The sequence below is a fragment of the Scophthalmus maximus genome, chromosome 19, assembly GCF_022379125.1.
Source record: "Scophthalmus maximus strain ysfricsl-2021 chromosome 19, ASM2237912v1, whole genome shotgun sequence".
NCBI classification, from domain to species: Eukaryota; Metazoa; Chordata; class Actinopteri; order Pleuronectiformes; family Scophthalmidae; genus Scophthalmus; species Scophthalmus maximus.
Window position 1 is genome coordinate 15,067,394 of NC_061533.1, and position 515,107 is coordinate 15,582,500.

General features: G+C 43.7%; 12 protein-coding genes and 2 long non-coding RNA genes across 33 annotated transcripts in view; 7 read left to right on the top strand and 7 right to left on the bottom strand.

Annotated features, from left to right (window-relative positions):
- The window catches only part of mef2cb (myocyte enhancer factor 2cb), a 197,335-nt gene extending 157,522 nt beyond the window's left edge, over window positions 1–39,813 (bottom strand). Inside the window, exons 1-2 of the mRNA XM_047328995.1 lie at window positions 39,697–39,813; window positions 15,285–15,401 (exon numbers count right to left, since the gene is read on the bottom strand). The gene's annotated coding sequence lies outside the window, so the exon portion shown is untranslated. The remainder of the gene's footprint in view (window positions 1–15,284; window positions 15,402–39,696) is intronic.
- On the top strand, window positions 2,747–4,838 carry LOC118313594. The gene is made up of 2 exons (XR_004794489.2): window positions 2,747–2,789; window positions 3,782–4,838. It is a non-coding gene; the product is annotated as an uncharacterized LOC118313594 (long non-coding RNA).
- Window positions 39,814–47,664: 7,851 nt separating the features above from the next.
- si:dkey-40c11.2 (drebrin-like protein A) lies at window positions 47,665–76,439 on the bottom strand. Its single transcript, XM_035638742.2, has 16 exons — window positions 76,038–76,439; window positions 59,375–59,430; window positions 59,086–59,198; window positions 58,157–58,231; window positions 53,458–53,601; window positions 53,156–53,233; window positions 52,859–53,010; window positions 52,704–52,758; window positions 51,901–51,975; window positions 51,645–51,753; window positions 50,957–51,496; window positions 49,983–50,426; window positions 49,715–49,813; window positions 49,464–49,597; window positions 48,922–48,973; window positions 47,665–48,806 (listed from the first exon to the last, which is right to left on the bottom strand). Exons 1-16 carry the CDS (start codon window positions 76,127–76,129, stop codon window positions 48,670–48,672), a joined length of 2,355 nt encoding a protein of 784 aa, XP_035494635.2. The 5' UTR covers window positions 76,130–76,439; the 3' UTR covers window positions 47,665–48,669.
- A 6,944-nt stretch (window positions 76,440–83,383) lies between these two features.
- rhobtb4 (Rho related BTB domain containing 4) lies at window positions 83,384–121,374 on the bottom strand. 5 transcript variants are annotated; one of them, XM_035638739.2, is made up of 12 exons: window positions 121,248–121,374; window positions 120,288–120,425; window positions 100,022–100,223; window positions 99,392–99,495; window positions 95,985–96,170; window positions 94,890–95,709; window positions 94,564–94,783; window positions 93,623–93,741; window positions 90,062–90,212; window positions 89,737–89,825; window positions 89,489–89,594; window positions 83,384–88,918 (listed from the first exon to the last, which is right to left on the bottom strand). In XM_035638739.2, exons 3-12 carry the CDS (start codon window positions 100,211–100,213, stop codon window positions 88,740–88,742), a joined length of 2,166 nt encoding a protein of 721 aa, XP_035494632.1. In that variant the 5' UTR covers window positions 100,214–100,223; window positions 120,288–120,425; window positions 121,248–121,374; the 3' UTR covers window positions 83,384–88,739. The 5 variants fall into 5 exon arrangements, with proteins under 5 accessions (XP_035494632.1, XP_035494628.1, XP_035494631.1 ...); XM_035638735.2 differs by lacking the exons at window positions 120,288–120,425; window positions 121,248–121,374 and adding an exon at window positions 106,359–106,508; XM_035638738.2 differs by lacking the exons at window positions 120,288–120,425; window positions 121,248–121,374 and adding an exon at window positions 106,172–106,303.
- Window positions 121,375–133,061: 11,687 nt separating this feature from the next.
- Window positions 133,062–137,700, bottom strand: wdr54 (WD repeat domain 54). 2 transcript variants are annotated; one of them, XM_035639627.2, is made up of 10 exons: window positions 137,476–137,589; window positions 136,460–136,567; window positions 136,111–136,173; window positions 135,926–135,992; window positions 135,407–135,463; window positions 135,178–135,305; window positions 134,814–134,914; window positions 134,338–134,500; window positions 133,659–133,733; window positions 133,062–133,511 (listed from the first exon to the last, which is right to left on the bottom strand). In XM_035639627.2, exons 2-10 carry the CDS (start codon window positions 136,505–136,507, stop codon window positions 133,380–133,382), a joined length of 834 nt encoding a protein of 277 aa, XP_035495520.1. In that variant the 5' UTR covers window positions 136,508–136,567; window positions 137,476–137,589; the 3' UTR covers window positions 133,062–133,379. The 2 variants fall into 2 exon arrangements, with proteins under 2 accessions (XP_035495520.1, XP_035495517.1); XM_035639624.2 differs by lacking the exon at window positions 136,460–136,567 and having other exon boundaries at window positions 137,476–137,700.
- On the top strand, window positions 137,597–141,103 carry LOC118313785 (uncharacterized protein C2orf81 homolog). 6 transcript variants are annotated; one of them, XM_035639620.2, is made up of 5 exons: window positions 137,598–137,735; window positions 138,720–138,832; window positions 139,476–139,701; window positions 139,857–140,057; window positions 140,156–141,103. In XM_035639620.2, exons 3-5 carry the CDS (start codon window positions 139,546–139,548, stop codon window positions 141,011–141,013), a joined length of 1,215 nt encoding a protein of 404 aa, XP_035495513.2. In that variant the 5' UTR covers window positions 137,598–137,735; window positions 138,720–138,832; window positions 139,476–139,545; the 3' UTR covers window positions 141,014–141,103. The 6 variants fall into 6 exon arrangements, with proteins under 6 accessions (XP_035495510.2, XP_035495513.2, XP_035495514.2 ...); XM_035639617.2 differs by lacking the exon at window positions 138,720–138,832 and having other exon boundaries at window positions 137,597–137,735; XM_035639621.2 differs by lacking the exons at window positions 137,598–137,735; window positions 138,720–138,832 and adding an exon at window positions 138,039–138,179.
- Window positions 141,104–142,010: 907 nt separating this feature from the next.
- On the top strand, window positions 142,011–156,100 carry nol6 (nucleolar protein 6 (RNA-associated)). Its single transcript, XM_035639615.2, has 26 exons — window positions 142,011–142,209; window positions 142,499–142,699; window positions 142,812–142,928; window positions 143,041–143,220; window positions 143,349–143,517; window positions 143,666–143,794; window positions 143,930–144,093; window positions 144,211–144,331; window positions 144,792–144,850; window positions 144,959–145,060; window positions 145,158–145,273; window positions 145,394–145,571; window positions 145,775–145,897; window positions 146,260–146,408; window positions 149,375–149,450; window positions 149,841–149,981; window positions 150,101–150,218; window positions 151,241–151,395; window positions 151,571–151,734; window positions 151,888–152,040; window positions 152,166–152,263; window positions 152,436–152,560; window positions 154,383–154,472; window positions 154,603–154,803; window positions 155,501–155,602; window positions 155,711–156,100. The coding sequence occupies exons 1-26, from the start codon at window positions 142,171–142,173 to the stop codon at window positions 155,858–155,860; spliced, it is 3,420 nt and encodes a 1,139-aa protein (XP_035495508.2). The 5' UTR covers window positions 142,011–142,170; the 3' UTR covers window positions 155,861–156,100.
- LOC118313784 (E3 SUMO-protein ligase ZBED1-like) lies at window positions 146,402–149,397 on the bottom strand. Its single transcript, XM_035639616.2, has 2 exons — window positions 147,600–149,397; window positions 146,402–147,527 (listed from the first exon to the last, which is right to left on the bottom strand). The coding sequence occupies exons 1-2, from the start codon at window positions 149,100–149,102 to the stop codon at window positions 146,979–146,981; spliced, it is 2,052 nt and encodes a 683-aa protein (XP_035495509.2). The 5' UTR covers window positions 149,103–149,397; the 3' UTR covers window positions 146,402–146,978.
- A 4,147-nt stretch (window positions 156,101–160,247) lies between the features above and the next one.
- Window positions 160,248–166,132, top strand: LOC118314480 (aquaporin-3). Its single transcript, XM_035640964.2, has 6 exons — window positions 160,248–160,449; window positions 163,865–163,991; window positions 164,159–164,296; window positions 164,429–164,544; window positions 164,650–164,867; window positions 164,990–166,132. Exons 1-6 carry the CDS (start codon window positions 160,342–160,344, stop codon window positions 165,177–165,179), a joined length of 897 nt encoding a protein of 298 aa, XP_035496857.1. The 5' UTR covers window positions 160,248–160,341; the 3' UTR covers window positions 165,180–166,132.
- Window positions 166,133–173,250: 7,118 nt separating this feature from the next.
- On the bottom strand, window positions 173,251–178,470 carry si:dkey-245n4.2. 2 transcript variants are annotated; one of them, XM_035641050.2, is made up of 6 exons: window positions 178,328–178,470; window positions 177,061–177,464; window positions 176,720–176,870; window positions 175,774–175,893; window positions 175,322–175,412; window positions 173,251–174,782 (listed from the first exon to the last, which is right to left on the bottom strand). In XM_035641050.2, exons 1-6 carry the CDS (start codon window positions 178,377–178,379, stop codon window positions 174,584–174,586), a joined length of 1,017 nt encoding a protein of 338 aa, XP_035496943.1. In that variant the 5' UTR covers window positions 178,380–178,470; the 3' UTR covers window positions 173,251–174,583. The 2 variants fall into 2 exon arrangements, with proteins under 2 accessions (XP_035496943.1, XP_035496942.1); XM_035641049.2 differs by having other exon boundaries at window positions 176,720–176,873.
- A 2,245-nt stretch (window positions 178,471–180,715) lies between these two features.
- Window positions 180,716–185,720, bottom strand: si:dkey-172m14.1 (uncharacterized protein LOC567451 homolog). The gene is made up of 6 exons (XM_035638905.2): window positions 185,232–185,720; window positions 184,658–184,715; window positions 184,371–184,518; window positions 183,853–183,949; window positions 182,623–182,879; window positions 180,716–182,475 (listed from the first exon to the last, which is right to left on the bottom strand). The coding sequence occupies exons 1-6, from the start codon at window positions 185,485–185,487 to the stop codon at window positions 181,873–181,875; spliced, it is 1,419 nt and encodes a 472-aa protein (XP_035494798.1). The 5' UTR covers window positions 185,488–185,720; the 3' UTR covers window positions 180,716–181,872.
- A 178-nt stretch (window positions 185,721–185,898) lies between these two features.
- LOC118313456 (ultraviolet-B receptor UVR8-like) lies at window positions 185,899–487,376 on the top strand. Of its 8 annotated transcripts, XM_047329105.1 has the most exons (16): window positions 185,901–186,138; window positions 186,948–187,111; window positions 190,386–190,569; window positions 235,889–235,931; window positions 237,517–237,751; window positions 263,830–263,942; window positions 299,660–299,784; window positions 301,640–301,783; window positions 460,123–460,160; window positions 465,308–465,428; window positions 467,991–468,103; window positions 468,614–468,662; window positions 472,865–472,977; window positions 474,816–475,220; window positions 475,651–475,952; window positions 487,113–487,376. In XM_047329105.1, the coding sequence occupies exons 2-16, from the start codon at window positions 187,010–187,012 to the stop codon at window positions 487,162–487,164; spliced, it is 2,139 nt and encodes a 712-aa protein (XP_047185061.1). In that variant the 5' UTR covers window positions 185,901–186,138; window positions 186,948–187,009; the 3' UTR covers window positions 487,165–487,376. The 8 variants fall into 8 exon arrangements, 7 of the variants coding, with proteins under 7 accessions (XP_047185064.1, XP_047185062.1, XP_047185063.1 ...); XR_007030162.1 differs by lacking the exons at window positions 475,651–475,952; window positions 487,113–487,376 and adding an exon at window positions 474,196–474,329 and having other exon boundaries at window positions 185,899–186,138; window positions 474,816–474,894; XM_047329108.1 differs by lacking the exons at window positions 475,651–475,952; window positions 487,113–487,376 and adding an exon at window positions 474,265–474,329 and having other exon boundaries at window positions 185,899–186,138; window positions 474,816–474,950.
- A 7,231-nt stretch (window positions 487,377–494,607) lies between these two features.
- nr2f1a (nuclear receptor subfamily 2, group F, member 1a) lies at window positions 494,608–503,408 on the top strand. Of its 2 annotated transcripts, none has more exons than XM_035638907.2 (3): window positions 494,608–496,148; window positions 497,588–498,112; window positions 502,175–503,408. In XM_035638907.2, the coding sequence occupies exons 1-3, from the start codon at window positions 495,716–495,718 to the stop codon at window positions 502,447–502,449; spliced, it is 1,233 nt and encodes a 410-aa protein (XP_035494800.1). In that variant the 5' UTR covers window positions 494,608–495,715; the 3' UTR covers window positions 502,450–503,408. The 2 variants fall into 2 exon arrangements, with proteins under 2 accessions (XP_035494800.1, XP_035494799.1); XM_035638906.2 differs by having other exon boundaries at window positions 494,622–496,148; window positions 497,585–498,112.
- Window positions 503,409–508,011: 4,603 nt separating this feature from the next.
- Window positions 508,012–515,107, top strand: part of LOC118314079 — a 24,693-nt gene continuing 17,597 nt past the window's right edge. Inside the window, exon 1 of the long non-coding RNA XR_004794580.2 lies at window positions 508,012–508,455. This is a non-coding gene — a long non-coding RNA (uncharacterized LOC118314079). The remainder of the gene's footprint in view (window positions 508,456–515,107) is intronic.

Below are 515,107 nucleotides of genomic sequence, written 5' to 3' on the forward strand. Positions count from 1 at the left end.
CATGTGTTTAAAGTCCTGTCCTGAAGATTATGAATGCATCTCTTTGAATTGGAAACGTCCTTCATCCCTCGAAAACAGCTGTTGTAAAACCCTCACTAAGGAAACCCAACCGAAACAGTAACCACACTTCCACTTATTAGTTGAAAAGTGTCCGTCCGAATAAATTGTTTCTTTTAATGTTTTTGTCCATGATATTCTAATCAATCATCAAGGGTTTATAGTCTTGGAGATCATCATCTATGAAACATGATATCTGCTTTGGGATTGCACCAAGGACTATCTTTAAAGATAGACAACAAGACAACTCCCAAAAGTGATGCAAAAACACCTGATCGCCCCCTGGTGGCTGGCTGCAGTATGGGTTATACACCCAGCCTCCTCCGTGTTGGAAGATGGGACATGGGCTAAACTAAAAAGACATTCTTAATATTTATATTAATTGGGGCCTAATGTCATGACTGCCAGCCGAAACTGAGTTGCGATTGGTTGAGCACATGTATCTGTGGGACCTTGATACCTCAGCTACACTCCATGATCGCAACTGTGCAGAGTTAAAATTGGTTCCAAATTACATCATCTGCCAAGACGGAAGCGCCCATATCCACGATATTTGGCTTAATTTTTGTACAGCTGGAGGAAGAGGAATTGGACACTTATTTACAGTGTACTGGTTGCCCAAAGTAACTGCCTTATTTTTATTATACAGGCTACCCCTTGGGGACATCATTAGAGAGCACGATGTACTGTTTGTTTCCATATTTATGTTGATGACACACAGCTATACTACATCTTGGTAGTGAACATTAAACACACTGTCACTGTACGTGATTACTGTCACTGAGGTGTACCAGAATTGTCCCATGTCAAAGTATGGTTTGGCAAATAACTTACAATGTTTGACTTTGAACGTAGCGTTTAAAAGGCTGCGTTCAAACATTGAAAGTTCTGAAGGACTCTGGGAGACTCTGGTCAAAGAATATAACATCCATGTTTGCTTGTTATTTTTTATTTTGTTATTTTTCATTGTTTATGGACCTCCCAAATTCCTGATTTCAACAACTAGTGCATAGAGTGTGAATACATGTTCAAATGGGAACATAAAATAGCTGTATTGTGGTATGATGGATTCTTATCAACATCTTTTTTCATCAGAAAGAGAAAATGAGGCAGTGTAGGAGAAAGAATAGTTGATAAGTACATTCACTGCCTGGCTTTTTGAAAAAACCTTTGCTGCTGACACAGGTGAGCACAGACAAGGGAAGTTACATTACACAGATGATTGGATAGTGCGCTAACTGATCACTCGTTCATTTGCACTCTTTCACCCAGGGGTCGGAAGTGTGACAAGAGGCGTTTGTTCATTTTTCCACTGCTGATGTCAGTTGTTTTTTAATAAGCATCACCGGTCTGTAAGTAGTGCAGGTGTGGTTCAGTGAAACGGTAATGCTGAGAATGTGTGAAATTACACTGGCTATGGGGTTAAGATAAGAGGCATCAAATAAGCATGGTAAAAGTTTAGGAAGTTTAGGATTGGCAACTGATATTGAAATTGTTTGCCATTTTCCTATGTCCAATGTTGAGCATTTGATGTATAACAGAAAGTAAACACTGAGTCATAGTTCACATATGAAAAGGTTTTTACAAACAAAGTTTAGACAAAGTAAGACTCAAATCTTGGCATTGAAGGCCCAATCAATCTTTGAGACTAACCTCCCAAGAAAAACGAAATCATCAGTCAAGTGGTCCAAAATGACATATTTATGTTTAAGTAGCAAAGCACACTAGCAGTTGTAAAAGTTATAATTCAAGCCAAGCAGGAAGTTAGATGACCCTGGCAGACAAAGTCTGCTTAGGAAGGGAATCGGGGTGGATAGTCAACAAATCATTTTACCTTTAAGAACTGACAAATGACCAACTGGCCATCTACCCATGATGATGAAGGTGCCCTAACCTTAACAAAGAATTGCCTTTAACACAGACTGCAACAGCTTTGAAAGGCACAGGCAAATGAGGATGTCCTGCAGATAGATCAGATCAGAAAATGCTTGTTGCAACTGATGCCAAGTCCCAAATAAGAGAGGATACATGCTCTCAAAATGAATGCCATTCATTGCAGGATCCATTAAGTGAAATGTCACTTTAATTAGTTTACATTGACCCTCGGTTAATCTGGAGGGGGGTTATCTAATGTGAAATGACACCATCACCAGCTGCCATACATCGTTGACATTTGTCATCCACTCATGCCAATGCAAGATGTATGCAATGTAATTCTTCATCTTGGATGATGCTTCGTGACCTAATGGTCAAGGTGACCTACATGTCCCATGGTTCACATCCAACCTGGGACTTTTGTTGTGTGTATATTAATCACCCTCCCTATCTAATGTATACTATTCAATAAAGGCATCAACTACTAACAAAATATCTTTTGGCCTGGGGATGGTTGACAGCATTTCAAGTCTTTGGCTTAAGTCAAAACACATCATTGGTGTTGACAGTCATAGGCAGTCATTTGCTCAACAACTTCACTGATGAACATTATGGACAGCCTACTTCTTTATGAATGTATAGAGCCTACTTTATAATTTAGCTTTTCCCTTCAGGTGAATACATTTTAACAGAAATAACAATAAGTCACAAGAAGATCAAAGCTATATGCACAGATCCCTTTGATCCAGAGAATAATAGAATTCAGTGAAGACGATGCCAGTGGAGCCCCAGCTTGAGGGGAAAAAAGGTGACAGTTTGGCACCTTTATGTGCTCTCTCCCAATGGCCTGACTGAAGGTGAGACCCAAAGGTGACATTCCCAGATATTGTACGTGTAGAACAATCACATACACATATGGTATGTGTAAATGTGGTAATAGATGCGTTTGATAATTGAAATCACCAGATTTGATTCTAACAAAGCACATTTTCACTTTTTTTTCTGCAGTTCTTGTACCACCAGAGATTTGTCTGATCGGCAGCTGTTAAAGTAGTAGCACTTTGAATGTACATATCATATGACTTCTATATATATATATATAGACCAAATACTGACCAATACCTATGTCCAAATAAGGTATTTTTGGTGACTGACACTTGTATCACTAATGACAGATAATGATAATGATATCTGGTCTGCTAAGCCATTACTGTGGTGGTCATTGTAAAGTAGGTTCTCTACACAGGCCCTTAGTCCACTTGACCACCCAGAGACCTTGCTTTAAACTCCCAGAGAGCCCCTGTTATCCCCTTATCAGCAAGTAGGGACGTACACTCTTGCTTTTAAGAGTTTGATGTCTCGCCAAAGGTAAAAGCTTCAGAAATTTTGATGTCCAAGTATCTTAACAGTGGGTCGCCATTTTGAGAACAAAGATGATGGTTTAACCTTAAGGTGTAATTGTAGAAAAGCAATGACTCTCCTGCTGGCTTTCTTCATTGGTGACTTGCTGGAATATGAAAGGACCCCGTTTAGGTTTTTCCATTTCATAAGCCACAGTTCAATGTAGAGAGGTCTCATTTCAAGGCCTTTTAGGGCCTCATTCATTTTTATGAGTTGTTTTTCTTGTCAGGTCCAATTCTTGTCTCTACAGCTCTGACTCTGAAACTATCAAAAAGTCTTTATTTTCCCTTTTGAATAAGAATCAAAGAACCTCTGGGTGAAGGCTTCAAAGACACCTTACAAAATATTCCTTTGGCGGGTTATTCCTAATGTTTACTTGGCATGAGCCTGTGCCCGGAGGCAGCAGCCCTTATTCCCTCTCTGACACCAGTGCTGTCTCGTGCTACAGGAGGAACCCTCTGTGCCCACAATTAATTTCCGCCAGAGCCATAATATTCCACTGGCGTCTTCAGAAGACTTTTAGTGACATTGAGGTCCATGGTCTCTGAGCCTGATCTTCAATGGACATCTATTCAAGACTTTCCTCCTGCCCACCCAACAATCTACATGCGCAGAGACCTTTCTCTAGAGTTCTCCACCTTCAAAGTTGTTTTGGTTGATTCACTCACAAATGATTAGAGAAACGTTGTTTTTTATGTAATATTACTAATGTAAATGTATGATAAATTCCCAAAATATTTTGCATGTTTTTTCACCAAGATGCTTGATGCTGAAACGTTGAATGAGTTTTGAAAATTTAATCTCAAGAAAATGCATTGTTCAGGTTACTCTGGTGATTTATTTTACTGCTGTCTGGAGTGGAATCGATGTTTAATTTGTTTGATTAATGAATTTTAATAATGAGACATGCTAAAATCTGTAACATATCAAGCTGCTAACGATTAGAGTTTAAGCCTGATGTCCAATCCACTCAAAGCAATTTAAACCTTAATCTCCCTCAGATGGCATTTGACCGAGCACAACAGGCTGAATGTCTGTGCCGCGAAGCAAATATACTGAAAGTTAGTTTTTTTCCTTTGAAATCCCTAAATGAAAGAAACCATAGCCTTTTTCTGAAATAAACATATTTACACATCAGTTCATTTTGCTAAAGGGGGCTTATGGTCTTGTATGTTTGACATTTCAAAGACTAAATAAATACATGTGATCTGATACTAGCTCATTATTTACAGCACATAGGACGTTTCCAAACCCTTGAGATGGACTTTTTCTGGTGTCATAGTTTGTCACAGCACGCACCTAGCCTCCGCCTTCTAATCAAGACTGTGCGGCCATTGTGATATGCTGAAATTTGTAAATGACCTTTATGTGCATGCTATGTAAAGAATGTGAGAATGTTAGCCGTCACTCATTGTGTTCTTTAGACAGCAGACAATGTGCCATGGGTTTAAAACTGCCTCTGAAGTGGGAAGGTTGAGTGTGAATTAAAAAATGCCAAGAAATAACACTAAATGAGAGGCATTCATCCTTCCTGGTGTGTTATAAACCGCCTCTGTGTCAGCAAGAGCATGGATTGTACTAATGTAACAATTCATTTTTGCTACAGTTTTCTCTGCTGCTGACAATGCATCAGCTGTCCGGCAACAGGTAATGCGTTTGAAGAGTGGCATGTGCAAGTCAACCACTTGTGAGGTGATGGAGGGATATTTTGGCTCACCATTCAAAGAGCCCTTTGATCATCCCATTAACCATGTATTCAAAGCAGTGGAATATTTGGTTAGGCTACTGGAGGATTGGGACGTTTTGTGGTCATGATTGCTCGATGCATCAAAAAAGGCCCTAATAATCATAATTGGATTCTAGGTTAAAACATATAATAGTTAATGGTGAGGTAGGAAAGTTCCATATATGTGATGTTTTCCTAAGCCCATACGAACAGAACAGATTCCTTGACAGCGCTCGGTAAGGTACAGTGTTTGTACAGGCCTACAGACAACTTGTCTGTAGCTTCATACACATGCAACAGGCCACTGTGGCAGACAGTCTGGCTGCCCCTAACTCAACAAACATTGTCACAGCAAACAAATCTGTTCCCAATTTTAATGTGATCAAATAAATTATAGAAACATTTTTCACAGGCTATATGCCTTAGCTGAGACATCCAGCCAGCTACTGCCAGGAAGAGAGGCACGCAGCCAAGATATTTCTCCTTCAGGAAAAGCTCTGTGAAGTCATCCTTTCTATCTCTGTGACAGTGAGGGACTGAGAAGTTTAGCTGTCTCTTGAAGCTCCCCAAACAACATTTTGATACAGTTAGGGCAAAGGCAACATGATTATTTTTTGCCGTTTTCCTTCACAGTAAATGTGTTCTGCTGCAGGGGATGGGGGGTAAAACCATGACAAGCTTGTAAGATCCATGACGTGCTTGGGATTCTTTGCCCTTATCACGACGTGAGTCTTTTTTTATTTATTTTTTTTTGGGGGGGGGGGGGGGGGGGGGGGGGGGGGGGCAGGTTTCTCAAGTGTAATGCCCACCCCTCTCATCCTAATCATGCCCTCTGCAGAGAGAGTCTGGCAGACCTCACATCCAGCAAAACCTGTTGATAAGTGGATGGTGCCGTGGCAGGGAAGAGACGGGGAGTCTTGAGATCATTATTGGAGGAGAGAAAGAGAATAAATCAAGTATCGGGATATTCTGGGTTTTATTGACTGTTTGTAAATTGTCTGAGAAAGTTTTGATATATGTTTGCATAAAAACGTATGATGTACTCAATGCCATCTGTAATTTGAATGGGTTTATACATACGCAAAGATTGTTTTCTCACCGTTGACCAGCAATCTGGCCGTGTATGGTCCAGCCATCGGTGATACACTCCCCTGTCCTCACTGTTGCCGCCTACCATGCCCCTTAAAGAGCAAGGGTTCGTGGGAATGGCCAATGGGAAGCACTGTTCAGCTACTTCCCACAGCCAAGGGACAGCTGTAATCCTTTAACCCGTTCCCCCCCATATGAGATTCAAAATACACACACATACACAAACACACACACATACACACACACACACACACACACACACACACACGTATGCACACTAACTTTCTTAAACACAATGGATTTTGTAGGTACACACAAGCACATATACAGAGGCACATTCCACAGTACAGTTCCTCCCAGTCGTGCTGCGATACGGCTACTGAATTGATGGTGTTTCTGCTGCAGTGTCCTAGATTGCCTCTGAACATTCATCACTGGACCCTCCATGGCAAGCTGTGGCCACTGGCCTTCACTCAAACCCCATCCCATAGCGGCAGTGGGGCACTGATAAAACAAACAACACACTGCTGCCTACACAGTGACCCTCTGAGTCTGCATATTAAGACTAACTCTCTACCTCTACCAACCCCCCCCCCACCACCACCACCACCCTTAAATTACTTTTTTCTCATTCACCCTCTGTCTATCCTCCCCTCCAGCCCCAGTAGACCTCCTTCCTGTTTCCTCTCAATCTGCACCTCCTTCAATGCGTTGGCCAACCTCCTCCTCTCTCCACATTTCTTTATGTGTTTCTTTGTGCTGTGTGATGAAGAGGATTTGGGTAGCTACAGTAGCTGAGGGGGCTGGAAAAGGAAGAGAGGGAAAGAAGTGGAAAAAGGAAGATGGCAAGGTGGATATGGAAGGGTGGGAGGATAGGGGGCTCTGAGTATACAGTTCTCAGAGGAGCGAAGTGAAAGCCAAGAGTGTTCTTCTAAGGAAGTGAGTTCAAGATGGATCTCTTTTATTCCAGCCGCGTCATCACTCTGCCTTCTGCTCTCTCGTATAAAGTCTGTACACATTTACACACAGTGCTTTGTCATACGTGCTGTCAAAACCCATGCCTTTCAGCGACATGTTCATGATATAAACCGTCTGAACAATACAATTGAAAAGTTAAATTTGAGGAAATATAGTTTCCACTTCTCATTCCATTATTTTGAGTATATATTTTGGGATAAGCACTTTGCACTTGGTCGTTGCTTGGCTCGAGGAGCAGGCAGCCATGGAAGAGAGAAACCTTTGCAGGCTTGTAGACATACTGTAGACACAGGGGAAAGGTCACATTTTTACAATGAGTAATGTGTGAACACACTACCTAATCATACCCCCCTATTGGACTGGAAGCTTCCATTGCAGCCAATGACACATTACCTGCACTGTACCTGTGTAGTGTACAGTGCATGTTAGCAGTAGAATAATGACTCACTCATTCGTTTCTAGTTTGTTGCTGCTATCACACGTTTGGCCACAAAAGACATTTGTATGTATATTTTTTCCATGTAGAATTCTCATCATTGATTTAGTCTTTATCACTAAAAAGCCAGTATGCAGGTAACACATGACAAAGATTCAAGATTCAGATTTCAATCAATTTAACTGCTGATAAGTGAGCCCAAACAAAAGGTCAAAAATGATCATCAAGCACTTAACGTATCTTCAGAAACACAGGCCTTCACATTGGCTAAGCATGCATTTTTTATTTGATCCAAATAAAGGAGAGGTGCCATCGGCTGCCTCATCACATTACACTTACACACTGCCTTCGCTTGTGCTTTTGATAGTGGGAGAAACAACTGAAGTGCATTTCAAGATAGAGCAAATACCATGTGTTCAAGCAAATGAAATTGAGTTTCTTCGTTCACGTTAACAGCAGCATGTACTGTATTACTGCTTTCAGACTCACTGAAGTCCGGAAATGTTCCTGAAAATGTTCACATATGTTGCTCCAGACATTTTCCAGAAACCTTTGTTGCCAGCCCCCCGGTAAAATTTCCAAAAAATATCAGTGACCCCCTGGACTACACAGCTGGAGAATATCTGGAAAATTCATAACGACCAAGTGGGCGTGCTGATGACTGAGAACAAAACACTGCTTTCCACGGGGCAATTATCATCATGTCCTGCCTTCTGCAGGCTCTATACCCAGACGCCACAGAATGTCCCGGAAATGTTCCTGTTGGTGTGAACGCATCTGACTCGGACAATCTCCTGCTGTGATGTGAACGGCAAAATTTGACCAGAAAAATGGGTCCAGACATTTTCCAGAGTTTATGTCCCAAAACAGCTTATTTAATAGAGGTGTATTGTCTGCATGGGGGTGATATCCCACTGTCGAGGGGTTCTGTTCCAAACTCCTTAAAAAAAAAGGAAGACACAGCAGTAGTGTTACACTTTGTATCTTTCACTTTGCCTGAGTATGAAGTACCAATGTGAAAAATAATTAGGAAAACAAAGCAATCAAACAAAATGAAAAAAGAAATTGACTCGTATTAGTTTCCATTTTCATTTACCCACTCCCTTACAATGATTGGCATGACTAAATTGCCAATGTTGTTGTTTTTTTGTTTTTCTTAACAACCACAGTGTGGCAGCTTCCTTTGAGAATAAGAGAATGAGAACGAGAGAGTTGTTCCACAGCAAGCCTGTTATTGCGTCTGCCTGGTTGAGCATGGAGGCGTTAATGTCTCACTAATCACATTAACGCACAACACTCACCCAGTCATGGGGATGGAACAACATGAATTCTCTACATGGCTTAGGAACCCATCCGCTTTTTTGCTCAAGACAGAAGCATTATAGAGTCAGCAGTTAAAAACAAAGATTCCTTGATGGGATCAGGGGAGCTTTTGAGACGTACTGGTCTCACAGTTAGCTGAAAAGCTTCATCATCTGTTCAATGCTGGAGGAAATTGGAAATGAACGCACAATGCAAGGATATACAACACAAAAACGCGCAGGAGACTGCTTTTGCTGACAGTAAGTCAGGGCCCGATTTTTTAAGTAAGATAGGATCAAATTTTAAAAGAATTGAGAGGCTCAATGTGCGGAGGAGCTTAGCGGCGGATGGCTCTTCGGAGCTACGGCTGTTATAGCCAAAGGAGAAAGGGATTGACGTATTCAAGAACGACACGTTTTGAGGCAAAAATGAAGGCAGACAAGAGGTGGAGAGGGAATGTGCTGGTGTTTACATTCAGTGCTCTGCCATAAACTCTTGAAATATAGCAAAGCAGGGGCGGACTTGATCACAAAACTGTCTGTCTTGGCTTTAATCACCTCTTTCTTGTGCTGTCCACAATGAGTAGGTGATGAAGACATCGTCAATCAAGTAATACACATTATTGAGTCAAATATTGTCAACGTGGTTGACAAACTGTAGACCTCTGAATGTATGTATGAGACAGAATCTCAATAGCATTAGTGTCCACCGACGGGAGCTCAACTGTCACTCTGTGCAATCCTCTTCCTTTTGTTTAACTGGAGGTGGAGATTGGGCCCGTGTTTAGCTCGCACACTCTTTGCCGGCGTCGGTGCCATCTCGGAAGCGGGGCCCTGTCTCTTCTGCCTGCCCACTTCCTAATGTTATTTGGCAGAACAAAAGCTTCAGCGCTCATGCCAACGGTCCCGCCGAAGGAAGTTCTCGGGCACATATGTGAGTTGAGTTGCGGTGGAGGTAATATTACCACTCTCAACAGCCGCTCCTTGTGTCAGGCTGTGGACTCATAGAAGAGGATGTTTGTCATGTTTCTTTTGTTTGCTGTGCATTCTCCTCTCTATATGCTCGCTCCGCTGGTGTCTGGCCTGTCTGTCCTGCTCCTTCTTGGCTTTTTTATTTCACTTTCTGTCTATGGATCCTCACATCCCCCTCATATTCTCAGATTCTTTGCTTGACATCTCGTTTTGAGTTTGTTTCTCTCGCGCTCGCTCCCGTTCCCTCTCTCTCTTTCTCTCTCTCCCTCTCGTCTCTTTGATGCCCTTATGGTTGGTTGAATGACTGAAGCCATAAGGCTGTTCCACCCACACACGTACGCTGAGCTGTCCTGTGCTGCTCTGTTGATTCTCCTGCTCAGCCCTTCTGAAAGAGAAGGCAGTGTGTGACTCACATGCTGAGGTGGGTGGTATGGGCGCAGGTGGGTGGTTAAATAGGCTCACTGTAGCTTCTCCAACGCACTCACTTTCACGAGGGAGATATTCTGATAAGTAGCTACCACACAGCAAATTGGAGACGTGAACAGCTTTCAAATGTGATTTACGGTTCAAAGATCGTCGCTGTTATATCTCTAGGTTGTTTTGGAGACAAACCAAAGCTCTTGATTTGATTTGCCGCGATGACAGTTACTTACTATGAGAGCTCCCTCCGCCGCAGAGTCAAAATGACATTAGCAGATCAGCATTATCATAATCATCCAAACCATGCAGCTCTCTGGGTTATTTTCATATTTTGCCTCATCACAGGAAAGTGTTTTGGAACGGATGTGTATAAATTAAATGTTTGATTTTATTAAATGTTTGAAATCAGTGCGGAGGCTGTAAAGCTATACTTTACAATCTCGCAAACCAATTGCAACACACGCTGGGATTATTAAAATCAAACAAATAGAAAGTAGAGGCGTGATCAGATACAGTCTTGTGGTTGTGTTTGGTTCATAACAAGATTTAGATCTAGACTTTTCTTCAGATAACAGTTAAACATTACCATACGGTACTGAAGTATATCAAATTTAAATCGCGGTAACCTTTAGCTGTAGGCCAATGCTGATTGACAACAAGGCTTTTTCCTCTAAGCGGAGGGGTTTTAAAATTTGCCTTAAGTTATAGATTTAGATTCTCACTTCCACCATGCGTAATTCTCCCTGACAGGCTAAAGTGACTAAGTTACATTGCGTGCACTGGGGGGAACTGCAACTGGCTTATCTTTGAACGTGATTATCTTTATAGAATTTCGGCTGTCTGTAAAGCAGAGTGTGAGTCATAAATCTGAGGGCTATGTAATGTCTCTTTTCTAAACCGCACAACACACAAAGCCTTGGCTGGACACTTTTACAGTAGATTGACAGAGTTATCTTCGCTGAAGCCACAGTAGAAAGATAATGCTTAATGACTTAATAATTCTGGATAAAGATGACAGAATGTACATTTTTGCTATTTAGTATTTTTGCAAATGGCAACATGTAACACAATGTATGCCCTTAACCAAGCACTGTGAATACCTAAACATAACCATTTAACGGTTTAATAATACTGAAAGTGGACATTGTACTGTAAGATAGGTTTTTTTTGCATAACACAAATATGTTGTTTATGAAAATGTATGTAAATTATGAGCATATCCTCATTTCATCAAAATAAAGCGTAATTGGGTCACGACAAAACATATTTGCTATTGATTACTTTTGATTGTCTGGCCGGGAAAATATTCTGTCTATGAGTACATGATGTATCCATGATAATATCCAGACACCTTCTGTAACAAAACGCAACATTGGGTGAACAAAATAAGCATGTAAAGTTACAGAGATAATATCATTATATGATATAAAAACGGTTTAGAGAATTGTAATGTCACGAGAGAGAAAATACACAGAGAATAATGAATCCATTCAAATCCACATCTGATGGACGCGGTGGTGGTGAAGTCAAGCACATGATGGATAGGTTGCACAGAATTTAAAGATCACAGTCTTGCTACTAAATGATGGTATGGATAAAATAAAAAGTGATATATTCCTGCCGTACAAATCACTCACGGTTGTTTCTAATGTAGCTTGTTTTGGTGCAACATGGCTCTCCTTTTCTTCACTGCAGCACCTCGTCTGACGAAGACATCACCGCTTCTGTCTATCTGACGCCCGTAACCATCTGTTGGGAGCCCGCGGTGGAGCCTTGATGGCTGTGCATCTGAGTGGTAATTGAGCCTAAAATGTGCTTAATAACGATTGTCCTGCCTAATATGCCACATCAGGAGCTCAGAGCACCGTGACAACCCCGAGCAGCCGAGACAGGCGGGCAGGCGGAGAGGAGAGATGGGCAGAAACCACATTTCTACTCCTCATTAGCCTCCAATAACTGGGAACAGCCCACATAAATGCATCACCGGGAATCAGGTGAGAAAAAGACAGTAAAATAATAGTTCCTCTGAAGGGCTGTGATACATGTCATGTCCCACTATGTTCTAATGATTTTGTATTTCATTTAGACATTATAAACAGGTCTCGGCTCTGTTAACAGAATGTCTACTCATTAATGTCTTGTTAAATACTAAATACAAAAGGCCTGATTTTTATTAATAGTATTATTATTATTTTACATATCTGCAGCTCAACTAAATGGCCAAGCTTATGTTCCGACCGAGACAAGTGAGATAAGCCCCACTTCTCTAATTGGTAAAATAATGAACCTCCTTTTGAATTTATTGGTCATGTTCAACTTGATCTTGGCTGCTATGGTTAGGAACACATCCCCTGGGAACAAGTTCCCCGTGTGAGCAATGGGTGTAAAATGAGTTGTAGGTATTAATACAGTGTAGTCTGTAATGGGGGTGGAGGGGGGGGCTCTGTTCCCCATGACAGCTGCCCCAGGAGACCACGTGGCAGTAAGAGGTACTTGTCAGCAGCGGGTTAGAAACAAAAAGGCAGGCGTCTTCCGAGTCGGCAGGGGACAGTGTGAGGGATCAGAGGGCGTGATATCCTGCCCAATGCCCCCACTGAGGATCCAGGAAACCCTAACTCCCTGCACCTGTCACGCACCGCAGGGAGGTGGTTTGACGGTGTCACACTTGTAACACAAGAGAACGCCCCTCTCCTGAGGTGCTACGCGTACAGTGATCATCATGGCGTCTGTTTCAGATCTATAATCAGTCGTTCAACTTGACAGAGGTGCTGTGTTTTTGCCTGTATGTTGCATTGTGTGGAAGCTGACACGGGTGCTGGGGATTTTGGAAGGGTAATTGCCTCACAAAGTGAACTGAGTCATGAGGAAATGAGCATCCTCAGAGAAAAATCTGTCTTACAAAGTAACTCATGTACACAACAACGAGAGCCTGCTGGTGAAGCATTACTTATTCCCTCTCAACTTCCTCTGCTATTCATTTCCGAGTCTGTTCGACTAAGAGTGTGTGGGTGCTGCTAACTCACCCAGCCGCATGTGTAACCTGCTCAGCAGTAGCTAAATGTTACTCTGGGGATATGGCTTCATGAGCGCAATACCATGCATCACAGAGACCACATTTAAATACCAAATATTGCCCATTCGTTTCTCCCTCGCCAACCGTGGAGGAGAGCACAGCACTGTGTTTAGCACAGGCCAGGGGGATTTGAGCAGGCAAACAGATGGGACCTGAGAAGAGGTATGGATAAGGTAGAAATACGGGAACGGAATTCCCCTGGGAGCACCCTCCTCATTCTGGCACCCACTTTCATGGTGTGTTTAGTGCTCTACTCTGTATGAATTATGAACAGACTCAGAGACTGATTGTGTAAAGCTCTGAATACAAAGTGTGTTATGTTCTATGTGGTAGCTTTTCCCTGCGCATCAGCTTATTTTAGTGGGTTTTACAGAAGAAGCTTGGCCAGTGATGTTGTTCTTTTTAAAATGAATACAAGTCTAACTGTATATCTCATTGTTGCATATAAATTATTCAGACTGCTTCTATTAAAAAAAAGCAACTTAATTGAAATGCATTAAATGGAGCAATTTGATCTCCACAATGCCTAAGAAATACTACACTAGGTGTACGCAATACAGCAATCAGCACTCTTATTTCAGGATTTCTCTGGGCCGAACAGCACTGACAAAACACATGTAGGAGCAGAGTCGACAAATCTGGAAACAAGATGGGCACTCTGACCTTCCCCTGGCACGCCGCCCACAGCCTGCAAACCCACTCAACATGACGGGTATCAGTGCATCGCCGCTGAAAACGTGGCAGGCATAATTGCGCGTCCTGTCCAAGAGCGAGGAAGATATTCTTGAGGACCTTTTCTCTGTGCATCTCTGCGAGACACGACAGAACAAGAGTGCTCATCCTCATTTGTGGATCAGACCCCAAAGGTCCCTTCCTTACGTCGGAAATGTAATGAGACATTGTTAAACGCAAACGGCTTTTCCCTGAGACTGCAGAACATCTCTACTATTTAATTCTCTTGTCCGGAGTCTGTCGTTTGTGAACAAATGTGACTTTGACACTTAAAATGTCACAAAAATGTAGAAGTGTGATCATGTGCGTGTGTGTGTGTGTTACCCCAGGGAATTGTCAAGCTCTGCAGTCACATTAAGGGGACAAAAAGTGGACAAAATTATCGTAATAAGATTTTTTTCCCATATCACCCAAGCCTAGTTAAGATTAAGGAAAGGGTTAGGGTTTGGTTTGTACTGTAGTATATATGGTCACGGTTAGAGTAAGTCTCCAGGAAATTAATGTAAACCAATGTAATGACCTCTGAAGTCATGGAGACACTGCTGTGTCAGTGTGCCATAAGTGAATATCTAACTATTTCTGTGGAGACAGAAAATAACCCAGCTCCTCTGTTGTCTCGGTTTTGCCGGATGTTAAAGCGGTGCTTAGCACAACCATGGTCACTGTACAGATGCCCTAACATCTACACAGCTTTCCATGCACAAACTCACACAGGTACACACAGACTTACATAGAACCACAATGTTAATCTGTGTCACAATGCCCTCTGAAAAGATTGGGCACCCTTCAAAAATACCCCCGCTACAAAGGACAGTTCATGGCACCGGCACATGTTGTCAGGGCCGAGGTCATGGTGAACTGTGTCACTGTAAGCCCAGGAAACAAATGAGGCGGCTCTATTATGCCAACTCCTGGTTACATGGACACACTTAGGGACACAGTGGCTGTCTGTTCGGAACTCACCCTGGACAGTTGGCAGAGAGTGTGAGAGAGAAAAGGTCCAAGGTTTAGCCCCGTGTCCTCCTTTTAGCCCACTTCAAACTGAACGCATGTCCATCAGCTACCACAACATCTCTGTTTAGCGCTAATGAGACTCTCACTCACGAGTGCGCGCAAGGGGTTTGAGTGACCCTTTGTGAAAGACATCAAGCTATACAGTAATGCTTAGCCTTCACTGGATAATTGCTGCATTCACACAATTCAAACCTTTGTTTTTATACATACATTTTTATATCTGGGCTGTTTTTGGGTAAGATGCAGTTGCTGGGTTGAAGCTGCTTGTCCGTCAATCTCTTGCACACATGCTGCCTGGAATATGATGTCAAGCTGCAGGCCCGGAGCCTACAAGAGAAAAACACCATTGTTGTTCTGTTATCACTTCCACTGCTGAAGAGTTTTACATCTGTATGTTGCTCCTGTATTTACAGAGTGCATCAGCCTACGCAGACCAAGTGTGTTTGCCTAATGGGACTCCAGTAAGAGCAGACATTGGGTGCAAAGGAATGTTGTTTTCCTGCTCAGAGACAAAACTTACTGCCACTGACAAGGGAAGGGATTTAAAAGTCGCACTCTCCTTGGCAACGGCATGCTTTCTCAATCTTGACTATTTAATCACTTTCATCATTGACACGATCAACAAAATTACATCAACAATGCGAACATGTGAATAGGCAGTCCAACATTCACTCCACCGGAATGGGGGATTGCGTGTTAATGTATGAGAACAACATAAAGCCACATTTAGACATGGTACATTGACCAAGTATTTGGTTGCATTTAGTTATTAGCAGGGGCGGAAAGACTGCTGGACTGCATTTTATACTGTTGCTTACAATAATTTTACTCATATAGAAGTAAAATTACTTATGTAATAAATGTAGTATGTCACGTAAAATGTTCTCTGAATAAATGTTACAGCAGTACCGAGACTTAAAAAAAAAAAAATATGGGGGAAGGGTAGGGTTAAAAATGTTATGTTCAAATATTGTCCACCAAATATAGATATATGCTGTACATGTAGGTGACATTTGGTTGCACCAAATAAAACCAATACGTAAATCCAGCGGCAGATCCAGAGGGTGGCAACGTAGATGGGAGCAGATTTTTGTCTTCTTTTTTTAAATTTTAGATATGCATAAAAATGTTATGGGGGGTGTAAAAACTGGTGGACCGGTAGTGAATTTTAGTATTCCTAGTACTCATAGCCGAATTCCAAAGGCATATCAATGAGCCACTTAAATGGCGGGTTATAAAAATTCTTTCAGAATAAAAGCAGCATAAAATGTGGCTATCTATAAACAACACAAACTCTACAGCGGCTGCAGCGGACAAACACAGACAAAACACCACGTTGCTAGACAACACAGTAGTTGCTGGTGCGCTCCTTTGAACAGTGAGTTACAACAACCAGTCATTTGTTGCACACATCTGTCTGTACGTCACTCCGTCAGTCTTGTGCACCGCAGAGTTATCCACAAGCCGCTCTAAATCCAACTTTCTCAATGCAAAACAACCTCAGTCCACTCAGCCTCTCTGTCTCACCGCACGCATCCAAGTTGTCAAAGACACTGAGCTGGATTAGTTCTCACAATGGGAATCATCAAAAAACTGATTAAATAAATGAAATATATAAATAGAAAACTAAAGAGATAGATGGTCCACACTTCACCGACATAGAAGTGAAGGTAGAGGCCGTGGCTGAAGGATCCATCACCAAATTCCTTTAGCTTAGCCCAGGCCCATCTTGCAAAAAGGCCTATTGGTCATGAAACAAGGCAGGTTTTGGTTGCGTTTGATTTGGGACACGTGCTGTGTTTACTGGGTGGTGAATTAATTCCTGTGCATGTGACTTTTTTTTCTATGCCAATGCAATGTTAATCTTAATCACAGTTGCTTCCTGATACAGCGCTAAATTGTATTGCACAGTTAGACTGCTTTCTCACTTAATCTTTTCGTAAACTGAAAACAAAAAATGCATGAAAGATCGGTGTAATTATTAAGAAGCCATTTTTCAACTGTTCATTGCACTATAGTTGCAACGTTTGCAAAATCTCCTCAGGGTTCAAAGAAATGCCTCAGATAACTTTTTTGAATGTGTAAATCAAATGGCTCTAAATCATCTCGATATCAATTCAAACTATGTAATTACACTTTTGGGAAGAACTTAAGAAGAAGAAAAAGAAAAAGAAAGGAAACACTTGGTAAGTGAATAGATAACCCAACATGTAAAGTGCATTTCCAAACGGAGTTGAACACATCATTACAATCATCTGCCCACCCCCTGTCCCTCCTCAGTACTAAATAACTAAATTGATTCCACCAGAAAGCATGCACTTCACCGCTGACACTGTGAGGGGGCTTTGGTCCTGTGGGGATATAAATACCTGCCGAATCATGAAATGCCTGGCACTGAGAGATGGAGGAGAGGCCAATCAGTTGAATAATGGCCGTAGGTTTTACACGGTAGCTGCCAGTTCTGGTTGCCATCAGTAGTAATGTCCACCTTGACAAACCCTAAGTGTGTTTTTTGATCAATGCCGCCTGATGGGAAGGGAAAATCAAGCCCTTAAACGGGCCCTTGGATGCTAAAAGGGGAGAGAGACCTGAGGGACAGGGTACTGAAATGTATGGCGAGAGGTATATTGATGGCTTAATTCCGAGAAGTAGAAGTGTTTGACCCTATAACACGTTCTCCTTTCATAATATGCATGCTCTGTATACCTGTGCATGTATGTTTTTGCGCTGGCAAATATACGTCCCCCAGTGGTGTGCTATATACTGAACATGTAGGCCTGTCGCAATAATTACGTTATTGACTTACTGTACGATACATGAACATGAACCCGATTAGTCCCATTGACCTTGATAATCGCCATTGTGTTTACATGCGTGTTTGTCGACAGCCAGTCACGCTGCTTCGATCCTCTCCTCTGCTCTGTGTCGCAGACGCAGCTCACAAACTGTGGCATGATCATCTGCTTTCAGATCACATTTCTCTCGGCAGCCTTGGTTTCCTCTATGTTAATTTTGCAATTATTGCTGACGCTGCTTCGGAATTTGATTAAATGTCATGTTGTCGCAATGACACGACTCTGCGAGGGGTTTTTATTCTGACATGACAAGACCTAACGTTGGCGTGTCAGTGAAACATGTGCGGTGAACGGTCAAAAGTCTGTCGCACTTCGAATCTGGACAAAGAGCACGACATTGATTTGAAGCAATGCACAGTGTTTGATGTCCTGTGCGAGTACGACTGTGTCAGCCTGCTCATCAGCACAAGCACCTCCAATCTCTTTAAAGAGACACAAGAAAACAAAAATGAGTAATTATGAAAAGCACAGTGAATGACATGTCTTAGTCTCTTTCATAATCACTCATTTTAGTTTTCTTGTCTCTTGAATAAGCCGCGGTTAACTATGCATAAGTACGTCATACAACCCCAATTCAAAATCACTGAACTATCCCTTTAACCTGCAGTTAGATGTTGTGCACATTAGTTATAACATTTTGCCCCTATTGCTGCTTTAATAAAACTGCCCCCACTGCTGAAAAAAAATCCAATAGGAAACTGGCAGCGACACAAATCGTGTAGGAGAAGAGTGCAGTGATTCACACATGCAACGACCAATAGGCCTTTAATAAAAGCTCACATGATTCAGTTGCAAAAAATGACAATAATATTGTTTATCACAATAATTCCAGCCAAAAGTAGTTATCGTGACAGGCCTATGTACACGTAATTAAGATATAGAGTATGTCCAGCCGCACCGTGATGCTTAGAGACAGTTATGGCATTCCAGCTCGTCTCTTAGATCGTGCTTCAGTGGTTGAAAAGTTCATCTCTTCAAATCGGGAGAATACTGAAGAAGTGTCTTGAAGCAGACAACGGGAGCAGAAGAAAGGCAGACAGAGGGAACACACACACAAAAAAGAACTAAGTAGCGGCAAAGTTTCTCTCCTCAGCGAAGAAGACAGCATGTTTCTGTGTCACCGTTTCCCCTTTTCATGGCAAAGGGAGGAGAGCCAAGGTCGAGTGTGTCAGTGTGAGTCAAGCCTGAAAGTGTGAAGACTCCAATTAGACATAGCCTCCGGTCTGACTCCAAAAGACAGGGATAACACACCCCTCCGTGAAAATGTGCCAAACAACGCAGAAACACACACACACACCACACGTCTTCATGTGCCTGTTTTACATGAAATGCATGTTGATACCACAGCTGTTTGCACCCCATCCATCATCTCTAGCAGGCAACAGGCAGAATTATTAACAAGCAAAATCTGTCATGCCCTATTAGCGCAATAAGGAACCTGCTAAGGCAAGTAAACAATTTATTAATGTATGGCTGATGTATCCAATTAGCGTGTGTTTGGAAAAAGACAAATATTTATGATTTCACAGTCTATTTGCACTTAATCGAACATGTTGCTAGTAAAAATATCCCATCATTGATTATTTAAAGATGCTGGGAAGATTTACAAAGTTAATGGGTGGGGCTCTGTTACTCTGAGCATTCTTTGTGAGGATGTGGCATCACCTTTGGTAATTCATGCAGTGAGCTCTAAAAGAGATGAAAATTGAATGGAATCAATATACCTTCCATGAGCATTACTTTTATTTCAGATAAGTAGCATTGGATTTAATTGTCTAGATTTGTTTCTTTGACCAGTGGTGTTTTACAATAAAACATAAAAACACCAAATGAAAATCGGACAGGTGACTGTTATTCCTGTTGTCACGTGTCTCTCAGGACTCTCTTTTAAATAAACAACACAATTATCCTCTTTAGAAATACTGTAACACATGTCAGTCTTACAATTCTCTTTTTAAAAACACTTTAGGACATTTATTAAATAGCATGGGTTCATTTTACAAGGTCTGACTTTGTGTGGTTTAAAGGCAGTACTATACAACAAAGCACAACCCTGAGCAGTGGTTGTTGCCTTAGTGCAATGATCACTATTGAGACAAATGATGTGACTAAAATGATTAAACAACAGGATTTCAGCTAGACCAACAATAATGGATCATGAAACAACTCATTTGAAGGAAACAGACTTTTATGGGTTTTTTTAGAAAACCACTGGCCTTCACAAACATGCTGCTTCACAGCTGGTTTGCCAAACAGTAGTTAATTATCTGACACTTTGCTTTGGAATAAGTAGACGGCCGAACAAAAAGTGATGAAAATGTGCAATGACCCTGAATCAACACGTTATTCGAATGCTGGAGCCTCATAAACCTAACTCACCCAATTGTGGGATAGCACACCACAACAACCCACTATGCGAGGATGACACTTGCCATAAACAATAGAAAGGGTGGCTGTTTGAATTGTTTTCCCTTCCTTTATACTAAAGTCACACTCAAAATCGCAGCCCAATTGAGGGCACTAAAGCGTTTTTATGGTTATGTTTTGGCAAGTCATATCACGTGGTTGAGGCTAGGGAAAGATTCCGGTCTTGATTCAAAATTTAAAACCAACACAAAGCAGAAGATACAACATGATGTTGTTGTTGTTGTTGTTGTTGTTTTTCAATATTTAAGACCACAATCATTCTCTAATGTTTTTAGTAAACCAAACAACCTCACACAAACACAAAACCCCAGGCTCAGAGTCTTTCATTTAGTACACTCCCAATCCAACACATAGAGCAATATTTGATGGTATGGAGAGAAAAAAACTTGTTCGTTATTTGGCAAAACCTTTAAGTCGAATATACACGTAATTTTCAGGAGAAACGTTTGCAGAAACTCTTATCGGAGTAAGAGGACTCTTAAGTAAGACGTGGATCTTTACGTTTAATTATTTCCAACACTTTTAGGTCAATCCCATAATGTATCACTCCCTTGTCTCTGTCATCTCCATTGATGCCTGGCTGCAGCAATGCATCCCCAGCGTGCAGGAAATGCAAGTATCCTTTGTTTTGGATAGAGAAAGAGAGCAGAGATTAAATAGCATAGAGTGTATAGAGTGTGTGTAAAAATACAGACAGAAACCATCACACACAAACGCAGAGCAGATGTCCAGTGTACAGTTTAGACTTAATGAGCCATGAATGATACGAGAGGCAAGTGGAGATGCCTGTTCAGAGAGAGGCTGTGGTTGGGACACATCTGGTACCTGCCCCCCTTCCTACTGCACCTGTGCTTTGGATGCTCTGGGATGGCTGTGAATCAAACTACAATTATGACCTCAACTTTGCCATTTTCTACTCACCTGACGTTTATCTAACGCACTAATACGAGGAATAGACCCGATTTACTGCAGACATGATATAATTGTAATGATAGAAAATCATATAAGTTGCAATGGGGGTTAAAAAAAACACCACAGGGCATCAATCTTGGGCGCTATTGTTTCAAATGTGCCTGAAAAGGTTATCCTCCTTTGGTAAATGGGAAAATATGTAAAAAGAAAGAAAAAATGAAGATAATTCAATTTTAAGCTTTGTTCTTACACTTGCCATATGGGCAGATGTTTGCAAATGCTGCTGACAATTCAAAAAAAGAATGTTTTTTGATCTTTATTCAATTTCTTTCAGTTTTTTTTTATTTTTTAGAATAGAATGTCCCAATGTCCGGGAGGAGCTTAGAGCATGGCTGAGTAAAAACATCTGAATAGTTCACAATGGCTCAGACCTGGAAATGTGTTCCCCCCCCCCCCCCCCCCCATTTACTTAATTTATTGGTCCAACGATGGACAAAGAGAGTTTAATGGTTTTAGTGGAGGGTGATTAGAATATGGGGGGGATGATTATAATAGGGCAGAAAGGGGAATGAGAAAGGGAAGTGAGAGATACTAAGGGTGAATGAAGGATGATGGTGATGCACTGGTGCAAAGCTCTATTAATGAAAGCGCAAGAAGAGAATCTCAGGAAGTAAGCCTGGAAATGGATGACGGTCAGCTGTTTGCCCACCGCTCTACAGCTTGCTCTGTCAGGGGCACAGATGACCCAAAACCAGAAACCCTCCCTGCTGTCATCCACCTCCCGAGACCACCATGGTACTGACCTGATTTACACTCATTGATCTTCTTCCAAGCCCTCAAGTGTGACCTTTCACCACTTCTCTCCACCACACAGTTACAATTTTGAATCAGAAACTTTATTTTAATATATATTAATATTTTCAATTAGTTTGTTAAGGATTTTTTCCCATTAAATAAGTGCATATTTAATTGATGTATCAAAGTGCACATCTATTTACCAAAAAGTCGACAGTATCTCTCTTGGTTCAGCAACAAATCCTGCAAACTCTAAATTCATTCAAGTGAACTTGGTGCGTTGATACTTGTTTGAAAAAGTGAAAAAAAAATAGAATTTCCTATATCCAACAAACCAATTAATATGCGACATTACTATATCAACATATCACAGCGACCTGCAGTATATTTCATCGCCACATCTCTCCGTAAACAAAAAAATTAAGTGTTAAAGAACACTGAGGACGTATACTTTAGCTCAGCTAAAAAAAAATTTAAAAACAGTAACATATTGTATATTGTATTAATTATAAAGTTGTTCTCTGTTTAACATAGCAGTCATTAGTATTATTGTATTGTCATGGCAGCAGCAGCATCCACAGCTGCATCATCATTATCATCAGAGTCACTAATCGCACAATCATTGTCATCATCAGGTGAGTAAACAACTATGCTGGGCACCGCGCAGCAAAAATTCTGCAACTAGGTCTGCCCAGATTGAATGCAGCGCCATCCATCCATCCATCCATCCATCCATCCATCCATACGCGGCTACATCTAGAAAACGTCAAAGAAGTGATCCGAGAGCAGAGATAAGAAATCACTGGAGGCCTCAGACCAGCCTATGTGGTCCCACACTATCCTCCCCTGTCCAGGCAGCATCGCGGAGTTAGACTGAGTGGCCCTGCTCCAGCATGTTGAATAATGAATTAGAGGCTGATATCCTGTGACGGAGACTGGGAGAGAGCACTTCCTCCCTGGGCCAGAGTGGGGCTTGAATACCCGTGAATAATACATGGCCAAAAGTGGGTCTGTTGAAATGACTCAATACGAGGAGTCAAGTGCAAGATTATCTTTCCACGGTTATGAAAATATTGCAGCCTTCGTAACACAATAGGAGAGGTGAGAAGAGGATCATATGAAGCAGGCTCCACGGTTACTGCTCTCTGTGAACAATTTGTATTTAAATTGTTCTGGATACCTTAGCTGCTTTCTGAAATGTCGGCCCAAACGCGTCTCTGTAAGAGCCTTGTTTAGTCGTGTACTGTCGAGATATAATAATATTTTATTGAACCTTACCCAAAAGATCTACTTGGAAACGAAGAATTGTACAGTAGTAGTATTACTTTTCACTGCAAGGGGACTAAGAAGTGTGCCTCTGTTCAGCATGGCATGAATAAATCTGCAGCTCTATGCCCAAACCTTTTTTCCATGTTTCATCATGGGTTTCTGGTTACATGAGTGTGGAAAACTAATAATCACAGCACCTGTCTTTTCAAACAAAAATAAATCTTCCTAGACAGAATTATGATATATTTACTTATCTTTATAAAGTTGTCAATTTACACATTCAAAAATGGATTTTTTCGGCCTCCCACAAGACTAACTGGGGCCCTCCGTCTCTCTCTGGGCCAAGTCAGCCTCCAAGAAAGCTGGAAACCGCAGGCTCTCACTCAGCCCCTGCTCTCCCAGCTAACCGCTAATCCATGTGTTTGATACATTAGACGCTCTGCTTGGCTTTGTTCTGCAGGGATGTGCTGTCCCTTCTCCTGCCAAGTCTCCCCGCTTTCCCTCGACTATCTCTCCTGCCTGTGCTCTCTCTTGCTCGTGCTGCAGTCCAGAGGATTACGCCAGAGTCCGTGGGATTTATCTAATTGTGTTTAATTAGGGCCGGGTCAGGCCAGAGTCACAAGGCTCAGGCTGTTGGATTCGAGGAAGCGGATACTGTGGAGTAACCCCTTCAGATCTGAGTCTGGCAGGTGGGCCTGAGTAAGGTGAGAAAGAGAAAGGGGAGAATGGATAAATGAATAGATTGAGAGTGAGGAGGAAGAGAGAGAGAGAGAGAGGGGGCAGAGGGAGGTGGAAGAGAGGAATCGGTAAGGCGACGACAGTGTCTGTGTTGGATTCCCCCACGGAGAAATCAATTGCCACGCGTCTCACTGTTCCCCAGACCTCTGCTTCTCCATGCTTCGCTCCATGACACCATGCTGCGGGGAGCCGTAACTCACTGTGCCCTTGGTCGGGGCTTAAGCGGATTGTGGGTCAGGAAGTCTTCCCTTTGGCATGATGCACTGTATCTCAGCCGAAATAAATTCTCCACTGAAGAGTATTAACATCAAGCGGCCTCTTGCACTTGCCTGCTGAGGTCTACCGTGGGCTTAGAGGAAGACAAAAGCATGGGGGGGGTGCAGGGAAAGCCCCAATTTCTTTGATTTTCATGACTAAAGACCTCCAAGTCCATCGAGGGCATTTAACACTCATATCTGGGTTGCTTGGATTCTATGTTGTCACAGTGGAGTCCGATCATAATTCACCTACATACGGTGCATAAATCTAATATAGAAAATACCTGTCATCGTTTACGTGGTCCACTACATCACCCAGTGTAAGACTGATGCAAGATGTAACCATAGGAACTGAATCAAGTGCTTAATGACGCTCATCTCTCATCAAAGGAAAAGCACATTCATTTTTTCCCCCCTCCAACAATTCAGTGAAGCTATTGAGTGCAGAACACATTACATGTAAAAATTCAGCAATGCATCAAAGAAAAATGTTTATCCTTGTAAAGGAGCTGTCATGTTAAATCTCCCGAGCATTTTCTCCTGTTACAGACAAAATGAATCTGGTCGCCTCATAATGAGCCCTTATTATGGCATTGTGTTTATGTTGGGCGAAACAAATTGTTATTCCTGAGGGGGGGAAAAAATGTGTATGTAATTTCTGCACCACAGCATTGTCATCAGGAGTTACTGTAAAAGCGGGCAGCCTCTGAAATGTGAGCTGTTGACATACACAGAGAAAAAAAAGAAAAGAAAAAGCAATAGCAAAGCCACACAAAAAATAGGAGTTCTGGGGCCCATAAAGACATGCTGATGGTGCCGCAGTTGTAAATGAAATGTAATGAAAACACTGCTGCCCGCTTTTGTCTTAATTCACTTTGTCACATTGTGATCTAAGACTTTATGAGACATGTGACCCAACTGACAAATTTATAGAGCATTTTTTGTTCTTCCCTCTGTCTGTGCATATGTTTAAATGTGGGAACTGGGTATGCAAATGAGAGTCAGAGGTGGCGTGTTTATTATGTTTAAAATATTGACAGCCATTTTTGAAGCTTAGCTTTTGGAAATTGGATTGCAGGTGTGTTGAAAAAGACCATAAAAAGGGACCAAGATTGTTAGTCTCTACTTAATAGCACATGTCAGTGTCCCTAATTCCATCACAACCCAAATAACAGCCACATACTAACCACATGATATATAACCTTATGATTCCCTCATCTCCAACACAACCAATGTGTTGATTCAGCAAAAGAGACACAGATGGCCAGCGACAGCCAACGCTATCAACCTCAATTGACTCAAAAAGCTCCTATAATTACTCTCACCCTCTTAATCACAATGACCCATAACAGGATCCAGGGCACTTCACTGGGCCCAGAAATGGTTGACTGTACAATTATTCATATCACAGCTGAACAAGATCAACGGATGGAATTGTTGGAAGTGAGTAATTAGAGGGTCAAGCAGCGGTGGCTCTAAATGCCACAAGCTGAGCGATTAAGTAGTGGCCTTGTATCCACGGTAACCTTTCCTGAGGAAAAGTAATATCTGCATAATATGGGTCCATCTGATCAGAGAGGGAGAGGCAAGTGCGACATCTTTGTGATCAAGAGAACATTGTGGAAGATGGGTTTGAACCAAGTTTGATATTATAAATCTTAAATATAATATGAATGATGTGAATTAGTGAAATTAAGTTTAAATATATTGCATATGTACAGGGGCACTGTTTACAAGGTCCCTGGAGTCATACTGTATTCAGTCATAGTCTCTGACAAGTTGAGAGAGCCACTAAGCTTGCTTTATGGAAATGTTGGCGCATGCCTCTGGTTCCTCATATAGGTACTATATGATAGCTTTGTAACTTGTCCTTATGTCAATGTTACTGATAACCAAGAAATAGCTACCGTCACTGCACTAAGCTACCCCCTTTTTTTCTGGACTTCCTTGACACCTGCATGCATCCTATCGTAAAGAAGACATGGGGGAAGCGTCACTACGGGGTTTCATCACATGGAACCAGAGATGGAGAAAAGGAATATAATTTTATTATTCATCACCAGGTTGGCAAGGTGAACTACTGAACACAATATATCCATTTGCATCGTCCTAACAACTCAGTCCTCTGTCATCCCCAGCATTAAGAATTGAGCTCTATGAATCAGCCCTGGCCAGCCACTGTCAAAATCTCTGCATCCTCAAGATAACATTTGATTTGAACTTTTGGAGCAGCCTTAGTGGGGTGAGTTTTGTCTGGACAGCTACTAAATCATCTACTAAAAAAAACATGATTCAATATCTAATCATTTAACTTTTACACAACTGGATGGCTTGATTACATTTGTACTCTGTCATTGGACTTGAGTGTACATTTATATGAAGAAAATCACACTGCACCTTACAGTAATAACCTTACAGCTACAGAAAGTGTGTAATTAGTGAGGTATGTGGGCACGGCTTGGCTGACTGCACTGCCCTTTTCAGTGGTTACATTCAACCAGACACATAGATATGCAAAAAGGTGACATTTGGTTTTACTGTCCACAGGAATTCATCCTATTTATATATGTCAGAAAATAGAAAATGTGATTATCTTCTTCAGGATATGTGTGGCACCGGTTTGAGACCTGTATTTTGTGTAGTTTACCTTCAGTTCCTGATCATATAGAGGACATAATAAGGATTCTAAATGACACAATTAAAGGTTCACCTAAATCCAAATAACCAAAATATCAGGATAGACAGAAAAGAAGAAGAGAGGGAAATCATGCAACAATGCAGCTACTAAAAATTGGATGAAAAGAGTGAAACTGGATGCACTGTTTTTTTCTTTGCACTAGTCACCTTTGTGGGCTGATATTGCAGAGTATGGCTATTGTCCTGACGGCCTGAGGTAAAAGTGGGACACAGCCTGACTTAAATTAGAGGCACAGCAGTTGCATGTGTGCACATAACATTGAGGCTGGTTGCCTAGTCACAGCGGAACACAGCGCTGCATCCTGGTCCCAGAGAGTGGACTGGAGATGCTGAGTCAGCCAAATCCCTCAGCTGCAGGCTGGAATTGGCCCCCAGGAGCACAATGTCTGACCCACATAACTCAACAAGAGGTACAATACAGTGCAAGCATACATGAAGTTTCACAGCACTTCGCTTGCAGTTAAATTAACACTTCTGGCGATGTACTTTCCTAACATTACCTCTTCGATAGGTTCTATAAAGTATTGGCATGCGTTTAATCCTGTTGAATGTTGTTGAAACAAAAGATTTTGAAGCGACTGTGAATTACATGTTTGAATGGGTTGTCCTCGCTTGGCCTATGAACCTCTGAGGGACAAAAAGAGGCAGGAATAATCACAGTGTTGGGGCAACATTTGTGTAGCAGCTTCCAGTTTAGTTAGTGCTCTTCTAGTTGGCACTTTGTTTGCAAAGGAAGTTTCAAAATCCAACATTGGTTATATTCTGCTCAATTGCACACACACACACACACACACACACACACACACACACACACACACACACACACACACACACACACACACACACACACACACACACACACACACACACACACACACACACACACACACACACACACACACACACACACACACACAAAGGGCAGTCAGATGTCTGGTGGCCTGAGGCTAACTTGCCCGTGGCAACAGACCGCGCGACCATTGCCTCCCATTAACCTCCTCCAAAGCGGAGGGGAGAGAACTGCAAACAGACAAGAGCCGAAGACTTTTATATTTAGAGGTGCACTGCTGAGGCTCTGCTAGCTCTCTGTTCCATCTTTGTTCCACCTTGAGAGGCAGCGCTCGCAGGCTATCAGTAACCTGGCAACAGGTTAGGTACTCTTCACTTATTGTGGGCTTTTACACAAAAATAAATATTTTAAAAAACATATTTACCAGTTGAAAAAATTCAGGTGAGCTCCCTGACTCCTCTGGCAAAAGCATTGTCCGAGTGTGTACAGTTGAATTCGCATTGGTTAGGAGAAAGCTGGCAGGTGGGAAACTGGAGGTGAAAGACTCATAACGAAGCCAACCCAGCAGAGAGGCAGGGGGAAGGAAAGAGAAAAAACTTCTTGCAGCTATGAATGTGGCCTGTAATTTTTTTTAAGCTGTGGCCTGGATGAGCAGTTTTACTTAGAGTCGGTTTTCAGATATGTGGCATGTTTGCGCTCCCTCCACCCTCACACACTGTTCTGGTTGAAATACTATTCTCGACATTATTCAAGATCAACATTTGTATGAGAGCGTGCCTCTGTCTGGGATTGAACGGAAGCATTGGTCATTTGTCACGCTGGTAGATAGTCTCACATAGTCAGATATTCTTCCACAGCACCATGTCAGCGCTGGAGAATGATATGGCTGTATCCATCATCACTCTGCTTTAAGGAAAAAAAATGTATATTTCTTTAAACCACCATCCATCTTGGGAGAGGGGGGGCTAATCCCAGGATGCAAGGACGATGCCCATGCCCCTCCACCCTCATTGAAACGATCCAATTCTGCTTTTGGCCTGTTTGTGCTTGTGGTCTTCCATTAAGCATTATTTGTTTAATGTTGCTCTTTAGGACTTTTTCCTTCCTTCCAAATCAATAATTCAAGGTGTTTGGGCAGCGAGTAAACACTAAACAGGATCCTGCTCTATTCAGATGAACATGACCTCCATTACGTTATAATGATGACATGAAGGTCATTGATTTGTGGGGAAACATTAGCGACTGTCAAGCTGATTCATCTGGAGCTCAATTTGATAGGCAACATGGTCAATTCCCTTATATATTTCCTAATCAATACCAGTCTCTATAACCAAAGCTCACTAACCAAATTAAAATCGAGCCCAAGTCTTACAAACTAATGTTCAATTAGCAGATTGAACATACGGTGGGACACTTGCTCGACAAAACCAGACTTTGTAAACACATTTATGGTCATAGGACTTACACCATCACATTTCGTACCCTCAAGGATAAAAGCTTATGTGAGCTTTTCCATGCCAACTTTGATCAGAGCCCCCAAGGAAATGGTCATCTGGACTCTGTAAAGGAAACTTTGTCTTAATTGTTAAAACTAACACTGCGCAACCTGTGCTGTGTTATCCCTGGGATACAGTAGGCACAACGGCAGCTTGCTCCATTTTGTTGTCAAATACAGGAAGGCAGGGCGGAGAAAAACAGCATGAAATCGTATCAGTAGAGGGAGAGAGGACACTTGGTATTATTAATAGTAACAGACCCATGACAGTGAACAGAGAGGAGCCTGTGTGAGCTGCCTTTTATTTCAGCCACCCTTCCATATACCCCACAACTCCCACTTCCCTCCACCCCAGCATCTTATGAAATATGTACAAGGCAAACAGAGGTGGGGTTGATGCGCAGACCTTCCTCCTCTATGACTAACCGCTACACGTCCAGTACCATTACTTATTTATAAGGCATGCCGTGTAAGTGCCAGAGTGGCCTCGCTCGCTTCCCTCCACGCCATAAGGGCACTTTCATAACACCCTGTTTACATTTCAACCACCAAGAGAGGAGTGATAACAAAAAAGGATCTCTAATTAGTTACAGTGTCCAGAGCCTGGTGAGACACAGGCGGCTGTGACGGTTCTGATAAATATTTGTAAGGTTGTAGAACCCATCGGTTTGCGCTGGGTATCATTCCAAGGTTATTAGAGGAGATGAGTTGAACACTTTCCAAACTTTTGCTTATTCAGACTACACAGGGGATGTGTAAAGAAAAAATATGGCTTAGTTCTAAAATGCACATGGTGATTACACTGAAGGACGTAAGTCCTAATATTTTATTTCTTTGAATTACATGCCCTTTTTCTAAACATCTTTTTTGCCTTCTTTTCTGACTCTTCACAGAGGCAACAGAGAACTGTCTCCTGGTGGTAATTTTGTTTGACCTCTGTCATGAAGATGCTGCAGTAAGGTCGCAGATACTTCTCCTCAGAGTTTGCTCCAGAGGAAGTTGTCAATACCCCGGCTACTGTCCAAAACACAAAACAACCATAAAAATCCCAATTTCAACAAGTAACCTCGAGTTAAACGTCCTGTAGTATTAATAAGTAGGCTGGTTGAGACTAACTGATCTAGTAGACAAACTGCATGTCGTTTTTGAAGCCTCTCAAGTCCCGGAGCTCTCTCCACGGACTGAATGCTCGTCTGAAGTCCACTCTTGTTTTATCTCTTTTTCTATCAGTCTCCTTCGTCGCTTGTTTCTTTTTCCTCCGTCAAGGAGACAGGAGAGTCTCTTGTGTGGTGGGGATGTTTTGTCAATTCGGCTGTACCACTGTCTGTCGTTTCCATCACTGCCGACAGACACAGACAGAATGCCATAAATCAAGTCAATATTTTTCCACGAAAAAACTGCATCAACAGTGCTTATAGGGGACCAATATGAGCGCAGATGGTGTCATTTTTCTATTGCCATTACACTGTGCAATCAGTTTTGACATCATAATGACATTGTTAAAATGGGAATAGATAATAGGTGCCTTTTGAAACTTTTTAATGTTACAGGGATACAATATATATTGCCAAGGATTCAATATTAGAACCACTGTGCATTGGTTGAAATATTATTTGAAAATCCATTCATTTAAGTCCATTTGATCATTTTGAACAGACATACACTACACATTGGAAGGAATTATGAACGCCCAATGGCTGGATTGGATTCTCCTGATACACATGGATTGAATGATAATAATTTAAAATCAATTCTGACAACAGTATTATGGGAAAAAATAAATACATTCAGCAAAGCCTCTTGCAGGGTGAGAGTGCTGCAGATTTTCACAGAAACCTCTGTAATGTGGCAGCTTTGAAATTTGAAATTTCCATTGCCACTCGCATAGAAATAAGTGGGAGGATTCATTGTCAGCAAGTAAACAAAGCAGTGTGACAAGCCAATACCCCTCCCCACTGTTTTTGTAACACAATAAAGAATCAGATCAAATCTGGATTAAGAATAAAATGCCTACAGCTTTTTACATGCACCTTCAACTGTATAGATCGCAAGCTTCTCCAAGGTATTAACCAAGGAACACAATCTGGTATATTGTGCTGGATTGTATTATTTACTCTGTGAAAACCATGTGGCTTTCAGACACTTTCTGAAAATCAGGTCATACTCTCTAACATATATCTTATGCTCAGGCTAGAAACTGACATTACTGGTGAAACTGACGAATCACATTGTCACTTTGAAATACAATAGGTTAGAAGAAAGTCTTTAAGAGAAGATGGGAAAATGCAGGCTGATTCGGGATTTGAGATAAAATTGTTCATGATGTATATTCCAAATTACAGTATTCAGATAGGCCCTGTGTACATTTTGAAAGCTAAGCATCGCCCTTCCCTTGCAGCAATATAGGTCATATTTTCCTCCAACTCAGCCTCTTGAGTGTCTCAGCATGAGGCTTGCCCTGCCACCAAACACAGAGATGGCCATACCGCTTGGGACACACACACACACACACACACACACACACACACACACACAGACATTCACACACACATTCCGATAGAAGCAGTGCCAGGCAGACCTCAGACATGTTACCATACTGCACCACTGTCTGGGCCCTCCATTGCCACTGTATCCCCAAACCACTATCCAGTGCCACGCCTCATAGATCCAGCCTCAAGCCAGGCCAGGCCAGGCCAGCCCTGCCCAGCTGTGTGATCCAGCCCAGACCTGGCTGACACAAGTCCACTCTCCCTCTCCACCATCCACTCCATCCCTTTCCACATCACCCACCCACACCCTGATCTCTCTCATCACTTGTCTCTGGATGGATGGGGGTTTGGGATTGACGGCAGACTCTCCGCCTGCCGTCCTTGCCATCGCCATCTGCTTGGTGAGCCCAAGGAAAGCAAGAGGAAGCATTGCGTCTGCCAGCCAGCCAGCTATCCTTGCTGAGGGCCGCTGCGTCCAAAAACGCTGTGCCGTGCCGCGGAACCTTAACTCACTGTCACAGGGCCGTCCAATGTGATTGATCTGGTCCATTTAGTTGGAGCAGCCAAGTCTGGAGGAGGCCTGGTCCTCCTGTAGCCCCTCCAGCCCCGTTCTGCCCACTCTAGTCCTGACATTGCAACCAGCACAACACAAACACTCGAGCCCTGCCAGCTGGCCCACAAGCTTGACATGCTCTGCCTGCTTATCAGTTAACACGCCACGGGGCTAAAACCAGGCTTGCATGGCCTGCAGTTCTTTTGGCTGTCCCATTGAGGAGTAATTGAACGGAGTTGAATCATAGCAAACGTTCAAATTGTGAGATGCTTTTAGTAAATGATACTGTCATTTTGTTGGAAAAGCAGAACCTTTTATTTAGTAACCACAGGATATGTGAGGTTCTGGAAGTTGAGTGCAATTGCTCTGCACTGCCAAATTAATGCTCAAAGAGAAGCTTTTTTATCTGCGCTATAAAATTGAACTGATGCAAAAAGCAGACAGGGGTGTATTTCATATTTCAACAAACCCTCCAGAATATTCTCGATACATTTATTAGCGAGAGATGAAATGTAGTTCAGAGGATATTAAAGGGGTCATCAGTACAAGTTTGTGCAGTTTCATTTTACATCCCCAATATTATTTCCTGTTTGGCATATTTACATATCCCTATCCCTTTTATTGGATGGCTGGTGCTCTGGCTTGGCTCTTTCCAGGGCAGGCATTTCATTGGTGTTTAGTTACTATGAAAATGAGTTTCCCTAGACAGAGAGGTCATGGCCACACTCCTTCATCCAGTTGCTATTTGCGCTCTGTGTGTATTACATCACTTTGAAATCAGCGTAGTCCAAAGCACCAACTTGCTCAATGCTCCCATTTAACAAGCCGAGTGTTAGTTTTTGGGATTCACCAATTGCCTGGCTTTACAGTTTTCCTTTAAATTCCAAACCACATCATATGGAGTTATTATTCTTTTTAGACATATGACTGCTGTGGGGGCATCGATTCTCGGGCTGCTCCATTTCACTATATAAACAGAATGATTGTAGATTCAGACTTAAAAGTCATCTATGGTTAACTTTATTTGTTGATAAAGATGTGATATTAAGCTGAAACAGACATCGCTTTAATGCTTTAATTGTGAGCACCGAGGCGAGGCAAAGATACAGACCTTTTAGTTTCAGGCTAGGATTCAGAAGAGAAAGGGACACTAAGTAAGTACAGCACATACGCTGAGTGAGTTTAACGAATTCAGGAAAGTTGTTAGGAAAGTTGCATGTCCTCTCACTTTAATATTTAACAAGAGAGGAGAGCTTTTTTCTCTAAAACTCTCCACCATCCTTTGGTCACTGGTTTTTTTTTTCTCATTTCGCCATTCCTCTCTCTCTCTCTCTCTCTCTCTCTCTCTCTCTCTCTCTCTCTCTCTCTCTCTCTCTCTCTCCCTCTCTCTCTCTCTCTCTCTCTCTCTCTCTCTCTCTCTCTCTCTCTCTCTCTCTCTCTCTCTCTCTCTCTCTCTCTCTCTCTCTCTCTCTCTCTCTCTCTCTCTCTCTCTCTCTCTCTCTCTCTCATCATACAGAAGACAATCTTTTCCATCAGACAAGGGGTGAAATGAACTACCAAACGCATATATGTGCACACATCACTCAGAAAATGTTATATTTATAATTCCTGCTTAACAATGCACACGAGAACATGAAAGGACATTGTACATATTTCTGTCAGTACTGTAGTTTGTGTACAGTAATTCTACCAGAAATTTGAAAGTCACAATATGGTGTGACGTCCTGAGCAAACTCCCCGTCTGACTGAGGCAGTCGGAGCATTCGTCTGTGAGCTGTCCAAGGAGCACCATGGGAACTCTACTACAGCGGTTGGTTGGAAAGATTGTGGGAGTGCAGTGACAGTTGGGGGACTTTTCTCATGTGAAAGGGGCCCAGTCGCTCCGTAGAAAAACACACCACTACTAACAAAAAGCAGCAGTGACCTGATAATGAGGAACTCTGAGTTTGATCATTTAAAAAAAAAAATAGCGGCAGACATCTTTTTTTTTCTCCCTTCTACACATTTGTGATTGCAGCCAGGTTAATTAAAGAATTCTTTTTTTACTTCCCCAGACTATAATCATGACAGATTTACAAGCAGCAAGGTAATATGATCTCATATTTTTGTTCACTGCTGCAAACCGTGTTGCAAAGTAGTTTTAAGCGTGTCTCCAATGGTGACATCTCATCATGGCACAGTATGAAATGGTCCTGAAGTTGAATGAGACTCAAACAAAAGCGTGAGGGAATTAGTGTATGCGAGGCACATTTCCAGAAAGTGTTTATGTTCTTCTTAAAGCCTTTCTCTGGCAGAAGCGATTACATGAACGTCTCCTACTTATTTGTTTTCATCTGAACATTTGGCTGAGGGGTTTATCCATCTTGACAAGCACATAATATGGCTTTTGGTGCTGTGAGGGAGAAAATGAGAGAGATCGGAGGAGAGAGCGGGGAGAAAACGTGAAAGTTAAAATAGAGACTCTATGGTGGGGTTTTATCACTTTTCTTGCTGTTCCCTTCCTCTCTTTAACAACATGCTTAACTCCCCAAAGATGTGTTGAAAGATCACAATAATCCCCTCGAAATGACATTAGTCCTCACTCTCCTCTTTGAGTAGGTGGAATGTGGCGCAGCCAAATTACTGAAGACACTCTAGGGTGTTGGGAACGATGTGATAAACACACAAAGTTCCCAATGTAATTTGATTAAGCCTAAAAAGTATAAATATGGTGTCTGCTCAGCATTCCATGCTAAGCCAATTAGAAGCTCTACAGTAAATGATTTTTTTGCCTGTATGATAGTTTGACTCGTCTTCCTCAGCAGTCAAAAGGTAAAGTAAACATTTCCTTCACTCTATCCTCTGTTGGTCATTTAAAAAAACGCCGTGAAACCAGACAAGTTATTATTAGAGAGAAATGACTTGCACAGACGATGGTTAGTGTGAATTATCACTCTGGATTACGACACTATCAAAGTCCCATGCCTGTGCTGTGATGCAGTCTATAATGTACCACCTCAGCGAAACCACAGGTCAGACAACAGTGATTTATTTTTCTACGGAGAGGGACTAAAAAAGGAAATGTCATAATTGTGTCTGGTTGAACTGTCCGCATGACACACTGCCTCAATCACTTGGCCACTACTTGAAGCAAACTTCAAAATAGAGCATTACAGAATGTGGACCTCTCCCTCCACCAATGTTGCATTTGAACATTGTGGAAAGAGCCCCAAATTGCTTATTTCTACTCCATCAAATTGCGAGCCTGGGACGCTGGACTTGAGTGCTCTGCCCCTACAATTACTGCCCAGATATGCCACTGACTTTTCAACCAGCTTTTGGTTACAACCGTGTAATACAGGAGTGGAGAAGAGGCGCCTCTATGTTCTTTTGCTCTTTGTGGGGGCATTTATCTCCAAAGTATTGGACTACCCATTTATTTTCTTCGCTTTGATCAGTTCTATCTGTCTATCTATCTCTCTATCTATCTTGCATTAACTTTTGGTGTGCTGGTGCACGCATACGTCTGACAGCGTTGTTGCAGCCCATATAGTTCTGTATGTGTGTGGCTGTCCGTGTGTCGATCCGCTTCCCCCTCGTGTGTGTGAAGTGTTGGATAATTAGCTGCCTTATCAGCCTGGGACACGGGCAGCCTCCTCTCCACTGACAGGTCATGGAGCCCAGGACCAGCGGGAGGTTGGAGACAAGGAGGAGGTGGGATGATAAGGCCACAGGAGGAGAGACAAGGAGGAGAGCGAGACATGTGGGGAGAGGGAGAGGGAGAGGGCGAAGGAGCTGGGGTGGTGGGGGGGAGGGCCAAGAACCGGAAAGAGAGAAATGGGATGAGGAACCAGACAGAGAGATGGAGCAGTTAAAAAAGGGGGAGACAGTTAGGCCCCGCAAGGACAGAGCAGCTGCTCTGGCCTATCAGCTCTTCCGCGAGACCTCGGCACTCATTAGCATAAATTCGAATGACAAATGTGGCCCGCTTTGGCAAAGACTAATTAATTCATGGAGGGGGGAAAACTCACCAGAGTAAGAATTCAAATCTTTCAATGCCACGGGCATGAACAAGTGTTAAGAGGGAGCATGTTGGGGTCCTTTGTGTTTCTGGAATTACCACAGTTGCCTCACATGTCCTGAAAAGGTTATAAAGCCTTGATTTCAGTATCTCAATTGTGTTTGGTGTTTTGTATGTACATTTTTTTTTCAGCATTCAGCCTGAGTGCTCGGTGTTGAGAAGTTTATGAAGGTACATTATGCTTTTGAAATATTCAATATTTACATAGTGTGAGTGGGTGTGATCAGGTTGATTGGACTGATCGGTTGTGTTTGGTATATTTTCTCACACACACACACACACACACACACACACACACACACACACACACACACACACACACACACACACACACACACACACACACACACACACACACACACACACACACACACACACACACACACACACACACACACACACACACACACACACACACGACTTCATGAAGGAACAATGGACTGGGAACGACTGCTTGGCTCTGAAGTGATGGCAGACTGTGGGGCCTTGGAAACACAGGGAAAGGATAAGTGCTCCCCCTTGTGTTGAGCACGCATACTTCTGCTTCCAAACCCGTCTCAGCCTGGTTTCATAAACAATGATCATATCTGTAGGACAGAGAACTCTTGGTCACATTAAAATGATATTGCATTCTGTCACTATGGATACCTGCACAATGTTTTGCACATCACACACAGGCCCTTCGTTCCTCCTTCTTGCATTACATCATTTTATCCGCCATTTGATTGTCTGAAAAAGAGGCAGGGTCTGCCAATGAAATCTCTGTCTCCTCAACTTTTGTTAACAAGGCGATCACTCTCGGGGGATTCGCGCAAACTAAATCAATCCAACATGTTGGCAAGTGACACCGAGTGGCGTGGGGGGGCCTAAATGATCCATTTAAATGAGATTATAGATTAAGTATCTGCTTCATGCCCCAGCTTGTGTTAGCCCTCAATCCTCTTTGTTTTCCACTTTACAGCAGGCCTAACTGGCCAGAACATCTGGCCCTCATCAAGTCCAGGTGTTCCCGCTACAGTGGAAGTGTGTGTGCACGTGTCTGCGACTGTGTGTGTGTGTGTGTGTGTGTGTGTCTGTTGCAAAGTGCCTTCACCGCCTCCTTTCGCTCTAAGTCTGTCTCTCTCTCTCTCTACATCCTCACGTATGCGTCTCTCTCTTTCCTTCTACTCCCTACTCCGAAGCACACCGTGCTAGGCCAGGTGCAACCGTTTTTCCTACCAAATCCCCGGTTAAAGACCCCGCTACGGCTGCCCGAGAGCGAGCGCTCCCTGCTAAACCAGGCTCTTCCTGCACCGTAATTACATCAAAACAGAACATGTTGAGCAGTGTGAGGACTATTTATACGTGCACTCCGAGAGCCAGTTCTCAGCGTCTCTGCTTCCAAGGAACAACCTTCTGCGACTACTGTGTGTGTGTGTGTGTGTGTGTGTGTGTGTGTGTGTGTGTGTGTGTGTGTGTGTGTGTGTGTGTGTGTGTGTGTGTGTGTGTGTGTGTGTGTGTTTGTGTGAGAGAGAGAGACTCGGAGTGAGCGCTGGAGGAGTAAATGGGCGGTGGTTGGCGGATGTAGTGTGATTCTCCTGGTGGCACACAGGGGCCCCTATTGCTGCTGCCCATTACCAATCACGCCAAGACTCCCACACCTGTGAAACGCATTATATCTTGACCAAAACACTGAAACTACGTGGTACTCTATTTTTTTTTTTGGTCTGACAGTGGCAGACAGCTAAAGCGATTTTGAGGCAATGCTATAACCAACTGTTGGTTCAAAAGGGATCATGCAGGAAAAGCCACAACTATTACAGGCCTACTATTCATATCTGTGCACGAGGCCATCAGAATTTCCACACTAGCTCCGTATGTTATATGATTGCTCTCTGGTTTAAACTACAGAATGGTCTTTGTCGGACAGATCTCATAATCGTGCAACGCTCCAGGCTTCAATGGGCAATTACACTGTTGGACCGGTCATTTATTTATTCAATACCATCGCTGCCATGGCAATGACGTTTGTCTCGTTCATTCTAGCATGCAGTTATTTTGCATTCCTCTATTTTCTTTCCCAAATTTCCACATTTGCAGAGACAAAATTTATTAGACATTCTGTTGAAAAAAAGGAAGACACTTCCCCCTCATATGAAGTTTAACCAGCAAGTTGGAAAACCTCTGTGACTCCCTTTCTGTTTTCATGTCCGTCTGTATATGTGCGCAAAGGTTTTAATGCGCAATAAAGAAACTATATTTGAATGGATTGTAAAAATAAATAATAATTTTTAAAAATGTCTTTGCCTATAACAAAACCGTCTAAAAATACTAGTAAGTCACATTCAGCCAGGAGTTGAACCACTAACTTCCTGAACGGTGGACAACCTTCTCTACCTCCTGAGTCGCAGTCGGACACAGTAGAGGTGCAAAAGACACACAGCACGCAACAGGATGCACACAGAGGAGCGAACAAAGAGCAGGATCTCTAGTTTTATGGGCAACGGCATCACAACACCTCAGTATATTGCTTCGGTGTATTGCCGAGCGCTTCACAAGCAAGTAGAACATTTGGCCGTGGCACAATTTGGAGACGTCCCATTGGATGAGGGCTGGAGTTCTGGAATTCCATACAGGTGTTTGAAGAAAAAAAATGAAAAAAGGCATATGGTGACTTCTATAGTTCTTGCGTGCAGTATGCACTGGTTCGTGTTATTCAAATGAGATTATAGGTGAGAACAAATAAATACTACTTTTTTTTTGTTGAGCCATGTGTGAACTGATGTAGTTTAGGTTGTAAACAAGCAAACTCCAAGAAACTGTAATTGTAACTTTGGCCTCACAAGTTCTTTCTGTAATCTTCTGTTATTTCAGCGTGCAAGATGAAATACTCTTTTCCATCTAACTGGGTCCAAATGGTTTTGATTGTGAGCCAGCTGGTGGGGGGGGCGGGGTCACATAATTATGCTACACATGGAGCTATATAGCCATATAGCACTTGCACAGAACGGGGAGAAACTCGGCTACACGCCAATATCAACTATTTCTCACCCACGCCGAACACAATTCAAACACCAAGCAACTACATCGCATAAACACGATAACCGCAGTCTAGCATGTCCAGATATGACGGTCGCGACACGTCATGCTAACACCACAAGCTACATATCAACAAAGCCCAGACTCCACAGATTCAAACAGTCAGTTTCCTAACAAATCTACGACCGACCGTCATCCAACAAGCAGCCGAAGAAGCAAAGGAAAAGTTCGCGTATCACACAGCGACACACATCACTGATGTCTTACCTTGGATGTTTGGTCGCGATCACCTGTGGTCTGGGTCCATGGGTCCGCTTCCGCTAGCTAGCACAAAGACCGCGCCTCGCTTTGAGATGGTACCCCGCCTGTTGCGCCGCTGTTCGCCTCCTGGAGGTTAGCGCACGTTGTGGACAGTGTGATCTGGAGGCTGTCGGTCAACTCTCCGCACTACAAAGATCGTTTATTAGAGACAGATGAGCACCCTTCTTTGTTTAGACACTTGCATGGGACATGTAAGTGAAGTTAAATGAGTTTTGCAGTGAGGAACGTCACGTGGTGACAGCTGTGCCAATTTGGAAAGTCCGTCTGACCATGTCCCTTACTAAAGCCTGTAACTTTGCTTCTTTTTATCAGAATGACACTTGGCACACATAATGTTCAGATGCTGTTCTATGGATTTCGAGAGGAATGGGCTTCATCTGCATTATTACACAGGCGGTGTTTGCTCGGCGAACATGAAATCTTTCATGTATGTCGTGCTCCATCTTCATCGACTCTGACCCAGTAACATCTACACTGATTTGAACACATCAAAAAAAAAAAATCTCACAAGTGTTACCTTCATAAAGATAACAAGATTATTCATATAGATGTTGTAGTTCCATAGATATACTCTTTTCATTTGGGGCATGTCATTTTTCAAGCAGCTTAAATGGTTTATATTGACAGGCTCCACAAGTAAAACAGACAAAAAGAAAAATATGTTATCATATACATTTTCACACTTACACTAAATAAATTATGTCTGCAGAATAAATCTCTGATAGTCATTATGTGGAAATACGGGGCCAGCTGTATATTTTGTAAATATTAACATTACACCAAACTGCATGTGTCATGTGACTTTTTTTTAAAAATTTATTATGATTGCGTAAATACACTTGCCTTAAAAATAAGGCTGTTTTAATTAACTCAAGATGGATAATTGGCGCATTCGTGTCAGCAGAAAAAAAAACCTGACTAAACTAAACAAAAAGAAAACCGAGGCATGAACTGAAGGGTGGATTTAATTTATTTTTGACAAGGATGGTGAAAATATTGAAGCTCAATATTCACTTTACGGAAAAACAGCTCCAAGCTGATAATCTTAGAATAACAAAATTTGGACCTTGGACTAAGGTATGACTGTTGCTGTACCTTGTAGTACCCCGCTGTCGCACTCGGAGCGGAGAGGAAGGGAGTGGAGGAATCATGGGAGGAAATGGTTTCATGGCTGAGCTGACTGTTTGAATTAGTGTATCTGAAATGGGCATCGTCTGCTAGCACTCTGACATGGTGTTGCTCTCGCCTTTGGCATGCATCCATCCCTTCAGACTGACACACGTGCGCACACGCACATGGTCGCACATACAGTCACACTCAGACACATACGCACACAGTGGCACGCGCAGACACACGCAAACACACCGTGCATTTAGCTTGCCTTCCTCCCGACCTCCCCGCTGTGTCTGACACAGCAGCCATGATCCTTTGCCTTACGGGCTGTGAGCTGTCAGAGTGACAGGGCATGAGGATGTTGACATGTGATGCTGCAAGACAGGATCAAATGTGTCATCATCTCCTCGAACAAAGAAACAAAGGGGTGAGAATCTCTTTCCTGTACAATAAGATACTATATGTCAGTAGTACCACAGCCATTTCCTTTTTGTATGTTTCAGCTGTGATTTAGCCTGGTTTATCTACATGCAAATGTGGGGGAGGCTTTGTTTTGACACTGAAACAGCAGTTAAATCATGGCTTATTTCTTGTCATGTGTTATGCTCTTTTTGGATTCCGAATATACAAGGCTGAGACATTCCCTTTAAATGTTATCAGTTTGTCCGTCTTTGTGAACATTACATCATTATTATGTGGCATCGCTTCAAGACAGACAATTTTAAGAGCAAACGCATCTGGACCCATATGTCGGTGAAATCAAAGAAAAACTATACCGCAGATGGGTGAATACATAGAACCAAAGCTCAGTTATTATTTGACCTGATCTGGCGGAGGTGTTTGAATTAGACTGGGGAAAAAACTTGTGAGATCAGTGAAGTAATCCTCTACTCTCCCGTGTCTGACAAGCTGTTGTCAGGTACAGCGCGCACACACAGACACACACACACACACACACACACACACACACACACACACACACACATAAAGCTCTCCAGGTCTCACTAGCTTAGTCCAATCTCTCCTGTGCTGTCCAGGCCTCTGCTGTGCAAGTAGACCACACATCCACACATCAGCCCATTATTGTTCCTTCCACTGTGGTAATGGAAACAGAGTCAATGTGGCACAGAGAGGGAGGAAGTGGTGGCCAAGGGATGTGGGCCCGTGGGCCCTGCATGGCCCCTCTATGGTTGGCATCTCGCTATACACACACACACACACTAATTTACACGCTTATGTACAGTAGTGCACACAAACTATCTTTTCCTCCCTCTCAGGATTTGACACACACATCTACAAGGGAGTTAGGCAAGCCGCACACTGCAGTGAAAACACACACCGCCCCTGCATCTCTTCAAATGGTAGGAAATCCTGGACATGTCAAGCACATTTAGAAAAATACTTGAGGTTTTGGAGAAATTGGGATCACCTCATCTCGGAGTAACGTGATGCTGGTTATATTAAAAAATGAATGGGTGCCCATATGGAAGCCATCGCGGGCCTCGTGCACGCACGTACAAATCAAAGGGGCTTCAGCCCGGCTGGTAATGAGTGTGACCGTGACGTTTTAATGTTGTTATCCTACTGTGTGGCTTAGGTAATGGCTGTATGGGAAGGGAGGCTTCATCCACACACACAGGGGGGTCTGGGCGGTATTGTTACAGCCTAAACACATTTTTTATGGTCTTTTTCGCTTTTGAATTATAGTATCAGCTCTACACATAGCAGGTAGGGTTTAGTGGTTGGTCAGCAAACTAGATTTATTTACTTTAAATGTCTCACAGCAGCCAAACTGACACAGAGGGATCTGTGTGTAGAATAGAATAGAATAGAAGAGAATACAATACAATAGAATACGATAAAATAGAAGTTTTACAGTATTATGGATGCTGCAAATGCCTTGTAGAATCAGAACAGAACAATAAAAATGACTGGGTTTTTTGTGTTTTTCTTTTTCCTTTTATTAACAACTGCTCCAGTGTGGCTTTTACATTTTCTGATCGATCTTTGTGCAAACAGAGACGTTAGATGTTCTGGTATTCAATGTCTTAGAGCTTCCCCTGGTTTGCTGCAAGTGTGTGTGTGTGTGTGTGTGTGTGTGTGTGTGTGTGTGTTTGTGCGTGTGTGTGTTTTTGTGTGTGTGCGTGTGTGTGTGTGTGCGTGTGTGTGTGTGTGTGTGTGTGTGTGTGTGTGCATGTGTTTGTGTGTGTGTGCGTGTGTGTGTGTGTGTGCATGTGTGTGTGTGCGTGTGTTTGTGTGCGTGTGTGTGTGTGTGTGTGTGCATGTGTGTGTGTGCGTGCCCCTGTGCTATCAGTCTTGGTCAGGTCCCTGCCCGGGTGTGTGAAGGTTTGTCTCCCTGTGTTGTTGCAGCCTGTGTAATCATGGTATTAATTATTAGCTGTTTGCTCTCCATCATCCCCCTCCCCTGGGGCAGGCACCATGCCTGGGCTGCCAAGGGCTGGCTCTGGGTGTCTCATCCACTATAAATCTGCATGGTTAACATCACAATCACTGGAACAGCAAGCACCAAGTTGTTGTACATGTCTTATTGCAGGGTGCAACAACAAAACAAGTGAGTTGGCGCAATTTGTATTTGCTTTAAAACATTACCCCTGCCTTTCTTATTATTGTTGCAATGTTTTATTTCCAGCTCCATAAAAATAATGCCATGTGTTTCAAAACTACACCTATTGCCTTAAATAATGTACTTCAGCCAGGAAATAAACAATGTGTCCCTATGGGCCTAGCCTAAATGGTGTGAGAAAAGATGTCTCACATTATCCTGCTTGGTGTCCGCAGGCCAAGCTGTGAATTAGTCTCAACTCTTTCTGATCTCATGCGTGTCCTTTACACACACTGCCACCGGCATATCCCCAGCACTCACTAACACACACAGGCACACAAGCACACAAGAACTCACACACGCACACACACACACGCACGTACACGCACACAGACACACACAGACACAGAGAGAGAGAGAGTTTGGTACATTTTTCTCCCTCAAATGACACCATTGGCATCACTGCTTCAGAGATACTTGTTAAATGAATTCTCTTAAAAAAAGTCACAGCATCTGGCAGTGATTGTGGTGCCACAGGCAGTGTGTGTGTGTGTTCAACCCAGAGAGGGTGCGTGTGTGTGTGTGTGTGTGTGTGTGTGTGTCACAATGGGACAGGGGTTTTCTCCCCTGATGGTCCTTAGGGTAAGAGACAGCTCCCCCCTTGAAGATTTTAACAGAGTTTATGTGTTGACTGGTGACTTCTGAAAGCGCTTTAGTCTTCGGTTTAAGATCATAATTTACTGTGAAAATATTTCTCTTTTTTTACCGTTGCTGTTTATTAAATAAATAGGAAAATGTGCACAGTCACGAGCAATACAAAACGTTTAAAGTAATTTTCTGGATTGAAAGTAATTTAGAAAATCTTAAGATTAAACCATATTATCCATGGCCAATTTCGCTTTAGATGCCGCTCAGTGGTTACCATCGCCTTTGTCACATTTCCCAGTTCTTTCCCATTCAATGACAGACATAAAGACCAGTAGAGATCATTTTAGCAAAACACATTTCATGTGAATGGAAATATAAATGATCCAAATGAGCAAAAATCCAATAAACCTAAATCAGAGATAGATGGAACCACAGCAGAGTTAATAAAAATCACACGGTTTACAGAGAAACAACAGCATTTTATCGTCCAGGATGATGGCTCGAAGATGAGGTGAGAGATTTGGACGCGCCTGTTGCTATATTCAAAGCATGATTTATTTCTTTTTTCATCTTTAGAATCAGGAAAATAGAGCATTTGTACAGCGTCTGTTGCATTAATTAACAACTCCCAATCTCCCCCTGTGGTTTCCAGTCACTTTGAAGATTCCTTCACAATGGACGGAGAGACTTAACCATTCACGAACTGAAGGGGGAAAAAAATCTCTGTGATTGGATCACAATCCCACATGTTGGCTGATTGCAAGTGCAGGAATTGTATCGTAAAAAAGCAAAAACCGCCTCTTGGGAATCACGTCAGGAAAAAAATCCCAGCGTGGAAACGCCGCCAACTAGTCTTCACCAATGACTGGTAAAAAGAGTTTTTTCTTTTTTTTTTCTTGCTTCAAGACAGAGAGATGTTCTAATCCTCTGTTCATTGTTCGGGTTGTGTGGGACTGGACGAGGGAAATAGCTTTTTGATGGCAATGGAGGGGAAAGGGAGCTTTGCCAAAGAGGGCTTCAGAAGTTAATGGGCCGGTTTCTATGCTGACAGTAAAATCTTGGCTGGAGCCATCGGGAGCTTCCGAGGCGCTATCTGCTTCAGCGGTTTTGAAGATTATCTTTAAAGGGAAAACAGAGAAATGACGGTGTCAAGAACAAGAGAGATGTCGAAAAAGCAAAGGTTTAATCAAGACTCGTACGGGATGGAATTATCACCGAGCTAAAGCTGGTTCATGTTGAGGAAGCCCAGTAGTTTAGAGAGATCCTTTGCCTCGAGATCATCTCAGAAGCAAAAAGAAAAGAAAAAAGCACCAGTAGTGGACTCACATTTCGATAGACCAAGGTTAGCGGTGGGTAACGTTTGATTCGGTGAGTGAAACACGCCTGAGGCATCTGTTGCCCCGGCGGAACAAAGAGCCAAAAAGAAAATGAGACCCATTTTCTCAGTGGGTCCTCCCTTGTACTACAGGTGCTAACAAACACTGATCTCTTCTTTCTTTTATTTCAGCAAGGGAGAAGAAAAGCAGGAGCTGCCTTAGTATTTTAAGAATATCACCGGATTCTTCAGCTCTGCCAAATCCTTTCCGAAAGCGGAGCACCGCGGGTACCGCGAGTTCCATTGCACTTTGGAGTGGGGGGAACTCCAACGGGGCGGTGTTTTGGCACAAAAATTGGTAAGGTAACCTAAAGCCTCGTGGAGAGACACGGTGACCCTGTCCTTCATGTTTCCTCCTACAGAACAATGAGGCCCCCCCCCCCAAAAAAAGGCCCATTCACTCACACTTGCACACAGGTGCCTGCAGCTACAGTGAAGGAGGAAGGCTGAACACAGAGTTGTCAGACTGCTGTGGTCGGATTCTTTTTGCCTCCTGTAAACTGACACCTGCACCCAAACACATAATTAATCACACAAAAAGTTGCAGCAAACTATTAGTTCGACAATGACAGGCAGGGGTCGACGAGTTGCACGGAGAAGGAGGTTGCTTCGGATATACAGTAGGGGCTAAGAATAGGGAACGTCTGCGGTTGTGTGAACATACATGTGTGTTTAAATGCCCACACATCAGTGTGTGAGCATGTGTGCGTGTGTGTGTGTGTGTGTGTGTGCGTGTGCCTGAGCTTATCCTCCCCTCACAAAGTATCTCGGGGGTGGGGGGGGGGTTGCCAGGATCTGCTTCAGAGCAGAAACTCAGCCAATAAGCCACAAGCCATCAGCAGCCAGGTCAGATTAGGTTTCCGTCGTTGGCCTTTGTGCTGATAATACCACAATGAGTGGCACTTCCCTACTGCCACTTCACCTCGGCCGTCCCACACTTGTCAGAGCTCAACTGGTCAGATAGGGTCTGTCAGTTAAATAAGAGATAAAGGGAAAGTCAGGAGGGGTGGGAGGGCGGTGGGGGCTCTCTGTGAGTTCAGCACCACGGTCAAAAGGTTTTCTAGTCCTGATGAGGGTCACAGAAGGAAAGAACAGCCCGTAGACAAAAGGGGAAGGGGAGGTTGATTGGCACATTAGCCAGTGTCTCTCCATCAATCTGTTTAATCCGAGGAGACAACAAATCCCTTGAGTCGTGGGGATGACCATGGGAACGGGGGTACGGAAAAACGCCAGAGAAGGGGGGACGCAACTGTCCAGACCAATTTGTGTTCACATTCTCTGTGCACAAATGTCCCCTCTCTCACTCTGTGTTGTTTATCCTTCTCACACACGCACAACTGTAAAACAAAAAAAAACAACGTTGTTGTTGTAATATTGATATTAAAGTTTCCCTTTTTACTGCCTCTCTAAAACTTAAAATTAACCGGGGCCTTTTTTTCCCCATCTCTCAATCATGCTCATTCCAGGTTTTCACAGTCTGCTCCCTTTCCTTCCCCAATTAGTATCTCATAAGAGGCTCATCACCTTTTTCACACATATCACTGATGATTAGCCTTGTGGGATAACCTTGACAGAATAGTCTCCTGGATAGATTTAGTCAGTCTGTCAACAGGCATCAGTTCAAGTGGGATGAGACCGATGTCAAACATTACCTCTCTATTTCAGAACAGAGGCGCATCTGCCAAATGCTGTTATTGAGCTGGCACTACAAGAGCATAACCTTGCCCACCCACCCCACACGCACACACATACCCTCCCCCATAAATATTAAAGGTGTATGGTTAAGAAATATTAATGTCATGTTCAATCAATCATTACCACCCTAGGGGAAAATCCTGTTTGAGGTGTAGCAGCATTAGCAATTTTTAGGTTTGGAAATGTCTGGATATCCCGCTTCTAAAATGTGTGTAACAATGAGCCTCCTCTCTGCCTGTCAAAATATTTTGCCTTTTGTCCTGAGGAATTTGTTCATTTCCATGAGTGGGCCCTCAGTGAGGTTTCCGCTGACAAACTGGAAAAGGCAATGTCTCCACCTATGGGTGCAAATACAGCACCACAGTTCACACAGCGTCCTTCTTCTACCCGATCAATGCATAGGTCAATGAAGCACAGTGACAGAAACGCACGATTGAAGTCAATTTCACTCATAACACGATAAACACTAACGCAATGATGTTGTGTGGTGAATACAAACAAACTTTTCTCAAAGCAGTTATGGAGTTTGTAAAAGCGATATATATTTGTAAGTTTAGAGTAAATACAAAGGTCATACAATCATACAAGCAAACAACATACAAACATACAAGCCAAGTATAGAAAGAGATTGAACAAAAGGAGCTCTTTGATGTTTTTGTTTTTTTATACATTCTTATATACAGTGTGGAGTATTACGATGTGACAGGTGATTTAAACTGGAAAGATTATGTTTCATACCATCTGTGTATGGACACAATCTCTTAAAATCTGAGAAGAATTAGGACGAGAGACAATCACAAAATGTATAGAAGGACATGACCATACCAATCAAATGAAGCCCATGCAAAAGTAATAGAAAAATACAGGTGTCAATACAGTGCCTTTTTCCTTTACATGTTGATCTTTTGTTATGACTGCTGCTCTGGTAATTAACATGTGCTGTGAGACTGTCAGTAACAAATACAGACAAAATAACTGCGGGAGATGATTATAACGCGACATCTGATACACAAGTCATGATTATGTAGCTTGTATGCCAGTCGAGAGCAGTAAATCTTTTTAGCAGTGTAACACAAAGCAAACGGTGAGCAGAAAGGAACGCTTGTTTATACGTGTGGATCGAAAAGAGGACGATACACTATAAAAATCTGTTTGTGTTGCTTACAAGAAAAGCAAGTTTGTGATCATTTGTCATGATGATGTGATCCCTCCCACCAACATTCCTAATGTATCTCAAAGGAAATAAGTTATTTTGGTCCAAGGAAGAAAGAAAAAAAAAGTCTGCTAGTTTATCCGAGAAAATCAGGCTGGCTAGTTTCTGCATACTTCGTTTTCTTAAAAACATTAAAACTTTATCCCTTCTACAGAATAGAGAGTACAAAGTGTAAATGGGATGATTAAGGTGAAAACATGCATTAATGTGAGGGGAGATGGTGTCCCTGAGTGTGTGTGTGTGTGTGTGTGTGTGCGTGTGTGTGTGCGTGCGTGTGCGTGTGTGCGTGTGTGTGTGTGTGTCTCCATCGGTCTATATGGTCTCCACATAATTGGCAGGGAACAGGCCTTGGCGGCCATCTTTGCTCCAACCCCGCCACCAGGCTTTGTCAACCGTTTCCACGTCCCTGATGATGTCACCGGGTTCAAAGGAGATCTCCGATTCGTCCTCTGTGGGAACCACAAGATAACATGGTGAAGACCCAGTAATCACAGAGCAATTACTGTAAGTGGAGGCACTTTTAAGTGCACATGCGTGGCGATTATCCCGCAAATGGCAGCTTACCTGCTTGGTAGTCATACAGAGCTCTGACGCACATTTGTCGCTCGGTTAGGACCTGAGGAAAATGGATTCAGAGAGAGGGCTGTAATGGCCAAACACACATCTTGTTTAACCAGGATGAACTAAAACAACATCCCTGTCACGGGAACTTTCTTTTAAACTATGTTTGTGACCCATTTTCAAAGATCGACATCATCATTAGGAACCAATGGTCTTGCGGCTGGACACCAAAGACAGGGACGGGAGATTTGACAGACTGACACTTTGCTGGTTTCATTTATTGACAATAACATAAATATAGAGTAACACTAGCTTTGTGGTTAAATATTCCTCACCAGTAAGGATAGTCTAAGTCATAAATAGTTATGTAATTTCCTGTAGAAAACTGTTTTTGAATATAAATATTATTGACTTTCGTGTGATTATAATAATACACATGACTCTTAACCTTTCTAAATTAATTACATATTTTACTTGGGAACAGGATTTCATTTGTGGAATAAAATATCTGTGCAACCCACTGTACAAGTCCATGGATACAGTACCTCTAGTCCGTTTTCTGAGATCTCCCGTTCCTTATGCTTGGTGACATCATCCTCCTCTGCCGTGCCGTGATGATCGTAGCACACCACCAGCTCCGGGGAGCTGAGCTCCGTGTCAGACGGACTCAAAGATCGCCCTGAGAAACAGCAGCGTGAAAAGCATTCATCACAGTCAAACCAGCTCAAGAGAAGAATTAATGTCTTAGAGTATTGCATTTATTCTTGTTTTTTTTTTTACTGAATTGTTGCCAAACCTATGCCATTCTGTTTCTGCGTGTCCACTCCGTTTGTAATCCCGTTGGTTGACAGGACGACACTCTCGTGTTGGATTTCTTGACAAACTGGCTCCGCATCTGAATAACATGTGGATGTGTTTTGATTTGTGTACAATTGCGTAAAAAATTCATCTTCATTTAACTGTCTGACGTTCAGAATATGCCCATTGTTTGTGACTGCGTGACAACACAGCTTACAAAATGTGAATCTAGTCAAAATGACAGGACACAAGAACAAGAGGCCGACCTGTGACTGCTGACTCTTGTTCTTTCTCTGAAGGCTCGGCCGGGGCCTGACTGTCCTCTGATTGGTCATCCTCCTCTCCATCAGCTTGCGCCTCATCTTCCTCCTGCACCACCTCCACTGGCTCCTCGTGAGATGCAGACCCAGCTCCTTGTTTCAAACCCTCCTCTTCTCCTTCTTCCTCCTCCTCCTCCTCCTCCACCACCTCCTCCTCCACCTCCTCCTCCTCGTCCTCCTCCTCCTCCTCCTCCTCTTGCTTTCCCATTCCCACCTCCTCCTCCGGCTCCTGCTCTTCTACTTCAGTCTGGACGGGTTCTGTGGTAACAGCACCAGGCTGGGGTTGTGTTTCAGCCTCCTCTTCCTCGTCCTCCTCCACCAGTACAGCCTGTACTTTGTATCCAGTGTCTGAGACCAGCTCAGTGTACACATGAGAGGCTGTGTGGAGGTCTGTTAATTGGAAAATTATATTATTAGAAAAACAAAAAAGAAGAAAACAATGTACATTTGATAAGCTAACATGTCGAAAAAGTGCCAGAGGTTTGTGTATGTAAAAAAGTGTCTGGGTGCACATTTCAGTTAAGCTTGGCATGACTAAGAGTATGTGTGGTTACTTTAGGAATACTTAATTGTCACTGGACTATAAAAATATTCTGTCATTTCTGTATAATAGGGCTCTGATTCATATGTCTTGGCTGCCTTCACCAGTCTGGACGAAGCATATTAGTTTTTGGCAAACGCATCTAAGTCATTTTAGCCTGTAATAAAAATGTTAACCACCATTATTTTATGTCAAATGATTAATGACTTTGGCAAACAAATGAGAAATAAGCAGAGTAATATACTCCTCTTCACACTGACTCACCCTGAATGGGCATTTTGTTGTTTTAAAAATAAACTATTGCCTCTGCAGATTTGCGAGATACGAGAATATTAACGTTGTTTAATCAGATCCAAATATAATACCCTGGGTCACGTACCTGTGTTTGGCTGTGGTCCCTCAGGAAGAGGAGAAGTTGGAGCCTGTGGAAGCAGACCAGGCTCAAAGTTGAAAGTGGCGTCCTCTGGCTGGGTTGGGGTATTTGGGGGTGAGGCAGGCAGGGCCTCTGGACGTGGCTGAGTGGGGTTGTTTTTAACTGAACTGGGGGACAAGGAGGCCAAGAGGCTAGGGGAGGCCGGGGGCGCAGAGGGTTCTGTAGGGGATGGAGCTCTGGGCTCAACGGCGGCCTGAACCTGGTTGTTCGTTTGTGGCACACTGGGCAGGGCTGAGAGTGGAGGGGCAGGGCGAAGAGGCGACATGGGCGGTGACATGGGGGCTCTGGGCCTTTGCGGAGAGGTGACAGGGCGGAAATCAGGGCTTCTGGGGGGAGACGTGGTGTGGTGGACGGGTGAGGGAGGAAACCGGGAAAAGGGTGAGACCAGCGGGGAACTGCGAGGGGAGGATGCGGCGCTCTCCTCTGCCTTTGAGAAAATAAACGCGGTGTCCGTCAGGCTGCGCTGGTATCGCCTGAGTGGTTTGCCTGGGGAGAAAGACAACAGTTTGTGAGTAGTTGAAAAACTGGGAGAGAAACACACATATGACACATCCAAAATGCACAGATCCAGCTGCATGCACTGCAATCTGGGGCTGAGCCTTGAGTTTCAATGAGCTCATCTGGATCCACATACCGGTGCGGGAGGATCCAGGGCTGGTGGGGCTTTGTGATGACGACGACGACAGCTGTCTGAAGAACTCCCGGGGGTTCATGGATCGTTGGGACACTAGCACTGCTGCCTCCTGCAGGTCAACGAATGCACAGTTGGCCAACGTTAGCGGGGGGGTGAAATGATTTCACAGGCTCCCCGGAACATTTGGGTCTTTTGAAGACGTGCGTATATTCGCCGCCGTCGGCTGTAGGTTCATAGAGGCGTGCGATTCACTCACCGCTGCTTTCTCTATGGACTCACTCCTTCTGAGACGAGCCCTCATGTCCTCCTCATGCTCCCTCTTCTGCTGCTCCTGCAAGTACAGAAACACGGTGGCACTCATGTTTCACACTCACACAGGTACTGCTCTTCGTTTAGTATGGAACAATTTGAAATAGTTGAGGGTACGGTCAATTTGCCTACATAAATAATACCTTGCAAAATACCCTGCAAGTACTTAGCGTTCTCACTACCTGTACCCTCACCTCACAAATGTCAACACAAACGCAGGCAGCATGTACAGTAACCAGCAGTAACCGCGCTTTTTAGAGGTGCACAGTAGAAAGTGTTTGTGCCTTCAGAATACGGTACAGTTCTATGTCAAAATGTAAAAAGCAGTCTGCCAAGAGTTCTCATCAATTGTATAGTGCATTATATATCTTCTCATTAACTGAGTTTATAAAATCAGCAGTGGTACACGACGCAACTTTCTGAATGAATTTAAATCAGTCCCCCGTTTTTTCTCTGTTGGTGTAGAAGCCTATCCGTTAGCCTCTGCACATCGATGAGTGTTCGCACGGATCAGAGGGTCATCCGTAATGTCCCCGAGGACGATTCAGGGTTTAGAGTCACACCGTCCGAGGTCAGTCCAGATCTTTCATGGGGGGTAAGTGAGTTCAGGCCAGTCCTACCAAGCTCAAAGGCCACAAGCCGTCAGAGATGATGTGTATTCCGGCACAAGGCAAAGCCCACACACTGTGCATCATTGTGCGTGCAGAAGCTGTGAAAGTTCAATCAGCTTTTATCAATCTCCCTGCTCACCCATTTCGACTTCTCCTTCCTGCGCAGCTCCTCTTCTTGCTCTGCCTGTTTTCTTCTACGAGACAGTAAAGCGAATAAAATATCACAGTGCAATTCATACACAATGCGGCCACTAGAGGGAACTACTGACAGCAGGAAACAGACACTGCTCCAACCTCTGCTCTTCGATCATCTGCAGTTTCTCGTTCATCTTCCTGTCTCTCTCTTCTGCGTCCCTTCTCTCCTTCAGGACTCTTTCTTTTTCGAGGCGCCGTCTCTCCTCGAGGGCCCGTCTCTTCTCCTCGTCTTTCCTCTCTTCCTCTTCGCGCTGACACACGAGTACAGGTAAGTGCAACTAAAACACATATCTCTTTAATATTTTCTCTAAGATAATTGTAATTTTTTATTTTAAGCTGTGGTACATTTTAGCCATTCAAACGTGGCCAAATAGAGTCAAGGCTACTTTGGCAAACCTCTGCACGTGCCCAGAAGGAGTCCCGGTTTATGCGTCTCATCTCCATTGCAGCATTCGTTTTTCTGTAGTTTGTACCCTGTAACAGAAAAAGGACGAATAAAAGGAATAGTAAATATAGACACACAAATTCCCAACCTTTCCATTGCTGCACAAACTGAATAAATACAATGGAGGCAAAAGTGAAACCCTGAGGCCGCTGATCTAGAAGGTGGCCTGCAACACTGCCTCACAAGGAGTAACGTTATAAAGTCTCTGCCTCCATCTAATGGGCAGAGTTGGTGTTGCAAGGAGGAGACTCACCACTATCTCCTCCTTGTCGGCGGACCTGGAGCTCCTCCTCGCCCACTGTGCAGGAGCCTGGGCATGTGCCTTGCCGAGCTCCGCTCTTATCGTCTCCTCCGTCACGTCCTCCACCTTCTCTGCGCTAACGAACACATGCGCTTCCTGAAACATGGAGGGCACCCAGTGAATATAAGGCGGTGACAAGTAGACAAAGACAGATGTGAATTTAATCCACCCTCATATGCTGTTATGTGGCCACTCACACACACAAGCAGACGTGCACGCACGCACGCACGCACGCACACAGAGAAATCCAGAAATCCATACACAAGTACACACATTCCCTCTGGTGGCTTTCTCTTGGTCTGACTTGAAGTTATGCAAACCCTGAGCCAAACAGTTGTGCAACTGCTTCACTTATATGGACCAAGAGAACAAAAACACTCCCTGGTTTTTTAGAGTAGGGAGAGGAATGCATTGGTTTGGATGCTTTATAGATAGCAGAGGGGGAGAGCGGGGGAAAATGAAAAGTTGTGGTTAGTATAGTGAAACTGAGAAAATAGGGTGTGAATGCGTGTGTTTTTGCAGTGAAGGTGGAAAAAAGAGAAAGGACCTCACTTATGCAGCCAGCAGTTGCTCAACAACTGGAAGTCAAGCTTAGGGGAGATTCAGACACGGGAAAAATGACTCTAGAAAATGCAGAGCGAGTTCGACCATCACAAACCAAAACACAAGTGTTCCACTGCTGCCTGTTGGGTCACAACACGGCTCAACCCGTGCCTTGCGTATGCACACGGGCATCTGCATGTGGCCAGGACCTCGGAATAATTTCCACGGAGAGTAACTCGAAGCTCGTTGAAGGAGGGCCAGGTCTGTCAGCCTCCAGCAGGAAACCACAGCTTTATCTGAGTGACAACACTGACACTGACACTGAACAGAGCACTCAGTGTGCCCTATAATACATGTCGGTACAGTGTAAGAATCCATATCGCTCTAGCTGTTACTGCGTACGCACAGACCAGACCAGACAAGCAGCGCACAGTGCTTCCAGGGATGCAGGGGGGAAAGTGAACGGTAAGTGACAGGATCACGGATACACTCCAAAAAAAGCAAGGTGGTTCATATTAAAGCAGGACAAATGGATATGATTATTTATGCACAGTTCAGACAGCTGTGTGCCGGGTCCCAGTAGACTGACCCAACTTACACAATGATAAATAACTCCTCCTTACAAACTTTGCCTACATGCATATCACCTCTCGTTATTAGGGTTAGACTTTCACATTTCAAAAACAAATCTTTTTCTTCATCACCTTGCTTTTTTGCTGTAAAGTTTTTCAGATGGAGTAAAGACCCCACCCTCGTCTCAGTCTGTAACTGTCCTCCTCCCTCTTCTTTTCCCCCTCTGTCAACCCCCGTAACATACGCAACGACTTCACGCGTGCTAAACCGAAAGCTGTTAATTGCTATTGCCAATAGTAAACAGCGACATTTTGGTGTCATAATCACCTCAATCCCATATCTATCTAGTATTTTCATGGGAAGCTCTCAAATTAGCGGCCCAGTAGGATGTGTGCACAACCTCTTGAGGCTTTGTGGCATTGATGACCTCGGCAAGTCGCTGTGGATATGAGGATCCAAAACTCTCCGGGAGGAAGAGGAGCTCAAGGTGATGTGACAGGTTGGGACTTACTTTCTAGCTATAATTGGACTCTATTCTGCACAAACTGTCTCTCTGCTCTGGAACTGCACTGCTTCACAGAGTCTTTCCATCGAGTTGTCCAGTCTGCGAAATGCAGGAGGCGGAGGAGAGGATACCCGAGTGCCCCCAGTTTAATTCTTTTCTCAAATCAATGATTGGATAATTACGGTGAACGTCCCGAATTCTAAAATGCTGTTTGTGACAGGGAAAGTTTGACGTTCCTTTTATTGTGGGGGAAAGAAGGGAAAAAAAAACGAAATAACCCTGAGCAAGCGCAACAGGGTTCTACCCCCTGTGTGTTGGAGCCCTAAAAATACTGTTGCAATAATAATTGCGTATCATGCTCCTGAGAAGTTATGACATTTGCTCTTGTAATGAGAGTTCCTCGTCTGAAATAACAGCGAACACGTGATAACGGGCATGTGGTGGTTGACATGAAACTAAAGCCTTCTCGTCAAGTGTGTGTCAAGAACAGATGACAGATGCGAATGATTCATACGTGCCTCAGGGTTTCAGTGCCTTGACCCCGAAATGTGTTGCTTTATTCCTTATTTTACAATAGAGCTGCTGTTCTCTGTTGCAACTCGAATCTCCTGCTGCACCCGAAGGGACATCCGTCTTTGTTCCAAGCTGTCATGCGGCCACAGAAGATTATTTCTTATAATACATTTGATTAATTAGAGGTGACTTGTAATCAAAAACTTCTTCTTGTGTTTTCATTTCCAAATTCTGCTGCCCTTTCTCAGATCTGCCTGTTTTATCAGATCCTCTCAAATCTCCCACAGTGTTTTGCTCACAGTAAGTTCTGACCTCTAACGCCCCGACACACACGCAGACACAAACAAATACACACAAAAGCCCGTCTGACTCAACCTCAGTCTGCTATTTTTTTCCTCACTGGAGACGCACGAACAATTGTAACATCTGCTCCCTATTCATATTTTAGTTTTCATAACTTCATGCTAGACAGTATGCAACACACCCAAATGTGCTGCCGCGGACTCGCCTTGACAAAACCCCCTCACTGCCAGCTGGGACATGCAGCACGGCGAGCCAGGCGAGAGAGACCAAGTGAAAGAAGAAAGAAAAAAAAGACGAAGAAAGGAAAGAAAGAAATAACAAAAACAAACAAAAAGTGCAAATGCAAAGTCTAAGCGACTGTCTCCCAGGGAACAAAAGCCGTCAAGTATTGAGCCCCCCAGTTCTTATCATCAGGCAGTGTGGCGCATGTGTTCAGGTTATCGCTGCGGTTTAGTTTTTCAGATTTATCACACAGTCAAGTTGGAATTTAGCTGAGAATCAGGATTGATAAAGGCTGTGGTATCTGCTTATTGTCTGCTAAAATGTGGACGAGTAAAATATAACCCCACCTTGAGATATGCAGGGTGAAAATGACCTAAATAATGATATCATATCTACGACCCAGCTATGTTAGCCTCCTTTCCCCCAAAGGCTTTGACGATTGTGTTTACTAAATTCTAAATGAGCACCTCCATAAATCTAAGAGCGTTCATCATAGAGATGGTTTCTTAAGCAACGCTGCAGCTATAAATCGTGAAGCAATTAAACAAAAGAAGGCTTCAACTATCGTTATTATAATCATTACTATGTGCAATTGAGATGTTTCTAAATAAGATACTAAACATGTAGGATATTGTAAGAAAATGCCCGTTGGAAGAAATCCTAGAGGTATGTTGCTGCATTCCTGGGAAACTAACGGTTGATACAAACTGTAAAAAATAACCCAGTTTGAGTCATAATCTTTCAAGAATTTATCACGCACCAACCCCAGATGCTTCAACAGCCAGAGGTATGAGGCAGAGTGTTGTGCCGTTTTACAATCCTCCCTTAATGGGTAAAAAGTCACGTCTGCTGGCAAATTTAGGGTTTTACAAAAGACGGAATAGCACAGTTATGCATCATCATCACCACAATCTTTGGGTCAGGATATTGCTGCAAATGCAATCCATATGCTCGGCCATAATGTCCATTGTGCAAGGTGAGGCAGGTTTGAACTTCTGAGAGATGGAAAATTAAACTTGAAAAAAACACTAATAAAAACTAATTCTTACAGTTTCGGCTCAAATTTCAACTTCAGTTAAAATAAATTGTTTTTGTTTTCATATTTGAAAAGTGGCAGCTCAGCAGATACAATGATGGTGACCATTGGTTATCTGCACTGTCACGCCACACGTCTGGCCGCTGTGTTTGTGTTCGCTGAGGTGAGAGGTCACGCTTCTCCCACAATTCACAGGAGAGACACATTTTCTCCACTCCCCTCCACACTGACCATGAAATCAGTTCCCCACAATTTTTTAAATCTCACATAAAAATATACAAAGGCCAAAGGGTGCTCTCGATCTCACACACACACACACACACACACACACACACGCACACACACACACACACACACACACACACTCGGGGGGGTTCATGGAGCAGCTCACAAAATCCCAGACTCAACGATTACTGTTTAAAAAACAGCCCAAAAAAACACAACAAACATTCCACAGATGCTTCTGCAGTTGACTGGGTGATGCCTTTATATGGAAACTAGTAAACCATAGAGGTCAGCTGAAATTCTCCTCGTCAAGTCGAACCACTGAACAATCAGTGTTTGACATGGCAGATGGACCAATCACACACAGGGACAAGGCACCAAAAGAACAGGAAGTGCACTGAGGACAGGAAACTCTCAAAACAATACAACGTAAACTACTGTGTGTAAATATAGATTTAGAGACGTACAAAGTCTAGAGTCAGAGAATATAGAAACCAGAGCAAGTCAAAAATGTTTACTATGTCGCAGGAATTTGGGAGTTGTATACTTATGCTCCTAGCCTTCCTCAAAATATGTCCAAAGCCAGGATGTTGATATAATTCTCACATTAGAGGGGGGAAAGGAAAACAAAACCAAAGCGTGAAGTGAACGTGAGCACATGTCAGAGGTTAAATGATAGGACAATATAATAACATCATATAATAGGTCGAGCACATCTTGATCTGCTGCACCTTGAAGAAGTTCCGGATGGCTGGAATGTGGCCGGCACATTCTGTCCTTCGGTAGTCAGCGACATTTTGTCCGACCTGCGGACAAACACAGGATGTAGGATCTACATTCAGTTCATACCTCTCTCTGAAAAGAACAACAACAAAAAAAACAGGAGGAAGACAGCCGAAGGAACAATGGGATTCACAATGGCTTCATAGAGACAAATCTCCATTCCATATGATGTCATAATGAAGAACAATTTATGCTGTAATATCAGTTTAATTATCCTTTGTTTTTAGTATAATGTAATATGCAAATGGTTAGTGATAGTGTATGTGCAGTGGATTTATGTGATGTAATGTGATGAGTTTATGTCTATGTTGTGTAAAACATATTTTCAGCCCATCACCAGCAGCGGCCTGTTTAAAACATGGCAACTACTCGCCGTATAATATTATTCTGAGTCACTAACGTTTCCCACCATCGTCCGACGAACGTCAGACATGTTCACATGAGCACGAGCATTTGCATGTTCCGCTTGCCGCTCGTGATTCATAAACTTCTTTTACCAGCATGACGTAATGGCCCTGTCTCACAACATTTTCCCACATGTCCGATGCCAAGTAAGCATCTGTCCAAACTAGAACCATAGAATGTGAATAAGCCAAGGGGTTTCGGATTTTCTCCGGGGCATTTTCACAGGTTGAGGAGTGCACAGATTTATCTGAATGTGACAACTTAATATGTTAAACCCATTATCTTGGAGCCGCTCAATGACTTTGCTCCAGCTGAATGAATCTGTGAGGGCTTGGGTGTGTGTGTGTGTGTGTGTGTGTGTGTGTACCTGCCATATTCGTAAGAATGTGTTTCTATAATTCGTGCTGGTATGTGTGTTATGATAGGCTCCTGCTTACATGAGCTAAGCCCTGTGAGCCTGTCTGCCACTCACCCAGTTGATCAGCGCAATCCGAAGGCCTCCCGTCTCCCCGCTCCCTACCTTGCACAAACCATACTGCGGCTTGGATAAGTGAAACTTCCCCGCCAGCTCTGCCACACCACCCGCTGTTGGAAAGGACACAGATTAAGGGACAAGTTGGGGGGGGAAAAAAGGATACAAAATGCCAAAAGATTCAAATTCCCTTCAGGCCAAAGTGAAGGAGCTGACAGGCGTCATTATTTGTGGCCCTCAGGCATTTAAAATGTTCATGTCTGAGAAAACACATGACGGTGGACCTTACCTCCCGAGTCAGCCAGTTTGAGCTTGTTGGTCACTCCATCATATGCAAATAATGCCCTGTAGACACACGGACACACACGCAGGTCAGCTGCTGAGACATGTGGGTGACAAAGACATGACACATCTGTGCTGTTGAGTTTCCAGTGCTGTGGACTTCACCACTAACAACCACTCGTTTGATTTGTGCATGCCCAAGAGTAATGACAAATCCAGAAACTATCATGAGCGTGATCGTGTGGAAGACTGGTACACCATGTGTCCAGTCTATCATTGTGCACGAGGGACACACAAACACACACACGCACACACAGACACACACACACACACGCACACACACACACAGACACACACACACATACACACACACAGACACACACACAGACACACACACACAGACACACACACAAACACACACACACACAGGCACTTACACATGCAGAGCCAGATGTTTTCTGCAAATGCTATGTCTAAAACATCACAGGCTTCCCTGCAGCGTGCAAAGCATCTCTACAATGCACCATCAAAAATGAATTATCTTCGTCTGTGGCACACTTGTACACGTGTATTTCCTTTCCACCCCGCTTCCTGCCCTTTGTTACCCAGAGGCCTTTACAGCACTTGTGTAAAACACGAAGGCAACCAGCAGCACAATAGCCTTCATTCATGGTGTCCACCTCCTAGTCTGGTGGCTCCTGGAATAAATGCAGCCAGTGCTGTTCACGTCTCCAGGGTTTTTTGACATTTTGCAGGTGAAAACCTGTCCCACCGCACCCTTCAGTCAGTCAAACTGCAGGTCACTGTGGCAACTCATCATGTGTTTGCATGAGACCAGTGCTGAACAAACTAAGTAGTGATTGCTTCGAGATGGATAGTATCAATAGTGTGTTTCAGCTTTGTTGCAGAACAGAGTTTCCAATGAAAAGGGAGGATGAGTTTAATTTGTCAGCTCACTAGCTCAGAATCCAAAACGATACCCATATGCCGTTTATTGTGTGTGGCTGAAGCGAAACCAGGGATTTTAAGAGGTGGCCTGCAGGGAGTTGAATTGTGAAGGCTGTGTGTATGTGCACGCGTATGTTTGTGTCCGACTGTGTGTCTGTGTAAATCTCCCTCTGCAAGGCTCACGGGGGTGTGTCAATAACATCTGGAGCTGGGTAGCAAGCGCGTGAGGCCATGAGCAGCTATTACAAAGGGCCAAAGGTGAACGGTCTGTGTGCGTGTGTGTGTGTGTGTGTGTGTGTGTGTGTGTGTGTGTTTGTGTGAGTGTGGAGGAGGGTCCGTGTGAGAGACAGTGAGCACGAGACAAAGAGACAGAGAGACATTTTAAAACCTTTTTATTTGCGGGCCATCTAACTCGGTTATTTTTCATGATATGACGAGTGTGCCGGTCCAAAGAACAAAGAGCAACAAAAGTCAATCAATGTGTGTGTGTGTGTGTGTGTGTGTGTGTGTGTAAGAGAGTCTGCTGAGCACACAATAACCATATTGTGCTCCCTGTTGAGCAAGCTGCACGCTGGCCCTGCATGTGTGAGGCAGCAGGCGGACCCTTTTTTTTTTATTGTGCTGATGATGCTGTATCAAAAAGGGTTTCTCTTTCGAAATAAGATTGTGTCAGAATATGATGCATGTCATCGAAATAGTATCTAGAGCTCTCCCGCATTGATTAAGCTTTTTGTGTTACCCGCGTCGGTCACATATCTCGTCGTGGATTAGTCTACAAGCACACAATACTTATGGAAACAACACTACCCGCTGCCTCATTAACAACATCCAGAGCTCAGACGCCGAGCCACGTTTACTGATCCTCGGCCCTCAAGAAATTCCTAAAGGTCACCATTCACAAGCAGTCAAGGACGAAGGTCGCTGTGCCTCTGTAGGAGTCTTAATTACATGTGCAAATTCTCCACCCACGGTGAACAGGCTTGCACACGAGGATACACTGCGCTGTGGGAGACTCTTTGTTCTGCCACAGCTTTCACTAAGATGGAGTTTGCAACGATCCTGGTTTCAGACATTTTTCCTCGCCAGGACTTTACTTAATCTGTCTTGGACACTAACAAGGCAAAGGGGTTTGCAAATGCAATGGTTTTACAAAGGCAGCCAAAATGTGAAATGGTCAAAATCTTAGGTATAATTTTTATGAAAGAATAAACCAGGCCAAGAGGTGAACACTGCTATGACTAAAGGTATTTTAAAAATCCATTTGTCTTCCTTGAGAAAGGATACACATCTTTAAAATGCACAGGCAAAATAACATTTATTGAGGGAATGGGGTTAACCTTTTGAACCTTTTCTGAAAGTCTCATTCCACTGAGTGTTCACACCTACAAGAGTTTAATCAAATGATTAACTGCATGGTTGAAACTCAAATGAAATATTCTATTATGTCTTTGGCTGAGTGAACACGTCAAACTATGTAAAACTTCCTCATTGCTGACATAAAATTAATGGATTGTCTTTGACAATGGTTGTCTTTGCATGTTGCACCTTTTTGAATCTGTGCCTGTATACTATACTGCCATGTACTGTAGCAGGGGATTATGTCAACACCAATTATATCTGATTATGAATGATTATCTGAATATGCCGGAAGTGTGGTGCAGTGTGTTTAAGGCTATAATTAAATAGAAGGTAAAGGTTCAAGTATTTATCATGCTGAAATGTTTGGCTTAAACTTGTCATTATGATGATAACATTGATTGCACAGTGTAACGGCCAAACATATTGTTCCCCATATAAGACTAGCTTTGTTCACAAACTAACAGCTGTGAAAGATAAACGAGTGAGCTATTGAAAATGCAAACGTTGAAATATGCATATTAAGGCAAAATGCTCACCGATAAGGATGCTAAGGGATTTGCCAAGGCCTTTTTCACCAACTAAGAGCTGTGAAAGCTGTGAGAGGATGTCACAGACACATGAGAGGTGGTTTGATGTCAATAAATTCATAAACGAGTGAGCTATTGAAAATGCAAACCATTCATTTTTAAAAAGAATGTATATTTTAATTAATTTACTTCACCCCAGTACATCAGAGGAACAAAAGCAGACAGAAGAAGAAGGCGAGTGATAGAAAAAGAGAGCGTGAACCTAGGACAGGCATTCAGTCCATGGATTTGAGAGGCTTCAAAAACAACATGCAGTTTGTCTTCTTTCTACTAGATTAGTTAGTAACTCAACCAGCCTACTTATTAATACTACCCGTGCCACCTACATCCCCTAGGGGCACGAAAGTTGTCTGTTGCCTCTTGAAGACAGTGAGTCTAAAGCAGTATTAAGGTCTCTCTCCTGTAGCTGACCCACGGTGTGTAACAAGCCAGTGGGATGCCCTTCACTCCCTCTTCTTTGTCCGCGCCACTTGATTTGCCTTGTTACTGTAATGCTGTGGTAACATCAGCAGTTTTAGTAGTGGTAAAACTTTCCGCAGCAGAAAGACCCTCGTCCCTTCACACATGTAGATTTCTTGAGAGCTCCACTGGCTGATGAGAAAAACAGACTCGCCTATGTCTGTACTCCAGCCCACCTCCAAAGTCGGCCAACAATGACCTCAACTCTGAGAGAGGGGGAGGCGTGGTGAAGAGAGAAGAGCAGAGAAGAGAAGAGGCCATCATTACGGGGAATGAGGGTATTAAAAAAGGAGGTGGAGGCGCAAAGAGCAGAAGAAACAATGAGGTCATCATCTGAAACATCAGCTCCTTTAAATGAACGGTGAGAATTGAAAATCTGTGCACAGCGAGACACTCTGTGCGGCTTTACAACAAATAAACAGCCGATCATCTCAGAGTATACAAGGACAAAGGCCTCCACACAGTACGTACACACAGGCACACGCACACACACACACACACACACACAAACTGTGATCACATGCACACGAGCACACAACACACCGCGAGCCTGAGCCAGTAACAATAAGGACGGTTTGTTTTGGACCGCCAGAGCTCCTGTAATACCTCCAAACATGCTACGCTCTGCCATCCCAAGATGAACATAACAGAAGCAGATGGCGAGCTGCGCTGGAGAAGGCCTTGCTTTCACTTCAGCATTCGACCGCACCAGGCTCAACTCTGAACCACTAGAGCGTGGTAATGCACGGGGTGTATTTGAACACAACATTGACACGGAAGTAATACGTTTGTTTTGATGCTCTGAGGGAATGAATTTGATTGTAACCTGTGCATTGTTGTCCAAATATGAAAAAAAAAGAAAATAAATTTGGCTCTGTTTCTCTATTTCTTATATTCCTTCTTCACTGTACTGCCCCCCCCCCTCCATATTTGCTGTTGCTATCTCAAAATCATTACTACTAGAAATTCATTTCTGTGACCCCAGCGCATAACTTTCCAGCCTACTTAAGAATCCTGCAGCACACCATGCCCCTGTCACAAGCCGAGGCTGATATCTCATCCTCATCTTTTCTCCCTCGTCTCCACACTTCCTACCCGGCGTCTCTCTGCCAGAAAGATCTTGTGGGCTCATAGGTCATTTATTCATTCCATCTTCGCCAGCGGGGGAGATATGAAAGATTTGTGGTAATGCACGCTGTTGTGATATGATAAACTGTGCGGCACGAGAGAGATGTGAGAAAATGGTTTGAGAGGCTGAGAGCTCTCACCTGGATTCACTGCCCTAGATCTCCATCAGACGATTCTTATGCTTCGTTTTCTCTCCTGCCGTTCCACACACTGCACACACACACACACACATACTCCTGCGGTCCCACCATCTCTCATGTATGAGGTGTTTGTCAAGGCCGGGGATTTTTACAGTGCAGGCTTTTAAACGCTCTAACTTATTGCAGGTCTATATTTTCATATTACACATTCCTCTCCACAAACTTTTTTCTGTTCACTTCATATAAAGCCCCCCCCCCCCCACACTTTGGCTCAAAGCTGACCAAGGTCCCAATTCTATTTTTAGCCTGAGTCTACCTCTCCATCTGTATTGGAGTGGGGAGCTCAGAGACGTCCCCACAGCACACAAAGCTCATTTCCTCTCGCCAAACATGGGCAAAAGAAATCCAGCCAGACTCAGCCGCTGAAAGAGCCACCCCCCACCCCAACCCCCCGTCCGGCATGTTCACCCTCATATTGTGTCCAAGCGGCGACCCCGACGGTACCCGCATTCCTCAGTCTGTCTGGACGGCAGGGACATGTGCAGGAATCGCGGGTTTATGGGCAGATGTTGCGAAGTGTGTGCATAAGAAAACAGAGACTGATAAAGCAATAAAGTCAAAGACCAGACGAGTAGGACAAAAATGAGAAAGGCACGACATTTGTCTGGCTTCTTGAGGCCTACAGGGTGATACTGTGCGCTCGAAGGTGATGAATGAATATTAACATCATGACTGAGAAATGTGGCGGGGTAAACCACAGGCATGTTCACATTGTAATGTGGTGAAAGCCGTTGCTAGGAAGCAAAGAGTTTAATTGGGTTTTATATTGTTCTGGTTGAAAAAAACAAAAAACCTACAGAATTTGGTCATAAAACTGACGGCATAAAGACTGTCCAGCATCAGCCACGATTCCCAGAAAATAATAGTGGAGTCACCAACAACAGAGACATTTAGAACAACAGAGATAAAGGATGTGACGGCATCTCTTGAGAAGCAGGTAGGGAAAGATGAACGTCGCAACCCAAACAGAGAAGGATGCAGGAAGAGACGCTCTTGGTGCTCATGACTTGACCCATAGTTTTTAGTCAGGTGTCCTAGAGCCGTTAAAGGAGGGGACTGAAACATAGAACCAAAGTCTGCCAGAGGACAACTTAAAATCACATGAGTCATCTACATTTTTAATTGGACAGAGAGATGGAATTTACAGTTGGAAAGCAACGCTCGTGTGCTAATAGGGTCACATGGACAGTCATAGAGAAACCAAAGATAGCAGGTAATAATGGGATGTTTATGGGATGGTTTACGGAGGTACATGTAAACAAGCCAAACACTTTGAAGCATTATTGTGGGTTACGAAGGTGAAATATCCGTCTGCTGTCATTTCCAGGGGGAAGACAATACTTAACATGCACAGCCCCACTGTGATGGGGTTAAGGTTTTGCCCCATACGAAGGGTGTAGTGGATGTCAAAATCACATTTCGTGCAAGAATAATAAGCAGTTTATTTAGTTATTTAGTTTTTTTTAAACATTTACATTCAAACTGCAGTGCACCATAGAGTCTGGTCTGTTCTGTGTATATTATTGGGTCACAAGTAAAGGTATAGCTCCGGGAAAGGTCCAGTGTAAACCTCTGGCAGAAAAAGTCTGCATTTGGGTCATTATGTGATGGTAGAGCCGAGCCCAGAAACCTTGATCCAATAACCAAACTGTGCCAAGTCCCAATCAACAGCATTAACAGAGGCCAAGCTGTCAGGATATGCTACTGGATACACACACATAGACTGACGCACACGCGCGCGCTCAGAGCTTGCTTCAGTTAATGCCTCACATTCTGTGAAGCCGGAAATTAGGTTTCATAAATCATAGCGCCATTACTGCAGATAACCGGCTTATATTCTCTCAGAATAAACACTCACTGTGATAAATAAACACTGACACACTTTTCTCATTTTAATAATATGAATGACTCAACATAAGGAACACAAAATAAACTTGATCTTCAACTCTGATCCATCCACCTGCAGTATCCTAACCATAATGGCAAACAGCAACTGCTTATTATTAGAAACCATAATATTATTTTGTATATATTAAAAGGTCTAACAGTATCAATAAAAAAAACAACCAGTCAGTCAAAGGCCAAATCTATAATGACCAATTTCAAACAACAACGCACTGAATAGGACAACTTAAAGGGGCAGTACGTGATTTTGGAGAAAGCTCTCTTCTCTCTTTGTTGTTGTTGATGATTTTTGCTGCACTGAGCGGGCCGCGAACCCCCGGGAGACCGACGCGCTAACCACTACGCCAAAAGCCCTGCGTCCTATATCGCTACCTGCCAGCACTTCTTTCAACGTGTCGGCGAGCGATGTTTACAATGTTTTACCATTTTCTGTGTGTTCAATTTACAGAGCGAGGACTGAGCTGAAAGAAACCCAACAGCCAGCGCACCGTGAGGAAACATTAGCTGATCTTTATGTGTATTGGATTAAGACCGCTTAAGTCACCTGCACTTTGTCACCATGAAAAATCATGTTTAACTCCCTGTAACAGCAGCTGAGCGACCTGTTTGACCCATAAGAGTCCAGATCCACCCTCTGAGAAACACTGACTGTATAATACATGACCGGGTGGAGAACACATCAGACTCCTCTGGAGACTATTACAGGCCACTGAAGCCATTCGGGTTGGAGAGGATGGTAAATGGTGGGAGAAATGACAGAGGCGATTGGAGACTTAAATTATAAGAAAGGATTCAATAAGAAACGTAAGAATTTTTTTTTTTTTTTTAAATAAGTAAAAGAACAGAGGGCGTACAACATCAGTCAGTGGGGGGCTGAGGGGAGAGACTGGATGGAATGTTGAAAGGAGGAGGGACGGGAGGAAAATGCCTGTTCTCAGCACAACACAGAGCCAGGGAAGTTTAGAATATGAGAAACTAAACAAATAAGCAATTAAATCGCTGCCAAGGGCCAGTGACAGAAAACAGCCTTCTCTGTGCTGAGGCCAATGGAAACGGGCGGGGGACGGACAAAGAGAGGACAAAAAGTATGCACACCACTATATAGATGCTGTCAATGCAAAATGTCCTGAGACAACAAACACAGACAGAACACATCATTAGGGCGTTCGGACCAAGGGGCTGACGCGGCTGAACAGCGGTGAACACCCGACCGTCGCGTGATGACATGTCCACAGATAACATGAGTGTGTTAGTGGAGCTGCATGTAGTAAAGCTAACACATTTCTGTCTGGGTCATAGATACCTAACTACGAATTAAGGCAAGTGGGTGTCATGGCGCACGTGTGTGTGTGTGTGTGTGTGTGTGTGTGTGTGTGTGTGTGTGTGTGTGTGTGTGTGTGTGTGTGTTTAAACCTTGGACCGAGTTCCAAGTTACTTGTTTTAAAGAGATTCACAGAAACGGTATCACTCATCCCAAAGCTTTGTGACGCATTTCAGGGGGGAAGCAGTCTAGACCTCCCCTGGTGTGCGTACAACATGCTGGGTGTCTAAAAACGGATAACGCAGAGGATGCAGGTGTATTTGCACTTCAAATTACAGCTCGGTTCATTGTGAAAAATGACCTGGAAGATGACACTTTCTTGATTTACTTTAAAATAATGACAAATTTGCATAGTTGCAACATTAAAGAAGACTTTTTATTTAAGCTGTCTGCATTTAAGACGGACATTCTCTTAAGTTAATTAGGCTCAACGTTAACAGCCTTTACAGTCAATAAATGATAATAATAATGATAATGCATTTTATTTGCATCGCACTTTTCCAGCTTAAGCGCAAAGTGCTTTCCAAAAAAAGAGATTAAAGGTCAGAAGCATAAACCCATGACACCCCTGTTATAGGACATGCACATTTTAGAACCTGACAGCAGATATCAACAGCACTGAGCTCATACATTGAAAATGGAAGTATAATTTTGTTATCTACGGATAAAATGTGTCTACAAGGAAGATTAAAACAGAACTGTGCCGATAGAAGCAGAGTACGAGCTGAGTTTAACAGAAGAAGGGTAAGTAAAGTGTCTGTGTCGTGACGGTGTGTGTTTTAACTGTGATGGGGCACATGGAGACGGTGTGTGAACCAGAGGAGGGGAAATATTCGGGAGCCACTCAAAGACAGGGTTCACACTGGGCAAAAGGATGAAAAGCACCAGGGGATGAAGATACCAGATGAGCAGGCTAAGAGGGGCACATTTGACAACGGCACACAATGGGAAAGTGTAGAGGAGGTTTCCAAGGGGGCACAGGAGTATGTGGTTATTGGGGGCGAGTGTCCCGGTGGAGGTATTACAGGGGAATTGTCGCGGGTCTGTATGGGGTAAATTGTCACGACTACATGGTTTGTTCAGTGAGCTGTGGGGGGAGCGGATGGGAACAGAATTTATTTTCCTGCACTTGACATGGGAAGCGATAAATGGAGGGGAGAGGAGGGGAGAGGAGATAGGCATGATAATCCCCCAAAAATCTTCGACTGGGATCACCCAGGCATTTCCTGTTCATGCACAAATTGCCTCCCATATAACGAGGTCATTAGAAGCATGATGGCATCTTCAACCATTTCCTCCAGGTAAACAAGGCAAACTCTCTCAAGTATCACATGTCCACTCACACCTCATTTGACCCGTCTTCTCTGCAGCCTTTCTCCAAACGCTATGATCTTTTTGTCATTCCTCTTCACCCCTTCACCTGTCCTCTAGTCTTTCCCTTTTCTCCATCCCACCACCCCGCCCATCTTCAATCGTGCCTTTCAACAAACTCTCGCCAAGACCACCCCGCCGAACTTGTCTTCACCCTCGCTCGCAATTACTTCTCTTGTCTCTCACGCGCTCTTCTCATCTCGTTATTCCTCTATATTTCTCACCGAGTGTCCTCGGCCCATTCATTCGGGACCCGTTCCCAGCCCCATCAGTCGCCCTGCACTCATCTCCCCCACATCCCATTCAGTCTCTCTCGACAAACAACCTAGCTTTCCCAGGGTTTGCCAGGACAACGGAGGACCCCCCCCCCCCCCCGACTCTCATCACCCGACCCAATCCTACCACCTTGCGAGTGAGCAAACAACACAGCGGAAAGGAGAAGTGGAGGTCTCAGCCCCGCACCGAGTGTGACTCTGCTGCAAAACGGTAACAGTTGACCCTCTGAATGTCGCGACTGGAAGTGTGGTGATCCTTCGTCGCCATGGCGACGTGGGAGCTATCGCTTAAGCAACTTGTTAGGCAAACACAGCTGACGACACCTCACTGTGTCAGGACAGCTATGGGAGTGAGAGAGGGGGCTCCCTTGATGAATTGTCCCAGTGTCGTCCCGTGTGTATGCGTGAATATATATTTATTTGAAGTTGTCAATGTACGTCTGCACAGTTTCACACACATTCACTCGGGTTCTTTGTTGTTGTCGTTCGGCAGCCCTGAACTAAAGATGCAGGAGAGAAGTGACAGCATTTAAAACACATTCTACCTCTTTTTTTATTTATTTATTTTTTTGGACCAAACGTTTGGTTTATTCCTATAAATAAGGCGAAGCAACTGTCATCTCTCCAATAAGATTATTGATGATTTTGACCTCAATCTAAGAACACCGTGTGTCTGTATTCGTTCTTTAGCGAGGAGGCAGTCGTGTGGGAGCTTGGTTGTGAACGCAACGCCACACAACACTTTCTTTCACGTTCTGCTTTGCATGCTGGGCAACCATGTTAAGACAGGCCGGCCACTCTCACAGCTGCAATACTAACATTTACATGTGATTGCATGCCCAAGGCTCGGGTTCCCAGATTATACATGTGGAATACTCTGCCGCTCAGACACACATAAACACATTTGCAGAAAAATGTGTTTCTGCGATATCATATTGTTGCCCAGATATGCCTTAAAGGTGCCTGTGGACTCACAAGATGCACCGTATACCATCCCCTTGCCAATATTTTGGGCAAATACTTAAACACAGATGTTTTTTTAGACAGCTATCTGACACACCCTTGGAAACGCCGCGCCGCCCGCTGCACTCAAGGCAATTCACCTCGATCCTGCTTCGACTTTTTCGTCATCATGATTTCATACCAACACAGCCAAAGTTGTCCCGCAGAGTGTCTCAGGCTTTATCTTGAGCTGCAAAGGACAACAATAACGTATTTGTTTCGTCCACTGCTGTGGGCATAGAAAGGACCAGTGGAAACAATGCGTGGAAGGGCATCAGGATTAAGGTCAACTGCTCTGAGGCGCTTGAATGAACAAAAGGAGGATTTGATAGAAAAGGGCCTGGTGTGGGGATGACTGGCAAAATACTTTGAGCCTTATTGTTCGCAACAACCTTGATGTAAAACTTTTACTTCAGTAAAAGAAAACCGAGATGCTACCCCGCCGGAGCTCGTTTCAGTTAATAATGTTAAAGTTATTTTGTTTCCAATAGAAAATCGACACCAAGACGGGCAACAGCACTGCAGTGCGAACTGAAGTCGTGAATCATTTATCATCGACCTTCTCCATTTTCTATGGGGCAGTTACGAGTCACACATCAACATGGTGTCAATTTGTGGTCTCGCACCCGACAGTTTGAATGCTAAGGAACCCAATCATACAGAGGCACACACACACACACACACACACATACACACACACACACACACACACACACACACACACACACACACACACACACACACACACACACACACACACACACACACACACAATGTATAACCTTCCGTCTCCTCTCATCATACCTGAGTCCCACTATTATCTCGCAGGTTTGTCTAAGACCCCAGATGAATCTAAACAATGTTTAAAGGGAGTAGTAAACAGTTGTTTAGTGATTACTGCCTGAATAATTCTCTATGTTCACTAAACAGAGATACTTATAACAGCCACCAATGTCATTATCTTCCAACATGCCACCCACAGACTTGCTCAACTCACACAAGCAACTAGGCAAAGCTGCGGGTAGTTTTGCAGGAGGTACAAACTCCACAGTGCTCTGGTCAGCTGCAAAATGTGTATGTTTTTAATAGGACGTATGTTGGTGGTGTGCAACAGCTTTTTAAAAGAAAAACCTTTATAGAATTCAGTATGTCTGTTTCCCTAATGGGACACTTGCATTTGCATTTTTAGGAACTTTTTTCTTCCAGCCCCCCTTGTAAAATGTCCAGACCATTAGCCCATGTGAGAATACCACTGAATGTTCCAGATATGTTCCTAATGTTGTGAACGCGTCTGAACCGGACAATGTCCCGCTGCAGTCTTCATATGTGAACAGCAAACTTGGGGCAAATGTCTGAAAACAGCTCAGTGGCATTTGAATAGTTACTGCGATGCTCAGGTGATGCCCCTGAAGTACATCAGAACTGTGACTGCCAAGTTTTCACAGCAAAGGTAAGTGATAGGATGCATTGGAGATCTATGACAAACAGACAGCCACTGCAAAGTATTGTACAGGAAGGTGAGGTAGAAAGACAGTGTGTGTGTGTGTGTGTGTGTGTGTGTGTGTGAGTGTGTGTGATGGACTATAAACGGACTGTATTTTTATAGTGCTTTCCTAGTCTTATCAACTGCTTAAAGCTTTACAGTTGACATTCGTACACTGCTGGAGGAGCCGTCAGAGGCATTTTAAGGTCAAGTGTCTGGGGGAAGTGGGGATCGAACCACTGACTTCCTGCTTAACGGACGGCCCTCTCTACCCCCTGAGCCGCAGCTGTGGGCTGGCCCAGCGTGTCCCTGTCCTCTGACTTCCCATCTACAGCACAGCGCTATTTATATCGAGGATCGATCGAATGCCCCGTCCTCATTCGGCCTGGTGACGGCACCGTGTGAGGCCTTTGAAGCCTTATCCTGAACAGCCAGAGGAAACCGACCAGACTGCGCGTTCGCCCTCTGTGAGGATATTTTACAGTCAGGCGATCGGTAGGTTTTGTTTTTCGGCGTAGAAAGCTACAACAATCTTTACACCAAGCTAGACGAGGATTACCCAACAGCTCTTGTGTGGAGCGACCAGCATTAATGCTGTTGGGTTGTTTTTTTGGCAGGGGGGTCGTTGTGGATAATTAGGGAACTGAACAAAAAGCAGAACTCATATAGGGAAGTTCAGGCAGTGGGTAACTTCTTGATAACAGACAACTGACAGGTTTACTGCAAAAGAAATGCTGCACACCGACAGTCAACACAGGCAGTGGCACTCGAGGATGCGCATCCACGCACACTTGCCTGCGTAGTGCCTTCTTCTTCCCTCCCATCCTCTCCCCACACCCACAGGTGTATTCCGTCCAGCGTGCAACTCTAGACCCCAGGAGCTCTTTGGCTCTCGGTTAATCATGCATGAGCCTGTTTAGCAAATTTTGGCAGAACAGCAGAAACACAAACAGCACAGGCAGAAATAAAAGGCTGAAATGATGGCCCCTTCATTTATCATCGACAGGAGAGTCCCTTCACAAGAGATCAGAGGCTCGGGCAGGAGAGGATCGTGTGTTGCTGTAATGTACTTCCAACAGACTGCCAAAATCATATGATAAGCTAAATGAAGGTAAAAAAAAAAAAATGAATCCAAACTATCCAAATCTGCACAACTGATGAATTGGGTGGGTTGAATGACATGATGTAGTACAGTAGTGGAGAACTTTTAATGACTGCAAATGAGGAACATATTGGGCTCAATTGAAAAGGTATTACTGAAATAAAGAAGTGGCCTTAGAAATAGATTTCTCCTGAGGTGGGTGTCTGTTTCTAAACAATGCTAAAAATGGGACCGTAATATTTGTCTTTTCCATGACCATTGCGATTCGGATACAGATCACTTTGAAACTTCCCTTCTGCCGACTTCTCAGAAATGATTTCACTTTCAAATTAATGAGGAACTGTTTCAACCAGGTAGAGCAACACCTGGTCTGCTTACAAAAAAAATCAAGTTTTATGAATTTTGTATGTCTCTGTCAATGAATTATATTATTATAATACTTTACATAATAAGGGGGTGGATTTTATTTCTGTAAACAAGGCTACAGTGTGGCACCAGGCTTTCAACCTAGAGTGAATGAAGACAAGATTGATGGTCCTCTGAATACCTCATCTAAACTGAATCACTCCGTGGCCGCAATGAAATCGGATATTTACTTTATGCGTCACCGTGCGACACACAGTATCAAAGTGTGGACGTCTATGAGGAAGGCGTGTACAAAGTCACCGGGGCTCACAGATGTCTAAATGCGGTCCGCACCCAGTTCTGATGGAAAGAGGTCGAACTGTTCCACGGCTCAGCAGGGACTTCTCATACTAAAACAATGTTGTAAACATTTTTTAAGGGGCTAATTTTCTTCCCCTCTTTTACATGCTTTGGCTAGGCTGGTGCTGCAATCTATTTGATACTTGGCAGAAAGACACCTCTGGGGATACATGCCGGTTTGACAAATTGCTCTCATTCATACTGTCTCACTCACGGAGCTGCAAGTGTGTAAAATGTGCAGAACAAACCACAGACAGGCAGCGAGTTTACTGAATTGTGCTGGCACTGAGAGTTGTGCTCTTCTTTTCATAGAAAATTTTTAAAAAGCAAAGAGTCAGATGAGTATTATATATATTATATATATATTATATATTATGATATTTAGCCCACTAGCAACAGTGACTTCACCTAATGTGTGTATTCGACTCATTTGTTTTGTTGTAAACTGGACACGAATCAGGATCAGGATTTCCTGCTGCTAAGAATTAGAAGTATTTCCTGCTCGGAGGATTGGACAGTGTGCTTGGGAACCTGCGTTTTAACTGTTTCTCTTTCTTTCTGTTTCTCAGAGCACACACAAACACAAAACACATGCAGACAGGCAGCACAGGATTCCAGCCGAGAGACTGAGAGGAAGAGAGGGACTCTGTTGTCCTCAGCGGTCTGGGAGACTGAGGAGAGACCTCCAAGGCTGTGTGTTGAGCAGAGCGGTCTGCTGAATGAAGGATGCATTGAAATTGCTCCTCTTTTCTTCAGAGGCTCACCCACAAAGGGTCTGTTTCCCATTCAGGACACAAGGTCATTAGATAATACAAACATGGACCGCAAGGCCACGCAGTGGGGGTGGGAGCGTTCAACAACACAAGCTCCATAGCACCGCTCCACGCAAACTTCTCAACACGCCCCGTCTCACTTCAACCATCTCTGCAAGATGCGTGTGCACAACCAGAAACAAGTACATTCACATGCAAACTTGCATGCATGCATATAAAATCCCTTCAAAACACACACACACACACTCACACACACACACACGGGTCTGTCTCACGGGTGTGACAGTGGGAATCATGACATCATCGTGTCCCCCTCCACCCCTCTTTTCAGTCCCAACACAGTTTTTCAGCCTTCTAGTGGGCTCAATGAATGTGTGTGTGTGTGCGTGTGTGTGTGTGTGTGTGTGTGCGTGTGTGTGTGTGCGCGTGAGTGCGTGTGAGAGTGTGTTACAAGTTGGCAGAGGCACAATCCTGATCTGTTGTTCACTGAAACTAATGCTCTCAAATGAGGAACTGCTGGATCAGTGAAGTGTCGGCACGGAGGTGTTGCCATGGGACAAAGCCTCCACAGCGATATACTGAACATGGAAACTTTTAGAGATTTTTTTTTTCCCAAATGCACGAAAGAGTGGAAACTGAGCGTGTTCTGCCTGGACGGGCGGATTTCTTTCCACCCTGTTCGCGAAAGACGTTATATATCAGCTTGTCAAAGTTAACACATGCTGCTCTGAATCTCATTTCCTCAAGTCGGCGTGCTGTCACGAAAAAGCCAGGAAGAAAGTGGGAGGAAAGTGGGCAGGAAAAAACCTGGTGGCATGGAGACAAATGTGGAGCAGAGGAAGATGAAACGGAGGTGGACAGAATCGCTCCTTCGCGACCACACGTGGAGGCTCGGGTCCTGTTCCGTACACTTCCTGAGTGAGCTGATGTGTGGAAAGAGAGGGGGCATGTACTGAACGTCTAATCCTACTTCGGTATAACCAGTGACAACATGTCTGTAGCTGAAGATTACAAAAAACACACACACGCGCACACGCACACACACACACGCACACACACACACACACACACACACACACACACACACACACGAGAGGGACAAAGAGGACCAGGCAGGCAGACTGAGTTTGTTTGGAAAAGAAGATTTGGGCACCATGGTGACAGATCAGCCACACCCTGTGACAAAAGGACCGAATGTGACAAGTGTCAGGTGCTCAGGAATACATTAAGTGAATCAGTGCAACTTTTCATTCATTTAAATCTCTGTCAAAAGTTTTTTAAAAAATGGAGCCATTCCATGGCAAAAGCAAATTGTGTTTGCTTAAACTTTGAAGTCTGATTTGCTTTCATGTTTCAAGATCACTCTGCACAAGTCTTTATTATGGACACATCTTAGTTACTGCTCAACATCAGTTGAATCTGTATTATTGGTTGAGAGTATAGGCCTATACACACTCGTGCATGCGGCCTGTCTGTCAAATGAAAGAGCCTCTGCCTGAAAGACAACCCGGCGGTCAGAGATCAGAAAGACGATCCTCGGCACAATGAACAGCGAAGTCCTGGAGCCCGAGGCCCCGCGTGAGGTGAGCGGGCCGCCGGCCAGGTGTTGCACTGCGGAGCCACACCAGCCGCCTGGCGTGCGCACTCGCATCAGCTCTCCAAGAGGGGTGGAGTGTGCGTGTGTGTGTGTGTGTGTGTGTGTGTGTCACTAAAACCCAGTTTGCATTGGCCATATTGCTGTTGAGTTGTAAACATCGTCCAGGTTGCGTGCTGGCCACCTCCACATATATCTCATTGGATTGATTAAACGCCAGTCTCTCTTTACGCAACAACAGCCACCCTCGGTCATGCGTAAACAGCCGCGGACCATTGAGTGGAACACGGTGGAGAACCCGAGCGCCACCGACCCTACCTGCCCTGACTACTCTCACACTTTAGCGGACTCTGACACGTAAACAGTTGCAAAACGTAACCGGCCAGGTGACGACGCACACGGACCAGGTTCATGCGGATCCGTGTTGTGTTCAAGAGCGCAGCGGAGGCCGAGTTTACCAGTTGGCGGAGGAGCGGGGGTTGAGGATGTCCTCCTTGGCCGTGAGCAGCGACAGGCTGTAGGTATCGAGGTTGACCGCTCCCGTGCTCATGGTGGCTGCACTTTTCCAGAACCACTCCCGCAGCTTCTCTCTTCGCAGGTCCCGACGGTGTTCGGGCTCGGACTATCAGCTGGAAACAAAAAAAAAGCCACGGCGGGGGGAAAGGCGAGGGGGTGACGAGGAGAGAAAAAAACTGCAGGAAAAGGTCCGCAGGCTCCAGCGGTGTGGGGAGGCGTTCGTGTTCCAACACCGGAGCGAGATCTGTGCAAGGCGCTGCGCACTCACAGCGTGGAGGAGACTGCACACTGCACACACACACACACACACACACACACACACACACACACACTGGTCTTTGTGCAGCGGAGCAGAGTAAAGTTTTCACCAAAAAGCCCCACCTCCCGTTGAGAGAGTGGAAAGCACAATGACTTCACTGGCTGCTGGGCCACTTGGAAGAAAAGCGCAACGCAGCCACTTTACGCAACACGTTCAGATCATTAAAAGAAAGGAAGAAAGAAAGAAAGAAAGAAAGAACATGCATCGTCGTTGTTCTGTCACTCACTGGGACAACGGTCGTCTTCTGCCGGACAACTTGCCGGTTCACAAATCGCCTTACAAGGCAGAGCCCTGGGGAAATTTCACCGCGTCTCCATCATTTCAATCTTAGGGGAGGATCAACGGCCCGGATCAATACAGTAGAATTTCTTTCTTTATTTTTTTGTATGTAAATGTGGGCTAATAAGGATGTTTTCTTTTGAGCAACGAGGCAGAATATGAATTGCTGGTGAGGTTTAAAGGGGCTTCAGGGGCAGTGAGGCAGCCGTGGATCTGTCAGTGTCCCTGTGTGTCCTTTATGTCTCTGAAATGGCCCCCACTGGTCCCCTGGCAGACCCCCACTGGCCCCTGGCAGACTCCAGAGAAGCCATTTACAGTGCAGGCAGTCAAAGAAGGTCCAATTTCATGGGAACTGAGTCGGACGCAGGCTGCACATTTAAAAAAAATAATTAAAAAAAGAGAGAGAGAGCAGGGGAGACTGTTTTAAGAACAGCTGGGGGTCTGTTCAATTGCTGTCCAACAGTGACACACACACCCAAACTGACCACACACACACACACACACACACACACTGCCATGCATTGATGCACGGGGCTGTGAACTCTCCAGAAGTGCAGACACACAGTCATGCACTGGTATTTGACCGTGCGTCAGTGGCATTGGGTTTAGGATCTTGGATTATGGGAATGTTCCTGAGCTCTGTAATTTACTTAGCGGCCAGTCTTAGATAATCCAGGACAGATGTAGAGGATAAAAGTCACAGGTTTTTTTTATTTTCAGATGTGCCAGGCCCAGGCTGGATATGACCTCGTGAAATCCTGATTTCAGATACATTTTTTTCCTCGCATTTGACATACACCACGACACGGTTCTCACTCCTAAAAACTTGGTGAGGAGAAAGTTCACAGTGGCTGAATAATCCTTTGTTAAATGCTGGATTGACACAGTCACCTGACACACTCACCCCTGCTGGAGATAACCCCTCCCAGGCAATAAAGAGTTTCCATCTACAGCTCTGTATTCATTCTTTCTTTGGGTACATTTTTCATTGTTAAGGTTACAGCTGTTTTCCAATCTTGCCAGAGTCAGAGAAATAAGTACTCTCCATCACGGGGGGAAGATAGCTACCTATTCACTTCCTTGTTTTGTTTACGCATTGAGTGATGCAGTTCCTTTGTGCCACAAACCGAGTCATGATTTTTCCTGCCAAAATGCACGAGAATAACACGGTGCTTATAGGGGATCAATATGAGCACGGATGGTGTCGTTTTTCCATCGCCATCACACTGTGCACTCCGTTTTAACATCACAATGAAAAGTTTAGGACAAAAAGGTTGTCCATACGCGCTTTAAGGTTGCAGCTGTCTTCTGATTATGCCAGAGCCCGAGAAATAATTAATAAGTCTTTGCTCCAAGTACAAAGCAGTTTTTTAATAATTCAACACTTTCAGTATTAAGAGAAGCGCAGGCTATTGTAGAGGAAAAACAACATCTCTGGTGTTTAAATGTCTAATGTGCACAGAAGTAGTGAAAACCGTGATAGAAATAAGGCATTATACTTTAGAACCATTAAAGCTACAGAGTGTAATATTTAGAAGAACGTATTCACAGAAATTAATATATATTGTCCATAATTGTTTGCTCATATATGTTTAATCACCTGCAATTCAACTTTGAATGAGTTAAATATAGTAACATTAGGGGGACCCGACCTCAGTGTAAGTCGCCATGTTCGCTACGTCGGGCTGTGCTGCAGAAAACTGACATGGAATTATTGATGGAGTGGATGCTGATTCAGGAAGACGGAAACCGTGGATGTCTTAAGCAGAAGTATTTATTATAAGAGCTCAATATTGAGGAGACTTCCGGTTCGCTACACAGATCAACAGGTTCACAGGATGGCGTCCCAAGACAGTCTGCCCATCTCCGGTCTCTGTAGTATATTTAGCTTTGAGTAATATTGTCATCTGTCCTCTATGACACCAAAATGGAATTAGCGGTGCGCCACCATAAAGTGTCCCCTGTCGGATGCTCAGTTGGCTGCGGTTTGCAACTTTACAACCAGATGCCGCCAAAAAGGGTACAAAAATCCAACACTGGTGCTTTAGGTCTCATTCTATCACTTTTTGTTTGGGAAGTTGAGTTTTCCCTAAAGATCCCCATCCTGAGTGTAAGTTGTGTGAAAAAATGTTGCATTATTTGCACAAGCAAGCATGAAGCTACACACAGACCCTGCTGTTCTGGCCAAAGCTTGCATGCCAGAGGGACAGGGGGCATGACATCCTCATGCCGCTATTATTCTTACAACTTCCTGCTATTAGAGGCTCTCCCCTGCCCTCCCAGCCTCTCGGCCCCGCGCTGTGGATGTGAACTGCAGTGCTGCTATGCTCCACTTCAGAGGACTTTGGCATTTCCTCTGCTGGGGTGCGGTGGCAGCTGTTGTTGAAGATGGGGTCTAAATGTGGGAACGATTGTGTGTCCGGCGGGGATTTGGGCCAGTGTGTGTTTGTGTGTGTGTGTGTGTGTGTGTGTGTTAATGGGGATTTTTTTTTTCATTTACTTCTCTAATTGTTCAGCTTCCTGCCTTCCTGCCACAGACTCATTTTACCGAGTGTGGGTGACAGAGTGTTGAGTGGTCCAGTCACATGCAACATCCTCTCAGAGTCTGTAAGAGTCTCTCAGAGTCTCTCAGGGCACTCTTGAATCCAGAATCCCTTCACAGGCACGTCTCCAGTGATCCACGGGGTCATTGGTGGTCCTCGTGCATGTGTCTGCTCCACACACAAAGCATGTCCCCCTGAAATGACAGAATAAAGCATTTGTGTTATTAAACAAATGTTTTACAAACCCTGCTTTCTTTGGGTGAATCAAAGCCTTCTGGGCCGGTTTATGTGTGCCCAGAGCTGGTGGGCGGTGTTAAAAGGTCAGAGATGTGTTTGGGTTCAGGGGTCACAGCTTGATCTTGGTCCTCCGGCCTTACGCTTCACTAATCGTTGCTCCTCTCTTCACAGTTCGAGAGTCCAGGACCTACGTACTGTATCTCTTCACGTGTTGGGCGTGTGCTGTCATATTTGCGCGTGTCTGAGCAGTTGCAAATGGGTGTAATCTTCCGGTCAAGTTGTCATAAATATTGCCTTCCTATGACGTTATCCCGGTGTCTTGTGAAGTGACTGTTTTCACGGAATGAGCCTGTGGAATGTGTCCAACCGTTTAAGTGTCATTTGCTTGGATTTAGGGGCGACTGAAGTTGAATCCTTGAACTTCGTCGGTGTTTTGTTGTTTTTTTTCTGAGTGGATGGCTTTGAAAGAATGAGCCATTTTTTTCAAAGAAGGAAATCTCTTTTTTTTATGGCATATTTTATGTGTGAAGCTTGGAACAGAAGACAAAAAACTCCATGAGTGCAATGTAACTGACAATCTCGGACAATCCAAAGTGTATCTTTGGTATCTATCGCACTGTGCGCGACACAAAGAACACAACCGAGTAATTCACAAGTCAATTTACAATTGAACTTGTTGTTTCAATGACAGCAAGTCTGTTTCCTCAGCATCCTGACGACACCGCTGCCTCCCCTCCTCCTGTCATCGCGTTACTTAGTGTAGCCCTGCGGAGGAGTGATGTTATTCCTTCCACTCCCGGAGGTAGAAAATGAGGTGGATGTCGGGGAGGCTCACTGGTGGCGGTGATTCAATTCAGTGGAAGTTGGACACAAGTGATAACACCAGTAGTGGACACACATTTAACAGACTGTGGGACCCAGGGACGTACCAGCAGCTGGGGGCCAACAGCACCGCGGTATAGTGAATTGAACTCAATTTAGGTGCCAGACAAACGATAAAAGAGAAGGAAACATCAGCTATATTGTATAAGTTAATGTTGGACACAACATTGGCTAGAAAGAGAAAGAAAATACAGAGAGGGCACATGCACGCATCATAGTCAAACATGCCAGAGAGAGAGAGAGAGAGAGAGAGAGAGAGAGAGAGAGGTGTCTTCCCATCAGGCTTCCAGGTGAGGTCACTCTTCAGATATGTGGCTTCACAACAACCCTGAGATGTCTTTCTCCTGAGCCTCAGCGTGTGCACGCTGTGTGGAATACTTTAAATCACATCTTGCCCCCTTCATAAACAGAAACCGAACAGCACTGAAAAACAGGATTTTCCAAATTGCCGCTGCTTTTTCCTCTCCACTTTCGCTCATTAGTATCGAATGAATCTAAGCTGTTTGATCTCCCCGCTGCTCCGAGGTCGCCTTGCTCCAGTGAATTGTGGCCAACATAAACAATTCGGCAGAGTGATGCAGAAATTTAAAAAAGGGGCCACAAATTGTCTGCTTTCGTATACAAAGTGGCCCGTTAAATTAGACCATGGTGTCATGATGATAAAGTGTTCATAAACTTTGTTTTGAGCGGCCCTGATTTAGAAGTGTGTGTGTGTGTGTGTGTGTGTGTGCGCGTGTGTGTGCGTGTGCATTGCAGACAGTTTTGTTTATGGAGCAGACTTTGGGGAGTTCTGAACCAACATCGTGGTGATGAGACAAGCTCGGAGGAGGGTGAAATACACAGAGGAATGTGCTGTCACTCCTCTACCAATGGGCCTCCTCTGTATCAGTAGCTGGTCCACTTCTTTAAAAAAAAAAGAAGGTCCTTGGCATGTGTGTGTGTGCTTCTCTGTGTTTGTGTGTATTGTAGCTCTGAGGTTCTGAAAAATTGATCAGTTTGTGCCGTGAGCAACTAAAACGTGCTGTTCAGGCTCTGATCAAGTTGTACACAGTTTTTCAAGATGTGAAGCTTCTTCCCACTCCTCACTCCTACTCTTTAAGGCCTCAGCAAGAGGAGAGAGTCCCAAACAGCGTCTGCACGGTCCACGAAGAGCCCCAAAGCCTTCACATTGGGATCAGTGGAAGAAAGTGTTTAGGCGCTGGGTCTCAAATTCAGACCATCTTATCTGCTCCAGAGGGAACCCTGGAAAATGGGAGCCAGATGTGGTGATGTCAGCACGCGCGTCTGTGACTCAAGCTGTGTTCTACGAGGCTGCGGTGCGAGAGCGGGGGCAAGGACGGTGGGAAATTCAAACGCAGCGCACGCATCAAACAGCTGACGCGGCGTAAAGGTCTGTAATCAGTGTTTCAACCAAGGCCCCCTGACCATGGATGATGCTTGGGTCACGTAGGCCAATAAATTCACCAGATAATTAAAGAAAAACTGGTGCACGTCACTGGCTGTTAAGAGGTTGTTGGTAGGCAGCTTTACTGGTGTGTGTTTGTAACACACACACACGCACGTCAATAAAGCATATGGACATATATATACCCCACTACCCGCAACTGCCACCATCCCCCGTCACTCTCCAAAAGTGACCCATCATCATCATCCGCCACATCCCTAACCATCACGTGGCGACACTTGGCCCTCATGCTTCTGTGGCTCTCTGTGACCCCTCGCTAGACTCACTCTATTTAAAGTCCCAGCTCACGGCGTCTTGTTGATCCATGTGTTCAGGGAGCCAACTTGGTCGGTCTTACATCCAGAGTAACGAGGAAGCAATGAGAGGAAATACAAGAGCATATGTATGAGAGAGGGTAAACACTTGGATGTCAATCAAGAGCAGTGAGGATCATGAGAAAAGACAGTTTTGTGGCCCTGAAACAGTAAATATCTATGATCCCTGGCATGTCCTACTGTACAGGGCACCCTTATGATACATATTTTGTTCATTTGAAAAAAATAAAATGTGATTGTTCGTCTGTGCATGTGTGTAGGACACTGAACGAGGGGCCACAAAAGCTTTGCTTTAGACTATAAAACGAGCAGGGCATGTCTGAGGCATGGAATGTTTTGATTAGATTGCAAACATGTTTCTTCTGTAGTTCACACAGTAAAGTTATGCAGTTTTTGTTTTGTCCACTAGGTGGCACAGCTGTATTAAATAAACAGGGGGTGAGAGTTTTGCATGAGACAGAGCTGAGGGAGAGAAAATACATATTTTAAAATGTAATGTAGCACTGTCTGCAATTAAGTGTGTCCATCATTAGATCAATGGCAAAGATAATTTTTGTGGAATACATATTGTTTCATATCCATATCCATATGGTTGTTTTTTTTAATGCTGAACTATCAGTGAATATTTCCCCTCTGATAATATAAACTTTGATATAAACAAATTAAGCCAGTGAAGTGAGTGCAGCAAGAGCTACATTGTAGCTTCCAACCCATCACATCATATACAATAATACAGTCAGATTATATGTTGGTGGTGTGTGTTATGAGGTGAACTCATAAATAAGATGCCCAAACTGAATAAATTGATGGAAAATGATTTAAATAAAACTGTTATGTACATCTGGATGTTAAAAGCTGTTTCTATGCAGCTGAAATCCTCATCACTTATCACAAACAGTTTATGAATTGAAAGATTATGTATTTAGCACTTTTTACCATGAGCCACTGCCCATGTCTTCAGTTGCTATTGGTAATCACCTGTCAAGTGTTGGCTCACATTTTCTGAGACTATGGGTGTTTTTGTTTTTTAAAAACTCATAAAGAGAAATACAGAAGCTATAAATCCCCATTTTGGAAATTTACATTGTCTGGCATCAACAACAGTACAAAGAACAAAGAACTCAGAAATCAGAAGAGGCTGTGAATTACTCAGCAAACACAAAATAACAAATCTGGGACAAGTTCAAAAGATTAACAGTTTTAATAAAATCCATGTCAAACATCAAAATACTGAAATGGCAAAAAAAAAGAAAGAAAAAAAACTTTTATTTATTTTTTTAAAATTTTGTACAAATCACAGTGGTTCAAAAATATTACAAATTTTTAAGTTTCAAAACAGTAGAGCAGCAAAACATTCTGATTGTTATATATTTTCTAGAAAGCCCTTAATAGTTTGTGAGTGTGGTGTGCTCTTTCTTTTGCCTTTTTTTAAAACTGTAATTAACACAATAACATGGAGCAGTTAATATTAATTAATCTCATGTGAGCCAATGGAAACAAAAAGTGCATAACAATACTATACAGTATGAACGACGCACCTCAAAATTGCAGTTGATAGCAGGGGTTAATGTCACCATGTGGGTCTATAGAAACACTCTCCCTGTCCTGGGCCTCTCCGTGCATAAGATCCTATGTATACACCGGCTTAGTAAATACATACAGTGTGGTGAGCATTTATAAGGTGAGAGGTTAATACCATCCGGGACTCAAAGTTACAACACTGTACAGTACAACTATCTTCATTAAAGCATTATATATATGTCGTTGCCACAGCTAATTTCTGCCTCTAGTCCAACCAGTAGTTCACAGATGCTGTTCCCCAAACAGAAATACGCCGACGTCACGCACGAACGCGACAGAGTAAACTGCAGCTAAATCGTGGAAGCAATAGGTCACACTACCGCATTTGGCTTGAAGAGAAAGAGATCATGGGAAAGTGGAAAAGTAATAATATATTTTCATTTATGATCAAGAAAACTGGTAAATACAAAGACTTGGCATACTTATCAAAAAAGTTGTATTAGGCTACATACTAGAAAGTGCAGGCACCTGAAAGAGTGCGAATACATTATTCTTGAAATTGCTGGTGTACTGGGTTTCTTGGTCATTTCATAATTGAAGTCGTCTGCTGCGTGTAGCTTCAGAGCAGGTGATGTAACTGAACTCGTGAAGCTCCGTATCTTACGTGATCGCTGGATGTTATCGCGATGACCCCAATAGCCAGTAACTGCTTTACGCCTCGAAGAAATACACTAAAGAAACATCGGCCCAGATCTACACAAGCTTTAAGATACTGTACATTAAAGAAAGCTGCCTGCTATTAATTCTGTGCTCAGGAGGCTGCGGGTGCAGTGCCGTCGGCCTGTCCAGAGCCAAATGAGTGAGATTTCACTGAAGGCACCGCAAAAAAAGACACCAAAGACTAAAGGAGGGTGTTCTCTCAGTCACTAGGCCTCACTTTAAAGGACGATCAGGCCTGCTAAGAGGGAAGAAGAGCTCCACCTTGAACAACTGTGGAGTGAAAAGGACGTGATGAGGAAATGACTACTGCAACATCCTACATCTGTGACGTGATGTATAGTGGTCGGTGTGGAGCAAACAGTGAAGGCTGAGTAAAGCTTACAGGGTTGTCAACCTCTTCTGACCCGTGACTCAATTTCACAATTCTCTGTTCTCATCTAATAAAGTGTTCAATTCACCCCCCCCCCCCCCCTCCAATTCAGAACATTTCCAATGACCAGAATCCCAAGGTTGAGAAACCCTGCTGTATATACAGTAACCCTACTAACACCAGAAACATGCATCGCCTTATTCCTCTGTCATCTCATGCAGGCTAAACCCCAGACACTAAACTTGGCTTCCAGCCATTTAGGACATTTGTGAAATATGTGTATTATAATACTTAATTTCATTGGAAATCTTGCTCTTTATACTTTTCAGGCGTACACCCTGTACCCAGTATCTTTCAAATCAAAACAATACGTTTGATGGATTGTATTAACTACAGTAAACAGGACGGCTATAACAATGCACAACAGCAACAGATCCTCTTGCGTTCATTCTTTAAAGCGAGGACGTGCCAGTTTATTATTTAAAGTTGTGCGTTTAGTGATGCTACCTTGAGCTGAGCTGAGCTCAACCGACCTGAGCATGAAGCCACACAGCATGAAAAAAGCTACTGTGGGGGATCGGTGCCAACACGATCTTAGGCAAAGAAGCTGGACAAGTCGCGTTCAGCTCTTCGCTATGGGGAAATTTGCAGGGTTTTTTCGAGTGGAAATAATGTGCTACAATCATTAGGCTTAGAAAAACAATCTTACATAAGGAACGATTCATGCTAAGCACAGAAAGGTACAGCAGAAAATAAAAAAAAAAGTGCATTCCAACACCGAGTGTCACTATAATGACAAAGTTAGGCCACCATGCAAATTACCCACATTCCAAATGTGTCTGCACGCCCCCCCCTGCCCCCACCCCCCTTTCCCCAGCGCACAGGCCAGCCAGTGCTCATTAAAAAGCTCTGCTTTCTCAAAGTCAGTGCTATTGAAAGCTACACTGCAGGAATCCACCAGATTCATTTTGATCAGCGCCTCTAAAATCGCCTGGTCGGTGGAGAATCCCGTCCGCGATGCGAGTCCTTCCGCATGCAAATGTAATTATTACCAATCTAGAAAGAGCATACTAATCTCAGGCCATGTGATTAGACCGACCTACTGTACGGCACCCTACCAATTCAAGGACTTTTTTTTTTTCTTCTGCTTACGACCGGCAGTGGGCAGACATCTCGACTCGCCCCATTAGAAAAGGCCCAGGGGTCCAGATAACATTGACAACGGCTCTGTGCTATTCAACAGTCCCAGTGATGCATTTTGTCGTTTGCACCTGTGCCGTTCCTGCTGCCACGTGTCAACGTGTCTTCTGTGAAAAAAAGGTCTATGGCTCAAGTTGGCTGAAACGAAATCGAGAGGGATCACGGCCGAGAGGGCACAAAGCGGCGCCATGATTCACTTTACACTCATGACATTACCATGGCCATTTGCATGCTGCGTCCGTCATGTGAGCAGCTGCAGAACCTGTCCGCAGGTTTGAATTGAGAGGAAGTTGTTAGAATCCCAAACTTCTTTGTAGTTTTGTCCGACTATAAGGCACGTGGACCAAGAGAAGAGGCTTAATGCATCAAGCCAACCATTAATAAGACAGATCTTAAAGCCCCGTTTTCTATGGGGAACTACATGGAGGCCATGGAAATCCATCAAAGACTGCCCCCCCCGCAACTTTCTCCTCTTTATCATTTCTTAGTTACCATATTCCTGCACAGGGATGAATCTAAATATCCACAGAGCCACTCCAACATAAAGGTTGCATGTAATTCCTACTGAGACTCGTGCTCCTCTTTCACTCTTTTTCACAGCGGATCCAGCTCAATTCTCACCTGGGTCTCGTGAGATCCTATCCGATGTCTATTTCAGCAGCTGACAATGACTGTAACACCCCGCCCAGGGAGGACGGCAGAACATGCCACGTCTCACACAATCTATCATCCTCCGTAACCTGTGTGAGGCTGAGGGGCGCAAACCCACAAATAGAACAATGTGCTAATAGAAACTCATTAACACGAGAGTCGCGTTTTTACATTCGGTACTAGAGCCCAAAGAAATTAGCACCCTTAGCTATAGAACTGGATTGGCTTTCAAACGCGGTTGTATATCAAACCATTTGTTATTCGAGACGACACTCACGATTGCAAAATGGAGCTAAAGTAGCATCATTTTCCTGGTTAAGGTCAGGGAAGCAAGGTTGTGAGTGTAAAAGCAGAAAGCTACACATTCGAAAAACCAATGATCTATAATGACCTCTGACAGACTGCTGAGGAAGAAAAACTGTGTCAACTATGAATAACATTATTGAATTTCTGCATGTTCACCACAGGTAAACACTAAAATAACTACACAGACGCTCAAACTGTGAACATTAAAAAAATGTGTTCTTGTGGACACTGTCTTATTGTGTCTTAAGCACCATTTTTAAATTTCAGCAAGAGGAATGGAAGGCAATGTCCAGCAGACGCCACCGCGAGGAGGGATTCAAATTCATAAGTTGTCGTGAGATACTTCCTCCGTCAGCCACGAGCCACTTCCCCTTCTCTCCTCCATCCTCGTGTGCCGATGAGAGGAAGCAGAGGTGAGGAGGACGAGGAAGAAAGGGATTAAAAGAATCGCAGCTTTGTGCATTCATAGTCAGGTGAAAATCAATAGTCAGGTGTTGTTTTTTTAAAAGTGCTAATAACACGGTGCACATGCTTTGATTGGTTGAAGTTATGCTTATGATCGTAACAACTGAAAAATAAACGCAGGCATTAACACTGTTGGCGTGAAGGTTAGTGCCGGGGCCCTGAGCAGTGCTGCCCCCGGTGTCGTAGGGGTGTAAAGGCAGGCTGGCTGAGGTGCTCGAACGCACCCCAGCGGACATGGACGTTAGAAGCTTATTTGTTTAATACTGTATCCATCATTCCCCCATGGCAGAGGGGACTTTAATACCCCCCCCCCACCCCCGTCATTGCTACAGAGTGGTGTCTTGAATGTCTCCGAAGTGCAGCTTGGTGAATCCAACTCATCGAGGAGAGCTTGTGATTTTGTTTTGTGTCAGGTGCGGAGTGCAAGAGGAGGGGGCGGAACATGCAGGGGTGGAGGCCAAACGCCGAGGACCACGTCAGGTCTGGAGGTTAATAGCCATGGTCAAGCCTCCAGACTGGAGCGTCCTAAAGACTGGAGCGTCCTAACGTGCTAACGGATTTATGGTTACCCTTACGCCCCTAAAATCTGGGCTCTAGATTAACAGTCCCATCTTCGCAGGTTTCAATGGCAATCATCAAAGTCCTCCGCACTTCCTGGGAGTGGTGCGCACCATTTACCCCTGATAATAGTGTCCCAGAAGGCGCAACATTTTATAGAAAAAGGTCAAATATCAAAATAACAATGACGTTGCCAGCATCAGTTCCTGGGAATCCAGTGCTGGGTTTTAGAGGGGGTGGACCTGGGGCACGTGTTTGGAGGGGGAAGCTAACAGTCTGTGGAAAATTAAAGGCAGAGGTGAGCTCCCTGAGAGGAGCTGCCATGGTCAATGTGTAATAGTCTTTAAGGTCAATGTGAAGGGTGGCGACTGAGAGAGATAGAGAGCCCTTGCTCCAAGTTCAGTCACTCAAATGCGGGGAGACACGGTGAGCGCTGGTGGAGGGACAGAGCTCTCGTGGGAGGGGCCAGGGGGCTCTCATAGATCGGGGCTGCTGGGAAGCACTCAACTCGGAAGCATCACTCAAACCGCACAAAAACACTCGCACACACGTACACATGCCAACCCTTCAGTTCAGCCCACACTTTTGTCACACAAGCATACCAAAATGCACTCATGAAGTCACCCACAAATATAAAGAGGCACATACATTCCCCCGAACATGCTGACCTTCAGGCATAGTAGCACTGAGAGTCGTGTCTCCACTGGTCGAGGATTCAGAGCTGATCTCCTCCTCTGTACGCTTTGCAAGGGGGTTGGGGGTTCCTGGGTGCGATCACCCGGGTTAGGATGAAAACGTCCGCGGAGGACACCCTTTAGGAGACATGCGAAGAGGAGGACGAGTGCCTCCAGAAACACCAGCCCCGCTTGATGTGCTGCTTGCGCAAGATCTCCTCCTCGTGCTCGCGCTCCTTCTGCGAGCGCAGGTAGCGGTCCTCCTCCTTCAGGAACCACACCGGAGGCCAGCGCTGCTTCTCAAAGTGCCTTTGGTTGTCTGCAGAGGAGGAAAAGAATAGGAAACATTTGAAGACGTTTTTCGGGAATAATTTCACATATGCACGAGAGCAATAGAGGGGTGGATGGAAGAACCAAATATTTTAAAAGAGAACAAATCAACAAAGACAATAATCTTGCACAGTGAGGGATCAAGGAATAATATTACCACTAAAAAGGGACACAAGGAAGCAAACACTACTGTAAGTAAAATGTAAGGGCAATTAAAGATTATTTTACGTTTAAAAAAACCCACGAGATTATATTTCAGCAATGGTTATGGTTTCCCGTGGTCATATTACTATGCTTTATTTGTCAAATTTGGGGATGGATATTACCTTTGTAATATGACGCAAGACACTATTTCTTTTCCCTGTTTTTGATTTTCTTTAAAAACACAGCACATGAGGGGCTTGTGTGTGCTTACAATGTACAACCCATGCTCTAATTCCTTAGTGGTGGGCATATAAGAAAATATTTCTGTTCAAACCAACACTGCAAAGCTAAATTCTTCTGGATGTACAAAAAAAAAGATTCAGATCAGGGCAAAGAGAGGTGCAGGTGTCTGTACCTGGACACATGGACTTCATGTCTTTGGGAAACTTGCGGCAGATGCTATTATAATTAGTGCAGATGTGGTGGAGACACCAGGCTGAAAGTTGCTTGGCATTGTGGAACTGCAAAAAGGACAAACAGAGGAGAAATGAGGAGTCATCATAGCTCTGAAAAAAACATGTATTCATGGTTTTTCCTTTCGCTAAATTAACAATATGCAACTTTTATTATTTAAAGCACAGTGGTAGTTTTGCAGGAACAGACCTGTGCAAGCTCCACGTAAGCCAACACCTGTCCATCAATGTCACCTCCTTTCACTGACAACTGGAGAAGCTCGTCCACAGCGTGCTGTTCTGAAGGTGCACAACATGCACACAGTCGTGTCAATATGTGCCGTTTACATACACCAATGACATGGGCCTGCATTTTCATCGCCAAGCCATAAATGCTTATTCTTTCTGGCAGTCTGAATTAAACTTTAAAATAGCACATTTTGCGACACACTGTCAGTACAAGACATTCAGATGAATAGGTAGCAGGATGTAAGTAGTAAAACCTTCATCAAATTTCTAAGAGGAAGCGTCTTTACCTGTGAGGGCGACAAGGCGCGGCAAGCAGAGGCGGTTGGCCAGAATGATCAGTTCCATGGGCTCCAGACCAGGACAGGGCGTCAGCAGACCACAGTACAGGAACTCCAGCACCCCATGCATACAGGCTGCACTGGTGTTGGGAATGGATACCTAGGAAATGACATCAAGAGGAAATAGGGAAAACATGAGACTGAATATCAACTAAGAAAATGAATGGACTTGTTCAGGATTTGAATTTCATTTCATTACACGAGTTCATGCTACGCCAGGATGCGTCGCATGTGTGTGTCTTCTCCTGCACTTGAACATTTGTGTTGAGCCACAAATTAATGTGTTGGCTGAGTCATACAGTACGTGGCACCATGGCGGGAAATGTGTGGGGTCCTATGAAGACTGATATCAAAGAGAGCATTCCTGTGGGTATTTGGAGGTAAAGGGCAGAGGACATCCTGTTCTCGTCACATTACCTTTGATCTAAGCTCAAATGAAAAAAGCACCGTCTGGGGGCTAGTGATGTGAGCAACGTGGCCAACGCTGAAGATCCCACGGCACAAACTGGCAACCCTATACGCTGAGCAGAGTGAGATGCCAGCGCAGCCTTATTGTGCAGATTCAGACCCTTCACATAAATTTAAACTCTCAGACGGGCTGTATCAATATTCTCCAAGAACATACCATGATGCATCATATTATCATCATTCTTCTCTCGTAATGAGTGGAAATAACCTATGAATATAGGACATACACATGCTGTGTTTAAGATGATGGTTAAACAACAAATGAAACATATGATAGCGGAGCAAATATCCACGATAAAAACAGTCACCTGCCAAAGCATGCAAATGAGCAAGACCCCTTAGTGGGCCCTAATTACTGTAAGTCAAGACCAACGGCGATTCAGCGGCAGGTAATGCGGTTTATTACCCAGAAAGGGCGGAAGAAAGGTAAATGATGACGAGCGCGATGGAATGACCCCTCCGGGGGCTCTCTGTGTGTGCCCACTGAGACACTCTTCAGCCTCCACTACCCCTAACCAATTAGGAGATGTCATGTTGGTGTGACCTCTCATTACGACACCGACAACAAGGGGGGGGGGGGGGGGGGGGGTCTCCGGAGCTTCAAGCCACAGCGGGAGACGGGAAGCATTAATGAGTGGACACGTTCACAGAGTGACAAGACATTTATGGACACAGCTGTAACTGAAATGTTCTCTTTACCTCCCCCCAGTGGTCAACTAGGAGTTTTAGCGTAAGTTGAGTTTATTTGCAAAGAGTAAAAAAAAAAAAAAAACCAGAAGGGAACTGGAATTTAAAAAGGCCACTACCACGGATAAGGAAGTTGAAGGGAGGGCATTAGGAAAATTGAGGCCAATCTTTCCCTACAGGGGAAAAAAAAGTTGGTTTTCTGCAGATAACAATTCCTGTTGACTCCGATGTCTCCTCTTATCTCGAGAGTAAGACAGGAGCTTAACAGGCTCTCACATTTGACAACACACCGCTGTTATGCACACTCACATTGTGAACACAAGACCACAAACACACACACACCTAGAACATAATCCAGGGTGCACCATGACACGCGCAGCCAGTCTTGATTTCTACACCACAGCTTAAACCTTTTGGCCCAGCACCGTTGGTCCAATGAGGTTTTTTTTCACGAGGAGGCTTGTGTAAGAAATGTCTTTAACATTGCTAATGCCAATAATCCTGCAAATGATAATGTTCACACTAAATCTGTGCCCTTATCTTATTGCTGTTCTGGCCGCAATTAGAATAACTGTGTTATCACATAACAGCATGAACGCTGAAATGTGTGAGCCTAAAAATATTGAGAAGTGTGACTTGAGCATGGAAATAGATCGGCACTGGCTCAACACATGCTACTCTCACTCCCTTGTAGAGTTTTCCCACATTTTCATGTAATGGATTTTGAGAATGCATTTGTAATATTATAATTATGATGAAGTTTCCTGTTCATTTCCATAATCCACATTATACTCAAGTCTAAGTTTAAATGGCTCTATGAATATTCCCTCGCAGACGCTGCAGAAGTTGACAGCTGCTCAATATTTACTTTATTCGGCTGCAGCTTGTTCACAAAGTAAATAAAATGTACAACTTTCACATACGTGAAGAACCACCATATCACTATAGATGTGATTCCAGTGGAAGTTGATGGACAATGATATTTAATTATCACCCTAATTTACCAGACTTACCAGCCAGATTTTGTAAATTTCCAACATCATTATCTTCCAATGCTGATTCTCTTTTCGAGTCACTGAATAGAACGAGACAATCTGCTTCAGTTGAAATACCGGTGCTTTAGTTCGCATTGCTGCTCAGAAACATGCATCTCAAGCTTAATTTCCTCCATGAACACATGGATAATAAATCAGCAATCCTGAAAATATGTGTCCACAGAGGAAAGGAGCCACCATCGAAGCAATGCGAAAACAAACACACTTCGTGGACATACAGCATGTAAGTGCTGACATCTCTGTTGGGCAGGGCACCTGCCTTCTGTGCTGTGCCAGCTTCACGGACTGTGTGGAGTAACCATAGACACCGGCAGCCCACCGACAACACTGTGCCCCCTCAGTGATGCTGATGTCCTGTTCTCACCATTGACCACAATAGATGCAATTCACACCCACTCTTGAATAAAATCCAGGTTATCCACGGTGAAAAACAAAAAGTTTTTTATTCTTTCCACGTTCTACGTTAGCTTTCTTTTGATATGCCTTCTGTAACGTTGAGAGTTACACCGAAGGGAAATACACAACAACATTATTCCCTGCCTCTCTCTCTCTTCATCTTTTCATTTCTTTCTCGCTTCCAGTCCTTCTGAGGGCCTGGATCTATGTAACCTAACCAGGCTGACCTTGAAAGTAACAATACCCGAGGGGATCTGGTTCTGCAACACAGTCCGGGAAGGGACATCGACGCAAAGAGACATGAACTTCCTCTCTGGTTCGGCCGGGTCCGGTGCACAGGCTCTAACAACCGGAGGAGTACTGAGTGACCAGAAGCTGAGCCTCAGGTGAGCGCACATCTGAAGTAACCAGACCCGGCACTTAGGGAAGGCCGGCCTCACAACATGTGCTCTTCTGGGCTCACTTGAGGTACTGAGACGAGTTACTGCACAGTCCTCATTGGACTGTCACAATCCTGAACATGCACACACAAATTTTGCAATGTGTCTGGCAGGAGGCCGTCTTTAATAAGCCGGCATGTTAATACTTGTGTCCACATGGTTTGTAATTAAATCTGATAACATGCTATAAACCTTCACATATTAGAAGCACACAGTGACAACACAGACACAAGACCGGGTTTCTATACACTGTCATGAAGAGCTCCATATCCAAAGTAATAAACCCTATGTAAACATTTACCTTTACCTAATTTATTGATTCTTTTATGAGGCATTAGTGCTGTTGTTGACACATGCTCAGGTTGCCCCCGAAGACGGAGTACGCTGTTGTAAATTTCCCAGGATGGCTCTTCAGAACCTTAATGTAACGACCCCAACCCCGTGTCCGGTATGCGTGAGCTCACCTCCTCGACGTAGCTTTCCATGAACGAGCCCCGGAACATGGCAGCCATCCAGTCACAGCTGGAGATGAGCAGGGGCTTGTGGGCCGGGAGGCAGCCATCGTCCAGGCGAAACACCACATCTAAAACCGGGGTGGGAAAAGAGCATTCATCTCGTGGAGTGCCACAGAAGCCCAAGCTACAGAAAGGGGGAAACAAAGACAAGGCAGACGTCCAGACACACGCACAGGCAGACGAGAAGGCCAGACAGAAACACACAAAGACATAGACACAGGTACACAGACAGACAGAGAGATAAATTGACAGAAGGACAGAACGGCTTTTGACACAGAGTAAGGGAAGGAGAGCGGGTCGCGTGGATTCGGTGTTTCTGAACGAAAAAATTCAACTGAATTCAGCCCTAAGGTGGCAACTGGTATAAAGCAGATAACTTCATTTATCAATGGAATTCATTGTATTTCAAAGGAAGATCCCCCCATTGTAATATTCATGAAGACAACAGAGAGAAAGAAGTGAAAGTGAGACAGCAGGTGCTGTTGTAACATGCAAACACAACAGTTAAGGGGGACAGACCAACACCACATCACACAAGAGCAAACATGACAACCAAGCAGACTGAAACAAGAGTCCGTCATCAAGTCCCTTGATGACTTCAAAGAAAACGGATTAACCACAACACATGAAATCTATATTTTATAACAAATATTCAACGGGAAATATACAGAAAAATACACAGTATGTACAGAGATAGAGACAGAAAGATAGTGCTGGAAAACAGCAGAATCTTTCTTTCACAATCTCATCATCAGCCGCTCCCTCTCTCTCTCTCACAAACACACACACACACACGTACAGACGAGCACACATACAACCTGCTGACGCACACATGGAAAACATCCACAATGAAAGGAATCCTACTGAGAGAATATTGAGGTACTGTTTACCCGCAAAGGTCCCTTTGTTGAGACCCTCCTTGATGCGGTTGGCTCTGCGGACGTGAAAGGCCTTGGTGATCTCCTGGTTCATGAAGCTCTCTCTGTTCAGAACGTTGGCCACCATCATCCGCAGGTCGAACACCTCAAGCAGCTCCGCTATGGTGGCCACCTGCATCAGATCGCCGCGGCCCTCATCCAGACTGCCCGTGTACAGGTACTGAAGCACCGCCTGAAATCAGAGTCACCCGAGAGGTCAGACAAACAGCTTTGGAACAACTGCAATGTATGTATGAATATATATGTTTTAGTAATTTAGTTGCTCTTAAGTCCATCACCTTGAATGGCTCTTCCTGAATAAGCGCATCCATGGCTACCACAGTCATAAGACGTGGTCTTCCAGTCATCGGATCATCAACATGCTCCAGACACACACTCAGGAACCCTCTCCCCCATCCGGAAAGGGCTCGCCCGGTACCCCGAGCTCCCAGGGAGTACTGGGCTCGAGAGGGGAGTGCATTATCACTCTGGGAAGTCCTCAAAGAGCCCTGCTGGAGCAGCTGGGGTCGATTCAGGCCACGCACTCCCCCATCAGCCCCGTCTTTGTCAATGTCCAGGCTCTTCGTGCGCCCAGCTTGCTCCTTGGCTCCCCTCCGGCTTTGCTCATCTGCCTCGGCGCACTCCAAGTTCTCCTTATTCTCCTGTTCCTCCCCCCGCGGCGCCATGCACAATCCGCCGAGGTCAAGGGTGAAGAGGTCATAAAACTTGGAGCAGGAAGTGGCCAGATAAACTTTGTGTGCAAATACGCGAGTAATGCCACCCTGCAGAAGGAAAAGAACATCTGCACACAGTGGCTGGCAGAAGAGAGAATCTGGGCCCTCGCCGTCCGTGGGAGGGGGGTCTGGGATGCCCACAATGGGGCGTGGTGGGCGCGGGGGCAGGAAGGGCGCCTGGAGGAGGGGCCTCTGGACCCTTTTCAGGTGGGACTTCCAGAACTGCAGGTGTCGACGGGAGATCAGGGCGGCTCGGATGGCATTGTCAAAAACATCTTTCACTCCGAACTGGGCAACAATGCTGGTCTCAAAGTAGGGTATCCCAAGTTCCTTCGCCACCTCGTGGCCTCTCTCGGGAGGAAGTATATCTGTAGGCTTGATTGGTCTGGAAGAGATAATCGTTAAATGTGTGAAATACAAGCTAGGAAGGAAAAAAGTGGAGTTGTCTTCATCATTTTACCAACATTTACCTACTTTATTGTCAATATACAGAAGATGAAATGATTGTTATGGATGAAATGCAAAGGCACAAAAAAATATATATTCTCCACAACATCGATCAACTCTGTCTCATATGTGGTGATTCAGTTTTTGCTGTTACTCCTTAACACTGATTAACAAAAGCCCCCATGGGGCAGATTCCATCCAAATGTGTCTCACTTGGCCAGGGGGCGTCGTGCACGGTTAACCGCATCCAGGTCGGCGTAGCGCAGATCCAGCTGGCAGCCGACCAGGATGATGGGTGTCCTGGGACAGAAGTGCTTGATCTCCGGGAACCACATGGTGCGAACGTGGCGCAAGGAATTGGGATTGGCCAGAGAGAAGCAGAGCACCACGACATCCGACCTGCGGGAAACAAGGGGGAGATAAAAAAAAAAAGTCTTCTTTTGATGCACTTACAACTGAAGAGATGATTTCTTGTGTCATGGGCAAGGGATGTCTGCAGCGAGAAGACCTACGATAGTTGATGGAGTAAAGACAGAAAAGAAAGAAAGAAAGAAAAGGGGCTCCCCGAACATCTCGTCACTTAATGTTTAAACAGGAATGATACGTGTATGGAAGAAACTTGTTAAGCTGTGCCAAAGCATGGCTGGATCATGGAGAGCGTCCCTGAAATGAGGTGGGTCACTAGACGTATGAGCGTGGGCGGGTCTGTTCAATATGTGTTTATGTGTACGAGTCGAGGCCTCTGGGCTGCTGATCTGCGTTGCCCGTCTCTCGCACGCTCTTACGTAAATGTCCCTAAGCCCTCCAGGGCTACATGGACCACAAAGAGGAGGCTAAGAATAGATCACGACACACGCACAAAAAAAGGCTAATTTCCTCAACCGATGTGTTTGAGCAAACTGTTCTGCGGGGTTGAAATTTCAGTGACATGTTGGCACATGTTGTGTGTTTCATGGTAATGTTTGATAGGGCTCTGTTTCAGTTGGACAAATCATTTGGGGTCAGCACAATGCGGACAGGGCAAAAATCTACAATTCCTAAATTATCTACTTCTTAAAACATCACAACAACACAAGGACTTTTGACCCCAGTAACTTCAGTATTCCATTAACCATCACTTATAACCTGCAGATAATGGAATAAATGATCCTGTTTTTGACATTTACCATACACTATCTATCAGAGGATGTGAGATGCTACACTGAATCTTGATTTTGAGAGCAGCATTACACTTCCCTCTGGCAATGTACCTGTGCTACAGCAAACATGGCCTATTTACTGAGCTACACTGCAATCTACTTGTTCACAAGATAGTGAGCATCCTTGAAGAGGTTATAACAAATACAAAAAAAACCTAACTTGACAATACGTAGCTGAGTGACAAGCTGACTTATACCTAAGGATACAGACAGCACTGAACCAATTGAATAGCTAGAAAATGACTTTTTTTACAGTGTAGACATGGGTCGCATAGTCCATCTTTGCTTCCACTAATGTAATCTCTCAAAAGCTCCAATGCCCAAGGCCATAAAAGACACTGCCAAAGCATTGCATCACAGCTCGCTCACACACGCACGCGCGCGCGCACACGCACACACACACACACACACACACACACACACACACACACACACACACACACACACACACACACACACACACACATGCGCGTGTGCACACAAACAGGAATTCCCATTAGCACTTTGTCAAAGGATCGTTACCATGGCTTAGTCACTTTGAGGTCATGTTATGTGTACGTGCCGTTGCTCTCGTGGCTACATTTAAGCCGTATTGCCAAAGTTTGGGCCAGTGAACCTTGATCGCACTTGCATTGTACAGTATTTGCCATCAACGTTGTAAAGAATGGGGGCGGGACACACTCGCAAAGGCTTGTGAGCCCTTGAAGGCTTTAGAATCTGTCTGAGCGTAGCCTATTTTTCAAATGCCGCTGTTGTGAGGGTGAAGGTGAACTTTACAAAGTATAAACCCAAGGAATCACTGATGCTGCTTAGCGCTGCAGAGCCTCCTCCAGGTTCCACCGGCAGGACAACCAGTTAACCCAGATACTGTATTTATGTGTACGTTGCTCTGTTTGCAATGGAAAACTGCCACAAAGGAGAGGTAAAACAAATGGAGACAATACAGGCAGCTGTGACGAGGCGATCAGTGAAGGCACAGTGGGGCGTGGGAGCTCATGAGACTTTTGTATTAATACACAAGTGACACCATAGAACAGAATTCAAAGTAGTGTCATTTCACTTGTTTGGTTCTGCGTGAGCGCACCCGGAGCATCATGTGAATTGTTAAACAAACACAGAATAGTGAAGGCTTGACGTGTGAACATACACCGATTAGCTGTGACATCAAAATTAGTTACCGCTGTGATCAACAGTTCCACCACAGTGCCTGGTTAATTAGTGATGTGTGTGTGTGTTATGTAAGAAATCACACACACACACACACACACACACACACACACACACACACACACACACACACACACACACACACACACACACACACACACACACACACACACACACACACAATATAGCAATGAATACGTGTCATGCAGGAGCATGCATTCCTCAGTCTGGTACGATAGGCCTCATCAGTCATTAAGTCTGTCACAACAGTACAATAAAATGTAACAATGCATCCCTGAGAGACCAACAACAATGCCTGCAAAGTGCAATATGAGATTGTTTTGCAGTTTAAGTTGAAAAGAAGATAAGAAATTAACCTGAGGTTGGCTCAGGTCAAGTTTGGCTTTTAAGGCTGAGAATGTTTTTCTCGTTAAACAAGGCATGTGACATTCTGGGTCTTGTCTGACAATGTGATGTTTCGAGTTTTGATAGTGTTGGAGTTGAGTAACTGGATAATGAGGGAAATGGGGGAGAGTGGAGGTCAAGTGAGGTAGAGAGGAGTCTGAGGGCAGGTCGGAGGAGGGAGAGGGCTTGGCCCAAAGTTAAGAAGGGGTTGAACAGTCGCAAAGAGGAGGCGGGGGAAAAGGAGGAGGAAGAAGAAGAGGAGGTCCATGCCTGGACTTGCAGGAGGCAGGCAGGCAGAAAACAGCTGAGCTGGCACTGTGTCTTTATCAGCTGACTGCAAGCTGACAAAGCATATAGGGCATGCAGAGAGACACGCAAACACACACAAACACACACGCACAGAAGCAGATCACTGCGTACTGATGTACAGACACTGAGAGAGTGACAGGACACAACAGTGGGCAGGAAATTGGAGCCGGAAACTAAACTACACGCAACCTACGAAAGCACAAATGCCCGGATTCTGCTTTGGCAGTGCTTTCGCACTTTCACATTCACACCCATAAATGAGTTTTGATAGCGGGATGGGGAGTAGGAGGATAGAGCGATGATCCAATCATGTCAGCGAACGAAGGGTGGGACATAAAAGCAAATATAACTTTTGAGTAAGTAAATGTTATGTGGGCGTGACAGACTAGTGCAATTCTCATTGTAAATTAGATTCTCCTGAATTGGCCAACAATGACTTATTAGCTAGTATTAGCTCAAGGAAATTGTGTCAGTGCCTTACAATTTATGTTGTATAAATTGTAATTTAGTGCGTGCGTGCGTGCGTGCGTGCGTGCTCACCTGCCATAGGCAAACCGTCTGTCTTTGTGATGATCCCCGAATGTGTCCCATAGTCTCAGGGACACACTGACCTCATCCACTACATCACGAGATCTCTCTAACACCTGCAACACAGACACATATCCCTGTAATCAAGTCAAAAGGTCTTCCTGCCGCTGTGATGTTTCTGGGGGAATTGAAGGATTACGCAATCAATGAGCTTAGTGGGGAAAAAAAAAAAGTCATAATGTCAAACTTTCTTTAATAAGAAAGTATGTAAGGAGATGATTTTCGCCAGTTACAAATGCACATTAGTGCTGCAAATGACGATTATTTTCATTGCCGATTAATCTGACGAAAAATTGTTCTCGTGACGTTTTGTTTCATCCACACACCAAAGATATTTAGTTCATTGTCATAGTGGAGCAAAGAAAATATAATATTATATATATAATCTTTCATAAAAACTACTTGAGCCGATGATTCGTTTATCAAAATAGTTGGCAATTAATTTCGTAGTCGATTACTAATCAAGTAATCGATTAACTATTAACAAAATTATCCTCAGTACCATTTCCAAAATGTGTACCCAAGTTTGTCTATATGAGGCTCTTTCTCTTTGCCTGTGTGTACATGTATGCGTGTGCCCACCTCCTGGCATACACGGTACTGGTCGATGGCCCACACGGTTGGCACGTGGGTGGCAAGCAGCTGATACTGTGTGAGGGTGGCATTGCAGGCCCGGGCACAGATTAGCCTGGTCTTGCCTACTGCGTTGTCTCCAACCACCACACATTTAATGGTTTCCACATTGGGCCGCTCATAGTCTGTGTCTATATCCATCGAGAGGGCCCTGGAGAATAGGAGAGAGAGAGAAATGGGGTTAATTCAATGGTCGCGAAAAATTAAAATCACATTGATCAAGTATCCCAGGAGGAATGACACTGCATTTCAAGCAGTGAAAATGAACTGGCATCAGGCGCGGTAGGTTTTTAACGGTTGCCCGGTCCAGGCTAGGGAAGCTTTGTTAAGTCTCTAAGCCTCCGTAGGCTATAATGACCAGTGTTCGGGGGCTTCTGCCAAACTCCTCAATGGAACACATGGTTCGCAGGCTGAGGAAAAGAGGGACCGCAGTGCTATTTCTGTAACAACACACACACACACACACACACACACAGACACACTTAAAAAGAAAGAGGGAGCGAGAGAAAGACAAAGAGAGACTCTCCTTGAGCTCACTGTCCCTTTTCTCCTCCTGCTGAAAACTGACGGTAAAATCCTTCATAAAGTCAAATGTGTTCAACTTTGTAGGTCACTCAGCTGCGCGGACTGCTGTGCATCACCTTTTGGGGTAAAACATATTTACTGAAGGTTTGCTCAAAGGAAAAAAAACAACAAAAAACGTGGCTGCATGGTTGTTTGACCACCTGTCAGCCACAGACTGAACCTCAGCACATGACGGAGGTGGTTATGTGCACAGCTCAACTGACTTCCTCTTTTTAAAACCACACAAGCTTATCAGAATCCCCTGTCCATAAACTGCTTACAAACATTTCTGACATGTCAAATCACACGTTAGAACCATTTAACCTGTACCTGTAGTCAGCTAATCAGTCCATCCGTCCTTGCAACTTGTTCAAAGAACCAGCCCAAGGTCCCACAAATAGAGCATCTGAAACATTCATAAAGGCCTTCGCTTGTTATTCCATTCACGTGTGGGCCAGTGCAGCACTCCCATCCAGCACTGACACACACCGGCAGCTAAAAATGGCATCCATTCATCGGACACACGAGCCATGTGTGCGCCCCGGCTATTCAGCCGTGACCTGCTCGCCTGCATCCCCACTCACCTCCAACCTGTTCATCACTTTATACTGCTGCGGTGCACAACCTTCCCCAAGAGAGACACAAGTCATTGATTTTCCTTGTCAGAAACAACATGAAACATCTTAATGTTTCCTGATTTCCTGTCAAAGGACTATGTCAGCAAGTAGAGCACAGCGCAGGGATCCTACCTTTGTCTGTCTGAGCCGAGTCTGTCCAAGAAGCTACTTCCTGAATGGTCCATATGGAACAGAAAGTTCAGAGGAATACTTTTTTTTCTTTCTTTCTTTTTTTGGCCCTTGCCACCTCTCAGGCTACAACACCGTGAGAGACACGTACCACAGATAGAGAAGAAGAGAGATAGAAGAGGCAATAAAAAAGAGCCCCAGCCAACGTGCCTAACGGTCACTGCAGCTGCCAAAGCTGCCGCCCTCTTAGTGCTGTATCAAGAAAAGAAAGAAAAAAGGTTGAAGCCTGACACATTACACAAGTGGAATAAGTGGAAACGGACATGTGAGCAGAAAGAGACAACACAAATGACATACAGACAGAGAGAGAGAGAGAGAGACAGAGAGAGAGGATGCGTAGTATTTTTTAATTCCCAGCGTTTCCAATGCAACAGTAGATAAGCAAAAGGGATTGCAAGAGAGACAAGGCAGGGAGGGGATTATTAGAGTCTTAGAGAGAAAGAGGGCGACTGTCAGCCCAGCATTAGAATCAGTCAGTCATGCCACGGGGGATCAAAAGGACAAGACCAACAATAACCAAAGCTGCACAGGGGAACAGGTTTCTTATCGCCGATGCTTCGCTCTACTCTCAAATGTCTACTATGACAGAGAGAAAGAGATGGAGAACAAAAAAGACCAGGAGGAGAGACCAGAGTTGAGTTTGCGATCCTCTACTGCTGACTGACGGGACTGTGTGACGTGGGCGACATGAGCGCGCGTGCGTAGCACATGCTTGTGCGTGTGGTAATGAGCTTACGGGGCCAGTCTGTGAGGCGTGGAGTGATGCAAGCACTGATGTAACCAGGAGTCGGCCTTGGCGCTGCTGCTGGTGCTGGTGGTGTGGACAGTTTCTCAGGGGGATCCAGAGTCACCGGCCCCCAGATCTCACCCAAGTGAGATTCCGTTCACGGGTCGGTCAATGCGCGTGACACAACCATCGGCTCTCAGGCCACTGCACCTGAGGGACGTGCACCTGCTCCCGTGATTATGCCGAAACTTCACGAGGCTTTCGCGAAAACATTCAGTGATTATTTTTTAATTGCGAGACTGAGGAGGCGAACAGGGGGGCCGGGGGGGACGGTGAGAGCAGCGCAGCTCAGACGAGCGGAAAGAGAAGCCGCAAAAGCTCAGGTTTCCTTTTTAGTCAATGACCCACAGTGAACCGCACACACACACGTCTAGACTTCCTCTGCTGGCCAGTGTCGTCTTCCCAACAGAGCAGCAACGGAGGCTGCGAGGGCAAAGGAATGTTGCAATGTAAAGATAAAATGTGCATGTATTCGTGGCATGGGTGTAGACACGTCCACGGTGGTATGGAACTGTGACATGCCCACTAAACACACAAACACAAAACCTTCTGGTTTACTCCGGAAAGTCATGGACTGACTCAGCATGTGTACGTGTTCGTTCGTTCGTCCGTCCGTTCGTCCGTTTGTTCGTTCGTTCGTTGCAGGAGGAGCAGACAGACAAAGAAACTCATGCATAATTTGAACAGCGTGCGTCTCAATGTGACTTTGCTTTTACGGCCAGAGGGGGTGTCATCAGGAGATGGCTTAAAGCTTCCTTTTTTTCTCATTGCACAGTTCCTGGCATCTCCACCTCTTGTTTTGAATAAAAAAAACAAATTGCTTCCTGTCTAAATCCTTTCACTTATCCGCTCATCTGTCTATGTCTGTTGGGTTTGTTCCTACTACTCCACTCAATTGCACCTTTTGACCCCTTCTGACGAACTCCCTCACTCCCTCTCACTCCTTCTGGATTCATTCTCCAAATCTAATGCTGCCGAGTCCACAGGTATCCCATCCCTCACTTCGCCATTTGTCCGACCTTCTTCTTCTCCCGCCGTTTCTCCTGCATTCAGGAACGTCAGGAACCCTCGGCGCCGTTTATTAGCAGTCACGTATCCATCTATCTATGACCGAACACTTTTATACATGGCAATCCAGAAGCAGAATTCATCAGACAGCCCTCCCACGCCCAGTTCCCTCCCTCCTCTGTGTCCCTCTCTTTGTTACGTAATACCTTCACCGATTCCACTGCCAGCAACGACTCATCCCCAAAAAACACCTCTGTAGCCCTCATCCTCATCCTTTTTTTTTTTTTAACCCAAATGTCATGATGAAGCCGCCTGCCTCTCTACTGCCCCCCACCCAGCCCTTCAAAAATAAAAACAACCCCAATAACCACGCACGTCATACACAGGCCAACACTTGCGCACTCACACGTAGCTATGGGGTTTACACTGTCGCAGGCTTGTCTGCATCGTCAAAGTGTCCATGCGTATTTGTTGGAATGTGTGGTCATGCATGCAACGATTTTTTTATTTTTGGGTGGGGGGGGGGGGGGGGTCAAAAGTCTGTTTTGGAAACATTGACTGCCACAGGCGCAGCTGGCACAGACTGGTTACATAACCCGGTCTGCAGCCTCTGCTTGGCTCCCTGGATGGCTGACAGTAGCGCACACCAGCGCTGACACGCAGTCACACATGCGTGCCTGCACGTACTTGCCTCACCCACCGCAGACGGTGCTGGTGTTGATGCAAGGCCTATGGCGGACGCCGGTGATATGAACCCATCCGTCTCAATTTAATAAGAGGGTCTGCGGCACATCAGCCTGCTTGAGAAAAACGTTCCTCTTCTCTCATCTTGATGCCCTCATTTCCTTCATCCCTCCCCCGTCTTCCAACTCCGCTTCCTGTGTGTCCATACTCTCCACTGGCCATTTCTCTCCGTCTCACTCAGACATGACTATTCTTTCGATTCCTTTGCCACTCATCAATTCATTGACCACTGCAGCAGTCCGTGACTGCACCCTGTTCTAAAACATCCTAACTCACAGGGAAAAATATTCTTACCAAACCGTTATCTTGATATACAAAATGGTTTGATGCTTAATGTTTGACACCATCATTTCAATATGCAACAATGATGACAATTTGTAAATATACATAATGTTCTGACACGGAAAAACTTCCCACACAGTTGACATAAGAGTGATAAAGCTCGTTTTAAAAAAGCCCTAAAGGGCATCTCCTTTGTGAGTGTGACTTTCCTCACCAAAACTCTATGGTACATGTTGTAAGATACAATGCTTTGACTGAAGACGACAATGCATGCGCACACACACACACACACACACACACACACACACACACACACACACACACACACACACACACACACACACACACACACACACACACACACACACACACACACACACACACACACACACACACACACACACACACACATACACACACATACACACACACATAACTGCACGCTCCATTATCCCTGATGCACCTTCCTCTACTAGAGCCTGATACAGGGGTCAGAACATGCTGGCTGACTCTTCCATGTGGGTCAGTGCAGTGCTGCACGGTGTTATCTCAAAGCTGTTGACACGGTCAAAGCGTTGGGCATGGTGCCTAACCAGGACAATAAAGTAGCTCTGTTCCAGATCCATCTGAAGGTAAACACAATGACAGGCCCCGATCACCGGGTCACTAACAGTGGTGGAGGTCTGACAACAAAATAATTCAAGCAACAATTCCAGCTCAAATAGTGTTGTAGCGAAGTCTCAACATCTTGACGTGGAGAGAGAGAATTGCATACAACAAGATACTTCCTTACTTTTAAAATAAATGGTACAATTTAGAACAGTCGGTATTTCCACAGAAGGGTGAGTCAAACAACCACAGGACGGCCGTTAATAGAAATCTTTTCAAGAGAAAAAAAATATTGGCACCCGGCACAAAGACTGCACAATATGGAAGGAGTGCCAAACTGTTTACACAAGCCGCATCCTGCGGATACCACTGATAATGACAAATATGATCAGATAAGAGTCACTTCAGCTAGAATAAGTCTTGCTTTGTTTATTTCCAGGTAAAACGCGCTGAGGCCTCCTCTCACAAACCCTGCAGCTACACACATGCACACACACTAACGCAATCGTCATGACGTCACAAGGATGAGCAGTGTGTGTGTGTGTGTGTGTGTGTGTGTGTGTGTGTGTTAGAGAAAAAACAGTGAGATGTGGTCTTGCAAACACAGATCTTGTGCATGTTATCTATTGTCCCAGTTCTTCTTCCCAGTGGCAGGACAGCAGCATCACTACGTTCATCAATGAAAGGCACCTCCTTCATCGCAGTCATTCATAACCACCTGGCCCATTCATATTTTTTTTTATTATTATACACAAACCGATTCAGCTAAAAACCTGCAATCTGTTGTGCTGTCACCAGCGTCTGAGGAGATTCAAAGGAAGGGATACACACCGCATGCAGCACCCGTGGTCAACGTGTCTTGCACATATCGCTGTTCGGAGCGGGGAGGTGGACATCAGCCTACATCCAAAACGATGCGCTGATCAAAAGTCTTGCGTAATGTGCCAAGCCCATCCGCTGCGCTACAACCGAGGAGTCAAGATGCCACCGGGAGCAGCCGCCCGCGCGGCACGTGCGCGGTCTTAAAAACAATAACAGCAATCTTCCATCGTAACGTCCCTTGCTCAAAATAACCATTTGATACACGCGCTTGGGAGTATGACAGGCCTCCGGGGACTATTATAGGCATAAGAGGGGAGATTAAAAACCCATTAGGCGCAATAAGTACCACGACGTGAAGGCGATGGAGCAGGCGATCGCAGGAGTAAAGGCTATAGTAAACAGTGTGGCTTTTGTGCGCGGCGAGGTCTGAACCTGGAACATGTGACCCAGGAGAACTCGTGCAGGACGCCTGCCTACCTTCCGACGGCTCTGGACTTGACCCACATGCCACTCCGCCGACAGAGACGCGCGCGGAACGAGTGGGTGGTCGCCGTGTTCTTTTGTCAAACTGCAAACGCACCGACCGCGGACGTCGCACAGGACCTCGCCCCCCCCCCCCCCCGTCCGCCCTGTCACATCCTCCTCCCCGGCTTCCTCCCTTTACCTCGAGTCGCTGCAGAACCCGCCGCAAACGGCTGCGTCTGTTTGAAAACCGACCCACGTCTCGGATGACATATGAACATAAATGGCCGTAACATTTATATTTTCTGCTCTGGGCCACCACCCCCCCGCCTTTTGTGTTGTTGTTTCACCAGCTGATTTGGCCAGAGACACGCCCCCGCGACTACGCGTCACGACGCAAGTCGCGCAACTCCTTCTGTGCTGCATTCAGGTGCAGTCAGGGAAAAAAAGAGAAGGAAATAAATGAATACAGTCTTTAACGGCGCCCTTGGGCTATCTCCACTGCAGTCAATACCTCAGCGGCACGACCATGACATCTCTGTGAGTTGGAGTAGATGAGTAAAAGTCAACTTTCTTATTGCATATTCCATTTTGCAGCTGTGTGATTTCTACATGTGAGAAAAGCCATCAAAAACCTGAGGAACCTCAACATAAATGTTCAGACACCAAAAGCTGTTTAACACTCCAGCAGACAGGTATTATTCATGAGAAGTTGCCTTGAGGAGCATTTAAGGACTCGTCAGAGATGAAGGACGCCAGAGCCAATCAAATCCCGCTGGGCCGATTGTAGCCCCCTCCCATTCCCGAGCCCCTCCCGGTCCTGTTAACTCAAAACGTCCGGCAGAGCATGCTGTCTTTTGTTGCTATATCACCACCGACTGCACTGGTTGTAGACTGGACCAAATCACCTTGTTATTACTGAGAGACATTGAATATGATATCTCATATGTTCTTTAAAAAACCAAAATTGATCAAAATCATTATTCAACGTGCAAAATTGCACATTGCACATTAGCTTAATTTCTCTTTTCAACCTTGTCCATACACACCATTCCCTTTCAAAACTTAAAATGCATATAAATAAGGCAATCGTGTCCTTACTACTCACGGGCAATGGAGAGAATTTCTCTTCTATGGTTATTCTGGGTGTTCGGGCATAGCAACTAACTACCACATAGCAACACTTGTGTATTGCCACAAAAGGCAATCCAGGAGCCGAGAAAAAAAAGAGGGCATATCATGGATGGCTGTGGGGGGAAAAAACCCACCGGGCCTTTTCCCCTTTTTCCAAGATCTCATTGTCTGGGAATTCAATTCTGGAATGTTAAGCTGCACCAGAGAAGAAAAATGCTGTCGTGTTGCCAAGACGCTAAAAAAAAAACATATATCTCACTATTTGCCAGTAAGAGGAGTTTTAATTTAAACTTAAATCTTTTTGGAAATGTGATTCAAAAGGCTTTGCCCACATGTTGTTCTGAGTCCACCTGCCTTTCATTGCAACCCCCTCTGCAATTCGAGAAAGGAGGTGAAAGTGGAATTTGTATTAGATTATTTTTATTTTATTCAGCATTTGCATTTCACTTGGGACCCCTTTGCAGTATTTGGTCATGTGGGACAGTCTGATGTACCAGATCACTTTCAGGACGGTGGAAGACTGAAGACAGACATCTGTTGGTGGAACTTGGTACTGATTTGTCACTCTGAAACAAAGGAGGCGCAAACTCTCCCTGCTACATCATGGCACTGCAGCAACAGCTTCCATCTTTGCGATCAAACAGGATCATGTTGCAGCAAACCGCAAATATATTGACCCTCGTGCTGCTCAGTCCTGCAGACTCACGATAAAAAACAATATTCAAAGGGAAAACATGCGCTGAAGCAACACCCTTGACCGCAACTAAATGCACGGGAGTTCAATATGCAACTAGTGGGGATTTTTTTATTTCTTTTTATCTATTTGTCTCATGTTGTCTTGAGGCCCTGAGAAAACACTCCCCCCTGATCTGGCTGGCATGGCCGGAATGAAACAGCATGAAAGAGTGGGGTTGGAATGCTGCTGGAGAAAGCAGGGGTTCAACTGCGCTGGCACTGAGAGCCCTTTGGAAAAGTGGGGAGGTCGCCCCTTTTGTTGGAGAGGTGTACTTGTGGGAGAACTCTCAAGAAGCACAGGCCGGGGAAATGTCTGGCCTTTTCAGCTACAGTAGTACAAAAAAAAGGAAAGAACTAAAGCCTGTGGGGCTTTGTTTACGAGCTTTATCGCTCTTTTATTAACCATGTGGGAAGTTTACTCCCATAGCTTTTAAAGTCGGGAGAATGAGCCGAGAGCATTTCTTAGGCACGACTACTTCAATAAGAAGTGTCCTGCTGGTTGGACAAATACTCCGTTTTGGTCTGCTGTGTATTCAGTGCCATCCAACGTTCGTTTCCAACGATGTACGAGTTCGGTAAATCCCAATTTCTATCCAACATGATTCACTGAACAAGTTTCAATTTCTTGGTTTTATTAAGTTGCAGGCAAGAAAATATTTTAGAACACATTTGAAGGTTTCTGCTTAGATGAAAATATATTTATATTTTTTGTAAATGTGACACCTGCTCTCGCAAAACAACTGCTAGTGTCTCTGTCAAACTCTGCTTGTTCACAGTGTGTTGCAACTGGATTTGGGCTCAGATGGATAAGATTTCAAATGACATCATGAGTTTATTTAATATTAAGCGATGGATATCGAGTATCATTTTTATGGCTGTGGAGCATTTTTCTTTTCATTTTTCTTCCCCCTCATCTCAGTCCCCACTGTCCACCCTTGCACTGACCCTGTTCTCACCCCTACAGCTCGCCTGAATATCCAGCAGGCCCACACACACACCCCCTGCCCCAACACTGTGCTGGAACTGTTCTAAAGCTGTCAAAACACCCAGCTTCTCACACTCCCCATGTCCACAGAGAGTTTGCCCCAAACAAAACACACACAACAAATGTGCTCAGACACACACGCACACACACACACACATACACACACACACACACACACACACACATATGCAACACATGCTCAATGGAAAACAGTCTACATACAACCCTGTGCACCGACACAAGTAGGTCAGAGCTGCAGTGGGTCTATTCCTCCAGCACCATGGAACTGATAACAGAATCAGAGATTAAATTCTACCTCCAAACGGGGGAACAACACAAGAATATCAGTTTGGTCCCCTGGGAGCAAATTCAGAGGTCAAGGGTCAAGAATGAGACTTGAACGACCAGAGGCTAAATTGAAATGGGCTTGTGGGAAACTGTCATTCCTAAACTGACCAGTGGTGTTTAAAAAAAATAATAATCTGAAAATCAAACAAATGCACAAAAATACACATCCATGTCTGAATCTGACTCTTCATTCCCACACTTGTCCCTCTGGCCGTCTCTCTCACAAACTCACACACACACACACACACACACACACACACACACACACGCACACATCTGACATGGACAAGTGACTGAGATGTGTTGCCAGGACTGGCACCCTGGCATGAAACAGAGTGTGTTTTGTAACAGCAGGCTGCAGGCCGTTCTGGCAATGGGTGGTGGGCAGGTCAGCAGAGTGTGAGTTTAGGTGAAAAACATTCAACACTAGATAAGGCCTGAGAGAAGGTGCAGCAGGACGCAGAGCGAGAGCAGGAGCGAGCGATTGCTGAGGTTATTGTTTATTTGCTAAGTGGATCCTACGGTAGAACTGTCTTATCTACAGTCGGTTGGAAAACTACATGTGTGCGACCAGCTGTTATTTCCTCATTATATCCCTAATGAAGACATATCACTCCATCGCTCGCAGCAGAATCAGAAAATCACTATGATGGTGTAAAAAACTGTGGTACAGTAGACAGAAGCTGTTTAATGTATTATATCTTAAATGTAAATCCTTATGGTTTCTGCCTTATTAAAACAGACTCCACTGTGAAAAACATTGCAAGTCCATACTTACACTTTTCAGTTTCGAAATTAACCATTTCGCAATTCCTTTCTGATTTCTGATTTCACCATGTTTGTGCCTCTTTTCAACAAATGGCCATATTATATCAAGAGTCTAATTTAATTGAATTTAATCTAAAGGGAAATATGACCTCAGAAGTTGAGGGGTCGACCCTGTTATCTAAGAGGTCAGATATGCCCTCAAAGCCAATCATAGATTTACAAAATATCAATACAAAGTTATTATTATCTGTACAATATCATATGTATACACTGCTGTCATAAAATTGGAAAAAGTCATGAAGCTTGATCAGGTATGATTAATATTCATTAGCTATTAAACAGTGTCTCTGGGATCCCAAGCAGAAGATTAAGAGGTAAAACACCTTCTGCTGACAGATACTTGTCATTAGCTGTTACTCCTCCATTGCCACAGCATGTGGACTGACAGATAAGGACTATAATACTGATGTATGATCAGGTCAAGTCGGTGCTCTGCGGGCAATGACAGACCATGACGGTGGAAAATGTTGGGAATGTAAAGTGGCTTGAGGTCCAGCAGGCAAATAAGGCTGGACATTGGTGGGAATGGCTAAACAAAAGGGAAGGACTGAGGGCGCCATGGGAGAGGGTAGGGGGGTGGGAGGGTCGGCGGGGATGCTTAACTGCCTGTTGTCTGCCCCAGAATAAACAGACCTGTGATTACGGATATTAATGCCAGCTTAAATGTTTGACCTTCAGGCTCCTTCCGGAGCCTGGGATGAATGCGGAACCGCGCTGCACATTCATCACTGTCCCTAACTAGTCCTATAGTTTCCCTTTGGGTTCAGCGCACTTGATTTTTGAGCATGCAGGTTAAAAATCTCCAAATGCTAAAACATTCCTGTAACTTCATTGACATTTTGTTTGATGAACTGTTTTCTTGTTGGGTTCAAATGCTTGCCTGTAATGTCAAGGCTGTCACAGGAAAGTGCCCCGGGGTAGAAAAAGGTGGACTTGGATGAAAGACAGGGTGGATGTTCTAAATTCCTGAGTGGCATACGTCTTCTGTGATGAAGACAAAGTGTACAGAGCAGAGGTAGTCTGCCTTTGTAGTCAAAATACATTGTGTGCATTCTCACTTGAGAGGGGTGAGGTCGCATGTCTTGCTATTCCCGAGTTCTCATACAGACACACAAAGACAAAAAACTAGATCGAACAAACATAACACAAACTGAAAATCACATGCACATGCATACAAACAAACACCCTCCGCCGGGTAGAGACACAGGTCAGTAGAGGTGCCTCTGAAGCTGTGGCTGTCAAGAGCCAGGGCTAATCTTATTGAGGCTCTCTGCGGCTGCGGGTGAAATCCTTCGAAGTGATAGGTGTCTCTGCCGGAAGATTTGCACTTTTCGAACCTTAACTTATCTTCAGAACCTGCCGTGTGTGTCTTGTGTTGGTGTTCTGTAAAGTTCATATTGTGATACAGGCACCAAGTGTACGGGTTTCACCAAGTGACGACCCACCGCGATGTCACCCTTTGGTTTGTGAAGTGCCGTTTTGATGCCTCGTTGTCGAGCCTTTTGACCTGCACCATCTTAGACGTGTGAGCGGGGGGTGGGTTCTGACTGAGAGCTTGTCCACTGCGCGTCTTGATGCAACCTGCAACCATGTACCGGATGGACAGTATACTTACTGTCAATCACGCTGTATCCACGGTGCTTTGTCGTCTATTTCACTCTAAATGAAACCATCATTTCTGAAATGAACATCATGATGTATCGGAGAAGACTTGAAACTATCGATTGAGAGCATGAACTCCTCCGGAAAATGTTTTCTGATGTTACAAATCAAGTGAGAAGTAGAGTTATTTTCTCACAGACTAAACTAGAAAACTGACTTATTTTTGCAACCAGTGGAGTCGCCATCTGTTGGTCATTCCAAGGAATGCAGCCTCCTCCGCATTGGTAGCGGATCGGTGGATTCACTGGCTGCGCCGGTCTGAGGGCATCATAGCGACGAAGAAGAGCAAGGGGCTAACTGTAGGTCAAGGGCTGCAGATGACGTCAAGGTTGAGTGTGAGGATCAAGTTGAGGAAGGAGACAGAAATACATATGGAAAAGGGGAATGGATTGGGTGAGCAAAGGAAGCACCAGTACCATCAGCAGGTTCTATAGCCTAAGAAGCAGCCCAAGACTAGAACCACAGCAATAAAAGACTGATGGTTTGATGTGATCTCTTGAGAGACTGGTGAGTCCTCTTTATAATCACAATCATTATTCCTGTCATCCAGTGTTGATCTATGCTTAACATTTACCAACATGGATTTCATCATTTGAATATCAATAGGTAATCCCAGTTCACCCGTAAACTCATGTAGCAAATCCCAAAGTTGTTCGTTCAGAGTTCTCCACTTTTCATTAAGATGCTGGAGGATTGCCCCCCCCAAAAAGAAGACAAAAAATCAACTCCTTCTGCTGAAAAGCCTCTTTTGAAACTAGGACCAAAGCTGAGGCTAAGGAATACAACAAACATTTCTTCAATGTCATCATGCCTCGAACAAATTTAACCAGCGTAAGCTGCTGAACATTTTCTCTGTGCCACCTCTGATTGGATTAGAAAAAAACACTTACTCACCAGATAAGAGTCTGACGGGTCCACATCAGTTTGAAATGCGTGTAATCCCCCAGCTATATTCCCTAGAAACCTTTTAATATGTCCTTTAGTAAATCTATCAGCAGACACAATGGTGATCTTATCGTGGACTATCAGCAAAGAGTCTTATACAGCATATTTTGTTCCTGGAGCTGGGTACAAGTAAAAAGGTAATTGGATGGGACATGTTTAACATTTTGCATCCTACCTCTTTTACTGCTAAGGTTCCTATTCTATTATGATTTTTCTTTTCGTGAACACAAATGTTGAATGCTGAAGTGTTTGAAATTGCATGCATAGTTCACCGATGACCTGTTGGGAAACTAAAACATAACTTGTTAAACTTGCCTGTTAGTAGTTGTGGCAAGCCCAAAATTATTTAGGCCATATATTTGCATTGAATATAAGAAAATGCCACCAAACGACAAAAATACAAAATACATTGTAATGATTGCATATAATACTCAGAAATGTCTTTTTAGGGGGGATATATCCCAGCAGACAGGGATTAGCATTATGGCAAACATGCTTTGGAGCACTGTATACTTTAAGGTACATTTAAGAGCAAACCCCATCAGTGGCAGATCAATGGGTTGTCAACCACAGAGCAGTCGAACCAGAGAGTCTTTCCAGTAATGCATGCAATCCATCACTGGACACTGACACCCCGCTGCTACTTGCGGTGATGTTGGGAATGTTTGGTAACCTCCGTGAACCTCGCGCAGGTCGGCAGCCACTCTCACAGTCTGGTGAGGATGTAATCAGAGTACACTTTGGACTGGGGCAGAGCTCGGACAACAGACAGGAAAATACCTTTGAGTGCTCCGTGAGAGAAAATGTTGCACGCATTGTCTGTTTTGCACAGGAAAGGGACACATTGCCTGATTAAATAATGTACAGATGTAAATGAGTCGGAGGGAGATTGTTCAAATAATCTGGAGGATGTAACCAGGGGGACGAGCAAAGGAGACGTGTTGGAGCTGGGAGGACGGGGATGCATTTGGCCTCGGCACAGGTCAGTCAGTCTTCCAGGAACAGCCTGATCAAACAGAGAGCGAAGCCAAGCCAAACACTCCTGGACTTCAGTCTGGCACAGAGAAGCGGCCCCGCGGAGTTCACACTGCACACACCGCTCTCTGTAAAGTACTGTATAGCACTGTAAGTTCCCATGCCTCTTTGGCTCGTCCATTGGGACCAGGTTGCAGGCACCGATCGTGATGAGTTGAACCAAAGAGATTTATTTTCGTGGTTTTATGTCAATGGCTTTTAGAGGCTTAGGAAGATAAGTGTCCAGTAATTGACAAAAGTCTCAAAAAAAATGTGTTATGGAATCTTTTTGTGGGCGGTCCCGCCTCCCAGGATAGGAAGCATAGCTCTATTGGCCTGAAAATCTACAGCCTGAAATGCTTACATCAGCTTATCATAGATACTGCATATATCTGTATTGTCACATATTTAGTTTCGGAAGATAGAAATTTAAGTGCAAATTGTCATCTTTAAATGCTTCTCTGTAAATTATCTAACCTCAAAATTGAAATAAAATTCCAATGATCCTTGACAAATTTGTTGTTGTGTATTAATTTGTTGATTTCAGAATGTATTAACATGGATATCAGATGCTGTCCTCTTTCAACTTCACTCCCGTTTTTTTCTTTTCAATCTGAAATATCTATATTGGTAACAGGCTAATCCAGAACCCCATCTGCCTCTATTCAAAACATGCTGTTCACGCACAGATAGAGAAATAGAGAGGAGCAAACACAGGAGGGAGGGAAGGAACAGGAGTGGGGGGAGAAAAAAAAAATCACAGAAAGACTGATACACACAGGCAGACCAATAAACAACATCACGGAAAGCCGAGGCATAACAGGAAGGGCCTTTAGTCCCGTTTACTTTGAATAGCCTGCGTGTTGTTCATCCTTTTGTGCAGCTCGGTTAGTTCTAGTTCCTCATATTGTATTGCACTTGCACAAATGAAAACAAGCTTGTTGTGAAGGGGAAGACCCTGCGTCTCACAGATGGAACCGAAACAGCGGAGCATTCAGCTCAGTGGCGACGCAGCTTTGCTTTCATTCAGTTGGGCACTGAGTGGATTTGATACAGCAGAGAAGCCGTGTAATCCTTTGGCGAGGCATGAAATCACAAAACTGTCGGGACACACTTTTCACCTGACAACAGCGCCACGTACTGCAAACCGCATGAAGACGTAAAGATGGAGGTGGACCGGACATGCACCTCCAATTGTGGTAATGTGCCTTTAAACAAGACGGCACATGGAAGCAAGCGTGTGCACGCACGCACACACACACACAGATGATACACTGTGCACAGTAGGTATCCTAAAATAGTGTGATGGAAAAATCTATACTGGTGTCCGGTTATTTCCGCACTGCTTGGCGGTGGCCTGGTGATACAACCGGCATACAATAGTCTCTGCACACTGTGACCACATGTCATTCAGCCGAGCCAGGCTACGCAGCACAGCCACACACACATTTAATCATTTGAATAGAGGGGCAAAGGGGCAAAGGGGGTGGTCATTCAGACCAGAGCCACGTTAAGATGAAACATACTCAGACACTGTGGCAATTTGTTCACTTATCTCAAATTGTCCTGTGCAATTTGATCCGGCCTGCCGTACCACTTGTCGCTGCGTCGAGGGCAATTCAACAGAAAACCATAACAGCCCGTAATAGACTCAAGAAGTCAATATTCCCCGCATGACATGACATCTATGTTGAGAAATGCATCAGTATTATAATAGCATGTGATATTAAATAGGAACAATACTGATGATATCGATTGCATGTTTTTGTTATAAATAGAGTGATTTATTCCAGTCAGAGAGAAGAGAAAGAGAGACATAAAAAGGGAGGTTATTTCTTTTTTTTTTGTCGCTGGACTGTATGACGACTTAAAAATGGTCCACCCTTGTATGACAGCAGTGAACAAACCAAACCACATGTAACATGTGGGTGAGTCAATTTCCAGATTTCCATATGGGAGCAAACCACAGACGCTGGAGTCAGACAAACTGGGCCCGGGATGATGACAGAGTTCTCATTTGCAACTCGCTACCCTAGCTATCATTTCTGATTCATCCATTTTGGTGTGTGAGTGCGTGCGTGCGTGCATGTGCGTGTGTGTGTGTGTGAGGGAGAGAGAGAGGGAGATAGAGAGAGAGAGAGGGAGAGAGAGAGAGACAGTCAGTCAGGTTGCATCAGCTTCCTGAAACTGCAAAATGTGTACGTATGATAATGAATGTATGTGAAAGGGAAACAGTTTGACCTCTGGACACGTACGACTCCGTGAGCACAAACAAAATTACAGATTAAAAATCCTGGTGGTTTGGTGAGTGGCTGGGCCAACACTGAAACTGGGCCTGACCCTGATTAGCAAGAAAGGCCCCCTTGGGCGTTTCTCTCACCACAGATTAGTTCAGAGCCTCCAGCTCTTAATAGAGGTTGAGACAGAGACACGCAGACGGGCAGAGAGCGCGCGTGTCTGTCGACGTGCTTTGTGTCTGCACAACGAGCAAACATGGGTTCATTGTGCTCGTCTGTTGGAGTCATTGTGTCTGTGTCTGCGTATGTCTGCTAATGAGTTTGGATGGTTTTTGAATGCACACCCCTGCGATGCTGTGAGGGCGTAGGGGAAGGGGAGTCTCGGAGACATGAGATGCTTTCATGGCTACAACGAAAGCAAATAAATTGCCAAAATGGCAGGAGTTAAGGACACAGGCCAGTCAGAGTGTGTTTAACACCAACGATGGGCTAAAATGAAAAGAGGGCAAATGTCTGCATGACAGGAAGCATACAGTGGCACCTCACAGGGCTTCTTCTTTCTTTTCACCGTCTCCCACGGACGGACAAGAAAGCGAGTGAAAACTGTGAACAAACCCTCCCCCTCTCTCTGTCTCACTCCCTCGCTCGCCCAAACACAGCCAATCACCGATGTTGACGAAGGTGCTAATTGGGGTTTTTCTTTATTCTCACTTAACGAAAAAAGCCGCCGCCGATGAATAGTGTGTGTGTGTGTGTGTGTGTGTGTGTGTGTGTGTGCGTGTGTGTGCGGGCGATGGGATGTGAGTTATTGCTATTAGTGGAAGGCAGGCCGACAAGGCGGGCCGACAAGATGTGGAAACAAACAGGAAGATAAAGAGACAGACGGCCAAGGCTCGCAGGCACAATGAGAGACGCGAGAGATTATCGCTGCATGTGAACGACACAGAAGCCAGACATATGGAGCTTTTTGGAGCCATATACAGACATGGGAAGTGACTGGAGCACAGGTCAGACAAACACAACCCATCCAACTATGCTACACACACACCACATGCTTACCGGCAACTACCAGTATTAAAACCCTCAGGTGACCTCCTATGGCGTGAAAAGCAATCTGTGATTTCAGCGCACCCATTCAAATACCTGGCATTGGCATATTTTCCATCAGTCATATGACTTTGGAGTCCATTTCGCCCGGGCAGATCGACTTCCCACCACCGCAAACGAGAGGAGCAGATGCTACAGCACAACACTCCCAGGGATCAAGTTGCACGCATACAAAAATATGAACGCATAATCACACAGATGCACAGAGAGGGAGAGAGCGATACACAGAAGCACACTTAACACACTTAACATGGAGAGGAGCTACTGTCAAGCAGCCCATCTTTGCAAGGGAAATAAACTGACAGTTGGAAGAAAGAAAATTCAAAGCATGTTTTTTATGAACTATAATCCCAAAGCACTGATCAGAACAAAAAATTAAAAACCATTCTTTCTGCCTAGAAAACCTTTGACCCAGAACTCCGTCTCACTACTCTGTCAACAGTGCTGTGGTGTAACACGCCTCCCTATCGGTGAAGCCACCCTGGGACTCTGGACACAACCGGGAGTCCGACCCCGGCCTCGGCCCAGGCCCAGTGCTGTCTGAGGGACCACGACGTGGCAAGGTCTCCCTTCCTGAAGTGAACTATCTCTTTTATCTCCTCTCACCCTCTTGGTCCCACGCTGCCCTGTCCTGTCCTCACTGACAACACAACACCTTCTAATCGAAGCCTCTCACTCCACACACACACACACACACACACACACACACACACAACCAAACAACTCATTCCATCAGCCATTACCCGTCTGGCCTTGTAAAGATGTGTTTTACTCCCGGTATTAATTTGCATGTGACAAAGAAATGCAGGGCATTAGGAGTATGCACACACACACACAAACACACACACACACACACACACATAAAGAAATGTTCCCTGCATTGGTGTTTGATTTTTCCTCATCCTTATTTTTAAAGTTGAGCAGACCTGAAAATATATGCTGTAATAACAACTGTTTGCTCACTGCTCAGACGAAGTTCAGGCGGATGTTCAAATCAGTTTAGGGGAGAAGAAAAAATACATTTCGTTTGTTCAGCCCAAACTAAGATGAGGGAGTGGACAAAGATTCGAGCTGAGGGTTGCGATTGAGCAACTTGTTCTGCTCTCTGATTTATCGGGTTCTGCGGCCATATGCAATCAGGCGACCGACACGCTCTTCCCCTCGCTTGCGCCCTGTCCCCGTCTCTCCTTCTCCTCCTCACTGCCTCGGCCCACTCTGCTCTGATTTCCCTTCGACCAAGAAACCCCTTTGTGTTCCTCTTCCTCGGGATCCGCACTCCTTCTTTGCTCCCACTTTTCCACTTTCCACTCTCTCGTTGCTTTTCAAGCTCTCTTCTCTTCTCTTGTCTTCTCACAAGGCCTATAACCTCCTTAACTGAGCTCTGCCTTCTTTCTCTTGCATACACATTCTTTGCTCTCTGACACCCTGTGTACAAAAACAACCATAGAGGCAGCCAATGAGAGAGAAACACACTGTACACTTGCCATCAACAGCACAATCCCTTGCTTCTCATCTCTCTTTCTCTCTCTCTCTCTCTCTCTCTCCTAAAACCTACTTAAGAGGACAAGCATCATGTGGTGCTGGTAAGAGAAGAAGATACTGTTGTACAATGACTGTGAGTCTCTGTTAGTTGTTGTTTTTTTTCCGTTTCTGTGCGAAAATGCCTGTGTTGGCGTCCGAGGATGTGTGTGTGTGTGTGTGTGTCTGTGTGTGTGTGTTTGTGTGTGTGTGTGTGTGTGTCTGTGTGTGTGTGTTTGTGTGTGTCTGTGGTATTGCTCAACTCACACAAAGACACAGCTTCTTATATGACTCCCAGCTGTGTGGACTTGGCCCACCAGTCAGCCATCAGCAGCCAGGAATGTTTGGTGTGCAACTATGCTGGAAAGCCCCAGTTACCCACACATGCACGCGCACACACACACGCACACACACACACACACACACACACACGTACACACACACACACACAAACACACACACACATAGACACAAACACACTCCCAGCCACCCCTGGAGAAAACCTAGTCTTCTGAGCACGGGCAGACAGAAGGTTGGGCCCACCCCAAAAGGAAGAATGGTTCAAATTCCACAGCTGATAGAAAAACACAGAGTCGGACAGAGCGGAGGAATTGATGTCAACTGTATCAGACCCCCCCCCCCCAGATGTGCAGTCTACATGTACAGTAACTGCAAGCGGCCGCTGTTTGGCTCTGTACGTTCATGTCACGAGTGACTCCACTGCTGAGCTGTGCCTCACTCACCCATGCAGCAGGTGGTGGAACTACCTGATCCTGAATCTAAGCAAGCATAGAAGTGACCGACTGACTGTTTTCGTTACAATAACACCCGAGACAACCTGATTAATTATAATTATCATGTGTCAATGTCATCTGCCTTGGTTTGTGTCTGTGTATGAAACGTTTGGTTTAATTTGGCTGCCATCGTGACCAGGACTCCCTGGGAGTAGAGATATTTTATCTCAATGGCACGTCCCTGGTTAAGATAAAGGATGAATAAAAAACTCCCACAGGAAATACACTCAGTGTTAGGAAGGCTTTCGTGAGATGATGCATTGTCGTAATTTAAGTATTTTGTCATCACTTCTCGAGATAAAGAGTCATCATACTACATTACTACTTGAGATTTGTATTTTTAATATGCTATATTGCCTTTTTGTAAAATGGAAGTACTGTCATTCCACAAGTCTTTTTGTGAGTATATGCAACTTTTTTAACTTAGTATCTCATTAGGCCTTAAAAATACAACTGCCCCTCTGGAGGAGAAGCCACATGACTATTATCAATGCTGCACACATTTTGTCTTTGGTTGACTTCAAGTGACACACCCACAATAATTCAACTTTTTTCTTCTTCTTCTTTGGTTTCCTTTTTAAACCTGGTGCAAGCGAGTCTCGTCGTAAATCACAATCCAGGCAAACAACCATTTCGCGCAAACTGAGCTGGAAAAAAAGCAGACGTTCCAAACCAGAAGGTTCGAGTTCAGCCCTCAGCATTGTCGACAACAGCCCGAACCAAGTGAACCGTTACGCAACTCTACTTTGTCCAAGTTGGTGCATCGTCGCCCAATTTTGCTACATCACCACAAGTTAAAAACGCAGAGTGACCGCGACTCCTACCTTTCTTCATGCCAGACGTGCACCTCTGGAATCAGTCGGTCTCTCGTCTCCGCTCACGCGTCTCCGCTGCGCTCCTCTCTCCCGGCTCAGTTTATTCTGGGCAGCGCTCGTCGTCCCTCGCTTCTCCTCCCCATTTCACTGCAGGGCACACAAAACACACGCGATCACTCCGGAGCATCGCCTTTCCTCCGGGACGACAACGCTGGGACTTGCGCGTCTTCAAAATTATCGGCTTCGCGTCTGAACGCGCGTATTTGGTGTGGATGTGCCAGAAACTGACAGAGGGAGAGAGAGGGAGGGAGGGAGGGGGGGGGAGAAGCTCTGCCGACTGTGGGCGCCGAGAGACGCCAGGAGGAATGTAATTACACGAGGACTGCTGCATATTGCAGAACCTGCAGACATGCCCTTGTTTACGCGCCCCCGCCTCTATTGTGCTCCGTCTGGGCTGAGGTCCGGCGGCTGTGGTCCTGATGCGAGAGCTTTGTGGGGTTTTCTCCACGTCCCTTTGTTGTTTCTGTCACACCTTACGGCAGGGAACGGGGGGGGGGGGGGCACGTGGAGGGGGGGGGGCCTCGCTTTCACTTTCTTTTGCCTGTCTCTGTTTGTTTTTTAACACAGCATTGCTGTCCGTCACCATCTTTTCTCTCTCTCTCTCTTTTCATTTTTTTTTTTTTACTGGAGATTAAATCGCACGAAGATGTTTTTTTTTTCTCTCTCTCCACGAATTTCGGATCAGATCGCGTGCGTTTCATCCCCATCACATAACACGTCCAATCTCGTCTCTAGTCATTTCTATTTATTTGATCTTTACTCACTATTAACCATGTTGTAGCCTAATAATGATGATAATAATAATAATAATAATAATAATAATAATAATAATAATAATAATAATAATAATAAAGAAGAAGAAGTTCGGTTGTCTTTCTGTTCTACCGCACCCAAGTCCCCAAATCTCACCAAATTCTGTCGCCAGAAGTTCAGTCCTCGCTGGGGAGTGGGCTCTCTCTCTCTCTCCTCTCTTCACCTCTCCGTCGCTCGTTGTCTCTCCCGAAGTGGCGGCGGAGCTCAGTTATGTTTCCCTCCAGTCCAGCCCTCACCGACGGCGCGCCGGGCGCCCTATCACCGAGCGCGGTGACGACAGCCTCGTGGCCAGTCACCAGCGCCACACCCATCCATTCATAAAGTACAGAGCGCGGTGCCAGTGTCCAGCTGTGCGCACAGTGAAAACATCCATCTATTGTCAGGGCAGATGAAATGGCTCTGATGTGCCCGAATGTGTCTCATATTTCTGTTTTCATACAGCCTGTTCCAAATGGGGAAGAGTTTATGATGGCCAAGGTTTTATTATAGCCTCCTGCCTGGCATGTTTTTCTGCAATGTGGGCGAGGATGAAATTTGTTAAACACGTTAGTAGATCCCCCCCAGATATTTGAGCATGCATGTGTTATTAGTGGAAAGGACATATAAGTATAATCCCCCTAAAAGTATTGCCTTTACATATGCGGCAATGTAAAGTACAGGTCAACAAATGAAACTGCATCATAATCGACAACATGTGTAAGATGAACATATTGATCATTGAAGATGGAACAATTCGATTCATGTATTTTGGATTTGGCTCGACAGAAAGCCATTGTCAGATTAACCAATGACTAGAATGATAGTTGGATACTGCCTCATCCACAATACAACGCCTCTTCAAATATTCTAGTATTTCTTAAAATATAAATATTTATATTGATATATGTTGAGATAATGTTAAGATTTACCAGAAAATGCTCATTATTGAACTTGGGGGGGGGGTTCACCTGCTGAACCTGCCCGTTTGCGTATGGTTGTCTAACGTTGCTCACTTTACAGTGTTCATTTAGTCAAATTACTTTTCACGCTTTTGTTCATATCCTTAGAACCACCCGCCCACTTCATTTTTAAAACAGGGTGGATGTTTCCAAGTCTAATAAAACACTATTGTGTTGAACAGTATAGGTCACCTTCCACGGGAGGGATGCTGCCCTATCTGCCATGTGTGTGTGTGTGTGTGTGTGTGTGTTTGTCATGTCTGTGTTATTCAGGGAAAAAAACCCAGAAACTCCTCTGGAACAAATGACTCTTTGTCATCATGGCAAGCAGTGAGATTCACTCTTTCTTCTCTGTGCATCAGTCCACATATCTGAGCCAACAACTCTCCGGACACAGTCCTGCTCCTCCTGAACAACCACATAGCTGATCGTGGCTTGGACAAAACTTGGTGTCATGATTCCTAATTTGGGAACAAACCAACAATACAGCATCCTTCAGTATTTCATTCCTTACACTGTTTCAGTTGTGACCTATCCTGCCAACATTCAAACTGCTTGCGTGAGGAAGCTTAGAAGCTGTTGGTGTCCCCAAGATTTTGCTGACTTTAACTCACTCGTTTATGGAGTTAGAATTTCATAGTATTGAACTTAAGAAACAGGATGTAGATGTCCCAAACAATAAAAAATATAAAAACAGACCCTCCAATTCAGGCGTCAGTGTCGACTTCTATTTCAGCATAAGGCTTCATCAGCTATTTTGAACTTGGCAAAAGCATAAATGTCAGGCAACCGAGGGGGCCATCAGAGGCCCCCTGTCTCTCCCAAGATTCTGTGCGACTCCTGCTCAGCCAAGCATCTGAAACAGCCATTGTCCTGTGAAGGGAACCGAGCAACCTGCCCAGGCTTGCTCCTGTCTCAGCATGCATGCAAGTCCTAGGCAACCGTCCGCTGGCTGCGGCCAGTAGACATGAGACTTTGTACACACAAATGCACACACACACACACACACACACACACACACACACACACCAGTGCAGACTAGTGATCCGGCATCATGCTCAATAAAGCCCATGACATGGATACAACTGAGATGAACTATACTGCTGTGAATGCTAAAGAATATGCCTATTTTCTATTGGACAAACAGAGTTCTGCTGATGAAAGTCATATGACTGTGTGTGTGTGTGTGTGTGTGTGTGTGTGTGTGTGTGTCATTCATTTCACTTCTCTGCTTTTGTTGTAGGCTCGTTGTCCTGTCTCTTCTTCGTGACACACACACTGATGTGCTGAACCTTTATCTCAAAGTGTCTTGTGCAGCACTTTTCATCCCCAATGGCCTCGGCTGCGGCGCCATTGATGCAGCCATATGGGCACAATAGGGGCATAATGGGGGCGTCCACATGGTTTTGCCCCACTCTCTCTTTCGGTCTTTCTCCTCAGGGGGCAAACTGCTGATCCCAGGGGTGTGAAAGGCCTGCATCGGCAAAATGTCCACAAACAAACACAGTTGGCCCATGGATTGCACCCCCCCGACACAGACTGACACACACATACAAATACACATTTGCACGCACGCGCACACACACACACACACACACACAAACAAACAAATAATACACAACCCACACAAAGAACAAGACAATCTTTGTCCCACTCAGATCGATTTCATTCAGCAACTCTGTATCTCCGATGTGGCATTTCAGAGGCCACAATGGCCTGTGACACCAGCCATCGGATGACCACAATGGCACCTAACTTTGGGCGCTGAGTGACCACAATGGGCCTCTCTTTGCCTCGGAGCCTCCGCTATTCTTCTGCCTGATCTCTCGGACAAAGCCGTGTTACAGAAGTACCAATTGAGCTTGAACAATCGCTCACAAAGGAGTCACTGACTTCATGTTTCCAGCCCCTCTTGCCAACTGTGCCACACTCGGGGCAGTGCAGTGTGAAGGGTAAATTTTGGCGGTCTATGCACAGAGAGATTATGACAACTTGACATTGTGGCACAGTTATTGCCTTAAATTGTTTCACGGCTTTTCCGACTAGCAGGAGACAGAACAGGCTCACGTTCAGCTGGAGATGTTATTTAACTGTCCCAAGAAATTGTCGAGGTGGTGTAGTGGTCAGCGCTTTCGCCTCACAGCAAGAAGGTTCCGGATTTGCATTCCAGTTCGAACCTACCGGGGCCTTTTTGTGTGGAGTTTGCATGTTCTCCCCGTGTATGCGTGGGTTCTCTCCAGGTTCTCCGGCTTCCTCCCACAGACCAGAGGCATGCAGGTTGGGGGTTAGGTTAACTGGAGACTCTAAATTGACCGTAGGTGTGAATGGTTGTTCGTCTTTGTATGTTGGCGACCAATCGATTTTATTTGCACATTGATGATCTGCTTGGATGTGAGAAGGGACATTGACATGTAACTTGCACTGCATATTTTTTGATATCTATATAAAAAAACAAAGTAATGACAAAAAAGAAATTTAATTAAATATCCGAGAAAGAAAAAAAACTGGAAATATAATGACTATGAGTCAAAGACAGAGATAGATCAACCATATTCCACCCCTCGATTCTGCTGAGCAAGGTTGTGGAGGGTCACTGGGAATATTACTCAACCACGGGTCCCAAGTCCAATATTCCAGAAATTGGCATTTTGGGAAAAAACCCTCCCCCAGAAGTTTAGAATATTTTCTTTCTAGTACCTAGATTGTTGCCAAGCATTTTTGGGGTTGAGTCAATTTCTGTCATACCTTCTTATGCCATATACTTTACCAATCATGTTCTTGTGTCGTACGTATTAACAGTATTTTGTTCAATTTGATGTGCTGCTCTTTGGCATCTGGCCTGTCTGTTGCAGCCAAGTAAAGCTGCACTTCAACCCTGAACCGATGTGCTTCAAACTAAATTGTATTTGACCTGTCATGACCCCATGGGGGTTTGTGAAGATGACTCCTCCTATTTATGGACATGCACAAATAAAAGACCTAAAAGAAACCATCAGGGGTTCGTGCAATATTTGCTGATGACTGAGGGACCAGGTGTCAGTGTGGACAGAGATCAGAGAGGATGACAAAACCCCTACCATGAGTGAATCCCTCTGTCCCGTCAAGCATCCATCCTCGGGAGGGTGCATCCTTCCCTGGACCGGTACCCACCCGGTCTTGGGCACCTTACCTCCCTGGCCCACTCTCCGGGCTGCTTGTGTCCCTTCCGGGCGTCACTCAGGTGCTATGAATAGACACTGACGTGTGCTCAGCGCTCTCAGCTGGGCATTGGCACGTGTGGCTCATGTCAGAGCGGCCACAGCGCAATGCTCCCGACTGGCGTCACTGCACCGACAGCACATTTGGGTCGCCATGGAAACAGGGACGTGCACAGCTACCTCTGCCCTTACATCCCTCAGTTGTGCTTTCCTGACAATCTCTCTCTCTCTCTCTCTCTCTCTCTCTCTCTCTCTCTCTCTCTCTCCCTCTCTCTCTCTCTCTCTCTCTCCCCTCGGGATTATATGTGTATTTACAAAAGGTCTGGGCCTTCAAGTCTCCTTCAGATAAATGTGTGTGTTTCTGTAATGGTTTACTCACTGGTGAGTCAATGGTCAGAGCATGAGCTGCATAAGGTTTTCCAACGACTTTCGAACTTTCCCTCAAAAACTTCTCTCTCTCGTTTCTTCTCCCTCCGTCCACACAGGCATGCAGCAGTGTGGGAGTGGATGGCCATGTCGGCGTGGTGTGCGGGACACTTTGTTTTTTTTTCCACAGAGGTCCGACGGCTTGACCAGGACAAGCGAGCAGGTTGCGGTGTTTGTTCTTCTGCTCTATTAATCACTGTGTGTTTAATCAAATATCGTTTACCGTGTCCTGGTGGACAGGCGAGAGGCCCAGCTGGGGGAAGGCACTGAGGCCCCGATCACGTGTCTTGAGTGATCTGAGCACTGATCGAATGCGATGTCGTTTTTACCAGCAGGATACATAAATGTACTTCCCGTACGCAGTCTGAAGAAGAAATCAAAAGCATGTTTCAAAAGCTCTCAGACGTTGTGGACGAAGCCAGATAATGCGATTTGAATGAGTGCGAACTTCCTCTTAGGGAGTCAGTTGAGTAGGTGGTAGGTTGTTCCGTGTGAGCCAGGACACATTTGCGTGAACACTGCTAAAAGATGTGGCCACATGTGGCCCAGGTCCCTTCCAAATGTGGTCTGAGCAATTGAATCTCAATGTGTGTTGTACCTTTGGATTGCGATTGGATAGAGCTTTGACCACATGAGGGTAAAGATGTAAATCCGAATGGGATCTGTATAGTTCCCTTAGTGACTTCACACGTCAGAGTGTACGCTCAACAGATATGTCAAATCCATTGTTAGGGATAAAATGTTATACAAATCAGGCTATTCATTTTGGAAAGTTTGCTGGGTATGAAGAAAACTCATTTCTCATTTTGAGAAAACATCCTTTAAATTATCATTAATTGAAATCTACAGATGAAGAGTTCCAGTAAAATATCTAAATGTGTATTTTGGATATTTTCTTTCCGTGAGTCTGACAGAAGACATGTTTTTGAGGGAAAATTAGCCAAAATCTCCATTGTCTCAACTATTTGGCAGTCGAGTCTCGCCCTTAATGCCAGACATTAACCATGGCCAAGTTAAAATGAAAAAAGTCAAACGTTACTCATCAGCTGCATCCTCTTCTTAGTGTAATGATTTTGAAATTCTTATAATCTCCAGAGTGTGTATGACACACACGTCTGCTTTCAGAGTTTGGCTGTTTATCCTCCATATACCATCTTCTTCCAAAGCATCGTGAGTACATTAAAAACTTGAACAAAACCCCTTGTAACATCTCATACCCAAGCTATTCTGAGTGGCTTGGCATTACAAGCAGCGTTGTTGTTATTGTTATTCGTAGAGCCAAGTTCATCTACTGAAACAATGGGGTTATTGACTGTAATTGGTAGAACCCGCCTGAACCAGAGGCGAAACACTCACACTTTGTTTCTTTTTACCGATACATGACACTAGGACGCACAATGGAGTCGTTTATGTCGGTCGTGGAAAGGTTAACTTTACGTCAACTTTGTTCAATGAGGGGAAAAGAAATACATAAAATGACAAAATGAAGTCAGAGGCATTCAGGTAAAACTTACAAATGCTACTTCTAATGGTAAATCGTCTGTATAAGGTTTCCCAACCTTGTTGGTGTGTATGCGTGGGCACACATTTTATGTGTGTGTGTGTGTGTGTGTGTGTGTGTTTGGAGTGCATGTTGAGTGGTAGAACAGCTGTGTGGGGTAAAAAGGGTCAGTGGGTCGCCACACCAGCTCAGCTGTGAAACATGCGAGTGTAAACTTATGCAAATTAAATGTATGTTATCCTATTTAATGTATGTTATGTTTATTGTTGGATTCTATTAAAAAAAAAGTGAAGTGTCTGGGGTTATGGATTATGGAGCGGGTGTAAACAACTCAAACAATGACGAATGAAAAGCGTGCATTTGAGCTAGCGCTTCCCCGACATGATAAAAAAAACGTCAAAGAGTCAATTTAGTATTTTTAGCAGAAACATTTTGTTTCAGTAAAATGTCTCATCCTTGTACTGTCTGTTCACAGACTGAGCTTTGCGGCCATCACCACTAGCACACGCAACAAACGCTCAACAGAAATGATCAATCACAGCAGGTGCTGTGTGAGACCACCCTGTGTGTGGTGGTACTTCTAGGGTTACAATAAAAAAATCAACCAGTCGAATTTTGGTTATGAAAAAAAAAAAAACAACGAAAAGAAATTCTGTGACAGAGTCACCGCTCGAAAACCTCTCTTATTACAAGCTGATGATGATTAATTGACAATTTGTTTCATATCCCCCTTTTCCAGTGGTGTCCGAGATAACATCCGTGCTGCAGTCTCAATTTTTGCCTGGACTTTCTCCATAGCTGCCACTTAGGAATGGTGTGTGCACACTGAGGTGAATGCCAAGTTGGTCCACTTATGAAGCCTGCATTTCTCTCTCTCTCTCTCTCTCTCTCTCTCTCATTCCCTTTCTGACACACACAAAAACATAAACCCTGTGTGCACATGCAGAGAAGAACACAAGAACACACACACAACCCAGTGTGTGATGGAAATCTTTATGTATTTTGATTTCAGGTTGAGTCCCGAAGACACCCATTCATCTCTTTCATATTAACCCTATTAGCAGTCTCATGTCCGCGGCGGCATGACAAGGGTATCCAGGATATTGCTGTTATTATTGCTGTGACTCTATTTTGAGACTCAATAACGCTCTCAACTGAACACGTCGGGAGGTAATGAGAGGGGTGGTTCAGATAAAGAAACAGAGTGGCGGTGAATAGAAAGCAGCCAAACTTGAATCAGGTTCATGATGCAGATGATGGAATTGGCCATCTTTGAGCGTGATCTATTATATTCTTCTGTTTCCATGAGTTGAATATACAATACAAAACACGCCTATGTAGTTTAATATGTGTCACTGGTAAAAAAAAAAGAAAGAAAATGATCCCAGATCATTTGAGTGACTGCCACAGATCATATAATTACAATAAATGCCTTTTTTTAAAACCTTTATTAAACACACACACACACACACACACACACACACACACACACTGACTTATTACTTACTTTTTTATTTATTTTGGAGACTGTCTAGAAGTTGAATCCATCATCATTTGACTGGTGCCATCTGCACATATGGCCACACACACACACACACACACACACATACTGTAGGCTTAAACAGGCACGCATGCACACACACTAAAACACACCAGCGTCAGCACAGCAGGCAACGTCAGCCAATCCAAACAGTGTGCAGTGCTAGGCAACCATGCCATCCCAGTGCAGATGGCAGGGTCTGATCATGTTTATTTTACTCTGACCTAATGCACTTAAGTCCCATCGCCTACCCATGCATTCTAAATGACGTTACTGGGGATGTGCTGGTCATCTGTGTGTGCGCGCGCGTGTGTGTGTGTGTGTCGTATAATGGACCATAGCAAAATGGTCAGTGTCCACTAAACCCTGTGTTCACTGTATTCACATCCAATTTTCCCTTAAACTTAAAATATCAGATAAATCAATCAGCCCTGGAGTCAATCTCTTTTCATTCAAGGCTTAACCTTGCCTGACAGCAGTGATACGTTCCCATCGCAAAAATCCGCCTCGGAGTAGATTATGACACCTCTGGCATCCAGGACAACAGTGGTACAACAGTTTCTCACCTGACTCAAAAAACAAAACTCTCCTTTGTGACCCTGATCAGAATCAATCGACCTTCGTAAGATCAATCAGCCATGCTGTTAAGGGGAGGCAAGACAGGGCGACTACTTCACAGTACATGACAATATGTAACCGTGCATGTTGCCTGAAAAACAACCGAACAAAGTTGTTTGTCATCTCCAACACACGACATAAAGGAGATATTTGTCCCCCCTTCTCTCCAAAACAGGATTCATTACACTATTTTGCGTATTACTTTTGATTTACAGACCCACAAGCAATAAATCTCTGATCAATTTGGAAAGATTAGGGGAATAAGACATCTCTCCGCAGCTCTTAAATGTTACAGCAGTGTGTTTAAGGTCAAAGTAAATAACCAAAAGCACCGTGTTCACACACTCAAGCACAGAGAATTCAAATGAATGAATGTCAAATTTCTTAATGAGTCTTTTTTATGCTTGATTGTTACAATCAAGTCTGACAACATGGCAGTAGCCTTACATTTCTTTAATTCACGTATCCTCTCAGGAGACAGTGAGACAGTCTTTTACTGTATGTTGAGATATTTACCCCAAATCAGAGGCTCACATGGGCAAGAGGGAGGAGCCGTCCTGCCATGACGTGTGGGATGTGGCTTTCCTCTGTGAGGCCTGATGTTGCACAGGGGCAGTGGCTGCCGAGGTGGGTCAGTTGGTTTGGCTTAGCTTTAATCTGGTTTGCAGCAACAAAACCGATCCGCCCTGTTTCCGAACTGTTTGTGTACACCACCATCCATTCTCCACCCTTAACACGCCACCGTCCACATTTTTATGTCACTGGTGTTTGTTTGCAGGACCAGCTGTGCCGTCCAAATTGTCAGGCTCGTCAATCTCCTCGCATTCCAGTTCTCATAATCACCATGATAAATTTGCCAACATTTTACACGCCCTCGCTCATTTCTACCCCGCCTATTACACCTGCCGTCACACCCGTGTACAGTATGTCTGCATCATAATGTGCTGCATGCCATTTGACCGTGTCTAACTACTTTATTAAAAGCTTAAAAGATGACAGTACTGGACCAGTAGCTTTCCAGAGCGAAGATTTCAGTATCATCAATTCAATTAAAAACTTTGTTTGGATGGATAGAAACGGGATCTTTAAAAAAAAATTCAGTAGACAAAATATATGTTGACAGGACAAAAAACTTGACCAAGATTTCACTGCCAGTTCTTGGTGCTTTAAAAAATACAAAGCCAGCTTTTAAGTGCAACAGAAACAATTCAATACCCAGCACTGCATGTACGCATGCAAAGAAATACAACACAAAAAATCCAAATGATATTTGGTGATTAATTGCAAAGGTTTTCTGTTTTTGTTACTTAGTTCCTTCCTTCCTTTGCCCCTCTGCATTTGTCTGCGTTAATGCTACGTTTGCCTAACTGCACATCCATCAGCAGAGGCAGTTCGTCACGTCTGTCGGTTACTACTCGCCTTCTCCTTCTTATTTCTGTGTGTTTAAAATGGAAGATCTATTTATACAGCATGTCTGGGCTCCGGGCTGCTGCGTCAGAGAGCTGGTCTGTCTGTGGCAGCAGGCTGGAGGGGCTTTAGGCTCTCCATCCCCCCCCCGGTGAGGCTCTATCCCCGCAGGCTTAGCCAGACAGGCCTAAAGGCGGCTGCCACGAGGCTAGATGGGCTCGGGATAAATTGCTCTTTGTCGTCCAGAATAATGAGGGAACACACAAACAAACAGCCGCACGGATATTCAGGCTGTGTCACACGAGCGCACACGTGCAGATACGCACCACACCCACAGATACGTAAGGCTGTAGCTGGCCCCGATGGATGAACTTGTATGCCGGCATCCAGGTATGCCCGGCTTGGGTTGTGTGCACTGAGCAAACTTGTTTTGTTGGTTATTCACGTTTACTCATTAGAATGAGAAACTTTGATACATCCCCGGATGTTTTGACAGCTGAATAAAAGGCAGGCGCCTTAATCATCAGATGGCAGCCTCTTAGAAGACTTATTCATTTTATGGTCAGAGTTTTGTCCCTGATTTGAGTAAAGTGTCACATTGGACTTCTGAGGGGGCCTTTCACTGAAGATCTTGCAGGATCTATTTTAGTCTCGTCCCTCTCATTAATAAAAGATCTCAAAGTGCCTACTGGAGCATTTGAATGGGAACACGTGACTCTAATATCGTTATCACTTGACACACATGCAATACCCAGCACACATAAATTCTCGTCCTTATCGGAGGACAGTTCATGTTGAGGTCCGACATCCCCAACGTTGTGTGCTCAGCTGTGTGGAACACCTGAGAGCCGACTATTGACAAGTATTGCAGCAGTCCACAGCGTGAGCGGCCCCGAGGCTGCTCGTGGGACCCAAGTGTCGCAAAGCACTATTGACTGAGTTAACAAGGAGTAGATGACTGCTGTTGTTTGTCCCCGTGTTTTTCTGAGAAATCTGGTGCCTTATTCCCCCTTTTTCTTCCCCCAGCCCTTTATTCAACATGCTTTTTTTTTTTTTTTAACTCTGCACTGCTCATTTGGTGTTCGACTTTTGACCAACCTTTCCCCCCCTCCATACTGTTCCAGATAGTTATGTAATCTCAGAGTCCGTGTCATTTTGGACCTCATATTGACAGCTTTCTCCTCCAATGCTCCTCTCCAGCCAGTGTGGTTAGCCACTCCGTCCCAGGCCACAGAGAGGCATGACACAACATGACAAAATACCAGGAGGAAAACGATTGATTCCATAATGCCTGCGTTCATGTCACTGCGCTGCGTGTTTTGGGATTTACATTTGACCCCGGCAACCGGCGTTAACATGCCTGTCAAGTTGGTACCAACCAAATATAAGTTACATAACCTGCCTACATGTGTGTGGTTTCAAAACAGTCTTGTCAGTTGATGTTATGTGACCAGTGTTGACTGCAAACCAGGAAAGAGTGGAACGTGGGGATTTAATACACGCTTAGACCTACAATGACAAACAGCACACCGCTCCTGGCTGTCCTGACTCTTCTTATCTTGTCAGGACAAGGTGGTGACATTTCAATACCTGGCTGCCTGACTTAAATAAAATAAAAAATGAACTCATGTGATGTACAGGACCAGTTTTTTTTTCCATAGTACAGCTGAGTTGGCAAGATTTGTTTTAAGTAAAGGCATGTTCACTGTGTGTCAACAGATCTTGGAAAAACGGGGGCTCTGTTGTACAGTTTTTTTGTTTTGCATCATGAAATTGGTCAATAGTAGAAACTTTTGTTTGTTTTTTTTCAGTAAAGGCCGCTCTAATTCTTCAGGTCATTTTCAAGGAAACAGTGGGACTTTGTTTCTGCTGTTACTTCACGAAAAGGGACTTAAACTTAGCAAATTTAAATGGCTAAAAAAAGAATATGGAGCAAATAAGCATCAAAGTCACAGTTGGAAAAAAAAAACACACAAATGTAATTGTCTTGGACTTTATGATAAAATAAATAAATACATAGGATGAGATGATGCATAGGATGGCGTCTATGAATCCAATGTGATAAAAAACAAAACGTCCTCTGCAACGTGCCCTTGTTTACTGGTTGACATGAGTGACCTGTGTCCTGAGGTCAGCACACAGCGTCCAACCACAATGTGGAGTTTTTCCTCATGCGTCTTCAGTCCATAACCTTTTAGACAGCTCCACTCTGCCCTCTGGTGAACTTTTTTTGGACTACACGGTTACTGTCCTGCGACAAAATAATTGACCCACAGCCCCATCTACTGTTCTGTTTGTGAAGTGTAACATTAAAAATCTTTCTTTATTGTAAACTTCCACGGGTACAATTGTTTGAAACAATAATTATGTCAGAATAACCAAGTTTTTTTTATTACATTCTTCAGCTACATTCATGTATATTTGTACTTAAAATATGTATAGAAACATTAACATTTTACTTTTGCATTGCTTGTTAAATGCTTACGTCCTTCTAACCCTGGGGGGGGGGGGGACTGCCCTACAAAAGGAGATTATTTTAAACAACCTCTTGCGGAAACCCAAATTCACATTCATACACTTTGCCTCAGAGAAGGCAAGGTCTTACGACTGTGTGTAGCGAATAATCTCACTCAGGTCATAGCCCGTCACTGCGAAAGCATAGCCATCGCTGTCGCAGAACTTGGCGCCACAGATTTGTGTGTCAGTCACACACTCGTTGTGCAAATGGGCAACCTAAGAGGAAATGAGGAAAAAACACAAAGTCAGGGTCTCATTGACAAGAAGATAAAATGTTCAACTGGAGGAAAACTCATGAATTGTAATTTAAATCCGGGATTTATTAAGGAAATAAGCTTTGTATTCAGTTTTAAGACCAGTTACCTCCACACTGTTTGACTCTGGGGTCAAATTCAGGTGCCACACCCTGACTAGAGAATCCTCAGCGGCAGACAGAAGCTGAAGCACACAAGCATAAGGACAATTTAAAATGTTAGATATAGATTCACTGGAGCTAAATGAACATGATGATTTAAGTAATTGTCATATTTGACTAGAAAATCTATAAATCCCTTCTCATTGTTAGTTGTATTCTCCACTCTAAATGACAAATAAGAACAAATGACAGTCTATGCTAGGGCTGCAACTAACGATTATTTTCATCATCGATTAACCTGTTGATTATTTTCTCTGTTAATCGATTAGTTGTTTGGTTCATAAAATTGTGAAAAATGTTATTTGCGTTTCCCCAAACTCCCAAGATGATGTTTTGTTTTGCCGACACACAAAGATATTTAGTTAACTGTCATATTAGAGCAAAGAAACCAAAAAATATTTACGTTTAAGAAGCTGAAATCAGATAATAAAGACTTTTTTTTCATAAAAACTAATTTAACCGATAAATCGATTATCAAAAATAGTTGGCGATTAATTTAGTTATTGATTACTGATCGATTAATCGGTTAACTGTTGCAGCTCTAGTCTTAGACATTCATATTAAGTCTTAGAGGCCAACACAATAAAGTGACATTTCTAGTTCATCCATTTGGTTTGTACAACTCACCAGTCCAGAAAAAGGAGCGATGTCTAGTGAGTATATCCAGCGAGCATGGGCGTTGACCTCGGCGTGCAGGATTCCCGTCACCGCCTCATAGAGACGTATCTGGCCTGTGCCATAACCTGCCACCACTGTACCTTTCCACAGCTTGACAGATGAGCAGCTCATACTGAGAGCAGTGAGGAAGACGGAGGAGCATCGCCATCATGGAACAAACAGAAAAGATAGTGGCAATTAGATTAGAGCAAGCAGGGGGGAAATGAGGAGGAGGCGAAGGACAGTGGAAAAGAAATCAAGACAAATCAAGACAATGAATGAAGATGGGAGACAGATGGAGGGGAAACAAAGATTGGAAAAGACAGTTAAACGTGAGATGATGTCGTTTTAACATAGGTCAGTAATAGTTGGCTGCTATTGAACACTTTTATTTTACATTGTACGCCAAAAATGGCCAATACTATCATAATATGGATAGTACTTACTCAAAGCCATGGATCTTGTTAAGCAGCTGAAATTCCTCCCCAGACTTCCATACACACAGATTGCCCCCGTCATCTGCACTGACCAGATCAGCTATGCACTCCTGAGGAGAGGGGGACAGACACAAAGGGATTCTGTCACAGAAGGACTGTATTATTATTATTTAATGGGGTTTTTTTGCAAGTTATTTTTTCTATTAAAGAAGACAAATTATTCAACAATGAACATAGTAATGGACATTTTCATTTGAAGTGCTGTATCGTGTAAAGTGGAAATTGATTTAGGTAGTCTGATGCATACAAAAGTTAGAGGTATCCTGCATCTACAGAAAGACCAAAGACAAAGTACAGACATGCCACACTGTACCTGGCTGCCGGAGCACTCAGAGGCCATGTCAGTGATAGACTCCGTGTGCTCCTCCAGGACCTCAGACAAGGTTATATTACTGCCTTTACTGGGAACATCAAATACGAGAATTGATCCAGAAGAAACACCTAGGTATGAAGAAGGAGACGAGTATGTTTGCATAGTTTTAACCTGTTTTTTCTATATATGAACCGTAACTGTAAAGAAATATATTTCACTTAGTACTTACCCACACAAATATAACTCTCCCAAACTGCTGATATCCCTCGGGCAAACACAGCCTTATCTGGGGACACAAACAAATGCTGTGAGTGCACTAGATTTGATGTAAAACCTCTAAATGAATACTTTTCCCTCACACAAAAATATGTGCCTGCGCAACTATGCATATATGAGTTTGTGAATGAAAGCGTGAGCAAACAAATCTAGTAGTATCTAATCTAGTAGAGTAAACCTTACAAAGCAGAAAATATTGCTCATGTGTACAACATCGTGACTTCCATTTGTGATTGTGCAAAATATAATAATGTACTGGAGGTGTAGATGCCGGAAGTTTCTAATGTCATTAATATAACCTGGTATTTGTAATTCTGTTTGTGTGGATGAGGATGGATCAATCGCACCAACCTATTTCCAGGAACAACAAAACCTAGTAAATCGTATCATCATTTTCATGCAAATAATTAAGACAGGTTCGTCTTTGAGTATTTGCACGTGTCATAAATCCACGGTTGATATGTTAGTTTACCCGTAGGTGTGTCCGGCGTCTCCAGCGCATGCCAGTACACCATGATGGAGCCATCGGATTCATATATCTAAAACAATGGATGAAAGAAAAGAGCTGCAATAACGTGTACACTAATACTGCCTGCTCCAAAATGTGACAACAGTCACTGACTGCAGAGAAGAGTAGACACACAGACAAAAACTCACCTGGATGCCTTTCTGAGAGGTCACCACCAGCAGGTCACGAGAGGGCAGGACACAAAATGCAGCCTGTTTCAACAATAACAGGATTTATTTATTTTTATCTAAAAGCCAAATGTATATACACCATACCAGTGAAAAAGACAAGAAAACAATGATAAAATTCACCCTTTTATTTTTGGCCCGTAACCTACTAAATTAAATATTTCACATATTTCATAAACTATATTTAAAATGTATTCAGGGTGGTACTTCTTCAGCCAATAGATTTTAAGTGTCTGCAGACGCCTATTGGCCACAAACATAAGTCAATCACTGGCTAAATAATTCATACTGTATGAAAAGTTTTTCTCACTTTAAGTTTAAGTTGTCTGTGTAAATTCCCATTCATCCAGGAGGTCATAGTTAACTAGGAACTGGAGTTGGGTCGAAGATGGTGGTTCAACGCTCGTTGGCTGTCTATCTGATTTGAATACATGCAGTGCAACGTCAAATTAAGAGTGTGAGTAAGGCTTCATCTTATTCTCGTAGTTAAAGGTGTTTCAAGAAGATGCATCCATGCATACATTTAGAGAGAATACGAAGTTTGGTAGAGACCGACGAAAGTGCCCCAATGATCATTCTATGGCTCAATCCCATTTCACGACTTGCCCCTACCCCGTAGCCGTGTAAAGGTAGGGGTGTCTCAATTCCCTCTGGCATCGAGGGGGAGGGCTAAGGCGGAGGGCTAAGGCGGAGGGCTAGGTGGCCCTGCAAACGTAGATTTTCCAGACCCACACTCCAGACGGAGGGCTGCGAGATATGCCTTGCGAATCACGGGCAAGTCGGCTTGGTGAAGTGTCCAAGGCGACCAAAGAAACTCACAAATCTGTATTTTCTCCGTTAGTAATTTACGGCAACCTTTGTTCGTCGTCTCAATGTATCATGGCGCTTTTCTTCATAAAAGCCACACCAAATAAACGCAAGTCGCAAAGCAGCGTTATGCGTTGTATTAGTACCACATATGTATCGTTATCAACTAACGTGATGTGATGTTTCGTAGTTGTAAAACCACGGGGTATTATCAGTGTGATTCACCTGAAAAATGGGAAATGGGATTGGGCCTTCTATCCTGTAGCACGTGGGGGGGGGGGGGGAGACTACCCAGGGCCCAAGGGTGTGTGTGTGTGTGGGGGGGGTTAAGTAATTAGTGTCCTAACATAAGTTAAAAATTGGCTGAATGCATTGGTTGAGAGACTGAACTTTGTATTTTAAAAAATAGTGGAGATTCTCTGAGGGCCCTCGCAACAGGTGGGCCCCCACAGGGACTGCTGATGTGTAGGGCCCAGAATGAGGCGCTTACAGCCCTGCTCCACTGTGGCGTCCACCGACCTGCGTGACGAGCGACGTGCTCGTGGCGACGTTGGGCTCCTTGGACTGCAGCTGGCGGTGGGAGTAGTCCAGGCCGTCCCAGGACGCGCTGACCATGTTCACCACGTTGGCGTGGACCACCGCGAAGTAGGTGAGGCGCCGCGGGGCGATGCGCAGCACGCCCAGGTTGTTGTACAGCGCCGAGGCGCTGTTCTTGGTCTGGATGCTCTTCTCCTTGTGATACATCGGGGCGGCCTTCGGGGTGGCTTGGTGTCAGTGCGGTAAGAACAGGAGGAGGTCCCCACACAGAGAGTCTGGTCAGGGTGAATTGGCCATTCACTTAGAAAAAACACACACACACACACACAGGCACACAGGCGACTATCGTTGCGAGGCGAGGCTTAGCACTAGCATCAAGCTAACTTTACGTGTGTTAGCGAGAGGCTAACGGTTAAAAAAAACGCAGCGTATTATACAGGAGGTGCACGTGCTCTCGCTTCCGGTTAGGGCTATTCCTCCGTTGTCGTTTTTTCGACCATTTCATTAAAAAGACAAACGTAAACGAAGCACTTCTCTTGCTGTGGGCAACCGGATTACCTGCGCGTCCTCCGCAGCCATAGAGACGACGGCCGCCTCTGCGCGCTACGTCACCCTTTGCGTGCTCGGTTGCTGAGCAACCGCAGGCTGTGGCTGCGTAACACAGAGGATCCGAAATAGAGAGCGAGGTAAGAATAGACACTTCTAACGTTGTGACAGCGGTTATTCTGGAAACGTGACCTGTGCAGTATTTCGTTGTTTAAGTGTTGGTAGTAAAGTTTTTGCTTCAATATTGCACTTTTACTGAAACCAGCTGCTCAGTAAAAGTTCATATTTTATTGTCATCTGCAGAGGATCCTTCAGGAATCTACACAATAAATAATCCAGATTAAAGCACACCAATGCCTTGGCACAAGAATGACCATTTCCTTTACTTCAGATGCTCACGCTGGAGAACAACTAAATCCAAATTAAAAAACAATGTTCAAGCATTTTTTCAATGTGTTCAGCGTAAATAAAACGTATACACAAAATGTATTGTTAATCCTTAGCCACGAGCAACATGGTTGAAATGGCTGTTGATTCTCCTAGTGTTCTTCCCTATAGTAAACACGAAGAGAGATATGCTGACAAAAATGATGTGTAGGGGCAGACAGTGCTAATCTTGTTATCAAAAACATTGTGTTTCCTGTGGATTTGTCACAATAAAGGTTTTTTTTTCTAAACAGCTTAAATGTAGAGAAGCCGAACATTCCATTATGATGCAAATGCGATGTCACCCACATTGATGCAATGATCAAAGGATCCCTCCTGTGATCTGTGATCTCATCGCATATAACAGGTAGTTGTAGTAGACACAGAGGCAAGGCGACTTTATTTTTATTAGCACCTGTCATACATCAAGCCAATTCAAAGTGCTTCACAGAAGAATCAAAATAATCCAATAAAGGTACAACAATATTCAATTAATGTGTGAAAGAAATAAAGACAAGACTTGTTCCTCGAGATTTTAAGGGAACGAGTGAGAGATTCATTGTCACTGTACTTGTACAATGAAATTACAAGTTGGACTGTCTTTTGGTTTCAGTTTTTAAGGAATGTAGGCTATGTTTCCTATTATTTCTATCATAAGCGATAACAGATTGTCAATGTCCTGCACTGTCACATTTGATTACATCCACCAGAGTGTGCTAATGTTTACCATATGACATTTCAAAGGAGTATGCCACCAAGTAGACAGATATTGTTGTTATTTTTATCTTTTTTGCCAACTAAAAAATCCTACTCCTTATCATCGTAAAGATATATTTTTTTCGCTTTTCATTCATGCCCCCCCCCATGAATGAAAAGCTTTAATGAGCCCTTCGCAGTTTCACTGTACCGGCCGTGTGTACTTAGACTTGCATGGCTTAATCTTAAAACAAGCATATGCTACTGGCAGGATCAACCAGGTAGCCCTCTGCATTTTTTGTTTGTTGTTTCAGCATTCAAGAAAACCTGGCGAGAGTATCCGCATGTCATCCGTCCCAGTGACCCCCGCTTCCAGCGCAGAAGATGGCACAGAGGGCTGCTATTCCTGGTCGCTTAAATCCCGCCAAATTGATGAACGTTTTAGTCCAGGAGGAAGCAGATGAGACAGTGGGGGAGATTGTGGATGAACAGATGAGCAAGGTCATGGCAGGCTGTTTGACAGTGGACATGGAAAGACAGGTAAAATGAGAAAGTCTATGTTCATTTAATTTTGATTTCGCTTCTGCGTGAAAAGCATCTTTCTGCTAACCACTTTCGACTAAGAGGCCAATTAATTATTTGCTTTTATCCATTTCAACCACACGCCCATGATGTTGCTTGTCTTTGCCCTTAAGCTAGCATCTTTTTCTGCATCTTGGGCTGTGAGCTACCTCACACGGATTCTAGAGCAACAGATCATGTGCCCTGACGAAGGAGAAGGTCCAAGGGAAGCATCTAAAACTGAAGACTCTGAGCCTTTGCCGGCAACTGCCGATGCCTGGGCTCAAGGATGTGCGCCTGCCTCTCCTCAATCCTGCCCCGCTGCGGCACAAAGGGTAGGTTATGTCTCCTCTGCGAGTCCTCACTTCACATTTTAACCAAGAGGTTTTCCATATGTGCAATCTATCAATATCTCTATGTCGATTGTTAACAGGAGGCTGATATTGTTCAGGTCCCAGCACAACCAGAGCCAAGAGTCAACCAGCAATGTAATGGTATAGCCCAGACAGACAGCTCTCTAAAGTCATCTGACAAGGAAACAAGTGGCTGGAGGCCTGTCAATAAAAAGAAATGCAGAGTGCCTTGTCCTCGCTCCACACCAAAAATTGACCTAAAGAAAAGGCAGCAGGTAAATTTACCCCCTAAGCTCATTCCAGGCAAATTGCTGCCAGTCCTGCCATGTCCTGCTATTAAAAAGGATGTGGAGGTAGAAGATAAGAATAGAGTATATTGTCTTTATAACCATATGACTGGACCATTATATCAGCCAAAGGATTATCAACCCATACCAAGACTTGATCCCTCAAGGCTGCCTCGACACTGCATCCTACCTCAGTATGAGATTGTTGACAACAACTACACAAATGCAAATCCCAAAACACTAAGTGGACTATCCAAGATAGAACCAAAATGTAAGCAACGGCCAACTGAGCGGGCCGCAGCTGCACTGACACCACTAACCAGCTCCATGGATTGGCCAGCAAAGTTTCTTAGGAGAAACGAGGAAGAGGTGGCTCTGAAGAAACTGTCTCCCTCTAGACGTGACCAGGAAGGGATGGAGTTCTCTAGGTCTCTGAGGTTAGACACCATGGTTTTGGCAAAGGGTGTTTCTATCTGGGATCCCCGAGCAAATGAAGGTATCCCCCTCAAATTGAACTCTCCTTCCCAGTCTACCAAGCTGGGGCCAATACGAAGTGATACAGCCGTGTCACTCCCGTCACTTGTTCCGCTTTCCGCAGGCGGTCCACCTAAGGTCACCGCCCCATTGTTTCAGTCCAAGAACTCACTGTAAAATTTAGTGACAATATCTGTCTGTAGCTGTATTTAGAACAGAATGGGATGTATTTTAATGAAATAAAAACAAATGACCATTCAAATACAGGAACATGTTTATCGTTCATGTTTTAAAAGACTGTGACTCATGCAATTTTTCGTAACTGGGAGCTACTCTGCATTTAGAAAACTGAGATACACTGTTCATGATTGAATAAATAGTAGCTGATAAATTGAGAATACAAATATATATTGTAATTTTTTTGATACTATATACTTATATATAAAAGCACACATAATAAAGCAAGATAGAGCTGAATACTGTAACTCATAAAAACTACAACACAATGAATCAAGGAAAATATTTGTATATATACACATTGTTTAAATCAGTAGTCTATAACATCAAGCTTAGAATAAATGCTACCTTTATAACGATTGTATTTTTCAGTTTTCTGCTCTAATAGCTCTAGGTGTTGATTCAGCTAAGGTCATTTTAGACGCTGTAGTTTGTGGTGCTGGTAAACTGGCAGGTGTTTGTGGGTTTTTTCTCCACTCCATTTATATCAATGAGGTTAGGCAAAATGCAGTTTAACAGTTTAAAAAAATATATATTAACTATAACCTTAGTGAAGGTCAGCTTTATTGCACAGGAGTGAATTGTATTAGACTGCAATAGCTGGGTTTTCCTAATAAACTGGAAAAGTGTTATATGCACACAACTCTGGACAACACAAAAAAAGCAGCTTGAGCAAATATCTCCTGTGGTGAATTTAATGGGGGGATGCGGCAGCAAAAACATAAATATAATCATATTTTATTTGTTTGTCTATATTTTTAATTGGTGTTTACACCAATCTATGGCTCAGTGTGAATTGCAGAATGCATTAAAGTAAGAAGGACCCGGTTCCCTGGGAACCAATCAAAACGCACCCGGACGAGACGTGTTAACGCAACCGACCTTGCTGAAGCCGACGTAACAGTCGACGAGCAGCGAGCCAATCGGCGCTCGCCGCTGCCGCCTCTGCGCCAATCCGGGCTAATATTTTGCCCGGTAGCATGTTTGGCTAACCCCTTGTGCACATGTGAGATCGTGGAGAAGGGGGAAGCGGTGCGGACCTAAACTTTATCGAGAGACCAGCAGGAGCTGTAATCGGCTTGAAAGACAGATCGGACATGAAGAAGAAGGCGACGGTTGCAGAGGAGCCGGTCGAGGTAAGGAGGGGGCGACACGCCGCATGTTTTTCCACTTAGCTTAGCTACACGGTACCGGTATACGGGTGTTGCTCTCATGCTTTACCTTCACTTTTACTATCACGTTACAATCACAACGCGCGTAGCGACAGAATGTAAATACGTTCGTATGACGAACACAAGCGTTAACGCTCAGTCAACATACCACAGTCGCACCAGTTGTAGCCTCACTCCTAGTAAAATGTATTAACGTGTTAAAAGTTGACTCAAGCTGAGCTGCTGTCGCTGCTACCACGTTGGTACTTTACAGATGGCTCCCTCGGAGGAGGAGGAGGAGGAGGAGGACAGTGAGGCGCCCGTCAAAGCCAAAAGGAGCAAACCCGACGAGGAGGTGGTCTATCAGCCGGTGAAACTGTCTCGAAGTGACCTGTACAGACCGCCCACTGCGGAGGAGCTCAGCCAGCTGAAGGAGACCGAGAGCCTGTTCCACTGCAGCCTGCTGAAAATGCAGGTGAGACCTCTGACCGGAAACGAGGGAGGGGGGGAGAGGGAGGAATCGTCACACCGACGCGAAGAGTTTCACACCACTAAATCTCTTGAACAAATTTGACACCGACTCACAGATGGAGGAGCTGCTGAGGGAGGTCGCCCTGAGTGAGCACAGGAGACAGCAAATAGACTCCTTCACTCAGACGGTCACCGAGCTGCTGCAGGCTGTGCCCGATTCCCCAGAGGTTGAGGTTTGTAGCACTAAATGGGGGGGGGGGGGGGGGGGGTGACAGATCATATAAGCGCCACAAATGCGTACACGGGCACCTGTCAACCGTTAACTCGACATCTCTGTGTGTTCAGGTAAGTGACCTCTCGTGGCTGTCTGGTGCCGTTAAGATCCCTTTCCTCCTCATGCCCAAAGTGACAAAAGGCAAGTTCCACATGGCGCCTCCTGCTTCCGTCGATCTGATAGGAAGCTACCCACTGGGCACCTGCACCAAACCACGCATCGTGGTGGACCTAGCTGTCACAATCCCAGCTGTAAGTCCCCTGCTGCCTCCTTTTTACAAATGTCAAAATACATTGCTTGAAGCCGTGACAGCTGAATGACAGACATTAGATCCTAAGAGACACTGGCGTCTTCTCTCTGCTCGTCTTTCTGTCATCAGGACGTCCTTCACCCAAAAGACATCTTGAACCAGAGGTATCCGAGAAAAAGAGCACTCTACCTGGCAGGCCTGGCCCAGTATCTCGCATCCTCCTCAGACATCGGAGCCATGCGTTATTCCTGTCTCCATGGGAACCGACTCCGACCCGTTCTGCTGCTGACCCCTCCAGGTATTTACCTTTTCATTTATACCATACTAACTTTTTCATTGAATAACAGCAAACTATTTTCTTCACGTGTGCACATTGAACAGTGTCTTTTGATTGTATTGATCGGTTTGTGATCGTGAGACGAGATGTGTTGTGGTGTCCCATTAAGACTCTTCCAGCTTCACCGTGCGCGTTCATGCCTGTCCGCCCCCTGGGTTCTTCAAGCCCAGCCGTTTTCACCCCCAGAGGAATAATATCCGCACAGAGTGGTACACCGGATTGCAGACCTCCCAGTCTGGTAAGGCTTGATCATCCATCCCAATTATCTTCTCACTTCCCATCACTTTTTCTCAAGACAATGATCACATGTGAATCCAGGACCATGTGATGTCAGGGTTAGTCAAACCCAATTTCTTTTTCTTGTTTGTAACAGATAGCAGCGAACCTCCCACTCCGCATTACAACAGCTCCGTTCTGGGGGACTTACTGCCCAGGGCCCACCTCCAGTTTCTTTCTGCTGTCAGCTCCCAGTGCTCGGCCTTTGCCAAAGGGGTCGCTCTGCTCAAAGTCTGGCTTCGTCAAAGAGAGCTCGACCAGGCAAGAAGCTTGCAATGACTTGTTTTTTTGTTGGACAGAGCCTATTTCTTTCTTTTTGATTAGTATTGTGACACTCTTGGTCTCTGACCTCTGTATTGCTCTCCCACTGTCTTACAGGGCACTGGATGTTTTAATGGCTTCCTGGCTTCAATGCTGTTGGCCTATCTGCTGACCACTCACAGGATCAGTAACACCATGACAGCCTATCAGCTGCTTCGAAACAGCTTGAACTTTCTGGGTAAGAATATATTAAATTCACTAAACCAAATCTTTTTCAAATAGGGTAAAACGAAAGACATAGTAGCTGTTTTCAGACATGAAATGCAAGTTTTCCTCTCACATATGACAAACATTTTTGGAACATTGTGTTGCATGTGTGTAGAGCATGCAGGAGGCAGGGCAGGACGCTGCTGCAGAAAGCTGTGTTTTTGTTTACGGTCAGCAACACGCCCACTGGCTGGCTGTGAATTTTCCAGAATTTTTTCCTGCTGTATTCTCACATGGGCCCACTCAGACATTTTCCAGAAATTCTACTAGGGAGCTGGCAGGAAAAGTTCCAAAAAATTGTCCAAAGCAAAATTTACAGAAAATAAACTTTGTCACATACGGCCCGGACTTCAGTGCATGTCTGAAAGCAGTTTATGTCAAACAGTGGTTGAACTTAAAGCAATTTGCTCATCGTTGTTTTGAACCCCCAGCCTCTGCAGACCTGACCGTGAATGGGATCAGCTTAGCCAAAGATCCCGACTCCACAGCGGTGAGTGGTGTTACTCAAATTTAAAACTACAAAACCTGTAAAAATGTAGTTAATTCACACTTCCTAAATTAATCATCATTGTCCTATTGGCCCTTCTTTTCCCTGCAGCCACCTCTCGCTGAGTTCCACAGCGCTTTCCAGGTCGTGTTTGTCGACCCCTCAGGACACCTCAACATGTGTGCTGACATGACCGCTTGTACCTATAAACAGGTAAATACTGCGAAAACCAATGTGTTTTCAAAGATTATCATTTCTTCACTTGGGACATTAAGCAACAGGTTTTGACCATTTTCAAATTGGTTCTCAGCTGCAGCATGAGGCGTCTGTGTCGATGCAGTTCTGGGACAACCCATCAGTGGATGGGTTCCACAGCCTCCTCATGACCCCCAAACCCATGATAAGGACAAGCGACCACGTATTCCAGTATGCAGTCCATCTTGTGTACTACATAGGCAGCTCGGTTTCTCTTTTCTCATTCTGTTTGACTTCCCATCCTCACCCTGTCGGCTCTTCTCATTTGTGCTTTTCTTATCTCCCGCTCAGGTTATGTGAGCTGGTAAAGCTTCAGTCCAGCTGTAAGAAACTGAATCTCCTCAGTGAGCTGATGGACCACAGTGGAAATTATGTCCACGCGGCGCTGCCTTTCATACTGTCACTGCTTCAGCAGGGACTGGGCCAAAGGGTTCACCTCCTCACCCACTCCCTCTCTCCTGACCCCGAGGTGGGAAAGATCTCCATTCAGGGTCTACAAATATATATATGTATTTTTTTGTTTCATTATTAGTCTGAGCTACTATTGATTAAATCTGCACCTAAAACTACAGGTTTTAAGTGTCTTTATATAGGAGAGTCAAACTATCCTTTCAATCTTTAAACCACTGGATTTGTCGAATTTAGTCCATTTATGTTTTTGTTTCATCACAGTGGTCCGTGGAGAGTGAAGCCCCCAAACACAAAGCTCAACCTCCCCTCGCCTTCGGCTTGCTCTTAAGGCAGGAGCTGGCAGCCTCGGTCCTGGAAAGAGGCCCACCTGCAGACAGCCCCAAGGTAACCTCACTCGTCTCTCTTCTGTGTATGCGTGTAGTGTTTCATTCCTTTTTTTCCCCCGTTGGCGTTAAGGTTGTTTTACTATAGTATTAATGAGTTCAACATTTAAAGTGCAACGAGGGAGCAAACTTGTTCTGCTGTTAAATCTAATTCTACTATTAAGAAATAACTGCCCTGTGCACTATGGTTCATATGTTGTGTGGTTATTAATATCTTTAAGTTGTATAATCTAGCCAAATGTATATTCGGTCACAACTCGCTTGCAGCTCTCACGTGGCTGGCATTTGCATTTTTGTCGACTTGTTTCTGTGTCATTTGTGCGTTGCCACGCTCGTGTAACGATTCAACGGTTATCCCGCTAGGCTGCTGAGTTTCGTCAGCTGTGGGGCTCCCGCTCCGAGCTGCGTCGTTTCCAGGACAGCGCCATCACCGAGGCTGTGCTGTGGGACGGAGAGAGCATGTGCCAAAAGCGCCTGGTCCCCAAACAGATCGTCACACACCTACTGAGGCTGTATGTACTTTATCTTGGCACGGCATACTGAGAGACACAACAGCAATCACGTTAATACTGGTTATGGTTTTCTATCTGTATTAATAATACAACTATTCAGTTTACTATCGTGTGACAGATTTTTCTGTTATTTTTCCCATGGTTTTTGAAGATGACAGGATGATTTGTTGATTCTAAAGACATCTACTCAGAATATGTTTGTAACTACATTGTACAAAACACAACAAGTGTGTTAAGGTAAATGAAGCATAAGAACAGCCGGGGTATTTGCTACACTGTTAGCAGCCCCCCGCTAGAGGCTTGGGTTTGCCTGCGCCACTTGTTTACCCAAATATTGCTGACATCCTTTTATCACTGGCTTAGTGTACTTAAGTAATTGACTGCATCTCAGCTGACAGCAACTACTGCGAGAGGAATTTTCTCACTTTTTGTTGCTTGTATCGTCGTTTGCACCAGCAGATACAACATATCAGCAGTGGGGAAATTAGTTGTTGTAGTTATAGCCCAGCCATGTCCCCATTCTATTATTGTATAGGAAGCCAGTTTAAGTCTCTTGAAGGGTTATCGATGTTACACGTTTCTGTTTACAAAGATCATCATGTCAACATGCTCTGGGCTCAGTCTTGTACGCATTGTTGCAAATGCTTGTCCGGCCTCGGACAATAGAGACGGCAGCGACACCCCAGGTATGCACAAATAGTGTCTCGCCAGAGTGGCCAGTTTGGGGAACCTCGGTCCATTCACCCTCCACCAGTCAAGAGGGTTTATGTCCAATGAGGGGGCAATGTCTCTCAGGTAGTAATCCACCTGAGCCTCAGAGTCTGTGGCGTAGGAGGAGCTGTAGTTGTCCCCGAGGAGCAACATCATGGTGTTTTTGGTGTCGCTTCTCATTTGTGAGGGCACGGCCACCTGGCTGACATTGGGCGTGACCGGGGTCTCCTGCTGTTCGTCCTTTGTGCCCACAGTAGTGGTGATCACGTCCAGCTTTGAAACCAGGTCGTGCAGTTTAACCTTTGCAGCCAATCTCCCTGTCGGTGTCAGGAAGCTGAGATGTTTGTGACGCGGGTCCAGCATTGAGGCAACCAGAGCTGGTTTGGAGGCGAGGTCCTTCGAGTCGACCTGTAAACGGTGAAATAACAGTAATAAGGGCTTAGAAGCACAATTTGATACTCTGCGTCAGCGTATGCCTACCTCCATGTGACTTCTTAGTGACGTCTGAACTTTCCGCTTGAACTCGGAGACTTGTTCAACATCGTTCTCCTTTGGCACGAGGTGAGTCTGAATGAGGCTGAACGTGATTGGGTAGATGTTTGAAATGGACACCTCTGTTTCAGCTGATATGACGGTCGTGGCCCATTTCAGCGTTGCCAACACCGGTGTGAAATTCTCAATTATTTGCCAGCAGTCGTCTTCGATCTCAAGGCCGTGCGCCTCCTGTCTGTTGGTGGTTGTGCGGTCGGAGAGCACGGCTTTAATAGCCCACCTTTGCTCGAGCAGCCGTTCGAACATATCGCAGACTGTGTCCCACCTCGCTTTGCTCGACTGGACGAGCTCGTGCTGCGGCAGGCACATCTGCACCTGCTTCTGCCGCAGGGCCTCACTCGCCAGCACGTTGTGACCGAAGTGCTTGGCCAGTTTCCCGGCCGCGGCAATGATGTGGAGTAAGTCCACGCTCAGGCCGTCACTGACCGCCTGCTGCAGGGTGGTTGCAAAGCAAGTGGCACGGTCCCAGGCGACACGGGCGCGCTCGCGGGCCGGCGAGTTGTCCCGCGAGTTGTTATGGACGCACGCAGTCACCTTCCCGGCGATTCCCCACGTCTTCACCGTGCTGAGGAGCCTCTCCGCGACGTCGTCCGCGGCGGGGCGGCTGTCCGACGGCAGCTTGTGCGTCTGCAGCACAGCCGACCTCCCCTGCCAGTCGTCCGTGATGAACGAGCAGGAGACTGTGACGTACCTCTGGAGCGGCTGGGCTGCCCAGAACTCGGCGGTGAGAGCCACTTTCTCCACTCTGCCCAGCTGCAATACGAGCTCCTCCACCTTCTCGTGGAAGTGGCCTTCGATGAGGCGAGCGATGTCGCCGGCCACGGGCATTTTGTAATTGGGGACGGTGTAGGCGAGCAGCTCGCGGAACCCATCGCCGCTCACCACGCCGATGGGAAGCAGGTCCTTCTCGACCATCCTGGAGATGAGCTCGGTCACCTCCGCGTGCGTCGCCAGTGACACGCCGTCGTGGGGCATCGTGTCCGGGTGCTTGTTTTTGATGTGGTACATCATGCTGGTGGTGCTGCTCCTGTACTTCAGTCGGGTGTCGCACAGCGTGCAGTGCACCTCGTCGTCCACTTTGATGAAAATGTCCCACACGGAGCTCCGCTTCAGGCGCTTCCTCTCCCCGTAGTCGCGCTCGTGCAGGCCGGCCGCCGCCGCCGCCGCCGCCGCGCTCGCGCTCGGGGACATGACGGCGACCTGCACGAGGTCCGAGTCCTCCTCGCCGCACTGCGCGGTGCACGTCGCCGGCTTCTCGTCCTCGTCCAGCGGCGCCGCGGACGGATGGTACCTGCCCATGTGGTTCATCATGGAGCTGGTGGCGCCGCCGCAGTACTTGAGCGTCGCGTCGCATTTCGTGCAGCGGACGAAGTTGCCCACTTGCTCGAAGCAGTCCCACACGGAGCTCCGTCTCCTCCCGGTCCGCTTCATGCCTCGCGCAGCCCGCAGTGTTCTGGACGTTAGCAAGCTAGCTAATGCTAGCGCTGACTGTCAACCACCGAAATGATTTTTTGTTGTTGTTGTTGTTGTTGGCGTTTAATAAAGCGAACTTGTGACCCGCTTCGCTTCAGCCTATGTCCTGGCAGCAACATGCCAGTGAGGCGAGCGCATGTGTGGTATTTGTCGAAGCCTAGTTTCTTTTTTAGAAATAACAATAATATATGTGTGTATATATATATACACATATATATATTGTCCATCAGACATGCAGATATCCCCGAATCCTGTGTGCGGTATGTGGGGGCGATGGTGGATGACGTCATCAAGACGGGAAGTGAGGTAACTCGTTGCGATTTCATTTTGATATATTTATGTTTTCACCCTAAATTCAAAACAAAGTATATTTGATTCAGTGAAAACAAATTTTATATATTTTGGGGGTATTTTTTGTCTACTATGGGATATTGTATTGTAAATATTATATTGTATATTTTCTTTGTTAGTTTATTTATTTTCTGAAATGTTGTGGGTTTCCTGTATTCTTGTTAGAGCAGACGTCTAGTGATTGTCTTAAGTAATCAACATGATCTTCTTTATGGCCTCAATCGGTTTTAAATCAGTGCTTGGTGTGTACACAGTGTAGACTGAAAGGAGTGTGTCATTGTTGCAGTTTCATTGCTAAGCAAAATGCACTCTGATTATTTGTGTGTTTTTGTGTGCGCGCTTCAGGTGCCTAGTACTGGAGAGGAGGTGAGTTTACTCGTGGTTCAGGCTTACGATGACCTGAGTAGGAAACTGTGGAAGCTGGAAGGTCTTCCTCTCTCCATCACCGCCGTACAAGGAGCTCACCCCGCACTCAGATACACACAGGTAACGCCTCCTGCTCTCAACAGGGAACTGCTCTTGTTAATGTAATAGTAGGTAGTCGTGAATTGAGAGTAATTCATGGTAAGTTGTATCTGCACTCACATATCTGCTGTGCTTTGCAGGTCTTTCCCCCTCAACCACTGAAGATGGACTATTCCTTCTTTGACAAAGAGAAGACCTCCAGGTCATTGGTGCCAAAGGAAGGCAAACCATGCCCCACATACATCACCCCTATCACAAGTGAGTGCCACATCTACCTTCATGTCATCCTCTCTCTACACCGTCTCTATCAAAAATAATAAAAGGCAGGAATACCAATACAATGTGTCAAACTAGGGGTGTTGAAATTAATCATTTCTACGATGCATCGCGATGCGGACGTGGACAATGCTGTATCGATGCAGTGACCGACCATAATCGATTATAGACTACTGCCGGTGCTGGCCAATAAAGTTTTGGAGTTCAAAATTACTTCCTGGTGGTAGTAGTAAAGCCTGCCAAAGAAATAGCGGACCCAGCTCAGCCAAGAATTGAATTGCTGTAACAGAGCGTTTAATGTTACGCCTGTACTGTATCATTTATACGAAATAACAACACGGAGACCGTAGTATGAACCAGCGTGATCTGAGACGGAACAACAACTTTATTAATCACCTTCAAACACACTACAGCGGATCCGCTCCCTTCTTTCGTTCTGCTTTCATAATAAAAGCCCAACTTAAAATTACTCAGTATTTTGCTGAGGTAACTCAAAAACTCCAAATAAAATGTAATTTAACATAAATAAAATATCTTACACTACGTTGCTGTTTGCGTGTCCTTTTTAAGAGCAGAAGGGAGTTCATATATATCTGAATGCTAGCTATATCGAAAATAGATGATGCATCGCATCGTGATATCGAATCAAATCTAATCAACAGGATAATCGTAATCGAATCGGGAGACCAGTGAAGATTCACACCCCTATGTCACACTACATGTAGGTATTTCTACCAAGTAATTTATGCGGTCTCTGCTACATAGATTGATGCATTATGCATCCATTTTCTCTCTCATGAAACATACTGTTACCTCACTTGATTTCTCTTTCCCTTACATGTGCACTCACTGTATTTTCTTCTCACTATCTGGTGAGATGTCACGCAAAATGACAGAACGACTGAGTTTAAACCCATATAATCTGAGGAGGATAATTACAGCAACTTGACCACAGACATTTTAGCTGCACAAACTCAATGTGTTGGCAACCCTTGCTCTTGCAGTGATTTGTCACATGGAGGGGAGTGGAAAGTGGCCTCACGACCGCCTTGCCATCCGTCATATCCGAGCCGCTTTCCACATCAACCTGGGAGAGTTGCTCAAGAAGCAGCATAATTACACGTGCAGGCCCTGCCCCACACATCTGGATGTCTGGAAGGTGAGTTTGTGTACATGACTCGCATTGTCTGACACCTTGACTTTGAAGATAATGAAGGTTGTGATATGGCTAAGCAAGTTGTTTGCACAGTTTTATTTTCTTTTTGTTTTTCATTTAACCTCACAGTATTCTGTTTCATTTATGCGGTCTCATCTCCTTTTGCTTATGTATCCAGGATGGCTTGGCGTTCCGCATCCAGGTGGCCTATCATCGGGAGCCTCAGGTGCTGAGGGAGAGCGTGAATGCAGAGGGCCTGCTGGTTGTAAGGGACAACGAGGAGGCTCAGGCTCTGGAGATGGCCACAATTCACAAGCCTCTACTTACAAGCACATTGCACGGGTACAACTGAAACACGAAGCAGTGTTGCAGTTATAATCATTGACGACGGTTGTCTTGTGGTCTTGTTTTCACTTTCTCCAACCGCTGACCTACTTTTCTTTCTTCCTATTTCTTCTTCGCTCCATTTGATACATTTCCTGTTTTTGCTGGTAGGCTCCAACAGGAGCACCCGTGTTTTGGGTCAGTGTGTCGCCTGGTCAAACGCTGGCTGGGGGCTCAGCTCTTCAGTGCTGACATTACAGAGGACACAGCGGACCTGCTGGTGGCGTCGCTTTTTCTGCAGCCTGCACCCTTTACATCACCTGGGTAACTACTTCTTTTACTTCCTAAAAATCTCTGCACCACATCAGAGTTATATGTGAACACCTATTTTTTCACCTACCTTTGTTCATTCAGTAGGTCATGTGAGTGAATTTCTCCTCCTCCCTCAGTTCTCCTCAGGTGGGCTTCCTGCGTTTCCTTCATCTGCTCTCCTCCTTTGACTGGAGGAACAACCCACTGATCGTCAACCTCAACAACCAGCTCACAGGCAAGTAGTCGATCTCTCACACGCACACACACACCCCTCTTCTCTCCGTGACACACAAACAAATCCTTCCTGAACTCTTTCTATTTATGCACACGACATACTTTAACATCCTCCTCGTAGTGTTGCTGTTTCACTGCAGTTTGATTGTTGTTCACCTCTTTGTCACGTGCAGCCACCGACTACACAGAAATCAAGAATGACTTCATGGCCTCCAGGGAATCTCTGCCTGTCATGTTTATAGCTACGCCTAAGGACAAAAAACTCTCTATGTGGACCAAGCGAGCGCCCAGTGTACAGGTCAGTGGACATAAATACTTATTATTATAAATACAAGTGCCCAACTCACACAGCATCACATTTAATAGACTAGCACGCAATACTGAATTAAAAAAAAAATTAAATATTACAACTGGTCAGTAACAAGTAAAGACTAAATAACTTTGACGTATTTAAAAAAAAAAAAAAAAAAAGGTCACAAACTTTGTTTCTAAACACACAAAGAGAATCACAAACAACGGTGTAGAAAAGAGTTGCACGTTCTTGGCAGAGAGCAGTCGCAAAGTTTCCCGACCCTGGAGCCTTTCCTCACTGCACACTGGTCTCCTGGATCACACTGTAAAGAAGATATGAAACTGTATTGAAATAAGATATTGATTTGTGATCTTGCGTTTAATGAGTAAACGGTAAAGATGATAAATTGCTCGAAACAGATGTGAATTAATTCCAGATGGACTGATTTATTGCATTACTTACCACAGGCAGATAACCATGCTTTTTTCTCAGAGCTGGAAATTGGTCGTTCTGAAGTCTTTCCAACACCTCATATAAATCATTGATCTGGAAATGCAACAATTTTATGTCTTACTTTAACACATTTTAAAACGTAACCACAACATCAAATAATACACAACATTCTTCACAGTCAATCTCGATAATTATATCGACAGCCTCGTAAGCAAAACTCTTCGATAGCACCCCTCGTGTTTTTGGAGGGACGGTCAGGCAAAGCTCACCAGTTGCTGTTCATTGCCGTTCTCTGCCGTAGTGAAATGAGGTAAATGTTGCTGGATGTGGCTGTGGCTGTTAGAGAGTCCAGCGGCACACAATAGTGTCCAGAAAAGATACACACGGCAGCTTCCCATGGTGCGTAGGTGACCCAGATAAGTTTCCTGCGCTCGCCCACCTCACTCCCCCGACAAGCCCAGCATTGACACGGAGCCTCTCCCAGCATCCTCCTTTTATAACGGTGGCCGAGAGCAGGAACTTTGTCCACTGTGACGTCATCGTGGGCTTCATGTGCCACGTCTAATTAAGATGCTCAGAATGATTTCCATTTTACCTCACGCGGCAGCTCAGGTTGGAGGGAAAAAGCGTTTCTTGTTCAGTTCAAAAATTGCCTTCACAGACGAAACACAGATGAGAGGTGAATGATCCAGGAGCTGTTTTTTTGTTGCCGACTCAATGCCTCTGTGTGACCACTAGGGAGCAGATTGTGATTGAGTGAATCAGAATGGATGTTTGAGTTTCTCTCAGAATTCACAACAGAATCGACAACATGTCAACCGCTGACCAGACCAAAAAAATCCATCTTGATGAATTAACATGGGTCATGATTTGCTGAATCTGTCCAATAGTAGTCAAAAATACAAAACAACTATTGTACTCGGAGGAGTATTTATCATTTGGTTTAAACGCTAAAGTAAATGGATGTGAGGAGGACTGTTGAGTAAGGAGAGTCACTTTAACTATTTTTATTTTTACTTTTATAAGTTGTTTTTTTTAACATTCTCATTACACAAACGTGTTTTGATAATCAAGCTGTTGTCAAGCTTTATAGTTGTGCAGTTATTTGAAAAAATCGAAGTGACTTTTTGCGGTAAGGGTGTGCCTTCATCAGACGGGTTGAAACAAGCACAGCAAGCAGCTCCTTGTAATACTTCAACCTCAGCAGTGGCTTGATATTGCTCCGCATATAATGTCAAAATATTATTTCCTTAAGTGTGCAAAGTTTGGTCATGTTTTATGTTTTCCGGGAAATTGTATTTCACCGATGGCGATGGCCACTTAATTATATGACACCTCAGAATGTCCAAAGCTGCTTTTGCTCGTGTTTTTCCAGATGCTGCAGCGTGCGGTGATGGTGGCCGCAGAGAGCCTCAAGATACTGGAACGTCAGCTGATGGACGGTAGCCAGACACAAGATGTCAGGGTTGGTAGAAAAAAAAGCACTGCAAAGTTCTCATCTGCTCACCGTTCCACTGCATCATAAGCGGTCCGGTGTTCTGAGTGAGTTACGTTTTAATCTATCGGCACTGTGCTAAACTCGTGTGTCTGTGTAGGTGGTCATGCGTCCCCCTCTGGACGCCTACGACGTGTTGATTCACCTGAACCCCAAGCAGGTTCCCCTTCTCGGCCAAGCGGTAGACTGTCCCGCCGTCACCTTCAGCAGGGGCGTGAAGACCGGCAGCGTGGCCCAGTCTGGAGGGGCTCTGCCCGTCATCGACTACAACCCGGTGACGCTCTACCTGGCGGAGCTCAGAGTGAGTCTAATCTGTCCGGGCTGCACTTTGTGTTAATAGAGAGGTTTCGTTTTGATAAAAAATCCTCGTTGATGCAGGATGTGAGGGGGGAAAAAACCTATAGCAGGATTTACGCATTGCAAGTCACATTTGGGTCATTCAAGCCAGAAGAATATTGTATGTGAGGTCCAGCAGCTTCCTGATAATGCAAAAGAATTGCAGAGAAGTAGTTTTGTAATTCTTTACTGTAGGTTTCCTCGAAATATTGTTGACATGTCTCTGAACTTTTCTACTCAACCAGAATTATCCTTGTTCTTCACTTTCTCTATGAACACTTATGACTCTCTTTATCCTCCTCTCTCTCTCTCTCTCTCTCTCTCTCTCTCTCTCTCTCTCTCTTCCTACTCTTCGTCTCCATCTCCCATTAATGTGTCGGGAGGACATGCGCTACATTATGCAGCCAATACATGTGTACTTAATATATACGCACTGTATGAACACGTCTACAACTAGACATTAAAATGGGGTCACAGCAATCAATCAAAGAGCTCTGCATAAGCTTGGCAAACGGAAGTTACATGGAGCGGCTTGTGAAAGAAGTATTTTTTCTTCATTTAAAAATATCCACTTTATAATTTATAGGTTTAGACAACTGCAACAAAATGACTTGTTTCCTGAGCTTCATGCTGCTACATCACTCGACTTAATATATTTTCAGGAGGCGTTCGGAGACCTTGCCCTCTTCTCCTGTGATCCCTACGGTGGAACAGTGATTGCAGTTTTATGGAAGCCAAAGGCTTTTGTCTCAATGCCTTTTAAGGTAAAGGTTAAGTCACTCATGTCATCTATCCGGAAGCATTGATCGAGGAGAAAACCCTGCTGATCATGCAGACCTTATGTTTACTTTTTCCTTCCTTACACATTTCAGACGTCGCAGGTGTCCGCTCGGAGCGTGGAGGTGACTGGGGAGGAAGTAAATACCGTTCCCAATGTGGAAGCGATACTGGAGGACTTCCAGGTCATGGGAAAAGGATTGGTGAAATCAGTGGAAGCAAGGACCGAAAAGTGGATGGTTTAGAAAACACAAACACACACCACTTTCTCCAGATTAATTTTAGCATCTGACATTTTCAGCAGAGAAAGTATATGGATAGTTTTTGTTTTGTTTCTGTTGGTCTCACTCAAATATAACAACTAAAACAATGAATATTAAACATCTTTTACAATTTTATGTACTTATACTGTTGCTGTTGATGATCGGCCATGTTTGTTTTGGTGTAGCTGTTTCAGGCCCAATAAATACAGAACTACTTCCCTTCGTGTGACTTTCAGTATTAATGTGCATTTAAAGAGCAGCATGATTTGTCCTTTTTTTTTTCAAACAAACTCCAGGTTCTCAAATGTGATGGGTTTTTTTCTTTCTTAGTAGATGGAATATATTAGATTTTGATTGTTGGCTGTTGGCCTTCAGCTCTTGGAAATTATAATGGGCCTTTTCTCACTATTTTCTGATACTTAATTGACCAAATCAACCTTCAAGAAGATAAAGTTAAATGAAAATGAAAGCAATGATGAGCTGCAGCTTTTTATGTTCATATTTATATGCATGTCTCTTGAAACTGGTTGTTAGACACTTTACTGTTCATCGTTGCCATCAATGCATTGATGAGGTTTAATATTTTTATATTTCCAAATCCTAAACACATTGCTGACAGTTAAGGAGATTCAACAGGGATGTGATCTTTAAGCAGACCCATGCCAGTTAATTTGGTATGTCAGTTCCAGACACTTGTTGAAAGGTTTATGGAGACCCATGTGTCACGCTGAGTTTCATAACTGAGAAAGTATGAATGGGGCTCAAAGCCACAACTTTAAGTCGGTATTTTAAACAGCTAGATAATTATAATCAATAAAGAAAAACACCAAACCTTCATTGAAGTGCTCAGTTTTGTCATGTGAACATCGTGGTTCAAAAGTATCAGTCAAAAGAATAGGGTCAGGGCATTCACATTTCCACCAGCCCCCTAATATTCACAAAGAAGGGATGGACTGTTAGTGTGTGATAATGCATACTGTACATTAGGCCTGCAACTCCTATTCACAGAGCAGAACCTGTCGTTCTCGCGTGTCTGAAAAACATACCATATATAAATGTACATACCGTACTGAACAAACATTTTAAGGTGCAGCATTCATGGATGATTAATTGCACACTCCAGTGTGATAGTTGTGCTGAAGGATTTATTGACCAAGTTCATTCATTATACCCTAAAAAATTACTGTCAGAAAAAACATGAGATTACTGAAAAGGAAAAATTTTGCGTCAAGATTTTGTTCATATGCCGCTCATGGATGCACAACCAAAACAGAACTAGGCCCAACTGTGGATTATCATGAATGTATTATAAGACCAGGGGCATCGACTCTGCGAGGGTCCGTTTTGGTCAGTGTGATGTAAATATCGTCATCCACCCGTGTCCTTTCACCCCAGAACATGACTATTACAGCAAAATGTCCACTTAAAAAACAAGAGTATAAGTAAAAGCAATGTTTGTCACCTCAACACTGTTAGACACGACAATAAAAAGCGCTGTGTGCCGGTTGATTACTCACACTGAGTGTCACAGCGTTGCACAAGCTGACGTGTTCAGCTGTGTCATGCGATGTGTTTGTGCTTGCGTCTCTGCAGCTGTTGACAAAAATTCTGTTTTGATAATAGGCCGGCATAATTATAGGGAAAGTGGAAATGTAGTAGAGACCGGCAGCAGGCACCATATCCACGGGAGTCACTATCTTTTAACACCTTTCAGTGATTTGCCAAACAATAACCCAGCATTTTACAATTACCAGAAACATGATTGGACAGGAAGATAACAAACCACCCCTGTGCTATATTGTGGTGCATTAGTCATGGATATCATGAAGCGACATGACTGCAGATTTCTCTTTCTCACAGTCTGGACTGACATCACGAGGCGGTTCTTTTTTGCCAGGCCACAAATGCAGTTCATCATGAGAGAGCTTATGGTTCGATTGCAGACCGCGCACATCCAGGCCGTTGACAAATCGCTATGAATGTTTCGCTCTGAAAGTGGCCGATGAACCTGATGATATCTGGCCAGGTGCACCCACCCCTCCCCACCGCCACAATGTCAGCCTGAGAGTTTAAAGAGAGTGGAGATTTTTGTAATGGTAAACTGCCGGAGTGAAGTGTATTCCTTTGTTTTCAGTGTTGTTGCTAACGCCGTCTCTGTTTGGTGTACCAACTGTCTCTCTGTAGAGATAGAAATCTTTCCCATGTCTTCCAGCGCCTGATGGAAAAAACTACTGGCCCTACCACCGGAGACAAACACATCTGGTAGGCACATGATACCTATACCAATCAATCACAATTCAAAAAGAAAAGTAAAAGTGACCAGTGTCATTTCCTAAGCATTTGAAGAAGAAAAAAACGAATAATAAATGTCAACAGAATTTCTTGTCGGCCACCAGCTCTCTTTTCACTTGACCATTCACTGTCCTTTTTTCGGAGCCAAACAATTCCAGGAAAAGTTGTTGAAAACCATATGGCCCCAGACATGCAGCTTCCTGCTGGCCTGCTGCATGGGATTCCTTCTGGCAGCCCAAAGCAGGTCAACTGAGGCAGAAAGACAAAAACTAAATCAAAATGCCGGGTGTGCACAAACGCACCCAAAATGATTGGCAAGGTTCAAATGTTCTTTTTTGACGAGGAGTTTACGCCTTGAGGATGAATACACAGCACAAGATTCAAGGGGGGGAAAGGATCCAGTGAAACGCAGAATACAACTAATAATGTTTACTGTAAAGAGCCGGACAACTGTTTGGGACAGAGGAACATATCTCCGGAACTGCTATCACTGACCGCGGGCGCTGGAATCTCCCAAGGGTAGAGGACAGAGATACAACATGGCGAGGGAGTCAGACGGGGCTGACGACAGAAGTCAGTGCCTTGCACCCACGTTCATGTGGGGAAGTAACTCGCGGCCGACCTGCCGTCACATAACAGTGAGGCTGCCGGCCTGCCACACCGAGCCACAGCCTTTTTTATTGAATGTTGTCCTCCCAACGGAAAGTAGCCGGCATGTACAATCGTCCGTTCACACTGGAAAATGATTCATATTCACTTTGCCTGGGTTTACTTGAATCACATGCGCTCTTTTCCACCTAAATCTCCTTCCTCAGAATGAGATTATCTCCTTCCTCAGAAGCCTTCCCCCTCCGCACTATCACAACTTTCCGTCTTCTACCATCCCTCTCCTGAATCAGTTCGCTGTGGTCCGTTGCGCAACTCTCGTGACGCATGTCTCGTCAAACGCCGGCGTTGTGACTGACGTGACTCAGGTCGCCTCAGGGTCCTTTAGATGACGATGCGTGTATGCTCTCTGCAATTTGATGAACCATTTTTTTGGGTGGGGGGGGGGGGGGGGGGGGGACACGCCCCCCATTGAGAGCACTGTCACTGTGCCACCAAGTGGAAGCATGTACAGGTATGCACACAAAATAGTTTTTTGCAGTCTCATGTGAAGGGGATCCAAGCCGATGATGTGCCCCACTGTCACATTAAAACAGGCATGTGGCCCGAACAACACAAAGGAACTCCAGACCGCGTAGAGAAATGGTACACCGATTCCTCCTGGTACAGGCGTAGCTGTGGGCTTTCAAAAGTGGAAATGTTCTCACACCTCTATTGAAACCAGACAAAGAAGGTACAACATGTGGTGATGAGGTTTCAGACGGCGAACAAAAGAGCGGGTCAGAGAAAACGAGGCGAGGAGACAGAAGGGGAAAAGAGAAGGACGTGTGTGTGTGTGTGTGTGTGTGTGTGTGTGTGTGTGTATGTGTGTGTGTGTGTGTGTGTGTGTGTGTGTATGTATGTGTGTGTGTATGTATGTGTGTGTGTGTGTGTGTGTACGTGTGTGTGTGTGTGTGTATGTATGTGTGTGTGTATGTATGTGTGTGTGTATGTATGTGTGTGTGTGTGTGTGTGTGTGTGTATGTATGTATGTGTGTGTGTGTGTGTGTGTGTGTATGTATGTGTGTGTGTATGTATGTGTGTGTATGTATGTGTGTGTGTGTGTGTGTACGTGTGTGTGTGTGTGTGTATGTATGTGTGTGTGTATGTATGTGTGTGTGTATGTATGTGTGTGTGTATGTATGTGTGTGTGTGTGTGTGTGTGTGTGTTTATGTATGTATGTGTGTATGTGTGTATGTGTGTGTGTATGTATGTGTGTGTGTGTGTGTGTGTGTGTGTGTGTACGTGTGTGTCTGCGTGTGTGTGTGTGTGCGCAGAGAGAGAGCGAGAAAGGGAGAGAGAGTGGACCAGTGAGAAAAACCAGTGTGAATCACACAGTGACTAGCAGGGAGGCGTGGTGCAGAAGGTGGGGCCGAGCTCACTCTTGGCACTAGTCCAGTCCAAGTCCACACGTTGGCTCTATAAGAGGAGGCCGGCCCTCTCAGCCTCACAGCCGCTCAGGAAAGCCTACCTGCCTGCCTTTTGAGTGTCTTCTCACAGTCGCATCAGCCTACAGCCGGAGAACATGGGCAGACAGAAGGTGTATTTGGACAAATTGTCCCGGTTCTTCCAGATCCGTAACCTGTTGCTTCGGCAGGCTCTGGCAGAGTGTCTCGGCACCCTCATCCTTGTGGTAAGTGCCAATGAGTGTGTCTGTGTGTATGTGTGTGTGTGTGTTTGTGAGTGTGTGTGCATCACAAGTTTGTGTACGCATGTGTGAACACTCATCGCATGCTAAAATAGATGTTCAAATAGCTGTCAAGCGGTGCAAAGTCCATGCTTCATGATATACTACATGTTGATACTTAGTGTTTCTAAGTACCATCACTGTTCAGTTTTTTCTATTTCCTTTGGGTGTTGCAATCTGTTCAATGACCCTCCACATGACAGCATTTGTTCTCTATCATTCTTCCATCGGCGCGTTTGAATGAAAAAGAACCTGCATGTCATTTCTAAGCCATACATAGACTTCAAAGGTAAGACTGAGCCACCCTTCTGTGTTGGACAGAGCCAATGCTTGCTTTGGCGTAAAGTGTGTAAATGCGCTTGCTTACATTTGGCAAACTGAGTTCAGAACAAACAGGTGAGTGTCGGGTTCCTCAGGACTGTATGTGCTGTGGGCAGAACCATGTTGACAATCACAGAACAATATTTGCCTGGAGCTTGGACGCAGGATCCCGGATCCATAACCACATGACATTCTCTCATCACATCTCAGGGAGGTGTGTCCGTGTGTGTGTGTGTGTGTGTGTGTATGTGTTTGTGTGTGCGTGTCCGTGTGTGTGAGTGCTTGTGCGTGTGTGCGTGTGCGCATGTTAATCTAAATAGGGATCTGTCTTCTCGTTTTGCCACGGTCATAAAATCTGAACCTGAACATCGTTGTTCACCAGGAGAGACAGACACTTCTTTTGTCCCCTGACGATAATTGGAACCCACAGTGGAGTGGGCTTCCTATTCTGTAGTTGACTGAACAAATAGAGTTATTAGCACAGTATAGAGTTCAGTTAGTCTGCGGCAACCGATTTTTTTTCTTCTTACCCCTGTTTTTTTAGCACGAAATTGGAATTTATATTGTGCTTGAAACACTAGTACAACAACCAGTTTAGTGGGCTGTAAGGGTTTAACACTCACTTCATTGTTCAGCCACTCCCTTTTTTAATCACTCGGTGATTAACGAAGCCGTTTATGAAGGTGCAGAAGCATGCTGCATTTTATTGAAGAGACAGTTTTATTCTGATAAGTAATCCAGGTTAAGGTAGAAAAAAGAAAAATCATAGATAAATGATCATTCATATTTCCAACCAGTGGAGCTTATTGCACGAGCTTTATTTAAAGTGCATTAGATAAAAGGTGATATACCAACGAGTCAATTGAACCGATGTGCAGTGGAAAACTCCTACTACTACTTCATTCGAGTCACCCAACATAATTGTCGCTGGTATTTGTTTCGTATGCATCGTGACGACGGATGGGACAGCGAGGTGTGGCGTAACAAGTTAACAGGTGACACATGTCGATGGCAGCGCTGGGAGGAGTCGGCGGCGGAACAATAGTTGTCACATCACGGACACGTCTGACGTATTCTTCCTTCCCGTGAGAGAGAGGTTACAGAGGTCTGGTCTTCTCTCTCTCCAAGTAAACCTGTCAATACATTTACATGTCATTCAAATGGACACTCTCTACGTAGTGACAGGTGACCTGGAGACAAGGCCGATAATTTGAGGGTGTGTGTATGTGTGGGTGTGCCTCTTTGCAGCCTTGGCACACTGTGAGGAACTTTTTTTTGTGTTCGCTCTATCATTTGCCACGATATTCCTGGATTCAGTTTATACTCAAGACATTTCAAAAATTACAATGCCATATTTGCCTAAGTCCATGTCCCTAACGGTCCCCTTATTGGCAGGTTTGCATTTGGCCATCCTACTGTAACCCTTGCTTCAGCCCCTTCGTTGCACTCTCATAACATGCATTGCATTTTCCACTTCACACCACTGCTCCCTGCTTTGACCCGGAGTGTAGTCGTGAGGAGGACTTCTGTGGCTCCTTGTCCTCAATTTTAGAAAAGATCATGCAGGTAGTGACTAGTTCCAGGCCAGCAGTGGGTTTTTTTTTAGCTTGCTTTTTGGCTTCGGCTCCTTAACAAATGCCAAATATGTGTACTGTAGCTCTGGGAATCTTTTCTTATAAGCTCCCTGACTGGGCTAAAAGCTGGGAGTGTCTACGTGGATGCGTGGCCAGCGGAATCAGGCAGCTGAATGTTGGTCGCGTTGGATGGTGGGGGTGCAGTTACCCAGCCACAACGTTCAGACGGCAACATAGCAAGTTACCGCAGTTCCTCAGCAGAGTGAAAATTCTCACTCAGTGTAATACTAATGGCTCTGAAAGGCAGTGTCAGACTCAGAGGACACCTTGGGAAGTTGGCACGCGGATGGGAATGAGCCATCATTTGCAATCCGATGCCTCTGACATTAGGGAAAAGGCTGGTGGAGGTAAAAGTGTGAAGTAAAAAGTCAAAAGTGTTTGCACTTTGACTCTCACACCGCACGAGCCCATCGTTGCACAACACCGGGGAGATATTCCACACACGCCCCCACAAAAACAAAACAGATAAGCCCAATTCTGGCACGGTGCTGATTGATGTGGCGTTTTTCCCAGCAATGGCCAGTCTCGCGAGGGGTGGGAATGAGTTTAGACTGAGCCCAGTGATGTTGAGCGCGGGATTCCCTCAAACCGACCTCAACATCTGAGTTGTGCGGCCTGATTGAGGAGCATCCTCGTCAGGGGCGTCAGAGAGCAGCAGCCTAACAATGGGCCACACATACTTCTACACACAGAGAGGACACAGGGATACACACACACACACACACATAATCACACATAATCACACAGTGTGGCACCTGTTTGGCCGTACTGTATGAATTCTCAAAAACCTTCTCCTTTTCCCTTTATTGAAAGTGGAACCTGAACTCTTCTCCCCACATAAATCAGCTGAGAAGGTAGCAGTGACAATGCTCAGTCAGTCAAGGTCAACACGGGGACCTTCATGTACGTGTAACACTGTACTCTTGCGCGCCACAGTGAACACAACAGAGTTCATTTGATTCTGAGTGGAGCTCATTTATCAATGGCTTAAAAATCACGTTCCTCGATTTCCATCCTTGGTTTGACCTTGATTAACTGACAAACAACTATATCCATGATTTTTTTTTTTTTTCTACAGAACTGAGGTACTGAATGCAGTTGGTGCTTGTTGTGTAAAAAACTTTGTACCGGTACATTCACACCTATGTCCTGATCAGTACACGTCTCAGGACGTCTTCCTGTTAAAAAGATTGTATTTTTTTTTCCTACAACACAGAACAGGTAACAAGAGAATTAGTAAATGTAAAAAAAAAAATATATACAAAAATTAACAAATATCATCATCATTAGATTATTTGTCACTTCAACAGAAACAACTGATTAGGTTGTTCTGTGCAAAGGGGGGTTAATAAGTACTAAGTTATTGTGTAACCAGTGTTAACTTGTAATTCTTCTGCCCCCACCAGATGTTTGGCTGCGGTGCTGTGGCCCAGCTGGTTTTGAGCGGTGGTTCTCATGGCATGTTCCTCACTGTCAACTTTGCATTCGGCTTTGCTGCCACCTTAGGCATCCTGGTCTGTGGCCAGGTATCAGGTACGCCAAAATAAATATGCCAAAGTGAAATTGAGTAACTTTTTTGGATGGGTGTGTGGAAATCCCTATTTTACCTGGTTCAAAGATCTGTATTGAGTGCAGTCTTCACATCTTCACAGGCTATTATATTATACGTACTGACAAACTCCCACCGTGTACATTCGCAGGTGGCCATCTGAACCCCGCCGTGACCTTTGCCCTCTGTCTTCTCGGAAGAGAGCCCTGGAAAAAATTCCCCATGTACTTCCTCTTTCAGACAATCGGTGCTTTCTTTGGATCGGCCATCATTTTTGGCATGTACTACGGTAAGAGACGTGGAGTCATACTTAAAGCTATTGTCTCGCTACGGTCGTGTATGAGCAGAATCATGCTTTGGGTTTCACAAATTTAAACCAAAAATATGTTGTGCTTTCTTCTCGTTGTTTGCATCCCTTCAGATGCCCTTTGGGATCATCCTGGGAATTTCAATGTGACTGGGCCCAGGTCCACAGCCGGCATCTTCGCCACCTACCCTGGAAAACATCTCACCATTGTCAACGGCTTCTTTGATCAGGTACTCATTTGGAATGTGGAAACGGCTATCATTCAGGAAATTTTCCAATTTGACACGGATCAGGTTTCTCACTCACAATCTCTTCTTACACGTCACCCTCTCCAGATAATTGGCACAGCAGCTCTTATAGTCTGTATCCTGGCTATTGTGGACCCGTACAACAACCCCATACCGCAAGGGCTGGAGGCCTTCACTGTGGGATTTGTGGTTCTGGTCATTGGCCTGTCTATGGGCTTCAACTCAGGTTATGCTGTCAATCCGGCCAGAGACCTCGGACCACGTATTTTCACTGCCATGGCCGGGTGGGGCGTTGAAGTTTTCACGTAAGTGCACAGACATTTCTTTCTTTATAAAATGTTTTTATCCTGTGCCCACAATCCAATGACCCTTGTTCCCCTGGGGGAGATTTTTTGTATCATTCACGCTTTCTTTTGTCACCTCTTAGGGCCAGAAATGGATGGTTCCTGGTGCCCATTTTTGCCCCATTCCTTGGCACCATTATCGGTGTGGTAATCTATCAGATGATGGTTGGCTACCACCAGGAGGGAGAAGTGCGTGACCAGAGCGAGAGGGATGAGCAGGAAAATGTCCGACTCACAAATGTCAACACCAACAACTCCAAAGACGGGCACTGAGTGTGTTAGAGATTAGGCCTCGCGTACTCTAAAAGAAGCATATTTTGTAAATACAGACACACGCCAGCATTTTTTCTTTTACACAACTGTGGAAGCCACAAATGGGCCTGTTTGTTTTTCAACCACGTCTACAGCTGTTGGGACAACTCCCGGGACGGCTGTGTGTACGCGAAAACAGGCCACCCTCATAACTTTATCATGTGATTGTATTTCACTGTAGAGCAATAGTTGTATATGAGGGTAGAGGAAAGAAACGCAACTTTAGTAAACCCAGAATTACATTAATTCTTTTAAGAACACAAACATCTGGATCGTAGTGTCCGTAGCACTCAGATTGAACAGTATTGTATACTTTATATTAAACGTTTTATATCACTTTTTAATATGTGCATCTTTCCCAAACAATTTCAATTCATTTTGTCATTTGCCCAGAGCCGTTAAATGTTGACACTGTCAAGAAATAGGGGAAATGTAAATTTCAAACTTAAAACCCAATCGCTGTGAGAGAAATCTCGTCATCTAAGTGGACTACGTCAACTCTGCTGTTCAGAGCTGAAGGATCTTGGTGAGGATACGTTATTCCTGCATTCTTCACTTTACGACTGCTATTTTAAACAACTATATCAAAGTTGCTGTTTGTTATGTCCTATCCCTTTGCCCTGTGAAAGCCCAAACCAGCAGTTCTGAAACAAGCTGACTAACTACTGTGACATTTCATCAGCTTGCAAACTTGTCGTATAAACTAAATGTCATCGGAAGCGATTGTACCCATTCGACTATCAGGCCCAAAACTCTTGTGTTCACTTAGGCCTGTTGATGCGTTACGCTTGTATGTTGAGTATGACTCCGGGGTTGGCTGCTGAACGGGACTGTGAGCACCTTTATTTTGTTTGTATGTAAGCTGAGGGGAAATGCTTTTGAATGGATAAAATAAAGTTCTGATTTTTATTGTCTGCAGGAATGAGGTTCATATTACTCTCTTGTGACTTGCTTCTGGTTTCTGGGGGAGGCTGTAATCAAATTACACAGGAAAACAATTAAATTAAACTTAATGATGGGTTACACCTCTGTGTAAACAACCCTTTTATTTTACAGAAAAGAAAGTGGGTAATATGCGTGCTTATTCGCTTCTCAACAGATTTAAATAACTGGTTTCTGTACTTTTTTGACGGACACTTGGGTCATAAGATTTTTATCCAAAACTATCGTGTACTTACATGCAAATATATTTAATAAGTTGGAAAAATTGATATAAGAAAATATGGAGAGAAAAAACAACCCAGCATAACACCACATATTTATATTGCTCCACGTTAACTCGCGGTCAAGATAGGGATATTTGTAAATATACTCAAGTGTCTGTTGTGTACATATATTGTTGTGATTCTTGATACGAGCGTGCCAGCAGTTTCCAAAGTCAAGAGCTACGCAGGATGCAGGACTACACTCGGCCGTGCGCTTTAAATAATAATTTCCTCTTCCCAAAAGGAGACCTGCTCCATCATTATGCAGTGCACAGCAGTATTTTACACTGCTATTTCGAGGCTCCACCAGCATGCCTCAGTGTCCACAGACCAGAACTGGGCCACTGTCCTTCAGTGCATGAATTAAATCCGTCCAAGCCCTCGATGCAAGTTCCTTTTGACAAAAAACTCTCGCTCATGAACTAGCCATCAATGAAACACTGAGCCTTTTTCGACATGTTTGGTTTTGCAAGACTGCCTGAACAGTGATACATTTGAAAGAAATATTGCATTTACATATCATGTGCGTTCACACTGTAGAGACTTTAGTCAGATTCAAACCCCTTGCACACATTTGGACCATGTATGGCCAATGTGCACCACCACTCAAGAAATAGAACTGCACGTGAAACAAAAGGAAAAACAAGGCACAGAGGGAAGACAGCGTTGGCGCCATGCACTGGTCAATTGGCTATTGCACCTTGGACGGTTCTTCTCCATCTGCCTCAAGACTGGTCATTTCCCCCTCAGCGTGGAAGGTCTTTGTTACCATGATATTCAAACTAGGAAAAGATCCACACAATGCCACAAGCTGCCGCGTCATATGCCTTCTCAGTCAAAGTAAAGTTCTCGCGTCACGTCTCATCAACCAGATGATGGCTATCAGAAGATATCGCAGATACAGATAGAGAAGGGATACAGAGTACTGGACTCCCCAAACCCACTATAATCCATTGTTTCACGCTTACTCAATAACTGACTAATCAAAGCCAAAGTTGCCCAGGGTTCAGTTTTGAGCTCCCTTGTTTTTCTTTTATACAATACACTAGGCCCCTGCCTCCACAGCCAAAGTTTCACAGTTTGCCGGCGATATTTGCCAATGGTCGAGCTCCAGATGTCCAAAATTAGCAGCAAAAAAACTGATTGTTGAATTAGAAAACTGGTCAAATACACAACCAGTCAAAAGTTTGGAAACGCTTTCTTATTCACTTGAATGCGAAAGCGTGTCCAAACTTGTGACTGGTACTGTATGCGAAGAAAGAACTCAGACCATGCCAAGACAAAAATCCACACCAGCAGCCCAACAGTGTCAAATTAACACTATACAACCAGAACATTCATATCAGCATAGAGGCAACAACATCCTCGGTTTGACGATATATATACAAAATAACACGACTTGAACAGAACACATCAGTAACCTGAAACAAAAGGTCAACAGCAGACTTGAGCATCTCAAAGACTGCTTGCTTAATATATAGTAGTGACTCCAGAGAGATATTATCGATTGTAATAATAATAATCATAATATATTGCATTTTTAAAGCGCTTGATTGTATATACTGAATTGACTATGCAGCTGTAAACATGAAATAGTTTATACTCAAGCAAATGATTTTATTTATTCTAATCATGTTCTAAATTATATTCCTAAAAGTATTAATTGAGAAGTGCATAAAGGTTATTGTATTGACAAGATACTAATATTATATGCTGTGTATGCTTACTCATTAAAATGAAAAAACTCCACTGACTCACCTCTGCAATCCTTAACATAAACCTTCCAGAAAGTTAGGCAAAACTTTGCATTCACACACTGAGCAGGCGAACATGTGACTCATCAGATGGAGCATCACCACCATTCAGCCCATCAGGTGAAGCCCCAGCCAACCATCTGCTAACCTCAGATTAATTGGTTGTTAATTTGGTGGTGACTCTAAGGTGAGGTTAGGTCAACTACATGAGCACACTATTATATTATTTTTTTCATCACAAGACATATCGAGTTTTGCAGTATTGAACAATGTTATCGCACATCACCGGTACATATCATGCAGGCTTACAATATACGCCCTCTTAATGTGCAGTCTTAATGTGTAATCTTCTCACAAATTGTTTCACGCAAAAAGGAAAAACCCGCTGGATTCTGGCAAACCGATGTGAATCAGCAGCTCTGCATAATGGCTTCCAACAGGTCTTAACAGGTCACCTTGCATGTGTGGAGGAGATTACCGGCTAGAGTCCCAATACACTCATACAGTATTGTTGAAACAGACAGGTTCATACAGTTTCTATTGAATCTTGATGACAAATGGAGGTGACTAAGTGAATCATGTTGAATTAGAACGGGAGACTGTGTGTCGCAATCACAAGTTTTTGCCTTTTCGTTTAATAAATCCAATTGCTTGACCACAGAACAGAAAACACACCACCTACAAGGGGCTCTGATAAATATTTAGTTTGGTATTTTCTTTTGGGGGGAGGGGGTGGGGAGCCTGCAACTTTACTGTTTTCATCAACTCTCACTGATCTCATCCGGAGATCCTGGGCCGGAGCAGGCAGTTGGATTTTTAGGGGGGAAAAGTTCACCCCACTGTAAAGTCCAAAATGGCAGCCTGACACAGGAGCTGATGGAGACCAAAAACAGAGCTAAAAGAGAGTGAAGACCTGACTTTGACTGGACTTGGCGAAAACACAACTACAAATGAACATGCGTACCTGCTATCTGTTGACAGCTTTGTTAAATATCAACCAAAAAGGTCATAATGTGTCAGCGTGTCGTACTGTATGCAGCTCGCTTCCTTTTGCCCTCGGGCAGCTAAAATATCTGTTGACACAGGTTTAGGATACACTTAATCTATTCATTGAAATACCCATTTGACTGAAAACATGAGTCAGATTAATGGTAAACTTTATTCACATTTAGTAACCGCTTAAAAATGAGCCACTTCCTTGACAACAGTAGCAAGGACATCCAAAGGAATTGCTCAGGCAATGAGATAAAAGTGTAAGTTTGGGCAAAGGGAAGTGCAGCGAACATGAAAATGCTCGTAATGAAAAGATCACTGGTTCCCCGGAACGAAGGAAATTCCTCAAATCAATCTGGTCAGCAGTCATGTACGGTGTATGCAATGTGCAGTTAATGGAGTAAAACCTGCAAACCACCAGAAACTTCTTTTAAAGAGCTGATTCAAAACAACACCAACTGGCATTATGACTGCGGACATGTGTTTTCTATCTTGGGCTGCCTTTCTAGGCCGCCTGAGGCGCCGATGGAATTCTACCACTGGATCAGGTTTGATGTATTATGGCTCTGTGAGGTACTGTTTCAGCAATGCTTTTGCCCTTTATATTCCCGAAATCATTATTTCGAGGGTCCGTAGGATTCACTTGGCTCCACGTTTAGCAGCCAGCCTTTGGGAAAGTTTGGTGAACTGCAGAAAGTAGGATTTTTAGGCCAGTGATGATCATGCGCACGTACGGAAAATGGGTGAGAAACTCGTGATAAAAATATCTGTCAATGTCATTGCTTGCTTAAGCCAACCAGTTGTAACTGGCCACAAAATACAGCAGAAGGGAACGTTTCTTGTTTGAGCAGGCCACTGGCTTTACAAGGAAAACCAAGGTGTAAAAGATAATAACACTCACGTACACGGGCACATGAGCTTCTAACGTTACGTCTTGTGATAAAGATCCCAAGCAGGATTGATATAAAAAAAAAGGACGCCTTTTTGCCAAGACAGAATGCTTTCATGCTGAAAACAAAATAATGCCCTCAATATATCATCTTACATACCAAGTATATTCCTTTTAACAGGACCTGGTATTGAGTATACCTCTGAGATATCATTTGTATCCCCTGGGCTTGGCTGTTCATGCCAGAGTCTCGTCAAAACATTCTCACCTGCTGGGATTTGAGCATTTTATACCACACTTTAACGGGAAAAACAAGCTGATGGATAAACGGGAAACGTGGATATTAACCTTATATCGTAATGAATAAAGGAAGGAAGGAAGAAAGACTGTATAAGAGGTGAATTGCCTGGGTTAGTTCAAACAACTTTCCCCCTATGTTTTACAGAGCAATAAAACGTATGTCACACTGTTGTCGGCAGTGTCCTGTTCAGACTGGGATGCCGTCTGGACTGTAAGACACAATATGAAACACCGGAGGGGAGAGTTGGTGCACATGTGCGGGCCATGTGTGAGAGCAGCACTGTTTACTGTGGACCTTTTAAAAAGCTGCAACGAATCCGAAGAAGAGACGGCTACGGCAAATTCAATACACCGTGTTGGAGGCCCACGATTGTGCCCGTCTTTTTTACGACTCTTGGAAATTCCATAAGCTGACACACAGATTGACACGAGCAAGCAGATCTGTAGGGCACTTAATTGGAATTTGAATGAACCCTTTGGAAGCCAGCATGTCTAAAATGTAACTGAGAATGTCTACATTTTTCTGCGCTGTTTTCTGACAGCTGCCAGATTTAGCAAAATTAAAATGTACCATCACAGTTACCGCCATTCTTGAATGAAGCATCCGATTGTCAGCAAAGAAAAGAAGTGCAAGTGTAACATGTTTGAGTAGCCTAAAGTTTGTGTTTTGAGTATTGGCTAAAACTGCAAAAAAATGCCAATGTCCCTTGCCGAGTCTATTGGCAACTGAGCCCACACAAACATTTGCGATGATTTACCTTTTGCAAGTTGTAACAGTCCATTAAAGATGCTCAGCAAAACATCTCCTCTCCAACAGAAACATTTCTATCGGCTGCGACCATTAGCCTCGAAGGGACTTTTAACAATTCTTTTAGATTTTTGGTGGATAAATGACTGAGATTTAACAAAACAACAAATGTGCTCACAAGATGGTTGCATGGTTCCCTCTGGAATTTGAAATAAAAATGAAGACTGGCCTTTGTACATTGCTGAGAAGGAAATAGAGGATGGTCATAAAGCTGGGGTCCTTAGAACACATCTGTTTAGTGTTGCCTCTGTTCCTTCCTCGGGTCTTCTCCCCCTTTCATCCAAATCTTCGCTTCCAAAGTGCTGTTCACATCAGTTCGCAGTGCAGAGATTTTTCTGTTCCTGTTTGGTGGCTGGTATTTCCTACAAAAGACACAAGGCACTTCTGTGAAAGGTCACGTGTGAAAGGTGGCCTCGTGGATTCGTCTTCATCTGGTACCTGTTTCATGTGGTATAACTGTGATGCTTAGGGATGAGCAGGATATTACTGGGGTTACTTTTACAGTCAGATGACTCTCCTCCCAACAGCAATACACCCCAGTGGTTGAGTGCTTCTTCCAGGCATGACAGTTTCCCACAAACAAGAAAGATATGGAAGCACAGTTTGGGAGGATTGGGAGGGAAAAAATATATTGTAGTCGATAAAAGCTTCTTTCTCCAAATGTAAGCAGCTTTTTTAAAAAGTCTTAGAATTAATCAGTATCACCTGCTCTATGTTATTTTTCTTTTTTTGTAGTGTTTTGATGGTGCTCTCTCCCAACTATATAGTCAATTATATATAAAATAGAATTTTACAAATGGAAGCAGAACATTTTACAATGGTTTCGTGATCTGAAGAATCCTTTGTAGAGAGAATGTGAAACCAGATAACTACGATCTGCAAAGGTATTGAGAGGAGCCGGGTCAGTCAGTCACACCTATCATTCATACTTCTGTCTTGTTTGCAAAAAGGACGCGTATGCGCACTGACAGGGCAGCCTGTCAGTATTTGGACAGTCACGTTCGGACGTTGTGTTGTTTTGGCTCAGTAACCAGGCACGCCGGATTTTTAAATGAAACAACGACAAAGGGGTGAAAGTGCTGACTTTAAGTTTTAAAGGGTCTCCTTGTGTTCACATGACACAAATTGAATGCGCGCCCTATAGTCCAGTGCGTCGCAGGATGAAAAAGGTATAGTTATGGTTCCTACACTATTCACACCATGTGTAAAGAGCTGTAATTCAGCGCTTCACCTACAAGCCATTGTTTTATTTCAGATTCATTACAAATCCAATGCTGTAGAGGTCAAATATAAAAGATGAACTAATGATATCATGTTTACACAAAGGTTCTAGGCCAGTGTCAGATATTAAACAATTTTCGAGACAGCTTAGCAGTGATTTCTTTGCAGAAAAGAAGAAAGCCTGAAAATAAAAATGTTTTTTTCTCTCTCGCAGGGGCATGTGGATGTGGTTTGGAAGGGCGTAGGATGCCATGTCATTTTCAGGATGCTGTGTTCTGTTCAGTAAACGTTGTGCCCTCTCATTAGTGTAAATGCTACCAGCAGGGTTTCAGCTCTAAGTTAGGTGCTATACTTTCTCTGGGGGGGGGATAAATACAAAAATGTCAATAAAAATCACGTATAACCGACGCAGAAGTACTGATGAAACTGTTTATCATGTTAGTTCTTTTTTTCTGGCAGTGTTTTGTAAAAACAAAGATCTGCTCACTATTGCAAAAATGAAGGAGAGATCAAATTAACCTGCTCAACAACAGTCGCCCCCCCTCGCCCCCCCCAAAAAACAGTAAAACAGCCTTTGATTTTCTGTTGTAAACAGACTCCCCCAGCTGGGAAGTTTCCACGCCACAAGGAAATGCCAAGTTCTCTTGAAGCATCACCATCATCATCATCATCATCATCATCATCATCGTCGTACTGCATCCTTCCAGACTATCTGATGTAATTACTATTAACAGTGACTTTTACCATCACTCAGGATAATATTAGACCAAAGGGGTTTCTGATGAACAGCAAACCCTGGAGAAGAACCCGAAGCTTTCCACAACACGTCACGAAACGCTTCGCAAAAACAAAACACGTCGCATAGATGCAGAATGAAATTTTATTAGTTTATGGTTTTTAAAGGATTTTTAGTTTAAAAAACAAACAACAAATTTAGCACAAATTGGCGGTGCAGCAGGTTGCCACATACGAAAACAAACGAAAAAATCACTGACGGCAGACAAAACACCGAACCTGGCTCTGGAGCTTTCAACCACATCGCACCATCGTCACTGTGAACTCTTTAAGATTGACAAGAACGTCAAAAGATATTGTTTACAACCAGGAGGCGTCTGCTTCTAGAAGATCAGAAAAAGCTTTTCAATTACTGATCAGCCAACTTAAAATGCTAATGAAGACTGTGTAACACAGAAGAAGGCTCCAGAAAAAGCTAGTAATCGGCCATTGAGTGGAGAGGTTGTTTTGTCAAATGCTGATAGGAAGGTCAAGGATAAACTCTCAAAATCAGGTCCATTGTATATAACAAACAGTAAATTGACAATTTAAATCATACAAATGATGATGTAAGGTCAGTATCAAAGCGAAGTGCATTACAAAATGAATAGCACTCAATTTTCCTGTCACACTATCAACCTTTTCTTAGTAAACTAGGTTAACATTTCCTACTGAAACACCTTATATAGCCCAGAGTACAAGGTAAATTATAATACTGAATCATGTGTAGGAAAACAACTTTCACCAAACAGTGTTTCTTGCAACACAACTCCACTACATTACCTTATTAATCCCTATATTAAGCCTCAGCAGCTAAGGTGTGTCAGACCTTAGCTGCTGTTGCTCAGCTATGTTGTGTAGAATCAGACACAACTAGAGATCAGAGATGGACTCCAGATACATTTAAATTCTCTAAAATGAAGCAAAGATGTAAAGGTACACTTGAGCATGACGCTGTCCAACATCGAACTGGGACAACGCGATCAGATACTCAAACAAAGTTTAGTTTCTTACGTATTTATCCAACTAAAGGCCTAAGCTATTGCTTGACGTGTTGAGCCCTCGCGCGGTGCTTAAAGTAGATCTGCAAACAGTGAGATGGAACAGTGGCTGACTGCTCAAACATTTATTCAGTGGGACTCAGTATTTTTGAAAGCTCATAGCCCAGCTCATACTCATTTTTCTCTGTTTTGGCAGCTTCGCAGCAGCTTTTATCTTCCTCTGGCAGATAAGCCTCGCAGAAATGCTCTGTCTTTGAGCCATGGACTTTACTTAGCTCAGTGTCTTTCTGATGCCAACAGTCTGAAGCCTCATTTTGCCTTTTGTTTTTCGGATTTTTCCCCCCCTCTTCGGCCACATTCAGAGAGACAACATGTATATCCCGCACCCACACGTCCAAATCTTCGTACGCAGCACAACCTTCAGGCCTCGTACAGTGGTGTGACAGTGCCGTCCTTCCACTCGATCAGGATCTCCCCCCGTTGAAAAGTGGGGGTGGAGTGGGGGAGGCGCATGGCGTGCTCCGTCAGTGGGGCCCTTTCACTGGGCACGGGGGACCCAGGAACACTCATCTCTGGTCTCACAGTGTACGACTTCAAAACACACACCACCTTCCTCCTTCTGGCACAGCAAGACAGAAGACGGTAGACAGAGGTTGGAGGTATACATCATTTCACTTTGCACCAGAGCACACAACTATTCTTTTAAATTGAGTTTAATACATTTTCTTGTTTCAAAAACCCCAACAAATGAAATGCTGTTGGTCAGGATTAATGGATATGGTTATCCAAAGTGCAGAGCATTGCAATGTGTTTTATTTCATGTTTCCATTTCAATTAACTAATTCCTCTCAAATGTCAAATATGTCAAATGGGCAACCCCGAATTACTAGAGACCAAAGTGATGGTAGACGAAATTACCCAATGTTCCCTGTTGATCAATAAAGTATTTCGCAATCTGATTTTGTGATAATAAAATTTAAAAAAATCCCACACACAATGACACAACAGAAAACAAAAGAATCGAAATCTTACCAGTAAACCTGAGGCTATTCTACCAGATATATGATTGAGTCATATATTATGCAAAACAATAATATTTCCAGTAAATCTACACAAGCAAACCCTCTATTTTGTGTGTGTGTGGTGTTAGGTCCTCACCTGTTGGAGTAAACATTTAGGATAAGAATCACAGTCCCCAGGACCAGAGCCAGAGAGCTTAGCACCAGCATGGTTATCTTCCAGGCCATCCCTGCATGTGCACACACAGCATACATCAACATCTTCACACACAGGCCAAGACAAAACAACACAATTTCACGAAAGCCCCATTTTTATTCTCGTCCGTGCGTTTCTTTAGTTTCTGTCAAGGCTCTGAACCCGCAAATAAAATCCTCCTTTACAGACACAACACAGCACGAGCTTTGCTCAGCTTGTCGTTCACTCACCTCCACCTAGTGGTGGGAAAATGAACTACATTTATACTGAGCGAGGAAATTTGTTCAGGCTTCTGTCAGACTACAGGTACTACTGTAGAATAAAATGTTTCCACCCTTAAAACATAAGATGGACATAAATGGGATATATTCCAAACTGTTTGTTACCAAACTTACCATAGTCCATGCTGAAGAAAATCATAGTGGGATCCGCAGGGGATTTGGTGCTCAGGGGCGAAAGAGTCCCATTGATGACAGGATACGTTTCTGTGACCCCGACGTCCATTTTACCTTCGACTGGAAGTGGGGGGAGAGAGAAACAACTCAACTACAGGCAATGACCACAAGGGAACAAAGTTGATTTCTTTAAAAACAAAAATCACATTTTGTAACTTATCAGCCAGCGAATGAGCAGTAACATGATTTTACAAGCCACTGGGATGTGTGTGTGTGGCTTTCTCCCAGAATGATCTAATCTAATCTAAACTGCAGGCAAGGGCAGACACATGATGCATCTGATGTCAGGCATAGCACATGAGACTTTTCGGTTTTCAACTTTAAGAAGGTTTCAAAACAGCCTTAACAGTGCAAATGAATGGGAATCAGGTATCCAGTGAAGGGCTCCAGGTTGGTGCCTTCAAAGAAAAGACTGCTGAACAGCAGCCTTTTCAATGGAGGAAAAAATGACCATCCTATTCGTGATGACCATGTTTAGCTGTTTATGTTCTTGTTCTGATTTTTTCTTTCCATATAACATAGCATGTTTGAAAGGAAAGCTTGCTTGAAATTAAAGCGTTTCAGTGACAGTGGGTCCATAAAGCCATCACCAAGAAGATCTATAAAAATGGTCCCAGCTTGCAAATGAACAACAACAACAAAATAACCTACTGGGGTTTAATAATACAGAGACAACAAGACACATAGCTACACAGAAACCGATATAAAAGGGTTAACAACAATGTCACGCATTTTCATTGTTGCCGATGTTATTCGTAATGAAGAGGGGCTTCAGATGAGCAAAGCCACTTGCCAGATCTCTAGGGAAACAGGTGTTACTTTTATTAGTGTCTCATACTACAGCAAAACAACATGCAGTGAGCTACTGCTACTTTTAGGTCCTTACATGGTTCAGCCTCTCTGTGTACATCAGAGATGGCACTCGGAGGCTCCAGTGATTTTCCCACATAGAAGTGGGATTGGTCTTGGTGTTGGCTATGTTTGCTATCTTTTCCATTGCACAATGTCTGGTTGTCAAGTGTCCGCCACCTGCTGCCCTGCTTGTAAATGGGGTGAACCAAAAGAACATCAAGCTGGTATAAGATATATATTTTTTAAGACTCAAAAAGACTTTAATAACTACAAGATACAATTCCCTCCCCGTTTTTTTGGATACATTTCAAATAATCTAAATCACGGTTCGATCAGATACGATCTCACACAAAGAAGGGCCTCAGATATCCTTACCTGTTTATGTTCCCGTGAAAGGAAGACCAAAGTGGACTGTGGAGTGGCACTGAGGTGCAGACCCCTCCCCGTCAAAGTGAGGTGGCCCTTCTTGGAACAGGACCACGCCTGACTGCTTGCCTCACTGCCCGCGTCCACTGCTGCCGCTCCGTCACCGGTCTCGGCCCCCTCCGCCCTCGAGAGGCACCGCTGCAGGTGGACACCTTCGTACTGCTCTCCCGATGCAGTCAGACACTCGGCCGTGTGGTGACTGCTGAGGGCCTGGCTGTCCGGCAGCCAACTCCATTCCTGTACGGGTGAATGTGGGCTGCATTCCCCCAGGGACACTCTACCTCCCCAAACTCCTTCCTGCACCTGCAGACATTTGCCTATCAGCTTGTTCTGAATCTTCAAGCCCCATGCCTCTGTGGAGGAACAAGGTAGAAAAGTGGTATGAAATTAATCAAGTTAAATATTCGAACTCTAATTTAGGGTAAATACTAAATAGATATTTTCATTTATAAACATATTTTATATTTTTGCAAACCCAGGCACCTCCTTACAAAGGCGAGAACATGGTTTACACTGTGTTTACAGTGTGTTTATAATATGATGGCTAGTGCTGCAACTGACGATTATTTTCACAATCGATTAATCCGTTGATTATTTTCTCGATTAATCGATTAGTTGTTTGGTCCATAAAATGTCATGAAATGATGAATAATGTCGATCGTGTTTCCCAAACCCCAAGATGATGTTTGTTTGTTTTTTGTCCACGCAACAAAGATATTTACTTCACTGTCACAGAGGAGCAAAGGAACCAGACAATATTCATATTTAAGAGGCTGAAATCAGAGAATTTTGACCTTTTTTTTCTTCATAAAAACTACTTGAAGCGATTAATAGATGATTCAAATAGCTGCCGATCAATTAAGAGGCTGCAGCCTCTCTAATACCGGCTGGGTCTTGGACGAGGACTGTGGTCGCACGCAGAAGAGAATGCCGAACCCAGATTCCATCAATGAAATTGTAATTTCAATCTCTCCTTGCCTCTTGGCAAAATTGCATCTAACAGCATGACTTCAAAACTTGAAAGAGTTAGCGCACCGCGATGCTCAGCTCTCATCGGCCTCCAACTGAAGCAGCAAACAGCGAGTTATCTGCAACTAAATAGATATGGACCAAGAGCACGGAGACCGTTTTCATCGGAGATCAACCCGACCGCGGCCGTGTTTGCAGGCCGACTTGGGTAAAAGGTCAAATCAAAGACTGTCATCCTTGGTCTTACTTGTGAAAACGACGGACACGAGCAGACACACGCGCAGCATCCCCCCTGGCATGATGACGGCGACGGGGATCGTTTGAGTCTTCGGGTGACTGAAGACCTTATCTGCACGAATCTGAGTCAGCGACACGCAACAAGTGCGAGTGGGCGGGGACCAAACGTCACGCAGGCCCCTCCCCCTTCCGTCCATCACATGGACGGAAGGGGGAGGGGCCGTGCGCTCCGTCCAAGGAACTGGGAAACGTGTGGGCTTGATTTGCTGAAAGTCTTTGTATTTATTTATTAATTTTTAAATCTTTGATTTCTTGTTTTTGATAGATTAAAAAAAATAAATCCCCATGAGTATTGGTCCACTTGTTTAAGCCTTTTTGCATATTCTGCTGCTGCCTCTTAATGACTATGGAAAACAGGGGCTTTCACAAGCTACACACAATTCATACACACCCCTTGTTTTACCAGTGTGGCAGGCGAGAACGAATGTGCTCACTACGGGTATACGCTTCGGCTCCATGGACTACCAATTGGATTCAGAGATCATAAATCCGTTACAAGGAGAGAACAGTGTTTTTCCGAGCTGAATGGGATTGCCCCCTCATTACTGTGAGGAATGGGACAGCTTTCGGGGGGCCTGCGGGGTCACATGATGTTTTTCCTCCATCCGGATGCTCCGCGAAGCATGTGGAAGGCCTCGATCAACATAGATATATATTCGGTAGACCTGGAAGGATTCAAACTGTACTCTCAAACAAAATCCCCTGCAACTCTTACTCTTTCTCAGCAACTTTTGAAGTTTTGTTGCCAATCGGAGCCATGTTCATTAGTTTCCACCTTGATCAACTTTCAGCTTGCATTTTAGAAGAACTATAGTCAAGTTAAAGGGGACAAAACAATTTGTTGTCTAGTGAAGCCGCTGGTACGGCATGGCACTGCTTTCTGCTTTGAACTGACAAACCATTTGAATATGTAATCTCCTGTAATAATGTCACCACACAAATAATTGCGTAATGCTTTATTATACTAAATAGCTAGCTATACTAAACAGGAATTATCTGACTTAGCAATGAAACAATGTACAAAACTGCAAATATCTGATATCAGCTGATAATATACTACATTTTATGAATCACTTTGACACTTGGTTATGAGTGAGCTGGAGTGACTTTACCAGGAGAGCAAATCTCTCTGTTGACAGTAGCAGAGATTTTGGCCTGTCCTTCAGAAGAAGATGAAAAGACTGTTTTTAAACTGTATTCTCTAACAAAGCACAAGAATATCTCCCATTTGGCCTGCGACTCTTTCTCTTTCTGTGTTCAACAATTGAGCTTTTGTTTGCCAGTCATATAGAAAAAACAATCAGAATTCATTTATTTCTTGTGCGTTGCCATGAAATAAATAAAGATCTATTAGTAATTGAAATGGAAACATATAGTGCACTATAATGAGCTGAATCTATCTACAATAGAAATTGTCATGGTCCGCCACCGTGTTGGAACTCTTGTGAACTTTGTGAACTCTTTATAGACCTTTGTTTCTTCGTGGACCTTGGTTTCGTGGTTTTCTGTTACTTTACGTTTCTTGTGTTTCCCTGTGATCGTCTGCACCTCTTTATATACAGTCTATGGTCTGCACCTGTTCCTAACCTGTCTCGCCTGTGTATCATTACCTGTGCCCTCGTGTGTATATAGTCTTTGTGCCTGCCTTTGTTCTCGGCGGATCGTCTGTTTATCTCGGCTTAGCCCTGTGTCTGTTTTTCTCTGTGATGCCATGCCATGGGTCACCTCAATGCTTTTTTTGTCCATGTTCCTGTGTTGAAGTTTTGGATCTTCTGAGTTTTGGATTTGGTTTATTTTCCCCCTTAAAAGACTGGAGGTCTCTTTTTATTTCCTTTCATTAAATACCTTTTCCCCCTAACCTGCTCTACCAAACCACAGTACATATTTCTTATTAGTCTTTATAAATCTTTTATTTCGCCTTGATTTCTCCAAGTCCTCATAGAGCTGGAATCAGTTATATTCGTCTCTGCACTCTTCTGTCTATTCCTTAGACAGATACACTGAACGTCCTGACGCCTGTCTACTTTATAAACAGTAAGACACAGTATGTCCCTCTTGGACAAATGTCATGCATGCAATATGCTACACATTCAACTCCACATGTTGTCATACCAATGTTTAGTATGTGTTGATTATTTTGGAGAATTGTAGGTGCTTACCACTGAACCTAGGCCTGGCTCAAACCACACAAACCTATTCTAAAGTAAAAGCAAAATATTGCTTTCCTTTGTGGCCATTGGTTTGAATGATTTGTGATGATTTAATTCTTCCACTCCTGTTTGTGATGTCAATTTATGTGGTAGAAATCATAAATTGAAGAAACTCTAGGCAGGCAAACTTGTAGAGCTGAACAGATATTTATTGTTGTGCCTCTTATGATCAAACAAGGCAACACAATGATACAAAGGCAAACTCATTGTCCAAACCAGTCATGTATAGGCTCACATTCTTTTTACATCATCAGGACTTTGTTTGGCCAGCCATTAACCTTTTCCCAGAACGGTTACACAATTTTTTTTATTTTTTATTCCAGAACACATAGTTGACTTCAGGCCACTTGTCCCTGACAGGTCTTTATTCAAACCCACACAGGAGAAAACACAGACTGTATGTTAGTATTAGAAAAAAAAATCAGGTTCGTTACTTTTTGTGTAAAGACAGACAAAACTCATTCATTAAATTCAACAGACTGTAACCATACATTGTACACAAAAATGGATGTAGTCACCAGGTCCAGAAAAAGGAAGCTATGGCAGAAGTGTCTGAAGCCTGTACACTTTGGAATTTACAACACCGGGCGCCTCCCCGGTTGCAAAAAGGAAGTCAGTTTCTATCGAAATCTATGAGGAAATAACCCTATTCACTTGACTTACAATGTCAGTATACATTTTCCTGAGGAGTTTATGGCTTCAATCTCTAGCTTCAAGTCTTCTTCAAGCATGATGTTGATTTGGTAAATTATAGTCCCATTTAGAGTAAAAGACACGACAAAGCACCGTATACATTGGAGCGTGGTTACAGCATGATTGACAGCTTGGGTGACGTCACGGTGGGTTGCCACTTGAATGTAATGTTGTACACCGTTTCTGTCACGTAGCTTCCATGCTGAATAGTGAGGTAGGGAGAAATATAAGGCTGAAATAAAAGATTGGTTTAGGACACTTAAGTTGAACAAGGCACGTAAAAATACACAGTGTATCAGGTTTGAGTAGTACTAGCAGTTAGCAGCTGAACAAAGCCAATTAGCCACTTGAAAAAAGACCAGACAAAAAGCAAACGCAAAAGTCCTATACTGGTAACTGTTTACATGCAAACAGTGAATACTGTACACAACGCCCTTTTCATTTGAAATTGACACATCAACTCTAACTCTACTTAAGTGCATCACTAATAACTAAGCCATGACTTAGGTGATCTGATTTCACATTGTTCACTAGCTATTGGTATTTTACTAAATAATCAATAAACTGATTCAGTCATTAAGGATTCATTCTATTATTTTGCATCAGAGTTTTCAGAGGCATACGATGGGAAGAGGAGGGAATATGATGGGGGAGGTTCATCCGACTGAGACAGGAAGTCTACGTCCATCACTGGTGCAGATGGCAGCGAGTCGTATGTGGGAGCAGGTGGGAATGTGTTAAAAGATGAAGAAGGGGCAGGACGGATCACTGGGGCAGACGGTGGTGGATGAAATGTTGGGACAGTAGGCGGTGGGTGAAGCACAGCCGTTGATAACGAGGATGAAAACGGCGATCCATACGGAGATTGCTGCTGCGACAGTGGGTTATTGTAGACCCCACTCATGAGCGGTGGGTGAACAGGGTACACGTGTGGTGGACCAGGATACACTGGTGATGGATTCACTTGGTATGCAGGTCCTGGTGCTGAATACCTTTGGGCTCCTGGGTACTCAGAACTGCCTGAACGCAGGGATGCAGGATATGGAGCCAAAGGCACTGCAGGAGGAGGGAAGTCACTGTTACTTGGACCACCGGTAGCACCAGCTGGATAGGGTCCTGCAGCCAAGTCAGGGGGAATAATCACCAGCGGTAACTTGACCTCTGGATCGAAGGAAAAGCTGATGTCCAGATACACCTGAGAAAGAAGAAAAGGCTGTCTCATTAGCACATGATGCGTTACTTTCAAAATAGAATAGCAATTGGAACAACTCAAAATATCTCTATAAACAGGTTTAGCTTACTACATTTTACATTAATGTTTCATTGTTGAAACATTGCATACCTTAAAATAGTATTCCACTGATATTATCTCACAGTTCTGGATTGTCTGCATCTGACTGGGAGGAATCTTGACGGCACACCTGACCTCCTTCTGGGTTTGGGGCTTAATACTGTTCTCAACCACTTTGTGGATAACGTTGCTATCGTGTCTGGTGCTGGTGTCGGCACGGTACAACACTTCCTTGATTAAACTTAATTTGGGCGTCACATCACTGGATGAGGAATTGTTGATTTGTGCAACAATCAGCACTGTTTCACCTATGAGGTAAACAACACAATAGTTAGGATACATTTTCATTCATTTTAATTCAAGTGTCACATTAACGGTGCTAAAGTGCTAAAAGCTACCCCCTTATTACTCTTTGCATATAATTTGAAGTTATTATCTGACCCAAGTTTGTGAATAACACTGTGATGTACAAATACAGTCTTGTGCTGCTTTCAAATGGGGTCGTGTTCACGAGAACAATCCATATGAACGCAGCTCTTGTCATAATCGCACCCTCGTACCTCGTAATTTTCAGAAGGCTCAGGGTTCACAAGTTGTGACGTGTTTGTTACCATTTTCAGAAATCGCAGAGGCCAAGGAAGTTAATTTTTTGTTTTATTAATGGGAATTTAATTGTATAAAGTTCGTTTTCAGAATCTTATAACACATTTGAGGAAAATGTTGATATTCCCACCAGTCTCCTCTTTACCTTCTATCATTATGGCTTTGCATTTCCTGCATTATGTTACACACCTGCTAGCTTGCTAACGATAATGTTAATATAAGCGTCCATGTTGCCTGTGCCAAGAAACTGTGTCCCCATCCACTTGAACGCTAGGCACACCTCAACCACAACCTTCCACATTGTAAACACAAGCTCGGAAGTTCCATTCCAAGGAAGCATTTTTCTTTTAATGACTAAAATCATAACTTAGATCCTAAAATTGAACCAAAAATTCTATCAACTCATTTTTTTATTGGTTGATTTAAACCTTCACAGACCACAGACCAGTTTCAGGGCAGGCTTTATTAGTTTGGCATGTGTTGTTACTGTTCCCATTAATGTTGGGACAGCTGTAAGCAAGTGTCCAGTGATAAGACAAACTTAAACCAGCCTCCACATCCACTAGGCTGGGACAACCATCAAGTAACAAAAATATAATTGCTGTGCAGTATCTGCCTTCAGCAGAAAATGTCCTTCTAATACTTGAAACTACCATGTTTGATGAGGAATATTGTTACCTGGTGCATAAGCTCTTCTGTCAACACTGACATCCATCTGCACATGTCCTTTTGAGAACAGCCCCATCTCTTTGTTGACTGTACCAACTTGACGCGACTAGAATGGAATTAATTGGACAAACAATTACTTTTGATCCATATTCGATTAATAAGACAATACAGTGTATGATTTGCTTCAGTTATAGAGCAGGGCAAGATACCAAGGTCCTCAGAGCCACAACTGAGTACGTCACTGCTGGACGACCATTTGAAATTAACCACATCATCACTATTAATAATGTTGATGGAAACTGTAACACAGCTATTATCCAAGCTAACGGGGATATTGTTTCTGGACAGACACGACATTTGGACTTTTTTTTTGAAAGGCCCTTATGAAGCTTATACCCCCGGATGAGAAGTGCTGCATCAGAGATAATGGCTACTTTACATATACTGTAATGTAGAGTACAGGGATATATGTTCTGTCTTATTACATATCAGAGACGGGTGTATGTATGGATAAATATTTCACCCACCATCAGAGATTGAAGGTTTGGAAAGGCCTTGGATACAAAATTGATCTCCTTATCTACTGTACGGTCCATCCTCCAACTCCTGGCCAGTGCAGCTTCCAGCTTGTAAACAATCTTTCCATGACATCCTCTGAAGGATGAAGGCATACTCCTGCATTGCACAACCAGCAGATTCATGTTAAATCAGTTTATAGAATAGGACGCAGAAGGGCTATATAGTCATGTTTGTTAATATCAGTGCCAGAACAAAACAAACATCTTGTTTGGGTAAATCGTCTCACTGTACTAACCTTGGTGGTATGTTAAAGCTAAATTTATAGACATGTTTCCCTTGAGGAACAGGAGTTTCTGAAAAAAGGACAGGACATTGTTGTTAGGACTGACATTAATCTAACAGTAGCCATTACGAGCCAACTATAAACAGTAAAGAAGTCAGTGTAGAAAGTAACAAAGTGCTTTTACAACTTTAAAATACTTGCACTTCATATCTTTACTTATAATCTTTCTACTCCTTCAATATTGCACAATGTATCCCTACACTAATGTGAATGGTTAGTAACTTAGCTCTCTTATAGAATGTTCTACATACTTCAGTAGCTTCAACCGGAGCAGCTATAACTATGCCGCAGCTTGCACAAAAAGGCCTCGATTATAATATTCGAATTGTACAAGACATATCCTAATTTTCAAATGAGGGAAGGGCCATATTGCACAATTGGGAACTTCACTTTCAGCTGAAATTCCTGACTTTTGAATATGGGAATCAACTCGTTTTTGATGTTGTGGTGAAAAACTGCAGCATGTCAGCTTTAAGAATACGAGTTATTATAAGCACCGTATAACAGCAGCGTGTGTACCGCATACCTTTGGAGTCCGCTGGTATTAGGAACTGCTTCAGTTTAAAATACCTCCTGTGTGCACTGTATGTTCGCTTGTGATCGCCGTTCTTTCTCGTCCAGCGAACATCCGCGTCTCCCTTGACCTTAACGACCAGGCTCTGGACCGATGTTTGCTTCAACAGCACCAGTGTCACTTGTCCAGTTATCGTGTCCCCCTCCGAAAACGTCCCGTGCTCGTTCAGCGCGTCGTAAGTCATCGTCAGGCTCTGAACGGAAGGCATGGTCGCGGACGAGCGTCGGGGAATCAGGGCGGTGTCGGTTAATCGAATGAACGAATCAGTTCAATAACAACAGCAACAACATCAACTGCTTATTCGGAAGTATGCTATTTTGAAATACAAGCGGCCATTGGTCCCGGGTAGTGGGAGGGGACCCGCCCTGGGAGAGTCTCGTTCACAGACCTCTACTGCCATCCGCTGTCCAGGAGAAACCCAGCGCAGACCACCCCGAGCAAAATGTGTGTTTTTCCCCCAACACTAGACAGGAAACCCGCCTCTGATTGGCTCATCCGGCAAAGCTTCCCTAAACCTAACCAATCATCACTCAGGATGCCTACACTTAACCCAATAAGAGGCAGGGTAGGGGCGGGTCTCCCCCCACTTCAGGTAGTTAAACACAAACTCGTGCAAACGCACGATCGTCGAACGAACAGACAAACAAGCAAATAAACAAAAATATATGTCGGGCCATGGTTAGGGCCCCCGTTGACGTCAATCGTAGGACAAACAGTGATGCGGAAATTCATTCATTCACGTTGATTGTCAAACGAAGTTACAAGGTGTGAAGGCGCGACACCGCGTGGCCAAACGGAGCACAGCGACGTGTAAACTCAACACAATGAGGTGTTTATCTCACCAGATATTGAACCAATGGTAAGTAAAACTGCATTATGGTATGCACACAAAACCCCTCAAAACGTCTTGACTTCATTCTGCACATTTTATACCGACTGCGGAAGACTTTTGTGAAGAAGATTGTGGCTGCGCCGCAGGGGGCTGATGCCCGTCTCCTCATTAACTTCACCTGTGCAGATGTGTAAGTCTCATCAGCTAATAATCATTATTTAATGCCAGCCACCTGTTTGTAGTTGCAATCAGCCACAGTATATCTTTTTTTCTCCCTGCTGGTTTTGTTTGGTAACCGAGTAAAATTAGAAATGAAAAACGAATACTTGTGAGCAGTGTGTGTGTGTGTGTGTGGTTAGCAATGAACCCGTTAGCCTCGCAGCGTTGTGGGCGGAAGAAGTATAAGAAACGCACATGCTCTGAAAATGTCAGTGTAGGTGGAATGTTGACATTTATAACTGTAAAGCATTTCCCTGTGTGTGTGTGTGTGTGTGTGTGTGTGTGTGTGTGTGTGTGTGGTAACTAATACAAGTCTGTAGTGATGGGATATAAGAAACTTAGAGTAATGTTCAAAAGACTTAAAAAGACTTGTAGCTGTCTGCAAACTTAATGCTTTTTAGTTGGACAGTGTTTATTACTAAGAGAATATGCATATTGGACAATAAATACACAGACTGCCATTGTCAGTGAGCCTTCTGCTCACTTGCTGTGGTCAAAGTTATTCATGCAACTCAGTAATATCGGGCTAGTGAGTCTTCTCAGAGACCTCCTTGTCGCTCACAAAGCTTGCCCCAGTCTAGATAATGATAAACCAACCTCGGTGTGCTCGTCAACAGAAGGTGCTATGGAGATGGTTACCCTGCCAATGTGTTGAGTGCAACAATGGGAGGAGAAGGAAATGAAGCCAGGGCCAGAAGACAATGAGACCGATGGGAGGACAATGAAGGGAATCAGAGGAAACGTTGAAGAGAGAAGTTCTTGTCCTTTAACATTGGCACAGGTTAGTTCTTAATAGCAGTGTGCTGCCAAGTGTTGGCGTGGTTGTTGTTCCAAACTACTCGTGCCGAGGGAGATTCCTGGTGTATGACTCAATTACCGAGTGGACAAACGGATACAACCTTTGACCAGAAAACATGTTTCTGTGTTAAAATGTGACTGTATTGTTACCTAAAGAAATTATAAGTACTTGTCTAATGTTATTGTGAATTTCAGTGCTCTTTGTCAAATATATGTATTTCCATTGGATACTGTTACTAGCCTTGGTTTATTTCAGTTTTATGATTGAATGGACGTCGTGAACTCCAAAATAAAGCTAAGTATTTTATAAAAAATCTTATTCCCATTCTATGACAGCACACAACCCAAACCTGAAGCTTAGTGAGCTGTCTTGAGGAAAAATGTGTGCAAAATATTTTTTATAAAATCAGTATGAGAAGCAGGTGCAGCAGGTGAGTGTGTCCAGTGGTGGGAGAAACAGCTCCTCCAATTGTCATGACTACGTCTGTGGTGCGTCATGCACTGCACAAGTTGTTAGTCACTTGCCTTTGATTTCTCAATTAAAACAATCTCCAGGATATTGATAGAATAATCCCTATCCAGATGTAGCTCTGAAGCTCTGCCAGGGGTAGCATATATTGTAAAGACTCTTTTTTCTTAATGCACAGAATTTGGTCAAGCGGTCTGACCAGTAAAAATGCTGTTTCAGCTGTTATTGCTTTTACTTTTTGTGCACTGAAATATATAAGGTTTATTTAAAAAAGACCTGGTACACCTCTCCCTGATTAGTGGACATCCCAGTAGGAAGTCATGGCAACTGTGCCAATCAGCTATGAGCAGGAAACGTATGGTAAAAGTATGGCAGAAATATGAAAGTAATTAAAAGTAAGAAAAGTCAGGAAATCAAATCCAGCTCAGGGCCCCTCATTAAGCTAAGGACAGCCCTGCGTACTTTGAAACTGACTCATCTCCATAACACCCGAGATTAAACTGGCTGTTGGGTTGTGCAGTGCCTAAGAACATTTGTCCATTAACAGCAGATGCAGCCTTATAGTCCTTATTGCTGCAGCGCTGCCTATTTTGTTAAGTTCCTTTTCAAATTCCGCAACAAATGGCAGTCAAGACCCAAAGAACCTGGACAGATCTTGATCTTTAGGCATTGAGCTTCAGTAAATGCAGTTTTAAATGAAATATAATGACTGCCTGTAGACTTTGACCCACAGATATCAGTGCAGACTGACACGGGCTCTTGCTTGTTGTGAGGTTTATTTTGTCTGGTCTTCACCAAGTGGAATTATTTTCAGTCAGACTGAGATCAGGGGTTTGACTCAGTCAATCGAGAATAATTGTCATCCTTACCTGGAAAAGCTCCTTCTTGCTTTAGCCATATGTTTAGGATTGTTTTCTTGCTGAAAGGTGGAAATGAGTTTTAAAGCATTTGACTTGTCTGCGGACACAGAATGCTTCTGTAGACCTACAGTATGCATTCATCCTGTTGCCCCCGTCAGCAGTGAAACCACCAATTCCGTTCCACTGGCAGACACACAGTACATGCTCGAGCCATAACAGAACTGTATTTGACACAGAAGGTGGTGTCCTTGTGTCATGTGCTGTTCCTTTTATCTCCACACTTTCCTTTTGCAATAATTTTTGATAAAGGTTTCTTTTTCTTTCTTTTTCTTTTATTACTCCATAGAACTTCCAGTTCCCGAATCCTGCTGGTTTCTCTTTGTACTTTCTGCTTCTCAGTTTTGAGTTGTGCATCTTGTAGTGAATTCTCTTCGGTTGTGGTCATGAAGTCTTCTCTTGTTTGCTGAAGAGGAAAAGTGTCTGGCTGCTGCATCCTAGAGAGGATTCTTGAATTGCTGTGCAGTCACAGACAGGTTTTTCTTCACCATGCAAAAGATTTTCTGCTCATTCACCAAACTACCCAGTGATTCTCAGGCCATCTGTGAGCTTTTATGTGCATGAAATAAAGACACAGCAGCTTCACAAGAAATATTTAGTAGCCAAGACTCTTTTTTTGTTTCGATCCTTAAAATTTGGATATTATATGTTTAAATGACTCAATATCCCGCATGGTTCTTTCTATATTAACGTAAACCTACACAGATGAAGACATGACACTTTAATGTTGTATCCATTATTTTATTTTAAATTGAACGCTCAAAAGCCTTTAGAACAAAACATTTATAACAGTCCCAATACTTCATTTCTGGACTGTAACTATTACACAGTCAACTTGAATTTTTAAATGTTGTTCTGAGATGCACTCTCTGTGAAAGTAAGTACTATTCTAAAAGACTTGTTCTTTTGTAATAGATCTGTTAATGGCAAATACTTAAATCACATCCCTCAGTAGAAGCTCATTAATCTATGCCGTGTATGTGCTCCTAGTTGGATAGGTTGTATCCCTGCATTGGGAGAAAGGGTGCCTTGGTCAAGTCCAGTCTTTATTAAGATTAATGAACAGCTTGACATTTTTAGTCCTCTGTCTGAATCGATAATTTTAATACTCATGAGGGCCAATGGGGATCCAAGCTTGCGGTACACACACTGTGGCCACAGGGCGCATGTTAAATGTCCAAGTGGTAATCAATGCAAAGAAATTAGCTATTGATCTCGTATAGTTTTGTAATAGGTTATCTATTGGTTTGCTCTTTCGTAAAATTCCAATATCAGTCGGATGGAATTGTGCTGGTAATATTGCTATGGGGTGTGTTTATGTTCATGTGTGTGCATGGCTGCACATGCAGCCAGCTTCCATGTTTGTGTTTGCATGTGTGCGCGAAGGGTCACATTCTAATTAGCACAGAGGGCAGATTGTAAATAAACATGTTGAGGAGACTATTGGAGATCTGCATCAGATCCACAGTTCATCACAAATGAGGCCGGGAACTTCAGATGGGCTTTATGCACGCTTAATGCTGTCCAGAAGATCAGTATTCGTGAACAGAAATTTTATGAAATTAAAACATTACCACTATTTGTTCATCACTCTGTATGTTGGACCACATCTTTCATTTTTCAAATAATGCGACTGGAATATCAAAAATGTATTTCATATGTTTATTGGTGTGAGGTGAAAATGAAGGTGATGAAAACTTATACCATATCAATACTCGTTCATGTCAGTAACTGTAGTTCCTATTATTATACATTGATTTTATTTTTATTATTATTCTGTTATCACGCACACGCAGATCTTCTTTATGAACAAGATTAAGTTAAATTAAAGAAAACTACCAAGCAAACTTTTCCTTTGTCCGTGTTCCCAGGACATGCCATGTGAGTTGGACATTGATCTGCTCTGCTGGGGACGTGGGGAGCTTGGCCAGACTGGATGCGGCAGGCCGGTGGACATCGCTCCAGAGAAGGCCCATCTGAGAGAGTTCACAGGGTCCAGGCTGGGCACGGTGAAGCTCCTGGCTTGTGGGTCCAGTCATTCCATTGTGGTCACAGGTACAGTCCACACTTTGCTCTGGTATTTTCTTGCACACTGGGGATGGAATTTACTCTTTTCGAATGAGTTAATGTGTTATCTTTAGTTCGGGTACTAAGTATGGCATGTGTTTTTGGTCCGGTGCAAGATTTATCAGGGACATGCATCTATGGTATCATCTCCTGCAGTACGAAGGATTTAGCAGATTAAAGGAAAAGTAAGTGTATAAGTCTATAAGTGCACCTCCAGACAGAGGTGTGTTTGTATTTGGTAAATGTATTGTAATGTCTGGTAAGGATAAAGATGAAATAACCGGATATTCTTCTAATGTTGATTTTGCTGTTGATTTGTTGAAAGCCATGATTATCCAGTGAGACTTAAGAATGTTTACACAGTGAGCTTAGGGAGACACTGGATCAAAGGAAGTGTGTAAGCAACCAAGCCCATAGCATCCATTAGCAACCACCATACACACTGTCTGTCATTTGATGGACACGTCTGGTTTGCTGGTTTCGAATACATTCAAACGAATTGCGTGTCATGTCAAATTGGTTCGAACTTGATTATTGGAAAGAGTGACAGCCCCTACGATGAGTGTATGGAGTATATCAACCGGAAAACAGAACGAATAGCACAGTAATGGGATATTCTTGATAGGTTTCAAACACTCATAGTGTCATATACGTAAGGTTTACGCATGGCATGAAGTGTCCTCCTCACTGCCCATGAGGTAACACTGGCCTACTTATTTGCCAGTATGATAGAAACACTGATGACAGGAAGAGAGGAGTATCCTTTTGTACATTAGCTGGCAGTAGTCGTAAAACATTAGCCCAGATAAGTCTTATAGATCACCCCAACACTGGGATCCTATACCTCTACCATCATTACAGGGAAAAAGGGTGACATTTTTGATTGATTAAAATGGTGCAGGCTAGCTTAGGCTAAATCATGTTAAGTGATGTGACACTGCAGTTTCACATATCATATTTCTGTCGACAATGATGGCGGAAGGCATTGTCAAGGCATGATATCTGACAACAGCAGACATCTGCAGGGACCAGAGGAGATTTATGGGAGGTTTTAGTGGTCTGAGGGAGATGAGAGAGAGTAAAAAGTGGTCCTTTTTTGTGCATTGTCACTTCCCGAGTGACTGTAAATTTTACTCCAGTGCTGTCGGGAATTGGAGACATTTACACATCTTGACAAATTGCCTGCTGTAAAAGTATTTACTGGTCTTGTCCTCCCTTTATTCTTGGCCAGCTTGCAAACACGTACCCCCCTTGCAGACAGAAATATTTACCCACAGCAAATTTATGTGACACACGTTTATGTGGTGTACCTGAGCTCTAGCCCAAGATATGTCATAACGGTGTCATGTTGAGAGTACTGGTCCGCTGTTAACATTTTAATAGAGGAGGTCTTGAGTAGATCATAATGGTTTTATATCAGCCACATTGTCTCCAATCACTGGCCATTTGGCCCAGTCAGCTCAAGGAAAGGCTTGTTTATGGAAAAATAGCTTTCAAGAGAAATCTATAACACAACTGTGAAGAACAACTGCGTAACCCTCTGACACACTATCTCTATCACACATACAACATCCACAGATTAAGAAAATTGTTGATGATAGATTACCCCCCCCCCCCGCGCCGATTATCACCAACCAACATTCAGTGATCAACCATAATTTTGACTGCCGTTATTTTGTCTATGGCAAATGAACACGTGTGTGAATAGTATGTTGTTTGTGGGTTCACATGTGTGACAATGAATAAATGGTGTCTTTTGACACATTTTTAAGTTATGATAATTTGGTTATTATGGAGCTAAAATGTATAATCAAATTATTTGTAGATTCAGTGCAAATTATATGTTTAATTTTCATTTAGTTACATGGTTGTAGTCCTCAGATATGGGTGGAATGATTACCTTGGAGTAAATTTAGTCCCCTCTGTTTACTTTATTGTCCGTGTTCAAATACTGCTCTACATTTTAGAAGAGCAATACAAATTGGTGCCACTGGGTGGCACTGTGAGACTGCCAATAAGAGTGCAGAAGAGGAGAGTGGCTGGGGGTAGGGGCGAGAAGGGAGGCCCACACTTACCTCACACTCAGACAGAGCTATAATTTACTAATAGTGCGGGAGCCGCCATTGCTGTTATCTTTTAATAGATTTGTACGGGGGAAAGCAGGTGCCTGTTGTTAATGTGTCCAATTGCCCAAGTTGCCTACAGAATTTAGGGCATCCATCACTGTCGTCGGCGGTGACACCCTGTCGTTCTACTTCATGCGGTGGGCCGGTCGGGCTGGGCTGGTAACAGATGAGGCTTCTCTCTCCTCCAGACGCCCACAGTCACACGGAGACGACCGCCATACGTGCTTACACATGCATACACACACAGAAACACACACACACAGCTATACTCCGTTCTTAGAGGGTAAACCAAACTTGTACCCGTTGCAACAGGAAATGCATATAAAAATACATTAAATTAATTTAAAATAAAATATGATTAACTCTTAAATTGTATATCCAAAACTTTAGTGGAATAACTGCTATTTTTGTCAGAGAGGGAGAAAGAAATGTCATTAGAAATTAATCTTAGTAAACTTTCCTCCCATTGCTTTGAGTTCTTGACCTTCCAGCTGCACCCTTGAGCTTAGCCAGGGGCACCACGTTGCTCGCAGGTTTGCCCTCCGCCCTGGAAAACACCCCGTGCAGCTGTGTTTCTTTAGACCCAGGCAGAGAGTTGGAGGGTACAAAGAGGTGCTTGCTAATACCTTGTTACGGCTGTTTCAGTTGCTGGGTCTCACAGAGGTCAGTGTCAGTACCGCTTTCGTTCGAGGCCCTTGATCTGCTGGATGTTGGAGTAAGCCAAGGACTCATGTGCTGCCTGTTTGTGACCTACTCTGATTTTTCTACCGGAGGCTTTGCTCTGAGACCCGTGGACTGTGCTATAAGTCAGATGTATTTGGTCAGAAATGGTTACTTTTGTCTTTGGAATGGTTAACTAAATAATCATTTATACATAATAATGTCTTTAAAGGTTTTAAGAAAAAACCCCATAGTTGTGACAGATGTTTGACAGAACGTCGATATACTATCCGAGAAAAGGACTGACGAAGAACTGTGCTGGGGGGGTTTGTTTTTTTTCTTTTTCCTTTATTCTCCCCCTTTTTTTCCTCACCTCTCTTTCCATATGAGTTATGAACCTTGGTCAGGCCTTGGTGTCAGGTGTTAAACAGCATATGAGGGCTATGACCCAGCTTCCTAACCCTCTCTTCCTCTCTGACATCTCTCTTAACATAAAACAGAGCCCTTATTCTCACTGTAATTGTAACCATCATGTTACTTTTGCACAGTTTTTTCCAATATTTCCTTCTGCATGCTGTTGATAAGCATTGCGCCATTTAGGAGTGAAACATTCCTCAAACTTTCCCCTCACTCCTCAGCTGCGAGCACAGTTTCTTCGTCGACCTAAAACAACTTAACCAAATACTGCCGTGACATCATGCACCTGTCAGTAATAAAGAACTGAAGGCAAGCATTGATACCGCATCTATTCTTTGACTCAATAAATCATAAAGATCCCTCTGCCAACAGGTGGAGGCACATATCTCTGTCTATTCAGTTTAATGATGTCCATTAAAATAGATTACAGCAGACATAGTTTGCTCAGAACTGAAATCCAATACTTTTTTTATTTTTTTTTTAGAAGAAGAAAACAAAAAAATCTCTGAATTAAAAGGGATGGACAGTTGACCTGCCATGTGTCAGGTCCTTATTGGCAGTTACATCTCTAAAGAATCAAAGGTGGGAGGTAGATATAAGCAGAGTGAGGCAGATGAAGACACAGCGACTGTCAATGATGGCAGCAAAAAAAAAAAACTCAAGGTGCACACATGACCTTCCTTTTTGCTGGTCATGGCTAAGTTCTGCCTTGAAGATGGGGTTCATTCAGACTTGAGTGGCTACTTCAGGAAACGAATAATTCACTTGGACTGTCAGGAAACTGTTAATATAGAGACCTATTTTCTCTTTCTTCCTGTCTGTCAAGCCATCTCTACTTGTAGGAAAACGCACTTTTACCTATGTATTTTTATTGTCTTGTTTAATGTTTGTCAAAGGGTGCAATCCTCGGAATAATTCGAGGAAAGTTTTGGCCATCCACCTGCATGACAACTCCAATATGTCTGCTTTGTTCCCAGCACGGAGGGGAGCTTTGGTAATAATTTGCCATTTAGCTGTGTTGATGTTTTTCTACGATTTCCCAGTTGGGAAATGTGAATGAGTGGAAAATAGGGAAAAGGGGGAGAAATAACCCCTGTCCTCGCTTCTCGCCCTCTCTCTCGCTCACTGTTCTTTCTCTCTATCTGTCTATTTTGCTCTCCCCCTTGATCTCTGCTAATTTGGTTGAGCAGGTTGAGCGTTCAGTTTTGCACTCAGTTGCTTTTTAAGGTTAATCGTAGGACAGAAGTGTTTATATTGCTGTAATATGGGCTTAACATTCTCTCAGCGAAGCATGGAGCACTTGAAATATGTAGTTCACTCTCCTGCTGCCCCCACCTCCCCTCCTCTTCCTCTTCTGCCTCCATCCCCAAAAAAAGACAAACCTTATGCAGAACAAAAGATGGGGGAAAGTCTTGCCAATTAGCAGCTAATGAGACAAGCTTGTGAGGATATCCAAATCCTCAACGTGTTAACATTTACGTCCCCTCCCCATCTCGCAAGTCCTTCAACCTGCGGCTCCCCCATCTGCCCTTGCACCGAGCCTCTTGTAAGGCGGTGAGGGCACCTCTGAGGCCCTCTGTGTGATTATTCACACATGGCGGTGGCCCTGGTGCTTTGAGCGGCAAATAAGAGGGGAAGAAAGAAATGCCTTACGTATGGTTAATGTAAAAATGCTACACTGACACATGGCCAAGGCTCTCTTATTTCTAATATAATTTTTCCTTTTTATGTCCATTCCTTCTAAGACACACAAGACCTCTACCCCATCATCTCTCTCTCTCTCCTCTCTCTCTCTCTTTATATATATATATATATATATGTATATGGGTGGGTATATTTGATAATTCAAAAATAATATGCCATGAGAAAAACCAGTCATCCCAGTTTCCTTTGACATGCCCTTATCAGAGAGTTGGAAGTGAAAATAAAATCTGCTTTTGTAATAAAGATCGTTGGACAGCCTTGAAGGATTCGCCCCTACTCCTTTCCGGCCTCATTTTCTCCAGAGCGAGGATGGGGAGTGTGTTTGGAATCTCAGTGGGGAAAAAAATCAAATGCGAGTTGGCCTGGAAGTGTTGCAGTAAACAGCAAGAAAAGGCAAACACAGGCCAGATCAGGGAATATCATGCCGCGTAATGTTTGGACTGAAAAGAAGAAATGTGTAATGGAACAGCACAAATTCCACTCTCCAAAGGGACTGCTAATTGATTCTGTGCTTCATTCTTCGTTTTCTCAGAGCGAAAGAAATGGACATCTCACTTTATTATGAAAACAGAGCAATAGACATCTAAATGGATGCCTCTGCGATTATTGCTGTACACTTCTCACAGCATTTGGCAGCAGATGATTGCTTTATCGCTTTAGTGTTTTTTAAAATTGTGTTGTTTTTTTCCACGAAGGTAGCAGGGAGTAGCAGTTTGAATACAACCTTAACCCTGCCTGAAACAATTAAATGAAAGCAGAGAATTGAAAGAGAGAGGTTTGGGAGCACGACATAATCCAGGGCTCCATTTGATATGTTATTTGTCGGGGGCAGTACATTTGTGCATGTTAACTAACTGTGCCACTGCACTTGGCCTGCTCGTAATAGGGTTCCAGCGCAAACATTTTCTCTCAGGGATTTCTATTATTAATTCTGTCTGAACACATACATAAATGAATAATGAAATAAATAATGAAAACGTTATTACTTTTGGCAGCTGGGTCATTTCTCGTTTCCTGCTTTTTCCTCCGCTTGTTTCCTACTAATTAACTTTCCAAGGAGTTGTCCTCTTTTTCTCGAAATGATTTTCATCAGTGTGGTCGGCAGCTGAAAGTGTGGGGCTACACACTTGTGGAAAGACAACAACCAGAGCAACACACTGGGCCTTTCCCGGTTGCTTTTCGTTTATAAGGAACTAGAATAAATATGTATTTAGTTATTTAAGAAAATACACACAGCTGCCACACAGTTATTGTTTTGTCACAACAGGTGGATAAAATATATCACATGTACCATTAGTAAAGTTGTAACTATGCGATTTAAGTATGAAAAATTTTAAAATAATATGTACCTAACATTCACATTATTTACCGCTGCACCCTAGGACAACGTGTTATGAGCTTAGCTCTTGCAATAAAGTGTGGAACACGAAGCGCCTCCAGCGATATCATGTTTGGCAAATCAAGGTTCCTCTCTCCATTTCCCAGCTCTGCCACCACTCATCTGCCTCCTCTCAGATGCCTGCCCTCTGCCCCGTGCCATGCTGTTAAAGGCTTGTGTGCTGGGACAGAGGCTTGGCGATAAGTAGCCCTCATTTAATATGGATCTTAAAGAGGGCAGTAAAGCTGGAGCCTTGGTAGAAGTCCCCCCACCCCTCTGGCATTACTATATAGATGACCCTCCTCTCTCTCGCTCTCTCCTCATTAGAGTCATTGCAAACTCTTTCAAACTACTCCTTCCTTCTCTGCGTTTTACTGTTAATTAGTTTGCTTTGTAAGGTTAGACGTGCGGACGGAGCAACTTTGGGAGTGTTTGGCCGCCATCTGTGTGCATACGGCTCTAACTATGTACAGATGGTGTGTGCTTACAGACAGGTTGCTTCTTGTGGGAATAAAAAAAAGAACGTGAGCGACGGTTTAGGTTATTTTAACATGATTTATGGCCATTCTCACAGGTAACTTTGAGCTGCAATGGTTGTTAGTCATCTGTCAAAAAAAGATAATTCAAGATAAAAGTAAGTAAGATAAGAAAATATATTTCTTTATTTCCACACACTTGGTGATGGAAAATTTGCGAAATCCTGGAAAAAGTTGTTTTGTTAATTTTCAAACTGTAAAACATGCTGAACCAATTGTGTTGCGGCTACTTCGGAAAGGCACTCATGATTTGACCACGTTAAAATACCATTAGCCACTCAGTGAACCAGGTAAGTAGAGGAAAAAGGCAGAGATTGACAAATAATTGCGTGACAAGGTCACAAAATTAGCAAACATAATCAAATAAGGAGCCGACTGAATTCTTTATGGTTTTGGTTCCCAACACAGACATGTCACATGTAAGTCCCCATTAATTTTCTCATTCTAAAATTTATATTCAATACAAGCTAACTCTGTGTGTTAGAATTGTACAACTGGTGCCGGCTTTCATTAAACCCAGGCTTCAACATCTCATACTACTTTTTAAATAACACAGTACTACAACTTCTTGGTCTGACTGCAAAGGTGCCTCTTGCCTGGTGGGAAACCTGCCCTTGTCAGACCTAGTTCAGTGGCTAATGCTTTCTACTCGGCATTGTGAATAACCCTACCACAATTAAAAAAAGGTTAGCAAAATTATTGTTGGCCCCACGCCACATACTTTATGTTACTTAACGGTGGTCATAGACGGCTTGTAGGCCCACAAGCCCTCAAATTGTGACTTTTTCTATCACTCCAGTTCTCTTAAATTGCCCGGTGTAATTTGCAAATTGGAGGAAAATTAGAGAGAAGGACGTTTTGCTCTAAATGAGGAAACGGAGCACAGACGAGATTCAATTAACATACAGTGCAACACTCTTATTGTGCATTAAGTGAAACCTTTTCTGTATAGTTTTTTTCACAAATACTGCGAGAAGCAAGGACATTTGTTCAACTACATGATTGTTGCAAATAGTTTTGGTTAAAAAATGTGACATGTTGTTGTTGTGTAGCTTTTGCGGTTCAAAATAAGTTTTCACAGTTTTGTAAAACTATTTTCATCAGATTGATCATAGCCAGGACTTTCAGGTAGCACATTTGTAAATCAGTAAACATGTCTGGGAAGAACATGAAAAATCTTGCTCTTAGACAATTAAAGTGAGTCAGAAATGAAAGTGAGAAGAGAACATGTAACCAGACATGAGAAAAAGATGAGCATTTTCATAGTAACTTCACAGTTTTGTCAAACACTGTGGCATAAAGGTTTATTAACGATTATAATTTGCTGTGTTGACACCTTTTTTCGTGATGAAATGGAGTGTTGAGGCCGGGCTGAGAGGTATTGCAGAGCAGTGTCAGCGCTTATGGAGTCAGTTAGAAGAGAATCTGTCATTTCATTAGATTTGCAACAACGTTATCCATTATCATGTACTGATGCATGTAACTTGGTGAGACAGGTCGCAAATAACATATAGACATTTACTCTACTCGCTGCTTTCCATGCACAATTGTTCAAAATACTGTCAAATTAGAAATGTATGATATTCAACATAGCAAGATGCAGCCCATCTCTACAGATGTTCTTTTTTTTTTAAAACAAAAACCTTTTATCAAGATTTGGCATAACACTGCTTACAAATGACTAAAAATGAATAAAATTTTAATATATATAAAAACTAATTTGCTACACAAAATTGTTCAGTGAAAAAAAACGCCTTTCATTTGTTTTTTCATTTTTAAAACCTCAAACCCCCTGCATGAGTGAAGAGGATCCTCTACAAACGTCCACGAAAGCAGCCAAAAAATACGAGAGAAGAAAGATTGCTTTGTTCATTTCTTTTCCGTCCTCTTTCTCTCCTTCCCACTCTCCCCAAGGTTCTATTAGGAAATAGATCCCAGGTGTTCGATAAGCCTGTAGTGGACATGACAGCAGTGCAATCAAGTGTATAAATTTAATTGCAGGCTCATTTTGTGCCGTTTATTAGCCGTTTAGGGGCACATCGCTCCACTTGAACCCTGTTATTGCCAGACAGAACAGCTGTTTGGTTCCTTTTTAACTGTTTGTCTTGTCGCACAAGTACACACCTAAATGCCAAATGCTTATTTAAAGTAGAAATTATATTTCATAATGCATGTAAATACTATACATTTTTACCACGCATATTTTTTAAAAATAAACCTCAAAACATTTGATGAGAGAACTTTTAATTTAATTAGAAAAGGCATGAAAAATAGCTTGTAATATTTGATTTAATGTGAAAAAAAGAATTAAAAAAATTTTGGATAACAGTGAACACAAAGTTGACCACACACACACAAGCACAAAAGGGCTATAGTGAGTTTTTTTGTGCAGCCCTTGTGGCGTTTGCTGAACTGGGTTAGTCTGTCCTTCGTCTTTGCAGTTGGACGGTCACAAACACAAACATGCCTGCAGATGCACCAGCTTCGGTTGAAACCTACTTGTGGCGCGACACCCCATTAATAAAAAAGCCCAAAGAAAGCTGTGTTAATTGTTACCATGCACTCGGCCGGTATTCCTATAAATCACCTGACTAATTGCAACAAATTGTGGGCTGACATTAAGCTATGATTTTCGAACGGGCAAATATTCATCAACATTGCAACTAGCCCCATAAAACACAGAGCTGGCCGTTTCCCAGGCCAAACGCATATCTACCATCTAACTCCCCCATTATTTATGGATCTTTCTTGTCCTCAGCATTTAAGTGCTGCATGGTGAGTGAATGAGACGCCATCTTGTATATTTATTATATCACAGGATAGCCTAAGTAGTGGCAGCCGTTTGACTCGGCGCAGACCTTGTTTTCCACGTTACCCTTGGAGCCTGGCGTGTCGTGCTCACTGCCCTGTATTGATTACTGTGCTGTCTGTCATAACAGACAACCTTGAAGTGTTTCTGTAAATACAAACCTGCATTTGCAGCAATAAAAATATGCTTCATCATTGTATTTCTGACTTCTATTTAATATCACTGTTTTTCCAGTGTTATTCACCAAATGCTCATTACTGCAGTAGTTACTTAGAAAGTGCTTGATTTGTCGCCAGGCAGTCATATGTTGGAGCGTTTAACCTCCATTGCAATGTTTATTTCATGCAGACAAAAGGCTAGTTAAATCTCTTTCTCTACGGTCCGACAGGCACCATAACTGTCACTGGATGATGTATTTCACAGCCCAGTGCATTACTACCACTAATGTTTCACTATCCTGCCAATTCACCCTGGTACTGTTCAAAACACCAACAGCATGGGTCAAAATGGGACTTAATAGGCTGTCCCCCAGGTGTGCATCAGCAGCTAAAGATGTTGGAGCCAAAGGTCAGGATCTGATTTGTTATGTGGGAGTTCATGGGGAATTTTGATGTGCACTGATCAATTCCACACCCCAACATGCACATAAATCAATTCTGCCTCTGGAAAGAAGGTATATGTGGGTGCACACGGTGCATGTGTGGACATGCACACCCACATATGCATGCACAAATGCACTCCTGTCCAGGCTATAGTGCAATTAATCATAAATCTCCTTGAGCATTATGTAAGCATGTTTTTTATTCCCTCCTCTTCCTTTCTTCCCTTTTCCCCTTTGTTTATCCCTCTGTTTTAAATCGCAGAGATCCTATAGCTAGCTTTATAGGCCACAATAGCATGGCACTATCATGGGGGGTGGGGTAGGATGAAGAAGAGAGAGCAGGAAAAAAAAAATTCCCTCCTTTTGACACTGTTAAACATTGACAGGCTTATTACCGTGTTCTCTGATTCAGCTGGATGTGTTCAAGGATCTTCTCAGCGGTGAAAAAGGTCAGCTGCTCTTAGTTGTGCTCAGCTAGAATACTAATACTGTCCTTATTCAAATGATCTGCTCCAGCGCTTATTAAATTGATGGCCCAGGCGCTCTAATTTAATAGTGTTGCCGTCCAGGAGAGGGACACAGCTGCAGTCACCGGTGAATTAGGTGCTTCTGAGGCAAAGTTCAAGCAGGAGCCCCCTTTGCTTTTGGGCTGCATTTTTCCCAGCAAATTAGCAGTCAGTGGCAGTGCACAATTAATTAGCGCAAACCAGGAAAAGCTTGTCATTTTAATAAGGTGTTTTTTTTCCACTCACACCCTCCCACACAGAAATATCTCTCCCTATCTGGCCATACCTCATTTGCCCTGTAGTCCCTCCCTCCTTTTTTTTTTTTTTGTGTCTTTGTCTTTCTCTGGTTTCTATTCCCTCCCCTCTTCCACTCCACTTTACACAAAGTGAATTGATCCATTAAGTGGTGTGTTATTAATATCATTCAATGTATGTCTGGTTAAATGAAAGCCTTGGGTTGGATATTTTCCGTGATGTCAGAGTTTGAGAGCTCTGTCTTGGTTGGCTAGAGCGAGTAAAGATGAGGCCACTTGCTGATTATTTCATCCGATCAATAATTGTGATTAGAGAAGAGATTTAACCGAGGTGGATCGGCAGACTGAAACACAAGCCATTTCCAGGGGCCTGTCTGTGGGAGCTTTTCAGTGCATGGGTCTATATTTACGTACAGCAATGTATTGTCGATCCTGTTTGAGTGCACATGAATTTTATTAAGCAGATTTTTTTTTTTTCAGTCTTGGACTTCACTTTAAGAGGCAATACATTGTATGGGATGTCTTGTCGAATCAAGTGATTCACAAACCCAGCCCAACGATTACACAACCCCCCCCCCCCCTCTGCCCCTTATAATGATCTGAGCTTACATACAGAACATTGTGGCTGTGTTTGTCTTCTACTGAGAGAGGTAGACAGTAAGTGAGAGGCTACACATGCACAATATGTATTTATATTATATAAAATTGATTACTGATTGCAGTACTTTGACACAAAATAGTTTGATTCTTAATAGATATATAGAATACAGTTATTTGTCTTAAACTTTGTGCATAGTAATTAATACGCACAAACACTCGCCCTGTGGTCTGTGTCGGTGTGAGAGAGAAAGAGGGAGTGAGAGCATGCATACATGTATATTGATGGCAAAGGAAATGGAGGGGAACATGACTTTAATGCAACATTTGACCTGCACAATCTCCCTCCCCTATAAGTTAACAGTTTGCGTCATTAGAAGGGGGCTCTCTTTGTTAATGTTTCACTGATTTGGATGTGCAGTAAAATGTTTGATTCAGTTCATGTACAGATGTAAAGCCTTTCTCGAACTGCACAGTGAGATATAGAAATGTCAATTTTGTTGTAAATTGTTCCAATTTATTTGTTGAATTTTTCGCCAAACTAAAGAAAAATCAACAGTACATTATTAGGGTGCCCCTAATAATCAATGTTTAAAAAGTACATAAAGAATTGGTGAAGAAATACATGTTTATGGATGTGTGTTCCTGCATATATTTGTGTCTTAGATGCTGACTCCATTCTTAGTCTAATAATCAAGTCATGGCAAATCAGTTTGTTGATTCAATGAAATCATTGGTCAAATTGTCTCTCCAGGACAATGAGGACACCAAAGCTGTGCAGTTGTGCTTATTATACTTCTTCCTAGGGTACTTGGAGAAGTCTCGACATTAAGACTGGTCAGCTTGTCCCGGACCAGTGGATTTTTTGTAGGGCAGGTGGGAGGAAATGCACTTTAAGTTAAGAGCCATAAACAAAAACTAAGTGCCTCTCAGTCATGGCCATACCCACCACTGAGGTCTGGACCTACAGTAATTTTTCTTGATAGTCCTGAAAAAAATTCCTAGACATTACTCTTCTTAGATAATATTGTACGATAGCTAGAACTGGTTTTCGGCGTCATTCCTTGTGTATGGGTGGCTGGAGTGAGGGATCTTGACCTTACTACAAACTTTTTACTCGACAAAGGGAATCTTTGATTATGTCAACAATCCAAACAGGCAGCTGAATCTGCTAAAGCGTGATACAGGTAACTAGAGGATTTACCAGCTTGTAGTTCAATGCCTTTCATCCCCAGACATAATCTGATGAATAGCTCCTGTATGGTCGTGCTACGTTAAACAGTGACTTTCCGTCATGATCCTGGCTGGTTGTTTTCACTTGAGTGAATTAAAGAGCTAGCTGGCAAGCATTCTAAGGAAAGTCAAATATAGTTTCTTCAATTGTGTAACTGGTTCAATATTTATTTATTTTCATTAAAATATTATCATAGGCTCGTAACATGTTTTTAAAGCCCTTAGAAAGCTCAGGTTTTTGGACATTTGTATTTCCAATATCCTGTATACTTCCATGTACCAATTACCCTGTGATTTTATTGAAATGCATTCAATGTCCAATCATTAGTCAATGTTGTATACACTATAGGAGTCAAATAGAGAACCACCATTGAAGTTATCTCAGTAATTATCATTGTTAAGCATCAGATGGGATCAATGATTAATCTATAGAGGTCATATTGAGAACTTGTCATTAACAGAGAAGTAATGGTGGCAATGACTCATAAAATTGATTAATCGCACACCATTTTTAGAAATTAAGTTCATGAATGTGACTCTGAGCAGCATTTCAGTTTGCCTGCGAAATTACAAAATCAGTGAAATTGTCAAACAACCTACACAATGTTTTACAAAAACCTTTGTAGTTGGTGGCAGAGTAAATAGGTTGGCCGTACAGAGCTGGGAGGAAATTTACTTCACATGTACCCTCACTAGCTTTAAAGGAGCAACATCGACGACACAATGCTTTTGTGCTTATTATGACACAAATCTGTAAAATTCCTTCGATAGTTAAACTTTATTTGTATTCCCTGAAAATCGTCTGATTTGTCAAGATGGCAGTAAAGATATGGCATGGGTTATGAGCCAGACTTTATGTAATTTATCCAGCATGTACAGACGCACACGCACACGCACACGGACGCTCGCTCGGAGCTCCGTACCATTGTCCTGGTTGAAGGCTGAATGCTGAACATATAGTACAGTAGGCTATAAATAAAAGTGGTGCTGCTCTATCAATGCTGACTGATGGAGCTGAGGTCTCTTTACTTACGTGCACACACACACACACACACACACACACACACACACACACACACACACACACACACACACACACACACACACACACACACACACACACACAGGAGCCTGGCCCATTGCCTGGTTGTTTCCCCCTTGAACTAATAGACTGGTGAAACCAGTCAGCAATGTTGTTCTCGGATTGATGTGACCTTGATGCCGTTTAGTGCAGTGATTTGTTTATTGGCACTTGTTTTGATGCATGTGGAAGTAAGCGTTAAATGCCCCACCGCAGACACGCAGAGAGTGAGTGAGGAAGATAAAGATCGGAAAAACAGAGCTAAAAAGATGTAAGGGGAGAAAAAAGTGCGGGAGATGCAGCAGAAGAGCTATACTCTGGGGGCAGATTACATAATACATCATTCACAAAGCATTGTTGCCAATATGTCTTTTATACTCCTTAAATTGCCGTTGCCATCCCAGGGCCCCCTCTGCACTTTGACAAACACATCACAACACACACAAACATATTGTATTCTCTCTCTGTACAGTTTGTGTACAGTTAGTGGAGTCTATCACAGGCCTCCTGGGACGCTACTGTGTGAGGAGAGGAGCTGGTGCAGAGGAATACTGTACAGTATTGATGGAGCTGTGTTTCTGTTAGGCAGTGAAAACAAAGTCTCCCTGATGCACAGTGGAGTGTAGGGGGATCAATAGACGTGGAACTCTTCATTTCCTCAGGCTTCTACTGAAGAAACACTCACTGATGTGTCAGGGCTGCTGCAGTTGTTGCTTTGACACGGAGGAGATACCAAATCATCATCATGCTGTACAATATCAGAGAAGATGGAAACCGACACATTCCCATACATACACTCAGGGGAAAGTGAAAGGTCATTGTTGTGTGTCCATATTGTCGTGTGTGAGAGTAACAAGAAGCAGGCATAAGCTTAGGGGATAGGGTTTAGCCGATGCGGAGGATACAACAAGGCATGAGCCTGAGTGATGGGGAAGCGTTTGGCCACCGCACAGGATGTAATAGACATGTGACTGTGTGCTGGGGAAGGATTTGGCTGGTGCACGGGATGACACAGGGCCAGAGCCTGGGGCAGCCAGAGGGAGTGGAGAGCCCAGCTGTCACCTCAGTCAGCCCCTTCTCTGGGGGCAACTGTCAATCAGCAGCCTCTCATATCGCTCTGTCATTGAAGCTAATTGCTATTGTCAACCCCAGAGACCCAGAGGATGTTAATGCTAGCGCAGTTGCCCTTTTGTAGAGAGAATACTGCCTCCAAACATGAGATTTAAAAAAATGCAGGAAATCCAGAGAAGCGAATCAAAGGTAATTCTGGTGGAGCAGTAATGAGACATTACTCAATCAGGATACGTCCAAAACTCACAAAGCAAAGGCCGGACTATAAGGGAATGTCGTAATGTGGCTGGGAATCATTCAACAACACATAAATATGCATGCACTTACACAGCCTGTCTTGCGTACACATACGTGCACAAGCACACACACTCGCACACAAGCCGGCACACGTATGCACACAGCAATAGACCTAATGAAAATAAGATGGATGCTCTCTGAGAGACTAGAGGCTGTGTTATTAATTGCTGTCTGTCCCCTCCTACTGATAATGATGGGCTGTATCCTGGAGAATTTGCAGGGAATAGATTTTATTTGGATGTATTATTTATTGTCCCTCTCATTGGAGGGGTGGTGTGTTTAGAATAGTGACGGTTTAAATAATGGCCAGTGCGAGATAAGTCCTCATGTTAATTCCTCTTCCTTTTCTGGCACCTTCTTAACCACGCCACCCTCGTTACACAGATTTATCCGCACAGACAGCGAGACTTTCGATGTGATATTTACAGCTTCGCTTTTCACTTCTTAATTTAAAGGCAAATGGCAAAAATGTGTTGTCTGATATGTTGATGGATATTATAAACAGTTCGCACAGATTTGTAATCGCCCGCCAATGCTATTATTGATATTCTAATCCATCACGCCTCACCGCTGTTGCACTAAGCGGCACTACCCTTTCACAAGTGGACACGCAAATTTAGAGCAATTATTACAATAAAGATTACCATTCTGTCTGCATGTAGAGCCATTTGGCAGAAACAAAAGGACCATGTCAAAGAGAAGACAGAAAGGGGGGCAGAAAAAAATCACCCACGTGGGTGCAGGGGAGTTTGAGTGTGCCGTCTCTCCTTTGCTTCTCGTCTCTCACTCTCTCACTCCCTTCATTTGTGGGAGTACAGAGGGACAGCATTATCATAAGATAACACTGCCCCCCTCATCTTCCCTTCACCCTCTCACAACCCATAAATCAGGATGCTGGTGCCATGGTGGCTGGAGGCGTGGTAGCTGTGGTGACATGGAAGATCCTGGTGTGGGTGTGAAATCACTTGACCCCCAGCATTAACCTTTCCGGAGTGAATGGCCGCGGCGGTCCTCAGCAGGCTGGGAACAAAAGGTGCCTGGTATTGATTAAACTTTGCCGTGCACACTTGATATTAAACACTGGCTTAGACGCCTGTGTTCCTTAAACCCCTTTAGCTCAACGCTACTACTGCCTTACTGCATAAAACAAAACAAAAATCTAAAAATACATACGTCTATTGTCCGTATTAATTCTCCCATGACCGAATGGATGACTCTGCAGACACACATAAACTTGTGTAGACAACTGTGGGGCTGGTCATCGCTTTAGGCTGATGTGCCAAAGGTCATGAGGAATGATGGAGCGAGCAGGGAAGGTGTAGGTCTCCGGGGTGATCAGTGTTTTGTCATCTCGAGCAGTGTTTACTTTTTCTCAGCACCGGCTCTCTTCCCTTCATCTCCTCCCCATCGTCCGGATCGATACTGTGCATCCACAAAGGTCTGGGAGAAGGCAAACGAGCATGTGAGTCAGTCAACACTTACCGAGCTAAAGGCAATGGAGTTTGAAATCTCCCAGGCTGCGGTCAGTATCCCATCACCTTTTCTCCCACTTCGTCAGACTTTCTGTAGTCAGGATGTTGCGTGTATATACTGTAGGTGGGCTGGTTCCTGTGTTGACTGTTTAAGTGACTTCCCATTTAGCTATGAAAAACTATACAATATCTGTTCTCTACCAGAGCTATTAAAATGCTTAAGCATATTTTAAATAGAGTTGTTGTTTGAATTTTATCGATTCTTCTGATCAGGTCTGGTTCTTATCCCCAATTTGATTGCAAAATGGTTAAAAAAAGGACATAAAATGTCTATATATCAAAATATCTTTACTCTTTTAACTGTTAACTGAACATTCACAAAGTGAGTAATTTCTACTTACTCGTCTTTACTTCAATAAAAACATATGTATCCACAGACTTGTGCATTTAAAAATGTAAATAATAGATAACGATTAATGTAGAGATGTTAATTAAACTAACTGCTAGTTGTTTTAAAGAGACATGCATCTCTGATTGTTATATTTTACCCATCAAGGACATCGCACACTATCCCCGATATCAACAAACAAACAAGTCGTCCAGAGATAATTTTAACAGTCATAAAACACAAATATAAAGGGGATTTTATGCTCAGGAAAATTAGGAAAAACAATGCTGGCCAAGAATCACACAATTACATTTTAATCAGAAGAAAATTTACAAGGGTGAATGACTAACTGCCATTATTGAACAAATTAGATTGAGCCTGGACCACTGTGTCGCTTTGGCCAAACTGCTTACCTCACCACCAGTGTGGCTGCTGCTACTGCCCCAAAACACCATGAAGGCTAAAATTATACCATGTCAATAAGTAAACAGAAGTGATGGGCAGTAGATTTCAAGTGCTCGCTCTGTCTCTCTCTCTATTGCCCATTCTTTTGCCTTTTTGCTTTAAACAAGAGTAAACAAAAATCACGTGGCTGCTTACTGGTTACATTTAGTCACTTTTTGGTTAATAAAATGAAATCAAACGATCAAAAATTCCATTAATAATGGTTGTTCTCCAAAGCAAACTCGGCCTAGAAAGATTTGACTGCAGCAAGTCATGTAAAAATGCATGTGTGCAAGCATCAGCAGTTCATACACAGGTGAGCTTTGTTGGGGCATAGCGAACCAAAAATATACATTTTTTTCTTTTCTTTTTTTTAAAAACGGAAACCCAGGACTTCGCATTTTAGATTTTGGTTCCCAACTCTGTTTCAAATATAGATATTTAAAATTATTGATTGATGCTCAGCCATTAGACTAAATGACCAAGTGAAACTAACTGATTGCAGAGTCCAAAAATAGCACGGTGAATTGTGCTTGCATAACCTTTTAGAGAGAGCTCTTCATTTGCTCTTTTTTATGAATTTACTTAACTGAAATGCTTTTCATTCAAGTGGCAATTCAATCAAATAAAATAAAGTGACTAGAATAGCACATGCTACTTGTGGTAAGGGGTCTCCTGTAACCTGTCAGAAAAACACAAGAAAGTAACCCATAAATTAGAAAAAAAACACAAAATATAATCATTGTTATGAAAACAGTCAATTTTACTCTATTTTGATAACTGCATACACCAAAAAATAATGAATCTACTGGGAACATACAGATCCGTTAAACGGCTAAATTAAAGTAGTATTGTAGTTTTGTGTTCCAAAATTCTGAGAAAAAACATATTAAGAATTTAATGAAATTATTTTAACCTTATTTAGCCGACTGTGGACTCGAGTGAGGTTTCAAGTAGAAAGTTTCAGATCTATTGCATCTAAGCCACAACACGTCCTATGGTGGGCAGGACTCGGAACAATAAAATGCATTCAGCTCCTCAGACGAGCTTCACCGGCCTTATAGGCGTACTTTCTCTGCCCTTTGATTATAAATGGTCCATCACGGGGCTCTTAGTTCGTTTAGAGGCAGTGGTAACTCTGCCACACACACCTTAACCTCAGAGGCAGGACATGGTCGCTTTTCATAGGGAATGCCAGCATCTGTTCCAGGAAGTGCCTGTCTCGTTCAGGCCTAATTGTCGATCCTCTATGAGAACGCTGGTAAGTGAGAGCAGGAGGGGGGCTGTCACGTTCCCGTCACATCCCAATGGTCCGGTAAATAGAGCGTGTGAGTGTACCCCCTCCCCCCCAACCCCTCCAGTTACTGATGGACGAATAGCCCCCCTCTATCCCTACCCTTCCCTCCTCTCGGTCCTCCCTTTCTCTGGGTCCCCCTGCCTCCCCCTCAACTCCACTCTAGTTTTCTCTCCCCTTATTTATCTCTTCTCTGTCATGTTCGTCATGAGTAGAAAATAATTAATTACTGCACCCAGTGATGATTTATGATATTACTGACATAATTAATGATACACATCAATTTTCCTGCTTAATTGAAGGGGGCTGCGAAGCCCATCCTGGCACCAAGAAAGGCCACTGCCCCGAGAACGTTAAAACACCCTTCCACACTCGTACACCCCACCCTCAGGTTACTCCTCATTCTCTCTTTCTTTTCCTTTTTTTTTCTTGTCCACTTCCCTCACCAGCCTCTCATTCATACTGAAGTGTTACAGTGGCGTTGAGGTTTCATCTCCTAGACCTCTTTAAGCAGAGACGTATAATCCTTTCCATGTGCTGCAAATAAACCTTAAGAGCTGGACAGCAGTTTTCACATGTAGATAGGCATTCATACAAATCTTTGTCTTGGTTCATATGCGAGTGTGTGTGGGTGTGCGGACTCTATAATGGCCACTATGATTGTGTGTAGGTATACAGTGATATATGATTCATGACGATGTGTGTGAGGCATATGTAATTCCAGCTCTACCCTCAGGACTAGAGACAACAAGGTGGTGCATGAATATTTGATTTGCAGGGAGAAGGTATAGGATCTATGCACAGCATTTCAAACAGACAACCGACAATATTCCTCTTGAAAATCTATACACTCAGGTTCACCATCATGCAAATGTGTGTTTTGTTTTAATTGTCTATCCTTTTCATTGCAAAAAAAAAAGAGATCATATTCAACGTTTTTTTTTCAAGAGACAATGCTGCATATGTCCAAGGGAGTCTATATCTCACGTGCGTATAAAATTGGTTGTTTGAAAAAAAAAATTGGAATAGCAGATGAGTTGAGCAATTGTTGGCTATTTCTTGGTTCCATGATAATACAGGGTTTATCTAAAAAAAAGAAGCTTTAAAGCCTTGTTGAGAAAAAAACCTAAGTTTTTCATGACAAATACTCGATGCGCAACAGATTGGGGGAAATAAAATCTGTATTTCACATTTGTGTTTGTGTGAGACAGTAAGTTGGAGAGGGAGACAAACCTCGATACCCGCCCTCAAGATCAGTGAACTCCATTTGAAAGCGTTCTGGTGGCTCCACCAGCCTCCAGCTAAATGTGTGATCAGGTAGTTTCAAAAACTGCCTGACAGTGTCAACACACAGAATGTGGACAGGGTGTGCGAGGGGAGTTGCGGACTCGGATTAGTCACCATAGCAACAGCAAAGTATCCCTGTTTGTAGACAGACAAATTCTGCTACATGTGAAAATGATTGGCAGGTCTATTCCTCCACAGCTGACCCATAGAAATTAGCAAGTAAGCGTTATAATACCCTGCTGCATTGACGGGGTCTCCATACTTTTTAAAGTCCTCTTGTAAGTGCTTCGCTTTTGCATTTGCATAAGAAACATGGCATGCTTATGGGGGGGGGTTTGGGGTTGTTGTGGGGTGCTTTCATATCTTTAGCTTGACGGCTTCTTTGTGATCAAGGGGATTGAGGGGAGAGAGGGTTGCCAGATGAGAATAACTTAATTTCCAAAGCTCCGAGATGAGAGAGGAGAGTTGAGGGTAGAAGTTCACGATGGAGTCTCACTCAGGCAGTAGTGAAGGCAAAAAAAAAGTCTTTGTACGAATGTGTGTGTCTGCGTGTTTATGTGGCAACGAGACGAGAGTCAGTGTGAGAGCCAAATGGTCACAATTATCGACATCAAAACCCCGCTCATATTCGAGATGTTTGAGACCACACATTTTGTGTTTCAATAGCTTTCAACTGGGATCAAAAACTTTAACTTGTAATATAGAACACTTGAGTCTCAGAGAGATGAAATTATATATTCTAAACTCGAATGCCTTTCTGTCCAATCCTTTTAATTTGATTTTTTTCTTTTTATCACCTGATGATAGAGAGTATCAGGTTTTTAATGCGTGGCCACGGAGTTGTGGTGAGTCCAGTGAACTATGAAGTCTAATGCGAATGTCTGCACTGGCTAAAGCTCCCACCTACTGGGAGACGGGAGAGCATACGACCCCCCACAACTTGGAAGTAAACACACGGAAAAATGAGTCAGTAGAATTAAACTTCATGTCAGTAGTGACCATTACCGGCATGGTCTCAAATTAAATGTCTTTTATGTGGGTGTGAGTGACCCTTGATATTAACAAGGGTATTATTATGTATGTTAGGGGCTTTTGTTTCCAAAATGTAATATATATATGTATATATATATATATATATATATATATATATATATATATATATATGATTTTGTTTTTTTTGGTTTGTTAATTTAATATTGTTGAGACTATTGATTGTCATTCTACATCAGATAATAATAAGTTTAAATCAGATAATGTAACATTTATTATTCGGAACGTGTTGAGAATAGTTTAAAAGAAAATAAATGATTCACACACAGTATGTGAGCAAAATCAAAAATGCAATAAACGCGGCGGCTTCGATGAAAGTGTGTTTCCTGCCAGCCAGTATTGATTGGACATGATTTCAATTATTGTTGATCCAATCAAAAGGTCACATAATTAACACTAGGTGGCACCAGTGTTCCACACAATGTTGCATTCACATTGTGAGGATGCCACTGGAAAGGAAATTATGCTCTGATGAATGATGCGATTTTGGCACAACGATGCCTGCCCACAAGTAAGAGGAATTACAAAGTTACCTTACAAATATTTTAATTAATTTCGACAAGCCTTTTAGAATAATTCAACATCACCCTGACTCAGTAAATAAATTTGCTTTGGCAGTACTGCAACTGAATAATTTTCTTTTCAGAAGAAATGCCTGGTGAAGAAGTTGGGGTCAAGGTACATACTAATGAAAACAATCACCAGTTATCAGTCGTTAATACAGTTCTCATAGTGAAGCGACAGAGAAATCAAAGTCAATTAACCAGTCAAGTTTAACTTGGGCTTGAGAATTGATTTTTTCATTTCATGCAGTGATTTATAAATCAGATTGAACAAAAGAAGCATTTGCTTGTTAATTTAATTTTAGGAAATGACAACAATGAAATATTAAATTTTTAAGAGTATTTCAAGAGTATTTCATTTGTTTATTAAGTGCCGATTAAGGTAATTTAGTTTTTTCTCTTTTTTACACAGTCCTTATTTCAGTCTTATCTCACTAATACAAAGACATTTATTTTCTGCAATTTATGTACTAACCAGAGTTTTTAGGCAACAGAATACTTTCCTTTGTTGGTCTTAAGAAGGAATCAGTTAACCTTGACACCTGTTTTTAATAATTGAGAAAACAGAAAAAAATTTAATATGTCAAGGTTTAACTATCAAATTATTTGAAGTTCTGCTGTGGATTTAAGTTTTCAATCTAGTTTTTCAGTTTCTATTTTGCCTTTGAATGAAGTTAAAATCAATCAACATCCTTTGCTTTGCATCATAATTTTATTAGTTAAGCAAAAGAAGTAATAATTTAAATTATTAGTGGGAGTTTTTATGTTCAAGAAAAAACAGCTGCTCAACTTTAATTTTCATTATTTATTGCAGAATAACATCAACACTAATAATTGACACAATTGTCTCTTAGATGTTTTGGCTTGATTGAAAAATTATTATAAAACCCATTTCAAAGGCTTAAACCATTCAAAAAAAATTTAAATTCCCCTTCTAGAATTTGTCAAAATTATGTAAGTAAAATTAGTTGATTTGAAATATATGCCAGACCCCCGTTTCATAGTGATCAGCTTTAAACAAGTCGCACTGTGTTTTCTCAGCCAAGTTTATATCAATGTCAGCATCATCTGAAAGCAGCACTTTCTTCTCCTGGTTCTTTTTGATGCAACATACTCCTGGGGATTCTGCTCTTTTTCTATATGCAGAATTATAGGGAAATAGCCCTAATTAAGCTCTACCCCTTTCTTTTTTAAGCTTTTAAAGCTTCACGTCTTTTTCTCTCTCTCTCGGTCTCTGAGACACACACACACACACACACACACACACACACACACACACACAAACACACAAACACACGTCTAGCTTCCTGAGTAATCATTGTTCAGTGGCTCTGGTCAGCATGTTGTCACCTGTATCCCATTATAAACATTCTCACCTCAGCACACATACACACACACACACACACACACACCTCTAAATCTCTCTTTCTTTCTTTCTTTCTCTCTCTCTCTCTCTCTCTCTCGCTCTCTCACTCACACACACACACACACACTTCCACATACACTCACATGTTACCTTATCCTCCTCTCCACTCACCCGTACTCCTCTCCTTTCCACTATGTGTACCCCACACTTCCACACCTGCTGTGTTACCCTTTTTCCCCCGACCTATGGTTTGGAGCTGCCCCCTTCTTCCCTCTGTGTTTTTTTTGCCTTCTACTGGTGAGACCTTGAGAATCACTATAACACCTTTCTGTGCCATTCTTTTTTTTTTTTTTGCTTTTCATATGCTTTCAATCCTTGACAATCGATGGCGGTATGCATGTGAGGTAGAGTGCGCAGCACAGACAAGACATCTGCGTGAGTGAGGCTCCCTCAGGGGCTCAGGTCATAGGGCATGATAAGCCACACCCTTAACTGCCTCTACCCACACCTACTGGATGCTGATTGGTTTAGGCTGGGGAAGCTCCAAATTGGCTTTACCTCACTCCTCTTTGAACAGAGGAGTATGAATAATGGGACGAATAATCCAACAGAATAAGTTATGAAAGTAATATAATTAAAAAAAACTTAAAGTATTGAGGTAAAGCACTCTTGGTATCCTCGGGCGAAATTGATGATCAGGATTAATCTGGCCATGCGGACAACACTTATTATGAAATTCCAGGGTTTTACAATATAAGCAAAATAAAAAAAAACATTTAGGTCAGAAAAAGTACTTCTAATTTTGAATTAAAAAAATTAAGAAAAAGTTTATGATGAAAACAATGTTGTAAGGTGAAAAAATACAAATCATTCCTCATTTTTTATGAAAGGAGTACATACAATTTCTTCCGTACAGTGTTTTCTCTCTAGTGCAAGGTCATAAAATGCTTTGTGAGGTCAAAAAGGAATAATAGAGTACAGTTGCTGCTCTGGGGGAAATTATGTGTTTTGTTATTTTGCGTTCATTAGAATAACAGTTAATTGAAAATGGTTAAAGTGGAAAGACATGAACTGTTGCTTTATTATATTTGAATTTTGAAATCATTATTTGATTTCCATGACCTACACTCATTTGCACGTAGAATTTTTAGTCAGTTGTTTTTTATAAAATATACATTGGAATCATTTGTCTGCCGTGTGTGTGTGCGTGCGTGCGCGCGCTTGAATACAAACACACTCCTGCATCCATAACGTGGCAGCCCGGCCCATGCCATTGTTGGTTGGGGAGCGGGTGCCCTGTCCCCATCATCTGGTTGTGACACCCGCTCAGTGGGACGTGGCAGCTCCCTTAGAAACCGTCAGAGTTCCAATCATCTACATGCCATAACCTTACGGCCGCCTTTGTCCACACCTCCGCCAAGATTCATTTGTGCCGCCCCAGCAGGTCTGACCGCTGAACAATTCCCGGGCAGAGCAGGAGGGAAATACATTTCACTGATTAAAGGTATCTGGTGACTGTTCTACATGCTGTCAGCACACTGTTAGTGTTCCCCCACCCCCAACAACCCCTTCGCTCTACCACCCTCCCACCTCATGTATGTCATTGCATAGACTTACCCCAGCACTCTTTCTACTTTCTTCTTCTCTCGCCTTATCCTCTGTGTGCATGCCATAATTTCCCTCTCATGGGCACGTCTTAAAAAGTTTTATTTGCACCATGCATGTCATTGTTTATTTTATTCTATTCTTCTATTATTTCTTTTGTCTGCTTTTGTCTTGTGGTTGCGCACCACCGACACCCTCTGTGCTATTCTGGATTTACAAAATAACTTGCAGTGAAACAAATTCTGGTTGGAAAAGTCAGGACAGTTAATGGCGATGACCTGCAGTCAGAGAGGGACGGAGGAGAATGACCACTAATTTTGGGTGGGCAGAGAGAACAAGATGTGTATGCGTTATTATCACTGTGTGTCTCGTCCCAGCGAATGTGTGGCCTGACCTTGGGCTTTTTTGCAGTATCCTTCTGCAGCGGCATCCCGGCCAGCTGTTAAATAAAATGCACGAGGGCACGCACACAGTAAATCAGAAATAGCTGGGCCTCTGTGCACTGTATGTATTTAAGAGTCCCACACTGCAGTAAAGGCCTTGCAACAGGGCGGTGAGGAAGGGTGAGCAGTCCTGTCTAAGACACTCAGTACATCTCCTGACCCTCTTCCTCACTCTGATCAAATATCAGTTGACAAGTTAAAAATGATCTTCTCCTTGCTTTTTTGTGCCTTTTCCCCTTTCTTTGTGTTTTGTCTTTGTTTCTTTCTCTCTGTCTTTGTTGTTTTTTTCTCTCATCTTCTCCACTTCTTCACAACGTACTGCAGAGCTGCATAATGATTGCAAATCTTTTTTTTCTTCTTCTTTTTTTTGTACATGTAGCAATTCTCCAGACCAGCAGGGGACACTGTTACTTGACATGTACTTTGATATGCTTGAACAAATATGTATGCACTATTAATTAAAGTACAAACATTCTCCTCTTTGTTTCCTTATTTGTTGTTGACTTTGTTCGCATGCAAGTTTTAGCCCGTTTCATGTTATTAGTTAGACTGAACTGCCCTGCCTACTTTGGCAGGAAAAGACACAAACACAAAGTGGCCTATAACTTCAAATGACTTGATTGTTCTACTTTCTCCACTAAGTGCTGCAGTATATGGGTCACATGGTTTGGAAGGTGGAGATGGAGGGGGTGTGGGAATTGGCACATCTTTTTTTGAACACTTTGCCCAATTCCAATTCGGGAGTCACCTCCAAACCCTAATTAACAGGGAAAGCCATCAAATCAAACTTTAGCAATCCCCAAGGTGCTGTCGGCAGGCAACTGACAAAGGCGTTCCTCGTGCCATCCTCCTCTGCCACCTTTTGCTCCGCTGTTAACTGTGTGTGTGTGTGTGTGTGTGTGTGTGTGTGTGTGTGTGTGTGTGTGTGTGTGTGTGTGTGTGTGTGTGTGTGTGTGTGTGTGTGTGTGTGTGTGTGTGTGTGTGTGTGTGTGTGTGTGTGTGTGTGTGTGTGTGTGTGTGTGTGAGAGAGAGAGAGTTCAGTGGGAAGACAAGTGCCTCTACTATTATGAATGGCAAAGATGTGGAGACATCAAACCCTCCACAGGCTCATCATCCATCTGTGTATTTGTCTCTGTGCGTCGCTAATTTAAAGTATATGTGTCTGCAGTTTGCGCGTTTGTGCTCTCATGCAGTTTGAGTTTGTGACTGTGTGTCAGAAGCGCGTTTGTATGCGTGTCAGAGGCGACAAGCGAGTGTTGGATGTCAGCAGAGGTGAGGGACTGTGGAATATGGAGAGCAGCAGAGTGGTGCTCTGTGTGACACCAGACCTGTAGACAAGGGTTAAGCAGGGAATAGGGAATAGTCCTGTGGTAATAGCATGGGGGCGGAGGGTTGATGAAGGGTGAACAAAGGTGATGCAGTGTTTCACAGACACGACATCCAGATATGCTTTGTTGGTTCATTTGATAGGATCATGTGAGTGAAGGAGTGTGCCCTCGAGGGAAATTTAATAGCAGTCAACATCAGCCGTACGCTAAGAAAGTAAAAAATAGGGTAAATATACAAGGCGGTGAGAGCAGAATACTTCAGCGGCATGCTGGCATAGCTCGCCGTTTGTAAGTGGCAAAGTATCCCCCGCTCTCTCAAGGCAATAGGCAATACCTAGCTATTCATGATTGGCCTTTATTTCAGTTATCATTCAGCCTGTGTCTAAATTTGAAAGTGTGTACACATAGTAGGGGGCAAACGTCATTAAACGTGAAGACTCAAGGGTCTCTTCTCATAGTCTCAACCACTCTCCTTTCTTCCATTAGATTCATATCTGGTATTTAGCCATGGAGCCACATTATGCTCCCTTTTCTCCAAGTCTAGACAGAAACCAAAGGCAGAGTCTACCTCATGCTACAGACCACAGAGGTGACTTATTCCCATGTGTGAAGCACCATTCTGAAAATCCGACATGAAAATGATGGGCCCTGAACTTCAAATTCAGTGTCGGGGACCCAATGGCATCTAGGAAAGGGTAGCAGGCGAACACTTGACCTTCCATTAATTATCTCCCATGCATAACCACTTGTTAATTACTGGAAGAGCCAAAATGGCTTCCAAAGCTAGTTTGTTAAAGGTCACTTACCACTGGGTAATGAACAGTCTCAGAAGCTCTCGAGTTCGCTGGTCCGCCGCTCTCCTAGACCGTCACAGCCTGCGCATGTATGATGTTGTAACGTACACAGTGGCTTTGAGTGAAAGGATGAGGAGGGAGGCACTTTGTCTCTCGAGCTCCTTTGACCATTGTGAGCATTGTCTGTCAGTCAGTCATTGGGTTGAATATAAATCCCCCAGCCTATTCAACATTCATGCCTAATACTATAGTGTTAAAGAGGAATGAATGTAAGCGTATGAACGTGCGAGATGCCAATTAATAACCTTGTGGTTCATAACATTATCTCACACACACACACACACACACACACACACACACACACACACACACACACACACACACACACACACACACACACACACACACACACACACACACACACACACACACACACACACACACACACACACACACACACACCTCCCTCATCTCATTAGCCTCTGTCCCCGCTCTCTTTATCTTTTCCAACTAGTCTGCATAAGGAGAATATATACATTCTTTGTAGTGACAGTGTTATCAGGCGGGGTCATCTTTCTTGCCTTTTCCGCACAGTATAACGATAAGGACGTGTGTTATTTTAAAGAACCTGTTCAAAGAGAGGAGCGATAATACAGCGATAAAGTGATTAGGCAGAAAGGGTTTTATATGATGCACATTAACAGTTTTGTCCCCTTTCTTGTCTCAGGAATGATTACCTGTAAGTATATCTCCTGCTCTTTATTGCAGCTTATGAAAGCATTTAAATGACAGCCTAGCAACTGGGAGTGAACTCTCTAGGCTTCTTTATGTATTTCAGATTATTCTTGAATGTTTTCAGAGCAGGGTGTTTTTCAGTCAGCCGTTTTGCATGCGGATAGACCGTTCTTTTTTTCTTTGCTCTTTACATTACTGCGGGTCTATTAACCGCACGAGAATTGCACAGTTATATTAGAGTTTGAATCACAGTATGATCCCAGCACAAAGATCCAATCCAGTGTTGTGCTCACTCTCCACCCGATCCATCTCGTGCCCCTTTTGGCTTTGTGTCAGGGTCATACACCGATGCCTTGCATCACCATGTATTTGATTGTTGGTTAGGAAAATGTGCTGGCTCCAACCTTGCAGGGGTCTGTAACCTTTCCAAGCAGTAAACATCAGAGGCATATGCAATCTATGTTCAGCGGTATATTCCCACCTCTTGCATTCTCCACACCGTTTTCCTCTCTCCTTCTCTACTCCTTTTTTAATAGCTCCTGGTATTGTCTTGGTCCTTGCTGACAACAAAGGGGATAAATGCAATGCCTACTGTAAGTCCCTGTGGCTAGGCCTTGGACATGACACGTGTCAGCCTATGATAAATTGGCTGTGTGTCTGTTCAATTTCAAATGCAAAGCTCTAGAGAGAGAGAGAGAGAGAGAGAGAGAGTGTAAGAGTGAAGGAGAAAAGAACATGATGGAGAATGGGGTGAGAGAGAGGGAGAGAGATGCCGGCATATTTCTGGCACGGGGAGAGAAGGATGCCTCAGATGCTGGATGTTAGTGTGTGGGGCACAGATAAGGCATTGCACAAGTTTGAGAGTGGGATGGCCACGTCCCAGGGTTTGGGAGGTGAATGCTTGGCAGCAGGACAGGTGCTAGGGAGGAGGGGGGAGGGGAGAGAGAGAGAGAAAGGGAATCGAGGAATGAAAGATGAGCGAGCCTTTTCATGATGCTGATGAATCACTTTTTGCTGACGTATTCACAAGCGGTGCTAACAAATTTGCGTCCCCCAACTCAACTCGGCCCCCACTTCAGCCTCCGTACGTGTGGCGCTTATTCTTTATTTTTCCATCTATTTATTTCCTTTTGTAGGGTGATTAGGCACAAACAATATACCGTGGGACACAATGATTTTGAAAGTGAAGCAAAAAAAAGAAGAGCACAGTAAAAAAAAAAAAGAAAAAGAAAAAAAAGAAGTTTGCAGTGCTTCCAGGAGATGCCTGGCTAATAATCTGCCTGTGCTAATCAGTGCAGCTGGGCCGGGAGAGTTGGCGCTCTGACACCAGGCAGCCATGCAGCGTTGGGGAAGAGGCAAGGACGTGAGCCAAATCCAGCTTGTATCTCCCAAGCGGAGCTTCACAGGAGGGAGTGGTGGTGGTGGTGGTGGTGGTGGGGGGCTCCTGGGTGAAGAGAAAGGAGAAAGCGGCTTCTATGCTCCGGGATGCCTGCCTGCTTCGCTGCCTGGTGCCTCCATGGGAAACGAGGACAGGATGGCACTTTTCCTTAAACAATTGGCCTGCGAGGTGACAAAGCCGATATTATGGTAATGTCAATCTAATCACAGAGAGAGATATCTCCCGGAAATCCTTGGCAGAGGAGTTGCCTCGTGAATACCTTGGGGTCTCCCCGTGTCTGCCCCCTTCCTAAGCCGCCCCCCTCCCCCTCGGCCCCTCTCACTTTAAAGACAGTCTCTCTGTACGGGATGGCACATTTTTCCCATTGCAGCATAGGATCTTGAATGGTGTGATGCATTGCAAAAATGTCACGCTTTTTTTTTATTAGCACAATGAGTTGATTTCCCTTGGCGTTTAAGGCAACCTGGCAACTTGGCACTGTTCTCTGTGAAGGTTTTTTTTATTTTTTTTAATGACTACCCCTTGAAACAGCTCATTTTAGTCATCCCTGCATTTCTCTGTCTTTCTTTCTCTCCCAAATAGTCCTCTGACTTGACTGCCCGCCTCCGCAGCCATATTGATGCACCATAATATGTAGCATGCGACTCCCCGCCCGTACATGTTGTTTTGACCTTTAAATGTCATTTGCAGGTGTGTCGAGGCGGCTCGCTGCTAATGCACAAATTTGATAAGAAGTTTATCTATCCAGAATCCATGAGGCAAGTGAGAAGGGCCACCGGTGGGATTTGATGACTTCCCAGCCAAATTGACCCTGCAGGAATTGCCAAAAAGTCTTCATGTTATAAACGTCCGCCGGAAAAAAAAGAGAAAGAAAGATGGGGAAGAAGGCAAAAGGAGAACAGAGAGAGAGGTCCAAGGCGCGCAAGACCCTGACTGTGCTGAGCATGGAACTGTTTTTTTTTTCTTTTCTTCCATGTGATCTATCCACGGCTGAACTCTCTGACACCTCATCTGCCGTGCTGACGAGACATTGCCGTGCCTTAATTGAAGTGGGTTTGTCTCGTCCCTGCTCTCCCATGATCCTCTTCTCTATGGGTCAGTGAGAGGTGGGGGGAACCCCCTTGAGTACACGGCATTGGTGGTATTGCTATTTGCCTCCTACCGCCCCACTGAGAGGATGTTAGATTGAAGTTATTTTATGCTTGGCTTACCTCTCTCTTCCACTCTTCTGCATCATATCTTCTGCTCCCTTCTCTTCCTCTGTCTTTTTCCCCCCCTTTCTGCCCTCGCGCTCCCCCGATCCCACCATTCTTAAAACCTTTCATGCAGCAAGAAGGGAGGAAGGCATCCGTAACCGTGTGAAACTACTGTGATTTTTATGGAAGTCCTGCCGTTGAATAGGTACACTATTCCCAGTGGAGCTCAATTCTGTTTGAAATGGCTATCATTTTTTTTATGTCTCAAAATGTGTTTTCAGAATGGGGAAGGATGTGAGGGTGTGAAGTGCCTTCTTTAGTTTACTTTGTTAAGAACAGCTTTGGGAGAGTCACCACAGCGTCCGACCACCATACTGTTGTGTTGTTTTATAGTGTCAAAAGACCTGTGGCATCTTATAGGATTGTCCACCTCCAGTTATGGGTGTTTTTCAAACGAAGTTTCAGACACTGTCGCTTTTTGTTGTTGGATCGCAAAGCGAGTTGTGTGTCGCTTATGAGAGTGTGCAGGCACATGTAGGTTTGAATATCTGTGTGTGGTATCCTGTGCGAATGGGTGGCGCTTAGTGTGTGTGTGTGTGTGTGTGTGTGTGTGTGTGTGTGTGTGTGTGTGTGTGTGTGTGTGTGTGTGTGTGTGTGTGTGTGTGTGTGTGTGTGTGTGTGTGTGTGTGTGTGTGTGTGTGTGTGTGTGTGTGTGTGTGTGTGTGTGTGTGTGTGTGTGTGTGTGTGTTCTGGAGTCAAGCCTGTTTGTAGCTCTAAGTGTTGTGCGCATTAGGGGGATGAGGGTAATGATGTGCGAGGCAGTTGTGTTCTGTGCCAGGGCGACCCTGCGGCTCACACCCCATCCCCAGCCCAATGTGTTTCTGATTCTCTCCATCCCTCATCACCAGTCAGCTTCTTCTGACAGCAACCACATACATATGAAGTTAGCCCACACACACACACACACACACACACACACACACACACACACACACACACACACACACACACACACACACACACACACACTCAGACACACACTCAGACACTTGTATACTGTGTATATTTACTTGCATTTGCGCATATGCCATAAACACAACCCTCACACACACACACCCCACACCTCACTCATAGTCATGACAGAGTGCACATATTTACAGCCACATCAAGATATGCGTACACACACATTTGATTTTTTTTAGGCCACACGTTGGAATGATCATTCACACTACACCTCTTCTTTTTTCTCATGAGCAAGCACAAAGCAGTACTCAACCTCAATCCAAGGGTGAAATGGTAAGGTCAGTGCATAAGTAGGAGTCGGCCATGATTCACCATTTTGAGATGCAAACATGCGGGCAGACAAGCATTCACCCATATAGAGGTATTCCCAAAAAACCTGCCAGAAACATGCGTCTGCATATTGATTCCTCTTTTGTCATTGGGATTAGAAAGATGTTTGATATTCCTTGTATTTTTCCACCTCCCACTGCAGGGGTCTGGCTGGGACATGAAGGCAAATATATGACAGAACCCTCTTCGGCACTGCTTACCTCTTTGGTTCAGTGAAGTAATTGGCCCAGGGTGAACGTACAGGCTTGACACTGGCAGTAATGTATTTGAGAAGATATTGAAAAAGCTGATGAGGGAGACACGAGATGTGTTGTAGAATACAAAAGTTAATAATGGTGGGGATTTTGACGAATGGACCTCTAAATGTATACTGATAACGGTCTAAATTGCATTCTTGTGCTCACAGTTTTCTTGTGTTTTTAATTTATACTTTCTCTCATTGACTATGCAAGGTGCCTCTGCCATAGGAGAGAACAGTTCACTTTGTGTGGAGGATAATGTATGCAGAAGAAGTAGAGTTGTGGTGTGTGTGTGTGTGTGTGTGTGTGTGTGTGTGTGTGTGTGTGTGTGTGTGTGTGTGTGTGTGTGTGTGTGTGTGTGTGTGTGTGTGTGTGTGTGTGTGTGTGTGTGTGTGTGTGTGTGTGTGTGTGTGTGTGTGTGTGTGTGTGTCCACAGAGTTCAGACAACAGTATGAAACCTTGCATTAACTGTCATCACACGGGGACACTGCAAACGTGTCTAAAAGAGTCATGGACTCCACACTCGAACAATGTGCTTTTGAGTACATACATATTGTTTTATTGCTACATATATCACCCCCACACTGAGACATCTGAAAAGAGAGCATGATCTATACCAAAACATTAATCATCATTCATTGTATGTTAATAAATTCAGAATTTCTCCATTTACCATGCGGACGTCCACGCGTGCTGGAAATGCAACCTTTCCAGAGCTCATAAATCACACACACTGAGGCATCTGACAAAGTACCCCAAACACAGGCTGTGGCGCTGCGATCCCTAGGGCACAAACACACGCCATCTAATGTGGTGGATTCGGAGCGGGGACTGGAGCTTTGTGACGACTCTCGCTGATGCTCCGCTGCCAACTCCTACCAATAAGGAGTGTGTTCGCTGCAACCTGGGAAAATAGCAGGCAGAATCAGAGGGGATCGTTGGATGCCACTGGCCTCCTCTGCTGCGGTTTTCCGGTTCAACAGAGAGTCTCCCTCTCTGTCTGTGTTTCTCTCTTGCTACTCTCCTTGTTCCTTTTCTCGCAGTGCCTCCAGGGGTGAAGGCCATGTGCAAACAACAACACTTATACCCAGAGGGCTGGTTTGTGCTGTGTGCTGTGGGGACTCCCCGTCTTTGCCTAATAGGCCCAAACGAAATCTACTTATATATATATTTTTTTTTTATTATTTTTTTCCCAGCAGTTATCCAGAAAAAAACCTGCAGAATTTTAAGTTAAGTTTTTTGCTTGTAATGTGATAGACAATATTCATTTAAGATAACAGATTATTAGAAAAAAAGAATTCAGTGGAATTCATTCGTCCAATCTCTCTCAGTTACACGTGTTGATATATATATATATATATATATATATATATATATATATATATATATATATATATATATATATATATATATATATATATATATATATATTAATTGAAAGACTTTCAGTTGCATAGCTGTGTGAGGGAAGAAGAAGCCATCACACAGTATCAGTGTTACTTTTTGTAACTTTATTTGTGGAGCACTTGTTTTCTGCAGCTGAACTGTAATGTCTTTAAACCATAATCCTAAAACTAAACAATAAATCTATGTTTTTAACATTGCAGATAATAATTTTTGTAGGTTTGTTTAGGACATATTAATCAAACTATTTTAAAGGATTTTACTCAGTCCATACACTTCTCTCTTGTATCCATCACAAGTTGCTCTAATTCTGGTGGTTCAGAGAGATTACCAAAGCCAGAAAGGAATCAGAGCCGATACAATGGCTTTACCTCTCTATTCCAGATTTATCTGTGACCAACTGCAGTAATAACGGAAGCTATTCAGGTCTAAGGCTGTTGACAGATTATTTTTAGCCTGTGTGGAAGGGATCTCCATTGTTTCCTTTTAACACAGAATAATCATCTTTTTACCTTTTAGTAAAGTGGTCACACAATCTCTGCGCCACGTGCACTTGCTTTATGCTTCAGATTAAAAGATTAAAAGCTTTGAGACGAGGAAAAAGACAAAACCGCAGCCCAAACCAAGACCATGATGCCATGTCAAAGAAAGGTTTGAGTCGTCGCTGCAGCTGTGCTGTATACATTATAGAGGAGACCCTCTGTACTGTGATTAGGAAGATAATGTCATCACATGTTAATGACCAGACTGTTTGCACTGTGCAAAGTGAGTGCCCTCTGATATGCAAAGCACTTGCGCCGAGCCTGAAGAGTTTCCTGTCTGTATGAAAACCCAGTGAAAATATAAATGCTAGTCTTGCGCAGTGCAGAACAGACGGCATTATTTATCCAGTTTCCTCCTTTTCTCAGATTTTCCTCTCTTTTACCCCCCTTTGGGTCTCTGGATCCTCTCCCATCTCTCCTCAGTTGCCCGGGCCCATCCCCGGCTCCCCTGAGACGGGAGGACGAGTGGTTATTTCTGACTCTGGAAGATGGTCGTGACTAATTGATTCGACATCTGATGGAACGCGCGTAACGTCTTCTTCTCCCATTGCTCCAGCCTCGCCACTTGCTCAGATGAGCAGGGACCATTAATGTATTGTGCATATATTTATGTACTATACGGCTGTGTTTGATATGAGAAATGTGTTTACGCCAGCGCCGCCTGTGTTCCTTTGTAAACCCCACGTAGTGTTGTCCCTGGTAATCTAAATTATTGCTGGACTATTTGATGTTTTCCTTGGAGAGAAGAGATTCTGTATACCAATGCATTCCCATTGCTCTCATAACAATGGATTATATGGCTAACACTCAAAATACTCCCACTTATTGTATCTGTTAGATCGCTTTGTATTGTTTTTACATGTTTCTGAAATGTTGCACCACATAAACACAATTGATCCCAGAGGTGCTTTACAGTAGGAATGCGTCTAATTCACCTATTGAAGTTGCGTCTTCTCGCGGTTGCTCCTCTCCCCACTGTCTCCTCTTCCTCTGGTCCTCCGTCTTTGTCTTTGTGCCGTGGTTTTGGGCAGAGTCCAGAGAACCAATGAGGCGGTTCTGATGGGCCAAGTCCCGCAGGTCTTGATGCTGCAGCAGGCCACTGTTGATGCCCACTCCAAAATACCTAATTGATCTAATCATTTAGCCGTTGTTCAAAGTAATCAGTCTCTGGTGGGCACACATGGGATAGAACAATGACAAGTGTTTAGTGGCTGCAGGCCGGTTTCCTGTGTCTATCTACAGTGGGCTGGTGTGTGTGTGTGTGTGTGTGTGTGTGTGTGTGTGTGTGTGTGTGTGTGTGTGTGTGTGTGTGTGTGTGTGTGTGTGTGTGTGTGTGTGTGTGTGTGTGTGTGTGTGTGTGTGTGTGTGTGTGTGTGTGTGTGTGTGTGTGTGTGTGTGTGGATCCCTGTTTATGTTCAGTATGTGTCCCCAAGTCACTGGAGTGTCCGTCTGCTGAAATACCTCGGTGAATAAGAAGTTTATGGTTGCTTCTGTTTAGTTTTTTTTGCTCATCCAAAGTTTCTGTTTATGAATTAAATTTTTCATGAAATCTTGATACTTAAGAGTGAAAAAATTCTCATTCAAGCTCACACGGAGACGATAATGTTTTGCATGTAACTTTAATGAACAGTGTAAAGTATATTTCAAAGAAGCACCCTTCATTTACATCCTTTAAAGGTCTGCAAAGCAAGGGCGCAATGGAACTTCCTTTATGAGAAAGACACATTAAGTATATCGTCTGGATGTGGAGAAGGCCACTAGGGAATGATCAAGTGTGCATCCCATCGACCTGCATCCTCTTCCCCATTACCCTGACATTTCATCCCTACATTTAATTCCAGGCCTTTCTAAAGAGCAGGTAATAGTGCAGAGGGGTACAGGGACCCAGAATTAAGCAGTTTTACACCGAAGGGTAATTTGGTGTGATAAATGTGCCGTCGCTGGTAACTAATAATACATATTTTAAGTAGCAGCGGCGCGGCTCTGTGGCCCAGTAAAGGTAGCATCATTATTAATGTGGGAGTCGCTGCGTGTTTTAGTCAGGGTTACGGCACCAAGGTCAGAGCTACGTTTCACTGAATTAAAAGCCATTTTGAGCTATGGCACTCCTAATCAACTTGGACCTAAAGGTGCATAGCTCAGTTATAATGAGGCACCAATGAATTTAAATAAACAGCAAGATCTAGTGATTTATAAAGGCAATGTGCTATCCTTATAGCTCGTTAGCCATGACGGATACTCTTTATTCTCTGGGCCTCTTTACCCACAGGACCCTGAGCTTTTAACCAAGTAATGTCTGCCTCCATTGTCAGCGGATACGCATTTGGAGCAGGACACTTATCCCCTTCATTATGAAAAGTGGAGACACAATACAAGAATAATGGTAATATATGCCATCCAAATAGGTGATTTTTCTCCCTCCCCTTCCTCGGTTTGCCGATGATGTAAAAACTACCCCGGAGTTTTAGGCCCATGAATTCATCATCATATTCTCACAAAGGGTTTTTCATATATCCTAAAAGGAAAGCATAATCCTTGATAGTGGAAATGTTTTGCATTTAAAGGGGGTGCTTTTGGATGAGAGAGAGAGAGAGAGAGAGAGAGAGAGAGAGAGAGAGAGAGAGAGAGAGAGAGAGAGAGAGAGAGAGAGAGAGAGAGAGAGAGAGAGAGAGAGAGAGAGAGAGAGAGAGAGAGAGAGAGAGAGAGAGAGAGAGAGAGAGAGAGAGAGAGAGAGAGAGAGAGAGAGGAAAGTTCTAGTTTTTAGACTGATCACTTATATAAATTATAATATTTTCATGAGTGAAAAGAAACGTTTGCTTATTTCAACTGCTTTACTTTGAAAAAATGGAAACTTTCACAGTCAATGTACCACCATAACTATGCTGATTAGGAACTTTCTAGAATAATGATGTTTGATGCGCAGCCTCTCCATCCCCCACATTTTAAGAATTCATTCTTAAACAGTCCCCAATCAATTGTACTAGCAAGGGGAACATTTTTATTATTTATTTTTTTCCTTTCTTTTTCAATATTGATCTGGCCTGTTGCAATTACAGGTATTGCTTCTGGTTTTGCATATCTCTTAGTCTAATGACCCTGGGAGGATAGTTAGCACTTCAGCTGGGGCCAACCGGGGCAGTGAGGCATGCACATGTAGCCACCGCCCCCCTGCCGCTCCTGTTGGGGCATGCCAGGGCATTAGCCACTTCATCAGGTTCTTTGTTGCCCGCCTCTCTTTTGTGTTGCCCTTCAAGGACGTTGCAATCAAAGCCACGGCTACACCCTCCTCTTTACATCTTTATATGGCTTATTCAGGGAGGGGAGTTTTTGAGAAATCGGTGGATTTGGACAGGCCTTAATTTTTCCCCCCTGCTCTTCGGATTCAGGATGCGTTTCCCTTTCAGCGATTCTAGCTCAAGCAGCTCACTTCATGTGGAGAATGACTGGTTTATACCATTATACATTTAATGCTATCTTCTTGATTAGTTACAGACGTCCTTATAAAAGATTAATTTAAGTTTGAGAACTACTACAAGGTGAAGACTTGGTGGTATTCTACCACTACAATAATAATAAAAGTAATCGGTTCACTTGTGCATGAACAGGTGCCCTATTCTGACATTCACAACACTTTTCATCTATATGGGAATACCTGAGGCCATTCAAAGTTTATTTGGCATCAAATATTTTCAGTTTGTATAAGAAAAAAGATGTTCACTCACCTCACAAATACACTTGTTTGATTTCCCCTGTTAACATAGTGCACAGTGACACCCATAGCTTTCACCATTCAGAGTCTCACTCCGTCAGCCTCTCGCTGTGCTCCGCATTTCAGAGTAATTTTCACTCCTGACACCGCAGCTCTGCCTACCTGCCAATTTCTGTCTCGGTTCCTGAATGGGTGATTTGTAAAGCTGTGTTCACCTCAACACTCGGAAGATTTACTCAGGAGCGAGCTGGCCAGGTGTTTGAGCTGTCAGTTTGCTACGTGTTCACAAACTTGCCGAAGGGAAAGTAATGGCCATCCTCAGCCAACTGAGTTACTCTTGGAATAATGGCGGAATACATATGGTTGTTACCGTTGATTTGTAACTTGTAAATGGACTGCAGTCATATAGCCCTCTTGTAGCCTGTCCACCACTCAAACAACTTTACAATGCACATCTCATTCACCCATTCATGCTCTCGCACACAGGAGTTCAGTGTATTCAATCTAAGTGCACTTTGACACACTCTGAAGGAGCAGGGGATCGAACTTCTGATCACCAGACAATTCCACCACCTCCTTACTGCCTCACATTTGCTTCTCACAATTTTTTTTCTCTCTTTGACTTGTAGCGTGCTGTTGTAACATTTTCTCTGGGTGTCCACAACAGCCTTTAACCAGCCTATTTAACCAGCTCAAAGACCCACTCGACCAAACGTGACCATGATCATTCTGTAAAAAAAGTTTTGTACGCCTAGAAAAGCACAAGATGGCAAGACATAACCAACCAAAAAAACAGGTGGGGCGATGGATACCCCGCACATGCCATACATATACCATTCAGGCAATGATAGAAAAATTAATATCGTAATGTCGTCATTTCATAATGACATCATCACGACCTAATTACACCAAATGTTTTTGAACCAAAGTGGAGTTTTTTTTATTATTTATTGTTGAGTTTTGGTATTAAGTTCTATGTAAAATAATGGATATCCAATTTATTCAGTTAATTTGTGCCACGTCTCAGCTTTTTGGGAAATTTTACATCAACACAGACGGAGCTGTGCTGGAGATGAAGCCCTTTTAAAACAGTGCCGACATTTTAGGCATACAGAAGTGATTGGTGTCTCATGCACAAAAAAATCTTTTATGTTGCTCAAAGTTTCCTGAGAGTTAAATGTTGGGGAGTTGTAGTTGTCTGCTCGGAGGAGCAGTGAAGAAGTATGAACTAATGAGCATAAATCTACTGTTGGACACATTATTGAAAAAAAAAGAGCAGACGTGTACAGGAAATCAAAAAATAAAATGGCAAACAATTGAAGTTTTGTGGATGAGCAGAAAATAATTTGCATGGTGAAGAAAAACCTGTTTATGAATGCACAGCAATTCAAGGAATCCTCTGCAGGATGCAGGCGGACATGTTTACTCGTCAACGATCAAGAGAGAACTTCCCCCACAAGATGCAAACCCCTGGTAAAACTCGGAAACAGAGAGGCCACGCTGCAGACACACAATAAGAAACCAGCAGGATTCTGGAGGTATTACGGATCAACAAGGAACAGCCCACGACCCAAAGATAATTATTATTTATGTACATAAGTAGTATATAATCTGTTATGGCTCGTGTATGTATGGCTGCCAGTGGAACAGGCACACTGGCATTTATTGGGGCTTTCACTTTTGACGAGGGCAACGGGATGAATGCAGAGGTCTGCAGGTTTCCAAATCGTGTTGCAGATTCAGTCAAATGCATCAAAACTGATGGGACAACATTCATCTTTTAGCAGGACAAAGATCCTAAACACAAGTCTTAAACATCAAATAAGTTTCCATGGTAAAGAGGTGAAATATCCTCGACTGGCTGTGTCAATCATCATCAATCTGATCTCAGTCTGACTTAGAAGAGTTCCACTTGGTAAAGACCAGACTAAAAGCAGAGACCCAACAACAAGCAAGAGCTGGAGGTGGCTGCAGTAAAGCTCTGGGAGAGAATCACCTGGGACACATTTGTCTACTGATGTCAAAATATTAAGTATAATGATTGTTTGACCTCATATGCATTTGTCTTATTACCCTTGAACCTCCCAAACATTGAAATTATGTGTTTAAATGTCTATATATCCCAGATGGTTGTGTATTTCGATGTAAACATAATCAAATTCATTATGTGACTTTACTCTGGTGTCCGTAATTAATTTCAAATTGAATATACTATACTAATTTAACATTTATTTCAAATTGAATGATATTGTATGAAGTTAATGTGAGTTGTAAATTCACCTCTTGTAAGCAGAAGGTGGAAGATGACCTTACCAAGGCCTCTCCTGCTGCCTCTGTCTCACTCGGACTCACCCTGGGCTCGGTTAAGGCAACGGGCGGTGCCTGCGTATGAAAGCAGCTTATGAAAGACTACAGATTTTATCTGTGCCATGCAATTTACCATACACTTATTACTACAACAGCTGTTGGCTTAAAAATTGGTCCAGACTTGTGGCAATGGGTTTTCCGCACAAAAGGTAATATTACAGGTCTCATGTTCCTCTTTTATTCAAAAATATATGCCCTAAAAAAAGCTTAGATTTCTATCATGTATGTTCCTCTCTAATTTTTGTGCTCTTGGAATCATTATGACAATTTTGTTGTAAAATCTAAACCTTTTAAAAGAAACCTGGGTTATGACTGTAATCAAACGGGTTGAAGTCCCTTTTTATTTTGCGTATGTTATTTTCGGGCTTGTGCACAAAAAAACGGGTGTGTCTTTGAAGGAGTAGGTGATTAAAATACTAATAACTTTAAATGTCACATGAATGGGTGAAAAGGAATGTGTGAGCTAAAAATGTACCCATTCCTTTATTACCTGTATGCTTCTCAACTTATGTTTTCATACTGGCTACACATCTTGCAGCGTTTTCCTTTTCCCGGTTATGGTCCCTCTTTCCTCTAACCATAGTTTATAAACAAGCTGTAGTTGTTTTTGGGTGTGGAGGTCGCTGATTTGTCTGCCTTTTCCCGTAGGTCATTGAGGTCACCATGGCCCCGGAAGCATTAAGCTTTGAAAATGAGAAGCCCCGCTCCGCTCTCCTGCTGGCGACTGGGAGCACCCATTGCCCGCTCCCGCCCCGATGATTAATGCCACCCCCGTCCAGCCACAAACCTTTCTGCCTCAGATAATGCCAGGCAGCAAGCGCGGCTGACACTTTTAATGTATAATTAAGTAGAAAAAGTCAGCAGTGGCTATGCAAATTTTTTAAAATGATAAATGACGCTGTACAGCAGCAGGGATTGATTTGGTGTAAATGAAACTAATTAAGGAAATGTCAAACATAATTAATAAAACAGGTTTAAGCTGCAAAACATTGTCAATTGAATGAATGAGGAGGCATTGGCTCCCATTGTTCAGGCTTTATTTAGGTCTTGTGTTTAGCTTGTTCCCTGCTCCAGAATGCTCTCTCCCTCCTCACTCCCTCCACCACCAATTCCCTGAGAGGGGGAAAATAAATTTGCTTGTCTCTCCGCTGACTGTAGAAATTAATTGCTGAAATCTTGTCCCATCCAAGTGTTACATTCACACGCAGGACATTAACATAACTAATTTGAAAGAGCTCAAATGACTGCATAATGGAGCTCTGTCACCATGCATGACAGTCGCTGGTCATACCAAATTAGCTTGGTTTTATAATTGAAAAATTTCCCCCCTTTCTTATTTTAACACCATTTCCCTCCTCTTTCTTCGTCCACTTTTTCCTGTTCTTCTTTGCTCCTCGTCCTTCCACGGTATCTTCCCTTTCCTTTCGGTTTTCCTGATAAGAACAAAGGTTTTATAATTTACAAAAAGAGTACTTGACCTATAATTAGAGAAGAGGATGAGGGGAGGGGCGGGGTGCCGAGTGGTGGTGGCAGAGTCAGATCCTTAGTCCTGGTAATGATGCTGGAGACCTTGTGGCCCCCAGGGAAGCAGAAGAATAATGGGATGGGCTATTTTTATGGGGGAGCAAAGCAATGGGTTACCAGCCGCTGGGATGCTGGTGCCTGGGTGTGGTGCAGAGCAGCAGGGGCTAGCAGGGGGCTAGTGGGGGGCAAAGGAGGGCGAACACTCAACCTGCCAGACTGCCAGCTCTCAGCCCTGCCCATCAGTTCTGTACGTCAGGCTGATGCACCGCTGCCGGCCTCCATGCCCCCGCGCCAGCCGCTTCCCTCTGCCGCAGAGACGGAGAGAGAATGGGGTGGGTGAATGAGTGGGGTTGGAGGGGGGTAGAAACATCTGCCACTCTGAGGATAACAGAGGACTCTAAGATACAAGGTGAGGGGGCTAGCACAGTGAAACGATGCATCCGGATAAAAACGACGAAGACTTGGCTCACACGATACTTTCTTTGAACCTGATTGGGTGAAAGTATTTGCATTTGTTAGCCTCCTAATAACAGACTGAAACTAATCCATCCATCCATCGTCTACCGCTTCATCCATTTAAGGGTCACGGTGGGGGGGCTGGAGCCAATCCCAGCTAACATTGGGCGAGAGGCGGGGTACACCCTGGACAGGTTGCCAGCCTATCACAGGGCCACATAAAGAGACGGACAACTATTCACTCTCACATTCACACCGGTCAATTTAAAGTCTCACTTAACCTAATCCCATTCTGGAAGCTGGATAACCCGGAGAGAACCCACGCATACACGGGATGAACATGCAAGGCCCTTGTTGGTTTGAACCGGGATTCGAACCCAGAACCTTCTTGCTGTGAGGCGAAAGTGCTAACCACTAACCACTACACCACCGTGCACTAACCAAAAATTGACAATTTGAAGTCCAGAACTCAGCTGGAGTTTTATATAACCCACCCATTTTGCACTTTTTGTAATCTAAATCAAAATATCTAACACTCAGAATTCTATTACTCTTGTGCACTGTGTTGACCCAAGCCTGCTGCTAACACAGGTACTGTTAATACTGTACTTGTGTGCTGTGTGTTGCAGTAGACATACGGCTGCCAATATTTTTCTGTTTTAGTTATACGCACTCTTAAGCAATGCTATTTATCATACGCCCACATAAAAATTCTCAAGAGATAACGGAGCAAAAACAACAAAAACAAAACTACAAAGTAGGAGAACAAAAACAAAACAAAACAAAAATACAAAACAAGAAAATAAAACTCTGGAACAGTAACCATGTTAATTCCCAATGCATTTCCATGCTCATCTTTATTTCATTATCTATTGAGGACTCTTATGCATGTAAAAGTAAACTTAAAAATCCATTGTTTCTCTGTTTTTTTATGCACGGTACTAACAGCTCTCGCGATCACAGCTCACTGTCAGCCACAGAGCTAAGCAACACTCGGAGCTCTGCTGTTGTATTCAAGGATTCTTGTTTTGAAAGTAGTTTGTGCTTCAGTATTCCTGTCCCAAGCGAAACAGTGCATGGACTGTACATTTTAAGTATGACCTATGGTCCTTCCAGTGAGCTGTATATCTGACTGAAATCAAGGCGTCAATTGACGCGTGTCAGCATGTGAATTTGTCCAGGAGCTGAATTTTCACAGCCTCCTGTGATTATGGTGTGGTCTCGCTCTGTAGAACAGACAATCAAAGTTGCCAACAATCAGTTCTGCATGGCAGTAAAAACAATTACAACTTTACATTCACCAATTACAAAAATAGGGGGCACAAGAGATGTTAAGCCGCAACGCTTCTCTTAATTGCTCAGTAGATTCTGTAAGTACTGTAAATCTTCCCATAGTTAAAATAACATTCACACTACACACGTGGGAACAACAAAATATCACTAAAGAAATTGACTGTAAACCGAGCATATGTGCTAAAATTGCTTGCTTGAAGATCTGTTTGAGTGTGTCAACATTAGTAGATGATTATGAGAATATTATATTATTGATTGATTTTAATAGAATTGAGACCAGAAACATTATTGAAGTGTTGTATTATTGTTCTCATGATAGCAGCAACATCTCCGTATAAGTTCCTTGAAACATACAATACCTCTCAATACTATATATCAGTGACAATGTTTTGAACATTTTCCCTAAAGTTTTCAAATTTGTATTTGTTTTTTTTAACCATTCATGGCATTTCCTCTCACACATTTTGCTGCAACTCTTTCACACAACCCAAATGTTAAAATGCCAAGGGTCACAAGTCAAACATATGCAGCATGGATTACAATTTATTTCCCCGCATTTGCCTGATAATTTTTCTCTTTTGACAAGCTTAGGTAAATCATGTAACGTTCTCTATAATGTATGAGAACTCTGCCGGCTTGATGAGTATAGTCTGTTGCTATTGGCTGTTACCCCTGTGGCGTTCGAGGTCCCATAAGACCAATAAGGCTTGTCTGTGTTCCAACATGACTGGGATCACTGCAGAAACAGGTAGAGGTCCAGGTATTTATAGAAACCATATGCAAATGGATCAGTGCCATGTTGGATTGTTAGTGCAGAGAGGTGACAGTTAAATACATGTACATACAGAGAGAAATATGTAGGCTTGTCCCTCTCTTTTGAGACTAGACTAATCAGTTAGGATGGCCTTCTCTTCTCATTTCATTTGAATATATTCAGCTTGGACTCGTGCTAAGGAAGTGTCTCTGCCCTCCCATGTATATTATCCCTTCCCGCTGAAGGCTCATTATTTTACAGCAGGGTGTGTGAGAGGTGGCCCCAGTCTCTGAACTCTCTGTTGAGGCTGTATTAATCAAACTTCACACAGTGGGGAAGGGTCCACCTACTGACATGGCGCACCGCTCACTCTTCACTTGAGGACAAAAAGGGAAAACATTGCACAATCTGAGCAATTACAGAGAAGCATCTGCAGCTTTTGAAGATTACCACTTTTTTTAAAAGATCTATACAAAAACAAGCGCACACTTTTTAAAAAGAGGTCGTGCTGGCGGCAGCCGTGGCCGGAGGCCCTCAGTCTGTCCGTCCGTTGTCGGTCTCTTCACTGCCATCTCAAGAATGCATTTGGGGCACAAACAAATTTTTGATTCATATGCAGATTATGACGCATTTTTACACAAATGTCTAATCGGATAAAATGATGTAGTGGTGACATTTTATATTCAAAAGGTCAAAGGTCAATTTCACAGCGACGACAATGTTCTGAAAATATATTTAACACCATTTGATGAAATTCATTCATGTCTTCACAATATATTATAGGTATTGATGTAAACTGCAACTTGACTGGTTGGTGGAGGCATTAAACTGCGAGGCGGACCAGTTAAAGTTTGTCTCAAAGATTAGTTGAGATCATCTGGTAGAGCACAATCTATGTATCAAGGCTGAGTGCCATGTGTTTGAATCCGGTGCTGACCCTATGCTGCATGTCTTACCCACAAGGTATATTCCAGAAAAGTTTATCCATTTCAATAAAAATGTCTTATTGTCTTCTCTCCCTTCTCTTCACAGTGGACAACAAGATCTTGGCATGGGGAAATGGCAACAGTGGACAGTAAGTAGATGCCTTCAATAAACTTACAGTAACTCAAGCTAAATTTTCAATTGGTTTAAATTAAATGGTTACGTTTTATATCCAAAGGGTTAAAGATCAAACTCACTCGAACATCATGTGTTCAGCAAAATCACTTGTGATGATACTGCAGTGTCCGTAGAAGCCGTCTTTGGTTGATTTTGCTCTGCTAGAGAGTTAACAGGCTCTTTTGATAATATACTGCACAACCGTATATAAAGCTGCAGAAAGAAGTCAGACGGACGAGCAAACAAACAAACAAACAAACAAGCAAGCAAGCAAGCATAGTTATCAGCACAGTTGTTTTCCTCCTGATGAGCTTCCTTGTTAAAACTTCTCTAGCCAGGAGCTAGTCTGGCCCTAATGACATCTCAGGGCCCGGGGGCTGCAGCGATTCAGCGGCCCACAGGTACTCAAACCGCAGCACAACAGACCTTAGAGAAATACATAAAAGAAACAAAGGCATCACTTCTCACTCTCACCATCTCCTGTTGTCCCTTATTCTTCTTCTCTCGCTCTCTGTCTCTCTCTCTCTCCTCTCATGATGCTTTGACCCCTCTAAGCAGGTCGAGGCTCTAGTGGGGAGCTTATAGTTGGAGGAGCCTATAGTAGGAGCTCCACAACACCCACTTTCAGAGCAAAGGGTGAGCTCTGTTACACAACTGGCACTCTGATATCTGAAAACTCCTCGGCTCTCCTGTGTGTCTCACTGGAGGCGAGAGAGGAGAAGAGTACAGGGGAGATGTGTAAATTTAAACTGGCAAACTTTCTGATGGAAATAGCAGTGACCCCAGAGTGGTCTTGTCTTGAGTTGAAGCATTGTTGTAATCAATACTTGCTCTCGGGGGGGATGGCGGGCGAGGACCTTTCGTTCCCCGTTTGTGGAAATAATGGAGGAGACCGTTTGTTATTTTTCCCAGACATGCCGCAAACTAGCAGATATGGCCGGGGCATTGCAGGTTATGACGCTGGCTCAGGGAAACAAATACAAAGAGGAGCATTTTATCAAGAAGCAAACACAAGAGCTGCGTTTGAAACTGCTGGGAGCTCATGGGTCACGGGGTGCTGGGGCTGCGTTTGACCAGCTCATCTTGAAACGGGGTCTTGGATGTTCTTTGTTCACTCTCACTGGGGACATGGACACAGAAACACAACTCTCAGCTATGTAGGCCTGTGTAAAGTCATTTGTGCAGCTACAAATTGAGTTAGGTTGAGTTATTATTTCTTCCCCTGGAACGAAAACTGACCTCACTGAAATATGCCTCTCAGACATGCTGTATATGTCACTCCGTAGAGAAAACATACCATTAAGACAGCAACACGGTATTGCTGTCACGGTGCAAGCTAAAAGTGATATCCACTGAGATCTCTGGTTACAGTGTTCTGAAAATGACAAATTCATATGTAGATATGAGGGCCTCATTTTTTTTAAGTCAAATGCAGACACATAGAGTATTGACAATATTATGAATTACATTAGATTTGTATTTAACATGAAAAAGGGAATGTTTTTTTTGAACAATAAATATGTAATCGCCCAGCCAAACTTTTTGTCTGCTTTTTCTAGGCTTGGAGACGGAGAGAGGGAAGTAAAGGACCATCCAGTCGAGGTTAAGTTGCCCCAGAAAGTGAAAGTTGGTGGAGGTGGCCTATGTGTGGATGACGTCGACGTCGTCGGTGTGGCCTGTGGAAGCAGACACTCCTTCCTATGGACTCAAAGTGGACATGCCTACAGTTTTGGAAACAACTTTTATGCCCAGCTGGGCTATGACTTCCACAGGGCAGACTTCAAAGAGCACCAGGTATGGGGAATAGGTATAGTGTCTTTACAGTAATGATGAAATCAAAGCTAAATGTATGATTTAAAAACAGGCACCCTCTGAATGTCTTAAACATGACGCACACAACTCTCACAGAAAACTGTGCACTCATCACTTTAAAACCCATCTGATTTTCTAATGCCCCCCATTTAAAACATCTACATAATCTCTGCAGTATAACATCATTAGTTCTTAATTCATTGTTGTGAGAAAGAGAGAGGGGGGGGTCTGATGGAGGCAGGCGAGTGATGGATACCTCAAGGGTCTGGATAGCTCTTCGCTGCTCGTCTCTGTCGCTTGTCCTTACATGGCTTACCATGCAGCAGCATGCTGTTGAACCATACAAATCCTAAATTAAGTGCTGTGGAATTGAAATTGGCTCTCTTGTGAAGTGTTCCACTTGCATTGGAGCTTAATTTTGCCTACTCATATCATTTGATTCAGTCCCTCAGTCCCTCTCTTGCTCACTGCGGCCCATCACTCCCTCTCCGTTCTCATGCAAAATAAGCCCATTTACCACAATGTGACAGTGTCGAGGTGAATGATTGCCACTCAACGCTTGATATATGGATGTGACTCCATGCACATGTGTCGTGGATGTGTTATATCTCCGACAGATTTTCCCAGTCTCTTGCACTTACGTTGGCGCATTGTTATACATTAGGTCTCAGTTGTTTTTTTTATTCCCACACATTGTAATGGATGGATTGAAGAAAAAGTGGAGGAATATTTTTCGTCCACTCTCTCTCACTTGGCCTGAATGTTGTAACCTATTTTCATTGGTTTCTCCTGTGCTGACGTCAGTGTTAGGGATGGGACGATAACACTTTTTCGTGTCCGATCCGATACCAGTCCTGCAACCTTGAGTATCTGGCGATACCAATCCAATACTAATCTGATACAATCTTATCCCCACTCGTAAAATCAAATATTATAATGCATTGTTCAGGATGCGCTTTGCGTAACATAGCCATCTAAAACCTCATACTCAACTGTAAGACAAATAATCAACTCCCCTAGAGGAAGACATACATTGCCAGCAGCATGACTAAGTTATGGAATACTGCTGTTTTATTTCTTGCAGAACTCTTGGTAGAATTTTTAATGGTCAGCACCATTCAAAAAACAAAACAAATTGAAATGTTACTTGTTAATTAAATTATAATAAATTAACATAGAAATATGATGCCGGAATGTCGTTCAAGGGTTAGTAGATATGTAAATAGGCATTTATTTGGTATATTTACGATAATGTATCGGATCTTTTTAAATCATCAGGATACTGTTTTCTTATCATGTTATCTGTAGTTTCCCTGGCCTCGTTCCAGCAGTTACGTAATACTTGCATAGATAGAAATTCCCAGAGGAGAGCCTTTGAGTTAACGTGAGACTGGTCTAATGCTTTCTGGGGGGGGGGGCAGAAAGTACTGGGCCACCTGGCAGCAGTGCGGAGGCCCTTGGGCCAAAGTTCTCACCTCTCCCCTTGCTGATAAAGGCCTTTGGGATCTGCATGACTGCACCCAGCCCTCATCCTCCTGTGAAAGCAACTGATACTGAAGGGGGAAAACGCAGTAGCAGTGGCAAGAGAATAGGACCTAGTGGTATTTGTATCCCTGAGTCAACCTTTCCCATCTCATTCTAGCCATACCAGTGGCCTCTGATTGCCCGAGGTGGAGGCCCAAACCTTGCCCTCCATCCACCCACCTCCATCTTCATTCATCCCTACTGCCTCCTCGTGTGCGTGGGTTTTTTTTTTTTCAGTAGGTCCAGACAAGCTGCTCCACCTCCAGATCTCCCCAGACTGCGAACTATATGATACTGGCTATTGTTGTAAAGAATCTGTAGGTTGGACCTGCCAGCTTCACCCCTCAGGCTCCGTTTCTCCTTACCATCTGAAATGGAGTGGTAGCAGACGGCTGAGATCTGAGAAACACTATATTCTCCTCTTTATTGGCCCGGTGGTAAGGTGTTGGGATTCTGCTCACACCTGTGAGCCCTTTGTCCGGGCCCACTATGGCGTTTCACCTGCAACAGACGAGCTTAGACGGAGCTCCTATTTAACGGTTTGACTGACATGATTTTAATGTGGCACCGTGGGGTTCTGTGTCTGTTAAAGGAAATGAAAGTTAATCTTATTTTTCTCTGTCTCTCTCTCTCTCTCTCTCTCTCTCTCTCTCTCATTAGGACAATGACATTGTCATTTTCTCAGAGTTTTGATGGATGTGTTTGTACTGCACACAGGACGATCCCTCTCGAGTTCTCCGTGTGCTGCCCCATGTAAACATTTTGATTAGAATTAGTCGTCACTGGTGATTGCTTTTGTGGTCGCTTTTGTAGGATCAAGCCAGTATCATATTGCATAGGTCTGTTTGTTTTCGTGTGTATGAATTTTTCTCCCTGTATACATAGCATAGCTCGGTGTCTAAGTAGGTTAACAATGCACCGCCCATTGTCAGCATTTCTTCAGAACTACGCAAAAAAGGGGATGTGGGAGCATGAAAATAAACTCTGTTCCTAAGTGTGACACGTGTGCAGCTTGAGCTTGGCATGGCATCTGTGTTCAGGCTGGCTGAGCACAACTTGTTTGAATGTCATATTTATCCCTGTGTTTTGTCAGAAAATTAACTTGCTGCGAGTTTGCAGCAGAGCCGAGCATATGGCCACCGCTCTCTGGAGATCGCAGCCTAGCGGAGCAGGAGCTCGCCGGTGCCGCTGCCCTGCTCCGGCGGCAGATGCTCCAGGCTTCTCTGCGATTAAGTGGAGATCATCACTGTTTTCTTTGAGCACCGCTGTGCCTTGTACTCCGAAGTGTTCCGTTAATCACTGCCTGCCTCCCTGCTTCTTCTACACAAGCTGCCAATGCACTCGTTCAGTTTGGATCTCCCTCTCAGGCTCCTTAGCAGTGACTCTTTAAATGGAAACACAGAGGTTTGTTTTACCTGCTTGCTTGAGGAATCGTAGAAGCCATAATGTTTTTGCGCACGCATGTTCTTGCGATATGAGATTCCATCTCTGGCCCTCTTCTGCTGTTTTTTCATTTCTAGGCATTTCGGATGTACTGTAAAATAAGTGCCACTTTTTGCGGCACTGAAGGTATTCTGTAGTCTGCGTATGCTGCTGTAGTTTTTATTTCTCCCCAAGCATTAAGATGCTGCCTTGTTTCCACTACAGCCCTTTGAGGGGAATGCCGCCTCACTCGTCTCTTTTTGCAGCGGTGACTCCTTCTTTGTCTTCATGTTATTAGAAAACACTCCCAGTCACATTCACAGTTGTCAAACATTACTCCATTATCTACTGTGTCTTGTGTGTACGGCTATGTTGAGCGCATTCAGTCAGAATGGTATAATGTAAATCCCACCCCAACCCCAGTATCAGGCACATCGCACATCAGTGTGGTGTATATCTCCTACACAAGCAACCTTCCTTTGTTACTGTTAAACATTGTGACACGCTTTAACCCTGATTGATCTTGATCTCCGACACAAATAGTAATGTGATTACAGGCTTTTCTCTGCTCCTCTCTTCACAGAAGTGGAAAATAACATTAGATATCTCCTTTCATGTTAATCGCCTTGGTTGGAAGTATACGTCGGTGCACCAATAGGCCTCAGTAATGCCTCCTTTCTTCTAAAAAAACCCATCCAAAATAACCTATTTGCGGTACACCCACACACACACACTGCTTAGCTCTGTAACACCGTTATTCTGCGCCCATCAAAGCCTGGCTCGCTTGTCCTGGTGCAGCGATCATTTCCCCACAAAAGCAGGATGGCATTACAGTGCTTTTGAAAGCATTTGCATGGCAAAGCAATAATATGCACCTTGTAAATAAAGAACCTGATCCAGGTTGGATTTCCTGGATAAAGCTGTGGGAAATGGATCCCTACACCATCTCGCATCGATGTATACAGACGCCGTTTCCTCATCCTCAAGTAAACTTTGCAGTAACCGTCTGCTTCTTAATCTTGTCTAGATGTTAGACAGACACATGGAGATGTATGTGGTTCTCTCTGCTGCATTGGTTATTTGGCAGACATGCTGATTAGTGCAAGTTAGCTTTTTTTTTTTACATACTCTAATAAAAAGCTGACCCTACTCACAAGTACCAAAATAGTTGTTGCTGTTTTTAATCTACTAAGAAGAAATTGGTTTGCATGGTTGGTAATTTTAGTAAGTTTTGGAAGAGGCTGTTTCATTTCAGGCTTAGTTGAAAGACAGCTGGTTCAGCATTCATCCTACAGTGCAAGGTCATCAACAAAGGACAATGTTCTTTTTTTTGTCATGGATCATATTGTACGAGTACCGTGCTTTTGGACTGCCTGGACCTGCATATTGTTATTCAACACAATAAACGCTTCTCTCGTCTACCCGGGACTAAATCTATTCACAACTGTACAAATTGCTGCCGTGCTTTTTGTCAAGGTACTGCTAATTTTTTAGACGAGGAAATTCCTTGTCAGGAGCAGCCAAGGGAAAAGGTGTCAGTTTGATACCACAAGTACACTAACGGCAGTGCAGGAGCATAAGCGTTTGCTGCGCTTCGGTGACAGTGCGTTTGATTTCAACACTGACCACCGGTGATGCCAACCCTCTAGTCCTCATCTGAGCTGCCTCTTGAGACGCAAGCATAGACGGCCCTCCCCCACATCTCACTCGGGCTGCTGCTGCCGAGAGAGGGTGAAAATAAGTGAATGGCTGCTGGCAGACAATAAAGTCGCTGCATTGCACAGTATATACTGTACTTCTATCACTTGTCTGTTGTTCCACTGCAGTTACAAGTTATGCAGTATGTAGGAACTCCATGTGGGTGTACAGAGACCTAAACTACTATACCCATCTCCCCTAGGGGCCCCTCAAAGGACGCTTGTTCTGTTCCTCCACTCAGGCCCTGGGCTCCCCTGAAAAAACTAGAGGAAGAGACAAGGAAGGGATGGAACAGAGGGATTTAGTCTCAGCCGTGTAGGAAGGCTAACCTGAACCTCTGGAGATCTGCGTCTGTTCATAAGTACCAAGACGAAACCATCTTTCTGACTCTTCACTCTCCCCTTTGACTTGTTCTGGGCAACCGTGTTGGAATTGTTCAGCGTGATGACTTGCTGCACTCAGCGACTCACTACAGGCTGTTTGTGTTTGGCATGTGACGTAGAAAGTTTGAACTTGACATATGCATTATTTTCCCAGTGTGAATGAGAGGTGTTTGTGACCTTGTTTCAGTTTGAATCGCACGCCTTACTGTTTCCTAATGTGCCCCTAGTGTATGTAACCCGAAAGCACATTTATTACACATCAATAAGTCTGTACATTTCCTTCCGGAAAACTAATTCTCATAATAGGATTTTGTCAATGTGATTTGAATAATGATCTCAAAACATCCCATTTTAGGCTACTTAACTAAATAGAATATTACTGATTGCAACATTTATCCATGGTTGGGTTTCTGGTAACCTTCTTTTCTGTTTCTTGCCAACAGCCAATTTTCTCTCAATTAAAGCATGATATTAGCACTCAGTAGGGCATAAACAGAAAGAACCGTACACCACTGAATATCATGCCATGATTATGAATTTATGAGTGGATGTACAGATGGATCCACTTTCTACACTCTTATTAGAGCGCTGATATTTGTGTGTGTGCGTGTACAGTACGTGTGCCTGTGAGAGAGAAAAAAGGGAGCGGAAACCACTGCCTACATGTGCAGCCGTGTGTGTCTGTGTCACTTTGGCTGCTGGAAAAGCTGGAAGTAATCAGCTTCATCCAGTTGAAACCTCTGGAATGGGAGGGCATGGGGGAATGGGAGACAAAAGTCACAGGTATAGTTGGAAGAAAAAGTGTATCATTACATTCAGAGCCAGTCAGTGGTGATGCCAGTTGGCCAAAGTTAGCAGGAAGCTGTCCTAGTAAATGGCAGCAGCTGCTCGCAGTTCGAGAGAGCATGTCCCAGTCAGAGGAGAAAAGCGATGGCATCTACATTAATACTACCTTAATGGCCCATCTGGTGCTCCGTAGGGTCCCTGGCTGCGCCACCGACTCATAGGCGTTTGACAGGCAGTCTCCAGCGCACCAGACGCGCATGGCATGCCAAATGGCGGGGAGACGCCTCTGTGGCGCGCGGATCTGTCAAACTCTGTCTGACGCTGTAGTCACACAGGCAAGCGAAGTTAAGGCAAGTTTTCACACGTGATTGGTTCTTGACATGGATACGGGGGGGGGGGGGGGGGCGGCGGCAGGAGGAGAGTGACTGGCTTGTCTGTCTCTCCTCTGCACCCCCCTTCTCAAACACCCATGCTCCCACTCACAAGACACACACACTTAATCAAACACGGCCTCTCACTTGCTCACACTTGCCCGTGCTAGATGCTAAGTTGCCGTGACCAGATTAAACCTCAATGAGAAAGTCGGGTTAAGATTAGCCAGTGGTGGATTCACTCTGCTCTGATGGCAAATGGAGATAACAAATATTATTTTCGCTGCGAGTCACAGCCTCTCTCTGTAAACAAATACTGGAACAAATTGCTTCATTGGAAGAAATGGTGGAAGGCCTTATCAAAACACCACAGAGGCTTCTGGCTGTAATTGGCATAATTCGTTGACAGTGCAGGCTGCAGTCCATGATGTGGCACAGCGATGCACTTTGTGGGAACTGACTGATCATGGCTTGAGCTCTCGAGATTGCCCTTTCAAATCATCTTTTAACAAGCTGGACACTTTCTTTCTTTTAATCTGTCATATAATCATTTAAAATAATTATGTTTTAAAATAAAATTCTACCTACAGCATGAAGTTTTACCAGTGGACAATCTCTAGGAGCTTGGCCTTTCCACCAGGCCCTGTTGAGTTGCACGCTACTGGCGCAGTCAAGGTTTCTCCCAGAGCAGGTCACATTGTGCAGTACCCCCCAACACAGATCAAAGTCCCAGAAGTACACATCACACTGCGGCTGGGAAACTGCGGCTGCTTTCTGTGTGAGTAAACTACACACAAAAGTACAGCGTACTATTTTTTATTTTTTTTTAATTTAGTACTTCAAAACATTTGCTACCGTTCTTTCTCTCGCACTTTTTTTCTTAAGGACATTTTGAGAGATAGCAGCAGTTCAAAAATGGAACGGAAGGTTCTTTAGAAAATGCATTTCAAATGGCTTATCCAGTAGGTAGCCCCAGAGGACACCTCAGGGATAAACCTTGGCAAGAAAGGAAGATAGAGGGAAAAAAGTGAAATTGGAAAGAAGACACAGCCCTGACTAAAACAGTAGAAATATATGCAGAAAAAGGTATCCTCTTAACCTGCCGACGCCTCTTCAGAGGAATCACAGCGCTCCATATCACTATTCACTTTCTGAACAGTCTGCCGTGTTCTGTGTTTATAGTAAAAGCCCAGATCCGCTGATGTCGCTTGCCCCAGACAGTCTCATATTTAGACAGCCGGTGTAGGTGATTTCTAAATGACTCACGCTACAGTTAGACACTGTCCCAGTTTAGTTTTTGTTGTTTCTTCTTTGGAGCCATCGTTGATTTACTGCATTTTGAGTGAATCAGTGGAATGATGGATTTGTGCTCGATAAAAAAGGGGATTAATGTTTTATTTCAAACTAAACAAAAGACAAAAACAAAGGAAATTGATGTTGGGGAGAGGTCAGCTGGACAGCAGCTGCCAAGTTTTGTGTGTGTGTGTGTGTGTGTGTGTGTGTGTGTGTGTGTGTGTGTGTGTGTGTGTGTGTGTGTGTGTGTGTGTGTGTGTGTGTGTGTGTGTGTGTGTGTGTGTGTGTGTGTGTGTGTGTGTGTGTGTGTGTGTGTGTGTGAGAGAGAGATTTTTAAAACCGGTGTTTATTAAGATTTACCAGAGAACATCACGGTCCTCTACAAATGAAATGAAAAAAAAACCACACAGAGAGAGAGAGAGAGAGAGAGAGAGGTTATGGCAGAAAGGAAAGGCAAGAGGAAGAACGAGTTGGGGGAGGTTGAGGGAAACGAGCACAAGGAACTCTTCAACTTTCACTCTCATTCCCAGATGTGTTGTAGGCAAGACGTAGCCTTTGAAAAGCTTGTGGCAAAATAGGCAAAATATGAATGCAGCCTCTCCACTTTCCCTCCCTCTCATATACGTAGCTGTTTTCTCTCTCTTTATTTTTCTACCTCCTTCTCACTCTCTCCACATCTCCCTCTCTTTATCTTTCTCCCTGGGCATCTCCATTCCTTAGTGGCAAGCCCAGCTCGGGGTGTTCTGTGGTACTGAGAGTGAACCTTCACTGTCTCCTTCAGCAGGCACGCTGTCCCTGCACCACACACACACACACACACACACACACACGTGCTTCCCCTGCTAACTTTGATTTCACATCTGCCGCTTCGACTACATATGTGACAAGGTCAAACTGGATAATTTACAGTTTTACAAAGTAAAATTCATTTGTCAGTTGATGCTGGCATTTCTGAACATTTGCAAATAAGGTTAAACATTTTCTTTCTTTTTCATCACTACCAAAAAAGGACAAGACTCCTTCCCCTACATTGACCACCACTCTTTTTTTGCAATCCATTATTTGGCCACTAGAGGGAGCTTATATTATGCTGTGGTCCCTCATGTCAGGACTCAGTTTCGCAGCGCTGTCTGTCCAGCCTTTTCAAATCTTCCAAATGTTCCCCATTCCGTCCCTAAGAACCAGCAATTGTCCTCTAGTCTCATGTTCCTGACAACTCAGAGATCATAGACAAGCGGTAAAGGCATGAATTTCTGCGTGGAGTGTGGTTTCCTTCAAACAAATGCCATAATTGCTTTTCATACGTGTTTATTGTGTGAACGCAGACATTTTTTTCTAGTCTGAGTGTATGTGTGCATGTGCCAGAGGTGATAATTCTACATTTTGCTTGGAGGCTTGAGTTGGGTTTATAATGACAGTAACAGAGAGCATGTCCAGGCATGCTTTCAATCTGCTCCCCAAATGTAATGAGTTTGGGCATAAGTCTGGTCATCCCAACTTGATCAAAAACCAGAGAAAATCTGCAAATGATTTATCACATCCTGTGGAGATTCATCAGTTACACATGTCAAAATGATGCTGAGCCGAAAATTAAAAGGCGTCTTTCGTCACCATTATTTCCCTAATATAGACAGAAAGTGGGAGCATGAAAGCAATTCAGTCGGGATAGTGGAGAAAAAGAGTTTTATCTGGTTTAATTTAGATCAAATTCCATTTTATTTGATCTTATTCTATCTATTTTATTCAGATCCCCTCCTCAAAAATAATGATGCTGTACAACTACACGTGTATAAGTAATTCTAATAAGAAAAATCACCACCTATTTTTCAAAAGTAGTCCTTCAAAAAAGTACTGCATATTACAAATTCTAACATTTGTCTTCACTTACTCTACTGTTATTAGTTTTTATTTTATTTTACATTCATGGACACGTAAATCGCACAAAAAGAGATACACGTGCACACCCTTTTGCCTTTTATCAACCTGCAGAAGACTAATGCATTTCGCCAGTTAATCAATTTGTCCTTTTTTTCCTGTCTGTGTCCCTTCCTAATATGGGTTGGGTGACATGACAGCATCCGAACTAGAGTCCCAGCGTTGTCCCACCGTGATGTTACACGATCGTCCCTCTCATGTTACTAAGGCGAGCTCGTCTGAGGGGGACTCGCCGTACTCTGCTCCTCTCCTCTCCTCCACTCCTCCTGGCCTTTTCCTGTGACAGGGCTGCCGTTGATACAGATCGGCTGTGACATTTTACATTGTGTTCCCTAATTGCGGCAGCTGATAGTGGGATAGCTCACCATACAGCTGCATATTTCCTCTTTCCTCCTTTCCCCCCACCTTCTTTCTTTTTTTTTGTTGGAGGTGGCTAGCACGGAGAGTAATTGCTCATTGTTCACGTGTTGTCTGACGGTATGCCGTTAGGTGTTTCTCCCCGTTGCACAACTCTATCTGTAGTAGCGCTTAATATGTGAAATCCATTAATTTAACTGAAACTTTGAACAACTGTTTTGGTTGTTAGTCATTTAAAAAATCGAATATGCAGCATTTATTGAAGTGAACCACCTGAATTCATGGGCCGGAGTGATGTCGTCCGTTGCTTCCCCTGCTTTGGTGCTGTGTCCTCGAGTGTCTCACACAGCCTGGGACTCCCGAACGGAGAGCCAGGATAAACCTGTGTGACAGATGCAGCTGTAATTATACAGTTGTTTTAAGACTGTCAGGTTGCAGGGATAAGGGAGCCAGCCATTTGGGAAAGTGAGCGAGGCGGGTGCGGAGTAGGAAAAAGGGGGGAGCGGGGGACGGTTTGATGGACGGACATTGTAACACCAGCATCTGGTGATAGCTGCAGCTGCCGTATCGTTTTCCCACCGCCAGCTTGCCAGCTAAATAAATATTGCCACGATCTGTCTTGTACTAGCAAGTGTAAATTACTTTAACACGTCAATAACTAGTTTACAATGATGTTTTTTCCTGCCATTTCAGAACATTTATTGATTTCACATTGCTGTTAAATGGCATGGGCATTGTTTCCCCTCGCTCTGCACTTTGTTTCTCACATAGACTCCCAGCGAACTTGACAGGAACAGGAGAGGAAAAAAAAAAGGGACAACCTGTATTGATCATGCAGTTACTCTGCGGTTTGCTTCTATAACTAAATAGAAAATTAAATTGTATCATACTGAATAGAGTGCCTGTATAAAAAGCTTTCACAGTACACATGTTTACTGCAGTAGTGTTCTGAAGTTCATATTTGCACCATAGGCAACAAGGAAAACCTGTCTCTGAAATAAACAATGTATCTGTTTTTTTCTTGCTTTAAGTAAAGCTGATTCTAAATATCATATAGGAAAGTAATTGTTGGTGTCAATGTTACCATTATAATTTTCATTATAAGCCATTTCAATATCTTCCTAAGTGAGGGAGAGAGAAGTAATTAGTTAAGAAATTGATTCTGAAAGAAACAATGCTTACATTACACATTTTCTTTGTGGTTTGCGAAAATGGAGAAAGAAATCATAGAATGCACAGTACTGTATGTTTGAGCTTGTGTTTGTGTCGATATGCACATGTGCGCATTGTAAAGTGGGGGCATGCACGTGTGTGCACCCGTGAAGCATCTTCTGCATTACACGTCTATAGTGTGTGTGTCTATTTTCATTCATATGGGTTCCTCCTCCAGAGGACAGATGTTGGGAAACCCACAAAATCAGAGCTGAAGCCGCACTATAATCACCGCGATTTTAATCAAGGTCTCACATTGTGACCCACTTATTTTCTCACAGTGCTGATTGCACTGCAGTGCAGTGACGACTAGCATTACAAAACTGCAGCCTGTGATTAACCTTCACATCATATACATGTCCCCTAACCAGCATACAGCCAATCCTAATCCCAAAATTGCACCCACTCGGACATGGAAAACCTCTCCCTTTGTCAAATTCAAGCATTTTTTCCTTCCTCATCCTCCCATCTTCACGTCAGACGATGATGGTGCCTGTGTCCTGCTAAGGAGCAAATTGATTGTCAGAGCTGAATACTCAGCTGACATATTTCTGTCAGACGGAATATTTTTCTTCAACCATTTGCAGACATTGCGACCAATGTTTTTTCTATTGCGGGTATTCACAAAATACGATGCATATAAAACACACACTCACAATCCTGTTATAGGCTTTTGTGGATGTAAGGAAACCAAACCCTCTCATTCATTTTAACAAGTATTATAATTTCTACATCAGCGATAATAAAGCAGATTGATTTCTCATTCTCGCACTCCAACACCATTTAATTGTGTAGCCAGAAAGCTCCAACTTGGGGTCAGCAGGGCCCTCTCTCATTTACACACGCACACGCACACATCTTTTTTTCCCTTTCTCCCTCCCAGATGCTCTCACTATGCCTTCTCAAAGGGCCCCCCAAAACATGCCCAGACTGGAATTTGCCAAAATATCCTTTCCCCTATCAAACACACACTGTGCCTCATCTCGGTCCCTTCCCACTTACTCCTTGAACATCTTAATTAATACCCCTTAGGAGGCATATCGCCCCGCAGAGCCGCAGCGATTCGCAGTGGTGGTGGATTCTCCCTGTGAACGTTCACCACAGATGCTGTAGTTCTTTTATTTATTAATTTTTTTCAAAACCACATTACTAAACTATCACTTAACTTTCTCTCTGTCCCAATCAACACTAAAAGATTAACTACACCGGTTCATGAGCAGTTGTCAGATATTGTGTGTCTTTGCATTTGAAAGTTGCTCCAGTTTTGAGAGTATTCAGGGATTTATGTGATTTAAAAAAAATATCTTAAGGTTCAATACAGAATGCAAAACCTACTAATGATGAATATATACAGGTAGTGACTCTGAACTATTAACGGTGGCAGACGGAATATCTTTTATGCAAATAGCCTTGCACAAACGTTATAGATAAAACAGTTTTTAATGTTTCTTTGATTGCTGTTTATGAAATGTGACCATGTGTTATTTGATGGCTTGGTATTTTAAAAAGTTGGAACCGCTACAAAGGCAGATGACTTTTATGTTCCATCTGTATGACAGCCATACAACCTTTACTGTACCTGTAGAGCTGCAACAGTCTTTCCTCCCTTGTTTCTCCCCTCTCGCCCTGCCTGTTCCTCCTGTACAATAGCTAATGGATCGTTGTGGTTTCCAGGGTCTGCTCCAGAAATGTTCTCCTGCGGAGATCTCGTAAGAAGTGCCCTCAGCTGGTCCCTCCGTCTGCCATTAGGCCTCTCCACACTTTTTATCCCTAGACCTCCAAGACCTCAAACTGCCAAATGAGTTGAATTATGGCCAGTTATGTGGAGTGGACCCGGCGTCACAGGGGAGAGGCCTGAGTCAGTGGAACTAACCACACTCCTGACCATTAAAAGGCAGCCTGACACTGCCTCTTCATCTTCCCCCCTGCGCTCAAAGGCCGGGATCGCAAACCCATGTATCCCAGAGGAGAGACACAGCACAGTGAAAGCGACCGGTGAGACAGGCAGACAGCCGTCCACTCATTCAGGCAGGCAGGAAAGCAACCACATTAAAATGAAGCTCTTCCTGGACTCTTTTTGTTTTTAAGGTTCTTTTTTCTCACCCTTTTTGCCCTATATTTTGCCCTAAATATTCACCTGCCTTTCATACGTCTCTTCCCTCGGTGTTCTTCAATCACTTTTCTTGCCAGGCCCCCCCCCCCCCCCCCCCCTCCCCCTCCCTCTGCCCTACAGCTATGTGGGTGGGGTTTCAGGGTTATAACTTCACAAGGTTAATTGCAGTCGCTAAAACAAGCGTGGCGACCAGGGCCCCAGCTACTGTATAAAGGAGGTCATCTGACTCAGGCAAGCCTCATGAATGTACTCACAACATCTACACATGGATGCTGACCACAACGGCAGGCACGCACGCACGCACGCACGCACGCACGCACGCACGCACGCACGCACGCACGCACGCACGCACTGAATTTGATCTGTCACAATAACAGGAGCATCATGGCATGATGGATACAGCCCCTTTTTTACCCCCCTCTTCTCTCCCCCCTCTGCTGCTCTCTGGTAATCTTGATGCAGTGTGTAATGTTTGCTGTAGCCAGCGGCTGAAATTGAATGAGTGATACAACCAGAGGTGCTGGGATTACTGTGGGCAGAATTGATGCTATCTGTCCAATGATGTGTTATTTTGTGGAAGTGAGGCAACAAACCGGAGAGAGAAATGGTCGCAGCACTGTGTATGATTTTACAGTTTAAGTGGTGAAAGACAAATAGAATAACAGTGATGTGCTAGCAGGGGTTGTAAATGGTTGAATAATTTTTCCCGATTTCAACATTCATTTATCTTTTCTGCAGTCTTTTTGCTAGGCTGTCTCATGGCAGCTTGAATGCTATTTATCCCTCTCGTCTGCTCACAATTGCAGCATCCGCTAGCTCAGCACCCATCTTTAGAGGTGAGACAGGTTTGCCACCAGTCCCTGCTCCTTTTATAAGGTTGGCTCAGAGAAGGGTCAGAGGTAAACTAATGACACCGCCAATAGATGCTTCCTCCTGGAAGCCTAAGCTCTGGCTGAGCAGGGACTGGGCTTGTGGGAATAAAAGTGTGCTGCTTTGGGACTCGGCAGACTGCACCTGGGTCAGACGTTTTCCATTGAAAAGACAAAATTCAGCTCTTTCTGCCAGTTTGGGGCACAAGCTGAGAGTCCCTGGCTATTGTTGTGGGGTCAGGTTAAAGCCGTCCAGATAGCCAGAGCAGCTGACAGCCATTCATCACAAATTCAGCAACAGTTACGCACTGTATCACTGTAAAGTTGGAGAAAAAATAAATAAATAAATAAATGTCACCTTTCACGGGTGGTGCACCATACATTTTAAATGGTGATAATGTTTTGGATTTTTAGATGTAAACATCGAAAGTGGTCACTCAGGTTATGAATGTATGTTTTTTTTTTCTCCTCTATGAAAATTTGACAGGCAGCAAATTTTTTGTTTTAAGAAACTTCTACAGGACAACACATTGGTCACTCACTTTTGAAATCCAGTATTTGAAACTGTAATTTACAACATGTGCTTATGTGTAATAAAACACATAGGCAGGGAGAGACTATGTGATGTTGGCTTTGCGGGGAAAAATTAAACAAGAAGGGCTATTTTTCTCCCCTATGTAAACAGCTGGCAGCATCCCATGCCTGCACAATTAATGGGCAACTAATTGGCAATAATCATTTTTAAGCAAATTTAGAGTAGGCAGTTGCCCCTGGAACAAACAGCTGCTGGTGGAACCTTCTGGCAGTATAGCGTGGATGTTTTGAGAATGTGACTGATCAGTACTTGAAGAAGGTGGCCGATACACAAACACTTGTATCCTACCATTTGGTAAAAGCTTTTTTTTTTTTTAATCTACATTTATCAACTCCTGTATGTACTGTAGCATATAGGAGTAATGCACAAACACAATCAGCATAAATCAGCCGGCACTGCACTTATTTATAATTACGTATATAGTATGCATGTTTGGATTTAAGTTGTCATATTTCCCATTGTTGTTTCCTCTCATTGTTGTAATTGTCTTTCTCATTGTGACCATTCTCAACTGTTTCTACTTTATTGCAGCTAAGTCCTTTCAGGTCATCAAGATTTCTCACTGGTCTAGTTTTTTTTAATGGCCTTTGAGTGAATCTGTCTGGGGCTACAAGAACATCCACATTACAACATGATCGTTTTAAAACCCAACACTGCTGCACCCTAAAAAAATTAATAGTCTGGAAACGCTGCTCACCCCGTTTTAGTTTTTAAAATAATCTGGAGGGGCAATGACGCAGTCACCTTGCCTTCATAATGGTAACCCTATTGGTTCTCATCAGTCAGGACCAAGGTGCTCTTACTTTTCACCATTGTTTCTCGTTTGTGGTATTTTGTGTGGCTATATAAGTAACCAACTGCAGAGAAGACAATCTGCTTCCTGTTTACACAGTTACACACATGCTCTCAGTGTATATGAATGGTCACATCATATCCTTTTTTTGGTGTGTTAGTATGGACAGGGATTAAAAGTGTTGCGTGGAATGAGTTTTAAAAACGCTGCTTTAAAACAAAAATCATAGTAGTATGGATGTGGCATTGGCTGAGTTGCTTTGAATTTCAAGATGTCATTCTGTATATAAGCATTTTGATGATATGCAGTATCATAGTAGTTCAGAAGTAATCTTTGAACCCTGTACGCACTGAACACACGGTATGAAGATTATTGAACAAGAAGAACTTATAAAAGTGGAACTTCAATTAATGTGGAGTGGAGTATATGTGGTTTAGTTAGTCATTATCTAAAACATTTGCCAAAGAGAGGCGGCAATACATTTTTTACAATGATAATTTTTCTCCATGGTGTCAAGGACTTTTCTAAGCCATATTGTTTTGAACATACTTGTTGAATCATCTATTGAGAGCATTTAATGTCAGACCTCTACAGTGTGAATCTATAGCGCTGGGATTTCATTCAACTTTCATTCAAGGAACCCTGCCAAGGTCAGGATCCAGTAATGAAATACTATGAAGCAGTACAGTATTGGCAGGAAGGACAGTACCAGCTAGCGATAATTGAATTAAACAAAATTGTACTTTGCCACATAACTCATCTGGCCTGAAGTGACTCTAACTGAAAACCAAATAGTTCATTTGATAAAGGTAGTGACAGTCTCTGAGACACTGCCTCTGGGGACTTTCACATAATGCACACATTAATTTACATGATGGAGTCTCCTCTGCTTTAAGCCTTCCCCTTGATGAGAGGTGGAATGAGAGAGGGGAAAGGGGGAGAAAATGAGTGTGTGGGATGCCGAAAAGTAATGTCAAACAACCTGATTGTGAGAAGGGAATGGATTAAAGGCATTGTTTGAGCTGGAGGAGGTGCCTTCCGTACCGCCGGCTGCCATCTTATCTCGCCCCCCCAACAGTGGTTTAATCTGTTGGTCGAGCACGCCTGCAAATAATTTCTATCCGTCAGACAGACAATGGAGCTGCCACCTTGTTGTGCATCATGGATTACTGTACCGTGCATCCTGTCCCGCCCCTACATAGACCCCTTACAAAGGACTTATTTGAATATCCATCCATGGCTAATTTGTATGTGTTGCATGTGGGAACATGCACAAGTAGAAGCTTAAAGCCCCTTCAAAGATACATACAGACTTGTTTTAACATGCATGCTCCTATACATGCAGACACACACACACACACACACACACACACACACGCGCGCACACTTGTGCACGTGCCGCTTATAGGAATTAATTTTGAGGCTACTTGTTCATTTAGTTGATGTTGAAAGTCAGGAATTATTGCTTCCAATCCTTGTGGCTGAAATGTAAACAAACAGAATGGACCAGATTCAATTAACTCTGTCTAACCTAACATATAATTATATGAAAGCACAGAGTAGGGAGTGGGAGATAATGGACTTTTTTTTTACCCTTGAACCTTAACCCCGCTTTTCCCATTTGTTTATCAAATTAATTTAAGCCCGTAGATTTGTTATGCCTGGGCTTAAATACATATAATCACCCATTTTAGCTTCACATTACACTTGTGCTTAAGCTAATTAATCCTCAATGTTTATCGTGCACAAACAGCGATGGCTTTGCATTACACGTCAACAGAAGTCAGGGTCTTTTAACTTTGATCAAAAAATGTTAATTATATAATGCCATCGCAATTTACTCATTGTCCAAACACACCAGGACCTTGTTTTTGCACAAACATTGGTGAATGACATTGAATGACACTGGCCGTATTGATGTCTTATTTATTTCACTTGAAATTGTCTGCAGAAAATTAACAAAGAAAGAAAAGAAATCCACATGATGGTGTTGCTAAATGAAAATTTCTGAGAATCTAGAATCATACCATGAAGAATGACGTGAGATTGTGACAGCTCTTGCTTCATCTCATAGGATGATGTGTTCAACAAAACACTGCCCACATGTTTGCCCTAAACTAAGTAGCCCTTAACTGCTTGGACAGACAGCAGGCTGTTGCACTTTATGTATTTGTTTATTTTCAAGATAAGGGGCCGCTTTTATGGATAAGCAGCTGACGCTCCTGCTCTGTCAAGCTGGGACAGGCCGAGGGAAGATAAAATAGAGTCTGTTAATCTGGTGCTGGTGAACAGAGAGAGCGATGTTATTGACCTACGCTGGCAGCAATGTGTTTCAATTATACACCGCCATCCATTTGTCAGGCTAGCGGAGCGATGGGGGGGACACGGAGTTCAGGCCTGGGTTACAGTCATTCTCCATCACTTATGATGTGTCTTTGGAAAGCACTTTAATTGAATTACCCAATTTATTCTTCAAGCAACAATGCCCTGGCCCAGACCCATGACGTGAGACAATTAGATACAAGTTTGAAATCAGGCAGTTTGCATACTTCATCTTTCCATGGTGTACACAGGGTAGGAGACAGCTAACTTATGGCGACTCTCTCCCTCTCCTCATCCAGAATGAATTCTATTAATGTGAGCGATGCGACTTTATCATGACAGTTTCATCGTACACCTTCTTTGAGCCTGTTTGACGTGTGGCATCATGGAGGCTGTGTGTAAATGGCACTGCCTATGTGTTGCTGTCCACCCATGTGCATGTAATGTGTTGGACTGCAACTGGTAATTTGTCAACAAAAACTCCCGGTGTTTTGACCAAGTGGGCAATTGAGATTTAAATGTGTTGTACTGTATAGTATCTAAAAGATAACTTCAGTTGATGTACAAGCAGTTTACTTTGGACTATTGCCGGAACTTTATGGGATTGTTGCTAATTCATACAACATGAAATACACTCTGCATAAAAACTAGTGGCCTTTTAGTTTCACATCCAAAAATATGTATTTTTAGTTTAAAAAAACGATGACAAAAAACTGCATGTTCGAGGGACATTGTCAAAACCAGGGTGCACTGGTTTAGGGGAGTTCCCCCCTTGTTTAACTACAATCTTTCAAGCAGATTTCCTTGAATATTTTCCCCGTTATTTGCAAATTGCGCCTGGTTGGGTGTGATTAATTCTAATCAAGTTCAATTTATTCTGGTAGAGCAGCTGGAAGAGGCCTAAGTGTTGTTTGTGTTCTATCTGTGAGCTGTTTGACAAGATGGCTGGGCTGTCTATCACGTCAGGCCCCGGTTCCAGGTGTGGGGTAGGTGCTTGTGTCAGATGCACACTGGCCTACTTGCACTCTGGCCCCAACACCTGGCTCTTCACCAATCGGATTGTCAGTTCATCCATTTTCCCCGAGACAACAAGTCCCGCTGTCTGCTCCTGCTATCTGTGTCTAATCAACAGTGTTGCTCCTCCAGTATCTCCGCAGCTCATCTTGTTAAGGGCGAAGAATAGTGGATACAAATGTACTCTCTATAAGCATGTAATGTACACCAATTATGCTAATTTGCAGTCTTGCAGATGGTCCAGTGTTGATTGCAGCTCTAGGATCAGGAGCGGCCGTCTGAAATTTGAACGTGGGAGTCACGTGACACTCATTACTGCACAACCTCAACCAAATATCCCTTTGTCACTCGTCATCCATCTGTGCTCGCTGTCTTTGACAGATAAGACTATGCAGAACTCTGGGCTGCTAAAGACTTGCACAAGTAACAAAGAAACACTATCCATAGTTTTAATTGGTCACTCCCCGGTGAAGCTGAATTTGAGTGTGTACCGAGACAATCGGCATCACAAGTCATCTAAAATGGCAATGACTTCGAGAGAGAGAGGGGGGAAATAATGTTCTCCAGTCATTCAATGTCCTAATACATAAGAACACAACACATTCCGAACAATGAGAGTGAATAGAATCATCGAGATGTGTGCTCTTCATTTTTTTTATGTGTCATTTCCCCTTGACAGTCAACCTCTTGGGTACATGGATAGCTATCCGCTCCAAGGGCCGGAGAATCCGCTCCAAATGCCAGTCCTCTATGGGAACTGTGACATTCCAAGTGTGCCAAGGTGTGCCGTGTGTTCGGCAAGCATGTGCAGTCAGCTGTAAATTCATCATCGTCATCAGCCACGATGCTCTTTGTTCCAGCTGCTGAGGCGATTACTTTGGCCCCGTCTTCTTTTTCGACCAATGCGAGAGTGAACCCATGCCGATGTTCGAATCAATTGAGTCCTTTCAGAGAGCTGTGGCCATTGAACTCTGGAGACAGAATATAGCCTTAAGTTGTGCGACCTTTGTGGCAGGGGTTTCCTGCTAGGCATGATTCCTGTTTAGTGAATAAGTGGGGCAATTATGGTGTGGTTTGGGCTGTGCAGCAAATGTCACCAGCAGATAAACAGTAGGAACAACTCTTCCGTAAAGGCCTGATTTATCCACCCTGGACCCCCTGTAGCCTGCAGATGAATTAGGTGCACTTGGGTGTAAAAAACAAACAAACAAGCTTCTCCCGATTTCACTGGAGTTCAAGGATGCATATAATTGGAGAAAGAGTAGTTAGTGGATAAGGCTCCGGGTTAAATCTTACTTTGTCACACGCCAAATCTCTCATGTCTAAAAGGCAGCCACTAGTTTGATCTCTGGATCGAGTGTGAACTATATGCTGTGACATTGCAGAGCTTCAAATATTTCATCAAAGTTATTCCAAGAACTGCAACACAGGTTAAAAAAATCGCTCATATTCAAGGTTTAATACGTTGCTGTTAAGGAGTGTGAATGTTAAATTTCCCCTCTCTGAATCCCCTCTTGTGAGTCGCTGATTGGTGGAAGAAACCACATCCACATTGCAGTCCATTAAAGAGAACCCACTCACGCGTGACTGTAGGGCGGCCTTTATAACATCATGAGCCTGGGGAAATGGGAGAGCTCGCGAGCGTCATTCCATTACCTGCTGAAATGGATGCCCCTGTATCTCCTCCTTGATTAGCTTTGTCTCGAATAACAATGATAGCTTTAAGTGTGTCTAATTGAGGCCGGGCTCGCCCTCCCTCTCGGTGTGAAAGTGCTTACTCATTTTGTCTGTCCTTTTAATAATTACATTATCATTTTACGCCCCTGCTGGTTCCTTGGGAAAGAGGGCTGGCGCTTGTGTTGAAGTGAAAGCTCATTATTGGAGCTGAATTATGTGCAGTTTATTGATCCCCATGGTGGATTATGGTGCTCTGAGTTAGTCTAGACAGAATAGTTAGCCAGATGACAGAGAGGAAACATAGAGGCCTCTCGGGATAGATCCCTGGGCTCAGTTAGCAATTAATGCCTGCCAGGTAATGGAATTTAAGTTTACACTAAATCCACCAATGCCTTGACATTTGAAGTGCCTTATAAAAAAACATTAGCCTAATGAGACGGTCGAGAGCAGCAGGGGGATTCTTTTACACACTGTTTCTCTTTCATACTTTTCTCCCCTCGATTGGCTTCTTCATCTTATCTCATCCCACGAAATGCCCCTCTGTCAAAACGCCCTTCTGATACTATAATTACTCAACACTAAGGATTCACACTGGAATGAATGAGTGCATGGTGATGCTTTGCGGATGTGTGTTTTCCTTTCTTGATTGATTAACAAGTTTGATTGATTGACTTTGGACGGCTCAATTTCCCAGACGGAATTTGCTAATCTCCATCTCGGGTTTGGTTAGGGTGCACAACAAGTGGGGGGGAAAGGCCAAAGTGCTGAGTAAGAATCCAAGCGGGACATTCATCTCTTTAAAGCCCAGGGTCCGTTTGGAAGCTATCCATCATGATCGTGATCAACACAACACATTACCAGCGGCATCACGCTCCTTGCTGTCCACAGCCCGCAGGAGTTTGACTTTCAGTGGACATGTCTGGACCTTAGTCACAAGGAGGGGATGGAGCTTGTTTTTTATAAACACCCGAGTTTGGGCTGGTATTCATCTGTTTGATACTAATACCTGAATACCTACTAATACCTTCTTTTTTTTTCAATATCTTAAACCTTTAATTATAAGTGTGGTGAAAGTGAACCAAAAGAAGTTGTGGGCCTGACAGATTATGAGTGAGTTGAAACATTTTATAAAACTCTGTACAACTGAGTGGAGCTGCAGACTCCGGTGATCATTCTCTGTTGGTCATTTGATGCGTTGTGATGGTAAAAATAAAACTTGAAGAAGTATCAAAATATCAAAGTTCTCAAATGTTAAACAAAACAGTAGTTTCAATATCCAGCCTTAGACTGAGTGTCTGGGAGAATAGTTGCCCAGTTGCTTTTTAATGCCTCGATCCGGCAACAGCTGGATGCATTATTTTGTTTTAGTTCTCAGTCCATCCGTCCCATTCTCGTGGATGTGATGTCAAACATCAATTTCACTGTGACCCCAAATTCGTCGCATTCTTGTGAACGTGACACACCGCAAACTCTTTGAGGGAATTTCCTTGAATCTGACACAAACTTTCACTTGGACTCAAGGATGAACTTGTTAATATTTGGAGGGTCAAAGGCCACAAAAGTTGACCTCACAAAACATGTTTTTGGCCATATCTCAAGAATCAATACGCTAATTATGATGAAATACTCAATCCCTTTAAAGTCTTTACTACATACAGTATATTATGAGTCTGGACAGACATCGATGTAAACTGCAACTTGACTGGTTGGCAGAGACGAGGCCACAAGGCAATAATTCAAATTTATTATTGATGTTTAGTTGTATAGGGACAAGTATATAGCAATGCCACATACTACAGCATTATGGCCTCAACTAATTGCCAGTGCCTATTAGATTTATCAGTCAATAAAATCCATGTCCATCTTCTTGGCTGAAAAAAAAACCATGTTCACTTATATTTGTTGGTGCTCAGGACACACACACACACACACACACACACACACACACACACACACACACACACACAAACAGTAGAAACATACACACTCATAACTGGGGCAGCCTGCCAGTTGCTAAACTCCACATTAAATGATGGCCTTAATGAAAAATGCTGGATAGCCATGGCAGTGCTCTGCACCTGTTAAAGCAGACTTTTACATCCCGGGCGCGAGACAGGGAGCCAACAACTTTACCTCATAATAAGGCCAATATCTAGCTCAAAGCCCGTCTGGGCCTTTTGTGTGGTTTACCATGTCCTTGCCTCGTAAGCCTTGATAATGTTAGTAAATACATACAGGGGCATGGATAAACTGGCTGTAATCCACACTACCCCTAGATGGAAGAGTGAGGCAGCGCTACTGGGGGAGAGGGAGATGGAGCGAGGGGAGGGGAGAGCAGCGGCTGATTAGACTGGTTTTACTGTTCCTCCGCCGACCTAGAAAAACACAGCAGTCATGACCTTGCATAGCAGAGCCCTTATATATCTAATGATCTCTGAGTACCTTAATGATACAATGTGTTCTCTCTCCCACTCTTTCCCTCCATTTTGCCCATCCTTCTTTCATGCCGCTCTCTCCCTGTTTTTCCTCTTCTTTTTCCACACAAGCTTGTGCACGCACACGCACACACACACAAAGTACACAGCCTTGAAAAACCCAGTCAGCAGTTTGGCCTAGGAGTCTAGCAAATGAGCTGTCCTATTGAAATAGAAAGGAGAGTGCTCTGTGCTGCAGAAAATGCTGCTATAGCAAGCCTCACAGAAGAGGGACGGGGCGGGGGAATTACTTGTTCGGACAAAGAAACATGAGAATGTCCTTTCACTACAAATGTACCAATTTACATTTAGACGGAGCAGATTACATCCATTTCCACCATACTTTATTTCTCTCTACTCTTCTTTTTTGTTTAATCACCTCCATATCTCATTTCATTGTCATTCCAAAAAAAAAAAAGAAGTATTTTTCTCATTGATTCAGCCTTCCTTCTCCCAGGTTACTCCATCGGTTCGAACACTCAGTGCGGTTGGACTCCTGCAGTTTAATGGCGACGGCACTGTTATACAACTCACATCGATCGCATCAAAGATGACTAACCAACCATAGGACCCTCTTACGTTCTCAAAGCACAGAGCTGAACACTTTGTAATCCTCCTTTCACCAAGAGAAGTATATTTTTCTACACACGATGGGTCTGCGGTGATTGGACTCACCAATAGGGCAGTCTGATGCATCAAAATCGTAATTTTATCATGAATTAAAGAAAAAACTGAAAGTAAAAACATGTTTTTTAAGTCTTCATTAAGCTTTTCAGTTCCCGGCCATTTTGTCAATGTGTAGAAAACAGCTTCTCCTGGCTTAAGTCATTCATTCTTGTGACTAATTCCCTCTCTTTGGCCACTTAAAGCATAAACCTCCATTTAGTCCTGGTATTCCCTCCTCTGGCTCTATCTGCCCACAGTAATTAAGATTCCATTCTGCTCTGAATAGGAACGTCAAGATGGAGGGTTATCACTGGGCTTCTGTAGGCTCAACCAATGAAACACCTTTAGTGACCTCTCTGATCCCCCCCCCCCCCCTTTCAATATCCCTCTCCCCCCTCATGGCCGTCTTGTTGTGTGGTCTCCTCTCTTCAGCTCTCTCATTACTCTCTGTGTGAAGGCGTGGGAGGTGGGTGGCAGTGGAAGAGCGGGGTAGTTGCAGAGGAGGGCTTCTGTCCCTGGATGAGTGAGTGTGGATAAGAAGTTGTTTGAATTCATAATTGTGCTCTTGTGAAGGGGGAGATTTGTAAAGCAAGGCTGGGTTCATTGTGTGGCAGTGCGAGTCCAGCGGAGGGTGTGAGACGCTCAAAGCTAATGTAATCTACGCTATTAGAGAGGGTTAATTAGCTGCTGAACTGGAGCCTGAAGAGCAGGCAGAGCACGAGAGACACCGAGAGGGAGAGAGAGGGCGGGCGGTGGGGATAGAGAGGTCTTCAGGGAGTCATTAGAGACTGCTTGTTGTAATACAGCCACACAGTCAATAAGGCTACTCTGAGGAGTGGAAGAAAGGCAAAGAAAGACACGGATGGATGAGTTCACGCTGCGGAAAAATGTCTGGATGTCAGCAGCTCTGCCATGGCACATATGTTGAGAAGCCAGAGATTAATTGTATGGCTTCATTTTCACCCTCTCTCTTTTAGCCACATAAGGGCTATTTTAGTTTTTACCCTGATTGAATCTCTTCTTTTTTTTCTTTTTTTCTTACAGCGATTCATACTTTTGTTATGAAGGACTACCCTGAAAAATTGATAGGAAATTTGTTAAAAAAAAAACCCTCTTGCCAGCACTGTGTTGAACTTCATTATTAGATCCAACTGGGTGTGAAACTTCATGGATTTCACCTCATGTAGTTAGTTATTCATGTTCAAGTTCTCACTTTATTTCATTTATTTCATGTTGTGCAACAAGCAAAAGAAGAAATTATTGAGCTAATCGACTGATGGCGGTGAAATTGACGATCTTGTCAGAATGTGCTGTGGTTCAGTGATGACCCTTCATCTTTAGGTAATTGTGAAACGACCCTAAGTGTCATGTTCAACCTGAACCTTCTTTATGGCTTGCTACAATTAAGTAAAGTTAAGAACTTAGAAACATGGATCTCCTTAAAATGGAATGAATGTAAACCAAGTATAGAAAACAAAAATCTATTTGTTATTAAAACCTGCTTTCTTTGACTCAAGCCTGTTTGTGGTTTGCATTGTAGTGCACGCAAAGATGATATCTAACGTTCGTGTATTATCTTGACTACTCATCATACTATTATACTTGATTCTCTCTGCATTGCTGTAGAAAAGGCCTGAATAACTTCTCAGTATTCTTTTCATCTTTATTTTTTTTAGTAGGTGGAAATCTGAGGCTTAAATGGGTCCGGTGAAGGTCTGCCGGCCCCTTGCGAGCAGTCTATTTGTATTTATCACTGTGGTCTCTAGGAGTCCATCCTTTACTTGCCGTTGGTCTCTTGTCGCTCTGAGCAAAACTTCACTTAAGATGTGTAGTTAGTGCCCGTTCCCTTGGCATTTTAATGCAGATTAATTACTTTCCATGGCCCCAGCAATCCATTTTTGTTTGTTTCGTTGATGTTTTTAGCTTTTTCTTGACCTTGGGGTGAAGAAAGAGAGAAAGAAAGAGAGAGAGAGAGAGAGAGAGAGAAAAAAAAACCCTCACCAGTAGACGTATACCCTCAATTTAATAGCAGAGTGAGGTGTTTCTCCAGCATCATCAGATCAATGGAGAGTAAATAGCCCACACTTCTTGTTTCACAGTGCAGTATTGATCTTTTCCTCAGCCTCAGCTTCCCTTACCCCGGCATCTCGTGTCTTTCAACCCCTGGGACTGTGCTGATTGCCATAGATTGGACAAGCTAACAAGCGCATGATGAGGAACCAGGCTTCCTTTTCTTCTCATAGGCTGTTTCATTTTTTTTCTTCTTTTGTGGCACTGGCATGAACACACAGAAAGACAGACATACACACAAGGACTTAAAAACATCAGATCTACGCAGCTCGGTGCCATAAAGGAGTATGGTTTTTCTTTCTTGTTCCCTCTGTTGTTCACCTCGTTATGTCTTCATCCACACTGAGAGGATCTACTGTAGCTCTGCCTGTCTTTGGGATGTTTGCCAGGCTGATGGAGTACAGCAACTTAACTACAGAGAAATTCATATATAAAGTGTAATTCTTCACCTCACTGGGAACTTTATTACTTTTTATTTTTTTACAGCTGGCACCGCGTTTGTTCCAGAGTCTTCCATCATCCCTGAAAATATCTCAAGTGGCCTGCGGAGAGCGACATACTCTGTTTGCCCTGGAGGACGGCAGTGTGGCGGCATGTGGGTAAGTTCAGTGTCAACGCTGCAGACAGTTTGCCAAAGTCCAAACCTGTGGGGGATAGGAGGAGAGATGAGGAGGTAAACCCCTCCCCACACATCCCAGCCCCTCTGATGTTACTGCATAGGCAAATTAGGGCCAGGGGAAAGATCGAAGGGTTTGTGTGCTTGTGTGTTGGGTACATTGATGAGGAATCATTGGGTGTTTAAACTTTGCTTTGTGCGTGTGTATTTGTTTGCATATGTGTGTGGGCATATGCTTGTGTTTTGTGTCTCTATATTTCTGCTTGGCGTGCAACGTTGTAATAAATCTTGTTGAGTGTGGGTAAGAGAGGCGCATGTGCTGCTGGGTGGTTCAGAATCAATATGAAGTGTGTTTATTGAATCCAATAGTTGTGTTTGTGGAGAGGGGGAATAAACCAGCTGGAATAAGTGATCAGATTTGCTTTTAAGGCTCATTACCAGCCTGTTGGGCATATAGATCTGCTTTTAAACAGCACTGTGGGTTGGACAAGTTCATGCTTGAGCACAGCCAACATGATAAACATGCATATCTCAACATCATATTTTATCATCCACTTTTTTTCTTCTTCTGTAGAATCTTTTAAATGACTTTTCATCTGCAAGCAGTTTTGTTTTCATTGGTTTCATAAGAGTGGAGGCTAAAATTATCTTAAATTGGTTTTGTATTAATTCATACATTTTCCCTTTAAAGGCTGATAATTAGGCTAGCATAATTGAAATTATATTTTGTTATTAATTATTTTCAGAGACAAATTGTTCAAGTGTCCCTGTTTGTTGTGGTAATGTTAATCCTCTTACTTTAAAAGTAAAGATTTAAGTATAAACAATATAAATTCATATTCAATATGAGACTTTTAGGTTAAGAGAATCAGTATTTAGTATACTACGTGTAATTCCTATGACAAACTAGATTATAGCCACCATAATTGAGATGAGTGTGCTTGTGTGCATCGGGCTGTGAATTATTCAGAAAATATGTGATAATATCTGACTTACATTTATACACCAGTGAAATACTTGATAGTGTATATTAAGAAACATGCTTTGCACAAGCAGCAGAAAATGCAACCTCACCACAACGCTATGATGTAGTGTTGATTCCCAGCATCCTATCTTTGAGTTATATCTCTAAAGATCAGTCGGTGGTGTGATGAGTCGTGCCTATTTCTGAGGGCTATTAAAATGTTTTTCAAATATAGATTAAAAGAGCTGTTGGGAAGAGTGGAAAAGTCCCCGTCAGGCTGGGCCTTCGCTGCCATTAAACTAAGAATGAGGTAGCAGGCTAATACAAAGAGTCATAGCATTAATAGGCAATGATGCATATTTTGTATTATATATATGGTTTTGTTTTGTTGGATAGTGAGAGAGGAGGGGAATAATGCTCCAAGTGGTTGGGAGTTGAACCAGCAACCTCCTGCTTAAGGGCATGTTTGCCTGAGTGGTGTGGGCCTTTTTAATCTTAAAGTTTGTTCCGTTTGTTCATTCTTCTTTTTTTTTCCACTCTTCCAAATTCAAAATTAAACATCAAACATTCCCACTAAAGCAATTAATACCTAAGATAAATCACCTTTACCTGTCCTAAATTATGATCTATTCACCCTTGACTCACCCCTACCCCCAGCTGACCCACCTAGACACACACACACACACACACACACACACACAGACACACACACACACACAAAGGCTTGCACGCACACACACAATTCTCCCCCATTCCTCCACTCTTCTTGGCTCCCTGTGTTTGCATGTGATATTTTAGGTGACTCTGGGAGGGATGACAGTTCTAACTAGGCCTATTAGGTAACCCTCAGGGTGCCCTCAACACTGATTTGAGCACCATTAATTTTCTATTATGGAGTGCTAAAGATGTGCCCCTGCACAGTCATTCACCTGGCTTATTGAGTCTCGCACACACCAATTGTGGACTTTTCCAGGGTGGTGTTGCTGAAGGTTTAGTGCGACCCTCTGGGGAGCTAATTTATTATTTGCAGATATTGATCTGGCAGTGTAGGCCAGCCAAGCCGTGGCCGATGTTGACTCTGCTCTGGCCTGTGGCGACTTTAACCCTTTCTCTCCTGAAGTAAATTCACAATAGATGGATGGTCAGTGGCAGCTAAAGCACTGCTATTAGTGGTTGTTCCAATTCCTTCATCCATTCAGTGGTTTGTTTATTTAAATGAGGAACTGATGGAATAAGGACAGGATAGATTTTTATCATTCTGGATATATAGACCTCTTTTTATTCTTTTATAAACACTTGCACACAATAACACACACCCACACACACACGCACACAAGCTGTCTCGCCTGTCCGAGGGAAATAAAATCACAGTTAAGAGGAAGGAAAACAAATTTAGAAGGTCATCCAAAACATTTATCAAGCTGTGTGTGTCTGGTGGGTAAATAACAGAGGGACAGCAAAGGGCATGACTCTTAAACCACCAGATAACCACAGCAGATCATCACACACAGTCTCAAGATTCACTGCCGGAGGACGGATATTTCTCAGAGGGTTGCCTTCAGAGCATTTGCTAATATTCTCTCTCCTGTATTGCTATTTTATTTTCAACATAAAACGGGAGTTATTACAACATACACCCATGTGACTGAAATGAAAGCTATCATGGAGAAAAAGAGAGGAAAAAAGAGAAGCCACACAGGCATCTCTGATAAAATGACATCTTTGATAAAGTGGAAAGTAATGCATGTACCCAATATTGAAAAGGAAAACCAACATTGAAGAGGGAACCCCTCTCCCCCTAAACTCTGATCTTAAACAACTTTTACAGACATCTTATCTAATTGTACCGCTCTAATTTAAGCCATATTCTATCAGAGTCTTGCAGCATTGGGCTATTTATTAAGACGCACTGTCTAAACATCTTCAGTATACTACATCAAAAATGGTTCTGCTCAATTCAATGTTTTAATGTTATAAAGATTAAGTTGCGCTACAAACAAGTTTCACAGAGAGAGGAAGGGGGGAGGGCAACATGGACGTTACATTAAATAAACTGTTGTGTGGTTTGTGTATGAAGTATGAATATGCCTATAGGGAGATTGTCTACTGATGTTCTTATTCTGCTGTGTGAACCTGTTCTCCAGCATTGGCAGTAGTCACGCACGCACGCACGGACGCACACACGCACACACACACACACACACACACACACACACACACACACACACACACACACGCATGTGCACACACACGTTGATGCCCAGGGACCAATAAGTTGCTTCCCACAGGCCTCCTCAAGGCCTTTCTACAACCTCAGCCTCAGCTTGGCCTATCTCAACCCTAATTGGTATTTAATGCTCTCGCTGAACCTTAGAGGTCAAACAGCAGTGTGTGTTTGTGTGTGTGCGAGTGTTAATGTTTGTGTAAGGGTGCTGAGCCAAGTATGTCACAGGGGGTATTACCAAGAAAGGCCAAAGAGGAAAGCTACAGATTGCACGACTATGGGGGTGTCCTGTGATGGTTGCTGGGGAGCCTGAATAGAGGGTGAATCATGATAGATGTCCAGAGAGGAATTACGGGGGATAATAGTCCACCGTTTTCCTTCATACTGGTTGTTATGATAGCATTTTACCTGATCTTTATGGCCTGGAACATAAAATAAAGGTCAAGAAATTTCCCAGGGATGAAAGTGCCTCCAACCCATCCAGATTTGTCCATACTCCCTCTGTAAAGACGATTTCATGGTTGACAAGCCTGTCTCTTGTTGAATTTGGCGTAGCCTCAGAAGTTGGCCCATATTCATCTTCCATATTCATGTGAGTCACTGAGACTGAGGTGGAGGTCAGGGAGAAGACATCGCTGATGAGGAAACATGGTGTAGTGGATTTTCCACTGTTTTGCTGCATGGTCTCTGTTAATGCTGTTATGAAAGAGTGGGCAGTCTGCCCGTGGAGCCCTGATGGGGAGGAAGACAGAGGGAGGAAGCCACCCCACGCTCCCTTTGTCTCGTTCCATGCCACTTCCAAAACTCAATTGTCTGCCTTCTGCCAGAGACCACAGTATGTGGAGAAGCTCAATGCAGCTGTCTACACTCGGGGAGAGGAGAGGGAAGGAAAAGGGAAGAAAAGAAGATGACAAATAAAGATGGAGGTGGGCTTAAATACATGAAATGAGGACGAGTAAGATATTACCCATCATCCCCTATTTTGTGATGTCTGGCATATCATTCAGTGTTTTCATCGACCAGATCAGGAGGCTATTATGAGACATCATAGGGTGGAGTTGTTTTTTATGCTATGTCTTCAAATATGTAATTATTAGACTGGTTTGATAGTAAGAAGCACGCCTTGATTGACCAGAAAGAAACTTTTTTTACCCTGTTTCAAAAGAAAAAAAAGAAGAAAAACAGTACATGCTCTTGGTTTATCTTTTTTTTTTATTGGCTATACATCCATTACAGAGCTCTGGAACCTGTGCCATTACAAATTGCTCTATATGTAAAAGGAGTAAATGTGGTTCTAAAGCAATACAGTTGTCAATAAGCATCAAGCAGCTGCTACTGATGTGCCTGCTGTCTCATAAGTAATCAGGGCCAATCTGCTTTAGCAGAAAATGGCCATACACAGCGCAGCATTGATGGAAATGTCTAATTTCAACTTCATGGTGCCTTGAGAAGGCAAAGCAAATCAGCAAATGCTCATGTGTTTGACAGCAGAAGCGTGGAAATACTATGACAACTAGTTGGATTCGGTGAGCTGAGTGCCAGCACTTTGCATTAAGTTACACAAAACACTAATTGGATGCTACCTGGCTCTACATCACTAGCAGTTCTGAACAGCATCCGGATCTGGCTCTGACAAACAGCGGGCTCTCTGGTGTTGCTGGCTGATTGCTCCTAGCAAAGGGAAAACTGAAGCGATGATGAGAAAAAAAGAAGAAAAAAATCCCTTCTCTTCTCTCGCACAAGCCCTTGGCCCTGTTGGCACTGTGCTGGCTTTTTGATTTTTCCTAATGTCCCTGAAATTGATTTTCAGCCATGATTGCATTGCCTCTCTGAGGATAATCAAAGATTTTGAATAATTGCTGCAGTATGACTGCTCAACGGGGAATAACAAGAATAGTGGCTACTTCCCCTTGCTGTCATCCATAGAATAATTTTAGCCGAGCACTACAGCATGACTTCACAACATACCTTTCAAATGGTTCCCAGTTGTAAGCATGACACCATTTGTTTCACTGGATGAAAACTCTTGCCGAGATTTGATCATGACAAGACCATGATGTCACAGCTTCGGAAATCTGTCTGGTTTTGTTTTGTCACTTAACAGGTATTATTCAGGTAGCTTATATGTAATCACTCATTATTTTGTCTTTTGGCTTTGAGGGAAGAAGGAAAGAAGCAAAACACCAAGAAATAAATGACTTCCCTTATCCTGTCTGATTCCCACACAGTTGGAAAGAAAAACTTGACGTCCTCCGAATCCCTGCTACACGAGCCTGACAACACATTAGCTCTCAGTAACATTTCCCCTGCATAATCTTGCTGTCATTGATTTAAAAACATCCCGGGGAAGTCGTCTTGTGCTGTTTCTCCTGGCTGCCTTGTGCAAAAGAGACATCACCATCCTGGAGCCACCCTTTTGTGCCACATTGAACGATGGTCTCTCGTTTAACGTGGGAATGTAACCAGTGGTTGCGAGGCGAGAAGCAAAGTGATTGGAGGGGGAGGGAAGATTAATAAGCTGCACAGGGCAGTTATGACTTACATTGTTTCACACATGCCCCGTAGAGGTGTGCCTCCCAAAATGCATCATTGTATAAAATATTGACCTAAAGCTTATCATTACTCTTTCTCCCCTGCGCTTGCTTTGCTCTCGGAAGGAGACCTTCTGAATTGCTAAACAGCAATAAACTATTCTCACCCTTTTTCGAATTTCCTTTAAACCGCACGCACCTTAGACAAAAAGTAAACTGTATCCTGTATGATTTGCTACAATAGTCCTAAAATCCTGTCATGTACTGAGAGAAACAGGAGCACAGGCGGAGGCCACGTTTGTCTGGGGCCAACACTTAATAAAAGTGTCTTTCTTCTTGCTAGCCAAGAGGAATCTGTCCCTGACAACAGAGCCAGACAAATAAGAGACCTCTGACAGTGTAGTAGGAGGCTGGAGGTTGGAGTGGGATGCAACCTTGAGGAATAAACTGCACGACCCCAGCAACTTGTTTACTTTCTTCAGGGGGGGGGGGCTATTGTTACTGGAAATGATTATGGCTGGAATGTAATTCCTGCGAACGTCATGCTACAAATGGCAGTTCTCAGTATTTGGTTATATGGATTCATTTTACTGAGATACAAAAAAAGTCTGAACCCACTTTACACAATAACCTTGAGCAGTGGCTGACACTGCTTAGTAACACATGATCAAGAGTTAATAAAATTTGCTTATCCGCTAGTTCTTTTTGTGGAAAATGAATCGAGGCTTGGCCTGGACATCGAACATCATCAGAGGGCAAATTAATTCCCAAGTTTAGCAAGGTGGCTGTCCACCAACTTAAGCCCAGCAGAGGGTGGGTGATACATCAAAGTACAGAATGTCTTCAAACGGATGATTCAAACAAGGAAAATACGAAAAGAATTGCTCAAAAATCACCTTGGAAACTAACACCAGCCAATCAAGTTGCAGGAAAAATGGTCACAATCTATTTGTTTGTGTGCTATGTTTTAAACAATGGCCAATGTTTTCTAAGGACATCATGATGTCAGGGTAAAGTTGACATTTTGAGTATAAAATCTCATCACTTTCTCATGTAAACCAATTAGACATATGTCCCCAAGAGAATTAAATAAATGGCACATTTATTCTACAGCTATGGCCAACAATGTTTTTCTTGACTCAACTATGACTCCAAGTGAAAGTTTGTGCCCGGTGTAATGTTTTTCCTTCCAGTCATTCCTGATTAATCGCGTTCAGAAGAATGGGATGGATGTGAGGTCGCAGTGTCCTTGATCTTTAGCAACCAAAAACTAATCAATTCATTTTTTTTGTCCAATGGAATGTTTGTCAGATTTGCAGAAAATTGTCTTGAGGGGTTCTTAAGATGAAATGGGCCGGGTGGACTGACAAACTTACAGTGGCTGTCGCCAAGCAGAGTCATAATAAATCAGGAAACTATTTTCTACATTTTAGGACTTAATTTTCTCTGTGGCAGCAAACCCTGCTCAATTGATCCAGAGAAAAGTCCAGCAGGCTACTCTTTTTCTCTAAGTCAAGATAACACACATTACACATGCACATAACTCAGGAATTTTATCTGCTAATTTAAAATAAAAAAATCATACAAATGTCTGATGATGACAAATGAAGTGATGACATATTAGATCCAAAAAGTTCAAAGGTCACCTCGCCTGTTACATCATAGTGTTCTGCAAACACACTTTTCAGGCCATTATTCAAAGTCATTACAATAGATGAACTGATTGTTACACTGTCCTAAAAATCATGTTTTTAAGTGTAGCATTAAAAAGCTAGTCACAAATGCCATGCATAAAAAATTGACAAATAGAAAATAACATACATTAACATTCTTGTGCAGGTTGATCTGTCCAAGCATAATTCTCTTTTTTTTTAAGTGGGTAAAGAAGAAGACAGCCAAAGTGAGAGCATTGATGGAATACTGGAAACATGGATTATTTAGATTAATAGATTAAGGAATAACATTTTGGCAAGTCAAATCTTATCAGCAAACAAAAGTCACTGTTTCTTTAAGGTAACGTGAGGTAAAAATCAATTGTATTAATCTACTGTACCATATTCACCACCACCTTTTGGATGCAGTCATGGATGAGAAAATAATAATTTGCACAACAATTTTTTTTAAAGTGCTAATGTCACGTCTGTATGAAGAATGAAGTGTATTCCAATTAGTCAAATGGCAATGTTTGATGTTATCTAAAATTAGCTTTCATGTGAGATTTTCTACCCTTGTTTTTTCCGTTACTAGCTGGAGGCATGGCTTTGTTCTCCTTTTCGATTTAATTTGCTGCCAACCTGTTTTATTTATTTCTGCAGTTGCAGAAAATACCTTTTGACCTTGATGATTACAAAAAAAGTAAGTGAATTGAAAAGCCATAGATACCTGGAATTCAGTGTACTGGTGCCGCAAGGTTATTCATCTTCCTACCTTGGTATGGTTTCAGTTTTGCAATGGTCAGATTTTCGTTCGCGCTTTGTTGTTTTCATTATCTTAAGAGGGCAGAGGAGAGCCTTTTAGCCAGCGACCTTATAAACTTCCATTTCCAACACGGTGTGCCAGCACATAGACATACCCACACACACTACACCATCTGTGATAGAGATGTGCCCCCTCCAAACACACGTAAACACACACTCATATTGAAGGCGACCTGCACAGCATGTGCGAGAAGTGACATTTGACAAAAAAAAAAGTGACAAAAGTGCGACATTTCATGCTAAGGAGAAACAAAAATGCTGCATTTCAGCTTCTAATAACTCAACTGTTAATTTAGATTTTTTTTATTCTGGGGAGCCATTTATTGAAGTTTAAAAAAGTGACATTGCCTTGTCAATTGGGGACATTCTCCCAGGCAATGTCATGGATTTTTTTACAGGTTTATTTATTTATTTATTTATTTTTGGAGAAGACAGAATCCATTGAATTTCTTTGGAAAAAGAAAAAAAAAATAGCCCCTGCTATGATGCATATGCATCAGTGTTGCTTTTTAATGGCACTCCACCTTCCAAATGAATAGAAAGACAATGTATACACATATATAAATTAAAAAGTGTGTCCAGTTCTCGTACCTCATTTTACAACTCATTGCCCTCTTTCCTCTTTGCCTCCACAATCCGTGACTTTCACACACACACACACACACACACACACACACACACACACACACACACACACACACACACACACACACTGTAAGCCGTATCACTTTTGACACCTATAAAATATGGAACTAATGATGTCTACAGTGGATGAATGGCTGAATGAACCTGCCATAGGGCTATATAGTACCGTGTTCACCACGGGGTCACTCATTCGATTCAGGGGCTGCTAGGTAGTGATCAGAAATCATTTCCATCTAATGGTGGACAAGGGAAGGCGAAACCTGGATAACGGCATGTCAATGGTCCCTGGGCTCCTGGTTCCCTTCATAATACAGAATAAAACATTAAACCCACAACTGCTTCCAACACATGCTGCTGTGGTGTACACATCCCTGGGAGGGCATTTAGTGGTGGTTGTAGTCTTCGTGTATGAGTTTGTGTTCCCATAATAAAGCAGAGTTAATCTTTTGCTTTTTATATCGTTGACAGATCATTCAATCGTGTGTTTATGGCTGCACTGCACCTCAATCTTTGTCTTTTGTACTGTTAGCAACCATTTCTGTCTGCTGCCGTGTTTTATTACTCTTGCCACTGAGCAAAGATGTCAACACTTTAAGATTACTCTCTGCAGTGGGCTCACAGATACCTGTGAAAATATTTTTGCCGTCACATCACATTCCCTCCACTATGTGGGTTTATACTCGATCACCAAAATTCTTCATCTGAGGAAAATCACGTTTTTTTCTCCTGGAAATAACTGTTAAAAATAAAACACACAAAAATTACATTTTCAAGCTTTTGACACAACGTTTATACGAAGATCAATATAAATAAAAACAGTATTTTATTAGTGTGTATGTTCAAAACTGATACTTGCATATTATCTACTTATTTTGTTGATTGTGAATTTTGAATGATTAACAGTTACAACAACTCATTTGTAACAAGAGATTGAAAAAAAGAAATCACTTGTGCATGCAGTAAACTGAGCTGCGTTAAACGTTTGTAAAGTGTGGTGAACAAAATAGAGCAAATTTGACTTTTGGGTGACAAATAAAAAAGTGTTTTAAGAGTTTTTCCAGTGTTTCTGTGTTTTCTCTGCTGCCATTTGAAGCTCAGAGAGGCACGGGCGGGGCTGGAGTATGTAAGGCTGGAGAGCAGGGAGCATGGGGCAGTGTGTAGGCCGAGGCTCAGCATCTGCCAGCCCAGACTGTCCGTGGCTTGTTCCTTTTCCAGCACATTCTTACGTAATTATCTGTGATAAACTCCTTTGTCGACGAGCCACAAATCCACATGCCAGAGAACAGCTCTGAGAAAGCCACATGCACATAAGGCCATGAAGATTCATGAACACACAAGCACACACCCTCATAGAGACACACAAATGTGCATTCTCGCACACCTACTCACAGAAACAAAACTTTGGACGGCAGGGGCAAGTGGGTTTTGTCTTTGGCAGCCAGTGGATGGAGGGTATAATCCTGGCTTCCACACTGACACTCAGCGGAGTTCAGCAGACTTCAGTGGTTCCTGTCGTGCCCAGCACTTTCCCCTCTCTAAACTAAGTTCCTTAAAGTCCCCATGACAAAGAACCTGCTGATACTTGCTATTGTGTCAGAATTGGCACTACAAGAAGTCCTGCCTCCACTTCCTGGCTGTGGACAACTTTTGACGACTTAAAGCTCAATATACAGAAGTGAGGGGTTGTTTTGTTCAATATAGTATGACCTCCTCCTGAGTCCCTCCTTGGAGGCATTGTTTATATCATTATAATTAACTGTCCGTGCATGCAAATTGTTAAGATAATCATATTTTGTACCATATTTCGGTACAAATTGGGGCACAAAAATGAAGAACAATGGCCTGGTTTTGAGTTCAAAGAAATAATAACCATATTATTCTCTTGCCATGTTTTTTTTTTTTACAAGGGTTCTTGGATCTTCGTTTTGCTGTGTATTATCTAGTCTGATGCCAGCAGAACAGGGGCAGGGGATGACAATGGAGTGGTGTACTGCGGAAGACTGAAGGCTGTGCCAGCAGGATAACAGAGTGAAAAACAGAGGAGGGTGGGGGTTTCATTAGCATAACTAGCGGGATGCCCAGAACCTTTCTGGAGTGGCATGTTTACGGCACCACGCTTGGCAAGAGCACACTCATTTTATGGGGTTTATTAAGGAGACAAGGGGAGGCACAAGCAGGATTTGGGATATTGTCGGTGTGTGTGTTTATGTGTGTGCACTTGCATGTGTGTGTGCGCTCGTGCAAGTGTGCATTTTCCTTTATGTGTGTGCGACTGTTTTGTATGCATGTGTGGGGTCTGAGAGGAGGTGTGCTTGGTTTCAGTGGCTGTGTGGCGGCATCTAGCCTAACTACTTTTACATGTTTGTATTTTGGCTTAAGTGCCCTTTAAAAGCAATGAAATAGAAAGTGCATTCATAAGCCAATCCTCCAGAATAATCCCATTTCAGAGGAGCAGAGAATGGGGCTCTTTGTTGTGCTCTGGCTCCTTTCATCTCTCTGAGGTCATTTTCACAGAGCAAACAGGGAGACTCATTATCAACCTGCACCTGAGAGGTCAGAACCTGAACCCGCTCCCCCCACCCCTCACCCCCCCAGCCCCCACCGCCGCGCCTCAGCTCACTGCTACCCTTGGTCCGCATTCGGGTTTATTAGCGCAGAACATCTTTTCCAGTGACTGAGCTTGCCCTTATTGTCTACAGCGGTCAGGGTCAAGTCAAGGGCGCTCAGCCTAGATTGGAATCATTTGTCACATGGTCTCAGACTGGAGCTGATTTCAGCAGAGGCTGGGGTGAGGAACACAGTGGTTCCAGCACCACCTCTGACACAAGGAGCAGAGGAGAGCAGCCACTGGACTACGCAGATGGCCTCAGCATATTACACTGCACCTGCTTGCCAACAAAAGAGCCCCTCCTTTTATCCATTTTTTTCTTTGCTTGCAAAATTAAGGGCAATGACAGGGGAGACTGGATTCAGAACCTAAATGGAACATGCTCTCTGGATTGTCAAGAAATGTGCCTCCCAAGTGCTGTGCTATTTCTGGGACCTTTGTCTCCCTTTGACCGTCCAAAATTGCCTCATGTGTGACTGTGATAATGGCTACACATTTTATGTCTGGAAGGACAAAAACATTTTCAGCAGAAGACGTATTCCTTAAATGATGTTAACCATGCAAAGTGTTGCAATTTGGTCCGGGAGCACAGGGGAGTTTTTTTTTCTTTTTTTTCTCCCCCCACTCCCACCTTCATGGTCAGCAGGAGCTTGCATGAACAATGGATCGTGCTGAGGTAGCATGTGGAAAATGACTTTAATACACCATATAGAATGGCTTATTGCTTTGGTCAATAGGACTGCAGTGAAGATGGTGTATCCTGCCGCTTGGGAAGGTTAGACCTGTCAAAGGGCCACAGTGACTGATACCCAGACCCTGCTTATGAGGTCCGTAATAGGTGTGCATGAGTGCAGGGGGACTGACTGACAAGCAAAGTTATAAAGGTTACATATGACACGCACCTTGCCATTAAGCCTTAGATTAGTCCATATTTTTTTCTTATTTTTACATCTAAGGCTGTTTCATACATGGCACAATAGGATGTCGAGGTGGCACTTAAACTGCTACGTGATGAAAAACGGCGAAATAACAAATAAGTCCTGAATCAAATAAACAACATGTTTGCAGCGTCCCACTGCAGAAAAAGAGTGAAATAGTGGAAAAACAAGGGGAAATGAAAGATTGCGCTTCAGACCATTTTAACTTGTTTTCCCTCGGAGAGGGCAAGTGTGGAGGTGAAGGTCACCGAGAGACTAAGCACACAGCTCATAAACAGCACAGCTGGAGGAATCATTGAAATATAGCCCTTTGTTTTCTTGGGGCTGTAATTGGCCCCGGAGCCTTTTTCCCATTGCCGCTCTCTCTCTTTCTCCGCACGTGTTTTTCACCAGCGTGGTGCAGTAGAGACACAGATTGTAACAGCTAATGATTATGGGGTGAAAGGGCACACCTGGGGTCACGGAAATAATACACAATACAATAAATACAGAAAAACATAAACAAACATATGGGGAAATAACAGTCATGGCCATACAATGCTCCTTACCCCCATGCAGGTTAATCGGTTAGCTGGAACTGTGATTAATACAGCAATAATATTGTCGCATTTGATCATTCTTTGTATTAAAGGTGCAGCAATATTATGTGGGATTATTTCGCTGAATTGAAATTGATCGAAGGTCGACAGTAGCTTGTGTTTTTAGCACCACACGAGAGGCAAAGAAAACACAAAGTTCATTACTGTTAAAGGTCAGCTCCGTTTTATTTAAAATCTTCTACTTCTACTTCTACAAAACAAAATGACATTGTCTTCATGGTTCACCATGTTATGTAAAGCAGCTTAATGTTATTCTGGGTGCCCCTTTTCATAACATGGGTATCACTAGCAAGGGGTCAGCTCATCTCTTCCTTTACAAAAAAAAGAAAATCACAACTCAATCAGCATAGTGAATTGGTCCGACCACCTGACATTGGCCCAGGAATGCCCATGGGGTCTGTTTCGACAGATGTCAGGGTCACTGAGCACTGTAGTATTCTTAATGCATTTGTTCAGATATTCTCGGGAAAGGGTGAAAAGGAGCACCTAACTTCATAGAAACTGAACTAGAAAAGCATGTATTTTTCAGACTCGTGTATGTGGTACAGGTTTTAATTCAATCTTCATTTCGTCTTTTAATTCAATCAGCAAGTATCAACGATAAAGTCCATTGCTGATGAATCTACCTGCTATTAATTCATGACATAAGAGAGGAATTTTGACATTCATTTAAGCCTGTCAATATTGACCCAGTACATGGGGCCCTACTGGGGAGTAAAATCAAATTTTGTGTGTGTGTGTGTGTGTGTGTGTGTGTGTGTGTGTGTGTGTGTGTGTGTGTGTGTGTGTGTGTGTGTGTGTGTGTGTGTGTGTGTGTGTGTGTGTGTGTGTGTGTGTGTGTGTGTGTGTGTGTGTGTGTGTGTGTGTGTAATCAAATGCACGCTCTCGCAGCAGGTTTATTTTCATTAAGTTGACAGTGGTGGAACACCTCTTGAGGGATTAGCTCTGGAAGACAGCTGTCGCTCCCCCTGACTGGAGGCCTGAGATCTCTGCGTAGAGCGGAGAAAAACAGTATCAGATCCAGCCTGAGATAGCAGGGCTTTGCCGTATAATTACCATGTTAACCCAGATGATTCTCTCTGATCTCTGCAAACATCAGGGCGCAGGCCCCGCCAGGCCGGCTTCGGCACGGATCTGTCACGGTGCACTGTGGGACACTGGGTGTATGTTAGCTTGCTAGCAATAGGACTTTTGGTGTGATCTGCATATGCTTTATTTTAAAACCCCTTGTGTGTTTTAGTGCACGCAGTTAGTACGGGCGCTTACACTTTCAAATCCCAGAAATATAAATCTCAAAAAAAGAAATGCAAATATTCACAAGTAAGGCCTGCATGAATTGTAAAACCTTACTTCATTATTGTTCTCTAAATTGTCTTGTGCCTTGCATACTTGCAGACATAATTCTCTGGTCTCCAGCATGCTGTAAATATCAAATTTAAAATGGTGTTTTGTTTTTTTGTTCCTCAGATTTTTTTAAATTTTGCTATTCTACACTTAAACCTCGTATTAATCTAAACCACACAAAATAGAGATATATGAGATCTGAGACCCTTTCCTTCATTGAGTGTTATCCTCCTGAATGTGAGTGGAGATTCTGTCTTTGGTTGCTTGCTTCCTAAGCCTTATTGATCTGTGGGCGTTTTTTTTCTCCCCCATTCTCCAAAGTCCCTAAGCTTGCATCAATTCATCTTAATCTGTTTGCTCCTTAAACCCGGAACAAGGCATGTCTTGTTCCTGGTTGTAGGAGTCTCTCGGCTGGTTTCCCTCACATCCTTCCTAGTTGGGCTTCTCCTGGGTGGCAACAAGAGGCTTTTCATATTGAATCAAGTGTTATTGAGTTCCCCCACACACCTCTTATATTCCCCCCTCTTCTGCGTTCTCTCCATCTCTTTTTTTCCCCTCCCTTCCATCCACTTTTAACAAAGCATTCCTTTTATGACTGGAGGATTACGGGCCAACCTTTTGCAGCCAGTCTGTGGACTAGCCTGTAATCTGACCTCATTACATCCCCTGTGACAAGCTCCCGGGTCAAAACAGAGTGACTACACCTTATCCCTCTGTGAAGCCAAGCTGCACACAAGCGCCCCCCAACCCCAAGATGACACTCAGTCAACCAAGTCAGGCATTCAGGGCACCCGGTCCTCACCCCCATACCTGTCCACCAAAGCATAGGATCCCTTGATCCTGTTCCCTTTCCTGAACTTGTCCTCTGTTACACCACAGCCAAGATGAATGGCCGTTTGTGGGCGGCAGATGAAAACACATTTGTGCTGGTCCAGGCATGGCAGTGTTGCTGATAAATGTGGAAGGGACACGTTGTTCCAGGATCCTCATTTTCTGACATTGATATTTAAGCAGCAGGCCTTTTCTGGATCACTATACAGCCGCACATACGGACATCTTACTTTGTACTGTCTCTTCGATGACACTGCCTTGAAAGTGTAGTGTTAGTTTCAGTTAGACTTACTAGGTATTGACAATTCTTGTAAAATCTAAACTTAAATGCATTGAAGCTAAATTGACAAAACATAACTTACCACATTAAAATTATATCAATCAAGTATATTCTATTTCAATAAGAGGTAGAGGTATGTGGATATGTCTATATAAAATGATTGGTGGGGCAGGTGCCTCTAAAACCTTGTTTATTATTTTACCCCTTCTTCCATCATCTTCTGCACGATTTATCTCTCTTTTCAGCCTTCTTTGACTCCAGTGCTCCTACAAGCCACATTTTTTTCCCCTGCCCCCTCCCCTTCTCTTTTTTTTCTGCCTCAGTCTATCCCCATCTCCATCCCTTCTCTCCCCCTGTATGTGTCCCTTCATCCCACCAGTGTTTGAAGGGCAGGTGTTGACAGCGAGCTGGCATGTTGTCAGGCCTACTATGCACGATTGTGCGGTTGCACTGTGCTTGGGAGGACAAGGGAGGCCAAGGCAGGTCCATTACATCACCCCCATCAAGACTGATTGGACTCAGGACGGGGATCCGTGCATGCTCATGAGCTGTTGGCCCGGCCCGGCCCATATGCCTTTAATACAGCAACAGATGTGGAGCACAGACCCTGAGCTCTCACTCCCCTTATTCCCTTTCGCTGCCCTCCACACTGACTAAAGCCATGTTGTCCTGGGCCATGCTTAGTTGGCCGCTAGTTTAGGTTTAATGGGAACTAACTGGCACACCAGGACGGTTAGGTGGACATGATTTTTATTTCAGATGGCCTCCCTGCAGAATTGTCTTTGTTTTGCTCAGCTCAGAGAAAAGGGGAGGGAAGCAAAAGTCAAAGAGGTGATGACAGAAAAATGAATTGTTGGCAGATGATACCAACCTCATTCATCATCAAGCCTTTTGGGACACGGTTTCTCCTACAAACACACTGAATGGATCATAATAGTTGTAGAGAAATGTGTCCGTTGATATCTCATCACGTATCAACTGTTAATCATATATTTTTACAGGCAGTCGAACTATAGCCAAAATAACCAGCATTGGCCTTAAGGATGCTGCCTATCCACATACAGTGTGTCTTTAATAATGGTGATGGGATACCCTTTCTCTGAGAATTATTAATGGTCCCAGCTACTCGATACGATGGGCACATTCATGTAGGAGTCTGGTGGGGAGCAGGTGGGAGAGGCCCTGCCGTGTCCATGTACTAATTTGTTGGACCTGAACCAATGGCGACTAAGACGAGAGACTCTGCCATACCACAGTCAAGTAACCCCATGAGTTTCTCTTAGGCCATGACAAAGAGTAGGCCTGGTCTCTCCATCATCTTATTCTAGCCTATCAGGACGACTAGGGTAAGCAAGTATACAAGGCATCGATGGAGGCATTTGGAAGTACACAGGGGAGGGCAGAAGAAATTGAGTAAGGGTAAGCGAATAAAGCGGTCGGTGGGTGGATGTAAACACATAGGAACAAGATGGAAGGAGAAGAGAAAAGAAAAGAGGGCTAAAAGAGCAGAGTGATATTATGGGAGAGGAGGAACGGACAGGAAGCAGCAGGGGTTGACTCATGTCTCCTCAATAGCATCCCTCTCCTGTCAGCTGTGCCAGAGCAGCACAGATACAGCCAATCAGGTCCTGAGGTCCCTGGCAACGATTTCTTGGAGAGGGATTACCGACCCCTCCTATTGGGCGGGACAAGGCCTCCTGGTCTGAATTCATCAGTGACATGGCCTACGAGATGTAGGAAGCAGGTTAATAGACACTCATCAGACATCTGCCGCTGGGTTACTGTCCAATAATCTTCTCCCTGGATCTGCTGCCAGCAATCGGTGACCACATTTTTTCCCCCTAAACCTTTCAACTGCCCTCCCTCCCGCTCTCACTCTCTCCTTTCCCTCCCCTCTGTCGCTCTCACTCTCTCCTTTCCCTCCCCTCTGTTCATCCCAGCCTCTCTTCTCCAGTGTTCCACACAGAGGCACTCTCAGACAGGTCTGGGATCGGGCAAACATGCACATGCATGAACACATTTTCAGCCTTTACCACCTCCACCACCACCACCACCAGAACTACCACCACCCCCATTTCTCCCATTATGCTCTTTCGATGGCAGCAGACTTTTTCGATTTGGACGACCACTTCTGATGGAGTCTGGTGACAGATTTGGGAGCTCAGCAATGGCTCAGTGTGGCTGTGTGATGAAAAGTCCACTGTCATGTAAGAGCCAACTGTAATCCTTGCTTCTAAAGAACATGGCCTACATCCTTCTGGCTCCAAACCACTTCCTGCTCACACCACCAATAAGGAATAACTATCCATGGCAGTGTGTCCTTTTCATTTTGTATTTTCTCGACGCTCTTATGGTCTCTCACTCTGTCTCCCTTACTCTCACCCTGTCTTTTAATAGTTTGATTTAGCAAGCGTCTCTGGTACAGTAACGGTTAATGCTGCTTGCAAAGTCTTTGCAAGTCTCTATTTAGGAAATATGCATGTTTTTTTACATGCTTGTTGCAGTATATGCTTGTCATTAGTTCACTATTATAACCTTTGCATAGAAAACCCTTTCTGCTAGTTTCCTTAATTTATTTGAATTGTCTTTAATTTGTATCACATGTATACTGTATCAGCAACAATCCCACCCCCACCATTCCCTAGACCTTAAATGTTCCCTATAGCCCTTATTACCAAAAATAACTATGTTCTTCTATTGACAATTTTCAGCATTCAAGGTTAGTATTACACTCCCGGGCATATAATGGCTCTCCTAATGATTGGAACCACATAACTCTCGCGAAAATCATGTGGCTCCTCTCTTATTGACTGTTTTCTCAACCAGGTTGAGAGGGCAAGTAGAGAGTGAAGCTCCCTCTCTGCCAGGTTATTTATGACTTTTCTTCCCCAAAGTTATTTTTCTTTCTGTGATTGCAGAGTGGTGTGTTAAATCCGACGTGTCGGGAGATTACTCAGCTGGCCGTCAAGTGCACATGGTCAATTTGCCATGATGAGAGCAACTGGATCACACATCCCCTGGAATCTCTCTGTGGAATCTCTAGGGGGAACTCCTCTCACACACACACACACACACACACACATGTACACACACACACACACATGTGCACGCACGCACGCACATACATACGTTCAAGGAGGACGCCAATGTGGTAGTCATTTCGGCCGCCAAAATCAAATGGAGGTTCAATCGTTTCCACATTTCTTAAGATAACATTATGAGAGGGAGAGAGATCGGAGGGCCGGGGCAATCAAACATGTTCTGTTTGGTGAGGTTTCTATGGAAGGAGAAATAATGGGGTCATAGGATGAAAGGTGAGACATGTGTAAGAGCAGTTTCGGGGTTCAGCTATAGGACAGTGCCACTTGTTTTTGACTTCTCCTCACACGCACAGTTCACTGCTGTCAAAGGCAGCCTGTTACAGATGCCCTGTGGCCACTCCTCGCAGCAATTAGTGCAATTGGACCTAATAACTTTGGGAATTACTAGAAAAACAGGAGGGGAGGGGGTCGGTAACGAAATCTGTAGCGTACCGAGCACATGTTGGAGTAGTTAGGCACACGTCCTTTGAAAACTTTCTCTGTGATTGAATGATGCCAGTGTAAATACGTGAATATTAAGGGATCACTGTCTGTTGTAGCTTTAGTGCTATCTGTTTGCATGAGCCGTTAATTTGCTCCCGAAGTTTACTGAAGTCTCCTGATGCGTGAGAGGGGAGTGGTTACTTGCAAAAGTGTTATTCATAACTGCTGTTTCTTTTGTGTGACGGCCCTCTATCGAACAGGGACAAGTTGAATGCAGTCTGGTACCCGCCGTGGGGTCTCAGAGGGAATTTGGGACTTGTAGAATGGGCGAAGGGGCGTTTCCTCCGTTCACACTTGAGCTCTGCCCAGCCATGCTGAACCCCCTGGCCTTCATCTGCTCTCTAGGCCATCATCTCCTCTTTCCCAGCAACAGAGTAATGGAGTGGGGACCATTACGGTCACTATGGCTAATACTGGGCTAATGGAGTTCAGATAGAGGACCAGCCCACTTCTACCCATTGATACAGACTAGAGCAGTTAAGACACAATTAAGAACTGGGAAGGCTGAACCTTGGGAGCTGTCCTTTTGAAATTTAAATATGCTCTTCATTTTTGTGGGTGACACATCACTTAATCAGACTTTTTATCCTCTGAGGAAATTATACAGCGACGAATTAGACTCAAAATGGTCACTAATGTGCATTACATAATCTACAAATGAAAAATAAGATTTACAAATGTGATTTGTGTATGGTTTTGTGTTCCAATCTACACACAAATACCAAGCAATTTGAATCTGCAAAACCAATTTCACAAATGCACACATCACAACTTGAATACATATTGATATTTAACATACAGATTTTTAACTGCAAGTTCACATATCTAACTTTTGCTTTTAAAGGCTTCCTGTGTAAACAAATAATTGTTCAACGTGTGTGCACAGATCGCCTGATAATGATGATTGCAATTGTGTGAGGAGTTCTGAGACTCTTTTAACATTCTCCATGTTTAGACAGAACCACAAATGCATGCTTTAAGTGCTGGTGGAAAACTGGGACATCTGGGCTTTTGGTGAGTTCATGCGTAATTTTAATGTGGGAAAAATGTTTTTCTAAATGGACAGGAAAGCTCATCATCCCTTGATTTGAACACTTACATATGGACTCTACTGCAGTCTATTCTAAAATTGTAAATACATGGTTTAACACCCAAACCCTAACCCGGTCAGTCCAGGCAAAAACCAGGTCCTGGCTGAAAAGAACCAAAATCTCAGTCAAAATGTGTTCTTGTCCCATAAGATAAATGTTTCCTTTGTAGTTGGTAAATGTATCAGTCCTGATTGCTTTCCTCTCCTGAAACAAAATTGGAAAATTGACTTTTTAAAATATAAGTCAACGTTTATAAAATTTAAGAATATAATTTTGTGTTGTTTTCTTATTACCAATTTTCATATAATGAGTCACATAAGAAAAATCCAGCTTCCACTACTACAAAAAAATAAATATAGGGGATTTTAAATTGTCCGTTACCCATCAACGTTTTATAATCCTGGATATGTGCAGTTAAGGCCCTAGTTCTGTAATACTTTGATTATTCACTTGGCCATAGTCTTACTAGGCTACTATTGAACATCGCCCTACAATCCACTGGCCATCTTCGCGAATGGCGCCCACCCTCTGATAACAGTGCAGATTATGACTAGCTCGGCTGGAGACGCACACGCCTGCTGACTGCTCCTTTCAATGCACTTCCTACCACAGGTACAGTCACTTGCTTTCATCATCTCAGGTGCAATCAGTCTAATCTCTCAACATCCCTCCTTGGCACACAGCCTCGGCCACCACAATAGACATGGGCATGGCCTTCGTATAACTGAACTGTTAATGTTGTAGCTGCAGCTAATAATGTGGAACAGTTCCTTATCTAGAAAACAATTTACAAATGAAAAAGAAATATTTCTAGCCATTTTCTAATTTTTTTTCCCAATAACATGTTTTTTTTCCGAATTGTCTGACAAAACCATTTTAAAAAACCTAAACATTTGTAACAGAATATGAACTTAATTAAAACAAAGGTGTGCAAATGAAAGTGGTTGATATTTGTTTTTGGATTGGAACAGGTATTTGTGAGCACCCAATTTTACGCACAAATTGTTTTACACATTTCTAAATCTTTTTTTCTTTCTCATTTGTGGCCATTTTGAGTCTGATTCCTCTTCATGGACTATGAGCCTTGTTTGTCCATTTGTGAATGTGGTGTATTATCCAGTGGTATTCAATGCAGAGTTTGGACTCTTGCATGTCTAGATGGATGCATACACTTGCTAACAAACAAGTTTGCTGTCATCTTGGTCAAAGTCTGCCTGAGCCTTTAATGAGGGAATTTTTGTCACGATGGATCTCCTTCTGATCCTCGGTTAGAAGTGAAATTCCTGCAGTCAGCAGTCAGCACTTCTCTACACAGTAGCTTGCTGCTGCAGAAATCCATGAGCCAAGAGATTTTGAGTTCCAATGCCGCCATATTTGAGGCTTCTGTTACATTCCATGTTCAGACTGGCCTCTGGCTTGGCCACATGATTCGCTGCACTCCTAACTCCCGGTGCCAAGAACCGTCTTCCCCTGACTTCTGACATCAGCCATCTTTAAACACTTTTCGCTGCGCTACGTTCTCTCGAATTTCTTTCTTTCCTGCCTCTGTCGTGTCTCTCACATTCTCTGTTTCGCTCACTCTCTCTTTCATTTGCTTTTCCCCTTTGTGTTCCTCCTCAGCGATCTGGCTTACAGCTGAAGCTGATTCAGGCATGGAAGGGATCGGATGATTTCAGCTGGAAAAACTGCATTCTCTTTGCATATTGCTTTGAACCCTGCTATTATCCAGTTGCCTCTTTTACAGTAATACCCTAAAACACAAAGACTGGTGATGGAGAAACCTTTGCACAGTCTCTGACTGGTCCAACAGCACTTCATTTAAAACAAAAATCCCTTAACAATGAAGAAAAACATTGGTATTGACTTATAAAGAAAAGGTATTTGAAAAAAAAAGAGTATAAATATATATTTTTTTCTTACTCTATACCCTTATCCACTGTAAAAAAAAAAGCATGATTCACAGCCCTTACTTTCTGACAGTTTGCGTTTTCGCTGTGATTGTTTCTTTGTGAAACAATAACATTTTTAGTTGGACATGCATGCCAACAATAGTTCTATTATCATGACATAATGACAGTATGTTGTACATAGGGCACCTCATCCTTATTTTGCAGTGTGTCGGACAGGGCTGAGGTGAATACAGGGTGTGTCCTATTGGGGGTCCCGAGAGGTTCCAGGGTGATCCAGAATGGGCAATGGGCGTTTCTCCCCGTTCACACTTGATCTCTGCCTAGCCATGCTGAACCCCGCGGCCTTCCTCGCCTCTCAGGGCCATCAGCTCCACTTCCCTCCGTGCAGCAGAGTAATGGAGTGGGGAACATTAGGGTCACAGTGGCTAATACAGGACTAATGGGGATCAATCAGACGCCCAGCCCACTTCTACCTTTTAAGCACGCAAGCAAATTGGAGACTTTTTAAGGACAAGCATCAGTGGTTATACCACTGTCGGAGCTTCTCAGTGCTGCTCAGTGCTTGTTTCTAGTGTTTGTATTACAACAACTGAATTTATTTGAATTGGATTTAATATTAATTACAATATTTATCATAAATTAAAGTTTGATTCCTTCATTGAAAATGTACTGTGTAAGTAATAGCTTCAACACTTTCTTAGCAGGTATTACTTGCGCATTGTTTCCAGTGAAATATTGTATTATTTTTCATTTTATTACGTAGTATCACATAGAATAAGTAATGTGCATTTTACTCTATTCTTGAATCCCCTTCCCCAACCTTTTCCCGCCTGTCTGTATCTGTCCTGGTCAGTAACTATACGAGGAAGGACATTATTCCAGATAGAGGTGTTCGCCGTGCAGGGCCGACCTGTATTGATCGTCAGCGAGAGGACGCTGAGCGGGGGAGAAGGACTATTTGCTTTAAAGTTCAATGGCTCTCCATCGCTGTTAGTGTTGCAGCCACAGGAGCAATCGATATCTGGACAGGGACCCGTGTCACGAGACAGGCTCCCCATTTAGAAACATCATAATACTTTGCTGACGCTTTTACCCCATGGCCAGAGCTTGTGTTTAGATTTCCCCCCCCCCCCCCCCCCCCCCCTTTCTCTTTACCCCCTCCCTTGCTTGTTGGTTGTCATTTTCCCCCTTTGCACCTTACAAGCTGCTTTCTTATTTCACACTGTATGCTGGGTTTTAGCATGGCGGGCTTGAGTCAGTGTGAATTGTAATTATAGATGATACACATGGCTGGAAGGGAGAGATAGAGCGAAAACACAGAGTAGAATAAAAGGCAAACAGTCATTTGCAGAGAAGGTAGGTGTCAGAAGGTAACTGATTATGTAAAGAACACAGCGAAGGTGTTTAGTGTGTGTGTGTGTGTGTGTGTGTGTGTGTGTGTGTGTGTGTGTGTGTGTGTGTGTGTGTGTGTGTGTGTGTGTGTGTGTGTGTGTGTGTGTGTGTGTGTGTGCGCGTGCGCGTGCCCACCCCTTTTTTTTTGCCTATGAAATAAAAAAATATATAATATAATGCGCTCATTGCGTTTCTTGGCTGCGGTTCAAGTGCTGAGGGGAAAGAAAGAAAAAGGGCACGATTGTTTCTAGTTCAAGGTGTGTAATGCACAGAGGCATACATACATAATGGGGTATTGTCAAGGGGTTAGTATGAGGATATTAATGCCCTGGTTTGTCCATGCTATTTGGTGCAGTGTCGCTCCCTGAAGGGAACAGTGCGAGCAGGCTGCTCTAACTACTCTACCCCCTCCACACCCTCTTCCCCCAAGGCCCCGACTAGAGGTCACTCTGTTTAGCACAAGAGGCGAAGTCCATTTTCGTCATGATGTACCAAATACCCTCTCCTTTCCTCTCCTGCTCAGGACACAGTCCCCCCCTACCCTTCATTGGTAAACATAAATGCCCCGCCTTGCCTCATTGTGTCCCGAGCGTTCACCCTCTTTTTAAACCCTCTCAGTATCTCTGCTCATCCCTCTGTGTAATCCTTCTCTACCCGTATGCATATGCATAGCCACTCTATGGCTGTGCATACATTTGCGTCAACCCCCCCCCCCCCCCCACACACACACACACACACACCCCATCCCGTCCCGTCCCCCTCCGTATTCTACCAACACTCCTTCCTCTGCCAACACTCCTCCCCATCGCCTCTCAATGAACCTGTTTAGGTTCAAACATTTCTACTGGCATTTGAACTCATCCCATCGATTTTCTCTATGGCGAGAGGTTGTGAGGGAGTTCCTTAAAGAGGCTGAAATCGACAATCTAAATATTTGACTAAGAGGTCACTGAGATTGCGCCAGGCCCAGGCGAGAAATTCAGACGGGGACATGGCGTGAGTGAGAAGGGGAAGTGGCTTGACGTCTGCGACAGGAAGAGGGACTGGATGGAAGACTCCGCCAGAGGAGGAGTGCTGCAGAGAAGAAGGGAGCAGGTGGGAAGCTGCAGTGTTGGAACACAGGTTGCACTATACTTGGGCTCCACAAGAGGGTGCTGCTGGACAATGCATCCTGGATCTTTAAGAGGAAGAGGAGACAAAATTCCCAAACACCACATATATTTAGATATATATTCAGATTTGAACAACTTTCATTCTTACTCCCTCTTAAAAAGTTATGTACTTATACTTAAGTTGCAGTCCTGAAGGCTAAATTGATTGTCCCTGCACTTCTCTAAGTACTGCTATTATGCATGTGTGACAGTAATTACATGCTAAGCCGTCAGTGACATCAGGCAGAATTGACTTCACTCTTCTCTTGCATTGTCAATCCATCATTTTTGCCTGAACAGAAATGTGTTTCAGAGATAAATCTGAATGGAAAGGGGTCTTGACCGACACAAGGAAGAAATGCAAAATAATGAATATAATTGAATGTCTATTAAAATTATAATTTCTGCCTGATTGGGAAAGTGAGTGGCAGTGTCCAGAGCATTACCTGCCACAGTCGTCCTCACTTCACCAAAGACAACACACTCCATCCTTTCTCTCTTTCTCTCCCTCTCTTTTATTTTTGGCGACTTTGTCATCTCTCTCCTTCTGTCTTCATCTGCTCATCATCATTTAAGACCCCTCGTCATGATTCACGTCGAGTTCCATCCCAAATTGCAGCATTAGGATATACAGATGACAACATTTGCACTACAATCCCCTCCCATTATGCCCACCATGACAATAGCCCCAGGGCACACAGAGGGGCTCTTGTACCATCTCCTCTGGATCCTTTATGCTTAAATGAATAATGCATACAAACATTCACTGTAAAACAAGTGTGTGTCCTCAGTCATTATCTTAGCACATATAATGTATTTTTTACTGTACAATTTCCATCACTGGCATATGTTAGTTGTCAAGACAATGGTTTTTAGATTTTGAAACTCAGGGAGAAAAAAAAAGGGATTTACATCAGAAACATTAGAGCAACGCTTGTCTTCACAATAGCTCGGCTCTACATAATCCACTTGTTATTGGGAGTTGTTTAAATAATGGTAATTACTGATCTCTTTACATTGCATTCTCCCCCATTAACAAGCTGTGCGTCTCCCCCTCTCTTCCTCATTGTCTGTTTTCTTCACTACAGTTGTATGCTGCCGTCGTGTCTGTATTCGTGCTGTCTGTTGTCATGGTGTTCAGAGCCCATGCCAGATGTCATAGTTAACTTTGAGGGAGAGAGAGGGAGAGAGAGAGAATCATGCTAGAGGCTATTTTGTTGTCAGTGATTTAGATGAAACACAGAGATGTTAAAATGTTAGACTTGCCCCACAAAGCTTCCCCCCTTTTTCATGCCTTTTTTTGTATTTTTTTTTGGAGCGAGATAGTAAATTTACCTTGAGGGTACAGCCTTTTGCTCTGTTAAACACAAGCAAAGCATTATTTGAAATCAGCATGAACAAGTAGTTATCAGAGAAGAACTGAAAGTGGCCGTGATAAAATATATATTCATGTTCTTTAATGTCATCCGAAGAAAAAAAGGAAATGTAAGCTGGAGTCAGGAGTACAAATTGATTTATTGCATGTGTAATTGCATTGTGTCAGTTTGATTTTACCTGATATGTTTCATGTCAACATATCAGCATTTCTTAGACTAGACTGCTCTAATAGGGCTTTTACTAAATTATATCTTTCTGAGAAGTAGTTTTCAACCAATATCCACGCCCATGTCATTCTGATGTTTTGGCAAGATGTTACACTGATGTGGCTTCTTCACTTACTATTCTTTGTGACAGTAAATGCTAAATCTTGAATGCAAATCTGATTTAATTAAGTTTTAATTTAAAATGTGGATAAAGAATTAAATATTAGATCACAATAAAGTTAGAATTGACATTTTTTTTCAAAGATTAATGAATCAAAGATAAATGCATGCATATACACTATACCATGTGTACACGTTTTACATGCATTCATGCATTACATAAATAAATTAGATGCATACATACTACAAATGAACTGAAACTCCTGAAATTAACTTTTTTTGTACTTCAACTCTCTCGATTGAATTGGTGTTGGAACACAACGTGCCTCGAAACATAAAAATATGTCATATAAACTTTAACATGTTCTAAAATCAACAACTTAATAATATTATATAATTATATGAGTTATAGAAACACAGAATCTTAGTATTTAAAGCGTTCATTTATTCATAATTAAGACTATGGATATTTAGAAAATAAAAGAAAACAAAAAATAGTTCAGTAAGGTTGTTAGTAAATCAAATAATTAATTATGTTCATCGTTCTCTAAATATGTAGATTTTGTAGATACTGTACAGAGTGGAGCTGCTGTGAATGAATTAGACTGTAACATTTTACATTTAGGCAATAATTCATCAACTAACTTTTATTGGTTTAATTTATGGGAAAGCAATTTTCACTAGCAGCACTGTGGTAAACATCGTTAATCAAAATACATTATTATAATGAAGCTGTTTTAAAATGTTTATTAAAGGAAATAAAAAAGGGGTTACCCTTGCTTTGTGCATCTTTCCATTGTCGTAATAATTAATAGCTAAACTGAACGTTTTCTTTGCCAATGCAAATCGGGAGAGAGTGCCAGAGCAGGAAGAATAGTTGGACTATAAATTTAACAATAGGTAGACTTAACCTTAAGTGATGAACAGTACGTAATATTACTGGAGAGGCCCCAATGCAAATGCTGCGCCCCACTGCCTCACACAATGCCGGAGACGACATCCAATTAAATCCATCGATGTAAATGGACAAAGTAGTGGGCTGTTGCTCATTGGGCAATGGGTGGCCCCTCGTTTTTTTTGCATTTAAAAGTTCTCTAGTGCCGTGACAAAGGGGTTTTGTGTGCGCATGTGCGTATCAGTGTGTTGCTCCAGGTTGAAATTATGATTCTGAACTGATGCGATGAACAGAGATGAGTCACCGTTGACTCCTTGGCATGCTGGGTGGCAACAACGGCGCTAACACATCATACTGAAAATCAACCAAATTTATTTCAATGTCAAGATATCAAATGGCAGAGAAATCTGCCCGGCTGCAGCTTTGCCTGTGTTACCCTTGCGGACAATATCTGCTGGCTTGTTATTCAGTTCACCTCATGAAGCACACGAGTGACTTTGTTCCAAGACTTCGGTCTCAAAGTGAAGTGTTAACGCGCACCCTGTTCACCTCTGCCTGGTGACAACCTCATCTCCCCCTCTGTCTTTCCCTCCTGTGGCAGGGATGAGGAATAACGCACCACTTGAGTGCCATTTGTTAATGAAGGCCAACGTGTTAGATGATAAATATAGTTGAAGAGAAATGGCACATGTAAGTGATCTCATTTAGGGACATTACATTTGAATTTATTGGGGTACTTAGAGGGGACAGAGGGGCCACGGCACTGAGGGAGAGGGGAAGGGTGCAAACGACTGACTTATAACAGACAGTTGGGTAGGGCAACTTGGCGACCAACCAAAAGAAGGATCCACGATCCGCGTCCTTATGTGGCATCATGTGCGTGCTTGCATACAACTGAGGGTATAAATGTAATTGAATGTGTCCGTATATATGTTTAGGTTTTTGAGGTAAGTGGTTGAAGCTGAGGAGGTAAACTTTCTGCATTGACCTTTTTTTAATGCATTTTTTAATCGTCACCAGTGTGTTATAGGCTCCATTTATGTAGTATTGAAATGTTAACCGTGTGTTTTTCACATTCCTGTAGATAAGCATTTAGTGTATATATACAGTATATAAAAAAACATGAAACCAGGTATTGCAATATAATACCACCCTAAATTTTACTTGTCTGCATTTCATGCACCGATAATCGCCGTTTGAGTGTAAAGCCGGTAAAACACGAGACTTACAAATACAAACAACAGCAACGTGTTTTAACTGGCATTGATTTGTGTAGGGACACGTTTAGGGAACTGTTTTCTACCTTTCTGTCTATAATCCTCGCATCAGAGGAAAAAAAGCTTTGCGGGAGTGAGTTGCCCGCTTGTGTGGTTTACAGCTAATTTATGTTCAGTTTTGTTACAGTAGCTACACCCATGCCGTGCAGTCAACTGTTCAAAAGAGTCCTACAGTATCTGTAAACATTGGCAGAGTGAGACGCACAGGATAAAAGATCTGCAATACCTCCAACTGGTTGACACAATTTGGATTGGAGAAGACGAACAATATATTCAATCCATTTCTTGGCGCCGATGCGTTTAGTAAATACAGTGCCTGGTTGGTAAGAGGGATGTTGACAGAAAATCAAAAGCAATGTAGCAGCAGCGTCCTATAATGGAGACTTAGCTCTACTTTACACTCCTCTTACAAAGATCTACGATTTGAAAACAATCAATCCCTTCATGAGAGCTTGTTATTTTCTTCTATAATAAGAGTAACAGCTTTTCATCATTCCTGCACAGCACTGATTGTGTTTACACTATAATATATATGCATTCATGGCACGAGTGCGAGCGGGGAAAAAATATATATCGCAAGATTTTAGTTTATGAGAATCCCACTCTTTTCTTTTCTTCCCTTTTTTTGTCTGTGGAACTTGTTTTGCTCTCATCAGATGTTATTGAGGATTGAAAAGATCCCCATTGCATATCAACAGCTCACCGTGACGGTGGCAGAGCACGCCGCAGAGTAGTGTGGTGCCAAATTTCTCCTCCTCGTTTTAAATTTGAGGCAAAATAGTGTAAGATTTACCGGAGATCATTTATTTCTGTGGACACATGAGCACACTACTTGTTGTCTGTTCCATCATGTTTGTTTGAAGTTGATTTTGCCTCCATTTCTTCCTGAAAGTTTCTGTTTCCAATTCTGACTTCCTGTAGCTGTCTACTCGGTTTCAGCTACATGTTTTGGTGCGATACTGTATCTGTTACCTTCAATTACTCAGGAACATCTGGAACCTCTGTTGAAGCAGGTGTTGATAAGGCAAATGAGCATTTTTAGTAAATGGTTAATGTTTTGACTCGGTGCAGACCAGCGGACCGGAGTTAATGTTTGCTGTTGAGGCCCAATAGCACCGTTTGTCTCTTTCTGCAAGACCCTGCCTATATGGCAAAGCCTCTATTAGGCCCTGTTACGTTTCTTCTCACAAATGACCGTTTAACCGTCTTTTCCGCACCCTAACGCCTCGCCTGTTATTACCGTTATTGTCTCTCTTTCTGCTGCCTACATGTGTGAGGCTGGGCCCTTTAATATGCGGAGAGCTTTTCCTAGGCTTTCCTAGGGGCACAGTGGTCTGTGTTTACTCCTCAGTCAGAATGCCTCCTTTCCACAAGTCTGACATGCCTTTTTGTTGCCATGGTAAGCCCTCCCTTAAAATATATATTTCTGCTTTTGGCCCGGGTGTTTTTTTTTTATCTCTTTGGTTTAGAGCCTGTTGCCCTCAGGGCCAGATTTAAATGTGTGTGGGTCTTCAAGGATTTCTCCGCAGAAAAGCCGTTTGGATTGCAGCCTCACCGCCATACAAGTGCGACCGAATTGTGTCATTTCAGGTTTTTGAGCCATCGTTGGAACCAAAGGAAAGTCCAAAAGAGAGGCAAAAAACACAAGACAAAAGCTGATGAAAATGGACCAGATTGGATTATGTCAGACTTGGCATGTGCCTCGTTATGAGGGAAGTCTTCGTTCTGTCTTATCACACTCTGCCTTACAGCTAAATGAATAAAAAAAAATAAAAAAAGGCACACAGCTCTGCTCCTTGGAAAACAACAGCCAGATCGTAACTGTAAATACTGGCTCAAAGTGGTGTGGGCTCTGCATGATACTGTCACAAAACAGGAAATGAGTGGAGGGGGGGGAAATAACATACACTGTGAATTAATTAACTTAGGGGACATGGACTGTTTTTAAAGCCGTTATAGATGGGGCAATCTTTTCTTCAGAACTTGAGATTTGACCAGAAAACAGTTTTTGTATTGGCATGTAGTTGTCACACTTGGATGCCCAGGTAGGCCATGGGTCCTCATTTCTAGAGTGCCACACAGTAGGTTACTGGGGTTTAAGTCAGGTTTGTACTGTGTATAAAGAAATATGAAATCATCACCAGATTGGAATTTAAAGAATCATCTTTAAAAAAAAAAAAAGTACATCACAGGGTGGGGATGTTTGGGTATGGAAACAGATTATACAAGAGTTTCTATGCAATTTTGAAATCAAGCATTTTTTTAGCCTCTGTAATTATTTATAATTATTGCAATGCAACCTTCATGTTTTTAAGAGCCAGGAGGCTGCCTATATTCAACAGGTAATCAAGACTGATTAAGAACTGAACATAGCCTAATTGCATTAGATCTCAGAAGCTGCCAAAACACATGGCCTCGTTGAAAAAAAAAAGGAGCTTATATTTCACAGGAGGACGTATTTACTTATTCGATAGAAAGAGGGAGGGGTATGACTTGTGAGCATTACTTTTGAAAGGAAAAACTCACGTGATGCCTCAAAATCTGCCTTAGCGAACAGAAATTATGTTTGAGTTAAGTTTTTGGGGTTGTGGAAAATGTATGTGTTGATTAAACTTCCAAGTCACACACATAACTAAATATACTATTTTTGTTTTAAAGCCACAAGAAAGTATTCTAGTGCACAGTATGACACATGTTCTGTTCACTCCGCCACATCTGAACTACTGTATCAGCGTGAAGGCCTTTTAAGTGTGCTGTGACATGTCTACAGGTCCTTGTTTAGCACCTCTCTCTGTGTGTTCAGGGCGTGAACGGATACCAAGTGTCAGCTAGTGTCAGGGACAGGAATGGTAGGAAAGAGATACCTGCGGTCTCCACAAACGAAGAGACCATGAGGATTAGCCCTGAAAAAGCAGGAGGCACATCGGGGAGAAAGAAGTGAAAATGTGAGGTGAGGGAGACAGAAAGAGCAGAGTGAAGAGAGAGGTGTAGTTTTAATGGGGGGGGGGGGGTTGCAAATTTTCTCCAATTTAACTCAGAGGAAGCTATTTTCTTGGAATTGGATGGTTGGATCAATGCAGCTCTCAAGTCATTCATTAGTCCATAGTGACATCAACTGTTGCTACATCCATCACCACAAAAAGAAAAACGTACGTTCACAGAGCTCAACCTTATCACTACCTGTCAGTTCATTTTGCATTTAAAGTGGAGAGGCAGGGGTTCAGAAGTGAAACACGTTGATCCAGCCCTGTAAACTATTAAAAGTTCTCTTAATCCTGGCTCCGATGTGATCATCACAGCCAGAGGACACAGTGTCGATTGTTCACTACAGGTCATCCAACTGCAGTGGCTCTGCTAATGCGTCACCCCTGCGATCTGAACTTCAGAATGTTGAACTAAAATAAGTAGATAAACATGTCAAAGATATAACGCGGAAGAAAAAAGAAAAAAGAAAGTTGTGAATGAGTCATATGTCAAAGGTTCATCCATTGTGGACTTATAGAACTCTGCGAGCTGGTCTTCATAGCCTACGGTGATATGAGGTACACAATGCATGATCTTTTTGATAATATGAGTACTGTAATGCACCTCTCATTACCACAGGTCACGCTCATGGCTTCATGTAGTTTATACTTTTCACCACCTTACCCTGAGAGACTAGCACAGGCAGAGCAGGCTGTAAATTGAAATACTCTGTGCGTACTTGGAAAGAAAGTGTAGCACTGGTGTGAGTGTGTCTTAAAGGAGTGTGGGTGTATGATGCGGATCTCAAGGGTTTTAGAGCATCTTCCTTTGAGTACGTCCGAGTCAACATCTGGAACATAGCAGGTTGTGCAAAGATCCATTTTAGTATTCCCCAAACTCATAAACACTCCAGATCAAGGGCCAAACGCACCTCTGTTTCTATCTGGGAGAAATCTATGGCCACAATGTATCAACTTTGATTGGTTAACACTTGGACTTTCAAATATGAGCCCTTCATAATTTAGAAGCTGCTCTAAATGCAGTTGGCCGGGCTACATCTAAATGTTTAAAAGTCAAGTGAAGGAAGGAGGCATTTAGACCTGAAGTTATGTCCTCCAAGGGAACTTTACAAAGATCCTCTCACAGATTTATAGCCACTTACCTAGGAGCCTGAGTCGATATTCATAAACATGGCTTCAAACAAAACCCCCATCCACTATCCCTGCTTGTAAATAAATACATATATGCCTCTTTTACAGACAGCAGCAATCTAAAATATTACCGCCAGCATAATTTTACCACACACATTAATATTTTATGGCACATTGTATTTTACCGCATTGAATCTTAAACTTTCATGGTCGGCCCCAAGGATTTTATACCTAAGGAGTCTGCATCATTATTAGCCAAGACGTATAGCCAGGATAGCAGAGGATTTCCTTGCTTTTGTACTCTTCACCATTTCATAGACACATTTTTTTTATGAATTTCAATTCTGTCAAGATTGGTATCATGTTTGCTTTACTCAGGTTTGGTCTTCTGAGGGGAATAACTTTGGAACTAATGTAATATATACAAGACTATTTCTAAAACTCAAAACTGCATGAGCTTTTTGTGCTACATTTGTGAGGTAAACTGTTATAACATGAGTAACCACGTGTCTTTAATGGGGCCTAATGCACACTATGCCGTGCTTCCCCACAATCCTTTGCCATTTGTTTTCGTAGAAGGGATCAGTTCATGAGACTTACCACCCATATTCCGATTTATAAATTACTAATGGTAAGACCCCATTAAATCTAGTCTGAAGTGTTTAGCTTTGTGTCTAAACAAGTAAAACCCAACCTGTACAGTATCTGCCTCATTATGATGGGAATAAACGCTAACATCTGCATGTGTGTATTTGCATCTGCGCTTGTGTGTATGCCCGTTCGGTGATTTAATTGGTTTTAGTGTCAAAACAAGTGTAATGAGTTTGTGCAATAATTATCAGCCATTTTGCTCTCACTTAGGCTAATTGAGGCTTTATATTAGAGTTAATACTGCTGCCTATGTATAGTGTTTTACAGTTATCAAAATGTTTGGCCAGAAATGGTCCTGCCAGTAATTTAGATTTTTATTTGTGCATGTCAGCATTTTAATGTCCCTATCAACCATACTTATGGGCTTTGACAACCCTCCCAGATGGAGGTCATTGTCTGTTTTGTGTATTTTTTTACTAATGCAAACTATTGTATACAATAGTATCAAAGTCAAGAAAGGACAAGTAGTTGCCTCGCCCAGTGCCTTTGTTGCTTTAAGTTCTAATCTGGATTTTTTTCTTTTTGTTTTAAATAGATGTATTGTTTAATTTTTCTAACCTCTATAGAAAAAAAATAGATTACAGGCATTTCTTAAATTCATTGTGTGTTGTACAAAGGCTTGTCGTATGCTGCAGGAGTGGTATTTAACATGCTCTCACCTTTTAGATTCTCTCTGCACTTTTTTTTTTTAGTTGTCTATCATGTTTCTTCCCCCCTTCCCTGGTTCTCATTTTGCTCCATGTATTTGAAGCGCTTTGTGAGATTCCCATCTTATCCAGGTGAGTATGCGCTGATCCCCAGGCCCTTTGCTCCTGTGAAGAATCTCCCAGGCTATCGGGCTCTCCTGGGGCCCTGTTTCACACACCAAATTGATGTCTCCGACTGGAAATGACACTTTCAGCAGGATTTGCCATTCTAAACCACCCATTCACTCTCAGAGGGATTGCCTTGAAATGCGCCGTAGCTTCAAAAAGCCAATGAACATAGCATGCTTGAATGAAAAGCTGTGATACATAACCTCTCATAGAAAAAAAAAGATATTCTAAATTGCTTGCGGTGTAACACAGCATTTTTTTGGGTGCTTCAAATAAAGACCAACGGTCCAATGAAGAATTTGTTTTTACATGGGAGAATGCCATAGTGTGCAAGGGAGTGAAACAAATATAAAATAAAATCAATAACCGTGTGAATTATCATGTGCGCTTGTCCACCATTCGGTTTGTGGCCCCTATACTTGAAGAACAAAAAAATGCAGAAATGGTATTGTACCTGCAACCATTATGCTGCTAAACAAAGCTAAGTTCACTTCACCCATTCGTACTATAGCACCTGAGGCTTTTTGTGTGTGCGTGTGAGTGTGCACGTGTGTGGAACCTTATCATGCTAATATCCCTCTGTTTGACACAGATGGAATAATTTGTACATACCAATCAGATCTAGTCATCTTTTTTCCAACACTCCACATAAAGGAGGAGCACGGTGACCACGTTGCTTCACTAAAGGACTAGTTATGATATAATTTGACACTGGAGGAGAAAGAAAAGGGAAAAAGGTGTGACCGAGAATCCCTCCCTTGACTTATTTTCATCCCCGAGCCTTTTTGGGGCTGCACGTTTCTCGTAGGCGCCTCTACACACTGGCATAATGGATAAGGGCAAGGGTGTGAAAGGAGCACCTTAAGGCTCCTCATTCAACTCTCCCAATCTCTCCTGCACACACTCTTGAGCTGTGAAGGCCCTCTTTCTTTGCCCTGCTAGCATGGGAGCCCTGTAATAGGCTCTAATTGATAGGGAGGTGTCGGGGTCTTTCTCTATGGGCTGAAGGGATGAGAGTAAGAGAAAGAGGGAGAGAGAGGATTACACGTGGGCATGTGGGGTGGAGCGGGGGAGTAGGAGAGGCTGTGGAGCGGTTCAGACCCCGTTCGTAATGAGTCATAATTTCCTTGCGTTTTTGTGGCGGTTGGCTCATTACTGGTCTGCAGAGGAGCGGGAACAAAGCTCTGGGTAGGTAGGAGGTGAGCTTAAATAGTTGGGGCTCAACACTTCTCCACAAAAGGAGGAAGAAAGCGTTGAATGGCACTTGGAACAGATGCAGTAAAAAAAAAAAAAGTGGCAGATGCAAATTGCGGGAGAGCAAGTCTTCCTTCAAGCACTTTTCCCTTTTTATTTTGTCAGCCGGCAAGCCTGAGAGTCTAATTAGTTAGTGAGGTGTTTCACTTCTGATGGGGCTGTGTCTCGTTATTGTCACAAAGAGGACTCGTAGCAATGGGAGGAAACACACATGTTCGCCAGTCCCCAGTGGAGCCGGCGCGCTGCAATAGTTTCACTGACTTGATTATTTATTTCACCCTATAGAAATTGAAAAAGCTCTGCGACATTTCCCTGCTTTGCAAATGGTGTCGTATATAGTTTAAAATGCGATAAGAGTGAGTGATGCCCACAGGTAATTAATTATGTCTTTAATTATGTGTTTATACTCTTCTCCCCACAGGCAGAATGATTATGGACAAATTGGCAGCGGTTCTAATGAAAATGTGGTCGTCCCTCGCTTCGTGGAGTGTGTGGGCCATGTGTCGAAGGTCACCTGTGGGGCAAACCACAATCTTGCGCTTACAGGTACATTCATGCCCTGTGCAGGCCGGCTATGGCACACAACATTCAATAAACATGTTATCATTATATAATTAGGATTACATTGTTTTCCAATTAAAAATGCATTTTTATCTCCTGTATTCCCTGTACCGGTTATGTTTTTTTCCTCTTTATTATACTTGCTCCTTCAAGAGGTGGATCCTTTCAGTGACCCCTCACTGATTATTATTATTTTTTTTACTGTATATATTTATGATTTTGTATTAATACAGATTATTTATACATGAAAAAGAATCGGAACCAACAGCACACTGCTAAACCATTCATCACCTCTCCTTACATGGCAACTTTCCACATAAATGGTGGGGGAGAGCGGCATACATACTGCACAGTACCACACAGTTAAATATAGTTATTTCCTTGTCTCTATTGTCGATCACTGTGTTTGTGGGTCTATAAAGTTTCAAAACCATCTAATATTCGGCTCCACAGTATTAATCTGCGCAATTACATTTTAAACATGCAGATCTGAACCAGATTCTTCACTTGATCACATTCCATTCCAGAATTGTAGTAGAAATTAAAAAGGAAATTCAAGTATCTGTAAAAAAAACAAATACAGTTAAACTTATGAATCTTCCAGTTCTACAAAAACATTCTCTTTGCAGCCACAAAGGCGAGACTTGCTATTCTACTTAAATGTGCAGCCCTACACCCCAGCAAACAAATATCAGGACAGTGAGTCTATTTAACATTTATATTTATTGATAATGACCTAAAAAGGTCTGTCATGGGACTTTACTTCATGGCAGCGCCACAACATTTGAATTAGAGTTCCCAATTTTTAACAACCATGCCATGTGTAAATCTGAGTCCAAATTTGTTCCTACTGTGGACAAGAGTGAAACCCCTCGGCCTTGTTTCGACTGGTACTGAGTCTGAACATTGAAATAAACTGTATTTTTAGAACTGTTATTTTGAAAAACTCACCAGCACAAATCAGCTGGACAACATCTTCAAGAGGTGAAGTTGACGTCACTAGTCCTGAGCTGTCACAGTGTGCTTCAAAGTTCACCTGTTCTACTCAATATTATATGAATATCAGAGCCCTCAAGCACTCGATCGACGCATCACCTGAGAGAGAGAGAGAAGGAAGGAGAGAGAGAGTCAGTGAGAATATGGCCCTGGCTCCTGATCCATAACAGTCATTGCCTGTTACATACATTTCAGAATTCATTCAGGCTATGAAGATAATCTAGGTAGTCGACAGTTTCCCCTGCAGCCCAATGGATTTATGATAGCACTGTCAAGAAAATGAGGCGAAATGACACAGTAGCTGACTTTAGCTGCAAATAATGTGATAGGCCGTACAGTGGTGCAGCAGCAGCTGCTGTCATTGCAGGTAATAGGCTATAAAGAAGCCTGATAGCAATACCTGTCATTTCTTAATGGCTGACTTCACTGAAGAGCTTTTGTGGCCTTTAACATGAAGATAATAGAAGATACAACAAATTTTACAGCTTTTGCGTTGCATCCATAATTTATCACCAAAGGCCCAGTGCAGCAGCAGCAGCAGCAGCAGCAGCAGCAGCAGCACAACAAGGGCAACATGCTCCTAGAGTAGTGCTGGAGAGAGATGCAAGATGCATCTGCAGGGGGTTGGAGGCCCCCCTTCTACTTTACAATTAATTGAGAAACTGCACTGGGTCAAAACATCTTCTCTCAGTAGATATTATCATAGGTCACTGTCATATTACACAATAGACATGTACTGCATGTACTATGTGTTTAATATGAAATAGAAAAAATAAATCCTGTCATGTCAAAATCATGTTTTGAAGAAATATTCTTTATCCATTTACCTTTTGATGCCATGCAGGTGACGGCAGGTTGCTTCAGTGGGGCTGTGGACGTGCGTGTGGCAACATGAAGGAAAACATCCTGTTGCCGGAGGAAGTGACGCCACCAGGCTCGCCGGTGAGAGAAATTGCTGGAGGATGTTGGCATAGCATGCTTCTGACAGGTCAGTCCCTGCTCATGTTTGAATGTGTTATTACATTTCTCGAATCCAGCAATACGTTTTTGGCCTGCTGCTGTGTGCATTTTTTTTTTTGTCTTTCTGTTCTGTACATGCAGACGTAGAGTACACGCATGCATGTACCGTACACGTTGACATGTCCACGACCTACACATAAAATATGTGTCAATCCTTGCTGTGTGTCTTGGCCCTCACACAGACGTGTGAGCGTGTGCTTTTAGCTGTGGTGTTCATGTATCCACATCATTCATTAAGAGCTCTCCCAGTGCTAGTGCGGCTACATAAACACAGAGGTTGAGGCCAGGGCTGCTCTTTCACCTCACTGTGGAGGACTTCAAAGTCACCTCTCCTTCCACGGCAGATGAATGCTCCCTTTCTGCCCGGCTGATGTATTGGCCCCAGTTGCTGTCTTCCTACTGTAGCATGCCTGCGACTGAGGCCTCGTCATGGAGCCGAGCTGGGCCATTTGTTAGTTTTAACTGTATCTCCAAGACCTGGCTTTGATTCTGAAGGGAGGACATTAATCCTTTTAATACAACACTTTGTAGAGTCGTTTTCCTGTGTTGCTAATGCGTCTATTATTAACCCCATTAAAAGTGTAATACAATTTAAGTTGAGTGCTAAAAGTGGATCATTTGTTGCTCCATTCTGTTTGAATTAATTCTCAATTTATGATCTAAATGATTAAACTATAGGAGTCACCGCACTAAATGAGATTCTTAAATGACCAGGCATACATTTACACATTAATACAAACATTTATGAGCACATATTCACACAGGCATGTCCAAGTGTATACACACACACACACACACACACACACACACACACACACACACACACACACACACACACTCACACACATAGCTGTTGCATTTGCTCTTCTAAATCCCGTAATGTCCCCAGTTTGATCCCTAGCTCCATTCTGTCATGAGGGAACAGAAATATCCATCTCCAATCAGGCCTTAATGAATAGCCTGATGAGTGTCGAGCAGAACTGAATTACCAGATAGATTTGAAGTGCGTGAGAGTGTGTGTGGTTGGATTGGGGGGGGTAGTTAGAGGGTCAGTAGAACAGGACACATGTAGAAATTAATTCTCTCCAAGTTCAAAAAAGGAAATTGGCTAATTCTGTCATACGAGCCTCATGGAATCGTCTTATCTATTGGTATGAGTTCTCATTTATTGGGGTCAAACTGCAGAGGGATGCACGGGGGATAGAAAAGAGAGGTTAGGGAGAGCAAGTCGGACTGATGGAAGGGTAAGATTTGAAAATTGGAAAGAAAGTGAGCGAAAGGAGGGGAGAGAGTAGAAAAATTATGGAGAGAGGGGAAAGACGGAGCTAAAAGAGTGCACGGGAGTCGGAAGCATGAGAGACAGCTTGCCTGGGCCGGAGCATATTGAGGGCAGCAGGTGGAAGAGTGGCACAGTTAATTAAAACGCCTGTCTTAATGTCTCAGCCCGTCACTCCATGGAGAGCGCGAGAGACGGAGAGAGAAAGAGAGGGAGAGAGATTTGGCAAGCTTGAGCTCGACTGCACCAAACCAGCCATCTAGACAGCAAACCAACGAGCCAAACCCACCAGGCCACATGTCAGACAAGCCCTGACACCATGCCCTTCAACCCCCTGCATCCTTTGCAGCAGACGTATAGACACACTTACACGTGTGCACAGAAATACACACATGCCCCGACCCCACCCACGATTTCCTCTTTCTTATCCACATACACCGATTCCAAACGGCCCCCTCTCTAATCTGATTCAGACCCCAAAAAAATCTCCTCCTCTAAAAATAACACACAAAAAACCCCACTTCTGATGTTACTGTTTTGCACTGCAGCATCTGTAGCATGCCTCTAGACTTCCAGCCTTGCAGCTTAATCTGTCTGCTTTTAATAATTCATGGAAAGCGCAGGCTGTGCACTATGTACCGAATGCTGAGGGTAATGGGGTGTTGTGATATTTCTATCATGGCCTGTCTGGAGCACTGAGCGAGTCCGACCAGTAAAGATCTGATAAGCAGTCTGTTCAGTGTCATACTGTAACAACATCGGCTGTCACCGCAGCCTTAGGTGGACGTTTACAAATCCATTCTCTTCTGTGTACCGCAATTTAGCCAAAGTTTCAAGTCACATCAATTTATTGATTTGTGGTATTTCATAAAGACACACAAGCATACAGGGGCCCAATGAAGCATTTGCTGATCCAGAGAATCCACTGTTGTATTAAAATACTATACGGTGTGAATCACAGTCTTTTTTACTAGACATGAATAGAGATGTATTTAACGAGAGAAAACAGAGAGCGTGAGCGGTCCGTCCATCTGTGAGGTGGGTCCAGAGTCGTGCGTCGTGTTGTTTGACTAATGTTTTATCAGACTTTGCTGTATCACGGCGGATTGCTTTGTCAATAACCAGCCTGGTGCCTCAGTGAGCAGGAATCTGAGATTGTAAGGCTGAGTGACAGTCTGGAGATGGCAGATAATTCAAAGAAATTGGAAGTGTGAAATCTTTAAGGGCCATTTCTTAACACGGCAAATGCCAGGGTATCTTTCCATCAGCTGCTGCTCTCACAAGCCACCGCATTGTTAATGGTGGCCTGTCTGTCCATCAACACCGCTTCAGGAGGGATTTAGACCTGTTTGGCGCCTTATCTCTCTGACTGCCTCCCGCTAACCTGACCACTAACCGGACCGTGAGTATTGTGTTTGATCCATGTGGCCAGTGAGAGTCGTAAATCTACCTTCAGCGCAACGTATAAATATATATATTTTTCTGTGCATTCGCTTATTTAAAGGTATTGATTTGTTTGATTATCTTTCTGAAAGTGTATTGGTATATATTCACCGTTACACAACCAGAAACCAAACGTAAGGGCTCTTGTAGCACTTGTTAATTTAGCTGTCAACACCACTGATTGACCCTAGATTGTAGCAGGAGCAGAGACCCTTTGTGTTTCTGCTGCTGTCTTGCTGCATGAATACAGGAAAGCCAGTGTCCGCTTTTGGGGTTGTGCACAAGCACTGTTTTGAGCTGGCAACTTAAAATGTTAGTCAGTGCAAATCACAGAAACATGTTTTTAGCTTTGTGCCTCATTAGGTCCTGAGAAATTCATATGCAAATATTTGTTAGGTACTCTTTTGATAGCATCCAAAAAGCCTCAGAACTCAAGTCCGTTTAGACCTGCCAAATAAAGTTTTTTTTTCCCAAAAGAATGAAGGGGAAGCAATGGAATCAATGTCTTCTATGAATATACATTTCATTAATAAGTTTGAGATCTGGGGCATTTGAAAAACCCAAAATTAACCCAAATGTAATTTGAAATACAAGTTAATTATTAGTTTGATAATGAGGTTTATGATTAAGAAGTTAATAAAAGTAACAAAAAGTCCTTTTGTGCTAGAAAATAAAACTGAGAATTCACACAGGAGTTAAAAAAAAGTGCGCGTGTGCGCGTGCGCACACTAATGTTCATTCATCTCACCAGAACTGCCACTGCTTCTGTGAAAGTTAAGTTTCTGGATATTGACTCTTGCTCTTTTCCCCCCGTGGTCACATACTAACTTTTTAAAGTCAGTCGCTCACACTCACTCACCAAAAACAGTCGAATATAGGAAGTGCTATATAAGAGAACGGCAGAAGTAAAGGGCAAAGGTGGAAGAGGACAGAGAGGAAGGAGGGAAAAAAAAGTTCCCTCCACATCTGCTTATCCAAAATACGGAGAAAAAAAAAGAAGCTGAGATTCTGTCCTCTGTCTGTTTGTATGTACAGAGAAATAATGAGAGAAAATAGACAGAGAGGCGAGGGAGGGCTACACAGAAGGAACCAGAGTGAGGAAAAGAAATAAACAAAGAGCAAAAGAAAGAAATATGTCCCCTATTTTCCCCTTGTAATGGTCTCAATTCCCTGCCAGAGCTCCCTGTCACAGGGAGGTAGTTCCCAGGCCGACACATCTCAAGCTGTTCAAACATCCATTAGGATGTTTTGTTTCATACTCACTACAAATACGGCAAGACGAGAGAGAAACGGGCAAAGGATGAGAGGGAAATTGAGGAAGAAAGAAAAGAGACAAACAGACAGACAGGAGAGGAGAGAGGAGGAAGAGGGGAGCGAGTTTATGGGAACAGCAGAGAGAGAGAAGAGGAAATTTATCAAGAAACTCGTGTGATATTTAATGATCCTTGTATGTGGAGAGGGAAGACCACACCAGCTCGTTCTCCTCCGCCAAATACCGATCCCCTAACTTAATTTCCTGCTCAATTGCTGTTCTATAGTGCATAGTACAGTGATACAGACTGGTAATATAGAAAACAGATTGCCTGTGCGGCGGAGTGGATAAGGCTGAGGCTTGTGCTGCTGGAGACCTGCAGTCTCCAGGGGGGTCTTGTCGGTGGGTTTCACAAAACCAACAAAGCCCATCTTTCCCTGCGACTGGCAGCAGCTGGCAGGTAGATCTTCAAGCACTGGAGGTGGGGAAGTGGTTCTGTGGGTGTGGTGTGTGTGTGCGTGGGTGTGTATGTGTGTGCATGTGTTTTCCCTGCAGTTTGTGTGCGGTGCAGTGAGTCTATTCTTTGTACCGGAGAGTTTCTCAGTCTTCCGTCTTGCGTTTGCTCGTGTGCTATGACTCCAATCCACTCAAATGTAGGCCTGCATGGACAGCAACCATCAATCAGTGCACAGAGCAGTGTCTAACTACACCTACAGTGGGTTTTTTTTCTCCCAAAGACATATATACACAGAAACATACTCGACCAGTATTATTACAATTCCTCCGTTTTACTTATTTCATTCAATAAAGACAAGCTCCATTTTGGACATCCCAAGTGTTGTCAAAATGAAGCTCATTAGCACACACAGACACATACTTGCACTTGCAGAGAACATATACAAATTTACAGTTTAGTAGATTAAATTGTCACTTAACCTTTCACAAAGGACGTTATCTATTTTTCTGTGTTGGATGTTTATTAACTGACATGTAAATAGACTTTATTTTTGCATTACTGCATTCTTTTTGGAAGATTTACACTTTTTTTCATCTCAGAACACATCACAGCAATGATTGCTTTTTACGCCTGAAAGCAATGTAATGACCACTTGAGAAAAATATGTTTGTCACGCAGATTCCTTTTTTGTTAAACTCAAAATTGGCCATCACATCCTTTAGTATTGGACCAAACAGTGAGACAATCATTCATTGTGAATAATTGACTGGAGTGATTGACATACTGATGTGCCTGTCTCAGTGTGTTTTCACGACGTCTTTTCTGCAGCCTGGCACAAAGTAGGCCAGTCTTATCATGTCTACCTGGAGAACTGATGTTACTCGTATCCCAGTTCTCCTCAAGTTGTTTTTTTCATGCAGGAAGTGTCACTAACCTAGTTGCCATTGGGCTTTTGCGCTAATGTTAGCAGTGTGAACCTCCTCTGACCTCTCAAAGTGACAGGGTTTTGTTGCGTAACAACCGAGTGTAATGAACTTCCTCCCAGGAGATGTCATTAAGGACGGGAATGTTTGTCTTCCGCTTGCACCAAAAATGAATATTCAGCTATTATCGCTGCACAGCATTCAGATCTGATATGAATATTGGGTTTCAGCTCGTACGGAAGGGAGACAGAAACCCATTCCAGATGAGTTTTAGTTACTGTCTCTGTGTCTCTCCGATCAGGCACTGGTTTTCTTAATTCATCACATCTAACTGGGGGATTTTCAGCGTGAAGACAGTTAAGGTCATTCCCCTGTCTTTCTACTGTAGACAATTTATCTGGTGTATATCATTCAAGACTCCTCCTAGTCTCTTACTCAGATTTACATATTTGTTTTAACAAATGTCCCGTTGTAGGCCACTAAAGATCTGTAATAACATTGCTAGGGTTTCTGCAATGTGGCCATGCCAAGAACCACAGAGACGTGGATGGGATAGAGTTATTGGAGGGCTTTCCATCATACACAGGGATCACATTTGAGCAAAGGTTTTCCTTGATAAATGAACCCAATTGGTCAGCTTATCGGCTGGATCAACACTGTACGCCTTTCATGGCTCGACTGCTTTTCCCATGTAGGAGGCCCGGCAGAGGGGGAGTGCACCGTGTATGTATGTGTGTGTGTGATATGTGAGAGAACGAGACAAAGAAAGTGGGGGAGCAAGCGAAATATATCCCAACGATTATTTGAATTCCCGTGTTTATTGAAAATGACTCCAATCCAAGGGTGATCCTTTACATTCCAAAAATATGCACTAGAAGCGGAAGGGAGAGCAGCTCTCTGTCCTTGGGTGGGGGGTTCGGTGGCAATGGTACCTTGAACACCTATTCCCTTCTGATTACCATCATCCTCATAGTAAATATAACTACAGGAAGTAATGATTTCTGCTCCGAATTATGAGAATGTTTACACTGCTTGTCGACTGGGGTATATATTTCTGATCAAAGATAAACCGTACAAAAGAAAAATAGTGGTTGCATTAGTGCAACACTGGGAAAGAGGAAATGGTGGGTCCCTGCAGACTGATGTATCTTGTTAAGCATCCCCCCCCCCCCTTCCCTTCTCGCTGCACCGGAGGAGACACTGCCAAGATGGCTGCCTGAGCTCCAGGCCTGCAGGGCTTGACCCTGTGCATGTTGCCAGACACCATTTCTCTAAATTCAACCCCAAAATGAATCTTCAGACCCTGGCATAATTCCTCATCCTTTCTTCCTGTCCTCCTCACAACATCTCTCTTTGTCTCAGTGCTTCACTTCTCTTTTATTTTTCCCAACGTGAGCTACAGGAAGGATGGCGTGGGGGGGGGACTCAGCCTTCAAATTCCTGTGAGTTTATTATGGTGAGACTCATGAAGCTGGGTGTCTGGGGCTCCTCCCTACAGGTTTATAATGTTGGCAGCCGTGGATGGCTCCTTTTTTAAGAGTTGTCGTGAGTTGTCCTCCCCTGAGTCTGGAACCCTCGACCACAGTGGCATGAATCCTTGGAAGATCGTGTGCACAAATAGAGCCATTAACATAGAAGGTCACTTTTAATTGCAGTGCTCACAGTAAGTGTTTTCATGTACTGCTAACCTCATACAGAGCCATGCTGTAATTGAAACGACACATGATCACATCGTTTTTTTATTTTATTATTTAATGGAAAACTGTGAGGAAATTTGGTCTAACAGAGAACACAAACATTTTGTGAGCTGCACTTTACATAATGGAAAGTGATGGATTGTTTTCAATGAGATTGGCACATATCTCACAAATGTAAAGCCATATTTTATTTAGCTGAAGCGGTTTATTGTTTGCATATCTTAAAGCCAAATGTGGGATCAGCTCTATCCAACTTTAATTGCTCGCGTTGAATATATAGCTCATGAGTTTAGAAAGTCATTTCACTCGACAAGTCCCCATAATAACCGCTGATTTATTGTCTTAGAAAAGTGAAATAATAGGTTTTCTGTCGTGGGCCAATCACTGGGAGGTTTTATTGGATTTTTCCACTCCTCTAATAACTTTGCATTATTTGGGTTTCACAGCATAGTGTATACTACTAAGTTGTTCTCATGGTCTTCATTTTCCATTTCACAAGGCAAACAAAAAATATTTTCCATTCCTGGTTGTCACATTATACCGACTGATCCCTGGGCCTGGACTAGGCTGTATCTTGGACTACTGAGACGCTGTTTCTCTCCCTCACCTCTGTCTATGTTAGGAATTATGTCATTTTTTCTTTAAAAAGAAATGTTTCTTTCCTCTTTCTATATTTCCCTCCTCAGTGCCATGAGGAGAGTTTTGAAATTCAAGTCTGAACTGCCACCACTGGAGGTTATGCTTATTCTTTATTTTGTTTTATTCCTTTTTTTTCCTTTTCTCCGAGCTTTCCCTCCTTCTTTTCTCACTACTGAGTAGAACCACCCACTAAGTCTAAGGTCACCAGCTCGCGAAGACGGAGGCTGTTGAGCCGGGCTGCATCAAACTTGGCAAAGTCCTGGTAAGACTCCCTGCTGCTCCATGGGACATACCAGCTCCTTTGCCAAGTCAAATAACACATTTAGTGAATTGAAAGTAAGATTTAAGTGGGGCAGTACAATGCGGCCAACCCTCTCATCTCTGGTCCTTCTCTTTGTGTGCTAGAGTGTGAAAACTGCTCTTGTTCTCGAGGACTTAATCTTTTTTTTTTCTCTTGCTGATTATTTGGAAACAGGTCAGTTGCGTGTGGAGGCAGTAACTCCACGCACCAGATATTTTTTTTCTCATAACTTCAAGTTAATTTCTCTTTACCTCTCAGTCTGTTTCTTTGCCTCCCCTCCTTTTTTTTAACCAGCACTCTTTTCTCTTTCCTGTGTGTATGATAATTTTTTTCAGAGAATTCAGTGGCCGGTGTTCAGGCCCTTGAAGTGATTGGCTCTGATTCAAGACCCTCTTTTCTTCTTTGCTCCCTTTCTTCAGTGTTCTCCTTCCTCTCAGAGTATTGTGCTCTTTTCACCTCAGTTTTTTTTTTTACTTTAACATACAAATACAAACATGCAGGCCTATTTTTGGTTTTAGAGAAAACACGTGTCACACAAGTCTTTTGGAATTCTTGCTAGATTAGATGTATGTATCGCAAAATTACATATTTCTATTACGCTCCTTTTTTCAAAGATACACAATGAAACAGGGTTGCATGGAATGATTTTAGACGTTTGGAAAACACTAGCTTAATGTCTTCCCGACAGATAACCTTTGACAGCTATGTTATTCATAGATCTGGAAGCTTGCTTGGTTTTTGAGGATAAAAAAACAGAAGTGTGAATACTTGAATTTGACTCATTGAGGAGTGTACTGTACCTCTGTCTCAATGTCTTTCTTCCTCTGCACTCTCCCTGACACTTGCTACTTCGGACCGGATTAGAAAAACATCCTGAAAAGACAAATGTAGATCCATGACTTATCCCGTAATTCTGAAAACCAGGGATTCCAAGCAAAATATTTAAAGCTGCTGTGATAATAACTGTAACACAAGTTCAATAAAGCCAAAAGCAATGCTTAGACAATCAGTAAGTAATGTTAAGCACCTCTGTTGTGTGAGGCTATTAATTTGTGCAGAGAACACAAAAAGACACCACAAATGAATGAGAGCTGAAACTTCATATGTCATCAGAGAATAACAATTTTCATAGTTTTGTTTTTCTCAATCAGTGTGCTCCAGTTCTTCCTTCCTATCTGAAGTTTGCTGTCCCTGATATGCAAAGAAATACCTGTTGGTGATTTGGTTTGTTCTAGACTTAGTCTTAATTCAATTTTAGAAAAAATAAAGGATCTGGTGGTAATTAAACTGAATTATGTTGTGCTACGTGCAGTGTATCAGGTAGTTAAGGTAAAGATGGATTAATGGATATAATCTACTGCAACGGAAACTCTACATTGTCTGTGAGGCATTGCAAACAGTTATGATTAGATTACACCCTGCTTACTGCGAGTGGACAAGACTAATTTGTATATACGACATGTATCTGTCATCGTTCATTATGCAATTTCATTGATCACATCTGTTCTATCTATCTGAATCTTTTAGCCGTAGAGGATTCCCAGTTTCCATCGAGACGAGCCAAGCAACAACTTACTGCATATTTTTCTTGTGGTGATAATGGCTATAAAAATAGTTTACCTTAACAAGGGCTTAGAGAAGTGTTATCATTGTATGGCAATAGTGCAGGTGCCTCATGCCAGTGTGGTCAGGCATAGCAAATTGGGGCCATAGGTAAAAGGAGTATTGTAACACATTAGCTGCTGCCACAGTGAGGTCAAACCCTACGGTGTTAGCTGGAAGTGTTTGCTGGGTCAGGTGTCTGTGAGGGTATGGGGGGTGGGCAGGGGGGGGGGCTGGACCTGGAGAAGAAACCATGTTCCTCTGTAGTGTCTAAACAGAGAGGAAGAGTTAGATGAGTGATGACCAAAAAGGGTCAAAATTGTTCAACGTAGGCAGACTATGGCATTTTGTGCTTGTTTGCTTCTGTTCAGTTTACACCTAAAGGATGGGATGTTACAACAGGAGAGTCGGGTTACATTTTCCATGTAGTCATTTATAATACATTTCTGATGGGTAAATTCAAGATGTTCACAAAGAGGCAGGAGATTGGAACACCTGAGGGTGCAGTGGAAGTTTAAATGTAAGGACAGAATGAGAAGAAGAAGAAGAAAAAGAAGAAGAACAAAGATAGAGAGACAGAGCAATGTGTCAGGACAGAGAGGGTTTGTGGAAAGGAGGTAAGGGATTTAGGGATCGGGGAGGGCAGGCGGAATCAGCAGGCAGTACTCAGAGTCCAGCTGGTTCCTGGCTTCCAGGGTCTACTTCAAGGACCTCTCTCTCTCTCTCTCTCTCTCTCTCTCTCCGTCTCTCTCTCTCTCTCCGTCTCTCACACACACACCTCTACCTACACCCACCCACCCACCATTGCTCATTGTCTGCTTCCATTCTCTCTGTGTCCTCACTCCCCACATCATCTCCACCCACCTTCCCCTTCTTTACTTTTGCTGTATCTGTCATTTTCACACACCCCCCCAAACCCCCCCCCCCCCCCCCCCCCCCCCCCCCCCCCCACAATTTTTGATCCGCTGGCTGATAATGATGAATTTCCCTCAGCTGTACAGGAGTTGGTTGAAAAAAGTTTGCTCAGCAAAGTTTTGAAAGTAAAGCGAAGAGAGTGCAGCTTATGATATTAGTGCAAGTTCAACATGATACTCCGTAAGACAAAGACATTTTTCCTCGTTTAACATCCCCTTCATGTGTTTTGCTGGATAAGCTTTTTAAGGAAACATACGGTTGTTGATTTCTTTCAACTTTTTTGGTCATTTCGTCATCACTCTGCTACTTTGGTTAATCCATAGGCCATTTTACATCCTCTGGCTCGGCACTCATGATTTTTAACTGAGCTTCTTTTAATTGAAAGGTCACCCACTGATGTCCCAGTGTCAGCAGAAACTAGAAAGAATAGAAGCTTGAGTCATGTTCAGTGGTTAGAGATATAAAATTTTATTTTTTATACCTTGTTTCAGATGCTTCTGATCTGTCGATTCTCTGTGACTCATTAAAAGCATTTCAGAAACCAACTGAAGGTACCGGTCGATGCAATGATGGTATGTGATGTGAGTAAATCATAGGCTTACTGTAGTTGGTCTGTTGCAGCCATCTAGTTATCATTAAATCGTAGTTACCCACTTTCACTCTCTCAAACAAACTCTTGGGAGTTTCATGCTCACCTATTGCATTCAGCCATGACTGGAGGAATCATATTTTCTGGTTGTCCTTCTTCTAGTTTAACAGTAGAAAAAAAAGGTCACCACTCAATTGCTCAAGATCACAATACCAACGATGCTCCTGACCACAACTCATTTTAAGAACAGCCAACTATTAGGAACTCAGATGGGCACAGGGGTGTTTGCTATTTCAACCATCTGGGTTTTGGACAGAAAAATGACAACTGCCTTATGTCGTGATTGTCGCCTGATGTGAGATAAAGGAACAGAAACGGAGATTATGTGAATTTTTTCTGCAACTTGACTGGCTGTCGGAGTCGTAGAACCTCGAGGCAATGATTCTAGTCTGTAGGTGAGAATAAAGTGGGGACTACCCTGCGGTCTCTCCTCACCTTCGCTCTGCCTCTCTTTGGATGGATTCAAATATTTTCAGGGCCTAAACTGTACTGTGCAAGCCATCATCTGGTGTGGCGTCTTTTATTATTGTAGTTGCTCATCATTCGGTTTGATGAGTGTTAGCTATTTATTTATTTTTTAGCTAGTCTAAAAGTTCTGTTCTCTTTGTTGTGTCACTACACATTAGCAGCTGACTGTAGAATTAAACTATGCTTTCATTGTAACTTTATGGCATTTTCATTAGGGCTGCCATGTGTTAGTTTAGTTCATACCATAGACCTGTTTGTTGATTAATGAAGTATACAGGACACGCAGCTTGGCAGCTTGTGTCGCCATCAATAATGACATCTTGCACATATTTCATTGACTGATGCCAAGAGCGGTGCTTCCCTACTAATAGACACACATTGACACTGCAGATTGAATAGGCTGTCCATCTTTAGTTCATGTCTAGTAGTCACAAGGTAAATGCAACATTTGAGCTGTGAAGTTGGTGTTTCTTCACGTCTTCCACTCAACTCTCGCTCCCTTTCTCTAGGATTATGTGCAGGTTACGGAGCTATAGCACAGTCTGGATTAGCAGGGTCGTTTCTCCATGCTTGGTGCCTCTCTTAATGAGATTATGCATCATCAGGCTTGTTTACTGTTAGCTAGTTTATTGTCGAGACCTGACAAAAGTTCAGCCCCCTTCAACCCACTTACTGGTGCCCACGCCCACACACTCATGCAGTGCTTAAGCTGTCAACCCAACAAACAATCCACACATAATATTCAGCGCTGCCTTCTTTATGAAAGGCCATACATTTTTTTTTCTCTCTCTTCCGATAATGAAATCAAATATAACAGTAGTTGGGTGAAGTAGAAAAACGGGGTAATGATCTGAACGGTTACGTCTGAAGGATGCCATTAGACAGATCACTAGAGATCAGCTGTCTGCACTGCATTTTCTTTAGCTTGTGTCCACCATCACCATCTTTAAACGTCAGCACCACCTTTCATTAGCCTAATGAAGCCATCAAGACAGCCTGTTTGTACAGAGCGAGCTCCAGCTCAGTCAGCCTCTGCAGCTACCCACTCCATCAGTGGTGAATGAGCCTCTGTGTGGCCTGAGGGGGGTGTGACTTAGACTCTGTGTGTCATTAGCCATTGATGTTATTGGCTCATTATCTCCCAATTAGGCTGCTATCAGAGCTAGCTGGCGTTTTCATTACGACGTAGACCTCCGCGATCTAACAAAGACCAATGCCGCTGATTAAAGATGGTTTCGGCAATAACATGTAGTGCGAGGTCTTTGAACTCTCGGTGATATAGTTAGAGCGGAGGTGATATAACACAATGAAGCTGATTAGAGAGGGCACGTCTCTTATTGTGCCACTTACTGAGGTTAAGGCAGAGTAATGCTGATTAATGCTCCCCCGGTAGTGCGTTTTGTTAATACCGTACAGTCAATTAAGAGACAGAATAATTCAGGATGTTAACAATTAAGCTTTCAAAAATACAGTGGACATCAATTTTGATTTAATTTTAAGATTCTCCATTTACAAGTGTAAGCACCCACTGGTCCTCCATCCCCGATTTTTATATGCACATGTACTGTACGTGTGCACACATTGTTCCCCTACAATGTAATTCCGCTGAAGGGCAATTGTGGGTGTGTGTGTGTGTGTGTGTGTGTGTGTGTGTGTGTGTGTGTGTGTGTGTGTGTGTGTGTGTGTGTGTGTGTGTGTGTGTGTGTGTGTGTGTGTTCGTTTTGAAGGACCAATCAGCTCTGTTAATCACCCAGGGTGGGTCAGCCTGTAAGGCAGGGACAAAAGTCGCCTCTCCTCAGGTAAATCAGAACAAGGAAATAAAGTCCAGCAAATTAGAGGCCTAGAAAAAGATTATAGTCGCCATGTTTGTCCTTCACTTTGACCATGGAATCAGTGCCAGCTGGGCAATACTTCTCCTTCATGTTGTATTACTTTTTTAATTAATCTACCACAGACTCCTTAGAGTGATGAGATACATTAGAGTTGTCTGTTAAATGCAATCAATTATTAGAATGTGGGAGATAATTGACATGTCTTTTTTATGTTGCCCGACTGCAAGTGCGTTTTGATTTGATATTTTGAGTCTTAACCAAGGGATCATAACAAACCTCCTATAGGCTTGGATGTTTGAGCTTAAAATTAATTGAGGAAAGAAAAAAAACACAATTGGTAGCTTTCATGTTTTTAATACTGTGTGAGTGTGAGTGTGCGTTCTTGGTGGCCTTGCCAGAGTGCTGCATTTCTGCCTATTTACCCATTAGAGGGGTTAGTTCCCTGATCCGTGAGAACTGTGTAAGAGTCTGGCTGGTGATTAAGTCCACATCGCAGCACAACGTCTTCCCCCTCACTGCATAAATGGTCTTTAATTGAGGGAGCTGGCTCCTTAGCAGGGAACCTCTTTCACTCTGTCGATTAAAACGTCATTTTATAGCCAAAAAAGAAACACGTTCCCAATCACTGCCCTTGAATTATTGTTCTGTAGCTCGAGGCTTGTATTTTAAAGTCACTGAATAATTGCAATCAGATTATTCTAATCAAGCGCTGGAACAGTAATTACAGGTTGCAGTCATTTAAACTGCCCTGGAAGTCCCATACACACTGGTGGCGTGCATATTAAAAGTTTATGTCGCGAGAGATAAATTTAATGAAGAGGATTGTAATCTTTCAGCCACTTTTAGATAGGTTTCACACGTGTATGAGGAAAGCGCGATCTGCATCTTAGCCATCACAGCAACTATGCCGTAGTGAATTACGGTGGATATTTTCCGTACCCTGCGCCATTCCCCTCTGCCTCCTCAGTCCCCTCAGTCAACGCAGCCCGGCCATTAGCACCAAACAGTTCTCAGAATTGGACGAGACGCATTTCCTCCCACTCATCTCCCCCCACTGATAACCTCATCTGTGCCCAGGTCTGGATTTCATGTCAAGGCAAACGTTAGGTGACTTAGTGCTGTGCCAAGCTGTCAGAGAGGCATGAGAATTACAATCTGGAGGTCTGTGTGACAGTGGAACCGTCTCTCCTAATCCTGTTTACGCACATCCGCATCACCCTGTTCCAAAACAGAAACCTAAAGTGTGTGTTTTTTTATGTCTGTGTGCGTGTGTGTGTATGCATGCGTGTGTATTCATATGTGTGTGCTTGTTTCCATCACTATGTGAGTGTGTGTGTGTGTGTGTCATTCTGAAATCAGTATGTCTGTGGCTCTGTGTGTGTGTAACTCTATGTATTGTGTTGATGTGGAAGGTGTCGTACATGCTCTGAATGTATAATTCAATATGACTAATCACGACGGTGGCTGCCAACCCAGCAGCACTGGCTGACAGACTGGGCCCAAAGCTAATTTGATAAGGTTACAATGCTCTTGAGCTGAGATTCAGCTTCAGCCGCGGTAGCAGCGAAACAGCAGTAGCATGGCACGCGCAGCTACCTGAGATACACTCCCAATTGACTACTTTGGGCTCCGGTCCACACCCAGCTGTTTCACACCTAATCCCTATTCTGCTAGCTTGGCTGCATAGGAAAACCTCTCTTTCTGTGTCTAACCGCTAAAAGGGCATGCGTGTGTGTGTTTGTGCGTGGGGTGAGGAATGAAATGTAACATGATAATAATCATACGCAAAATGCAATATCTGTGCCTTATGAAACACACATGGGCTTACCGGGATCAATCACAACGGAATCGACCGCTGTAACACGCTGCTCGGTGGTGCATTGCTTCCATGCTGTGGTAAAACAGGTCACATCTTAATCTCTCTGCTGTCTTTAGTTTCTGTGATTCTCGAGCGTGACAGTAAATTTAGTATCTGTGTAAATTACAGTGTAACGAACAAAGTGGTTAAAGGTGATTGCATGTGGCCTCTGTGAAGGTATTACATAATATCTCCTCACGTGAGATAACAAGAAGGCCACCTCGACAAAATGCTTTGACCATACTTATTTCTGTGTCAGTTGAAGTCGGTTAATTGAAGAATGGTGTGTCAAAGAAATCGCAACGGAATCAAAAGTGCTTCGTCACATTGAAGGAAAGATGGCGTCGCACACGGATGACTAGGTGTGTGTTCGCAGTTTGTGTTAGGATTTTTTATCAAGCAAAATACATCTACAGTCAAGTGGCTTTGCTGAACATTGGACTATGGTGCCGCGCTGATTGTACAAGCGTTTTGCAACAGACTCATAACATACAGCAGGAGACATACAGCGAGAACCTCTGGGTCTCTTTGGATTGTTGTTGGATCCGGGAGGTGGTATTGATGGCATCAAGAGCGGAGCAAAAGCAAGGATTCTGGCCGGCCTATTGTATTTCATGGTTGTGTCTTTTGTCAGACTTGTTTTTCATGAATTTTTGCAACTCAAATTTTATTGTACAGTTTTTTTTTTCTCTTGTACAACTTAAAGTCTCATTAAAATCTCAATCAAGTTGACCAACTGTCATTTGGGAGTTGGGGAACATATTAGTTAATTAGAGATTGCAGTGTTTATAATAAGTAATGAAGATGAACATGTTTTCCACCTTTCAATTTATTTTACCCGCTGTGCAGTCTGTTTTAGGAGAATTTACACCAGGGCTTCATGGTTTGTGTTACATACACAGGAAAAGTGTTGATGAATCTGGATAGAAGTCACCGATTGCATGTCCTGATATTTGAAAATCTTTCAAAGACTCTTCAGCTGCATTCTGACCTCCTGTCGTCGTTTTTAAAATGCAAATCTTGATCAGTGACTTTACATTCGATGTCTCATCATCATCAAATCCTCCGTCAAAGGATTTGAACGTGCAAATCAGTCAGCTGCTAAAATCAGATACAAGGAAGAAGAAGAAATGGCGAGAGAGAGCAAGAGGCACGGGTGTCAGCAAATGGTTAAGATAAAACTGGCAGGTTATTACACTTTTTCCATTTCGAAGTCCAATATAAAATTTCTATTATAAGGACAATTAATTACCCCTGCAAAATGGCAAATGTGCATCCTTGTCAGGTGGAGTGTACTCTGATGGCCTTTCCTCAAACAGAGAATGTGAAGATTTGATCTCTTCTAATGGTTCTGCAGGAAAGGGTAATTACGGCATGGTCAAAGCTAATTTGCTTTCTGCCAGATGAACTGTTGTATTTTATTGCAGGCTGACATTTTAAAGTAATTATGGCACTGTTGACCCCAGACAATTTCAGATGTAGCGTGATCTTGGGTGATCCTCTCTCTCTCTCTCTCTCTCTCTGAATGGAAGTCAGAGGCGTAACAAGGTAATGACACGGACGGAGAGAGCCATATGGGGCTCCTCCATCCAGCTTGCAGCCTCAAACCTTCACATCATCATTACCCACCATGCATTTCACATTGACTTTGCATCCAGATAGAAATATATGCCAGTGCCATGATGATGATGTGTGTGGGCATGTGTTGTCTTTCTGAGTGTGTGCATGTAGGTCCGAGTACATGCCTGTGTGTGTGTGTGTGTGTGTGTGTGTGTGTGTGTGTGTGTGTGTGTGTGTGTTTGTGTGTGTGTGTGTGTGTGTGTGTGTGTGTGTGTGTGTGTGTGTGTGTGTGTGTGTGTGTGTGTGTGTGTGTGTGTGTGTGTGTGTGTGTGTGTGTGTGTGTGTGTGTGTGTGTGTGTGTGTGTGTTAGAGAGAGAGAGGGTAATGTGTATTGTACTTTCATCCCTGGATTGCATTCATTGCCCATCCCATAGATCCATGTATCGATGAGGGTGTAATTATGTGCCTCAGTGATCATCTCTCTGTTTCTTTACTGCACAGGAATTAAGTAGGCAAAGGTCAGTGTGTGCTCCCTGAAAATTGCCTGCAGAAAATCATATGGCGATGAGAGCAATTATGGATTTTTCTTCCCCTCTCAGGACCCCTCTCTCTCTCTCCCTCGTACTTTTTTTTTTTCACCCCAGTGTTTCTCCTTTTGTCGATGAACATTTGAGCAGATGTCAATTGATGTGTGCTGCGAGCAACCTCCGTGTTTGTACTGCAGCAACCCCCTAAATTATCTCCCCTGTATTCTCGAGTTATTTTGGAAATGCATAGAGACATGGACATGCACACACACACAGTAAGAATATTACAAATCTGTGAGACGGTATGCAAATGAAAACAATGCTGAAGAGATGCTTCATTACCTATGAAGATTATGTGATGAATGTTACTGGCAGTGGCATACAATATAAACTATATATAATGTACCTTTGACCCATTTTTGTCATACTCACTGGCACTGATATGCATAAAAAAAAAAAAATACTCTCTGTGTAACCACATTTGTTGATATGTTGCTTATTCTTGTGAGCACCTGCTGATTCCACTTCACTTATCATCTGAGCTGTAAGATATTTGTACCAGGAAGTGCGACTATGTCCCTCTTGATTTGATGGCTGGATATTGAAAAAAGCACCACAAAGCAGGACATTAATCACAAAATATCAGAACGGATGGATTTTAGTAAGCCTCACCAGATCAGTATTTGCCATTATCTATGCAGCATCCTTACATGCCATTCTCAGAGAAAAATGGCATGTAATGATGCTCCCTATCTATCTTGCTCAATCCGTCTTTCCCCTTCCTTGACTAAGCATACTCCTCCATCCCCTAATATCATTCTGGATCTAATAAAGACTGACACTTGTGACACTTCAAACATGTCGCCACCAACAGCTCCTGCCTAACAAAAGGGCCCCTAGTGCTACACGTTTTAATGGCGGAGCAGAGCAGGCCGGTGCAACCCGGCCCAGCAGGTGTCTCCCACACATCCTGGTACTGAGAAACACTCCCTCTCATTCAGCCTGTCACCGAGCACAATGGCACAAAAAGCCCTTGCGTGAGGGGCTCACAATGGCCACCGTGCACAGACGGGGCCTATAGCTTTGTGATGCCTAGTGTCTTAGACAAAATATATGTGTAAACATGCAATAGAGGGACTTCAGAATTGGCGGTATCGATGATACAGACGACCTGATATGGATTAACAATAGTCTGCTCTTAACTTGTTTTATTTCTAATCAAAATATGCCAAATTATTTAATGATAGTATAAAATCACCTGTTTAATTCACTTTATTTTTAAACATTACTGCATTTTAATCCAGAAAAGTGATATAGTGGTGAGTAAACACTAAGATTGAGCCAGTTTGTTACCTTTTGAGAGAAAAGTTAAACCGTATGACTTAGGTCAGTGTTAATATGTATAACAGGGATATCTGCTTCAGCTCCCTGTGAGCTGAAGCAGATATGGAAAAGTGGGTATACAAATTGATATGTAGAATGGGTGAATAGTCGAAAAAAACCAAAAAAAAACCTACTGGACAGATTATAATAGGAACATTTACACAAATGTACTACTTGTTTAGATGAATTGTTTTCTAAGGAACCGAGCATCCTGGATACACTGCTGCTACCGTCACTGAGCAGCATCTCGGCTCATCAAGCGAAGCTGTGCCTAATACAAAAGGGTTTTGGGACCTCTACAACCTCCATAAACAATTGGGTGGAAGGATCAAAGGCAGCCAGACCGCTCTCTGCTGCCTGTAGGGGTTGTAAGTGAATATATAGCCTGCTGTGCATTGTATAGCAGAGATTTCGTCTTCATGTCTCAAAGAGCAGCATGCCTAATTACAAAAAGCCTTGTCAATTGTCTGATACAACTTTGATAATGTGAGCCTCCAGCTTAATACGCCGTACAATTATGTTTTCAAAAAGCAAAGCTATAGTTCTTGCTAATCACATCCACCTTAGTAATCTAATAATAATTTCACCTACCTCGTTTGCATGGATTGAAGTCTTTGCCAGGTGATGGCCTTGTTACTATCTAAAGAAAAGAGAAATAGTAGTATGACTGTTAACTTGTCGTACACACAGTCGAGCGATTCATTTTTGTTGAGCTCAGCAATGTTATAAGCACATTATTAATGGCCTTTCCTGCTGGGGACGTCTAATATTCTGGGTAACGTCACCCATTGAGGGTCATGTAATCATATACTCATGTGTATGTTTGATTACGTAGCGCATGTTTTTTAATCATATGGTTTGGAATCCAGGACGTGTTGTGCATCGTTTCTTTTGGGTCTAGACATGACAAAGGCGTTAATATTCTGTCATAAACCCAGGCGAGTTTATTAAAGTGACTAATTGTGGTCTGTGGGTACGTCATTTCTTGATTCGCTGTCATTTAGTGCTCTGTACCTATAATACATATTTGCATGCCTTATGGAATTCCATATGGTGACCGTTCTTACCATGTTCAGCTTGTAATTTAGTAATTTATATTTGGACTACCTTGTGAACTATGTTTAATTGTTTTACATGCTGTATCTATATGTGTGTATGTATGACTGAGTTAGAAAGTGAGTCTTTGCATCTTACTGAGGATGTGAGTGTTCACAAACAAGCCTGTGAAGGAAATGACTGTCAACACGCAGACTCTTATTTAATCTCTGCTAGAATGTTCTCCAGGACATTGTACATTGACATGTAATGTTTTTGCCTGCACGCTCTCTTATCACGTTGTCACAACTATTTAAGTTCTCAAGCTGACACATCTCAAATCATAAATTAATGAAGATGCATATATAGCTGCATATCGAGCATTTCTATTACCTCTCACAATTTAAACCAAACATAATTTTCACCCATGTGATTCAGAAAGGCAAACTCACGGCCTTCTGTTTGCTGGAAGCGTCGCTTTAATTTAAACTAATTGTGGTGATTCTGGAGAGTTGAGTTGTACAAAACATGACGATGTTACACCTTGTTGAATTATTATGGGGTTAATGTAATGACGAGCTCCTTCAGCACTTGTAGATCAGGCAGAGGCTACAGGTTGGATTAAGTCCCTGGAGGTGATGATAATAATAATATGACTACTATATTAGGTTAGACTGGTTCCGGCCTGTCTGGTCTTGAAGGTGCCTTAGAGCCCCCATCCTGATCACTGTTGAATGAGGTTCCTAGTAAGGAAAAAAATGTCTCTTTAATTCATCATGCAATCAACCAACCATATAATTTAAATACTTCTATGGGAATTAGTGTAATGTTATGATAATTGCTGTACAATTCAGTAATAATAATTTTTCCCCTGGTTGGATTACTCAATTTTTCACTGTAAAGGTCGGTAATGGAAGGATTTTAATTGGTTTGTAAATTATTTGAAAAATAATAATAAAGTAGTCACAGCGAGGATGTTGGGACTATCCTATTGGCAGTGCTAAAATCTATCTGTTCCACATGAGCTGGAATAAACCTCAAATGTGGAAAAAAAATAGTAAATTGGGTAAATACAGAGTGATGAGTAAACGTATTCATACTTAAAAGAGCTGTGTTTGAGATTATTGAATAGCGCTGTGGTGTGAAGAGATGAGGCTCTAGGGAAACACATTTTGGAGTCAAAGTTGAAGAAAGTCAAAATTTCAATTTCCTGTTTTCTTTCCTTTGTATATTATACGTCCAGGTCGTCACCCTGTTGGCTACACAGCCTCTTGCTTTGTCTCAGGGCAGGGCTGAGTGGCTAAGTGTATTGTGTGTGAGATGGCGTACACACACGAGCGATATGCATGTGTTTGTGTGTCTGGCTGCCTTCGTGTACATGGTGGGGGGAGAGGGGTGGCGCAGGGGCATTGCTTTCACAGCCCATCACCTTCACTTCCACACCCAATTTGTCATGAGTGTCACGCGTCAGGGTGAAAGCTGAGGAAGTCGCCACAAGAAAATGGCTGCTTCCACATCACAAATGGTGGAAGTGAAGGGGCAATGGCTCAGGAAAGGCGCCGGTGGTGTTGCACTGTGGCCAGAGCAAGACAGCGGGAAGGGGGGAAAAAACAAAACTAATAAATAAACAGACACAGCTGACCTCTCATCTGATTGCGTGAAAGCCCATGCTGACCGCTCAACATCCTCCATTAGTAACCTGAAAGGAGCTGCTGCTCTCAGGTTTTTCCCCAGCGCTGTGCGGTGGCAATGCTAAGTGAGTGGGTGTGGTAGGTGACATGGCTGCCAAGGCGCTGACTCTGACTGATGAGCTGTGCGGTTGGTACTGGGCATCTATAAACATCTGCCCCACGCTGGAGTGACAGGTCATTAGCGGTTTAATCAGATTCTAGCATCAGTGCTGGTTGTGATTATTGGTTCATACCAGCCCCTCCCGGACTCTGCATGTAATTATTGCTTTTGATGGCTTCTGCTGTTTTTGGTGTTTTTCTCAGAGTTTAGCCAGGCGACATGCTCCATTAACTGAAACGTAAACTCTGAAACATGCAGTGTGTTCAGCTAATTATGGTTCTGAAGAGAAACAGTACAAACACTTATTTCTACCTTAGGTAAAAACCTGAGGTCAAAATGTTTCGAAGGAGGCACATGGCAGTGCTGCGTATTTGAGGGTGGCTTTGTACCTCCATGTACACATTTCCATGACTTTTGTGTTGGCCTAAGCTGAGTGGTCAGAAAAGCCATTACAGAGGGGTAAGTCTTGTGTAGCCGGCGGATTATGGACTATTGAAGTCCATGTTCGTCTCATGCGGGAAACTATCGGTGACATCTTCACCCGGTCAAATCCCACAGCATTAGACCCTCAACTGTCTGACCTGCCTGTATAATAAGGGCACTGACTCGGACACAGATGCCACAAAGCTAAAGATAGCAACATTTTTCACAACCAAACAAAAGATCAGACTGTTATAGACACAATTACCATTGGACACTATAAAAGATATATTAGTTTTACAAATTGTTTAATATTTTAGTGATCTTTTTTTCAAATTTAAATCCTTCATGTGTAATAATTATAATATATAATATTTTTTTCTAGAAGTTGTGCTCCTGACAGGTAGCTTTGGCCCACACATGTTGTCATTGGTGTGCAGGTGTGTATTATCTCCGTGTTTCATGCTGAGCAACCAAGTGTAACTACTGGAGAAAGATTTAAATAATCATCAAACTGTGTGTTAACATTTCGGGAATGTGCAGGGCAGCAACGGGCTCTGCGGCTGAACGCTGGCTGGCTGGCTGACGTGAATATTTGGCTCTTGATTGACAGATGTATTATTTCGGTACAATGTTCTCATTGAGGGGTGCGGTGTGGCGCAGGGCCGGGGGTTGGGCAGCAGGGGTTTCAACCTGATTAAATGCACCCTCTCCGAGAGATGGCAACACAAAGGCGGCCACAGACAAACTTCAGCAGCTAGAAGCAGGGAGACAAAAACAATGGGACCAAAACAGTCTGAGGTAAAACAGAGGTTATAAGAATATAAGAGTATAAGAACATCTATTTAAATAGATTAAGAAACACATCAGGTGGAGGGCTGGTTAAGAGTAAAACAGATCGAAACCAAGACATCTTCTGTGTAAAAATCAAATGGAGTATGATGGAATGAAATGAAAGTCTTTTTTTTTCAGGTCTAATTTTTCAGCAGATGACTTAATTTGCACAGGAAAAGCAAGGCTCCCTCTGAAGGGCCACCTCCCTCCCTCTCTCTCTCTTTCTTGCTTTCTCTCTCTCTCTCCCTCCTTCCCTCCCTCCCCTGTCTCCCTCCTTCCCTCCTCTTTGCACTGTACCGTGACCTTCATTGGCGTTCCACCTGCAGGAAGCCATGTTTGATTCTCTGTCCGCCGAGACGCCTGCTTGACAGCAGAATGGTGTCATAGGACCGAGTGAAGGAATTTCTCTTTCTCTGTCATCATTAAGGGGCTTCCCCCTATGGTGAGGGGGATGAAAAGTACGATTTAATGTTCTCTGGAGAGTGGCAGCAGAAGAAAAGCTCAAAGTCCTGCATGCTGGTTTCTGAGTGGGTCACTCCAGCCCTTGCAGCGAATGGGATGTCCCTGAGGAATTTGCCATAGACCGGCCTGAAAGGATGGGGATTAAGACCCTTTTAAGGATGGAAATGTAACAAAAGGAGCACTTTTATGATGTAGCAGTATAAAATGAGGGGGTCCATTGTGTAAGTGATTGCAAAAGATCTTTGAAACAGGCGGCCTAGCACTGCATGCTCGCCTGGCCCAGTGGGCTTTAACGGCTTGTACAAAATGACTTGTCTACATTAGGGACAGAGTGGCTCTCGTTTAGGAGGCAGTGTAGAAGATTATTGGTTTGTTTCTATTTTCACCCTTTGCTCCTCCCTCCTCTTTCCTCGCTCCCCTTCACCCGCTCCCTCCCCTCCGTCTGCCATCAAAACTGGATTGAAAGTGGCGACAGAGTCCCAGTGAAAGTTGGTTAATTTAGAGCGAGGGAGAAGGTAATTAGCATGCCCCCAGGCATGGCTAAGCTAGTATAGGAGGCACTAGCATAGTTTAGATGTAAATGGGAAAAACACCAGGCTTGGTTTTGAGGCCACGGCAACCAGATGCTTCGCCTCCACTCGCTGCAAAAGCCAAACCTGTGAGAGAAAGGTGCTGCCAAGGCAACGTCACCGCGCAGGCAACTATAATTGCAAATTAATGCTAATTGAATGTTAAGAGTGCAGTGTCAAAGGTCACAAATTATTGCTTTGTAATCATTCAGAGATTACATAATAGCATATTACCATCAATTCATTATCTTTAGGTGCAGAAGAAAACACAATGGAGGAGGTTTATGGTCTGTAAAAAGTTTTAGTGAAAAATCAGTTTGTTGAAATCTATCACACTGAGGTAGAGTACACGTGTTGCACGTGGGAGATTCTTGCAGACACCTGCACTGCATGGTATTTAAATACAAGCAGTTCTCTTGTAGCAGGTATCTCTGTTTGACTTTACAACAGATTTAGACAGTGATTGAAAACTTTTCTTTCAGTGGGAGCAGGAAAACACACACATAAGAGAGGCCAGTGAACACTAGAGGGGGAGCTTACCCATGATGCAGCCTGAACTGCTCCCTCAAAGAGAGCCGTTCTCTGGGCCCCACCACATCCACGCCTTTTACCACCCCTCCATCCCTCTCTCTCTATCGCTCTCTCGCTTTCCCTCCTCACCTCCAGCACAGGCAGTGGGAGACCTCCAGGGATCAGAGGTCAAGGGTCGAAGAGAGCGGCGGGCCTTTTTATTGTCATTCTCCCAGGAACCAAAGTGGAAGTGTTTGTGTGTGGGTGTATATCAGAGGGGGAAAAAGACTAGAAAACTGTCAGTGTACATTAATGTATATTTGTATGATTGTTTCCATAGACACCACTGTATATGGATCTGGTTTTAGCATCTAATTTTAATGCTAAAAGCAGAAAAGAATATTTTTGGAATTCACAAACACATGTCATAATTACTATGCACACGGGTTCAGCAAGTGATATGTTTGTGCAGTATGCGTAAGGTGAATAAGCTGTGAACAGAGGAGTTTTGAGGGAGGGGGCTGGACTGGCTGTTGAGTTGGTAAGTAGGGGGAGAGAAGTTTAGGAGGCCTCACACTGTGATATGGAGCTCTTAAAAGGCCTCTGGAGGGAGTGTAATATCAAGAGCAGGATTATTTCCCAATCCCTCTTCTCCTCCCCCCTCCTTCAGCCCCCGTCTTCTTCTCCTTTCAACTGACCCTCGTCACCTCCTCCCTCACTCTCCACATCATTTAAATGTCTAAAGAGTAATTGAATGAATTATCATAAAATTTTGACAAATTCATTGACTCGGCAGGCTGAGTGAGCCAAACCCCTTTCTTCCATTTGTGTCCAATAAGACATGACATTTGAGATTAGTTTAGTGCTGGTTAGACCTTTTTGCCTTTTCCTGGGTTCCAGAAACAAAAGCCAAATAAGTGTAAGAGAGGAAAATTCCTAAATGCAACACAGACTATAGATTTCTAAGGGGAATGTGGTGACTACAGCCTGAAACATGGCATTTATCCATTCTGCACTCCCACATTCAGACTGTGCTATATTTTTTTTTTTAAAGATAGGCCTCACAAAACAAAGCCGGTTGCAAAGTGAAAAAAGGAACTGTTGTGGGGGATGGAATTTAGTGCTGCACAGACTGTTCTCTCTGACCTCGGTGTTCCCACTTCAAAGGACCTTCCCAGCCCACTTCCCTCGACGCAAGCTGAAAAGAGGTCTTTAGTGCGAAGGCTTGTGCTTGTGTGTATACAGTGTGTGTGCGTGCGTGCGTGCGTGCGTGCGTGCGTGTGAATGCGTTGCACTGGAACCTTCGGGCTGCCTCATATAGTATGCTGCCTATATGTGGTACTGTATGGCAACACAGTACCAACTATGGGCTTCACCTGAAACTCTCTTTGCTTAGAATGGGTGTTGAGCAGATAATATTTATTCCTTTAGTGCATTTTTCACTCGTATATTTTGAGATTTATTTCTCTCACTCCTGTTCTACTCCATTCATTAAAATGCTTTATATTTTGGAAGCAGAGCTCTCTCACTGTACACTGTGCATTAACTAAAGCAATGTAACACATTACTTGGGAGTTCAACTTTTTCCCATTGCTGGTCACAGCTGTGGGTCCTCCTGTCTTTTGATGACGGAGAACAGAGTTAAATCTGGTGAGTGTGTGGGTCACATGCATATGGGGCGCTGAACCCTTGCGAGGAAAAAAAATTCAGGACACAGATATGCACACACACACACACACACACACGCGCACGCACACACACACACACACACACACACACACACACACACACACAGGGCCACACACAAGCCCAAACTTAGTCTTGTTAGAGCCACTTGTTCCTTGTGTGGATTTGTTTGTTGGAGGCAGAAGCTTGGGCGTTTGCCGTGACAAGATGAAACGGCCTGCCTCCATGCCTCCATGTGATGCAACAGCTGTGTCTGCAGTGAGCTGCTCATACCCCCACCCCACACACACACACACACACACACAGAAGAGAAAGTCTAACTTAACACACATGCACACAAATGTATTCTTATTCTACAATCACACCAAATGCAAAGTACACATCTCTTGTATATCCCACATTTCTAAAAAATCATGGCCCCATCACACTCGCACAAGCTTTTTTTTCAGACATGAACTCTGGAAAATTGGGTTCTCGTTCCTCACATATAATGAACGCAGCAGGAGATTGTCCGACTCAGACGCGTTCACACAGGAACATTTCCGGCACATTCTGTGACATCTTGGTAGAGCCTGCAGCAGGCAGGACGTGATGATAAAAAAAAGAAAAGAAAATAAAGCAAATGTTTTACTAGTGGGCTGGAAGGAAAAGTTCCGGAAAATGTGCGGAGCGACATTTGCGTTCTCAAATACAACCCCTCCGAAAAAAAATCCGGAAAATGTCTGGACTTTGGTGCATCTCTGAAATCGGCTACAGTACACACACTGCTGGAAGAAAAATGTGCATTTGTTGACATGCAGGCAGAGGGTCGCCGCCGCCATGTGCCCCATCTTGCTGGCAAACGGCTCGATACATCATGGTGCTCTCCTCTCCTGCAGCCCCGGCTCCAGTCACAGGCCAAATCGAGCATGATATTCTCTGCTCACATCTGATTTCCCCCAGCCACCCAGTGACTGAGGATTCTCTTCTCCTACACCGGAGAGCATGAGCGAGGGAGGGAGAATCACGGACACGTTCCTGCACTCACATCCGCGTGCACACGCACAATCCAGACTGTGAAAACTGACAAAGAAAGCCACACACCCTTACAAGTAAGCATGGACGCACACGCGCGCGCACACACACACACACACTTGCTGACCTCTGTGCTTGCCACTACAAGGCTGCCACTGATCTTCAAATACAGCAGAGCATCAATCAGTTCGTGACTGCCTTTTAGTGTCATTTTTCTTCCTTCCTCTGGCTTTTTGTCGTCATCCTCTCAACCTTTCCTCTGCTCCTTGAGTATTCTTACAGGCATCTGCTCTTTCTGGCTGAGCCTGCAGAGCATAGGTCATATTTAGTTTATCTCTGAGCTCCCCCTCGCATATCAGGACTGTAAAATATCCCAAAGAGATAGAGCTGGATAATGTATGTAAATCCAAGTTGTTGTATCTCAGGCACTTATTTATTCCACTTTTTTATGGAAATCTTTTTGATTTTCTCCCTCTTATCCTAACCCTCCCCCTCCTGCCTCAAAGACTCTCTGCATCATAAACTTGAATGATACACTAATGTTTCATCCCAGGACTGTAACCCGTGATAGCATACTTCCAAGAAAGAAATCGTTTTGGATCGTCACATAAAATAAACTTTGTAATGACATCATAGTTTATCCTCAAATACTCAACAGATATGAGGGTTGTTTATCTTAATGTACTGTTGTAGTTATCTACTAGTAAAACAATATATTCACTGTACTGAACTTCAGAGTTTTATCTTGTTCATGATCAGCTGTTATTAAACGAATAGCCGGTGCTTTCCCATAGATATTGGAAACTAATCTATCTCCCCTTTTTATAATTAATAATACTCGCAAAATTGAAATCCGTGTGCTCAACACAGTGTTTCAGCCGTTTGAATGTTGAGTCCTTGGTTATAATTTGTGGTCTTGCTTTATTTCAAAAGCTTAATAATGCTCACATTCAGAGCCCAATTAAGTGTGACTGTGTTTATTTTTAGCTTTATGGCAAATGAATTAAACTTCTCAGTGGAAGACTATTAGACGTTCCCTGGCAGCTGCCGCCTGCCAGCCAGCCAGCCAGCTCGCTGCTTTGGGAACGTCAACGCGCTGAACACTCACCCCGCAGAGCACATAATCGTGTTTACTTGGTTGAGGTCCCAAAATAAGTGGTATCTTAATTAATAAACAAATTACAAAATAATACTAAAAAAATCGTCGGCATAGAAGTTCATCAATTACCAGGATTAGCCGGGCAAGAAGCATGTAATCTACACAGAGACATTTATAGGACAACGATTATGCCACCTTCCCCATAAGCCTTTATTGTGATGAAATTTGGAGCAATAAAGCACCTTCCCATTTCCCCTGACAAATCCTGTACTCCTCCTCAAAATCAAAAGGTGAAGCATTTAGCGGTCCGCCTCTAATGGGTAAAGCCGTGTGACGAATGAATTGCCCTACACACACCCAGTGGTGTGCTAAAGAGGGCGGAAAGTCAAGAAAACAGAGTGAAGGGAAATTTGAGAAAGACTTGGAGATCAAGCTATTAAATGTGGTGATGTACTTTTTAATGAAAAATGCATGGATTTATTCTAAAATCACATCTAATGTTGTAGAGTTTTATTTTTTTCCACAGGTTCCATATTGGATGAAGGGGATATTTATGACATATTGCAACATAAATTACTTATAACTGTATCCTGGAGGGAAGATTTAAACTCTCCCCCCTCTACATTTTTTTCTTTCCTCTTGCTGAACACAAGCTGTTAATTATGTGCATTGGAGTGAAGTGTAGACTGAAACCGGTATTGTCTCATCTGGCACAGTGAGTCCCGCTTTGCGTCTCTCCCAACACTTTATTTCTAGTAATCTGCTGATAGAACCTATGGATTATGAACAGCGGAGCATCATAAGTAGGTTTCTGGCTCTCTTACCTGAGAATTTGCAACAGACCCTTCTCGGCTCACTTCGCGGAGTGAGGGAGGGGGGGGGGGGGTCGGTACATGGATAGGATGCACAGGCAAAGGAAATCTCCATGTCTTTCCTTTGATATGTATATTTCCCACCACTTTCTAAATCGGATATTTTTCCCCTCCCCTCACCACACGCCACTCTCTTTTACCCGCTGCCGTCCTTCTTTTAGTAGCGGATCAGTTTGTGTTTTCACATCTCCCTTGTACACGAGAGTAGACACATCTAATGTAGCTTTGATATGCTTTAGACTGGCGTTTTCATCTCTACTTGTGGTTACGTTAGTTTTTCGAGTCTTTAATATTATAAATTTATACAAGGTGATTCATTGCATGTTTACCTAAAACATGCGGCAACGTCTTTTATTCAAGGATCTTTGCCGTATCCACGGTCATATTATCTGTCAGTGCACGCACAGTAACGTCTAGTTGTAGTTAAGGCCTCATCCACTGTTCATCTTTAAACCACTTCTTTTCATGTCTCAATGTCCAGATGCCAGCTGCTCTAAATGTACCTTCTTTATATATTAGTGATTGCTTCAGTGTTTTTAATTAACTTGCATTCATATCGTCTACCTGACATCAGTTACTGCTTCCAGGGTAGCCTGGAGTCACTGCAGAGTGATCGGCACACATTTTAAGGAACTTGTTGTTAATGTCACCAAAACATATACATGTATCCCCTTTTTCTGTTAGCTTATGTTACATATGTTACATGAACTGACGCCTTTATCAGTCTGTAATTCCTGAGCACTCATATACTGTATTTAGTCTTTAAGTTGTCATATGTATGTAATTTAATTTGATATATGGGAATTTGATGGTTTGGTGTACGCCTGTTTACAATTTAGAATTGCCCTATGACATATCCCTCCATACTATATATACAATAAAATGTAAGCTTTTGTGTTGTATTAAATATGTAGTCCGTAACATATTGGGGGGAACTAATGTGAGAAACTACAGCCTACATCTATTCAAAGAAATTAATAACCAGAGGTTAAGATATCTCTTCACAAGCTGTAATGAGCACCTCTGCTCGATTGTTACCATAGGTGTTCTGATCCTGGGACTGCGTTAGGGACTACACTCCGATAATTTATGATTCCCATAGTCCCTCTCAGCGGGGATTAATTTTGAATTATTTATGCTCTTATACGCGCGGAGCTGAAACATTTTAGTAGGTGTCACACGCTCACTCACAGATGAGGCTAATGTGCGGACTAGCAGGGGAACTTATGGCAGTCTCTTGTTATTTAAAGTCTACCTTTTTATATTCTGCTCATTCCCCTTGGGAAGAGAGGGGCAAAAGATGAAAACAACATGTCTCTTTAAATAGAAATATACAATTCAGATGACGGTTGGGGTGATTCAGGATGCATTGTGCGAGGAGCAGAAGAAGAAGAAAGTTTGGAGTTGGGGGGAGCGTGTCGGCCTTTGGTGGTTTGTTATGCTGGGGTAAACTTCTCTCCGGCTCACGGTGACTGTTCTATAGGTCGGCTTTGACGTATTGCTGACAACACCGGGTGTACGACCCTCTTTTATTAGGCACCGGGAGAGTGGAGTGTTTTATTTGTGGAATCCATGTCAGGAGTCAAATCTTTAATCATGTTTTTGTTTTCGCACAAATGAAAATGGATAGACGTTTTGAACCCCCGAAATGAAAGGTGCTTCAGGTTAATAGTGGCTTATATTTTGCACAATTTGTACAGTTAGTCATTTCTAATATCATTAGGGAAATTAGGTGTGAGGTGATTTATTTGTTTATTCATTTAATAAATCATTTAAACTCATTCTGAATTCTTAAGCATGCTAGGCGAAAGACGAATAGCCAGCTCGCGGTGCCCTTATAAACAGGAAGCCACATAAATCAGGTAATAAACTTACAACATGTTTTGCATAGCGCTAATTACTAGTGTTTTTAATTTGTCCAGTTCAGGCAGGGTTCTGTTGCCATGTGTCACGTCTCATTGCTCTCTGGTGAGTAATGAATGATGTGATTCAGCCTAATTCATGTTATGGATATTTCCCTGCTTTGTTCTCTTCATGTGCACTAATTAAATTTCCTGCACTGGAATAAGGTTGCTTTAAATATGCAGAAATGTATGTAAATTTTTTTTTGTTGTTTTAAAAAAAAAAAATGGTCAGGTCAACATAAACTACAGTTTTTACTGTACCACATGCTGGTTGTATTTATCATCATACTGCGCTTGCACACAAGAAGACACACACACACACACACACACACACACACGCACACACACACACACACACACACACACACAGACAGTCCTACAACCCTTATAACTCAAGCCAGGCTCTGTAATTGTGTTGGCAGCAGTATTGTCCTTGCCATAGGATCAGTGCTACTATTGTACAGAAAAGGTCCCCTTTCTCGCCGCTCAACAATGTCTAATAAATCCTGGGGTGGGGGAACATTGATGCCGGGCACTGACTGTGACACAAAAGAGGGGAATTTGGGAAGAGGCTGCAGAGGATAATGAACAGTATTTTAACTCGGCAGTTTAACCTCCGAGCCTGTCAGGACTGACCTTTCGCCAACCCCGGCGAGAGTCTGATTTCTCCTGTTTCAGTTTTTTTTCTCTCTCTCTCTCTCTCTCTCTCTCCCTCCCTCCCTCTCTCTCTCTCTCTCTCGCTCTCCCTCCCTCTCTCTCCGCCTTTACTCCCTTCTCACTCTCCTCCTGCCCCTTTCCCTCGCCTTCCCGTCTCTTTTATTCTTCTGCTGACAGAGAGTATACTGGAGTAAAAGAGATGGAGAGAGAAGGGGGGGGGGGGGGGGGGGGGGGTTCGTGTGTGTGTGTGTGTGTGCGCGCGTGTGCGTGTGTGTGGGGGGGGGGAGTCGGGGCCGGGATGTGTAAGAAGTGTCAGTCCAAGACATTTACATGAAAAGCAGTTAGTAGTTGAAAGGCGAGCTGTTCCACAATCTGCCTGTACATTTTCCTTTTTCTCACCCTTTCTCTCTGGCTCAGTCTCTCTCCATCTCTTTTATTGCCATGGTCCATGCCTAGCAAATTGATGTGAGAGCAGGGGCGACCCCCACACGTCTACCGCAGACTGGGAGGTGTTATTGACTCTCATTGAGGCCTACATGGCCCTCATCCACTATGACCTTTATACAACCTTTTTGCTTCACCTGAGGTTGACCTTGAAGGAATGTGGCTCTCCGCGTTTATGCCTGCTATTATTAGTGCCCTCCAACTCATGCTTTTCGTTTTAGTCGCTTTTCCATGCATCCTCTTTCACTCTGTGTTTTTTTTCTCCCCCCCTCTCTTTCTGTCTCTCTCAGTTACGCAGCAGAGGGTAGTAAGTGTAAATCAAGTGGGACCATTTTCTTTAGCGGGGCCGTGATTAGTGCTGATGATGTTTCCAAAGAGGTGAAGGGGACAGCTCAGAGGCCACTGCAGCTGCTCTCCTCTATTCAATGCATGCAGATTTATGTCTCGCTCTCTCTTTCTTTTTTCCCTCTTTCTCCCCCACTCTTTCTCTCTTTCCCACCACATTTTCAACATTATCAATATCGATCTGGCTGTGCACTTAGAAACCTCTCTTTAACAATTGGCTCCTGCGGTTGATATAGGCATTAACGGTGAGTGCTTGCGGATGGAGGAGCGGGGGGTGAGAGTGATTTAAAAGAGTTTGAAAGATTCATATATTTTCACATGAGTAACCCACAGATGTCATGGTAGGGGATTCTCTCTCAGGCAGCTTCATCAATGTAATAGTTAACTGCATCAACGTATCGTCTTATCTTGAACTAAATGTTTGCTTTTTATGGATATTTCATGGGGAGCTGAGATGAGGTCATAGTTGTGATGGTCTGACTTATGCCGCCGTATCTGTCCGGATGTCCTGACCTGCCCTGTCTGATTTATGATCAGAGGAGTTCTCCGAGACTTGATGGGCTTCAAATCCATTCGGCTGAATCACTTAAAGAACTTGACAGTGGTCGGAGCAAGTGGAGAGATAAAGTTTTGCTTAGATATGTTTAGTATTAGTAGTAGTATTATTAATCTTTCTTTTTGATTTGAAACACATCCTGCCGCATTTACAGAGCAATTAGATTGTTACCAAAATGTAATTGCTGCATATTGTTACAATGATAACTGCGATGAATGGATGGTTAATCCCATCATTGGCCAATGCTAATCTAATTTGAATTCAGATTTTAATCTTAGCCTAAAAAACAACAACCCACAGTTTCTCTTTGCCCTGAGAAATCCATAAGGGAAGACGTGAGTCTCACAATGACACATTATTACAGACAAACAAAGCAAGGTGTGAAAACGACGAGTCTGATCTGATTGAAAAATAATAGATTTTAATTTTCACAGGGTGCAAGTAGAATTAGTTGTTCCACTGCGCACCCCCCTGCACAGCATAAATAATTATGCATGGGTGACTAATTTGAAGACACTGCATGCTAAGTATACAAATCCCCCTTTCTTCCCCCTGCTCCAGGGTTCAGGAGAAATAACACATGACCGCAAAACAAAGGCAACATCAAGCTCATAAAATTAACATAGCAAATGACCTGAAGAAGAGGCTCGATAAATATTCTGATCTTATCACCGCTAAGTACTGCGAGACGACTCGAGAGCAGCCAATGAAAACACCCTCGTTAATCTTCTGTACCCTCGGATAAACTTTTTTTTTTTACAGGAAACCTTCTTTCCAGCAACTCTGCAGGGGTCGGGACAAGGGCGCCTTCTCCCTAACTTGATAGATATTTTCTGGGAGATATCTGACTTTTGTTCAGACAGCTACACACTGACCTTGGACTCAAACTCAATTTAGCTTTTCCTTTCTTTTTTGTGCTGCCTCCCTTCTTTGTGATGTAGAAAGTCCTGTCTGAGAGACGCTATTTAAAAAAAAAATGCCTTGTTTTGATTCTGTATTCAATCAGATCTACAAAGGTGTGTGTGTGTGTGTGGGGGGTTAAGGGATTTGTGCTTGTGCGTGTCTGTGTGCATGTGCACTTGCACACGCAGTTTGTGTCACAATCTTAACACCTTCTCTTGTCCTGTCTTTACTCCTAAAGCTGTTTATGCAAGGTGAGGAGACAGAGCTTTGTACAAGTTTGAATGTTGTCTACTTCGAATGTTGTCGGAGGAAAACAGTCGCTTTGGAGATGAAGAGAGGATCAATCAGCCTTACCCTCCTCACCTGACATGTGTGTCAGGTGTCTTTTGGCCTGTCGTTCTTACGTGCTGCAGGTAGATAAAATGCATAATCCCCCTCATTTGATTCAGGTTCATGTTTTGTCATGCTACCGTGTGGATAAAAGTGATGGTTTTTCTGCATTAACTATACACAGGACTCTCAAAATAAACTCTGGATCGTCTTTATGAATTAAAACGTCTGATTGTGCAGGTTAGCATTGTGATGTTTGAAGTTTTTTCTTCACGGATAATTTACAGAGGTTCCACTTCCCAAATTTGGTCCATCCTCAAAAACCATAGGACAGAGAAATGGTATTTATTCAAAAGTACAATATATAACCTAAAGTTACCCAAATTACTATCACAGACCTTTTAATAAAGTGGCCGAGATTGAATGGCAGCATGATTTAACTGATCATTATTTTTGGATGTCTAAAATGAACTAGGCATTTAGCACATAGAGGGAAAACAATTACAGTAAATATCTTAATAAACGTACCAAGCTCATCATAGATGTATTCATAATTATGCACACATGCTCATTTTAACATTCTATAATGTCACCTATTGAAACACATGACGTCATAAGATTTATCTCAATTCAATTTGGTACTGTGCATTTTATTTTCATAATTAAGTGTCTTATATTTCATCATTCCCTTTCCTCGAAACTCTGAGCATTGCATAATAAGGAAAATAAATCACATTTGGAAAATTCTAAATTTAGTCAACTATTTGTCCAGGTCGCTCCCACTATTTCCATCCTCCCGGTCATTAGACTCATTCTTCCTCTAGAGGCCTATAGGTTTAGACAAGCTAAAATTGTCCTCCTCTGAGAACACAACACTCGTATCGAGGCATCCTGCAGCAAGGACCAAAATCAACACGGGAAGAAAAAAAAAAGTTAGTGTCACCACTGCCTGTATTAAAGAACAGGGGCATCTGATGCCCCAATTTCTCTTATGTGGTTCACTTCTACATTCGAGCTCAGTAAGCTTCCATCTTTACCTTCTTGTTCTCAGAAGTTTGATATCTTACTTTTCCGTACACCTTGACAAACGTGTGTATGTAAGAGAGAGAGAGAGAGAGAGAGAGAGAGAGAGAGAGAGAGAGAGATAGCTAGCTGCAGATAAATGGGCAGTGACCAGAATGTGAGTGTCGTGGTCAGGTCAAGGCACATGACAAAATATATGTCATGCCGCCGTCGACGTTGCGCACACACTCGGCAAAACACACGTTGCCGTGGGCTGGGGCATGAATCACAATTATTGAAGTTAAAGACACTGACTGGTCTGACGGCACAGTGCAGCGCACGGCGCAGCACAGGAAACTTCTCCAAATAAGCCTCTCTCCCCTCTCTACCCTTGCTGAATGACACTCCCAGAATAGAGATTCGTTTGAGTCGCCAGTAGCCAAACGAGACAGGACAGGAACACAGTTAGTGTATTTTCAGGGCACAGCCAGGAGCCTCAGTGTCAGCATGGAGAAGAGAAAAGGCAGGTCGGTGTGTGTTCTTGCACTGTGACCTGGTTAATTAGGAGAATATGTGTGCGTGTGGGCGTATATCTGTGTGTTCGACTGTGTTTGTCTACCAGTCCCAGCAGCCACCTCCGGTCTCCACCACCTCCCAGTCAGTCGACAGGTACTCGTCGCTACTATTAGTGAGTGATTAGGCCGCTGCTTCCTTCCCTGCGTCTACCACGTCAGGAGTTGCAGGATTAAAGAATTAACATGTGATTTTCAAGGTGAAATGACGGACAGGTAGACGTAAAATATGACGAGGTTAGGGAGTTACAGATCATGCAGCTGCTAGGATAATACACACTGTACAAACAATTACACACAGGCCGATGGGTGCACACACACACACACAAACACACACACACCGTTTCTTTCCTGTCTGCGTCTAGAAGATATGATTTCGACTGACATTGGCTCCAGACTTCCGAACACAGCTCTGATGAGTACACTGACCTCGTCTCAGTCTGACCCAGCATGACCTCTTGTCCTCCAAGCCCCCTCAAAGACAAAGCCTCATTAAGGAGGAAAATGTCCTGAGTGCGTTGACAGTGTGTGTGTGTGTGTGTGTGTGTGTGTGTGTGTGTGTGTGTGTGTGTGTGTGTGTGTGTGTGTGTGTGTGTGTGTGTGTGTGTGTGTGTGTGTGTGTGTGTGTGTGTGTGTGTGTGTGTGTGTGTGTGTGTGAGAGAGACTGCTGTGATACTGCCTCTCTCTCTGAACACCCTAGTGGCTTCAGGAGGGATTTATGTTATATTCAGCACTGCGGAGGATAGATTAAATGTGGTGTAAATGAGCCGAGCAGCTTTCAGCTGATTGGTGATGTTTTAATAGTCAAGCTTGAAAATTCAAATACAGGTTTATTTGCTTTGTGTAAAAATCCCTGAGCAGAAGTTGCAACTCATTAGATCCCTGTTGGGTTCCCATTTGTGGATGAATGGCAGACTTAAATATTGCAGATAAACCGCCACAGTTCATTTACAGCAGACAGACGACATTTCAAATCACACTCATCGTGAGTGTCCGACTGGAGTGTATGCTAATCATTTCACTACTTTTAACACTCCCCTTAGATTCGCTTTGCTAAACCTGGAACTCATCCCGGTGATCAAAGGAAAATTAGACTTAAAAAGAATCAAGGTTCATATTTTATTTGACTTTGTTCACGCATTCCTCTGCCTCCACATCGTAAGAGCTACAGTGGGTATGTAGGCATTGTAAAATTCAAGGATTGTCGACTGTCACTATTGTCCCCCAAAGCTTTAGCTAATAGGCTGTAAGATGTTGATTTAAGGACAAGAAGGGAATGTCAGCGGTGTAATAATAGGGGTGCACCACACGGAACGAGAAATAAAAGAAGACGTGTTACCTGGATTTGCATTTCTAATGTTGATAACTTAGCTTAGCAAGCATTGGGGGTGAATTTAAGGGGGGCACATGCCTGCAGAACATGCACACACTGCACTCACTAATAATGTCTTCTGCAAATTTATTCTGTGGCTTTTGAGTTCATACCATTACATGTGTGCACAAAAAGCACTCGCCTTTTATAACCATAATGGATACTTTTGTGTTTATACAGCTACATGACAATACATGTGACATTGTACTGAGCAATTCACTGTGCAATAAGCAACAAACACCACATGAGAAAAAAAGGAAATGGTGAATTCAGCTGTAGTTCAGCGAGATTAGTGTGGCTTTGATCAATTGCACATTCTGTCCCCTTAACAGTTGAAATCCCTAAAGTCAGTTTTCCTCGATACTTTCATAGTATCCGATCTCTCATATCAGCTGCTGATTTACATTTTAGACATACTGTTCTCAAGAGTTTTCTGTCCATCTCTTTCCATCTTCTGTTAAGAAAAAGCGCTCATTTGTTTTACTCACTGCACCCTATGGGTCACGAAAAGTTTGTTGTAGAATGAATTGTCCCCACAGCAGATGTCAGATGTCAGGCTATGCATGCATGCGTTGCGGCATCAGTTTCATGACGATAATGATGTCTTGCCTCCTCTTCCTGTATTGACACCTGCCTCCCAGATCAATGGCAAACAGTCCAACAGGTAGACAGACGGCAGAAAACATCGTGCTGTTAGTTCTCCCGACATAATAAGTTCCCCCGGGGTACATCCCAAGACTTTATTGCTGCTGTTCTCCTCCCAGTAAGGAACTTTGAGGAGACGAGGAAAGGAAATAACAGAGAGGGAAAAGAGAGGATGATGAGAGAGGGGGGAAATCGGGACATGCTGCCTATCAGTATTAATGATGAGAAGGGTGAAGACTTTTGGATACAGACATGAAGGCCAATTTTATTCATTAAGTTGTTATTACATTTCAGGTATTTGGCTTATCTCAGTGGGGCAGTTGTTGGAGTCTTGCAGACAGCACGTTCCAAACAATAACATAATTTCTTCCTTGTTGAAAAAATTGCTTTAATATCTGTTTCATACCGTTTTAATTAATTAAATTTTTTTGCCATCTCCTCTGCTCTCAGATAGGAGAATAAACAGCTGCTGAAACTTTGTTTTCAGGGTGTACAAAGTGTAGGAGAAATCACTTAAACTGGGAGGTATTTAATCTGGTTTGAAATTTGAGGTACTTAAAAGTTGTATAAGAGTATAATTTTTAAATATTTTGAATAATTATCAGTGGTTTAATTCAGCAAGATGAACAAATATGTACACATTACATCGATCATGCATTTTACTTTAAAGGGGTGTATACATTGTTGACTAATTATAATTCTACCAGCCAGTTGCTGACATTATTACTATGATGAAATAAATTGATTTACATTACTTTTTGAAGTAACCTGATTCATCAGATGTTAGTGTGCCCCTACACATTTGAAATACATGCGTGATTCTACAGTTTTTGACGAGTTCCATCATGATACTTGACTCCTTCTGCGATATTGCCATAAGCCATAAAAGCAAGTAGGATGCACTTGACAAAAGGAGGAGTGATATTTGGAGTAATGGGACGCACCTCAGGTGAAGCTTACCTTCTGCTTGTAATAAATGACGTCCAGCCCCTTAAAGACAATTCTATTACCTCCCCAGTCAAGTGCAATCAGTCTCTGTCAGGGAAATGGATATGCACACGTGTTCCCAAATCGGTAGCCAAGGCCCTATCAATACAGGCTGATCTCAAGATTTATACCGCTGCTTCGGTGGCTGGTGGCTGGTACACATCTGTGAGTGAACCAAAGCCAAGTCTTTCATTCCAGATCTAAGTACAACCAGCCACATCTAACAGATATGGACGACATCCAGGGGAATATAATGTTAATGTTCATTGTAAATATCCCTTAGCACTAAACTGTTTGTTTCATGACTTTAAATCAAAAAAAAAGGAAGCAGTAAGTTGCCACAGGATGTTTAGCACCCTGGACCTGTAATGGACCAGTGGGACTCATTATATTCTGTTTGAGTCAGCATAACTTGCTCTAAATGCTTCAATCTCCAGTTCCGTACAGAGGTAGCAGCATTTACAGACAAACCTCACTTGCAGGATTAAAACACTAGGTTACCTCTCTTTTTTCCCCATCCAGGGTCACTTGTTGTTTACTGGCAAGAGAACCACATGGCTTGAATTTTAATGTTTTCTGTTTATTATCTTTCTCTCAGTTTTTTTTTTTCCTTTCTCTCTTCTTTTTTCTATTGCCATTTTGCATTTGCCCTGCGAGCATGAAACCAAAGTCAATGAGAACCAGGGGTGTACGGGTCCCAGCAGGGGTGAGGAGATCAGACCCTCTTTGAGTGTCACATGTGGGGCTGGTTAAATCGGGGGGCAGACCTAAACAGTCAAATACACACACACACATTTGAATGCATGCGCGCTCTTATGGAGGTCTCTGTATAGTGGTGTCATTTTGTAAACCCATATCAACCATCCAGTCTTTCAATTATTTGAGCATGGTGGTCATAATGAGAAATATGCTCTGGAAATACTCCAATGTACTAATGATGTCATGATGCTATTAGTTTACGAGAGCGATTCAGGAATCAATCATTCGCTGCCAACATGTAGGAACATATGCAGTGTAGGTATCCTATATGGTGTGTGTGTGTGTGTGTGTGTGTGTGTGTGTGTGGGTGTGGGTGTGTGTGTGTGTGTGTGTGGACACACTGTACCGACATATGTGCATGTACAGAATATCCTTGAAAATCTGCACGCCCACTTACATAGCATCCTTTTTTTTTCCCTCCAAGTTGCACCTGATACATTTCTCTCCTCTTGTGACTGTCCAAATATTTGAGTGGGAGAGACATTTAAGAGAGACCTTGAGAGGAGCACAATAACCCTCCACTTATTTCTCCATTGGAGGGGAGGAAATAAAAGCGAAGGAAAAAAGAAAAGAAAAAAAGCTTTCTCAGGCAGGGGCCAGAACATCTGGAGCACAGGAAAACACCTAAAGCTACCCTGATTAAAATCACACTTTTCCTCCTGAGCCGTGACAAAATGACACTTAAAAACGGTCAGTCTTAGACTAACACACTCATGATTTAGAATAATACAGCTTAAGTCTGTCTTTTTATTAGATAAGGGTAAGCACAGATATGACCGGCTCAGGCTCCGTTTAGCCTGCGCGTTACACGCCACCTCCGTAACCAAGCACGTTTTTGTTTTCTTCTCCCCTCTTTAGCTAATTTGTTTGTGGACATTTTCAATTCTCATATCATCATCTTAAACTTTCCTCTTAAACCTTGACCTTGGGAGTTATTGTCGAGTCCTGTGGGCTGGCAGGCTGGGTGGGCGGCCGGAGAGGCAGGAAAGAAGCAAGGCTACGCAGACTCTTTGGGATCTATTTACACAAACGGGGAGCTTTTTGGTGGGAGATGAAAGTTAGTAAAAGCATTGAAGTGCTTTTCCCATCATCTGTGGAATCCACCTCACATCAGCCCTTCCCCTGTCACTTTAACAGATGTTTGGTTTAGGAAACTATAAACGATGTCTGCATTTCCATTTTTGTTATCTTCTTATTACTATAACTCTCGAAGCATCATATTAAAGTCTTGGCATGAACTGTGTGTCGGCTGTGAAGCCAAACACGACAACTTTTTAGTGTGCGTAACAAGCAACACATCGCACGCGCTGTCCTCAGGAAACAGATGGCGATATAGGATCTAACTATGTAAAATAAGATAGACTGCTGCTGCAAATTGACAGATATAGTGAAGGAAACATAGGTGGTTCACTACCTGATCCCCCCCAAAAAAGGCGTGTAAAAATCAAGCCTTCTCTCTGTGACCCATTGTTTGTCCGCGTAAACCTCTGCACAGTAATCCCTTTAGTGTTCAATTAATCCACTCACTGCTGTTCCAACTTTGTATTACACACTGATTTGTATAACCCCTCTCACATAAGCTGTCTGTATCTATGTTAGCTCAGCCTCTGGTTTTTGCAGCCTTTACCATCATCTCCATCACCAAACAGGCAGACAGAGAGAGAGAGGGAGAGGGAGAGAGAAGCAGGGAGGGAGGAAGGGTCAACATCAAATGTGATGAATGCCTTTCTACGGAAAAGCTGCACGGAATGTCCTTGACTTTAATCAAAACTATTTGTTTTTGGGGCGGCTCGTCTGTTGTCTCATGCGCTCATGTCCACTGATAGCCTGACATTAATGACACCATAAATCAGGCCAAGTGACGCTGTGTTTTTGGTAATGTTTTTCAGGGCCGCTACAGAGATGGCGGTCATTGAGGAGGATGAGGAGGAGAGTGAAGAGTCTGTTAGAATGCCAGATTATGTGGGGGGGGTTAACTTGCCCCTTCAGGGTAAAAGAAAAATCAAACAAAATAACTCCAACATTCTGAAGCTGAGCTATGCCAGAACCAAGAGAACCAGAGCTAGACTACTTGTATTATGCTGGAGATGATATGTTAGAGACAAGAGCAACATGACCATATTTTGTCTAGAATGTTTAGCACATAGTGAACAGGGAAAGAGAGAAAATTTGAGGGTGTCACTTTTCCTCTCAAAAAACATAGTTCTGAAAATGCAGAGGATTTGCAGTACACGATTCTTGTCTTTCTCAATACTCAACAGCCACATGCTAACATTTGTACTTCGGCAGCATCAAAGACTTGGGCCAAACACGACTGATAAGCTGCTCTCCGTGGACATGTGAATGCCATGATTCTCCGCTGCACATCCCTCATCCGTCGCTGTGATAGTCCGCTCACATAAACACAAGAGCCCTCTCTGGGCCAGGATCTAAACAAATCTGACATGATTGATTTTACAGAGGCTATGAGATAACTGTTCATCGGCCAATACACTATGAATAGAAAATCCCTGAAACCTCCATACAGCAGGGATGGGCCAAGAAAACACTGCCGGCCATTTGTATGTTTGACTAGATGGGGGGGGAGGATGAACAGATGTTTAGTATTGCTAAGGGTCGGTTGGTTTAATTCTACCTCAATTAGCCTTGATTTTAGGCATTGAGATCTTCTGTTTTGGTTCAGTGTGAACTTTCGCACAGAAATCGTTAAGATATTAAAAAGCTTTAGAATCGATGTCGTCTGTCTCAGGCTGTAGCCGAGCTGTTTCTTACTGTTGTCAAGTATATATAAGCTATGGATTGCAAATATAGAGATTTCCATTTCTCAAATAAGCCCTTAACATATAATTTACTAATGAGCATGTAGTTGGAAATGGGAATTACTGCTCAATGAAAACATAGAGCAGCACAGTAAGTGGTGTGTAGCTTTTTTCTTTTTCTTTTTTGTTGTCACAGTCAATGCAAAACTAAGGAGCCGTACATAGATCACAATCACAAAAGCTGTTTGGTTGAATCTCGCATTGGCAAGAGAAAGCTATCTAGACAGTGCCTGCCAGTGTGCATTTCTAATCCCTGGATGGCTCATAGGCGCAACAAATCTTATCTATCTACATGCTGTCAAAAAATGTCACTGACATATCAAATGGGGAAGACGATACCTGAAGGAGAGGTGCTGCAGGGAGGGAAAAGGAGAGGAAATATTCAACAATGTGCATTTTCACCAGTGTACACAAACACACACACACCTACACAAATACACTGGAGAGACATGGAGCTGTCGTCAGTTGACAAACAAATGACAGACAAATGACATGTTGGAACACCTCCACCAGGCCTGATAGTAATCGCCCTGTGAAATTGTGCCAATGGCATCTCTTATGGAGAGGGGCGGGTGGTGGGGAGGGGGGCTGTGTGTCATTTTACACAAACAAAACCTCTGCCAAACACCGGATCTGATTGCTTCCGCCGCCGTCAACTGTGTCCAATCTAATCTGTCTGTCAATCTGGGTTGCAGGGAGTGAGGACATGGTTAAAGGAGGAATGACGGAGAGGTGGAATGGTAAAGAGGGAGGGAAGAGGTGGATTTGTTGGATTGGACAGAGGATTTGATACTAAAGCTGTGGCAGTATGTTAACATGTCTGCACCTGATTAAACTGATGGAAGGCTTTGCAGTTGCTTTTTTTTTTGTTGTTGTTGTTTTATGAAAAGCTAAATGGACATTTTAAATTAACCCTTGAAGTTAATTATGAATCTGTTGTCTAATATGATCAGATCTTCATCTAACTTAAAATAATAGTCATACACAATCTATTTCAACAAATAAAGCAAACCACTGTATTGTTCTTCTCCATACTGAATACATCAATGAAATATTCACAGTGTAGGTTGCAAAAAAGTATATGAACCTCTATCCAAGTGATATCTAACAAAGCTACCTGATGTCAAGAGTTAGTTAATTTAGAGTCCACCCAACAATATTGGGGATGGGGGTTAAATCATGCAAGGAGCATGTTTTGAGGCTACTTTACTGCCTCTGGGCCTCGACAGCTCAACATCAAAAGGGTGAAAAGTAATTCTTAAGTAATCTTAAAGTGTAATACCAGTTTGGATCTCATCCAACAGAAGAGCAGTAGAAGTTGGGTGATATGATGAGGACCACAATCACTGAAGTAACTGTAATACGGACTGACTTTAAAAAAGGACAATCCACATGTTGGAGTACCCCACACATTAACCCAGTGGAGATGCTGTGGAATGACCTCAAGAGAGCTCTTCACACCAGGGATCCTGAGAATATGGCTGATCTGAAGCAGCTCTGTAGGAGGAATCAACCAGAATTCCCCCTGAACAAAGTGCTGTTCTGTAGCTACTCAAGCACATTTTTAAGATAATCGCTGCCAAAAGAGGTTGGAGTTGTTTCATTTCCCACCAGAACTGCAAATCTCTAATGGGTTTGTTTAAAAAAACAAAAAAACACAGAAGATTATAATTGTGTGTTGTTAGCTTAAGTCCATTGTGTTTACTTGTGACTTAGATGAAGATCAGATGACTGATTTACTTCAGAGCACCAGGTTATTTCACTTACTTTTTTCTTGCCACTGTACTCTACTGGGTGCATGTCCCATGTTTTAGTGCTCTAACGATTTTCTACCTTGTTTTCTCTCTTTTCATTGTCCCTTTGTTAAACATGAATATGTATACATGCGCAAGTGTTTTTGGAGTGTGTGTGTGTGTGTGTGTGTGTGTGTGTGTGTGTGTGTGTGTGTGTTTATGTTTGTGTGTGTGTGTGTGAGCTGTGTTGCACCGTGCAGGGTGGGTGTCGCGCATCCAGCAGTGAAGCCGGTCGATAATTGGCATCATGGTCTGACTCTTAGCAGGCTGAGCTGACCCGTGAGCTGCAACAAAGTGAGAGAGCAAGGGAGAGAGACAGAGAGACTTAGTGCAACCTAATGACAGAAAGACTGAGTACATATATATACAGGAACATGGGGGCTTATTTATTTATGAGACCATGAATGGGGATATGAATATGGTGATGTGTATGTGTGTGTGTGGGGTGTGCACGTGTGTACATGGGAATTTATGTGCCAGGTTTGCAGGCACCTGGACCATTAGTGGCAGCACATGTACTCACTTGAGGGTTCGCATGCACATATTTACTTGTTTGAGTACAACATTGTGCTGCAAAGAAAAAACATGCATAATATCGCACTGTTACTCCCTGAAAAATCCCCTATAATCATTAAAGATGCACCAACGATCAGCTGGTTTTCCACTCGATTGTCCAGCGAAACAATTGCATTATATTCATATATATAAGATTATGTGCCGGTCAAATTTATACAATTATACACAATGGTTCAAATTTCCAGTAACACCAAGTCTTTTTAAACTGCTCCTTACTGCTGCCACCCCAAAAGCCACATTAGATTCAATATTGCAAATGTGGGACATTGACAAGACCAGGGTTCATGTGGTGTTGCCCTGCATGGAGCACACACTACAGCTCGTGGTGAATGATGGTTTACTGTCCCGGTTGATCTTATCTGACACAGTGGCAACAGGACGGTACATTGTCTGACTTGCTTTGGGGGCATTCACTGCCACGCATGAGCTGCCAGCCACACTCAACGCGTCATCATTGGGGGGCTAATGATGATGAGCCTCCTGGCACCTTTTGAGGAACTCTGAAATGCTGGACGAGCATTTGTAGAGCAGAAGTTGCCTTTGACTATGTTGGCGGGGGAGACCACACATCCATTTGAGAAACTTGTTGTGGAAGCATCGACAGTAACCGGACCTGTCACAGAAGCAGCCACATCCAAAACGCCATGTAGTCTACCACTATAAGTACAATAGATGGAGTGGCATAAATTTCATTTGTTTTCTCATTTGTAAGAGAAAAACTCTAATAATCATTTATTTGCGTGAGAATGAGATGATGTCCTGTAACCTGATGCAGTTCTGTTATTTAAAAAGTCAGTGTTTTTCTATCAACAAAAAAAATGTAATTGTATATCAAAGAAAAGCAGCAATATTTTTGTATTTGCTGTCAATTACAGTTCTTAAGAAAATCAGCATCTAACAAAATTTTGATTGGGCGGTCAGACTGAAGAAATGAAGCGGCCGAGAAAATTGCAACCGCGGCATCTTTAATCGATCCATTTATCTGCAGAATCATCAATCCTAATAAGGCCAAATTATACGTTTATGCATGATGCACTTATGACTCATCAAAGTGTCATCGTGGGCCATGCTCGGCGACCTTTTGGTTTGTGCGTGTGCGTGTATGTTAGTTTTGCGCTCAGGACCCTGCTGGCAGATACTGTATAATGTGTGCTTTTTCTTCTGCCTTAATTCAATCAAGTCCCTCCCATTGCATGGCCTCTTTATTCCAATTCGATTAGTGGGCTAAAGCCATCAAGATTTGCTGGACAAAATGAATGCTTGTATTAATCCCTGCAATTTCCATTTAAAACGTAAGGGCATCGACTTGATTAATAAGGGCTGATGCTGAATAATTACACAGCAAACACAAGGAGGGTTATAGGAAAAGCACAGCTGGGCCTGCCCCTGAATGCCCTCTGGGAAACCAAAGAAGGGGGGGGTCAAAGCAAAGCAATGGCAATGACTGAGGTGATGAATCTCTTAGCTGGCCCCTTATGCAATTAACGAGCAACGCTTCTATTAATTTGGTTCCCCCAGAGTGGTGACTGGTCAGATGTCTCAGGGTCATGGGTCAGGGGTCGAGAGCAGAGGTCGAGCCAACAACAGCACAGAATAAGAGAGAAAAATAAGAAGGCAGAGGGTGACAGAAGGAAAATGAGGAGGAAAGAAAAAACGGCTGAATCAAATTTGAAATAATTTTTAATGGTTTGCTTTTATTTTTCTAGCATCTCCACAATCTGTTGCTGGGATTTATGAGTCATCATGTCAAAAAGGTCTCCGTGAGCATTTGGTATTCAGGGACGTAGGTAAGAAAGGAAACATCCAGTGCACATTTAATTGGGAGTGATCAATTGTTGCATGCTGTGTTTGAGCATTCAATGAAGGCCCAATCAATTGTGGGGTTGGGCTAAAAGGAGAGAAGACAAACAATGGCACTGCGCTTTAAGGGGCTGATTACAAGTTTACATTTATTCATTGGAGATATTGTGAGACCCTAGTCGCCACCGGCGTAATATTAAACTAGTGATCCATCGTCATCCATTACAATTGTCACATTGATCGTAACCACATTGACTTTTCCTTCCAGTTTTGGCTGGGGGAGAATGTTTTATCCGGCTCGTGTCCCAATTTCTATTTATTTTCAAAGAGCATGTGAAGAGAATGTGGTAATCATACTTTAACACACTGTAGATATTTTTTTCGCAGCAGGTACTTGATGGCAAAACCTCAGTGATCTTTGTGCATTTGCCTCTAGGTTGTATTATATCATGTATGCATGTTTGTGGTCTACACTGAAGAGATGCAATATGTGTCAAATCTGAGCTCCGACTTTTAACTCCCGACTGTGGCCAGAGACCTCTCAGGTTTGTCCTTTGACCGTCTCACAGTCAGAGTTCAAACCAAGTCAAAAATCAAAGGGTGATTGAATTTTTGCTGTCCTGGCACCCAAGCTCTGGAGCCGTCTTCCAGTTAGGATTAAGTCTTCTGGCACTATCTCCTTTTTTAGATCCTGCTTCAAAACCAATATTTATTGAATCCCTTTCCTGACCAATAATTGTCTTTTATTGCTTACAAGTTAGCCTGCCATCCTTACCCATACACATAAACTGTATATTGAACTGAGTTCTGCTAAAAAACTATAGGGTCATATTTGAAAGTCAAGGCCGACTATCCATTAATAACTCTTAATAACAGACTTGCTGACCTCACTCTGGATACTCTCATTCTAGGCAGCAGCCACTTCAAAAGAGGTCCAGCGGCCTCAAGGTTAATGCCGTACCAAATAAAGGGAGAAGTTGTTAAAATTAACACTGTGCCAAGGCAGCTCTGTTTCCCTTTAGCATATAGGGAGGCTTGATCCTTTTATGTTTGAGAGAAAGCATTCCCACATGTTTTCAAATGTGGGGAAAATGCTCCAGGGATGGACTGTCATGGCTGCGTCCTGCACGGCTTCAAAATACTTCTTTGTTAAGTGGCAGCAGAGGAGGAAATGAAGCTTGACACTATTTTGATTCTGAAAACACCGCCCTGCCCTATAGCGATTATCATTGCTCTTACATGTGATGCACGCATGGACGGAAACTCTGAGGTGTGATGAACGATAGTTCATACTCAAGGTTCAACTTTACTTAACTGCCTTTCCTCCTGTTATAACATCCCCCACTTCCTGTCTCACTTTCTTTTTTCTTTATTTCATGGCTGGTTCTATCTAAAAGGATGTGAATGTTTATTAAATCAAAATGCACTTTGTCATTTTAGGATTCTACTCTTATGTAATTAATGAATGAAATTGAAAAAAAGAAAATATTGGGAAATCTTGCAGCCTAAGCAGTGTTGAAACGTATTGCTTTTGTAAGTGTTTGTGCTATCTCTGCTTAGTGCCACAAGTGGATAATTATGAGCGTATTTGCGTCTCTATACACACTTTTGTTCAGCGTGTGGAGCCTAATTTGCTGATAGTGCATTTCTTTCTACATGCCTTTATATCTACTAGTAGATAACAACCACAAAGTTATTTGCCCTTAGCTAATTTTGCCATCTGTTGACAGAAAATCTGCCCCTCAGAGGCTCGCAGCGGTTGAAGTCGAGCAATACAGGGAAGACGACTAAGCCTGATCAAAAAGACAAAACAACATATGCTTATACTCACAATTTGAGCAGCAGCTCTCTCTAATATATGGTGCCACAGATGACTGACATTGTTTTGTTTTCTGCTGCACTTTTCCCATCTGCCAGCAAATCGCCTGAATTCATCGCACGAGGACAAGGGGATCCAGTCAGTGCGCATGTGATTGTATGAGTTTTTGTGTTTGGACATGTGGTGAACATGACTGTGGGCGTGTGTGCTGTATGCTTTGGAAACTGCACATGACTACAGTATTGATCCCTTCCGAGTTGAGTCCCCTCTTAGGATTCAAAGGGCAGCCAGGGAAGAACAACCGACGGCCTCATTCCATCTCCCCTCGGCCCCACTTCCACTGCATTTCCAACTATTGTTCACTGACACAGATCAATCTCCAAGTGGAACTGCGGCATCAAGGGACTTGGATGGCATGGGGGGGCTGAAAGGGAAGTGCCGGGGTCCCAAGTGTAGGAGAGAGCCATGGCAGGAAAGTGGGATAGAAGAGCTAGTCTTTATCTGCCTGCGTCCTCTTGAAGGCCGACAGGGTCCTAAGCCTGGCTCAAGGGGTTTATGCAGATTCAGTGACCTTTTTTCCCATGGACCAGATTTTACACTTAAATTACCATTAGAGCGATGGTCTCCCTAGAGGGGGCTGTGGACCAACCCCAACCCCCCAGCAGGGGTTAAAAGTCACGGTGGCACTGTGCCTGGCTGCATGCTAAACGATGTGGAACACATGTAAACTACAAAGCAGCGCCGCCGTTAGTCACAAACTGAAGGTGAGGCCGTAGCACACGGAAGCCTGGGCCATGTATTACACTTATAAATGCCACGAGGAATTAGGGGATTTTCAGGTTCAAGTGCTGAAGAAATTGGACAACGCTTGTTGCGGCCCATTGGTGGCTGTATCATATGGAATTTGAGGAACCGCTTATTTGTAGAACTAAATCAAATCCTTTGAGATCTATTCGGGTTAGTGATGTTTGATGTCATAGATGTTTCGTTAGCTCAATAAAAGATATTATACCGATACAAAATTTTGATCCCATGCTTGGCTGGATATTTTGTCATTTACCACCCCCCTTTTTTTATATCACAGAAAAAAAGGCACTTGCAGTTTTATGGGAATATTTTTGCAGCACCAATCATTCTAGCAAAGAAGAACATGAAATGAAAAAACAACTGAATTCTGCCCTTACTACTCCCCTCAAACATAAGTGAAAAAGATGGCATCTCCCCGACTGACACTGTAACTCTGCGGCAGGGACACAAGGACATGCACGGTGAACACACACAATTTCACCTCCTCTTCCTATTGCCGCAGGTTTGTTTGCCTTTAATTCCCCGCTGCGTGGGGGTAACGGGGACTCTGTGACAGCTGTCATTCTGCCGTGACCTCAACGGACTGCAGATCAGTAGTGGCACGGTGATTGTCAGGATCAGGTGTGTGCGCATGTCTTCCTGTGTGGCGGTGTGTGCGTTTAGGTATGCGTGTGCACATTATCGCGTGTGTGTGTGTGTCTGTGTGTGTCTGTGTGTGTTGGGAAGAGGAGGACAGAGGAGGCAGGATGTATTTGATGTGAAATAGTGGTTAAATACTGAAAGGGACTTCCTCCACTCCCTGGGCACCCCCCTCCCCCTCAAGGCCCTAAAATATGCCACTTCGAATACGTCCGTTCAGCAGGAGAGTCGTTCTGACAGCCGGCCAAAACAAGACTTATACACTCATAGGCCGATGTGACACTGAGCATTACGAACTGGAAAGGCAAAATCCCACTAGAGACATGTTTTTGTTTGGTTTGAAACCTTTCCTCGACGTATTTAACGCTTTAAAGTATTGAAATAATTATAAATGACTTACAGTTGGGATGAAGTATTCAATTTCAGGCCACAAATTAAAGATTGTCCACAATTACACTGCTGATTTTTATCTGACTTTATATACAAGAAAAGACATTGTTACTCTGTATCCCGGATTCACCACTTGAATCGCCTGTCCCCCCCCCCCCTTCCTCTCCACGCTCTCTCTAGTTTATGTTACCTACTGTGGAGGAGCTGTCAGAGAATGTGAAAATAGAAGGAAAAGGTACACATGATAGCGAGAGCAGAGCACGGTCGACTGCTGCTCCAGGGGTGTTTGGGGTGGAGAGCCGAGGTGGGCGGAAGGGTGCGGGGGTGGGGGGGGGGGGGGGGGGGGGGGGGCAAAGAGACAGAGAGGCAGAGGGTTTATAGTTAGTGGTGATTCTGCTTACTGACACATCAGACCAGGCTGTGAGGTTGGTGCTCAGTTCACCAGTCCCACTGGGAGTGGGTGTCGGCGGTCGAGGCCTCGTGTTAGACCACAAGAACAACCGTGCGCGAAAATAAAGGTGGGAAAAAAAAGTGAGAGCGGATGAGGGGCCACGCGGAGATCATACTCTGCCTTTCTCCTACCAACCCTCTCCAACCCCCCCACCCAAACATACCCTTCTTATCATCACAGTCTGAGCTGCCTAGGCCATGTTCACCTCTGATAGCACAGGCTGTCTGCCAAGGTGTGTGTATACGCGTGCGTGCGTGCGCGCACAGAGGGCCCTGCCGTTGTGCATGACTCATCCTAATTGGGAAGGTCTCTTCTCGGCAGCATATCCTCCTCCTGCTGTTTCAGCCTGTTTAAAGTGATGAACCCAGGATGAGATCAACAGTCGGACACCACAGCTTTTATTGCCTCTGTGTTTGACCTCGTTCTGTCTTCCTCACCTCTGTGTGTGTGTGTGTGTGTGTGTGTGTGTGTGTGTGTGTGTGTGTGTTTGTGTGTGTGTGTGTGTGTGTGTGTGTGTGTGTGTGTGTGTGTGTGTGTGTGTGTGTGTGTGTGTGTGTGTGTGTGTGTGTGTGTGTGTGTGTGTGTGTGTGTGTGTGTGTGTGTGGTTCATGAGTAGATCATTCGCTTCATGAGTGTGTACGTGTATGCAATACATATTGTGTGTCTGTGTGGGAATTCGAAGACCAGCACGACTTGTATTGATGCGTTCTTCCTTCTATTTCTTTCTAAAACATACACAGTATCTCTCTCTCTCTCTCTCTCTCTCACTCTCTCTCCCTCCCTCTCTCTCCCTCACCCCTCTCAAACGATTATATGTCAGCAATCCCCACAATTTGGTTGCTGCTAAAGCTGCTGTGAACTCATCGCACCCATCTGGGGAATTATGCAAGCTGTAATGCAGGTCTCACCTGCCAACGCACAGCACATGGCCAGCCGGGGGACTGGCCGTCATGTGATAAGTCTGCCCTGACCAGTTCAAAGCTGATTTGGCCAGGGGCTGATAGCTGGCAGCTAATCATTTTAGCCATACCTAGTAGCAAGAAAGTTCAGGGAAGGTGGGAAAAAATGGAGGAGGAGTCACGGAGAGAAGAAGAGCGTTGGAGGGAGAAAAATAAATGGCTCTTTATTTTTATCCCACTGAGATTTCTGCTGGCACACATTTAAGAAAATTCTACAAACTCTGAGACCTCTTTATGTATATTTTTCATTTTAATTCATTCACTTCAGCTGAGTACAGTGCAGTGCATTATTGAGATAGTGACATATTTTTTTTCTTGTTTTATCTCTGCAAGCTGACATTAAGATTGAATTGCTGATGTTCATGCTTAATTCTACGGTGTTTACATTCACATCGCATGAACTGTGGAGGAATTGATGATTTCGTTCTCATAGATTTTAGGAAACCATCATATGTTTCCACACAGTTCATCTGATGTTGATGTAAACATCCCCATATTAAAGCTGAAAATCAGCACTTTAACCTCAGAGTCATTGTTCTTTCCCGAACCCAGTGTGCCGGAGCACCGAGCCAAAACAATAAAAATATGTCACTGCCCAAAAACCGACAGACTGCACTGTATTTCCATCTTCTGTGTTTTATTGTTCTCATCTGTTTTGTTCTGCTGTGCTATTCTCTCCAGCAGAGGCTACATCTGCCAAACTTTTGCAACAACCTTGGAGAATATGGTTTGACCAACTCTATGACAAACTGAATTTGATGCTCCACAAAAGATATATTCATGGAAAAATATGAAGGTACATTTTCAGTTTCCTGATAAATATTCAAGGCCACACAGCCAAAATGGAGGACTTGGCGCACAGAGTTGTTAGAAGTGGAGTCGTTTCGCATTGTTACCTGGAAAAAGTGGCCCCAAACCTTGAACAAGCTATTGTATCGGTTTTGATCAATTTCTAACAAACTCAATCTCCAGTTTTGATCTACACTCTAATTCTTATATGTTATAAAGGAAATGTGTGTTAGTGTGTTTACTGGCCTCGCTCGGATTGAGAAACCAATGTGTGCACAGTCCCTCTGCGTCGATGTAAGCAGTGGTCTTGGCACAGAACCTCCATCATCTTATCCCAGTGGGGAGCAGTCTGCAGCCAAACCCAACCTGGGCTTCACAGCCCTCGATAAGCCCTCAAATGGCACAGGCCAAGAGGCCAGAGCAAGAGAGAGAGAGACACACATAGTAAGGGAGAGCAGCAGTGAAGATAAAAATATCACATTGTTATGGCATAACAGGGTGGTCTCCTTGTGCGTGTGTGTTTGTTGTTGCCTCAGGATTCAAAAATGGGATTTAGGCCATTCACGGCTTCTTTTGTGCTGGTGTATATGCACTATGAAGCTCCTCTTTTTCCTGTCAACACTTTTTCTTCTAGCTCTCTCATATATCATACACAAGGCCTTGCCTTCCCATGTTAATTTTTTTCCTTTGTCCCCATCATCAGTCAACATACATTCTCAGTATGTCACAGCAGGCTGTGCTCCGAACGCCCCCTCAGTGCTTATCTCTACAAAATGTGAATCTGTTATTCTACTGTAATGGAAACCATGTTGGTAACATCTTAACATATTATATTCACTCAAACACACTATGAAACTCTATCTTACCTCTGTGTCAAAGCTCTTTTTATACTGAGGGAATGTTGGGGGGGGATGTGGTGAAACACAACGTTTTGCCCAAAGCGCAAACTCTACGTGAATGCACACACAGACTACAAGGTTCCCTTTTTTATTTTTTATTCTTTATTTATTTCAATTTTTAAGCGGACAATTCAAAAAGCGCTGAAAACACAGGAGTATTGTGTGCTTTAATGTCTTGAAGCTCTTGTATGTGTCTCTCTCTCTCTCTTTACGCTTGCAGACTAGCAGCGGTTCACATTTCTTGAGGCAATTTGTTTCAGGTAACTGGAGCTTTCAACTGCAGTTGAGTGTATCCTGGGAACTATTAGGGAGAAAAGAGAGTGTTCAAGCTTTTCAAAATGTTGATGGATCCAACATAATGAGCTTGTAACTGATCACAAAGATAGACAGATGAGATTTTCTTTCCTAAGAACAGCGGTGTGCTGTGCGGGAGAGAGGGGGGCCGAACACAATGCTAACTAGCAGTATATACGTGATGCTAAAGAGGCTCTCAGTAGCACATTATTATTCACTTACTGCTCCTGTTGGGATCGCTACAGGCTGTATGTGTCTTTTTTTCTTTCCTGCCAGACATCTTTGAATTGAATCGGTGCACAGTCAGCATACAGTAAGCTCCAAGCAAGAACAGCTAAACATTCAGTTTTGTATGGATCCTCTTAAAAGTGTGTCGACAAGTTTCCTTCTGTGTACGTGCGTGTTCATCGCCTGCATTTTGAGTCGGTTCAATTTGACTGCCGCCAGTAGGACTTGTTTTCCTCATTGGCAAAGTCTACTGGATCAGCCCTCGCCCGCCCAGGTATTTGAAACAGTTTCTCTTACCTACTGGGATACTGGTGGGATGGTGGAAGAGGGAGGGGGTGGCCCCAGGTAAAACATCACTATTTAGGGCATGGATTCCATGGAGGGCATAGGAAAGACAAGAGGTTGGAACAAGTTTTTTTTTTCTAACGCAGACAGCTCTGATTTAGCCTCCAGTCTTCAGGTCGACTGAGACAGTCCTCGCACACAGATGTCTCAGGTTTAGAGGACATATGATAATGACTTTAGACTGACTGACATGTGACTAAAACTGTTACGGCCCGGACAGGAAGGCAGGTTTTAAAAACAGACTTTGCCAGCAGTCATGGTAGGAATAGATCCGGATGGCGGTCCCAGGAGCAGATCGGAGGCTTGGTCTATCATTGAGGTAATTACGGCCATGGTTATAGTATCTGTAGGAAAGGCTGATCTCAGACCTGTGGCTCTGCTCGAAGCCTGGGGTCACGAGAGTGTCCTTGAAAATTTTGTCACATTGAGAAATGGTGGAAAAGTTTTTAGAGACTTTAAAATACTTTAAATGTGCAAAAAATGGGACACATTATTTCAAATATACTTGATGGTCCCTTTCACCATTGTCTTGGGTCATATTGACATAGTTATAATTAGTCAATTTATTGTCCCTAAATGGGAAATTCAGTTTCACAAACCACGTCCCATGAAACAAAGAACAGGGCTAACAGTTCACACCATTGGACGGCAACAATAACGGACAAGGACACCTCATGAACATAAAACATTGATGGACAGTAAAAAGGCCTAGCTGGGTTATTGGTGGGACGTCTTATTAGGAGCAGCAATGGCTGCAGGTACTGGACTTTTGCCGAGGCGAGGGGCCTGTTGCATCTTATGCATCTGTGCCTCTGTCCTGATGACATTATGCGTTAAGTTTCAGTTGACTGGTCGAGTGATTATTAATAATTAGAATAATACGTAGGTGGACTGCCAAAATGTGGTCTATGAAGGGGAAATGCTGCTTTCAAACTATCACGGTTGTCCTTGTTCTTCCTTGGTGAAATGAAGCTACATATAGTACCTTATCTTCCTCTCCAGCGTGACTCGATCTTGCTGGAAGATTTCCAGACAAATGAGTTTGAAATTATACTTTTGCAGCGTGCAACTGTTACAAAAACATGCTGTCATTGATAAGGAACTGATAAGCTCTGAGGCATACGATCCCAATGGGTCAGACAATTTGGAACCGGTCCTCCAGTGGAACTGGTTCTCGATTCCCATCGCTATCACTGACCAAAAAGAACTTTGTCTGACCCCTCGGTTTTACATCATTTGCAAATTGCCACTCACAGGTTGGCCTGAAGGGCACTGCCAAAACAGACATCTCTCTCTGCCTCCCGTTTTTCCCTGCTCTGAAGTCAAGGGCATGCTTTGAACTCAAACAGATTCACTTTTTTCTGCTCTGTCGTCCTTTATTCATTTATTTCTCTCTCCCACTGCCCCCTATCCATCATTTATAGTCTCATCCCTGTATCTGCTAATGATACTGATTTCACAGAATGTCAAAGGCATGTCAGAATTAGGTCTCTACACTAATAGTTTGGCCGCTGGCATGGTCACACTTATATCTACCTGGGCAGGTGGATGCAGCTGTTGCACCATGTATATGTTGTATAGAAAGAGACAGGTGGATATCCAGACATGGACAAGATGAGAATGACAGAGCTGACACACAGAATCTCTTCATGAGGACTAAAATTGAAATGGTGTGACTGAGTGGCGCTCGGTGAAGACATTGCCATTCCCAGATCCCCATCCCCGTCGTACACTACATCCCGAATCACCCCACCTCACTCCACTCTGATTGATTCTCCGCCCAGGGGCTGTAATCCCTGAACCCTTCCTCTTTTTTACTGGACGCTGTCTCCCCTCTCCTCCTCTCCCTCTCTCCAACATACCTTCCCCCAGCATCTGCCAGTTTCCCACTCCCTGCATGGCATCATCAGCTATGACAAGAGAATAAATCTGTAAGCGGCCACCGTCGCCTAGCATCTGAGGGACGTCCATGACAGCTCTCAATAAACTCCCCAAGATTGTTTTTTTTTTTCCTCCTTTCTTTTTTAATCTCCGAAGGCAGACGTTGGAATCCTGCTGTCAGCATAACGGGAGCATATTAGCAGGGCTGGCCCCACCTGGACCCACGGCTCCCCGACCTGTCCCCTCCCTGTAATTATCCCCTAGCCCCTTTCCCATTAACCTACTCCCTTTGATCCCCACACATGCTGATATTATGCAAAACTGCTGAATAGAGAGACTAGGATAGTGCAAAACAGCACACAGTTACCCATGGTTCTGATTTCCTCACTTATTCTCCTCTTCTTTTACCCTCTATCGCTCCCTATTTATCTGCTTCTTTGTCATGGATTAAATTAATTTCAAAGGAGTCTGTGAGGATAGAAAGGGGAGGAAAAAGAGAAGAAGGATGGAGCTGTGGGGAAGGAGAGAGAATTCTAGTATTGGACATTTTTACAAGCCATCCAGGATGAATAAGGGAACTTGAAAAAAAAGGTGCCACAAAAGAACTATTTCTTTTAGTCCCCCCTTGCATGTATCAAGTAAATCGTCTTCATTAGGTCTGGGGCCTAAAAGCAAATATCAGGGTCTGCACAATGCTGAAGGTCTGCGACTGACCTTTCTTTGGTTTTAATCATTGCAACTCTTGACAGCTTAATAAGTTGAAGGTGCTGGGTTGCAGCCTAACTTAATAAGGCCCACACCAGAGCCTTGGCCACCTATGATTGCTCCCATAAGTCTTAGCACATCTGGCGTTGTGTCCTTGGGTGAGAGATATTTTTCCATAACTTTCCTTATGCTCAGAAGGCGCCATCGCCTTTTATTAAGGATGGGGATGATACAGTGCGCAGTGTCTCCTCGTGGCAGAGCGTGTCCACGCATCTTCAGATGTTCAAAGTGCCATGCTATAGTCACTATTATCCTTTCAAATGACAACCACAGCGCACCACAGCTCCAGTGCATCACACCGTGCAATGTTTGACACGTAAACACACAAAATATTCCAATAATTTATGGGTGTACTTTGTATATCGCAGTACCATATTTACTTCCGCCCTGCTGAAGTATATTGTTAGGTAGAATATATGCCTTCCATATTCTATTGTTTGTTCACGTCTGTAGATGAATTACCCAACATTTATGATGCACATAAGGTGTATCATTCTATATGCAGTAAAGTTGGGTTTTTATGGAGCTGTAGCTTTTCACCCTCCACACTTGCCCGCCTCCCCTGGTCCACAAAGGAAGGAATTAATCCTCAGCCTTATGAGATCTTTTGTCTTATTTAGTTACCTGGCCAATCCATGATCATTTTGCATTCCTTGAGGAAGGTGTTGCCTCTTTCCTTCAGATGAACACTTGTTTAGCACTTCAGTGTCACAAAATAACCTTTGAAAGAATATTGCATTATTGTCAACAGTTATCAAAGTTGAACTCCAAGGTGCTTCCATGTGCGCAGTGTGTGTATCAGTGCTCCAAACTGTTTACAATAGAAGTTCTGAAATGCCATTCTGTCGACCTTTACATGAACCTACTATTAAAACTCTGGTATTCGGCCAAGCTAGTTAGCCACACAATCTTCTGCCACAACTATTCCTTGACATCTTGACATCTCATCATCTTATATCCCTATGATGACGGATATTACAAGCTGACAGCCGTACCATTACACTGCACGCTGGCTTTTCAATATGCCGGTGCTGAGCAATGCCCCAGTGTTTATATGAAAGGCTGCACACTGAGGTGTGCTGCTATTATTAGCTGTTATATTAATAAAGGGGACTGGGGATTGTTTGATTGGACTGTGACACAGGCAGGCATCAAAGGCCACATCTGGCCACCCACTCGTTGTTCTGAACAGATGCTCATCCACCCACTTTGCAGAACATCTTCATTAGTGTTCCGACCCAAAAGACCAGTGTGTCTCACCGCTGAATGCAGAGGCCCTGTGGGCCTTGCCAATCTCCTTGCTGGAGTCCTCGGGTTCTCGAGAATCAGGCACCCACCTGCCTCTGTTGAATACTTGTGGTTTGATCTCTGCCGTGTGTTAGCAGAGGGGCTAATGTAATAGTTTGAACCCACGAGGTTACTGTTGGAGATATTTTAATGAACGGCCTTTGTTTGGGGTTCCGGTTGCCTCTGTGTGATCGCCATAGAAGTTAGTGCGCGGTTGATTGGGTACCCTTAAAGGTGAGGATGAAAGCCCTTGTGGGTGACACAGGGGGTTGGAAAAGGGTGATGTAGGAGGGAAGGAGATGAAGAGGTGGTGTGGAGACAGCGTGGGGGCATTAAAAGCAGCCCCCTTGCTCTTTTAAATCCACCCGTAACAGAGACAGTAGAAATTTAAATGTAAATTGCCTATTAGATTTTCATGTAAAGCATCTCTATCCTCCTTTGTGGCTGCGATTGGACGTCTGTTCACTACTCATGAATATAACAATGAGTCAATTATGTGCAATGGAGCCAGTGTACTGATTTTTCAAAATGAGTTATTAATTTGAGGCATCTTGAACATGTGGAGGAAGAAGGCTGCCACACATAAACAAAGTTAAAAATATGTGGATTACATGTGTTATTTATTGCCAGGGACATAATGTACATTGCATGATCATGAGTAGTATGTTTCCTTATTAAAACGTATCTTATTTATTTTCACCGCTTTTTTCTTTTCTGTTATTAGTTACATAATTTTTCATTACATTTCTGTAAAGCAGGCATCACATTGCAGAGTTTTGCTGGGGTTAACTTAATTATATAAGTTTGAATTACGATGTACTGTGTTATTAAATACATACATTACATACTTTTTTTGCTTTTTTTTACCCTTTGATCGTCATTTATCATGACAGCTCAACTTAGGAATACATTTTTTTGTTTGTTCAGTACTCCCCCCCTGGAACTCTGTGTCTTGCTTTTTTTTCTTTGTGGTGAAGACCAAATTGAAAGAGTGAGGCGCCAGTTTAAAGGGCAGACCCAGGTCCCTGCCTCCAGGGCTTTTACATCAGCGCTGACAGAAAGCCGTGTGAACCATTGGGAATGTTTCATCGGTCACGACACATTATGCAGCCAAGTGAGAGCCACATTAAACTTTTCACTTACTCCGTCATTGCTTCACTTTTATTGTCCGGCATGCCTGCTGACAAATCTGCAACCCCAGGTCCATTGGAGAACTTAGCAACTCCAAATGTTTCCTTCAATTAATATAATTCCTTTGGTCTTTGAAATATGAAAATAAATATTGCTGTGTTCCCGTGGCTCAGACACGTACACGGGTAGTTCATGCAGCCTCGGGGACTGTTACCCTTCATTTTATTTGATGAGGTAAAACAAACACCTGATTGATTTATATCGTTTTTGTCAAAGAAAACATTGTGTGAAGAGTTGGTGCACATTCAGACCCCTGTTATACTGATTTAGTGATTGATGTTTTTATTGTTTCTTCTGACATTTGAATGAAAGACATGCAATAATGCAGTTTAGATCGTATTTGCCTCTTTTATCATGCAACAAGAGAAAGAGATGTAATTTACGTTGATATTTGCTTAAGGATATCTCCTTTACGATTATTTAAACATCTCCTGTTCCTTTTCTTCTTGCCACTCCGTCTTTGAGAAGCCCATGAGAAGTGAGTACTTCTCATGAGTGCTGAACGATGACGCCAGCTATTTTCTTTATGCAAGTCCGTCAGTTCATCCAAAGACTGAATCGACGTCGTTCCGAAAGCGTGTTGAACATGAATCCGAGGAGTTGGGGAGATCCCCATTGTTACGCACTCTGGGAGTGTGGAGGGACGGAGAGGATGGCGAGAACGAATTGCAAGGCTTTCGGAGTTTCCTAGTTTGGGATTTAATTGTTTGGATATGTCTGTGGAACTGATGGATTTGATGCTGACAATGGGATGTAGGTTTGACTGCAGAGGATTGCCCGTGCCCATGGGATTTGTCGCCCCGTGAGGATGGCAGAGCAGTGCCGCTCATGGTCAGCCTAAACCAATGCTGGGGCACATGCATGACAAGGAATTTCATCAGGATTATAGATGTATGGAGTCACCATCCTTAATATCCTGAGAAAAGATACAGACAGACATCAGGTTCTGATAAGCCTGCTTTAAATTATTGAAGCAATTTTATTCCGCCAAGGAGTTTATGTTTTCATTGACATCTGTCTGTGTCTGTCCGTCTGTCTGTCTGCAGGATTATTCAAAAACTGCTGAACCGATTTCTATGAAATTTTGTGGAGGGGCGGGGCATGACCCACAGAAGAACCCCATTACATTTTTGAGTGAATACAGAGAAAAGGGTGGATGCAGGATTTTCTTTTTCAAAAATAGCAGAAGATAACTTGTGTTGGACTATTTTTATATAAACAGCATTTTTTTAAAACAAGAAACATCATTTCTTTTGATATACTTATCGATGTGTTAATTTTTTCCAGATCTGCTTTCAAAGATTTTGCAAAGATTCCAGAGGCATGTTGCCGCAGCAACATGTGGCACATTGTCAGCATGCAGAACAGTGAGGGGATACTTACCACACCGGGTCAACATGGCTGGCTTGATGGTCAGTCAGCCTCAGCGACCCTTGGTCATGCCATCAAGCCCCTTGTTATGCCAGAAACCCATAACGGGCATTATATTTGGTATCAATCTAAATTTCTCTCAGCCTTGCAAGGGGAAAATGTTCACAGGGGTCAGCCAAGGGACACACAGACAGATACTGTGTGTGAGAGAGGGAGGAAGAGAAAGAGGGAGAGAGAGCAGGGAAAAGTGGAAGAGAAGGAGATTAGGGGGAAAATAAATGTAACACGGACAAGAGAGCTTTATTAATAGGATTATAGGATCATAGATTTCGATATATCATTGGTTCGAAGAGGGAGTGAAAATGTCAGGGAACACAGGAAAAAGGAGAGAGGAGAACAAGAATTTGTTAACAGTAATTTATTGAATCTGCATTACTCGGAGGTGAGACTGGGATTTGCCCAAAAAGATAAGTTTTCATATGGACATGTTGAGGTAGTTAACTTTTTAGAAAAGACATGCAGGAAGAAAGGACGGTAACCACAACACATCATTAAACTTGGCATTTCATCCTTGTAAATATACCCCAAAATGGTTTTCTTCTCCCAAATTTATTAGTTGTTTTGTGGTTTTATATTGTAAGGCTGTACACAAAATCACTTTAATCCCTGAACCTGCTATGGCTGATATGCTACTTCATAAAATTATGTTTATTGATGCTATATAGCCAGTGCCAAGCTGTGACGATTCACTAAAGCTATACAATAAAAGAGATGGCCACCTTTAATGGGAGGAGGAGCATTTGCTTGTTACTAAACACAGCAGTTAACCTCTTTTGCACACATTAGCAGGGCCCAGTGTTAAATCTTATTTCTATTACTTCCCCACTCACTTTATGATGGCTACAGCGCTCTCAAAGAAATTATATTGCTATTTTGTAATGACCTTTTTCTTGGTTCATTAAGCACAAACATAGGCCTCAGTGTTGAGAAGATCCAAGCTATTACTGAATGACAGTACACTGCAAAAAGGAGCAAACTTTTGTTTTCAATTATTTGTTATTTATATTTACACACTTTCACCGCCACGTCTGTACATTTACTGTACAGTAATTCCATTTTTTTTTTGAGAAGTAGAGATTATCACCATAGGTTTTACATGCAAATGGTTGAAATAAATAACAACAGGTATTGTTGTGTGGAAGGAATAAAGAAATAAAACCTTCACACAGACAATCTGTCATATGGCTTTAAATGTGAATTGACACTGTATGAGAATGGTCCCTATAGGAAGTGGGGGACAAGCATTCATTTTTGTCTTTCGCTGGCGGATGTTGAACTGTGCTACTGAAAAGGGTTGACGCGTTGTTCGCTTTTTACCTCTAGCCCTTTAACATGCCAACAACTCTCCAACATCTATAATCCTACAGTAGTCATAAGCATCACTGTGTTGCCACTGAGTTTTCTTTAGCTTCTCAAATGGCAAAGCCTTCACGTTCCCCTCCTATAAGAATTTAGTTACAGTTCTCCGCTGCCACTTATTATCTCAGTGTCATTTTCCATTTCCCACAGACGAGACCAGTGGAGATGTGTTCAACAGCTTCCCTTCCCTCTCTTGTGTGACGTGGAGTAGTTCCAAAAGACTCCAAACATGGTCGGGTACGACTTTCTAACGCTGCTGTTGAGACAGATAGCTTTCTAAATCATTTCAAACGTGAGGAGTCACTCCGAAACGTTGCGTTGGAGCGGACTGGAGTTCTAATAGCAGGGCAGGGTCTATTTTGAGCACAAAGACGAGAAATCAGCTATCGTTTAAAGCACATCTTTTCTAGTGGTTGAGGGGGTGGAGAGGGGTTGAGATTTTGAATGCCTCATTCTGATGTGCTGTGACAGTAATGCAGCCACATTGGCAAATGTAGCAGATTTCTATGACACCCATGTCATAGGGCCCTGGTTATGCTTCTGCTCGATCATTAGAAGAGACTTCTAAGAGAGACAAGTGAGAATGAGTAATGGTGCTGAAGCGAGCTTGTATAAACATGTCAGGGAGCAGAAAAGTTCTCATGTCATCTAGGTATTTTACTCTCAAAGAGTGACAAACTAAATAGCTAAAATCCCCCCAGGCTGAAATCTCCACACTCACATTAGAGTATTGGCTTCTATTGCCATAAGAATGTGACAATCGCATTTGAGGCATTTTACATATCCTTTCTCAAACAACCTTGTTAGCCTACTATGTTTGTTTTCCCTTCCTCTTCCCCCTCTGCATTTCTCTGCAGGCATGGCTTTGGAAGTGGTGATGAATGAGTGGAAGTTGACTCATTATTAAAGGTGGGAGATGATTAATAAAGACCATGTGTGTTTTCCTCTATAGTGTAAATAAAATATATCATTCACGTAATGCCGGGCCGCGCTGGGAGAGTGATTTATGGTGTGTTAAAATGCACAAGGAGCCAAAGGCTGAAGCCCTCTCAGACACACAGACCCTGACAGTGCCCTACCCCGCCGCTTTAACATGGCTTAGAGATCTCACACCCCTGCTCTCGCTATCGCTCTCTGTTTCCTTATCGCGATTTCCGCCATGCTGGATTTATTTGTCTCAGACTTTCAGGAGAGTTCTCAAGATTGTTCTGAGGTCGTTCAGAACCAATATAAACGAGACCTCCAAAACCCTACATTTTTAGAGTCTGTGCAATTTTTTTTGGCATGTACGAGATAGCCAAATTGCAAACTGAAAACTCAGAATGTTTTTCTTCCCTGATTGAAGAGCAACAGGACTTCACTTACTGGATAAAAAGAAAGGACAGGGTCACACGGCGAAGATTTCTACGGGGACATGCTAAGGGGAATCTGCTCCTTTGAAGGAGACTAACTATTCATCCTTGATGTCCAGAGGAAGACACAGTGGATATGCCAGTCCCTTTGGCAGGTGGGCGCCACTCCCCGGCCCGAGCTATTGATTCGCTTAGACCTCACCTTATTTCTCAACTTTAAATCCTGATGGAGTGTCTCTCTTTAAGTGTTTGAGGGTAGACTTCCAGCGAGACACGTCTCACGTGGATTATCTCCTAATCAATCCTACAGACTGTTAGTGAAGCTTACATTAGGAAGCACAGGTTTGCCCTCCCCCCCGTTGTTTGGCTGTAACGGCACATACTAAATACACGTAGAGAAATTTAGCATGTGAGCCTCAACTGTTCCGTACACCAAAATTGCAGAGCCTTCGTGTGACTGATACAGTATGTGGGGGAAAAGAAATTTGAACAAAGCATTCATTCAGTCAGTTGTTTTTCTCTTTTTCCGGAAAAGACCCAATGCAAAAATTGCTGTGTAGTCAACCCTTCCTTTTCTCTCGTTGTGATACCTCTGGTTTCACTTAGCATTTTGGTATTTCTGGTTTATTATATTTCTCTGTCTTTCAGGCAGTAACATTGTCCTTTTCTTCAACTGGATAACTGAGCAGCGTCCATCATTTTGCTTGTAACGGCACAGAAAAGCAGATGTCTATATGTTAGTTTTACAGCTGTGAATAATCATCCCACAAAGTCGTTGGGAGAAAGAGAAGCTTGCAGAGATGCGTTGGTTTTCACATGGGCATTTTATTGAACCCTCCTAAACTTTGCTTCCCCTGGTGGAGATTACCTCATGTCTATTTCCTTAATACATTCCCAGTGTATTTCTACAGAGGATACCACTGTTTGTTTCCTTTCCTCCGCCTTTTTCACAATGCACAGTGAACGTGGAACAAATGTGTCTACTTGATTGCATATTGGAAAACTATCTCTGTCAGATGCAGAAAACCTTTCACTAAATCAGCTGTACATCAATCGGCTGCAACCGAAGATATCTGGAAATTCTATTCCATAAATGTGTGTGTGTTCAGCCACGTGTGTGTGTGTGTGTGTGTGTGTGTGTGTGTGTGTGTATGTCTGTCTGAGGGAACTTTCGCATGCAGAGTATGTGCATAAAGACAGAACATGTTTCTGAAAGTGTGTGTTTTTGACATCAAAAACAACTGACAATGGAACCTTGAGTAGCCCCGTGATTCAGTATCCTGCCCATTCCCCATGGTTCCTGACCTGGGGGAAGGATCTGTCTGTGTTTTGGCAGGCTCCGTAACCGCTGCCCTCCCTCACTGCAGTTATCATCACTTCGTCTCAAATAGGAAAATAAGGACACCGATGAATGCTTGCAGCTCACTGAGGCTGTTTTTGGGTTACTGCTATTTCACTGAATTTCTTTTTAAGTCAGGCCCTTCCAGGCCCACTGGTGGCAGCTGTCTATTGCGCTGTTCACTGGGGGCATGCCCTGGTTTCATGTGTGTGTGTGTGTGTGTGTGTGTGTGTGTGTGTGTGTGTGTGTGTGTGTGTGTGTGTGTGTGTGTGTGTGTGTGTGTGTGTGTGTGTGTGTGTGTGTGTGTGTGTGTGTTGTGGTGGGACTCATGGAGGGAGACAGGGGAAGTAGGAGAACAAAGTGGAGGAGGGGAATAGAAACACTCCCGTTGTGCCACTGTGCCCCAACCTCAGCCAGGGTGACACACTTACCAGCCAACGTTCTGCCACCTTGCCCTGACGCCGCAGGAAAACTGTGCTCTGCCTCTGAATGGGGGCACTGGGTGCAGAGTAAACCTGTCAGAGAAGATACCTAAATCAGGCTGCCGGGGAGACGGATGTTAATGTGGTGTCTCCAGGTCTTAAAATACAGAGTCGGAGCCACCAACTCTTGCTGAGTGAGGCTACAAGGCAGCGGCTCCCTCATATCCTTTGTTTACACAGCCAGTGGAGTGGGACTACTTTACCTGGACCCACGGAGTTCGCTCACACAAATCCTCCAATATGTACAAGTGAACATAAGGAGCTTAGCCCAGAGAAGGCAATTCAGTCTGCTCTCCCAGCTGTCCCTCTGGAAATGACAAATTAGAGATGTTAAACAGCCGGGTGTGGGTATTACAACTAAAGAAGCATTTTGGGGAGTTATGTACCTACAAAGAGTTATTACTACAAACAGCCACGCTATAAGCTCAGGCTTTGGCTTAAGTTCAAGTATTAACTAATATGCTCAAGTGGAATTGATCACATCCAAAAACATACATTGCTTGCTAGTCTTAAGAAATATATATATATATATATATATATATATATACATACAGTATATAATTTCTAGACTTAATTTGGTCATGTGTGAGATGAGTGACAGTGAGTCTCCCTCAAATACAGACTAGATCAAAAAGCTCTGTGCCCATACAGTGATAGCCCCCTCCTGCCCAAAAGTCACCCCTCCTTTCACCAGAACTAGTCCCCAAATCACAACGAGGCACAGTAAGAGCCATGTTTAAGCTAATATACAGAATTTTCATGGAGTGGGTGTAACTGACACCAATCCCGGTGGGGCAATTACAAGAAATTAATTACCAGCCATCCCTGTATTAATGGTTGATTCCAAAATATAGCAAGCTAATTTATTCATTTTGACACAGAAAATTGATTCAATGAGGATTATAAAAAGCTATTTGCTAAACAAAATGGGAGTGAGGAAAGGCAAATGAGGTAGGGGTTAAAAAAAGAAGACGTGAAAAATCCCCCAAAATGCGGTAATTAGTGAACGATAATGCCGTTGCTCACACTGTGCTTCCCCAATTCTCACTGTAGGTATTTGGCTTTGACTGCCATTTCCCAGTGTATGCTCAGGTTTCCCTTCCTGTTTACCCTCTACTAGAATCTCCTGCCGCCAGAAAAGGAGTGGAATCTCTGCAGAGATAGAGGACGATGAGGAGGGGTGTCCGGCTCCGGGGGCCTAAGGGTGAAGGGGGAGAAAAGGGGTGGGCTCGTTGGGGAGCAGAAAGAGTGAGAGTGGGGGAGTCATGGGGTGACAACATGAGTTGAGTAAGGGAGTGAAGTGGGGTGGTGGGAAGTAAAGGGAGACCCAGAGTGCGCTCTTGACAGCCTGAGAAACCTTGAGGTGCCATCTGGCGCGAGGGGGGCAAAGGACAGGGCTCGCCGACCTTTGACCCAGATCCCTCTTTTCGCAAACATCCCAGCGCTGCAGATTTATGGGCTGCAGAGGAACAATAACTGTCAGAGACCAGGGGGAAGGCAGGCTGCGGTCCATTATGTTCAGGTGACTAGAGACTTGAAATAAGTCAAAACATAGATGTCCAGGATGTGGTGTCTCATTTGTGAGTTTGACCTCACAGCAGCTCAGACAACACAGAGCAAGAGTGGAGGAGGGCATTTCACCTTCCACCTGTAAACTTACACAGAGGTTTAGGTTTTGTTCTTCTTTGTTTTGTTTATTTCCCTCTGGCTTAACTGAGGGTTCGTTAAGTAAAAATGTCAGTGATGTTAACACTTTTATTTTGCTGTTTGGCTACTCTAACTTTTAAGATGAACAAACTCATTACCAGGGGACAGGGGTGGGGGTTATGTCAAAGGCCGTGAGCTCAGGGGCACAGTTGAGTCTAGTTTGTTTATAGTGAGAAAATAAAATGAGGGACTGTGTAGAGCAAGAGACTTGTGATTGACTGAGTGTTAGTCGTAAGGGGGAAAAAACAGCATTTTACGTGATATTAGCAGGAAGAACAGTCTGTTTTCCCCTGATTAGGGTCTCTGTTTGAACATTCAGGGCTGTCGGTGTCTCTGCAAAACTTCCTGGTTTCCAGTGAAGTCGGCAGCACGACAGCAATAATGGCAACTGCTGGGGGACCACTGCGGCGAGATCAGTACTGCCTGCGGAGCCTTTCAGGGCACCCCGTGGCAAAGCAACCCCAAACAACTAATGTACCAAACCCCCCCAATCACACATCCATCACACAAATGCACACGCATTCACAAGCACACAGACGCATACCTCCTCACTCGGCTGTAGAGAAATAAAACACACCTTAGAACAAAAAATGAAGAATACAAGGAACACAACACACTTGTGACAGCCAGCTATCATTCCCCGTCCCATTTGATTAGTGCAATAGAGATCGATAAATCCTTACTCGCTCAACTTTGTTCCCCCTTTTTTCCCCTGTTGGATTTTTTTGCATCTTAAGAGGGGGATGGGCAAGTCTATACATGGGCCAGAGCCTGAATAGACTTTTTTCTTGCTCATTTTTCCTGGTTCTGACTGAGTATGTCGCAGGGTGCACGTGACGAAGGCCTTCTCGGCCTCCGATGCAGGAGGGCTGTCTCATAGCGTAGTTAGCATTCAGAGCGGCAATGCAAGCACCCAGCACACAGGTCTGCCATGGGGGCCTGTTCACAACTAGCTTTCTTAGACAAGCTTTAATAATAACATGGCCAAAGAGGCCTACTGCATGGTGGTTTACAGAAAGTTGTTTGGTTTTTCTCTCTCTCTCTTTCTGCTTTGCTCCTTTTACCCTCTTCATTTATTTATGTTGCTCACACACACTCCAAAAATAAATGATAATGACAAAATAATTAGATCTTAAGTCTTTGCACCTGCTCGGAAATATTAATGATAATTATTCAAATGAGTTCAGAACAGAAAACATATATGAGGACGCCTTTTTTCAAGTGTGCTCCATTTATAGTGTAAAAACATGCACATAGTATAGTAAGTGCACTGATCTGATAATAGCAAGTATGCGGGGATTCCTTTCCTCAATGTTTTGGTGTATTATCACTTGATTATGCTTCTGCTTAATTAGCTCTACATGTGACTGTGTGAGTCTGACATATGCGGGATTCCTACGGATAAGCCCAAAAAACTCTCCAGAGTGCCTCTCTTGTTCGTCCTTTCTCTGCACCGCATTGTGCAGCGTGGTGACATCACAGATGCTAATATTCGCTGGCTTGCGCGGCATGTCTTAGTAGGCGGCCCGGAATTCCAGACATTTACTCCTATCAGGAAGCGCCGAGATCAGTAATGCTAACTATGTGGATCGTTCTTAGGAGATTGGACCGCGGCCCGCTTGTCCTCATAATAATCCTGCGCGTTTCAGCGATACGTCTCAATCGAGAGCTGCAACAACCCAATGCCTCCATTGTTCCAGCCCTCCCTTTGTGATGCAGTCGGGGGGAGAAAAAAAAAAGTACCATGCGGCCCTTTACATTTCATTTCTATTCGAATGGCATGAAAAGATTTCATTGAGGTGCAGATTGAGTGTGTGCCGCTGTGGGTTGTGGAGCAGGGCCAAAAAGCTCATGTGCCCGCGAAAATGCCCTGACTGGGCAGCATCCACTCCAACACCATGATGATCCAAGTACTTCATTGAGGTTGGACATCGTCATAGCAACCCAAATAGATGCATAAAAGATGACAGCGGCAAGTAAACGTGGCGACGCCACAACAAGACACACGTTTGGCTGGTTTCGGGCTCACCGAGGTCAAATGAGGCCGTTCTAAACGAGTGATTTGACACTGTGTTATTCGTTCTTTATCAAAAGACAACATGTGAACAAAATATTCATTTCAAATTATGTATCCATGTTTCTGCGGACAGGACCACATTTGCATGAAATGTAACTGGGGTGTATTCTCATTCCCCTCACATGTCTTCATAAATGCATGGATTGTAGTGCAGTGGGGCTGTCAGTCTGCCTAATTGCTGTCTACTCTGTATATGCACAGAAGATATGCTCTGCTCTGGTAATTCGTGTTGCGAGCATATGCTCATGTAAAGCGCAAGCGGCTGCCAACCAGTCCATCATCTCATACATCTCTCTGACCAGGAGACACTTCTCTCTGTGAGCCAGAGGGGCCTTTAACCCGACTACCCTCTTCAGCATTTCTCCCAGTTGGATCATATTTTCTTTTTTTTACATGGCTCCATCCTCTGCAGGTGAACTTGTTGTGGGCTGTAATGGTGAGAAGGACAGACAGGTCTCCCAGCTAAAGTGTTGATAATTGCTTGATGTGTTGGATATCCAGCTCTAGTCCACATGGAGATAGATAGTTGTTTTTAATTAAACGCACACACTTGTCTTTGCAATTTCCTTCTCCTGCTCTGTGTCTTGCTCTGCCTCCAGCACACTCCAACCTCTTCTCTGTAAAAAAAAAAAGTGAGAAATGTGTGTCACTAAATAAATCCAGAAAGAAAAGAGTGTGGAACACGACATGTGTGTATCTACAGGAAAATGGGTGTACAGTGTGAACGGTAAATGTGTCCATCAGTGTGAGACGACAATCCGGCGAGAATGGGCCGGGTGAAAGAAAAAGCAATATTGTCGTGTAGGGCTCAGACACTCATGAAATGAATCTATTATCTTGCTGTGCAGCTGCCGTGTATGATACAAGGTGCTTGACAATTCCTCGCGCCATTGTGACTCCGTGACATTTGCCCATTCGCCATACCGCTGACACCAACAGGATCTGGCCTTGCCGTCAAATTAAGGCATCGAGTGGGGAAATGAGAGCGGCGGCATCGGCCAGGAAGAGCCCGAGAGGCGGGATAGATTTCCCCTTGTGTTTAAAGACCTGACCTAAGCACCTTGCCCAGGGGCTTTTTATCAGCTGGCGCTAAAAAACACCTTCAGGAGGGAGATGGCGAAATAACCACAGCCGGTTGTAATGGTTTGACAAGGCTGAGCTGTCCTTGCACACCTCTTGACGCCCCTCCCTCCCCCCTCCTGCACTGTACTGTCCCTTACTCCGCTTCCCCTCCCTCTCTGCCAGGCCAGGTCTTCTATCTAAAACTTTGTCCAGTTGGGAACGGGCAGGCTTTAAATGCCTGTCGCCTGGTGTCACAGAAGCGGCTGCACATGGGGTGTCCAGTGTCACAACACAGACTGGGCCCTGTCAAGGGCAAAATTAATTTGTTGGGAGGGAGAAAGGTGGAGGAGGAGAGAAAGAGAACGGAGAGGGGATATATTACGGCGGATGATGAATAACCCGAAGGTGCACAGATACTCCACAAACGACGAAGAGGGAAGAGGGGCGAGGTGATGGGAGGAAGCCAGAGGAGAGTAGTTGGGGGGGGGGGGGGGTCTGGCTGTTGCTGGATAGCAGCTGTCAAAAGAGCAAGGTTTTATTTATTTATTGTTGGTCTGCTTAAGAGATGGTGAAGGTCAGGCTATGTGTCTGCTCCTGCAGCTTTGTTATGTGAACTGGATCAATTTATGAAATATGTCTGTTAACAGTGCCGATGTAATCTCTTTTTCCCCCTCACACGCATTCTTTCACCCCCCCCCCCCCACACTTTTCCTTTTCAACTATTTCTACTCTGGCGGTTGCCACTGCTCCTGCAGTGACCATGGTAACCTCATGGCTATATTGGCTGCTGACGCAACAATGTTCTAGTGTGAAGAGGTCAGTATATTATTTCCTTGAAGAAGTAAACGTGACAAATGTAATTCTCCTCAAGTGAGGCTCTGTCAGCGGTGATCGCAGTATCGGTGTGTTTAAGGGTTCACGTCTGCGAAGCGCAAGAGTTATTTATTGTTTAATAGCACAAAGTAAAGTGAGTTCTTTTGTAACTCCGTTTAAAGTGGTGCATTATATTCCAATTCTACATCGCAGTCTTATCCATTATATTCATTCTGTATTCCTGTGCTGCAGCATGTACCGTGATTGACTACCACCTTTTAAACTAATGTGTCCCCGTGCATACGCCGCATTGTATTTATGCGATCTGCATATTGTATAATTCACATCATTCATGTGCCCACCTATTTGTGTGTTTGCTTTTAGTGTGACAGGTCATTGGTAAAGAGTCAATTCACATTACATGATGAACCAAATGGCAGTTCACATTGTGATTTGATGGATCAGTTAGCCAGTCTACATTGTGCGATGCTGCGCGTGTATATAGTTTGTACAGTAAGGTATTTTTTTCCCCTTTTCTTTTCCTCTCCGGCATGTCCTCAGACAACCCTGCTGCATAACCAACACAGCTGCACATCACCCTGTCACACAATGTCACAATTTGTGTATGTTAAATCTACCCTGAGCTGCTGTCTAATTCGTGCTTAAATATACTGTACATTTTATATATATATTCTCTGTAAGGTATTGTGCGATCTCTGCTCCATATTACATTCTTTTCGTAGACGGTGCTTGTGCTTGTTGCTCTTTCTCATCTTACTCTGAATGTCTGGGAAGTCAGACAGACTGTGGTCTGGATCACTGCTGCGCCACCAGGCCCTGCGGCCATTTCCTTGGTCAGTAAACCAGAGGAGGATCAGTGGGCCATCTATCTCTCTATCCATCCCTCCATCCTCCTGTCGGAAAGCTGAGTTTTCACACAGTTTGGGTCAAACCACAAAGCATGTCTGATCAGTCTGAAGATACCGTAGTGTTTGAGTGGATCCCTTTTTTTATACTCCGTGGTTCAAACCAGAGCGAAAGGAGGATAAGAGCCTGTTGTTTGGAACGCGGTTGCACATCTGAGTTTAATAAAGCGTTTCGGTGGAGATGGGTCACACTGTGTGTCTTTCTTTAAGTGAACCGAAGGTAATGTGGGACAACCAGGGCTCAGGGGCAGCTGGTATGCGTACGTATTTGTGTGTCCTTGTGTGTTTTAATGTTTGATATGTGGTGTTGTCGGGGTCGGGGGGAGGAAATGGGAGACAGACAGCGGGTGTGTAAACAGTTTGCGAAAGAGCAACCAGGGGAAATGCAGGGCGGCCAGTTTGTTTTGGTTCGCTTGGGGCCCAACAATTTATAGACATAAATATAAACAGAGACTGGGAACAACTAATCCCTCCAAATGCAAGATTAAGAAATAAAATGATTCCAAGATGACCCATGATTACAGAGTGAGGGTGAGTTTGATGGAAGGGGCACATGACATGGGTACTTAAAAAACTGGGCCATGGAAGGTCCAACTGCTAATTTGCATTTTGTGAGTGACGTAAATAAGGGCTTTGGAGATTTCTAGCCCGAAAGCCATGGCCGTGTAATTATCACAACTTTCGGATCAATATCCACTCATTTGCAGAACAAAGCTACAATCTAACCATCACTCCTCCTCCCTCCCTTTACTTGCATGTGAGTGACTGACTTTGACAACTAAACTGTATGTGTGCCCAGTTTTTTATAAATTGCAAGTCGTTCTCTCTCTTGTGTGGCGACATATTGAGCTCTCCCACGCACATATTATTTCTTTTTACGAAATACTTGAATGTCGAGCATGTGCTCCTTGGCCCTGGATATCAAGAAACTGACACTGATAGAGTTTGATTGATCCGTACATTTGTATCCCTCCGCCCTTATTCAAACTGTGGATTCATCTAAATTCTATGGAATCTGCAGCAACACATTTCTCTTTTTCTCTTCCTCTCTATTTCGCCCTCAGAGTTCAGAAGCTTGTAGGTCTTTAATTATGTATAATATTCTTTTGCCCTGTTTTATGGAAACTCCAGACTGGATTCGCTCAAGTCATCGACTTGAAAGTTTGAAAACCTCCAGTGACAAGAATATTAATGTGCCAGCAGTGTCATATCTGTTTCAGCTCATGCATATTCAATGTCCCCCCAGCTCTCCAAGATTTATGTCAGACTTTGCCGGAGTGTAGTTTTCCACCATTGGAGATAATAGCATGCTAAATTGATGTTATCGGGGGCAGGTTTTTTCCTCTCTACTCCTCTCCAGGTCGGGGGGTTGAGAGAGGGGAGAGAGGAGCAACCCACTCGCCTGGCTGCTACTCACACTGTTGGCTGCTTTGGTGCTCACCTCCACCCACCGGCCTGCTCTGTAGCAGCAGCCGACTGAAAAACCTCCGTCATGGGGGGAGAGGAGAGCATATTTTGGAAGGAGATTAGGGGGCGATCCTGTGGATTATCTTTTAATTAAGGATGGTTGAGTTGTGCCCACTCTGGTGGAGCAAACGCCCAGCTGCTAATGAAGTTTAAACAGACATACTTTATTTAATTACCGCTAATCGCTGGGGCCCAAAGTCCGGCCCTCTTTGATCTGCCTGTCGCACTGTAATCTTCCTGGCAGATACCATCTCCCGTTCTACCCGGATCCCTTTTAGAAGTTGCTACGGGAGGTCCAAGATTAACCATGGGTTAATTGAGACAGCCGAAGTGTGTGTGTGTGTGTGTGTGTGTGTGTGTGTGTGTGTGTGTGTGTGTGTGTGTGTGTGTGTGTGTGTGTGTGTGTGTGTGTGTGTGTGTGTGTGTGTGTGTGTGTGTGTGTGTGTGTGTGTGTGTGTGTGTGTTACACACAGAGAGATAGAGCACCAGAGTAGTAGAGGGGGAGGAGGGAGGATGGGCAGTGGGTTGATTGATGTGTTTGTGGTCTAAGTCATCCTGTTTTCTCATAGTTTCTCTCTCTCTCTCTCTCTCTCTCTAGCTCTCACAATGCAATTCTTGCTCTCTTTCTCTTTCTCTCTCTCTCTCTCTCTCTCTTTACTGGTCAGTTGCCTCTCTAGGATGTGTTGGTCACACAATGTGTGGTTGTTTGACTTCTGGGACACAGGGGGGCTGTAATCGTACCTGACCTTTCAGGTTTGTTTTGTTTTTGTTTTTTTCAATCTTTGCAAAGATTCGTGGACAGAAAAATACAATCTTCTTTACAGCACTGTGTCATATACGCTGCAATTATTTAGATTTTTTTTTTTTTGTATTTTGAATTTTGAGTTTCATGTGCAGTCCTATAAGTCAAAATAAACCCCAGGGTCAGAGGGGTCTCCTTCTTTTTTTTTTTAACCAGGCGGGTCACAGTGTGTACCTACATGCACCTTTATCTCCCAGTTATCGCTTACCATTGTTTTACTGGGCCCATTGTTGTCATTGTTCATATCAATGTAAGTGGATGGTGAGCAGCTGTTATCTTTGTAAGGTTGAAAGAGGTCAGCAGGGGCAGCATAGAGCACAGTGAGGGGCTTTTATGTGTGAGTGCGCTTGTGTGTGTGTGTGTGCGTGTGCGTGTGAGTGTGTGTGTGTGTGTGTGAGAGAGAGAGAGAGAGGAAGGGGGGTTGGGGGGGGTCTTTAGCTGACCAGGGGGAGCCACAGGCTGCCTGTTAATTGGGTTAGTGCAGCGACCAGGGGCAAACCGTGTGACTGGCGAAAAATACTGTGAGAAAAACCCTAAGAGGCACTTTTGTCTCAGCAGAGACATATGGCAGAGGAGCTGAGAGCACACTGAGTCTTCATCTGCAGGGACCGAATGAAGACGTGTGAGAAAGCGAGAAGGGGAGAGAGAGAGAGAGAGAGAGAGAGATACATGTTTCCCCAAATTAATGTGGTATCCCCAAATCGAGTGAAAAAGAGCCAGAGGACACACTTGCTGTGGTAAACTGATCTCCCTATCCGTATCTCTATCTAACATGTGCGCGCACACACACGCACACGCACACACACTCAAACTCAACATCCTTTGTCTTTGCAAATCTCTCACACCCACCATCTCCCACATCCCTCTTCAATCCTCACCCTTTTTAATATGTTTCTATTTCTTTCTTTCACCCCTTTTTCTCACCCGCCTGTTCCCATCCACCACCGCACCTGAAAGATTGCCAATAAATGAGTGATTTATATTCCGATAAGAGATGTTTGCTAAATCTTTGCATGCATATTCATACCTGGAGCTCTTGATTAATGCGGGCCTCACCATAACAGAAAATGTGTATTGTTTTCTTTTCCATTCTAAGATGAACCATAGAGTCAGTAAAGGCCGTTACGTGCCTCACAAAGAGATTTACTGCTTTAATTATCCAAAGTAAAATGGCAAAAAAATTATTCATAGCCCTGCTTAAAACATGGTTGATGGAATTATGCATTGCAATTTGTGAATAATTGAATCTTTCCTTCAGATTGTGACAGAATAGTTAATTTATTAATAGACGTTCACAAAGTTGAGTCAAAGCCTCGGTCGGTCCTGCGGGTAGAACTGCTTTCAAGAGAATGAACCCTTGTTAAATAAGTTACAGAACATAGTCCTGCGCAGACATCTGAGATGCAAACAAACCCATAAGACAGAGAGGGGGAGAGGGAGAGAAGGAAAGAGAGAGAAAGTGTTAGGAGTTTTACAGACACCGGGTGTTAAACACAGTGACGTCTCAGAGGCCCTTCGGTGGAGGAGATGAAATATTAAATGCTTTAGTGTTTATTAACGGGATGAAACAAAGGGCTGCTTCCCTTTGACTTGTGCACATTGACACTTGGCACAGAACAAACAAAATCAAATATGGTATTGATCCATTATGGATGAAAAAGCCAACTTTGAAAGAGTAGCATTATTTAAGGATTAGGAAAAGGAAGAAGCTGAGAACAGGGCGACAGATTGATAGTAAACATCAACATTTTGTCAGCTGCCTCGCTGATACACGAGACTGGTTTAATCTACGTGACTATGTTGTTCGGGTTTATTACATACAAGCCTCTCTAATTATGTGAAATTACCAAAATATCTTGGAATCATGTGCATCTTATTCAGGTTTTGAAACTTTTATTTAATGAAACGTTAAGTTTGGATTCAGATTCACTGGATCGGAAAGGTAACAGGAAATGAATTGAAAATGAAGTTTTTTTTACGGAGTTGCGTAAGGGAAGTGTAATATATCACCCGAGCTTGGTGACAGTGCTTGATGTAAGCCACTCTGCATTTCTTTCATAGTTAAGTAGGACCAGGGTGACGTTTAATGTTGTTAGCAGTTTAACCCCTCGCCCCTGTCCTTGAGGCCCTGTCATGTCCGAGTGGCACCCCAACTAAGCACTTTTGACACGGGGGCTCCAGGCTTGCGGCCCCTGCCTCGTTGACAGTTCCTAACAAAGGGCCCCTCTTCCATTGATTGCCTTTTGCTGTTATGCAAATTGGAGAGTCGCACAGCTTCCCAACAAATGGAGGAAGGTATGGGGGGTTTAAAGAAAAGAGTTGCCTTATTTGTTTTTTTTAGTTGGACTTTCCTGTGTTGTTTCACAAAAGTCCTATAACTGCAGTTGTAGGTCCCCTTCCTTGCTTATGTACAGTACGCTTCCTTTTTCCATTTCTCTTTCCACTCATTCATCTAAGCTTCCCTCATGTTTCCCCGCCTGCTGACGTTTCATGGCACAGAGTGAAGCAGGCCGAACGTGTATCCAGAGGTGAATATACAGATAGAGTGCACACACACTCACAGCCACCATACCTCCAGACACAAACTACACTATTCACTTCTTTTGCTCTCTCACTCACTCGCCCACTAGCACACACTTGACACGAAGGAGAAAATCCCCTGTAGCCTATCCCTTCTGGTTGTGGCTCATATTCTGTTCCCTAATGCCTTCGCCAGCTGTGTGTTTGTGCGTCCCAGGGGAGTCCCAACATAGCTGCTGTAGTGACCTGATAAAATCTGGGAGTAACTGATGGTTTTGCCCACATGCTCTGGAGTCCCAGGACCCCACAGGCGTCCTCGCAAAGGCCCGTGTGCCTCAGAGCCTTTTCAACACCTCCTCGACACCCGCTTAATACAGAATCCTCCAGTGAAAATCCAAACACACTGTGTTTTATTAAAAAAGTCAGTGTCAGGACTATTTTTCATGATCTTTTGAAGTGGAAGTTCTTGTCACTTGTGTTTGGAAGAGGAACGAGGCATGGTGCAAAAGTCATGAACCTAGAAGTCCACTCGCAATGTTGATGTGTTTGATCTGAGCTACTTGCAAAAGGAATGAGAGTCTCCTTTGGAAATTTCCCACATGAAAATTGGTCAGGCTTCACGTGAGTTTGGCAACTCTATGAGATTAATTTGTCCATGTTTCTCAAGACAGAACTTGTCATGACTAAATTAATTACATTACTAATTATTTCATGAACTTTTAACTTGTCTACTTGGTTTTGAAATTGTAACATTGTTAAAATAACAATATAGAACTCCAGAGAAGGGGGAGGGAGGTACTGTGAAACCAAAACACGTCCCTTGATATTTCATGAGTGCCTTGACCTCCAAATGACTCAAGGTTATCAAGCCATCAGAGCAGCCTGTCCTGGAAGAGATGACATGAGGCTAAAAGGGGAGAAAGTGTTTGTCCAAGGCTGTTGTGATGATGGAGTTTTCTCTTCCTTCCAAATTTACAGTCACCGCATTCGCAGAACATTTACATATTGTTACGTAAACTGCAGAAAAGTGTGATGATGAGAGAAGTTAAAATGCCTTTTTTATTGCAAGGAGCCCTTGTGTGTAGGCAAATCACATTGCGCTTAAATATTTAAGTTGTATTCTTTAACCCCTGGAACCATATCGCCATGCGAGTGTGGATGTACCATTTTGTGTCATCATCCCCACAGTTCACACGGAACTTAGTTGTGCTTGTGTGCGCGTATGTTTGTCTCCCTGTCAACATCTGAAGTACAGCAGAGGCAAAAAGGGAGAAAAAGAATGCATGATTGCCGATGAGGGGATGCATATGACCTGCTCCGTAGGAGGAAAAATAAACAAAAAAGGAATGAAGAGGAGGAGGAAGAACAGAGATGGCGGAGGAATAATAAAAACAGGGAAAAAAAGGAAGCGTTTCCACGCTTTCGGCCAGCTGTTTTCCCATGGAAAGGCACCGGTTATCCTACACAGCTTGTTACAATAGAGAGAACGAGCCTGGTGGGATCGAGAATTGACAACTTGTGTCTGCTTAGTTACACTAGTTAATGACCCTAATTATCTTCCTCCTTGCTGTGAACAGTCAATAAACAATTAGTGTGGCATATGGACCCCTAAACTCTGTGTTTTCTATCTCCAAGACAATGGGGTGTCCTCCTCTGGCAGTGGTTGAGTGTCAGTGCGGGCTGATTAAAATACGTGGGAAACAGTAATCAATGGCTTATCCCTAGACCCTTGAACACCATCCTGTCCTTGTAGGCTTTGCGTCTCGGCCTCATAAGCACTGATGAATGGCAAGACTCCATCCATAGAGTCCATCCATGTTTCTTTTATCTGCTGTCCTCTTATATCTGCAGTTAAGAATGAAAGGAGACATGGTGCTGATTAATACGATTTCACCGGGGATGCAGATCCTTCTGGCCGTTGGCTAGCTCGTCCAGCGTAAGCCCCCTTTGCAGCCCACCTCCAGGCAGCCAGGACCTTGAACAGATCTGTCGTGTGTTTTTTGAGTTCTACCTTTGAATGGGGCTTTCTGTCCTCAGCAACCATAGCTAGACAGGGAAAGCTAGCTGGAGGGAGAAAGAGACGATGCAAAGCCCTTTGAATATGGATGGAGTTCAGGTGAACTACACCTGAACCCTGCCTGTGATGTCTTTATAGAGAGGTGTTTCTGATTTTCCTTTGCTTTTCAGCCACCATCAAAAGTTCAAGAGGCAGTAGTGTTTTGTATTCAGAGGGAAGAGAACCTTTCAAACCTCCGGTATAAAGAGCTGCGCGGTGTCAGTCTGCAAGGTAAAGGAGAAGAAAGGAGGAGGGCTAAGAGCAGGAGAGGGGAAGAAAAGGGCGCACTTTGTTGTGCCGTTTCACAAGACAAATCTGAAATAAGCTCTAGTCTCCGAGGGGAAGAATAATTGATGAATGTTAACGTGGTTGGGCAAAGTTTTACTCGCTGATCACCTCATATTTTTCCGTTTTTTTTATGAGTTCCGTCTAATGAATCATGTCACTTCAGGCCATCCAGTCATTGAGCCATTGTTTTGATTTAAAAGGAGATGCATAGGTACTATATCAAATAAAACCATCATAAAGGAAATAATCATGTTTTTGTTAGTCATTTTAATTTGTGACATTAATTGCAACAATTGTACATTTTATACAAAGAAAACAGAAACTCCAGAAAAATAACTGCCAGCGAATCCAATAGCATCCCTCTACTCTTGATGATGACCTTCCTTACATATCAGTATTATTTCATTGTTTTATTGACAGTCTGCAGAGCGATCTGATGTGAGGGTGAAAAACAAAACACTTAAAGAATGTGACACGGCTGTTTTTGGAAGGAGGCGGCGCTTGCCTAGAAAGTGACATTTTTCATTGTGATCATTTCCTTGCAGACTGAGCTCAGACCACTCTTGGGTTTTAGGACATGTCTTCGATCATTTTAGGAAAAAATTTATTCAAAAAAAAGTTCAATTGTTCTGAATATTTCCCTTTGGCAAGAGAAGAAGAGTTCTGATCTCTTGGTACATACTACAGTATACCCCTGCCGGCAGAGGTTCTGACGACTTGTAATGGCCCTCCATGGATTTGATGAGATTATTGCTTTTCTAACTGTAATGTTTTTCCCTTTACTTTCCTCTTCCTTTATCTGTTTCAGTATTCATAATAAAGTCCTGCAGCTATAATTAAAGGGAAAATATTGTGGCATATGTGTCATACTGTCATGTTTGAGCCTATAGTGGCACAGGAACTCAAACAGAACTCCTTGCTGGTAACTAAATTTCATTTTCCAAGTTTTAAATACATTTGAACTCATATATCCAAAAAATAAAATAATTTGTTGATACAATAAAAAAAAGTTGGTTCAATATGCCTTTTATGCCAAATCCCAAATTTCTGGGTATAGTATATAGGATTCAAACTAGTACACCCGCAGGTGAATTTACACCAGGTGTGTCTTTCTGAAGGGCCCTCGCCTCTCATTGGCTCGCAAACATACAACAGCGGCCCTTGTTTGACAGTGATTTGCATGTTTTTCCCATGAAGAACTTCTCTGTTGAGTAACTTTGCAATTACAAATCCCACCAGTAACAACATTGTACTTAAGTATTGCTCTGCCACTGGTTGCCTGCTACTTGAAACATGCCTTTTTCTTTGTACGTAATTAGGCTAACTCAGCGCTTCAGTATTAATGGTAAGACTGTCGGCTCAGGGGATTAATTTAGCTGTGTTGGAGGGTTAGTGAAGGGGTCTGCCTGTGAGAGGGCCCATTGTCCCACCAGGTCACTGATCTAGGGGTTCATACCCACTCAAGGCCAGGACTTTACCCTCCTTTATCCACTTCAGCGGGCAACAGAATTGGCTGCATTGTGTGATATGAGGTGGAAAAGAGTCCACTGCCCCACCCATCCACTTGGGTCTTGGAGTGTGTTTTGAACAGTGCTCATCACAACACTGGTTGTGCACATTCACATACACACACGGTCACACACAAGCACACACGTAGCGTCCCGTCTGCACTCAATATCCAAAGGGAAACTCCAGCTGGGAGAGCCATTGATGCTTTCGTAACGGGCTGATTGTTTCCTTTAGGAGAGGGAGGAGAGGGGTGGAGAGAGTGGGCAGGTCACTAACTCCACCCCTACGCTTTCAGTGGGCCCTAGCAGGTGTAAACATCCAGCACTTCTCTCTTCATGAGTGGGCAGGACGAGAGGAACCCCCAGGTAGTCACAGAGCACTGCCCCGGGGGGACGGAGAAATTAAAAGTGAAGAGAAAAGGGACAGAGATGCAAGAAGGATCACAGGCCGGGCTGAATACACGTTCGACCCGGGCCAGGTGTTCTGCTGTTAAGATAGGAGTTGCCTCAGTCGTGCTGTGAGGGGCAGATAACCTCTCTATTGACCACTGAGTCTGAGATCACTTTGCTGTGGCTGGGCAGCTGTAACGCAGCACAACTTGAAGCAGCAGCTGAAAATCGGGATAAATAATGGCATTTTGTGGCACTGGCACACATCGGGAAGCTCCTTTGGTGATTTCTAGGGGCCCATTCAGATGATGGAAATTCAGCTCTCAATGATTCATCTCCATTTACTTAGCTATGAGTAGCCTATCCCTGCCAGTTTGGAAAGCGATATAGCGCAGGAGCTTAGCTGGCGCCTGAATGGGGCTCTGCGAGAGAAGTTAGTATATGTTTGAGACGCGTCTGATGCCTATAATGCACACTCTTTTGGTAACGCTGTTGGGATTATAGAGGAGAAGGAGGCAAATATATCGACCAGCACGCTGTTTATCCGCTGGCTCCACACCCTCCAAACAGAACCCCATTACACAGGCTAGTTTGGAGAGGCTTAACACCTGTTTTTTTTTTCCCCAGTCCGTATAAACTCATTCTCTTCCTCCCTCTCGCTTAGTTTTTGTCTTCCAATGCAAAGAGGATGAAGCCAGGGGAATGAGTAGCGCTCCATTATTGCTGTATTTTCTTTGCAGAGAAACGTTATTTACTAGAAAGATATCATCCTAGCTTTTAATCCTCTTAGCGGTGGATTGTGGTTGTACTTACAGCACCATGCACCTGCTAAACTGCCTTCTCTTAATGCTGTATAAACACAGCCGCAGGAGCCGTTGCCTTCCCAAACCAAACCCATCAGCTTTCCCCCCCCCCCCCCCCCCCCCTTTTTTTATGAGAGTTAGAAGGAGAGAGAGAAAGAGCTCACGAGAAGTTTAGAGGACACCATATTGATGGGATGATGCCCGGGGTCCCTCTTGCTCTCCTGTCGAATGTGGTCAGACCTCACCTGAACTGGAGCCTGTGGTTGGTCGGTAGCCTGCGTGGAGAGGATCCTCAAGACCACTACACAGACGAGGGTCTGTGTGTAGGAGTGTTTACACAAGGGCTGTGAGCATGCTCAAATATCCTCACGGTATAAGTTCAGAGAGGGAAGCTGCTTGACCTTATTTGTATTACAAAAAAAACCCAAGGAGGTCCTGTCTGCTTCTTTACCCTTTGACAACATTAATGACTTTTGAATATGTTTCTCTACTACATACCTTTTAAGGTTTAATTAAAAACAGTTCTTCCGTATCATGGTTGTTAAAAATGAAATCATTTCTGAGCATGTGTTTACATTTAGAAAGTTGAGCTCGAGCAGTGTTTTTTTTTTCTTTCTTTGTGGTGAATAATCCCTCTTCCACCTCCTTAGTAAAGGACGTTATGTCTAGTTGGCATGACAGCGGCAGAGAGACCGACAGATAGATGAGAGGAAGCAGCAAAAGCAGACAGGAACAGATAGAGACAAAGTGTGTGTGTGTGTGTGTGTGTGTGTGTGTGTGTGTGTGTGTGTGTGTGTGTGTGTGTGTGTGTGTGTGTGTGTGTGTGTGTGTGTGTGTGTGTGTGTGTGTGTGTGTGTGTGTGTGTGTGTGTGTGTGTGTGTGCGCGTGCGCACATAGGCTGGAGGAAGGGAACTTCGACTGCAGGCGAACAATATCGAATTTGAAATATTAGCTCGCTCAGTGATTGAACATGGCTCCCTTATCACAGGGTTGCCAGGTTGGCTAGCCATAACGATGACTTATCACAGGGCTGAGGAACATGGGGTATATAACAAGATTCTCCGACATGACAAACACTGCCCTGAGGATACACACATCCACACACTGTAGACTGCCCCAAACGAGGCCATCCAGGACTGCAAACGGAGGATTCCCCTATGGATATAACACAGGTGGAGGTGCGTCTGAGGACGAAGAAGTAGCTGCATGTTTTCTACCACTATGAGATGAGATGCCAAGAACAGTGCACACTGACAAATGTTATAAGAGCGATGACATTTTACTGTCCAATAGAATCACAGTAGCATAATATATCATCAAAGTTCTGATAGGGTTGTTTGTCACTGTCAGTGCCTCTACAATTACTTTGCCAGGTGCTGACATTTCTGGCTTTCAAACTCACTTTGTGACCTACACACTCTTGTGGAACAATAACCAAACACCAAATAACCAAACGCTTAGAAATAATAATGGCGCTACTTGGAACAAAACAAGGTGTCCCCAGACCAAAAATTCAAATGCCAAACCAGCATAATTTTACATATGTTACAGTTACATTCCTTAGCAATATTAATATATATCCCCACAAGCAAGTTTTATTTGTTAAATGTCCTTTTTTTTTTCTTTGTTAAATCTGAGATTGAAAAAGGAAAAAGCAGTAATATTGGTACACAACATTATCTCAGGCGGAATAAAAGAATGAGAAAATGATTTGCAGAGCATTACGTTGATATTCCCACTTCATTATCTGTCGACTAATTGGTGGTCGTGAGTATTGTTTCTTGCTAAATATTCCTTAAGATCAGTCATGAGCTGTGGATGGATGCTGACTCTTCTTTCTGCCTCCCTCAGTAGTAGATGAAGAAAGAGTCCAGGTCGGGTCTCAAGGGATGAGCAGACACATGGAGGAGCAGAAAGATTGTGGTCAGTAGCAGAGTTGGGGTTAGGATTAACATTGTCCAGAAACTACAGTGAGTAAGAATTAGACTGAGCGTATGTGCGGACTGATGTAGAACTGATGAAAATGACTCAGGCCTCACAGTGAGTTGAACCACATAGTGTTAAAGATGATGAGGTTCCTCGGTTTGCTGGATGCGGGCCTTGCAGCTCAGAACCCCAGAGCCTTGAACTTTGACCCTTTGAGCTTAAACAAAAACAGATGCCAGGTGAGTTGACTCACATCCGGCTTTAAATATACTGGTGAGGAATTTTTCACCCTCTTCTCCGCAGCGTTATTGCTCCATCGCCTCCGTCTGCAGCTCTTCCCACCAGTTGTACTCCTCAGCAATGAGAAGACCACCCCTTCTTATCATTTCTGGGGGTTTTTTTCCACCGTCTCTATCCTCCTTTCTTTCTTCTTTCATTCTCTCTCTCTCTCTGGAGTTTTCATTAATTATGTTCCTTTGCCAGGAACTTGTTTGCTTTCTCTCTGTGTGTATGTATCGCTGGCGTTGGAATGGATTTGTTTATAGTTGTGACCCTTGCTGCTTGAAGTCTTAAAGCAGCTCTGCTGTCAAGAGCCAAAACTCTGGCAAGGTCAGCTCATTTCTGTTTACTTTTCGAGCACTATTTACCCTCTGGGGCTTTTAAAAGCACTTCTGCAAAACATCACTTGCAGGAGAGAGAAAGAAAGAGAGAGAGAAAAGGAAAGGTGGAAAGAGAAAAAGATTAAATGAAAAAAAAACTAAGAGGATGGTGATAGGATTTTAGTTTTCCATCGGTGACACTGTCATAATACACTGAACCAGGAAATTTGTTAATCCTACTATTGAAAATTGCAGATGCCTTGTCTGCTTAAGGTAACTGCACTGATATATTGATACGAATATGGTGCATTAACTATAATGGGCCTAATTTTCCCACTGCAGCATTACTACTCTGCATATTACCAACATATCCTAATGCCTTAATACGAAAGCGATCCTTTTTTTTTTCGTGGCATGATAGACCCTGAGGCTGTTGCCTGAATGCAAAGCCATGGAGTTAGGATTAACCCATCAATAATCACTATCTGCCGTGCCATGCATTTGCCCCTGCAGAGCTAATGATTAATCTCCCCTATATGGGACTGATCACTATCAGATTGATGAATGCACCGACCAATCATGTTCCGGCAAACACCGGCATGTACATACACCAATAAGTGATGATAAACAGCCTGTGTTGTTTGTTATTTATGCTGGCTGCACGGGGGAGTCCCTGCAGTTTTACTATAAGGACACGGCTGTATGTTTTTTTAATGTTTATGAGCATGAGTGTGCTTTTTGGTGTGCGTTGCATGAGGTGCACTCATCTGTCCCCCGTAGACCAATGAGAAGTAATGTCTGGTCAACCTCTTACCATGGCTTATGATCTCAGGAACATGCAGGAGGATATGGATACCTCATGCGCTGAAATTCCAGTGCATCATCACCATCCCTTCTACAGCATGTGAAAGTTGCAATGTCAGTGTGTGTGCGCGTGTGTGTGTACATGTGTCGGAAAATCTGCGCGAATGCAAACATATATGGGCGAATTGTGTTGTGTTCCTCCATGTAAGACGTACTGTATCTGCCCCTGAATGATGGATGTAGATTTTGTCCTTGTTGCTTGTTTTTGTTGCTCAGGCTGTGTCTGTGTGCGCGTGTGTGCGTGCCTGTGTGTGTGTTCTGTGCTGATGTCCTTGTATAGTCAGGCTTGGGTTTATTTTCTCTGGATCGACAGAGACACCTCCTCTTGAACTTTTATAGCTCCTCTCAGTGATGTGTATCTGAGAGAGTTGACCCCGGTCACCAGGCTTTACTGGCTTCCGCCTGCTTCTCAGCCACGGTGTTTGTTTTTCCCTCACTTTGCCTTTTCATATTATTGCTTTTCACGCTTTTATACGAACAAAAATTAGGACAATTGAGATTTCTGGCTGACGAAACAAAGGAAAAATTATATTTAACAGTAACCTTAATCCATGATACAGTATGTGCAAGCATAGCAGTGTTTTTGTTTTTGCTTGTTCAGGTTTATGCTGATTTGAGTTCATTTCACTTATATGTTTTTAGTGTTATTTCCACAATTTTTTCATTATATCCCGTTTGCGTGTATTAATTTCACAGTATAAACAGTAGGGAGAGTTGTTGGTAGTGGTGAAAAGGGAAGGGAACAGTATTCCATTCCCCTGTGCTGATATTCTGTCTGGGTCAGTTCATATTGTAAATCCCAATAAAGATTAAGTGTACAGCATAAAGCCTAATATATGCCAAAACCAGTAAAGGGGGCCAGAAAGAGCTGAGGGACGCGACCCCCACAAACCTAACTGACCTTTTACCTTTCACCAAAAACTCAGAGCGACTTTTAGGATACCTCATACTCCCTGCCCTGTACACCTCTTGCCTCACACTCACAGGGTGGGGCTCTTTGGGGACCTGTTTGCTGTCAGAACACCGGACCAGGCCTTGCAGAATGGAATTTTAATACAGAAGTTTCCCTCTAGAAATGACTGACCAGACACAGGGAGCTGAGAGTCCGTGGGCCTAAAGCAAAGTGACAGTTATTGGCCCCTCTCGTCCAGAAGAAAAAAAAATCCGTTAAGCCATTTCCTGTTGTGTCACATTTCTTGCTGGGGAATGTCTTCCCATGCATTTGATACGGCCACATTTAACCATGCACTCATGAGCCCAGTCCATAACTTTTCTCTTGCAGAAATTTATAGCGCAGGGCTGCGTTATGAGATACTCATGTATACAAGCCACGGAGTACACCCCTCTCTGTTTCTGACATGCCATAAACCGTGCTACAAACCCCAAAGTGTTGTCCTTTATATTGTTTATGTCATTGCCTTCTTTGCACCCCGAGAAGGGTAAAAGAGACAAATCTCTTTCTCTCTTTTTATGACCGGTTCAGTTCTAAGAACTAACTAAGAACAGTGTCCCCATATTAAAAAGAGCAGCAATCATTAGCTTGTAGATTTGTGTGTGTGTGTGTGTGTGTGTGTGTGTGTGTGTGTGTGTGTGTGTGTGTGTGTGTGTGTGTGTGTGTGTGTGTGTGTGTGTGTGTGTGTGTGTGTGTGTGTGTGTGTGTGTGTGTGTGCCCAATGTGCTTTTGTATTGTTTTGCTGCGTGTTTTTCCGTTTTGAGTGGTCGCGGCGCCTGCTGGCGATCATGAGGAGCATCCCACGCCTTGACGTCATCAAGACACAGCCCACTACTTTTCTTTTCGTGCTTGACACAGACTGTGAGTTCAGTGTTTGTGATTTCATAATTTCGTCTTTTCCTCTTAAGCCATAGCTCTGACATGGATCTGAGCAACATTTTTTTTGTGAGCAGATGGGAAACATCCTCAGTATGCAAACACAATATGATACGCAAACACAAACCTGGCACGTTGGTGCTAAAGCAGGCATGATCTTTACTAAACAAATACAAAAAACCTACCCTATGGTTGCGCATCACATCTATAATAGAAAACACATGATTTCTTTTGTTTTTTCTTTTTTAACTAAGTACTGCTCGAGCATTATTTACCCTGTTGAATATTTAGTCTGGTCCATTCTATCATACTTGGTTATTTACCTTACAAGGGATTTATTTGTGCTTTTGGTTTTGTGTTTAGGTTTTAATGCATTGCAGCTACACTGGCACCACGGTGTGTAAACTTATTATGGATCCAACTAAGCTCGTGCAGCAATTCCAACAAGAGCAGCTAATTTTGTTTAGCTTCCCCGTGACTCGATGAGGTGTATTTGTTTTATCAATTGTGCTTGTGTGGATAAGAGGCCCAGTTTGGATCACTTCAGGACAGAGGGAGTTTTATGCAGGTGACAAGTTACATGCTACCACTTCAGTTTGGTGAGAGAAAGTTGTACTGACAACAGTACTGAATGTATGAAATATGAAATAAAAGCACACTCAATTTATGATAATTTATTATTCAGACAAGGTTCTGAAGATTTGGTGATTTACGATTTATGACAGTGCTATGCTGTAACCTTTATTTAAACTTTTTTTTCCTCTTGAAATTTCTCAAATTTGAAAAATGTTCAATGAAGTAATTACTTTTCAGAATCAAATAAACCTGTGTGAACCACCTCAATGTTGAATGAAGCAGGAATATATTTTAAATTTAATTCATTAATTTAATTTATTTCTTATTGCTAAATGTTTTGAATGTATTCTTAGAGTCCAAACAGCATGAAGATATTCAGCCAAATAATTAATTTGAAATGCTTTATGATGCTTTAATGAAATAATTTTTGTACTGACCTCTGCAAACTGAAGACCCGGTTTCACCGAATTGTTATTCTGATTAAAAAATATTTCTGCCATGCCCTTCCCATAAATAAATAAATATACAAGATCGTTTTATTGCCCATCTGTACCGTGTGTGTGCATTGCAGTGCTCAACCCTCATCACCTCAGTGCTGGTTTGTACAGATTAGCGCCTGTTGGTGTCCGACCCGCCACTTGCTAAACGGGAAACACACACTCGCGCACACAGCCACACACACAAGGCAATTAGACCACATCTGAGGTGCATTACCCGTCCTCCAGTATTTACACAAGGTCAGACCTGACGAGAGAAAGTGGGAGGTTCAGATGTTCACTGACACTCACCGTAATGCCTCAGTCTACACTCTTGCCAACCATGTGTTTTCCCTGGGGTTAAGTGTGGTATTACTTGATGTTTAGTTTAATGAACGTCAGCGTTAACGGACGACTCATGCAAATCATAAATGGATGGGAATGCTGGCTAGAATGTGGTTGCACTTTCAATTGCCACGTATCTAACTTGTTATAACGCATTGACGCATTGATTAGAATTACTTGAAAATGTCCAAGGGAGCATATGTGAGAATACAGCATGAAAATCTCTGGGAATTTAACAACAGTGGGCCTGCCTCATGCAGACTCTACACAGACGCCACAGAATGCCCTGGGAAATTTCCCTTTGGTGTGAACTCATCTGACTCAATCTGCCGCTGCGTTCGTCATATGTGAACTGAAATCTCTGGAAAATTCACGTATGACGTTTTCCTGAAATGTGTTGACTAAATGTTTTTACCATTACCTTTCTCTGTGCTCTTTATCTCACATAAATTGAGGATGACTGCGCCGATTGAACACTCAAGCTGTTGGGAATCCAGATCAAAATCCATGATGCTACGCAGAGGAATATCATCATTCTGACCCACAAAGTGACAGAACAAAGTTTAAGACACTGGACAACATTTCATAAGATTGACGCATTTTGAAATTAGATGCGATCAGACAAATCATTGTTTTTTTCTCCTTTTTCATGTTTACACGTCGTCTGTTTGAGCATTTGGTCCATTATTTCAGAAATCATGTGTTTAACGCAGGTCTATGGTGGTATGATGTACGATTATGCTAATTGCGAGGCAGAAAGCCGTAGTGTATGAGACCTGTATTATACTCGGAGATTAGCGAACCATAATTGTTGTGTAGGTGCTTCCCACTCAGGCTAAAATATGTGCTGCTGTACATCCCCCATCCATTTTCCCTTCCTCTGTCTTTCTGTCAGTCAGCAGCAGCGCCCCCCCCCCCCCCCCCCCCCCCCCCCCCCCCCCCCCCCCCCATCCCTCCCTCCACCTATCCTCGACCTGGTTCTTGATCCCTACATTCGCAGCAGATACTTGTGGTCGGATTAATATTGTGCCACTTTGATGTCAAGAACTGTATTTCACAAAGACAGAGTTAGGATGAGGGGGCGATGGGCAGAGAAAGAAAAAAAAAGACAGAGGGAATGAAAGAAGGAGAGAGAGGGATAAAGGCACAGAGAAAAGGTGGCAAAGATGTGAGGGATCCTCACTTGGCAGCCAGATGTATAATCTCATTGTGTGTGTGTTTGTGTGTGTGTGTGTGTGTGTGTGTGTGTGTGTGTGTGTGTGTGTGTGTGTGTGTGTGTGTGTGTGTGTGTGTGTGTGTGTGTGTGTGTGTGTGTGTGTGTGTGTGTGTGTGTGTGAGTGAGTGTGAGAGAGAGATTTTGCATGTGACTGATGCACGTTGTACATCAATATGTGTGTGGGGGACCTCTGTTGGCAGCTCCCCGGTGTTTCCACCCCAGGCTGTGTTTGCAGAGGCACGTCACCGTTGCTGTGGTCTAGCGGAGGTCAACAGGGGGGTACAGGCCAGGCTGCCGTTGCTCATTGGCTCCCAGGCAGAGGCTCTGGCCTTGCCCATTAAGCCAGTCACTCAGAGCCAGCTGACCCCTGTCAGCCTATCAGCTTACTTGGCCTGGAGGCTGAGAGCAAATAGACAAAGGCAGAGGCGTCGGGGAGGGTTATTTTATTGGAGAGAGCTTGAAAAGAGAGACAGAGAGAGGGAGAGGGAGAATGAGTAAAAGTGTTTAGCATGGTTTCAGCTGAGGAGCCAAAGGTGAGAGCAAGTGGTGGGCGAGAGCGCCCTTAATCTGTGGCTGACGAGGGCACCGGGAGCCTCCGTACAATAATTACATTAGAGTCAAATGGATCCCTGTATCTGAAAGCAACACATTTATGCCCTGAAGGAGAATCCCTGGCTAATTGTAATCCACCAAGACAGAGCAAGCACAAGAAGTGCCTACCTTTTAAAGTGAAGAGGTTTTGGGAGAATGCTTTTGTGTGAATTTTGTATGTGTGTTTATCTTGCTTTATGAATTCTTAAAGTCTAATAAAAGGGAGCATCTCAATGGAAATGAGCATTGTTTCCACGTGAATGGTCTCATCCTGCATGTGGATATCTGTGCACATCGACATGCATTCTTGTATTTACATGCATTATGCCTCTTGGCTGCAGTGTATGCTGGTACAGTAGTACTGCTTCGAGCATTGCTTGAGGGATAGGTGGATGGTGGAATGGCAGGATGGCGAGATAGACTGCAGGAGGATGGATGGATGGATGGATGAACGGATGGATGGAATGAGAGGAGGGGGTTAGTATATCTAGTGAGCGGAGCCAGGCGCAGCCGGAGGGGAGGAGAGGTTGATCTGTTTAGTGTCCGTCTCCTGCCAGCTTTCACTGGTCATTAAAAGTAGGCTGTTATCAGACAGTGCAGGGAGGACTACCCAACCAGCCAGCACAGTGCTGCGTCTTCAGGTAACAGCTCCTTATCTGTTCGCTGATTGCCTTCACGCTCCCAATCCGTCTGACGTTGGCGTCTCAATCAGTCTTTAAATAATCTGCCTCCTCACGGAGCAGCGGCAGCACAAGGAGGTCCGCCTCCAAACCTCAATCTCTCTCCCTCTCCTTTCCTTGTTGTGTATGAGTTGATGCTGAATATTAATGCGGGAAAAGCATTCTGTCTCGCGCACCTAGAGGAAATAAACAAACAAGTCTCTAAATCTGCCTGGGTGTGCTATGCTCCCTTGGAGCATGTGTACCACGCACGGCCCAATCCCACAGATCTGAATGCTCGGCTTTGAGCTGACGAGCCAGCGATTCACTCGGCAATGCTGACATTACACTCTGGGCTTTACCCTCTAAGAGGTTACAAGCAAGGGAATCATTCAAAACTATTTGTTCATATAGTAGTTTACTACTCAAAAAAAGAGTTTTCTGATTTCGATAATTGTTGATTTTAACATTTAACATGAACCGTTCCTGGTGTTTTCCTGAACTAAGTGTGGATATTCGAATATAACTAATGAGCCAGAAAGGAAAAAGTAAATGAGATGGAGTCACTCTTGGTTTCGAGCCACTGTGTGACTGAAGAGAAAGTCTACTTTTACCTCAAAGTAGTTGGAATCGTCCAGCTCAACTCTAGGCCAGCGCTAAGTTGAGCTGCCAACTGCATGGCTGACGTGTTACATCGAGCCTCCCACTCCCCTCCCACCGCGGCCCACAGTACAAGACCACGACTGCTGTCAACTCCACAGCAGTTATATCTCCTCCACCCAGAGAGGGAGGAAACGTTAAGAGAGGTAGATATACATTGAACTGTAATGAGCAAGGGATCACATTACAGTGATCCCTTGTTGTATTGACTGTGTGGATGGACAATGCTTTCATGACTGAATACAGCATACAGATGAATCTGTCAATATCAAAACTAATATATCAGTCAATATCAGTAACTAATATATAGGGATTGGGTATAGCGACCCTTGATACTATGATGTCACTGAACAAATTGCATAGATACTATCAAGTATTGGTAAAGGCTGTGCCATTTGTTACTGAATTACAATACCTTAGGTGTAAATCTCATTACAGTCAGTGAGCCAGTATGCATGTGGCAGGTTTATGTTGTTTTTTATGTAATACAAATTCTTTGATTGTGTTAAAATCTGAAGAGCTTCAAAATATAAAGAAAGATTTGAACCTTCATTTTTTTTTCGGTATCAAATTCAAGGTGTCAGTACCCTTGGCAATAATGTTTGAACGATACCCAGCCTTCCTTATATCACTTCCTTTCTTCTTACTGTGTTTATTATGGAAACTCATCAGTTAAACAGGCTGCAAGAGAAAGCTAATATAAAAGCTGACGACTAAAAGCAAGCTCTCTTAAGTTTCTTCACCTGTATGCCTGAGTCTGCCGCTGTAATTCTCCCATCATTATAAGATGACTCTGTGAGGCAGGACTTGGGTTTACCGGGAAAATATGGTCTTTTCATTTCCCTAACTTTCAAATCTCAAACGTTAAGAATATGGAGGAATGTAATTCCCCATGATGTTAGATACTTTCCCCAAGTTTCCCTCCTTTTGAAAAATAATCAAAGTCTACATCAAGTTTTAGCAGTATGTAGATGCTTTAAACTTCATATAAAATAAAACCCTGAACTGTGACATTATCATTTAAAAAAATATAGGCCCCCTCCCCCACCCCATACTACAGGTACTATTGTTTCAAAAATCGAGTGAGCTATGAAAGCGGTATGCCCCGGAGCATACAACAGGGACAGATATGAGGAAAATGTGCTGCGGTACACTTGTTTGTCGAATAGAAAAAAAGTTTATTAATGTCTGAATTAGAAAGAAGTGCATCATGATGGTACATTGGAGCCCTGCGTCGCTTGTGGTTCTAGAAGTTCTATTTTAAAAAAGTTAAAATGATTTTTTTTTTACTAGATACATGCAGTACTTCTTATGTTACAGGCAATCAAGTTTAATAATTACATGTATATATTATTTACACAGGGTATTGGGTCAGCAATATAAAAGAGCTGGCTGTTATATGTAGTATGACAGAAATCAGGCATTAGTTGAAAAAAGTTATGTATTGATTTGGTGGATCAAAAGCTGAGTCGAATAGTTTGAAAAAATGGATAGTTTAAATTTTAGCCAGACAAGATAACCAATATAAATGTAAACTTATGACATTATGTTGTATAATGGTGAATAACTTCTACTTGCAGCCCTATTTAGAAATATGAAAACGGAAGTTTGGTTGGCTGCCTGTGTCATGTAACGTCCATCACCCGCCGGATTACATGTCTGACACGGTAAACTGTAATTGTATATTGAATCTTCAAGAGTCTGGCTTGTATGACTGAAAAAGCTGCAGTTGAAAAATGACAGCCATCACAAAATGCACAGTTGCATTATTCTTCTAGTTCAGGTTCGGCTCTGACCAATGAGCAGTGTTTTGATCAATGGACAGTGATGGGAGGGTATTGTTTCAGCTGCTGCTCGCAGCCCCAGTAGATGGTGTAATAGTGACTGTACTTATTGACTGTACTCGTATCTCAGAGCGAGTCAGATAAATGAACGTTCCACCTCTGTCACCACTTCACTGCTGATGTCATATGGGATTTTAGACTGTAGGTGACAACCAAGTAATAACTCCTCTATCTCTCCACCTCCATCTCTCTTTTCTTTTGCTCGCCCGCTTGCGCGCCATCCTTTCCATCTCTACCTAGAAAACACACTTCCATTCCTCAGTTATCTGTCTCCCTCTGTCTGTCCCTCCAGTCCCTCTCTGTCTCTCCTTCCTCGCCCCTGCTCTCATCCATGTGATGTGTGATATGTATCATTGGTTAAGACTACTCCAGGCCGGCATGTTGACATTCCCCCGTGCCTCTTCATCTCTCCCCGCAGAGCTGAGTGGTGTTGAGTTGTGTTGATTAATGATATTGATCGCTCCACACACTGCTTGACTTTCAGTGAACGGGAGAGGGGGGAGAGACAGGGAGCGAGAGCACGAAAGAGAAATTGGAAGAAGAAAATAACTCACTCACTCTTGATACAGTTTTTTTTTTATTTTTCTGCAAGCTCTGTTTCCATGGAAACCATACCATAGGGGAAGATATAGAGAGAGCATCGATGCATAGAAAAGGAGAGGAAGTGAAACAACAAGCCTGGCTTGCAGGTGATGAGGTTGCATGTATGTTCACTCATCTATGGTTGTCTGCTACCAACTTGGTCTGTGGTGAACAGTGAAAAGAGTGCGGCGGTGCATATCAGCATATATGCGACAACGCGTCAATGAAACTAAAAGCGGGATGTCAATATCCTCTCAGGATGCTCTCGTTGACACCTGTTAAGCTATGTCAATAGCAATGAGGAAGTGTCAATACCTTTTTAGTAGTGGAGGACGTCGCTCTGATAGAGTTGGTCACAAAGATAGATGATACGGATGAGGACGACTAGCTGCCCTATCAGGAGAAATGTACTGACTCACTACTGCCAGCAAGCAGTAACCGCTTTGCGCCATTCATGGGAATATCTTTTTATTGTTTGGGGGGTTTTTTCATCATCATTAGTAAGATCATTAACGGCGCCATCCATGTGGCCGGTTAAAAGGTCATTTGTGATGAAAAGATATGGCATCTGATGCCAGTGATGGGACTTTCCCCCGTGATGCAAACTGGTGGAGCTTCCTCTCTCCCAGGCTTGACAGGACCCATGGGGAGAGTCGCACCACAACTATGGTGGGGTTTGCAGGCTCCAGTGGAAGCTTAAATCCCAGGGAAATGTATTAAAACATTGGTATGAAGTCTGTGTGTGTGTGTGTGTGTGTGTGTGTGTGTGTGAGTGTGAGTGAGAGAGAGTTTGTGATGGTGTGTCAGTGCAGGACAGGATGCAGAGTGTGTGAACCAGGGTCTGTCCCACTGAATCAGCGGGCGTACAGGAAGAGAGGGGGAAACATAATAAGTGCAAGAGGATATTTGAGTGTGTAACATTTTGTCACTGCTCTGTATCACTATGTTTTGTGTGTGTGTGGGGGGTAGAAGAAGGAGTGGTGTGAGCTGCACACTTTTCCACACATAACTACGGGCAGTTCCATGAGCCCCCCACACAAACAAGCATGAGCAGGCGCCCACGTTCATTCTGCTGAGTTGAGGGTATGGGAGCAGGACATAACCTTCCGAAGGTGTTCCTCCAGAGCCGTGATGCTTTCAACACCCCCATAAAACAGAAAGGCAAACAGGAAAAGGTACCAGTGACGCCATGCTGTCACACGTGCACACAAACACTGATTAATGAGAGCCTTTGGGTTCTTGTAAATATTCATGAAACGGAGATTGCTCATTAATTTGAGTATGTAAACCTCAAAATATAATCCAGCATATATTTGTTTGTGCAGTTTATTTAGGGTTCGGGTTAGGTTTAGTTCAAGTGCACGTTTGGCTTTTGTGTGGGTTTTTTGGGTGTGCATGTGCTGCCCGGCCTATGTGCACTCATGCTCTTTACTGTCTGGCCTTCTCTTGTTCTCCCAGCTGTCCTAACACTGGTCTGTGTTGACAGTAAACACAGCTGCAGGTCACAGAGGCCCCGCTCTGGTCGGACACGGGGCTCTGAAGGCCAATGGGGGAGAGTGCACACAGCGAGCGTGGACACAGGAATGGGAAGTTACAAATGGATGGAAAGGCGCTTCTTTAGTCAGACTGGGTCCATTTTGGATGAAGAAGAAGTGTTTCGGAAGGAGAGAAGACCCCACTTTAGTATAGCATGTGCTCCTCTGCTGTCATTGAAGCTGGCAGGAAGAGGCATACGGAAGGAGGAGGTCGAAGGAAGGTTGTGAGCAGAGATGGGTGTGAGGGCAGACATATGACTTACTTACAAAAGAAAAGAAAAAGTCGAAGAGAAAGGTGGTTATAGAATTCGATTCCATATCCCATCTGATTAGAAAAGAGAGCTAAAAATTAAAATAGAGGATGAGATAGCGGAGGATAAGAACAGAGGCTAACAAGGTGCTACACCAGGTATTGATGTCAGACTCGAAACACTTCTAATAATACCAGACATGACCTGTACCCATGTGTGCCATTAAATCTCAGTGCTTTCACATGTCTACATGAGAGAGGTAATCTCCACAATTGTGTATTGGATGTATTTTAACGGATCAATACATTGCGATAAATCATCTATGACTATATGTTTTTAACAGATGACATTAGCATTACGTACAGACATACTTCCATTAGGAGTCCATGACCTTTGTGTGCGTGATTGATAGATTGTCTGACCCTGTCTACATGTCCGTGGCCCTTGCTGTAAGAGACACGTTGTTTTAGCTACCCACCTATCTCTATGTATACACTCCCATGTGAGGGTCCTGGCAGAGGGAAGAGACGAGGATATGCGAGGCTTTACATACAGATACACATACACAAACACAGTTACACACAAACACCCCACATCCATCCGGACACATCAGCACACACATGCACACCCACACACGCCAGCACCAGAAGAGAAAGAAAAAAAACATTTGACGTGTTCCTTTCCGGCCCCTAAGGACAGATCAGGCACAGCTGTGACTTGGGAGGTCACGAGGCTCGGAGGGGTCAGACTGAGCAGACTCTGAGAGAGCCCAACGCAGGGTCACAGGTCACTCCCAGCAGCCCTAGCGGTGTGAAAGGTCATGGGTCAGAGTCTCACCACGATGCGTCGGCAGGGTAAAGTTTCAAAAGGCGGCTGGGGCCAGTGAGAGGCACAGATTTATAGATACTGAGCTGAGCCCTGGTCCTCAGCCTGAGGTAATTACACAGAATATGAGCATGCCCGTTGAGGCTTGGCCGCCATATTTCATTTCCACCCTGAGCCCCTGTAGACTGAAATAATACATGAGATGGCCAGGGAGAGACGAGACCAGGGGGCAGAGAGGGAGAGAACGGAAGATCCATTGATGCAAGAGAAGAAGAGAGGGAAAACGAGGGAAAGAGTGTGAGAGTTAATAAACAAGTTACAAAGTCAGAGTGAGAGAGAGTGAACGCGGGAGCGAGTAGAAGCAAAGGCAAAGGGTCATATTTGTTACTAAACAAAACTCCATTCTTAGCAACAAGACCTTTTGACGTCAAATTCCAGTAAGACAGGGAGAAGGTCACAGGGATCGTCCCCGGGGAATGCCGGGAGCCAGAATGACACGAAGCATGGACAGCAGGGAGTGACGGCCTCGCGAGAGGAGAGGAGCACAGGAACAGATGGAGCGAGGGAGGGGAGTGAAAGAAAAGAAGAGCCCAGAAATTAGATTAGTTTAGAAAGTGAAGTTGTGATGCAGCGGGCTTGATATCCTGCTCAGAGCAGTTTCCCGTGAGAACCTGATCGGGCCACCGCGGGCTCAGCGAGACAGTTCAAACATATTTACCCCTCGTTGGAAGGTACAAATTAAATTAGGCTCTTCCACAAAGAGGAGATGTTTTCCCCTTCTGTTCTGATGTCATGGTAGTGGGGCAGTATAGAGTGGGGGTCGGCCTGCTCTGGCCTAAATGCATTTATCTTACAGGCCATTCATCTTCCAATAACCCCCAACCCCCCACCGCCCTTCTCCCTTTTCTCGATCCTTCTGTCCCTTCCCTAAACACTGTATCAAAGTCGTTCTCTGCCTAGTTACCCATGCACACTCACAGACACCGACTACAACAGATTCAAGACCAGATCACAGCTCTTTCACCTTCTGAACAGCAAGTCCGTCTTCCCCACTCTGTCCCCCTCTTTCTCCCATCCTACCTCCCCGTGCCTTCCCCCCTTCTTCTTATCCTGTGTCTATCCTGACTACATTCTGTGGAACAATTGGAAGTGTCCATCCTTTTGTTCCTGCCTTAACAATGCCATCGCAGGTTTCATTGGAGATCATTGCAGTAATTGCTCCATAATTGCATCGACTTTAGCCTTGGCTGCAGCCCATTCCCTGAGTACATCCAGGCCCTGTCACACACTCTGTGCTGCACAGCAGTTTGCGACCTTAGACCGAGAACTGGCAGGGTCACAGTCACTTAGCCTTTGGTAGAGCCTGGCAGCACTAACGCATTCCTCTACTGGAGTGAGAAACGAATAATAATAATTTTCCCCTTTTGTTTGCCTCAGCTTTAGTGCATTATCCATCTCACTTCTCTCCCTGCTCATTACACCTTCATTATTCTTTTTATTTTTTATTTCAAATTTCTCACTCCCGTGCTCTGACTCTATCTTGTGTCAGTGGATCATAAATGTTTCCAGATAGTATTCTGAAGGACAGCACGGGGGAACTTTCACCCTCCAGCTCCTCTCGGCCTGTATTTATAGAAAGCAGCATCTGCTTCCAATGCTGCTGATTTTTTGGAAACGGAGGAAGAGTTTGATGACTTAGCCAAGCATTTCGCTGAAGGTTCGTACAGTATGCTCCAGGAGTTCAGAGAACTTGTTGGATTCATGAGTTGACTCACCGTGGTCTTTTGTCTTGTGTGTCATCACACGTGTGCTTTACACAACGCACATCTTTAAAGCAGCCCCTGCGCACTTTCTCTGAGCGCTTATGTTGCCCCCTACCTTAACTCTTCCTCTGAGACAAACCACCACTGTGACACTCAGACAGAAAAAAAGATCTGTGAGAGTCGTACAAACACACAATGAATCAATTCATTATTTACGAGTGAACTCATTCGGAAAGGAAGCATATGTAATCTACTCATCCATGCTGTGAGGATGCTGAGAGAGCGAGGAGGAGAGGAAGAGAAGGAGGAGTGGGGTGTGTTCAGGGATGAGGCAGGCGGCCAGCTGAGAGTGAATTCTGTTTCTGTTGCTAACTCCCCAAAGAGAGGTGGGAACCAGTAAACAAACCAAGTGAGAAAGTGTTTCCTTCTTTAATGACAAAGGGAGAGGCTGAAAAAGGCGAGGGAAGAGGGAAGTATGGCTAGGAGCTTGCCCAGTGTGTCAGCTGTCAACCGCTCTGTGTGTATGTGTGTGTGTGTGTGTGTGTGTGTGTGTGTGTGTGTGTGTGTGTGTGTGTGTGTGTGTGTGTGTGTGTGTGTGTGTGTGTGTGTGTGTGTGTGTGTGTGTGTGTGTGTGTGTGTGTGTGTGTGTGTGTGCGCGTGCCCTCTGCCCTGTTTGTATGCAGGCCAACGGCCAACACAAAGGCACAGAGGGGGCATACACGCAGATGGGTAAACAAAGCCATTGTTTACTATTTTGCTTTTTATTATGTTGGGAGAGATTAGATGTTATTGATTTTTCTCAGTCAGGGCCAAGAAGAGTAGAGGCAAGTGGCAAACGTTCCCATCAGTGGCCATATCTTCACTGACACACACACACACACATGGAGTCTCACCCCTCCACAGAACCCCACTACCATTGAGTCTGTCACGCCCCTGTCAGTTCCTATCACTGTGTGTCTACCTGAAATATGCAGATGAGGCCTTTGTGGTCCCCTGTCCCAGCCTGGATGCCCATTCTTTCGGGCTCAGGTCTTTTATGTCCTGAGCCCCGGGCGGGTCTCCAGCAATTCACACAAACACACACACACACACACACACACACACACACACACACACACACACACACACACACACACACACACAGCACTCCTGGGGTCATAGCCTTTCAACCTCACAGGCTCGACTTCTGCCACTGCAGCCTGACAAATCACCCCACGACACACAAAAAAAGCGCCAGGGCCCCAGCGTGAGAGGGGCCCAGTTCCAAGCAGCTCCACCACTCTCTGCTCCGTTACAAGCAACGCCAGCGAGCTTCTATTACCCTACTCCCACTGGATTTGGACAAAGGGGAGGGAAGAAGATGAGGCGAAGGAGAGTGGAGAGGGAAAAAAAAGGAGAGAGAAGGCTGAAAGGGAGAGATGGGAAGAGAGAAAGAGATGGGAGGAAGAAAGAGACATTTGGATTCTTTCATTTGGTGGACTATGATAAATGGCTTGGCCTTTAGCTGGTCGGTGCTCCCCCAGCGCTCTGTCTGGGCCTCCCCTGACAAGAGGGTCTTTGAGGGAGAACGGACCCCAAAAATATTGCTCTTTGTCCCAGACAGAGCACAGCCAAGACCCCAATGCTCCGACTTTAATCAAGTAAAATCAGCAAAGCAAGGGTCCGCTTTTATGTGTGAGAGTCAATCACTTTGTGAGTGTGTGCGTTGCTACTATTTAAGCCCTGTGTGTTGGTGTGTGTGTGAGAGAGGAGTAGAGACAGAAAAAAAAAAAGGAGGGGGAGAAGTCTGGGAGGACTGAAGAAAAGTCAGCACACTATATTACACTGGCACGTCTTCCCATTACTTCTTTTAAGACATTCAGAGCTTTGCCTTAGGGGTACGTGGGTAGATTTCGGGGAAAGCTGAATTCAGATACACCCTAAAGGCATATTATAAACTGACTCAGCGATCAAAACAACTTGTGAAGTTCACCTCTAACAAGGGGAGGTCTTAGCAATTCAAAAAATGTTTGAAAGGAGAAACATTTTTTTTTTTCCATACTTACAATGTTGAATTAACAAGTGTATGTCGGCGTCTCTTAGCCGCACTCCTGTTGTGTATCGATCAGTGTACAGAATTCAGGCATTCGCTAGGTATATTACAAAATGTGTTTTAATTCATTGCTGTGCTTATGTTAGTGGTGGATCTGTATTTGGCCAAATAACCAGCGTATCAAATGCATTGCACTAAGCTCACAAAGGCAAATTATCCAGCGTTCACAGTGTTACAACCAAGTTAAAAAAAACTGATTAGCAAAGGCTGACAAAAAATATGTGAAAAGGCAAGAGTGAACGCCCTTTAGTGTCATAGATGGAGCTTTACGGTGGATTAATTGTTTATGAGGAAGGCCTACTGGCAGCGAGGGTGTGCAGGGTAGAATTACACACGTATAATAAAATTAATGCTTAGTTCTTGTTGAGGGGGAAAAACTTGGGTAAGGCTTTTCTGTAGAGCCGCACTACTTTTCTTTTATCCTTATTCTCACAACAGTAGTGTGATTCTACTTCATGGTGTGTGTGACTGTGTAATGGTGTGTTAAGAAGATTGTGTAAGAAAGAGTATGTGAGGCAAATTGAGTGTTTTGCGGGGTTGCGAGGAGTCGTGGGCGGAGAGTGGAGGTTATGGAGATTTTTGCTTTTTGTCAACCCTTAACATTCATTTCTAAGCCCTCCTTCGCCTTTTACTCTTCCACTTCCTTCAGTGTCACAGTCGCCTCGTGTCTTCCTTTCGCCTGTGGCCATTCCCGAGAGACGGATTGGGGTTTAAACTCTGATCACCTCCTTGGTTTTTTGATCGGAGGCAGCCTATGCTGTGTCTGTTTGTTTATGCGCGCACATGCATTTCTGTTTGCACATGAATAGGTTCAGCATTTTTGAGTGTGTGTGAAGTGAGGGCAACCCTGAGTGCCACACAGTGCCACAGTGCCATAATCCCCGCCCTTGCCCAGTGGCCCAGATTAAATCCAGGCTTTGATCCACCCCCTAATCTGAGTTTACAGTCTCTGGGCTGAGGGTGGGTACTCTACTCTGCCTGCCAGCTAGATTCTGCTTGCTTCTTTCCTTCCTCCCTTGTCTGTCTGCTTCCCTGCTGCCCCCCCACTGAGGAGCTGGCAATTGAAATCAGCTTTAGAGTTGCTTAATACAGAAGCGGGCAGAATTAGGCCCTTTAATGCTTGTCATGGTCGAAGATTATATCAATGGCTCTTTTTGTCACCGCTACATTGGAGTCAATGGAGAAGCAGCAAGACTGCCAGCACGAGACAAAGGATACATTTTTAGATTCAGTTGTAGTTGATCCTGCCTCTCTCTCCACTCAAAACACAGACACACACTCTTTCTCTCTCTCTCTCTCTCTCTCTTATACACTCACACACCTATAAGGGTGCGCGCACGTACAACACACACGTACAAACATTCATACAAATGAAAAAAAGCAAACTCGAACATGTGTTGCTTGTTTGAGTTAAACTGTAGCTCCGCCAGAGTATCGAGTGATGTACATTTGGTGATTGTAAAATCAACTTCAGTGGCAAGCTCTTTTGAAGTGGAGTGTGGTTCATTCGTTCAGGGTCAAACGCATACATAGTCTCAATTGGAAACAAAAGCCAGAGTCTTGGCTATGCTTTAATGCTACAGTGAGTTTGATTTACTGCCCAAACTGCAACTGCACAAACACTCTTTGACTGGGCCCGGACAAAATGGATAAAAGGGCAGGAGACTCGCTGTCGTTAACCAATTTACCAGTTTATATAAACAAGCCCACGGGTGATTAGAACGGGCTCTTCCTAAAGTAATAGTTTACAACGCAGCACGTTAAAAATAATTAGCCCTAACACAATAAAGTTGGAGCAATATCAGGGCCACAGGACTGGGCTGAGCGAGCGTATAAGGCCTCAATCTTCTTGATGAGCGGCTCTGTGTTAGCTGCTAACATTTTGGGGTCATCAAAGCTCAAAAATGTTCACATAATAGACAGTATGGCAGTGCTGCATGCATTTGTTACACAGTGTGGTGCAATTGCAAGTTGTTGTGGAGCCTAAAGAAGCAAATGAAAAGTGTGGGAATATTAGCCCTCTCCACACACACACACACACACACACACACACACACACACACACACACACACACACTGTTGCACTGTATATCTTGGCAGAGTGAAGGAAGGTCACATTTCTTCTCCTGGCATGAAATTATCTATTCTTGTTTATGTAGGATGTAATGAAAATGGACACGGCAGAGGGATGAGGGGAAAGCGGAGCGAGGAGGAAAACAACATGTAGGATCAAGTCAGGGGTTTATTAAAGAAAATCGCTTTTGCACTTGTACAAACCAAAGTGAAACCCGCTGCTCTGTGAAGAGAACACTGTGCACCGCGTCGTATCTGTAGTATCACTCTGACACACTCGTCATGTCGGTGCTGAGCCTTAAACACAACTCCTGCTTTTCCCTCTCTGCTCCCTTGAATAACACCACATCCCACACATGTACTCTTCAGTGTGAAACACAGACAGGTGCAGGAACAAGCTGACTGACCAACACACACACACAAACAAAGACACCACTCTGCTCTTCTCAGTCAGATGTGAGTCTAATTCAGCCCAGGGGGAAGGGAGTATGGCCGTGGTAATACCTGAAACACTCCATTTCTCATTTCCTGGAATTTTGGAAACCCCCCCAGCACTACACACGCTGGCTCAACTGCATTCGCACTCGAGCACACGCACAAAAACTAACATGTGTACATACGTAGGAATAAAACGGCACCTTTGAAAAGTGAGGGATGTCATCTACTGTACCTTTGGAAAGCCCAAGCAGTCACGAGTTATTTGTCTTGCTTATTGGCAGGGGTTGGCCAATTAACACCCCAATGCTAGGCCCAGATCACTGGCTCTCTGCGCGGTGGTGGAGTGTGAAATTACCATAAATCCAGGGCACGGCCCACAGCACATAAGGGTGACAGAAAGGCCTGGCAGAGGGTCCCTCTCACTTGTGTGAATGGCAAAGCAGGGTTCACAGCGCTGATCCAATTAAGTGTCGCTTACCGATATTCATTGCTTTCCGGTTGATGTTTCATTTTCAAATTATGAACAGTACGCTGTGTGTTACCGTGTGATATAATGTGAAACATTTAATTTCACAAAGAATGGTTAATTATCAAGTGTGGAATAATCACAAGTGGTTTTGCCCCTTAACACCTTTTAGGTCTTAGGATCAGTATGACTCCTGAGTGCAGTTCTACCCTTGAGGCCTCTGTGAGTGACGAGCCTTAGAGGCCTCGAAGGTTTTCTCAGACAAGTGTCCTCAAACAATCACTTACTAGGTATCTGAAGCAAGTCAAGGGGTCAGCGGCCCCTCTTGTTGTTCACTGATAAGATAACCGTCAGTTCAGAATCATCTACAGGTAGGTGCAGTTCAAAAGGTTAAAGAGGAGCAAGAGGTCACTTAGAGAAAATTACTTTTGTATTGACTTGTAATTGGTGTCACGTTGCTCTCTGTTGATATACATTTAGTATGTTTTAGGGGTTCTTTGTAAGTTATACTGTAATCTTCGGCGTACTGACTGAATTCTTGAAAATGGAACAGGACATATACAAGGTCTTCCATAACGATGTTGTACGTCTGTCAGTTAATGTGGCCATCCACCGATTGACATATCAGCGGGTCACCCTTGACCTAGATCACAACAGCTCTATGACCTCCAAGCCCGTTTAAGAGCAGATAGATCATGGTCTAATCAGCTGGGCATCCCCCCAACTTACATGGCAATAAAAATAGGGGGCCTGGACTCTCCTCACTAACACCTCTAAGCAGCCCATCATTGACACTTCGTAATATGACTCTGAATGTGAATGTGTCAGTCTGCCCAAAAGGACCCCAAGGGGTGTGAAGGTTGTCTATAATGCCAACAGCACCTCACTCTAAGCCACACCTCTAAACTTGGCTTATTATTGGAGGTCTTTTAGAGAGAGTTGACCTGAGGTTCCCTCCTCTTCCTCCTCCTTTTCATTGGAATAAGAATTGTGTCTAAATGACTTGGCATGGAAAGGATGTAAATGAACACTGGGGGTTGTTGTGCTCACACCCAGCCAAGGTCAAGCATCCAGCTGTCAACTCATGTTTGGGACTAATCGTTTATGTGCCTGCGCCACTCTGCGCCTGTTCCCTCATTCTCCGTGTGTCTGTCGCACACCTCCCTCGCTCTCTTTAACTCAATGTCCTGTCTTTTAACACTTCATTCTTTTTTTTGCATTTATCCTGTTCATCCTTTATGTTTTTTATCCATCACACTTCATGACCTTTCAACCAGTGCTACTACTTGTAGTGTCATTACTTCCGTTAGCCCATGGCTAATGACTTACACTAGTAGAAGAAGGTGTTTCAAAGTATGGTGTTGTGGTCACTTTGGAATTACTCCAGTTACTCCATGTTAAAATGCAGTGGGGAGAAGCTCACACATAGTTTTTATTGTTTAAATTGTAAGCATTAGCACACTAGGAGGTTATATTAATAATCATGCATCCACAAAATATATAGTGTATATTTATTAGGGTCAGGCATGAAGATAAAACTAAATCTTATATCAAATGAAATTTGGACTTTCAGGTCACTGAACCATTCTTGTTTATTCACTGTGACATTAACTGTAATTTGTTAATGTATATGTGTCTAATAGGAATGTGCAAAGAAAAACTTTTGCATGCTGCAATACTGACTTATTTGTGTCTGTGGGGTCATTTATGATTTTACCTTTTGTTATATCTCTCTGCTCATTTCCCATCATGGCCTTATAGGCTACCACTACCACGGCCATGGTCAACGCCTTTCCTCGCCGGTCCGTCCGAGCCCCGCCAACCACGTAAAAATGTGTCAGGTTGCAGAGTTCAAGTCCTTCGAAATGTGAATCGAAACAGCTGCCCCTAATCACTAGCACAAGCTGGGCTTAAGGGCCTCTCAGTTTCACCCCTCATCTGCCTGGAATTTTGAATTTCCTGAGCGGAGATCAAATGGCAGTCCGAGTCAGTGAGACCTTTGATATATGGACACCCATCTCGCGAGGGCCTTCTGCATTGGGATTTACGCTTGACAACACACTCGGTGTCACCTCCGCTCCCGGCGGACGCTCTGCGACCCCTGAAAACATAGGGCCCCTTTGACGGGACAGCAGAGGCCCACCATCCCCCCAACCCCCTGGAGTGCCCAGCAGTTATTTATTAAATTTGTTGTGCCCACCGTGGTATGGTTTCAGAAGGCCACTTAGTTTTGGATTGCACTCTGGATTTTTCAATTATGTGGTTCATTTCACCTGCTTGTGTTCCTTTACCCCCCAGGATCAAGGGCGCGAGGGATCACATTTAATTATTTCAAAACAAGAAGTCTCAACCGGACCCCACAGATCTATAACATCACGCTTCCCTATCTGTTGCTCCATCACCTCCACTTCAAATAAGCGGTGTTTTGACAGTTAAAAAATAGAAACTGAGTACCTCCTTCCTGTGCTTCCGATCACCACATTACTCGTGTCAATAAAGAAATTTGTCTACCTATCAGGAGGGTAAATAAAAGGGCAGAATATGGGATTTCCAGAATTCCCTGCTTGTTGGGTCTCATATGGAGTGCATTAGTGGCCACTTTGATTGACAGGTGCTCCTGTGTGTAGCCAGAGGGAGAGGCAAGGAGAGATGGGAGATGATTATATCCCAGGTAATAAGTGTGGGCTGTCCACAGCAGGCATGAAGATGTTATCTGGCATCGCTGTGGACCGTGGATTAGAGGATGTTAGCAAGACTCTACACTGAACAATGCGTTTGTGTGCATCTGTGTGCCCATTCATACAGTCTCTCTTTCCGTGTGTGTGTGTGTGTGGGTTAGGACGTTGAAACATCCAGTTTGTGGCCATTGCAGTAGGAAATGACATACAGTATGTAAACTGTCAAAGGAACTCCTGTTATGGCTAACCATTAGGCACCCTATTAAAAATGTTAAGACTCTTCTGTTTTGTTTAGAGCCAGTGTTTTTGGTGTGTGTGAGGGCTTTAACATCACCTAGCATTAGTTTTACACACTATAGTAAATAGTCTGCATGACTGATTTTCTAAAGATAGCTGGGGATTATTTACCTGGCTGAGGCTTCAGACTCTCAACCTCTTCTCACGCCTTCTTACTCAAATCTTTGTGAAGTTTTTGCCAAGACTCTGAGGAGTGTTGATTTAGCTCTGGGAAATTTTAAGACTGTATTTTTGTGTGAAAAAATAACTCTAACCCAAACCCCCCAAGTTTATTTCTTGTCATTCTTAAATCCAAGTGTTGCAGAATTATCTTAATGTCTGATATTTCAACTGCATGTTGGACCTGTTGGTATTGGTCTTTTTTTATAAACTTTTGTTTATCAAAAGTATCAAAGATTCTAACCCTTAGTTGAAATTGTCATGTTGATTCATCTCATGGGAGCCAAATGGTGCTTTGAACTGGATGAAAATAGCCCTTCACAATGTCTTGTGTAGTTTTGTGATTTAAGAGCTTTGTTTTTCTAAGAGCCCCCGGTCATTAAAATAATTCACTACCACTGAACGTTGAAGGCTTCACAACGATTCAGATGGCTTTCCTGCATTCTTCTAAAGACCAAACGTGGTGTGGGGCGTGTGTGTGTGAGGAGGGTGGGCTAAATGACTTCATGGTCAGAACCACGGGGGTGACAGGGATGCTCAGACCCCTCTGAGAGTATGTTTGTGGTCCCGGGACATGGCAGACAAGATTTCATAGAGAAAATTGGGGAGAAAACCAGGCTGCGTGTTTTGCCGTCAGAGGTTCTTTTTAAACTTCAGTTTCCCTCCGCCCGATAATTACATAAATCAGGGTAATAAAGAGCATTGGTAGTGAGACAAAAGTGTTCAGGGTGGTGCACAGTGACCAGTCCCTGACCCTGGAGTGTGGGACCCCAACTGACCTCAAGATTAGGGTTCAAATGGTCAATTGCAGGTCACTGGCAGAACGGGGGTGGGGGGGGGGGTGGCAAGTGTGTGAGGTTGTGCCAGAGGGTGTAGATAGTAAAGCTACGGGGTATGTGGCCTCTGATTCCTAATTAATACTCAGAATGATTGACCTGCAGGTTACCCATTGGAAAACAGTGCTGTCTTACCTCACATCCCTTCCCCATGTATACAAGGTTTCCTACTTCCCACATAGCGGATGACAGTGGGTTTACTTGTACCACATACACTGACTGTCCCTACTCCTACTGTATGCCCGTCTCTCCCTCTCTGTCTCCCCCTCTTTTATCTCTGTTATCATCCTATCTTTCTTGCCATTTATCTGTCTCTCCTGTCCTAGCCACCAGGCTGGCTATCTATCCTTCTAATGAGCTCCACGGACTCCTCTAAACAGTTGTCAAACAATCCTCGCACAGCCATCGCTTTTACTCGGCTCAAACTAAGGCACAAACAGCAGCGCTGTCGTGGCAAACTGCCGGAAGGGTGGGGGGGCTGGAGAAGCTGTGGCTATTGGCACTAAAATGCATCTTGAGCGATGAGATCATAAGTGGGATACAGGTGCTGTTTAATCCATAGGTAAATGATACTAACCTGCTATTCATAAATATTCATAAGTCAAGTTGCATTTGAGATGCAAACTGATCCTGGGTATCAACTGGGGCCAGTCTTGGCTGTCTCCAGAAACAATCAGGATTATTATAATTTTTTTTCATAATTTGAAATTTTAGGTCTGAACAGAGAGGCCAGAGACTGACAGATGTAAACAACCATCAATCTTTGAGGTGTCAGGAGGACAGAGACAGATTTTTAACTCCAAAAGTCACCGCGGAGACGTTTTTCTCTGCGCTATCACGTTCCCCTAATTTTTCCCAACCTCGTCCTTCTTGAGGCCAACATCGTAACATCACTCAGAGTGTCTGTACAGACCAAGCACCCAGTTCATCAGAAACACCTCCGCTGGCCCCACACCCGACCCGTTCTCTCCTGGGGTCAGGATAACAGGCTGCAGGGCGAACACACTGGATGAGAAATGGACCGGAGACTCTGTGTGTGTGTGTGTGTGTGTGTGTGTGTGTGTGTGTGTGTGTGTGTGTGTGTGTGTGTGTGTGTGTGTGTGTGTGTGTGTGTGTGTCTGTGTGTCTGTGTGTGTGTGTGTGTAGGAATGTCTCAGCTGCATTTGGAATATATGTGTATAATGTGTATGACTGGCCTGTCAGAGGGGGCCTGTGGAGGTTACACAAACACCGAGGAGGGTTATTTATACTTCCAGGAAATTATGGCCGGTTTCTGCAGATCTGTCCCACTCTAGCCTGGTCTGGCTTGGACTTGGTCTATAGTCTTAACCTATATCCAGTGATGCACACAGATGCAGAATTGTGCTAATATGACTGACATTGACAACCCCAGTGGCCAAACTCACACTGACGCACTGTGTCAGTCTACGCTATGGGCCCACCTCCACAGATGGTCCAGCAGCACTTAAGAATTCACCCCCAGGGTTTTACTGCTCTGTTGTATGGACGACTGTCACAGCACAGGGAGCATGTGGTTTAGATATGGGAACAGCATCCTCCACGAGCTCTCATGGCCTGGCACAATGACGTGTCTCCACCCCCAGTAAAAGAAAAGACAAGTGGGCATGCCCTCTTTTATGACGGGACACAGCCTACCAGCTGAGGATGTCGGAGAGGCTGATCCATACTAAACATCACATGTTGCACAACATGGCTAAACACTGTCCATTTCTGCTTTTCATCACATTTAAGTCAGAATTTAAATTCACTCTCTATCATTGGCTCTGTGGTTGTATAACATGCTAATGAGACTTCATTTTACAAGCAGTTAGTCAGTCAGCCAGTCAACCTATCAAGCAACCTGTCGGTGGATGGTGACGATGGTGATTTACTGTGCCCCGCGCACAGAAATGAAACCTGCTGTTACCTCTCGTTCAGTCGTCCGCCCTTTTTACTCTGAACAAGGGGGGAAAAAAGGCACAAATCATCATTCACTAATTTGTTTATTGCTCTCGCCCTGGCTGCTGCTCCTCCTCTCTCACCCAACCTATTACCACCCCTCCATACGGTCTCTCTCTCTCTCTCTCTCTCTCTCTCTCCGTTTTTTCAGTCATTTTTTTGTTTTGTGTTGTTGTTGTTGTTGTGTGTGTTTTTTTTCATTTCATTTGTAGAGGACCATGATGTTCTCTGGTAAATCTTAATAAACATTGTTTTTTTAAAATCAAATCTCTCTCTCTCTCTCTCTCTCTCTCTCTCTCTCTCTCTCTCTCTCTCTCTCTCTCTCTCTCTCAAACTGATCTCCCAGCTCAAAAAGTGAAAGTGTTACAGGGTGTGTTTGGTCTCCAGGAAGAGGCTGTCATGTGCATTAATGCATATATAGGGAGAGGGTGTACTAAGCCCCAGAGGCATGACACCCTTCTGAGAAAAACTCAATACATCTTGTTTAGCCTTGTTTTATACTGGTGACTCAGAAGCAGTTTGGTTGCACTATTCCCTGAGGTCAAAGCACATGCTCACTGTGCACATGCACACATGCATGTCTTGTAGTGTGTGTATGTATTGGTGAAGTAGGTGGTGATCTTGGGCTGATGGCATCTGGAAAGGTGCCAGGTCGGGTCATAAACAAGCGGGGGGGGGGGGGGGGGGGGGGGGGATTTAAGGGTGAAGGGGGCGGGGAGGGAGGGGCACAGCGCTAAGTGTGTCTGTCCTGGCAGGTCCCCTGCTCAAATTCCACTGATATGACTTTAATCAGGCCTAATCTGCTTATCGGCCTCCTGGGGCGCTGATCAGCCTAAAGTGCTTAACGGAATGCAGGAACCCATAAGATGCTGCCACTCGAAAGCATAAGGTGGGCTGTTGCTGAGGTTTATTTTACTTAATCTGATTAATTAAAACAAACTACACTTGAACGAGTTCTCTTACCTCTATGCTTTTTCTGGACTAATTTGTCAACCCGCATTTTTTATTTCTTTATCTTTATCATTTGTTGATGAACAATTATAGGACATGCACACACCTTGTGTTTTTCTTTTTTATGGTACAGAGTTTTTGCAGAGTCTATTTGTTTTAGGTTATGGACTTAAAATCATGTTTCTCAACCATTCTTTGCTGATAATTCGTCATCCCTCTGAATAACTGCCATAACTTCCACATGTCTATTACAAAGGAAACATTTGCATTTGCATAAAATAACCCATCAAACAGACAAGAGAAAAACCTCAAATGGAGAAAGATAGAACATATCTCTCCATATTGTAGCAGCTCATCACACCAGACTGCCAAAGTTCAGTCTGCAGAACATTTGAGAGACAAGACAGGCCACTCCTGTTGTTTGCTGTAGTTGTGAAGACTAACAGAATAATCGACTTGATCTTGTAATGTGGGTTAAGAGACATAACCCCAGTTAATGAGAGACAGAGACAAATTTGTTCACGATAATGAATTTTGTTCAAACAAGGCATGTAAAGGCAGCATTGTGTGTGCTGTGAAAGGAAGGGAGTGCTCTCTGTTCCGTCTCCGGCTCGCTCTCCTTAATGCACCTGACACTGTGATAAGGTGAATGTGATGCAGGATGAGTTCACGGGCCATGTCAGGGCACTTGTCACCTGTGCCACCCTGTGATCATAGATTATCAGATTAATGCCGATGCTTCTCGGGGGCTATCCTCAATTTCACTTGATTCTAGAGATCAGCGAGGGGCGCTGCTGGGGTGGAAGTGCTCTGACCTCCGCAATGTTTGATTCATTTACCCACAATAAAGCTGGTTTGGCTCTGGCTGCTGCCATTTCTCTGTGTTCATATGTCCCTTTACCTTTGCAACGCACTCAGTTTCTGATGTTGGCTCGCCTTGTCCCTGTATGTCCTTTGCCTATCTATTTCCTCCTCCCATTGACCTTTCATTCTCTTCATGCATGTCTCCTCTCAGAGGACAGGCCCTCGCGTTGAAGTCCTCCTCATGTTCAATGTGATCAATACAAAGGGCAGGGACCTTGCACACAAAATCCCACGCTGACTAAACGAGAAGGATTAAAGGCTGCAGAGACTGTGTGGTGGGTGCCAGCACATGTTTGTGAGTGTGTGTCCTTGTGTGCTTGAGTGCCAGAGAGAACATCACATTCTAAAACTTGTAAATAAATTGCGCTGTGATCTTTGCAGGTTGGGCTGAGTTCATGACCCCAAAGTCTGTCAGAGCAAAAGGTCCCTGCTAGTCATGCAAACAAACACACACACACACACACACACACACACACACACACACACACACACTGACACACACTTAGCACTATTTAGCCCAAGGAGAGGAGATGAGAGGGAGGAACTGAGTAGAAAAGAAAAAGAGAGGGATTAACAAAGACAGACAGCACTAGCAGCTGGTTGGCCATTTAGAGATTCCTATTATCGGGATGGCGCAGTATTAATAGAAACTTGTACTCGCTCACTATTCTCCAAAATAGATGCCTGTTTCCCTGATGGCCTCTGATGCGTGGGCGGAGGTGAAACTCGGGAGGGCAAAAGTGGCAGATAAAGGTTAGCAGGTGCAGAGGTGAAAATCAAATGCGAGAACAAAAGCCGTACGCAATTTTTGTCTTCTCTTGTGGACCAGCCCTGACCGCTGACGGATGTATGCCCAAATGGAAACTAAAAGCAGAGTTTAGAGTCATTTGTGATTTTGCTCATTAGGAGCCTATGCAGACAGATAGTTGATCTAGTCGTGTTATTTACTATAGGGATATTTTTATGCTATCGCTCTTAAACATTTACTGCTAACCGTCTCAGATATACTGCACAGAATGAAGGGGCCTATCTAACCCAGTGCTTACTGCAAATTCAACACTGCACTGTCTTTGTTATGCATAAAGAAAACAACGCTTGTTTTTGTAAAATTCTGTTGTCGACCAGCTTACGGTCATACTCTAATCGGCCTTTCCCAATACACCAACAGACAAATTTGAGGATTGGACCTGTAAACCGTCGCCAAGATGTAATTGATATTTCCCCACCGCTGCCATTTTTTTCCCAAGCTCAGTCACCGCAGGGCCTAACAAGCCGTGGTGAATTGACCCCCTCTGCCCTCTTCCTGCCCTCTGTGGTTGTCACTGAGCGGGGGTCTAGCTCTCTCCACTGGGCTTATCACAGGTCAATGTGCTGCAAGGGTACACACACACACACATGGACCGCAAGCTGGACTCTGGACTCCTTAGTGCTATAGCACAGACCTTGCCACAGGGGGTCTTGTGTGTCACCGCGTGCATTTCCAAACAGATAAAGCGGAAACACACCGAAACACAGGCTGACAAACATCCGTTCCATATCTCTCTGCAACTTAAACACACGCATATTTCCCCTTTCCCTTGCCCTCCATAACCCAATATACACACTCCTAACTCCCACCTCTCTTGTCACCTCCCATCGCCCAGACCAAGGTCAGCTGTCCAGGCCCGTGGCTCTTGATGTAGAGGCTTTGACCCAACATGGCCACCTCTGTCTCTCCAGAGAGATTAACACAAGGCAGGGACAGAGAAACTCGGCCCTGTGCAGCTCCATGTTATCCCAGCCGCACTCCCTGTCTGTACTCTCACTTCTCATTCTGTCTCAGATAACTCCTCACGTCTGCAGACTGGGGACCGGGAAGAGCTGCAAATTGAATATGTCTGGCAGGCAGATCTGTGAAGACTCATGGGGGATGTTAGCGAGAGAAAGCAGACTGTAAGTGTCCACATTGTGTCACTCAGGCGACGTACATAAAGGAATGTGTAGAGGAAGATAAGAGGGGTTTATTATCCTGCTTGTGGCCTGTGTTTCCATTACACCTTCAAAAGAAATATTTATTTATCTTTCTGTTTATTTTTTTACATTAGTTCTAAGATAGTGTAGCAAAAAAGCACTGCTGCTTCTTTCAACAGGCAAACACAGCATCTAGTGACATCACTGAAAAGGAGCTGGTTGAACGCCTACTCTTGAGGCTCTTAAAGGCTCCGTATTGTCTTTGTTTTCCCATTACCCATCCCGTTCCCTTTGCCTCATTTCCCCCTGCATTATTTCTTCTGCTGGATGGGGCTGAGGGGTGGCTGCCCCGGCAGTCGAAAGGTTAAACAAAGTGCTGTGACTGTCAGGCTGAGTGAAACCAACTGGCGCTCGGCTATCAGAAGATAATCAAGGCTAATAGGTACATAATGGCTAACAGTGGGGCCGCACTCACTGGCAGATGCATCATGGGGGACGTAACGCAGACAGCGTGACCTTGCATTCCCACCGCAGCTCTCACCGCTTCAGAGTCATCAGGCGGAAAGAGCCAGACACCAGGAATTTTACCCCTCCTTTGCCTTGGGATTACCCACAGTAGAGTTGCCTTGATTGTAGTATGCTTGTAGCTTGTCTTTTACACTTTCTAAAAAAATCTTTTATTGTTCATTTGAAGTTTTGACTTTCCACATTCTATCAGTTAATGTGGTATTAAGTGACCTGCCATTGGGAATGATGTCACCACACTGGACGACAACAGTGGAAGCATTATTCAGCAGGGATTTATGTGGACCTAAGTAAATTATAGTTCCTGTAGCATATGCTTTCACTTTTGAACTAAACCAACAAACAGAATGTTTGTGTAACTGACGGTCAAAGTGCTCAAGGTCCTGAAGGACACTTTGTTCTCAACACTGAAGATTTATGATCCTCTGGAGCAAAAAGGATGAGAGCAGCGTTGTGAGCCAGTATATTGTGGTAATGTCAAAAAAGAAATCCACTGTCTTCAACTGCAATTCAAAAACCACATCTAAAAACAGCGTTTCGAACTCGACTTAGCAAATACAAATAACAATGCAGCCCTCTAAACTCAACAAGTCTGCATTGACTTGTTGATGTGACCTCATATATTCCATGAATATATTACTTTTTTTTTTTAAACTCTAAAAGTGTGACACTTTGACCTACCCATCAAAGAGTTTAAATGGATGCAATTGAGCAGAGAGGGTCGCAGGAGCATGTGTTAACGAACATACACATGCTTGGTTCTCAGCGCTCTGCGAAGCATCCAGCCAACACTTCCCCTCTGACAGCACTCGGTTGCCCTGGACTCCTCTCCAAAGACTCTCTCTGTAAACAAAGCTTGCTTTTGTTGAGGCCCAGTGCGTCAGAACCATCATCTCCAGAGGGCAAGAGGGATATGGAGGAGAGACGTAGTGGTGGGTGGAGAGTCAGTCGGAGAGAGAGAGAGAGAGAGAGAGAGAGAGAGAGAGAGAGAGAGAGAGAGAGAGAGAGAGAGAGAGAACGTTTAGGTGGGGGTGAAGGGCAGGGGAACTGAGACAGAGGTCTGGGTAATTGCAGCACAATGGAGATTGTGTTTGATCTCTGAGGTGTCCAGGCCTATTTAGTGGGGGTGAATGTGCCAAGCTGAGGAATGTTGTTGCTCTGAAAGGCTGAGTTTATCAGGAGTTCAGCAAGTGAGAACAAGAGAAAAGGGGGGGGGGGGGGGGTAGCAGCTTGAGAGAGATAGAGTCAGAAGAGAGAGAGAGAGGGACAGAGAGTTTAGCCAGGCTGCCTTTTCATTATTGGCTAATTATGCCTTTAAACCCTCTGAGAACTTCACTGTACACACTGTTCACACGTGTTGTATGCACTCTATCATGCCTCTCTCTTTGTATTCGAACTGATGTGAGAAAGGCCAGTTTGGTCTGTGGTGCAGTGCAGCAGCGGCAGCAGCCTCCTGATAGCAGGGCTAAACTGCTGGAGAGCACAGAGTGCCCGCACAGAGCACAAGGCTCTTTGAACTCTGTCTGTACTCTCTGCTGCAGAGCTTGAACTGGGTTAATCGCTATTAATATTTAACATGCTGCCAAAGTTCCAGCCCAGAAACTATATCAAAGCCAAGCGCTCCATCCAGCACAGCCCTTTTCACTAGCTCTTCTGTAGCAAGTTGCCTGGCATAAACACACTGAAGCCGCCGACATGAGACTTGATAAACTTATTTAATTCTCGTTAAACAAAGGAGGGGATTCTTTTCTGTTTTCCATTGAGCCTCATACTGTATTTCTAAAAAATGCTAGCTTTCTATCCGTGTGGAGCAACAATTCAGATTCAGTATTTGTCTCTTTTCCCACACAATTTGGAGTTTGTTCATTTGTGTGGCTGCAAATATCTGTAAGAACAATCATCTGTAGGAACACAGTCATGCCTCTTTGGCAAAATATGTTGATACATAAGTTACGGTAGCATTGACAAAAGTGTTGGGAGGAGGGGGTCGGTTATGAAACAACTACAGGTCGTCGTGGGTCCACTGTACGGTTGTTGCTGGTGCTCTTCTCTGTGTGTCTGTACCGTCAGCTCACAAACTGGATTATTTCATCAGAGTTCAAGCCTCTATTGCCTCTGCCACTGAAGTCTTTTTCACTCTGTGCCCTCTTCTTTACATCTCTCTCTCTCTCTCTCTCTCTCTCTCTCTCTCTCCCTCCCTCTCTCCTCTCCTCTCTGTCTCTCTGCTCCCAGCGCCAGGACCTCAAACAGCATGGTTAAATACCCAGGCCAATGTGTCGCTCTTCAAAGAGACTCAGGTAGTAGATATGCAGGCAATGGGCCAGAATCAAAATGAACAGTTGTTGTAGAGCATTGTGGCTGCGCTTCACATGGACCTCAGTCTAACCATATTATGGGGCCCCACATGAGCCAAAACCTTCCCACAAGGCAGTTGAAATATGGGCCCTAAGTCCCACTTCGCCCTCTCTGAAAAACCCACTAATACCACGCAGGGACCCATTTTTATTTCACTTCATAAATCAGGCCAGCAGGATGAGGAAGTTCATTTGGCGTAGTAGAGCTTATGTTAGCTTTAGCCCCCGTCGTAAAGTTCCTTCTCTGTACATCTGCCTATGTAACCCGCATGCAGCAAAAACAACAGAAACCAAGAGCACATTTAACTGGTCCGAATTAGCTATGATTACTTAAGATTTAGAAAATGACTGGCTGTTTGTTGCCACAAGTCCTGCCTGATAAAATATTAAAGCGCAGCTGAAGGGAGAGCTTTGTAGAAGACAAAGGCTGGAAGCAATTTGTGTAGCTACCAAATTAAAGTTATTCAGCACCAGGGGTAATTTAATTACCATTCTTTAAATGTTTGAATGACTTTGACCCCTGGAGTACTTGGAGGTCGTGCAGGTGTATTTACTTAAGCTAATTCAGAATCAGTAACATGAAACAAGGTCCCAAATCAAACAGGCCCCCTCCTCAAATATCTGGTTACCGAGTACCAGCTCTTTGTGTTTGGAAATTAAATTAATATCTATCCACCCGGTCATTAGCCCCGCTTTCACAAAAACCTTGAAATTTCTGCTTGGCCATACGTATCCCCCAGAGCAAACATCTCAGTGGTGAGCTTGACAACAAAAAAAGAAGAAGAGAAGGAAATCTAGACAATGAAAAGCAGTGAGAAAGACATAAACAACAGATGATGAAAAAAAAAGAAAAAAAAGCTGACAGTGTTTCCCAGGATGCACCTCTCCCAGCACGGCTCATGAATGGAAACAGGTGTGTGTGTGATTGTGCGGTGGGTCTTGAAGATTCAGGCCTATGTGGCATGTCTACTGCCTAGGTGATTTGGGTCAATGGAGCACATCTGGTACTAGTCACAACAGAGTGCACACGTCCACGGCCCTCAGACACCCCACCAGGCGAGTGGGGAGAGAGGGAGCGAGCGAGGGAGGCAAGGGCAAGGAAACATCTGGGTTCTCTCTTTCTCCCTCTCTCACACACACACTCACACACACATACATTTGGGATTCTGTGCTTTTTGGGGTTGCTTGGATTCCTCCAGGTGCATCTGGACTCGGATAGAGAAGAACAAGTGTGTGTGTGTGTGTGTGTGTGTGTGTGTGTGTGTGCGTGTGTGTGAGGGGGGGCATGTTTGATTGACAGCCTTGAACCAGAGTGTTCCCTGAGCCGGGTGAGTAACTCTCCCATCATGCCCACTCTCTCTTTTTTTCTCTTTTCTTTTTTCTCGTTTGTTTCTTCCAAGAGTTCCACCCCCATAGTCTTACCTTATTTGCCTGTATTCTGGTACAGACTCATTCCTGTATCAGAAAATATTTGTTTTGCAATGCACATAAATTAAAATAGCAACCCAATACATGTGTTGTGTTTAATGCTGGATCTTCATGAGTCATGCATTAAGAGCAGAGCAATACAGACAGAAAGGACACCTACACACACACACACACACACACACACACACACACTCAGAGCCAGGCAGTAAGTCTGTATTATGGCAATACTCCAAAACTGAAGTGGACTTGATGCACTGTGATAATAATAGGGTAAAACTGTATATGAGACACCGTATTGAATTCTGATGCTGAGGTTTTTCAGCACTGACAGCTCTCTCAGCCTCACTTCCTCTCCCTCTCTTTCTATAACCCACTTACCTCACTTAACCCACTACCTCACCGCATGCCCAAGGCAACAACAATAAACGTGATTGGTCCTTCACACAAAAGAAGGCGGGCCATCATCTGGACAGGCATGACAAGGGGCAAGTGAAATTGATTTCAAGTGTATCGGCCTGTGTGGGTTTATGTTAGTGCCTTGGAGGGTGTGTTTGTGTTCGCACGTGTTTGTGTGTGCGTGTGTTAACACAGGGTTTTGGATTCTTTCACTAAGTTTGAGCTGTGTGACGAATATGGGAAGTGATAGCATGCATGGCAGAGCGTTTCCTCCCTTCACTCGTAGCAGTGGCTAAGGAAACAAATACAGGTTCCTCTCTTTTGCTCACACAAACCAAACAAAGAGCCATGTGTCATCAATGTAAATGTGTTTGCCAGTGACTGTTTGCAAAGAGCAGAGAACATTACATTTGACACTTCGACAGCAAGACAAGAGGGAAATGTCTGAGAACCAATCCACCCCGACCATACTATGCAAACCACATGATAGAGATAAAACGGAGATGAATCCTCTTCATAAATCAAGAAATCTCTCTCCGTCTGTCCTTCGATTTTTCTCAGCAACCGCTCATCCGATTGACTTCAAACTTGCGCTGTGTGTTGCAGTGGAGCTGAGGAAGTGCAGCACTAACTGCAGTTTTTCGGAGGAGAGGTTGTCAAGACTCAGACCTCACCCCCAACCCTCCATTTATTATAAAACTGTACTTACTGTGCATAACTGTGACATCATCCAATGGTTGAATGGGCAAACGCATAACTACTGGTCAGCTCTCATTTGAGAAGCTGAATTAAATAACACATTTTGTCATTTACGAACTAATTATGACTTAAAAGGTTCTACGAACACATATTGCGTGACCCCTCACATACACTGGGTATGCTCATGCCAACGGTAATCGTCAGCGATTGCTCAGTAAAATCTCGCCTCCTGTACACGTAAGTTTTAGCAATATGAAATGCAGAATCTGATTGCACAACAGCTGTTAGCAAAGACAGCAAGATCAGCAATGAATATAATCTGCCATCCAATTTGCATTCATCACTTGTAGTCAAAGCTGATGCTTTTTGTTTTCTGTCAGAAAAAGTTCATGTGATAACAGCGTGATGAATCGGGGAAGGACATGTCTTGACCCATAAGACCCAATCAGGAAGCAAATGTGGGCGTTTCTGTCGTCGTTTCTTCGAGACTAAAATGCAACCTTGGAGTTTTCACATCAAAATTGGCCCGGAGGTGTTTTAGGGGTCTTGAAAAACTCCTTAACCTATTAGCGTGGCTGTAGCGGTAACAAGAGAGTGTCCTCAGGTTCCCATCTGGCCTGTGTGATAATTTCATGCTGTAGTGTCACTGGATGACGTGAGGCAACGGCGTATGACCCTGGGTTCTTAATCTGGTTAACTAGAGCTGAATGGGTCGGAGTAATGGCTATAATCCTCACATCTAAGCACAGAAACCAGATTCTTAGGACCGTAAATCTACTGTTAACTCAACAGACGCAACACCATCAGTTGAAATGGTAGCTGACATACATGCATTAAACCATGTTTTAAAACCTTCATCTGGCATTCAAGCCTTAATCCTAATTCTTGTGGACTGTAACCGGAAGCATTTCAACAAAAGTTTTATTGCTATAATTCCCGTAATTCCCTTAATGGCTTGCTTCTTGTTGTGTTCTGTTTTCAGACATCTAGCTATGTTTCTAGGTTGGGGTGATCTAACTGTGTGTGTGTGTGTGTGTGTGTGTGTGTGTGTGTGTGTGTGTGTGTGTGTGTGTGTGTGTGTGTGTGTGTGTGTGTGTGTGTGTGTGTGTGTGTGTGTGTGTGTGTGTGTGTAGGGGTTGCCTTGTGACCAGAGTTACATTGTTCATCCACAGCTATGGACTCTGGCCCAGAAAGAAAGCCCACACACAGTCAGCGAGCTATGATCCCACTTGGATTCAGACCAAATAATCTCACACAGAAGTCTGCCTGATTTGTGCTGTAGCATTGTCCACATTTGCGAATTCAAACATCCTTCTGCACTGCTCAGTTTGTTCAAATGACCTATAGTGAGCAAATAACAAGATGAAAAAACTGAAAAACACATTAGTATAGTACCACAGCCTCTTTATCGCACAGATTTTTTTTAATGTGTATCGTTCACGATGCATACATCAGCTGCTTGTTTTTGTCCCTCAGTCATCCAAGGGGATTGTATGCTGTCACGGATGATGCTGCTGTTGTGAGTTGTTGATTTCTCAGGGAAGCCATTAGTGTTTTTTTGTCAGCACAGAGCAGTGCCGGGTTACTGGACCCCTTCTTCTTAACAGTTGGCTCACGTTGGCAGACAGTCAGCATGCTTCTTGTGAATGGGAAAATGACTTTCCCTCCATGGATTCCCTACAAATTAGAGAACAAGTTTTGATTTTACCTTTTCCACTTTAATTTTTTTTTTTTTGCAATTGAACATGTCTTTTCAGAATAATTTGTTTCATGTTTCTCTCTTCAGTTCAGACCCATCTCCCATTGTTTACTCCCTCCATCTTTTGACCCTGTACAGTTAGCCCTGTGCTGGAGCGTTACAAATGAAAGACATGGTTAAGAAGTATCCTGATTGCATATGTTGAGGATGTCAAATATGCCTGTTTATATTTCTGCATAAGGAGAGTTGGATATTCATGGCAAACTTGCTACAACAAACAAACACGAGGGTCCTGCTGAGATAAACAGAGAGAAGATGGAGTGCAGAGTGGGGAATTTTGGATTTTCTGTCTTGCCCCTGCTGTGACAACTCTGGAGTAATGAAAGCTTGGGATTGGGGGTGAAAGCAGCAAGAAAGAGAGAGGGAGAAAGAGGTGCATAAAATCTTATCCTCACTCCGGCTGGAAAAAGAGCTCTAATATAGGTGTCGTCCAAACACAACACTTTCCGTTATCCCCAGACACGTGAGCAGATCTCAAAGGGAGCGAACGGTTTACATATCCTGCTCTGTTCTTCACCACAAGCCTTCCTGTCTTTGGGAAACACGTGTACTGTACTTGACGATACATTTTCCATCCATCCTACTTTTTGACCTGTTAATTTGTTTTAATCACAGATATGTTTGGGCTATATGTGGATCACAATAGAGATTTTTGTATGACTAATCTCCGTGGTCAACTGTAACTGTGCTAACTCTCTCCCTCCCATATTTTGGCTTCACACAACATAGGCAACCTGTATTAATTATTGTCGCAATAGAAAACGCCATTAATTACAAAAGTCATCGCCATTCTTTCATCCGAACAGGAGGAGAAATATCTAGGTGTGTAGTCATTTATGGATACATCCGCATTATTACGTTTTGGTTTTTTTACCATCTTCATTGCTCCAAGAAAAGAAATCCCTGCTCTTAATTTTCAGCATTGTTGTTTCTCGTACGTTGCATTTTCTGTAACTAAGTAACCAACTGCAGACTAGACAAGACCGAGGAGCTCAAACTCGTCTGGACGGAGATTGTTTCAGTTTTAGTATGGATGTAGCCTTAGTTTCCTTAGTTTCCAGTGACGTCATCGTCGGCCTCTCGGTCTCAGACAGTCTCATAAGCAGTCAGCAGGGCTGGTGATGAAACATTCTGCACGTCTGCCGCCTGGATATGTTGTTACACCTAAATTAGGCTGCGCTAATACTACAGATTGGTGTGTGGTACTTAATCATCTTCAATCAAAGCTTTGTGTGTTTGTCTTGCATAAGTGTGTGTATGTGTGTGGCTCAAAATTTGTGTCTTGTAGATGTATGTGGGAGTGTCGGAGCTGTCGCGTGTTTGTTCCCATCTATTAATTTCCCCGCAGCTGCGTTCTTGTTCTGTGTCTCCGTTTCTAAATTCCAATATGTCTGTCTGTCTGTCTGTGTGTCTGTCTGTCTGTCTGTCTGTCTGTCTGTCCTTTTTCAGAATATGTGGAAAACCCTGACCTTAGAGGTGAGGAAACTGATAGTGTCCTAGACTTTTCTACTCAGCCAAGGCCCACCTCACCCAGAAGTAACCCCCTCTTGCTTTGGAAGCACACTTCCGAAGCACACACAATAATTTAAATATGCACACAAATCCACTCAGCAAACACATGCATGCCTACACAGGAATTTGCCCACCATCCCTCCTACTGTAATTACTAGTAAAGGAAGGTTATTGGGCTCCTCTGACATGTTTACTGACTGTTGTCACTGTACAACATGGTTTTCGCTGGAGGGACCTCAATGTGAACTCTTGTACCTCTCCCATAAAAACTGCAATACTGCTATCCTATATTTCTGTTCAATGTTACCTTTAAGCCCTCAGTAAGTGGGATTTAGAAAATAATGCCCTTATGCAGGCTGTTTACACAAGATCCCTGCCATAGCAGCCACACTCTTTCCGCCACAGCCCCCCCTCCTGCCTCAAATCACATTTAATAGGGCTAGTTTGATCCCACGCCAGCATAAGCATACACTTGCTATGACCTTGGTTGAATTTAATGGGGGTTAAAGAAGTTTTCACATTGGCAGTGTGCACATTAATAGTTTGTCTGACGGATTTGTTAAATTGGAAGAGACGGAAGTGGAGTCAAAGTGTCCGATTAATTGGGTCTGCTCCTCCCCCATGCCCCCCTCTGTTGCTTCCACAACCCTGCTCCTGCTCCTTGCATCCTGTCCAGGTTCACCTTGGGGTACTCTGTGACATTCTGTTTAGGTCAGGACTTTTGTTTGCTTCACGTATGTGTATGTGTAAATGTATGCATGCACTGCATGTCTACCACCTATGTGTGGAAGAAATATGCCTGGGGGGATGAAGTGGGTACGTTCATTGAATCAATCAAATTCTTTAAAGTTAGAATTAACTGCAAAAATCTGAAGGCTAAACTTCTCTATTACTATGTTTTTGTGTAATTCCTCCATGTGTTGATTTTCTATTTATCTATCATTTATTTATGAATTTACTGTTTTGTTCCACATTTTACTGGATTTTCTTGGATTAGTATCACTCATAGTCTATTAAACATTTTCTAGATTTGGCAATGACAGTCTCTGTAATGTTATTTTTTCATGAGTGTCTTTACAGCCACCAGACTGTAATATATGTGATAATAGCATGTGATGTAGCATCATAGTGTGAGCCAAACAAGTCGAGTAATCCACAGTAATTGGTTGGATTTTGCCGTGAGTCAACCTCTCTGTCTGCCTGCCTCTGTGCCTTTGATAATCCAATATACATTTCTTTAATCTTTACCCTCTGCGTTGAGCAAATTAATTATATATTGACAAGGAATCCAGCGAAACCACAGAAAAACAGAATGTCACAGCTAAACTGATTACTTCCATGACAGAGGTAAGAGAGAGACACTGGGAGATGCATGATCCATCTTGTGCACTATAAATGATTAAAGACCATAGACAATGGCTGATTCCTTCAACCAACTGAACGAGTGTTCAGACTGAACGCTGTCTAAGCTGACGCTGTCTCTCGTACACCATCAGTCTGTGGCCACTTGTAAATCTTTTCCCCCACTAACCCAACATGAAAATGATAACAATGTCTTTCTGAGTGTTTTGCTCCCAGAGAGAATCCCATTTCCCTTCTTTAAAGCCAAAGCACCATCTGTCACCCCTGTGCTGATAATGAAACACTAAGAAAGGCACACAGACACACACACACACACACACACACACACACACACACACACACACACACACAGGAAAAACCTAACATGTTGCAGCAGATGATTTGAGCAGAGTCCATACAAGCTGATGATGTTTCATCCCCAATGGTAACCTCGCAATGACCCTTGTTCTTTTCTCCACAAGGGTAATTGGCCAATCTGGTAGACATGCACGCAGCAAATTGTGGAAAAGGGCCAAAAAGTATTCTGGATCATGTGTGTGGCTGCACTGTGTGCATATTCACTTACAATATTTATATTCCTATCAGCCTGTTTGGTGTTTATGGGTGTGCTCGAGCGTGCACGCGCATGGTGTCTGTGTATAGGCATGCCTGGGACCGTGTTTATGTCTGTCTATTTGAGAGAATCAACATTCAGTGATGATGGAGTTGATTTTATTAGGGAGGAGATTAGGGTCATGTTGCAATACGCTTGCTGTGGTCTTATTATTCTGATCTGTCCGTTGGAGTTTCCTACTGCAGAGAAACAGCTGGCCCAGTAACATGATCCAGACCACCAGCTACCCTCTTGCTACTTCACAGCCAGGTCAAAGTCCAGGCCAAAGACTCGCTGAATCAGAGACACAGGAACTCCTTTCTCCGCACCTACGGCGAGTATATGCAGCAATAACAAAAAGCTGCCCAAACCTCACAGGGTAGTCTGCGGATCTTCCCTCAATAGAGCGCCAAAGAAACTAGTTTTTATTTTCTTTCCAAAACGGTGAGGAAAGAAAGGAAGGGATGGCTGAGAATGAGTGTGGAGGAGTTAGGAAAAGCCCTCTGGCTGGAAGAGGTAGGAGAGCTGTGAGTGGTGAGGAGGGAGGAGGCTGATTCTCACCACCATCATATGGCTGTACCAAATCCCCTCTCTCCTCTCCTCTCCCGCTCTGTGTGAGGAGTGAGTTTGGCCCGGGGCACATGTTCAGATATGGGTGCTCGTGATTGGTTTGCTGCCAACGGTGGCAAAGGTCAAGCTGCTCTGTGCTCTTTGTTGTTGTTTCCTCAGAGTCACTCTTGTATTCTGTTCTCCACTGCAATCCCATGTTTCATTATTGCAGTTGGAGGTGCGATGCAGGGTGGTGTGAGGTGCATCTGGTTGTTTATTTCCACCTTTAAGCTTGTTTTCAGTTGCTTTATTATATTTGTTTAGCTTATATAACATGCTACCTTCTTTACTCTCTGCACAGTGTGAAGTCGTTTGCATTGTAGCTATATTCAGAAATTAATAGCAATATTCAGAAATAACATCCTTTTTCAGAGCCTTACAGCAGGTGTGTTCAGATAAAAGTGTTATCTGTTTGCTGCCAAAAAGAGCGAAGTGCGGCTTTGCTGATTAGAAATTAGGGGAACTAATTAGTCTTAAGGAAAGTCCCAAGTGAAACAATGAGCAGTAAAAAGATATTATTAGGCGTATGTCATCAATTATTAACTCGATGTAAAAAGAAGACAAAGGAAAAATTTCCCAAAGTTGCTCTCTGCAGAGAGGGAATAAACGTTCACCCCAATGAATCACAAGCACAAGTGTTTAGTAGTTTGACCTAATTCAGTCCTTGGTGTCATGTGACTATAAAATATTAATGTTGTGATGCCAAGTAAGTGAATTGTTTTCATCGAGAATGAATGAGTAAATGATAATATCTAATCTCAGAATGAGAACCACATTGGTTGTCAAAGCCAGGGTGGAATTTCTGCAGTCAGTCACTAACCGTGCTATGAAAGTTTGAGCAAAATGTAGTAATACACCTTGTGTACTGCAAGAAGATGAAGTTGCAGAAGATAGAAGTTGAACCAAGTCCGGCACCAACTGAGGAAGGGACTGCCAAGTAGTCCCAGTGCTAAAGAAGTTTTGCTGTCTAATGCAGCAATCTAATGAAAAGAGTGATCACTATCAATTTACTATGAACCAGTAATTATAGTTATATGTTGGTTCATTTATGTTTTCAAATTGAAAAACTTAAAATCACTCTTAATTATTAGTTTATTGGTATTGGCCCATTCTTTTTGAGATCTTTCAAAGGTTTAGATATCATACCTTACCAGGTGTACCCCCACCTCTTGCCCACTTTTTGGCTGAACAGGCTCCAGCCTCCCATGACCCTTGCCAGGATCAGTGTTAAATAAAATAAATGGGTTCTGTGTTTTTTGACAATGTTTGTTGTTGTTGTTTTTTTTGTCTCCCTCCAACTTTGTCAAAGTTGTTTTACAGTCTATGGCGCTGTTTGTGTAACTGTTTTGCAGTCTGCTGTATGTATGTCCTCGGGCTCTGTTATTTTAACCCCTGAGGTGTGTGCGTTTCATCCCCTGCCTTACTCCAGAGAGGTGAACCAAGCACACTTAAGACTGATGTGTGTCAACAGCATAGACGGAGAGACTCCAGCCTGCAGGACTTTTCATTTTCCATTATGTTTTCCACTACACAGTGTGTATCTATATATGTGTGTGTGTGTGTGTGTGTGTGTGTGTGTGTGTGTGTGTGTGTGTGTGTGTGTGTGTGTGTGTGTGTGTGTGTGTGTGTGTGTGTGTGTGTGTGTGTGTGTGTGTGTGTGTGTGTGTGTGTGTGTGTGTGTGTGTGTGTGTGTGTGCGCGTGTGCGCGTGTGTGTGTGTGCGCGCGGTTTGGCTACAAGATGGTGGTTAAAATAAGAGCTGTTATGAGGGGGAAAACCATGGCAACCATCATTCATTACTCTAACAGTTATTCTTTTATAATTATGAGTTGTGAATTCTCTGGAAAAGCAAATCATTAGATTAACTTCAATTTAGGTATTTGACTTGGAGTTTAAATGTGTACGATATATAATTTCACCGGCGAATGAAGCGGTGGTATTAAGACTGTCCTGAGCCACATTTCTTTGAGGAAACTTCTTAGCTCTTTCTCATCATCAACATATTTTGTCTGCTCAGCTGAAATTAAGTTTTCCTGAAATCCTTATTCACCCCCCCTCTCCTGCCATTCCTCCACCCTGCTATACTTTTCCCCTGTACCTCCACTCCTCCCCTCTTTCCATCCCATTCTATTATCGACATCCCTTCCTCGCCGTTTTCCATATTGGCCTTTTTCGGGTCTCACAACCCAGACGCTTTTCTTCATAGAGCCCGGAAAGGCGCTTGAGCGGTGAATAATTCTGAACATGATAAATCCCACCTTAAATCCAGCCATGAGACTCCAACAGGGTTCCACATGTAATTCTAAGCCCTATTATAGGGCCACTAATGCCGGTTGAGGATGGCGAATCACGGCACAGCCTGCAGCCATATAAGAATTAGAAATAAATATGCATCGGTACCAGATAAATATAGCAAGCGGGAAATCTGCCGTGAGACTGTCAGTGTGTGTGTGTGTGTGTGTGTGTGTGTGTGTGTGTGTGTGTGTGACAGAGAGAGAGAGAGACGCCACAATTTGCAGGCAATGAGGAGAATTCGCAACAGCTCTGCTTAATTGATGGATTAAATTCAGTGGCTAAGGGGTTGGAGTTAATGTGTGCCATGATTTAGAAAAAAGAAAGCTCAATAACATTTTTTTGGTTCGTATTTAGGGAAATATGTTTCGCTATAGTGTTTGAACACCTCATTTCAGGGCTTGTATTGGGTGTCTCAATTGGGTGGCAGTTAAGGTCTCTATCAGTGGTGTTTATCTTTCTGTTTATTGACTGTGGAATTACTTCAGCACTAGATGAGGGGTGTAAGCTAGCCCGGGTAGAGCTCCAGCTCTGGATATTTTGTGAATATGACCCCTTTGAAGTCATAAGTATAAGTGTAATATTATTTTACTGAGCCCCAGCTAGACAAATTCTTTATGCCTGTTTCTGGAGCTGCGCTTGCTGCTTATATCGTCGCTGTGGTCCACGAGCTGATCTCCTCTCACTCAAATAGCAGAGTTACCCAAATTCACTGGATTTCCTGTGCTAAGTCTCAATGGCCAATGTAGCCATCCAATCAGAATGCACGATTAGGCAAGTAGATTCGTAATTGAACCCAATTCTTGTTCCGTCTACTGCCATAATTTGCATGGCTTACATGCCACTGTCTGCCTGTTACATTAATGATGGCATCCTCAAAATCTATGCACCTCAGATTTAGAAGGTTTCAAAGGAGGCTCAGAAGACGTTCAAGACATCAACTTTAAAATTTGTTGTATTATCAAAATGTATAAGTCTATTAGAATATTTTTAGAGGTTCTCCGGGGTTCTGTCACTTTAGGGTTTTTGGGATTGCCTCATAATCTGATTTAGGAGCAGAGTTGGGTAGAAAGGTTAATCTTCCACTAAATTATTTTAGCTTTGAAAAGTGCACATTGGACAGTTTGTCAATTGCTATAAAAAAAAATGTATTTCTTATCCCATCCTTTAAATTCATTCTGAACATTTTGAGACAACCGACTTGCAGAACAAAATACTGAAGGGAAAGGATGAATGTATAACCCTGTTAGCAGATCCAACAAATATCTATATTCAGGTGAAAAAAAATCAGACATCTCAACTTGGATTGTTATGTATCAGATCTCAGATGTTTCATGATATATCTATTTGCAGCCATCTTCCCTCTCATGGACTTGTGCCTTTTTGTGCAGAGGAATAGGGTTTACTGTTTGCGTAACTCTAAATAATACACTGACTCCTCGATACCCCAGATCAAGCTCACAGTGGAATACTACAAAAAATAGTCAATTAAAAATCTATATTAAACAAAGGAAAGATATAAAAAAAATTTTTTAGGGACAGACAAAGGAGCTTCACATTTAGCCGTCCTGTCGCTTTCAAATCAGTGATCATACCATTCCACTGTAACACCCTGTAGACTTGTCACTTGTTGCAGTTAACCTGCGGGTGCTTATTACCCCTTGCTGTGTGCCATCCTCACCATGACAGTTACATTTTAATTAAGTATTTTGTTGCATTAGAGACCTCAGTTTAAACTTCAAACGTCTTATTAGATCATTCCCCCCTCTGTGTTTCGACATGAAGAGTGAACACTGCAATGCTTTTCTTTTTTATCTGAAGGCATATGCTACTTTTTGTTCTCATGCAGTGGAGTAGAGGCACTATGACATGGTATTTGAAAAAATCCTTGTTTTTTTAACTTATTAATTTCTTGTGTCTTTCCGACTGAGAAGTGTGGAGATGACACGGCGTGCTGGCATCCTCCCTTTAGATGGTGATAGTGGTTGCGGTGGAGGGCGGGAGGCAGTGGGAGGAGGGCTTCCTCTTCACTCCTTCCTCTCTCTTCCTTCGCATTCCTCCCTCAGCTCATCACTTCATCAGCCTTCTCCGTGGAACACTTAGCCCTGAGGAGAAGCCTTGGGTGGGGGTCTGTAACTTTTGATGAATGAATACATCTCTGACTCACTCCTCTTTTATCTGACTGTTTAATCTTGACTCTCTCTCTCTCTCTCTCTCTCGCGCGCGCATTCTGTTTCTCTCTCCATCTCTCATTTGCTCCCTCTCTGAACTCCTTTCCCTCTCTTTCTGGCCTCTGCTCCTTGCTCAAGACAGTGGTTGCTGATTTAATTGGATTGTGCTGAACTCTGGCTCTCTGTTGCATCCCTTATGATCATCCCGGAGACTCTTTGACTCAGACTTCCTGTGAAGTTCAGCTTTGTAGCACTCTGTGAACTTTGCTTTCTCTCAAAGCAGCGTCTCTACTCCAGGTTTTTCCAGGTATACTGTGCAGAGGAGTTTATCAATTATCTAGAAAGTCTGCCGTTACTTGAATCAAATGTGTGTTGGAGTATAAGCAGCACTGAATTTAAAATCAGGACAGAGGAATTGGATGTGTTTACAACACGACCAGAATTTACCTCAGGTTCAGGGTCTACAGAGCCAACTAACACCCAGTCATCTGGAGAAAAAAACAGGCTGCCTCTTGGATCCTCTACCCACACAGGGCTCACATCCTTGGGCTTGCCCTGATGCCTAGCTCTGTGCCCTCCCGCCTCTCCTCTCCCCTCTCTTCTGCTCTCCTCTCCCCTACCTCCCTGAGCTCGATTGAGGGAGATGATTAAGACATCAAAAGCTGTGCCTCATTGTAGATCAAAACTCAGGGCTGAGAGCATGATCCCACATAGACTTCCGCTGCATCCCCACAGCCGGAGATTTGCCATTCCCAGCAGCTCTCCTGCTCTACTCCATTAGTATCTCCATGCCAATCGGAGGCTCCCCAGGGTTCGACATGTAGCCAAGGATGAGTCAGGGCTGTGCAATCAACCCCATCCATGGAGAGGCAGGTGCTTTAGTGGAAAGACACAGTAGTGTGTGTGTGTGTGTGTGTGTGTGTGTGTGTGTGTGTGTGTGTGTGTGTGTGTGTGTGTGTGTGTGTGTGTGTGTGTGTGTGTCTGTGTGTTTATCATAGCTCAAGGCCCTTATTCACCCCCACTGTTTTATCATCCCCAACACTGAACAGCAGCAGCCCATCACACTGCCACGATCTCCTTTTCTCTCCTTTCTCTTATTCTTTCACTCTCACTCTCTCCCTTGAGGGGTTTTAGTTCATGTGATTCCACGCTCCAGCTTTAGCTCAACTTTGCCACTTGGCAGTCTTGGAAGATTTTTTTCTGCTTGTCTCTCGTTTTTTACTCCTGCTGTTAAAGTGGTGATAAAGAGAACGCAAAATACATACAGGATCACGGGGAGAGACTTTTCCCTGCTTGTAAAATGAAGTCCTTCATGTTCCATCTGAGCGACGTCAGTGGAAAAGGGAGAGAGAGCCAGTCAGAGTCTGTGAGGACAAATTGTGGAAAAAAATAATAATAAACGTGGTTCCCATCCAGGCGTGGAAATAATAGGAGGAAATAATTGGAGTCTTTCTAGCTGAGGGGGGGAGGGGGGGCTAATAATAATAACCTTAATACAAAAAGGAAGTTTATGAAATTATTTGGTATTTGTTTTTAGCAACATGGAGATAAAACTGACCTGAGAACACATGTTATTATCCTGTAACCTGGCTTTTTTTTCCATGTTCACTGTAATTTGGCGCTGACGTCATGGTTAGTACAGCACAACCATTAATGTTCCTGGAAACATAACCTATGAATAGTCTTTATATGCCCGAGAGACACAAAAGAATGTGCACCACCAGAACACACCCCGTCAAGCACACACTACACTCCATAGACAGAGGCAGGTATATAGGACATTAATTCACAACTGACCATGTTAGAACTGACCTTAATCAATCCCCACTTATCAGCTCGTAGAGGTCTGTGCCACTCTTCACGTCAGCGTCGGAGCCAGAGACGTCTGATCAGCCACTCGGTCATTCGGTTTTAGCCAGTCAACCAGTGAGTCGAGCCCTGGGGCTGAGCTCATTAAGGCAGGAGAGTCCCTTACTATTGGTCCCTCCCGCGATGCACCTAAGGGCCAGCCCCCTCCCTGTCATCTCCCTGCCTTTTAATTGAGTTCTCACTTCTCTTTATTTTACTGTCAGCATTATACCCCTCTCATTGTTATCCCTCCCTCGATCCCCTTTCTTGAGCCCATCTCCTCCCTTTCCTTTACTGCTGCTACCACCAACACTTCTTTTTTGGTATTTCAGAGAGTAAGCACTTTCTCCATATTAAGATGTGAAATTCATTTTGACACTGGGCTGGAAATAGAGTGGAACGGGCAATATGGCCCTATCTGTTCCTCTCAGTCTCTCTATTTCCCACTCCTTTCTGTGTGGTTTTTTTCGCCCTTCAATCCATGGATCCACTCCTGCTGCTTATACTTTTTTTAAATCACCTAGAGAGTATTTAGCTTGCCCCAAATTATATTTTCATAAAAAATAATCCCTCTTTCTCATGATTTGGATCTATTAAGGGGACAAGTGAAATAAAACAAAGGATGCAGAAAGGTAAACTGAGACAGAATGTTAACACAGTAAAAATAAGAGAGGGATAAATATTACAGGCTTCCTTATACAAACAGAATCAGCGATGTCAGCGGTGAGCAGTTTGTATTATGTTTCAGTGAATCAGCCGATAATGCAGTTGATGCACGGATTGCATGAAAGACATATTGAATGGACGGCCTCATCCCTGAGCCAGCAAGTGTCCACAACTGGGTCGGTTAAAGTGTTGTAGAGGTACCAGAGACATGAAGATGATTAGACTGACTGTTACATCTGGCCACTAGCCCAGAGCTAATTCGCACGGTTGAATAACTGCGTGACCACATGGCTCGATTGCCTAGACTGCCACACTCCCCCCGAGATGATATGATGCAACCGAATAAAGAGCAGGGTGAGGCTGTGCGAACATGCACAAATGCACTTTAGCCAAGCAAGCAGCTTGACTTATTTGATTTTTCATCATGGCTAAATGTTTGTTTTCCCCCCAGGGACGTCAGTGTTAAGGGATCCAGACTACAGCCATGTTACTGAGTTGCATTTGGGCCTTCAGGCGTGTCTTAGCCTTAAAATCACCTCTCACTCTAGCAGATATACATTTAATGCATATGGAACATGGACTACACAGACTCACAGATATCTAAAATCCCACGAAAATTGTGTACATACCTGTAATAACAGTTTTTTTTTTAAAAATCACCCACTCAAACACACATAAAACTCCCTCCCTGACATACACGCGCATTCTCACTCATCGAAAACCTCCCGACTTCCAACACCGCACGCCAAGTGCTCCAATTGAATTTGTAATCGAATAAGTCTAAAAAAAGCAATCAGCGGCCGCCAATGGCTATTCAACTTAACCCCCTTGCTCCGTCTGACTTGACCGAGATAATTGTCCTGTAATGTGGACGAGAGGGCAAGGGGGGAGAGGGAGCCAGAGAGAGCGAGCAGAGGGTCAGGGCCCATCTCCTCTCTGAAAATAGCCTCTAAATGTGCAATGCAAGGCTCCCATTATTAGGCCCTCCGAGTTGACAGGGCTGTTTACATTCGCCGGTGATATTGGGAATGAGGGGCCATAGAGAGAGATTGGGGAGGGGGAGAGGTACGCATCGAGGGAGGGGAAGAGGAAATAAATTACCGGGATGGTCCAGGAGGTGCAAGGCAGGTAATTGCAGTTGACAGTCCAGTCTGCCACACAGTTAATTTGAGCCTGAGCCCAGGTCCCTTCTACTACAGCACACCGTACCTATACACAGCACAATCTGTCTGCGTAGGTACATGCCCAGAATGCAGTAGAATTATGTCGTCAGCAAGATATGAGCAGCCATGTCTCCCCTAGTAGGTGCATACTCCATGTCCTTATTTTCCCTATGGTTTAATTTTCCACTGAGAAATATTGAATTTTGGGCAGGGTGATAGTGTACCTGTCAGTGATAGGGCGTCATCTCTAACTCCCTCTGACAGGTGGACCATTATATCTGCGGGGGGAAAATAATCCCTCTCTACTTTAAGGCAAGCAAATTTCAACCCTTTGGGTGGTGATTGCGTAGGAGCAGGAAAGAAAAAGGCCTCTTAACTAAATCTCCTCCGATCAGTTAATGAAAGACATTATTTCGAAAGCTGATTGCTTTTTCAAAGTGAAGGTACAGTAGGGGTGTTTACCATTAGTTGTTCTGAGGATTCACTTTGGTGAGCCTGTGTGTGTGTGTGTGTGTGTGTGTGTGTGTGTGTGTGCGTGCGTGCGTGCGTACGTCTGTGTGTGTACATGGACATATACGCAAATACATACAAACATCAGTATTCTCTTTTGGTGTGGGCTGTTTGCTTTCGACTGCAAACCATAAACAAAGCCCCACTCTACTAATTTTCCCTGAACTATTCATGGTATGAATCCATTTCCTATTTAATTCTTAAAATAAATGAATATCATAATAAATAAATAATCTAATAAATCAAATCGAACTCAAGTATTTAACTTTCATCTAATATCTCATAACACTAGTTTTGACGTAAACTTTGTAACATAACTTGTAACTGACCTAAATTTCAGCGCTGATGTAACTGCAACTTTTCTGCTGTGTTTTTGTAAACAAACGCGCTGCTGCATTTGAGGATCTAGCTCAAACCGACCCTGGCTCCTCTCTGCTGTCCTCCTTGCTAAGGTTGGGAATGCCCAGTGGCCCCTCGGTCTACTGTACCGTAGATGACATCAACCCCTCTAGTCCCACATCCCTGCAACCACTTGACATTTCTATCGACATTTCCCACAGTGCTCTCACATTAAAGGGCGTGACATTTCATTTGCTCATGATGTTGATTAAAATACATCGTCTCAAGAAAAAGGGGGGGTTGGACATTTTTGTACCTACTCTGGATAATGGAGAAAAGATGAGGGAATGAGTGGAAGATCAGCTGAGTTGCGGACTGCGACAAAGTGCTTTTCTGTGAAGACTTTAGGACGCTTGCTAGACAGGATTTCACTTTTCCTAATCTTATTAATTAATTTCCGTTAATTGAGAATACTGCAAATAAAGTGATGAGAAAGAGTCAATGAAAACAAATATGAACGTCTTCACCCTTTCTTTCATGGCCCTTCAACAACATTCCTTGTCACCATGCTTTTCAATGCAAATAAGACCGTATTTGAATCAAGCCGAATTCAGTCAGAGTCCATCAGTGGCAGGTCACATTTGCGTCTGTGTCCGGCCACCTGCACGGTGCTACTGTCCACTGATGTGTTAGCCGCAGCTGGACTTGTATGATCTGACTCCAGGCCAGGTCTCACCTGCCAGCTCCTATCGGGTCCTCCACTTGTGCACTGGCCTGGGGCCTGTCACTGATGGGCAGCCTGCCGTCCAGTCTAAACGGCTGGCTTCCAAAAAGATTCGCTGATGTCTCTTCTCCTCTGCCTGAAACGACTTCTGACAACACGTCGAGATGTTTATTTCCCACACTGAGTTCATGTGTCGTCTTTGTCTCTCAGGAAGCTTTGCATTCGTAGATGTAAAAGTGTATTTTATTGATGCCCCTATCATCACATGAAATTGGATGTTACTAGTATATGTTTTAATGAGGTATTAGCATAAAATTTAAATAGCAGTATTCATATCCGGTATTATATTTACCTCATGCCCTCCGGCGGAATGAGGCTAGCGCTGACCTGTGATTCCACTCATTCTCACTGCACAACGGTTAAATGACGTGACATCTGTAACTCAATTATATTAAATTAGCTCAAAGGGACACGTATAGCCATAAACTGGGCATTTATGTTATACTTTTATCCCCAAGCAGCCAATAGGAATTCAGAAAAGAGTAACATAGTAACCTAATTAAAATCAGTTGATATGATACCCAATGACCGCTCAATTGTTAAACTAGGAGAGGTGTATAGGTTAATCATAGCCTGTGAGCAGCTTCATGTAATAGAACCATAATATGATAATTAGTTCACTTTCACCCAAACTTATCTGTGTCAATAAAAAATATAGCTGAGGATACACACACAGACACACACACACACACTGCATGCCCTGGCCTGATCCAATATCACCGTAGACAAAACATCCACTACTCATGCTCCACGCTGCCCTGGTTAGCTCGAGGAACATGTACAGGCATTACAATAATGAGTGTCTACTATCGCTACAAGGTGTTTGATCACTATTATGCCTTACAGATATGTTAATTTAGCAACTATTATATGAAGGTTGCCCTTGCACCTTGAAAGTATTTCTGTAATTACTGTAGTGACAGCATTGTCCCACATGGTTACACTATTATAGCCCAAGAGGTTGTGATTTAAAGAGTGATGCCGTCATTAACATACCTTTTGTCGTAAGCAAATTCAGGAACCTACAAAATGACACAGTTAAAGTACGACGTTTTGAATGTTCAAAAAGAAAATTACCAGCATGTGTCTTTCTAGAAAATAATATTTTGCATTCCTCAACTGGACTTTTTTTTTTTTATTCATATAAGGCTTTAGTAGAGAAGTTGATCCCAATTTCTTATATTCTAACCCTCTAATGAACTGTCCCATTTCGCAGCACTCTATTGCATCATTTCCAGAGAAGTGTGTGCTCCGGCAGCAATTCCACCGGCAGCTGGCTACAGTTACAGTGCCGATATCATAGACTACCATCAAGTTATGGAGATGACAGTTATATCATCAACTCCATCAGCCCTCCTCAGTGAAACAATTTTCAGTGTCTACAGGGGCAGACACAAACAAACCGCTTTCCTGATATTCTTCTTCCAAGCAGTCGGGCTGCAAGGGTCCCCTTCCCAGCTAGAGGGGGAGGACAGCCGGCCTGTGGAGAAATGGATAGACAGAGAGAATAGGAATACAGGGAAGGAGGTGTGTGAGAGAGCGAGAGAGAGAGAGAGATGAAACAAAAGAGAGGGGCAGAAAGACAAAGGGGGGAGAGCGGAGAGAGGGGAGCCTAAATTGGGAATCTATTACTGAGGCATGGGTAGAGCAGCCCCTCTCTGTCTCCCATAAACACACAGAAATGTGTTCAAGTGCAGGGGCTTTATAAGTTTCCCCTTCTCCAGAGTAATGTGCTTTGAATGGCTGGTAAAATGGGACTGGGAGAATTTCATTCCCGCAGGCTCCCCAGGCGATTCACCTTTGCCCCACCGATGATATGAGCCCTTTTTCTATTTTTTCCACTTTTACTCTCCCGCGTTCCCTCTTTCCATCTACCTGACTGATGGAGAGGAGGAGAAATAAATGGAGAGCAGTGGCACAGTAGGGGATGCAGAGACGGAAGTGTAGGGGGAGAGGCACACGGGGAGGAGGATTGGGGTACAGGGCTTATTTATTTAGTGGAATGAGGCAGGTGCGTTATCCACAGCTCAGATTAGCTCATCTGTTTATGCTAAATGCCACACCATGGGAAGCACGGTCGTGTCACAGGAAGTACAGAAACCCATTTTTCTCACTGTCTGCTGCTCCCTCGGATCGCTGGATCTGTTCTATTCGCCTGCCAGACCTTTACTGTGATCCACACATCAGACGTACTCAACAGATTATTGGCTTTCCTTTTCACTTAGTTTTTCTATATCTAGTTACCTAATAATTTAGCTCACTGATACGTTTGTTTCTTATTTTGCTTGATTCAATTACACCAAGGGAGGTATTTCGCTCCCTCTCTCTCTCTCTCTCTCTCTGTCTCTCTCTCGCTCTCTCTCTCATTTAATTTACAAAATACAACTGAGGTAGGGATTTCTGTGGCCCTCCTAACCTCTGGGTCCCTGTACACTCAAATGAGTTGACTCAGAGATTAAAGTATGTTTAAGTCCTGCTTTGGCCCCTATACTAACATGAAGTCATGAAGCCCAGGGTTTGAGGTCTCTCAGCACCCACTTAAACATGACTGATGGACTGTAAAGCACGGTAACACTAGATGTTAAAAACATTATAGCGACAGAAAAACATCCAGTTGTTCATGTTATGCGCACATGTATGATGAAAGTCGTATAGCTCAGGGACATGCTGTCCCCTGGATGTGTATGTTATATGCTGCGTACACCCTTGTATGGTAAAACTGGAGTTTAGAGAATACATTTCAGGCACTACATCATATTTGTCTCATCACCTTGACTCAACATAAAGCGCTGGAAGATTTAGATGAAGTGCAATGAACACTGCAGCTCCAATTTATTCGTATCAATCTTCACTAAGAATTGTTTATATGGCCTTAAGTGATTTACTGTAACAAGTATGGATAGATAGATGTACAGTATAGATGTTTATTTGTACTGCCTGAGACTTTTTTAATCTTTTAATTTCCCCTCAGGTAAAAGAATAAACATATCACTGAATACGTGCCAATCATTAGAGGAGCTGCTATGAACAAGTCCAATTCATGTTTCAGATTTAGATGAGAGATTGTCAAATGTTAGAGTGAGCCAAATGAAATAAAAAGGCAGCGGTGAGAGAAATATTACACCTGTTCTTCAAGTTGTTTTTCAGCAGGACAAGGTGGTCATATTCTCCTCCATTAGCCCTGAACTTGTTCATTACCACGTGATGTTCCCGCCGCTACACACTATGAGGAGAGCGTGGCCGAGCCGCGACCTTTCACCTCTCTCACCTCATGCGGAAAATCCTCCTGATAAGACATGTAATAGCTGAAACATCATTGCGTATGTGTGTGTGTGTCTTTGTGTATCCACCTTGTGCATAGCATGTGAGAGGGTCATAACCTCGCTGCATGTGTGGTTCCCACCTACGTCTTCTCTCGCTCACCTTTTTCAATTCACTGAGCTGTGAGACGGACGCTGGGTGTGCTGTTTTCCTGCCATTAGAAGATGCTCGGTAATGCTGCCGTGCTGGCATCACTCACTCTTCTCCAGTGGCGAGAGTAAATGGAGCAGCTTTTCACAAACAATAAATCCCGGAGGGTCCCTTGGTTTCCTTCTCCCCCTCACCTCAGAGCACTGGCTTTTCATTTGTTTTATTTACATAGCCGCCTTTATGAGCTTTCATCAGCAGGTCTGCTTATATAGGAAACTAATGGCTTCTCAGAGCTGTAATTCGAAAGTGTGTGTGTGCTGTGCTTGTTTGGTGTGCATGTGTGCATCCATCCATATATTTTATGTTGGTATTTCTACCCAGGGATTTGCATCCATGTGTGTGTGCGTGTGCGCGCGTGCATGTGTGTGTTTATTGTCCTCTATCTTGAGAGCTAAAATCAACATTTTCATGAAGGCTTGTGTTTTTTTGGTCCAATATAAGGCTCTACTTTACTTTTCACTCCCCCTCTCTCTTTATTTCCTATACCTTTTCTCTCTCTGCATGTGAATCCATATTTCAAACCTACATTGCTCATTGATTATCCTTCATTGCTACAGCAACACTACAAGATTTGCTAATCAATCGAATAAATGCCAAAAGTGAGTCCTTGCTTACGGATCTAATGCATGTTACGAAATACTTTATTGCAACACCACTTTGTGAGCGCGTCTCAGTTTGACTGCGTGTAAATCCAATTGTGTATTTACCCCGTTTTTTAATATGTTGTGCATAATATTTGGTCAGTTTCATCGCTTTATTTGTCGGTTTACCAGTTTTTTTTAAATTTCCTCATTTTAAAGTGAACAGTGAACTCAGCAAGCAACATAGAAATACACAGACACATTTATGTTGTGGGAAAAATAACACTTCCACCAGCGCTGCTCCCCTCCTCTCCCTGTTTAACGCCCTCTGTGCCCCCCTTGGGCTAAACAGAAATAGGTCCAGCTTAGGGCCATAATTGGTCTTGATCCTTAGGCTGCAGGCATATTCCAGCGGTGGGTCTGGATGGGGGGCTTGTTATGTGTGAAAAGGTGGCAGGGGAATGCCTGGCCAGTAATTAACAGTGTGCAGGAGACTGTGGAGGAGGAAATTTAAAAGTGAATGGGGGAGGCCAGTTCATTCTATGGCCCCACTCGGCCTCACTCCCCGCCTCTTCTGTTTCTCATCTATTCAGTCTTGCCTGTTATTGGAGCTGATGGGTTTATAGAGATTTTCACACTTTTGGAAGTTGAGCTGGCATTGTGAATTTGTTTTTTTCGCTTGCTCCCCTTTTTCGCGCCCCTTTGCCCCCAGCCCGCCACACACAAACATGCTCCCCTCCTCTGCCTCACTTCAGTTTCACTCACTCAGTTCAATTTGTTTTCCTTGAATGTTTATTGGTATTAAATATTTTTTTAAAAGGGGTTCAATACTTTGTTAGGGGAAATATAGAAAGCTATTAAACTGCTGTAACCTTTGTGTAGAATATATTCGCACAAGACAAAGGCAATACAGCTTCTCTCACCTCTGGGCAGCCATGTCTTTCCCTGTCTTTCTGTCTATATAGTTAATTGGTAGTCACTGAACCAATATTTATTCAGGATCCATCTTTGCATCTTATCTCTGACAGACTGGAGGACTCACTCACCCACTCAATCACTCACCAACTCACTCACCACAGAGTTCAGTCTCCATCTTGTATGGATTTAGTCTACACAGTGTTTCCCAGGGCTGAGCTGTCTAAACAAAGAGAAGAGTTGAATATATTGTAACACAAAGCGCATAAATATTATAATAACATTGTGGAATGATTTATGTGATAGGGTTAGGGTATAAACAAGACCATGCATTTGTGACCCCTTATGAAAAGTCAAGATTATCCTAGTTTTTCAAAAGTTACTGCCTTATGGTTTGACAGCCTTCAAATTAAATGTTGTCTGTAGTAGGCAATGGACAACAGTAGCATACTTCTGGAGAAAGCGTGAGACGCACAAAAGCACACAAAAACTTTTTTCCCCTTCCCTTCATCGTTTCTTTTCTAGTCACTTGCAAACAACTTTTTTGTTTAAAGTTCAATGAGATTTATTTGCACAGAGACTGATGAGCAAATTGGCTCCATGCAATTAAGTACGAGACAGTTAAGTATCAAATCATTATTAATTCATGTTTCACTATGCTTGCATTAATATACAATATGCAGCAACCACTGTTTGTCATTGTGGCTCCTTGTTAAAAGATACATTTGTATGCTTACACATCTGAAATATAGAAAAATCTGAATTTACTGCCGTCAGCTACAACCAAATAAATATTTATATCCTCTCAAATTTATATTCTCTGGATACCTTCGATTGAGATGTTAACAAAATACTGTGTGCGTACGTGCGTGCGTGCGTGCGCGCGCGTGTTTAATTGTATTCTATAAGAGCAATTCTGTAAGAGCAACAAATTGCTGTTTGGGTCTGTTTCTCCCTCAAGATACACCAGGGTGTTAGTATGTCAGTGTCTCCACAACCCTTCTCCTCTCCTCTGCAGCCAGGCCTGCTCCAGACTAAACATGGTAGTTTGAGCAGCCTGTTTACAGTGTTTAGGCGGACAGACAGACGGGCAGACAGACAGACAGACAGACAGGAAGTGGGCTTTGCGATGAGAACCTCCCCGACAGCTCTAGAGATAAATGGATGTGCTGCTAAATGAAGGAAGGAGAGACTTCAAATGAGCCATCGCAGGGAAGCACCCGGTATGAGGTTTTTAAACACTTTCCCAAGGTGTATGCTTGTACAAAAAAAAAAGTGTGTGTAAGTGTCTGAGTGTGTTTTAAGAATGTCTGTTCATGTGCTGGCATGTGTCTGCCTGTGTGTGGTTCTGGGGGTAACAGGTGGGAGCTATGCCATGTCCTGGTTAACAAGAGTGTTATTGTGTTGTTCTGTCCTGCATGACTGACCGTCAGCTGTGCAGGGTCATCCTCCTTCCCCCTTAACCCCCGGAACACTAACCACCAGCGACGCATGCCCGCACACGCATAACACACACACTTTTCAGATAGACACATATGGACTCGAGGACACATCCAATCATGCACCCAAACAGGTTCTGTTATGCATCAGTTGGTGGCCTATAATTGAATTGGGACAAGATCAGTGATATTTCTGATTTGGTGGCCCGATGCACCCCAGTGAAGAGGCATCTGCTCTGTTTTTTTTTTTCCTGCCACAGAGTGGTTCAATGCTGCAGCCAGCATGGGACATGGCTTGAGAGGTTCACACACACACACACACACACACACACACACACACACACACACACACTCACATACACACTACTCCTCCCTGCTGCATACGTACACATAGCTTTCATAAGTCACTCACACACAGTGCCCCGGGGCAGTCTTGCAGTTCTGTAACACTACCCAACAACAATACTCCCTCAACTGCTTGGCTGTTTACTTTCTGAAAGAGTTAAAGTCTTCCACTTAAAGGATTACCTTATGCCTCCCTGAACCCCAAGCCCTCGTTGCCCTATGCTGTCACCTCAGCACCACGCACGCGCACACACACACACACACACACACACACACAGATGCAAACAGACCTGCACGTATATCCATATCCACAAACACAAAAAGACTCATAAATGAATACACTTGCGCACACACTTGTCCGATGTTGGGCCATCAGCCACACAAAGATGGGGATTTGAAAAACAAACGGTAGTCCACTGATGGAGATTGCCTTTGTCCCTGTCGTACCTCAATCTATCCCCTTCTACCTGCCACTGACTTTTCACTAGGGCAAATTAGAGCTGTCAGGAATCACACCTCTGCTCAGTTCCTCATTAATTTACCCAAGAGGTAGATTCTTGGGGTAGGCTTTTCCACCAATTTCTTTTACATCTCAACCATTTTGCGTTAACTTCTTGTTCGTTTAAAGCCGTTAATGGTTTTTGGATTATTATTTCTATGTAAAACATTTCAGAATGTGCATTTTCAGAATTTCTTTTGTCCTGCTCTGTGATCTGTAGTACTCATGGTAACATTTACAAGTTCAGGGAAGTGGAATCCCACTACTCTCCCTCTCTCTGCACTCTGAAGTGGGGCTCAAGTGGTCTGACAATCTACACCTTCTCTTACAAAGCACCCCCTCCTGGGATGGGCGGGGCAATCAAAGCACTGAGGCGGGGACGCGGGGTCGTAACTGACAGACTTGTTTACCAACAGACTAATTATTGCCCTCCCCATGCGCTGCTCCTTGCAAGGCACTGTATGGGTATCTGTATGAATCATTGTTCCAAGCACAGGGTGAGCTTTGGGGTTTGAGGGAGTGAGAGGGCCGTGAGGCGTGTCAGTAACCCCTTGCTGACTTGTTGAGCAATTATGTGTGTGGGTTTGTGCTGGCAGGTGTGTGCTCTAAGCCGTGTCCATCGATTTATATTCTCAGAGCCAGTTGCGTGCGAGAATGCCCCTCTACTTGAAGAATTCCTATCATTTATGAGCTACGTGCATGTCTGTGTTAGCTTTTCTCTCAATCAGGGAGTTGTTTCTGTTATAACCTCCTATAGGCCCTTGTCTGCCGGCTTAAGAAAAGCCACATAAAGGTCTGGGGGGTTTTAGGCTCTGATGCCATCCAGCACCCGTTTAATTACAGCTCTCATAGGGTAGGAAATGCCAGGCTTATGGGGGTATCAGGCCCAGCACTGTGGCACAGAGATGTCTGTTTTGCTGTAATCCACCTCCCTGGATAAACTTTCAACAAGGATTGAGCCACTTTGCACGTCTATTTGTAGCCACACAGTGGGGGACTAGACCCGTGCAGATGGATGGAGATAAACCCATGTTTTCAAGGAGAACAACAGACATTTATAGGAACTTATAATTTGACTTTCGACATTATTCATACAGGTCGTGCGCATTTTACGTTAAGTTTCCTACGTTCTTTCTTTTGGCACGTACTGGCATACATCATTACCTTTGAAACACATGCATCTAGGCACCAGCACACACGTGCATAAAGTCACAAAGTCACTCACACACACCTAGGAGGCCCCCCCTAAATTAACATAATGTCATGCCTGCCCCTTTGGAGAATGCAGTAGACAGCTGACTACTGGAGCTTATGAGAATGCTCAGTTGTCAAGAGGGAAGAATTCACATGAAGGTGCCGCTTCCAGTTTATGTGCTATGCATAACCCCCACATGCCAGCTAGTGCACATGGTATGTACATGTGTGTGATGTGGGGTTATGTATGTGTGTGTCGGGGCACTTTACATGTGCTCATATCCCACCTTTTAACACATTGTGTATGAGGGTGTTTATGAACTCTGTCTCTGTCTGTGTATGTGTCTCTTTATTATATGTTTGCATCTGTTGCATATGTGATCACTCTCATAGGGCCTTTTCAACTGTGTGTGTGTGTGTGTGTGTGTGTGTGTGTGTGTGTGTGTGTGTGTGTGTGTGTGTGTGTGTGTGTGTGTGTGTGTGTGTGTGTGTGTGAGTGTGACAAAAGACAGCCAAAGAGCGCCACAAAGACACAGCAAGCTGTTTGATGTTGCTTTTCTGACCTTGCAAGGTTTGTGAACACACACATCCTGTTCAGGGTTTAGCTACAGCGGCACAAGGAAATGGGGAGTTGAAACATACTTTTCACGTGATGGCATTTGACAAGTGGGTTTGCTATTTCACTGTCATCTTCAGAGGTCACTGTGTGGGCTGTATACAACGCTCTAATCCTCTGCCTACCTTCTCTCTTGCTGGCCACAGTGTAACATGAGATAATACTAGTAGCAATTTCTACATTTAATAAACTCAAATTCTACATATTTGCTTTGGTCCGTTTTTCTTTATCATTTCATGGCTTAAATCACCGTGTCATACGATCCATCGGGGCTGAATTGATTCAGCTGGCCAAGAGTCTGTTATTGCAGCATAGTTTTGAAACTAAATGTCAGACCAATAGCCGAAATCAAATACACAAAAGAACAGTCCTAATCCATGGTAGCAAAATGTTTGTCCAACGTCCACGCAGTCAAAGGCGGTATGTTTTGTTCTAGGGTCACTCATTTTCCAGGAGGTGTGCAAAATAGCACTGACCCCACAAAATCCCTGACACTGAAGTATGGCATGTCACAGGTGAGCCCTATAACATGGTACACACACACACACACACACACACACACACACACACACACACACACACACACACACACCTACACAGACCGAGCATAGCAACTGCTACAGTGGATGGTGTGCATTCTGTGCAAGGGTAAAATTCACAGACACAACTGTTAAGATTACAGAAGCCCTGAATTATTGTTCATTTCTTCAATATTAAAAGCATTAACACTTCAGTCTAATGAAAATGTCCTCCACCCAATTTGCAGATTCTGGGGTCCCAAACCATAAGTTTGTTTTATTTTTGTGACAACGTGGCAAACTTTACAGATCTGTTGTATTAGAATCCACCTTTCGTAAGTGATGAGCCTGTCGTCACACAAGAGAAACCCACTCCCCCGTCCACCTCGTTTTCACCCATTGACTCAACTTCCCATCTCACTCCATGTCTCTCACCCTTGCGTCACCCAACTTTCTCAACCGTGCCTCCCTTCAAACACCAGGCCATTTCCGCTCTCTTCCCGACTCAACAAATATGTTCTTTGGAGCCCTTCCCAGAATACTTTGGCATACACCAATGCCCACTCCCAATCTGCTCTCTTGTTTGACAATGTTCCAGACGACAGCAAGGGGGCAGTGAAGGTGGCGGGAGGATACGCCCATATATTCACCGTCACTGTCATGCCACAACTAGCCCTCAAGAAAGAAAAAGAGATTAGAGATAAGCTTAACTCCTGCCATCCCCTGCGTAATATGAGTTATTAGTATAATAATAATGTCAGGACATGGTTTGTTCTCATTGGCAAGGCTACTCAAAGTGAGCCCCTACCTAAAAATATCCATTGCTGTTCCCTTTGATGGAAGCTATGACTCTGCCTAACAACTGCTCTGAGGTTATGAACAAGTGATGAGAGGCTGGACGAGAGAGAGATGAGAGAAAGATGGGAAGGGGGCGAGAGAGGAATGGGAGAAATGGGAAGAGGGTGAGAGAGGGATGAGAGACAGATGGGTGGGGGAGGCAGCGAGGGAGTCAGGGAGGGAGAGAGTAATAGGGGAAGATAGGACTTAATGGGTCGACATGTGTGTTAAACTTTCCTCCCTTCAACCCCAAAACAATGATGTTCTTCCAAGGGAAATGCATTTGGAATTAGGGGACATTTTATCCAATTCAAACTAAAACGTGATGTGCCTCTAGCTCTAAGAAAAAGTTAGTGTTTGAGAAAGATTTTATTCGACCAGACCAGACTATTTGTTCCATTGCCTTCCAAATACATCACCTCTGCAGAAACTTTGTAATTAGTGTTAGTCAGTGTGTCAACTGTCCAACATTTGCCAAGCCAGTTACTTACTAAGTTTTACTAGTAATTATTTGTACACTCTGTGGTGGCATCAATACGCTCCTCAGCAAACCACTCCTTTTGTACCCCAACTCTGGGGGGTTTTTCATCCCTCGCACAAATTTGGTCAAACCTCCGTTTGTCCTCTCATCCGCTCTCACACACACAGCACTTCAGAACTGCTCACCAAGGCTTCAGCAATCTCCCGGTAATGGTGTTTTTAAGTGGCCTGTTTGCATAGAGGGCCTATGGAGAGAGAGCCCATGATAGAGCCAGTGACTAAGTGGGGGTTGTTACAGTGACTGAACTCATATTCAGAGCCCAGTGATCCACCGGGGGACTGGCTGCTACTGTAGTCTGGCTGTGGTCTCTGAGCTATCACCAGCCAACACCGTTTTAGCAGTGTGCTGTAATGTGACACTTGGGGATTTTTCAAAGCGTGACGACTATGTAGCGTACTTGTACCATGTGTACTATATGCAGTAGTTAATGCCTTTATATGTATGTCTGCATATCCGTGTGTGTGTTTGCGTTCCTCTGTGTGCCCCTGGAAATGTGTGGAAAAACCGCTTGTATTTGTGTCAGCATGTGTGTGTTGAACGTGTGCGCACGTTGTTGTGGATGCCTGGTAAACATCCTTTCTCTGATTTGATTGTTACCACAATAAGTCAACCCCTGAGTGCCCCTGAAGAATTATTAGTCCTCTCCCTTCATCTCTGCGTTTAGATTTCTTTTTATGGTTTCTTTCAAATTTTTAGTGAAGTTATTTGCTTTTACTTGGCCATTGATAAAAGCTACATTAAAGCAGAGTGACTTTGATGCAGAGGAGAGGAACCTTTGGCAATGCGCCTTGATGAGACAGCCAACCGGCCGGCCGGCCAGGTTTTCATTAGATGAATGCTGTGTGGGACTCTAGCCAGATAAGATGGGCGCCAATATACTGGAGCCAACCAATATAGTTATAGCAAGGTGCTCTCTATTTCACTTCCTCGACGTCACTGTCTGTCTTTGTGGAAGTCGGTGTCTGTCTCTCACTGTATAACCCGAGAGAGGGGGTAAGACTAGTCTGAACAGCTTCCATGCCCTTTGCAAATCAACACACCCAGAGCGGTGATTTCCATAAAGATGTCTTGGCCCAGCTTTGCTTAAGAATAGGTCGACTGAAATAGGTGGCTTAGCCGTAAATGTCAGAGAGAGATCCAAGAGGCAGAGAGACATTGAGAGAGGGTAAATGAGAGAGGAGAGTAAAAGAGAGGAAATGTGTGAAGACACGGCATGCAGGAATATGAAAAATTCAAAGGTTCATAGCTAAATTGCTGCTGTCGACATGATTTGTACTACACGCTCTCGCAGTCAACAGATATTCTTCAACAGATATTGTTTGGTTTTTAAAAAATCCATTGGCAAAACTATTTGCGCTATTATGCATACGTGTGGTCCTGCAAAGTCCAGTGGGCAGACTGTATGAGGGGCAGCTGTGCTATTACAGGGCCAGTGTTTTACCGGTGATCACAGTTTTGCCCCCGGACCATGTAGGATGCCCTGGATTCCCACAGACAATAATAGCTACAGAGCCATGTGTTGTAGAGTACAGCCGGGGCATGACTTTTTCTCCTCTGTCTGGTGACAGCAGACCATTTAAAATGACACCCTGAGACTCTGCGCCAGTCTGCTCTTTCACAGAGACATCATTTTGAGTAGGCAGAAAATTACTCTGACAAAAAAAGTAGTAATGTCACCTGGCATCACACGGCAGAAGTAAATGTATTCGTGTGTTTTTCTTTAATCGCTGTTAAATGCTGCGATAAAGAATACATAAAATCTACAGTGGTCGTCGGTGACAACGATTGATAACGCTCAGTTAATTCCGCGAGGACATGGATGAAAGCGGGGGGGGTCACTTCTGGCTGCCTTTTAGGCTCTTTTCAAAATCCCCCCTGTTGTATTCAGCTATTTAAGATTCCTGCATTCCTTCACCAGGGCCCCTTGTCCCCAGTCAGCCTTGAGCTTGTGAAAGACATGACCACTAGAAATGAATCACCCACACACACAGGTATCCACTCACCTCTTTGTTTCATACCCACACATTATATGCTGCTTTCACACATGCATTGAAGTCTGGACTTTTTCCTGAAATGTTCAGGAGGGGCTGCATGTGAGAACACCCATGCCCGCTAATGTTGCCCGGGCCATTTTCCAAAACTTTGTCCTGCGTGCTCCCTATAAAAATTTGTGGAAAATGTCTGAGTGAGCCCATGTGAGAATACGGCTGGAAAACTTTTGGAGAAATTCACAGCGAGAGAGCGCGCGTCTTGATGATTGTAAACAAAAACACTGGTTTCCGCAGCGGAATTGTCATCATGGCCTGCCTCCTGCTTGCTCTACACCGAATGTTCCAGTTGTTTTCAGTGCGTCTGACACGGACGCTCTCCTGCTGCGTTTGTCATATGTGAAACGCAAACTCCGGGAAATGTTCGGACCTAATTTTCCGGAGTTCGTGTCTGAAAACAGCTTGTGAAAGCGCGATCGCGTGAACATTTATTTGCTTACCGATAGTTTACTTGTGTGAGTGTTTTGTCGGTGGGTCTGTCTGTGTGTATCTGTGTCTATTCGTGGCATTGCAACTCGCACTGTTTTAACTTCTGAGAGCTTGCGTGCATGTGTGTGTGTGTGTTTGTGTACACGCAGTGCGACAGATAGCTGATATCTATCGGGGCGTTAAGCTGATTAGTGTGAACTGTGGCCAGGTTCATTTGCATATGTTTCTTATCTCATTAGATTGGTATCAGCCTCTGTCACCATGCAAGGCCTCGACCGGGATGTCTTCGTACCTCGCTCTGTAAGCACACACACTAACACACACACATACACTATCACCCTTGATGCCCCTGGCTAAAAACAACGCTAATGTGTAACACCAGCCAAGAAGTGCAGGCTCCTCATCTCCTTCTTGTCACCAGCACTACTACACCACTGTCACGGCAGCACATCACATCCTCTCCTCAGGCTCTCCATGTCCCTGGTCTTATCAAGGTCATTAACTCGCATCTCTCACTCCCATCTCCACACCGTCATCCTTGTTCATCTCATTCTTTTCCTCCTTTCCCCATGTTTATCTTTCATTGTTCTATATTTATAAGGTGAAACTCTGTATCTCTGTGATCGTCGAGGTTATTTTTTTTTTAGGTTTGGTCCGGAGATGTTATATGATTTTAGAGGACTATATTGGCATCAATTTGTGTGTATCTACTGTTGGGGACGTTTCAAGGATAAGGTGCTTAATAGGAAGGAAACTTCCATAGTGAAGACAAGAAATTTGAACAAAAACATATGTATCAAGGCTATTTGTAATTGGATTATTGAATTGCAAAATGAATCCAATCAAATTCAATTAAGATAATTCCAAGTAAATAAACATATGGAAAAAATATACTTCATGCAGTCGTCAAATATCACACTCATTAACTCCCGTACAGGAGCCAGTCTTTAGGGACAAATGGTGACTGTATCATTTACCTTTGCATAATTTCACCTCCTCCCACGGCATCGTTCTGTGGAAACCAGACAGACGTCCGTCTTGCCAATTGAACTCTGTGGACGTTTATAGAAGATTTAACACACTAACCATTAGACTATCAAAAACTCATGCATCAGGATGGCCCCTGATTTATCACTTGACATGTTTATTGACGAATAAACACACATTTTGTTTGTTTAACATAAAGCCAAACTGAAAATTGTCTTCCTGTTACGTGAGCAATAATAGAACAGCAAACTACAGTTGGTGAGATGAATAGTTTTGCATCCCGGCATGAAACAGTCTTTTAGCTCGCGTAACAGCGGCGGCCTTGTGACTTTGAATCATTTGAAGAGCCACTTTCAATGCCAACACTTGTGTGGCTTCCTCAGGCAACGCTGATGTTTAAAGATGCTCCTCACACAGCTACTAGATAACATTTTATTTACTATCATGCGTTCCCTACCAAGGACAGCATTAACACTTTGTTTTATGAGTTCTGTCAGTGCCGCCACGCCTGTGGACAAACCAATACATTGTTCTCATTTATCTATCAAGTCCTCGCCCGCCTTGACTGAGTGGACCTGCACTGAGTGCCTGTTTCAGCACTGCTCAGTCATCACCTGTACATATTTCCATTGTCAGGCCAGACCATGGATACTGATGGAGACATGCTGTATATCATTGCCTTGGCGGCCAGTGGAGCGACATGTGAGGTCATATTAATTTTTAGTTAGATCCAGTAGTAGAGGTTACAGTGTGCTGAGGTTAGCATATGCCCTCCTATAGCCATTTCATTATATGCACATTCATAAACAAGGAAATACTGAAGAAGTCTGAAAGTACAATAAAACTGTCATGACTGAAGGGAGACGTTTGCTTTATAATATCATCACTATACCCCCGGTCAGAGGATAGACAGCTGTGTTGCATCTCCATTGGTTAGTGACAGGTTTAGGCATGTACACCTTGAGAACGGGAAGGAAAGAACGTGAGATAAGAGTATTAGTCGGGGGTGGAGGGGGGAAGGATAGTTAATTGGCTCAGAGCAATTTCCCCAGCATTCTCATATTCTCTCTCCATGTGTTGCTAATCACTTTCGTGTCGTTGTTTGCACCAGGATTTGTGTGAACAATAACGCGAGCATACGTTTCAACATAAGATCGAAAAAAGGATCTGAATTCCGTACAAATTGTCTGATTATTACAACTGCGTCACAGCAGGCATGTATGGTAATAGAGCAATATGTTGTCGGGCTAATTTTTTCTTTCGAGTGACTTAACATCCTGATGTATTTTAAAGAAAGCACTAACCACAAGCCTGAGCTTGACCCTGTGGTGTCTGATGAGCTCTGACTTCCCTTTATCGAGCTGGAACCAAACATACTAACAGCCTGTGTAAAGTCAGTGCCGTGTGGAACATGATGCTAGGCCATGAAACTTAAAACGTTGTCACAATGCATTGTGTTGAAGCGGCTCAACATGCTACACACAAACCATGTCCTTGCACCATTGCGGATTTCCATACCTGGTTTAGGCAGAGTGTTTCCTATCCTTTGCACACAACACAATAGAAAACTGCCTTAAAAAATATAATCAAGTATGGCTTTGAGTTTTACTGTGATGTGTTTTGGCAGGAACTAAGTTTGTGTTTAATATATCTGATAGTAAAGCTAAAGAGGATAGGAGGCCTTGTGTAGGTGTTGAATATACAAACACTGCCTGATTTAGGTGTTTTTCAACTTTTTCAACTTTATTAACTTTATTTCCCACAGTTCTACAACTTAACCACAAGGAAATGAATCTGCCTTTGTCAGTCATGCCAGATAGAAGATGGAAGTTTTTTTCCCTAAACTCTCCTAAGTCAAAAGGGAAGTCCAGATTTTAACACAAGAGTCTCACAGTTTATCTCTTTGTGATTATTTTGTAACGTTGCATGCACCTCCTCGGCGATGAAAGGAGTACATGAGCATGCCTGCGGTTAACTGTTAGTTAGAGTTAGTAGGGGAAAAAGGAGCTGCAGAGACAGCCCCTCACATCTCTGTTCCTTCAAGAGGCTAATGCTTTATTTATAACACTGCACCCCCCAGGTGCACACCCCAGGTCCCTGCACAGCCCTTCCTCTTCCCCACAGGTATACTCTGCGCCTCTGCCTTGTGCCGTGCTACCTAGCACACCTTCACATGCCTCTCCTTTCAACATCCCACTCCTACAGCTGCAAAAGAGGAGGAAGTTGAGGAGAGAGATACAAAGACTTGGTGTAACGTACATACAATCTGCAGACTGAAGCGGTTTCACAGCCATGGTCTCCGAAGTCTCGTTGCAGTTCTCCCGTGTGCTTGAGAAAAAGAACTGAATCCCCTATCCTCGAGCCCTGTTCGCTCCCACCGAGCAGAAAAATACCACAGAGGAGAAGGAGAGAGCGAGAGATGGAGTAAAAGAAATGCTGGGGAACACTAAAGGAATGGAGAAGTAGAATTGGAGGGGAGGGGAGGGTGATTGGAGAAGACAAAGACCTGGGAGGGGGGTGTGAGGAGAAAGGAGAGATGAAGAAAGCATGATAAAGAAGGAAAGAAATGGTGTCTAGCTCTTTTTAAACTTGGAGATGCTCAATCCCTTCTTCTCACTCCAACCTGCATTTCTGGGTCACTAGAGACATTTAAACTGCACTTATAATTAACAGCTATTTTTAAACAGGGAGGGAGAAGTGGAGCGGTGGCGAGGTACAAAAGCATTAAAATTGCCCCAGATTCGCTATTGAATAGGACACATCAAGGCAATATGCTGGCAGATCAAAGTGAGCGAGGAGAAAGGAGACAGGGCCGATCAGTGGGGATAAATTGTTCCTTTTATAATGGCATAAGAATAGACCTCTCTGCAGCTGAAACAATTTAATAACTGCATTCATTACCTCTGTCCAGCCTGTCTCTGTCTGTCTGCTGCACAATGTGCAAACGCCTTTCCCATGCACTACCTCTCTTTGTCTCTTTCCTTCTTTCTCATCATCTTCCAAACTTCTCACCTCACTCTCCTTCTTTCTTCACGTCCCGGAGTCCTCGTTTTCTTTCCCCCTTTCCTCCATAAACCGCCCTCCATCGAATCTAGCATCCTCCACCTGTCCTCCAGCCCCTTATCCCCACTGCCTTGCCTTGCCTCCTGCCTACTTCAGCAGTAGCTACAGCGGCAGAGGTTCCACTGAGCCGATGTGCTGCAGGCCCCACAATGAAGATGTGCAATGTCTGACACTCTTGGAATGAGAGCCCTAATAGAAGGGGAAGCGGTTATCACAGAGATCCCCCAGGACCAGCCTCTGTGTGCCTGACGCTAATTATGGCGCATGCAAATGAATGTGCAGCATTAAAGTCAGGAGGAGCCTGCCTGACTCAGTGTAGAGGGTGTGTGTGTGTGTGTGTGTGTGTGTGTGTGTGTGTGTGTGTGTGTGTGTGTGTGTGTGTGTGTGTGTGTGTGTGTGTGTGTGTGTGTGTGTGTGTGTGTGTGTGTGTGTGTGTGTGTGTGTGTGTGTGTGTGTGTGTGTGTACAGAATACGTTGTTCACAGTGTGAGTACTTGCGCTTGTTTGGATACATATAAGTGTGTGTCTGTGCACAGCAGGAATAAAACACCAGGCCAACACCCCATTTTACCTTTTCACACCTGCAGTGGTTTAGATACTTACACCGATTCATTCTTTATTCTTTTATTCATTAGTATAGACTCACAGAGTAGGCCATGCATCAAGGATTAGGATGAAGAAATCTCTCTCTCTCTATGGACAAAAAGACACTACACTCTCTCTCTCTCTCTCTCTCTCTCTCTCTCTCTCTCTCTCTCTCTCTCTCTCTCCCTCCCTCTCCCTCTCTGAGCAGAGTGGATCTCACAGGAGGAATCCTATAAATACATCTCCCTCACATTCACGAGCAACCTCTCCAAGAGGGCGTCTTTATTAAAACCATTTTGTCTTCCCTTTGTATGCCTGCCTGTGTGTGTGTGTGTGTGTGTGTGTGTGTGTGTGTGTGTGTGTGTGTGTGTGTGTGTGTGTGTGTGTGTGTGTGTGTGTGTGTGCGTGCGTTTGTGTGTGTTCGCTCACGTGCATATCAGCATATGTTTATATGTGTGTTAACATGTCTGGGCATTGTGTTTGTGTGATTTTTTTTGAGAGTTTGTACATGTTTAATTGTATTTCCCTATTTCTGTATGTGTTTGCGCCAGCCCCTTTATGTGCCACCCCCTGTCTGTTTTGCCATCGTTATATGTGTGTGTGTGTGTGTGTGTGTGTGTGTGTGTGTGTGCGTGTGTGCGTGCGTGCGTGCTTGCGTGCGTGCGTGCGTGTGTGTGCGCGTGCCTGTTTATATGTGTGTTCCTGTGTGGGTTTGGGTGTGTGTAGTCGTTATGTTGGCCATCTTATCTCCCCATTAGCCTCTTGTGCCCTGACCAGTATTCCCTCTCTCCCCTTCCTGCTTTCTCTAATGGGTAATTTAGCCATGCTCGCCTGACATCTAGCCTATTCCTTGTTTAGTTGCCATGGCTACGCAGGCCTATGGATTGCTCCCTTGCTCCCCTGGCCTTGCTGTGGATGCTATAGATGTCTCAACTATTAGAGGGCAGAGCTGCTAAACACAGAGCATGCACGCACACACACACACATACACACACTCTCTCTCTCTCTCTCTCTCTCTCTCTCTCTCACATATTTAAGACTACACAAATAAACAACCAAGCACTCTGACGTGAATATAGATCAAACTTGTTGCAGAACAGAATCTCTGACACAGATAAGAACTCAAATTGACAGCAATCATGAATGTGATCGCGATGACGAGTTGACAATGCAATAAACCATCTTATTTGTTTGGTTTGTTTGTTAGTTTTAGCACAAACATTGCATTAAAACAGAATATCCCCCTCAGTGAAAGCTCAGAGCAAAATAAGGGATTTGAGTCTTTATATAAATCAAACAGTGGTAGAAATAAAGTCTTTGAATAGCAGGACATGTTTTAATGCCTTGATACATCAACAAAAGCCAGCCACTAGGGCTGGATGTAATACAAAATCTTTGATACCAGTATCATTAATGATATTTTTACTTCAATGAACAATACTTGTTTCAGTACCAAATAAAATCAAAATGACTCATTACTGTACAAATCTTAGTTCTGGTTCTCAGGTCATTGCCATTCATCTATCGACCACAGCTTAAAGTTGTCTCCTATCATAATTTCAATATTAAAAATGATGACTTTTATGCCTCCTGGAACCCTGCTGCCCTCCAAAAAAGTACTAGGAAACCAAATTTAAAACTTGTAAGGAATCAGTGCAAATAGTTTTCAGTGCAAAACAGACAGTTGCAAGTCAGTGTCTAATGGTTACTGCTGCGAACTCAAGACCTTTATACTGCATATAACAGAGGCTTTACTTGGGAAGTTCTTCTTCAGAAAAATCAGAGTTTCTGACAAGCCAGCTAACATTGAATTTAGCAAACAACCAGGAACAATTTGTCTGCTAAACATCACCTGCTAAAAGCCCGGTCATGGTGCCGCCCTGAGTAATCTCAGATGAGTGAAATCCAATGGTGGGGATTTTGAGGGATGCTGTGTTAATGTCAGGAGGACTTGCATGTTGAGTGGAAGATGGCTGTGGACAGTTCCTCTTGCGATCAAACAGTGCAACTTCATACAAAATTATTCCATTCATGTAGCCCTGTAATATATGACCAACATCTCGTATCCCCATAGAAGTCAGCGATAACGATACAAATCTTTACTAAGTAGTAGTTACTCTTTCACGACTGTGTAAGTTGGGGTCATGTCTGCAGATTCTTTGCCGTATGGTGTATTGCAGCCTGGGAGTTTAGGGAGGGTTGGTTTGTTGCTCTCATCAGTAGTGTCTCTCCGTCCTGTTCGACATGATTCTGGCGTAGGTGTTAAAACAAGTTAATGATGTTTTTAATGTGTTGTTTTTCTTGTCTGTGTCAGACTTTTCCCACCCAAACCACATCCAAATTCCCTGCCTGTATCGTACCGTGCGGAAATACGCAAAGTGTCATCCCGATAAGGAAAAACGTGTGTGCCCAGTCTCTGGCCATAACGAACCGCTGGGTTTCTCTGTAATGGTGTAAAGTTATTAGACAGCCAACACTATTATCAGTCACCAGCAATATTAGATCTTCGCAAAAAAACAAAAGAAGGCCTTTTTTAGTACCCTCTATTGTATCTATGTGATTTAGGCGGTGCCAGTATGGAAGTGTGGTATCCAGTCCTACCGATCACATTGTTCCTATCCAAACATGTTTTTTCCGCGGGATGAAGAGAGAACCCGATAAACTTGAGTGGTCTCTTTTGATTCTGCTTTATAGTCATCTTAGGTAACTTTTAGCATCATAGTTTGCACTGTGTTGTATTTTTTTATACGGTTTTATCGTCTCTACTTCCTTGTTATGACAGATCCGGGCCTGGCTGGAGGCAGCAACCTGCTGATAGATGAGGCCCTTTTGTACTTCCCGAATAGAAATCATAACCCAGACACCTACAGAGGCCAAGCTAGATGAGTCAGTGTGGAAACATAAACGTATGTGCGTGTGTGTGTGGTTGTGTGTGTGTGCTGTATTGATTTTTTTTTTCATTTTCATAGTGAAATATATAAAATGTATTTGAAAAGTTCATAGTCCTCTGCCTCTCTAGAAACTTTAGTACTTTGTACTTTGTCATCAGTTTTGTGAGGTCGTTGAAGTCGATGCAGTGCCATATGCCAGAGCTGCTTTTGACAAAAGTCACACAACCCCAACAAATGGAAGAATGAGTGTTGTAGGCAGGTGGAGAAAAAAAAAATGCAGCTCTGGATTTGGTCTCTCTTCCTCATGTATTTTGCAGGACTTGCAAGTTGGTGGTAGAGGGTTGCCGCAAGGGGCCGCGGGGTCAAAACAAACAAACGTCCTTGAAGTTTTCGTGCTTTTGCAGAAGATCTTGTTGTCTTTGAAGTTCCCACTATCGAGTGTAAAGGAGGGGGGGGTAGGCAAACGGGTATAGAGAGAGTTAGGATAGGGAGAGCAGCGAGGGAAGGAGAACGAGTTACAGAAGTGTGAAGCCCTTGAGTTGAAACTGTGCCTGGCTGGGCCTACAGAGAGCAGATGACAGTAGCTTTGGTTTCTTTTGCAGAGCTCACAGTACTTTTGCCTTACATAACCCCTCCCATTGTGCTTTTTCAATTATTTGGGGAGAATTCTTAAGTATGCACTTTAAAAGTTAATGCTTTCATGTGCTCCGAACTAGGGAGAGTGCATCACAGATCACATATAAAGGAGATGGCTGTGACAAGTTTTCAGAATATCGACAATTATAATATTCTATAAGGTATATCAGCTGAGTTTAGCAGTATGCAGCAGTGTTTTGGAAAAGGGAGAGAGAGAAAGTGGGAATAGGCACTAAGAGAGATATATAGCATTGAAAGAGCAGATACAAGCTGTGAAAACTCATTCTTTATTTTTTAACCCTTCCCCCATCCCAGATCCCCCTTAAGGTGCCCCTTACCCCCACCCCCTTCTGCTTCTCTGTGAGGTTAAAGCGCACCTTCCCACTAAAGGGCTCTGGGGTCACGCATCTGCATGTGAAATGTGAACCCGCTGACATTCCAGGGCAGCCCTAAGCCGTGCAGTCCTTTTGTTCACTAGGGTACCAGTGTCCGGCCCAACAAGCCTGACGAAAGTCTCCGAGGGAGGAGAGAGAAAGACGGGCAGAGGGGTTGTTGTGTTATTGATGCCCGCTGCAACAATCCATTTTCACAACTGCCAAAGTGGGAAAAAAGAAAAGTTATGTTGCTGGAATTGGTAATGCAAATTATTTCTCACTGCACAACCTCCGAATGACATTGTTGCCATGAGCTGGCAGCAACATCAAATGACATTGCTTTGGGTATGTTAAAATGGTAATGCATGGGGGGTGAGAGCGTCTATATATTGAATAAGGTCAAGGCAGCCATAAAAAAAACAGTAGGTCCCCTTGACAACAATGTAGTCGTTAGAGACTATGAGAGCAGTGTTGACGCTTGAACTGCTTATATTCACACTTTAATACTCAAAAAAAGCCTTTTCCATATTTTCAACCCTCTGATTTCGATTTTTGATACCTCGAAACTCAAATTAAACCTAGTACGATGTTTGATGCAACAGAAATCTTTCTGTCAGATCTCAGTGGACATGCAAACTCTTTTAAATCAGGCAGCACTCAGAGGTGCTATGGCAGGATTGGGGTCCTTTCAGCCAGTGAATTAAGTTCTGAGGCACAAAGGGCAGCTATTCACCAGGCAGTGATGGACTTCACACTAGCCTTTATGTCCTCACTGGCGGGCAGAGAGAGAGAGAGAGAGAGAGAGAGAGAGAGAGGGAAAAAAGTTGGAATAAGTGAAATAGGAAACAGACATCGCCCAGGGAGCAGGGGCATGGACTGACAAATATTTTTAGTAGAAAGCATTAATTAATATGGCCACAGGCAATCCTACATGTGTTTCTATCGCTCCATGGATTATAGAGTTTTCACACTGATTATATTACTGCATATAATGGCTGACAGACAAAAGCAACATTCAGGATCATGTAACGGCTCGTCATCAGACAAGATGATGCACGTCATCCAGAAAGAACTTGTTACTTAACAGGATTCATATTTCATATTGAGTCATATATTTATAGCCTATTCTTTACACAGTTTACATTGATGTGCTAATTCCCCTAAAAAATACATTTAGATATACAATTCCTGAACAATAAGAAGAATATGACCAGCAGAAAGACTAACTTGTATCCAGTAGTACAATCCTAAGTCAACTTTAATGTCAATATATTTTTAAGTGGGATTGTTTTTCGACTTGTATTTTATGGGTGTGAATATATTCATGAGTTTAACCAGGCCCCCGTGGAAACTGTCATTAGTCATCACACAAGATAGAAGTACCTGTCAGTAGATGAATGAAAGTGACACATTTTTACAGTGAGAGCGAGCACAGTTTGTGCACCTGTTATTGCTATTTTGAACCCTGCTTTATCACAAACTCAGGAACAACTTGAGATCCTTTTTGATCAACCTATTGCACCGAGGGTCCTGCATACCAATTGGCCACACTGAGATGGCTGTGCACATACATATATTTATGTAATTGTCCTGTGACACCATGCACTGCAAGTGCACACACAATGTCCCAGTTATTGTGGTGTATTAATGAGAACCAAGGTCCACACATACTGTCACCAATCCTCTAAGAGGTCACACAAGCACATACTTCAACGCACATGACATCGCACAAACATGCACAAGCCCCTTTTCACCGTACACTTTTACTTACACATATTGTAAGTGGGGCCTTACACTCCCATCCCACATTCCTTCTCGTGGGGAGCCGGGTGCGGTGTGAGTGATTCAGTTAGCGTTGCTACGTACATTAGAGCTGTCCATCCATCCGGTCTGCTTTTCCAAACACATCCATCCCAGTCCTAGTTAAAACACTGGGGGATCTCCCCCACTCCACCTCCACCCCCCACCCCCAAAGTCTTTTATGATGTCCATAAAATGGAAGAGTGCAGCTTTACTTGAACTAATAATATCTGAGCTTACGGGGCCGTGATTGATGATCTTTAAAGCCAGCCCGATCGGTCTCATCTTTCTTCAGATTTTTATCACTGACTTGTTTGCAGTCATGTGCAATCACAAGCACCGAGAGAGGTAACAAGTGCTTGATGTATGATGCTTGAGCCACTTTTGTCAGCTACGCATTTCCCTCCTCTCTCTCCACTTTTTTTTTTTCTATTTTAACCCCAGGATTCTATTTGTTGCCTCGTTTGAATTGTTGGACTGTTGGTTTACCGTGTTTCTCTCCCCCTCTCTCTCTGCCTCTCTCCCTATCCCTTTCTTTCCTTCTCTCTTTCTTTCTTTCCTCAGATGGTGGGAATGTCTTCTCCTGGGGGATGGGGCAAGAGGTGAGCCAAACATTTTTCCACTTTTGGCCCTGCCATGAGAAGCAGTATAAGAGCAACACTGGACTCCGGGCTTTTTTCATATTGCACAAGCTTTGTCTCTTGCACTCTCCCCCTCTCTCTCTCTCTCTCTCGCACACACACACACACACACACACACACACACATGGAAGCTTCTTCTATTTTTTAAAACATTTTGAGAATTTTTTTTTCCAGAGTAGAGATTAAAAGGTTTTGGAGGGCTCGTGTCTGAGCCCTCCCTTCAAGCACTTAATATCCTTCATGGTGCGCCAAGAACGCACATCTTTTTAAATTCTATAAATCACCTTTATGGGGTCTGCTGTTTGTCCATTTCAACTCCTCTGCTTCACATGGACAGAGCAGGAAATCCTCTTCACGGAATCTACTCTAGTTTATGCACGTGCTTGCCCCTTTGAATGTGCAGAGCCACAAGTGTGTGTGTGTGTGTGTGTGTGTGTGTGTGTGTGTGTGTGTTGGCCCTGTCCTGTCTCCTCCTCCTCCCCCTCTTCTGTTAGATAAAGAATCCCACCTGTCACTGAGGATTGTTCTGGCCTTTCATTTAAGACGTGCTTTAAAGTGCCGCATCATTACACAGCCCCCAGACAGAGCCCAAAGAGTGTAAAACCTAGGCCCACCTCAATCCCCCTGTTCCTCTCTCTCCCTCTCCCCCTCTCTCCCAGATTCTTTTTCCTCCTGCCCCTGGTGTTTATCTGTGAGGTCGTTTGAAACCACGGCCAACATGTGATGGTTTTTACAACGTCACAGCGAGGATGACGCTTTGCCAGGACAGTGAAACAAACACGCACATGAAGGTTACAGAGACGAGGGGAGCAATGAAAATGTTAGATATCAGCTGTTATGAGCTTTGACGTGGCCTTGGCTTCCACGCTGCACTCTTGTTTTGCAGGGTGGCTTCTATTCTAACTACACTCATTGGATTTTCATAAACGTCCTCACGTCTTTATAACTTGAAGTTAGTCTCTCCAAGGGCACAGTCAATTTTCTCTCTCCCCGATCACGTTCTTTCTTTCACCTCTTTCTCCTATCTCCGTCTCCCCCGACTCCCTCGCTCTTCCTCGATCCCTGTTCCTTTCCACTCCTACCCCTTCTTTTTTCGCATTTTTTTTTCTTACTCTTCCTCCATCTTTCATGTCTTTCTGCCCTCTCTCTCTCCTCTGTCTTGGAGCCGTTCTGATGATTGATTGTTTCCCTGTGCAGTCTGACAGGATGTAGCACACCCTCGGCCCCAGGGGCCCCTCGCAGACTGCGCCACCTGATTAAGACTCCCCCTGTAATCAGCCACATAGTGCCACACCGAAACTACTCCCATCAACACGTGAGGAGAAAAAATAAGAAAGGTTCCACCTCCTGCACGATAACACTTTGTTTGTCGCTGGAGAAGACGTGAGAGGAGAGGCCATCTTGAACTTTTTTTTGCTTAGCGGATACCTTCCTCTCTCTGGGGCTTCAAGGCTCCTATGTATCAGTAGCAGCAGGAAAGCAAAAGGTCTTAAACCTAATAAAGTTCTCCACTGCCTTACCAAGGTAAACCCAGGCAGCTCTAACCCTATTACGGCTGGTAATAGTATTACAGATTGAAATCTCATTGTTTTCCTCCTATTGAGACTAAAAGACGGACGGCTTGCGGTGTATCACATGATTGAGGTGAGAAGGAATTTGAATGATGTCAGAGAGTGCGTGCCACAGCCCCAATCAATATGTTAACAGCATAACAGTGGTATGCTGCAGCAGAACGAAGAGCGGTGTATCAGATGTTTTGTGGAGTAAACAATTACTTTTACATCTACTCTTTTTAAATGTAAAATATTCATATCTGGTGATCTGTGACTATTGCGTCACATTATGGATTATTGAATTAACCAGTAGGTCAGTGTAGCTTATGCCATAAACTCAATCAAGACAAATACATCTGCAGCCTAGAGTCAACCGTCTGCTAAAGTTCTGACAGCGTGTTCAACTGTTCAGGGACCCAAATTGACATAGCGACTAATTCACTTAAAATGCGAGCTCTGACCAGTGGACAGACAATGTTTGTACGTAGATGATGAACTACAGATTACAGTAACCTACGAAACAAAATTCCTCCAGGAAATTTGGTTCTCAGGGAAACACGGAGGACAGTGGGCCATTTGAATGCACCGAATCAGGGAAAAACAAGATCCGACCCAAGCATACGCGCATGAGGCCACATATAATAATAGCACGCACGCCTGACATGCAAGATCTTAACAGAAAACTCCGTAGTAGCATTTACCATGTGTTTATTTACTTCTGAGGAATGGCTCCGGATCAGTGTGGCTATTCTGCCTGTCAATTGCAACCCCGTCTGTAATGTAATGAAGAGGGTGACTCATCAGGCATGGTAGATTATAAAGGAGCCGGTCTGATGGTTGTGGAAACCCCGGGCCTGGTTCCAACACAGTTCAGGCCCCATCGAACCCTGGGCTGGTTCCAAATTGATGCTAATATGGTCTGGGCAGCAGCCTTAGAGTAAAATGAGTGTTATTGATATCATGCATCTACAGGTCCTCCTTTGTGTGTGAATGAAGAAAACCTGAAAAAAAGAATAATATCTGGGTTTGTATGTGAGTGTGTGTGTGTGTGTTTGTTTGCGTGTAAATGCGTTCATGCTCTCAAATGTATGTGCACATGGTGTAAGCATCTTAGCCTGTGGGTGTGTGTGGTATTTTGCGTTGCTCACATTTATATCTGTCTGCGTTTTCCCTTTTCCTTCCTGCTGATGCCATCAGTACACACGTCGTGACTGATGACAGTCGTTGCCACAGTCTGATGCTCTGCTGCTTAATGTCCTTTTTGTTTATTAATTAACTGTAGGACATATATGCTGAGAGACACCTATTGATTCTGCTGCTGCATTAATTGATTTTGTGCTTCACTAATCATATTAATGCTGCAAGATCATTACTAGGCCTCTGTTGTCTTTGTGGTGGAGGATTGTTGCTGATGCACTGTGGCGTTCTTAGCTTCGTGGGCGAAGTGTGGAGTGCCGTTATCATTTTGAATCGATATACCTCTATTTTTTTTATTATCTGATAGTTTATGAAGAATAAAGGGACAGTACAGGGGGTGACGAGTAAATCCTGCCAAGTGCAAACTTGTCACATTGTGAACACAGGCACAATACTAATTAGTAGTATGTTTAATCAGTGGTTTTCAAAATAAAATCAAGCATATGCCACTGATGTGAGAAATGAATAACCAAATAATGCAAACATTAGCTAAATATTTTATAGAGAATGAGCTGTTAACCATCATCAACCCATCTTTCTCTCTCTCTCCATCCTCTTTTCACAGATACAGTTTATATTTGTTCGAGACCTAAAACAAACGCTGCCACTTTGGCAAAACCGCAGATCTGTAACATGTTCTGTGAGCGAAAAAACACAGACGCATCCAGCTGAATTGCAAATTAAGAAACACATTTTCTTGTTCTTTCATGTCCGTACACATATAGCTGTTTTCAGACATGAACTTCAGCAACTGTCCAGAAAATTGGCTCTGCACACTTTCCAGAATTTTCCTTTCAGACCAACTCTGTGTTCACACCAACCGTAACATTAGTGGAACATTCTGTGGCGTTTGTGCAGAGCCCGCACGAGGCAGGACATGACAATAATTGCACTGCGGAAAGGAGTGTTTATGTTTACAATCATTCACACAAAAAAATTATATAAAACACTTCTATTGTATCATTGAAACAAATAGATTCTAGTGTTTGTGTGTATCTGACTGCCAGAGGTTCCCTAGTGAGTCTGACCGGGGTTACAGTGTAACCAAAGCATCTGTCTCCTGCTCACCTCCCAGATCAGCCGGTTCAGCTTGACTGGGCCCAGTTATCTTGGTTTCATACTGACAACTGTCTGGGAAAGGTCTGTCTGGGGTTCAAGTACATTAAAGTCATCCACTCCCCTCCCACTGAGCCCCAACACAGATGGCTCCAGATGCAGCTGGCACAGCATGGAGCAGCACCTGACAGTGCTCATTCACTCAGACACACACAACAAAATGCACATATACAAGTATAAACACATGCAGACGCATAAACTCAGGTATGGACACATCTGCTCACTTACTGTACCCAAACAAAAGTAAACTTACACTTACACAGTCCAATGGAAGAACACACACACTCACACCTTTAAATACTTAGAGACACACACACACACACTCACAGCAGGAACATATGCTGCAGCGCGTCTACAAATCCTCACTGTAGCGCACATTCAAATAAGCAATTAAAGACCCAGATTACTGCATGGCACACATACCACGCACGCACACGCACACGCACACACATACGCACACGCACACACACAGGGTTAAAATGTAAACCCACACGTATTGTGCTCACTTTCAAACATATGCCAGGGTATGCTGGCGTGCACATGAGCACAGTGCAGAAATCCCTTTGTCTCTGCCGGAGTTAGCAGGAAAGAGAGAAGCAGGACAGCTGAGAGAAGTCAAATTGAACACCATCACCATTTATAACACAGAGACAGAGATGTAAATTGAGGACAATGCATGCCATTGTACTGCACGAGATGCTGCGGTTATTAAGCCTTTGTGTTTAAATGGAGGTTTTACACGGACACGCTCACCGATGAGGGATTGCATTGCCAGGCATTTGCACATGATGGTAAATGAAACATGAAACACAGCAGACTTTTTGTCTGGTGAAAGAAATATGCAGTGTGCCTTTTCCAACAGTATTTTCTCCTCGGTGACAGCCATTTGAGCCGCGATGAATTGCCGGTTCCCTGTGTCATATTTAACCGTACGCAGCAGATATTATAAGGGGGCTTTACAAAGACGCACTTAAATCATGACACTCTTTGACAAATCCAACAAGCATGTTTACATTCAGGAATAGCAAGGCAGCGTGAATCAGGATGGGGTGAAAGATTGAGCGCAGTCATTTGCCACTGCCACAGTTAACGGGAAATTTCATCTTTTTTTTTTACCCAAAATTGAAATGCCACTTTGGCATGTGTCTTTATTTAACTATTCTGTCTACGAGCGATGAAATCACTGGGATTAAACTTTTATTTAATCCTGTGACTGACACTGCATCATTATTCTGCTTGCAGGGACAGCTTGGACTTGGAGAGGACAGGATTCACATTTCTACTCCTTGTCTTCTCAACTATTCTCAGCTAGCCGAAGTCACACAGATACAAGCTGGGGACAGCTACAGTGCCGCTGTCACAGGTGAGCCAGGTATCCAACCTGCCGTGGTAAACCACAGTGAGGTTTTTTTCTATCCCTCAGATAGTCCCTAACCAACTACAGATATCTTTCATTGTGATCGTTTTTTTCCAAAATCTAGAAAAGGTGTATTCAGTCCACATAATATACAAAAAATAAGTATTAACTTCCTTATTTTCCCAGCAGTATTCCTCACTGTGGCTTTGAGCCATGCTAATTTTTCATCTACATCATTGCATTGAGTTTTAATTAACACAACAAGGATTCAGTGTCCTCAAATGACATCACTTGGAGCACAAATTCAACCTCATTAGCTCTCAATATCTCTTAAACAATCCAGGCTAATTGTGCAATGCTGCAGCCCATTTCTGTCTTATGTGTGTGATGAAGTACACAATGAACTGATTTGTTGTTTAACCAGATATCCACTAAACTATACCCTGCAAAGATATGTCTTTCCCTGTTGCTACTTTATTATTACTAAGACTGGGAGATAAGGAAACACCTTCGCTTTACATCAGCTTTTCCACGAGCCCGACTGTCTTTCCTGAAATCCCCCCCCCCCCAAAAAAAAAACTAAAACTCAAAGCTCTCTTCGCCAACTAAATTTAAAAACAGATAGGTGCAGGTTTTTTACCTCTCTCTGTCTGAAGTCTCTCACTTGTATGATTTTTCAGCAGTCTGATGCATCTCACCCTCTGCTCCATAGAGAGCGACTGAACTGCCATGAAACTAGTTCCAATTCATTTGCACCATTACAAAGTGTCAAGCAGCTTCTTCTCCTTCAATCGCTGCTTGCCTTCTGTCAGACAGATGGAATTAAAGTGGTTACACAACAAATGTAACATCAGCCCCTAAAAGAGAAAGAGCATTGTACTTGCTTCAAGACCAGGGCACATTTACAGCGCACCGCTCTGCTGCAATATACCGTTAAAAGAATTGCCTATTGTTGAACAGAGACGTCTGCTGGCACTGCGCGCGTAGTTTCGCTCAAAATGCCACCGGTTCATTAAATGAACTGCAGTGAACATATTAAGTTTGCTCCCATTTGAATTCTTGCCGTGGCGAGGACTATTTGGAGAGTAGAGCCCTGCTTGCCTTTGGTACATTATGTCTTTAGTTGATCTATAAAATGTTATTATTTAAAACAAGCTCTTTATGGATTGCTTATGAGCCATGCTTAGCACATGATTGATTTGACCTTTCACAGACGGTCGTTCTTTGGGAAAACATCAGCCTTAACCTTTTTTAGCTGGATTACCCTGCCAGCGTCTCTGTGCAAGGGTGTGTGTGTGTGTGTGTGTGTGTGTGTGTGTGTGTGTTGTGTGTGTGTGTGTGTGTGTGTGTGTGTGTGTGTGTGTTGTGTGTGTGTGTGTGTGTGTGTGTGTGTGTGTGTGTGTCACACTGTATGTATACACTATGGTCGTGTATGTTAGTAGTGTAAGCACATGTCTCCGTGTTAGGTAAAACCTAGACACGCCTGCCTCAGATGCTTTTATAAGGTTTTGCTTCACTGAAATGAAAATAATACACTGATTGATTGATCAATCATGCCTGAAAGGGTATCTGTGTGTGTGTGTGTGTGTGTGTGTGTGTGTGTGTGTGCGTGTGCGCGTGTGCGTGTGCATGTGCGCGTGTGTGTGTTAAGGGTGGCAAGGCTTGATGCAGGATAGAGATTGATGGAGGCCTGCCGTGAGGAGGATACTCAGTTATCTCCTTGTAATTAAAATCCACCTCATAAAGATTATTGACTCCCCCACCACACAAACCAGCATGCTCCCTTGCTTGGCAGGGTTTGCAAAGCGCTTCTTAAAAAATGAAAAATAGCATATTAAGCAGCGCATATTTCCCATTTATGCAGAACATTTAGATGTGGTTAAGTTATCGTAATGTGCAATAAAACCTGGATGTGAAATTTGTAATCCACTTTGGAAAATTGCTTACTATATTGCTTTAACATCCCCTGAAAGAGCTTTTGAGATGTGTGTGCCAGGTTTATCGTATGCCATAATTTAAAAGTCCTCAATGCAGGCAGTAAATATAAATTTATTAGTGGCAGGTTTAAATAGGCAGACTGAGGTGGTATGAGTGAGTGGATGCTTGAGTGTTTGCTCTATGTGAGTACGTACAGTGTGTGTGTGTGTGTGTGTGTGTGTGTGTGTGTGTGTGATAAGTGCCAGCTGAGAATGTGCTCCCTCTGCTCAGCATGCCATGAAGCAAGGTGAGTGTGTGCGCAGTGTGGGCGGGGTTACCGTTTCAATAATGTGCTGTACATCATTTCCCTTCTCTAAACTAAACCAAACTGACAGGGTGTAATTTTCGGGCCCATTTTTAACAGCTCTAAATTTTTTAATAGCTTTGTTATTTCACCAAAATAAACATGTTGTTTCTACTGTCCAATGTAAATATGATCAAAGGCCCATGGTCAGGAGCTGGTGACATGTTCACAGTGGGAACAATCTGAGACGATCACAGGAGTCATTTTACTTTTCGTAGTTAAGGTAATATGTTGCAATCTGACTCTGCATGTTTCTCAACATTTCCCCCTTTTGTCCTTATCTGCAGCAGGTGGGGAGCTGTATCTCTGGGGACAGATCCCCTGTGTGTCCCTGGTCAGTGATCGTCCAGGCCCCAAAAGGCTCCAGACCCCCCAGCCTGTTCCACTGGCAGGCAGAGAGGTGTGTGTGTGTGTGTGTGTGTGTGTGTGTGTGTGTGTGTGTGTGTGTGTGTGTGTGTGTGTGTGTGTGTGTGTGTGTGTGTGTGTGTGTGTGTGTGTGTGTGTGTGTGTGTGTGTGTGTGTGCAAGACTGCAAATTATGTTTTCAGGGCTCCTCAAGTAGATGAAAGCCTCAGGATCTTCTGAGTATGTGAGTTTTAGCTGGATATGCATAAATTCTTAAAGGGTAAGTCCACACTGAATCACATAGGACTGAACGCTGAGTGCTGCTTTCGGTGGGTTTTATAGAATACTGCACTCCTAGCCACCCTGCAATTAATGATGTCACAGTTGGCGATTAGCCTTTTCGCAGCTGATGTAGATGTCACAGATTTACCACATGGACATCTTATGTCATTTATTCTGTAACTACAGTTTAATTCCATTCAACATAATGGAAAAAGGTCAATTTGCAGCGAGACTTGAAATTGTGCTCTGTTTTAAATTCTAAAAGCTGTGATTGTTTCATGCAGGTGTGTGATGTTGCCTGTGGTACCTGGCACGTGATGGCCCTCACCACAAGTGAGTACACCATCCTCCATCCCTAAAGGTTCACACATATCTCTTTGGTAAAAAAAATGTCTGGGTTAATGACAGCGGCTCTGCAAAGGTAAACCAGACATATTCTTCCTAGTCTTCCCTTTCCCCTCCAAACTGGTTTCTCTTCCCTTCCTCTAAATTGTGTCTTGCTCCTCCTCAAAGCCCCTCCTCGCTCACTTTTCACTCATCAAACCATAATTCACTTCAGAGGGAAGCATCATTAATGCACAGTAGGACCCAGCAGCTTGATGTGTGCTAATTATATTGTGTGTTTTACACGCTGAATGACTTTTGCTTAGTCAGTGATGAGCTTAGACTCTTGTAATTGTTTTTTGGATATGATGAGTTTATAAAAGCCTGTGCGTGTGTGTGTGCGTGTATCTGGGGCATGTTATGTGTGTGTGTGTGTGTGTGTGTGTGTGTGTGTTTGCCCATGCATGTACTGGCGGTGGAAGTGTAGAGAGTGAGACTTTTGCTATGCGAGCATGGACATCTTCACATTTATTTGTGCCATGTTGTTTAGAGTTGCATTAAGGCTGTGCGCATACATGCGCGCAACATGCTGTACACTGTTTTTATAAGTGGCCCCCGAAACACAAGATTATTCCCCAGCTCCACACGTCGTACGCATCTGTGAACTTAGTAATGATTAGCAAACAGTCAAAATCTCAAGATCATCCTGACACATTAAAACTGTGCGCAACTTTAAACTCCCATCAATCGCGCACAAACCGTAGACATGCGCCGTCAAACACGGCATGACTCGCTTGCATTCTGCACAACACATGTGATCCTTTTAGTACTGTACATCACTCATCGCTGCAGCTGGAAATGCTGCTCAGCCTCTGGCTAATCACGCTGATTGGAGGTGTCCTTTGGCTCACCTGGGGGCTTCCAATCCTATTAGGCCAACCGTCCTGAGCCTAGCACACCCAACAGCCGCTTGTGTTTGATCACTGGTGCTTAGAGCCCACACTTGTCCTCTTATGTTGGTGTTGAGGCACGGAGGAGAGGAGCGGCAGGGTGGGGTTCGGTTGGGGGGGTGGGGGGGTTCAAATGTGATCTCCTTAACTCTCTAGGGGGGCAGAGGGGAGTTCAGTGCCTCACTGACACTCCTCTGCTCCTCCAACTGGTCTTTAAACGTCAGACGTCAGCTGAAAAGACTGCAAGTTGTTTCCAAGCAAAAGGAGGGAAGAGATGGGGGGAATGGGAGACCGAAAGATTATGAGTGAGAGGAAGAAGAGGACGATGAACTTGTGTGTGTATTTTCAGCTTTTCAAGAATCCTCTGAGTGTAACTTGTTGTTTTGAGGTGCATTTACAGCCTTCTTTCTTTCTTTCTCAGTCTATGGAAGCTTGGAAGTTTTTTCATGTAGTTAGATGTAAACACACCTGACACCCCACAAGGCCTGTCACCTCTCTCTACCCTCTTCCTATCTCCAACCTCCCCTCCATTACTCCCTCACGCCACCTTCCTCCTGACTGCTCTTCTCCCTCGCAGCACACCCATTACTGTGTTTCTCTTGTGGCTCTCCTTCTTCCTTCACTCCTCCCCGTTGGCCCCCTCCTCCTCCGTCCCTGGGCCAGGAGCGCCCAGGAAGAGCCATGTGTTTCCAAAGTGGACTGGATGGGAAATCGAAGCAGGGCTTCTGTGTTTATCAAGCTACAGCTCCGTCACCTTGCTCCAACTCCCCGTCTTGAGGCCCCGGCAAATTGGTGACAGCAGCAACAACCCTGCAGCACACATGCCCCTTTTTTTCCATGCGCACACACACACACACACAGCACCTTGGCCTGTTTAGTTTTATTGCTGGTGTCAGGTGAGGAGGTGGAGGTAGGAGTGCTGTCTATGTTCACCTCACACAAATGTACACACACACACAAACACACACACACACGCACACAGTCATTTCCACCCCTGCCGACACCTTGGCTAACAAGACCCGTGAACCGCAGTGACAGAACTCTGAGACTTGTCAGAGTCCCAGTCATTTAATGCCAAGACCCAGACCCAGCTCTAACCCAACAGGGTTTCTGTATGCACACCAAGCCACAGCAGACTGCACGCTGATATACTTAACATGAGTTTACTGAATACCACTGCTCCTCCAGGTTAATATTGTTCATATAACACCTTTACTGCACTGATCTGCCTTAATAATTCCTATAAAATGCTAAATGTATGTGGGTAAAATTATTTCAGTTGAACTTTACCGTGTCATTGTGTCGAGGTCACACTTCATCTGTTAATGTTGGATTAATTAATGGATGTTACTCTCGTCTGTCTGTCTATACGTGTGTTATGTGTCCGTAAACCTGCTGGGTCCACAGACATCTTAATCTGAAGTGTCTAATAGTCAGTCATTGCAGGTAGTTGTGCATGGACCGCTGCCCCTTTTGTTGCACGTCGATGCTGGCTGCTCAATATCTTTCTTTTTTTCCCGGTGCCCCCTCTCTGCTCCTCGGTGCTATCATGTAAGCAGAGGAGAAAGGCGAGTTGACTCAGGTTAGAGCCCTGCAAGGCCTCGCTACCTTGGAAATGAACTGCACAAACAACGGCTGGCCATTGTGCCTAAGCGCTTACAATGATGCCATTTAAGAGAGTATTGATCCAGCCAGTGCAGGGTCAATCATCGGATCAATGGTGTGTGGGTCGGTCGGCTGGAAGGCCGGTTGAATGCATGAATGAGTGGATGGCTGGATAACGGATGAATGGACGGTTGGAGAATGGATGGATGTATATATGGATTGATTCATGGATGGATTTGAAGACTGATATATGGGGCGAGGGGCAGTAGTGTCAGGGCAGCTCTGACATGAACTTGTGTGGGTCTTTTAAATTTTAGTTGTCTGTCCTCCTTTGTGCTGTGTCTTGTACACCTCCCAGGTCACCACCTACACTGAAATTCCCTTTCGGTTCACAGTAACGTGATTCTTGTCCCACTCAGAGGAAAACAAATATTTACACAAAGCCAGTTTAATTCATGAAGCATGCTTTGTACTTGGTTGTGACTTTTTCTTGAGGAGGGCATTCAGCACCGGTACATCCATGTATGTATGGGAGCTGGCTACCTGCTATTGTTTTTCCTTCTATATAAACAAGCTTAAGTTGACATCCCTCAAGGAGTTATACTGCGCATGAAAAGTTTCACTGTGGAAAAGTAGAGATATATAAATTTAAAAAGAGTCATTGTCATTAGCATGTTCTTGGTGGATTCTTCTGATGTGTTTACACCGGGGTTGATTGACCTAGTTACCCAGCCCCTGGCAGCACAACACGGAGAAATGTAACACAATGCCACACAAGGGAGAGATATAGATTCCGTTATTATTCTTACATGTGAGACACGTGAGAGAACACACATGCACTCAGACAGATGCACTCGCAGAGCAGCGATCATCTGGGGCTCACAGAGGTCGTGCCTCGTGACAAAGTGAAAAGGGAGAATGCTTATTTAAAATTCTGTAAGAGACGTCAATTGTGCCCTCTGCATATTTCTATGGAAAATTTGTAAATAGCTCCTTTGTAAATAGCTTCTCTCTTGCCAATCACCCTGTCTGCTCTCTGCACAGCAGCATTAAAAATTGATCCTTAGCCGCACCAGGGTGAAATGCTAACATCGCTGCCAAATGACTGATTAAAAAGAAAAACCTTTAATCTTTGCTTAAAAGTGTCTACTGCCTTGGCATGCCTTTCCCCTGTGCTCCTCTATCTTCCAAGGCTGTGCAGAGAAGAAGGGGGTCGACGTGGGGGAAACGGGGTCACGCTTCATGTAGAGTCAGCACTGTACAGTGATATAGCTCTAGAGGTGAGGGATTTCACTAAGAGCAGATCTAGGAATCGACATGTATAGCTCTCTTCTGAATTTAACCTCAAGCCAAAGGTTAAAGACATATTTGAGTATTCCACAAGAGCTGGAGGCGAACGCGTTGGCGCTCCTTCTGATAGCTTGCAAGAAAAGTGGCTTTCCGTTTAAGTTAACAAAAACCAGCAGGGTGGTATTGACAGTGCATCGTAAGATATTTTGACCTGCCTCCTGCTTGCTCAGTTGCACAGAAATTTGGAAATCTAAACACTCTTTAAATGATCAAGTCACATACAGAACTTCATGCATAAAAGATTGGATTAAATAGATAGAAAAAAAGAGTTGATTGGCGTTGCTGAGAGGTGTGTTTGTATTTCAGGGAGCGGGGAGAAGAACAGAGAGAGTGATCACCCAGAACCTGGAGCCCTCTGTGGAGACCTTGTCTTCATTCCCCGTCCGACGGAGCACATGGAGAAAGAAAACACAGTGCAAGTAAGACAAACACACCTCCTCTCTCTTGCTCTATGGCCCTTTTATTGACTTGCTCGCATGCTGCATTACTCAATCTGTAACTCACTCGTTAACTCAACAGCAGTGGATTGCTCCTGATTGATGTCTTCCTCTTCCTCACAGTCTCGTGTCTCGTTGTTGTGGACATCCTCATACCCACGTGTCCGTTGTTTGCTTCTCAAACCCACTTTCATTCTCCATTTTGACTAGTTTCTTTGTACACGTGTGTAACGAGTGATATATTATAACAAGTTGCACTTGAGTAAACAGCACAGTTGTGAATATATTCACTCACCTTTCAGAATATCGGTGACGACTAGTAAATTGTCACCCCGAGCCACACACACACACCTAAGCTCCTGCCCCTCCCCATCTCTGTCATTCAGGTGTTTACTGTCATTCATACTCAGGGTTTTGTATAATCCTCTCACCACACCTGAGTGCTCCCCACTCAGTGTCACTGGATTTACCCCCCCACCCCTCCTCTCTCTCTCTCTCTCTCTCGCTCACTTCCCCTCTCCCCCAGTGCACAGCCTATTTCATTTTGCATCAGAGCCATTCTCTTACACACGTTGTCATTTCCTATGTAAATAACCACAGATAAAAAACGACAGTACCAGACAGTTTAAGATTTACACACAACACTCGCCGCGCACTGTATGTTTTCAGTCATCCCCTCTCATCAGCCCGTTTGTTTGCAGAAGTGTCTTTGCCTGTAGCCATAAATTAGGGGTTGTGATTTAACTCAGAGACAAAAGAGAGAGACAACGAAACATGAATAAAACAAATGATGTGGAGAAGGTGAGGGGGGGGAGCAGCGAGGAGAGGAGAGTGAACTGAAGGCAGAAATGGGCCAGTATATATTTCTGCTCTACTTTCACTTGGGAAAGGCTTCATTAAGAAGTCTGTTTCCAGAGCATGGTGGAATCTGTGTGTGTGCGTGTGAGTTTGTGCACGGGAGTGTGCGTATATGTTCATTGGTTCATGTGTGAAATTGTGTTGATGCACATGCACATCCATTCATACATGCGTGCATGCCCGTAAAATTATTTGTGTGTGCGTTAGAGGGATGTCTTAAATAATTTACACCCAGAACTCTCTAATTGGTATCAAGTTTTTAAATGGGGTCAAATGTTGCAGTGCAGTTTCATGCAGCTTTTCTCTCGCCTTAAGTCTCTTTCATTACATCTGGTGCTACAGTGCTGCGGCTTCATTGGACTTGAACTTCTAAATACTGTCTTTGCCTATTGACTGGGGCTCTGCTCTCAGACGGGAGGAACGTGCTGCACCCGCGCTGAGGAGGGATTCTAGTTTTATTGCTGTGGTAGAGCTGTGTAAGTCCATCCACTCATGTCTGTTACATAGAGAACATTCTATGAGAGATCTGGTGAGTCGTAAACATCAAACAGAGGTACACACACACACACACACACACACACACAGAGCCTAAGGCAGTGCACGGAGCTGGTATTAGATCTAAGCCCCCTAATAAAGCCAATTAGAATTACACTGTGTATTTGTGAAGGCAACTTTTACCAGGGCAATTCTCTCATCCCCACATATACACATGCACATGTCTATGCACACATACATGCATTATGACTGCTGTACATGCAGGTTAACCAGAAATACCATATCTAAGTCCCAGTTTAAGAAGTGGATTTACTGTGACACTGTCAAGTGTCTTTTCCTTTTTTCAGGTCCTGGGTATGTAGAGTCCAGTGTTAGGCAACTTTTGTATGATGCTCTACTTATTACTCAACAGAAAAAGTAATAAGTCCGGAAACAACCTAAATAGCTGTTGCGTATCCTCCTTACAGGATCTGGAGAGACCACAAGGCTCTGAGGAGGCAGGGGAAGATGAAGAAAGTGAGAGTGCCGGGAACGAAGAAAATGGTGAAGAAAGGCCAAACAATGACGAGGGCGACGGAGCGTTGCATGATTCAGCATTCGCCATAGCCAGGTCTGCAACGGCGATGGACAGGAGAGGAAATGACCACTCATCAATCAAATCCAGCCAGGGGACAGAGAGGGAGGGTTGCAGAACAGCAGGGCCTCTGGAGCTGAGGAAAGAACCATGCAGAGCCAGCAGAGGCACAGTCTTCACCACTTTGCATCTTTTACCCAAGTCAGCGGGAGAGCCATGCAGGCCCATCGCCGGCACCTTGCCAAGGCTACTGACGGGACAAAAATCTCATAGCAGACTTTTAGCTGAGGCTCAAACAGTGAGTGCTATAAAGAATATATCCAACTGCTCCAGCCTGTCACTGTTCCATGGGAACGGTACAAACATCCCTGTTTTCACATATCAAGTTTTATTTCCTACTAACCTCTTTTATCTACGTGAGTGTAATGCAAACATCATTTTCACTTTTACCAGGATGAGCTGGCAACATCACAGGGCCATTTGCCTCAACACTTTATTTGTTAGACTTTGTATGAATGTCCGAGATGGCGATATTAAGTGATTTTGAACTTTGAGACGCACTATTGAATTGCTTTGGCTGAGTTTAAAGATGAAAGCATAATTTACATTATAGCGCCGAATAATTTACCCAGCACCTAAGATGTGAATATTTAGTACAATGTAGACTGTATTCACAAGAATTCTTGTGTTTGTTTGGGGTATTTTTTCCACATGTGTTTGTATTTCAGGAGAGATCTACACGTATGACTGAACTGCTCCAAAAATCTGGAAGTGATAGCAGCATCTTGCAGAGTCCCAATCTTCGACTAAAACCCAGACCTCCTGCGAGATGTTCAGCTCCTGGGGCTCAGAGGGTAGCCTCCCGTCACCATTCAAGAACCAGACTACACACTGGCCTTGAGTCTCCGATTTACAATTCCTCCCCCCATCTGACCCCTGGACAACAAATTCAGATGTCCCCTTCTCTCCACCCGGGACCACAAGTCCAATCCACCCTGTCTCCGACTCGTTCCTCTTCTGAACCATTCAGGTACTGCCCTACACACAGGAGAGTTTCCTCCCTTGGTACTTCTTGGAAGAATCTATAAAAGCCCACAGACCCAGTTCTGTCCACCAGTGGACCAAGAATTTTTGTCTGATGTTACCCTTTCATGTCAGGATATGAGGGCTTTTTGAAATCTAAATATTGTTATCCCCTCCTAGATAATACAAAACTCAGACTGGCTATGGAGAGAGAATGTGCAGTCTATTATGTACTTGGTTATGCATTTTTGGAGACCACATGCAAAGCCAAATACTTTTGACTCCAAAACGACTGACAAACAGCTTCATTTGCTCTGCAAGAACTCTCCAGAACTGACTTCAGATCGGCTTAAAAGGGCTCCACTTTACCCCAAACTGTGATTTGGCAAATATGCTCTTCTTAAAAAAACATTTCAGTCAATGACTCTCATGAACCTTGGCCTCATCTGAAAGCTTTAGGCTTTGGTCTTGCAGTGAAAAGCTGCGTGTAGGAGTTGCAGAGTCCTTGAAGAACTTGAGAGGGTTGAGGTTTTTTTCTTTCCTACACACTACCAAGCCACATTGATTTTAATACTTACAGTATGCTGTTTATTAAAGACATAACGCCCTCTCAGATCTTGGCCTCTTGTAAGACATTTCACGGTCGAGTGTTTTCATGGCTGCCCATCTCTGCAGTATGAGTCACATGTGCATGCTACTATGGCTCCTTTGAGTGTGAGGAAATTGATTTGTTGCAGAGATAATACTATATGGTGAGGTTTCAGGAAGTAAATAGGATAATTCCTTTGAGTTTTCTTTGCTCTGTTTTGTTTTCATGTTTCTTGGAGAGAGGTCCTTCATTAGCCTTGTACTCTATGCAAACTGGTTCTTTGCCACAGTGTCGACCACAACCACATGGTAATGCCTCTTGTCAGGAATTTATTTTAAGTGCCGCTCGTGATGGGGGGGTTTCTACGCTCAACAAAACGTGGCCCTGTGTAACGTCAGAATAAGGGTTAAATTCTGTCTTTTTAATCTTAATACTGCTTATTAATACTACTATTAATTAAAACACCAATAATAATAACAGTAATACTATTTATCATTTAAAGTGCTACTTTATGAATCATTTTATACACCTATATTGAATGATTGTACCACCTGTATGTTATTAGTTGTGTTTAAATTATGACTTTAGCAATTGTGATTTCAGATGTGTTAAGAATAATTGCAGACATCAAAGCTATTTATTACTTTGATCCCTGTTTTGACGTGATAAAAAAAGATACTAATGTTTTGGTATTTGAAATCGTATTGATTTGCAGATCCAGGAGACTGATGAATAATATAATAAAATAGTTTTTGAGTTGGGTCATAGATTTGCTTTAGTGAGTAACAAACTCAACTCTGGCCCTACAGACATGTAGCAGTGATGACATTGAGACATCTGCCCATCCCACCCCGTCATCCCTTAAACTCCCCACAGTTTGTTTTCGGTGTGTGTGAGTAAGTGCTGGCTGTGTATCACGTATTTGCCCTGCGAGATTCTCGCCAATCGATTCAAGGTGAGGCTTGTCGATTAAACACCCTGAGCCGTGCTCTCTACCTAACCCCAGGGTGATTCCTGCCCCCTTACACACATGTACACACCCATAACAAACACACGCACACATAGACACCAACTTCATCTGTCATCCATCAATACCTCCATTGGGGCCTCTATTGATCCCCCTCCATCCAGCCTCTTCACCCCATGCAGTACAGCATCAGGCCCGAGACGATGTGTGTGCAGGTGTAATTTCTGACAGATTTACAATAAAGCCCAAGTTATTATTTAACTCTTCCGGCCGCAGTGTGCCCTTTGATTTAGCACCCAGGGAGAGGATGAGTTACAGCTGACACGGAGAATCTGCCGGGGCTGGAATGGTAGGCACCCGGTTCATAACTCAGCCACCGAATGTGTAGTTAGTCAATCACTTGATCTGTAATCACAAATGCTGCCAGAAATTACATGAGTGATGAGATGTAATAAAAGCACTTACTTTTCCTGCTCTGTCTCTTAAGTGTTATTGGCAGACCCCACTCTCCCAGGAGGCCGTGGCTGTGAAACAAAATCCCGATATAAACTGCCTCATTGGTCCCTGCCTCACGCGCTCTCTCTGGTGTACAGTGTGTGTGTGTGTGTGTGTGTGTGTGTGTGTGTGTGTGTGTGTGTGTGTTAATGCAGAGTGCTCATACCACAGTGTAATACAAAGCTCTTTTTGACAGTCTTTTCCCTCCACTCTCAGATTGCTTTGCTTCAGGACAAATGATCCTCACTCCAGTAAAGACAGTCATCTGTGTCTCCATCATTTACAATGTCTAATGTCGGCAGAGGTGCGAGGAAACGCAATTCACCGACAATGACTGTTTTTTAAACAGACCCAACTCCATTAATTGGTCAGTAAAACACATCGTATAAATATAGTCTTAAAAGAGTTTCTGTGCGGCAGTTAGTCTGGCAAAACTCTCCCTCCCTGAATCTCGTCTCAGGTGAGCTGGTCGTGATAAGTTACAGCACATCGAAGAATATGACCTTATGTACAGGTAATCAAACATCCCAGGGCCACGACACAAACCTTTCTTTGACTGTCTGTGAGTCGCAGCTCCGTAGCCTTTGGCAGGAGCTCATGCGTGACAGTTTTATTGATCCGGACCTCTATAATAATTACACAGCGTCTTGCATGCACTATTGATCAGGCCTATTGATAAAATCATATTTTACTGTAAAGGTCTGTTGATTTGATGCATTACAACATAAATCTCTCCTCACAAGCAGCTGAGTTGGAACTCCTACTGCTGAGTGATGGATTCTCCCACAGATAAACGCACACGCACACACACACACACACAACTATTTATATCTATTGTCTGAATGCGACAGTAACAGACACAGGTTAAAGATAGACCGAGATGTAATGATATCCTTACCTTTAGTCCATCCATATAAATAGACGATCACACAGGGATGACAAGTACGATCTGCTATCCAGCCCAGCTCATATGATGTGATATATAAGCGGGGGTGTTTATGGAGTCACTGCTCCATCTTATCATGATTTGTATTGTCAGCGGGGGCTGAATCTGCATGGTGGTAATAGATTCTAATGTGGTTCAAATGCCCCATGGTGAATGGGAAATAGAGATGAATATGACAGATCATACAGAACTTGTCCTGTATATAAACAGCCTTTAGAACTGTTGCTCTCACAGGGGGGGAATAGATGGTGTGACGGCTGGTGTGTGGGGAAATGTCATCGCTGGTATTAAAATGGTAAGAATCCGATCCTCGAAGATGACCTCTACGGTTGATGCAATGAAACTGATATGATTTCCCGAGGAGAAACATTCTATGCCTTGGCTACTGCAGTTTTTCTTGTGCTAAAGAGGTTTTTTTTAAATTCAAGTCGCATGCGAGCTGAAATACAGACTAATGGAGAACTACATTTACACTGTTGCCTATATGGTGTCGAGCATTATCACTCTTTGATCTTACCATGGAAAAACAATGTGTAATAAAGGAAAAAAAGAGCAAATTTATTATTATTGGAGGAAAGGAAAATACTTCTCAATGGTTCAGGTAAAAAAAAAGCAGCTTACTAGACCATGTTTCCGCTTTGGCCGGCAGTTCAAAAGCATGTTTTCTTTTTGGACTTTTCTCTGGCTGGATTCTGAACCACTTGGGGGTAGTTCGCAAAAGGCTGTGGTGCACCAGTGACGGGCTGGTTTTCACATTTAAGGAGCCAAAGGGACATGGGGAACATGTTCATGTTCAAGAGGCCTACGCAATTCAAGAAGCCGGGGATATCGAGTTAATCGCTGGCCCAAGCCAAATCCCCTAGAGCGGTCGCCGCTGCAAAATGCTGAACAGCCTGTCTGGCTGCAGCTCAGGAATTTTGTCCTACAGAGGACAGAGGAGGGTAAATTGATCTTAATCGACAGTGATTTGTCACATAAGCATAAAACCTGCCTCAATCTGAACTCTTTTTAATGTTGTGAAATTCTGATGTAAGTAACAGCATAGAGGTTTGAATTATTTTTCTTTTTTCTCATGCAAGCCAGATGCATGGAGGCCTGTTGAAGGAAAATACAACAGCATTGCCTAAAAATAAATAGAAGTGAAGTAACATTATATGTTTTTTAAACATTTTGTCACCTAAGAGATTTTTTTAAAGCATACCATTTACTCCTCAGTATTTTTTTCCAGATCAGTTGAGGACCTTACATCTATAATGATTGATATAGTATGGAACGTCTCCATAGAAGAGGGCGCATAACTAAAGAATTCTGCTGACTTTGAATATCTCACTGTTTTTGTACCACAGCTGTTTGAAATGCTAATATAAAGCTTGTGAAATAGCAACAATACCGCCAGTGTGTTCCCCAGAGCTGGAGGGAGAAGGCGGAGCAAGACAAAGGCAGTTTTTAATCTGAGCAGGAAGCATACAGTGGCGATTCGCTGTGACATGGTGATTGATATAAGTGAGTAGTATATTTACTGAGTCTGACGGGATAGGAGAAAGAGAGTGTTTTCTTCCCATCCATACGCTTATCTCCCTCCATAAATCACCGCAGATGGGATGCATAAATGTGGATGAGCAAACGCCGTATTGCTGCAACTCAGGCAATTCCACTTTGACCTTTACAGTTGGCATTGGTCACTGGTGCTAAATGCATGCCACAACCTTCCCTGACCTTGGGCTATTCATATTTAATAGTATGAAGCCTGATGGTTCCCTCGGATAACGTACAGTATATGAACACACACACACACACACACACACACACACACACACATCAACCAAGTAGCTAGTGTAGCCAGACCAAACAGCCTTTAAGGCCATAATTTGAGATTCTAATCATGAGCAACGCGTGTAATTTCCTCTGTCTATTCAAAGTGTTTCAATAAAGACACGATATGAACCCTTTTTCCTTCTCTCATTTGTTTATTTATGACGCCGATTCCATTACCCCTTGCCCGACAGCACTCTATGATGTCCTATGTCCATCCTAACCTTTGACTCCAGCCAGTGCTTTAAAGGTTCTGCACTTTGCCCTCTCCCATTTGACCTGTCTGAAGTATACCTTTATAATTGCGCCTGTCGCTATCAAATGCTCGTATGAGAGGCTGCAGGGGCAGGGGGCCGAAGTCTGTCCAGTAACCTTTTGGCCTCTCGTTCATCCATTCTGCTCGAAGCAAATGCAGCAGGCTTCCTCCCCCTACCCACAATCCCATACTGTATTAGTCTGCATGTCGGAGTTATTGATGGCGCCCTGGAAATATTTTATTGGTCAGTCACGACCTTTGACTGGGGTAATGCAAACACTAACCCCCCCTAAAGCTTCTTATTGACATGGATATATATATAAGTATAGGTCAGCTTTGCTTTTTCCACTATGCATTTATAGTCAAAACAAAAAATGACTTTGTTATAATTTACTAAAAACACATTTTGTAAAAATGAACAATAAAGACGATATTAAAAGAATAATATGTGATCAAATTTTATTTTTCATTTTCAATTTGCAAATAAGAAAAATGACTCCCTCATTGATCATCTTCCAAGTACAAACAACCAAAGGAATATATTGGATCCACTACAACCCGGTACTTCCGCCTATCTTCTCCTTTCATTCCACATAAGTCTCTTCATCAAAGGAAGTGCAGCTTGCACTGAAGCACCCACAATTAAGATAAGCCCGACCACAGCTGGACAATTACCTGCCAACTAACCTTTTTCTGGAGGCACTTAAGAATGTAAGGACCCCTGAGGATAGATGTGCCCCGAGTCGAACAGGCACTTCAACAGTCGGGCGAGAGAGCGTGGAGGGAGGATGTAATGTATGAGAATGGAGGGGTGGAGAGAGAGGGAGTGACAAAGAGAGAGGAGGAAAAATGATAGAAATAGAGAAAAAGACAGTATCACGGTGAGATTACCTAATCCTCTGTCTGAGAGGAGTATTTGAAGGACCTGGTGGTGTCAGACATGAGGGGGCTTTGTGGAGGTTTACCCAGGAGAGGCCAGCTTAGCAGGGGGATCTAGTGGAACACCAGGTGACCAGTGCTCCGTCCCCGAGCACAAACCTCAGTCCGTGGCTTTGTAAACACTGTTAAATTGATTGCAGGGAGCTGATGAGATTTCCCTGCAGCCGGGGTCATTATCACATTGTGTACCAGCTCTAATTCACTCGTACTGAGCCCTGTATGGGTTGTCACTCTGTTTTATGATGCAGTTTTTAAAGTAAGTGACAGTGTTTTTTTTGTCAAAAGTTCATATATCTGTCACCCACACTGTGTCTGGGCGAGACTGGTGGAGGACGTGCAGCAATTTCAAATGTGCCATGACTTTTTTTTTTTTTTTAAACTGAAAAACACTTACTTGTGTTTCATTTCCTAATGCTCGGTGCAGCATTCGTGGCAACAGTCAGGGTGTTGCAGTCCGCCCTGCTGCACGACGGGGTGAGTTTCAGCACTGTATGATATCTGATCCTAAAAACCCTGCAGGGCAGCCACAGCAAATCAACAATGGATTAATGGATCTGGTTCTGCTCATAAATCTCTGTAGGATTGGAAAGCATTGGAGGACAGTCAGCCTGTAGTGGTGTGCTTAATGTTACAGGCAGTTTGGGTTTCCCATGTCACTGCTTTTGGGTTTCAAAGCAGTGACAGGGTAGTAAAGACGTGGCTGCATCTTACGTCTGTGTTAAATCAGTGAATGTCAGGAATGCTGGATTGTCAGTCTGCCGCGTTGAGAGCTTCACCAACACGCATTCACCGCCACGAATTTGTTTGTAAATAACTCCGACGCTTTTTTCCCCCCATGGGTCTTAACGTACAGTCGGATAACTTCATGCGCCATAGCAGAGACAGAGAGATGTGTTGTGCAGACATTCCTTAATTCACTGGTGTCAGTGCAACACTTCAACCATAGCCGTGTGCAGTAAGGCCTTGCCATAGATCACAGTGGTTAACAGTTAGCTGTTCCTGCAGGTGTGTAGGGAACGGCAGTAACTGCTTCCATTACTGGAGAGAATGGCCTAACTCCCACAGCCCCCTCCAGACAACGCTGTCAGTACCCATCCATTGTAGGGCCTGAGAGGGAGCTGTAAGTACGGCAGACTTATGGCTTTGTTAGAGGGACTCGATGGTCTCCTCTGGCTCAGCGCTGGATAAGGAGGGACGGTGGTATGGAAGGATAGCCAGATAGAGTGATAGAGATGGAGGGTGAGGATAAATCGAACACCCCCCTGATATCCCACCACCACTGTGCCCTCCCCCTCTCCTGGTGTGCTCGTGAGTAGAGTGCAGGCTGGAGAGTGGGGAGGGTTATTTGGTGCTATTTTTACAAGAAAAGGGTTGATTTGTCTTAGGCCATTACCGTCTATTACAGCTGCGAGTCTTGGGGAAAAGGTGGGAAGCGGCAGACGCTGGCATTCTGCCTAAAGAGAAATCAATGAAACAAATTAATCCTTCGCAGGCAGCGGTGACACTGTAATCCATCATTCAGGGGGTGCTTTTACACACTGAATCAGGGAGCGAGGCGAGGAGGTGGAGGGATTGGGGGTCGGGGGACTGGGTTGGTGGGTGATGCTGGTTGAGAAAAAGGGGTGGGGGAGAGCGGTACCGAGGCCCCGGGGGACAGGGGGAAGACATCCGTGCTACAGTAACACTGGGGTAACGGTGGGTGGTGGCAGGGAATCAAGGGGCTCTAAGCCCTTCCATTACATCTTTGAGCTGCCTGTGGACATACAGAGCAGGAGGAGGAGGACAGGAACAGAAACACAATCAGCTGAGCTGCGCCATGGACATGGCCGTGATTACACACATATGCCTCCACGCTTCCCCTGTTGCCTATCACTTGCTGCCTGATTTGGCCCCACCAGGCTGATGGCTGATGGCACAGAGTGATGACAGAGTCTCATAACTGGTCATCAATGCATGGGCATAACTAGGATGTGAAAAGGTCAGGGAGAAACCAGGGAGGAATCAGGAAGATGCCCGGTCGTGCAGTGGTCCCACTCGTTGCTTGACGTTTCCCAGCTGCGACATGCATTGCGGATCATCGCAGCAACGGATCAAGGTCCAGGTGTCTCCCACCGACAGACATGACGGAGGCTCACTGCCCTCTTGCCTGAGAAGGCAAAACTACACTAAAGCGCATCCCACCCTTTTGCTATTCAAAGCGGGGGAGCTGCGTGCATGCGCCCAGATTCACCACGGTGATGCGTCGGTGCGCAGCCAATGAGAGCTCGGATCTCTCCACGTGACGGAGTCATGTGATCAGCCGCAGTCTTGTCCAGGCCAAGATCCATGTGAAGCAGCTGTACCCTCCAATGAATCACATAACAACCAACATCAAATGGTATCACAGTTCAACTGGGAGTGAAGAGCGGGGGGGAAAAAAACACATACACACATATCGGGATTGATGTGTTTTTATTAGGACTGCGTTGCATTGCCTTTTAGTCATATTACATCATTATGAAAGCAAGTTCAAGAGCATGTTCCACCCAGTGTTACTGTATCAGCCAGCTTTGTTGGTCTCCAGGCTCCTTTGTGGCACTGTGGCGTCTGTGCTGACACTCATTGATAGTGACTATGTGTGTTTTTACAGCGGTGACTTTTAGCTAGAGCTCTGACGGAGGGTGGAGTTGCTTAGGAAGCCGGGGTCAATGCATGAGGGGGGGAAAAGTTAATGCAGTAGCACAACAACCAGAACCATTATTTGCTGTTTCACTGTAATAGGTGGTGCCACTCACCTTAACCAGTTTTTTGAAGAGGAATACCAATAGCCCCCTTTACCCCCTCGAGACACAGGTGGTAGCATTCTGTGGAATGGCATGTTAGAAAATCAGAGAAAATAGTTGGTGGAGGAAAAAAGAAGGGGGGGGGGGGGGTGAGTGTGCTGGAAGAAGAGAGAAGGGAGGGAGAGGTTGAGCTTGGGCAGGGTGGGCCAGCAGAGAGGAAGGGTAGAGGGAGCAAAAGTGGTCAGAGAGCAGGCAGACGGCGAGCATGGAGGGAGGGAGGGAGGGCAGGGGAAGAAGTGAAAGGATGGAAAAAAATGTGGGGATATTGCAGCAGAGCGGATGGTGTGAGGGAGGCAGAGTGAGAAATGTTGCCGGAAATGCTAGAGCCAGCAGCATGTGTAAAAAACCACACTGCAACATTTCTCATCCTTGACATCACTGACAAGCTTTCCAAACACACACACACACACACACACACACACACACACACACACACAGTGTGCTTCTCAAACTGCAGGCTGGTAATATCCAAATCTTCAACACAGCCTCTCCGCTAAGATCCACTCTGTTGTTTTCTCTCATTCTGTAAACAGGGCAGATGCCGCGGGTATTCCGTTTTAACCAATGCTGTAATTTCTTTATTTGAAGGGTGTGTGTGTGATTTAAGATTGCCGCAGCGAATGCAATAGAGTATGTCTGTGTGCCATGACAACTTTCTCTGGCTCCCTCTTAAGTTGTGGGGGAGACGGTGGAGAGTGAGAGGAGTGAAGGGGTAAAGAGTGACGGATATGAGGGGAGGGGAGGAGGACAGAAGATTGTTGTGGAATGTTTGCAGTTCTGGCCAGAACTAGACCGTCTCATTTGTCAGGGCTTGACCCCAACTCTTGGGTCAAAGGTCAAAAGGAACATCTGAGGGAAACTCGCTTGGCTATCACACACACACACACACACACACACACACACACACAGACACAGAGACAGAGACCCACACACACAGACGAGTAAACAGAAAGATGTGTCAGTCTCCCCCCTCCGCACTCTCTCACACATGATTCAAGCTCATGCGCAGTACATCTGTGTATATCATCATGCATATCCATCCTAGTCATATTTGTTTTATTAATGCTGCGTGTTAAGTTGACCTCTAGCTATGAAAGGACAAGCTGCCAGTTTCCCAAAAGAAAGAAAAAAATATTAATAATAATTTGATTTCCAGGATGCTTGGATTCATTTCTGAGTGAAAAGCTTTGACTATGAGTTGGCTTCACTTAAAAAAAGAAAAAAACATATGGAAACTCGCTGCCTCATAAAAACCGAGCAAAGTAAATTTGAGATGGTATTAAAGTTACGTTAAAGTAGCTGGTTTATTGTGATTATGTTATGCTTGGAATCGCTTGTTTTTGACAATGTGGGCATTTATGTGTATCTTGGTGTTGTCAATTTCAATAAAGTTGACAGAAATTCTTGGTTAACGTTTTTTTTCTTCTTTTTCCAATGCATCTTTTTTTTACTGTAGCAGTCTAGAGATCTACCAAGATGAGAACTCCAGCTAAAAGACGAGCTGACAAGACACGGGACTATTTTAGTCATATATCAGTCCAAGCATCGATGTTGTCTTTGCCCCAACGCCCGTAGGTACCTTGGTGAGCAGATAACTTCACTTGTGGTATGAAACGCAGCTGTAAACTACGAGAGCAACATAGAAACGGCGTGAAGAAGAGTAGCACTAATGGCCGTCTACACCAAGTAACAAATCTCAAACCTCTCCTGACAGTGGCTAATTGATTTGAGGTTATACTTTTGATGTTACATTTACCACGTGTGATTCAGTATCTTTGCCCCTACAGGGCCGTCATACTGAGTGATCCCCACACTCGTGCTAAGCAGTGGCATCAGCATCACTGTCCCTACAATCACGCAGCACTCGCCATAAATTACATCTCATCCCGGCGTCAAGTCCTTGTCACGTCCCCGGACTGTGTGTCCCAACGCCCCGGCCACCGTGTCGCTCTCTGCCTGCGAGGAGACACACGACACACACACACCTGGTTACAGAGGGCAGAGTGAGGCCCGCGGAATCACAGACACACACAAACAACTCCGCTTCGAGTTTCAAATTAAAGTGAGGATAAAGCAGGCGGTGCCAGTGTGGGTGGCCCACTTCAGTGACCGACATACTGGACACCTGTGAGTCACATGACGTTAAGACAAAGGCCGGCGGCAGCCGCACCTTAAAAACTGAAGATAGTAGAGTAGATTGAGGTACAGTTGAGTTTAATTAATGCATCTGCAAGAGATTATTATCATACACTTACTTTCTGTGGCTGTTCTCTGGTCACTCTCTCCTGCACGCCCCTGTTAAGAGAGAATTATTGTTAATTTTGGGTTGTTTATTTTTCAGGCATGCTGCCTGCCTCCTTCCTTTCTTCCGCTCTAACAACAGGACGAAGTAGCACAGCAGCTGATGCTCATGGCTTTGAGATGCGTCTTGAATCTTACACCTTTGTCATTCTTTGGCCGGACACATCAAACAGGTGCTATGAATAATTTATCTGAGGAGTTTCACATTGATAAGGTCACAATCTGCCAGGTCTGGACACTAAACACAGGCCGCCTTCACTTCACTGTCCTTTCTTTTAACACACACACACACACACACACACACACACACACACACACACACACACACACACACGTTTCAAAGGAAAAGACACAAAATATCAAGAGGGTTTTCTTTATGTGTGGGTGTGTGTGAGATGGTGGGGGTCTTTTGGTTTAAATGTTAAGCCTAATTGTGTTTTCAATCAGAAAATGTATTATGTTGAAAATGTGCGTGTCACACAATTGCTTTGTTATATGTGCAACATTTTTTTGCATGATGATAATAATAATTCACACATGTTTAGGAGGGTTGGAATTGTCATGTCATTATTCAGTATATATTAAATCATGGCAGAAAAATACTTTTCAAGGTTGCTAAGTGAAAATAAATAAGTACGCTTGTTTTAGAGTTTGTGGGGGAATCACTTTGTGTTTCTGCTCTGCACTGATGTGAACTAGTCTGCTCCAGTGTTGCTCGGTCATTGTCAGCTGCAGCATGGTGACGGTTCGGCTACACTACACTTCTAATTACTACTTGGTGGTGTTTGTTTTTTGAGTGGGGGGGAGGAAGGAAAAAATAAATAATACAGTGCTAACCAGAAGTTAAACAATCAAACTAGTTGATGTTAAAAAAAGGAGTGTGTGTGTGTGTGGGGGGGGGGGGGGGTCATTCCCAACATCAGGACCCAGGACATCACAACCGACATTATACAAACAACAATCCAACGACAGTCAGAGGAAGAGAACGAGGACTCATTTGTTTACACGTCCACATAAACGAGTCCATCCTCCTTCAGCTTTGCTCACTTTCATATTTTCTTGTTTGATGTGCATTTTACCCCTCATTAACATGAATGCAGGCATTAAAGACAGAGGTGGGTAAATTGTTATTCATTCATTTTGGATGGCGTCACCATCCACTCTTTGACCGAGGAGACACCGACGGGACCTGTTATGATCCGGGGACCCTCGGTGTGTCATCGTCTCTCTCGATGCCCCCCCCCCCTCAATGATCGCAATACTCCTTTAAAAGATTGTTTTGCCCTCTTCTTGGTGTCGGAGGCTAATCTGGCTCCCTTGTCGCGGGGGGCTGTATTTCGACAGTGTGTTGTCGGATAATGTGAGGATGGGATGAAAGGTAATCTGCGTGCAGAATTCCTAAAGCTCCCTTATCCTTGTTGAATTTCTCAAGAATTCCACCTTTGCCCTCCGGTTTCCCTGAAATAAATTACTTTAAGGGTGAGATGCCCCCCCCCCCCCCCATTTGGCTTGCTCCTTTTCTTTTCTTTTTTTAATCTTTACTTGGCGGTTACCTTCTTTAAACGCAGTCAAACAGGTATTAAGTCCTGTTTGAATTCACCGTAGTCCTCAGGGAACCCCGCGCATCTCTCGCTGGATATTTCAAAGGCCCTTTATTTGGGGAATAACAAGAACTGATTCTCCCGAAGTTGAGAGGAAATGTTAAAACGACGTGGTTGCCTTGGTGATGACAGTGATGCGCCACGTCGACGTCACAGTAACACGAGCAGGTCGTGGTGAAGCCGCAGCGGCCACGGTCCGATCGGACACGTCCCGTCCCGTCAGGACACGTCCCGTCAGGACACGTCCCTCCATCAGGACCCGTCCCGTCAGGACACGTCCCTCCATCAGGACCCGTCCAGTCAGGACACGTCCTGCTCTGTATAGCTGCTGACTGATACACGCCAGGCTTCCGTTCACAGTGGATCCCCTCACAAGTGCACACGCCGTCGAAAATCTGCTTCCCTTCAGCTCCCGGTACTTTGGGTTTGCTGTGTGTGTGTGTGTGTGTGTGTGTGCGTGTGTGTGTGTGTGTGTTTGTGTGTGTGTGCGCTTCAAAATTACAGTGTTTGCACTGTGGAACCACGAGGGTTTGAGTGCTAATGGATTTATAATCTCCGTCTCAGGGACCATCCAAAGTAATTAGCACACAGACTCTAAAGAAATGATGGTTAGTGAGCAATAAAGCCATTGCCCATAGCATAAACTGACAGTCCCTCCAACTTAACTCCAACCTCAAGTCTAATTGGGAAAGTCATTGCCGTTATTGTCCTCAATTATAGTGTGGGATGCAAAAAAAAAGAAAAGAAAGAAAACCCTGGAAAGAGACTTTCATTCATCACGTCGAAAAAGTGAAGGATCTCAAATCTCTGGAGAGCCGAAGGCATATTAAAAATAATGAGGAAATAGCCTAAACAATGACGTCGACTGTAAGAACCGAGATGATTCACATGCCTAATGCAGTTTTACAGTTAAACTTCAGGCCTCATAGGCAACAATGATAAGTTTATCAGAATATTACGCGGCATTATGACGGGATTACATAGGAATACGCAGCTTTATTTTATTACACGTAGACACATATCTGACGTGAATACACAGATTGCTGTTTGCGTCATTCGCTTTTTAATTTGACATGTAACCCCCCCCCCCCCGTTTTGCAGAGTTTCCAGTGATTATCATCGATACTCGTGCTATTTAGTGAACTCTTGTTGCCCGTTAAAATGCCTCGCTAGTAAAATGTCTGCAGCCCATTGGCTCGACGATATTTCCACTATTTCTCATGAATGGCCATTCCATTAACAGCGATTAGATTATGTCTATTGAAAGTTGCTGATCCATAGGGGGGGGGGGGGGGGGGGGGGGGGGCGGATAAAAGGCGATTTCAAGTGACCTTCTCGTCCCTTTCACACCAATCTGAGCCCCCCAGAATAATTTGGGGATCAGATTTGGGACAAAAAGAAGCACCCCCCCCTCTCTCTCTCTCTCTCTCTCTCACACACACACACACACACACACGCACAGCCCTCGACCCCTCCTCTCTCTTCAACACACATCCACTCAAAGCAACAAAACCTCCAATTCAAACAAAAGCATAAGTTTGATTTTTTTGGGGGGACTCGCAAAATATGGGAGTGTTACTGTTTGTTCCGTGCGCACGGTTAAAATCACAAAGTGCCATTTTACAGACTGCAGAGGCGCAGGGGAGAGAGGGGGAAAGTTACTTCACTTTAGAAATAGTTTCAGTGTTTAAATAAACATGTGTCAATTACTATTGTTTCTAACCTGTCGAGCGTTTTAATGTCATTTCGTTTTCGTGTCTAATTTGATTTCATCATAATTAAAAAAAATTAAAATGCCGTTGTAAAAAAAAGAAGCATAAATCAATGTGCCACAGCAGGACAACTGCTAGCATGTTGCAAACAAATGATCCGGAGGCACGTTTGTAAAAACAAATTACACTCAAAATATCTTGTTGAGAGACAGACAAGGGATCAAATTGTCCTAATTAATTGTCAGTGTGGCACCTATAGGCTGTAACATGGTGCGCGTCTACATCTTGTCTTTGTTATTTCACCAGAGTGAAACACAACAACAACGTGGATGATATAAGCTCGGACAGTTCACGAAAATCACCATCTTAAATACAAATTACCACATAAATAGTCTACGTAATATATATAATATGTAACTTCATCATTAATGAAAATAACTTGGACGACAAACTTCGCCGCGCCGCACGTACGCGCGGTCCCACACGCGTAAAAGTTGTTCTTGAGGTCTGGAGCTGCATCTTATTGCCACACGTGACCCATTCGACTGTTAATCTGTGTCTGTTATTCAAACTAGGAGAGCCAGGATCCAACATGGAGATGTCTTGACGATGCTCATAATCCCACGCATGAAGTTGCTCAGCACATTATTAGTTGTTGCGGGAGTTTTTTTGGGGTTGTTGAATGATTTTAATATTTTGCCGACAGCCCGTTGAAGTCGCAGGGATCAGCATCAGCTGCATGTGGCGTGTGTGTGTGTGTGTGTGTGTGTGTGTGGAGCAGAGGCCCCCTTGCGAAGCGAGTCACCCTCTAAGCCCATGCAATGTCTTATTGACTATGTGCTGTGGTTATAACCCTGATGTGATTACACCCAATCAATAATAAACACGGCCCTCGACCATTTATAAATCTCTGCTTCCGTTTCGAATGCTCCAAAACGGGATCTCGTGGCCATGTGTTGTTTTATTGGGGGGCCTTGCACTCGTGACCTCAGTGTTTTCCCAACTGATAGTGCTGCTTGTTGGTTTCAGCTGTATTACAGCTGCATACAAGGTCCCGCTGCACCAGCGTGTAAAAAGGGGGATCACTTGCTGGTCATAAGAGATTTGCTAAAACTTGTATGTTTTTTTTGTTATTCCTCATAAATATTTCACGGTAAAGTCCTTTGACAAAACTTTCACACAGGGGGAATTTAGGGAGTCGTCGATAATCCCTGTGTGGATTATTCCACTCGGATTGTACCTGGATATTGAAAATATCCCCCTTCATCAAAGTAAAGCGCAACTGCATCCATTGCCTGACGTGTCCGAGACGTGTTTAATAATAATAATGTGCTTATGTTATTCTTCACGTGTTCCCACTGTTGAAAAAGGAAAAGACAGAAGCCGTAAAAAGTGGTCAATGAAATATTAATATTACTTGGGTTTTTAAAAAAGGGCAATGAACTCACTGCACCCACGGTTGAAGTCAACGTCATTAATGTATTAATATTATGTTATTTTGCAAAGCTGCTTGGAGCTACAGTTTGTGATGCGTTGCACGTGTTGCTATACGTCCTTTATTTTAGTTTTTAATTTCTATTACAGCCCCTTCATATCCATAACGTTGTGCAGATCGCAGTGCGTGTCATCTTACGCGTCCTTTTTCACACATGGAGGGTTTTTACCTCATGTGATGTGTTTTTATTTATCTGTTTGTTTATTTGTTCATTTGATTTTACAGTAGTTTGCTAAAGTGGCACTTTGGGACAGGAGACGGTGCATGCTGCGGCTGCTCGCCCTGATCAGCCTCTTTATCCGGTGACACTATAGCTGAGACAAACTGCCTGCCATCGATCGTTGTACTATGTGTTCACACAACAAATCGCCTCGCAGGTGGGGGGCACGGGACGGGCAACAAAAAAACACAACAAAAACAACAACACACACAGAGAAGAAAAGAGGGCTCCTGTGTCCAGCGGCTCCACAACAAACCAGCCTGTGATAACATCAGTTCTGTCTGGTGGAAAACGGACGAACGACAGTCGATAATCTGCGTCAAAGTGGATAGAAAGCGACGCGACTGCCCGGTGGAAAGTTGTGTCGGTGGCTCGGCCCGGGTCGCTGCGTGGTGCGGGGACGCGACGCGACTGTGGAGTCGCGCGCGGAGAAACGGGGCTTCGCTCCGAGAGCCGCCGCGCGCGCTTGGAGCGTATTGGCGAAGTAGGGGAATAATAAAAAAAGAAGAAGAAGGTGTACTTGCCTCCGCTGCGGCGGGTTTGATCCAGGCGGAACGCTGCTCCGCCGACTCTGGCGCTTCTTCTCCTAATGTCCCGCCGTCCACTTTCTCCCCGTTTTTCCCCCTCGCCGCTCCGCAGCTCTCCACCAGAGCCTCTACCCTGCTGCCATTCGCTGCCCCTCTCCTCTCCTCTCCGCTCCCGCGGAGCCGCGTTCCAATCTGCGGAGTTAAATCTTAATGATACACTTTACAGAGGGAGAAGAAAAAAGATTCTTTGTCCGATTTAATCTCATTGGTTTCACCTTTTCAAAGAGCCGGAGACATGGCCGGGGAGTTTCAGTGGAGTGTCCGAGACAGGGACGGGAGAGAAAGCTCTCATGTTGAATACTTAAAAAACAACCCATCCCTCCTATGCGCTTCCAAAGGGGGCACTTGCATATTTGCGCTCCATTGTATCTGCTAATATCTCTGTGTGGGTAAAGATCTGTGAGGGGGCACTCTGAATATATATATTAAACAACAACTTGCTGTATTATGAATGGTTATTCCATTATTACAACATTGTGCATTACAGTGTTTTTCTGGAGATTATTTGCAAACAACATTTTTTGACTTCGTGCTCCATCTAAATCACGACGTGTCCAATGGCAGTGAACTTTTGAGACAGCTTTTATATTTTGTTGTATTACAACCTATATTTATCGTTGTTCTTTTGAAAGTTTATTCTTGGTTATTCAGCCTTAAATCAAAAGATTGCACTTTTCAAAAAGCCACAAAGGACAAGAGGAACCCGGACGCATGAATTTGGCTTATTCTAAAAAAAAATGTAATCTACTTTTCAGTTTTAAAAATTCATGTTTGATGACTTGTGTGTACATTAATATGAGGCTGTAATTGTACAATGTACGCTAGATGGCAGCGCGATCCAGACATTTCTGAGTCGCAGAGGTAGTCCGCCTGCAGAAACCCCGATACAGAAAACGCCGGAATCCCCATGCAAATTCCCAGCAACTTCACATGATTTAGAATTACTGTCATTATTAAGACATAATGTGACACCAGCTCAGTGATTGTGGAGACTACAGGACCTCGGTAATTATTGAATATTGCTTATTGCTCCGGCTATTTATAGAGATTTCCGGCCGCTGGCGCGGCATCCCGTTTGTATAGCACGCTCTTTCATGCATCAGTCTTCCCATTGACGTTTCTTCTCCCTTTATAAGCTCATTTAAACTAAATTGTAAGTTTTAATCAGCGAGACTGTGCCGATTACAGACAGGGATTTACCGCAATGCGCATGCCAAAGACAAAACAACGTGCGAAAATATAAATCCGCCTCAGACCAATAATGACACCCGTTAATTCTATAATAAAGATACTGGACCCAGACAAACCATTTTGAAACTTTGGGGAATTTCTGTGCCAGAGTCCCCTTTTCGCCGCTGCGCACAGTTTTTTGGTTTATTTGTCGTGCGTAAAAACCTTTGTCGTCCCCCCCCCCCCCCCTCCACCCCCCCACCCCTTTGCCTCTATCCCGCTTTTTCAGCTATTCTATCCAGGGTTTCTTCCTCTTTTTGGTGACAATAGACGGCCCATACTAATCAGGTTTCAAAGTAAATAGCAGCGCGGGGCGAGCTCAATGTAAATTGTGCCTGTCAGAGCCCCCAGCCCCGCCAGGCGGAGATGGCAACACTACAAAAAATATCCATCCTCGGCTCCGAGTCGGTTCAGCATCGAGACTGGAAAAATCTTGGATTTTACCAAAAAACCGGGAGATTGAATCCTCCATCGGGTCGAGATGCTCCCACTTGTGCCCGGTGCCGGTCAGCTCATCAGTGTGAGTGTTATTGCATCGACTCTTCATGTTTAAATATACATCTCCCCGTATACGCAGCCTTATTTCAAGATATTGACTCCTTTTTTAAAAAAATAAAATACAAATGATTCGAACTGGGGCTGGGAACCAGTGATATTCTGTGAACTGCTCATTTTCCTACTGACTTTTCGGGGGGGGGGGAAAAATCATATTTTTAACATTCGTACACGAGATCCAATGAGTTATCGGGATGGACATTTTTTGCAGTGAACGAACCGAGTGGGACTAACCAATGGAGAGAAGGAGAGGGCTTGGCTATAACCTTAGCCTCCCATTTTCTCTCTCTCCCTATCCCCCCCCTCTCCTCCTCTCCTCCTCCTCTATGCAGGGCTCTGGCCAGTCAGTCGCCTTTGATTATCAGTCTCCAGCAGCCCCTCTCTTGGCTCCTTGACACGAGCACCATATAAGGCGCAGCGATCTCCATAGAAACGTGTCAGTTTCAATAGTAGTGTCAAAGTTCACTATATACAGACATTCGCGCAGATCCCCCGTTTCGGAAACATTGCTCTGCTGGTCCTCTCGTTTAAGCGCATTCATTTTTTGGGTCTCTCCTTCTTCTTGCATATTCTATTAGTTGTTGGTGTTTTTCCTCTTCTTTTTTTTTTATCTTTTCTCTTCGTATCTCCGTTCCTCCTGCTGGAGAGAGGTGAAACTATACATGGGCACTTCGTTCGGCGACGCGGTTTTCTTTCGCTGCTGGGCGAGATGATGATGTTTGTTTAAGAATATAGATGTAAAAATCCGGCTCTTCAGTTTTTCCTCCACTCCGACACGGCGAAGACGGGAGTGCAAAGGAGCAAGGGGAAGGAAAGAGAAAGGAATTTATCTCCGCAGCACTTTGGATCGCGTCTTTCCAGCAAAAGGTTTTTTTTTTTGTTACTCGTTCCTGCGTCCATGTGAATCGCTCCTGCCTTTCCTTTGTGGCTATTTTATATCAAACTGCAATTTGTTACGTCTGGACTCGGGTTTCCTTCAAGATTGGGGATTCCTGAATGGCTGACTGCAATTTACCTTGGAACTGGCCTCCCGATACTTGCAAATCCTGATCGGGTGCCTATTCAATCGCCCTCCTGTATTCTGAATGTATTGATCGCGTTGTTCTGCCCTTCTTACCCCATCTGAGATTGCGTGCTCCGATTTGACTTTGCATTGCCCCGTCTTTTGAGATCTATTTTCCTCCTCTGCGCTTCCTAAACACCGGCGATCATTTCGCTTTATAGCACTTTCCGGGGCCGAGATATGGCAATGGTAGTTAGCGTCTGGCGAGATCCGCAGGAAGACGTGGCCGGAGGACCTCCGAGCGGCCCCAACCCAGCAGCGCAGCCGGCGAGGGAGCAGCAGCAGACGGCGTCGGCGGCGCCGCACACTCCGCAGACCCCCAGCCAGCCGGGACCCCCGTCCACACCGGGCACCGCCGGGGACAAGGGGAGTCAGAATTCTGGACAGAGTCAGCAGCATATTGAATGTGTGGTTTGCGGAGACAAATCGAGCGGCAAACACTACGGCCAGTTCACCTGCGAGGGATGCAAAAGTTTCTTCAAGAGGAGTGTACGGAGGAACTTAACGTACTCATGTCGTGCCAATAGGAACTGTCCCATTGACCAGCACCACCGAAACCAGTGCCAATACTGTCGGCTGAAGAAATGTTTAAAAGTGGGAATGCGCCGGGAAGGTGAATATATATATCAATATGTCTCTTAAACTCATGATTACGCATCCGATATGTATTGCAGACGAACAGGGCTGCCATGTTGCATTAAGGTCACAGGCTATACGGCTGGGCATACTGCGGTCTCTCCATCCGTGTTTTTGAGGGGTGTTTGCATGAACGGTTGTAGTCTCTGTGTCTACAGTGAGAGGAGGGTAAAAGGCCAGCGCAGCCACAGCAGCTATGCTGGTGAATGCAGGTCGCCCGAACAAAGCGGCTCGTCTCGCTGACCCTTTCATTTTGTTTTTCTTGCAGCCTAAATGCTGCTATTACCAAGCACAGGCATTAAGCGCACAACGGGCGCGTTTTACGCACAGGTTTTTAGAGCAGAAGAGTGTGTGTATGTGTGTGTCTGAATGTCTGTGTGTGTGTGTGTGTGTGTGTTGTGCGTGCATGTGTGTATGTGTGTGTGTTCGCACTGTGTACAGTGTACAAGGCTGATAGTCTCTTTCAGAAGTATACGTGCGGCCAACTCATTAATAATAGTATAGGGATCGCGAGGCTGTGCGTGTGGATGTAAAAATGAACCCACCAGCAGCCCACGTCTGTCCCCAGCTCCTCGTGCTGACTCCACAGCCCAGACTCGCCGAATAACGCCGCTGAAGTTGTTCGTGGCTCATTGTTTTTTTGCCTGGCGTATTACAGGCCGTATAACAACTTTCCCCTCCGTGTTGAGCCTTAGATTCCAATTCATGCAAACATCTTTAAAATCTACTATGTGTGGCACACACACACACCACAAGCCCACGTATAATGTACACTGACTCGCATTAATATTTAATTTTATTACCAAACACCGGCCGAATTCCTATTATTCCCGGCTGACCTTTTCATGTGGCTCAAATGTACAAATGTCGCTGCATTCAGCTGCAATTATCAGTCATGTCGGTAATATGTTTGTCCCCAATTAATAATTATTCAAATAAACAAAACCCCACATAAATATAATGCTCAAGTGGCGTAGGTAGGCTACTGGAAACAATGTGTGCTCATGTCTTAAAATATCGATAATTGTAATTTGGCAATTTGACATTTGGACATGATCAAATGTGTGTGTTTTCCGTGTAAAAAGTGACTGTATTTTCAATTTGCTCAAAGCCCATGTAGCCTGTCTGCCTAAATACAACTGCGATCAGTGTGAAGGTTGAGGGACACAGCACATCTGTTTCGATGAGATATTCATGCTGTCGAAAGTATAATCTGTAATAATATAGTGTTGCACACAGCACACGCTATGGTCAACATGTTTTGAGATGCGTGCTGCCTTTTGAATTCCGTGTGTACGCCGTTTTACTGAGAAGAAAGCCCACGAGCTGTAGCCTGCCTGACGTTTACTATTCGTGAACAATGTTTATCAGTCCTGGATGCACATTTCCTCTTTTTCTCTTTCTTTTCGTCAGCGGTTCAGCGAGGACGAATGCCTCCAACCCAGCCCAACCCAGGCCAGTACGCGCTGACGAACGGGGACCCCCTGAATGGCCACTGCTATCTGTCCGGATACATCTCGTTACTGCTGCGGGCCGAGCCCTACCCGACGTCCCGGTACGGGAGCCAGTGCATGCAGCCCAACAACATCATGGGGATCGAGAACATCTGCGAGCTGGCGGCTCGCTTGCTCTTCAGCGCCGTGGAGTGGGCGAGGAACATCCCCTTCTTCCCCGACCTGCAGATCACCGACCAGGTGTCCCTTCTCAGGCTGACGTGGAGCGAGTTGTTTGTGCTTAACGCGGCCCAGTGCTCCATGCCCCTGCATGTGGCCCCTCTGCTCGCCGCGGCGGGCCTGCACGCCTCCCCGATGTCCGCGGACCGCGTCGTGGCTTTCATGGATCACATCCGGATCTTCCAGGAGCAAGTGGAGAAGCTTAAGACGCTGCACGTAGACTCGGCAGAGTACAGCTGCCTCAAGGCCATCGTGCTCTTTACATCAGGTGGGTGTCCAACATGTCACATAGGAGCATGTCTGTAATCAAATGAGGCCCATAGTTACACACGTATGTTAGCGGGAGCGAGGCTCGCGGGACGAAGCGCAGGGAGGCATCAAGGATATGACTGTCAAGCACAGGCTGGTCCCAAATCTGAGTTTACGAGATGTTTGTGTTGCCGATGGAATAGCTATTTTGTCAACAGCTTGCTACATATCCACTTACATGCATTCCCATGTCAGTTGTAGCCGCAGCATTAGACGTGTAAACAAATCCAGATTGAGGGAGCGCCTCAAGTTTTTAAGTGTAACACTCAGCTCAGTCGTCTTTTCAAAAAAATTAGGAGACAACTGACACCCTCAAATGTGTAAATATTGAATAGTTTTGGAGTTAAACTTTTTTTCCTGTACACGTCCGAGCTCACGCCGTCATTGTAGGTTCGCGTCCACAAATTTTGGAACAGGTGTCAAATAATTGAGCGTAAAGATGAAATAGTCCATCACTGGGTGATATATGACAGCTGATGCGTTTATGGCTGTTGTCGCGTGCTTTCATCCTTGTTTTGCGTGCACAAACACATGTCTTGGGAGGGGGGGGGGGCAGGAAATAATCCTTAGCAGACTTAGATCAAAAAAAGGCTGATGGAAGTTGATTCATATGTCAGTGCGTCGCTTCTGTGGGACACAGAGTATAACGCTGCTGTAGCTGTAGATGGTTTGTAGGTTCGTCTTAGCTGACCTATTCATTTTCGTAGTTATTGGGCATGTAGTTTCTCTTGACGCGCACGCCTCGAACAGTCACCAGCAGTCATTTTCAAAAGGAACCTACATCTGTCGATAGCTTAATTGATGGCTGACTGGGGCAAGGTCCTGGAGGTCCTCATTTACTCTCCGTGCGTAATTTAGACGCAATTTTGGAGCTTGTTGTGTACACTCAGTGCCATTAGGCCTGTTATGTCGAGGGAGTTCTGTGATGAGGATGATGAGTCTTAATTCACTGAACTCACAGGCCCCAAAACTACTTCTGAACTTATCTCAAAGTTTTGAACTCACTGTCTCACATTTGGCCAATTACAAAAATTTTGCCACACGGTCGTACAAAATCCACAATTGGACACGTTTATGACAAAACATTTCGTTTTAATGTGGTTTTCGTATTCGTATTTTTATTGAAATAATCCCCACATCCATTATCCCTGGAAAGCGTCTTAACTCAGTTTTACATTGACAGTTGTTGCACTTGTCTCCTGGCACACGTCAGTAATTATTGTTAATTATTTACGTATTGTCAGGGATCCACAACTGTAAATTTACTTCACATTTACTATATATGATATGATATGATATTATATTATATTATATTATATTATATTATATTATATTATATTATATTATATTATATTATATTATATTATATTATATTAATTGTGTCTAACATTTGTCTCATAAATTATCATGCAGTGTTTGTGTATGAGTGATAATAAGTTGTATGTAATCATGATATAAATTATTCAAACTAAATTTATAAAGTTCTCACGAAACTTGTAAGTGGGAACACAGAGATTATTCTCCATCTACTAAACCACATTTAAAGTGTTTTCTTCTTCTTTTAGGCAAATACCACACAAGTTTTCCTACAGTTAGAGGACCTTTTTAAAAAATATATATATATATATATATTTACTTTCAGCAGCCATAATACCTACTTTCAGTTTTGGGTGGTTTGGCATTAGGCTCATTTGAGACGCCAAAATGCTGAATGCATGCTGAGAGGTAAATATATGTTTTAACACAAATAAGTGCGTATGTCGCCTCAGTTGCCGAACTTAAGCAACGTGACAGTCTGTTAGATTCACTCTACTCGCTATTAGTCTGCTCCTCCTGTAATATTTCCTCGTGCACTGACACATTTGACCATATTTTCCTATAGCGCGCGGTCTTTCGGTAATTCACCCCGGATTACCCAGAGAAACTTCAGACGCATGCACATTAACATTACCTCCGTGTTTTGTCACACATCATTCGGTGAGGTCGATGCAGGCTGTATGTGTTGGCTGTGGCGAGTCACGTGGCTCTTTGCCAAAACCGGCGTGGATTGTTTGCCCCTTAATAACACCAGACCTGTCACTATTTTATGCATAAATAATGACGGTCAGCCTGAAATATTTCACCACAGTCGCCGGGTCGTTGTCTCACGTTAACAGTGCCCTCTCCACTTGTGCACACTGCAGTGTCTGCTGCAGCTACACCACAGAAACAGTCGTTTGCAGAATCTGGAAGCTATCTGTTCCCATGTCCCGGTCTATTGAGGCTGTGGGGTGCAGGGTTGCGGGCAGGCCTTATGGAGAACTATGGGGTGTCTTTGACCAGCTTTCTCTTGACACTATACATTCAACTGCTGCCCATTCCCCCCGCGATGCTTTCGACGCGCCGCATCGCCGAGTTTGCAACATGCCACGCCAAAGTATTATAATTTACAAGAAAATCTCCAAATGTAATTCATTCCAGCCGTATTGATCGCTGCGGATTTTTTAAAAAGGGGACACTCAGCGTTAAGTCCACGGGGATTTGCATACGCGGGGGCACTGGCCGGCCGGACTAAGGTCACACTAAATCACCCCGAGATCTCAGCGTTGCCCCCGGGTTCACAAGGTTATTGTGTCTGGCCATAGTGAGTTATAGCGCGGAGGAAATCGCGAATAGGCTTAAAAGCATCTGCCCGGTGTTTCATGTGGCAGTGGTCGAGAGCTCGAGCCGCCTTCCTCGTGTGTAGTTTGAGAAGAAAAAAAAGAAAAGAAAAGAAAGAAGCACAGCTCAATGCAGAAATCTCTTCGGGACAGCCTCGGCTCCATGTGGGACCATAGGAGCAACGCCAGCGGTTGCGCTTCTTGCCTTTCCAGCAGTTTATAAGCAGCACGACACGCATGCTTGTGTTGTGTGATACAAAGCGTCGCAATACACCAACAAAGCCTCTCTTTTTTATGCTTTCGTCTATATCGAAGCGTGGCCGCGCACACGAGCCACCAGTGAGCAACCAAATACGCACGGAGCCGCCCGCGTCGCACGCACAGGCTCATTTTCGAACATTTTATGTCGCGAATATTGACTTCGCCTCCGCTAATAAATGTGATTGCTTCCAGCGGCCCGTCCTATAGGCTCCGTGGAAGAAAAGACACACACACACACACACAAAAAACAGGCCAAGGCTGGTCTATGGAGAGAAGAGCAGCGAAATGACTTAACAGCTTACTGCGGAGTAATTAGGTCACATTACACCCAGTGTAATTTCAGATTCATCAGTGCCGTTTATGTTTCCTTATACTTGAATCCCCCGAGTCCAGACGTGACGAGCAAGCGGCCTTCAGGCCCGTGTAGCCTCCCTTTGGAACATTTGGCCCCATCACTTCTTCCCCCCCTTGACACGCGCACAACTCCAGTTTTCCTTACATGCAGCTCTTTATTCTTGTCGTAAGAAGAGGCAGGGATGTGTCCTGCACTGTGTTGCGCAAACCCCTACTCCAGCAGCAAGCAAGCCCCCTTGTTTATTCTGCATGACAGTCCCACTGGCTCGGTGTGGTGCAGCATGTTTGGGCAGTGTGTTTGTTCATTCCACTTTGTCAATAACACGTAAAGGCTGATGTTTGAATGATAACCACGGTGCTTTTTGCAGGATGTAAATTGGGGAAAGGCAAAGTGTGCACTTATCCGGAGCTGTAAGACCCCACGTGAGGCAATATGACCATGTGGGTTTGTGTTCACATTTTCCACAGAAAAAGTCAGGCGTGTGTTTTACATGCTACACGTTTAAAAAGAAAGAAAGAATCAGACTGGAAGAGAAAGTGATGCAGTTTATTTCATATCGCCGTTTCTCAATTGTTGTTGTGACAACTACATGCGGATTTCTTTTTGATGAAATATCACATTTTTTATAATGCATTTGCAGTGCACAGGTATCGTTTCTTGAAATGTCGAAGTTGGAGGGAAAAAAAGCATGTTGTGCCTTTGGGTTGTGGAGACGTGAGGGGCCTAACCACCGTGTTTGGTTTTCTCTGTGGTGTGTGTTTCTCAGACGCTTGCGGTCTGTCGGACGCTGCTCACATCGAGAGCCTACAGGAGAAATCCCAGTGCGCCCTGGAGGAGTACGTGAGGAGCCAGTACCCGAACCAGCCCAGCCGCTTTGGGAAGCTCCTGCTGCGGCTGCCCTCTCTGCGCACCGTCTCCTCGTCGGTAATCGAGCAGCTGTTCTTCGTCCGCTTGGTAGGTAAAACTCCTATTGAAACCCTCATCAGGGATATGCTATTATCCGGGAGCAGCTTCAACTGGCCTTACATGTCCATCCAATGATCCTTATATGAAAGTGGAAAAAAGAGAGGGAAAAAAGGACCAAAATTCAGCGCCCCTCACCCCATCCTCCTCCAAGAAGACTATATATAGGACCTTTTCTGAGAAAACTTGGAAGACATTACTTTTTTTCTTGTCTTCTGGGACTGTGATGGAATACATTATGTACAGAAAAATATTGGAACTGGACTTTACACCTGTGTAAATCCACCCCTCATCTTCAAGAACAATACTCTTCATTTTGTAAAATACTAGTCTTTATTTTCCTTTTTTTTTTTTGTAAAAAAAATACAAATAAAATGAAAAACATCATATGCGCAGTAAGAAAAAAAGAATCAAGACTTAGCGGGAAAAATAATGTTTCCAAGCAATTATAAGAATTGTCCTGTGTCTATGTACCTCTCTGTTTTGTATTTTTTCTGGTTCTAAACCAGGGTTTCTGTGATTCTATACTAATAATTTTTTGATATAACCTTTTGCTTCTTATAATGAGTGCGATATATGTTGTCGAAGCTATGTTCTCCAAGAATTAAAATTGAAGTGAGAATTTAAAAACAGAAAAATAAAGAAATTTAGACAAATAAGAAACAGTCTAATCGCTATGACAATATCACCACTGATGGTTGAACTTTTTCCCCAATTGATACGATGGACCTGCAACAGCAGCAAACTGACCTCCAGGACATTTTTACTGAGAGGACGTCTGGGGCGCCTTTCCCCGGGCCATGAATGCGCGTGGAGTCGATCATCAGTCAAAGAGGAGAGACATGAAAATCAAAAGCACTTTTAATATATCATTTCAAATACATTTTGTTTGTTTCGTCTTGAAAATTTCCATTGTTTCTTGAATTTTATTGGTTGTTGCCTTCAATTTGCTTACTCCATGATGCAGCTTTTTGCAGAAGGGTCGGTTGATGAAGTTGTGTGATGGTGACTGTACTATTAAAAAAAGAAATAGGCAACAATGTCTCATTCTCAAGCATTTTCCTGGAAGCGATTGTCAAGATGCTCGGTCTTACTTCAAACCGTCTCTCGCCTCTGGGGCTTCTGTGTGAAAAAGGCGCAAATGCTGCCTCGGGTTATTACTGAGTCACTACCGTGCATTACCCTGTACTCAGACATGTCATTCCGAATACACTGTTTACCTCTCTTACACCGGCGAAAACGAGCTGCTACGCGGGATTAAGTGTGGTAATTACATAACGGTTGCATATACCTCACATTTCCACGAACCCACTGACATAACTGGCATTGCGAGCACAAAGGAGGCGAGCCTATGAGGGACTCTACAGCAGCGAGCCCTCTGCCAGCCCGCGAGCGCATTAATGTTTAATATTTTTCCCAGACAGCAAGGGAAGCCTGCGCGCCACACAGAGCCACCTCTATCCCACCGCCTGTGGCTTAATCAAGGTGATTCTCGACAAACCAAACAATATGCCCCCTCTCCCCTGCTCTTAAAAACACTGCCTTGATGGTGCATGCCTCGGTATTGATGTGGGCGTCGTTTTTGGCAAAAGGGTTAGGCCCCGCCGCAAAGCTGCTGTGATATGCGTGATCAATCTGGAAAATGTATTTTACAGCATGTAAGCCAGTCGATAGGAACACCGAGTGTGATGCATTGTGTGGGAATAGAGAGGAGGAGGGGGGAGGAGAGGGGGGGGGGGGGGGAGGTAAAGGGACTGTGGAGGCAGTGCAGACACGATTGAGTGTGTGTGTGTGTGTGTCTGTGTGAGAGAGAGAGCGTGTGTGTATGATGTGGCCTTGGTTTGCCTTATACATTCAGAGTGTAATGAGTACATCGATAAGTCCTCAATGTGTTAGATGGGTTACAGTTTCCGTCCTTGCATTGGTCCCTGTGTGTGTGTGTGTGTGTGTGTGTGTGTGTGTGTGTGTGTGTGTGTGTCCCCTCTTTTCTCGTCTCCATACACTCTGCAAATGACACAGGAAGCCCAGTTATGGACCTGGATCTGCCCTCCCTGTGTCGTCCCCGTGTCACGTACACTCACTCGCACCTAGAGTGCTAAAAATGTGATAACCGGGAGGCGTTATGAAGAGGGAAATGGGGTTTCGGTGTGACAATTATTAAATTCGCCTGTTAGTCCTCCTCTCTTCATCACCAGACGTGTTGCTTGTGTGCCATATTGCCCACATCTTCGTCTGATGGGGGACAGGACAGGAGGACGGCAGCAGAACTGCAACGGAGCGCGCTTGCAAATGCCTGAATTTCATAACGCCATATTTGTTATCTGCCTTATAGGGTTGGGGGAGGGGTATCTCTGGCCGCGGGTTATTTGTTTGCATTGGCTGTCTTGTTCCAAGGCTACAGTATCAAGGTATTCATTAGTTGGCTCGTGCTGGAACGACGCTATGGGTCGTGCTTTAGGTTGTCCTCAGATGCTCTCTGCCCCTCACATGATGAATGTCTCCTCAGACACGTTGTACCTGCGAGCCCCACTCGGCCAGTCTGCAGCTGTCAGACAGACTCGCGGTTGCTCACTGTACGAACGCAAATGTGATATTTCTCCAAGGTTGGATCGCTGCCTCCTTATCGTGGAGGTAATTCTCCCGCAGCCCGGAGGTCAGGTGAAAGTTGCAGAACAAAAATGAGCCGATGGGGCCTTTCCCCTTTCTGCTTTCACACCGGAGGCACAATGTGTCGAATTGACCAGGAGATACAGACAGAGACACACGTGAACACCGACCTCCAAACCGCAGCTCTGGAAAACTGATCGTTCCCGAAGCTCGGGAATTATTTAGCGTGTAGCTAAATGGCTTTACTGCATTCTTGAATAATCCAGAGGATCGTTTCCTGGACGGCGAGGAGGATGTGATAATAAATGTGGGGGGTTGAACCAAGGAGAATGAACATGGCGTCGCCATGGCCGTCACAAACGAGCCCAGGTCGTCCTTGTTGTTTTGTGTGGATCTGGACTAAAATGCTTTTGCGGGGTTATCAAACGCAGCTTTCAGCTGGTTGCCTCCACATAATGTATTCTAAATCCCTGCAGAGTAACTATCTTTTATCCTCTCGCTGAGAGCATTCTGTTCCACAATTGGTACACTACAGGCTATATAAAGCCATAGTTCAAAAAACAGATGAAATTGTGGCATGTGTTCCCAATTAACCGTTTCTGCACAAGGCGATACACAAGCGAAACACACGAGGACTCGAGGAAAAAGTGATATTTTCTATTTAGGCAGTGGAGCGAATTTGACTCTGCCCACTTTCAAATGATCATCTTTATTACAAAAACTTCTTCTTTTTTTAAACCAGACGTTTATCATCAAACCACCTATCTTCCGATGTGATGGCAACAGTATTAGTGCCAATGCTGAATAAAATAAAGGGAAATGGAAAGTGCAAGAGAGAAGCACATGCACCGTCAGGTTGGCCCGAGCTGCGGTGGGTAAAGGAGATGGATATGTGGCTCACTATAGGCCCCATTTGTGTCTGTAATTTCGGAAACTCCGGTTACCAAAGTGTTACTACGAAATGAGTTAAATAACCATTTACCTTTGTCTGGTTCCATTCATCAGACCACAAGTGGAGGACTCCTAACACGGGGGGCTATTTGTTTGCCTCACACAAGCAGCTGGGTGCGATTTCACGTTTGAGATATCTGTCTGAGAGCGAAGCATTTATTATCCTAAGTTGTCAGCGAACCTATTTCTCCAAAACCCCTCAATGCAAAGCCAACGGTTTTCATGCGGCAGTGGAAATGTCCTATTGGCGTCACACGTCACTTCGTTTCACTTATAGTTGCCTGGTTTTCCCCCGGTCACATTTGACAAATACTGTTGTTTGAGACAATAACAATTTCCAAATAGCGGCTCCGTGTGTGAATGGGGGGCCCTCTGAAGTATGACACGGCTTATTTCTCATATTGTCTCGTGCGTAAAAAGGATGACAGCACGAGACAACAAGTGCTTCGCCGTGTCTGCCACGCACCGCGTCCAGCGCGAGCTTGCAAAATGGCTGGGAACGGTACACAGGGAGGACACATGTCCAAAAATTAAATGGATTCCCGTGAGATGTGCGCATTATATCCCAGCAAACAGCGCGAGTTTCGTGTCGTATTGACTGTACACACAGTCAATGAAGAGAGAATCATGTCTTATAATTACAGTGTGCTGCTCGGAGATCCGGACGCGGACCTTATAGGCAACCTTTAAGCCATGGATCAAATCCAGTCCGGCGGGGTATAAAATATCCCTGGTTGTGAATGTAACATAAGGGGGATGCCTCCCGGGGGCGCCTCCCCATGCCCGCGCGCGCGTGTGTCCGCGCGAGCGTGTTTGTGCGCACGCACACGCAAGTTTGTGTAGTGATTGTCGCAACTGTGTGAGCAATGGAAGGTGTTGTTTTTTCCATAGATGTGTGAGGTCTTTCTGTGTGTATGTGTGCGGGCGCGTTCTTTGCATGCCCGTGCGTAAAAGCGTGTATCTACCAGCGCATACGTACGCGTGTGTGCGCTCGCCCCTGGCCGAGGGAGAGGGAATGAGAGGGAGAGAGAGAGAGGTGGTTGTGAGAAAGCCCGGATCGCTGTGTAAGCGGATCTCTTTGTGTTGATTTAGGAAGACGTCTGCTGTATATAACGTTCAAGGCTGATAATATCATTGCTCGGCCGGATAAATAAAGCATCGGCCAAAACCATCGGGTCAGCTATCGATCCGGTTTTTCTCCCCGAGAGAGAGAGAGAGGGTGGGAGAGAGAAGGAGAGACAGCGGGGTGGGGGTGGAGGGTGAGGGGGGGGAATAGAAAGAGAGGGGGGGTTGAGAAAGAGAGAGAGAAAGGGAGAGAGACCTCACTCATTAGCATTCCACAGCCATGGACTAAACGCTGACAACTAACAGAGATATCCAGCTCTACACCACTGCATGCGTTTTGCCCCCTTTGTCTTCATCCCCTGGCCCTTCATTTCCAGCGGACAGATCTCTCGTCACAGCAAACACATTTTTATTTATGCCTTCTCCTCTTTTTCTTTTTCTTTTTTGCACGAATGGACCCTGTGCACAAGAGAGAAAACCTTCCCGTAAAAAAAAGAGAAGGGGGTGGGGGGGTAGATGTTGTAAAAACTGTGCCGAAGTGACAGCGCTAAGCACACAGGCTTGGAGAGAATTGTGTGGGACTTGACAAAGTGGGAGACGTTTAAAAAATTGTAACTTTAACTGTTTCAAAATTGAGGATTAAAAAAAAAATCTACAGCCTCCATGAGAAGGTTAATCGTGATAATCCTTATTCCGTTTCAGTAGTAGGTCAATATTTTTACACTCACGTGAAAAGGGCGTCGTGTCCAATTTTGCGTCACAATTTTTAAAAGGGTTTGTCCAATAGTCCTCAAAGAACGATGTTATTGACCATAATATGCAGAATAGAATAAACACAGACTCAGTGACGCTTGGACAGCAAGAAAACGTGTGTATTAGTGACCTATATGAATTATTTACAAATATAATTATTTTTTCTTCTTTTTGAAACTAAACACATTTTTGTCGTTGGATGAATTAAAACGATAAAGACCTGAATGTGTGATGAGGAGACGACCACTGACATTTCTTGGAAAAGCTCCTTTTTTTCTTTTTTCGGATGACTATATCTTAATATGCGCTCAAGTCTTTGCCCAACAATGACAGCTGTTCATCTGATAGTAACTTCTTTCCAAGTTCTCTCCCCTCCCACCCCGGGGCCCCCGGTCTCTGTCTTGCTTTGTTGTTTTAAAATATGCATGTCTCTCCGGAATGCCAGTCACGGGTCCAAACTTTGTGTGTCCCAACCTCCCACATGATGAAATGATCCTTTTAAAGCGGGCTCAATATGTCTCAATCTGCACTCCTCTTCTCTCTCTAAAGCTTCTGAGTTCGGGACACAGACCAGAAATATATTAATTAAAGCGCACGGCCGCAGACTTTCTTTTTTTTTTCTTCAAACACTGACGAAGAAACGGTTGGATCAAGTCAAACTCTGTCAGCGACGGATGGATGAAGATTCACAGCAGGAAAAGACAAAAAGTAAGGCTCTTTTTGACGTTCTGTCTCTCTCTCTCTCCCTCTGTCTCTCCTCCTCCTCTCTCACTTTCCTGTCTGCGTGCGCGCCCGCGCGCGCGTGTGTGTGTGTGTGTGTGTGTGTGTGTCTTTTGCACAGTGTTCTTGTGTGTTCCTCGGACTGAAACGGATAAAGCCAGGGGGAGTGAGTGAGAAAGAGAGGGAGAAGTGTGAAAGAAAGGGGAGGAGGGATATATATATATATATATATATACATATACCTAAAAAGTGTAAGAGGACGGTACGTGTGTGTAATCAACACGTTGCATTAAATCTCCAGAGTTTTTCACAAGTTTTTCACTTGTTAGTCTATATACGAAAAGTATGTGGACCTTTGTTTGCGTGAGTGGAGGTGTGTGTGCGCGCGCGTGTGTTTGTGTGTGTGTGTGTGTGTGTGTGTGTGTGTTTGTGTGTGTGTGTGTGTTTGTGTGTGTGTGTGTGTGTGTGTGCGCGTGTGTTTGTGTGTGTGTGTGTGTGTGTGTGTGTGTTTGTGTGTGTGTGTGTGTTTGTGTGTGTGTGTGTGTGTGTGTGCGCGTGTGTGTGTGTTTGTGTCTACATGTATAAATCCTGTGTGGAATAAATCACACAACCTTGGGGGGGGGACCCGGTTGGTCGGAAAGGAAATGCTTGGTTTTAAAAGGGAAAGCGTGAATCGGATGTAACAGATTGTTTGCAGCTCGAGAGGAACTCCTCGTTCCTTGAGTCAAGTCTGACAGGATGTGATGATGCCACCGCGTTAGACGAAGCGACTTGATCATAACTCCATGAGCTGTTGACGACATGTACAGTACGCGGGGGAAGGGGGGGGGGGGGGGGGGGGGCTGGAAGCTGAGGCCACTCGACCTGTTGCTCCGGGTCCAGACGCAACAGCAACCTCGCAGTGCCGCGTTAACATCCCCCGAGCCATCCCATAATCCACCTCCTGAAAACCATGTAAACACACCAACAACTGGGACTCATTGGGATCGCTGCACAAACAAATTTAAAAAAAATAAATTGTAATCGCTGTGTTCATTTATTAAATTCAGATACGTTTTAATAGACACCCCGACAGTCTGATTATGTCAACATATGGGAGGCCACGCAGCAAGGCCCCGGCTTACATACCTGATAACGCCTGGGCTTTTCAGCAATATTTACGGCTTCTCTTTCTAATACTCTCCAGATGGTGAGCGACTGTGCCACCACAGTCAGCGAGCTCCTCTCTCTCTCTTTTTCCTCTTTTTGCTCAGCAGCGTTTTGTTGCAATTACATCAAATGCGGAGATAGAATTTAACGGGGACCCATTTTTCACTGCATTATATGCAAAAAAAGAAGGGGGCGAAAAATCACAAAGAAAATGGGAAGAAAAAAAAGTTTTTTTTAAACCGCTCTGAAGTTTCCTTTTAAGGGTTAAAGAAGAAAGACATCTTAAAATCTCATTCAAGTATATAGAGCTCGAATAGCCCCCACTTCATGGTTTGATGGATTAATATGTTATGAAGACAAAACACACAGGCCGCATTCATGCCTGACCAATCTTTGTTGTAGAGTTGTGTGAGTTTTTTTGTGTTTTTTTTTGCAGCCAGTCACTCAGGCAGAATAATGCTTGTGAAGATATAATCCACTGAGCCCATAACCTCTGTAGTCCTCCGCTATAATATCCACTGACATTAATTTGGTAAAGCTTTTGAACAGGTATCCAGCCTGGCCACTGAACACCTAGTGGCGTTTGCCATTAAGGATTTGGTTAATGGACTAAATTCCGTTTATATAGTGATTTGTGTGACATTTTCTTCTCACGTGGAATAAGTCACCCTTTCATTTCTGGGTGCAATTGTGCAGATACAAATTATCATCTGAATATAACAAAGCAAACCTTGAATTGTTTAATTATCTATTTTTTTATCAGTGATAAATATGTTTTGTTGTGAGCTAAGGCTGCTGCAGATTTATTTATCTATCTGTCTATCTATATATGTCTGTATATCTATCTATTTATCTATATCTATATATCTATCTATCTATCTATCTATCTATATATGTCTGTATATCTATCTATCTATCTATCTATCTACATCTATCTATCTATCTATCTATCTATCTATCTATCTATATCTATCTGTCTATCTATATATATCTGTATATCTATCTATCTATCTATATCTATATATCTATCTATCTATCTATCTATCTATCTATATATGTCTGTATATCTATCTATCTATCTATCTATCTATCTATCTATATCTATCTATCTATCTATCTATCTATCTATCTATATATGTCTGTATATCTATCTATCTATCTATCTATCTATCTATCTATCTATATCTATCTATCTATCTATCTATCTATCTATCTATCTATCTATATCTATCTATCTATCTATCTATCTATCTATCTATCTATCTATATCTGTCTATCTATTTATCTATCGCGGACCATGTTGGTGTTAAAGTTGCAGCTCATATTGTTGCTGTCTGTGTTAAGATGCTGTAGGTCTGTTATGATTTACTGGAACGATGCATTGAAGGGTATTTTTCATCTATGCCACTGAGAACCGTTCCTGACAGTGGTAAGGTTTCCCATTGACTCCCTTTAGTGTCTCTCTCCCTCCCTCCCTCCCTCTCTCCCTCTCTCCCTCTCTCTCCCTCTCTCACCTCAGAGGACTTGTGGCATGTTGATAAATACATGTCCCTTTTTCCATCCTACTCAGCACCATCCATCAAATGAGTGTGTCCACGTTACGCTGCTGTGCTGAGGGGATGGCAGTATAGTCTTGTAGGAACACTCTCTTAAATCGTCAACGAGGGATGTATTGCTCTCTACAAACTAAATGATACCTGATCATTGCTCTGGCAACGTTGGTGTGGTGAAACTTAAGTTGGGCAATGCCAGTTTGTTTGGGGTTTGGTGTTGCCTTCTGGAGATTTAGAAGTGGCCCTTCCTATGTGCCCGGCCTGTTAATAACCTCTTCACGCACTGTAACCACTGGGGTTTTGGATCCTGCACGTTATGGTTTCTGTGGCTTGCCCAGGGCCTAGTGGGCCACTCTACAGAAGACCGGTCGCCCTGTGGCTGCAAACTCTTTGTGGCCCCACATATCGCCGCTGTTATTATAAAAGTGCCTCCTCTGCCTTGTTAAAGGAGCAAAGCTCTAATCTAGCCTCTGTCGCCCCCAAAGCCAGCGCGCTATAGTGAAAATACGCGTGCGTGCGCGCTCGAGTGAATGGGGGTCGGTCGGAGCGGGAGAAGAGGGGAAGGGAAGGGTGGGAGAGAGGGAGAGCAAATAGGAGGGGGGGGGGGTATAGCGGAGTGGCCCTTTCCTTCTTTTGAGTGACACGACCTCTCTCTTCTCTTCAAAGGCCATGCAGAAATAAACGCATCTCATTTGAATGGCGATTCTCTTTTTTCCTTGGTGGTATTTCACAGCCAAGATTTCTGGAATAGGAATGTGTCTTCTTTTTTTCTGCAATATTGAATTCGGGGATGGTTCTGGTGGCGGGGTATTCAATATTCCCATCTCTCCACATGCAGCATTCTGCAGCCAGTGTGGTATTTTGTCCATGACTACACCACCAACACCAGCCCCCTCCACTCCTGCACCCCCCCTCCACCCTCCACCCCCCCCACCCCCGTCCAAATTCATTTGCATCCGCTGATGATATCAGTGAAGAATTGCTGGCACCATATGAGGCAGGGTGGGGGAAGAAGGCTTATTTGGATAAAACTGGACCGCAGAGTGGACACGGCCCTAAAGGTCAGTCGCCCATTCATGTCAAGGTGGCAGGGGGTGTGCTTGTGTGTGTTGGAGGGGGGGTCGGCATGAGATTGCCAAAGAGGCTTATTTGAAAGCGGGTGTATATTTGAGGCAAGAGGAATGAAAAGGAGCGGACCACAAAGCTCGTCATACTTCAAATACGCCCCGTCACATCTTCACTCTTCCCTTTCCGCGCAGGCGGCGGGTGCGTAAGGGAGGAAGGTGGGCTGTCACGTGACCTGCAGAACATGCAGCAGAAAATAAAAAACGTGGTCCACACAGTGGATCACAGAGGTTTTGTATAGGTGCACAAGAGAAAAGGGCTTCCGAAAGTTCTCCTTTCGTGGTTCCCTCTGTGATTTGTGCAAATTGAACACCGGATGAATTCAAATGAGGAGGCCAGTGCGGTCGTCAGAAAGTTCCTTTACTGCTGCGCATCAGCAGCATTTCGTGTAATCTCGCGGTGTTGTTTGCAGCACCTAGACTGTGGAAAGGGAGAGAGGGAACCCTCCATCAGAGGTTTCTTCCTAGAACCAAAACGGGGCTCTGCCATGCAAGTCTATGATTTTCTGATTATATGTGCTACAATTTTGGTAAATAGTGCAAATTATCAAGGATTTACTTCTGCGGAAAAAAAAGAGAGGAAAAGTGGGAAGGTATAAACACAGTGTATAATAAACTGCACGACACAGTGAACGCCGTGAAAAGTAGAGAATGTGTGTCACACACATAACTTAAATGTTTGTTCTATATTTTTATAGAGTGGGATTCTATCATTTTATATTAATCTCAATTCTTCAAATCACCAACGACTGCATGCTCATGACATTTAGTACAGTGTCTCCTAGTGTTACACGTTAATGCTAATGTTTTTTCTCCCTATTAATTAATCAATCGATCAATGCACCCTCCTGCCACACACACACACACACACACAGGCACACACACACACACTCACGCACACACACGCACACACACACGCACACACACGCACACACACACACACACACAAACACACACACACACCGCTTCATCATCATCATCATCATCATTTCATAATACAATTAGGTGAGGGCCACTGCAAAATTGCATTGTAATTATTTCTGAAACTATATATTCGTACGTGCTCGTGCAGACCAAACTTTATTTCCAGAATGGGAGCTGTGGTGGATTATTGAAAACCCTGAGCGAGCCCAAATTGTCACAAATTGCTGGTTGTCGAGGAGAGAGTGACAAGATAACGAATATGAGAATTTTTGCCCCTGACACCTCGGTTCATATATCATCGCAAAAAGAAGAAGAAAAGAAGACGACTAATCACTCACAAGCTGTCTTTAGTATTATTACACTTCAATGTCATGTTTAAGTGATGTGTCAAAATTGCAAATTTAGATTTATTTTGCTCCCCATGCAGGCATAAAGAAACAAACACAAATGAAAGTCTTTATTTGTTAATTCGACCTGGGTGTAAATGATCTATAGGATCATGAAAAAAAAACCTTTTCAGTTTACAGCACCTATTGATATATAAGATGATTACGTAAACAAACTCACCGGTTATAGTTTGCACTGAGATAACTAATAACAAGAAGAATGAGCCGGTTCAATGAAACTGCACTAATTGAATCGGGATCAGGCTCTTACCACAGCTGCTATTATTATATCTGCTTATAGTGCGGCTGTAACTGCTCTTGCTGTTATTGCACTTATCATTACCAGCAGCGACGTTAAAGGGATGACAACTTAGTCCGGTCTTTATGTGTGAAGCATTGGGCTGCGGTGAGGAGGAGTGGGGGAGATTACTGCGAGTGGGCGACGATGGAAACATGTTACTGACCATTCCCCCCCTCCCCCTTCCCCCCCTCTCCGGTCAAACCACACCTCTTAACACCTCTCAGCAGCAGCAGCAGACGTACTGTATAATACGATAAAATTGATTCGCAACTATGTACTCGACAGAAGATGTATTGTTTGCTCGCGGTACACACGCACGTCCCCGGTAAAACGCCGCGATGGAGCTCGAGAGCGATAGTATCGATTGAGTTTGTCAAGTGGGGGGAGTCACAAGTCGCCCCTCTCCCCTCCCTCACCCACTCTGACATTATAAAGTTCTCCCCGTTTCCAGCCGGACCACTGGTCGGCTGGTTTGCCACCTTGACCCCCTCGGATCCGGTGGAATAATAATATATATTTTAAAGGGGGGGGGGGGAGCCGCAGACGTCATATGTTTATTAATTCATCAGATTAACTTCGTGTGATAATATTGTACAAACGGCACGCATCCATAGCACGGCACGGCACGGCACAAAGTTGTTGCGGTGTTTGAGAGCGCGACACCGCGGCGCTTTGTTGCGGCGTCCCTCTGCGCGCCTGTGTGCACTGTGCGTAAAGACAGTCTCCCTCTCCGCCGCAGACCCTCCGCGCCGTTATTGTTTCTACCTTTGTTTGCTAGATGGCGCTCTGCGTTGTGGGACCCTCTGACACAAGGACCGCCTCATACCCTCTCTCCCTCTCTCTCTCTCTCTCCCTCTCTCCCTCCCTCTCTCCCTCTCTGCTCCTCAGCTCCGCTCCGCTCCGCGCAGAGCTGCGTCTGCAGGGCCGTTTCTTTACACCAGGAATCTCCGCCGCCGCGAACGACTTTTAATGAAAAACCCCACCGCCGTGAATAGTGGGGGAGTCTTATAATTGCCTTATCCTATGTCGACTGTCATTTTTTTGTGTGTGTGTGTGTTGGTTTTGCTAAGCTGTGGAAGCACATCGATTAAAACCACGCGAGCAGTAATGCGTTTAATTCGAACGCAAACTGATCATAACACTGACTATCGCGCCACATTTGAGCTTTCGGATAATTAACTGTTTGTTTTTAAGCAATGTAAC

What these genes read in the sequence shown, in the direction of transcription:
- si:dkey-245n4.2 (XM_035641049.2), bottom strand. Translation starts at nt 178,379, where the DNA reads ATGCCAGGGGGGATGCTGCGCGTGTGTCTGCTCGTGTCCGTCGTTTTC. An exon ending in CGTGTCCGTCGTTTTCACAA is followed by an intron (nt 177,465 to 178,327) that starts GTAAGACCAAGG and finishes GTTCCTCCACAG; the next exon opens with AGGCATGGGGCTTGAAGATT. An exon ending in CTAAATGTTTACTCCAACAG is followed by an intron (nt 174,783 to 175,321) that starts GTGAGGACCTAA and finishes TTGCTGTGCCAG; the next exon opens with AAGGAGGAAGGTGGTGTGTG.
- nr2f1a (XM_035638906.2), top strand. Translation starts at nt 495,716, where the DNA reads ATGGCAATGGTAGTTAGCGTCTGGCGAGATCCGCAGGAAGACGTGGCC. An exon ending in AGTGGGAATGCGCCGGGAAG is followed by an intron (nt 496,149 to 497,584) that starts GTGAATATATAT and finishes TCTTTTCGTCAG; the next exon opens with CGGTTCAGCGAGGACGAATG. An exon ending in CATCGTGCTCTTTACATCAG is followed by an intron (nt 498,113 to 502,174) that starts GTGGGTGTCCAA and finishes TGTGTTTCTCAG; the next exon opens with ACGCTTGCGGTCTGTCGGAC.
- si:dkey-40c11.2 (XM_035638742.2), bottom strand. Translation starts at nt 76,129, where the DNA reads ATGAGCACGGGAGCGGTCAACCTCGATACCTACAGCCTGTCGCTGCTC. An exon ending in CCCCGCTCCTCCGCCAACTG is followed by an intron (nt 59,431 to 76,037) that starts GTAAACTCGGCC and finishes GTGTGTCTACAG; the next exon opens with GGCATTATTTGCATATGATG. An exon ending in CCCTGGATCCTCCCGCACCG is followed by an intron (nt 51,497 to 51,644) that starts GTATGTGGATCC and finishes CTTTCTCCCCAG; the next exon opens with GCAAACCACTCAGGCGATAC.
- rhobtb4 (XM_035638735.2), bottom strand. Translation starts at nt 106,429, where the DNA reads ATGTCATCCGAGACGTGGGTCGGTTTTCAAACAGACGCAGCCGTTTGC. An exon ending in AGTACCGTGTATGCCAGGAG is followed by an intron (nt 99,496 to 100,021) that starts GTGGGCACACGC and finishes TCTGTGTTGCAG; the next exon opens with GTGTTAGAGAGATCTCGTGA. An exon ending in CTTACGTGGAGCTTGCACAG is followed by an intron (nt 89,595 to 89,736) that starts GTCTGTTCCTGC and finishes TCCTTTTTGCAG; the next exon opens with TTCCACAATGCCAAGCAACT.
- LOC118314480 (XM_035640964.2), top strand. Translation starts at nt 160,342, where the DNA reads ATGGGCAGACAGAAGGTGTATTTGGACAAATTGTCCCGGTTCTTCCAG. An exon ending in GGTCTGTGGCCAGGTATCAG is followed by an intron (nt 163,992 to 164,158) that starts GTACGCCAAAAT and finishes GTACATTCGCAG; the next exon opens with GTGGCCATCTGAACCCCGCC. An exon ending in TCAACGGCTTCTTTGATCAG is followed by an intron (nt 164,545 to 164,649) that starts GTACTCATTTGG and finishes CACCCTCTCCAG; the next exon opens with ATAATTGGCACAGCAGCTCT.
- wdr54 (XM_035639624.2), bottom strand. Translation starts at nt 137,700, where the DNA reads ATGTATCACAAGGAGAAGAGCATCCAGACCAAGAACAGCGCCTCGGCG. An exon ending in CTGAGTGCTCCGGCAGCCAG is followed by an intron (nt 134,915 to 135,177) that starts GTACAGTGTGGC and finishes CCCTCTCCTCAG; the next exon opens with GAGTGCATAGCTGATCTGGT. An exon ending in AACAAGATCCATGGCTTTGA is followed by an intron (nt 134,501 to 134,813) that starts GTAAGTACTATC and finishes CACTGCTCTCAG; the next exon opens with TATGAGCTGCTCATCTGTCA.
- nol6 (XM_035639615.2), top strand. Translation starts at nt 142,171, where the DNA reads ATGAAGAAGAAGGCGACGGTTGCAGAGGAGCCGGTCGAG. An exon ending in GTCAAAGAGAGCTCGACCAG is followed by an intron (nt 144,094 to 144,210) that starts GCAAGAAGCTTG and finishes ACTGTCTTACAG; the next exon opens with GGCACTGGATGTTTTAATGG. An exon ending in AAACAGCTTGAACTTTCTGG is followed by an intron (nt 144,332 to 144,791) that starts GTAAGAATATAT and finishes TTGAACCCCCAG; the next exon opens with CCTCTGCAGACCTGACCGTG.
- LOC118313785 (XM_035639617.2), top strand. Translation starts at nt 139,546, where the DNA reads ATGGCACAGAGGGCTGCTATTCCTGGTCGCTTAAATCCCGCCAAATTG. An exon ending in CAGTGGACATGGAAAGACAG is followed by an intron (nt 139,702 to 139,856) that starts GTAAAATGAGAA and finishes TTTGCCCTTAAG; the next exon opens with CTAGCATCTTTTTCTGCATC. An exon ending in GCCCCGCTGCGGCACAAAGG is followed by an intron (nt 140,058 to 140,155) that starts GTAGGTTATGTC and finishes GATTGTTAACAG; the next exon opens with GAGGCTGATATTGTTCAGGT.
- si:dkey-172m14.1 (XM_035638905.2), bottom strand. Translation starts at nt 185,487, where the DNA reads ATGCCTTCCGTTCAGAGCCTGACGATGACTTACGACGCGCTGAACGAG. An exon ending in CAAACCTTCAATCTCTGATG is followed by an intron (nt 183,950 to 184,370) that starts GTGGGTGAAATA and finishes ATTCCATTCTAG; the next exon opens with TCGCGTCAAGTTGGTACAGT. An exon ending in CAGAAGAGCTTATGCACCAG is followed by an intron (nt 182,880 to 183,852) that starts GTAACAATATTC and finishes TTTACCTCATAG; the next exon opens with GTGAAACAGTGCTGATTGTT.
- LOC118313784 (XM_035639616.2), bottom strand. Translation starts at nt 149,102, where the DNA reads ATGAAGCGGACCGGGAGGAGACGGAGCTCCGTGTGGGACTGCTTCGAG. An exon ending in CACTAAGAAGTCACATGGAG is followed by an intron (nt 147,528 to 147,599) that starts GTAGGCATACGC and finishes CACCGTTTACAG; the next exon opens with GTCGACTCGAAGGACCTCGC.
- LOC118313456 (XM_035638904.2), top strand. Translation starts at nt 187,010, where the DNA reads ATGAAGCCAGGGCCAGAAGACAATGAGACCGATGGGAGGACAATGAAG. An exon ending in GCATAGCATGCTTCTGACAG is followed by an intron (nt 301,784 to 460,122) that starts GTCAGTCCCTGC and finishes TTCTTTCCTCAG; the next exon opens with ATGGTGGGAATGTCTTCTCC. An exon ending in AGAAAGAAAACACAGTGCAA is followed by an intron (nt 472,978 to 474,815) that starts GTAAGACAAACA and finishes TCCTCCTTACAG; the next exon opens with GATCTGGAGAGACCACAAGG.